This window comes from Chiloscyllium plagiosum, unplaced genomic scaffold, assembly GCF_037043375.1.
Source record: "Chiloscyllium plagiosum isolate Xiang-an unplaced genomic scaffold, Cpla_swu_hap1 HiC_scaffold_10, whole genome shotgun sequence".
NCBI lineage: Eukaryota > Metazoa > Chordata > Chondrichthyes > Orectolobiformes > Hemiscylliidae > Chiloscyllium > Chiloscyllium plagiosum.
The window spans coordinates 29,002,380-29,531,069 of record NW_028270148.1 but is presented as its reverse complement, the minus strand read 5'-3'; the positions used below and the strand labels follow the sequence as shown (position 1 = coordinate 29,531,069).

The 528,690-nt window shown below is 41.3% G+C and overlaps 1 protein-coding gene across 3 annotated transcripts; it reads left to right on the top strand.

Annotated features, from left to right (window-relative positions):
* Positions 1–62,670: 62,670 nt before the first annotated feature.
* LOC122552701 (regulator of G protein signaling 7) lies at positions 62,671–522,897 on the top strand. Of its 3 annotated transcripts, XM_043695584.2 has the most exons (18): positions 62,671–62,921; positions 63,693–63,819; positions 283,916–284,012; positions 333,907–333,981; positions 392,319–392,425; positions 406,024–406,075; positions 420,843–420,907; positions 426,461–426,537; positions 427,838–427,919; positions 459,436–459,510; positions 480,414–480,512; positions 480,609–480,670; positions 488,139–488,249; positions 493,284–493,409; positions 506,344–506,530; positions 507,487–507,576; positions 512,475–512,510; positions 522,012–522,897. In XM_043695584.2, the coding sequence occupies exons 2-17, from the start codon at positions 63,736–63,738 to the stop codon at positions 512,493–512,495; spliced, it is 1,410 nt and encodes a 469-aa protein (XP_043551519.1). In that variant the 5' UTR covers positions 62,671–62,921; positions 63,693–63,735; the 3' UTR covers positions 512,496–512,510; positions 522,012–522,897. The 3 variants fall into 3 exon arrangements, with proteins under 3 accessions (XP_043551519.1, XP_043551516.1, XP_043551518.1); XM_043695581.2 differs by lacking the exon at positions 512,475–512,510; XM_043695583.2 differs by lacking the exon at positions 512,475–512,510 and having other exon boundaries at positions 62,672–62,921; positions 333,907–333,957.
* Positions 522,898–528,690: the final 5,793 nt, after the last annotated feature.

Sequence of the window (528,690 nt, the reverse complement as noted above, 5' to 3'; positions counted from 1 at the left end):
TGTTAAAGTGGATCCCACTGACAAAACCTGAGCCAAATTCATTAAAGGTGTTATTGGCGACGGAAATAAATGTTTAAATGTATTTTATATGTACTGAAGTAATTTGCTGGTAGTGAGTCCTGAACAATATACAGACTTAGGCTGATAATTGGTAAGAAATATTTGTGTTATATTGGTGCCAGGCAAGATCAACTCCAACAAGAAAATATAGCCAACTTCCCTTGATATTTGATGCCATTACAATCACTGAATCCCTCATCATAGATGTCCTGAGGATTATCATTTACCAGAATGAAAACTGGATCAGCCATATTATTATTGTGTTTGCAAAAGCAGACCAGAAGCTGAGAATTACCTGACAAGGAACTCGACTCCTCAAAGCTTTTGCTGACCTGCAAAGCAAAAGTCCAGAGTGATGGAATATTCTTCAGTTCCCTCAATGAGGTTTAACTCCAAGAAACCATTTTGAAGCTAAGTACTGTCTGAGATATACCAGCCTGCTTGATTGGCATCCCATCCACCACCTCCTCCTCCTCTCATGTCACTAAATGTATACCATCTGCAGAATACAGTGCAGCGATATACCAAGGCTTCTTAGGTAGCACCTTCCAAACCTGTTACCTCTACCCCTTGAAATGAAAAGGCAAACACCACCTTTACAAATGTATGCACCATCCTGATTTGCAAATGTGTTGCTATTCGCCATTGCTGGGTCCCAAACAATCCCATGGAAAGCAACAATTTGAGAAGGCTGCTCACCATCAAAAGGAATTAGAGATAAGCAATAAATCTTAGCCTGGCCAGGGATGCATTCCATGATTAAAGAAAAAAATAATAAGCTTGATGGAAATGTACATCACAGAGTAGGGCCACTAAGTAGAGGATGGAAATTGGGACAGAGTTTGCAATGATGTGGAGAGCATTGCAAACAGTTGATGTTAAGGGACTTGACTCTTAATTTCTTTTGAGAGATAAAAGTTTTGAGAACTGAACTAGTTTGATTCTTTTTGTTATTTCATTTATCCCCCTTCTAATCTTAATATGTTGTATTATAACATGAAGGAATATTTGGGCCCAAAACTCCAAATGTTATTCTAGTCAATAACTAACAGTTAAAAAAGGCTTATATTCACATATAGTGCTTCACATAACCACTGGACTTTGAAGTGCATTACATTCAATTTGAAATGTCATCACTGTTGTAGGAATACTGCAGCCAATTTGCTCATTACAAGCTCTCAGAAGCAGCAATGCAATAAATTACCAGATTCATAGAGATGTACAGCATGGAAACCGACCCTTCGTTCCAACCTGTCCATGCCGACCAGATATCCCAATGTAATCTAGTCCCACCTGCCAGCACCCGGCCCATATCCCTCCAAACCCTTCCTATTCATATACCCATCCAAATGCCTCTTAAATGTTGCAATTGTACCAACCTCCACCACATCCTCTGGCAGCTCGTTCCATACACGTACCACCCTCTGCGTGAAAACTTTGCCCCTTCGGTCTCTTTTATATCTTTCCCCTCTCACCCTAAACCTATGTCCTCTAGTTCTGGACTCCCCGAGCCCAGGGAAAAGACTTTGTCTACTTATCCTATCATGTCCCTCATTATTTTATAAACCTCTATAAGGTCACCCCTCAGTCTCCGACATTCCAGGGAAAACAGCCCCAGCCTATTCAGCCTCTCCCTGTAGCTCAGATCCTCCAACCCTGGCAACATCCTTGTAAATCTTTTCTGAACCCTTTCAAGTTTCACAACATCTTTCCGATAGGAAGGAGACCAGAATTGCATGCAATATTCCAACAGTGGCCTAACCAATGTCCTGTACAGCCGCAACATGACTTCCCAACCCTGTACTCAATCCTCTGACCAATAAAGGAAAGCATATCAAACGCCTTCTTCACTGTCTTATCTATCTGCGACTCCACTTTCAAGGAGCTATGAACCTGCGCTCCAAGGTCTCTTTGTTCAGCAACACTCCCTCAAACCTTACCATTAAGTGTATAAGTCCTGCTAAAATTTGCTTTCCCAAAATACAGCACCTCGCATTTATCTGAATTAAACTCCCATCTGCCACTTCTCAGCCCAGTGGCTCATCTGGTCCAGATCCTGTTGTAATCTGACGTAACCCTCTTCGCTGTCCAAATCACCTCCAATTTTGGTGTCATCTGCAAACTTACTAACTGTACCTCTTATGCTTGTATCCAAATCATTTATATAAATGACAAAAAGTAGAGGGCCCAGCACCGATCCTTGTGGCACTCCACTGGTCACAAGCCTCCAGTGAAAAACAATCCTCCACCACCACCCCCTGTCTTCTACCTTTGAGCCAGTTCTGTATCCAAATGGCTAGTTCTCCCTGTATTCCATGAGATCTAACCTTGCTAATCAGTCTCCCATGGGGAACCTTGTCGAACGCCTTACTGAAGTCCACATAGATCACATCTACTGCTCTGCCCTCATCAATCTTCTTTATTACTTCTTCAAAAAACTCAATCAAGTTTGTGAGACATGATTTCCCACACACGAAGCCATGTTGACTATTCCAAATCAGTCCTTGCCTTTCTAAATACATGTACATCCTGTCCCTCAGGATTCCCTCCAACAACTTGCCCACCACTGAGGTCATGCTCACCCTTCTATAGTTCCCTGGCTTGTCTTTACCACCCTTCTTAAACAGTGGCACCATGTTTGCCAACCTCCAGTCTTCTGGCACCTCACCTGTGATTATTGATGATACAAATATCTCAGCAAGAGGCCCAGCAATCACTTCTATAGCTTCCCACAGAGTTCTTGGGTACATCTGATCAGGTCCTGGGGATGTATCCACCTTTAACCGTTTCAAGACATCCAGCACTTGCTCCTCTGAAATCTGGGCATTTTGCAAGATGTCACCATCTATTTCCCTACAGTCTATATCTTCCATATCCTTTACCACAGTAAATACTGATGCAAAATATTCATTTAGTATCTCCCCCATTTTCTGTGGCTCCACACAAAGGCCGCCTTGCTGATCTTTGAGGGGCCCTATTCTCTCCCTAGTTACCCTTTTGTCCTTAATATATTTGTAAAACCCTTTTGGATTCTCCTTAGTTCTATTTGCCAAAGCTATCTCATGTCCCTGTTTTGCTCTCCTGATTTCCCTCTTAAGTATACTCCTACTTTATACTCTTCTAAGGATTCACTCAATCTATCTTGTCTATACCTGACATATGCTTCCTTCTTTTTCTTAACCAAACCCTCAATTTTTTAGTCATCCAGCATTCCCTATACCTACCAGTCTTCCCTTTCACCTCCCACTCCCTTTCAACTTCCCCTCCCACTCCACCAAGGACATGCAGGTCCTTGGACTCCTCCATCGCCAGACCATAGCAACACGACAGCTAGAGGAAGAGCGCCTCATCTTCCGCCTAGGAACCCTCCAACCACAAGAGATGAACTCAGATTTCTCCAGTTTCCTCATTTCCCCTCCCCCCATCTTGTCTCAGTCCCAACCCTCGAACTCAGCACCACCTTCCTAACCTGCAATCTTCTTCCTGACCTCTCCGCCCCCACCCCCACTCCGGCCTATCACCCTCATCTTAACCTCCTTCCACCTATCGCATTTCCAACGCCCCTCCCCTAAGTCCCTCCTCCGTACCTTTTATCTTAGCCTGCTGGACACACTTTCCTCATTCCTGAAGAAGGGCTCATGCCCGAAACGTCGATTCTCCTGCTCCTTGGATGCTGCCTGACCTGCTGCGCTTTTCCAGCCATACATTTTCAATTCCCTTTCACCCTGACAGGAATATACTTTCGCTGGATTCTAGTTATCTCATTTCTGAAGGCGTCCCATTTTCCAACCGTCCCTTTACCTGCGAACATCTGCCTCCAATCAGCTTTCGAAAGTTCTTGCCTAATACCGTCAAAATTGGCCTTTCTCCAATTTAGAACTTAAACTTTTAGATCTGGTCTATCGTTTTCCATCACTATTTTAAACAAATAGAATTATGGTCACTGGCCCCAAAGTGCTTCCCCACTGACACTTCAGTCACCTGCCCTGCCTTAAATCCCAAGAGTAGGTCAAGTTTTGCACCTTCTCTAGTAGGTACATCCACATATTGAATCAGAAAATTGTCGTGTACACACTTAAGAAATTCCTCTCCATCTAAACCTTTAACACTATGGCAGTCCCAGTCGATGTTTGGAAAGTTAAAATCCCCTACCATAACCACCCTATTATTCTTACAGATAGCTGAGATCTCCTTACAAGTTTGTTTCTCAATTTCCCTCTGACTATTGGGGGTCTATACTTCAATCCCAATAAGGTGATCATCCCTTTCTTATTTCTCAGTTCCACCCAAATAACTTCCCTGGATGTATTTCTGGGAATATCCTCCCTCAGCACAGCTGTAATGCTATCCCTTATCAAAAATGCCAATCCCCCTCCTCTCTTGCTTCCCTTTCTATCCTTCCTGTAGCATTTTGTATCCTGGAACGTTAAGTTGCCAGGCCTGCCCATCCCTGAGCCATGTTTCCGTTATTGCTATGATATCCCAGTCTCATGTTCCTAACCATGCCCTGAGTTCATCTGCCTTCCCTGTTAGGCCCCTTGCATTGAAATAAATGCAGTTTAATTTATTAGTCCTACCTTGTCCCTGCCTGCCCTGACTGTTTGACTCACTTCTGTTCTCAGCTGTACCTGTCTCAGATTGACCTCTTTCCTCACTATCTCCCTGGGTCCCACCCCCTCTCTCCCCCCCCCCCCCCTTATTAGTTTAAATCCTCCCAAGCAGTTCTAGCAAATTTTCCTGCCAGTATATTAGTCCCCTTCCAATTTAGGTGCAATCTGTCCTTCTTGTACAGGTCACTTCTACCCCAAAAGAGATTCCAATGATCCAAAAATGTGAATCCTTCTCCCATATATCAGCTCCTCAGCCATGCATTCATCTTCTCTATCCTCTTATTCCTGCCCTCACTAGCTCATAGCACTGGGAGTAATCCAGATATTACTACCCTTGAGGCCCTCCTTTTTTAAATTTCTGCCTAACTCTTTGTAATCTCCCTTCAGAGTCTGAACCTTTTCCCTTCCTATATTGTTGGTTCCAATGTGGACAATGACCTCCTGCTGGCCCCTCTCCCCCGTGAGAACATTCTGCACCCTCTCTGAGACATCCTTGATCCTGGCACCAGGGAAACAACACATCATTCTGCTTTTTCTCTGCTGGCCACAGAAACGTCTGTCTGTACCTCGGACTACCAAATCCCCTAACACAATTGATCTCTTGGAAGCCGATGTACCCCTCGTCGCATTAGAGCCAGTCTCAATACCGGAAACTTGGCTGTTCTTGCTACGTTCCCCTGAGAATCCATCACCCCCTACATTTTCCAAAACAGCATACCTATTTGAAATAGGTACATCCACAAAAGACTCCTGCCCTAGGTGCCTACCTCTCTTACCTTTCCTGGAGTTAACCCATCTATGTGACTGTATCTGAGACATTCCCCCCTTCCTATAACTGCCATCCAACACATACTGTTGCTGTTGCAAATTCCTCATCACTTCTATCTGTCTCTCCAACCGATCCATTCGATCTGATAAGATTCGCATCCAACAGCATTTATGGCAGATATAATCTGCAGTAACCCTTAAACTCTCTTTAAACTCCCACATCTGACAAGAAGTACATATCTTATTTATAATTTTGGTTGAGGCAGGAATATTTCTGACCAGGACCCTGGGGATAATTTTCCTACCATTCTGCATGGTATCTTTTGCATCCAACTGAGAGGACAGATGTAGCCTCAGTTTTATGTCTTATCCAAAAGTATGCTCACCAGAGCAGCCCTCCCTTTGCATTGCATTGGATTGTCAGCCTTGATATTTATCCTCCCATCTCAGAGTGGTACTTGAACCTGGAGTCTTGTGATTCAGGGACAAGACTGTTCTCCACTTCCAAAGACTAGGGTTCTCTGTGCAGAAGGAATGTCACTACAAAGAAAATAGCAGAGCTGTTCTCAATGCCACCACAGTTGGGGCAGCAACTGTGCATGTACGTAAGGAGGTTTACAATGACTGCAAGAATCAATAAAATGTGGATCTGGGAAAAGCACAGCAAGTCAAGCAGCATCAAAGGAGCAGGGAAGTCAACATTTCAGGTCTGATGAAATGTTCTGACCTGAAACGTTGACTCTCCCGCTCCTCTGATGCTGTTTGACCTGCTGTGCTTTTTCCAGCTCCACACTTTATCAACTCTGACCTGCCAGCATCTGCAATCCACACTATCTCCAAGTTACAGTGACTGCAAAGCAGCTGCCAGGTATAAAGATGGTGCTGCCCTTATAATCACATTGCAACTTGCGGCTGTTTGGAATAAATACTTGAGCATTCACTCAGCATAACGTTAGCTCCGATTGTGCACAGAAATAGAGACAGGAATAACGCTGCAATGCAACCACAAGCCCGAGAGTGAAACAAGGCAACCTGTGACTCTGTTTTAGAAAGAAATATTTTTGCTTGTTTTGACTGCTTCAGAGCTGTCTTGTTCCTGACATTGGGTCAACAGTGCCTTGTATCGAAGTGGATATAATGCAGACAGTGAACCTCTGCCTCTCTGAAAAAGTGTTTAATACACCTTAAGTATCCAGATATATTGGCTCCAGTTAAAACAGAAATGCACACATTCCATGCAGTGCATTCGAAACACACCCATTAAACACTGTATATATGTATGTGTTTGACTCAGGCTTCCCTAGGTAGACAATCCATACTTGTTAGCGAATGATTGCTGACAATGATGTCGATGCCACGTGTGTAGATGTCTTTTGGATTAGGGATATCATCAGACCCATTTTGATGCATGGAGTCACTTTTTCTGGAAGAAAATAATGGGTATGAACCAGCATCCTCCCACATTCTAATAACTCATACTGAAGCTCCTATATTCTGTATTACACTGGTGAAATGTTATATATTCAGCTTTTCTCACTGCTCTTACAGAGTATGATAGCTTTAACTAATATGAATTTTCATTAACAATAGCAGGGTCTCAGAGTGAGTGAGTAAAATTAATTCACTTAGTATTGGCATCTAGTTTTCAAAGTAGGAATAACTACACATGGCTAAGTCATTATACATTCCCTCATAGGGGTGTTTTTCACAGTTGATTGCAAAGGAAAGACACCTGACAACGCAGTGCAGTAACAATGGTTAACAATATAGGAATGCTTTTATGAGGTTGTGTGTAATTGCGCAAAACATTCTGGAATAGTGATATTTCATTTTGAAATATGTATTAATATTTTTAAGGATGAACTTTATGGACATAATTATTTTTAACTGACTGACAACATCCCAAAGTGTTTGATAGCCAATGAAGTAATTTTGAAGTGAAACACTTTGAGGGGTAAATACTATCCAAAACACTGAGAGAATTCCCATGCCCTCCTATTAGTCTGAGTAATGCTCTGAGATCTTGTGTGGTTACCCATGAGGGTCATAGCCTAATGTGTCATCTGAAAAATGGTACAACTGCACATGAAATACCAATATATCTTTGCTGGATACTGGTTCTGTAATGGCATGCTATGATGAGACAGAGACAGAACTAATCAAATGAAATTGATTAGCTGTGATTATGCCATTAACATGATTATTTTGCTTAGATGTACGCCATTCACTACAGATTTAAGAGCCATTGAAGACAGTCATTAATATTTTTAAATTATTCAGCATTACTGTCACGTGATTTATGAAAGCTGTCATTAACCATATAGCTTAGTAAAAAAAAAGCTGAAATCGGCATGATGTTGCTGAAATGTCTAAGGCGATGGTGCTGTATGAATTTCATTATAATTTGCATAAATTATAATAAGTGAATAATTCAAAATATTTATGCAATCTTGAGCAGTTTCTGTGCTAAATCAGTGCTGTACAATTATGACAGCTTACTCTGAATAATATAATCAGATATTAATTTAAATCTTCAACAAGTGAACCCGTTTTCCACTATTAACATTGAAAATACAACTCTATTAATATAATCTGAATTGTCCAGCGTTGGTCCGAAACAAAAACAGAATTTGCTGGAAAAGCTCAGCAAGTCTGCCAGTTTCTGTGAAGAGAAATCAAATTTCAGGTCCAGGGACCCTTCCTCTGAGATGCTGCCAGACCTGCTGAGCTTTTCCAGCAACTTTTGTTTTTGTTTCTAGTTTACAGAATCCGTAGTTCTTTCGGTTTTTGCCAGCATAGGTCCCAACATACACCCTGATACTGATAAATAAAACTACTGTACACCGAAAAGTTCGCGAACTGAATCGATTTTTCCCATTGTTCGGATAGCGTAAGAATGCTTGGACGTAGCAACGAACGCTGTTCACACCGTACGCGCCAAAGACGAACTGAATGAGATCACGCGGGGCCCGAGAGCTTTTGCGTTCAACAAGCGCGTAGCAAAGCAGAACAATGAAACCACGTGGTCGCACGCGGGCTTTTTGCGTTCGTATTTTCGGTCGTACCTTGAATTTCGTACATACGTTGAAGCAAAATTTTACATACAATCCTGTTCGTAAACCGATTTGTTTGTGAACGGGGTCGTTCGTATGCCGAGGCGCTACTGTATATGCACATGAAGTAGAATACTCATTGCTCTGGACTGGGGAGGCATTGATGAGGTATCATTGAAGGAAGAGTCATAAAGTCACAATGTAATATGGCACAGAAACAGACCCTTCAGTCCAAACAGCCCTGCTGACCACCATCCCAAACTAAACTCATCCCACCTGCCAGTGCTTGGCCCATATTCCTCCATGTATTCATGTAACTTATCCAAATGTCTTTTAAACATTGCAACTGGACCTGCATCCACCACTTCCTCTGGAATTTCATTCCACACACCAAATACTCTGTAAAAATAATCACATTGCATGTCTTTTTAAAATCTTTCTCCTCTCACCTTAAAAAAATGTCACCTAGTCTTAACACATTCAGAGCACTTGTGAAGATGGAGACAGTGAGATCTGCAGATGCTGGAGATCAGAGTTGAGAGAGTGTTGCTAGAAAAGCACAGCAGGTCAGGCAGCATCCGAGGAGCAGGAAATCGACATTTCTGGCCGGAGCCCTTCATCAGGAATCTCCCGCCCAAAACGTCGATTTTCCTACTCCTCGGATGCTGCCTGACCTGCTGTGCTTTTCCAGCAACACACTCAACCTTGTGAAGATGGGTCATTGGTCCTGAAATGTTAACTCTAATTTCTCCCCACAGATCCTGCCAGACCTGCTGAGATTTTCCAGCAATGTCTGCTTTTGTTTCAGATTTCCAGCAACTGCAGTTCTTGCAGTTTTTTTCGTTGACTAATTATAGTGACTGATTCTGAAATCATTTTTATTAAGTTTGTTTATAAAATAAAGCTTGAATTAATGTTTTTGTTTGTTATCTTTGAGTTATTTATATCATATAAAATATATCACTCCAAAACTAATTTGTAGATGCATAAAATTTGGTTTGCATTTACAATTAGATTAGAGAGGTGATTCCGATTGGTTGATTCTCCTCATAGAAACTGACAGCAGAAATGGTTTCAGTAACCCTTTAGCTATCTGTTAGGTTCACAATACTCAGCATTCTATGATTTCACTATGATGTATAAAAATGTTAGGATTGATTTTAAAATCTTGCCTCACCCGATATCTGGATACATGAATCAAATACATAAGATACTGAAGAACACAATTTATTTTTTTGATTTGTCTCTCGCGAAAGAAACTGCAGCCTGTAATTCTATTTTACTGGGAGATGTTTCTGAGTGGCAAATAGAAGTAGGCTTCGTGAGCTTGCCTAGATTTAGATTAAGTAATATTTCCATTGGTAGCTCATGAGACCATACATAATTTCAAATTCACATTCACTTGATCTGTATTGTGTGATTCTTCTGGCTTTGAGATGTAGTTTCTACACAGACACACGTACACTTTGAGCATTCACATGGAAACAAATCTGTATGAGCAAATAGGGTTCCTATTTTCTTTAATATGACTCTAAAAAGTGTAGCTTATATAGAACAACCCTATTCCAAGTCTAAAGTCATCTATGTTCCATAAGTGAGAAATTTTCCGTCAAACATCAGATTGAAATGAGAGAACCGAAAGGAAGAAAAATTATAGGGATAATGCCCTTATTATATCATTCATCTTCCCATTTTGAGCTAGCAGATGCACGATCCTTATCTTCCTCCATAGTTTAAAAGCTTTTCTCCCAGATGTTTTCTCATGTCCTTTTGTGAACGGTAATTATAATTATTTTGGTTGTCTTCATAATCTGCAAATTCAACAAAGAAATGGGAGGATGAATGAGTGATATTTATGCTTCAGTCGTGTCATAAATACAAACATTCCGCCAACATATTTTAACATTATGAATGTGGTAAACAAGGTGATAATGACCAGATAATCTGCTATTGTGATGTTGATTGAGGGGTTGGTATTGGACAAATCAATTGCCCTACTCTTGTCTCAGATAATTCTTTTATAAAAATCTGAACAGGCAGTTAATTCCTTGGTTTAGCATTTCATCTGAAAGATAGCACTTTCAGCAGGACACTGCTTTTCCCTTGAATGGAACTTCTTTTTATTTAGTAGAAACAAGCCGTGAAGTGGGATTTGAACCTGCATCAATGCTCAGAAGCAAGACTGCTACAGGTTCCTCTGCAGCTTCTTGCATCTCTGAAAGCCTATAGAAAATTACACAATTTACTCACATGTGATCTGCAAACCTGGATACATTTAGATAGTGACCAGTGATAGTGCAAATTTTTACAACTGACCTCATGCATTAATACGCAATTGCAACTTATCAAATTCAACAAAATACAAAGTCCTCTCCTTAGCTGCAGAACTTTTATTTTCTCATTCTTTTACAGGACATAGGCATTGCTGGCTGGCCAGTATTATTGCCCATCTCTAATTGCCCTCGAGAAGGAAGTGGTAAAATGCCTTCTTGAATTACTCTAGCCCATGTGCTGTAGGTAGACCCACAATGCCTTTAGGGAGGTAATTTTGAGATTTTGATCTAGTGTATTGAAGAAATGTTGATATTTCTTAGGATGATGGGTGGCTTGGAGGGAGAATTTCAGGCAGACATTCCTGTGTATATACTGCCTTTGTCTTTCTGGAAGGAAGTGATCACTATATAGAAAATGCTCTGTCCAAGGATCTTTGGCAAATTTCTGCTATGTGTCTTGGAACTAGTTCACACTGCTGCTACTGAGCATTGGTATTAAGGGATTGGATGTTTGTGGATACAGTACCAATCAAATGGGCTGCTTTGGCCTGGATGGTGTTAAATTTCTTGAGTGTTGCTAGAGCTGCATTCATTCAAGCAAGTCGGGAGTATTCCATTACACTCCTCACTTGTGCCTTGTCGATGGTGGACAGGCTTTGGGGAGTCAGGATGTGTTACCCATTGCAGGACTTCTGGCCTCTGATCTGCTCTTGCAGCTATTGCATTAATATGTTGAGTTTCTGGTCAACTGTAACCCCCAGGGACATAGAACAGAGAACATTACAGTGCAATAGAGGCCCTTCGGCCCTCAATGTTGCACCAATGTGGAACCATCTGAAGCCAATCAATCCTACACGATTCCATTTTCATCCAAATGTTTATCCAATGTCCATTTAAATGCCCTTAAAGTTTGCGGGTCTACTACTGTTGTAGGCAGTGCGTTCCACGCCCCTACTACTCTCTGAGTAAAGAAGCTACCTCCTATATCTATCACCCCTCAGTTTAAAGCTATGTCCCCTCAAACTAGTCATCACCATCTGAGGAAAAAGGCTCTCACTGTCCACCTATCTAACCCTCTGACTATCTTATATGTCTCAAGTCACCTCTCAACATTCTCCCTAATGAAAATAGTCTCAAGTCTCTCAGCCTTTCCTCATAAGACCTTTCCTCCATACCAGGTAACATCCGAGTAAATCTCCTCTGCATCCTTTCCAAATCTTCCTGGACCAGAACTGTACACAACACTCTAGGTGTGGCCACACAGAGTTTTGTACAGCTGCAGCATAACCTCGTGGTTCCGAAACTCAATCCCTCTACCAATAAAAGCTAACACACTGTATGATTTCTTAACAACCCTATCAGCCTGGGTGGCAACTTTTGGGGATCTATGTACATGGACACAGAGATCTCTCTGCTTATCTACACTACCTAGAATCTTACCATTAGCCCAGTACTCTTTATTTCTGTTGCTCCTTCCAAAGTGAATCACCTCACACTTGTCCGCATTAAACTCCATTTGCCACCTCTCAGCCCAGCTCTGCAGCTTATAAATGTCCCGCTGTAACCTGCAACATCTTTCGGCACTATCTACATCTCCATCGACCTTAATGTCATCCGCAAATTTACTAACCCATCCTTTTGTGGCCTCATCTAGGTAATTTATAAAAATGACAAACAGCAGTGGCCCCAAAACAGATCCTTGCAGCACACTACTAGTATCTGAACTCCAGGATGAACATTTCCCATCAACCATCACCCTCTGTCTTCTTTCAGCTAGCCAATTTCTGATCCAAACTGCTAAATCCCATGCCTTTCTACTTTGTGCAATAGCCTACCATGACTAACCTTATCAAACACCTTACTGAAATCCACATACACCACATCAACTGCTTTACCCTCATCCATCTGTTTGGCACCTGCTCAAAGAACTCAGTAAGGTTTGTGAGGCACAACCTACCCTCACAAAACTGTGTTGACTATCCCTAATCAACTTATTCCTTTCTAGATTATTATAAATCCCATCTCTTATAACCTCTTCCAACACTTTACCCAAAACTGAAGAAAGGCTCAATGATCTATAATTACCAGGGTTGTCTCTACTCCCATTCTTGAACAAGGGGACAACGTTTGCTATCCTCCAGCCTTCAGGCTCTATTCTGTAGACAATGATGACACGGAGATCAAAGCCAATAGCTCGGCATTCTCCTCCCTGGCTTCCCAGAGAATCCTAGGATAAATCCTAGAATAGCAGTGGTTAGCACTGCTGCCTCTCAGGCCAGGGACTCATGTTCAATTCCAGCCTTGGGCAACAGTCTGTGTGGAGTTTGCACATTCTCCCTGTGTCTACATAGGTTTCCTCCGCGTGCTCTGGTTTACTCCCACAGTCTAAATATCTGCATATTAGGTGAATTGGCTATGTTGAATTGCTCAAAGTGTTAGGTGCATTAGTCAGAGGGAAATGGGTCTGGGGGGTTACTCTCCGGAGGATCGGTGTGGACTTATTAGGCTGACAGGCCTGTTTCCACACTATATGGAATCTAATCTAATCTAATCTAATCCCAACTGGCCTAGGGGACTTATCTATTTTCACATGTTCCAGAATTGCTAACATCTCCTCCTTGTGCACCGTCTAGTCTAGTAGTAGCCTGTATCTCAGTATTCTTCTCAACATTGTCTTTTCCCAGTGTGAATACTGACAAAGAAATATTAATTTAGTGCTTCCCCAAATTCCTCGGGCTCCGTGCACAACTTTCCATTACTATCTCTGATTGGCCCTAATCTTACTCCAGTCATTCTTTTATTCCTGATAAACCTATAGAAAGCTTTAGAGTTTTCCTTGATCCTATCTGCCAATGGCTTCTCATGTCTCCTCCTGGCTCTTCTTAGCTCTCTCTTTAGGTCTTTCCTGGCTAACTTGTAACTCTCAACTGCCCTAATTGAGCCTTCTTCTTCTTGACAAAGATTCAACTTCTTTAGTAAATCATGGCTCCCTCACTCGACTACGTCCTCCCTACCTGACCAGTACATACTTATCAAGGACACGCAGTAGTTGTTCCTTGAATAAGGTCCACATTTCAATTGTGCCCATTCCCTGCTGTTTCCTTCCCCATCCTATGTATCATAAATCTTGCCTAATCGCATCATAATCACCTTTCCCCCAGCAAAAACTCCTGCCCTGCAGTATATACTTATCCCTTTCCATCATTAAAATAAACATAACTGAATTGTTTACTGTCGGAAAATAAAGAATTAATAAAACTAATCACCTTACCAATCCGGCACACAGAACCTTTTTTTTTGGCTGGAGGTGAAGGATGGGTGGGAGAAACTACCTAGGTAGTGTTTCAGGTAACGCAACCTTGATAGTGGGGGATTCAATGATGGTAACACAATGGAATGTCAAGGCTGGTGGTTAGATTGTCTGTTTTTGGAGATGGTCATTGCCTGGCATTTGTGTGGCATACCATTTGTCAGCCTAAGCCTGTATGTTATTCAGATCTGGTCACATTTGAACAGTATCTGAGGAGTCACAAATAGTGTTGCATGGTGTGAACATCTAACTTTAACCTTATAATGGAGGGAAGGTCATTGATGAAGCTACTAAAGATGTTTGGGCCTAGGACACTACCCTGAGGAACTCCTGTGGAGATGTCTTGGAGCTGAGGTGACTGATCTCCAACAATCAAAACCGATATGCTATGTATGACTCCAACCAGTGGGGCATTTGCTAACCAACACCCATTGATTTCAGTTTTAGTGGTAGTTGATGTCACACTGAGTCAAAAGTTCCCTTCATGCTCAGGGCTGCTATTCTCACCTCTCCTCTGGAATTCAGCTCTTTTTTCCATGTTTGAATCAAGGTTGTAATGAAGTCAAGAGATGAGTGGCCCTGTTGCAAACCAAATTGGGCATCAGTCAGCAGCTTATTAAACAGCAGAGTGCTGATTGATAGCACTGTCAGTGATATCTTCCATCAATTCACTGATGATCGAGAGTAGATTGATGTGGCTGTCTTTGCCAATTGGTTTATTCGACATATTGGTTATGAAATATTCTACAGTCATGGAAGAAAGTTAGAACACAATCATTCTATTTTGCACATCTTTTGATTTTTAATTCTATTCCCTATAGTTATTATAATACTGTATTAACTTGCCTCTTCCACATTGTACTCATTTTCCTCACAAAGAATTTTTATAACTCTCGGGTCTACTTCAGCTGCATTGGCTGTTTGTGTAATTCTGATCTGACTTCATCTAGAAAATCATGACAGGCTACTGGAAATTACACTATTTGCAACAGCCCTGTAAGGTTTATTAAGTCACTTTGTCTCTGATGTCCAAGAACAGATCCAATTTTCCACATATGTTTTCAGATGAGGATGACAAGTTAAGGCTGTACAGGATGGCTTCCCAACTTGAACCTGCTGCTGTCAGTTGCTGCCTTTCTCATCTATTTCTCTATTCCAGTGTCAGTCTTCAGGGCACTAAGATTCCTATTCCTGGTTTCTCTTCCTTCTTCAGAACACTGTGGTCTTGTATTCCTGTTGACTGCAGTTCAGTTTCATCTTGTACCATTTGGACTTAACCAATCTTCTCTCTGTACTTTTCCATACTTTCTTGCTTCTGACTACTGTGCTATGTTTCTGCCGTAAATGTTGCTTTCTTTACTCAATTCTGTGTTATTGATAAAATTGTTTTCCAGAAGTACACAGTTTATGACCCCACTCAGAACCAGAGTTACAATAATACTAAACAAGAGTATTATTTCCAGCAATTTTAAAACTGTCATGGAAAAGTCAAAATGGTGAATATTTTCTCCAACAATTTATTTGTGGATTTTCCCAATAACCCACCACTGTAGAAGAATGGCTGAAAGAACAGACAAATGTATATTAAGATCTTGTGACAAATTTTGACAAGGTTAAGTGAGCAATTAGGAGGACACCCTATGCAGACACAAACTAGAGGCATTTGGGGTGATTATTTTTAGCTGAAAATGTGTTGCTGGAAAAGCGCAGCAGGTCAGGCAGCATCCAGGGAACAGGAGAATCGACATTTCGGGCATAAGCCCTCGGTGACTATTTTTAAGAAGGGCAGCATACAGATTGTGTGTACAATGGAAAGGATTACATTTCTGAGCTCCACACATGAAACATAAAGTTAAAGGATGGCATCCTAAGAAAAGATTATCAGTAGAATATATATAGGCAATAGAATATATATTGTCATCTGTTATGTTGTCTAATCTTGATGTTATGCTTATGATTAATTGGGAATGAATTTTGTTTGTCACCAGTGACGCTGTAAACAAAGTTAGAAAGATGTTCACTTGTCAGTGTTTCAGTGAAATTGTAAACAAAACCAAAATAAGCCTTTTTAAAACTTCTGCCAGTACTCCAAAAGCCACTCAATGAAATCAATAATTTGGCTATAAAAGTTACATTTATTTATTCCTTTATGCTTTGTTCAAGAAAGAATATGACTCATACAGCACTTTACTATGTCCTCAGGATTTTCTAGTTGATTACTCCTAAAGTGCAGTACTGCTGTGTGCCAAATCGTAAAATGTAACATGTGCACAGAAAGGTCCACCGAATCGTAACTGAATCAAACAATGAATGACGAGATAATGGGCTATTAATAAGTGTTCAGAGATAGGTGGGTAAATACAGTGCATGTTTGGAGGAGATGGCAGAGAACACTTGTATTGTTATCATCTACGTGGCAATTATGAGATGCCAGCACAACCCAGCAGGTATAAATTAGGTATTGCTGCAGGTTTGTAAAGTTTTGCAGTAACTAAAATGGGAAATGTCTTGTATGCGCAAAAGCAGGGAGTTTTAGAGCTGCAGGAAGCCACAAGTTAATGTTCGCAACTCCCTGAGGTTTTCAGATACAGCACTGGGGATGCTGTTGGAGAAGGTGGACATCCGAAAATAAGTACTTGTATAAGTTAGGTATTGCAGAAAATTTGTGAACAGCAAATGCTAAACTAACTTTCAAAGGAAATTCAACCAACCTTTGAAAAAGATTAATTTTCAGCATTATGAGGTAAGATCAAGAAAGCGAGACTGATCGAATACATTTTTCGGAGTTGGTTCAAATATCATAGGCCAAGTAGCTTCCTTCTATGCCATGATTTCTACATGATGAGCAGCAACATTGAACGTGAATGTTAACTGCATTTTAGTTGTGTTCCTGCTGTTTGCTGAAAAAAGTGGAATATTTTCCCCTAAGTACAAAGGCAACGTTCTATTTTTGACACAGGACATCAAGGATTCTCTCCAAGCCTCACTAATGACTGATCGTAGGTTAAAAGAAATTTTAAAAACTAAGAATGTCCCAAAATGTTTTACAGCCAACTAAGTACAATTGAAGTGCATTTACTGCTGTAATGTAGGAAACATGCAAGTCAATTTCCATGCAGCAAGGAACCAACAACAGCAATAAATAACCAGATAATCTATTTTCGTGATGTTGATTGAGATAGAAATCTATTGCTCTTCTTCATATAGTACCAAGGGATCTTTAATATTTATCTGAGAGTTCAGTCAGTTTAAAATTGCATTCAGAAGGCAGTGCCTCACTGCTAATGCAACTTGTGTCAGCATAGATCTTGTGCATAGAATTGAACCAACAAGTGTTTGACTCTGAGTTAAGACTGTTAGCACTGAGCCATGGTTCACACTAAGTCAGCAGGAAATAGCACAGCGTGACTCACTTCTTAACGAATTGACACCTTCAGAAACCATCTTTACTCTAATAAGTATGTCTTACCTTTGGTTGCTTCATAATCCTGTCCATATTATGGTAAGATGACTTCGAATTTGCCTTACTGAACACAGGTACAACACACAGCATTTCATGATGAAATATAAAGTCTTCAATCCATGATTGCGCCTCCATATAGCTAGTGTAAAACCCAAGAGTTCCTAATGTCTGGGCATCTCTACGAACAAACACCTGCCTGGGGCAGATTCTCAATGAGCCTAGAATGTTTTCTGTTGCTTCCTTAATAGGAGGGGATTGCTTTCAGAGTGTGCTCTCTGCTTCACCTTCATGAAAATGGTTGAGGTGAGGCATGTTTTTTTTGGTCCCATCTCTATTTAGTTCTGTGTCAGACCATTAAAATCTATCCTTAAGTGTCACAACCACATCCTAAACCCTTTTTTCTAGGTTAAGAGGCAACTCATTTGCTGCTGCTTGACAGAGTAATGAGAATAACTGTTGACCATCTGCTCAGCACAAAGCATGGACTGCAAACTAACTAATATTATGTATCACCAGAAGAGAGATTCTTAACTATAGTGTACTTCTCAAATCAATACGGTCCTTATAATCTGATTATAAGGTATCATAATTCTGTTACTTATATGGCACGTGCAATAATACTTAAGTATAAAATTGAATTGGCACTTACAACAAAGCTCTAGTGGTGATTAGTTAGAAATTCAATGTGTTCCATTTTTGAGTCCTGTCCTTTCAACCTTTGCAAATCCAATGTCTGTACTGCTAGTTTTTAGATATTTTCTCACAAGTTCCAAGTAACAATCCATACAATTCTGCATTACAATCTAATAATGCTTTTTAGTAATACTACAGTACTATAATAACAAATGACTCCTAATTGTATTAAAATACAACTCTATATACATGAATAAAAGTTAATAGTTCTTCTAACTTTACCAGATAATGGTGGCATTCAACTCCAAAACTTTATTAACTTCAAGATATTTTCATTCCTTTTGCATATAATTGCTCTTTCATCAACTTCAACTTTTAATCATAATTCTTACTTTGGTTTCACCTGAGTCAATCTCATGCTCTGACAAAACTCCCAATTAAAACATTATGCACATATCCAGATGTTTTCATTTGAAGAATTGTTTTCCTTGCCCTTGTTATTAACTGATTAAAATTATCTACAGCATATGAATCACTATACACTAGTATGTCTTTTAATTATGCTTATTGAAGCATCTAGAGTGCCCATAGTTTTAAGGTCAGTGTTAGTTAAACAGTTTAATGGTCATAACTTCTAAGTTGACTAATACAAATATGCTAATAAGCAAAGCTGAAATCCTGCAATATAGAGATCAAGACTGGTATGCCTTTATCATAGGATCATAACAGGCCATTTTGCCCATTGAGTTCACAATGACTCTGTAAAGAACATCCCATCCAAATCTGAAACCCTACATTTCCTGTGACTAATACACTTAGCCTGCATAATATGGGCAATTTAGCATGTCCAATCCACCGAACCTGCACATCTTTGGACTGTGGGAGGAAACCCATGCAGACACATGAGAATGTATAAAGTCCACACAGGCAATCACCCAAGGTTGAAATCAAACCCGGGTCCGTGGTGCTGAGGTAGTAGTGCTAACCATTGAGTTGAAACTTTATTGCTGGAACAGCACAGCAGGTCAGGCAGCATCCAGGGAACAGGAGATTCAACGAGGGCCTTCTTCCTGAAGAAGGGCCTGTGCCCGAAACGTCGAATCTCCTGTTCCCTGGATGCTGCCTGATCTGCTGTGCTGTTCCAGCAATAAAGTTTCAACTTTGATCTCCAGCATCTGCAGACCTCACTTTCTCCTCCTAACCACTGAGCCACTGTGCTGCCCTAGCAGACCTTACTTCAGGATATGCCAATTAACTATCTTTACACAAACATTTGGTGTGTAGTTTTGATGAAGCTAGAGGCAAGTGTTGAAAATGTAGTGCCCTTGACTGCACAGGTAATGCTGTGCTAACTGTAACATTTGGCTGCAGGTCTTTTTGCTTGATGTGACCCAAGAGAATCAAAGTTTTCTTGCAGAGTGATCCTCAGAGAATTGTAATATGTTGTTCTGGGATTTCTTTGGGCTGATAGAGATTCCTTTAAGCACGACTCCAGCTGCAAATGTTTACTTCTTCCTCTTGCTTTTCCTCCTGCTCTCTTAGTGAGATTTCTGAAATATCTGTACCAGAAAAGTTTGATCATTGTCACTGCACCAAATTTCAAAAATCTTTATATCGAAGAAGTTTCTAATTATTGCAAACAAAAGCATCTTCAGAAGCTCCACATCTGACCACTGTTGAGGACGTCATTGGCTAGCATGGGCACTTCAAATCCTCTGTAACGTTTGCTTGTTGGGAGAGATAGCAATTGAAATTAGTCAGATGGTGAATGACTGTTAGAAACTGGCTTTTGTACATTAATAATTATTTACATAGACTTCATAGTAATGACAAAGCTTTCAGCGCTCATTATTATTACAGGGCCACCCAACCATTAATTTCTGGCATCTGTACATGTGGACATGCAGAAATTGCTATCAGAGAAATTCTGCCTCTCCGCATGTTATGACCAATAGACTCAGCATTGAAATCACAATATGAACTGGTGGTGCTTACACAACGGTTCCCCACTGAAGATTAGATTCCCTGCAGTGTGGAAACAGGCCCTTCGGCCCAACAAGTCCACACCAACCTTCCGCAGAGTAACCCACCCAGACAAATTCCCTCTGACTAATGCACCTTACATTATGGGCAATTTAGCATGGCCAGTTCACCTGACCTGCGCATCTTTGGACTGTGGGAGGAAACCGGAGCACCCAGACACAGGGAGAATGTGCAAACTCCACACAGACAGAATTGAACCTGTGCCACCCCAGATCAATGAAGAATTTGGGGATAGTGCATTCAGACTAACCAAATCCTAATGGTATAATAACAATTGAATGGCATCTGTGATCCCAGAAAATTAACGTGACAGGTGTGAAGCCTCAGTCCTTTAAAAGGACATCAATGCACAAAACTATCCATTTCCTGCAGGATTCCCAATTTGGGATATGCTTGAGGTTCCAACACTGTACTTTGTCTGAAGCAGTAACATGGATTGACCAACTACTAGGAGTAGTGAATGAAGGACAGCAGGCTCTTTCTCAAGGCCAGAGGTTCAATTGGAGATGCTTCAAAACTAAAGAAGCTGCAATTCCATTTTAAAGCACTCTCTCAGTATTTTTAACATATCTGGAATAAAAATAGCCTCAGATATCAGTCCACTATTTTCAGGAAGAATGACTGCTCATGGAGTTGCTGAATTAACTATTTTTTGCTCTGTCATAGGGTGTTACCATCATTGTCAAGGTGAGAATTTCCCATTCCAACTAACCCTTGAGACGTTGCTGGTGGGCTGTCTTTTTGAACCATGGCAGTCCAATTTTATAGCTGCACCAAGCTACTGTTATGAGTTCCAGGTCTTTGACTAAGAAACAAAGAAAGTGCAGTGATGTAATTATAAATCAGGATAGTGTGACACTTTGAGGAGAAATTATGTCTGGTGGTGTTCCCATGCAACTGTTATGATTGAGATAATAGAGTTCATGAGTTTTCAAGGTGCTATTCATGAGGCTTAGAGAATTGTTTCCTATTTTTGGCAGAGCACAATTCATGCTGTTACAATCAACTGCAATATGTTAGAAGAGCAGGATAACCCATATTGATAGAATTATTTTTGGTACTTAACTTGAACCTTCTAGAGGATACTAGAAATAATTAAATCAACAGTATTTTCTGTGCACTGTTGCCGAATGATGGTTTTGTTATTAGTCAGAAGACGATGCCTCTGATTATTTGCAATAAGGCAATGGACTAAATATGGACTGTTGATGTTCGAGTCAGCCTTTGGCAACAAAATTGGTGGTGAGTCATCGTCCTTTGAAGCCTGTCCTTGGAATCACCCAAAGAATTTTACTGATGGTGGAACAGGCATTTTATCCCAGAGAGGCAATATATTGTACTTCTGCTGTATTTAGAAAATCATGTGATAATCTGTGCTCAAGTAATCAAATCTAAACTAACAAAATGTCTTTTAAATGTATCTTAAGATTTGATTTATGTAGTTAATAATAGCTTTACACAGTATGATAATTAAGTCAATTGCAAATATTACAATTAAAATTATTTTCCTTTCTCATTCTTGCAAATGTGCAACGCATAAATGCAACCACAAATTATAAATGTATTAATGGCTAATATTTAGTACGCATCACAATGAACAAAAGAAAGTGAATATAACATAAACTTGAGTGAGGTTAGTAAAATCAGATTTTATCTGAATCCCTTTTTAACATTTCACTTCTTTCTAGCTGCAGTATTTAAATGTGGAAATAGGTCTTTACTAAACTATTAGGTTTCAAGGTAAGAGTACTCCTCTTAAAATGAGGGAGGATAAGAATACTGAAATTGAATTAGATTTGTAAAGTTGCTTGTAATGAAGTCAGTGCTGTATTTGTCATTGCTGTAATAGTTCTTTTACAAAAATTTAACTGATGGGATTTAATAAAAACATTAATCAAAGTGGTTCAGTCAATGCAGTGTTAAGAATGCACAACAAATTCAAATTCTGAAAACTGTATTCTGTGTCCCATAAGATATAGGGATAAAATAGTTGCATGGTACAGAGAGATTCTTAAGGACACAAAGAACTTGAGGTTTATGTTCACCAAAACCATAAAATATCGGGGCTGCAGATGATCATTTAACTGCAAGATGGCAGTGACGATATGATAAGTTTGAACTCCATGCAAATATCAAAGCAAATATTGTTGCTAATTATACTGCAAAAACTGCAAGTTTGAAAAGTGATCAAATGGCTTACTTTTCAGAAAGTAATTTTTTCAGCCTCATTTTACTGGTTCTAGGGAAATTCATTGAGAAACGTCAACATAAATTCCCAAAACAAACAATCCCTGCATGGCCTAGAGTCTCTCTGTTGATGACATGTATAAAAGCAGACTGAGATCTATTTTTCACAAAGGCATAAAGCTACTGCATAGCTAAAGGCATTTTGTGCTTGACCTACTTGACGGAGAACTCAAGCATGATTATTGGCACAGTCAATAGACGTCACATGTTTGGCAACCATAATTTCAATGGTTGCTTGTCCTAAAAAGAACCTGTTTAAAACTGAATGGCCACCAAGGATATTAAATATCTGACTAATACTTTGATAGCTATTAACTGCTTTGACATATCCTGAGGATGTTTTTAAGTGTGGTCTAGTCTAATTTCATTTGCAGAAATCTAGAAAATGACAAACAAAAACTACAATGTGTCCCCAAGATAATAACTTGAAAGCTGTCAGATCAGCAGACATTTTGTGAGTCATACAGTTACTTAGCCAGTGCAGCTCCATGTTAAATATTTAAAAAGGGTGGAATCATACCAAGTACTTGGCTCACACTCACCAATTTAATCTACAGTGCATTGGCTATAAAAGACAAAAGGATGTTAAGAGGTTTTGCTGCATAAGCAGTGACCTATTTCTGCAGAGGAAGTTTCTTATCTGCCTCTGTCCTCACTCCATGCTCCTGGACACTTTGTCCTGTGAATACAAGATTAAGTAGATAGCGAACATGTGGTAGTATAGTATTATGGTTTGTCACTGAATTGTTAGTTCAGAATAAAACAAGAAAATGATGGAAGTACTCAATGGCTCTGGCAGCATCTGTGAAGAGAAAAGCAGAGTTTACAGATGGAATTTAATTATCTCTCTAGTGGTGGCAGGGGTCTATTTAATCGGACAGGATGATCTCAAATGGTGACACAGCATCTTGCCCATTTCTATCACAATTAAATCTGTTGTAGGCAGGCCTGGAAACAGCCTACCACCAATTGAGGCCCTTAATTGAGCAATTCTACCCATTTAAGGCCCTCAAAGCATTCCCCCAATATTAACCAAGCAGGAGGTGGGTGACCCGCAATGCTGGGAGCATAATAAACAAATCAGTGCAGAGTTACTTTAAGGTACCCTCAGGAAGGCAAATGAAGCATTGGTTTTTATTTAAAAGTGATGGAGTATAAAACCGGGCAGCTTTTGCTTTAACTACACAAGGCACCAGTCCAATATCACTGGAATAATGTGAGGAATTTTGGGCTCTCTACTGAAGGAAAGATATACTGGCATTGCAGGAGATCCAGAGAAGGTTTACCAGGTTGATACCAGGTTTGGAGGAATAGTCTTATGAAGAGAGGTTGAGTTGATTGGATCAGTACGTATCTGAATTTAGAAGAATGAAAGGCAACCTTAATGAAATGTACAAAACATAAAGGACTTGACAGTGCAGTTATGGAGAGGTTACTTCTCCTTGTGGGAGAGTTTAGGACCAGAGAACATAATCTCAGAATAATTGGTTACACATTTAAGAAACATGAGGAAGGATCTCTTCTCTGCCTGTAGTGAATTTGTAGAATTCTTGACCACAGAGGGCTGCTGAGGCTGAGGATAATTAACTATATCCAAGACTGAGAGAGATCTTTAATAGCAAGGGAATCAAGGACTATGGAGAAAAGGCAGGAAAATGGACATAAGGATTATCAGGTCAGCCATGAGCTCATCGAATGGGAGAGCATACTCAATGGGCTAATGGCCTACATTGCTCCTGGATCTTGTGGTGTTTTAGTCAGCATTCAAAAAAAGAGAGAATCTAATATTTCACATTGGACTCCATACAATTTAATTGATTAGTTTTACTTATATTGTCAACCTAGCTTTCTTTTCAAAATTTTGTCCATTTTGCTTTATCACTTCTGGCATTTGGGAAAAAAACAATTCTCCTGTTTCTTTTTGGGTGCAAGTTCCCCAATTCCCTGATTATTGCTGGGCCCAATCACAATGCAGCAACTGGAGATATGTGATAACTTACATCCCAGGTAGCAATCAGCAATGAGCTTTACTTTACTTCCTCAGAGGACATAAGATGTGCTGCAATGTTAAGAAATATGGGACAAACATCTGATAAACTGACCAAGGGAAAACTTGGTAGTCATCAGTTGTTAGATTAGATTCTCTACAGTGTGGAAACAGGCCCTTTGGCCCAACAAATCCACACCGGCCCTCCGAAGAGTAACCCACCCAGACCCATTTCCCTCTGACTAATGCACCTAACACTATGGGCAATTTAGCATGGCCAATTCACCTGACCGGCACAGCTTTGGATTGTGGGAGGAAACCAGAGCACCTGAAGGAAACCATGCAGACACGGGGAGAATGTGCAAACTCCACACAGATAGTCACCCAAGGCTGGAATCGAACCTGGGATCCTGGTGCTGTGAGGCTGCAGTGCTAACTACTGAGCCACCGTGCCGCCACTATGTGTTTTATTTGCAGACTATAATATTTAAAAGGCATCTGGATGGATACATGAATAGGAAACATTTAGAGGGATATGGGCCAAATAATGGCAAATGGGATTAGATTAGTTTAGGATATATCATTGGCATGAGTTGGACCGAAGAATCTGTTTACATGCTGTATAACTCTATGGCTCAATGATTATTGATTTGATGCAGTTTCTTTCATCTTCACCCAGAGATTTTTACTTTAGAAATGGTAATGTAAATGTAGCAGTTGACAGGATGAACAAATCTAAGCCATCCCAATGAGACTGGTCGAAATTGAGGACTGCAAATGCTGGAGATCAGAGTCAAGAGTGTGGTGCTGGAAAAGCACAACAGGGAAGCCCTTCAGAATAAGCCGTCCAGAATAAGCCCTTCATCGGGAAGTGTCTATGCCCGAAACATCGATTCTCCTGTTCCTCAAATGCTGCCTGACTTGCTGCACCACACTCCCAATGAAACTAGGAGTCATTTGTGGAGGAACATCCTTAACTACTTGTGCCAGTCACAATACAAAAGAATTAATGTAAACTTGGTTGGGATTGAACTTGCACCCAAATTTCTGTCTAAACTGATATGTTAAAATTGACGATGGAAATGATGGTATGACTCTAGCATCACAGGAACCCAGCATGGTTGAAGATAAACATTGTAATAGATAACTGTGTTCATTATAATGTACATCATAGTACAATGTATTAGGCTATGTGTAATGTGCCTTAGGCAATGTGTATTAGATCATTGTGGCCAGATTGAATATGGCTAGTTCATGTTGTACAGATGTACACATTAATTGAAGTCATTCTCAGAGTAATAAAATGAAAACAAGCCACGTGCTTCAGGTTGGGCAGCTTCAGTGAGAAATTGCTATGAACAATGTAGAACACATGTTCTGCATAAATCAATTTCATAACTATATCATTGTGAGCCCCACATTCCAGTGGAAACTCCATTAACTGAAACAAATCACTAAATGTCAAATGTGCACTGGGGTGCATGAATCCGCATCTCCAATTTCATGACTGGTGTCTGCATTAGACAACAGCTGAGATTAGGATTACTGTTAGTATGGGGGCCAAACACCAAGACCGACTGCTTCAGCTGCAATTTCTGTGTATACCTCTAGTGTTATTTGAACCTTCTTAATTCAGTGTTTGAGTCCTTCAATCTGTACTCAGGATCTAAGCTAAACCAGTTACTTATATCTGCATTACTCATTTTCTTATGAAATTGCTTCCATCATAATTCTTTCAGTTATCTTTATAATATATCACTTTCAGTCCCAGCCTCATCCATTTGACCTTTTCTGGTCACTTAATGCATCAACATCTCCTGGAAAGTAATACGGTACATATATTCCAGAAATTGCCTCAGTTGTTGAAATGTACACAACTTGCTTTAAAATTATAATGAAATAGTCTTGATGGCCATTTCATATCAACTAGATTTTTTTTGTAAACAACAAAAAATTCCAAATTACCTTTCCCATTTTTACTAATGGAATTTCAAAATATGGTCCTTTTGTTGAATATACATTACCAATCCCCATTGTCCATTACATTAAGCCTCCAATTTAATAACAACAAAGACTTGTTGACAAGTGATGATTGGAAATTTAAAAAAATGGCTAACTATTTCAGCACCAAATATATTTATTTCACAAAAATCAATTCCACAGAAAATAGGTCACCAGGTCAATTTTGCATTGAACAAACTGCACTTTGCAAAGGAGTAATAGATTTGGAAATTATTCTGACAAACATTAATAATTTAGAAAGCAATCCCAGCAGAATTTTACTTGAATGGTTTTGCACTATGAATGATGCAAATAGTATGGATATTTCTCCACTAATTAGTACAAATCATACTAATGACATGTTCTATTGATGGAAGTAGGTGTTATTAGTGATGGACTGGAAAGGTGGTTTGAAGCTTATTTTAGATTTTGAGATGACGCAAAGATTTTGCACTTGTAGGTTCAGTCTGCGTGAGTTTGCCAGCTATCAGTGTAGGCTAAACAGGGTAGTTTTGCAGTATTTTTGACATGGTCACACCACAGCATGAGAGTCTGGAGGAAGGAAGGGAAGGGGTGACCATGAGACAGTCCAAGAGACATGGGGTGCTAATGTAGGAATCTTCTGGCATTTTGCTCACAAATCAGTTTCCATTCTTGAAACTGACGCGGGTGCTGATGTCTCAAGGGAGAGCAGTCAGAGACTCAATTCTACAGCAGCAGATGAATAATAAGAAGAAAAGAGGAGCAATAATGATAGAGGGTTCATTAGCGGAAAAGACAGGCCTTTCTGTGGCCATCAACATAACTCCAGAATGGTAGTGTCAAGGATTCACAGAGCAGCTGCCAGACATTCCTCTGCGGAGAATGAACAGCCAGAGGTCATGGTTTATGCTAGTGCCAATAACCTGGGTAAGGAGGGAAATTTGGTTCTGCAATTATAATTTAAGAAGCTAGGTAGCAAGTTAGCATGCAGCATCTTAAATCTTGTAATCCCTGGATTGCTTCTAGTGTCACACCTATATGAGTACAGAAATAGGGGGATAAGGCAGAGGAATGCATGGCTGAAAAGATGATGCATGAGTGAGCACTTTAGATTTCTGGGATACTGGGACCGCTTCTGGGGAAGGTGGCACCTGTACAAGTTGGATGGGTTGTACCTGAACAGAGATGGGACTGAGTTCCTTCATTTTGCTACTGCTGGTGGGAAGGCTTTAAACTAACTTGACAGGGATGTGGGAATCATTAGAATCCACAGAATCCCTACATTGTGTAAGCAGGCCATTCAGCCCATCAAGTCCATACCGACCCTCTGAAGAGCATCCCACCCAGACCCACCCACTGCCCTTGTAACCCTGCATTCCACATGGCTAACTCACCTAGCCTGCACATCCCTGGACACAATGGTCAATTTAGCATTGCCGATCCACCTAACCTGCACATCTTTGGAATCAAGAGAGGATAGCAAAGGAAAATACCAGGGTTCTCAGAATACTAGCAAATGCAACTGGCATTAGCGTAGACAATAGAAAGTTAGGTGAAGTCAGAGTAAAGAAGGAAAAAAGAAGTCAAAATTAAGGTCACTGTGCATATATGTGAATGAATGATATATAGGAGATAAGATGAGGAGTTACAGGAGCAGATTTCCAGGTAGAATTTTGATACTGCAACAATAACAGCGACCAGGGCAAAGGTGGACATTCAGGTATTCAGAAAAGATAGAAGGAAGGGAAGGAGAAGTGGTAGCAATACAGGTAAATGAACATATTGCTGTGCTGAAGAAAGAGGATATTTTAGACATTCCAAGCACAGAATCCATTTGTCCAGAATTAAGGAACAAAAAGGGCACAATTGCATTGCTAAGTGTAGTCTATAGACCATGAACTAGTGGAAAGGATGTGGAAAAATAAACATCCATGGAAATTATAGAGATGCCAAAATTATTTGATACCTGCAGTTCTAATGAGAGTCTTCAAATACCGATAGACTAGGATACTTATATTGTACAGAACAGTGATTGCAAGCAAGGGAGCTCTCGACCACAGTATGTGTCCAGCCTAACATGAAAGAATGCACTTTTAGAACTGATTCCTGTAGTTGAGGTGGGTCAAGTGGATCAAGTATCAGTTGGGTAACAGTCAGGAGACAGTAATCATTGTATCATAAGGTTCAGGATAGTTGTGGAGAGTGGCATGCAACAACCCAGAGTAAAAAAACTCAACTAGTGGAGAGCAGACCTCAAGAGGGCAAAAATAGAATGGAGCAGAATTGACTGGAATGAGACGTTGATAGGAAAAACAGTAACCAAACAATGGGCTAGCTTAAAAGAGAAGATGGTATGGGTGTAGCCAAGGTATGTTTCTTCAAAGGGAAAGGAAGAACAGACAGATGCAGAGTTCCTTTAATGACAAAGGAGATTGAAATTAACGTCAAGAAGAAAAAGGTGTCTTTATGACAAGTATCAGGTAGAAAATAAAATTGAGAACCAAGAGCAATATTAAAGGTTCAGAGCAGAAATACCAGAAAGTGGTTTGAGAGGTGTCCCAAAGGACATATGAATAATAAAACAGCAATAAAAGAGGAATAGGGCCAATTGAGGACCAAAAAGAGAATTTACACCTGGAGGCAGGCAATGCTTTAAGTGTTAAATGAATTTGCATTTCTCTTTACCAAAGAAAGATGCTACTCAGACCGTGGTGACAGAAAAGGGAACTCAGTCACAAGAAGGCATCAAACTTGACAGAGCAGAAGTGTTCGATGGTTGGTACTTAAATTGACTAGACACCAAGAATGGATAAGATACTTCCAAGAAACATAGGAACATTGGGTCAGGAGCAGGCCATTCAGCCCTTCAAGTCTGCTTCACCTTTTCATAAGATCATGGCTGACTCTATATGGGCCAAGGCAGGTATATCCCTCAATACCCTTGTTTAATTTTAAAAAATGTCTATCTCAGATTTAACTTTAATAATTGGAATATCATTGACTACCATTTGAGGAATTGCAAGTAGTGTTTTTCTCCCGGATTTCTCCCAGATGACCTGCCACTAATTCTTAGACTATGCCCCCAATTGTAGAACTTTCAACCAGTCAAGATAATTAATCATTATCAATGCAGTCTTTCCTTATTAATATCCTGAATACCTCAATTAGATTCATCTCTTAACCTTCTAACTTCTAAAATCTCTCTTCCTGAAGTCCAAGTATCATCCTTTTGAACCTGCATTGAACACCCTCCAGGGCCAAAACATCTTTTCTGAGGAACGGTACCCATAGCTGTTCACAGTACTCTAAAGTAGTGTCTAATGAGGGGTTTATATAACTCCAACATAATGTCTGTAACCTTGTACTCCAGCCTTTAGATATGATGGCCAACATTCCATTAGCCTTCCTGACTATTTTCTGCACCTGTTTGTGGCATTTTAAAGAGCTATGCACCTGAACCTACAGATCTTGATGGACATCCTTGTCTCCTTCATTCTCTAAAATGTGTCACCTAAAGAAAAAACCTTGATCCATCCTTTTTTCGATCCAAAATGGATAACTTCACACTTGTTTATATTAAAATCCATTTGCCACAGCTTTGCCCATTCATCTAATCTATCGAATTCCTGTTAGAATTTTATACTGTCCTCAACACTGTCTAAAATGCTGCCTAATTTAGTGTCGTCAGCAAATTTGGATATTTTACTTTTGGTGCCATTATCCAAGTTGCTAACTAGTCTGTAATTCCCTCTGTCACTTTACTTAAAGAGTGGAGGGTCATGAGCAAATTTCCAATCCAGAGGTACAACTCCTGAAACCAGGGAACTATAAAAGATTATGGTTGGAGCATCAACAATATGCTGCTCTACCTGTTTTAATACCCGAGGATGGAAACCATCAGATCGTGGAGATCTTTCACCCTTCAGTTCCATTAATTTCCCCATTATTGATGATTTACTTAAGCTAACTTTATTTCAACCCTGTCCCTGATCCTCTGTGAATTTACTTGGACATCCAGCAAGCTATCCTGCTTTTCTGATGTAAATACTGAAGCAAAATTCTCTAAACAAGAGCAAAAAAAGCACCCAGCTCAGGAACAGGCCCTTCTGCTCACCAAGCCTGCACTGACACATGATGCCTTTCTAAACTAAATATTTTTTAACTCTACACAGTCCTTATACTCTACTGCCTGCTTATTCACATTTCTGTCAAAATGCCTCTTAGACTTTGCTATTGTATTTGCTTCTACAACCTCCTTTACCATCCTCATTGTGAAAAAAACTTGCCTCTTGCATCTCCTTTAAATTTTTCCACTTTTACTTTAAGTCGATGTCCCCTAGTAATTGACATTTCTATCCTGGAAGAAAGACTCTGACCATCTATTTTAACCTCTATCAAGTCACCTCTCAGTCTCCAAAATTCAAGTGAAAACAAAGTTTGTCCAATCTCTCCTCATAGGTGATCCCCTCCAGACCAGGCAAAATCCGGATAAACCATTTCTGCAGCATCTGCAAAGCATCCACATCTTTCTGGCAGTGTCACAATCAGGACTGTACATAATATTCCAAATGCAGAGTAGCTAAAGTTTAATACAGCTGTAACATTACTGGCTAATTTCTATACTCTGTTCTGACTAATGAAGGCGAATATGCCAAATGCCTGGAGACTTGTATTACCACTTTCAGCAAAGTGTGGACCTGTAAGCATCGATCCCTGTATATGTTGATGCTACTAAGGGTTCTGCCATTTACCATTTATTTACCCAGCTGTATCAGAGCTTCCAAAATGCATGACCTCGCATTTGTCCTGATTATATCCCATCTGCCATTTCTCCACCCAAGTACCCAGCCTATCAATATCCTGCTGTATCCTCTGGCAAATATCCTCACTATCTGCAGCTCCCCAATCTATGCATCATCTGCAAACCTACTAATCAGACCATCTCCATTCTCCATCAAATCATTTACATATATTACCAATAACAGGACTCATAGCATTCATACCTGTGGAACACCACTGGTCACAGATCTCCACTCAGAAAAAACACCCTTCATCGCTACTCTCTGCCTTCTATGACAAAGTCAGTTCTGCATCCATCTTACCAGCTCAGCTTGATCTTCACCTTCCATTCAACATGCCTGCCACTACTCCATGGTCATTAACAATATCCTCATCCTCAACTTTCAATGAACTAACAGTACTCTTTCCCTTCTATATAACTATGAAATCTCTTATTATCTTTTGTGCCCCTTGCCAGTTTCTTTTCATAATTTTTTTTAGCTGTTCTTGTTAGCTACCTTGTAGCCCTTCGATGGTCTTTGCATTTGTCCCATTCTGTGGGATCTGTGCTGTTTTTTGTGTTTTTATAAGGTCTTTCTTTCGAAGGAAATGAGAGTGGGAATTGCAAGGGCACTGGCTACATTTTTTCAGCCTTTCCTCAACTAAGGGCAGATGCCAAATGATGGGAAAATTGCAACCATCATATCCATGGATTGGAAGGTTAAGCTCAGTAGTTACAGACCAGTCAGTTTAACATCAGTGGCAGGAAAGCATCTACAGATATCTATTTGGGATAGATTTAGTAGCTATATGGAGAAAGGTGGCTGATTAAAAAGAGTCTGTAGGGATTTCTAAAGGGGAAATCACATTGAGCAAAGTTGCGGAAGTTTTTTGAACAGGCAACAGAAAGGCTTGATGAAGATAATGTCATTGATGTGGTGCACATAGACTTTCAGAAAGTGCTTGATTCAATGCCATGCAACAGACTTGTGAGGAAAGTTACAGATCATGGAATAAAAGGGTGAGTAGCAACACAGACACAAAATTGGCTGAATGATAGGAAACAGAGCAATAGTCAATGGATATTCTTTGGATTGGGGGGAAGGTTTGTAGTGGAGTTCCCCAGGGATTTGTATTTGGACCCTTGCTTTTCCTGATTAATTATTAGTGATCTATATCTTGGTGTGCAGGTGGAAATTTCAAAGTCTGAAGGTGACTCAAAACTTGGAAGAATTGTAAACTGTAAGGACAGTGTCAAACTCCAAAGGTGTTATCATCCCCTCAGCCCCGCACCCACCTTCCTATTAATCTCTCAGCCCCTTCCCCCTCCACATTCCTGGTAAAGGGCCTATGCCTGAAACATCGATTCTCCTGCTCTTCAGATTCTGCCTGACCTGCTGTGCTTTTCCAGCACCACACTTTTCGACTCTGACTCTCCAGCATCTGCAGTCTTCATTTTCTTTAGGTTGGTGGACAGGGCAGATAGGTGGTAGATGAGTTTTCATGTAGTGAAGTGTGAGGTGGTGCATTTTGATAGGAAGAACATTAAAAGATAACATAAAATATAGGATATAATTGCAAGGGGAATGCAGTAGCAGAGCACCAAGGTGTCCATATATATAGACCATTGAAAGTGATGGACATGTAGAAGCAGCAATCAATAAAGCAAAGTGTCTTCAGCTTTATTAGTAGGAACATGGAGTACAAGGGCAAGGACATAATGTTGAACTTGTATAAGATACTGATTAGGCCACAGCTTGAGTATTATACACAGGTCTGGAAACCAAAGTATTGGAAGGAGATGAATGCATTGGAGAGAGTGCAGAATTGATTGACAAGAATGGTTCCAGCAATGATGAACTTCAGTTATGAGGATAGATTAAGGAACTTGGGTCAGCTCTCCTTGTAGAGAAGATGGCTAAGAGGAGGTCTGATAGAGGTTTGCAAAATCATAAGTGAGAGTAGATAGGGAAAGTTGTTCCTGCTCACAAAAGTAGCAACAAGAAGACACAAATTTAAAATGATGTGCAAAAGTAGCAAGGGTGTAATGAGGAAAGACATTTTCACTCAGTGAGTAGATGGGTATGGAATGTGCTGCCAGGAAGTATGGTGGAGGCGCGATTTTTTGAGGCATTGAAGAGGGCATTGGATGATTATTGGACTGAAAGTAATTTGCAAGGGAATTGGAGAAAAAGCTGCAGATTGGTAATGATGATCATTTAATGAGCTGATGTGAGCACGATAAGCCAAATGGCCTCCATCTGCACCTTAACATTTCTGTGACTCTGTGACTTTGGACTGGACAAAGTTCTAGCTCCTCATTGATGTTAAATCATTCCCATAAGTACAGGAATAAACTCAATCTTAATTATCACCAACAGAGGTCAAAAACCAAGCCCACAACTTGTTCCACTTGTCAGTTTTTTTTTAAACAACTTACGATCGTTCCAATGATCAGATGTGGTATTCCTCCATGCACCCACATAAATCACTGGAATCATCATGAACAAATACAACTGATTCCCTGCAAAAGTCTACCAGAGTATCAAATTCTATGTGAGAATTTTAAGATGAAATAGATACTTCTACTTTTAAGCATTTGGAATTAGTTTCTCTACTTAGCTGATTTATTTTCAATTTGCATGTGAGAATATTTCTCTTACTCCAGCTACAAATTATGTTTTACTGCACAACTTCCCCAAAACCCCCAGCACAGATTTTAATTAAATAGAAAATGAATCAGCAGGAATATCCTCTTAGGACAGCTGTTGTGGACTGCAGGACAGAGACCAAAAGCTGCTTGTTTATGAGGTATCCAGTCTGTTTCTGAGCATGTGACCAATATATTAGGAAATAATGTGTGCCATCTAAAACAAAGAACTGAGGCTTAACAATCGGGAAAAGAACCTAAAGTGAAAAAATATAGTAGCATCCTAACCATATTTAAAGATTGAATGCAGGATCATTAAGTAGTTAAAATCCAAACTTGCGATGATGGAGAAAAATATTAGTTGTCTTTATTTCATGTGCTCAGCACAAGAGAATTGCTCATTGTGTTAATTATTGATTTTTGTGGAAAATAGTTGACATGTGTTACTAACTAGCAGAAATTACTACTTTAGTAGGCCATCTATTGTTCCTCTTACGTATGGTGATAAATGTCACATTTAAACTAACAAATTATTAAAAAAGTAACTCTAAGTAGCTGCTTTACTATACCAGGTCCTCTGCATTTGCTGATAGATATCATTCATGTGAAAAAAATAATTATCCTAATTCTCCAGATGATACAGGTAAAAGCTTCTTGTCAAACAGGCCGTTCTTTCACTAGGCAGCAACCATTGTCTCCCTTTGTGCTCTCTCTCCTGCCTCGTTTTACTGAAACTGTTGGTATCAGTTCTTCACTGAATGCTCCCATCATATCCTTTCTGTGTTTCCAAATCACATTTCTGATTCACCTTTCTCCTGTTTCCTCAAGATATATTGCAAAGTCACATCGTAACCGATGGTTATTGCAGATCTAAGCACACTAAAATGGCTGACCTCAACTTTTAGAAACATAGACAATAGGTGCAGGAGTGAGCCATTCAGCTGATCAATTTCAATATCCCAGTCATGCTTTCTCTCCATACTCATTGATCCCTTTAGCTATAGGGGCCATGTTCAGCCCCAGCTTGAGTACATCTATCAAACTGGCCCCAACAGTTTCCTGTGGTAGAGAATTCCACTGGTTCACAACTCTCTGTGCGAAGAAATTCTTCTTTATCTCAGACCTGAATAACTTACCCCTTATTCCCTATGTGACCCTCGTTCTGGACTTCCCAAAATTTGTAACATTCTTCCCACATCTAGCCTGTCCAGTTCCATTAGGATTTTATATGAATCTATGAGATCCCCTCTCATTCTTCTACGTTCCAGTGAGTATAAGGCCAGTTGATCTAATCTTTCTTCTCTGTCCTGCCATCCCAGGAATCAGTCTGGTGAACCTTCACTGGACTCCCTAATAGCAAGAATGTCCTTACTCAGACTAGGAGACCAAAAGTGCACACAATACTCAAGGTGCACCTCAACAAAGCCCACGATAACTGCAGTAAGACATCTGTACTCCCATACTCAAATCCTCTCACTTTGAAGGCCAGCATGCCATTAGCTTTCCTCACCATTTGCTGCACCTGTATGCCAGTCTTGAGCAATGTTCCACTATGACACCCACGTCTCGTTGCACCTCACCTTTTCTTAAAGTGCCACTGTTGAGATAATAATCTTTTTTCTTATACCCTTCACAGTAGTGGTGTTTCCTGCATCTCTGCCTTGGCCATTTGCCTTTTTTATTCTCTCAGTCAATTACCATGGGTAAAACTTGAAGAAGAAACAACTGTGGAAGTAAATATTCATACTTTATATCACGGACTAGAGAAAAAAAACATAAGCTACAATGGATAGGTACTTGACTGTTTGATACCCCAATGTGCAGCAGAGCACATGGAGGAATTTTAATTTGTTCATATCATTTTGGCATCAATGTCAAGGCAAGCATTTCATTGCTTATCCCTAATTAGTTTTGAGAAGATGCTGATTAGCTGCCCTGTTGAACTACTGTAATCCACGTGCTGTAGTTGCTTTCACAGCGCTGTCAGGGAGACAATTCAAGTTATCAGTTCAGCAACAGTGAAGGAATGGTGAAATAGTTCCAAATCAGCATGGTGTGTGGCTTCGAGGAGAATTTGAAGGCAGAGATTTTTCCATGTGGCTGCTGTTTACATTCTCCAGATGGTACAGGTCACAGGTTCGGATGTTTGAAGAAAGTTTAGTGAATTGCTGTAGTGTATCGAGTTGATGGTACTGCTCCCACCCTGGTGGAAAGAGTGAATGCTCAAGGTGGTGGATGACGTACCGATCAGGTGGGCTGATCTGCTAATTTGATATTAAACTTCATGAAAGTTGTTGCAGCCATATCCATCCAAGTAAGTGGAGAGCTTTCTATCACATTCCTGATTTGTGTCTTGCAGATGGTGGACAGATTTTGAGTAGTCAAGAAGTAAGTTATTTGGCTCAGAATATCTAGCCTTGGTCCTGTTATTGGAGTCACTGCATTCATGTGATTGGTCAGTTAAGGTTCTGGCCATTGGACAGTTTCCTCACATACCTGAAATGTAATACAGTTGCTGAAGAAGTTCACTACTCTTCAGTTTTCTTAAATCAATTTACAACATTATAAAGTCAATATCAATGTTAAATATTGTGTTTTACCAGACACTTAATCTACTATTTTATCCATCAAATGATAATGGACACAAGGTTTCACACCCATGCATTTATAAGATTTTACTAAATATTGCTGGCATTCACAATAGGGACAATCACAGATATTGTTGTACTGATATTTATTTGCAGATAACAGAAAATATTTATTTTGCAGTGAATTCTCATATTGAGGTTCTGTCATCCCCAATCTGGTGCTTGAATGCTTTGGTTATATAGACTTGATTGTGAGAGATTATTTCCTAGTTGCAATGCTCTCCCATTTCTCTGATGTTCTTGACACTTTGGCATATTTATTTCCTTTTTTGACACTATCTTTTGACAGCCTTTTGCGGTCGATAGTACTGCTTCTTTACAAGAAATGAGAACTTGAATACACAGTACATTTTCATTATATGAACTTCCATTGCATTATGCCCTGAATCTGTCAGCTTATCATTTTTCATTTTTTACTGTTAGGTAAGGGACTTCATTTCAGTCATCAGGATGGCAAAACTCAATCATTTCAAATTAACTCAGTTTACGTGGTTTATTTTGAAGTTGATAGCAGATAAAAATCCAATGCAGCTGAAAGTGGGTGTTACTGGTGTTCTTGTTGCCATACATCATCGCAGATCTATCAATGAATTATTATGCCTGACAGTTAAGAACAGCCTCCAATAATTACCTGTGCAGCTTCACCACTTGCTTTTTGACTTCATATCACTTAGGAAGTCTTTGTATGTGTATTTTCAATACTTGTAACAGATTATCCAAAGCACTGGATCAGCTAAAGTCATTGTTCGATTCATGTCATGTGTTGACTGTCCTTTTCAGATCGAATGACGTGATGAAGTCTGTTACCAAAATTCAAATCAGTTACATGCAAGAATTTTTCTGTGGTTTTGATATGAAATCTCTTGTTGGGAAAAAATTTACAGTTCTTTTTTCAGTTGACAATCTTGTAAAAAAAAGTCAGGTTTTCTACTTTTATAGGAGAACCAGATGTGCCGAGTATTTTTTAGATGGTTGGAAAGAGGCTGGAAAGTGTAGATTTACAAAACAAGCTGGGTGTTCTTGTGATAAGTCATTGAAGATTAATATGCAGGTACAGCAAACAAAAAGTGGTGGTGGTGGGGTAGGGCGGCGGGGGGGGGGGGGGGGGGGGGGGGGGGGCGTGGTTACTGGAATGTTTGCCTTTATTGAAAAAGCATTTGAGTACAGGAGTAGTGAAGGGTTGCTTCATATGTAAGGGTTGCTTCAGTTGTATACGAACCTAGTTAGATTGTACCCTAGTTAGATTGTGTCTGCAGTTTTGGTCTCCTTATCTCAGGCACAAGAAAAAGTGCTTCAAATATGTTCCTGAGACGGTGTAACTACTCTATGAAAAGAGATAAGCCAAACATGGCCTGTATTCTCTGCGTTTTGAAGAATGAGAGGTGACCTCATTGAAACTTACAAAATACTTGAAAGGATAGACAGGATAAATGCAGGCAAGATGCTGTCCCTGTCTGGGGAGTCTAGAATCAGACAGTGCAATTTACAAAGGAAGAGGATGCCACCTAGGACCAAGATAAAGAGTTTGTTTTTACTCAAAGGTTTGTAAACATTTGAAATACTCTACTACAGAGGGCTATGGAGTCTCAAGTATGTTTAAAGTAGAGATTTTCGATTTCTGATAGCCAGTGGGGTGGAGAGTTATGGGGATTGGATGGGTAAAAGGCATTGAAGTATTCAATCAGCCATGATAGTGGTGAATGGCGGAGCAGGTTTAATGGGCTGAATGACATACTCCTGCCATAGAATTATAGAGTTATACATCACAGAATTAGACACTTGGGTCCAATTTGTCTGCACCAACCAGATATCCTAAGCTGATCTAGTCCCATTTGCCAGCATTTGGTCCATATACCTGTAAACCTTTCCTATTCACGTACCCATCCAGATGCCTTTTAAATGTTGTAATTGTACCAGCCTCCACCATTTCCTTTGGCAGTTCATTTCCTCTGAATGAAAACATTGCCCCTCAGATCCTTCCAAATCTTTCCTCCCTCAGTTAAACTTACGCCCTCTAGTTTTGGAACCCCTCCCCTGGGGAAAAGACTTTGCCTATTCACCATATTGATGCCCCTCATAATTTTATAAATCTCTACATGGTCACCCCTGAGTCTCTGATGCTCCAGGGAAAAAAGCTCCAGCCTATTCAGCCTCTCCCTATAGTTCAAACACTCCAATCTCTGCAACATCCTTGTAAATCTTTTCTGAACCCTTTCAAGTTTAACAACATCTTTCCTATAGCAGGGAGATAAGAATTTAATGTTGTATTCTAAAACTGGCCTAACCAACATCTTGTACAGCCGCAACATGACCTCCCAGCTCCAATACTCAATACACTGAAATGAAATCTTTGAGGAGAAAGTGAGGTCTGCAGATGCTGGAGATCAGAGCTGGAAATGTGTTGCTGGAAAAGCGCAGCAGGTCAGGCAGCATCCAGGGAACAGGAGAATCGACGTTTCGGGCATAAGCCCTTCTTCAGGAATGAGGAAAGTTTGTCCAGCAGGCTAAGATAAAAGGTAGGGAGGACGGACTTGGGGGAGGGGCGTCGGAAATGTGATAGGTGGAAAGAGGTCAAGGTGAGGGTGATAGGTCAGACTGGGGTGGGGGCGGAGAGGTCGGGAAGAAGATCTCAGGTTAGGAAGGCGGTGCTGAATTTGATGGATTTGACTGAGACAGGGTGGGGGGAGGGGAAATGAGGAAACTGGTGAAATCCGAGTTCATCCCTTGTGGTTGGAGGGTTCCTAGCCGGAAGATGAGGCGTTCTTCCTCCAACCGTCGTTTTGTTGTGGTCTGACGATGGAGGAGTCCAAAGACCTGCATATCCTTGGTGGAGTGGGAGGGGGAATTGAAATGCTGAGCTACAGGGTGGTTGGGTTGGTTGGTCCGGGTGTCCCAGAGGAGTTCTCTGAAACGCTCCGCAAGTAGCTGGCCTGTCTCCCCAATATAGAGGAGGCCACATCGGGTGCAGAGGATGCAATAGATGATATGTGTGGAGGTGCAGGTGAATCTGTGGCGGATATGGAAGTTTCCTTTGGGGCCTTGGAGGGAGGTGAGGGGGGAGGTGTGGGCGCAAGTCTTGCACCTCCTGCGGTTGCAGGGGAAGGACCGCAATTTCCCCCCCGACGTGGTCGACGATGCCCTCCACCGCATCTCTTCCACTTCCCGCTCCTCCGCCCTTGAACCCCGCCCCTCCAACCGCCACCAGGACAGAACCCCACTGGTCCTCACCTACCACCCCACCAATCTCCATGTACAGCGCATCATCCGCCGTCATTTCCGCTACCTCCAAACGGACCCCACCACCAAGGATATATTTCCCTCCCCTCCCCTATCAGCATTCCGTAAAGACCACTCCCTCCGTGACTCTCTCGTCAGATCCACACCCCCCACCAACCCAACCTCCACTCCCGGCACCTTCCCCTGCAACCGCAGGACGTGCAAGACTTGCGCCCACACCTCCCCCCTCACCTCCCTCCAAGGCCCCAAAGGAAACTTCCATATCCGCCACAGATTCACCTGCACCTCCACACATATCATCTATTGCATCCTCTGCACCCGATGTGGCCTCCTCTATATTGGGGAGACAGGCCGGCTACTTGCGGAGCGTTTCAGAGAACTCCTCTGGGACACCCGGACCAACCAACCCAACCACCCTGTAGCTCAACATTTCAATTCCCCCTCCCACTCCACCAAGGATATGCAGGTCTTTGGACTCCTCCATCGTCAGACCACAACAAAACGACGGTTGGAGGAAGAACGCCTCATCTTCCGGCTAGGAACCCTCCAACCACAAGGGATGAACTCGGATTTCACCAGTTTCCTCATTTCCCCTCCCCCCACCCTGTCTCAGTCAAATCCATCAAATTCAGCACCCCCTTCCTAACCTGAGATCTTCTTCCCGACCTCTCCGCCCCCACCCCAGTCTGACCTATCACCCTCACCTTGACCTCTTTCCACCTATCACATTTCCGACGCCCCTCCCCCAAGTCCGTCCTCCCTACCTTTTATCTTAGCCTGCTGGACAAACTTTCCTCATTCCTGAAGAAGGGCTTATGCCCGAAATGTCGATTCTCCTGTTCCCTGGATGCTGCCTGACCTGCTGCGCTTTTCCAGCAACACATTTCCAACACTGAAATGAAAGCAAGTATGCCAAACACCTTCTTAGCTGCCCTATCTACCCACGACTCAACTCTCAAGAAACTATGCAGCTGCACCCTAAGGTCACTTTGTTCCTCTGTTGTCTATATGTTAGCATATTCTTTGTATTGCCGGGTGCATCATCTTTCCTCTTTCAATACAGCAGTTAGCTATTTTTCCCAAAGTTGAAATGAGTTACCATGCAGCTTTTATTTTTGGCTGTTATTGTGTTATCCCTCATCGCATGGAATTAATGTAATTTACTCCATCTGTCAACAGTACAAACACTCTTTCACTCTTGCCTCTTGTAAACAAGTACATGGTTAAGGACAATATACTTCACGTATAAATAAGAACTTTAAACCTCTCATCAGCATTTTAAAATAATATTAATAGTTACTGTATCAAACAAATGCACTCATAATATATCTTTGGCAGAGTATATCATTGATTTATCCACTCTCTGCACTTGTGTTTTTATGCCAGATGGGTTGAAGCAGCCTCAGTAAATTTGTGATAATTTACAGCATTCTAGCATTTTGAGCTGTGAATTTTAAAGTCAAGTTCAATTTTTTGTTTTTCGTTCAACTGAAAAAGATTGTCAATAATGGAGATTTTATTTTACATATAAACATTTCAATTTACTTCAAACTTCAACCCACAAAATGTTTGGGACCAAGGTAAGATTTGGGAACTGGGGAGAAACCGTGGCAGATTAAAGCTGATGCAAATAAGTACTGTCACATATTGAAAGATGGAATGGGGACACATATCCTGAATGATTGGTTTTGAACTAGTTCACAGAGAAGTTCGTAACTTGGGTTTTCTGTGTAAAGTGTGCCAATAGTGGGACTCGAATGCAATAAATTAATCAATCCTCTACATTTTGTCCTACACATTAAAATTTACATGTTTTATAAATTATTTAATAAATTATTATTAAATTATATTATATTTGAGTTTACTGTCATCAAATCTAACTGGGAACACTTTCATTGATGAGCGGGATTTTACAGGTGTCATGCAATGTTATATGCTATATTGTTACAGCTATTTGTAAGTGTTAGTCAGCATAGGCCAAGTAGAGAGAGGGAATAGACTGGTGGTGAGTTTAACTTGAGGGTCACCACACCCCAAGCCCCATTGAGAGGCAAGAGTTTTCCTGGTGACTTCAACTAGTGTGGGAATTGAACCGACACTCTTAGCATCTCTCTGCCTCGCAAACCAGCCACCCAGCCAATTGAACTAACTGGCCCCTAAGTAGCCACCTAAAAATATGATTGAACATGGAAGGCACACATTTGACCAATAAAAGTGGCTGACAACAACATTCACTGAGAAAAAGCGGAAACAAATAAATGTTGGCACAAAAAATATGAGGCAGAGAAGTTGCATTTTTGAGAAAATGCCATAAGACTCAAACTGTGTACATTGATATTCAAAATGCAGATGCTGCTTATTGCATTGGCTAAAGGGAAGTTTTGTGACTCCCATTTCAGTGCACCCTTACCACATGGCAGTGAAACATGAAAGTGACATCCAGAGACAACACAATGTATTCAGTGAGATCATGGCTGATTGATAATTGTTATGGACTGGGCCAGATCCCCTCAAAACGTTTTAAGAAGGTAGCCCAGAGCCTAACTTTATTTTTCTTTCAGACAGATGTAAAGTGGATATTCCAGGGATGATGGGGCTGGTCAAACCACTTAGCTTTAAACAAAGCAGAATTTATTTAAACATAATGGATGAAGCATGAACGAAAGGAAACAGTATTTGAAACAACAACTTATCTGACAACCCAAACAACATATCACAACTTAACAAAACTGTTCCAATCCCAACACAGCCCTTGGCAAAAGGTAAATTCAAACACAGGTTCTTATAGACAGGAGATTTCAGAGAGAAGGTTCAGACGAGATCTCTGTTGAAACATGGAACCTCTTTTCACTGTAGCTGCTTCTCTAGGTCCTCAATAGTTTTCAACTCCCTGATAAAAGCTAAACCAAGCTAGAAAAAAAAACTGAACTGGAAGACCTGGCCACTCCCCTGCCATTGTTCAAAGTAATCATTTCCAGACAAATTGGCACCTCTGCCTTTACAGCCCCTCTTGGGAAAAAAACCCAAGGACAACCAAGGATAACCTTGTTAAAGGGCAGCATTGTCACATTATCCTCTATTCTATCTTCTTGCCTTTTCCCCAAAACCCTTGAATTCCTTACTAATTAAAAATCTATTATCTCACCCTTGTAATACACTTAATGACCCATCTCTACCACCCTCCGTGGGACAAAATTACACAGGTTCATTACCAACTGAGAAAAGAAGTCATCTCTGATGTAATTGGATGAGCATTATATGCCAAGCAGAGAACTTGCCACAATGTCATTAGATAACCTTTTTGCTCATCATATTTAACCATATGTACACTAACAAGGTGCTCGCACATTCAAAAGGAGGTAGGGCAGTAATATATGAATACCACTATAAGCACTCTTGAAACTTCCAACATTGTCATACACTTTAAACGTTTACAGGATAAGTTTGCTCATGACCTAATGGAGTGCATCAGATTGATTGATTAATTTATTTTCACATGTACTGAAATACAGTGAAAAGCTTTGTTTATGAGCAGTACAGGGAGATCATAGTCAGCAAGGATGTACAAATCAAAAAGACTGAGACAAAAGCATACGGGTTACATTGCACAGAGTGTGCACGAGGCCAGATCAACATTAGCAAGATCAGCATTATTTGAGGCTACAGAAACCAATCATCATTCTAATAACAGCTGGGAAGAAGCTGTTCCTGAACTTGCTGGTGTGTTTGTTCAAGCTTCTGGATCTTCTGCCTGACAGAAGAGGCTGTAGGAGAGCATTACTGGGATGTGATAGGTGTTTGATGATGTTGTCAGCCTTTCCACAAGAACAAGCCATGTAAATGGAGTCCGTGGATAGAAGACAGGTGTCCATGATGCTCTGGGCTGGGCTCACAATCTTCTGTAGTTTCTTTTAATCCAGACAGAGCAGTTACTGCACCCGGCCATTATGCATCTGGACAGTATGCTTTCTATAGTGAATCTGTAGAAGTTGGTGAGGTTCCTTATGGACATGCCGAATTTCCTGAGTCACCTGAGGAAAAGGCATTGTCATGACTTCTTGACCATTGCATCTAGTTCATCCTCTTCCTGAACAGCATCTCTTTTAACTCCTCTCACTTTCTTCAGGTCAGAGGGGTGGCCATGGGCCCTAGTTCTGCCTGTCTCTTTGTGGGATACATGGAACATTCTTTATTCCGGCACTGTTCTGGTCCTATTCAGGGCCCACCCACAACTCTTTCTCCAGTTTATTGATGACATCATTGGTGCTGCTATGCCCTCTCATCCAGGACTGGAAAATTTAATCATTTTTGCTTCCAATTTACACCTCGCTCTCACCTTCACCTGGTCCATCTCTGACTCCTCACTTTCCTTCCTCAACATCTCAGTTTCCAATTCTGGCCACCAATTTTATTTTCTTTATTTAGAAAAGGGCGGCACAGTGGTCAGTGGTTAGCCCTGCTGCCTCACAGAGCCAGGGACGTGGGTTTGATTCCAGCCTTGGGCGACTGTCTGTGTGGAGTTTGCACATTCTCCCCCTGTCTGCATGGGCTTCTTCCGGGTGTTCCGGTTTCCACCCACAATCCAAAGATGTGCAGGTCAGGTGAATTGGCCATGCTAAATTGCCCATAGTGTGCATTAGTCAGGGGGAATGGGTCTGGGTGGGTTACTCTGGAGGGTTGGTGTGGACTTGTTGGGCTGAAGGGCCTGTTTCCACACTGTAGGGATTGTAGTTTAATATCCACTACAAATCAACAATTACCTTGACTCTACATCCTCACATCCTGGTTCCTGTAAAGACTCAGGTCCATTCTCCCAGTTCTTCCATCTTTGTTGCATCTGTTCTGATGATTCCAAGTTTGACAAAGAGGCATGGTGGCTCAGTGGTTAGCACTGCTGCCTCACAGCACCAGGGATGTGGGTTCAATTCCAGCCTCAGGCTGGAATTGTCTGTGTGGAATTTGCACGTTCTCCCCATGTCTGTTTGGGTTTCCTCAGAGTGCTCCAGTTTCCTCTCTCAGCCCAAGGATGTGCAGGTTAGGTAAATTAACCATATTAAATTGCTTGTAGTGATCAGGGATGTGCAAGTTAGGTGAACTAGCAATGAGAAATGTGAGGTTATAAGGATTGGTAGTGTGGTGAGTCTGGGTAGGATACTCTTTGGAGGGTCAGTCTGGACTTGTTGAACCAAATGGCCTATTTCCACACTGTAGGAATTCAAAGGAAACCTCTGAAATGTCCACCTTCTTCCTCAACTGAGGATCCCCCAACACCATAGATGACAGGGCCCTCAACTGGATCTGACACACCTCCCGCACTTCAGCCCTCACCTCTTCTCTTCACCCCCACAACAGCAATAGGATCTCTCTTGTCCCTACCTACCATTCCAACAGCATGCACATCCAGAGAATAATTAACCACCATTTCCATCAACTTCAGCAAGATGCCATCACCAGACACATATTCCCCTCCCTTGTCAGCCTTCCGCGAGGACTATCCCCTCTCGGACACCCAGGTCTACTCCTCTTGCACTCCCAACATCGCACACAGCCCCACGGCACCTTCCCCTACAACCATAGAAGATGTGACACTTATCTATTTACTTCCTCCTTCCTTGGTATCCAAGGGCCCAAACACACCTCCGAGGTGAAGCAGCACTTGACCCGCACTTCACTCAATCCAGTCTACTGCACTCACTGCTCACAATGTGGTCTCATCTACATTAGGGAAATGAACCATTGACTGGGTGGCCGCTTCACAGAACCTCTACATTCTGTCTGCAAAAAATGACCCTGAGCTTCCTTTTGCTTGCCAATTCAACACACCACCTTGATTCCTGGCCAACATCTCTGTCCCAGGCTTGCTGCCATGCTTCAGCGAAGCTCAGCATGAGCTGGAAGAACATGTTTCATCGCCTCTCCCACTGACAGACTTTCCAGGACAGATCTGACTGACCTTGGCGCAATCGCCCAAACTGAATTTGCAGGATATCCCCGGCTGACTGACTGGCAAAACCCAGTCTGATTTTGGTTGATTCATAAGACTGAGAGCGACCTCTATGCTCAGACTGAAATAGAGCTGATCCCTGGACTTGTGTTGAGCCAACTGGCTAGTTGCCCATGCCCAATCCCCACAAATTAAAAATAACCCATGACTGTGGTGGAATCCCCTCGCTAGCTGGAGTCCATCCTTGCCTCTCTGTTCTCTTTCATATATTTCTATGCTCTTCATATACATACAACGCATTTGCCACATAAGCTGTTGGAATATGCACCACCTCTGACATTTTGTGCAACACTATAACATACAGTAAATTGTCCCCTTCATTTTACATTGCTCCATTGTAGTGCCAGCTCAGCTGCCATTATGATGTATATACTCTGGCATTGATACCAGGAATGGCAGTAAAACTTTTCAATACAAGAAGTATTGAATTTTCAAGAACGTCTCATGGTCAACTTTGGTAACACAGCAAGATTGACACTTGTTTTGCCATTTCCTTGTTTCCCTATTTTCATGTCAACTTAATTTGCTCAACATTACATCTTTGGTTCTGAACGAAGTGGTACAAAGATCTAATAGAAAACAGCTAAAGATCTGTTAACAGGACACCTAGAAAATACCAACCAGATTATATAAAGTCAACATGTACTCATGAAAGTGAAATCATGCTTGACAAATTGATTGGAATTTTTTTTGTCAACGTAACTAGAAATAAGGATGAGTTAAGACCGGTGAATGTGGTGTATTTGGATTTAATAAAACCCATATAAGGGATCATTATGCAAAAATCAAAGCACCTGGGATTGGTAATAATATATTGACTGGATTGAGAATTAGTTAGCAGATAGGAAGCAGAGGAGGAATAAATGGGTCTTATTCAGAGTAGAAAGCAGTGACAAGTGGGATACTGCAATGCTGAGTGCTTTACCCCAGCTATTTACAGTTTATACCAGTGGGTTGGATAATGGAATAAAAAGTAACATTTCCTAGTTTGCTGATAACACAAAACTAAGTTGGAGTATGAGTGGTGAGGAAGATGTAAAAGAACCTTCAAGGCAATTTAAACAAGTTGAGTGAGTGGATAAATGCTTGGGAGATGCAGTATAATGTAGACAAGAATAAAATTGTTCACATCAGTCGGAAAAACAGAGTGGAAGACTATTATTTAAATTGGGTGATAAATTGGGAAATGTTAATTCACAAAGGGACCTGGGTGTCACAGTCACTGATGCAAACATGCAGGTGCAACAAGCAGTTAGAAGGGTAAACGGCCTTCATTGCAATACAGTTTGAGCTCAGAGCAAGAAATACTTACCCAGCTGTACAGTGCCTCGGAGAGATCACACCTAGAGTGTTGTGTGCAGTCTTGGTCTCCTCACTTGAAAAAATATGCAATTATCATGGACAGAGTGCTGCAGAAGCTCACCAGATTTATTCTTTAGATGGCAGGTGTGTCTCTTGAGAAAATATTGGATTTACAGGGCCTGTGTTTGCTGCAGTTTAGAAGAATGACTGCAGATATTATTTAAACATTTATTCTGAGGAAGATGCACAGTCTGGCAGCAAGGAAGATGTTTTCACTTGCTGAAGGGGTATGGAGAACAATGGATCACATTCTCAGGATATGATAGACCATATCAGACTGAGATGAGGAAAAATGTCCTCACTGAGATGATTAGATTAGATTACTTACAGTGTGGAAACAGGCCCTTTGGCCCAACAAGTCCACACCGACCCGCCGAAGAACAACTCACGCAGACCCATTCCCCTACATTTACCCCTTCACCTAGGACTATGGGCAATTTAAAATGGCCGATTCACCTAACTTGCACACTTTTGGACTGTGGGAGGAAACCGGAGCACCCGGAGGAAGCCCACACAGACACAGGGAGAATGTGCAAACTCCACACAGTCAGTCACCTGAATTGGGAATTGAACCCAGGTCTCTGGTGCTGTAAGGCAGCAGTGCTAACCACTGTGCCACTGTGCTGCCCGTAATGATGGTGGGCTTGTGAAATTCCCTACCTGTCAAGGTTGTCAGGGCCAAGTCTCTGAATATGTCTGAGAAAGAAATAGATATCTAGTACTGAATGTGTCAAGTGGTCAAATTACGATCAGCTATTATCATGTTGAATGGCGGAGTAGTTTCAATAGTCCTCGTGACCTCCTCCTCCTATTTTCTAAGTTTCTAATTGGAAACAATATATTGCATTCCCTTTATCCTATATTTTCTGTACCTGTTGAATTTCCCCCCGCCATCTGAGACTGGAAGACTGTCAATGTAGTAAGTGAAGGCACCGGGAGATTTGTCAGTGACCTCCTCTTATCACAATATATTGCCATTGATGCACATATTTGTGGCACAGCTGCCCATAATGTGATCAACTCAGCAATTTAACGGGCGAATTAAAGGTCTTTTGTCATCACCATGAACACTTTGCAAATGTTGAGAGGGCCCATCATAGAGGCCTTCTAGGGGGTTCCTATGGCGAAGCTCACTTTGATGGGAGCTCAAGATCCATGGTTGCCTTCACAAATCAGTAAACCACCTTATTCCTTAACTCAACCCTCTCCCGTCCAAAGTCAGGGCCTTCCTTCCTGGTCCCTGTTTTCCACAGGAAAAATAGGCATGCCATCAAGTGCACCACAGCATTGAGGAGCCATGTCCCTTAAGCTGCAGCCAGAGCTTCCATTTTCTGCCCTGGAATCAGGACCTCATTGGAGTGGACAAAATTCAATCTCCGTTGACTTATTGTGTATTCAAACCTGCCTACAAAAACAAAAATAAACTCCATGCTAATCCCTGTGTCATATCACTTGCAATCTGCCTTCAATCAAAGCAGCTATCCTGTTTCTTTCTTGTTCACCAATCAAGTTTCTAGCAAAGCTGCTTTGTTACCCAACATATGCCAGCTTTTTTCTCAAAATCATTTTGGCAAAGCTTCTGAAAATCCCTTTACAGTATATCCATTCTACATCCTTCAGCTGTTTACACGATCCCCACTTCATCAGAAATTCTGTGTGATTTACCATTCAGTGCAGCCTGATAAAGCTGGCCTCAAATAGACATTGAGCTCTCCATATGCACTCAGCTGAGTACCTGTCATGGATCCTGTAACTCTCACTAACTTGGCTGATTTAACTCTTCCAAGTTGTGCATGCACACTGCCCACTCTATTGGATACTTGGACCATGTCTCATATCCAGGAAATGATTTGTCAAGGTTGATGGGAGTAGAACAGATTAAGTCAACCTAAGCAACATGGTGATAGTTTGCACGAAAGCAGCCCAAAATGGGGGTAGTGGCTCCCAAGTGTCAGCTACAATTTGGGTGTTGTGGGATCTGCATACCAATTTATAATAATAACAGTTCTCACTGAGGGCTTGCAGTGGTTTTCATGTTTCTAAAAGAGGTACAAGTGGAAAAAGTTTGGGAAGAATCAAGTTTACACTGAGAGCATGTAATTTCAAGGAACTGAATGTTTAAAAAATGGGATAATAAGCAAAATGAATGGATAGGGTTGGATTGTGATAAAAAGAAATGATTGATTTGATGATTCAGAACGTCAAAGACCCTCTGAACAATGGAAAATTAGTTTGAGAATAGGCTACTAAATATATCACAGAGTGACCAATGAAGAAAAACAAAATTATTTTGTGCATGAATATAACATTAGTGGATAACCATTTGATGAAAACTGACCTAGAAGTGTACAAGTTGTAAAGAAGAATAAAATATAAGCAATTTCTAATAACTAATGTGATTTCAGACTGAAAACAAAAAAACCTATTTTAAGCTCAAATATATGTAAACCCAGGGAGAGCTGCAAACTGATTCTGAATTTTTAGCTGAATGTTACCCCAGGTATTTCTTAAGCAGTATGCTTTTTTTTCTTTTTGCTTTAAAACAATATTCTGGTTAAACACAGATTGTTTGAGAACAATCTAACATTCATCAGGTTTTGGATCAATTGATAAATTTTTGAATTCTTAATAAAAAGAGTTTTGGAGCTAAATGAGCTTTCCTTCATGATATCATATCATCAGCATTATAACACTTGAATAGAAAATAACAAGTACAATTTAGGAGTAATAACATTCCTGCGAGATATCAGCTCCTTTCCATGCCAGCAGTTCTAATAACCTAAATAAACCATCATGCGATTGGTCTATAAATGAAAAAATTGCTGCTATCACCAAAATTATTTGACAGAAGGAGGATTTCAGATGCTTAACATGTGAATAGTTATTTAACAATGCTAATATAATAGAAAATCTGTACCAAACAGTTTTTAATGCACAATGCAACTGAAAATAAAGGAATGGCAGTTTATAACATATACAATTTTCTGCAGCGATATACATGTTTCCTATATATGGTTTTATAAGTTCAGGACCATTTTATCACTTCCCATATGTTATTAAATATTATACATCTGGAACAGTCTATAATTTGTTTGTCCCTTTATTGGTACAGGATCTAATTTCCATAATGGATACAATGTGAGGTGAGTTAGTAAACAATGACTTCTCTGTAGACTGCTGTTTGTTCATCATTTGTTTCTTCCTGATGTTAAAAGGTTATCCTTGCACTCATGTACACTTGGAAAATTATTCAAGTGCTTTCTGTACATCATCCAGATATTGGAGTGATGTTCCTGCAAATGCCAATCTCAACAAGTTCTCCTTGCGCATGATTCACGAGGTATTTAAGGATGCTACTTCCATTTAATGTGAAAAGAAATTGCCTCTTCATCCTGACCATCACCTTCAAGTAAGCTTCAGCGAATTTAATGGTTTGGCTGTAATTTGTGACAAATCGTTTTCTTGTTCCATCATTTCAACTGCGACAATATTCAATAGGTGCAGGAGTAGGCCATTCAGCTCTTTGAGCCTGCACCGCCATTCAATATGATCATGGCTGATCATTCCTAATCAGTATCCTCTTGCTGCCTTATCTCCATAACCCTTGATTCCACTATCCTTGAGAGCTCTATCCAACTCTTTCTTAAATGAATCCAGAGACTGGGCCTCCACTGCCCTCTGGGGCAGAGCATTCCACACAGCCACCACTCTCTGGGTGAAGAAGTTTCTCCTCATCTCTGTCCTAAATGGTCTACTCCGTATTTTTAAGCTGTGTCCTCTGGTTCGGCACTCACCCATCATGTTTCCTGCTGCCAGAGTGTCCAATCCTTTCGTAATCTTATATGTCTCAATCAGATCCCCTCTCAGTCTTCTAAACTCAAGGGTATACAAGCCCAGTCGCTTCAGTCTTTCAGTGTAAGATAATCCTGCCATTCCAGGAATTGACCTCGTGAACCTACGCTGCACTCCCTCAATAGCCAGAATGTCTTTCCTCAAATTTGGAGACCAGAACTGCACACAGTACTCCAGATGTGGTCTCACCAGGGCCCTGTACAGCTGCAGAAGCACCTCTTTGCTTCTACACTCAATTCCTCTTGTTATGAAGGCCAGCATGCTATTAGCCTTCTTCACTACCTGCTGTACCTGCATGCTTGCCTTCATTGACTGGTGTACAAGAACACCCAGATCTCTCTATACTGCCCCTTTACCTAAATTGATTCCATTGAGGTAGTAATCTTCCTTCCTGTTCTTGCCACCAAAGTGGATAACCATACATTTATCCACATTAAACTGCATCTGCCATGCATCTGCCCACTCACCTAACTTGTCCAGGTCACCCTGTAATCTCCTAATATCCTCATCACATTTCACCCTGCCACCCAGCTTAGTATCATCAGCAAATTTGCTACTGTTATTGCTGATACCATCTTCTATATCATTAACATATATTGTAAAAAGCTGCGGTCCCAGCACGAATCCCTGCGGTACCCCACTGGTCACTGCCTGCCATTCCGAAATGAAGCCCTTTGTTTCCTATCAGCCAACCAATTTTCAATCCAATCTCGTACTTTGCCCCTAATACCATGCACCCTAATTTTATTCACTAACCTCCTGTGTGGGACTTTATCAAAAGCTTTCTGAAAGTCCAGGTACACCACATCTACTGGATCTCCCTCGTCCATCTTCAGAGTTACATCTAATTAAAATCTGGTTTCAAGATATGTATGATATTTAAAGATGTTCTACTGAGAAGAGACATTCCGTTTCAGGAGTTAAAAACTCTTGGATGATTGTTGGGGGCATCTGGTGAGTTTCTGCCACACTGCATACCTGCCACAATTCTGAAAAGGTAGTGGAAACAGTTACTGTTCAGCAGTTGTAGCAAGGTTAGCCAGGTTGACCCCCATAGAATAGAGTTCCCTCATTCAAGCAGTTAGCCTGGTTCAATCTGGGAGCCTTGGCTGACAGATATAAACAAGTATGTCAGACATTCTGCCCACTCTGAGAGCTGGCTCTGATGGGGCGGGATCAGTGTCAGGGACTCTCCAAGTGTAAATCAAGGGTGACTTGGTAATAGAATACCATCCCTGGTGGAGTTATTTCATGGTAGTAACTATTCATAGGAAATTGGATATGCACTTGGAAAGGAGAAATTTGCTGATTTATGACAGGACAGGAGAATGAGAGTATCGAGATAGCACTTTCAAAGTGATTGCAAAGGCAGAATTAATTGAGTAGCCTCCATCTGTGTTGTTATAATTGTATAATTCCTGTAGTACAAAAATGACTTCAGCTTGGATGGCATTTTTCTGACTCACCATCTCTTAGAGCCTCTTCAGCCCCTTCTCCACGCAGGTTGAAGTGGGAATCAAAACAAATTATAATGTTAAAAAAAGAAAATTCTCCTCCAATCTGTCACAACCATATGTGGCTGTTACTCGCATACTCACGTTATCATTCCAGATGTTTCATGCTTTGAGTTCATTGCCTTGTCTCATAGACATTTGAAATCCAAGAGATCAAATAATTCCACAAATTTGTTCATATTGGTCTTCACATTAGGAATCCACAAAAATTGACTGCAGAGATTCTATACTATCTAATATCATTGCCGTCTTCAGCCATTGCTGATTTAGCTTTTGTAAACACACCTCAGTGGGATTGATGTCCACAATGGGGCTCACAGATTAGTAGGTATGACATGACTTTCTACCTATTACTATTTCTTGCTACAAATGAATCTTTTAAAGATTACAATACAGATTTTTCTATTCTACTGCTAAAAGTTTGCAAAGAAGATTGACAGAAACAACAATATTTATTTTGATATTCCTACAGAACTTCAAGCAAATTTATGGCAAGAGGTCAGGAGAATCATTTTGTAAATTATAGGTGGTATTATTGCATCATATTGAACATAGTCAACTGGTGATTCACAGCCCTAGATATAAAATGCTTTGGATGTGTTTGCATTTGGATATTTTGTCTCCCTCTTACAGATTCAAAAACTAATTAAATAATTCATCAACTTGTTTTATGAAGAGATAACTAGTCCATTTCAGAAACTCATTTATTTAGAAAAATTCTTTGCTGCTTGTCAAATGAACAGATTTATGGAGGGAACCACTCAACAATGATTTTTGTGTTTCAGGCATATTTCTTACTTTATCTTGATAATAGTGGAGTAGTTCATGCATGATCAAGCTGACTACATAATTTCAGCATGCAAACATAGAAAAAAGGACACAAACTATCTAAGCAATCTTCTCAGCCTGTTCATCACATGGTTAGTCTCCTCCCTCTGAGTAATAGAATTTCTTTGCTGAAAGAAGAAACCAGCAGAGAAAAACCCCTAAGTCAATTAGAAAAAGATTCTGGGGAATGTATCTCCAACCCTCTAAGGTCATCAAGCAAGTTTCAAGTCACAGGTAGATAAGTTAGTAAAGAAGATGTTTGGTATGCTTGCCTTTATTGGTCAGTACATTCAGCATTGGAGTTGGGAGGTCATGTTGCGACTCTACAGGACATTGGTTGGGTCACTATTGGAATATGGCAAGCAATTCTGGTCCTCCTGCTATTGGAAGGATGTTGTGAAACTTGCAAGGGTTCAGAAAAGGGTGTTGCCAAGGTTGGAGGATTTGAGCTATAGGGAGAGGCTGAATAGACTGGGCTATTTTCCAAAGCACATCTGATGCTGAGGGGTGACCTGATAGAGGTTTATCAAATCAAGAGTGGCATGGATAGTGTAAATAGACAATATCTTTTCCCTGGCATGGGGGAGTCAAAACTGGACGACATAGGTTTAAGACAAAAGATTTAAAAGGGACTTAAGAGGGCAACGTTTTCACTGAGAGGGTGGTGTGTGTACGGAATGAGCTGCCAGAGGAAGTACTAGAGGTTGGTGCAATTATAACATTTAAAAGGCATCAGGATGGGTGCATGAATAGGAAGGATTTAGAGGGATGTGGGCGAAATGTTGGCAAATGGGACTAGATTTATTTAAGGTATCTGGTTGGCATGGACAAGTTGGACCAAAGAGTTTGTTTCCATGCTGTGTATCTCTATGACTCCTTGACACTGTAAGCGGAATACATAACTCGGCAAAGCCAACCCCATCTATGTTCTTTAACATAATGCTTTCCACGTGCAGAAAGTAATCGAGTTCCCGTTTGAATGATGGCAGGGTATTCCTGCACAAACATTCTATTCTAGATGTTAATCACTCTTGTTGGAGAAATTCTAAAATTCTGACATTTTTATGAGTATAGTTTCAAGTAGTCACATACTTGAATTTAATGATATAATGTCCTTTCATGTCATTATATCTTAACAGTTTCCCTTTTTTGTTCCTTTTTCTTCTCATTTTAAAAGTAATTTGCCTGTTCACATAAATAACAGAAATCAATTAAGTAGTATAGACTCATAGCGCATGGAAACAGATCCTTCAGTCCAACTTGTCCATTCTGACTCGGTATCCTAAATTAATCTAGTCCCATTTGCCAGCATTTGGCGTCAACCCTTCCTATTATATACCCATCTAAATGCCTTTTAAATGTTGTAATTGTACCAGCCTCCAACACTTCCTCTGGCAGTTCATTCCATGCACCATTCTCTGCATGAAAAAGTTGTCCTTTCAGTCTTTTTAAAATTTTTCCCCTCTCACCTTAAACCTATGCTCTCTTGCTTTGGACTCCACTAACCTGGGGAAAACACCTTCGCTATTCACTCTATCTATGCCCCTCATGATTTTATAAACTTTTTTAAGGTCACCTCTCAGCCTCAGATACTCTAGGAAAAATAGCCTCAGCCCATTCAGCTTCTCCCTATAGCTCAAACTCTCCAAATCTGGCAACATACTTATAACTCGTTTCTGAATCCTTTCAAGTTTCACAACATCCTTCCAACAGCAGGGAGACCAGAATTGCATGCAGTATTCCAAAAGCGGCCTAACCAATGCCCTGTACAACTGTAACGTGACATCCCAGCTCCTATGCTCCATGCACTGAACAGTAAAGGCAAGCATACCAAATGCCTTCTTCATTGTGCTGTCTACCAGTTATCTAATATAAATTGCAATAGCAAATTTTGAGAAGATTTGTAGCTCAGGTTGAGTTCTGTATGTAGGTTTGCTCGCTGAGCTGGAAGATTCATTTCCCGACGTTTCGTCACCCTACTAGATAACATCTTCAGTGGGCCTCCAGGCGAAGCACAGTTGAGAATTCCTGCTTTCTATTTATATGTTTGGGTTTCTTTGGGTAGGCGATGTCATTTCCTGTGATGACATCATTTCCTGTGGTGATGTTATTTCCTGTTCTTTTTCTCAGGGGATGGTAGACAGGGTTTAATTCGATGTGTTTGTTGATAGAGTTCCGGTTGGATCTCTTAATATAATCTGACAAAATTGAAAGCCATATTGCAGACTATGGGAGGCATCAGTAACAATATAAATTATGAGATATTAAAAGTTATCTAATGCAGTTAAACTTTGAGAAAGGACACAGAGTGATTTTAAATTAGTTAATAAAGGGATATCATTCATTTCTAATTTTGCTTTGCAATCCCATGAATTTTGATCTGAGATATATTGTAAGTGAAAAATGCTTTGCATGAGTTTTCTTTTGTATTTTGTTCATTGAAAGGACAAACTATTGCCTCTACAAAGTAAGTGAGAAACATTAAAAATTAATTTAAGGACAAAATACAAATGACATCCTTTGCAATGACTGGTAAACATTTAAAAAGCTTTCCAAAAGGGAATTTCTGGAAAAATGAAGGGAAATACATTTATGGCACATGTTCTCAATGAGGTGCTTTGCACAAAAGTAACACTGATCAAAGATAGAGCTGTAAATCCATATCATTGATCCTCCAGAATGCATACTATTCCAACATGGCTTCCCACTATAAGTTTTGATTGGTTAATTTGCTCTTTTTCCATGTACTTATAAAATATTTTGGTTTAACTTACTCTCCTCAAAAGTAATTTCCTCTTGCCGAGAAATGCTTATCTTAATATTTACAAGAAAAATTCACACTGTAAACATTTATGAAGGAAAACTATTGTATCAATATTTCATCATTATTATTTGTTAATGTATTGTTTAGTTCACTCAAAATGCTTTTAAAATCTCTTGATTTGGCAGGGATCCAGGATGGCAGCGATCTGAGAAAATCGCACTGCAGAGCTCCGCATCACAGCAGAAGCAGGATGAACATTTAACCCTCCCAACCCAGGCCATCGCGATATCTTGGGACTCCGGAAAGATCGTGGAGTCCCAAGAAACTTCTTGGCAATGAATAATGAATATCACTAGCCAAAATGGTGTCATCAGCTTTCAGCAACTTATTTTACGACTCTGCCGGGTTTTCTTTTCTTCAGTTTCTTGCATTTGCAAACCATATGTAATGGCTGACCTCAACATAAATTGTCAAATAGGCGAAAGTGAGGACTGTAGATGCAGGAGATCAAAGGCTCATTCCCGATGAAGGGCTTTTGCCCTAAACATTGATTTTCCTGCTCCTCGGATGCTGCCTGACCTGCTGTGTTTTTCCAGCACCACTCTGATCTTGACATAAATTATCAAATGGCAACCTCCTGGAATTCACACAAAGTAAAAATCAAGTCTCAGCACACAGAGTCATACAGCACAAACAGAGACCCTTTCACCTAACCAATCCATGCCAAACATAATCCCAAATTTAACTAGTCCTACCTGCCTGCTCCTGGCCCATATCCCTCCAAACCTTTTCTATTCATGTACTTAACCAAATGTCTTTTATACATTGTAATTGTACCCACATCCACCACTTCTTTTGGAAGTTCGTTCCACACACGAACCAACCTCTGTGTAAGAAATTTGCACTTCACGTCTTTTTTAAATCTCTCCCCTTAAAAATCTGCCCCTAATTTTGAAATCTCCATTATAGAGAAAATACAACAACCATTAACTCTACTTATACCTCTCATTATTTTGTGAACTTCCATAGGGTCGCCTCTTAATCTCCTACACTCCTGTGAGAAAAGTCCCAGCCTATCCAGCCTTTCTTTATAACTCAAACCTTCCATACCTGGCTTCGGTTTTACCATGTATCATGCCTTCAGAGTTCACTATATTTTACAACAAGTGTTTTTAATTCTATTATGAACTTTATTGGCTTGGCCTTTACATTCCTTCAGAAAGTCAGAAATCTTGCTGATTGACTGTACCAATTTATGCATTTTTAACATGTTCACTAAGTTGCTGATGAGTAGGCATTTCTAAAATTACAAAAGAAAAGTTCCATACAATCACATTCTACCAAATAATTATTTATGATGTAGGCCATTATCATTTTTCATCCATCTACCTGGACCAACAGTTTCCACAAAAAATGTGACCTTACTAGCATTCCTAGCATCACCTCACATTTAGCTGACAAATATTTGCCAATTTTGCAAATGTATTAATGGACTTGTAATTTGTTGCGCCTTGCCTCAGTGCTGATTAATTCCCCCTAAAATTTGTGTTATCTGCAAATATTGAAATTGTGTTTTGATTCAAATAGTTGATGACATTTTTGAACAACAGTTGTCCCAGCACTGATTCAGGTGGATTACACTATTCAACCTTGACTAATGTCAACAACTACCCTTTATTCCCACTATCTTCTTTGTCTTGAATCCAACTATTAATCATTTCTGCATCTTGTCCTCTAGCTGCATATTTTTAACCTTATTCATTAAGAAGGTACCATATAATAAACTAAATGCCTTTATAAATTCTAGGTAAATTACATCCTATTGATTAGTCTCTGTCAACTCTACAAAAAAAAATCAGTAATGTTAGCCAAGCAAGATTTTCATTTCTGAAACAAATGCTAGCTATTAATTATGACATGGTTTTCTGTTTTTGATGTTCTTCCATTCCTAACTTAAGTAGCAATTCCACATCTTTTCTATTGCTAATGTAATACTGACTGATTTAAACATTTCCTGGAGATGTTTTCCTTCTTAATTGTAAGTATTGTTTTAAACAGGATTGGAAGGAGTTAACACTTGTTGAGTGTGTAAACCATCACCCAAAATGACAATGGCATGAGGACTTGGTGAGAGAATAAAGTAGGATCTCAAGAGAGACAGATCTAAGGCTAGGTCTTCTGAATAGTCTTTGCAGTAATGTAGATAGTATACTTATAATCTGTAATAAGTTGCAGAGATTTAATAAACTACATCTTGCTTGCACTACAAGATTCTCATCATTAGATCATAAGATGGCTACCCTCACACACACTAGATCACGCAAGCTCTGAAGGAACTCATAAATTTGGAAGATACAATGGCAGCACAAACATGATAATTAGCATAGATCAGAAAATTATGCTCAGCATAAACTGTAACAATGAGGCAAACATACCACTAGTCCAGAAGACTTCAAGGAAAAGATATCCCCAATTGCTTAGGACAGCAAACCATGAGAATTTTAAAAATAAGCTGCAATCCAGATAATGCTTTGGGGACCCGGGTTCGAATCCCACCATGGCAGATAGCGGAATTTGAGTTCAATGAAAAATATCTGGAATTAAGAGTCGAATTGTCAATCGTTGGAAAACCCATTTGGTTCACTAATGTCCTTTCGGGAAGAAAACTGGTCTGACCTACATGTGATTGCAGACTTATAGCAATGTGGTAGGGCAATTAGGGATGGGCAATAAATTCAGGCCTAGCCAGGAACAGCCTCATTCTATGGATGAATAAAGAAAATCCTTGTGGAAGCATTCAGTGCAGGAGACCTCTTCAAAGAATGACAAAGTATTCAAGATCTGATAAGATCTCTGCTACAACAGAGGAAATGTTCAGCTCCAAGATAGAGGCACAAGCTGCATTGTGAGGCAATAGTTTGCAGGACAATTCAGCCAGTGAGTGAGTAGCAACTGTATGAGTCAAAGCTGAAAATTCCTGTTGCAAAGTGGAGTCTTTAAATAGCACAGCATTTGAGGCTGAAAGGGTAAGAATTTTAAAAACGAGTTGCTGATCAGATTGGGTGTTGCCTTCATAGCACACAGGTACTATCATGCATGGATTGAAAAAATGCAGAACTAACAGCACCAAGATGGAGCTGCATAACCAGGAGTGGAGAGACAGGAAAATCTTGAGCCAACCATTAAGAACAGATAAGTGTTAGGCAATTCAAAGAAATAGCAATTATGGACTAAAGTGGAGATTTTTGGGAGATCCTGTTATAGCCGGGAAAGGTGAGAAGTCCTTTTTTAAAGCTGCGAAAGACAAGAAAACCTCCACTGCAATGCAAAGGTATGGGATAATGTTCAAAAAGCAAGAAAGAAAATGGAAGACTACAAGATCCTATAGGAATCCATACATTATTTCATTAATTATTTCTACAGAACAGTGGAGAGATGCAACTACGGTGAATTACAATCAGAATTCATAAGACATTGAATTGTGGTAGGCATTACTGATGTTTATGACTGATGATGATTATAGATTTATGATATTCAAAGAAGACTTGACTCACCTAAAGGCAAGTCACATGTTGAGTGAAGCAGAGGTCTGTAAGTAAACGATCAATCCTAAGAAATCAAACTTGACACAGAGACTCTTTGGAAATCATTCAATTTTTAAGATACCAAATCATAAAATAGGTACATGATAAATCAATGCAACAGGTAGGACAGACACCAAACACTAAAAATATTTGCTAATTACATGTAGAAAAGAAACCACACAGGTATGAACTGCATCCAATTGTTGAAACTGAATGCTTTTATTGTAAAACATAGGAAGCTTTTGAAAAATGTGTCAAAGCAGGATATAGCCACAGAAAATGACAAGACCAATGAAATACCCACACAAAGTGGTAGGTGAGGTAGAACAGTCTCCGGCAGAAGTCAAAACTAAATGTTTTTCCAATTAAATCAGTCACCCAGACCAAATATTCTAGCAAGCAGACATTTATGACAATAGACAACTCATAAATTTCAAGTTAGGCATGAGAGAAAGTATTATCTGATTGTGAGCCTTGGTTGATGAACATTGTTTACAGAACTTCAACTATAGGGTCTAGGGAGAACTATATTCAATGTTAAAGGTATGCTATAAGCACCTCTCCAATGTAGAAAGCACCAAATTCTAGAAAACCTGTATGTACCTCATTACAAGGAATTCTAAATTGACCTCAATTTTATTTGAAAGCTAAAAGGGGTTAATCAACAAAAGAAAGGAAACCAAACAAAGAAGCAACAACTGAGCAGAATACCCCACTCAAGACAATTCAGGTAGCTGCATCTGAGTTGAGTCAGATTGCAATGTCAAAAAGTGAACAACCAATTATAATGAATCCAAGTCACACATTAGATGCTGAGTTGACTAAGAAAGCTCAGGTTCAAGTCGAATATCTTCCAAAGAAGAATCCTGAACAACCATAATGGATATTCCAGCAAGCCAAAAGTAACAGTCAAGCAACACAACTTAGGAAGTGAATAGATTGATTTTACTAATGGTTGAGTCATCCTGGGCAAATAAGAAAATCAAAACGAATGAACAGGATGAAGTGGAAAGTTTATCTACTTCAGTACGTCTGGATTGAGAACAAAGATCCACGGACATAAATTAAAGGTGTGGTGCATGCAACTCCATGGAAGGCACAACTAAGAAGAGACAAGAAATATCTAAAATTCAAGATAACCTGTATACCAAAGAACAAGTGAGCCTTCTCTACCAGGGCTGATGACCACAATGGAAGAAATACAACAGATTAAAAACTTTCTAGTTCAGGAAAGAACCTTGGATCACAGACCACTCTTGCAAATCTAAACAGAACACATTAAGGGAATAGTGTAACCTCCAAATTGCCTCAGTTTGCAAGTCAAAAACTTACTATTGCTGATGGGGTGCTGCTAAAAGTAATAATGTAAACAAATATATAACAATAATAGCTATAATAAAAAAAATTGTTGGAAATGTTGCTTATGGTCTGAAAGGGTTAATACTTGATTAATGCAATCAGCAGCACCAACAATGATGATATCACGAGGATTTGGTGGAAAATGAGAGTAGGATCTCATCAGAGACAGGTCTTTATACTGACATGCGGCCTATTCTTACAACCTGTAAATAGTTATAGAGATGTAATAAACTACACCTTGTTTACTCAACAGGAGTCTATTTGTTAGATGCGCTGGATTACCCTCAGACACACTGGACCACGTAAGCACCTAAAGAATCAATTTCGAATAATACATTTAAAATATAGAACATACAATAGCAATGCACACATGTATTAAGTTAGTTTATTTAATACACCCCCGTTTATTTAAAATGTACTATCTCATTACTGATTTCTCCATACAACGTCATGTCCACTTATTCTATTCCTCTGAAGCTAAATAACTATTTAGACCATAAGACCATAAGATATAGGAGTGGAAGTAAGGCCATGCGGCCCATCGAGTCCACTCCGCCATTCAATCATGGCTGATGGGCATTTCAACTCCACTTACCCGCATTCTCCCCGTAGCCCTTAATTCCTTGTGACATCAAGAATTTATTAATCTCTGCCTTGAAGACATTTAGCGTCCTAGCCTCCACTGCACTCCACGGCAATGAATTCGACAGGCCCACCACTCTCTGGCTGAAGAAATTTCTCCGCATTTCTGTTCTGAATTTACCCCCTCTAATTCTAAGGCTGTGTCCACAGGTCCTAGTCTCCTCGCCTAACGGAAACAATTTCCTCTCTGAGCCATGTATTATCTTGTAAGTTTCTATTAGATCTTCCCTTAATCTTCTAAACTCCAATGAATGCAATCCCAGGATCCTCAGCCGTTCCTCAAATGTTAGACCTACCATTCCAGGGATCATCCGTGTGAATCTCCGCTGGACACGCTCCAGTGCCAGTATGTCCCTCCTGAGGTGTGGGGCCCAAAACTGGACACAGTACTCCAAATGGGGCTAACCAGAGCTTTAACCTTGCTGCCATCTCGCTATTTTATGCGAATATGATATTATCCTGTCTATTTGTTTAATATAACGCCTCTACCATTCTAATTTCCATTACAGCTTAGGGGAGACTGAGAGCCTCTGGGGTGACTTTGAACAATTCGATCAGCCGGACTGCGAGTGAGTCTGTCCGCATACAGAACATAGAATTGTGAGGCAAGTTTCAGTTCCACAATCTCCAACACCAGCCCCGCCACACTTGGCGATCAAGGCCCCGTTGTCACACTTTGCAAGACCATTCTCCACGCCGCTGCACTCATAGTGATCAGAAATCTCCTCTCCCCTCCCAATTACCTGCTTCAACAGTACCGCCCGCCCCTCTCCCCCTACCCCAGCTGGAAGTGTGCCCATTTGTAGTTCACAAGAGTTGGCCAGCTCACTGTTGGCAGCTTCAAGGCGTGCTACACCGCTGGGAGGCCCGGGGTGAAAGAAACTCCAGCCCACCATCATCACTTCCGCAGCTCTGTTACAGGGGAGGCTGGACCATAGCTGCCGCCGAGCCCCAGTCCCTGGAGCGGGAGCGTGCGAGCGACCGAGTGCGCGCCACCCCTTCCATCTCCCAGGAACGCGCGAAGGGAGCGAGGAGCGCGCTCTCGTGTTGCAACACATTTCCCAGGAACAAGGTTGAAAGGCACAGACACAGAGAGAGAGGTATAGTTGGGGGGGGGGGGAAGCAAGAAGAAAAAAGCCGCGAGTCAGTGGTAAACCATCCGCAAGCCCTTTCAATGAATCATCTGAGGCCGGGATCTGGAGCGGACAGGAACATTACAGAATTAAGGAGGCTTTTGCTCTTGGCGTGTGCCGTACGCCGGGCTTGAGGTAAATCACGGTACAAGCTCGTCGTTAGTTTTTGTTGTATTTTATAGGGGAAAAAAAAAGAATCTTTCAATAGATAGCAAGAGGTGAGGGATGTTGGAGAGAAGGAGAAGCAAAGCCTTCAGCAATGAGGTGCGGTACTGTAGTTAGCATCATTTATCCCACCCGCCTCAGTGCTTCCACAGCCGCCACTGTGGCCGGCCCTGGTCGCTGTCCGTGGTGCTGAACCTGTTTCAAGGCTCGGGCTGGTCGCGCTTTCCCGTCCGCCACTCTTGTTCATCCTTTACCCGTTGCTGCATCTGAATGCACAGCAGAAGCTGCATGCAAACCATTTGATAACATGAGATTTCATTCGGAGGAGACTCCAGTGCATGCACTCGCATAACGGTACAGCGCGGGGAACGTGCACTGAATGAACACTTGCAGTGCATCCCCGGTCACATTTTGTTTTGCAATCTTGCTCGCATTTTTATACATTTTATTGAGAACTGCTTGCACGCCTCGGATGGTTTGTCATCTTGCGTTTCCCATTTCTGCTATGCCTTATCGTAGGCATAACTCAGGGCAAAGATCGCATGTGCTTTTGTGATGGGTTTACCTTCCAAATCCGCGGTCATAAAATCATAAAGGGGTTTAGAGTCGAAGTTTATATGAAGTGCTGCCTGCACCCCTCCTCCCTCTTGCGTTGGTATACGTACATTGCCCTCTGCTGCTACTTCATTTATTATACTAATGTGGCGCCTGACTTTAGTTTCATCTCATTTTCTTGTTTAGTTAAAAATCGGGAATCCGACAGCGGCTCAACACAGACCTTGCGATGGCTCAAGGAAATAGTTATGGGCAGAACGCCAGTAACAACGGTATGGCAGACGAATCGCCGAACATGCTAGTATATAGAAAGGTAGGCAAGTCAGTGGGGAAATGCATATAACTTGTGGCGGAAGATGCGGCAGCTTCTTAAAGCTACGACGTGCAGCACGTTGTTCGGAACCGATGATATTTTGTGGTGTGTCTTGCCTATCACTCTGGCTGTGGTTGGGAAGAATAAAATAGTCATTGAGCTGGATGTAATACATAGAATCCCTACAGCTTGGAAACAGGCCCTTCGGCCCAACAAGTCCACAATTAGGTTCCCCTGTTCCCGACGTGTCCCAACACGCTTGGAGCTCGGGGCGGTGGGGAGGTTTAAGCTAACCATTGATTGTTGAATGGACATGCTGGGCAGCCGGAGAGCGCTTTCTTTCAGAGAGTATTTTAGGTGTGTGTGTGTGTTGTGTCTGAACGCTGCTGGAGCTTGGGGTTTGTCAGCATTGGGTCTCAGTCCTGAAGCTGGCCTTACGGACATAATAGACCGATTTAAGGTGACGGCACGAGAGTGACAGGTGACTGCAAAGCAAATCTGAGCCAGAGTGGGTACATATCCTAACCTCGCCACATGCTCACAAACAGTGGGCTGCAGCTAGCACTGTGTGAACTCGCAAGAAAGATGAGTTTGTATTAATCCGGTTGTCCTCATGAATCACACGCATTTTTAGAGCATTTTTTGCCCAACTACTTATGCTGTAGATTGTGGGGATGAATTAAATATCCACTTTATCATTGGCATGGGTCGAAAATATCTATCCAGGTATTTACAGTAACAAAATCATACATATTCAGCAGCATACGTTTTTATTGATGTTTATTTTTTTAAAAAAATGAGTTTGAGTTTGTACCAGCTGAGGGAAATACTTTGCAGATGGGGCAACATGAACTGAGATATACAGTCTTGACAATAGACCATAAGACTTTCAACATATGAACAGAAATTAGGCTATTTGGCCCACCAAGTCTGCTCTGCCATTCAATCGTGGCTGATGGGTTTTTCAACCCAATTTTCCTGCTTTCTCTCCATAACCCTTGATCCCCTTGGCAATCAAGAACTTATCGATCTCTGTTTTAAATATACTCAATGAACTGGCCTCCACAGCCTTCTGTGGCAATGAATTGCATGGTTTTACCACTCTCTGGCTAAAAAGGTTTTTCCTCATCTCCATTCTAAAAGGTCTTCCCTTTACTCTAAGGCTGAGCCCTCGGGTCCTTGTCTTTCCTGCCTATGGAAACATCTTCCCAATGTCCACTCTATCCAAGCCATATTCAGTCTTCTGTAAGTTTCAGTCAGATCCCCCTCATCCCCCTAAACTCCATCAGGTATAGTCCCAGAGTCCTCAAATGGTCCTCATATGTTAAGCCTTTCATTCCTGGGATCATTCTTGTGAATCTCCTCTGGACCTGCTCCAGGGCCAATACACCCTTCCTGAGGAATGGCACCCTAAATTTATCACAATACTCTGAATGTGATAAAACCTCAGAGGCTTTATAAAACCTCAGAAGTGCATCCCTGCTTTTATGTTCTCATCCTCTCAAGATGAATGACAACATTGTATTTGTCTCCCTAACTACTGACTCAACCTGCAAGTTTACCTTAAGAGAAACCTGGACTAGGACTCCCAAGTCCCCTTGTACTTCAGATTTCTGAATGTTCTCCCCATTTAGAAAATAGTCTTCATCTCTATTCTTCCTTCCAAAGTGCATGATCTCATACTTTCCCACATTGTATTTCATCTACCACTTCTTTGCCAAGTCTCCTAACCTGTCTAAATCTTTCTTCAGCCTCTTCACTGCCTCAATACTACCTGTCCCTCCACTATCTTTGTATCATCTGCAAACTTAGCCAGAATCATTCAGTTCCTTCATCTGACTCTTGCTGTAACAGTGGAGGTAGTCTTCCCAGGGCCACAGACATCACCTGTCGAAAATTATACAAAATTGAGCTGGAAAATGCGTGTAGATGAGAGGAACCAGTTCAGTGCAGATGTGGAAAGACATTCAATAGTAAACACAACTGTTATGTACCTCTTTGCTTTGCCTTAAAAAGTGAATTTGTGGTTTATTCTCTTCCCTTTGCATTGAACGCTTCAGTGGGGAAATGTTGGATTTGTAACTGAGGGAATGTCACCTCTTGAACTGCAACATGAATCCCATTTCCATGTCAACATTTAAAGCTAGTGTTTTTGCCTTATATGCAGGGATGCTAACTACAGAGTCAAAGACTTGCTGAGATTTATTGCTACACATTTTGCATTGTTTTTACAGAGTAAATAAAAGTATAGCTATGGTTACTATTCTAAGAACTTAAAAGAGCATTGCTCTGTATAATTTGCATTCGTAGTGTTCCTGATTTAAGAAATGATTGTTTGTACTAATGATTCACTCGTGAAAAATACAGAATGGAATTTCCCAAGATTAGTCAGTAAAATAAAGCTCAATATCATTGCTCACAATATCAGGTGACTCACTTGCAGATGACTGTCTGTCAATGACTGGCATGAAATCCTTGTTGACAAAAATAGAGAACATTAAGATGAATGTTTTCTTCTTCTGTTAAGATATTATTCATAACAGAACTGCATGACTGTCAAACAAAAAAATGATGCACTCCTGCAATATTCCTCTTAATGATTTTGAGAAACATAATATCATTCGTGGGAATAGTAAATAAGTAAACTGTAGAACAAAATAATGCTTTTACACTTTGTGAAAAACTGCTTAACTTGTGTAAATGACTAACATTAACCTAGCTGTGATATGCACTAAACTGCATTGTTTACAATTGAATAAAATATTTGGAAAGCCCACCTCACAGTCAGGCCATGGAGGTCCCAGTAGATGGCAGCATGGAGATGAAATACAAATAAATGAATTTCCATGAGTGACAATTGACCAAATACTGTACTTCTTTCAAAGTAAAAATGGTCATATATGGGATGCATATGTGTTTGAACTTTCAATTTTTATACACCAGTAAACAATATGATGAGTAACATTGTTTGCAATTCCTAAATTGCAATTTCATACATATACACAGTGTAGGGTGAACTTAATATATCAGAATTGAAACTTCAAATTTACTTGCAGATTCTTGTAGATCTGGGTGCAGTGGAGATAGAAAGTAGTACTCAGGTTAACCATGAGATATTTTCAATATAACTTTATTTTGTTATGTAATCAAATGAAACCATAAATAACTGGGACTATGGGAGTCAATGAGAATTTCAAGCTGTACCTAGAAGACTATTTTTCAACATTGTGCAATACCTCACATAGTACAGGGGGTATGTAGTAACTTACACATTTTTTTCTGTTAGGACTTAGATCATAATAAAGCTCTTCCAATTTTCGTTCTTTCTTTGAAGATGTTGATACATACTAATTTCCAGGAGTATTCAAATGGAGAAATGTATCAACTAACCTTGAGATATAGAAGAAATGCTTTAAATATTTTTTGTTTTAATTTATTTGTGGGATGAGGGCATTGCTGGCTTAGCCAGTATTTATTGTCCATCCCCTATGTGTACAGAGAGCAGTTAAGAGTCAATCACATCGTTGTCTGGAGTCACATGTAAGCTTGATCAAGTAAGCTTGGTAGGTTCCTTCCCAAAAGGGCACTAGTGAACCTGATTTTTGTTTTCAATGGTTTCACAACTATTATTAGACTCTTAACACTAGATTTTTATTGAATTCAAATTCTACCATAACTGGATTTGAACCCAGCATTGCCTTAGTTTCTGGATTAATAGCCCAACAAAAATACCGCAAGGCCATCACATCTCCCCTAACTGTGTAATTGGAGTTTGTAGTTAAATTGAACTCTAGGAAGAGGAAAAGCCAAGGATAATTAAACTGTAAGTGCTTAAATAAACAAAGTATGCCTTACAAGAATAGAAATCAAGTTGCAAAAACCACAGTTATAAAGATGACCTGTTAACAGAGGTAGAAAAATTATCCTTCTTTCCATAGATTTTTGTGAAACTCCCTTGTTAGCAAAGAGCTGAGAAGGTAGGCTGTAAACAAGTGATTTGGTATGTCTAAGTGCTGCAGTTCATTCAGAGGAGATCAATTATCTCCTCTGTATAAGGCTGTATAAGATGATTGACATCAAAAAGGCTGAAATCTCCAACTTCATGTCGTATGCTGATTGTTCAGTAGAACTGATATGATTTCTTTGAAAGTCAAGGATATATAAGATACTATTTCTGACACTAAGTTCATCAGTCTTTAGTTTTCAGTTGTTGCTCCTTAGTTCTTAATTTAGTGACTGTCATTTTCATATTTCTGAAAGCAGAGTTTGTAGTAGAAACCATGGGAGCTTTAGTCTTGCATATGCAGTAGAGTTCTTATAAAATTAAAGTACATCTCCATTTGAGAGGAAATGGTTGCAAAACTTATACTAACTAGTTAGAGGCAGAAAGAAGTGTGCTCTTTAAGTGTACAAGTTCCTCTGAGAAGGCACCAATATGGATGACTGTTATAGCTTTCTGTAAGGTCCCACAAAACCACTCAGCTCAAATTGCTACAACAAAACAATTACAAGAGTAAAACTGGACACATCTTCAACCTTGGCTTTGGATTTGGAAAAGGCATGGTTTCCCCAAATTATCTTGAAAAGTCCTCCTTATTAACATGTGACAAAATCCTCAATCAGTGAAGCCATAGCTTGACATAGCCATAATCATAAAATAATTCCACTCACACAATTCCTCAGACCTCTCCACCACCAATGACAAGCAAATGCTATCCCACCAGCAAGTTAAACCCACCAGAGCTGACAACAGATTGGTCCAGTCATGAAGGAGTGACCTGGGAGTCTTCAACAGTACTTCTGGAGACCATGAAGTTGCATGGCATTTGGTCAAATGTAAACAAGGAAACATCCTGCTGATTATTACTTACTTCCTTTTCTCAAGTTAATGGATCAGTACTTCTCCATTTTGAACATCACTTGGAAGAAAACTGAGGTGGTACCGTGGGTGCAGAACATCAAAGTCTGTCATGAAGAATAGCTTGGCAGTGCCACTCTTATTTAGCTGTCCATGTCCTAAAGGGTATAGCTGTCAGATTGCGCCTGTAGCAAGTGGCAAGCAAACCAACCCACTAGACCTCACCCTCACAAATCTGTTTGTCATAAGTGTACCTGCCCAATCAATGTTGCAGTGCAAAGACCTTGAGAAGATGAAGTTCCATCTTCTTACTGAGGGCACTGGCCATCATGTTTTATGGCATGACCACTTTGGAAAATGGATACATTCAGAACAAATTTAGCAGTACAACATTGGACAACTATGAGAGACATAGTGGACCATCAGCAATAGTAGAAATGTCTTGCAAACAAGCCAGGGGATCAAACCTGGCTTGTTGAGGAATGCAGGAGAGTAGCCAGGAGCTTCATTAGGATAACTAGATATTAGATGCCAATTTGGTGAAGCTACAACACAAGTCCACATTCTAAGCAGCAGAAGCAGTATGTTTCAGATAGAGCTAAGCAATTCCACAATCAATGGATCAGAGCCTAAATTGCAATTCTGTCACTGCCAATTTCAAGTAGTTGTGAAAACTTAAATAACTGGTAGGTTGAGTAGGCTGTATTAAAATTCCCATCCTCAGTGGTAGTAGAGTCTAACTCATGAATGCAGAATGCATAGTTGAATGTTTGCAAAAAACAGTTTTTCTGGAAATGCTTACTAGATAAATCCATATTGGCTAACTCCTAAAGATGAAGTCTGTCTCCACAATTTATAAAGAAACAGGTGGGAGCACTGGATACACAAAGCTATGGGCCCCAACATTTTGGCTGCAGTATTGGAGGTTTGTGTTCCAGAATAAGCTGCATCACTAACCATTCTCTTCCTGTGTTTTTATGGTTCTGGTATGCATCCAGAAAAGTGGAAAATTATTCAGCTATGTCTTGCTGATGGAAAGCAGGACATATCCAGTCTAGTCAGTTCTTTCCATTAGTACACTTCTTATCAATAGCAAACTGATACCAGCTTTCGTTGATGTGCTATCAATCAACATTTATTCACTAATCATCTACTCACTGATGCTTAGTTGAATTCCATCAGGTCCATTCAGCTCCTGACCTCATTTCACCCTTTGGTCTAAGCATGAACAAAGAGCTAAATTGTAGAGGTGAAGTGGGAGTGACTAACCTTGACTTCATAACAGCATTTAACTGAGTGTGGTCTCCAGAAACCTTAGTGAAATGGGAAATACTTGGGAACGTCTCCACGAGCATGATGAAAAATGATTTAAGTTGTTGGAAACAAATTATCTCAGTCCCAGGATGTTGCTGAAGTGTCCTTGGGCCAGCCATTTTTAGCTGTTTCATTGGTGTCCTTGTTTCCATCAAAAGCTCAGAAGTGAGGAAACCTCCTGCACAATGTTACTTTTATTCACATCATCTTAGATAATGAAGAGGTCAAATAGGCTTGTAGCATGACCCTGATTCAGGTTTGTGCTGATAGGTGATGGAAACCTTTATGCTACACGAGTGCCAAACAAAGACTATCTCTAACAAGAGGAAGTCCAACTTCTTTTTGACACTCATGGGAAGTTTAAACATTAGGTGTCTTCAAAATTCATCGAATCATAGAATCCCTACAGTGTGGAAACGGGCCATTTGGCCCATCAAGTCCACAATGATAAACTTCTGGAGTCATCATTGAGCAAAAACTTAATTGTGGTTAAAGGACAGATACTGGGCATGCTGTTGCCAGTGGCTCACCTTCTGGCATTCTGAAGCTTCATTCCAGCTACAAGGCAAAAGTCTCACAAATGCGAAGTGAGAAACAAAAAACTTTTTTGCACAACAAGTAAAGTTTGGAATGCACTGGCTGAAAGCAAGTAGTGAAGGCAGGTTCAGCTGAAGCATTCAAGAGGGCATCATATGTTTGTTTGAGTAGAGACAATGTCCAGGGTTACAGGGTTGCAGGAGAATGGCACAAAGTCATAATGCTCATTCAGAGAGCTTGTGCAACCACAATAGGCTGAATAGCCTCTGTCTACATTGCAACAATTCTGTGGTTCTTTGAAGTCAGATTTGTAATGGATTAATTTCCAATTGACTGTATGAGTATAGATCCAAGAACTCTGCACCATTCAGAACAAAGCAGCTCAGTTGAATGCTACCCATCCATGACCTTAACCATTTGCTGTCTCAACCACCAATGGAAAATTAACCACCCGGAATACGCACTGCAGCAACCTACCTAGATTTCTTCAAAACAACCTCCCAAACCAGTAGCCTCTATCATCTAGGAGAACAAGGACAGCGGATACTTGCTGACACCACCACTTACAGAGTTCCCTCAAGGACACACGTCAACCTGACTTGGAACTATGGAGTCCCTTTGGCAAGGTGTCACAATTCTGGCATCCACTGGCTAGCAATGCTGTGGGTGGACCCAGATCACAAGACAGCACCAGTTTGAGCAGGCAGCTCATCACCATTTTCTCGAAGGCAGTTAAGAATGTACGTTGACTTTGCTAGCAACACCCACACCTGTGAATGAAAAAGCAAAAAAATCACCGAGTCCAGATACAGTAACAGGAAGGTGAATTTACCCAGGAGAAGCAGATATCATGTCTATAAGTTGAGATTACTGATGCTGCATTTTGGAAGGATAACACAATTCTTCGAGATATAGACAAGACAATCAGTTCACTCACACCAGTTCCTAAGGAGGATGTTTTCTCAGTGTAAGTATAAAAAAATTATATTTTGTGGACAGGCAGTATAATTCTGTTAACTTGTTTTTGATTTGAGGAATCTAGTCCAAAATTAATTTATCCACATTACATCAAATGCAGCTATCAACTTCAGTTGTATGTTATAGTTCGCAAGGATTAGTGCTGAAATACATATGAACTGTTGTTGTAGCATTTACTACTTATTTCATTTACTAAGTCTGTGCTAACACTTTGCTTACTCAATAGTTAAGTGCTACCATCTGGGATTCTAAAAATAATCATTGTTAACCTATCATTTTTTTGTCTGATTTACTTCTTGATAGTTTCAGGATCAGGTTATTTCATTCAGTAGCTTGTATTGATCCTGATTGGAGGTCAGCAGAGTAAATGCTAATGATATCTGACTTGACTGATATAAAATAGTTTGGTGCATTAAATATAGACATCCTGGTTAATTTCTAGGCATAAACTGATTGATAAAAGATCAGCAGTCCCGACAGAAGGAGTAACTATAATGAAGTTCAGGATTTATCTGATGCCCTTGCTGAATATTTTTGTTATGGTTTTAAGTGCGTTTTTCTTACAGAATTCAGTTGAGACTTCCAGCAAGTATACCTTCAGCATTGCTTGCAGGAGTCAGATGGGGTTGCCAATCTGAATTAGAAATGGCTGCAATGTCTGTAATTCCCCTCAATCTTCCACTTAGCATTCTAAATTATTGCCATAAGCTGTGTAGACTTTGGCTTTTATTTCAATGACCTATCTCCGTTCAGAATGAAAAGATATATTTCTCATGGAACCTTTTCATTTCCATTCTTCAGGCTTACAGCTTCACAGCTATATAATGTTTGGACTCTAAGAAGGTCTTCACAATCCTTGGTAATTTCTTACAAGTAGAGATTTTTCTCATTCACCATTATTTCCTTTTCACTCAGTTTAGGCTATGGAATAGACTAAAGTGTGACAGTACTAATAATTAAGAAGTCCATTGTCACTTTGCACTGGTCTTTTTTCATGTCAATGTTTTTTCAGGACAATAATAATATTAATAAGCACCCTAAGGAAATTATATCTTACCTTCTTATATGTTACACAGGAGTGCATATCCATGAAGGCATTCTGAGGAAATAATACCCCCAAGTGAGTTGACATGGTTCTGTTCTGTGGTTTTTAGCTTTGCTCTAACCCTCAATGTGTTGTTGCCTGGAAATGAGCTTAGGTTGTGCATTACCTTAAATATATAAAATGTTCACAAAAAAATTATGGTAATATCAGCCTGCTGAATAAGTGCTGGATTCTTATTTTTGGGAAGTGAGAGAAAACAATGTTTAAAATAACATTAAATACTTGCACCATGTAGCTAAAGATGGTCTAAATTAGGCTATGATTGTGCCCAAGAAAAACATTAATTCATTTATTTATAACATACTTCAATTGATATAGGAATTTATTAACATGTAGGAAAGTTTGGACATACATTTTTTAAAATTACTCTTGGGATGTGAGTGTTGCTAATTTGGCTGATACTTATTGCCCATCCCTAGTTGCCCTGGAGAAGGTGATGATGCGTTGACATCTTGAACCACTTTAGTCCATGTGGTATAAGCAGACTCTCAAGGTGGTTAGGAAGGGAAGTCCAGGATGTTGCCCCATTGACACTGGCGATATATTTCCAAGTCAGGATTGCAAGTCCCTTGAAGGGAAACTTATAGGTGGTTTTCCCATGTATCTGCTGCCCTTGTCCTGCTGGATGGAATTGGTAATGGGAATGGAAGGGTCTGTCAAAGGATTTTTGGTGAATTTCTTTTGCAGTGTATCTTGGAAACAGTACACTCTGCTGCTACTGAGAGTCAGTAGTGGAGGGATTGGATGTTTTTGGATGTGGTGCTAATCAAGCAGGCTGCATTGTTCTGGCTGATGTCAAGCTTCTTAAGCTTTGTTGGAGCTGCACTCATCCAGGCAAGTGGGGGCCATTCTATCACACTCATGGCTTCTGGTGAATTGGCTTTGGGAGTCAGAAGGTGAGTTTATATTGTGTCTCTGTGTCCTTCTTACAAAAGTGAATCACACCACATTTAGAAGCATTTCATCATACAGTGGCGAACAGGCCCTGCTGCCCAGTGAGCTGTAGTGTCAAAAATACATTACTACCTACACTAGTCCCACCTTCCAGCAATAGGCCCATAGCTTTGAAAGTAATGACATTTCAAATGCTGATCCAGGTTGCAAGGTTACCTGCCTCAACTACTCCCAACACCCCTCCCCTGGAAGTGTATTCCAGACCTCTACCACCTCCTGGGTGAAAAATAATCCTCAAATCCCCTCCAAACCTCCTGCCTTTAACTTTAAAAATGTGCTCATTTATTTTCAAAATTTCTTCTTAATGGAGAATTTCCTCCAAATTAGGTTTGATCTGCCATTTCTTTTCACATTCCATTAACCTTCCATGCCCTGTTCAAGTTCTGCACCATCTTCCACACAGTTCCCAATGCTTCCAAGTTTGTATCATTATTGAAAAGATGTGGCAAAAGATGGCGGCAACGGAGTGGGCAGCATCCCTACTCTTGAGCCTGGTCTTGTCCATTCCATCCTCCATAGAACATAAAACATTCCAGTGCAGTACAGGCCCCTCAGCCCTCGATATTGCACTGACCTGTGGAACCAATTTGAAGCCCATCTATCCTACACTATTCCATTTTCATCCATATATTTATCCAATGACCATTTAAATGCCCTGAAAATTGGCAAATCTACTACTGTTGCAGGCAGTGCAATCCATGCCCCTATTACTCTGTGAGTATAGAAACTACCTCTGTCATCAGTCCTGTATCTATCACCCCTCAATTCAAAGCTATGTCCCCTCGTGCTAACCATCACCATCTGAAGAAAAAGGCTCCCACTGTCCACCCTATCTAAACCTCTAATTATCTTGTATGTCTCAATTAAGTCACCTCTCAACCTTCTCTCTAATGAAAACAGCCTCAAGTCCCTCAGCCTTTCCTCATAAGATCTTTCTTCCCTACCAGGCACCCTCTTAGTAAATCTCCTCTAAACCCTTTTCAAAGCTTTGTTGAAATTAAGACTTGGTGACACAGAATTTCAGGTGTAAACTATTCAAACAAAAGCACAAACTTACTTTTCTAAGTTGATCAGATTTCCATTCTACATCAGTGCCATCTGAGAAGGAATCAGACTAATCACGTGCTTGGCAATAACAACATTGGTTTCGACAAATTCATCAATATTTGTGGAAAATATCCATCCAAAATAAAGGCAAATTTACTTACTGTGTATACGTGCTTAGCAAACATCCACTACTATTCTGTGCAGTGCATTTCAGTCTTTATATTTGACAAAAAACTGGAATTCTGCGTTGAACATATCAGATGTAATAATCCTTGGTACAGCTTGCACTAGTCCGACTTTGTTAGAGAAAATTGCTAATCGTGTTGACTCACCAGAGAGCCAGAACAGATACACCCCTGCTTTCTATACAGAACATGGAGGAATGTTGTTTCCCCTTTCATTGTTGGAAATGTGTTTCAATGCTTGTGCCTCCATTCTGGCTCGGTGTGGTTATTCTGGTTGGTCAGGTTGACTGTGATGACAGACCTCTTCTCCATAAGATGTTACACATGTAGTATGTTACTTGCATTTTAGCAGATCTGTATTTTTTATTCTACTTCCGTTTTTGTACACAAGTCTGATAATTGATATTTTTGAGTTCATAAGCTGAATGATCACCAATGCCAATTGAAACTTCAAAACGAGAAAATAAGTCACGATCTGGGACCCAATCTCAGAGAATCTCAGTGAGCACTTTGTACAAGATTGGATAGGCCTATTGTATATCATGTAAGGTAGATTAGTGTGCGTGCTTAAAAAAATCATGAATGGAATGAAATATGAATTGAGGCAAAAACTTAATTTTAGTTAATGTATATGTAAATACATCCAATAGAGAATGGTTTGCGGATATTGGAGCAAATATAATTGTTTCAAAGTGGCAAATACGTGTGGAATCAGACAAATAATCTGGAACCATTCCTATAGTACCACATACTTATTTAATTGGGCTAAATTGTTCTTTTCATTATTAATCAGTAAAATGGCAATGTAACTTGTTTAATTAAACATCAACAAACTTTACAGTCTTATAAAATATCCCGCGATAAAATTTTTCAGACTTTAAATCCCTCGTTACCACATCAAAACCAAAGTTAATATGCAAACATATTTAAATGGACATCAATCGTTCTGTGATTGTTTCTGAATGACTGTGATGAATATTTCTGATCCTTGATATTTTTAATCTTTTGAGGCATGTAACAATTCTTGTTCTCTATTTAATTTGCAGAAATACATCCACCTTTCTCCTTGTCTTTGCTTTTATATGTTAAATGGTTCCCGACAATTATTCTCTTTCCCTCCTAATTAGGATACAATATATCAAGTACATTATTTACTGTTGAGTAGTTTGGCCTCTAGTGACAGGCTATAGCAACCTGTTTCAGAAACATCCAGCTATAGAAACTGACATAAGCAAATGCTTTGTTTGCTTCATGTACCACTAAGTGAGGGAAAATGAATCATTTTAATAAAAGGTTTATATGATGTGTTGTGTGGCTGAAACAAATCCAATTTTACAGTAAAAAAAACTGCTCAGCTGTCATGAACATATTTAATGCTGTAACAAAATTTCCCACAATAAAATAGACACTTAAAATCTAGGCAACGGTATATGATTTTCAGTGCAATATTTATATTTTGCTTGTCATCTCTTTTCCCAGTTTGCTCCTTTTATGTTTTTATTATCTTATGCTTTCTCTCATTTTTTTTTAACATTAGAACCCAACTTTTAAAGTATGTCTCTTTTTTTAAAAAGTGATTAAATGATCCACTGTGGGAGGAGTCTCAGGGTGCATTCTGGAGGTAGGGAGCACATGGTTCTCAGCCATTGAAGTACTGCACCTTGGTCCAGTTCCTGGATGCTCAAGGTTCCCTACAAAACTCAACAGTGACTCCTTCTACCTGTAAAGCTGCTTTGTGATTGAGTAGCAGTGCTAGGGTCTACTTACTATCCGTAATAAGATGGCAGTACCAGTGGTGACTGTGGTAGATCTGCTGAGCAGCTAACTACTGACAGTGGCAGGCTCAGGATCTGAATTTTACTTGATATTGGGATTCTTTTGGCCCTCATAACATTCAATCCAATGGTCCCAACTCCATCAAATAAAAAAGCCTCTCTTCTAAGGATTAAAATATTTCTTCTCTATTCCTCCTGTGAGCCAGTGGCATTGGAGTTCATTTCTAACACTGTACTGACTGAAATTACACAAGCCTATTTCAAGTTAGTTGGCTCCAGATAGCATACACAGGGAGACTTCATCTACTTAATTGTCTGGGATTGAACCTGAGACACAGACTAAAGCCAAGTGACTCTTTCATTAAACTTTATACTTAATTGACTTATGAGAGATGAACCTCTCACTTGGACCTTGTTTGAGGTAGCAGTAAGAGTTGATGAAAATAATGCATTTGATGTCATATGCATAAACTTCCAAAAGAAGTTTGTTGAAGTGCCACAGAATAAGCTTTGTCAGCAAAGTTGAAACTCATTGAATATGTGGAAAATAAGCAGCATAAATATGAAGATTGGTTCAATGACAAGAAACAGAGAGTGAACGTCATCAGTTGTTTTTTCACATTAGAGGAACGTATCCAATTTGGTTCTCCAGAGATTATTATTGGTACTCTTAATTTCCACCTATATTAATAACCCAAGTTATGACCCCCATTGATCCAGTGACCAATTAAAAAAAAGATTTCAAGGTGTAAGTTCACTATAATAAGCAAACAAAAACAAAAATGATGTAAACATGCTGAATAAAAGTCATATTGGTCTTAACTCTGTTTCTCTGTCCACAGAATATTACCTGGCCTGCTGAGCTTCTCTGGAGTTTCCTCTTTTTATTTCATCCAAAGATTATTCAGTAGTCAACTTAAACTCTAAATTGCAGAAAGGTTCTCCTATTTAATTTTTACAATGTCTGAATATTTTTCTCCATGGTTACAGTTTGCTTTGTCCGATAAGCAGACATTTCAGTCTCCAGCAACCAGTCCAAAGCTATGCTCAGCTTTGCTGCTTTGCTCCAAATTTCAGCCGGATTACTTCAAATCCTGAACTGACTGTCACTGTGCGGGTGCCGAAAATTCCTTACTCTCAACCCAAGCTAAGTAAATCATCCAGCTGTGTTTAAATTCTTGTGAACACCATGTCTTCAACCCAGTCCATTTGGCGGCACAGTGGTTAGCACTACTGCCTCACAGCACCAGAGACCCGGATTCGATTCCAGCCTCAGGCGACTGTCTGTATGGAGTTTGCGCATTCTCCCCGTGTTTAGGCCACTGTTGGAATATTGTGTGTAATTCTGGTCTCCTTCCCATCGGAAAGATGTTGGGAAACTTGAAAAGGTTCAGAAAAGATTTACAAGGATGTTGTCAGGGTTGAAGGATTTGAGGCTGAACAGGCTGGGGCTGTTTTCCCTGGAACATCGGAGGTTGAGGGGTGACCTTATAGAGGTTGACAAAATCATGAGGGGCATGGATAGGATATAGGACAAAGATAAAGTCTTTTCCCTGGGGTTGGGGAGTCCAGAACTAGAGGGCATAGGTTTAGGGTGAGAGGGGAAAGATATAAAAGAGATCTAAGGCGCAACTTTTTCACACAGAGGGTGGCACCTGTATGGAATGAGCTGCCAGAGGAAGTGGTGGAGGCTGGTACAATTGCAACATTTAAAAGGCATTTGGATGGGTATATGATTAGGAAGAGTTTGGAGGGATATGAGCCGGGTGCTGGCAGGTGGGACTAGATTGGGTTGGGATATCTGGTCGGCATGGACGGGTTGGACTGAAGGGTCTGTTTCCGTGCTGTACATCTCTATGACTCTATGTGCAGGTCAGGTGGATTGGCCATGCTAAGTTGCCCATAGTACTAGGTGCATTAGTCGGTATTAAGTGTAGGATCGGGGAATGGGTCTCGGTGGCTTACTCTTTGAAGGGTCGGTGTGGATTTATTGGGGCGAAGGGCCTGTTTCCACACTGTAGGGAATTTAATTCATCTATATTCTGCATGGTGAACAGTGAACATCAGTTGGCTCCCACTGTCTCTCTTTTCTCTCTCTCTGCCCCTGTCTGTCTGTCTCTTTTTTTCGCTGCTAGTCTCTCAGATACTTACAGAATGGGCTGTCTGTGACATTTAGGAATCTCTTCAGAAAAAATCTTTTAACATGGTAGTAAAACAGTTTGTAAATGTCTCTTCTCATGTGGATCACATGGACATTGTATTAATGTAGAAAAAAGTCATTGATGATCTTCTAGATATCGCCTTCATTGCATCTTGGAATTAAATGTGTAATTTAAAGTAGAAAGGCTTACAAATTCTGACATTTCTAATACCTCCCTGTGATTTGGAGACTAACATCTGGATTAGTGGTGCTGGAAGAGCACAGCAGTTCAGGCAACATCCAAGGAGCAGCGAAATCGACGTTTTGGGCAAAAGCCCTTCATCAGGAATAAAAAAAAATAAACTTTTATTCCTGATGAAGGGCTTTTGCCCGAAACATCGATTTCGCTGCTCCTTGGATGCTGCCTGAACTGCTGTGCTCTTCCAGCACCACTAATCCAGAATCTGGTTTCCAGCATCTGCAGTCATTGTTTTTACCCCTTTGGAGACTGACAGTCTATCCACTGTCAGTATAGATGCTCTGCTCATTGTTTAAATGAATAGATATCTTGCACCTTGTACCCAGGAAGACAACCTGGCTCACCATTAAGCTTTAATAAACAAACCACCAAAGTTTGTTGTCCGGATGTTTACAGAACAAATAAAATGACCCACTTCATTCTTTTATTGAAGACAGCGTACCAAAACATTATAATCTTAAAAACTTCATATTTGTAGTACACAGACTTGGAATTTTGTGAATTGTGTGAAAAAGATAGTGAAGACATTGAGGAGGCAGACATGCTCAGGCATCTACCAGATCAAATTTAATGCAGGGATGCATGAAATGATACATTGAAGAAGGAAGAGCAAAGACAGACAATGGAAAGAAAAGAGTACAGTTCTAAAGAGGCATTGAAGCAAAGAGGTGAGGCTTGAAGCTACAACATCCTGATTCATTCTGACATTGGTTGGCTCCAATATAGCTGACGGTGAGGCAGTGGAGGATGATGATAAGCTGGCTCAAGATTGATGGACACTGTTTAAGCTATTTCTTCCTTACTTTGTCTTACTCCTAAAACTATTTAAAATCCACCAGATAATGGCAACAATGGAAAAGCTTTTCGCTATATTTTACTGTTTTTCTCACTGTAGGAATACAGGTGACAATAAAAATCATTCATTCAGATGCTCAGTAATGCATACTCTGTCATTTCCATCTCAGTCTGGCAATATGCCGTGTCAAACAGCATTAATTTTAAAAAAGAAAATGTTTGTCTGAACAACAGTGAGTGTCGTTCATTGGCTTGCTACTGAAACTTAAAGCTAACGTTTTAACAGGAGCAATTAGTACAAACATCAAATTTCAAAATCATCAGCAATTTTCAGAGAGACCATTAATGTGAGGTGACTGATTTTTAAAACATCAATAGGCTCGACAATTTTACTACCTGATCCCTGGAAAGTTTAAGCAAACAAATTTGTTGAGGGAAAGACATGATCCCTACCTCCGAATTAAAGTCGCTTCATATATGCAAGATGACAAGCTATCTATTAGAAGATAATAATGGGGTAATCTTGGACTGCTCATAAAGCAATTGCAGCAGCTTTATAATTGTATTTAATTTATATTTAAATATGTAATTAGTTTTAATTGAGAAGGCTGGGCAAAGGGGCAAAGCTCAAATTACAGGGCTGAATAGAGTAGGAGAAAAGTTGAGGTAAAATCAGACAATACTAATAGTTCGATAAGGTGAAAATTGTGTCTAGCAATTTGTAGATTGTGATATGATCAAAGTATAGAGGATGCGTGCTGCTATGTCTCTGAAATCCTCTGACTATTTAATTTTGAATGGAAATTGCAAAGGGAAGTTGCAATGAGCCTCAATTGAAGAGCAATAATTAAAGATAGAAAAAAAGAGAAACATAGTTTAATTGGACATGAATTGAATTGAAAGGAGCAATATCCAAAAAAAGGCATGCATTAAAAAGAGAACAATATGAAAGATTGTGATGTAAAAGGTAGAAGTAAGAGAAAGATAATGGACAAAATCTAATCTTGTCCAGAGTTGTGAGAAATGCAATAGTTGGTTCCACTTAGTCATGGGAGAGGCTGCATATCAGTCTCCCTGTGCCAGAAATATCTCCTGGGATTAAGTTGGAGGCAGAAACAGGCTGATAGAAGAAATTTGCTTGCTTGCGGCAAATTGTCAGTTAAGCTCATTCATTGACTACTGGTGGTAGCGCTAGCAACAGAGAGTTGTCATCTCTTGGCTTGGTGTGTGGAATTTCTGTCATCGGGTCCTACAGCCCAGGCTTTGCTTGAATCTGACAGTTCAAGTGGCAGCAAATTTAGTTGAGCCTCCACCACAGAAAATTCCTTTGGAACTGGTTAATGGGACGAGGTCAGGAAAGTTAGATGCAGTGAAGAGAATATCTCTCCATGTGAAAAAGAAATTCAAGTTTGTAGATCTAAGCTTTAGAAAATTAAGAAGAAAAGGTGTGCTTGACAAAAAGAGGAAAATTAACTTCAGTAATGCAGTAGAATATACAATGCTGGGAACACTCAGCAGGCCTGGCAGTATCTGTGATTGAAAAACAGGGTTATCTTTTTACCTTATCACCTTCCACCAGAACTAAGAAAAGTTAGAAATGTCATAGATTTTGAGAGTGAAATGCGGGAAGGGGAGAAGAACACTAAAAGAATGATCTGTGATAAAGTGTTTGGCTAATGGGAGGAGGAATTAATCATTGAATCACAGTGTGGAAAGAGGCTATTCAGTCCATCGAGTCTGGACTGACCTTCCGAAGAGCATCCCACTCCCCTACCGTATCCCTGTAACTCCACATTTACCATGGCTAACCAACCGAGCCTGCACATCCCTTAACATTACAGAGAATTTAGCACGGCCAATCCATCTAACCTATACCTCGATTATCCAGCATTTGATGATCCGAATATTGGATTATCCGGCAAGATCGCAAGGTCCCGATGCTCGGCTAAACTATGTTATCTGGCATTCGATTATCCGGAATTCGATTAACTGAATGAATGCTGCCTGCCTGTGTCCTTCAGATAAGCGAGCTTCCTCTGTATATCTTTGAACATGCATATATTGGAGCAGTAAAGTAAAGAAGCAAAAGATGTGTCTGGCTGAGGTGTAAATAGACGTAAGATGGATAGCAGCCATGTGAATACATAGTAAAGGATTTAACAAAGAAATAAGCCAAAAAGACAACAAAACACATCACATGAAATTATATGGTGGTTATGATCTAAAATCGCTGAATTTAATATCGAGTCCAGAATGTTGTTGGATACTGTGTTAAAAGAGTGTTGCTCCTTGAGTCTGCGATAATCTCCATTGGAATTCTATAACAGGTAAGGGACAGAAAGATCAGAGTGGGAACAAAATGCAAAATGGAAATGACAAGTGACAGAAAGTTCAAGGTTATGTTTGCAGAGAACATAGAGACATTCCACAAAGCAATCACCCAGTCTGTGTTTAGTATCTCCAGTATCGTGGAGGTCCATATTTTGAGCAGGGAACACATTATACTAAATTGAAAAAGTACAAATAACTCATTCACTTGATTGGAAGGTTTGGGGCCTTGAATGATGAAACAGAAGAAGATAAAATAGAGGATATTGCATCTCTTCTATGGAAAGGTGTTATGGGAAAGGGAAAGGATGTAGAAGAGTGACTTAGAAGTGGACTAGGATATTGCAGAAGGGGCAGTTGTTTTGAAACGCTAGAAGACGAGAAAAGGGGAAGATGTGTCTGGCTGTGACATTGTGCGGGAGGCTGAAATGGCAGAGAATGATTCATTGAATATTGATGGATTGGAAAGTGAGGGCAAGGGGAACTTGATTGTGGATTTCAGGTGGGTGGTCAGAAGACTGATCTTTCAGAAGGGGAAATGGGGACTCTGACATAGGAGAATGGAATAGAGTCCCTGCAAGAAGCAAGGTGTGAGGAAGTATATTTGAGGTATCTTGGGAAACCACGGTGCTTGTAAGGAATTTCTCCCTAGAGAAATTGTGAACACAGAAAGATGTGAGGGAGGAAAACTGTGTAGGACTAAAACAAAGATGTTCCACATATCCCTACAAAATGGCAGGCAAAACTAGGATCACGAGGATACTGCTAGCAACATCTTTTATTTGGTCAAAGATGAATGGAGTTGAAGGTGAAAATGTTCAATATGAGAATAATTTCTGTCAGGTGGAGGAGGTTGGTGGTAAATGGAGACTGGTTGAGCTTTCATTCAAGAAGGAATGGAATGCTCTTGAACCACCCTGGTCATGGGCTTGTGAGATCTTTAATTGCATTTAGTTAAAGGCATGAGTTTGTATTCAAAATCCTATTCAAGGAGCAAGGTCAAGAATGTCACTATGTGAAGATTGTGATAAAGGTTTGCTTGAGTTTATAAGAGACCCGTAATAAGCAGTTTTTCAAGTAATTTAAGAAAATAATTGATGCTTTAATGAAGTATAGCAGGGTAGCTTAAGATTTCAAAACTGCTGCAAATTATCTTTTGAAATAGGGGAATTTGTATATCCTTGAATTCTATAATCTGATAAACAGTTCAAATGTGGTCTTATCCACTGTTAGAAGATGGTGTCTGTTGTTGCTGTCATCGTATCTGATGCAGTAGCATAAGGGTTTTCTGAAATGTTTCATTTTACTTTGGCTAAGTTTTCCTTTTTTCAACTATCCACTTTTCTTTCAAAAATGTTATGGTAGATTGTGTTTGCAGATTGCTTTTGGTGGGACTTTCCATGTCATGATAATTTTCTGTAATTAGAATTTCTTAACCATACATTTGCTCTTTGGTAAGGAATTCTATTATGTAAGGTTTGTGAAGGTTTGTAACTCAGGTTAAGGTTTAGGGTGTAGGTTTGCTCACTGAGCTGTAGGTTTGATATCCAGACGTTTCATTACCTGGCTAGGTAACATCATCAGTGGCGACCTCCAAGTGAAGCAAAGCCATTGTCTCCTGCTTTCTATTTATATGTTTGTCCTGGATGGGGTTCCTGGAGTTTGTGGTGATGTCATTTCCTGTTCATTTTCTGAGGGGTTGATAGATGGTATCTAGATCTATGTGTTTGTTAGTGGCGTTGTGGTTGGAGTGCCAGGCCTCGAGGAATTCTCTGGCATGTCTTTGCTTAGCCTGTCCCAGGATAGATGTGTTCTTCCAGTCGAAATGGTGTTTTTTTTCATCTGTGTGTAGGGCTACGAGGAAGAGAGGGTCGTGTCTTTTTGTGGCTCGCTGGTGTTCGTGTATCCTGGTGGCTAACTCTCTTCCTGTTTGTCCTACATAGTGTTTGTGGCAGTCCTTGCATGGAATTTTGTAGATGACGTTGGTTTTGTCCATGGGATGTATTGGGTCTTTTAAATTTGTTAGTTTTTGTTTGAGAGTGTTGGTGGGTTTGTGTGCTACTAGGATTCCGAGGGGTCTTAATAGTCTGGCTGTCATTTCTGAAACTTCTTTGATGTATGGTAAGGTGGTTAGGGTTTCTGGCTGTGTTTGGTCTGCTTGTCGTGGCTTGTTCTTGAGGAATCTGCAGACTGTATTTTTTGAGTATCTGTTCTTCTTGAATACATTGTATAGGTGGTTCTCCTCTGTTTTCCGAAGTTCGTCTGTACTGCAGTGTGTGGTGGCTCATTGGAATAGTGTTCTGATACAGCTTTGTTTGTGTGTGTTGGGATGGTTGCTGGTGTAGTTAAGTATTTGGTCAGTGTTTGTCGGTTTTCTGTATACGCAGGTTTGTAATTCTCCGTTGTCCTTTCTTTCGACTGTGACATCCAGGAAATCATGACAACCAGACCAAACACAGCCAGAAACCTAACCACCTTACCATACATCAAAGAAGTTTCAGAAATGACAGCCAGACTACTAAGACCCCTCGGAATCCTAGTAGCACTCAAATCCACCAGCACTCTCAAACAAAAACTAACCCACTTAAAAGACCCAATACAACCCATGGACAAAACCAACGCCATCTACAAAATTCGACTGGGACAACACATCTATCCTGGGACAGGCTAAGCAAAGACGTGCCAGAGAATTCCTAGAGGCCTGGCACTCCAACCACAATGCCATAAACAAACACATAGATCTAGATACCATCTATCAACCCCTCAGAAAATGAACAGGAAATGACATCACCACAAACCAAGGAACCTTATCCAGGACAAACATATAAATAGAAAGCAGGAGACAATGGCTTTGCTTCACTTGGAGGTCGCCACTGATGATGTTACCTAGCCAGGTAATGAAATGGTCTGGATATCAAACCTACAGCTCAGCGAGCAAACCTACACCCTAAAATTCTATTATGCTCTGCACTAACTGAGTAACAGACAATAGATAATTTTCCAATTTATTTAACTCGTCATTATCCATCATTGTCTTGGATATTGTGATCTTGACCCTTTTAGTTTGAATGTTTAGAAAACAAGTTGCTTTTCTTTCTCATAAATGAAATATCTTACCCTTGATAATTTAGTGAATTTCATTTGAAACCTTGGCATTCCTCAAGTAAGGTATCAAACGTTCTAATTGGAGCTACACCAATGATTTATAAAGGTTTAAAGTTGTCCCTTTGCCTTTATATTATACTCAAAGTTACCTCTAATTTAGGATTGGAACTGTCAGGGATGAATGTGATTCATGGATCATGTTGGCAGTGTTATGGTTAGGTTAATTGTACAATCGAGTGTTTAAAATTAATCGGACACTTTTATCTTGACCTTTTGATTGGTTGTCTAAAATCAACCTCCAAAGAATCCTACAAGGTACTTCAACTGATGACAATGCTTTTTTAATTAGTATAAAAGCCATTAACTAGAACTGATTGTGTAAGCAAACTGATGCAATCTTGCTTAAACACTGAAAGAACTGCAGATGCTGTAAATCAGAAAGAAAAACAGAAGTTGCTGGAAAAGCTCATCATGCAGCATCTGAGTTCCAGTTCTGAGGAAGGGTATCCAGACCTGAAATGTTAACTCTGACTTCTCTTCACAGATGCTGCCAGATCTGCTGAGCTTTTCCAGCAATTTCTATTTTTGTTGCAATCTTGCTTAATTTGTTTTTAAGTGCATTGTGTTTGTTACTGATGTTCACCCTTTATGCAAGAGGAGAAAGTGAGGACTGCAGATGCTGGAGATCAGAGCTGAAAATGTGTTGCTGGAAAAGCGCAGCAGGTCAGGCAGCATCCAAGGAACAGGAGAATCGACGTTTCGGGCATAAGCCCTTTTCCTGAAGAGGGTGCTGCCTGACCTGCTGCGCTTTTCCAGCAACACATTTTCAGCTTTATGCAGGAGAAAAAGCTCTTTTCATTATGCTGTACTGCATGCAATATCCAATATCACTTACTCAAGATTTTTGGTTCTAACTCTTTATGCTGGCAAAGAATTGTCAAAAGTATCCTGAAATAGCATCAATTCGGATTCCCAATATCTTCTTCTCTGTGACTGTCACCATTGCATAGTTGTGTTCTGATAGTTGTTGGAGAAAAGGTGTTTTAAAGGCTACCATTTAACAACATCAGAAATTGTCGATGAAAGTCAGCAAGTCTGTCAGCGTCTGAGGGGAGAAAGCAGAATTAACCTTTCAGGTCATTCTTCAGAACGGATTGTAGTTAGGAAAAGGTGGCATATATGCGATATTTGTGGGTATGGGAGGGAAAGGAGTGAGCAGATAGAGCCCAGAGAGAGAGAGGGCAAGAGTTAGGGAGACAAAGAGAAGGATGATTGTATGCCATGGAAAAAGAAAAACTCGTGATGGGGACCATAAGTAGGTGAAAATGGGTTGGCTTTGCTGAAAATGGTCCATGTCATGACAGGCCTGGGATATGGGGGTGGGTAAATGGCATCGAACAAATAGTTCCGCTTCTAAAACTGAAAATGCTGTTCTTCCAGCTCATGCCTAGGCTCACTTAGCACTGCAGCAAGCCTGAGACAGAAATATTGCCAAGGGATGTGTGGAAATGGCAGGCAACCAGAAGCCCAGGGTCATTTTATGGACAGACCAAAGGTATTCTGCAAAGCAATTGTCAGGTCTTCACCTTCCCAGTGTAGAGGAGTCCAAATTGTGAGCAGCAAATACTGCAGAATAGATTGAGTAAATGTTGGATAAATCACCTATTTACTTGGAAGGTGTGTCTGGATCTTTGGTTAGTGAGAAGGGAGGAGGTAAATAGGCAAGTGTTGCCCTTTCTGCAATAGCAGGGGCAAGTGCCAATGGGGGTTGGGGGGGGGTGGTAGGGAGGTGGCTAGGAATGGAGGAGAAGTGTACTAGGGTGTCCCAGAAGGAATGGTCGCTGCTGACAATGGAGGGGAGGGGAATGTGTTTTTGGTGGTGCCGGCATCCCATTGAAGGTGGCTGAAATGCAGCTTATGATTCTTTGAATGCAGAGGCTGGTGGGGTGGAAAGTGAGGACCAGGGGGACCCTATCGGTGTTGCAGGAGGGAAGAGGAAAAGTGAGGACAGAAGTGCAGGAAATTGGTCAGACATGGTTAGAGGCCCTGTCAATCACGGTAGTGGGGAGTTCCTGGCTGATAAGAAAGATAGAAATTTCTGAGGCCCTCCTGTGGAAGGTAGCATCATTAGAACAAATGTGACGGAGATGGAGATAGTCCAGGAATGGAATAGAGTCTTTACAGGAAGCAAGGTTTGAGGATACTTATTAAAAACATTATTCTGACTGTGACTGGACACAAAAATGTTTGATATGGCTTCTCTAAGTTACCTGACTATAAACCACAAGCTCAAAGTAGATTACAGGGAGGCATTCCAGTCACATGAAGATTTTTATCTGGGACATAATGACATTCCAATGAAGACTTGCTTTGAGAATTTGCATTAGATGCAGATTAATGCTAAGATCCCCAGGTGGGAAAGAGCTTTTTTTCAGAACATCAACACCTTTTTCAGAAGATGACATGTGTTCTGTAATCGTTACCTGCCAATGAAGAATCACACAAAAATACAAGCTTCCTGGTTGAAGAGAGATTCTATTTTGAACCGTACGAGAAATACCCATCTTCAGAAAGCTTTGTAGAATAACCGGGCAACTGAAAGTGCCAACCTGCAGACTAGAGGGCATAGGTTAGGGTAAGAGGAGAAAGACTTAAAAGGAACCTAAAGGGCAACTTTTTCACACAGAAGATTGTGTGTGTATGTAGTGAGCTGCCAGAGGAAATAGTGGAGGCTGGTGCAATTACAACATTTAAAAGGCATATGAATAGGAAGGGTTTAGAGAGATATGGGCCAAGTGCTGGCAAATGCGACTAGATTAATTTGGGATATCTGATCGACATGGATGAGTTGGATTGAAGGGTCTGTTTCGATGCTGTAAATCTCTATGACTCCCAAAATCTGCTGTCCTACTGTGTCTACTGATTGAAGGAAACTCTAACTATAAAAGCCATTGCACTTTCTGGATCTGAGTTCAAGGTTTCTTTGCTTCAGCAACAAGGAACTCAAGCAACATGCCTCACTGATATAGCAGAGACCTCTGACAGGGGCATTCCTGTCAGCACTCTTTTGTCCTATCTGCACTTATTTTAATTTTGAAACCTTTTTTCAGTTGATTGCTTTACCTTATTTTCTTAATTAAACTTCATTAATAGCTTGTAATAAAATAACCAAAAAAAAAGTATGAATGCTGGAAATCAGAAATAAAAATCAAAAATTGCTGGAAAACTCAGCAGGTCTGGCAACATCTGTGGAGAGAAAGAAGAGTTAGCGTTCCAGGTCCAATGATCCTTCTCCAGAACTGATTATAGATAGGAAAATGTTGCTATTTTTGCTGAAGATGTAGTGGAGCGGAGGGATAGGAGTAAATGATAGGTGGAGATGAAGCCCAGATGGAGAAGATTACAAGTGGACAGATGGGTAAAGGTCAGCTTGAGAGAATCAGTAGCTGCTAATGGGTCCATTAGTGGTTGACAGTGAGAGGGAGATGGTAGCAGCTCATGTGACTACAGGGCCTGATGTGTGGGGGTTGGGGTAATGACATGGAAGAAACTGCTTGGGTCCTAAAATTACTGAACAAAATAACCATCCTGTTTAAAGAAAAGCTTTGCTCATCTACTTCAACTTAAACCATTTCAAATTTTAAAGAGAGGTTAAACAAGTTTTATTAATTCAGTTCAATGACCATGTTGTGGACAAGCCTGATGGTTGTAACAATGGGGAGATGGTCACCTTCAACGAAAAACTTCACAATTATCACAGAAATGTTACAATACAAAGAGGCCATTTTGCCCCTTGTGTCTATGCTGGCTCTTCATATGAACATCATTATATACTGCTTGATTCCTGCCTTTTCCCAATTCCTTTGCACATCATATCTACCCAAATAACCATTCCAATACCCTCTTGAATGCCTCAATTGAACCTGCCTCCACCTCACTTCCAGGCAGTACATTCCATACCCTAAAGCTTTTCCCACATTTCATTTGTTCCTTTCTCCAAATCACTTTAAATCTGTGCTGTCTGAGTCATGATCCAATAATGAGCATGAACAGTTTCTCCCTATCTGCTCGAACAAACTTGCTCATGGTTTTCAAAACCTCTCAGCCTACTTCTCTCCCAGGGGGACAGTCTCAACTCATTCAATCTACCCTTATAAGTGAAATTTCTCATCCCTGGAATCAGCCTTGCAAATCGCTTTTGCGCTCTCTGCATTGTGTTCACATCCTTTAACAAATTGATGGAGATTAGAAGTTCGGTCGATGGGAAATTTGAGATTTGAACTGATTTTCTTCCGTTCTGCTCATCAGTGTGCTGAGGTTTCTCAAAACTGCTACATTCAAGTAACTGTTAGGCAGTGTTTCTGACTTAGCTGAATGGCCTATTTTTATAATTATGTGTCCTATTTAGTTAAGTGACTGAGATAACTGAGCTTTATCTGACTATCATTGAAATACACTTATATTTATGCTGTTGTGCTATAAATATCAGAATGGTATTGTGTAAATAAGTGCAAATAAACTGAATACAATCAAATAGTTTTTTTTCAACAAACCTGTTATGAAACATAAAAGAATTACATTCATAATGTAAACGCTTCGATTGAATCACAAGTGATCATCAGGTAAAGGTCCATCTTTTACTGTTTCACGGTATCATTACAGTTTAATTCACTGATCTGAGACAGATGCTGAACTTGTTGAAAACAAGACAGGTTACTGAAACCAACTTAAAGATCACACAACACCGGGTTATAGTCCAACAGGTTTAATTGGAAGCGCCTGCTTTCGAGGCGCTGCCTCTTCATCAGGTGGTTGTAGAAATAGTGCCTTGAAAGCTAGTGCTTCCAAATAAACCTGTTGGACTATAACCTGGTGTTGTGTGATTCTTAACTTTGTCCACTCCAGTCTAACACCGACACTTCAAAATCACAAATACTGAAACCAAGGAACTGTTATGCATTGGGGTTCCTACTAAAACAATTATCACACACTTTGGGCTGAATTTCCACCGGAAATCGGCTAAGTGTCAATTTTAGCAAGTTTCATGAACCGCTTCTTTCTGTGAGATTTCTCATGCTATCTTAAAGAACTCGCACCACTGCCTCTGCACTGTGCCTGTATGGTATCAATTTGTTGCTGAGCATCAATGACAAGGCACAACAGGGTGCGAGTGATCTTGATTGGATTCCAGATGCTCTTGACTTACTGTGCTGGAACCTTCTCCCTTGGGCTGACTGAGTATTACCCCTCCGAGACTTTGAATCATGGTCATTTGTTTAATGTACATGCAGTGTGTTTGCTGCATTGGTTGCTGACACATGGTGTAATTTTAGGATTGACTTGGTACAGCACTGTACAGCAACATGTCCAGCCCCTTGCCTGCTGGAAGACATGAAAAGCTGCCTGATTATGCTTCTGTGCTAAAAGGCAAGTCAAGGAAGAAGTACTGATCTCAACGTCAAGAATCTTGTCACAGTCCACCTCACTCACTCTCCCAATTCTCTTGCCATTGCCCACATCATTCAGTGGCTGGGAAGATTTCATTCTTTGTCAACAGAATACCTTGTAAACAAAGGCTTCCATGGTGATATGTGAACATCTTTCATCCTGTCTCATTTGAAGATGCCGATGGAAAACCTTACAGGATGCAAATATTTAAAAACAGGACTTTAAAATCTTATCCACTGGTGGCAAGAAACCATGACAAAGCTAAGCTGCACAGAGTAAAGTAATCAAAGCTCCATTTGGAAAACAGATTTTCAACCTTCCAGTGGGAGAGGGATGTCGGGTGATCAACCAAGCTTCGACTGTGCAGATCAAGGATATACCATCAGTAGCTGTGAGAAGAGACTGCTGCATTCCACACTCCTCTCTCTCTCTATCTTCATGTAAGATGGCACTGAAATAACTCCACAGACCCTGTTATCCCGTCACCACAGACCCTGTTATCCCGTCATTACAAGATGACGGTGAATACCCCTTGCCAATTTTTATAGGTGCACCTTCGAAAGCATTTTGTCTGGATGTATCACTACCTGGTATGGCAACTGTACCACTCAAGATCGGATATGGTTACAGAGAGTGGTGAACTCAGCCCGGACAATCACAAAGGCCAACCTCCCACCTATAGAGTCCATCTACCAGGCCCGCCGTCAAGGAGAGGCTGCCAGTATTCTCAAAGATTCATCCCACCCTGGCAATGTTTATCTACAACCTCTACCACTGGGAAGAAGGTACAGAAGCCTGAACACACGCACCAGCCGGTTTCATAACAGACACCACCCTACTGTTGTTAGAATATTGAATGGACTCACAAACTCTTAACATTCGCCTGTACCTGTGTTTTTGTTTTTGCTGCTGTTATCTATTATTTACTTATCTATGCTGGTAAACTACGTGATCTGCATGTATTGCTCTCAAGACAAATCTTTTCACTGTGCCTTAGTACATGTGAAAATAAATTCAATTCAATTCAATTCAGCCAAGTCACTCTTTATATATACATGAAAAGTCCTTGACTCCAATCCTGCCTCTTCAGAGTCAGCCCTCAGAGTGCCAGAATCCCTGACACATTTTGTACCTGTCAGCCAGGTGAACAATGCAGGTCCATTCCTGTGTTTCCTAAAGCAAGCTTCATTCTCTGTAGTAAACTGTCTCTCTTGCTTGGCAGAGTCCTGGGTCCGGCAGTGAATTTTCTGATGCAGTTTCACCTCCCCCATCCTTCCCGGCACATCTAGGAAGGTGAGATTTAACCTGGTGCAGAGTCTTCCACCCATTAGCAACTCTGCCAGTGCTATCCCTGTAGTTACTTTTGGGGTGGTCCAGTAATCAAGTTAGGACCGGGACAGGCTGTCGGCTCTTTCTTTCAGCCTGCCTTCAAAGTTTTGACTGCTCTTTCTACCAGACCATTGGATGATGGATGGTATGTAGCTGTCCTTATATGCCAAATCCTATTCAACATTCGGAAATATACAGAATCTCTGCTGGTTAATAATGGCCCATTTTCTGTGACAAGCACTTCCAGAAGTCTGTGTACTGAACAAGATATGCACAGTTTTTCTATCATCGTCCCTGTGTTTGATTCTGTGCACGTTGAATCACTTGAGTGGGTGCCTACAACAACCAAGAACATTGACCCCATGAAAGGGCCAGCAGAGTCGAAGTGCAACTGAGTCCAAGGTTTAACTTGCCATTCCTGTGGATGGGGGAGTGGCTGGTGGTACTTTTTGTCCTTGTTGGCACTTTAGGCACTGCCCCACTAACGTGGCTAAGTTTGTATCCAAACCTGGTGACCAGACATACTTCTTGCTAACATCTTCATTTTGCAGACCCCTGGGTGGCTCTGGAGCAGCTCAGCCAGAAGTTGGCTGTGACCTTTGCTTGGAACACGCACTGTCACTCCCCATAACAATATGCCGTTCTCTACTGTGAGCTGGTGTCTCCACGTCCAAAAAGGGTTCAATTTTAGGTCTAACAGCTCTTCGGTTTCGCCTGTGGCCACCAATTGTTTCAGTTTTGACAAGAGTGGATCTTTCTGCTTCCAAAGTCTGATATTGTCAGCTGTGATTGGGAGTGTGTCCAGAAAATGTAATACCATTTCAGACTCTTTCACAGGATACCACCTGTGGTGTATCTACCAGTGAGAGGCAGCTCAATGCCTCCGTATTCACTACTCGGCCTTTCAGACAGTGTTCTAGCTTATAAAATATAAGCACTTAGAATTAGAGCCAACTGCTGAATGTGGTCCAAAGCTGTGGATGGCACTGCCTTATCTTATTTAAGCAGACCAAGTCGGGTATGTGGTCTGTTAAAATCACAAATTTTTGTCCATAAAGTTATTGATGGAACTTCTTGACTCCAAAAATCATTGCCAGTTCTTGTTTCTCTATCTGGGGGTATTTAAGCTCTGCATTAGTCAAAGTCTTAGATGCATATGCTGTTGAGCATTCCTTGCCATTGAGCCACCTGTGATCTAAAACCACCCTGATGCCATACAGAGAGCATTCCATATCAATACCAGATCTCGCTTGGTATCATAACGTGCCAACATCTTAAAGGGTGATAGCTGTTTCTTTACTTCACTGAAAGCTATGGCTTGTCTATGCAACCATTTCCAAGGCTGACCCTCTTTTAGGAGTTAATGCAAAGATACCAGGATGGAAGCCAGGTTATGTATGAACTTTCTGTAATAATTCATCAGCCTATGGAAAGACATAAGCTCTGGTACAGACGTGGGAGCCGGGGTACCTTTCTTTAATCACCCTCACTTTATCTTCTGGCAGGTGTAACATGGTCTTGTTGACTCTGTAGCCCAAATAGGTCACTTGAGCAGCCTGGAGCACACGTTTCCCTCCTTGGAAAAATGCCTTAGGACTATAAATTCTCTAAATGTTCCTTATTTGATTTCCTTGTTATTAGCACATCATTTAGATGAATGGTGATCTCTGGTACACCTTGCAAAATGTTTTCTATTATCTGCTGACGACAGCCCAAATGGCAGCCTTGTTTATTGGTGCAAACTCTTATGGGTATTAATTATCGAGAGTGTGGTGCTGGAAAAACACATCAAGTCAAGCAGCATCTGAGGAAAAGGAGAGTCGACGTTTCGGGCAAAAGCTCTTCATCAGGAACCATCAGGTTTATGGCCGAAACGTCAATTTTCCTGCTCCTCGGATATTGCCTGACCTGCTGTGCTTTTCCAGCACCACACTCTCGATTCTAATCTCCAGCATCTGCAGTCCTCTCTTTCTCCTAGTCGTTATAACCTTACTGCACTTCCAAGGATGCCTATCTTGAAGAAGTTATCCTCCTCTCTTTACAAGGATGTTAGGATTCCTGATGAAGAACTTATGCCTGAAACATTGATTCTGCTGCTCCTCAGATGCAGCCCGACCTGTTGTGCTTTTCCAGCACCACACTCTTGACTCTGGTCTCCAGCAACTGCAGTCCTCACTTTCTCCTGTAATTGTATTAACCTGGGAATTTGTGTCTAATGATTGTAAGTACACATTATTCCTGTCCAGCTTCATTGAAAGGCACCCCTCTTGCTCCCCCCCAAGCTTTGCGTATAAATCCTCTATGTGAGGGATTGTGTATTTATCCAATTGTGAAAACTGTTTACTGTTTGTTTAAAATCCCCACAAAAGCAAACGGACATATTGGGCTTCAAAATTGGTATGCCCGATACTACTCATTCTGCAACAGGTTTGATGATTCCTTCACTTCCCAGCCTTCTGATTTCTGCCTCTACTTTTGCCTGTTGGGCAAATAGCACTGGGCCTTACAAAATTATGGAATTGTTTTGGGTCAATATGCAAAGTGGCCTTGGCTCCTTTGATATTCCCGAGACCTTCTGAGAAGACCTCCAGGAATTTAATTAGGACTTCACTCAGGCAGCTAGTTTCTAATTGAAAAATGTTGAGCCAATCTTGGTGAAACTCTTGCAATAACTTCACTCTATCAAGCTGGGACTTGAGCCTTTTACTATAATCACCGGTATTTGAACCTGCTGCTATTCATAAGAGACCGGAACAGATGTATCCTTAATCTGTAAAGGTTCTCTGAAATAGGTTCTCAGTCTAGCTGAGGTTTTGCACAAAGCTGGATTCCAGATCGAATTGTATTGAAAACTGGTTCTGCAATCAGTGATATGGCCGTGCTAGTATCAACCTCCATTAGAACTGGATGACCCTTCAACTAGACGTTTACTTTGATTGGTTCTGATTTGGATGTTGCTAAACAATTTAACTGTTCCAAACCAGATGTGTTTGATCTTCCAGGATATGAACTCTCCTGGATACTGACCTATGAGTTACCTTGCTCAATTTAGATTGAGGAGGACTCTTTTGCTATCCTGTGTTTTTACACTGACAGTGACTACAATGGCTTGCTGGCCAGGATCCTGTAGATAATTTTAACTGTTTGACCAAAGCTTGGCTTCGTTTTGGGGTCTTTCTGTGGGCTGACCACGAGTCCCACCATTCAGAATATATCCTGAGTGAGGTTGTGCAATTGTCTGCACTCAAATGGTGTTCCTCACCCTCAGTCGGCCTGCCAAGGATGTTCACTTCCATCAGAATACCTTGCAACTCATATGCCCAACTTGCCACATTTTACAATGATAAAGCCAGTTGTAGTGCCTGTTGGACTTTGAGTAATAGGCGTTTTGCATAGTTAGTTATACTAAACAGTCTCTCAGCATCTCATTAAACAAAAGTCACATGCTTCTGCCTGTTGTCTTATAGATACAGATTCCCCTGATTTTTTAATTGCCAAGTAAAAATGATAGCATCTCAGAATTAGAGGAGGTTTGGTGTCATAATATTCCTTAACTATGCCTGTCATTTCTTGAAAGGTTTAGGGTCTGGTGCCTCAGGGAAAGTTAGGCTTCTAATAACAGAAAAAGCTGCCACCCCCTAGGCTGTCAGGAGAATTCTCACTGCTTTTCATCTGCCACAACGTTGTTTGCCAGGAAAAAATAACACATTTTTTCTGCATAGTTTGGCCCATTTTAACAGGGTCAAGCTACCTGAACAAAAGCATGATGTAAGAATTGCTTAGCCCAACTCAAACATGAGCACGTTTCTTCCTGGGCGAGTTTTACTTTCATTGCCATTGGAATAACTCCACTAGGGCCAGTATCCCGTCATCAAGTCACCCTTTATTTACAAATGACTCTTCCGAGTCAGTTCTCAGAGTGCGAGAATCTCTGACATTCCTCTTTTTAATCTGTCAGCCAGGGCTCCCTTATTAGAGGAGATGACCTGGGGGGTGCAGTGAGAGAGAGACTCACTGAAACCTTTGTAGAGAAAGAGAGCTTCTTCAAGGAAGGCATCCTTGTAAGAGGATTCGCAGTAGGTTGAAATCTTTGAGGAGAAAGTGAGGTCTGCAGATGCTGGAGATCAGAGATGGAAATGTGTTGCTGGAAAAGCGCAGCAGGTCAGGCAGCATCTAGGGAACAGGAGAATCGACGTTTCGGGCATTAGATTCCTGAAGAAGGGCTAATGCCCGAAACGTCGATTCTCCTGTTCCCTAGATGCTGCCTGTCCTGCTGCGCTTTTCCAGCAACACATTTCCATCTCTGATCTCCAGCATATGCAGACCTCACTTTCTCCCTTATTAGACCAGATTAACAGCCCATGTCAAAGAACTCATATTCTATAAAGTCCAGCTGGCTGACCTCATTTCAGTCACTACAGGCACACTGTCTACATTCCTATAGCAGATAAAGAATCTTGAAAGAAAGGTCGTAGTTTCCACAGTGTCCTTTTCCAAAGAAGACATCAGTGACATGTTGAAATTGCCACTAAAGACCAAAGCTTTATTCAACAGAAGTACTGTCACTTCCGACTGTACCCTCTCCCTCTCAAATTGCAGATTGAAGATTCCAGCGAGACTTCAGAGAACTAGGAAGAAGGCTGAAAAGCAGGACGTCCAAGGTGGTTATCTCCGGTTTGCTTCCAGTTCCTCGGGCTAGTGTGGCCAGAAACAGGGAGATAATGGACTTGAACGTGTGGTTGGGGAACTGGTGCAACTTGCACCTTAATAGGTTAGGGACCAGTATTCTGGCAGGCAGGTTTTCTACTGCAACACCGCTATATTTAAACTAAGTAGCAGGGGGGGGGACAAGCTGGATGTTTAAAAAGGAAATTGAAGGGAAAGTTAGAACAAGAGAAGTCAAGAAAGACAACTGTATTAATGAGGCAGAAAACTCGGAAAGGCATCATGCTGTAAGGTTGAGTGAAATAAGGGTTGATTTGAAGGGTGAGAGCAGTAACAAATTAAAAATACTATACATGAATGCACGAAGCATTAGACATACGATGGATGAGCTTGAGGCTCTTTTGGAAATTGGCAGATACGATATTGTGGGGATAACTGAGACGTGGCTTCAAGTGGACAGGGCCTGGGAAATGAATATTCAAGGATACACGTGTTATCGTAAGGACAGACTGACGGGCAGAAAGGGTGGGGTGGCCTTGTTGGTAAGGGACGATATTCAGTCCCTTGCATGGGGGGACCTAGAGTCAGGAGATGTAGAGTCAGTGTGAATAGAGCTTCGAAATACTAAGGGTAAAAAGACCCTCTTGGGAGTCATCTACAGGCCCCCAAACAGTAGTCTGGATGTCGGATGTAAGTTAAATCAGGAGCTGAAATTGGCCTGTCGCAAAGATGTCACTACAGTTGTTATGGGGGATTTTAACATGCAGGTAGACTGGGAGACAAGATGGTATTGGGCCACAAGAAAGAGACTTTGTGGAGTGCCTCAGAGATGGATTCTTAGAGCAGCTGGTGCTGGAGCCGACCAGGGAGAAGGCAATTCTGGATCTGGTATTGTGTAACGAACCAGAATTGGTCAGAGACCTCGAAGTGAAGGAGCCATTGGGAAGTAGTGACCAAAATACAATAAGCTTCAATCTGCAATTTGAGAGGGAGAGGGTACAGTCGGAAGTGACAGTACTTCTGTTGAATAAAGGGATTATGGAGCTATGAGGGAGGAGCTGGCCAAAGTTCAATGGTGCAATACCTTAGCAGGGATGACCGTGGAGGAACAATGGCGGATATTTCTGTGTATAATGCAGACATTACAGGATCAGTTCATTCCTAAAAGGAAGAAAGATCCCAGGAGGAGGCATGGGCAGCCGTGGCTGACGAGGGAAGTAAAGAAACATATAAAGTTAAAAGAGAAAAAATATAACATAGCAAAGATAAGTGGGAAAACTGAGGACTGGGAAGCTTTTAAAGAGCAACAGAGGATTACTAAGAAGGAACATTCGCAGAGGAAAAATGAGGTACGAAGGTAAACTGGCCAAGAATATTAAGGAGAATAGTAAAAGCTTTTTTAGATATGTGCAAGGCAAAAAAATGGTTAGGACAAAAATTGGGCCCTTGAAGACAGAAACAGGGGAATATATTACTAGGAACAAAGAAATGGCAGAGGAATTAAATGGGTACTTCAGATCTGTGTTCACTGGGGAAGACACAAGCAATCTCCCTGAGGTAACCGTGGCTGAAGGACCTGAACTTAAGGGAATTTATATTTGCCAGGATTTGGTGTTGGAGAGACTGTTAGGTCTGAAGGTTTATAAGTCACCGGGGCCTGATGGTCTGCATCCCAGGGTACTGAAGGAGGTGGCTCGGGAAATCGTGGATGCGTTGGTGATTATTTTCCAGAGTTCAATAGATTCGGGGTCGGCTAATAGGAAACAAAGGGTAGTGATAAACGGCTCCATTTCGGAATGGCAGGCAGTGACCAGTGGGGTACCGCAGGGATCCGTGCTGGGACCACAGCTTTTTACAATATATGTTAATGATATAGAAGATGGTATCAACAATAAAATTAGCAAATTTGCTGATGATACAAAGCTGGGTGGCAGGGTGAAAAGTGATGAGGATGTTAGGAGATTACAGGGTGACCTGGACAAGTTAGGTGAGTGGGCAGATGCATGGCAGATGCAGTTTAATGTGGATAAATGTATGGTTATCCACTTTGGTAGCAAGAACAGGAAGGCAGACTACTACCTCAATGGAATCAATTTATGTAAAGGGGCAGTACAGAGAGATCTGGGTGTTCTTGTACACCAGTCAATGAAGGCAAGCATGCAGGTACAGCAGGTAGTGAAGAAGGCTAATAGCATGCTGGCCTTCATAATAAGAGGAATTGAGTGTAGAAGCAAAGAGGTGCTTCTGCAGCTGTACAGGGCACTGATGAGACCACACCTGGAGTACTGTGTGCAGTTCTGGTCTCCAAATTTGAGGAAAGACATTCTGGCTATTGAGGGAGTGCAGCGTAGGTTCACGAGGTCAATTCCTGGAATGGCAGGATTACCTTACACTGAAAGACTGAAGCAACTGGGCTTGTAACCCTTGAGTTTCGAAGATTGAGAGGGGATCTGATTGAGACATATAAGATTATGAAAGGATTGGACACTCTGGCAGTAGGAAACATATTTCCGCTGATGGGTGAGTGCCGAACCAGAGGACACAGCTTAAAAATACGGGGTAGACCATTTAGGACAGAGCTCAGGAGAAACGTCTTTACCCAGAGAGTGGTGGCTGTGTGGAATGCTCTGCCCCAGAGGGCAGTGGAGGCCCAGTCTCTGGATTCATTTAAGAAGGAGTTGGATAGAGCTCTCAAAGATAGTGGAATCAAGAGTTATGGAGATAAGGCAGAAACAGGATACTGATTAGGAATGATCAGCCATGATTATGTTGAATGGCGGTGCAGGCTCGAAGGGCTGAATGGCCTACTCCTGCACCTATTGTCTATTGTCTATTGTCTATTGTCTATTAGCTACAGCTAGCTCTGACATACAATTACAAACAGTGAGCTTCCAGTTTCATTTTTGCATATTGAATTTTAACTTTGCCAAAGTTAACCTCCTCTAATCTGTAATTTGTATTTGTGCATATTTGGCTTGAGTGCATATGACTGCTGAGTTGAGGAAGTCAGAATATATGTTACATTTTTGATATTTAACAATTAACTAAACTCCTTACTTATTTACCTGAGAATAGGCTTGTCTTGTTATCATTCCCACATCAACACATAAGTCCACATTAAATTGATGAATACACCCTTTTTAAATTCAGAGCTGCCAAAAATGTTAGATTTATAAAAGGTGAAACCTTAACAGTTTGCCTAAAAATTGTGGGTCAGGTGGATTGGCCATGCTAAATTGCCTGTAGAGTTAGGTTAAAGGGGTAAATGTAGGGGTATGGGTGGGTTGCGCTTCAGCGGGTCGGTGTGGACTTGTTGGGCCGAAGGGCTTGTTTCCACACTGTAAGTAATCTAATCTAATCTAATCTAATCTACACAATCTAAATGAAATATTTGTTATCAAGTATGGTGACTGGAAATGATTGCAGAGTATACTAATGCTGAAGGCGACTGAACAAATCGGAGCTGTTGTTAAAAAATGTTGAGGAAATGCCCAATGAATCTGCTATTTTTACTGACTAATGTTATTAATACACATATATGTTTCTAAAAGGAGAAATTGCAGAAATGGAGAACATTAAATGAAAGGCTTGTATGAGAAAGAGCTCAAGGGGATGCCATAGTATAATTTTTTTTGACAATACAGTAATTATTTTTAAAAGAATCATAATGTGGTAGTTATCTCAAAACCATGGAATAAATTATATTTGGTCTTTCTGCCGTAGGCCACTGATTCTTCACTGTCCAAGTCAACCCTTAATTATGGTTCTTTAATCTTTTCTCTTGTTGCGTATGATTATTCTATTGTGGTTCTGATTATCATAATGGTGAGAGACAATATAACACTCATGAACTTTACCTCCTAGTGTACTATATTTCATAATATCAGCTTCTATCTTTTTATTACCTATAATATTTAACTGGAATGTGCGCTGTTCAATAAATAGATGGATCACTTTGGAAATCACTTATTGAAGTTTGATCTATGTTGATATCAAAATACTGTGCTCATTATGTTGACCTCTGTTGGACTCCCACTTACCAAAAAATACCCACAATGCTTGTTTGGCTTTAAATATTTTCCTGTATATTTGTTGGTGCAATTTCAAATGTTAAAGGTACAGTTTTTTAGTATGTTGTCAGATGCCAAATGCCTGAAAGCCGAGCTTAGCTAAAAATGGTAACATTTTACTAAAGGAAAAATAATTCTATTTTGCATTTTACAAGAACTGTTCTTCATGTCATTTTCATTTTACATAAATGTAAAACCAAAACTGTTACTCCTCCTTCACCAGGATATGTTGATTTCTTTCTTATTACTGCTAAAGTTGAAATGAACTTGTAGTGATTTAATGGTTATTTAGCAAATTTATTTTGCATGAAATATGGGTGAATTTAGAACAAATAAACTTGCTAAATCTGCATTGAAATGCCAGGAATTACAGGAAATATTTGACATAGGTTATTTATTTGGCTGATAATTTTCTGAACCTCATCTGAGTTGAGGTGACCCTTAAGTTGAACTCACCATCAGTCATCTCTAATTGTGGAATGAGGCTGTGGTGACTTTATCTTTTTATTTAAAAAAATAAATGTAACTGAATAATGCTTACTGAAGTCTAATTTCTTAGAAATTACTAACTTGCATTTCATCTAATTAAGAATGATTATCAATATTTGGGAAAATTGCCTTATAACCATTGGAGTCAGCTTGGCTCGAACAAGCTGTTTTACCTGATTCAGCAATGATTATGATATTTTCTGTAAAGTAAGAAAATGGGCATGGATACTGTGGTATTCGAAAATCCAATGGATATTTATTACTAATATCTATTATGCACAAACATTACATCCTCTAGGCATGTCTATGTGTCTGGTCTGGAATGAAGGAAGAGTTTGCAACAGAGAAGCATGTTTCTGCCAAACTGTCATACTTCAAGTGATCCAAGGAAAAATTAAGTATGAAATCCTTATACCCTCAGGTCACATTCCGTGATGCCTTTTAATGACATACTGGCCAATTGACTGTGGGACAAAACACAACAACTATTGTACTTGTATGTTAACATATGTTCCATATTACAAAGCACATTTAATAGTAACGTAATGGCATGTTCTGCTCAAATGGATGTTTTGATTTTATTTTGCAACCTCTAATTATTTCCTTCTGAATGGTAAAATGACTTGTCCATCAGCCATCACATTTTTATCACAAACAAATAGGTGATTAGATTCCCTACAGTGTGGAAACAGACCCCTTGGCCCAACAAGTTCACACTGACCTTCCAAAGAGTAACCCACCCAGACCCCATTTCCCTCCAACTAATGCACCTAACACTATGAGCAATTTAGCATGGCCAATTCACCTGACCTGCACATCTTTGGACTGTGGGAGGAAACCAGAGCACCCAAAGAAACCCATGAAGACAGGGGGAGAATGTGCAAACTCCACACAGACTGTCACTCAAGGCTGGAATTGAACCCGGGTCCCTGGCACTGTGAGGCAGCAGTGCTAAGCACTGAGCCATCATGTTGCCCCACATGGTTATTTATACTGGTCATTGTTGTGGCACCATTTGAAATAGAGTAGGGAGACTGTGTTCACCTGCTGTCCAAGCTAACATTCTTACCATTATCACTACTGTCAAATAGAAAATGCAGATTAGCATATTGTGGTGCCACGTAAGTGTAAGGAGGAGGGCATGCCGCATCTACGTCAATCGAGCTGAGGTGGAGATGGTCGAGAGCATCAAGTTCATAGGGGTGACGATTACCAACAGTCTGTCCTGGACCACCCACATTGATGTGACTGTCAAGAAGGCACAACAACACCTCTTCTTCCTCAGGAAGCTAAGGAAATTTGGCATGTCCATAAAGAATGCCTCCAACTTTAACAGATGCGCCATAGGAAGCATTTTATCTGGATGCATCATGGCTTGGTATGGCAACTGCACTGCCCCAGACCATAAGAGACTACACAGAGTTGTGAACATAGCCCAGCCCATCATACAAGCCAACCTTCCAGCCATTGACTCCATCTATACTTCTCACTGCCTTGGAAAGGCAACCAATATCTACAAAAAACCCTCCCATTTTGGTTATAATCTCTTCCAACCTCTTCCATCAGGGAGAAGATGCAAAATCTTAAACACATGTACTAACAGGTTCAAGAACAGCTTCTTCCCTGCTGTTATTAGACTTCTGAATGGACCTCTCAAGTTTTAAATTTAATGTTCATTTTGCTTTTTGTGCAGTTTTGTTGAAGCCATAACTTTATATTCCTCACTCTGTTCTATCACCTTACGGTCTTTGGTATGATCTGCCTGTACTGCATGCAAAACAAAACTTTTCATTGTCACTAGGTACATGTGTCAATAATAATCAAGCAATCAAATAAATCAATTTTCATACATTCCGAGACAGAGATAACAGTGCACCTCATAATTGTGTACCTTGCTTTTGTATGGTATTTTATACATGTTGGATATTGTAAACAAAGGGCATATGGTATGGTGGGTCTTCAGATGGATAACATAAAAAAGTATGATCTTTGATTTGTACGAGGTATGAAGGCAATTATAATATTAATTGGAACAACTGGAGTAGACTTTTAAGACCCTTGAGCTATTTTTCCCATTTCTTAATATTATGGCTCATCTGTATTTCAACTCCACATAGCCAACTTTGCTCTGTCTTTTAAAAATCTATCTAATCCTATTTCATGTTTTCTTCCTCTCTTGATCAAGCTTCAAGAGAATTTTGAGGGAGAAAATTTCAGATTTCCTTCAAAAGAACTGTTTCCTGACAACATCCTTGAGTGGCCTAACTCTAATCTTAAGATTATGCCTCCTTCTTCTGATCTCCCCAACTAGAAAACCTTTCCCCTCCTCTATTTATCTCATTACATCCTTTAATCATCTTAACTTTGACAGTATCATAGGAGGAGAATTGGGAGACAAGCTGTCCTGCACATTGTCATATCTGCTCGAATAACCATGTCAACAGTGACATTGATAGAAAGCTGAGAAATAGACTATTGTTCTTGCAGTCTGGTTGAGGAAAGTAATGATATTAGCTTTTTTTTATGCTAATGTGTAAGTATTTCATCTTTCAGTAGTTTTCAGTAAAGTACAAAATCACTTAAACTGTCCATTGTTACTGCGGCAGCTGCCTTTATTGGAAAAATGGTGCTAACAATTTGCCAATTCCACTGGTTAATTACACATTCGCTGGTTTACAAAAAGTATTAAGAGCACCAATACTTTCGGCTGGATCTTAGCTGTTGTTTCACATTGCATACTAAATAACATACCTTGACCATGAGGCTCAAAATAATTATCCCACAAAGGTTTTCAATGACCTCCCACTGTTTCTAACACTGCTTGAGTCCTTTGATGAATTACAACCTTGCAGTCCCCAAACACTTTGCCGCCACAGGGAGATGTCACCAGACCATTCGTAAGAGATGCTACAGATGTGCTGACTAACCTCTTGCAGAAATTCAATTTCATTTGTAGTCTCTGCTTCCAAGAACAAGATTATGAGCGTAGTTCTTCCCTCCTACAACCAGAATATTTTTATTGTAGTAACTAAGAGCAAAGACACAGTTTTACTGTCTTCATCTTATAGTAAAGAAACCATATCAGTACTAATGAACCCATTTTAGGTGATGAGGACAATATTTCATATTGTCTACAGGGCAGGCAGATGACACAGGCTTAATTTGCTCTGGTATTGATTTTAAACAGCTAAGAACAGCTTAGATTGGGAATTCTGCAGAGTAGGGAACATGACCACAATTATTGCACAAAGCTGTTATCATACCTCTTGGAGTGTTTCACAAAAGGATTTGCAAATATTTGACCTTGAAATTGGAAAGCTGAAGCCAAAATCAGCATTGCCCTTTCCAGCTCAAACATTTGCTAAGAACCATGATTAACTTTAATATCTAGTTGTTTCATTTTCCTGCAAATGGCTTCTGTTTATATGATGAGTCCAACTGACATTATTAGTGGAACTGGCTTGCAGAATTTGTTGAGCTGCGCAGTAATGGGCAAGTTAAATTTGGCAAGCAACTATTAAATATGCTTACGTCCAAATTGCGCATCATGATTTCCAAGCTATAGTTAAAGAAAATCTGAAATCTAAAGTGTAGTGTTTTACCCTGAAAGCAGTTCATACACATAAATTCAAAGGAGTGATTTAGTAACATGACTGACCTGATAAAGACTTATGGTAACACTGTTAAATACTGGATAACAGGCCAGTTTGATCTTATTTATTGACTGCTGAGTTTATGAGCATTACAAGATCATTGATGCTTAAATTGTCACTGTAACCAATGTTGGCCATGTATGTATGTCATATAATTTAAACCTAAAATGCTGCAACTACACCGACAACTGCTTTCTAATGAAGGGCTTATGACTGAAATGTCAACTCTGCTGCTCCTCGGATGCTGCCTGACCTGCTGTGCTTTTTCCAGTGCTATACTTTTCGACTCTTACTCTCCAGGATCTGCCTTCCTCACTTTCTCCAAACTGCTTTCTAAAGTGTTTTTGAAAGTATTTTGTTTGAGCAGGCATTGCTTCGTCTCTATTTTAGATCAGTGACACTACTTTGCCTGAGACAGAAGGAATTCAAGGTCCAGTCTGGAGTCTGAGCACATATTCTAAGCTGACACTTCAGTGCAGTTCTGAAAGACTGCTACAGTGTCAGAAATGCTGTCCTTTTGTTGAGATGCTAAACTGAGGTCTCCCTTCTGACATGTTGTGCAGAAATGAGTTAGAGCGTGTAGACAGGATTAATAGTAGGTATCTTTTCCTGAGGATGGGGGCTTTGAAGATTAGGGGGCATATTTTAAGGCGAGAGGAGAGAGATTTAACAAAGACATGGGGGCTTTTTTTTACACAAAGAGTGGTTCACATGTGATATAAGCTTTCTGAGGAAGTGGTGGATGCGGGCACAGTTACAATGTTTGAAAGACTCTTAGATAGGTATATGAATAGGAAAGGTTTGGAGGGATATGGGCTGGGAGTGGGGAGGTGGGATTAGTTTAGTTTGGGATTATGATCAGCATGGGCTGTTAGGACCAAAGGGTCTGTTTCCATGCTGTATAACTCTATGACTTTACAAGATTTAGGTACAGTTATAGGCAATTCAGTCCCTGGAGTCAACTGCACCATTGATATCGTTGTAGCTGATCTCATCTCAGCCTCAACTCGACTTTTCTCTCAGCTCTCTATAACCCATCAAAGCATTACTGATTAAAAATCTGTCTATCTTTTCCTTAAATTTACTCTATCTCCCAGCATCTACTACACTCTGGGGTGGTGAATTTCACAAATATATGACCTTTTGAGAGAAGTAATTTCTCCTCATCTCTGTTTTAATTCTAGTACCCCATATCTTAAAGTTGTGACGTCTTGTTCTAGGTTTCCCCCCCCCTTTCTATGTCCACTGTGTTAATCCTGTTTAGCATCTTCTATACCTCAATTAGAGCTCCTCTCATTTCTCCAAACTCCAGAGATTATTGACCTCGGTGCCACCGTTTCCTACATTTCAACAGTGACCGTTTTTCAAAAATATTTAATTGACCTCAACACACTTTAAGATGTCCTAAAACTGTGAAACGTCCCATTAAATGTAAATATTTTTAAATAAAAGCATGGAGTTCAAAAAACAAGGAGGTTACGCAAAACTTTTAAAAATTATTGGTTAGGTCTCAGCTGCACTACTATATCCAATAATGTGGATCACACTCGGGGAAGCCTTGGAGAAGGTTGAGACCAGGTTTACAGAAGGTTTATGAATTATGGGTACTGAAGATAACACTGCTTAGGGATGAAGATATTCGCTGACTGATGGAAAGAAGAGGCAATTTATGAATGATGAGTCTGGTTATGTGATGTCCATAACATCACATGAATCTGAATCTTTCTTGCTTGGAGCACTCCCTGACACAATTCTGGGACGGGAACCTAGAAGTGACTGTGGCAAAATGTGGGGTTTAATTTTTACAATGAATTACAATGAATAAGCTGTCTGCTAAAACCCTTTCCAATTCAAGATGATTTCAGGACTTCCAGTTCTGAAGCAGTCATGCTGTTCATGACTGTCAATTAACTGTCATGAGAAGTTAACTCTGACTTTCTTACAGATATTGCCAGACATACTGAGTTTCTCTAGCACTTTCTGTTGTTACCATCTGTAGTATGACTAAGGTGAAAAGAGTGTGCAATCCCATTCTGGAAATATTGTGGCAAAGAGAAGTAGCTAATGAGTTACTATCAAGTTTTAGCAGCTATGATGAGATAGCTGAAATATTTTGTACTTTGTTGTCCACTCTTCACAGAATTAACAACCCCATCTGTTAAATCTGCTTTTTGGTTATAGTGAAATGTTCAGCAGGTAAAATAAATCCTGAACAGAGTAAAACACAGGGAGAGAAATGAAGCTGTAGGGAGGAGTTTTCCCAGCTCTTTGGCCTCCATTGGAAGAAATGTGTTGGGACAGTTTGACAACTTATTCTGTGCCACCTCTGGCCAGTTTTCCCAGCGTTAAGGTGGGACCAGTCTTCGCATTCTGCAAATCCATGCTGCTGAGCCACTGAGGTTGACAAAGGTGCAATTACCAGCAGTTTACACACTTTTGGGATATTTTATTAGTATTGCACAGGCTCTCTGCTTATCAGCAACTCAGAGAAGGCGACTGCAAGGAGGCAGGTCAGCGCTGCTTGAGTGGCATAAAATGTCAAGTCTGATGTGCTCCTGTGTTAGAAACGTGCCAGTGAATGCAGCTTTCTGCTAAGAGAGTGATGTCCTTGAGACTGGAAGGACTGGCTGCCAGTGCTGTTATGTTTCCACCTGCCTTCAAATGAGGTTGCATTGAGATCCATACATCAGTGCCCTATTTGTGCTGCTTAGTTCCATTCACTGTGGACACAAAAATTATCATCGTGGAGTCACTGCACTAATTGTCTCCAGGAGGGGGGTCCTGTCCAGTTGGAGGTTTGTGTGCTCTAGATATGCAAGATATCTTCTTGAAACAAGGGTTATGTAGGTTCCTTAAACGTGCCTACTGTTTTTCATCTATATGTGCTCAATTCTACTGTTCTTCGCCTTCACTGGTCTAACAAGTTGGAGAGCAGTCCGACAAAGTAACTCACTTGTAGTTTGATTTCAGTGAAGTCATTACAGAAGTACTACGGATCACAGCTAACCCAAATAAGGCCCCTTCCATTTCTGCTTGACATCCACCAACCCGTTGAACCTTTTAACTGTATCTGACAAAGCTGTATCAGGATGTTTGCTTGAACTCTGCAGATTGTCAGTGTTATGCAATGTGTTAATATCATACCACTTACGTTTTGCTGGAAACCGGTATGAATCGAATTGCCCCCATCCCATTTGACTCCTTCTGGGCTGAATCTTGTGTTACCACGAACAATATATTTATGTTCATTGCCATATGCAACTCAAAATACCTCTTCAGGGCTGTGGCCTTTAGTAGTAAGAGCTAACTTGTTGGAATTGTAAAAACAATAATTAACATGCTTTTCTGCTTTATCTGTAACAATGACATATTACTTCTGTGGCTATTTCCAAATACTCACTTATAACTTTAATATTGTCATGATAGAATAATAGAATTTTGTTGTAATGCTTTTTCTCAATTCAAACTATAATGGTCCCAAATTTAAGCAAATTAATCGCCTAACATTAATCAATCTTTCAAAATAGGGATATGTGTTCAAAAAGGGGCACTTAATTTTGTGTCTCAAAAAAGCAAAATAACGTCAAAACTAACAAAATCAGAATTAAGTAACAATTGTAATGCCACCTAAGGCTGCAGCCAAATTATACAGCCAGTAGTATCGTTCAGGCCCATACATTATAAAATGCTAATAGGAGTTTTTTAACCTGTAATCCTTTATATTTTCAATTCACATTGTCTTTATGAATTATGTAAAGCTTGCTGTAAATAAAATTCATACCCATTGAGTTTGGTGACAGAATAAATTTAGATGAAATTTCTCTCTATTGCTTTCAGAAAAATTTGTTAATATTTTGGAGATTACATTCTATTATCCCTCTTGTTTGTGATTGGGACCAATAACAACACCAACAAGAATATTTAAATATAGAGGGACAGAATTAACTTACAATTGAAGAGGCAGGAACTAATCAAGAATAGTTGACATGGTATTGTTAAGGGGAGGTCATATCTGACCAACTTGACTGATTTTTTTTAACCAGATGTATTGATGAGGACAATGCATTTGACATAGTCCACTTGGACTTCAACACGTCTTTTGTTAAGGTTCCACATTGCAAACTGATAGAGAAGGTAAGACCCTATGGGAAGCAAAGGAAATATGAAAATTGAATATAGAATTAGCTGAGTATCAGAAAACAGTGGATGATGGTCGTGGGTGTTTTTATGACTGGAAGCATGTGTCCCATGAGGTTCTGCACAAATTTGTTTTGGGACCCTTGCTGCTTGTCATATATATAAATGATTTAAACTTGAATGTAGAAGGGTTTATCAGTACATTCATGGATGATATGAAAGTTGGCAGGTTGATAAATAATGAGGAAGATATGCTTACATTACAAGAGGATTTAGGGCTACTCAAATGGGATGATCAATAACAAATGAAATTCAAACTGTCTAAGAGGGAGGTAATACACTTGGGTAGAACAAACAAGGCAAGACAATGTATGACACTGGATCAGAGGGACTTTGATGTGCATGTCCACTGGTCCTTGAAAGTAATGGGGCATGTAGATAAATGGTTAAAGAGGCATGTGGGGTACTTGCCTTTATTAGCCGAGGCATGGAATTTAAGAACAGGGAGGTAATACTGGGCCTGTATAAAAAAAAGTGTTAGTTTGCCCACAGCTAGAGTATTATGTGCAGTTCTCGAATTCACATATAGGTGGGGTGTGATTGCACTGGAGGGGGTGCAGAGGAGATTTACCAGGATGTTGCCTCGGCAGGAGTGTTTCAGTTATGAAGAGAGTTTAGATAGACTGGGGTTATTTTCCTTGAAGCAGAGGTGACGTTGTTGTTAAAAAATTATGCACATAAAATTATGAGGAACATAGTGTAGATGGAAAGACTTTTTCCCCTTGATAAAGGGATCAATCTAGATGGGGCAGGAGGTTTAGAGGGGAATTAAGCAATTTCTTTTCAGCAGGAGGGTGGTAGGGTCTGGATAGGGATCCTCACTGCCTATAAAGGTGGTTGAGGGAGAAACCCAAAGGGTGCTGTAGACCCTGTGACTCTATGCAATCCCATATGTATATAATCACCAAACTTTGACACAGAGCTAAAGAAGTAGACATCATTACAAATGACCAAAAACAGGTAGTTTAAAGGAGCAATGTTTAGTGAGCTGAAATGAGACAGTTGTGGAGGGATGTGAGGACAATATGGATTTTAAACTCAAGGCCAAATAATTCAAAGTTGAGGAGTTGGGGAATAGAGAACCAATGCTGGTTTATGGCATCAAGTGTGATGGGTGATTGGGACTTGAAGTAAGATATGAGAAAAACAACAGAGTTTTGGCTAAAGTTTTTGCAAGTTTATTGTGTACAGTTCTGGTCACCGCATTACAAGAAAGATGTGGAAGCTTTGGAAAGGGTGCAGAGGAGATTTACTAGAATGTTGCCTGGTATGGAAGGAATGCCTTACGAGGAAAGGCTGAGGGCCTTGAGGCTGTTCTCATTAGAGAGAAGAAGGTTGAGAGGTGACTTAATAGACACATACAAGATAATCAGAAGGTTAGATAGGGTGGACAGGGAGAGCCTTTTTCCAAGTATGGGGATGGCAAACACAAGGGGACACAACGTTAAAGTGAGGGGAGATAGGTATAAGACAGATATAGTTTCTTTACTCAGAGAGTAGTAAAGGTATGGAATGCTTTGCCTGCAATGGTAGTAGATTCGCCAAGTTTAAGTGCATTTAAGTCATCATTGGACAGGCATATGGACGTACATGGAATAGCGTAGGTGGGATGGGCTTCAGATTAGTATGACAGGACGGCACAACATCGAGGACCAAAGGTCCTGTACTGCGCTGTAATGTTCTATGTTCTATGTTCTATGTTAAGTTGAAAGATGGCAGTCCAGGATAGCATTGGAATAGTTGAGTCTGGATGCGACAAAAGCAGATAAGTATTGGTCGTGTTGGACAGTGTTACAGAAAAGAAAGATTTGATTTGGTTTATTAGTTGTCACATGTATCTTGTTAGAAATACAGCATCTTGTTAGAAATAGCGATAAGTGTCGTATTGCGTCACCACTCTCCAGAGCTACCTTAAAACACAGGAAAATAAATGAAAATGTAGACTATAGAGGCAGAAAAATGAAGAAAGAAAGAAAAGGTGTTCAACTTTATAGTCCTTGTTATTAGGTGCTCCACCATGGGCCATGGGCCTGTGGCCAGGCATGAATCCTGTGCTGCTGCCACTCTTTAGTGCCATCTCAACTCTACCAACGCCCTCGCCACTATGAGTCCTCGCTGGACCTCACCAGTACAGACGTCACCAATGCTGCCTCGTACTGCACTGGGCCCAAGCTCAACTCCATTGCCTCCCTGAATTTGCCTTAGGCCCAGTTCTCTGATGCAGGCACTGTCAATGCCGCTGAGTATAGTATTGGACCCAAACTCGCCTCCTCCACTCCCTCCTTGAACCTGTAATGGACGCAGTCGCTGCTGGGAACCCAAAGTCGCATCTGCAGCATCAGCCAAGAGTCGGTGCTGGGACCGCCTTGTTGATGCAGAAGCTGCTAGGAAGCCAAACTCACCTCCAACGTCGCTGCCACAAGTCTGTGCTGGGCCCACCAAGCTGTCCATCAAAAGCTTAGTAAAATAAATTAAAGAGACAAAATAACTAGAGAAATGAAAAGAAGTGAAAAGGAAACCAGATGGAGCAGAGGAGCCCCAGGTCCAGAAGCCCTATTCCACCGCCATCTTACTTGAAGCCTGGCAGGTTGATAATAGATACGCTGTGGGACCAGGAACTTAGCTTAGAGTCAGATAAGAAGCCAAGGGTTTAACAAGACTGGTTTAATCTGAGACGGTGATAGCAGAAGATGAAGTTGGTGGCAAGATTATAAAGTCTTCACCCCTGCCATAAACTGCTTTAAAATGGCAGAAGCAATGGCTTATAGGTGGTTGGATGTCACAGAAAATGATCTGACAACAGAGGGTTAAGGGCTTGGGAGGTGGAGGCAATAAATAAAACTGAGTGTGCTTAGTCAACATGATGAAGCTGACTTTGGATGAAGTCACCAAGGGTTGACATTTTGTAAACTCTCCCCATCCCTCCTGAAAAATGGCTCCCGGCATGTGTCTTGTGACAACTACTATCTCTTGTAAAGTGCAACAATCTCAATGTTGCACCCTTAATTTTGTATTCATTTTCCAGAATACCATTTATTTATTTATTTTCTGTTCAGTGATATTATTATACACCTCTAAATATTTTTAATGCACCTCCACCAAATAATTTATGTTACTAATTAAAAGAGCAATTCACAAGCACTACCAATGAAGGGCAGCCCAACAATAACCAGTGTAGGGAAGGGAGGGATTAAATAAAAAAGGAGTTAAAGGGGACAAATTATTTATTGTTTAATATCTGGAAGTGCTTTCTCATACAATTGAATATGTAGGTAGCTTTTAACTATTTTTCCCAATCAACCTGCTCAGCAATGTTATTACACACCACTGGAACAGGTGGGACTTGAACCCACACCTCCTAGACCAGGGGTAGGGACCTCACTACTGCATCACAAGAGAGCCCAATGCAGGTAGCTTTTACAACATCTGGTCCAAGTATGTAGACCTGCCTCAACACAGCTAACAACTGTAATCAAATATTTGCAATTCTTGACCAATGGGAAGAATACTCTTGGCTTCCCCATAATAAACTAACCTTAATTTGTATCGAATATTTACAGTTCGTGACCAATGAGATGAGTGACTCTGGCATCCCCACAACAATCTAACCTTAAGTTGTGCCCAATATATGTAATTCTTGACTAATGGAAAGAGTGTTTATGCTTTACCCACAAGTATCTGATCTTAAATTGTGCTGTTTTGACTGGGGATCCATCTATAGGCCACTCTTCCACCCAATCAGCATTAGTCATTCCTTCTGTTTACTTATAATGTTAGGGTCACTTGAACTCAAATGTGCAAAGTGGGTCCAACCTATAACTTCACATGTTGTTTCGTAAGATTACTTTGCAGCATTTTGCACTTAAAGGCATCCTTAACAATATCCCAAAAATACATACAAATTGAGACTTTATTTCAATAATAATATATACTGTACAAGTTGATGTCTAAAGCCTTATTAATGATTTAAGTGTGTCCAGTGAAGTGAAATCTAACATGCTTGTGGATGTCTATATTTTGATGTTGCAAGAAAATTAACATCAAAGTACATCACTTTCATATAAACAAAACTGACAGAATTATTGACCTTACCTTTAGAAAGTCTCATGCTGTGTAGCTTCCATACTTTCAAGGTCTAAAATTCACTTCATACAACTTTGTTGTATGAGGTAGCCTATTCTTCAAACTACTCTTTTGAGCTGACAGTTGGTTTAAAATGTCGCATCCAGTTGGGGAAATGGCTATCAAATGTAAATAACTTTTCTAAATGAATTTGAGAAGGCAATATGGGCCAGTCTCAAAATTCTGCTAGCAACCAGTTAAAACAGCATCATCACTTGGAGTTTGGGTCAAGATCGAAAACACTAAGTACCACAAACCATATGCAACATGCCTCTTTGATTAAAGGTATTCTATTTGTTTGAAAGAACTAGTTGCTTTACTGTATTTTTTTTCCCATTACTTATCTGAAAATATCAACTAGAAATTGCAACTGTAGCACAACAAATTGTATTTATATAGTTATGTTGTGGAAGCATTATAAAACAAATGATGACAGTAAGGTGCATCTAATGCAGATGATCAAATGTTGGTTAAAGAGGTGGGTTTGAAGTAGTCTCTCAAAGGAGGTACAGAGGTGGTAAGTATAAGAAGGGAATTCCAGAGCTTGGGACTAGTTGGCTGAAGGTATGGCCAACATCAAAGAAGCAATTAAAATTTAAGATACACAAGAAGGCAGATATAGAGGAGTGCATGTGCCTCAGATGATTGTAGAGCTGGGGAGAATTACAGGGGCATAAAGGGGTTGGCCATGGTGTGATTTGTAAACAAGGATGCAACTTTTAATATTAAGGCATTACTTAAACAGGAGTCATTGCAGGTCAATACGTATAATGGGTGAACAGGATTTGATGTGAGCTAGAACATAGAACATAGAAAGGATACAGACAGCAGATTTCATGATCTTAAATTTACAGATATTAGAACATGTAATGTTGATGGCTTGTTGATTAATTGTTAAAACTGTACAGGGACAGGCATTGTTTGACTACGTATGTTTAAGTGGCTTGGGCACTGAGGTTGTAGCTCAGTGGCGGATATCTATATGGCTGCATCTTGTGAATAAACTCACAACCAAGGAAAAGATTTGCCTTGTTTTGTATTTCACCATCTGACTTGAACCTGTACATCTTTGGAGATCAGTAAATACCTGTGGATGAGGATTTCAACAGCAGATGAGCTAAGGCAGGTTGAGAGTGGGGTGAAGTTATGAGAGTAGAAGTAGTTAGTATCATCAAGAATATATGTGATTGAAAGCTCATCTTGGGGTTAGATATGACAACAGAGTTACAAACATTATGATTCAGACTCAGAGAGTTGGAACGTAGCAGGATGGAATCTGAGTTCCCAAGATAGCTTTAAAAAATGGCTTTAGCTTTCTCAATATTTAATGGTTGGAAAGTTCTGCTCATCTAGCACTGAATGGCAATCTAATGGTGGATTGAGGTAGTGAGGCATTGGGATTTTAAATGAAATCATTGGGGAGCAGATGAGAAATATGAGAAGGATAAGGTACCTGCAGACAGGAGCGTGAAGAGAAACCATTTATGGTGATTCTCTGACTATGATTAGGTAGCCAAGGTTAGAATTAGGCAGTGCAAGAGCTGCTCAAAAGGAAGTGGCAATAAACAAGATGCTGTGATCAACTGCTTCAAAAGCTGCAGGCAAATCGAGGCGATGAGTGGGACAATTTATCTTCATCACAGTCACTCTGTTTTTGATGTCATGAAATTGTGTAATGAAATTGTGTAATTTTGAAGTTGACAATGTGTTGAAATATTAGGCTTATTTCATCTGCAGGAATCATCCTTGTTTCCTGCATGTCCTAGTTCAGCCTGGACCATGTTCTCAGCTTATTTTCTGCTTCTGTCCTGAGTTGGGTATTTAATTAATTGCTGACAGATTTGAGCATGCATGTTGTACATATTTTGCAAAATTATGGGCAATGCTGGTTTTTTTTAATCACAGAGTTCATGGTTTAAGACTCAGGGCTGTATAACTGTTGAGTTGTAATTTGCTGTGATGAAATTTATCTACTGACAGCTGAATATTTGGCATAGCAGAGCAAGTTCAACTTGTAGGAAATTTGTTGCAAGACCTTGTGCTGAAACCTTTCCTCCTGATCATCAAGCAACTGCAAACCCATTAACTGCAGTTTGCAATAACAAAGGAATCCAAAATGGGAGAAAGGCTGGTGCACCTTGGTACAAAGGACTTGCTGAGAAGCTACAAAATGAACAGCTATATAAATATAGCAATATAATTATTTATTTAATTATGGTCTCTTTGATTACATTTCACTAGTTATCCTCAATGCATATTAATTATTTTAAAAGCTAAAGAAGGAACAGAACATAACATTTTTCAATTTGTTTCAAGTTTTCTGCTTGAATTTTGTACATGACAACTTTGAAAAAGTTATTTCAAAGAATAAAATTGTGTGTTTGAACCCGGGAAGCAAAATTAGCCATGGAGAGACTGCAAATAGTATAGATCGAAATGGAGGTTGTCATAGGTTAAGCACAGACTGAAAAAAACATGTGAATCTAATCAAATTGCATCTGAGAGTGTGACATTATCTGGCTTCAAATCTAATGGTAGTCCTGACAGCTAAGATCAGAACACTATAATTATTTTTAAGAAAAGGCACAATACCACCAGCAAGAGATTAATTAGCCGTGGCTGAAATCTTTATCCAATTTGATTGTATTTTCAGGAGGATAAAGCTTTAGGAATGAATCACACAGTCAGTTGTTGAATTCATTCTTCTGGAGACAAAAGCAGCAGTTGTGATGTTTTTGTAGTCTTCCTGGCACTTTTTAGGTTTTCACAGCAGCAAATTAGTGAGTGTGCATCAGAGCAGTCAGATTGGAGTGAGCAGTTTGTCAATTCAAATAATAGCGATAAGTGGTTACTTCATAAAATAGAAGGTTGGCTAAAAATTTCTTGGCACATTGCACTTCTGTTTTACCAGAAGGAAGTTACAGAGAAGGCAAAATTGTCAAGATGGGGGAAATGTGAAGCATGAGATCTTCAACCATGAGTTAACATTACACTTGAGGCACTGACACTGGCCAAAAAGCTAAACATGGTTAAAAGTGAAAAGCTGTACCAATCACATAGGCTGCACAGAGAACATGTGCATTTCTTCCACCGTGGTCTGGTTTCATTTCAGCCTTTGTTACCACTGGCCTATTTTGTGACTTGATTTCAATTCATTTATCATTATAACAACAATGGTTGCATTTCCTGCAAGCCCCTGAAACAGAAACTTAGGAACAATTGATGCTCCTTGTAGTTCCACCATCTGCTGAAAGATTTTGAAATGCATGTGCTCCCCCATGCAACCAAGACAATGAGTTTTCATTCAGTTCAGAATAACAATAACTTTGTGCTTATACAGCACCTCATAAAATAGTAAAGTATTGCTGAAAAAAATGTGTTTTGTTGCAACATTTTCATCTTGCACTCATCAAGACAATTTGTAAGAAATACCCATGTGAAGGGAAACCACTTATACTGTTTGAGAGAAGAGCACTGATTGGCTGGCAAGTGAACTCTTATGTAGAGACCTTGTCATGGAGATTGCATTAGGTAGCAACAACTGACAATTAACTCCCAAGCTTTGTTTACATTCTAAACTAGGTAGGGAATTCTGATTGGATAATACATTTCCCTGAGAAATGAGCCAGTGATGGTTGTTACCTATTTTGTTGAGTTGAAACAGGCTCAGCGTGTGTATCTATTCTTTCAGTCTGGAAAGAGTAGGGTCCTGTGTGTTACTGGGTGTAACTTGTAGTCCATGAAAGTGCATCATACTGTGAACCCAAGTGACAGTCATAAATTGCTTGCTAGTGAATTCTTCATCTGTAGGATTGCTGTGGTTCTGTTCGCCGAGCTGGAAGTTTTTGTTGCAAACGTTTCGTCCCCTGTCTAGGTGACATCCTCAGTGCTTGGGAGCCTCCTGTGAAGTGCTACACCATCTGTAGGATTATTTAGCAAATGTTGTCTAACTGCAGAATCTCATAAAATGTTGGACATGAGATTTGCAGTCACAGGCTAGTTGGGTACAGTCAGTGCCTTGTTTGTTGCAAGCAACTAAATAAAAATGCTGTTTGATTCAATCTGCCAGTCTTTGCGATGTTTAGCCGATATATCTAGTGTTATACTGCCACAGTGGTGAGCACTGCTTTTGTTGCTAGTGCATAGTGGCAGCGTGAAACAGCTGGCTTCACTCATGGATAAACGAGGTAGACGAGGCACGTTTCAAGATCAAAGGTGAAAGCCTCGGGCCAAAATTATGATTTTGCATAACATACATTGAAGAATGATCTGATCAGAATAGCCATTCTCTTGCAAGACATCTTCAATGTATTTTATTTTAATATTCAGTTTGCACAGTGAACAAGTGATTTGGAACCTTATTTTAAAGGAAGTCTGGAAAGCCAATCTTAATAATACATGGAACTGTAGGAATCCCATGCCTACATTGACCAGTGAAATTAGGTAATTGTTCTGATGAATGCAAGATGAGAGGCTACAATATAATGTCATTTTTTAAAAGCAATGTTCAAGTGTTGTGCTACCAAAAGACTGTAGTAACATAGCATAAGGTGCTTTAGATGACTATTACCAAACAAGTTTGTCATTAAATAAGGACATTTTAAGACAGATGACCTAAAGCTTGGCCAAAGAGTTATGTTTAAGGAGGAGCTAAGAAGAGAACCATTGTGGATAGAGTGAGCAGTTATCGGTAAAATTTCAGAAGCTATGCAGTTGAAGGTATGGATGCTAATGGCAAGTGATTAAATTCGGGAATGTGCAAGTGGCCAGAATTGCAGGAGCATGGTGATCATAAGACTTGGAGGGCTAGGAGATGTAATAGATAGAAGGAAGGATGAGATAATGGAGTGGTATGAAGTCTAGGGAAGACAGCATTAATTTCACATCACTTTTTACTTGGAGAGATTCAGAGTTATGAGATCATAAATGACAGACCAAAAGTATCAGATCATGATCTCACATGTGAGACTGTTGCCAAGTATAATACTGTTATTAAGATGAGACAGTACCAAATGTTCTATAAAACTTCAGAAAGAGTCAGAGCAGAAAGCATTAAAAAATAGTGAGATACTGAAAAATGTGCAATATTTCAATTGGTGTAGGTTTTACAATAGAAGCTGGTTAGCTTAGCTGGATGGACAGAGATCACATTGTTTAAAATAGTGCCAACAGCCTGCTTTTGATTTTTGTTCTATCTGGAGTCTTTTGGGGATCTCCCCATGCCTCTGAGATTGGAAGGTTTTTGAAAACCTTCACAATTAAAATCTGCTACGTATATGGCTCACGTTGAAACATCAGCAGCCAATGAGCCAAGTACCTGCCTTCAGGCAGAGTGCACATACCAACCCATACATTTCACAATGGGTAGTAAAAGGACCCATGTCACATTGGCTTTCACTTCCTTTTAATATTAATGTTTGGCTTGTTAATCCTCTGTTGCATTTCCACCCTTTCTGAGCTGCATGGCATCTTTCATAAATAATAAAACTTAAATTCACATCATTCTCAATTTCTAAGATACTGAAGCAGTCTTTGTCTACATGCAGCAAGACTTGGACAACATACAGGCTGATAAGTGACAAGTGATGTTATGCCACACAAGTGCGAGGCTATGACTGTCACTGATAAGGGAGAATCTAGCCATCATCTCTTGACATTATCACCCCTTGACATTCAATGATATTACTATAATGGCATTATCCATTATCAGCATCCTGGGGGGCATTTTCATTGGCAAGAAACTGAAGTGTGGGTCAAGAGTCTAGTGCTGGAAATGCACAGCAGGTCAGGCAGCATCCGAGGAGCAGAAAAATCGATGTTTTGAGCAAAAGCCTTTCATCAGGAAGAAACTGAATTGGACCAGCCATTTAAAAACAGTGGCAATAAGGGCATGTCATAATTTTAAGGCCTGGAACTCACCCCCTGTTTCTCCAAATCTGTCCACTATCTAAAAGGGAGAAGTCAGGAGTGTAATGGAATACGCTATAATTTTCTGGAAGAGAGCTCTAACAACGTAAGAACCTCAAGACGAGCCAGGATTAAACAGCCTGCTTCATTGGCACTCCATCTAAAATCTGAACATTCACTCCCCTGACACCAGTGCAGTGTATAGTGGCAGCAGTGTGTGCCATTCACAAGATGCATTGCAGAAACTCACCAGCGCTCCTTCAGCAGACATTCCAAACCCACGGCCTCGAGCACCTCAAAATATAATGGCAGCACCACCATGTTGCCCTCCAAGCCACATATAGTCATGACTTCTAACTATACTACCATTCCTTCGCCATCACTGCATCAAAATCCTGAAAATCTCTCTTCCTAACAACAGTCTGGGTGTGCCTATCCCACCATGAGTTGCAGTGCTTGAAGAAGGCAGCTCATCATCACCTTCTCAAATATAATTAGGGATGGGCAGTAAATGCTGGCTTAGCCAGTGATGCCCATAACCCATGAATAAATCAGAAAAGGACATTCTGTATAGGTGTGGCTTGTTCATGAGAAACCTTCTCTTCCTGGGGCAAGCTAAGGAAGGGAGAGAAAAATCAGATAAAGGAAGATTGGAGACACTGAAAACATGGTTTGTAGTTCCCTTTAGGGTGCCTTGAACATGTAAGATTGATGGCAAGACACTGCGATTGGAATGACAGAGGCTAAGACACAAAGAGCAGGGGCACAGCAGTTGAAAAATGTTTGAAGGAGCAGAGAGCAAAATGTATAACATGAACGGAGAGGTGACAGATGTAATTGAAAACTTAGGTCGATATATTTAGTGTAGAGTATATCTCCCATACCATATAAAACTTTTATATTATTGGTTCAAACTGTGACCAATCAGAACTAAACAGGAAAGAGACAAATACCCAAATCAAAAGTAACAATATAAAGTACCAAAAAAAGCTGTAAATACTGGAAATATGAAACAAAAACAGAAATTGCTGGAGAAACACTGCAGGTCTGGCAGCATCTGTGAAGAGAAAGCAGAGTTAACAATTCAGGTCCAGTGAAACTTCTTCAGAACTCTTCTGGAAAAGGGTCACTTGACCTGAAGCATTAACTATGCTTTCTGTCTGTAGGTGCTGCCAGACCTACTGAGTTTCAATAGAAACTATCAAACAGATTATATAAAAAAATACAAATTGACCAATTTTGGTATGAAGAAGTGAAGAAGCTAGTGTTATGAGTCCAAACAGAAAGTGATGGAGTGGGATTGAGGAAATTTGGAGTTTTAATCTGTTGAGGTGTGTGTGTGTGTGTGTGTGTAGCAAGTTAAAATGCCTGAAACTGCTGATGTGTTGTCAGGAAGCCTCCATTTTTTATCTTTCCAGCTGGCCTCACACAGGTCTCCTGGTGACATCTGTCAAATAGGAAGTGAAAACAAAAGCTTGCATTTATAGTGTTCTTTTCACAGCCACCAGCTATTTCAGTGTGCTTTTACAAGCCAGTGAAGTACTGTTGAAGTGTAGTCACAGATATGTTGTGTAAGTCATCAGCTAATTTGTGTACAACAAGCTTCTACAGCAATGTGATAATGACCAGACGATCTGTTTTTGTGATGTTGATTAGGGGATAAATATTGGTTGGGTCACTGGAAAGAATTAGGAGAAAGTGAGGACTGCAGATGCTGGAGATCAGAGCTTAAAAATGTGTTGCTGGAAAAGCGCAGCAGGTGATTCTCCTGTTCCTTTGATGCTGCCTGACCTCACTGGAAAGAATTGCCCCACTGTTGACAAAAGTACCATGGGATATTTTAAAACCATCTGAGAGGGAAGTCAGGACCTTGGCTTAACATCCCATCTGAAATATGGCAACTCCAAAAGTGTCAGGATTTAGTAATCCACTGCAGTATTAACCTTGAATTTAATGGTGATGTTGTGGAGTGTTCGATTCATCCACAGAGTATCTCTGATATGATAAATGCAACTTTCGCCAAAACTGGCACTTACATATACTTCAGTCAGAATGAGAGAGCTCTCAAATTTGCTGTTGGATTCCCACAGGTCCAGAAAATTATTGACTGTGTATGTGTGACAATAAAGCTACTCCCAGGTACCCAGCAGTATTCATTGCTTGTTAATCTCCTGGGATTCCATTGCATTTATACTCAGCAGGTCTGCAACTACCAACAGAGTATTATGCCTGTGTGAGGTAGCCATGGAGCTGCCATAGAGTTTTAATTCTGCACCAGTTAGAGTGAAGGGGATTTGAATGTGTTGTGTCATTCATCTTTCCTTTCCATTTTGTACAATCAAATTTCAAACTGCCTCAACTGTTTGTTTCCTAACTGTACTTCTGAAATGTCTTGCTCTAATCTCTAGGTCTAGGAAACAGTCCAGTGTGTTTAAAAAGTGCTCCAGAGCACTTCACAGGAGCCCAATTAGACCAAATTGAATGCCAAATTAAAGGTGACTTTCAGTGGGATGAGTAAAGGCAGAGAAATTAGTGCTGAAGAAGGGTCATTGGATCCAAAATATTGACTCTGCTTTCTCTCAGCAGATGCTGCCAGACCTTCTGAGTCACTCCAACCATTTCAGTTTTTGTTGCATAGAAGTGAGAAGTGACTTTCTAGAAGATGTTAAAAAATAAAGGAAAAGTACAGAGGGGAGATAATTTTAAGGAATAGAGGAAAAGTACAGAAGGGTTTAGCAGGCAAATTCCTGAACATGTAGGACCCAATCAGTTGAAGGCACAGTATACCAATGGTATGAGATAGGACCAGATCACAGGGACACAGAGTTGCATGGAGTTATATGGCTTGATGTGCTGATAGAGAGGGAGGGGTGAGTCCTTGAAAGGATTTGCACGTGAGGATGTACATTTTTAATTGGAGTCACTTGGGCTCTGAGAACCAATGTAGGTCAGGAAGCAGCCCCTCTCAAGTAGGTATAAATTTAAAATTTTGGGCAACTATTTTCTCTGTGTTTAATTTGCTTGGAAAACCCAACCACAGAAGGAGGTAATAAAGTTCTCTCAAACTAACCAATCAGTTGGTTATCTGGAGACTGCAGGTGCAAAGCCAGTTGTAAATATTTTGCAAACTCAAAGTACTTATAGCTGAATATTCTGAAAACAAATCAGATCAGACTTTTAAAAATGTATCTTCAAATCACAATAATGCATCTGTGGGAGTACAACAGGGTGTAATTGAGGATGGCAGATTGATTGAGAGAAATGACCTATAATTTCATCCTTCAATCAATCTGCTGTCTTCATTTGCAACCTAATGGCACTCCTACAGATCCATTACTGCTTAAGCTAAGTCAACATGCAACTGAAATATACATTGATTCAGTGACATTTATCAAAATTCAGAATGAAGAGAGGGAATTAGATAGAAACATCTGTTAGGCTGTGCGGAAAGCGCAGGGAAATAGAATTAGTTGTATAACTGTTGGAAAGAGCTGGCATAGGCACAGTGGTCCAAATCGCATCCTTCTGCGCTATATCCTTCTATAAGTTTGTAAATCAGTGTCATTCAATATTCTTTGTGTCAATTGCAATGAGTTTCAAAAGGTGTGGCAGCTACATCAAATCTTCATGCCAGTCAAATGTAAAGGGTAATCCTCTCAAAAAAGTAACCAGCTGAAACATTTTACCTGATTTCTCTTTAGTAATTTTAAATGTCGAGTTAAATCTAGCCAAGGAAATCAAATCTCAAAAAGGCCTGTTAGTAGGGCATGAAAGCAATGTGCAATTATTCTGTGCCTGATTGAGATGATGGGGATAGCACATAGAGTTTGTGCTACCTGCTCATCTGTTTGGTGGTAGCATGCAGCCCAGCATTAAACACACTGAAGACTGACTGCATACTGTACAGGGGGCCTAGATTCAAGCAAGGCTATTCCCAGCAATGGGTGCTGCATCTAAGAGTTAAAGTTCCATGGTTCTCAGCCAGAGCACTTGGTGCAGAACGTGGGAAGAAGGAGAGAGGTCATCTCTCTGCACAAGATTCTTCATTTGTATACTGTGAAGGCAATGGGAACAGATAGCCATGAAGGGTATTATCAGGAGTCTGGTGGTAAGGATCTATATTTAGTGTCAGTAAGGGTTCAGTGACCTCAGCAGTGATCAAAGTTGATGAATGATCTTCAAATGCCATTATTCTAATTTCCTATTAACTGTACCACTAACCTGAACACTGCTCAAAATAGCACACACTCACCACTCCGTCTATCAGCAATGTCTGTCATGATTCTCCCTCACATATCACTGGTGCAAGCCTTACATGCACATAGCTTTTGCTGTGAAAAGTGTATCACCCCAACAGGTTACAACACATACGTTGTTACCTTTCTTTCTTTCTCGTAGGATGTATATAATAGGATGCAGCAACAACAACCCAGTGAGGATCAGGCAAAGCTGCTTGTCCTCAGTCCCATGTAGAAGATGATGCTTAGCAATATTGGTGCAGCCATCACCAAGGGTGTTGTAGCCAGCATTGTTGAAACCATCCAGAATGATGGCATGCTCTTGCCTAATGCACCTATGTCACTCTAATACTGTAGTCATCATGTGATGTACAAGCTGCTGGTGGTGCTGCCATACGCCTCTTGCATCTTAGCTGAGTGGCCTTCTATACCCCAAACCTTCCTTCATGCGTTATACTTTCAGAACTACAAGGCGTGTTGCTTGACCGGCCAGTGAATAAATGAGAATTAAAATTCAGAGGAAGAGCAGATCATCGAGGAAGCAGCACCACATCTTGACCTGATACTTGCAGCCAACTGTGAGAATCTTAAACAGCAATATAAAAACAGGATCTGCGTACAAACAGAGAAATGAAGAGGCCATTTAGCATTTTGAGCCTGTCTCACCATTCGTTTTTTTTTTAGGTTAGATTACTTACAGTGTGGAAACAGGCCCTTCGGCCCAACAAGTCCACACCGACCCGCCACCCACTCAGGCCCATTCCCCTACATTTACCCCTTCACCTAACACTACGGGCAAATTAGCATGGCCAATTCACCTAACCTGCACATTTTTGGACTGTGGGAGGAAACTGGAGCAGCCGGAGGAAACCCATGCAGACATGGGGAAAATGTGCAAACTCCACACAGTAAGTCACCTGAGGCGGGAATTGAACCCAGGTCTCTGGCACTGTGAGGCAGCAGTGCTAACCACTGTGCCACCGTGTCACCATCACCAATGGCGTTGTTATGACCATGATTGATCACCCAACTCAGCCTGTTGCTACATTTCCCTCATATCCTTTGATTTCTTTAGCCTCAATCCTTGAAATCATGCAATATTTTTGCATTGACTCCTTTCTGTGGTTGTGAATTCCACACACTCATCTCTCTCTGCATAAATAAACCTCTCCTCATCTCAGTCCTAAATGGTTTACCCCATATCCTTTGACTGTGATTTCTGGTTCTGACTCCCCCACCATTGGGAAACATCCTTCCTGCATTTTCCCTATCTAATTCTATTAGAATTTTATTGATTTATATAAGATTCCCCCCAATTCTTCTGAACTCTAGTGAATATAATCCTAACTGATTCAACCTGTCTTTGTAGGGCAGCACAGTGGCTCAATGGTTAGCACTGCTGCCTCACAGTGCCAGGGACCCGGATTCGATTCATAGCCTCTGGTGTGGAGTTTTCACATTCTCCCCACATAATGCCCCAGCTTGCTTACCTTCAGTGAGTGGCATTGAGAACACCCAAGTCTTGTTGTGCATTCCTGCCCCTCAAATTATAGCCATTCAGATAACAATCTGCTATTTTGTTTTTGGGACCAAAGTGGATAACCTCACTTTTGTCTACACGAAACTGCATCTGCCATGCATTTGCTCACTCACTGGGTTTGTCCACATTTCACTGAAGCATCTCTGCATCCTCCCCACAGCCTAATCTCCCATCCAACTTTGTGTCATTCTTCAAAATTAGTGCGTTGTTATACTGAGATCGACAATACTTGTATAGAAGATGAAAAATGAAGGTACTGTGACACAGCCCTGAGCAGATCCAGTGGTCATTTTATAGACTCTGAGTAGATCGCAGAAACTACTGTGCCATTGGATTCTGCTATGAAGAAAATCACCACATCAAAGTAGGGGAAGACGATTAGCATCAATGTCTTCCAGTTTTTCAATAAGCTCAAGTAGTTGCAGCATGTTGAAAGCTGAAGAAAAATCAACAAAAGTAGTGCAAGCATTGCTGCTTAATGAACTCACATTGATGCAGCAATGTATGATGACAATGCCCATTGAAATACCTAGTGCATTGGCAGGCTTACAGATTGTTTCTTGTCATGGTCAAGGAGCATCGAGGAGTCAGACTCCAACATGTCAGTAGATTTCAGGCAAAGCTTGAAGGTCATCCTTTCCAGTGTGGCAGTGGTGGACAGCTCCAACACACTGCTTACAGACCCAACCATAGTGCAGGGTCTGCTGATTGCATCTCGGCTTCTGTTGCAGAACTAGCAGAAGCTCTTCAACATCTGAGTGCTATAGTGGAAGCTCAGATTTAGACTTTAGATTTATATTTTATTGTCACGTGTACTCAAGTACAGGAGTGCAGTGAAAGGTATATAATGTCACCACATATGGCGCCATCTTAGGTACAAAGGCACCTAGGTACAAAAAATGTAGGTACAAAGTAGTAAAAATTAATTACTTTCATAGAATAAGTAGAAAAATAAAGAATTAAGGTAATAGTTAACATTTAAGCCATTCTTAATTTAAATTAGAAAAATAAAGGAATGGAGTTAAAAGTTCAGCAGTCGTTGATGAGTCCTCCCCTATCTTGCTCTCCAGGAGACCTCAGCTGCCTGTTCTCAATGCCATCACTGATACTAGGGAACCGCCCTCACTCCTCACGTTTCCTGCTTTGGGCTGCAATGCCATTGCTGCTGAAACTGCTGCCTCTCTGATCTTCTCCTGGTGTTCATTGCCATGCAAGTCTGGCTTGGTAACATGCAGGTTCAATCTGCGACTACCATGGCTGTGGATGTCAGCACTCAGCTCAATCCAGCAAATCTGTTCTCTAGCGGATTATTAGGATTGCTAAGTTTCTATTCCATGGGAATGACAGTAACTCTCTGGTGCACGATCCTGATGTCCTTTCTCAGGATGGCACAGTTTCTGTTCTCATCACTGTCTTTTGTCAGTACCATAGTTGTTGCCTGTCAGTCAGCAAAGCTACATCACTCCATATACTGTACTGATACAGTCCAAGGTCAGCTGCTCAAAGGAGTCCCACAAGACCATCTAGAGTCTTCCCTGTTGAATGTCAGCAGTCTTTTAACAGCCATAATGTAGCCCATACTGGGACAGTACTGTGTGTTACTCGACTGGGCAAGCACTAACAGAAAGTGGAGCTTGATTAGTATTATATGTAATTTGGCATGTGTTGTTGGATAAATTTATTATGTAAAGTTTGACTGTTGATTTCTTTACTAAAGGACTTTGGGCAAGAGTATGCAATGCTCGGCTATAATAGAGATGTGGAAAGGTGGGGAAGTGGGGTCCGGTGGTGATTTGGTGTGTTTCAATGGGAACCAGAACTTTTGAAATACTCATGAACTAGCTCTGAGAAATTTACTGGTACCTACGTTTTTAGACAGGTTCACATTGAATAGTTAAGAATGAGCTAACTTGGCATCACTGTTTTTCTTAAATATATATGGTAATTCTGTTATTCTGTGGTACAGTGAAGAGATTGAATTATTGTAATACAAGGCTATTTTCCTAACGTGATTCAGGGAACGGTACCTCCATCCAGAATAAATTACCTGTGATGTCTAATGAATTGAAAGTGTCAATGTCTGGATAATATATTACACCTTGAATAAAAACTAACTTTAGTACTGTAGTGATTGGAATGAGGGCCAGGTGAATCCCATTGACAATGAATTCCTTGATTGGGACCCTCAGTCCAAACAGTACAAATACATATCTATCTATTTAGTGACCTTTGCTAAAAAAAAATTCAAAACCCAATAAAGATGGCTGCTATCAAATACACAATGGGTACGTTGGCTACTTCAGTAATGTCAAGAAATGTTCAGAACAAAAAGCAACCTTATCACCTCTTCTTCAGTCAGTCTGCTTGTAACACCAATAAAGTTAGCTTAAATAACACCTGCTTCTGATCTCAATCTCTCTCAGAAGTATGATTTCTCAAAAACGTCCTGTATTTTGTTTGCCAATCCCCAGTTTACAATGATGATATCTTCACCAGCAATCTGACTGCATCAGAGCTCCTCTGAAAGAGAACTCTGTGCATAACTATCTGAAAGACCTCCTGCTGGACATTGGCTGACTGGACCCTCTCTAATTCATGCGACCTAATTCCAATACATTGAATTCTAAATGACTTGTAATTTCTTTGCTTTCTTTTTCTTTCCTTCTTGGATGCATGTGTGTGAATGTGTCTGTGAACCATTGCCCTGGGTTTTGAATGCAACAATAAATCCTACTTCATTTTAACCCTAAAGAGTTTTGCTGTGGGTCATTTAGTTATGACTTTGCAAACATGGTTTGGGGAAATATGCTACTGAATTTATTTTAAAAGCAAAAAGAAAATAAGAAAAGAAAATTAAAAATAAAACCCCTAATTCTCTTAAGGAGAGGACAGGATGGCAGTAAACATAATTCAACTCACCTCTCTCTTTTTTGTGAGAAATGGCAATTACGTTTTGCAATCTTGGCCAAATCCCAGTGACAAATTGATAAGTCCACAGTATCTCAGAATGTGATGGAAGCCATTTACAATCAATTCTTTTTTACAGGTAAATGAAAAGGTCATTATTTCGACATAATGTGGTATCTCTTTTTTACAAGAGTGCTGTCATTTCATCGTAAAATATGTCTTGACAAAAGCTTGAGTTTTGTTTCTGAGATTTACAGTTACTGTTTGCATCAACAATTTCAATGCAACAACACAGCATCTACAACTAGTGCAAAGTATTTGCTGTGACAGGTAAATGTAGGCTGACAATGATATCCTAGTGTAATTTGACAATGCACAGTAACCTTTATTTTCCCAAACTCTGTCGGCATCGTTAAATGGCTATGGCTATTTAGCAATGAAATCATAAATATATTGTAGCTTCCATAATTTCAGTGACAATTTACTTGCATTTATTTCTTTAGGCCTCGATGATCACAGGAAAGGCCACTGAAAAAAGCTGTTATATGTTGCTGCAGATGTTTTGTATGTTAATGCTGGGAATACATCGCCTAACACTGTATTTCCCACCAAATCAACTTCATGTTGCTAGCTGATAAACGTTATGAATTTTGTCGGTGGATTTACAAATCATGGAGTGGTATAGGACCATTTCCCCAATGCCATTACTTGCAACGTCAGGAATCTTGAGATTGACTTTGGGACAGTGCTAGGGTAGGTGCAACATCCATGCATCACCGAAAATCTTTCCCAAATGCTGCAATATTAACTGAAAACAACCAATGCTGGAGATCCCAGCGGGTCAGACAGCATCCATGGAGAGAGAGGAAGCTAATGTTTCGAGTCTAGATGACTCTCCATCAGAAGTAATGAAGTGTGGAGGGGACAGCATTTATGCTATAGTTTGGGGTTGTTGGGGTGTGGGGTAGTGAGTGTATGGCGCTAGCGGAGAAAAGATGTTGATAGTTCAGGTTAAGTGATAGAATGTGATAATGGCAAAATAATGACGTGTTTAACTGCCAGACTGGAAAGGACAGGCAGTTCCCCTGGAAAGTGGGGAGGGGAGAGAGGACATGATGACAGAATGTAACAAGGTGAAAGAAAGGGAAGAAATGGTTCACAATTTGAAGTTGTTGAACTCAATATTAAGTCCAGAAGGCTGTAAAGTGCCCAGTCTTAAGATGTGATGTTGTTCCTCCAGTTTGCGCAGCGATTCACTGGAGCACTGCAGCATGCTGGGCACAGACATGTGGTTACGTGAGCAGGATGCTGTGTTAAAATGACTAGCTACGGGAAGGTTGGGGTCATGTTTGCACACAGACCAGAGGTGTTCCATAAAGCGGTCACCCAGTCTGTGTTTGATTTCCCCAATGTAGATTAGGCTACATTGGGTGCAGCGAATACAATACTAAATAGTTTCTTCCGGTTGCCCTGTGCACCAGTCATCTCACAAGAGAGAACTGGTGATTATCTTGATAGATTTAGATATCGAGTTGAATTATACATTATGAAATCTCTAACATGCATTCTTTACAATGGTTTAGTTTAGATGGTCTTTTTGATTATGCATTATTGTTTGTACACCTGCTCTTGCAGGAATTGGATTGGAGTATGTTGAAGGATGCGCGTTATTATTTTGCAATCCTTTCATGCCATATTTTCCAGTCAGTTAAATCTGCAGACAGAAATAGATCCTATGTTTCAACTACTGTTGGCATGTCAGCATTGTTATAGCAACAAAGAATTAGTTAGACACTTTGATTAAGGGCAAGAAAATGTGAATTTACAAAAAAAAAGCCTGACTGAATAGTTTCAAAGAAGAGTTACCTGAGAAGTGAAATATTTCGGGCACGTCAAATGGACTTGTGAATCAGTTTATCATTGCAGCAGGTTTTATTTTCTATTAGCTTGTAAATTTCAAATGTTAAATTTCAAACCAAGGAAAAGTGACTGCAGGATTAGAAATAAATCTCCAAGGGTTTGAACATGTTTCAATGCAAAGAAGGTTGGGTGAGATGAAAACTCAGCTGAAATTTGTTAAAAAGCCTGTAACGCTGTAGACCAAATTTACCTTCACAGATTCTAAAGTATGAGTGTGAGAGGGAAGACAGAGCTAGAGAAAAGGGCCAGGAAATCTAATGTTCACCTGCTTTAAAATTTATTCTGCAACATTGCCAGCTTATAAAGGTGATAACTAGGAGTCTCTTGCCTCTGGAAACAAAAACATTGGTGGAGAAATTAAATCATAATTCAAATGGCACGACAGAGAAACCTGTTAGATTTTCTTTCTTGCAAAAAAAATACTTTCTGAAGTCCAACTAGTTGCGACTAATTCTTACCCAGGATATATGTCACAGAGAGCCATGTATTATGAGAAGTATTTCAAATTCTGAGGTGATTGAATTTTTTGACCACTTTCACTTGTGCAGGTACTTAACAAGTGCATTACTGAGCAAAAAGCCAAGCAACAAAATATCATGAGCATTTCCATAACCTGATTATTTTTTATGACCTGAATGTAGCCATGCTTGAGTAGAAAAATTGTGTCTAAAACAATAAACAGGACTTGGTGGGTCAACACCAAATTAAACTGGCTCAACCTGGTACACAAAGAGAGTGCCATTATACTTCTCTTTCCTTGATGAATGTGTTACACATTATCCAAAAGTCCATACAATTTATTTATCTTTTTTTCCATATGTTTATAAATCAAACTTAATCACTGGTTTCCTATTCCTATGAATATATCTCCTTTCTTGACTCAAACTTTCAGAAGTTGGGGAAGCATTTTAACCCATCTTGGCCTGGAACGGAGAAAAGATTTTCTCGAACAAGGCTTGTTTTTGCCCTTGACCGTCAATTTAATTTTTCCCTTCGTCAGATATGTCTGTCTGATTGACTCAGATCTGAATTAGTTTCAGGCATAACTTGTGCCACAGTAACTGTTGGTATTCTGCTTATTTCAACTATCCAAATCATTAGACTTATTTGATTATTTCCAAATCCCTTCTTTTTAAGTCAATTTTTCTTCATGAACTGCTGAGTGTTTTACATGATCCACATGTATGCACATAACCAATCCATCACCAAGTATCTTGATTTAATACATATGAGTACTGTACATGTTTACAACTCTCCCTGGGAGCCATTTTGACCACCGATGATGCTTATCTTTCACCTTAATATGCTGGGTTCAACTTCCGACCTCTCACTGTGCTCTGTCATGATTTTCCTTCTGTCTGGATGATTTTCCTTTACTTACTGTGCCAAATATGTCTTCGGTGATGAAAATCTCATTCCAGGCTGTCTTCAAAGAAACAATTGCTGTCATTCTACTAACAGTGACATGAGGTGTGTTATGATAAACAAAGTTGCCAGTTTGTGATTCAATGACATCTGACATTTTATTCCAGTTTGTAGCCAACCTTTGTTTAACAAGAGCTCACTTGACAATCTGCTTTTTTATTTGAAGCAGGGTGATATGCTGGAACACTAGTGAGTTTTTGCCCTGTTTATTCTTGTGAAATTTGAAAACTCTTCTGAATAAATGATTTGGAGATGCCGATGTTGGACTGTGGTTTACAAAGTTAAAAATCATGCAACACCAGGTTATAATTCAAGAACTTTATTTGGAAGCACTAGCTTTTGGAGCGCTGCACCTTCATCAGGTGGTTGTGGAGAATAAGATTATGAGACAGAATTTATAGCAAAAGTTTACAGTGTGATGTAACTGAAATTATATATTGAAAAAGACCTGGATTGTTAGTTAAGTCTCTCATCTTTTAGAATGACCATGTTGGTTTCAGTTCTTTCATATGTAAATCACAAAACATTTTTTAAGAGTTCACTCGCTAAAGGTTTTGTTAAAGTTCACTTGAGAATGTAACTTCTAAAAAAAAAGTTTTGTGATTTACATACAAAAGAAGTGAAACCAACATGTTCAGTCTAAAAGATGAGAGACTTAACAAATAATCAAGGTATTTTTCAATGTATAGTTTCAGTTACATCACACTGTAAACTTTTGCTATAAATTCTGTGTCTTACAATCTTATTCTCCACAACCACCTGATGAAGGAACGGTGGTCCAAAAGCTAGTGCTTCCAAATAAACCTGTTGGACTATAACCTGGTGTTGTGTGATTTTTCACTTCTGAATAAAGCTGGTGTCCAATGATAGATACAATTTTCTCTGGTAACCCATAACTAACAAAAAAACTGTGCAAAGTCACTCAAGTTTTGCTAGTTTTTGTTAGATTCATTGGAAATACCTCAAACCACTTTGAATAGCTATCTATCAAAATAAATACCAATTTCCCTCAATTTCTGCAAAATGAGTATGTATCCTCAGCCTCACCTTGCCGTGATTCTAAAGATGCTGCCTTCTTTTTCTACAATTTGACATATTTTACACTGTTTTCTTGTACCTTCTATGTCCTTATGTAACATTGGCCACCAAAGTTAAATAACAAAGATAGATAACTTCTCGCCAGACCCTTTGTGTAACTCATCTGTCATGACAATCACACAGCAACCCATGATTTGTAGATTTTCAGAATTACCACTGAGGCTCCTCCATGTAAATTAAACTTTGTCAACTGACAACTCGTTCTTAAGAATTAGAAACCGGCTGGATAATGGTGCTGGCTACAGTTAACAAAATAGTTGTACATCCTTGACCATATTGTGTCACTATCAGTTCCACCAATATCTTCTGCTCTGTCTGGCAACTCATTTACATGTGAAAAGAAAAATAAATCCTCCTCGTTTTGAGTTTTATGTTGATGGGATGGTGATCTAGACATTGCATCAACATCACAGTGAGCTTCCACTTGTTTGTATTTAATGTCAAACTTATAAGCAGACAAAATCAAAGCTCATCTATGCATTCCAGCTTCAGATAATGTGGGTAGTGGAGCTTTTAGATTCAAAAATAACCATCAATGCCTTATGATCAGTTTCAATTGTGAAAACCACAACCATACAAGTAAATATAAAATCCCCTTGCTCCAAAAATCAAAGACAGTGCCATGTGCTCTTTCTGAGTACAATTTCACTCTTGAGACACTGAGACAAATGCAATCGGTCTCTTTACATCAGTACCCAACAGGCGAGAGATCACAGCACCTATTCTGTATGCAGACATATCACATGCTACCTTAATTTGTTTGGATCTATATTACAAAGGCATTTGACCATCCTTCATTTCGATTTTACACAACGTGGAGATTAGTCATATTCCTTGGTCCCAACAAACGGAACACCCTTCAGAAATTGTTTAATAAACTCAAAAAAGCTGGCAAACTTGGAAAGTTGAATTCCGCAATCATTTAATTGGTTCAAAAGAGATCTGAGCTCAGAAATATTCTGAGGGTGTGGCATCTTTCTTATAGGTTCAGCCTCACTCTGAATGTAATCCATCCTTCTCTACCCTGTGATCCAAATACTCAGATTTTGGAACATTGCACTTTTGATTACTTTCTCTCTGATCTCCATTGCTTTTCCAAATTCCAGTGCAACGTCTTCAGCCTGTCATCATGGATGTGCCTGTTGGAGTTGAAATAGTTATGGCATGTAAGTAAGGCAGTGCTCCCTAAATTTCTTGCAAAATTTAGTTCATTCGCCCTTGAAAAATTCCAGGGATGAAGAAACACCAGATAGCAGCCTATGAAACTAAAGTAGTTCATGTAAGTATTAGTAGTCAATTTAGACTTTGTCTCATGGTGTAATTGAAGTTACAAACAGGCACTTGTGAAAGCAAATTTTTGAAAATATCGGACTTCTGGATATAGCAAACAGATCTTCAATGATTATCAAATTTTGGAGCTATTAAATCTTGTACCTGATCTACTGATAATTTATAATCCCTACATAATTTGCATTTGGTACTACCATTATGGAAGTAGCCCAATTACAATGTTTAACCTTTGGAATAATGTGTTGTGTCACCAGTCTGTTGAGCTCATGTGCTATTTTCTCCCTCAAAGCATAGGACACTGAATGGGGTTGGCAGTAAATTGATTTGAATGAATGAATGTTTCTTTTAATTGCCATGTGTATTTTACAGTGAAAAATATAGCAAATTCAGTGAAAAACTTCCACTTTCGCCATAATTCTGGCACAATTTTGGATACTTTAAGAATAATAATTTAAAAATGGCTTAAGGAGAGACCATAACCCATTCACCACTGCTTCGCTGCTGCCAGTGCCAATGTCGAAATTTCTGTTCCTCAGGCATTGTCTTTCGCCGCTGGGCCTACCTCGCCCAGATTGCCTCTGCCAATGTAGCAGCCAATCCTGAGTCCCGTGCTTGCTCTTCCTCCAGATGTCTCCTTGAAGCCACTGCCAGAGTCCCCACTCTGGACACACCACCTGCCTCAGTCTCTCTGAGCCTTTATGTAAGCCATACATAATTGAATCGGATGGCCAGTTTTACTAAACACCCGAGGATAATGTCATCTTGCATTGTGAGTTTGTTTTCTGTGAGAAAGACCTTGTTCCAGTGCAGCCTCAGTGTGTATAGCCATTTCCTTCTTAGCAATGCCAATTTGTCACCCTTCACTTCAATTATGGGTAATTTTGTGCATTGCTCCTGCTGGTGACTAGAACCATTACACTCCTCTGTAACTTCTTAACTTTCTGCATTTTATCTCCAACTGATGTTGACTCAATCTTTGATGATATAAGGATCCAGGAATCATGCTGACTAGCATCCATGTGTCAACCTCCATGTTCATAGGATCTCCAATCAATATTACTTGGACAAAGTTGACCTGTGAATATTTATTGGACTTCCTTGTGCTATTAATTATAAGGATTTACAACAACCCTTCACCAACTAGCTGCTGTTCAACAACCATTTGCTATGACTGCCATATCTTTTTACCAGTATTTTCCCCGTGTATCTGCTTCTGACATGCCTTGGAGAGATGATTCTTCCTTCTTGCAGCTATAGCACTGTGCATTCACAAATAGCCAATTCTGTTCCCAATGTTGGCCTTAATGAATAATGGGACTTTGCAACTGCCTTTGTTGGGGCCTGCAGCTTAATGAGCTGCAGTTATTCATTCGAACGAGTCACTGTGGTTTGTAACTCTGACTTCTCTCAAGTCACGTTCTACTATATCCATGTACAATGCTATTTAGCAAGCTAGGTCGAAGGTTAACTTTGGCAATTTGGGAACTTACTGTGAGTATCCTCACTTTGTAGATTACATACAAATTACACACTGTTTCTCTCTTTGTGTTCTTCAAAATTTCAATGGATGGACAGCTTTTTCAAAAGTGTGGTAAGCTTTCCAATATCGTCACTGAGTAACTGATCACTGGTTCCAAACTGAGAGCTTCTTGTAATCACCAATGCATTTTGCTGCTGGTCAGCTTTATACAAAACATCTGACAGTGAAATGTCTTTTGATCCAACGGGAGTGAGCAAATGTAATTGACTAATTCATGGCCTGCTTTGGTCAGACATATCCACCCCTTTTCTCCACTGCCTGTTTGGATGTTATTAGCAATGAGGAACATCTCAAGCTGCTCCATATAGGCACTGACAGACTCTCAATCAGGACTGTACTCTCCCAGCTTTTCAATAATACCTGACGATGCAGTTACCTTCAAAGGTTAGTCCACCATATATACAAGTAGTCTTTCCACGAAGATTGGATTTGTACAGCCATCACTTGGAAAAGAAGATTCCTCTGCTGGGTGCTTATCTAACCCAAATATGTTTGGCAAAGGACCTCCACAATCACACTTTTTTGTCAAACATATTTCTTTACAGGACAGACTAAAACAATGTGCAAAGCATAACATCTCAGTGTAAAAGAAAAGGCTGATGTATTTGCAACAATCTTCCGCCAGAATTTGCCGAGTGATCCATCATGGCCTCCTCCCACTGGTCCCTAGCATCATAGTTTTCAGTCTTCAGCCAATTCAATTTGCTCCATGTGATACCAAGAAACTGTTGAAGCCACAGAATATTGCAAAGGATTTGGGCCGTAACAAGATTTCAGCAAAAGTACTGAAGACTTGTGCTCTAGAAATTGCTGTTGTCTGAGCCAAGCTCTTCCAGTACAGTTACAATACTGGCATTTATCTGACAATGTAAAAAAACTGCTTAGGTGTGTCTTGTACAGAAAAAGCAGGACAAATCCAACCTGGCCAATTATTGCCTCATCAGTCTACTCTCGATCATCAGTAAAGTGATGGAAGGTGTCATCAACAGTGCTATCAAGCAGCACCTGCTCAGCAATAACCTGCTCAGTGATGCTCACTTTAGGTTCCATCAGGACCACTCAGCTCCTGACCTCTTTACAGCCTTGGTTCAACCAAGGACAAAATAGCTGAATTCCAGAGGTGAGGTGAGAGTGACAGCACTTGGCATTATGCACGAGATCTCCAGTAGCATTGTGGGATAGTGCTAAGACATGCCACAGAGCTAAAACATTTATGAAACAAAAAGGGTCAAAGCCATTCATAATTCAACACTCTTCAGTTTCATTCACAACTCTTTCAAATTAACCAGCCATTGTCAGGCCACAGAGGAACTTTGATCAACATTTGAATTTGGACATTTAGCCCGAAAATAATAGATAATGATTGCCTCCAAATGGATTCCTTGTCTTCAGCAACATCATCATTATTCAGATCCCATCGTCAAGATTGGTATCCAATCGACCAGCCGCTAACTGATAGGTAGTCAAGAACTTTGTGACAAGAACATAGATGGACACTTAACTAACTGCTCACTCACCAAATTACACAAAAAATTTCCCGCCACCTATGAGGCTGAAGAGGAGAGGGTAGGTGATCATGCCAGTGGACTAGTTAATCTAATGGTCCAGATTCATGCTCTGGGACACCAGCCCCAGTTGCACTATGGCAGCTGGTGGGATTTAAATAAGCAGAGATTCAATTCAGTAAAATTCTGGACTTGAAAGCAACTCTCAGTAATGGTGACCATGAATCTACCATTGCTTGCCATTAAAAACCCATCTGGTTTACTGAGATCTACTGCTTTATCTGGTCTGGCTAATATGTGATTCCTGACCGTAGCAATTTGCTTGACTCTTATCTACCTGCTGAATTGGCCAAGCAAGCCACCCGGTCATGGCAATTTGGTATAGGCAATTAATGCTGGCCTTGCCCACATCCCATGATTGAGTTAAAAAAATGTAAAGAACGTGACGGAGTACTCATCACACATCCGGATGAGAGTCTCACAACTCAAGAAGCTTGATGCCATTCAGGATGAAGCAGGTAATGTTTGGAATTCTTGCCATTGAACTCAATGTTCAGTTATCCATGACTGGTGTACTGCGGCTGCAGTATGCAGAATATGCATTCACACAACTTTTCGTCAATGGGAACACTGCAGTGTACAAGGGAATGTCTGATTTATGGGTGCAATGTATTCTTAGGCACCTTAGTAAATGACCAATGCCTAGAGTAAGTAATATTGTTTTACCTGCAATGCACTTCAAACAATAAAAATAATCTGAGGGCAGTTTATAATGAGGATTCATAATAAAGACCCATGGGACATGATTCATACTGTAGGATTGATCCAACATGCTATCTTACATAATGTACTTGTATAGTTACGCTCTATGCTTTGAATTGTTTATAAATCTGATCCCACTGATTTTCATAATTTATTTCTCTTTTATCCTTTTGTTACAAATTAATTTGGTGAACATGTGGATGAAGAAATGAAACAATGGATTTAATGGCCCACTGATTTCTTTTCACGACTGGTTACAGTGAACTCAAGGGCAGGGTGAGTGCTAATTAGCCTGTTGGCATGGGATGGGAGTTTAGAAATGCAAAATTGAATTGTATTTAGAAGATATTTTCAGATCAAACTTCAATCCAATGATTAGATCATAGTATGTTATATTTCACAGTAAGTTATCTCATGTTTATGTAGTTAACCAGGTATCATGACTCTTAGGGATGAATGCTAATTCACCTTGACGTAACTTACAGAGGACTTATTCAGACCTTTATAACTCAGAGATGGGACTTGGGTGTGCAGTGCGCAAAGCAGCTGGAGAAACTGGAGAACCAGGTAGTTTGAAGTCCAAGGGATTACAGGTCATCAGCTTTGTTTAACTGAAAACAACGGGAAAAATATCACCAATCAAGTACTGGGCGAATGTGTCCTACTGTATTTCTCTTGGGTTACTGAATGGATAAATTAGAACTCATGATACAATATGTAATGAGTGGTCAGTGCTAGAAGTAAGTTAAATGGGCTGAATGGCTTCTTCCTGTTTCACTTTATAACCTGGACTCAGATTGATCTTAAGCTGCTCTTTTATGTTTCATGCTGCGTCTGATCATGAATTACACATTTTTATTATGGGCTCTGATTTATTCAGTTACCTTCTGAGAGAAAGACGTCAGTGCTTATTTTTCCAGCCCTAAAAGTTGAAGGCAGAATGCAGCAAATGGAAAATGATCAGTTCAAATCGTAATTTAATGAAAGGTCCTTTGTTATTTCAGTGTTGAATGACTACAATGAACGTAATCATGGATTGTAGCCAGTTGTTTCAGATATGATTGCTTATTGGGCTGGAATCATGGCACTCCATTGTTTCTGGTTGGTTTACAACATTGTAATTGCACTAAAATGTAACAGGAGGTGTTGTTTTGAGAAGTGACATCCCCAAGGTGTGATTTAGGAATGTTAGCATTTTCTGCAAAACAATATCTACGAAAGACCCATGTCTTTGTTTTGTACTTTTAATTGTGGTCTGAAACGAGTAGAGAACTGTTTTGAAATCAAGGATTAGTAAACATCTTAAAAGCAAGCAACCCAACATTGTTTACACAGCTGCTGGTTCCAGCTGTACCTGAAGTATAGTTTGCAGACGAGCTGGAGCTGTAGATTTGAGTACAAATAGAGATTCAAATGGCAACACGTAGCTGGTTGTCTGTGGATTACTGGCTAGTTATTGATGACACAGGCCTTTCTACCTGCCAATAACTATGATTGATTCTCAGATAGCTGAAGACCTGGGGCTGTGCACAAAATACACAGAAGCTTTCATATTTGCACCAGCTCAGGGGATCTCTTTGATCTCTGCAGTAAAAACTAACATAAGCCTGAAGAAAACACGTTTATTTTATCTCTAGCAGTTGCTGTAAGACATGACATTTAATTAACAACTCAGAACAATCCCAGGATATACTTGCTGTAACATCTCAGTTGTCTGATTTTCCACTGTCCTTTTAAGCACAGCAGGTATCAGTCTCACCTGTGATCCAGCCACATCATTCCTGAGCATAAACTGTATCTCCAGAACCACAAATTTATCTAATACTCCTCCCACCACTTCACCGCTTTTTACTCGACTCTCCAGCCTCACCTTATACAATGGATCATTACTCTTATCACAATGAATTCCACATATTACCGCCTTTTCTGCCAATGCTTCTTCTAAAGTACATACCTCCTCATCTCTGAGCATCAAAGATTGACTTGCTCCTGTATCTCTTAAAATTTTAATTTCTTTACCTACTCCTCTTGAGTTAACCTTGTTAACCTGAACACACCCTGTTAATTATTTAAAGAGATCTGGTACCTTCTTAGTAATCAATGCCTGACCAGGCCATGCATTGTTTTGCAGCTCTTTAGCTTCCACTAGGATCTCCTTTACCACTGTAATAAGCCCCACTGGCTTATCTTGTTTTACTACATCTGTTTTCCCAGTGCTTTTCTTAAACCAACACTGCGACTTCATGTGTCCTACTTTATTGCAATGACAACACCTGTCTTTATCATCTTCAATGAGATCTTCTCTTCCTTTGCTACCTGAGGATCTCTCTTTTCCACAATATCTATCCCTCACAGATTGAAATTGGTGTTGGAAGCTAAACTTTGGTTTATGAACTAACTCATAATCATCTGCCATTTCTGCTGCTAATCTTGCAGTTTCAACTCTGCTCTTCCACCTGACTTCTCAGTACTTAAGGAAGTGAATTTTTGAACTCCAAAATTAAAGTCTCTCTAACGGTGTCTTATATCTGATCAATTTTCAATGCACTTATCAATTAAAGTTACTTTGATTGATCCTTTCAAACTCTATGTACATTATACTAGGTTCTTTCTTTAGATTCCTAAAATGTTGTCTGTAGGCCTATGGCATTAGTTCATATGAACTTAAGATGTTTTTTTCACCTCCTCATACTCTCCAGGTACCTGCTCTGATAGTGAAGTAAACACCTCATTAGCTCTACCAATCAATTTTGTTTGACTCAACAGTACCCATATGGTCACTGGCCATTTCATTTGTTTTGCCACTTTCTCAAATGAAAATGAACAAACTTTAGTAATTCTTGGACATATTGAAATAGATTCCCACCAGGCCTTTGGCTACAGTGGGCCTTCTCTTCATCATTGCCCCATCACTACCTGAAACCTTCACCTCCACCATTTTTAATCAACTTTCCTCTTTCGTTACCGATTTCTGAAGTTCAAAAACTCTCTCCCTTTCTTCTACTTATAACTGTAATTCAAATGTTTCATTTCCTTTTCATATTCAAGCTGTTTTAATTATTTTACACTTTGTTCTGCTGCAATTACCTCTCTCTCTCTTTTGCTTTTGTTTCTCTTTCTTGTTCTGTTTCCTCTGCCATTGCCTCTAATTCAAGCTGCTTCATTTGCAATTACTTTTGGTGAATATAGCTGTCTTGGGTCACATATCCTCTATCTATATGAGATTTATTTACTCGACAAACCAGTATTGGGAGCTCTTGTGATGCAGTGGTCCTTTCCCTACCTCTGGGCAATGAGACAGGCACTGCTCCAAAAGTGTGTACTAGTGTATCTGAAGAGGGTGATTAGAATTATCTGTAAGCTGGCGTATGTATAAATGATTGCAATCTTGGAAGAATTGTGGATGTTATGGCCTACAGGGCTGTTTAATCTCCTCATACGACTCAGTTGCAAACATAGTACAAAAATACAGAAGCCGTAGATTGGACGGGGCGGTGTTTGTGCAGTGTGTCCAGGAAGCTTTTCTAACTCAGTATGTAGATTGTCTGACCAGAGGGGAGGCCATATTGGATTTGGTACTCGGTAACGAAGCAGGACAAGTGATGGGCTTGTTATTGGGTGAGCATGTTGGTGATGGTGACCACAATTCTGTGACTTTCACCTTGGTTATGGAGAGAGATAGGTGCGTGCAACAGGGTAGGTTTTAAAAGTGGGTGAAGGGTAAATATGAAGCTGCAAGACAGGATCTGAGGAGCATAAGTTGGGAGCATAGACTGTCAGGGAAGGATGTCATTGAAATGTGGAACGTTTTAAAGGAACAGATACGACGTGTCCTTGATATGTATATACCTGTCAGGCAGGAAAGAGATGGTCGTGTGAGGGAACCTTGGTTGACGAGGGAGGTTGAATGTCTAGTAAAGAGGAAGAAGGAGGCTTACATAAGGCTGAGGAAACAAGGTTCAGACAGAGCGTTGGAGGGATACAGGATAGCCAGGAGGAAGCTGAAGAAAGGGATTAGGAGAGCTAAGAGAGGGCATGAAAAATCTTTGGCGGGTAGGATCAAGGATAACCCCAAGGCCTTTTATGCGTATGTGAGAAACATGAGAATGACGAGAACGAGGGTAGGTCCGATCAAGGACATGAGTGGGAGACTGTGTATTGAGTCAGAAGAGATAGGAGATGTCTTGAATGAGTACTGCAGCATTTACTTTATGAGTACTTCATTATTTACAAATAAGAGGGACTGTATTGTTGAAGAGGAGAGTATGAAACGGACTGGTAAGCTAGAGGAGATACTTGTTAGGAAGGAAGATGTGTTGGGAATTTTGAACAACTTGAGGATAGACAAGTCCCCCGGGCCTGACACGATATATCCTAGGATTATGTGGGAAGCAAGAGAGGAAATTGCAGAGCTGTTGGCAATGATCTTTTCGTCTTTACTGTCAACGGGGGTGGTACCAGGGGACTGGAGAGTGGCGAATGTTGTGCCCCTGTTCAAAAAAGGGAATAGGGATAACCCCGGGAATTACAGGCCAGTTAGTCTTACTTCGATGGTAGGCAACGTAATGGAAAGGGTACTGAGGGATAGGATTTATGAGTATCTGGAAAGACACTGCTTGATTAGGGACAGCCAGCATGGATTTGTGAAGGGTAGGTCTTGCCTTTCAAGTCTTATTGAATTCTTTGAGGAGGTGACCAAGGATGTGGATGAGGGTAGAGCAATGGATGTAGTGTATATGGATTTTAGTAAGGCACTTGATAAGGTTCCCCATGGTAGGCTTATGCGGAAAGTCAGGAGGCATGGGATAGTGGGAAATTTGGCCAGTTGGATAGAGAACTGGCTAACCGGTTGAAGTCAGAGAGTGGTGGTAGATGGTAAATATTCAGCCTGGAGCCCAGTTATAAGGGATCAGTTCTGGGTCCTCTGCTGTTTGTAATTTTTATTAATGACTTGGAAGAGGGAGTCGAAGGGTGGGTCAGTAAATTTGCAGACGATACAAAGATTGGTGGAGTTGTGGATAGTGAGGAGGGCCATTGTCGGCTGCAAAGGGACTTAGATATGATGCAGAGCTGGGCTGAGGAGTGGCAGATGGAGTTCAACCCTGTCAAGTGTGAGGTTGTCCATTTTGGAAGGACAAATAAGAATGCGGAATTCAGGTTTAACGGTAGGGTTCTTAGTAAGGTGGAGGAGCAGAGGCATCTTGGGGTCTATGTTCATAGCTCTTTGAAAGTTGCCACTCAGGTGGATAGAGCTTGTAAGAAGGCCTATGGTGTATTAGCGTTCATTAGCAGAGGGATTGAATTCAAGAGTCGTGAGGTGATGTTGCAGCTGTCCAGGACCTTGGTAAGGCCACATTTGGAGTACTGTGTGCAGTTCCGGGTCGCCTCACTTTAAGAAAGATTTGGAGAGGGTGCAGAGCGGATTTACCAGGATGTTGCCTGGAATGGAGAATAGGTCGTACGAGGATTGGTTGAGAGTGCTAGGCCTTTTCTCATTGGAACGGCGAAGGATGAGGGGTGACTTGATAGATGTTTATAAGATGATCAGGGGAATAGATAGAGTAGACAGTCAGAGACTTTTTCCCCGGGTACAACAGAGTGTTACAAGGGGACATAAATTTAAGGTTAAGGGTGGAAGGTATAGGGGGGATGTCAGGGGTAGGTTCTTTAACCAGAGAGTGATGGGGGCATGGAATGCACTGCCTGTGGGAGTGGCAGAGTCAAAATCATTGGTGACCTTTAAGCGGCAATTGGATAGGTACATGGATAGGTGCTTAAGCTAGGACAAATGTTCAGCACAACATCGTGGGCTGAAGGGCCTGTTCTGTGCTGTATTGTTCTATGTTCTATGTTCTATGTGATATAATGTTGTAGTTCTATGATTGATGTAGAGGTGGCAAATTGAGATTCTTTGATTTTTGGTGAAATCCTAATTATAGAATTAATGCTATAGATACTTACTTTTATTATACACCAGAAAAGCATTGGATGACTTTAAATTTTTTAATTTGTAGAGGTGTACATCAAATTAAATATGCTGATTTTATGCTATTTACCCTTCACATTTACAAACCAGATTTAAAGGTTGTGGCTAAAGGCAAATATTATGTTTATTCTTTTGCTGTTCAGTGATTGAGGGGATCTTGGAAATCAGTAAGCTGTTGCTGTAACAAAAGGTTTCTTGTTGACTGTTTGCTAACACTACATTAGCACAAATAAAACCAAAACACAAAAAAGAAAAAGCAGAAAATGCTGGAACTCAGAACATCATGCCGCATATGTGGACAGAAAAACAGAGTAGAAGGAGCAGATGGAAGTCCGTTTCAATGGATCCAAGCCAACTGTTCAGCTTCCAACATCCCATTCCACACTGTAATGAGTGAGAGCTTGTTAAAAGCATCAACCATGTGGTGGAAGACTAAAGGTATCACATTTTATAGTTTTATGGTGTGAGGATAACAAACTAATTTCCTTTTGGATCTACATGTATTATGGAGTTGGGTTGTCATAATATTTCCACTTTTGAGTTAGAATGTGCACGGTTTGAATCCCACAATTGATAGCCTAAAGACTGAGACTGCAACTTCTGAATTTAGGATAGCATCATGTGGAATTCTTACTTTTGGTGAATATAGCTGTCTTGGGTCACATATCCTCTATCTATATGAGATTTATTTACTCTATAAACCAGTATTGGGAGCTCTTGTGATGCAGTGGTCCTTTCCCTACCTCTGGGCAATGAGACAGGCACTGCTCCAAAAGTGTGTACTAGTGTATCTGAAGAGGGTGATTAGAATTATCTGTAAGCTGGCGTATGTATAAATGATTGCAATCTTGGAAGAATTGTGGATGTTATGGCCTACAGGGCTGTTTAATCTCCTCATACGACTCAGTTGCAAACATAGTACAAAAATATTTCTGTGAGGTGACTTGAGGCATTTTTAAAAAAAAAGATGTTAAATGTTTCACAGAAATACAAGTTGTTGTTATAACCAGTCTTGTAGGTGTTCACTATTTCACAGAATTTATCAGGGAAAAATGTGAAGATATGAAGACAACAATTTATTTTCTCAACAGCTTAAAACATGATACATGATTGTTCTGCTGAATGAACCAGAAGAGTGAAATGGGTTGAAAGGGTTGATTCCGTGGGGCAAGGGGAATATCTGAGTTGACTGACAATTTTTCAGATGCTTATTCTTGGGTAGGGTTAACTCTTTTGAGACAGTCTTTATTTTTAAAATCTATTTGTTTCAAGAGCATTAAGAGGCAATCACAGACGGATTGGAGAAGGATGTTGTTCTGCATAGGATGATAAATTTATATGCCTTTCCCAATTTGTTTTTGATTGTGACCAAATGTATGTGTTCAAATGAGTTGATTCAGTATTCGAAGTTTATGGGACACTCTTTCCAACCCTTTCAATTAAAAACTTGGTCAGGGATCCATTAACCAAAAAGCTATTTTAGCTATTTTATGTTCAAAGGGATATTAATTGGCTCAAGTTAATAATTATGCCCCCCATTTGGCAAGGGAATATTGTCTCAGACAACTGCTCGCATATTTGATTCGCCAGACACTCTGTGGTCCCAGCAATGCCAGGTTCAAGCCATTGCCATTGATGCAATTATGTGTAGTCAACGAATAATAAGATGTTCTGGTGTCAGACTTCAAGGTGTAATGAGATATTTGCAGAACTTGGCTAGCAGACCTAAGGGCCTGAGAATGAGGGAGGTAGGGGGACCAGGTTTAAAAGGCCAGTGAGAAATGTGAAAGGAGGGCTATGACTTGGAGTGGTGGGGACTGGGGGTAGAAGGAAGAGGAAAGGTACCTCTGATGGGCACGGCGTGCCCAAAAGATGTTGCCCACCATCCAATTGCCTGGTGCTAGCCAGAATAGTAAAAGGTGCTTTTTGGAAGATGTGGGCCTTACCCTGCTTTTGGGAAGAAGTGGGATGAGACATCCAAATGGATCCAATAGTCCCAAGGGTGGGATGGCAATTCAGTGCCAATACTGCCCTGGCTAGAATGAGCCTGGGTGGCCAGGGCACATAGCACTCAGCATGTTGCCTCCCCTACCATTCAAAAAAAGTAAGGCTGATCAAATTCTTCAAACACCTGTCTGCCCCAATAACCTCCCAGTCCCTTGTTGATCCAGAATAAATCTAACTCTGCCTAAGAAATATTTAACCATTCTGCTTCCATTACCTTCTGAGGCAGAGTTCCAAAACTCGAGAAATTCTGTGAGAAAAAGCAATCTGCTGATCTGTATTAAATAGCCAACTCCTTATTTTTAAACAGTGACCACTAGTTCTAGATTCTTCCAGAAGAGAAAACAGCTCCACCTTGCCAAGACCCCTCAGGATCTTATTACTTTCAATTAGGTTATTTTTCATTCAACTAAACACCAGCAGATACAAGCCTAGCCTGTTCAAACTTGCCCCATAAGGCAACCCAACCATTCCAGGTTGTGGCAAAGCTACCACAGTCCCAAGATTCAACATTCTAAATTGATTCACAGCCAGAAAAATCAGGCCTGACAGAAAATTGGCCAAACTAAATTAAACAGCAGTCAGCAACAAAGAATAGTGGAAACCAAGATCAAAGAAGTTACAAGTTTTTTCAAGGAAAACCAGTTATAACCAGCCCAAGGGCTGTATATTAGAGAAGTGTCAATCAGACATTCTGGCATCCTGACCATTGGAGTATGTGCACTTTACACATCCTGGCATGGCAACAGTGAAGGGTGTTGGCAGGACCCCATTGGATGATTAGAAACCAGCTCATGACCCCATTGGCTAAAGGCTCAAGAACATTCTGGAAGGTCTGGTGCAAGGTTGGTGAGAGGTGGGGGGGAGGTAATAAAAACAAACATACCTGGAAGCTATCCCTCAGTAAAGGCCACATTGAAGACTCAGTGTAGATTTGATGATGACTCAAAGCAAGACTTGTTGAAGAAGACCATGCGGCAACCCAAAAAGACCCAGGAGAAGATCTGCCCTGACCTATAAGACGCACTTTCGTGAAAGAGAATCCACCCAATGTCAACGTGGAAGGAGATTTCAATGACCCAGCTCAAACACATGGATCATTGTTGGTAATATTTTTTCCTCAAGTGGATAGAGTTAGTCAGGGAGTAAATATTGTGGAAATTTGGGAAATGCTTACATGGTGTTTTAGTAAGGAATATTTTGTTAATAAAATTGAATAGAACTGCAAACTGAATTACTAGAACTAGGGGGAATAGCCTCAAAATGAAGGGGAGCATATTTAGGACTGAGTTGAAGAGGAACTTGTTCACCTAAAGGATTGTGCCTCTGTGGAATTTCCTGCCCAATGAAGCAGTGGAGACTACCTTGTTGAATGTTTTTTAAGGCAGATAGATTTTTAAATGGTAAAGGAATGAAGGATTATGGTAAGTGGGCAGGTAAGTGGAGCTGAGTCCACAAAAAGATCAAACATGATCATATTGAATGGCAGAGCAGGTTTGAAAGGGCCAGGTGGCCTACTCCTGACCCTATTTCTTATATTCTAATTCTGTGTCCCTTTGTCTGCCCAACTGACAAGACCTCTCGAATAAAGTGTTTTTAATACATAAACTGGTTGAAGTATCCAAAGTGTGGACTACAAGGTATTAGTCAAGAAAACCTTCGCTGAACTGCTTCTAATGCAATTATATTGTACCTTAAATAAGGAGACCAATATTGTGCATAGCACTTCAGGTGTGTTTTTTTTAAAGATTAGATTCCCTACAGTATGGAAACAGGCCATTTGGCCCAACAAGTCCATCCAAAGAGCAACCCATCCAAACCATTTCCCTACCCTACATTTACCCTGCATATTGCACCTATGGGCCATTTAGAACAAAGAACAAAGAAAATTTACAGCCCAGGAACAGGCCCTTTGGTCCTCCAAGCCTGAGCCGATCCAAATCTACTGTCTAAACCTGTCGCTCAATTCCTAAGCATTTGTATCCCTCTGCTCCCCACCTACTCATGCATCTGTTCAGATGCATCTTAAATGAATCTACTGTGCCTGCCTCTATCACCTCTGCTGGTAACACGTTCCAAACGCCCATCACCCTCTGTGTGAAGTACTTGCTGCGTATATCCCCCTTAAACTTTCCACCTCTCACAATGAAAGCGTGGCTTCTCGTTATTGAATCCTTCACCCTGGGAAAAAGTTTGTCTCTATCCACCCTGTCTATACCCTTCATGATTTTGTAAACCTCAATCAGGTCCCTCCTCAATTTTCTTTTTTCTAATGAAAATAAACCTAACCTACTCAACCTCTCTTCATTTAGTACAGACAATTCACCTAACCTGCACATCTTTGGGCTGTAGGAGGAAACCAGAGGAAACCCACGCAGATATGGGGAGAATGTGCAAACGCCACACAGACAGTCAGCCAAGGCAGGAATCAAACCTGGGTCCCTGACGCTATGAGGCAGCACTGCTAACCACTGAGCCACTGTGCTGTTCTCATCAATCTCATTAACTGAACCATATGTCCTTTCTTTTTCATGCAATTCACATCACAAAAAATAATAACATTCTATTGGTATTTTCGCTAATCAACCTGTTCAGTGATGTTATTACATGCCTCTGGAAAAGGTGGGACCTGAACCTGGCTCAGAGGTAAAGACACTACCACTGCACCACAAGAGCCCTCAACGCAGTACTATTAACTTCCCTGATTACCTGGTTCGCTTTCAAGCTAACCTTTTGTATTTCATGCACAAGGTCATCCAAATAACTGCATCTCAGCTCTGCAATCTCTTACCAATGTTCTTTTTTTAAAAAAAAATTCTTCCTGCACAGATGTACTGCATTATATATCTTTCCATATTATTCTTCATTTGTCAGATATTTGCCCACTTACTTCACCTAGCGATAGTTTTTCAAGTTTCCATATGCTCTACAGACAATTTACTTTACTACTTATCTTTGTTGTGAAAGCAAATATTGCAACTGTACCTATGATCCTTTCATCCACGTTATTTACATAAATTAAACTATAAAAGGTGAAGCTTCAGCAGTGACCCTTGTGATACACCACTTATCTCATCTTGACAATCTACTTATGACCTACTTATGTTAACTCACTGTTAACCAGCCAATCTCTATCCATGCCAATATATTACCCTGACACAGAGCTTTTATTTTCTACAATAACTCTTTATGTGGCACCTCAGCAAATGCCTTCTGGAAATCCAAACACAGCGCATCCACCAATTCCCTTTAACCACAGCAAATATTAATTCCCCAAGGAATTCCAGTATATCGGTTAAATGTGATCTACCTGTCTCAAGGGAGGCGATAATACAAGTTGTCTTATCACTAGACTATTAATCCAGAGACACAGGTAATGTTCTGAGGATCTGAGTTTAAATCCTGACATGGCAGAATGTGGAATTTGAATTCAATCTAAACAAGATATCTGGAACTAAGGGTCTAATGGTGACCATGAAATGATTATCAGGGAAAAAAACCCATCTGGCTCACTAATACCTTTAGGGAAGGAAACTGCCATCCTTACCTGAATGGCCTACATGTGACTTCAGACCCATGGCAATGTGGTCAGCTCTTAACAGCCTGCTGTGCAACTAGGGATAGCAATAAATGCTGACCTATCCAGTAACCCTCACATTCTGTAAATTAATTTTAAAAAAGCATATTGATGCCCGATTACTTTGAAGTTTTTGAAGTGCCTTGCTCTAATACCTTTAATAATAGCAGCTAATATCTTCCCTATGCTATATATTAAGCTAACTGGCCTGTGGTTTCCTTACTTCTCTCTCTGTGTACCTTTTTGAAGGAAAGAGTTATATTAATTATTTCCCATTCTATTGGAATCTTGCCTGAAATTAGGAAAACTAAAGCATAAATGTAAACTGTCTTACTCTTTTAATTCTTTTAAGAACCTTGGATAAAATTTAACAAGACTAGAGTCATGTGAGTTTGGAACTCCTGATATTTGTTCAATATCACTCCCTTAGTGATTTGATTTTCTGAAGTTCCTCCCTATTTTCCATTTCTTGATTTACAGCTAACTCCTGGGATGCGACGTGCATGTACTTTCGTGAAATCCAGTGCACAGTATGTATTCCGTACATTTTCAATGCCCCTATTTTCAATTATCAATTCCCCAGGCTCACTGTTGTAGGACCAAGATCGCTTTGTGAATGCTGTTCTTATTTTAAATATATATACTTATATAATTCTTAAAAATATAGCTTACACTCCCACTCTAATTATTCACTTTTCCCTCCTTTTTAATTTTTAGTCTTTTTTTTAATGTTTTCATTTCTCTCACTTCTGTAGTCACCCTGGGTGTAGTGCAGATCAAAAACCAATGTACTTTACCAAGTAGGATGTCAAATGCAAATGCCATCATTAATTAACAAAGCCACCCTGCACCACTTCCTAGCTTGCTATCCTTCCCAAAGTACCTTTCTAAACTCAGGTCCAAACAATGTCTTTCTGCAGCCATGTCTCTGTAATTGCTGTCAGATTGTACATATTAATTTCTGTTTGTACCATTAATTCATCTGTTTTGTTTTGAAAGCTATGTGCGTTCATGCAGAATATTTAGTTATCCCCTTTTTAATGAATAAGTACTTACTCAGAGTGGACTGTGCTGTGGAAATGTAATAGATGCATTTGTAATCTGAAGTACACTGTGTTTGTACAGCCAGAAGGTATTTTATATCATGGAGATACAACAAAGAGACTAGAAAAATGAGAGTACATTCTCATCTGAGTGAAAACACAGGACAGAAAAACAACATAGCAATCTGTAAAATTTACTTGTTTGCTCAGCTTTGCTAACTTTTAATGTGTTTATTGATAGAATCATCCTTTCTTCTTCATTCTGTTCCCTATTTGTAAACAGCGTTTACACGTGCAGGTTTTGTGTCTGTTAAGAACATGCCTTCCATCATTTCTATATTTTATGTTTAATGTATTCATCATTGCTTGAGGCTACATTTACTACCCCAAACATAGAGATTGTTTGGAAAAATGAATTGAAGGTAGAGCTCGACCACAATGGGCTCAATACTCACACTTCATGAGCCTATTGTCCATTTAAGTAACCCTTTGATTCCAAGAGTTGAGGTATCTCACCTTCTCCTCAACAGCCTTCAGTTCTCTTATAATTGGTCACCAGAGAATCCCTTTGTGTAACTGTTATTTTTTCTTTTCTTTCTCTCTATGTGGAGGTGATTGAGCCTTCAGTTGCCTTCTCCTTGCTTGGTGTATCTTAAATTACGACCTGAGTAGAACATAGCTTCACCAAGTAACCAGTTATGAAACTAGACTTTCATTATAAGGTACTTGCAGCTTAGTACATGGGTACATTGTGCTGGATTTTATGCTTCCCCATCAGGTGGAGGGCTACTGAAGCTGGTCATCAAGTCTATCAAGGCTGAAATGGACAGATTTTCAGGGAATCAAAGGTTATAGGGAAAAGGCAGGATTACGAGTTCAGCCATGATCTCATTGAATGACTCAGCAAGCTCGATTGGTTAAATAACCTACTTTTTGCTCCTATATCTTATGGACTTTTAGCCTTATGCTCATGGCCCTATTCAGGACTTTTGCCTGATGGGCAGACCACAAATTGATGCATGGGGAAATGAGATTAGAGCAGAATTACCTATGAATGTGTGGCAAGTTTCTCCAATTTCATACACTAATAATGCTTGTGAATACTGCCAATTCAGTTCATGCTGTTTATTTAGCAGAAACAAGTGGTGAGTAGGAGCATTTTCTCTCCCCGTAGGCTGTTTTTGTTAAGAGGCTTTCGCTGTGTTAATATTTTACATAAATAATAGTTCACAGTGCAATGCTTAAGGGAGTTTTTAGCCTGAAATTGCAAAGACTGAACAGCTACCAAAGCAAATTAAAACATTTTAAGCATGAGGATTTGGTAATTTTTCAAACTCTTCTATCTTAGTGGGAAAGAGTAGGATTTATATTCCTGCATGATCATCATGTGAAATCTCCATGTGGCACAAATCTAGCTGAGGGCGTCTTGTTTTGCAATGCAGAATATAAAAGGTGAATTATTACTTTCTTTATGGGAAGCGATGGAATGTTGCCCATCCCTAATTGTCCTTGAACTGAGTAGCTTACTTGATCATTTCAGAGAGCAGTTAAGAATCATCCACATTGCTAAAGGTTTGGAATTATCAGACCAGGTAAGGATGGCAGATTTATTTCCCTAAAGGGCATTTGTCAACCTGATAGGTTTTTACGACAATCAGTAACAGCTTCACAGTCAGTAAAGGGACGGATTTTCAATTTCAGATGTGTTCATTGAAGTTAAATTCCACCAGCCATAACAGTAGGATATGAATACATTCTCAGATGTAATCTCGCCTCCTTTGGATTACTAGCCATACAGTTATAGAGATATACAGCATGGAAACAGACTCTTCGATCCAACTCGTCCATGCCGACCAGATACCCTAAGTTATCTAGTCCCATTTGCTAGCATTTGGCCCATATTCCTCTAAACCCAATTCCTCTCTTCATATACCAATACAGATGCCTTTTAACTGTTGTAGTTGTACCAGCATCTACCACTTCCTCTGGCAGCTGATTCCATACACACACCACCTTCTGCATGATTAAGTTGCCCCTTGAGACTGTTTTAAATCTTTCCACTTTCACCTTAAACCTATGACCTTGAGTTTTTGACTCCCCTTCCTTGGGGAAAAACTTTGACTGCTCATCCTATCTGTGCCCCTCATGATTTTATAAACCTCTATAAGGTCACCCCTCAGCCTCTGATATTCCAGGGAAAACAGACCCAGCCTATTCAAGAATCAGATCCAGGGCTCTCTGTCATAGTTGGGCAGGGAGACTAAAACTCCCTGGTTCTACCACCAGGTGAATGCTTACTAAGATTGATTTGGAGATGCCGGTGTTGGACTGGGGTGTACAAAGTCAAAAATCACAACACCAGGTCATAGTTCAACAGGTTTAATTGGAAGCACTAGCTTTCGGAGTGCCACTCCTTTACCACCTGATGAAGGAGCGTCGCTCCGAAAGCTAGTGTGCTTCCAATTAAACCTGTTGGACTATAACCTGGTGTTGTGTGATTTTTAGCTTACTAAGATTGTATTGTAATTCAGCCAAGATCAAATTTCCAAACCTAGTCTTCAAACTGGAAAACTGTCCATTTATAGTACAGCTGCAGTTTCGTGTTTCATGTCTTCTTTCAGTGGACAGAGTTATATCTGATTTATAGATGGTGCAGTCCTGAGGTTGATGATTAAAACAATTAGCAATATGTTTAAGATATATCATTCCTTTTTATTATTTGATGAAATTTGGGTAAAGTTACAACAATTTTAAATTTGCTAACTTTCACCTTTCCAGCTCAATGAAGTGTCTCAAGATACTTTATCTAATAATTGTCTCATTCTTGATGTCTTCTGTCTAATTATAAAGTTAAAATTTCTGCCAGTTATCATACCTATATTAAGGTACTCTGTGTTGCAAGGTTTCCAACTGAAACAGACCACAAGGTCCAACATTAGACATTGGTCAGCATATGAATGGATTGTAAATCTTTAAATATTTACCTGCAATGTTTGGAACACCAGTAAATGGTGCTGTAATTGGCACTAATGATGTAAAAGTGTGTGCTATGTAATACTAGATTTAAACCTAGCGTCATATCTACTTAGTAATCCTGTTAAAGTGACCAACTCTGCAGCATTATGATAGCCTAGATGTTAAGTAAAACGTGTCTCATTATGGCAGCAATTTGACTCTAAGGCCCAATTTTATGACCTCGAGTTGGTTCCTACTTCATTGCATCTCCTGAAGATGAAGTTGGCAGTTAGAAAAATATTCTGTCATTGGACAGGACCCAACTTGGTGTCATTGTTATCCTCTGAGAAATCATGTATAGCTTGTCCATCTTACTCGTGCTGGCCCAGCTATTAGTCCCCAGTGCCGCCACAGTTATATACGATTATGCCTCAGGCCGAATATATCACAATGGAGCCTAGCTACTCCTCACAGGTACTTCCCTTAGAGAAGCCATGGAACACAAAAAAGATATATCTGCACTGCTTTTCTGTCCCTTCCTAAAATTGCTCGAAAGCCCTGGAATTCTGGTAGCAAATCTCTCATCTCAGGCAATAAGCAACCTCAAAGTAGGGGAAGAGATCTGAAAACTTAAATCTATAAAATAAGGTATTTTTCTCTTATATTCATTCCTGAATCATCCTTCACTGCTCATCACCTCTGGAAGGAAGGTGACCTACTTTAAGGTGGTCTCCATGGCTACCATAAACAAAAGTGACGTGAGTCACTCAATTATGACCAATTTCTCTTCCCTTTGCTCACTCCCTTTCTGTCTCTAGGGAACAAATTGCTCTCAGCAATGACAATCCTACCAAAAGATTTATTTTGCTTTCTTCATTGGTAATTTAAATGTGCAAACAAAATTATTTTTTCATTAGCTTATTTACAGAGTTATCATAGAAATCATCAAATCTCTAAAATGTGGAATTGGAGCATTCAGCCTGTCAAGTCCACACTGAGCCTCAAATCGCATCCCACCCAAATCCACTCCACCTATTCCATTTCCCATGGCTAATCCACCTAGCCTGCACAGCCCTGGACACAAGAGGCAATTTAGCATGGCCAATCCACAGTCTTTGGACTGTGGGAGGAAATCGGAGCACCTGGAGGAAATTCACGTAAACATGGGGGGAATGTGTAAACTCCTTACAGATATTCACCCAAAGGTGGAAATAAACCTGGATCCTTGGTGCTGTGAGGCAGAGTGCTAACCAGTAAGCCATCATGCCATCTAAATGTTCGTTCATTTTCTGACATTTGACTGGAGAATGCTTTGAGCTGATAGTGAGTAAGTTCTGTTTGTGAGTTGTAAATTGAATAAGCAGCAATATCATATCAGAAAGCAATGCTATCCTTTGTATTATTTCTTGATCTCATCTGTTTGAGTTAGACTGGAGCTATGCGTGTCGTAATTCTAATCTGTTTCGACAATGAGTGTGATTGTTTGGCTTCAGTGAAAGCATGGAGGTGTGACAAGTAGTTCCCCAGTGAACATTAACTACAGTGAGAGGGTGATAATAACTTCAAGTGGTCATGTAAATTTATAATACCAGGTGATGTGACTGAATAATGTCATTCTTTGTTTGTAGGAGGGTTATCAGCAGTCATGCGCTTCATCAGTGTTCTCTGCTTAATGTACTGTGTTGTTCTGTGATGGAAATACTTGTTAATTTGTTGTCAATCCTGTATCTAAATATCCAGCATTGCTGGACCATGTACAATCTTGACCCCCTCAACATCAGTCTTCTGGTCCACTGTCTACCATTTTTATGGCACCATATTTTTCAAATAATTCAGATAATTGTGCTCTCAAAAAGGAGTTAAATCATAAAACATAATTTAATGTCTTCCCTTATGATGAGTTTAGTGGGTGGAGGGACTCCACTGTTATTCTCTCTCAACCCTAATGAAGTGGATGGAAGGAAGGCCCATTGAAGTATTGAAAATAGGAACAGGAGTAGGCTAGATGGCCCCTTAAACTTGCTCTGCCATTCAATATGATGATGACTGAACTTCTTATTCAGTATCCTGTTCCTACTCTTCTTCTATACCTTTTGAACCCCTTAGCTTTAAGAACTGTATCTAACTCTTTCTTGAAAATATTCACTATCTTGACCTCAACCACTTTCTGTGGCAGTGAATTCAGCAGGTTCATCACTCCTTGAGTATAGAAATTTCTTCCTTTATCATTTCTAAATGGCCTACGCTGTATACTTAGACTGCGATTGCTGATTCTGGACCCCTGGGCCATCAGGAACACCCTGTGTTTACTCACTCTGTCAGAATTTTATTGGTTTCTATGAGATCCCCCCTCATTCTTTTAAACACCAGTGAATGTCATCCTAACCAATCCAATTTCTCTTCATGCCTCAGTCCTGCCATTCCAGGAATCAGTTTGGTAAACATTTATTGCATTCCCTCCTGAGATAGAGCATTGTTCATCAGATAAGGAGGCTGAAACTTTTCACAATACTCAAGGTGTGGTTTCATTAGGGCCCTGTACAATTGCAGGAAGACATCCCTGCTCCTGTGATTGAATTTTCTCACTATGAAGGCCAGTATTCCATTTGCCTTCTGCATGTGCATGTTTACTCTCAGCAACTGGTATATTAACTGGCTTTGTTGCATCTCCCATGTAGATGGCCTTTTTTGCCTCATGCCATTGAGACCCTTAAATGGCAATTTACAATCACGGAAGGGCTCCATCCCACCACTGCTGGTGGTCACACATCAACAGGGTTGGAACTCACCATGTAGGAAACTTGAAAAACAAAATCCTGTTGGAGTTGTTTTGCTGACTTCTGGGAGAGATCCCTTGTTCCAAGTTATTTGGTACTTGTCTAATCAGGGAACCGGTTTTGGAAAGCAGCACGTGTCTGCAGAGGGCAACCCTTTGCCATTGCTGCTAAGAACCTTTCTGTTAGGCCATCACCTTCTGCCATGTCCTAGCTGTGATCTGAGTTCCTCGGTGATTCTGAGTTACAGGGGTTCATGGCTGGTGTCGGTGGGGGCAGGGGTTGCATTACTGACAGCAGCGGCCACTTTGCCTATGGAGCTGTTGAGCAATGAAGAACTCCTGCCCTCTGTCTGGCTGACAGCACTTCCTGCAAACCTTGGTCCTGGATTGGTTAGGACTACATTCACTGAGTTTTGATGATTTGCAGCGGGAGGGGATTGGGGGGGGAGGAAAGGGTGTAGAATCTCATGGAGCCCAATGAAATTCTATTGGGACCAGAGAGGGTAAACACAGGAAGGATGTTCCCAATTAAGAGTCTGATTGGTATTAAGGCTGCAGGCTTTCTCAGTTAGAGGAGACTCTTTAAATATAACAAAGAACTGCAGATCCTGGAAATCTGAAATAAAAATAGAAATTGCCAATGAAACTCAGCAGGTGTGGCAGCATCTGTGCAAAGAAAGCAGAGTTCGCGTTTAAAATTCAGTGACCCTTCTTCAGTGACCTTTCTTCTGAAGAAGTATCACTGGACTCGAAACATTAACTCTGATTTCTCTCCACAGATGCTGGCAGACCTGCTGAGTTTCTCCAGCAATTTCCATTTTTGATTTGACACGGAGCTTTTGTTGACTCTTCAGCTATTGAGCAAGACCATACTGCATACATTAAATACTGTGAACTCAAGATTGATGATTTGAGAAGGTACATGGAAAATTAACCAAATATACTTGTTGAGGCTTGGTTATTAATTAATCTTTTGCTTGTGTTAAATAGTAACATAAATTATTACCTACAGCTTCTATTAAGATTAAAGCTTTGCTTCCTCTTGAAATGTTTTATGTTGTGTGGCTTAAACTTAATCAGATAATTTTGTTCAAAATGTTGGTGTTACTTGTACACACCAATTTTGTCTTTATACCTATTTTTGTCATCTGAAAGTATGGAGAAGCAAGAAGGTATCAGAGATCCTAATCTCCGCTCATTGCTGGCACATCCAATTCTCAGTCAGAATGTCTTTGTTTTGAGAGCCCTGACAAAATATTCGAGACTACTGAAAACATGGAAAGTACTGTATAAATGCAGGGAGTTTTTTTTTATGTCTTTAAGAGCATATTGTAAAAGCAATTTGGAAGGTTTTCTAAACAAATGAAAAAAAAATCAGGAAACTGTCTGAAAAGAAAGAAAATAGCAAATTCAAAGTCTGATTATTCTTTGCCTGCTCGAGATAGTCTTATAAAGGCAGCTGATAGCTGACTAGCCATATCGCAGTACTGATCTTGAGCAATAAAGAATGTATGTGGGAGAAAGCTTGACATAGTGCTGATGTATATTGCATGAAAAGGAAATGAGATTTCAATGGCAATTTTAGTTCTATCTGAGTAGATCCATTAATCCCACCTGAAAGTGCACAGATAATTAATACGTGAAGATTTAAATTAACCTATTGAATTATTTGCTGAAATATCCAAAAGTACATGCTGTGCTACTAAAAAAAAGGCAGAATGTTATATCTTTGCCAGTTGCAATTCAACAGAGCATCACATTCAGTTGAATGTGATAAGCCATGTGTTTGGAAAAGCATATTTTCTTTATGTGAAAAGACTTTTGCTGCCAGCATCCCCCCACCATTTTGAAAGTGGTTAGCAAAGGGGACAACTGTGGAATCTGTGACACAGGACTATATGATCCAGTAAGAGAAGACGCAGAGGTGTGCGACTTGGTGGTATTCTTGCCCAGGATCTTCGGATGGAATACAGCTGCTGGTGTACGTGATTTGTGGGCAAAATGATTGATTAGAATTAAGTGAAAGATCATACAAAAATGGAAACTGAGTTAAAAATACTAAGTTTTTAGGTAATTCTTTTGTCAAAAGAAATGGGGATTCTTGTAACTACTTGGGATATATTTTTGTTGTATCAATTATTAAAATGGACACTTAAATTTTTTGTTTAGAATACACTTTGCCTGCTATTAATGATGTTAATTTTAGTTAGTATGTAACAATAAATGTTTTAAAAAGTGAAATATTGTCCAATTGATTTTCTTTCATTGGTTTTATGGGAATTATGTTCTTTTAGAAGTTATCAGTCTCTAAAGAGATTATAACAGATTATCAAGAGTTTCAGGTGCAACAGAAATTTCTAGAAGTTCAATTGGTTCAGATAAATGAGCAATCTAAATACATTCTGTGTAATGGTGGCTTGGTAATTGTTTCCAATATTGTTGAAAATTCAACTTAATTGCAGAAATTGACATTTTTCTGCAGGGTTTTTTAAAATTTGAATAATCTTTGCAAAGCCAACAGTCCTCAAGTCTTGACTGTCAGGAGTGACAATAAGCTTCAGCAAAAACTAGCGAACATAATATTTTGCTTACTTTGTAGACAATGTTCAAAATGTTATTATCATTTCTCTTTCAGAGGTCAGGTTTATTTTCCCTCATTTAGATAAGCTGCTGTTTAGTTAACAGTCAGTGGGATGACCCTGAGATTATGGTATGTGGAGTTACCAATGTCTGAACTTCTGATTGCACATCCATGCCATCACTAAGAAGGCCTATTTCCATCTCTGTACAATGGTCTGACTCTGCTCCTCTCTCAGCTCTTTTGCTACTGCAGCACTCATTCACACCTTTGTTTCCTCAGACACTTGTCCAGTTCCTTGTAGGAGTTGTTGTTTCCTTCGTGCGAGATGCTAGGGTAAGGGCATAGTCTTTGAGTAAAGAGTTGCCAGTTAGGACAAAGATGAGGAGGAACTTCACTCAGAAGGTAGTTAATCTATGTCATTCTTTACTGCAAAGGATTTTAAAGACTACATTGTTAAGTATATTCCATGCTGGAATAGATAGATATTTAATCAGTATGGATATCAAGGATAATGGGAAAAAGGCATGAAATGAGATTTCAGGATCACCAGATCAGCCATATTATTGAGTGGTGGAGCAGACTCAGTGGGCTGAATGGGTTTCTTCTGTTCCTTTTTCTTATTGTGTTATGGACTTCCTACCTGGCCCTTGACAGTCTACCCTTATAAACCTGAAGTCAGCTGAAACTCAGAAGCTTGTGCCCTGCCTTGCATTTACTCATCCCTGTCCTTGCTGATCCATTGCTTAAGCAATGCCACGATTTTCATTTTTGTTTCCAATTTCTTCATAGCCTCACAACTGTACCCTGCCCCAATTCTGCAATTTCCTTCAGTCCCACAACCTTGTGTTCAGATACATTTGTTCCTTGAACTCTGCCCTCTTGATCATCTCTGATTTTAATCATTTTAATGATTGGTCATTATGCTTTCAGTTCCCAAGGACCTAAGCTCTTGAGCTCACTCCTTACACTTTCTTTTCCTCTTTTAAGGCACGCTGTTAAACCCAACTTTTTGATCAAACCTTTGATTATCTGCTCTCATTTGATGCAGTTCTGAACTTGCTTTAACACACTCTGAGAAATGCATAAGTTGTTTCCTTATGTGAAAGCCAGTAAATAAATGTACCCTGTGGTTGCTGCTTACAAAGTTGAGGGTAGTTATTAATTGTACTTACAGCTGGGCATGAATACAGAGTGGTCGTTTATGTCTCCAGTTGGTGTTAAGTCATTTCTCGTATGCAACAACAATAAGGCTACAGAGCAACTGTCAATTAAACACATCAGGTGGAACATTTAATGCCTACCAATAACATCCAACCATCCGCCCCCACTCCCACCCCACCCCCACCATCTCCTGTGTGTATGGGCTAGGAAATAGTGGGGGCTGTATGATGGGTTGACACGAAGTTGACCCCCATTTAAATCCAGTCTGGTAGGGATTGAGTTGGCTTTCTGTCTTTCAGCTTCCTGTCTCTGGGCTAGTTGACTTAATAGTGACTATTAGGTCAATTAATGGCTATCTATGGACAGTGAGGGGGTTGTGCCTCATGGACGGGCTGCCAATTATGTCCCGATGGGCTTTCTGCAGCCTGGGATTGTTCCCTCCTGCTTAGGCACTCCATACTTAATGGAAGGACCCACTGCGGCAGGGGCAACACCCACAGGAACACCTCCCCACCTGTTAAGTAAAACTCCTTCCCATTTCTAACTTGCGAGATTGACTCCTGCAAGGTCACTTATTTCCTGGCTTCAGAACTGTATTGTTGCTCTTCCTGTCTGGCCTCTTGCAATAATGAATTTGCACCTAAAGTTCAAATATCTGTTTACAATGCTCCTTGTGATCTACCAGCAGGCATATGTTTTTCATGAATGTGTTTACTTGGAACCACAACTAAATTAACTGGATGCGTTTACACTGTAGTACTCCATCAAGTAGAATAAACAATGTCCTAAATGAAATATTAGAAGCCTTGAGAACATGACACAGGAAAGCATATTTTTATTCAGGGGATGTGGATTTCTCTGGTTGGGCATTTATTGCTCCTCACTGATTGTCCTGAGAAGGTGTTGGTGAGCTGAGTTCTTGAACCATTGCATTCCAATTGGTATAGGTACATCCACAAGATGGCATTCTCGCTTGATGACTGCACATTATTTACTACTCCTCAGATGGTGAATCAGTCCATGTCCAAATTTAGCAAGACCTGGACAATATTTAGGCTTGGCTTGATAAGTGGCAAGTAACATTTGCATGTCTTTTGAAGGATTTGAACTTAGTGACACTGACGAACAGTGATATATTTCCATGTCGGGATTGTAGTGACTTGGGTAGCCTACTTGCAGATGGTGGTGCTACCATTTATCTGCTGTCCTTGACCTTCTTAATCATGGTTGGGTTTAGAAGATATTGACTAATGGGTTTTGTTGCATTCTGTGCATCTTGTTGATTGTGCGTACTGCAACTATTAAGCATCAGTGACGTAGGAAACAGTTGTTTGTAATGTGGTGTCAGTCAAGTAGGCTACTTTATCCTGAATGGTGTCAGTCTCTTGCGTGTGCCTCAAGGTGCACTCATGCAGGCAAGTGCAGTGTAGTTGTCATAGTCCCTACTTGTGCCTTCCACATGGTGGACAGGCTTTGAGGAGACAGGAGATGGGTTACCCGCCACGCAATGGGCGAAAGTGAGGACTGCAGATGCTGGAGATCAGAGTCAAGATTAGAATGGTGCTGGAAAAGCACAGCAGGTCAGGCAGCATCCGAAGAGCAGGAAAATCTGAAAATCCTGCTCTTCGGATGCTGCCTGACCTGCTGTGCTTTTCCAGCACCACTCTTATCTCTATCCACCACACAATTCCTAATTCCTCACCTGCTATCAGATCCACAGTATTTATAACGTTTGACAATTTTGCTTTCTGATCAATGTTAACCTCTAGGATGTTGTTGAAGGAATTTGGTAATTAAGTTGATGTCATAGGTCAATGGTTTGATTCTCTTCTTGGAGATGGTCACTCCTTGCACTTGTGTGATGCAAATGTTACCTGCCACTTATCAAGCCAAGCCTAGATATTGTCCAGGTCTTGCTACATTTGGACATGGACTGCTTCACCATCTGAGGAATAGTGAATAGTGTGCAGTCGTCAAGAGACATTGCCATTACAGAAGTGGCTGAAGATGATTGGGCTAAGAATGCTACCCGGAGGGACATATGCAGACATATCTTGGTGATAATGATGATAAGCAAATCAACAATATTGTTATGTTCTAAATGAATTAAGTAGGTGCCACCTGACAGAGCCATTCCTTCATAAGGAAAATGTCAATTCATACAGCTTGTATTTCACAAAGATTATAAATGGGACATGTAGAATCTTAGGATGGACTACTAGAATTGTAGAGAAAAACGTTCAGGTTGGCACAATGAACTTGTTGAAATCAGTGTAGTGTAGTGTACATTTCTAACTGATATACCACAGAGGGAATAGAGAAGGTAAATCAAAGGACTATCAATTCAATACCTTGGATTAGGTGCCTCAGCTACAAGGCAAAATATTTGAAATTCTAGATAATTCAAAACTAATGATATTTTGGATATAATTCCAAACTCTAAAAAAGTGGTCAAGATTTATAGCTGGATTTACTTCTGCTTTCTTGCTTAAATTTAGGTAGGAGAGTGGTAAATAGAGGACAAAATTAGGTAGAGTTTCCTTTTCCTAATTAGAAGAGAGATTTGAACTCACAAGGAGGTGGAAGGGTCAGTCACGAGTGTTGCTCATCCCTCCCCACCATAGCTCAAGATAAGTGGGTACAAGGGCTAGCCAAAACTCCCCTTAATTTCAGAAGGGAAGGTGATCATGTTGTTTGGCAGGGGAAATAATTGAAGTGAATAAAAGCGTTTATTTGAACTTTGGGGGCAGCCTGATGGACTGCATATCTTCTATGTTCTGATTTGATAAATGGAATGATTTAATGTGCAGCGCAGAATGGCAATTAATCGGCAGTAGTGAGATTCCCACAATTGTTGGATTGCACAGGAATTGCATAGAGTTTGCAGATACTGTCCATTATTGTTTTAAAGGCCTCACTGGCTACAGGATTTCAGAAAATCATAATAGGCATGACCATTGCTATAAGGCAGCAAGTTGAATTTTTCATATGCTTCAAAGTGTGACACTAACAAGATGCCCCACATTTTTTATATAAATAAGTATATGAAATTCTTGTTCATCCTTCACCTGGATGAAATTGTACATGAAATGGCATGGCAAGCACTCCATTTCTTTGTTCATGATTTCCCCTTGCCTCACCTACTCACCTTGTCTATTCAAGTTGCAGCCTGTCCAATGTCCCTGAACATACAGCAGCTGATGGTGCTCTGCGGACTGTTGGTGGGTCTGTGAAAATAGCTACTGTAGAAGAAAACAGCTACTGTTAAACTATGCTGTGCTGTTTCATGTAAATGCTGTGCCATTTATGTGCAAGTCCTTTTCTTTCCCTCTCAACATGACTAACTATTATCAGAGGTGGGAGCTGAATGAAAATTTTCTTATCTTTACCAAATTGTTCATTTGTCAGAAGTAAGGTAATGAGGTATATTAAACTAAGCCGCAACAGTGACAGATGTTATAGTGTGAAAGGTTCAGAAACAAAACCAGTTCCTTTAAAAATGTTTTCAATGTTCTATAAATCTTCCGTGAGCTGGTGCTGGATTTAGAACATAGAACATAGAACAATACAGCACAGAACAGGCCCTTCGGCCCACGATGTTGTGCCGAACATTTGTCCTAGCAAATTTGTGTTGTGCCATTGCATATTTATACTAATAACTTCACGTGCTTCAGTAAGACTTCTATTCTTAAGGAATCAATTTATCTTATGAAATAAAGCACTTCATGCCATAATAGTAATTGCTATGTGCTGTGAGAATAAAGATACATTTGACAGTTGGAGGGCTAATTCAACAAAAGCGCTTTCAGCTAATTTGGTTTTATGCATGTTTGCTCTGATCTTCATTTCTGTTCTGGTGGCGAATTTCTTTGGTCCTGACATATCATTTCCAATTGCTTGTAGCACTTTCGCAATTGCTGGGACCATGAAGGATTTCTCCTGAAAAGTCCTTTGTTGTCAGTTTCGATAATGCTTCATCTAAAACACAGTTATTAGAAAGTATAAATATTCCAGCAGCATTTGTGAATTATCAATGACAAAGTTATGAAGATGTAAGAAGGTGCTCTTCAAATGTAAGTACTTTCTTCTTTACTGAAATAATCGTCACAACCACTGCTAAACGAATCTGCGAGATAGCAATTACCAGACACTTATGGAGATACCACAAGTGCTATTTTGATATCCTGGTGTTTTTCCTTATGGTGGGGAGGGCAAGTGTGAGAATATTTGTAAAGACCATGGTCAGCAACCTCTCTATATGTTGTATCTCTTGCTGATCCTTCATTTTTGCTTGGTCAAAGTTTGGATTTCCTTATTGTGGGGCCTTTAATAATGCATGTGCTGTAATAGTTACAGGGAGGGATCCACCATCACCTTCTGCTGCAGGGTGAAGAGAATATGGGCTGGATTTTATCTGAAAGGTGGGCGGTCTGAACTAAGCGGGGATTCAAAGTCTGAAAAAAATCTTTTACCCAAACTCACCTCCAATTCATTCACTTTCCAGCTGGAAGCAATGTGGGTGACAAATCCATTAGTGATACTGATGTTGGAAGATTTATCATCCAGTTTTTCAACTTTAACTCTAATTCTAGCATTTGGCAAACTGACAGTTATATTAAGGTGAGAGCTTTGTTGGATTGCAGAGGTGAGTGCTTTTCCCTCTATCTCTTGGATCCAGATATTTGTTTCCTTGAGGCACTTCTGCAATTTGGTGCATCCTCTCTCTCCCTTGATCCTCAAAACTCCCCACAACTTTGCAATCTACTCCATCCTGAATCTTCTGTTCCATCATCAAACCTCTCTCTCCCACCCCAACACTTGGTACGTCAGGTCAGGAAGACTTTAGCCATAAATGTGACCTTACTAGGGCCTTGCACATTCTGAGAACAATACCTTAAAATACTTTGGCTTCAGGTGCCCTGGAAGGAATTTTACAGGGAGCTGACGTGCAACTGATGAGAAAACCGAAGCAGTCATAGCTTTGCTTTACCTAGTCCTTATGTGTTAAAATAGCACACATGCCAGTTTGCTTCTGTTTCTGAAACCTATCCATGTGCTTGTCAAGAAAGATTAACTGGCTTTTGATGCTGCCTTTGATATATGTTCAGCAAAACAGAATATTTCAAGAGCAGATGAAAACAATTAAATTCAAATACGGAATGCCCTCAAGCCTCAAGAGTCATCTGAATGTAGACAGGTCATTGTGGATACCTTGGCACAGCAGGAAGCAATCTTTATAATTCTTCATGTGTAAATGTCAAATGTTGAAAATGAAAAGCTAGCTATTGTTTATTCGAATGTGATGTAGTGCAGAGATCATACATTTCAGTTCTTATAAATTGTAGTCTGGAGAAATGAGACTTTAAATGACAAAAACAAAAAGAGCAATATATCATGGGTCAACCAATGTTTCCTTTTGCTTTCATTATCATCATTCTGTTCAAGGGTATCTCAGGCTGCATGGTTTATGCCTTGCCTTCAAGCTAAAAGAACTCAAGGATTAATTTCTTTTTTTCAGTTTTTCTGGTTTTCAGGCTGGCACATTTTTAAAAATTGGTATTTAGAATTCACTCATTTGTTTGCTAGAGAGTGAGATTATCTTCTAAAAATATTTTCTCTCCATCCTTGTCTTATTTCTTGTCAGCATTGTGTTAGTCAGAATATAAAGAAATGGCAGAGAACGACTAAAAGGTTAATCAGTATAAAGAAATTAGAGTATAGGAGGAAGCTGACTTGAAATGTAAAAACAGGTAACAAGAGTTTCTATATATAATGTAAGGAAAGTGAGTGTTGGTCCTCTAGGGAGTGTAAATCAGTAATTAATATCGATAATAAACACGTATATTATATTTTTGGATTTGGATTTCAAAATAAAGGCAGATAGATGTAGGTTATACTGTGAAAGATTTTTTAAAAGGTTGGGAGGTTATTCTTGGACATGACCTCATGTATCAGTGCTACGGAGAAACATTACTGCAGTCAACTGCTTGCTAGACCCTATAGTGTTAATGGATAAGTTGGTTATACTTTTACATTTACGACAAGCAGAGTATACAGAACAAGACATTAGTTTTCTGTTAAGAACAAAGCAAAGTTTGATTTCAATTGGGCTAAATGTTTTATCTCAGTCGGATTTCTTTCAATTCATTTGACAGGAAACTTTTGCCTTCAACAAGAATGGTTTCTGGTCTGTGGAGCTTCCAAGCCAAGAAAATTTGCAATTGAAATGTTCAAGATTGCAGTGATATGTGATATTTCTTTGAGATTACATTTCTGGACTTGATAGCATTGGGAGTCAAGTTGAAAAGTTGTTTTGATATTTGTTTCACAATCTTTCTATTTATGTAGATTTGTTTGTATTTTCTTTTGTTTGTGTAATGTACATTTGTTCTGTTGTTAAAGAACATCTGCAGCTTCATGTGACTACGTTTCAGTGATGAACAACCAAGCTAACCAATTGCAAAAATCCAGTATGATGTATCAAGCCTGGTTTCATTCTGACATCTGACTTGCTCCCAGCTAATGGCAATACTGGACATAAGATAAAAATGATAGATGAAACAAAGTTCTGCTTCTGCCTTCACTCTAGAGAACAGAGGAAACTTTCCGACAATTGCTGTAAATCCAGAGGTGGAAAGAAGAGAGGAACTTGATGAAATTATAATCACTAGGGAGGTGAAACTGAGCAAATTGATGAAACAGTAAGGTCTTAAGCTCCTGTGTCCCAGTGGACCTCATTCTTGGGTCTTTAAAGAGGTAGCTCATAATGTTGCTAATTTTTCAAAACCCCCTGGACCCTGGAAAGGTGCCATCAGACTGGAAATCACAAATATCTCCCCTTTATTCAAAAAGGGTAGGAGGCAAAAAAAAGGAATCTGTTGACAAGTTAGCTTGACACCTGTCAGGGCAAACGTGCCAGTATTGATCATTTAGAAAGCTGTAGCTGGGCCCTTACAGCATTTCAAAGTATTTGGAAGAAATCAGTGTGGTTTTGTGAAAGGGGAATCATGTTTAATCAATTTATTGTAGGAATATCATGTGCCAGGAATGAAGGGACCTCATTGGACAGACAAAGTTTGTTGCTACAGAATTTACAAGAATGAGGGGTGGCTTGAATAAAGTATGTAAGATCAATATCATGAATGGTGTTAACAAGGTGATCATAGAAATGGTGTTTCCATTAATGGATGAGTCTGGAATTATGGAGATCTGTTTGAAAATCAAGGGTTGCACTTCTCGCAGATGAGGGAAAAAATGAACTATCTCAAAGAGTTGTGTGACTTTGGAGCTCTCTACCTCAGAAGGTGGTGGAGACAGAGTCATCGAATATTTTTAAGGTGAAGACAGATAGACTAGATCAACATTGTTGTGTGTAGATGGGACAGTACAATTCAAAGGAAACAAATCAGGCATGACATTATTGATGGCAGAGTAGTTTTGAGGGGCCGAATAGCCTAATTCATACGTTCTTTGAAAGATAGTGAAGAACTGGTCTGATGCCAGATAAATACCGGGATGGTTAGTGCAGAACTGATGGGTGATAAGGGCATTTGTACCTCCAGGGCTATATGGAGGAGATGACTCTCTGCATTGTGGTTATAATACAACTTGTGGTATCTGGCATTTCTAAGAATATTGAGGATAACAGTATATGGATGTAGGTTTGCTCGCTGAGCTGGAAAGTTAGTTTTCATATGTTTTGTCATCAGACTAGGTAACATCTTCAGTGAGCCTCTGGATGAAGCACTGGTGGTGTAGCCTACTTTCTATTTATGTGTCTGGGCTTCCATGGGTTGGCGATGTCATTTCCTGTGGTGACATTATTTTCTATGCTGATGTCATTTCCGGTTCTTTTTCTCAGGGGGTAGTAAATGGGATCCACGTCAATGTGTTTGTTGATAGAGTTCCAGTTGGACTGCTATGATTCCAGGAATTCTCGTGCATGTCTCTGTTTGGCTTGTCCTAGAATGGATGTGTTGTCCCAGTCAAAGTGTCCTTCCTCATCCGTATGTCAGGATACTAGTGAGAATGGGTCATATCTTTTTGTGGCTAATGATATTCATGTATCCTGGTGGCTAGTTTTCTGCCTGTTTGTCCAATGTAGTAGCTTTGCTTGTTGTCTGTATAGGGTCTTTCAAGTTCATTAACTGCTGTTTTAGTGTGTTGGTGGGTTTGTGGGCTACCAGGATGCCAAGGGTCTGAGTAGTCTGGCAGTCATATCTGTAATGTCTTTGGTGTAGGGGCATCAAACAAGCAGACAAAACACATCCAGAATCTCTAGCTACTCTCCTTACATCAAAGACATCTCAGAAATGACTGCCAGACTACTCAGACCTCTTGGCATCATGGTAGCACACAAACCCACCAACACATTAAAACAGCAGCGAATAAACTTGAAAGACCCTATACAGACAACTAGCAAAGCTAATGTCATTTACAAAATACCTTGCAAGAACTGTAAATAACAGGCAGAAAACTAGCCACCGGGATACATAAACATCATCTAGGCACAAAAAGACATGATCCACTCTCAGTGATATCCTTAAAAACGGATGAGGAAGGACACCACTTTGCCTGGGACTGCACATCCATCCTAGGACAAGCCAAACAGAGACACGCATGAGAATTCCTAGAAATATGGCATTTCAACTGGAACTATATCAACAAACACATTGACTTGGATCCCATTTACCACTCCCTGAGAAAAAGAACAGGAAATGACATCACCATAGAAAATGATGTCACCTCAGGAAATTACATCACCAACCCAAGGAAACCCAAACACACAAATAGAAAATGGGCTACACCACCAGTGCTTCGTCTGGAGGCTCACTGAAGATGCTACCTTGTGTGGTGATGAAACATCTGAAAATGAACCTTCCAGCTCAGCAAGCAATCCTACATCCAGAACCTCAACCTGAGCTACAAATCTTTTCAAAACTCATTAACAGTATATTTTTGCCTTCCACCTTTTCAGCTCAAATCCATTTTGCTGATCATGGGCCTTTTGCTTTCTATTTACTTCACCTTAATCTTTGACTTTGTGGTTTCCTGCTTTTTTGGCACCCAATAACTATTACCTGCAGAGCCATAAGAAAAGATCACAGCAGAGGAAAGAGAAATAGCATGACACTGATTAAGAGGCCCCGATACTTGGTCTGACACATACAGCAATCAGCTCAGGAGCTGGCGCTGCACATGCCTTAGAACCAATTATAGAGTTGATATCTACATATTGTGAATCACAGACATCAGTGGACTGCAGCTATTTTGGGGGTGACGAATAGTGTCAGCTCATGTGAGGATGAGTTCACAGTTGATTTTTGCTACAATTCGGCTGAGCACCTTGATGGAATTGTTTACAGGAGAACATTTACATGAAGGTGCTGGGTATATTGTCTGTAGATAGGCAGGAAGCTTGTAGAACACAGCAACCATGCACCATCAGGAAGTGGAGAAGTTAACGTTTCAGGGTATTGTCTGGGCTTCCAGACTGTGTCCTGTTATTGCCAAGTAGCACAGAGGATGGCGGCTTCAAATTAGCAGTGGACATCATGCAGAGCTTGCCCTCTCAGCAGCTTCTGAGCCATCTCTCTGTCATCCAAATGACTCAGGTAGTAGAACTGCAGCTTGCAGACATTTTGCAGCCTGGTGGATAAATCATTAAATCCTCAGCCTTTCCAATAAGGATGTAATGCCATAATACTCCTCACCATATTCAGGAACTTGTTCTACTACCTCCGGAAACACTGTAGCATACCTGCAGAGAATTTTCAGAAGCAGCAGTTGTTGTAACTTACATTGTCTGCTAGTTAAGTGCATAATCCTTTAAGCTACACCATGAGTGGCAAGCCAATATGTACAGTGGACTTATGAATTGCAGGTGCGCAGGCAGAGCGACACATTAGCTGTTAGGGTGCATAATGTTAAAACATCACCAGTTTGGATGATTCTGATGGAAATCTGAGTGTGTTTCCTGGTATGGACACAGTCCATACTATGTTAGAAGTGACTCCGGGCACAATACACCCCATTAGGCATGGTCCTGACTTCCATCTCGGTATTTAAATAGTTAAAGTAAGTGTAAGGTAATACTCTCAGTATGTTAGCTATTTAATATGAATGAAAATACTCTTGTGATTTCTGTCCTGATTTCATCCAGCATATCTGGATTTAGAACTGAGGAGCAAAACCCTTCATGCTGCAATGTTTCACCTTGTCCTGAATACAGCGAGGTTCTTCTGAACTGCAAATAGCCTTTGGGAGCATGACTAAATGAAGAGAAATAATTTTCTGTGTCAACCTACCAGATTTTTTTGTCAGTAATTATAGCCAGCTCAGATGTCATCAGATAGGATTTCAAATGTGAAACCTTACATCCTGATGTCTTTGCATGTTTTTTTAATATACATTTGGGAAAACCTTTTGAAACAGAGGAAGTTGAGATTGCATATAATCTATGAAAGATAGATGGATCAAGAGGCTTATGTTGAAGGTACAATCTGCTTGCTGATGATGGACATGATTTGCAAAGTTAGGTTCCAAAACTCATGCATTTGATTGCAGCATAGCCATCATGAAGTGGCTTTTGGCAAGGTAGATAGTATGCCTGCCTCCTCAGTCAAGCCCCTGCCACCCCAGGGCCTGATAGCATTGATTATGTGGAAAAATAAGAACCAACTTGTCAGTTCATCTGACACACACAAATGGCGTCACTAAGAGTGGGGAAGATTCTGGTCACCATCTGATGGAAAGAAATTGGAGCGTTGATCATCACTATTCATAGCTCTGTGCTGTGATGCAAAACAATGCACGTAGCCACAGCAATTCCGGCTTCCTGGGGAGTCGGTTGATTCAGTTGGCTTGTCTAGTATGGACCAGCTTGGTGCCAACAGCGTAAGGTTTGGTGCTCCATTCTGGCTGCAGTGTTCTGGGGGCCTACCTCCTTACCATACCCATGGTGGAGGTCATAGCACTATGGCTTGGTTCTGCCTTCATGCAGAAAAATCAAGAAGTAGAAAATGTCAGCTGTGCAAGGAGTGAGTCAGGGAGTGGGTGGGGGTAGGAAATATGCGGCACTGAAGGCTAAATGAAATGAACATGAACAAATTTAGAAGAGGTACCACGCTGTGTTTTGTAATTGCAGCTGGTGGTTTTTCCTTTGCTACAGATTTAAGATGACCACATGATAACTTATTGGATGTAACTTGCTGTGGAGAAATTCTTGTATAATCCTGTGCAAGTTTAACATTTAAACTTGCTTTAATTTCACCTGTACATTGGATACCACAAATCCATTTGCCTTCTATACTCTCTCAACTTCTTTTGCTGTATTGGTGGCCTATGTATCTGTGTGCTGTGATCTTCCACTTGCTGTATTACATTTAAAATCTTTCAATTTAAGGTGTATTTCAAACGCCTATCACAATGCATGTTCCTTCCCAATTTGTCTACACTGCATTGAAACTGCTAACCTGATATTCACTGTCCTGATTAAATTCTCCTTTGAAATTTGTCACATGCTTCCAGTTTGGTATCATCAGTATACTTACTCAAGTTGTTATTTATATTGTATCATGTAAAGATTATATCTTTTTATTTTCCCACATTTTTGATGGGAACAGAAATGGAAAAGGTCTATTTTTAAAACCAGTGATTGTGAAAGGATTTGCTACTTTTTTAAAAAGAAAGTCATTGAAATTCTTGAATACTTGTGCTTAACTGATATTCATTGTAAGTCATGTTTGAACTGCTGCTTTGTTCAAGCACTGGGAGAACATATAATAGTAGACAAGTAGCACCAGAATTTGTGAAGTTGTGGCCAGTTGTGGATAACAAGGGCCATCAGTCTGACAAGAACTAGCTGATTGGTACCTGGGAAGCTGAACAGCATGTGTGTGTGAACTTGTAAATAAGAGATTCAAAAATAGAAATCACTAGAAAAACTCAGCGGGTCTGGTCACAACTGTGGAGAGAAACCAGAGTTAACGTTCTGAGGAAGGGTCATCAGACCTGAAACATTAACTCTGATTTCTCTCATCAGATGTTGCCAGATCTGCTGAGTTTTTGCAGCGATTTTTGTTTTTGTTTTTGATTTACAGCATCTGCAGTTCTTTCGGTTTATTCAGCAAATATGAGGTTTTGCAAGTAATGTATCATTTGCTTGTGCCTCTTGCAAGGAACTGAAAAGGACCCGGAGAACAGCAAGACCTGGCATGCAAAAGGACCATCTCTGTGAAATCCCTATTCATCACCTTTCTGCTATGACCATCTCTTTATCCATGTCCCTATATAGGAACATCCAATTTCTCAGGCAATCAAAGAACAGGCAACAACTGCAGCCATGTCAATATTACCCACATGCTGAGAACAGATAATATTTTTAAAGAATTATAAGCTCTGAACTGGCATGTATCTAAAATCTCATTGCATCTTATCTATTCTGAAATTGGGTACAAAAATGCATGTTTGATGCTTCTGCAATTTGCTTTAAAAAACCAGTGCATCATTTCAATGTTTCTTATTAACTTCATTTATAGATTGCATTGTTTTATTGTTTTATGCAAAGAAACAAACAGTTCTCCACAAGTAAATATCACAAATTTATCTCACTGACCCCAGACATATACAGCTCAAGCAAATGGCAGCAGTTCTATTATTGTAAATATGCTGTATAGAAATAGCAGTGACTGATTCCTAAAACTTAAAGATTGAAGGTACTTTGCAGTTTGATTGTACGGATATTCACAAGTTGTGAATTTATTAGCAAACAACAGTTTACTATGTAGGATAACAGCAAAGGGTATCTTTCAGGTTTTAGAATTTTAGAAACTCAGAAAATTGCTATTTTCAACTTTATTGCATGACCAAAAAAAAGTGAATGAATTATGCAACTTTGTACATGAACTTTGAATATTTAATTGAACACCTTAAACTAATTTGATGAGGTTTCTGGGTGAAAATTGCACCCAGCATAAAATATAGTACATCTCTATAGTACACAGGATTAGGTCTGGTGTGATATAAAAGTAAGAGTGTACATCATCACAGCAGGTGATTCAGTGTCCTACGCTCTTGCTGTCTCTCCCTCTCTCTCTTCCTCTCTCACTTTCAAGATACAGCCATCCTCAGAGTTTTTTAAAAATAAAGTTGATGTTTTCCCTAATTTAACGAGCTTCATAACTTTGTTTTTACTATAACAAGACCAATAATAGTATATTCTCATAAAGTCATAGAGATCTGCAGAACAGATGAAAGCCCTTTGCCCTTTGCACCAATCAAAAACAACCACCCAACTCTCTAATCCCACTTTACAACACATGGTCCCTTGTATGCCTTGGCATTGCATGTGTCAATCTAAATACTTCTTAAATGTTATGAGGGTTTCTGCCTGTGTCAACCTAGCAGGCATTGAGTTCCAGATTCCCACCACACTTTGGGTGAAAAAGCTTTTCCTCACATCCCTCCACAACCAATACTGATCTCCATTAGGAAAACCTGAAGTCAAGCTTGGGACATCTGCTAAATGGAACTCCACAGAGATTGAGATTTACAAGGATTGAGACAGGCGGATCACAGTGACTGAAAAGACCTTTATGAAATTGAATAAAGAGATTGCCTCATGTTATAGCCTTTTGGTGTCTTGGATAGTATTTGGATGATGTGGAGGAATATGGCACAGGGATTATATTTACCTGAGAACACTTTGACTTTTATTCCTCAATGTATCTTCTGCCTGTTTCTGCTGATGAGGTTGGGGAGTCTGTGAACACCTACATCAAAGCCCAATCAAAAATGACAGCAAGCTGACCTCAGGAAGCAATAGCACCCTAACTTCCCTCCTATTAACATGGTGGGACTGAGATGAAAATTACTCCTACCTCTTTCCTTTTCAAGCAAATGCAGTATTTGTGTTTCTGCAAATCATGCTTTGTATCATCTTCCTGGAAACTTCAGCTTATTTCAGCTCTTGGTGTGAGCAGCCCAGCTAGGGTTCCATCAGCACATATGACAATAATATTATTTTGAAACAATATCAGCCTTACAAATCGTCAGAGTGGTACAGACTGTGGCTAAACCTCATCTTGCTGACTATGCTACCAATTGCTTTCTGTTTTCTTCCCGTGCAATTTCATGTTAAATCAAAGTGCCACTTAAATAAAGCTTTTGTTTATGTTTGCTGCTCACCTATCAAGTCTGAGTGTGGCAGATGGCAGCAGAAACACTATAATTATTCGAGCTAAGTAATTCTCTTTGTCCTCCGCACAGGAATTATTTATGTAATACTGATCATTACCTAGCTCATTTTGCCAAGTTGTAAAAGTCTGATGTTAAAATCTGTCTGTTTAATTTTACTTTGGTTGAGTGGTAATAGATCAGAAGATTAAAATATGTAGAGGTGAACTTTGTATGAGTATTTGTGCCTGCTTATGCAGAGGAAACGATTTACATAGCTATATTAACATAATTTCCTGGATTTGCTCATTATAGCAGTGACTGGTGTAACCCTTTTAAAACAGATACAGTATGTTGGGATGTATAGGAATTATAGAGGGAGATTCTTGTTTAAAAAAACAGCAGAGCAGACTGGGAGAGGCTTGGAGAAAAGAAAGTAGTAGTGCTCAACTCCCTCATTTGACTCTCATCTGACTTCATTGCATTTCTCATCAGTCATTTTCTGATAATCTTTGAGGAGGCCTACTCCGAGAGCAGCTGGTGCTTGCTGACATACAGTCAGCAGTGATTAGTGCACAGATAGAGAAGAAAGATGGTGTGGTTTCACAGACTGAGGAACGTGACATGAGGAGAAAACAACAAATGTTGGAGATCACAGTAGGTCAGACAGCATCCATGAAGAGAGAGCAAGCTAACATTTCAAGTCTTTTCTCCATCAACACTCTACACCCCACGACCCCCAACCCCTGCCAAACTTTAGCCTAAACGTTGTCCCCTCCATACATCACTTTAGCACTGATGAAGAGTCATCGAGACTTGAAATGTTAGCTTGCTCTCTCTCCATGGATGCTGTCTGATTCACTGTGAGCTCCAGCATTTCTCATTTTCAGGACAGTTTCCAGCATCTGCAGTAATTTGTTCCTACGTTGTGACATGTGCTGACACAATTCACTAAGTATTCGAGGGCAATAAGTGAATCTGCAACTTGACTTTGACCTCGCTAGTTTACCTATTGCAGATGCATCAGATGCATGACAGTATTGGTGTGAATGATTACCATACAGTTATCGTGGTGGAGACAAAGTCCCATTGTTGTATTGAGAATGCAGGGATCAAGGTAGCCTGGGGTGGTGGTGGGAGCCGGCCAATCCAGCTGGGGTGAGTTCAGTCCCGAAGCAGAAGGGGTCAGGCTCTGTAAGGAGAGCGAGCCCAGCATGGCCGGACTGTGGTGAGGAACTGCTAACAGTGTTTCTTTGTTTTTCTACCTTTTTGTAAGAAGGACTGTAATGTTTAACATTTTAATCTTTGTTTTCCTTACTTTAAGTGGCGACTTAAAAACTTTTCAATGTGTTCATGTGAGTACATGTGAGAATAAATCTAATTCAAGTCAATAATTCATCATGTTTTGTGTCACTACCATCATGCTGATTTTGAAGAGATCCAACAGCTCAGAACTGGGCATCATATGGTGATCTAAGCCAATAGGAGCATCAGCAGCAGAATTGTATTTGACAAAGATCCATAACCTCATGGTCCAGTACATTACCCACTCTACCATTGTCATCCAGCTGGGGATCAACACTGTTTCAATCAACAGTGCAGGAGGATATGCCAGTAGCAGCACCAGGTATACATCACCCTGATGGAGCTGCAATACAGTATTACCTGCATGCCAAACAGCAGATGCAGTTTGATGGATGATCTCACAGCCACTGGATCAGATGTAATCCCTGCAGTGCTTCCACATCAAGCCATGAATACTGGTGACAATTTAAAAACAAAAGTGCAGAAAGAAGCTCCACATATTTCCCCATTATCAGTGATCAGAGAGCTCATTGAAATGCAAGGCCAACACTCTATCCTTAGCCAAAAATGCTGGGTGGATGATCCATCTCAGCCTCCTCCTGAGGAGTACCCAGCACCACAGATGTCAGTCTTCTGCCAATTTGCTTGACTCCACTTGATATCAAGAAATGACACTGGACACTGCAAAGACCCATCGTTCCTGGTAATACGACTGAAGACTTGGATGCTTACCCCCAAACCCCATCACTTTCTGAGACAAAGAAACTGCATAATTGTAAATGATCCCCTACCCCTTTTAATAGTGCTTTACCAGTGATGCACATCAGCAGCAGCAGTAGTGTGCCATCTGCAAGATACATGACAGCAACTCACCTAGGCCTGTACCATAAAAGTAACAGGGTCATCACATGTATTTGAAAGCCAATTTCTAACTTCCCATCCAAGCCATACTAACCAGCCTAACCTTGAGTTAGGCTGCTTCTTTACTGGCATTGGGTTGAATTGTCAGCTGTGATCTAGTTGAATTGCAGATCAGGCTTGAGGTGCTGACTGAATCTTCCTCTTATGCTCCTGGTTATTTATTCATAATTCCCTTCCTTTTGTACTAAACAGTATTGAAGCCATTAAGCCAAGTTATTTTTCAGTGGGTTCCTGATAATACAAATGAAGAGGCTGTAATGAAAGGAAGCTATAGACTAAAGCTGCAGATGGGTTCAAGGTAATCTAACTAATATCAAACACAGTACTATATTGAATTATTTTGCTATCAATGTTATTGACGGATCCTTTTCTTTTTGTTCATGGCTTATGGGCATCAGTGCCTAGGCCAGCATTTATTGCCCATCCCTAATTGTCTAGCAGAAGGTTGTGGTGAGCTGACCTGAATCTTTGGGATATGGGTAGACCCACTGTGCCTTTAGGGAGGAAATTTCAGGATTTTTACCCAGCGACAGTGAAGAAACGGTGATGATTTGTGGCATGGAAGGGAACTTGCAGGTGGTTGGGTTTGTACGGATGTGATGCATACTTCCTTCCAGTGGTTGAGGTTACATGTTTGGAAGGTGTTATCAAAGCAACCTTGTTGAATTACTGCAATGACTCTTGTAGATGTACACACTGCTGGCACTGTGCTAGTGAAGTGAATGAATGTTGAAGGTGGTGGATGGAGTGCCAGTAAAGTGGGCTGTTTATCCTGGAAGATGTAGAGTGTCTTGAGTGTTGCTGAAATTGCACCTACCCAGACAGGTGAAGAATATTCCATCACTCTCCTGACTTGTGCCTTATAAACAGTGGACAGGCTTTGGGGAAATGGGAGGTGAGTTATTTGATGCAAAACCTCTAACCTCTGGCCTCCTCTTTTAGTATTATGCATGGCTGGTCCACTTAAGTTTCTGGTCAATTGTAACTTCCAGATTGTTGACAGTAGATAATTGAATGATTGTGATGCCATTGAACAATGATCGAAGGAATTGGTCAGATTCTGCTATGTTGGAGATGTTCACTGCCTGGCACACATGTTACTTGCTATTTATCTGCCCAAGCCTAGGTATTTTCCAGGTCTTGCTGCTTGTGGACCTGGACTGCTTCAGTGTCTCAGGAGCCATCAAAGGTGCTGAACTTTGTGTAATCATCAGCAAACATCCACACGTCTGAGCTTTAGATGGAGAGAATATCATTGATTAAGCAGCTGAAAATCTTTGGGCTGGAGACTACCTTGAAGAGCTATTGGAGTGATGTAATTGGACTGAAACGATTGACCTTCAACAATGGTGGCCATCTTTCTTTGTGCTAGGTATGACTCCAACTAATAGAGCGCTTCCCCTCTGATTCCCATTGATTCCTGTTTTGCTCGAGCTCCTTGATGCTGTACTCATGTAAATGCCATCTTGATATCAAAGCCAGATTCTGTGGAGGCAGTGAATCAAAAAGTGAGAAGCATGAAGGTCTTCTGAAGTTAATTCCATCAAAAGTTTCTCTTTTCCTTTTCTCTGTAAAGTTGCTATCTCCAATCTTCTGTTGATAGAGCAGGAAAATGATGCATTCAGAGGCATTGAGAGAAATAATTCTAAAACTCAAAGATAACCAGAAAGGCCCAAGGTTTAACCAGGCAATGAGTGATCACTGTACAAATAACATTGAATCATCATTAAAGGAAGGAAAAGGATCGGGAATCAGTCCATGTAGTTTTGTGATTTTGGATTAGTGATACGGGCTGACTATATTCCTCTGACTATTTATTCTCCCATCACTCTTTTTTTTGTGTCTGCTTGCGTTTATGTGTGAATTTTAAAAGGGATAGAGCTTAAGATTAGATTACTTACAGTGTGGAAACAGGCCCTTCGACCCAACAAGTCCGAACCGACCCGCCGAAGCGCAACCCACCCTCCGGGCAATTTAGCATGGCCAATTCACCTAACCTGCACATTTTTGGATTGTGGGAGGAAACCAGAGCACCTGGAGGAAACCCGCGCAGACACAGGGAGAATGTGCAAACTCCACACAGAGAGTCGCCTGAGGCGGGAATTGAACCCGGGTCTCTGGTGCTGTGAGGCAGCAGTGCTAACCACTGTGCCACTGTTACCTAAGTTACACAATCTTGAATAGTTATATTCATTGTTACTGAAGAAACCTGGAATAATTTACTTGTAACCTGAATAGCAGTCGATCAGAGGCCAATGGGATTTTTGGTAGTCTTGTTAAATCCTCAAATTTGACATAACTGCAGGAATAATGGAGCTTGTCTTCCAGCACAGTACCTCAGTGAGTCACGACAATGTGTTTAGAAGGGGAAGGGCATAGTTTTAGTTTCAGTTTTGACTCTTGGGAGTACTGTGTTGTGAGGACATTTGTTTACATTCATCTAAACAAGGTTTTAAAACACTTAAGATTAATATTTCAGTTCACTGGTAACAAGGACAGAAGAGAAAAAAATCTGCTGTTGCCCCCAACCAACAGAATGATAGAACTAACACAAAGTCAGGCGGTGTGCCCAGATTCAACTAATGTCCAAAAGGCTCTGGCTAGTAAAAAATCCTGTTTGGCTTAGAAGAAAGTTGCAACAGCAGATAACTGCTAGAAACTGAGGGGATTGAAAATCTAGGAGTTTGCTTTGAAAGTGTTTAGAAGACAGTAAGAAGAAAGCTTCAGAAACCAATTATAATTGTATTAACTGAGTAAACAGCTTTAAAGTGGAGCTGGAAATGTGTTGCTGGAAAAGCGCAGCAGGTCAGGCAGCATCCAGGGAACAGGAGAATCGACGTTTCGGGCATAAGCCCTTCTTCAGGAATGGGGAAAGTTTGTCCAGCAGGCTAAGATAAAAGGTAGGGAGGAGGGCCTTGGGGGAGGGGCGTCGGAAATGTGATAGGTGGAAAGAGGTCAAGGTGAGGGTGATAGGTCAGACTGGGGTGGGGGCGGAGAGGTCGGGAAGAAGATCTCAGGTTAGGAAGGCGGTGCTGGATTTGATGGATTTGACTGAGACAGGGTGGGGGGAGGGGAAATGAGGAAACTGGTGAAATCCGAGTTCATCCCTTGTGGTTGGAGGGTTCCTAGCTGGAAGATGAGGCGTTCTTCCTCCAACCGTCGTTTTGTTGTGGTCTGACAATGGAGGAGTCCAAAGACCTGCATATCCTTGGTGGAGTGGGAGGGGGAATTGAAATGTTGAGCTACAGGGTGGTTGGGTTGGTTGGTCCGGGTGTCCCAGAGGTGTTCTCTGAAACGCTCCGCAAGTAGCCGGCCTGTCTCCCCAATATAGAGGAGGCCACATCGGGTGCAGAGGATGCAATAGATGATATGTGTGGAGGTGCAGGTGAATCTGTGGCGGATATGGAAGTTTCCTTTGGGGCCTTGGAGGGAGGTGAGGGGGGAGGTGTGGGCGCAAGTCTTGCACCTCCTGCGGTTGCAGGGAAAGGTGCCGGGAATGGAGGTTGGGTTGGTGGGGGGTGTGGATCTGACGAGGGAGTCACGGAGGGAGTGGTCTTTACGGAATGCTGATAGGGGAGGGGAGGGAAATATATCCTTGGTGGTGGGGTCCGTTTGGAGGTAGCGGAAATGACGGCGGATGATGCGCTGTACATGGAGATTGGTGGGGTGGTAGGTGAGGACCAGTGGGGTTCTGTCCTGGTGGCGGTTGGAGGGGCAGGGTTCAAGGGCGGAGGAGCGGGAAGTGGAAGAGATGCGGTGGAGGGCATCGTCGACCACATCGGGGGGGAAATTGCGGTCCTTGAAGAAAGAGGCCATCTGGGTTGTGCGTTTTTGGAACTGGTCCTCCTGGGAGCAGATGCGGCGGAGTCGAAGGAATTGGGAGAATGGGATGACGTTTTTACAGGGGGCAGGATGGGAGGAGGTGTAGTCCAGGTAGCTGTGGGAGTCGGTTGGTTTGTAGTAGATGTCCGTGTTGATTCGGTCGCCTGAGATAGAAATAGAAAGGTCGAGGAAGGGGAGGGAGGAATCTGAGACTGTCCAGGTGAATTTGAGGTCGGGGTGGAAGGTGTTGGTGAAGTGGATGAACTGTTCAACTTCCTCGTGGGAGCACGAGGCGGCGCCGATACAGTCATCGATGTAGCGAAGGAAAAGGTGGGGGGTGGGGCCAGTGTAGTTGCGGAAGATGGATTGTTCCACATATCCTACGAAGAGGCAGGCATAGCTGGGGCCCATACGGGTGCCCATGGCTACTCCTTTCGTTTGGAGGAAGTGGGAGGATTGGAAAGAGAAGTTGTTCAGGGTGAGGACCAGTTCAGTCAGTCGAAGGAGGGTGTCAGTGGAAGGGTACTGGTCGGTACGGCGGGAAAGAAAGAAGCGGAGGGCTTTGAGTCCTTCGTGATGGGGGATGGAGGTGTACAGGGACTGGATGTCCATGACACATTTCCAGCTCTGATCTCCAGCATCTGCAGACCTCACTTTCTCCTCAAAGCTTTAAAGTGGAATCAAGCAACCCTTTACTGAGGTTTAATTATCTGTAAGGTTGTTGCTGAAGGTCAAAGGGTTATATCATTATTTCAGATATTTGTTGTAGTGATTGTGATGAGGTCAGCCAGAGGGACCGCTTAGAATATGAGTTCCGTGATTGGGGCTGTTAACCTCGTCCAATTGGGAAGCCCTGGCTGACAGATAGAAGCAGGAGTGTCAGTTATCCTGTTCACTATGACAGCTGGCTCTGAGGAAGATGGATCAGTGTCAAGGACTCCCCATGTATAAATAAAGGGTGACTTGATGACAGGATACCAGCCTCTGTGGAGTCATTTCATTTGTAATACCATTTCAACTAACTTTTGTATTGTGTAATATAATTTGGTATTCTTTCTTCTTGTGCGGGATAAATTTCAGTTTTTTGTTAAAAGTACAATGTCAACCTTTTGAGAATATGTTCAGTGACTGACTTTCATGATAAACAAACAGCAAGAATAAAACATATGGTCTGTCAAGCTTGGTTTCACTTTGGGATATGACTTGCCCTGTACTATCACCAGGACAATGGACATTGAAATTCTCCACCCACAGTTCATTGTGCGCCTTTCCACCTTAATTCTCCTTCCAAATGGTGTGCAACTTGAAGGAGCACTGACTTATCAGAGATAGGGGTGGAGGATTGTAGGGGGTAATCAGCAGAAGGTTTCCTTGTCCATGATCGATCTAACATCATGAGACCTCATGGGGTTCAAAGTCAAACATTAATTACTCCCAGGGTAACTGCCTTCTATCTGTACACCACTGTACCACAACCTCTGCTACGTATGTCCTGCTTGTGAGACCTGACTTACCTAGGAATGAAGATGGTGGTGTCTGGAACATTGTCGCTCTAATGGAATCATACCTTGCATACCAAGTTAGGTTTTCCCTTGTCTAGTTGGTGTGACCACTATCCCACCTTTTGGCATGGTCCCCAGATGTTAGGACTTGCAGGGTTGACAGGGCTGGGAGTGGCATTGTTGATTTCAGTGCCCTACGTCGATGAGGCTGGATGGTCTGTCTGATTACAAAGTTTTCTTTGTACTTTAATATGGTTTGATACATCTGAGAGGCATGCTAGACTATTTCAGAAGAGTCAACCACGTTTTATGTTTGTGTCTGGAGTCACATGTTTGCAGATTTTCCTCCCTGGAGGACTTTAGCAAAGTAGATGTGTTTTTTTTACAAATGGACACACACTTACCATTAGATCAGCTTGTAATCCCAGATTCAAATTTCACCATCTACCACCACCAAGGTGTATTCAAACTCAGGTCCCCAGAGCATTAAGCAAGGAACTCTGGATTACTCATCCAGTAAAATTATGGCTGCACCACTATCTCCCCATTCCTTTTTGAAATGAAAATTTACTCACATTATCATTTCTATGAAGTGTCACCCTCGTGGCTTCAGCAGAGTTAATGGGAGGCTGCTGCTGCCAGTATGAGGACCCCTGAGATGCCTGTGGCTGACGAATATTCACAAAGCTTGAATCTCTCAAAAAGCAGCTGCAGACTGCAGTATTTTGGTTGCTGACATGCAGACAGGCCCATCTGGCACCTTGAAATTGATTCTTTTTGAAAAACAAATGCGGTTGCTGCAGTCTTCAACTTGAAAAGTCATCTTTCTACCTGACAACAGAAAAGACTCAATTTCTTCAAGGTTTGATTACTGAGAAATCAATAAAATATCAAATCTTTCAAAGACCTCCACAGGATTCAGCAGAACTCTCAGCCCATAGGAGCTTTGGAATAGAATGTGGGTAAAACCACGCACTAGCCCCATCTCCTACCCCTACCCCTCCAATTCGGTGCACAGAGTCAAACCTCTCTAAGATTGTTTCTTGGCCTGAACTGGAAAATAATGTGGCAATGATTGCAGGCAGCTAGGGAGCTGGGAAAGAGAAGATGCGGCAGGCAGTAGCTGTGTGTTTTGATCGACTGTTGCAGGAACTATTACTGGAATATTCAGAAACACAAGACAGAAAATATGGTTTTGATAACATAAACATTGAGAACTCTCAGCAATTTTTGGATCTTTTCCTGCTATCTAGATGTAAAATAATATCTTCTGTGAAATGAGAATTGGTATAAATGCATAAAGGGGAAAATAAGTTATCTCTAATAATTGTTCAAGTTTTTAAATCATGATATGCTTTACCACAAACTTTGTCAACACGTACTTATTTAACAATTGTCACTTTGCAGAGTGAGAGCTGGTGGGCTAATACTTTAGTTGCTGGCAATTTGAAATAAGATCAGAAAATTCTGCAAAGACTTAGCAGATCAGGCAACATCCATGGACAGAGAAAGAAAAGTTAACGTTTAAACTTGAAGTGCTATTAAGGACAAAAGTTGACCAACTTGAAAGGTCAACTCCTTTTCTCTCTCCATGACTGACCTGATGAGTAGTGAGGAATTTTCCCAAATGACCACCACTGCCAATGTATGGTATTTGCCACTTCTGCCAGTATGTGGTACTGGATAAGGATTAATTGAGGTAGTTAGCTGTTGAAGCGTGTGATGCTGGAAATGCACAACCAGTCAGGCAGCATCCGAGGAGCAGAAGAATTGACATTTCTGGCATAAGCTCTTCATCAGGAATGAAGCTTGTGGGCTCCCTTGGCATTCAAGCCTCATTCCTGATGAAGGCTTATGCCCGCAACGTGATACCCCTGCTCCTCAGATGCTGCCTGATCTGCTGTGCTTTTCCAGCACCACACTCTTCGACTCCGACCTCCAGCACCTGCAGTCCTCACTTTCTCATAGTTGGCTGTCACACCTATCCTGCTTTGTCTTTGCTCTGTCTTTGGGCCTCCCTAAGTGGTTAGTGGTAGAGGACAGACCACTTGGACAACATGAAGATTTATTTCATATTAGCAATACCACAATTAAATTTTGTCAGGCATATTTACTAGGACCTTAAAAAGCTGGTAGAATTAGGTATGTCCACTTACAGTCTATATGTGACTTCAATACAATGGATGCGGCCAATGTAACACCTTCAGAACTGTTTCCTCTCACAACAAGCACTTTAAGCATCTTCTGTTTCAAATCTGAGAGCTGGAAGAGCTGCTTTATTTGTTTGATATGAGAAACAAATGCAAATAAAAACCATAAATAATAATTAGCCATTTGAAAGAATGCATTCCATTTGTACAGGGCTCTGATGAATAAGTACCATTCATCTCTAACAGTTGCCACTTAGATTTAAAGGCAACCCTGGGACTTACATCTGATCAAATTATGGTATTGCACACATTTTAAGGGACAGACAAAGGGAAGCTTTGTTAGATGACCTTCATGAAGGTAGCAGAGTGCTCAGGCAGTGACTGAGAATTTAATCAATTTAGGTTATTTCAAAATTGTGAAGTAGAGTTTTGTTTTTCAGGCATTTGTCAAATCCCAACTCCCCAGTCTAATTCAGGAACTGGGTGGTGGAATCTGTTCAGAAAAACTGAATGGATTGAAGCTCTCTTCCTTAGATATACAGAAGGTGAAGAGTGGTAACATGATAGAAGTCTTTCAGATTTTTCAGGGGATCAACAGGTTGAGAAAAAATTTCCATTTTTGGTGTGAGACTTTGGATGCAGGTAGTCATCGCTGAAATCCAGTTTGGAAGTTAGGAGCAACATTTTGTTTAATTTGAGAAAGTAAGAATGTTAAATTTCCTCGTGGAAACAGTACTTGAGGTATAGCTTAGATTCATTTTAAGTGAAAGCCAGGCATAGACTTGAGATAGGAAGGAATAGAAGGTTACGTAACAGAGTGAGGTGGAAATTGTTCATGTGTAGCATACACACTGACATAGCATTATGAGGCTGAGTGACATGTTTCGATGTTCTAAATTCTGCGTAATATCCTGAGGTCAGCTCACTATGTGATTAATTTGCTGGTTATTGTTTCTCTTAAGATCTCATCAGGGGGAAACAACTGGCCTTCTTCCACTACTTAGATGTAGTTTTGAAAGATATGACAAATGCATCCATTAGCATCATGTGACAGATGGTTGTTTCTGTCATATGAGGATGCCTATGATTTATTACAATGTATCAGGTAACAACTGGACCAGAACTATTTTCTTGTCAGCCACAAGCAGCTATGACAGAAAAGAAAAGCTGTCAGCAACAGTGAAAGCCAGCTGTAACCATAACAACTCCAGTCTTTTTGGTCCTCTCTCAACTCGATAAACAGCTAAATAAATGGGATCCCTTCTGGCTATGATACAAAAGTTACTGATCTGATAAACAAATAATTTGCTCACTATTCTTGTCTTTCTCAACAGATTATTAGGATGCTTTCTGCCTTTCATGCCAAGCTTTCTGATTTGATGAGCAATTTAGTTTTCATACCTCACATCCACTCCCTATAAATCCTACAGTTCTTTGCACCAAACTAATTCATTAGTTCACAAGTTCATAAGCTATCGGAGGAGAATTAGGCCATTTGGTCCATCGAGTGCTCTGCCATTTGATTATGGCTGATATGCTCCTCACTCCCATTTTCCTGCCTTCTCCCCATAGCCCTTCATCCCATTACCAATTAAAAATCTGTCAAACTCTTCCTTACATGTCCCAGCATCCACCGCACTTTGGGATAGTGAATTCCATAGATTCACAACCCTTGGGAAGAAGGAGTTTCTCCTTAACTCTGTTTTAAATTTGCTACCCCTTATCCTAAGACTATGACCTCTCATCCTAGGATGCCCCACAAGAGAAAGCATCTGCTCCACATCTATTTTATCCATACCTGAATTTATCCAGTACCTCAATTGCTCTCCCCTCATTATTTTAAATTCCGGAGAATATAGGCCTAACTGTTCAATCTCTCTTCACACGACAAACCCCTCATCTCTGGCATCAATCTAGTGAACCTCCTCTGAAGTATTTCTAAGGCCATTACATCTTTCCTCAAATAAGGGGCCCAAAACTGCATACAATACTTCAGTACAGTCTCAATGATGCTTTAGTTGCAACAATACTTCCTTACTTTTTATATTTTATTCCTTTAGCTATGAAACTTAACATTCCATTCACTTTCAAATTATCTGCTGTACCTGCATGCTAGTTTTCTGTGACTCATGAGTGAGGACACCCAGATCCCTCTGCACCGGAGCACCCCGACATCTCTTCCCTTTTAGATGATAGATCCCCTTCCCATTTTTCCGACCAAAATGCATGATCTCACACTAATCCATGTTAAGATCCACTCTCCTAACCTATCTAGTTCAATTTTTAAGGTTCATATTTCCTCATTGCAATTTACCATCACCCCTATTTTTGTGTCATCCACAAATTTGGCTCCGTAGCCATCTATCCCTGTATCCAAGTCATTAATTTAGGTTGTAAATATCTGGGGTCAGAGGAACGAACCCTGTGGTACCTCACTGGTTACATCTTGCCATCCAGAAAAGAAAAAATATCCTGACTCTCAGTTTTCTGTCCATCAGCTAGTCATCTATCCAAGCTAATAAATTACCCCAGTCCCATATGATCCAACCTTGTGAGTTAATCTTTTGTGCAGCATCTTATCATATGCCTTCTGAAAGTCCAGATATATTACATCCGCAGGATCCCCATTATCTACTTTGCTTGTTACATCTTCGAAGAACTCTAGCAAATTAGTCAAATATGATTTGCCCTTCACTGTACCATGTTAAATAAGGGAGACAATCAAAATTAAAAAGAAGGCATACAAGAGTGGCCAAGATCAGTAGGAAATGAGAAGATTGAAAATCCTTTAAAGGTCAACAGAAAGCCACAAAAAGAGCTATAAAGAAAAATGACATAGAAATGAGAAAAAACTAGCACAGAATATAAAGACAGACAGCAAAAGTTTCTATAAATATATAAAACAAAAAAGAGTGGCTAAAGTGAATGTTGGTCCTTTAGAAGATGAGAAGAGACATTTAGCCATGGGAAATGGTGAGATGGCCGAGGCATTGAAGAGGTAGTTTGTGTTGGTCTTCACAGTAGAGGACACGAATGACATGCGAGTAATTGACAAAGAGATGAACATAGTGGAGGACCTGGAAATAATCATTATCATGAAAGAAATAGTGTTGGGAAAGATACTGGGACCAGAGATAGAGAAGTCTCCTGGCCCTGATGGGATGCATTCTAGCTTACTCAAAAGGATGACAGGAGAAATAGTAAGTGCATTTGTGGCAATTTTCCAAAATTTGCTGAACTCTGGAGCAATTCCAGCAGATTGGAAAATAACAAATGCGATGTCATTGTTTAAAAAGTGTGGTAGACAAAAGATGGGAAATTATACACCAGTTAGCTTAACTTTTGTAGTGGGGAAGATGCTTGAGTCTATTTTCAAAGAAGAAAAAGCAAGTCATCTAGACAGAAATTGTCCTGCTGGCAGATGCAACATAGGTCATGAAGGGCAGGTCATGATTAACAAATCTTTTGGAATTCTATGAAGACATTATGAACACAGTGGATAATGGGGACCCAGTGGACATGGTGTACGTAGATTTTCAAAAGGTCTTTGACAAGGTGCCGCCCAAGAGGCTGCTGCATAAGATAATCTGTGTGACATTATGGGTAAAGGATTAGCATGGATAGCGGGTTGGTTGACTAACAGGAAGCAAAGAGTGGGGATAAATGAGTGCTATTCTGGCTGGCAATCAGTGACGAGTGGTGTGCCTCAGGGATCGGTGTTGGGACCACAATTATTTACAATTTATATAGATGATTTGGAGTTGGCGACCACGTGTAGTGTGTCAAAGTTTGCAGATAACACTAAGATGAGCGGTAGAGCAAAGTGTACAGAGGACTGTGAAACTTTGCAAAAGGACGTAGATACTTTAAGTGAGTGGGCAAAGGTCTAGCAGATGGAATATAATATAAATAAATATGAAGTCATCCATTTTAGTAGGAGTAACATAAAAAGGATTATTATGTGAATGGTTAAAAAGTTGCAGCATGCTGCTGTGCAGTAGGACCTAGGTGTCCTTGTGCATGAATCACAGAGGGTCGGTCTGCAGGTACAGTAGGTAATTAGGAAGGCAAATGGAATGTTGTCCTTCATTGCTAAAGGGATTGAGTTTAAAAGCAGGGGGGGTTACGTTGCAGCTGTACATGGTGCTGGTGAGGCCACACCTGGAGTACTGTGTGCAGTTTTGGTCTCCTTACTTGAGAAACAATGTACTGGCACAAGAGGGGGTGCAGAGGAGGTTCACTAAATTAATTTCAGAGTTGAGGGGATTGCCTTATGAGGAGAGATTGAGTAGACTGGGATTATATTCATTCGCATTCAGAGGGGTGATCTTATAGAAACGTATAAAATTATGCAGAAAATTGATAAGATAGATGTAGAGAGGATGTTTCCACTGGCAGGTGAGACTAGAACAAGAGGGCATAGCCTCAAGATTAGGGGGAGCAGATTTAGGGCTGAATTGAAAAGGAGCTTCTTCATCCAGTGGGTTGTTAATCTGTGGAATTCCCTGCCCTGTGAAGTAGTTGACAGTACTTAAGAAATGTTTTTAAAGCTCATATAGATTTTTTTTTGAAGAATAAAGAAATTAAGGGTTATGGTGAGAGCAGGGGTAACTGCAGCTGAGGCCATCAAAAGATCCGCCATGATCTTATTGAAAGGCAGAGAAGGCTCAAAGGGCCATATGGCCTCCTCCTGCTGCAGGTTTTTATGTTCTATTGCTGACTCTGATGGATAGTGTCTTCACTTTCCAAATGCCCTGACATTGCTTCCTTGATAATTGATTCATGCACTTTCTGAACAGATGTTAAATTAATTTCACCTTCCTCCCTTTTTGAATAAAAGTGTTACATTAGCATTTTTTCAATCCACTGGAACTTTTCCCGTGTCTAGGGAATTTTGGGATATTGTACTAATGGATCCACTATCTCCTCTGCTATTTCCTTTAATACCCTAGGATGTAGGCTATCAGTCCAGTTTCTGTTGTTAATCATTGTTGCATTATGATATAAAATATACTTGTACTCTATGTATTGTGCATGCCTAGAATAATTTCCTTAAGATTTGTTCTGCTATAGAAAGGATATTATTAAATTGGAGCGGGTTCAGAAAAGATTTACCAGGATGTTACTTGGAATGGAAGGTTTGAATTATAAAGAGAGGCTGGATAGGCTGGGACATTTTTTCACTGGAGTGCAGGAGGTTGAGGGGTGATCTAATAAAGGTTTATAAAATCATGAGGGGCATAGATAAAGTGAATAGTAAAGGTCCTTTTCTTAGGGTGAGAAAACTATAGGACATAATTTTAAGGTGAGAGGAGAAAGATTTAAAAGGGACCTGAGCAGCACGTTTTTCAAACAAGAACTGCCAGAGGAAGTGTTAGATGCAGATACAGTCACAACATTTAAAAGCCATTTGGACAGGTATATAAAGAGGAAAGGTTGAGAGGGATATGAGTCAGACACATGCAAATGGGATTAGTTTAGCTCGGAAAACTTGGTCGGCATGGACGAGTTTGACCGAAGGGTTTGCTTCCATGCTGTCTGACTCTATGACTCTTTATGAGCTATGTAGGCAATTAACCCTAATAAGATTGTGATGGGCCTTCTCCTTAAATTGCTGAAGTCCTTGTGACAACAGTGTTAAATTAGAAAATTCCAGGATATTGACCCAACAATGGTGAAGAAATGACTATCTGCCCAAATCACATTGGGGTGCATGATTTGACAAGTAACCTTGAGGAGATGGTATTCCAACAATGTTGCTGCACCTATCCTTTTCGGCAATGCAAAATCAAAGAGGAAATGACTGTTAAGTATCATAAATTATTTACAGTGCAACAGTCATTCGACCTGACAGGTCCATGCTAGTGTTTATGTCCCACAGAAGCCTGCTTACATCTGTGTCTAGAAAACATATCTTTCTAGACCTGTCTCCCTTGTGAACACATCTAGACATTATTACTGAAGTAACCTTAATGAATTGTTGCAAGTGCACACTGTAGGTTTTCTGCACCGCAGCCTCAATATAATAGTGTTGCAGGGGTGGGTTCAGCTGTCAGAATAGTAATTACTTGAAAAGCTTTGACAGACATCTGAATCCCCAACAGTAAGGAAATGCTGAAATAAAACAAAGAAGCACAAATGCTGGTAATCTGGAACAATCCAAAACAGAAAATGCTAGAGAAACTCAGCAGGTCTGGCTGCATCTGTGGAGAGAAAGCAGAGTTAGTGTTTGGAGTTCAATGACCATTCTTCAGAATGGAAACATTCCTGCATTTCAATTCTGAAGAATATATTATTTGGGAAGGGATAAAAAGTGCCAAATGTGTACCAAAGTAGTTTCAGTCCCTTTGTCAATATTTTCTCTGGGACCTGTCATGAGTGTTTGCTTCTCCATAAATTTATTTTGCTAAGCCTGTCCCAAAATTCAACTGAATAATTGTTTTCTGGACTGCAGTGAAAATATTGACATTCTCTGCACTGGAGAATACAGGATGTAACCATATCAGAAACTACAGGGGATTGTGTAATACGGCGTGAAACCTCTCATCAAATATCATTTGTGTCCTAAAAAAATTATAATGTAAAATGTCCATCATATTTCTGTGACTGAACACATGGTAGTTTATCTGTGCTCTTGCCAGGATTAGAAAATGGTTGCAGTCACTCTTGTGTGAGTCTTGGTTGTGAGTGTGTTTCAGCAAATTATTTAACTGAATAATATTAAATGTGGGGCCTCGGTTAACTTCATCAGAGGACCGCATACGTGCAGTTTATGACAAAGTTGATTGGATACGCACTGTCCTTGTCTAATTTCCCCTTGCAGATTAAAGATGCCAGCTGTACTTCTTCTGCGCAGAAGTAAGTGGTTTTAATCCATGCTCCATAGTTCAAACCACATAATCTAGACTGACAATGTAGTGTGGCAATAGTGTGATAGCTTTTGATGAGAAATATGCAAAGACCACAGGCTGACTGACCCCTGCCATATTATGGCAAAGTGTCCGTTTTATTGAGTTTCTCTAAATGAGGCCTTTTCTTGTGTTATCTCACCAAACTCATCTCTTCAACTATCTACCACACCCCTATGCTGCACATCCTGTCTGATTCTAGCCCGATTTTACAATTTATAGCTGGAACATCTCTCTGCTATCAGGTACCCCAGAGTCCAAAAAGGTGGACTGGACATACTAAATAGTCTAGGCAAAAGTGAGGACAGCAGATCCTGGAGATCAGAGTCAAGATTAGAGTGGTGCTGGAAAGCATAGCCCTTCACCAGGATTCCTGATGAAAGGCTTTTGCCCGAAACATCGATTTTCCTGCACCTCATATGAAATAGTCTGTTATATCTAGGGATGTGCAGGCTAGGTAGATTAACCAAGGGAAATGCGGGGTTCAAGGGCTAGGGTAGGGGGCTGGGTTTTGGGTGGGATGCTCTTTGAACGGTCATTGCAGATGAGATGAGCTAAATGATCTCTTTCCACGCTTACAGATTCTATGATTCAAGTCGACCTAAACCCCTCTCATCGATGCAATCTTTAAATGACATTGCGTACTGAGTCACGTGTCATAAGACCCGAACTGCCTTGCATAGCTCCTGACATAGGCAGATTAGGGGAAATTGGCAGCCCACTTTGTAGGCAAAGACCTGGACAAATTGATGCAGAGCATGGGCATCCTCTTACCCCAGGACTGCCGATGGAGGCCACACGCCATACCTGGTCTCAGATTGCTACCTGGGTTAAAGCAGTCTGAGCCATCCGGAGGTTTGGCCAGCACCACAGGAGGGAGGTCATTGACCTTTCTCTCTCCGTTTGTGTAAATGCTGCTGTCTTCTCTCTGATATCTCACGCTCACTCCAGTTCTGTTATTGTACCCACCTGCCATCTTGGCTCATGCTATACCCTTCTCACCTTTGCATGTGGTATCCTCATTCACTCACTTTTCCCTTCCCCAACCCTCAACAACATGATGAACCTAGCATGCATTCTGCACTGCCTACTCATTGCCTCTGAGCACCCCATCAATGTTCCCCTAACTGCATCAACAGTAACTGCTGTGTCAGCTGCTTTCATCTCCATTAATATAGCCCTTTCTGTTATACCAGGACAATAGAGTAAAGCAAGCCAAACTGGATGGAGGGCTACCCAAAATTTTTCTCTCATCCCTTTGGAGTATGACCCTGCCTTCTTTGAGTGGCTGACTGACTGTGTCAAAGCCACAGAACTGATATTGCGCTTCGGCGGGTCGGCGTGGACTTGTTGGGCCGAAGGGCCTGTTTCCACACTGTAAGTAATCTAATCTAATCTAAAGGCCACCCTTGACCCATTGTGCTAGGACTCCTGTCACACTTGACTTGATCATGACTTCTGGCAACCATGACAAGCTTCCTGGCTTTGTGACTGCTCTAAATGATCAGGCAAAACAGTACTACTGTGAACCGGGTAACTTGGGCTGAGGAAGCACACTACAAAAATACCAAGTAAGGCATGGATGCTGTGAGCCCCGAGGTAGGTTTAAAGTGAGTGAGCAGTATGAGAGCAAATGAACATCCATGAAATGCTCTGTGAGCTGGGTTCCTGTCCCTGAAGTGCCAAAGTAATGATGATATCCCAGTGTGCCCTGGGTCCAGCCTGGCAGTGCAGAAGTGTGCTATAAGGTGATGTACATGATGATGCAGTAGGGCTGGCACATATCAGATGGTAGTTTCCATGGATGGAAGGGGTGCTGTTTAGTGTGGGAGGGGTGCGTGTGGTCACTTCCCATCAAAGGTACCCTGAGATGTTGGTGCTGGCTCTCCAAGGTGAATATCCAGAGGAGCAAGCGATGATACCTGGAGTCACCAGGTACCCGCTCTGACTTTCATATTGACATCTAGCTTCCTTGCTGTGGGTTGTTGGATAGGAGACTTCAGAGTAATGAGCCAGATGCTGCAGATGATGATGCAGATATCATGCAATAATCGCCCTAAATAGGTACCACAATCTTAAAAAGTCCGCAGAGTGGGAATGCTATTGGGAATGCTGGAATAGGATCTCAACTAGATTAGATTAGATTACATTACACTGTGGAAACAGGCCCTTCGGCCCAACAAGTCCACACCGACCCGCCGAAGCGCAACCCACCCATACACCTGCATTTGCCCCTTACCTAACACTACGGGCAATTTAGCATGGCCAATTCACCTGACCTGCACATCTTTGGATTGTGGGAGGAAACCGGAGCACCCGGAGGAAACCCACGCAGACAGGGGGAGAATGTGCAAACTCCACACAGTCAGTTGCCTGAGGCGGGAATTGAACCCGGGTCTCTGGCGCTGCGAGGCAGCAGTGCTAACCACTGTGCCACCGTGCCGCCCACTAACATTTTTAAATCTCAACCGCCTCGGTTCTGACATGGTCCAAGGCATGAAAATCTGGCCTCTGTGCACCAAAATCTCAGGAAGGTACTGAGCCTGATGGGTGGTAAACTATTATACCTCACTGCCAGTGAGAGTCAGGATTGGAAATCAAACCGAATCGCAACATTTTGAAAGTTCTCCTTTGCTGCAGTCGATGTACTGACACTTTGGAAAAGAAGTTGATGAAGAATATTTTTCATTGATTGTTTTATTCTCCCTCTATGCAGTAAAAAGAAAGATAAAGAAATATTTGCATTTCCATACAGCTTTTCATGACCACTGGATATTTCAAAATGCTTCACAGCTAAAGATGTACATTTGAACTGCAGTCACTGCTGTGTTACAAATCTGACATGAATAGGTTTTTACTTTGGAGCTGTCGTTAACTTAGGATAAAATGAAGGGATCATGTGACCTGTTCTGAAATTTGCCTGACGTCCAGCCTGGGTGGCTTTTGGAGATTACAGGGAGGTCTAGATTGTTTGGAGCAAAGAAGATATAACGGTGTTCACACTGGGAGACAATAGCAGTATTCACGTTTACAGTGGTTAAACTGCTAGCCCCTCAGCTTCCAAGCAGATATTGGGAATGTTGGGTTGTAAATGAATATATTTAAAACAGGGATAGGATAGATTTGTTTTCTTAAGGAGATAATCAACGTTGTTAGCAAGGACTATGAGATGCAAATCGCTGTGGAGATGGGCTTTGGGAGGTGGGGTTCTGAAGATACCCCTGAAACTTCCATATATAGGTGTCCTGCCTGGATTCAGGAAAGAGGAAATAGCCAGAAGCTGAAAGCCTCATTGGTCCCGGGTGCAGGAATGTGGGTGCGAGCTTGCACTCAGATTAAAATGATCAAATGCATGAAGATTTGAAACGAGATTGGAAGCTTCACTTCACTTGCTCTTCAGGGGATTTGCATGAAGATTAACGGAATAGGAGAAAAGAAAAGCAACCACGCTGAAAATGAGTGTCGGTACCACTCTCCAAGCCTCCAACCATTCTCATCATCCCACACATTTGAAGAAAGTCTGCCATTAGGTGGAAGAAGAGCTGTCTCCAAAAAGAGTGAGAAAAATATCAAGATACTTGGGAGAATATGTTGCACTGTAATTAATTGATCATCCCATTGTTATTTGCATAATTTACTGCTATTAGAATTCTAGTTCAGACATTTTCCCAATGAATTTGTTTGCTGAAGTGGGCTTTCTATTATATGCTGCACCGGTTTCTTAGAGAGCACCCACTTCTGAAAGGACACCCCACTTTTTAATAGGGTGGTTAAAAATACATTTCTCCTACTCCAGCATGGGCTACCCATGCCATCCGTTTTATGCTAATGGCAGTGTACTGCATGGGTGAATTAACTTGTAATGTCTCTCACATTTATAAAGTATGCCAGTATCCACTAACTAGGCATAAATAAGATGCCAGAGAGTAGCCTAAGACTGTGAAATGTCGCCAGTATAAGTTAATGCCTTTTGGGAAAGTGAAAAATAAATAGGGGAGGGGAGAAGTACTTTCCATTCAGTCACAGGTTAACCACATTATCTAGTACAATACAGAGAAATCTGGAAGCAGGACGAACCATTCAATTTAGCATACATTCCATAATCCTAGATCCTAATTGATTGCAAAATCAGTCATTCAAGTACTAATGATTATTGTATTGACCCAGTACTTTACCATATTGAAGTATCTCCAAGTGCTTCAAACAATAACTTACTTTTGAAGCACTGTGACTTGTCGTGTAAACACAGCAGCCATTTTATATACGCAATACCTCATGAACAGAATGAGCAGATAATTAATTTTAGTTTATTTATTGGCAGAGGGATGAGGGTATTAAAGTGAATGATCTGGTTGAATTATAGACCAGTTAGTTTAACCTCTGTAGTGGGGAAAATGCTTAAATCTGTTGTCAAGGAAGAAATAGCAAGGCATCTTGATAAAAATTGTCCTGTTGGGCAGACACACCATAGATTCATGAAAGGCAGGTTATGCTTTACAAATCTTTTAGAATTCTATGAAGACATTACGAGCAAGGTGGACAACGGGGACCCAGTGGATGTGGTGTACCTAGATTTTCAAAAGGCCTTCAGCAAGGTGCCGCACAAGAGGCTGCTGCATAAGATAAAGATGCATGGCATTACGGGTGAAGTATTAGCATGGAAAGAGGATTGGTTGACTAACAGGAAGCAAACAGTGGGCATAAATGAGTGCTATTCTGGCTGGCAATCAATGACTAGTGGTGTGCCTCAGGGATCGGTGTTGGCGCAGCAATTATTCACAATTTACATAGATGATTTGGAGTTGGGGACCACGTGTAGTGTGTCAATGTTTGCAGTTGACACTAAGATGAGTGGCAGAGCAAAGTGGGCAGAGGACTGTGAAACTTTGCAGAGGAGCATTAATACTTTGAGTGAGTGGGCAAAGGTCTGGCAGATGGAATACAATGTTAATAAACATGAGGTCATCCATTTTGGTAGGAGTAACAATAAAAAGGATTATTACTAGAATGGTAAAAAATTGCAGCATGCTGCTGTGCAGAGGGACCTGGCTGTCATTGTGCATGAATTACAGAGGGTTAGTCTGCAGGTACAACAAGTAATTAGGAAGGCAAATGGAATTTTGTCCTTCATTGCTAAAGGAATTGAGTTTAAAAGCAGGGGGATTCGTTGAAGCTGTACATGGTGCTGGTGAGACCACACCTGGAGTACTGTGTGCAGTTTTGGTCTCCTTACTTGAGAAACAATGTACTGGCACTAGAGGGGGTGCAGAGGAGGTTCACTAGGTTGATTGTGAAGTTGAGTGGTTGGCCTATGAGGAGAGACTGAGTAGACTAGGATATATTCATTGGAATTCAGAAGAATGTGGGGGGATCTTATAGAAACATATAAAATTACGAAGGGAATAGATAAAATAGATGTAGAGAGGATGTATCCACTGGCAGGTGAAACTAGGACAAGAGAACAAAGCCTCAAGATTAGAGGGAACAGATTTAGGACTGAATTGAGACGGAACTTCTTCACCCAAAGGGTTGTGAATCTATGGAATCCCCTGCCCAGGGAAGTAATTGACACTATTTCAATAAATGTTATTAAAGCTTTTTTGAACAATAAAGGAATTAAGAGTTACAGTGAGAGAGTGGGAAAGTGGATCTTATTGAATGGTGGAGCCATGATCTTATAGAATGGCAGAGCAAGCTTGAAAGGCCAGACGGCCTACTCCTGCTCCGAGTTCTTATGTAACTTCAGAACCTAGTTGCTAAATAATTAAGAACTTATTGTTCGCATTTCTTTCACCTGTTAACATCTTATGTTGATAACTGAGTGATTATATCAATTTAAGAGTTGATGGGGAGTGTTACTGAAGCGAACCAATGCAGGAACTGAATGAATGCACATTGGTCATTTCTTCAATATGCATTATTAAAATGCAGGTACATCGTTCAGAAAAAAACAGGATTAAACTAAAAGGTAAATGAAAGGGAGATTTTTTGACGTGCTTTGAGAAGTTGAAATTTTTGTTTAAAATATTTTATAGTATAATTTGATAGTTACTAAAATTAATATGTTAAATATTTACCAATTCAATTTTCAAGTATATTTTAAACAAGGCTGGGATATGTGGACACATTGGATAGATTTAATATATACCCCCAGAATAGCAGTAATTTCAAAAGTTTTTAGGTCATTGGACTCAAGACAATTAATGACTCAACTAATTATTCTACTCTGCAATACAATTATGCTCCGCAAAGATCTAAATAGATCCCTGCCCTGCAGGTATACAGCACTGACCACCTGGAAACTCTTTATAATAATGTAGATAATTAAAGAGTGGCGCTTTCCCTGCAACATTAACAAATGTAATGGGCGGAACAAAAATGACAGGAGAAAGTGGAAAAATAAAGTGTCCCTATGACTTTGCACACTTTTTCTGGCTTTCTGGTAGCATTTTACTTGGTTCATTTCATATGGTTACAGTAGCGCATTAATAATAAGAAAATACTGAAAAGCTAGGTCTTAACAAAGTGACCTCAGCATTGGATAAAACAACTGTAAAGCATATTGAGCTGATAAAATATCTGTACAAATTGCCAAATAATTTCACAGTTTTAATTCCCAGTAGGAAGGTAGTAGGATCAGATTATGGTTCTGCTGGTGTCAGAAGTCTTCTTTCTGATATCAGCCAACTCTTAGGCATTAGTCAAGTGTATGAAGTGTCCACATTCTGCCCTCAAACCTCAGCTCCTGGCTACCCATTGTTCTGATTCAACACACATGCCAGTGAATTGTGTTTGGCCCCACTGTGTAGTTTTATACAGTTAACAATTGGTATGCATGTATGTAACCAATGTAACTCTTAATTGCCAACCAAGCCATCAGTCATGTCAGGCTGCTTCACAATTTTAGGAAGACACCTCCTTACATCTATGCGGGCTGGGCCGTAAATTCCAATGAGACTTACATCCTAAATTACAAAAGAAGGAACTGTCTGTTTGACAAATTTAAAATCCAATTTATACATTGGCAGCTTCTTTGGTAAACCAGTGTGTTAAAGTGGAGAATAATGCAGAGAATTCATATTCCACCTTTCATTGCAGGTGAGTTGACTTAGCTGATTACAGCTATGGATATGGCAGGGACGCTGATATAAATGTCTCCCCAGGTTAGGAAAAGGAAATGCTTGCTATTACTAAACTGGAAGACGATGAGGCTTGACTGTGAGAATTGGGCAAGTATCAGAGAGTAATTAACCATTTGTGCAGTTAGAAACTGGTAAGGAGTCAGTGCTTTGAGAAGAGGAATAGGGAAGATTGGTGAAATATAGGTGAAAATCACTTAGAACTATTGGGAAATAGTATTTTACAGGCTGTGCAGTACTAATAGTTGAGCAAGCCACTTTCAATTTAGGTGTAGGAATATCGAGTGTTTCTTTTATGTTGATCTCTTGTGTTTTACCAATTATTTCAATAGCTCAAGATTAGCCTCTGCATGTAAGTATGAACCACAATGATTTGAAAATAAGATGATGTCGAGGTAAGTTTATAAATTCAGCACATAAATCAGCATATTTTAAAATGAAAAGGAGAATAATGGATGCATCGCTGCTTGTTTAATACAGGTTTTATGGATGCTCATCAGTGTGTAGAGCATGGTTTGCGGTAAAAGAATAGGTAATTACCTTTTGATCTTTATGCTTACATAGAAATTGAATAGGATGGTATCTGCACAGATGAGTGCAGATTTGAAATTCAAAAGAAGTATTCAACAGCCTTCCAATAAACTGAGACTGGAGTTAATTTGTAGTCCAGGACAGGCTCACATAAAGAACCAGTTTTCACAGTAAATGTAACACACAAATATGTAAAAGAAGAGCAGGAATAGGCCATTCAGTGCCTTGAGCCTGCTTTGCCATTTAATAAGATCATGGCTGTTCTGCTTGTGTTCTGAATTCTACATTTTCATTCTCATATATATCAATAGCCTTTCATTCCCTTGCCTGACAAGAATCGTTTTACAGCTTACATTTTACATTTGGGGCGGCATGGTGGTTAGCACTGCTGCCTCACAGCGCCAGGGTCCCAGGTTCGATTCCAGCCTTAGGCGACCGTTTGTGTGGAGTTTGCACATTCTCTCCAGTTTCCTCCAACATTCCAAGATGTGCGGGTCAGATGAATTGGCTATGCTAAATTGTCCATACTTGTTAGGCACATTAGTTGGGGGGGTTACTTTTCGGAGGGTCGGTGTGGACTTGTTGGGCCGAAGGGCCTGTTTCCACACTGAAGGGAATCTATCTAATCTGTCTTGGTACTCGATGATCACACTTCAATCTCCTTCTGAGGCCGAGATTTCCAAAGTTGCACAACCCTGTTGAAGAGAAACACTTCTCCTCATCTCTGTCTGAAAGAATGATCCCCTAATTTGAAACAGTACATCCTAGTTCTGTTCTCACGAAGAAAGGAAACATCTATTCCATGTCCACCTTGTCAATACTGTTCAGGATCTTGTTCACTTCAATTAAGTCTCCCCTCACTCTTTTAAATTCCAGTGGAAATAAATTCAGTCTGCGCAACCTATCCACATAACACAACCCACTAATTCCAAATGTCAGTCTGGTAAGGCTCTCCTGAACCACCACCGACACATTAATATCCTTCCTCAGACAAAGAGACCAAAGCTGCACACGGTATTCAAGATTAGGTCTGCCAATTCCCTGGAATACTGAATTGTAATATCTTTACTTCAATGTTCAATTCTCTTATCATAAGGGATTGCTTTGATTATATGCTGTACCTTGCATTCTAAAATTTTGTGACTCATGCACCAAGCATCTAGATTCTTTTGCATCTCAAAATTTCACAGTTTGATTTGGAGGTGCTGGTGTTGGACAGGAGTGTACAAAATTAAAACTCACGCAACACCAAGTTATAGTCCAACAGGTTCATTTAGAAGCACTAACTTTTGGAGTGCTGCTCCTTCATCAGGTGGTTGTGGAGTATAAGATTCCATGTCCACCAAAATATCACAGTCATTCTTTTTCGAATTCTTCCTGCCAAAGTGAACAACTTTGCCAAATTTTCCCACATTATCCTCCTTCTTTCAGGTTTTTGCCCACTCATTCAAATTGTTCATATTGAAATAACTCCACCAAGTCACCCTGTGTTTACATGTCACTGACCCAGCTAGCTCAGAGCCAACTCCTAGAGTGAACAGAGCCCTTGACACTCCTGTTAAAATCTGTCAGCCAGGAATCCCTGATTGGACTAGGCTATCAGCCCTAATCAGGGAACTCATATTCTATGAGGTGCACCTGGCTGACCTCGTACCAATCACTACATTTAAAACCTTCCATAAAATGCTAAATTTGTCTTTTCAACATACTTTTCCAGCTGTCTTTGTATCGTCTGCAAATTTAGCCAATACATTTGTACCCACATCTAAGTCATTGATGTGAATTCTGAAAATTTGAGGATGCCTGCAGAACTTCAGCTATCACATCCTGTCAATCAAAGACCCATTTTTGTATAGTCTCTGTTTTCTACCAGCCACCTCACTACCCTTGCTAATATATTATCACCCAAGCTTTTATTTTCTGTAATCAACATTGATGAATCTCCTTATCAAATGCCTTCTGGAAATCCAAGTATAGTACATCTATAGGCTCCCTTTATCAACAGAACATATTACTCTTTCAAAGAATTATGATAAATTGATAGATTTTCCTGCATGTGTTTATTGTAAAGGGGTGTCTACGCTACTCCCACTAATGGCTTCTTTCTCCTACTGTTCCTCATTTCAATTCAAACTGATCCTACATTTTGATCTCCTGAACCATCTCTGATTATTGCAACAATATCATCCCTGGTTAATCCCCTTCCACCTTCACCTAGCTTCATATTCTTCTTGATTATCATATACCTTTAAGATTCAGAGCCCCGTCCTTGTCATCCAGCAGCCATGTCTGTGCAGTGGTTATCAGTTGATATTTATTGACTTCAATGTGCACTGCCTTAGTTAGAAAAGCAACTTACACTCAGGCATCGGGTCTTTGGTTTTTTCTTTTTGTTATCTTTTAGTTTCCAGTCTGAATTGTTCGTGCATTCCTCACGTTTTGTTTTATCTCTCTGTTCTTCCTTGTCATTCTCTGATTTTAATTTCTTGACATTATTATTTTCCTCTCTTACCTTGTCTGTACTCTTTGATGGACGGCATCTTTTGACGTTTGCTCCTGCTATTTGGTTTAAAACCCTTTGAGTTTCCCTAATTATAGCAACTTATGTTACTTTTTTTTGTGGACTTATGTGGAATGTACTGCACAGAAACTGATTTTTCTTTTGTCCAATCTAGAACGTGCTGGTGTTCACACTTCATATGAACCTCCTTGCACCCCTCATCATCAGTGTGATCTTCTAATTCATTCTCCCTTGTCTGCTTTTCTAGATTTCCCTTAAACACAAAATTGCCATTAGGTCCATTGTTCTCTTTTGTAATGAGTGCCATATTTCCATCACTCTCTTTGTAAAGAATATTACAACACTATCACAGGTTGTACAACATAGATGTTCAACAGAAAAACAACACCACCTCTGAAGATGATCTTGTTCCTTGCTACTGTCATATGTTCCTTTGGTAGGAAACAATTGCCAGACATTAGAATTTTATTTGAAGTCCCTAGCCCCCACAGGAAATAGCAACAATTTTCATTAATCTAGCACTATTTAATGGCGAAAATACCTGAAAATACCTTACAGAAAAAAATGAAATAAACAATTGTGACCATTTAAGGAATGGATAATGAAGCAAAGTTACTAAATGCTTGGTCAAAAAATGGGTCATGTGGAGTACTTCAACAATGGTGAGAGAAGAAGAGAGACTTGGGGGAATGGGTTCAGACAGTAGGACTGATGGAGCTGACAGTTCTGCCACAAATGGGCCTAATCAAAGGAATAGAAGATAGATTTCATGGAGAAGAGGAGACTGGAGAAAGTGGGAAGAAGATAGTTGAAGAATTACAACCTGATATGTATTGAACTTGAGAAGGTGGGAAATATTTGAGGATGGCTGTATGAGGCATGAATCAAGAAAACAGGAGAGAACAATGAAGAATGTAAATATGACTTTTCATGGCCATCTAGGAAATCCTTGATTTGAATATCTTCATAATAAAGGAAGCTCTAATTATATTTTTACACATTTAAAAGTCAAAATGTAATTTTTTTAAATTGAAGATTTTATAATTGAAGTCGTTTGGTATGCTTTCCTTTATTGGTCAGAGCATTGAGTATAGGAGCTGGGATGTCATGTTGGGGCTGTACAGAGCATTGATTCGTCTACTTTTGGAATATTGCATGCAGTTCTGTTGGAGGACAGATGTTGTGAAACTTGAAAAGGTTCTGAGAAGATTTACAAGGATGTTGCCAGTTGGGCTTGATCCAAAGAGAAAGGCTGAATAGGCTGGGGCTGGAGTATCAGAAGCTGAAAGGTGAGTTTATAAAGTCATCAGGGGCATAATTCCTGGGGTGGGGGGTGTCTGAAATTAGAGGTCATTTCCCCAGGGTGGGGAAGTCTAAAATTAGAGGTCATAGGTTTAAGGTGAGAGGGGAAAGATTTAAAAGAGACCTAAGTGGCAACATTTTCATGCAGAAGATGGTGCGTGTATGGAATGAGCTGCCAGAGGAAGTGGTGGAGGCTCGTCCAATTACAACCTTTAAAGGTATCTGGACGGGTATATGATAGGAAAGGTTTAGAGGGATATGGGCCAAATGCTGGGAAATGGGACTAGATTAGGTTAGGGTATCTGGTCGTCATGGATGAGTTGGACTGAAGGGTCTGTTTCCATGCTGCACGTTTCTATGACCCTATAACTAAAATATCATGTTTTGACACTTAGGCTTTTAGTATTTTTCTCAATAAAAGCATCCAGTTACTGTACCACATTCTATTATAAAATGCAACTCCCTTAATTTCCTAATATGTATATTAAAGGAGACGGTGACAATTTACTAAACATTTCATTATGCAGAGTCACATTCTAAGCACCTTTAAGTCATGTTCATTTACTGTAACTTATTGAAAAAAATGTTACATTAATAATGAATGTGCCAGGTATTGTATATGGTGGTTCTTTTGTTACTCATTGTAGATTCATATATTTCCATTTTAAAAAATAATCATTAAACAAATATTTGTGAAGAACTAGCAGTTAACAGATTTTAACACCTCCATAAAAGCAAAACTGTAACAGTCTGGCTTATTCATGTGAGATCAACTTACAAATCATTGCCAACTTGTAGTCATCTATTAAAATCATGATTAATATTATGCAAACAAATCATGGCAAAACCATCAGTGTCAGCATACAGCAATTGATGATAATTGAGCAGTTGTATTATCTCACACAGATGGTCCAGTCTGTGGAACCATGTGGTTTCCAGTGTCATCATTCCAGGTACGGTTGCATAACAACATCACAACAATGTGTTTCTCACTGGCCTTTTGCATTTTTACAAGTTGCATTTTGCAAGACCTTTTACATAGTAGCATGTTCCAAGGCATTCCACAGAAGTGTTATTAAACAGAACTTAGCAGTGGGAGAAAGTGAGGACTGCAGATGCTGGAGATCAGGGTCGAGAGTGTGGTGCTGGAAAAGCACAGCAGGTCAAGCAGCATCCGAGGAGCAGGAGAATTGACGTTTCGGACATAAGCCCTTCATCAGAACTTAGCAGTGTCACATCAGGAAACATCCAGATGAGGACCAAAACAACTTAATTAAATAAATAGATGCTAAGGAGCACCTGAAAGGGACAGAGAGGTTTTGCAGAGGTTGAAGGACAAAGCACAGGATTTCAGGACTGAGGTTGGAAAAGGCACAGCTGCCAATGTTAGGTGCACAAGAGGCCAAATGAAGGTACACAAGATCTTGGAGAGTTATAAATCTGGATGAGTGACAGAGCTAGGGAGTCAAGAGCACATAGCGTCACATGTAAACAAGGGTGGGAATTGCAGGTTTAAAGCATTGCTATTGTGGAATCTTCAACTGAGCAGAATATTTAGTCTCTGCAAATGCCTCATGGATCATTTGTTAGGATTGGTACTGTGAAGGGAACGACTGAACTTGATTTTTGAATGACTTGAATTAAAATCTTCAATATGGGACTTCAAAAGAGTCAGCAGTATTCCAACATATCTCTTCTAAAATAATACAGCATTCTTTCAAAAGCCTTTTCTGTTTTAGCAATATGTTCTTGCAATTCTTTGTTCCAATTCTTGCAATTCTTTGCAACGAACATTTCATGCAATTTACATTATTGGACAATTTCAGCGATCCATCATTAACCAAAGTTTTATCTAACCAGACTTGCTTTACATAAATTGCTAATAATTTCTTGAAAACCCTGCTAGGAATTATTGCCATCAGAATTGAATGACCTAGAATGTAACTAGGATTTCAGCTTCTTGTAGCTGCTGGAGGTAAACTGATTAATTCAAAGGTAATAACATTTCATCTTCCATCATTTCACTTTAGTGAGGCAAAGAACTTACAATGATCTTCACTATTGTGATGTAGGTTTGTAACATACTGTTATTATTTGTGAACTTTGAAAATGGTAGAAAACTGTGAAGATGAATTTTTTTAAGAGGCTAGAAAGTATTTTTGAACAGTGAGTTCAAACGTCATTTCTGTGAAAGTGTATGGCTTAAATTAAGTGAGCTATCTGGTGAGGTAATTGATGAAATATTTACAAACTGGAATATTTATGAATTTAGAAAGAATGATGGTCAGAGGCTCAAATCAGTTCAGAAGAATAGTTTCACATCAGCAGAAGGACAGTTGGAGTTGTGGGGGGTTTTTAGAGCTGGAAAGGAGTCTTTAGCAGCTTAAGTAGATCTTTCTTAAACTTCAGTTTTATAAATCAGTGAAGTAGTTCTATGTATTTTAGGGCAAAGCAGTAATAAAAAGAAGCACATCTGGTGTTATGCAGAAAATTTAAAAATAAATGCTTGCAATCTTGTCCATTGAATACAAAATTAAAGGGTCGAGTCAGAATAATACTTCACTAGGATTGATTGACTGTAAAGAATAATGCTGGAAAAAGAGTGGAACCTTCCTTTTTGCTGTTTAGGTTAAGTTCTTTCTAAATTATGTTTTATTTTCATATATGGTTAGTTTTCCTTTGATGTAATAAACTTGTATTCTTTTATTAAGAGAGCATTAGCAGCCTCATATGAATATGCTCAGTGGTCAATCATTGCAACCAAACTGCAAACTAAAATTATGATCTGTCAATCCAAGTTCCACTCTAGGATTTGACTTGTCTGGTGTTATCAACTGGGATTATAACTCTATCTTATAACTACAATATACTTTTTTGTATCCGTGGCTAAATGCTTTTCGGACCCAAAAATGGAAGCCACATATTTTATATTAAAACAAATATATTGATACAGTCACTCCAGGAACACTGTGAGTTGGATTTTTCACTCAGTGGAAGCGAAGATGGCTAGAAGGAGTGTTATTCACCTGTTTAAACACCAGCTCCCACACTTAGAGAAAGAAAAATCTTCACACAATATTTTTTTATGCTTTAAAGGTGATCTGTAGAATCAAACAAAATATACAAGTGACTCAAAATGAAATTAAACTTAGGAACATGCCATTAAGGAGTAGATGTATGTTATTCTACCCCTGATCAACCTCCACCATTCAATGCGATCACATGGAGTCATAGAGTCATAGAGATGTACAGAATGGAAACAGACCCTTCGGTCCAACTCGTCCATGTCGACCAGATATCCCAACCCAATCTAGTCCCACCTGCCAGCACCCGGCCCATATCCCTCCAAACCCTTCCTATTCATATACCTATCCAAATGCCTCTTAAATGTTACAATTGTACCAGCCTCCACCACTTCCTCTAGCAGCTCATTCCATACACGTACTATCCTTTTTATGAATAAGTTGCCCCGTAGGTCTCTTTTATATCTTTCCCCTCTCACCATAAACCTATATCTTTTAGTTCTGGACTCTCCAACCCCAGGGAAAAGACTTTGCTTATTTACCCTATCCATGCCCCTCATAATTTTGTAAACCTCGTTAAGGTCACCTCCCAGCCTCCGACGCTGCTGGGAAAACAACCCCAGCCTGTTCAGCCTCTCCCTATAGCTCAAGTCCTCCAACTCTGGCATCATCTTGTAAATCTTTTTGAACCCTTTCAAGTTTCACAACATCTTTCCCATAGGAAGGAGACCAGAATTGCACACAATATTCCAACAGTGGCCTAATCAACGTCCTGTGCATCTGATTCATCTGATCTGATTGTAACTTCAAATCCCTCTGTTTCTGATAATCTTTCACCCTTTTATTTACCAAAAAAATCTATCCTCCCCTGCCCTAGTAATATTTAAATACTCTGCTTTACCTACATTTTTGAGGAAGAAAGACCTAAATGCTCATGGTTCTCAGAAAAAAAATGTCTCATTTGTTTTATGGGTGACTCCTTATGTTAAACAGTGACCCCTATTCTTCATTTTTCCATAAGAAGAAACATTTTCTTCACATTCAACTTTTCAAGACCCCTCAGAAACTTATATATTTTGACCAAGCCACCTTTTACTCTTCCAAACTTCAGCAGGTACAAGCCTGCTCTGTCTAACCATGTCCTCATAAAATAGTGTGCCCATTCTAGTTATTGTTATGCTAAACCCTCTCTGAACTGCTTCCAACACATTGATACTCTTCCTTAAATAAGGTGATCAACACTGTACACAGTACTCCAGATGTGGTCTCACTCATGCCCTGTATAACTGAAACACAGCCTCTCTGTTTCTGTGTAGATGGCATTCTGATTACCTGCTGTACCTGCAAACACCTTTTGTGAAACATGCACAAGAATTCCGAAGAATTTTATATTGCACCGTCCTTGTGTCCTCCTCACAACTTACTTTCCTACCTATCTTTGTGTCATCAGTAAATTGGCAGCTACACATTCCATTCTTTCATCCGAGACATTTCTGTAAATTGTAAACAATTAGTCTTAGCACCAGTCCCTGTGGCACACTATGTAAAGCTACAATCTGCATTTTGTTAGCCAGTCAAAATTCTATCCAAGCTAACAAACTGTTTTCTTCACCAAGAGCTTTTATTCTCCACAATAAACTTTGATGCAACACTTTATCAAATACCTTCTGGAAATCTAAGTACAGTACTTCCACAAGCTCCCCCTTATCAATAATAGAGTCTGGGCTGAAGGTACATCCCAGAACTGGGACTCAGGTTGCTAGGCAAACCCCTGCAGCCATGGGTCTTGACTAGGATTAGCAGTTGGGCTCCTGATTCCCCTGATCCACTACCTAAATGAACTTCAATAGATTGATTAAATATGATTTCCCCTTCACAAATACATGTTGATTCTGCCTGATTACCTTGAACCTATCTAAGTGCCCTGCTGGGGCATAATAGTGGGGAGGCAATGGTCGAGTGATATTATTGCTCGACTATTAATCCAGAAACTCAGCAAATGTTCTGGGGACTGAGGTTCAAATCACACAATGGCAGGTGGGGGAATTTGAGTTCAATAAAAAAAAAACTGGAATTAGGATTCTACTGATGACCATAAAACCATTGTGGATCATCAAAAAAAAAATCTGGTTTACTAATGTCCTTCAGGTAAAGGAAACCTGCTATCCTCACCTTGCCTAGTTGACATATGGTTGACTCTGAACTGCCCTTTGAAATGGAATAGCAAGCTACTCAGTTGTTTCAATCGCTATGAAGTCTCAACAAAGATATGAAACCAGATGGAGCATCTGGCATCGAAATAGGTACCAGAAAAGACAATGACAAAAACAGGCCTGTCAACCCTTTACATTCTCCTTACTAACATCTGGGAGCTAGTGCTCAAAGTTTGGGAGAGCTGTCTCACAGACGAGTCAAGCAATAGCTTGATATAGTCGTAGTCACGGAATCATACCTTATAGACAATGTCCCAGGCACCACCATCACCATCCCTTGATATGTCCTATCTCACTAGTAGGACAGACCCAGCAAAGATGGCGATATAGTTGGGAGGGAACTGTCCTGACATTCCTCAGCATTGATGCTGGACCCCGTAAAGTCTCATTACTTCAGATTAAATATGTGCAAGGAAACCTCCTGTTCATTACCGTGTACCGTCCTCCCTCAGCTGAGGAATCAATATTCCATGCTGAGCAACACTTGGAGGAAGCACTAAGGGTGATAATGTTGCAAAATGTAGTCTTGGTGAGGGATTTCAATCTCCATGACCAACAGTCAGTAGCAGCACTATTGATCGAGCTGTATGGCTTCTAAAGAACTAACTGCTGGACTGGCTCTCAGCAAATGGTGAGGGAACCAACAAGAGGGAAAGACATGCTTGACATAATCCTTACCAATATGCCGGCTCTGCCATCCATAGATGCATCTGTCCATGATCATATCGGTAAGATTGACCATCATACAGGCCTTGTGGAGACGAAGGCTAGATTAGAGTGGTGCTGGAAAAGCACAGCAGGTCGGGCAGCATCCGAGAAGCAGGAAAAAGCCCTTCACCAGGAATGAAGGCAGGGAGCCTCCAGGGTGCAGAGATAAATGGGAGGGGGATGGGGCTGGGGAGAAGGTAGCAAAGAGTACAATAGATGGATGGGGTGGGGATGAAGGTGATAGGTCAGAGAGGAGGATAGAGCGGTTAGGTGGGAAGGAAGATTGGCAGGTAGGACAGGTCATGAGGGCTGGAAGGTTGGAACTGGGGTAAGGTGGGGGGGAGGGAAAATGAGGAAACTGGTGAAGTCCACATTGATGCCCTGGGGTTGAAGTGTTCCAAGGCAGAAGATGAGGCGTTCTTCCTCCAGGTGTTGGGTGGTGAGGGAGTGGCCATGGAGGAGGCCCTGCATGTCTTTGGTAGAGTGGGAGGGGGAGTTAAAATGTTGGGCCACGGGATGGTGGGGTTGATTGGTATGGTGTCCCGGAGATGATCCTTAAAATGCTGTGCAAGAAGCGCTCCTTCTCGCAGGGACTCTGAGGGAGCTGGATCAATGACTCTCCGTGTATAAATAAATGGTGACATGATGATGGGATATTGGCCTCTGGAGTTATTCCAGCCATCTCTTTACTTTCCATTGACGATTCTCGAGTCTCATTTTCTAAAGGATCAAAATTAATTTTGAAAACATTTATTTTAAATATTTATAGGAACTCTTACTACCTTTTCTCTATTTCTGGATAGCTCTCTCATATTTATTCTTCTTATTGTAATTCTTAGCATTTTTTTTAATCAGTCTTTGCTGATTTTTGTATTAATTATATATTTTTCCTTTAAGATTGATATTATCTACAATCTCGGTAGTTAACCATGGATGATGGGTTCATCCTTGAGCATTTTTTTTATTCTTTGAAATGTACCCATTCTGTACAACTTGATAAATCCCCTTAAATGTCTGCCAATAAATCTCTGTTGAGCTATTCTTCAAATTAATTTGGCAGTTTACTTCAGGCAGCTCTGGTTTTCATGCCTTTATAATCACTGTAATTTAAATTTTAAAGCATAGTCTTAGGCGCTCTCCCCTTTTCTTCAGAATGAATGTAAAATTTATACATGTCATTGTCATTGCTGCCTTGGGGTACCTCCTGATTGGAGATCATGAATTAATCCTATCATGTTGTACAATACCAGATCTAGTATATGTTATCTTAAGAAGCTACCTGGAAACATTCTACGAACTTATCCAGGCTACATTTGCCCATGTGACGTTTTCAGTCAAGGTGTTGATTGAAATCTCCCATGATCATTGCTTACTTTTCCAACAAGCTCCCATTATTTCTTCCCTTACGCTTCACTCTACCGTGGGTGTACTGCTAGGGGGCTTGTACACCACTCCTACAAGTGGCTTGTTTCCTTTATCATTTCTCATCTCCACCCAAACTATTTCCATGTCTTGTTTTCTTAAGTTTAGGTTATCCCTCTCTATATTGCATATATCATCATTAACTAGTTCTTTAGGTGATGCAGTTACTCAGTAAATTCACCTTATTTATATGTGGAGAATCCATTTCTTCCACACCAACTCTTGATCCAGAGTTACCGCTCCACCCTTTTTAAGTTTCCTGCCTTTTCTAAATGGCAGTGCTCTTCAAAATTTAGACTCAAATCCATCTTGGCCTGCAGCCGTGTATCTACCAGATCGTACTTAATCACTTGTGTTTGCACTCTTAGTTCATCTGTTTTGTTTTTAAATGCTATAGCCAATCAGATAAAATGTCTTTGGTACTATGCCTTTATTATTTTTATAAACTCTGGTTTTATCCATCGCTTTACTTGAAGATTTGTACTTCTTATCCCTTCCAGTCACAGTCTGTTCATTATTTCCTGCATTATCACCTTTCTCTTTGGCCTTTTCTCTTCTCTTGGATTTACCACATCTTCCAATATTTGGTCCCGTCCTCCCACTATTTCTTTTAAAATCCTCTCTACATTCCTAGTTATGTGGCTTCCAAGAACATGAGCCTCGTCACAGTTCAGATACTGACTGTGCCATAGGTTCAGATTCTAATTTCTGCCACAGTGCCCCAAGAGCCCCAAGAAACCACTTCTCCCACATCAGCCCTTGACCCATGCAGTTATCTCTCCCTTCTGATTCTCCCTGTGCCAAACTGCACATTGCACAGGTAATAATGTTGAACTTATGACTTTAGAGGCTCTGCTTCTGAATTTGGTGCCTCGTTCCTCCTCCTGCATATATAGAATTTCTTCTTTTGTTCTGCCTATGTTTCTGGTCCTGCGTGGGGTACTTTTTGGTTTTCTTGAATCCCTTTTTCATCCCGTTAACTAGGTGATGCAGTCACTCAATAAATTTGCCTTGTGCATTTATATTGGCTTGGGAAGTATATGGACTCACAACAGCAGAGTTAGATTGATTCATCAATATCCTCAATTATTATCAGCCCTCAAGTGAACGTAAAGCCACAAGGAAAGCCTTCATTTCCTTGTCGCAACAGAACTTATGCCTGTTGTCTTGAGACATCTTAAGTTAGCAGCAAAAGTATATTTTAAAAAATCGCACAAAAATCCAACATCCTAAACATAGCTTCTACAGATTGGTGAGGTCAAAGCGAATGCCCTTACATGGCATAAGCACATAGATAGAACATTTTAACTAAGGCAGTTGCTACATTCTTTTCTATATCTCAGATCTCTATTTCAGATTTGCAGTTAACAATTGATGCATCACAATATCATCCACGATATGTTGCTTATTTTGTAGTCTTGAATTTATGTAACCTTAAGCTAGGGATTCCATAGTTATTTGCAGGAATTGACTTTCTCATTGATTTCAAGCTTTTTTGTCTCCTCGTTGACTGAGCATTCCTTTATTAATGTGCAATAACTCTATCTCCTTGCAGGTTCCTCTGTATGCTTTACAGACTCCTGCTCCTCCCATTCAGCATCCCTCTATGCTGCTACAGTCTCTTTCTCCCCTCTTGAAACCTCTTCCTCAATGTCCCTTGTTGTCTCTTTGCCTCCTTTCTTCCCCCTGCAGCCTCATCCTTCCACTTCCCTTTCAGCTCCTTCTCCCCTTCCCTTGCTACCTCCTGCTACTTCCTTGCAGCCTCCTTCTAACAACAACCCCACCCCACATTGCAGTTTCCTTCTCCAACCTTCTGTAGCCTCCTTCTCCTTTTTTTCAGTCTCCCCTCCCCCATCCCACTAACCTTCTTCTTGCAGTGTATAGCGATGATACTCAAACATGTAAATAGTCAGCCTACATCAATAGCAATGTCAGAGATTGAATGACAGAATCTGAAGAGAGATGATTCTATATATGAGTTTGTGCTAAGTTCGCAAAAGGTTAAACAGAAAGGCCATCTTACTATTATCTTAGAGTCAGCAATCTCTCTAGATGCTTCCTGAAGGCAGAACCAAATACAAGATACACCATAATGAAAACAGATGGTAACAGCAATGACTGACCCAACAGCAGCAAGACAGAGCAGTGACAAGAAGAGGATAAGGCCCAGCTACTTGGAAATCAGTCATGAGCAGAGCAGCTATGAACATGGAGCAGCACATGGTGAAACTCCAGTGAAAAAACCCCTAGAGTGATCACTACCAATACCAACATTTTTTGAACACAGGGAAGGCCAGAAAAAGCTGAGAAATTAGCTTGTTGATTCACCAAGATAAAGGAGCACTTCAAGATGAGGGTCTAAACTGAACAAGGACAAAGTCAGAGCAGAATTACCAAAAATATTTAGCATCTTTGGAAGGTTAGTAACAGCTTAGTACTTTTCATTGAAAGCAGATGCCAAACCTGTATGCACATGCACCAAGAAATTTTCAATATCCACTTTTGAAAAAGTAAAGCAAAATTAAGGCAAGGCTGCATCAGGGAATGACTTTACCAATGACAAAGCTAACAGATTAATGTTCTCTGGCATGGTCCAGAGCCAAACTTTAACCATTTACTGACCATTCACACAGTCAAACCAAGCGTTATAGAGTGAAATCCACCTTATATCATTGTGGATAAGAATCTAACAAACCTGTTACAAGGTAGAATTTTCACCAGTCCTGATGATAATTAGATTATATTAGATTCCCCACAGTGTGGAAACAGGCCCTTCAGCCCAACAAGTCCACACCAAATCTCCGAAGAGTAACCTACCCAGACCCATTCCCCCACCCTACATTTATCCCTGACACTATGGGCAGTTGAGCATGGCCAATTCACCTGACCTGCACATCTTTGGACTGTGGGAGGAAACCAGAGCACCCAGAGGAAACCCATGCAGACACGGGGAGAATGTACAAACTCCACACAGACAGTCATCTGAGGCAGCAACTATCTCTGGAACAAAGATCACACCATTTATAAGATATTGCTTTAATCATCTCCCTTTCAGCATTACATCAGATCTGAAAATTTTCAAAGAATAATGATTATTTTGGAAGGACTAGAAGACTTACCTGTCATACAGATGAAAGTTTACAATCATGACTTAACCATGTCTGAACATGATGAAAGAGCCAGAGCCTTATTGAAAACCTTGCAAGAAATAGGTCTTGCTCTGAATGAAAATGTGAGTTCTTTCAACTTAGCCTTAAAACTTTGGGACATATTGTTCACATAATGAGCATCATGACTGGTCTGCAAAACAGTAAAACTATTCATGATTTCCCATTACATTGTAATGTTACTGAAGTGCAGGGAAACATGGGAATGATTAACTAAGTCAGGAAGCATTTATTAAATCTGGCACTGGTAAATGAATTTGGGCAATAATTGTTTTGACATTGTCTTGGAGTTGGCAGAGAACTCACACATATTCTGAGAGAGAATCATGGCTTATCTCATGAGACATATTGGCACATCATGACTCAGAAATGCCAACAATAGGGACAGCAGACACATCATTAACTGGACCAGGCACAATGCTTTTTTCAAGTTCAGAAAGAGGGAAGATGTACACAAGTCTACCATTTTATCCAGATCTAGTTGGAAGAATCAACAGCAACGCAGGCATGAGAAAATTATAGATTACATCTTAGATCTGAAGTTTACTACAGAGACAGACCATAAACCATTGATAAAATTATTAAATGTCATAAAAATAGCAAAGAAATGACAAAGATTTCAATTAACAGGAATAAGATTTGTCACAGTAACAGAGTATGTCCAAGATAAATATCAAACTATAGACACCCTGGTTATGCATTCCTGTTCAGCTATCGATGTAAAATGTTGAGAATTGTTTTGAAGAATTGGATTCTCATAATTCTTTGACTTCAAGATAGTTACCTGTGATGACATAGTGTTTAGCTAAGAACCACAAGCAAAGTCGTAGAGTTCATGGTTTACCAGCTGGGGAGTCGGAATGGATAGAGGATCAGAATCATGAAGGCACACTCCTGGAGAACACTTTGCAATGAAGATCCTATCTCAATGAGACAGAAAACAGCATTGTAAGGAGAATAAGAGGCGTTAGTTTTGATGATAAATCGACCCTCATTGGAATGGATCAAAACCTATCCAGAGATCAAGTAAGACAACCTGAATAAAGAGCTGACATTCTGTGGTGACTCAAACACTAATTCATTAACTCCCAGCAAAAAGACCTCAACTTCCTCTTGGGAGAGCTGAGAACAAGTTCAGAGAAAGTATTGAAATCACCACAGTGACTATCTTTGTGGGCCAGAGATAGAGACTGATGTTGGGGGGAGATGTGAGATGACGTACTTTAGTATATAGTTTGGAGCCTCGAGGGTGATGCTGAGCAAAGGTTTAGTACTAAAATATGTAAATAGTTAGCCTAGGGCAGGAGTGACAGGAGAGTTCACATGCCAGTAGACAATGGACAAAGATGATTCAATGTAAAGCCTTTAACTAAGCTTTATAGTGTAAACAGTTAGCAAAACATTAAATCAAGAGGTAATCTTACAAACATCTTAGACTCCATAGTCTCTAGATCTTTGCTCAGGATGCAATGTTTTCCAACACCCACCATGATAATAAACTTGTTCTCCTTCTCTGTTCCTCCTCTACGAACAGCCTTCTTTCGCCATGCAGCTGTGTCTGCCCCCATCTGATGTCACACACCCCGGCTTGGCAATTGGAATCCCTGACTGACCTTCCCAGCCTCACCAGAAAGCTTCCTATTGTGATTACCCATCCCCGGCAGATGCCTCCTACAACCCCACTCCAATCTGGCAGAAAGACCCCCAATAGATATTACCCCTGACCCTAGAAGACATTTCCCCCTTGATCCTGGCAGAGAGCTCCCTGCTGGCCCCAGCAATCTACCTGCTGTTGCTATTTACCTTCTCAGCTCCTCATTGCTTCTCCAATCCCTGGCTAATTCTCTTCCACATATGCTGCTGTCACTCAGGTATATGGAGGCGACTTTTCTCTGACTGGTTGATCGCGTGATTCATTATTCAGGGGGGCTTTGGGGGAAAATTCATCCTCTGTTTTCATGTTTTTTGAGCTCTGCAATATGGGACCAGCGATCCCTTGCCTCAGTATTCTGACTTACTGGAAGAACCTTCACTGGGTCTTCAGCAAGCAGATGTGTTTCAACATATTGCCCGACACATCTTTAACTAAGCACTTTAACCAAACCACATATATTGAGCTAGTAGAGTTGATTTGGATACAATGCTTTTTTTAAAAAATCTAACTGTGCGACAATCAAGGATTGGAGATTTAATTTGTCATGTTAATTGATGTAGCTATGTATGGTGCGTGTCACACCTGTCAGAAAGGTTACCAGCCATCACTGCTGACATGATTACTGTATAAATGGATGGGCTGTTCAAGTGAAAACTATTGACCTGCCAGAGGGTCAGATTTTATCTGTGTGTGCCATTGGTATTTCAATATCACAAATTACTAGCAATTTAACGTGATTACGGAGGTTAACTTTTTTTCTATAGTGTTTCCTTTCTCCGTATACATCTTGGCTAATTTTATTTCAGTTAGTCAGACTAAACAGTCAGAAGAATTGAGCTATGTCCCTAATTGTACAGTAGTGTTTTATCATATATGAAGTGAGCAACTGTGGTTCAAAGATTTGTTTTCTGTAAAGAGGTAGCTCAAGACAATTGATACTATTGTGGCCTTCGAAGGAGGATAGCCAAATTACTAAATTCTATTTGCACTGAACACTGTTAAACTTGTTTGTGGATTTCTAGATTAGATTCCCTACAGTGTGGAAACAGGCCCTTCGGCCCAACCAACCTTCCAAAGAGTAGCCACCCAAACCCATTTTCCTCCGACTAATACACCTAACACTCTGGACAATTGAGCATGGCAAATTCACCCAACCTACACATCCTTGGACTGTGGGAGGAAACCCACACAGACACAAGGAGAATGTGCAAACGCTACACAGACAGTCACCTGAGGCTGGAATCAAACCTGGAACCCTGGTGCTATGAGGCAGCAGTGCTAACCACTGAGCCACCATGCCGCCCTAGCCTGCAGTCTGAAGTTTGAGATTCAGCATTCTAGATTAGGCTGTATTTCACCCAAAGAGTTTCTACTGCATATCAGTACTGTTAGAAGAATTGCAAACCAAGTACAATGGAACGATGCAGGTGAGTGATGTGCTAAACCATGCAAGCGATTATCCTGAGGACTGAAAATTAGCTGGAATGTTACCATATTGTAGACCATAAAATATTGGAGCAAACTTAGATAATTTTGTCCATCATATCTGCTCAGTCATTCAATGATGATTGGCGACTCTTGGACAATGAAGATGCTACATGGCCAGAAAGACTGTGTTTGTGAAATTTATCTGTGATAGTTAATGAGCATGCTTACATGTGCAACAATCCTTCTGGTGTTTCATAACGGAGGCTTTAAGAACTTTTCCTTCCTAAGAAAATCAGGTTTGATTGCATTCTAAGCAAATATGTTTTGAGAAATATTTTGAGATTTTTTAAATTTAATAGCCTGGATTGACCACAGTCCACTTCTTTCATATTTATAAAAGCGCTGTGCACCATCACTGTCACAGAAATGTTATCATTAGAATACTATCAGAAATGCATTAAGTTATTATTTATCTTGTTTTTGTAGGATCTTACTATGTGAAAAATTGCTGATCACATCACTGCATGCATAACAATTACACTGCAAAATAATTCACTGTTTGCGAAATGTTTTGCGATATTTGCAAGAAATGTAACAAACTGGTGGCATTTCTTCCTCTATGCCAGTACACTGATAAAAATAATGATTTGTCGATCTTTGGACTGACTAGCAATGTCTTGAAGTAAAAAATACATGTACCAGAAATTTTCTTGCTGCTTCTACTACTTCACTGCTGTGATAACCTCGATAAAGGTTCAGCAGACACGCAACTTCCACATATTAAATGTGTTTCAATAACTCCCACCAAAGGGACTGGTGATTTGGAGTAACATTGAGGAAATTTACCATCACGGACAATGTTAAAAAACCACACAACACCAGGTTATAGTCCAACAGGTTTAATTGGAAACACACTAGCTTTCGGAGCGCCGCTCCTTCATCAGGCACTCCGAAAGCTAGTGTGCTTCCAATTAAATCTGTTGGACTATAACCTGGTGTTGTGTGATTTTTAACTTTGTACACCCCAGTCCAACACCGGCATCTCCAAATCATGATCACAGACAATAATGATGATAAACAACTTGAGACTTTCATATTTGTTTCTACCAGTCTTACAAGGTTTGCTCTACTGAAATGGATTAGTTGATAAAATTCAGATATAAAAAAATGTCTATTGTTTCATCCTCCTGAGGGAGTTTGTTTTGTATAAGTTTGCCCCAAAATAAGATCCAACAATAGTGAAAAAATAGAGTTTGGGGCAACTGTTAAACGTATGCCATCTGTTTTGTGGTTATGTTTTTGCAGCTTTTTTTTCTCAACACGTTCATACTTGTCACACCCTTGAAGCTATGAGCATCTTGAATTAGTGTGAATAACCAATTAAATATTCATAATGTTGAATATAGCTTGTGTCATGCTGTTGCCTTGGGAAATACTCGAATTGGTGTTCTTTCTTGTTTGAAGTCTGGCACTTGAATTATTGCAATGTTTCTCATCTGCATTTTTAATTGGATTTGAGGAGTTAAACTTTAAGAGAACTAATAAAGTTTTTGGTGCTGAATGTATGCCTTAGAGTAAATTTACACCAAGTGTGGCCTTATACTAACATGGCTTTGGATTTACATTATTAATGCAGAGTGTAAATTGTTTGTCAAAACCCAAGACAACTCCAAAGTCTAGCTCAGCTTTTATGTCACTGACACAGAATTCCACATAACTTGAGATGGGCTCAATGAAATTTCTAGAAGGAAGACAGGGATTTTGTTCCACTGCATTTACATTAATGGAAGACACCCACAGGAATTGTATTGTCTAAGACTAACCTGCCTGCCAGGAGGGTCTCAGGATCTGGTGGCACATTTAAATAATATTGGGCATGGAGTAAAATTGACCTTTCATTCGATCCTATTAGATTCCTGTCCAGTGAGCTGCATTGAGTTTACTCCACCAAACAGATTGGCATATATATCAGTCAGAAATGAGACAAGCAGAGCTCCCAGAGCATTTTTTTCACATTGGTTGTGTGAACCATGTAAATCAGTGAAAAGAAACATTCTGCTGGACAAAATCACTTGGAAAAAAGAATATAATAGACTCAAAACAGTACACAGAATTTGATTGAACTTCTGACATAGTGGCCATTTGGTGCATGTAGTCATAATCACCAAAAGCGATGTCTCCTCCTTTCAATCAGCTATTCAAATCACCTTTAATCCTGATTTAGAATCTGCTTCAACCACAAAATGTGGAAATGAATTCAACAGCTATGCAGAGCTGCAGAGAAACAAAATTGTCATGTATTCAATTACTTTAATTTAATAATTTCTCAGTGGCATTTATGTTTAGATCTTCCAACTTATTAGAAACTGTCCACTTTTAGCTACTGTGTTCCATCCTTCCATTATCTTATGTGCTTTCTACCATATTATCCTATAATCTGTATTGTAATGAAAACTGCTCAACTTCATCTTATTTTCCTCAAACCAGGTAATATGCCAGGAAATCTAGCTTGTACCCTCACTGTAGCTTCAATATTCTTCCAATATTGTTACCAGTTTTGTATACATTATCACCAAAAACTTATTAAGATTTCATCTATTCATCTCAGCATATCCTTGCTTCTTGGTTTTATAGCTGAAAATGTGTTGCTGGAAAAGCGTAGCAGGTCAGGCAGCATCCAAGGAACAGGAGAATCGAGGTTTCGGGCATAAGCCCTTCTTCAGGAAACATCGATTGTCCTGTTCCTTGGATGCTGCCTGACCTGCTGCGCTTTTCCAGCAACACATTTTCAGCTCTGATCAGCAGCATCTGCAGTCCTCACTTTCTCCTTCTTGGTTTTATAGTCAATACAGTTTCTGTAAAAAACTTGAATCACATTAGTCTTCTTTACAACCGGACTAAGCTGAGATACTACCTTTGGTTCCCTGGAAATGTATACGTCGTATTCTATGATCTTTTCCAGGACAGTGTCTACTTCAATTCAGAGCATTATTGCAGCTGCTATTTTGTTTGTCAAATTGTATCATCTTGCCCTTCGTGACTTTGAATTACATCTGGCATTTTTTAATCTATTCCCCAACTTATTAATATTTCTTTTGCAACTTCCTTCAGTCTCCAAACAAAATAGCCACATATCTTATTTTGGTGTCATCTGCAAACTTTGGCAACAAACTCTCTCAGCCTTTATCTAAATTATTGGCTTATTGATGTACATGGATATACACAGTTTAAGTGACGGAGCAAGAAGTTGAGGATGGAATGCAATTTGAGAAAATGCAGGATAGTGCACTTTGGCAGGAGGAATAGAGGAATTGCTTATTATCTAAGTTAAGAAAGACTGCAGAAAGCTATGGAACAGAGCAATTTGGACATCCACATCAATGAAACATAAAAAAAAACAAGCATCCAAGAACAGCAGGTAATGAGGAAGGCAAATGGAATGTTGGATTTTATTTCAAAGTGAATGGGAATGGAGTACAAAAGTAGAGAGGTTTCACTAAAGTTATGCAAGGCACTAGTGAGACCATAGCTGGAATAATGTAAAAGGTTTTGGACCTCATATCTAAGAAAAGATATACTGTCATTGGAGGCTGACCTGAGAAGGCTCACTACCCTAATACCAGGTAAGGAGGGACTGCCTTATCAGGAGAGGTTGAGTAGATTGGCCTGTATTCATTGAAGTTTAGACGAATGAAAGCTGACCTTATTGAAACATATAAGATCCTTTGGGAACTTGACAGGGTGGATGCAGAATGTTAAGTTGCCCTTTTGGGATAGTCTGGGACTAGAGGGCAAAATCTCAGAAAAAAAGAGTCACACATTAAAGAGAGAGATGAGAAGGAATTTTTTTCTCTCAGAGGATAGTGAAACTGCGGAATTCTTTACCATACAGATCTGTCGAGGCTGGGTCATTAAGATTAGATTCCTTACAGTGTGGAAACAGGCCCTTCAGTCCAGCCAGTCCACACCGACCCTCCAAAGAGTAACCCACCCAGACCCATTTCTCTCTGACTAATGCACCTAACATTATGGGTAGTTTAGCATGGCCAATTCACTTGAACTGCACATCTTTGGACTGCGGGAGGAAACTGGAGCACCCGGAGGAAACCCACGCAGACACAGGGAGCACGTGCAAACTCCACACAGACAGTCGCCCGAGGCTGGGATCAAACCTGGGACCCTGGTGCTGTGAGGCAGCAGTGCTAGCCACTGTGTCACCCTTAAGTGGATTTGAAGCTGAGAGAGACAGATTTTTAATCAGTAATGGAATCCAGGATTGTGGGGTAAAGGCAGAAATGTGGAGTTGGGAATGATCAGATCAGCCATGATTGCATTGAAGGGCAGTACAGAATTAGAAGGCTGAATGGCCTATTCTGCTCCACAATTCACATTATATGGAACACTGATTCAGACCCAGATCAGATCCCTGTGAGAAATTACTACCTACTGAAACACTACCTAACAAGTCTCTTTTCTTCCTTCTAACCAATTTTAGTTTAATTTACTGTTCTCAATCAAATTCCACACTCTTAATCATCTATAACAATATCTCATGTGATGCCTTGTCAATTCATTTCCAGTGAATGTTCTCATTTCACTTTCCCAGTTATCTCCTCAAAATATGAAATTTCATGATGTTTGTAAAAAAACGATTGTCCATCATGAAATCCATCCTTACTATTTGAAAGCGTTTTAGTTTTCGCATGAACATATCCTCCTTGATTACAGTCTACCACAGATGTAAAATTACCTGTAATTAACTGGATAAGCTCTTTCTCCCTGCAATAGTTCATTACAACATTACCCATTGTCCAGTTCTCTGCTACACTAGAGCCTTGAAATATAATTTTTCAGATCTCAGTAATTTTTTTCCCATTTTTGCCTCAGCGTGGAAAATGTTTCTGTTTCCGTTCAGATCAACTAATCATTTCCATTGTCTTAATGGAGCAAAGATTGTTGTGCAATTAATTAATATATTTATATTGCATATTACATATCATTCATAGATTGTGAACTTGTATTTCCCTACACCCTTTACAAACTCCCCAAATTTCACTATTAAATGCTGGGACTGGTCTAACTGGAAACATCAATCCAAAAGAAAAAAATCATAACATGTATCCAGATAGATGCGTCATTTTAATATCACTTTAACAATACTGCGGGAAGGTTAACAATCTTGTAACCTTGTGCTCAGTCAGATCAATCAACAGGCAAGATTCATGGTAGAAGTAAAGTGAGGTCCTTTATGAAACATAGTTTTAATAACAATTTACTCTGTTGTTGAGGTTTCATTGTGAAACCATCATGAGCATATTTTGTTTCTGCACACCCTTAATCTGCAGTGATGGGAACTAAATGTACCCAGTCACAATAGTAGTGCAATGGTGGATGAGGTGACCTTCCCATGCGCAAAGTCAGTGGCAAATATCTGATGCCTAAGCTCAGGTGTGCATCATGTTTCAATATAATTGCTTTCATTACTTTACAAAAATTGTGATAAATTACTATAATCTCTTGAACACCCAAAATTAATTGGTAGTAGTATAGTAGGAGCAGAGTTGTTCTCTGCAGTCTTCAGTGGTCCCATTGCATGGTAAATTATTTATTATTATTATCGTTAATATTTGCAAATGCCTCTATTTCCTTTGGTAGTGGTAGAGAACTACCATTGAGACTTGTGAAAAGGTTGGGTTGGTCTCATCTGAAGCAATCTGAAGTTACTGGAAGTTACTGGAAATCAGAAACACAAATGAAGTGCTGGAGAAACTCAGTAGGTCCGACAGCATCTGAGGAGAGAGAAATTCAGTTAATGTTTCAAGTCTAATGATTGTCCTTGGAGCGAAGAAGAGGTATCATTGGAGTTGAATCTTAATTCTCTCCACAGATTGCTATGTCTGTTCAGCAGGAGCCCTGAGAAAGTGTTTGAGGTTGAATTTCAATATATGTTTAGATATTATATACATTATCTACTGGTGAGGCCTAAGACTTCCTGATATTATGTCTCGTGGCTTTAATAGAGCCAACATGGTTGGATATCTAGATGTAAGAAGTCAGTAGTTGCTGCTGACATTGTAGTGTCCATCAGCTAAGTGAGATCTGGGAGTCAGCACAAGAGGCCAGGGATGGGGACCGAAGAATGGGATGTTTAATGATGTGACGGGGATAGGGATCTGAAGAGCACGAAAGCTGTATTGTTGGGGATGAGAAGCGAGAACTACATTTTTTAAAAGTTGGATTAGATGGAAAACTCCTACTTGGTTAGCTCTGTTGGCTAAATGGCCTCTAATACAGAGTAACACCAACATCATGGGTTCAATTCCAATGCTGGCTGATGTCACCTTGAAGGTCCCACCTTCTTGACCTCACTCCATACCTGAGGTGAGGTGACCCTCAGGGTAAACTCACTGCCTGTTGTCTCATGGGACTGTGGTGACGTTTTTTACCTTTAAATGTCAAGCTCCCCCTAACCAGTCAAATGCTCTTCTGCAAAATTCATGTGAAGGGGAACTAAGAAAGATTCTCACTGAATAGAGTTATTATCTGTTTAGCAGTCTCAGAATACACCTTGGTGGTGAATCAGGTCTCTGAGAGTAGAGCAGACATTCTGTTACGACATTTATTTGAACGGATGAGAGAGATGAAGACAGTAAAGACAACAACTTATGGTTTGGCAAGACTCAATGATGCTGGAGCTGAAGAGATTGTTTAAAATGGTCAAAGAGGAGAGATTCTGTGCCATCTGTATTGTCATGAGAGATCAAGTGAGAGAGGCATGCGTGCTTTATTGATGGTAACCTTGCTTGGGAACTTAAGATAGAATACTGCTGCTGTGTAAAGTAACTCAAGGACTGAAACAATTACAGAGGAAATTAGAAATTCCCAAAGTATAAACCAATGTTGGAAAAATTGTAGCATCTCATTCGTGTGGGAAATAATGAATGCTTATAGCCAAGTGAAGCATGTCATCTTTTTGTGTCAAACGTTTTTTCCCTGTTAACTAATGTTTGGATTTCAGTTCAAATTTTGGAATCTTGGTTTATAAAACAGTCGCAATGTGAAATCTTGTCCATTGTTTGTCCTAGGTTTCAGTGTTGGATTCCTTAATTCTTTTTAAAGTTACTGTTCACTATGAGGATTCTGGTACATGACATGAAGTTGGAGGGGGATAATCCTTGTGAGCTCAGCATTACTAGTCCACAAAGAGCTTTCTGAGGTGTTCTAAGCCAGTCAGGTACAGAGGAACCTTCGCTATTCAGGCAGGGAGTACTAAGTCGGATAATCAAATGTTTGGATAATCGAATGCCGGATGACACTGTTCAGCCAAGCATCAGGACTTTGCAATCTTTCCAGCGTAAATCAAAATTTGGATATTCGAATGCTGGATAATCGAGGTTCCTCTGCAATCTGGATTCCTGAAAGCAGAAAATTGGAAAATTCTTGAAACAAAAAAGCAACTGTCTTATTCAGGAACCAATTGGACTCATACTGGAATAAAGAAGGTTGTTGAGGTATTTGTGGACAATCTCTCCTAAATGCAAAAAATGAACTCTATTTAAAGGGTGTTTGTACCTGTCTGTGTCATGATATTGAGATATTCTCACTCTCTGACTGGCTAAATCTGTAAGAAACTGACAGTCACAAGCGAGTGTAACCTCAGCAAATTTGGAATCACACCAAGATGTGAACCTTTCTTCTTTCAGAAATTATTGGACTTTTTGATCAACTTTCAGTATTTTCTGTTTTTTTAATGTAGAATAGTACTAGACATAGCTCTCTACTTGAAATTATTTTAGCAAATCAATAATTGGTTCTGATTTTTCAGTGCTTTCTTCCATTTTGTTATTCTTGTCTTAACACATTTCCTAAGAGATATTAAAATCCTTTGTGATTATCACCTTTTGATTGCCTGCAACCTCATAACTTGCCGAAACAGTTTTGTGCCTACGTGTTCATCTTGAGCATTGACTGCATCTGCCAGTTATCTATCACCTCATTGTCCTTTCATGTTAATTTCTACCAATGCAACTTCTGACTTTGAATTTTACTCCTACTCACTCAGTAGGTGTTGGTTTTTAAAATCCAAGGACCAGATATCCCAACAGTTAACAAGTCAAAAACGACTGAAGAGAGATCATGGTCACAGTATACTGACTGATTATGCATAGTGGTGCCAATAAAATGTCTATTTTTATTCATAAGACAAGCTAAGCTTTCCTTCCAAAAGGTCTACAAATCTCTTAAACCCAGCCTACATGATGCTTTAGTAAAGTCCAACATCCACTGTCTCTCTGAATAAGAAAGCTCCATGAAATGTAGGGGAATGGATCTGGTTGGGTTGCACTTTGGCAGGTCAGTGTGGACTTATTGGGCTGAAGGGCCTGTTTCCACACTGTAAGTAATCTAATCTAATCTAATCCAATCTGGAACATGGACCTCCCATTTGTCAAGGGGCCTTCAGATTTGGTTTGATTTGATTTGATATATCGTTGTCACGTGCAGTGAAATGGTTTGTTTTGTGAGCAGTACAGGCAGATCAGAGCAAATGAGGACATACAGATCATAGGGTGCTCAGACAGAGCAAGGCATACAAGGTTTTTTGCTGCACAGGAGATGCACAAAGCAAGGTCAACATTAGCTTTGAAATTAGAGAACTTCACTCCGCAGTGTATTACCAGCAGGGAAGAAGCTGTCCTTGAACTTGTTGGTGCATGTGTTCAAGCTTCTGTATCTTCTGCCTGATGGAAGAGATATGACGAGAGCATTACCAAGATAGGATGGGGTTTTGATGATGATGGCAGCCTTTCTGTGGCAATGTGAAGTGTAAATGGAGTCCATGGATGGGAGGTTGGCTTCACTGATGGTGTGGGCTGTGCACACAACTTTATCTAGTTTCTTATGGTCCTGGGCAGAGCAATTGCCATACCAGGCCCCCATAATGCATCCGGATAGAATGCTTTCTGTGGTGAATCTGTAGAAATTTTTGACAATCCTTGTGGACATGTCAAATTTCCTGAGCTGCCTGAGGAAGAAGAGGTGTTGGTGGTCCAAGACAGATTGTTGCTTATTATCACTTCTGGGAACTTAACGCTTTTGATACTTTCCATCTCAGCTTCTCAGCTCAGTGCTTCTTGCATTCTATATTGCAGCAACAATATGTGTAAATATTTAACTGCTGTAAAGACTAATTAAAACACGGCGACTAGAGTTTCCATCAATAACAACTGTAAAGGAGTTGGGGAGAAGAAGGTAATAGGGAGGGATTGGTATCACATCTTCCATTCTGACTCTAACTCTCCCAGAAGACTGGAGAATAGCCAATGTTGTTCCTTTGTTTCAGAAAAGCATAATCCAGGAGATTATAGGCTGGTAAACCTTACATCAGTGATAGGAAAATTATTGATCAGGATTCTTAGGGACATGATTTACTTGCATTTAGACAATAATTGACTTATTGGGGATAGCCAGTATAGCTTTGGGCAGGGGTGGTCTTGTCTCACAAATTTGACTGAGGTTTTGACAAAAAGATGAAGATGATCGATGTGGCAGTGGATGTTGTCTACATGGACTTTACTAAAGCAGAAGATTAGGTTTTGTAGGATCCTTGGTGAGTTGGTAAGTTGAATACAAAATTGGCTTGGTCACAGGGTGCTTTTCTAACTAGAGCTAGATAACTGGTATTCTGCAAGAATCAGTGCTGCGACCTCTGTTGTTTGTAATGTCTATAAATGGTTTTGATGAATATGTAGGTGGTCTGATTAGTAAGTGTGCAGAATTGATGGAAATGTGGATAGTGACAAAGGTTAACGAAGGATACAGCAAGATATAGATCTGTTGGAAAGTTGAGCAGAGTAATGACAGATGAAGGTTAATCCCGACAAATGTGAGGTGATGCGTTTTGGGAGGTCAAATGCAAGAGGAAAGTACAGAGGAACCTCAACTATCCGGCATTCGATTATCCAAATTTCATATCATCTGGCAAGAACACAAGGCCCCGATGCTTGGCTAACCTATGTGATCTGGCATTCGAATATGTGGCATTTGATTAACCGAACGAAATGCTCCCCGCCCATGTCCTTCGGATATTCGAGGTTCCTCTGTATATAGCAAATGTCAGGATGCTTCGGAACATTGATATACAGAGGGATCTTGGAGTCCAAATTCATAGCTCACTGAAAGTGGCAACATAAGCGAATAAGGTGGTAAAGAAATCAAATGGCATGCTTGCCTTTATCAGTCAAGGCACTGAGTGTAAACGTTGGCAAGTTATGCTGCAGTTGTATAAAGCTTTAGTTATGCCATATTTGAAGTATTGTGTGCCATTCTAATTGCCAAACTATAGGAAGGATGTGGAGATTTTGGAGAGTGTGCAAAAGAGGCTTACCAGATGTTGCCTAGATTGGAGTGTAAAAGCTATAAGGAGATGTTGAATAAACTTGGATTGTTTTCACTGGAGTGTTGGATGCTGAGGGCAACTTGACAGAAATGTAGAAAATTATGAGAGGCATGGATAGGGTGAATAACCAGAGTCTGCTTCACTGGGTGGAAATGTTAAATACTCAGGGACATAGGTTTAAGGTGAGAGGGAGAAAATGTAAAGGTGATGTGTGAGGCAAGGTTTTATGCAGAGGCTGATAGGTGCCTATGCAGAGGCTGGTAGTACCTGGAATGTACTATCATGGGAGGTGCTAGAAGCAGATATGTTAGCAACATTTAAGAGACACTTAGACAGACACAATAACAGGCAGAGAATAGAAGGGTACAGAACATGTGCAGGCACATGGGATTAGTTTAGGCTGGCATCATGGTTGGTGCAGACATAATGGGTCAAAGGGCCTATTCCCATTCTGTACTGTTCAGTGTTTTGTGACACACGACCTCCTGTGGTCTAGAAAATTCTCTGGTTGGGCAATGGCGAAGTCCTGAGGCTGCAGATTAGAAAGATATCACCGATAATCGCTTCCCAGTGCCCGGGAGAGAGCTTTACCACCAGACATGCTCCTGACTGTAACCTGTGAAATCAAGTCAGACTTAAAATAAAAATATTGGAAACTGATTAGTCTGATTATCAGAAAAATTCAAAGTTGGCAGAACCGCCATCATGTAAAAACAATGATATCGTGCACCTATAGTGCCTGAAAAATGCTTCAATGTTGATATGCCGATCAGTCACTCTAAGTTGTAGTTCTCGAGTATAGATATTGGCACAATCCTGCACTATTTATTCAGTATTGTAGTTTGATACTGTATCTCTTCTGTGATATTAGCATTCAACTTCATTATGTGTGTCATCAGGATTTCCAAAGCCCAGGGTATTTAGCTCCGTATTGTGTTTCATGTATAACCTGAGCAGCGAGATTGACAAGTTCAGTTGTGCTTGACCAGTAAACCGACAAGGATCATTTCTGTGCTTTTGGAGGTACAGTTCTCAGGGTCAGTTTAATTTGCTTCTCAGTTGTTATGTCCAATGTTAATACACCATGCTAAATATTTGGAAATCATATGAATTTGACTTGAACATATTCCTTGTCTGTAAACAGTTTAGTCATAGGTCCAGATAGTCATTGTCGTGAGACTCCACTGACCTTCAGACTTGACAGCTGGGATCTGGATTGGGAAGTACCACAGCCATTTCTAACAGCTCCCATTTTTTCAAATTAAAGGAAAGGGAGCAGGGCATGAATGACTCATGCAGGAATCCTGATCTCAACAGGGCCATTTGAACACACTGCTAAGTTCAAACATATCCCAAGTTCACTGTAACAAGGACTTTAGTTATCATTAGAAATTACAGATTTTCAGTGTAGTCATAAATGCTCTTGATAAATGAATGATTTTATAGAGCTGTCAAACTGTTGTATTATTTAAATTGTCAGCCCTTTAAAATTAAAAAGAAATCTTTTTTGTGTCAATGAGAGATGAGGAAAATTGTTCCAGTAGTTATAATAACTGTTTGTTGACATGACCCCAAGAGCTATCATTATTACTGGTTGACTACTGACCACAACTTAAAAGAATAGGGGAATGAGGTATGGGGTAAGGGCTAGTAAAGCTAGTGAATATTTAACAAAATTAAACAAAGTCCAGAGGAAGGACGTACTCATTGGTTCCTGTAGCCATCTCCAAAGTGCGCGTCGGTGTGATAAACCCCATTTTTTCACCAGTCCCATCTCCACAACACCACTCCCTCCATCAGATGCGCTGAGTCAGGAAATTTCCCATCTTCATGCTATATGACTGAGGAGTGAAGCTCCAGGCAAAGGGTCTATTTTGACACAGAAGGAAACCCATCAAATCCATGCTGGCTTGTCGCAGAGGAATTCTGTCAGTCCCACATGCCCAGTCAATCCATGTGGCCCTGCAGTTTTATTCCTTCCAAGTGCCCATCCAGGTTCCTTCTGAAATCATTAATAATGCCTGCGACCACCACCATCATGGGCAATGAGATTCAGGTCATTAGGACTCACTATGTAAAAAAGTTTCTTCCAAATGTTTCTCCTACATCTCTTGACCAAAACCATTTGTATGTTTACTCCTGCCCTTCCATTGTCAGCTCATAAAAAGAGCTTATCATCCCACCAGACCCACCCTTTCCCACAGCGTATCCACCTCGACTGCACATGCATGAACACTATGGGCAATTCAGCAAGGCCAATTTATCTAACCTACACATCTTTGGATTGTGAGAGGAAAAGCAGACCAAACCCACACAGACACAGGGAGTATGTGCAAACTTCACACAGACAGTCACCTGAGGTTGGAATTGAACCCAGATGCCTGGCACTATGAGGCAGTAGCACTAACCACTGAGCCATCATGCCATCACAAATTCATATGACTCATTCATAGAAGAGAATTCCTACAGTGTGAAAACAGGCCATTAGGCCCAACAAGTTCACACCAACCTTCCAAAGAGCAACCCACCCAAACCCATTGCCCTACCCTATTATTCTACATTTACCCCTGACTAATGCACCTAACCTATACATTCCTGAACACTATGGGCAATTTAGCATGGCCAATTCACCTAACATCTTTGGATTGTGGGAGGAAACCAGAGCAAATCCACACAGACACAGCAAGAATGTGCAAACTCCACAAAGATAGTCACCCAAGGCTGGAATCAAACTTGGAGCCCTGGTGTTGTGAGACAGCTGTACTAGCCACTGTGCTACCCTGGGTTCATATTGCCCAGGTTTTTGCAAATCCTCCAAGTTTAATATCACAAGAAAGTTTTGAAGTGATACAATTGAGAAAAAGGTTTTGTATTTATAAAGTAAGACCGCATTCATGAGCTTGGCATATTCAAGTTTGGTTAACAGCCAATGAAGTAAGTTTGAAGTATTGTAATATAGGAAATATTTGGATTCACCTGCATATCCATTTTGTTATGTGTACACTGCAACAGTAGCATGTTGGTTTTCAATTATGATGCTCTAATTTTGAATATTAGTCTTAATTCATCTTTGCAATTGGCAAATCCTCAAAACTAAGACGTTCAATTTCAGGGCTGTCATTTTGTTGCTGGATAAAAATATCTTCAGGAATATATGTTTGTGAACAGAAATCAGCTGATTGGGTAACTGTTGAGGGGACATCCATGTTTATACTAACTGTTGTTCTGCTTGGATAAGGATGCTATTGCAGTGGGAGATGGATCAGTTTATTTTTCTGTGAAAACAGATTACAATTCCAGGATAATTCTGGAATGCAAAGGGAATCCCTGGCTTTTCCTTTCCATGCAACCCTGTTCTTAAACTCCCCTCACCTCGCTCCTCCATTCTTGTCTCCAATGAGAAATTTGAGGAACTTGTGAATTTTGTTTTCACCAAGAGTCAAAAAACTTGATCAGCGACCTGTGCCCATTCCTTCTCTTCTTTTCTCTGGTCCACTGGACTGACTTTCCACGAGTTCTTTCTTTATAAATGAATTTTTTTTCTTAACTAGAACATTACAGAATTTACCACTCAGCTTTAACCCTGAACTGGGTAAAAACAATGTCTGCAGATGCTGGAAACCAGATTCTGGATCAGTGGTGCTGGAAGAGCACAGCAGTTCAGGCAGCATCCAACGAGCAGCGAAATCGACGTTTCGAGCAAAAGCTCTTCATCAGGAATAAAGGCAGTGAGCCTGAAGCGTGGAGAGATAAGCTAGAGGAGGGTGGGGGTGAGGAGAAAGTAGCATAGAGTACAATGGGTGAGTGGGGGAGGGGATGAAGGTGATAGGTCAGGGAGGAGAGGGTGGAGCGGATAGGTGGAAAAGGAGTTAGGTAGGTAGGACAAGTACGGACAAGTCATGGGGACAGTGCTGAGCAGGAAGTTTGGAACTAGGGTGAGGTGGGGGAAGGGGAAATGAGGAAACTGTTGAAGTCCACATTTATGCCCTGGGGTTGAAGTGTTCCGAGGCGGATGAGGCGTTCTTCCTCCAGGCGTCTGGTGGTGAGGGAGCAGCGGTGAAGGAGGCCCAGGACCTCCATGTCCTCAGCAGAGTGGGAGGGGGAGTTGAAATGTTGGGCCGCAGTGTGGTTGATTGGTGTGGGTGTCCCGCAGATGTTCCCTAAAGCGCTCTGCTAGGAGGCGCCCAGTCTCCCCAATGTAAAGGAGACCGCATCGGGAGCAACGGATACAATAAATAATATTGGTGGATGTGCAGGTATATCTTTGATGGATGTGGAAGGCTCCTTTAGGGCCTTGGATAGAGGTGAGGGAGGAGGTGTGGGCGCAGGTTTTACAGTTCCTGCGGTGGCAGGGGAAAGTGCCAGGATGGGAGGGTGGGTCATAGGGGGGCGTGGACCTGACCAGATAGTCACGGAGGGAACGGTCTTTACGGAAGGCGGAAAGGGGTGGGGAGGGAAATATATCCCTGGTGGTGGGGTCTGTTTGGAGGTGGCGGAAATGTCGGCGGATGATTTGGTTTATGCAAAGGTTGGTAGGGTGGAAGGTGAGCACCAGGGGCGTTCTGTCCTTGTTACAGTTGGAGGGGTGGGGTATGAGGGCAGAGGTGCGGGATGTGGACGAGATGCGTTGGAGGGCATCTTTAACCCCGTGGGAAGGGAAATTGCGGTCTCTAAAGAAGGAGGCCATCTGGTGTGTTTTCTGTGGTGGAACTGGTCCTCCTGGGAGCAGATACGGCGGAGGCGGAGGAATTGGGAATAGGGGATGGCATTTTTGCAAGAGGTAGGGTGGGAAGAGGTGTAATTCAGGTAGCTGTGGGAGTTGGTGGGTTTGTAAAAAATGTCAGTGTCAAGTCGGTTGTCATTAATAGAGATGGAGAGGTCCAGGAAGAGGAGGGAGGTGTCAGAGATGGTCCAGGTAAATTTAAGGTCAGGGTGGAATGTGTTGGTGAAGTTGATGAATTGCTCAACCTCCTTGCGGGAGCACGAGATGGCGCCAATGCAGTCATCAATGTAGCGGAGGAAGAGGTGGGAGTGGTGCCGGTGTAATTACGGAAGATCAACTGTTCTACGTAGCCAACAAAGAGACAGGCATAGCTGGGGCCCATACGTGTGCCCAAGGCTACCCCTTTGGTCTGGAGGAAGTGGGAGGATTCAAAGGAGAAATTGTTAAGGGTGAGGACCAGTTTGACCAAACGAATGAGTGTGTCGGTGGAAGGGTAATGTTGGGGACGTTTGGAGAGGAAAAAACGGAGGGCTTTGAGGCCCTGGTCATGGCGGATGGAGGTGAAGAGGCATTAGATATCCATGGAGAAGATGAGGCATTGGGGGCCGGGGAAACGGAAGTCTTGGAGGAGGTGGGTGGGATCTCGAACGTATGTGGGGAGTCCCTGCACTAGGGGGGATAGGACAGTGTCAGGTAGGTAGAGATGAGTTCAATGGGGCAGGAGCATGCTGAGACAATGGGTCGGCCAGGGTGGTCAGGCTTGTGGATCTTGGGAAGGAGGTAGAACCGGGCACTGTGGGGTTCCCGGACTATGAGGTTGGAAGCTGTGGGTGGGAGATCTCCTGAGGTGATGAGATTCTGTATGGTCTGGGAGATGATGGTTTGGTGATGGGGGGTGGGGTCATGGTCGAGGGGGCAGTAGGAAGAGGTGTCCTCGAGTTGACGTTTGGCTTCAGCGGTGTAGAGGTCAGTGCGCCAGACTACCACTGCGCCCCCTTTATCCGCTGGCTTGATGGTGAGTTTGGGATTGGAGCAGAGGGATTGGAGGGCTGCGCATTGTGAGGATGAGAGGTTGGAGTGGGGGAGGGGGTAGACAGGTTGAGGCGGTTAATGTCCCGGCGGCAGTTGGAAATGAAGAGGTTGAGGGCAGGTAATAGGCCAGCGCGGGGTGTCCAGATGGATGCAGTGTGTTGGAGGTGGGCAAAGGGGGCCTCGGAAGGTAGGCGGGAATCCTGATTGTGAAAGTAAGTTCGGAGGCGGAGGCGACGGAAGAATTGTTCGACATCACGGCATGTATTAAATTCATTGATGCGTGGATGGAGGGGATGAAGGTGAGTCCTTTGCTGAGGACTGATCATTTGTCCTCAGTGAGGGGGAGGTCTGGGGGGATGGTGAAAACTCGGAAGGGCTGGGAGCTTGGATCTGGTGTGGGTGTAGAGCTGGGAGTGGGGGCGGAACCTGTAACTGGAGTGGGTGTGATGGTGGGGGAAATGGGGGTGGAGTCATGAGCATGGGTAGTGTTCCCTTCGGGGTTCTAGGGGGTGGTGATAGTGACAGTGGGGTCTGTGGGGGACATGTCAGCAGAATGCAGGTGAGTGGCGCTGGTGGGGGCGGAAGTGGTGGTGACCACGGCAGTAGGAGTGGCGGAAGTCACTGAGCATGTGGCATCAGCGATGATATGAGGGGCGGAAGTGATGTCACGTGTGATGCATGAGGAATTGTGAGGGGTGGAAGTGGTTGTGGGAGGGGCCATGATGGGGGCGGAAGTGACGTCGTCAATCAGCGTGGGGGTGGCAGCTGCATCAGCCGCATGGCTAATGATGTCTGAGTAGATTCTGAGGCCAGGGGAATCTTCTGGAATGTTTGAGGAGCACTGGTTATGGAGGTGGGTAGATAAAAGTTTGTTTTACTTACAGTTTTTGATGTTTGAGATGGAATTGAAATACTGTTTGTTGAGAGTATGAATTCTCCTGAGGATGTAGTACAGAGTGGGTCCTTTGCAATTCTGAGAGAGTGTGGCCCTCAGCTGAGGCAGGGATGACTGTGGAGAGGTTGGTGCCGGCGCATTGCTGCAAGTGTGGAGCGGAGCCCTGAACTTGCATCATTCTCTAGTTTCTCTCCTATCTTTATTCATGACTGCCTCAAGCTTATTTTGTCTCTGAGCTCTCTAGGCCATATTTCCAATAAACTGCTAACCACTTAACCTCCTTTCCATGTTAGCTGACATTGCTGACAGTTCTCTGTTCTCCAGCTGTGCAGCTCTTTTCCAAATCTTATTGTATTTACTGAGGAACCTCGATTATCCAAAGGACACATGCAAAGAGTTTTCGTTCGGTTAATCGAATTCTGGATAATCCAGCGCCGGATAACATAGTTTAGCCAAGCATCGGGACCTTGTGATCTTGCTGGATAATCTGATATTCAGATAATCGAATGCCAGATAATCGAGGTTCCTCTGTATATAGCATCAGGTATAGCCTACATGTGACTCCAGATCCTCAGAAATGTGATGGACTCTTAACTTCTTTCAGCACAATTAGGGATGGGAAAGAAAGAAAACAGAAACACTGCATGTATTGTTGCTGTTAAGTTATGACCACAGATATTTCTTTTTGAAACTTTACCCTCAATTTCACAGTAGCAGACTTGTCCAGTATAGTTTAAACCTCAATGAAACTGCAAATTTATTTGTCATTTCACCACAGTTCGCGACCATTGACCATACTTTCATCTATGACCACGACCCGCATGACAGCATGTGAAAACAATTCATTTAAGTGAAGTGCTTCAGGATATTGCTGAGACACATAATAAGATGCTATATAAGTACAAGTTTGTTCTTTTCTCAAGTTGCTTGTAATCTTGCATTATCATAATAAGGCCACTATGATCGAGAATTATGAAATGGCTCCAGAACAAGAGGAGGTCATTCAGCCTGTCGTGTTACCACCGCTCTCTGCGACAGTAAATCAGTTTGTTGCACTTCTCCCCTCCCTCCTCCATAGCCCTGTCAATGCCCACACCACATGAATGAATAAAAAACGCCATGATGTGGAGGTGTCGGTGTCGGACTGAGGTGGACAAGTTAAAAATCACACAATCTACTATAAACTGACCGACTCCCACAGCTACCTAGACTACACCTCCTCCCACCCTGCCTCCTGTAAAAACGCCATCCCATATTCTCAATTCCTTCGTCTCCGCCGCATCTGCTCCCAGGAGGACCAGTTCCAAAACCGTACAACCCAGATGGCCTCCTTCTTCAAGGACCGCAATTTCCTGCCAGACGTAGTCGACGATGCCCTCCACTGCATCTCTTCCACTTCCCGCTCCTCCGCCCTTGAGCCCCGCCCCTCCAACCGCCACCAGGACAGAACCCCACTGGTCCTCACCTACCACCTCACCAACCTCCATGTACAACGTATCATCCGCCGTCATTTCCGCCACCTCCAAACGGACCCCACCACCAGTGATATATATTTTCCTCCCCTCCCCTATCAGCGTTCCGAAAAGACCACTCCCTCCGTGACTCCCTCGTCAGGTCCACACCCCCCACCAACCTAACCTCCACTCCCGGCACCTTCCCCTGCAACCGCAAGAAATGCAAAACTTGCGCCCACACCTCCCCCCTTACTTCCCTCCAAGGCCCCAAGGGACACTTCCATATCCACCACAAATTCACCTGCACCTCCACACATCATCTATTGCATCCGCTGCACCCGATGTGGCCTCCTCTATATTTGTGAGACAGGCCGCCTACTTGCGGAACGTTTCAGAGAACACCTCTGGGACACCTGGACCAACCAACCCAACCACCCCGTAGCCCAACACTTTAACTCCCCCTCCCACTCCACCAAGGACATGCAGGTCCTTGGACTCCTCCATTTCCAGACCGTGGCAACACGACGGTTGGAGGAAGAGCGCCTCATCTTCTGCCGGGGAACCCTCCAACCACAAGGGATGAACTCAGATTTCTCCAGTTTCCTCATTTCCCCTCCCCCCACCTTGTCTCAGTCAAATCCCTCAAACTCAGCACCACCTTCCTAACCTGCAATCATCTTCCTGACCTCCCCGCCCCCACCCCACTCCGGCCTATCACCCTCACCTTGACCTCCCTCCACCTATCGCATTTCCAAAGCCCCTCCCCCAAGCCCCTCCTTCCTACCTTTTATCTTAGCCTGCTGGACACACTTTCCTCATTCCTGAAGAAGGGCTCATGCCCGAAACGTCGATTTTCCTGTTCCTTGGATGCTGCCTGACCTGCTGCACTTTTCCAGCAACACATTTTCAGCTCTGATCTCCAGCATCTGCAGCCCTCACTTTCTCTTAAAAATCACACAATGCCAGGTTATAGTCCAACAGGTTTATTTGAAAGTATTAGCTGCTCCGTCATCAGTTGGTTGTGGAGCAGGATCATAAGACACAGAATTTATAGCAAAAGATCACAGTCTCATGCAACTGAAATGATATATTGAACAAACCTAGATTGCAAAAAGGTTTTGAGCACATGATGTTCAACTCTAAGTATCTAAATAGACTATGAATTCCACACACTAAGTGGGGATTGGGATGGGGATGGGGATGGGGATGGACTTCTTCAGGAGTGACTGCATTCTCACCCTCGCTAGTGAGAAAGCTTACTAGATCAAGGTCAGACCAGTCATGTAAGAGTTGATCAGTGAGGTTCTCAGCAAATCACCAGCCTCAATACTCCACATACTATCATAATCCACTGGGTAGAGGTTAGCAGCAATGTGGTCCTAAAGGAAGTTGCTTGATGCCCAGCCTTTAGGGACATAACTAGCCTTTCTTTCAGGTCAGGTGGGGTGGGAGTCAGAGGAAAAAGGTCAGGGGAGTCAGGCACAAAGGAAGGTTGATGGTATCACCCTCCTCAAACACAGTTTTGAAAACTAGCCATTTTTTCCACCAGCCAGGAAGAGAGGTAATCAACCCTGTAGTGAGTTGAGGTTGTTTATTGATCACTTAAGGGTCTTAAATGGTGGCAAATCAAAAATGTATAATTGCAATTACATCTCTTAATTGCCCTTGTCAAACCAATACCTCTGAGAAACCTGGTCTCCAAGATCTGACATTAGTCATTTTTTTTCCAGTTTGCTGAGTGGTCATGGGAATTGAATTTTGGGGAAGGACCTTGATGTGGCCATGTTTGGCACTCTACTAACTAGAGTTTAGAGAAGGAGAGATGATCTCAATGAAACACATAGGATTCTTAAGGTGCTTGACAGGGTCAGTGCTGAGAGGATGTTTCCCCTCTTGGGATAGTCTAGTCTAAGGGCATAGCCTCAGAATAAAGGGATGCCAATTTCAACTGAGATAAGGAGAATATCTTTTCTGAGGGTTGCGAGTTTTTGGGATACATTACCACAAAGAGCTGGAGGGGTCAGAGTCCTTGTGCAATTTTTAAGGCTGAGATAGACAGATTCTTGATCAGTAGGGAAATCAAAGGTTGTGGGGAAATGCAGGAAAGTGGACATAAAGAATATTGGATCAGCCATGATCTTACTGAAGGGCAGAGCAGGCTCAAGGAGTCAAACAGCCTACTCTTGTTCCTATTTCTTATGGTCTTATGATGTTACAATGTACTGTCATAGAACCACAAAGCGCAAGAGGAGATAGTTAAGTATTTTGTGCCAACTCTTTGAATGAGTTGTCCAAACAATCTCACATCCCTGCTCTTTCTTCATAACCTGGCAATTTTTTTTCTTTTTGAACTGTATATTCAATTCCAGTTTTGAAAGGTATTATTTGTTCTTCTTCCACAGATCAGACAGGCAGTGCTTTCCAGATCATAGCAACTTGTTACATATGACAGATTTTTTTCACCTTCCCTTTTTTTCAGTATATTCAATCCTCCCCTGTTGTTTTTGATGAATCATCATTTATTTTCTAATTTATCCCCATGCTAATCATAATGACCTTAAAACTGACCTTAACCGGATATATGATGCCTTTAAAAGGAATAATTACTGATAACATTTTTCTATATACCTGCTGCTGTATTGGAATTTAAACTCTGGTCCCACCTGAGGGTTAGCAATCTATAATCATACTTCCTGTTCTGTGATTACAATTGAAGTGAAACAGTTTGCTTTCATAATTCAGAAACCATGTTAAAAGTTCAAGACCATGGTGTGACACCATCAAGGTCAAAAAAAAACAGAAGAGAAGATAGGATCTGAAGAAAAAACCCAAAACATTAACTCTGTTTCTGTCTCTGCAGATATTGACAGACCTGTTGAGTTTCTCCACTATTCTCTGTATTGTTTCAGATTTCCAGTTTCTATTGTATTTATACTTTATGAGAAAATAAAGTCATTCAGAAAAAAGCATTTAGCTGGCTCCAAACTTGAGCTTTAAGGGAAAAATATTGCAAATGTTAGAAATCCGAATTTTTTTTAAATTTTTCCTGTTTTATTTAGAGGCACCATTATGCTGGTTGATCACTTGGTGCCAACAATGTGTTGGACTTGGTTTTACAATTAGACAGGCGAAAGTGAGGACTGCAGATGCTGGAGATTAAGAGTTGAGAGTGTGGTGCTGGAAAAGCACAGCAGGTGAGGCAGCATCCGAGGAGCAGGAAAATCAATGTTTCAGCAAAAGCCCTTCATCAGGAATGAGGCTGTCAAGTGCCCTTCCTATCAATAACCCTCTCTGTTTTATGAGACCATAAAATATAGAAACAGAAGTAGGCATGGCTGATCTGATAATCCTCAACTGCACTTTCCTGCCTCTTCTCTTGTTAGCTTTACAGATTAAAAATCTGTATGTCTCAGTCTTGGATATGCTCAAAAAACCGACCTCTTGTCATATGGTTCAGCCTTTCTCTGGGCTGAGATCTAGAGAATGGCTGACCAGGAGACTCACACTGCCTGCCATTGGCATGTTGGAACAATGCACAGGATGGTAATCAACCTGTTTGGCCAAACCAAGAACACACCTTCATTGAACATTAAGTCCTGGAGTGGCATTTGAACACAAATCCTCAGGCTCAGAGCTATGTGCCCACTTCACCACATGACCATAAGACCACAAGACATAAGAGTGGAAGTAAGGCCATTCAGCCCATCAAGTCCACTTTGCCATTCAATTATGGCTGATGGGCATTTCAACTCCACTTCCCCACAGTCTCCCCATAGCCCATAATTCCTTGCGAGATCAAGAATATATTAGTCTCTGCCTTGAAAGCATTTAACGTCCCGGCCTCCACTGCACTCTGTGGCAATGAATTCCACAGGCCCACAACTCTCTGGCTGAAGAAATGTCTCCTCATTTCCATTCTAAATTGACCCCCTCTAATTCTAAGGCTGTGCCCACGAGTGCCAGTCTCCTCACCTAATGGAAACAAATTCCCAGTGTCAACCCTTTCTAAGCCATGCATTATCTTATAAGTTTCTTTTTCAGAATGGCAGCTTACCTTATTAGATCTCTCCTCAAAATTCTAAACTCTAATGAATACAATCCCAGGATCCTTAGCTGTTTATCCTATGTTAGACCGACCATTCCAGGGATCATCCGTGTGAATCTCCGCTGGACACGCTCCAGTGCCACTATGTTCTTCCTGAGGTGTGGGGCCCAAAACTGGACACAGTATTCTAAATGGGACCCAACTAGACCTTATAAAGTCTCAGTAGCACATTGTTGCTTTTACATTCTAACCCTCTTGAGATAAATAACAACATTACATTTGCTTTCTTAACCACAGACTCAGTCTGCAAGTCCACCTTTAGAGAATCCTGGACTAGCACTCCCAGATCCTTTTGTACTTTGGCTTTATGAATTTTCTCACCGTTTAGAAAATAGTCCATGCCTGTATTCCTTTTTCCAAAGTGCAAGACCTCGCATTTGCTCATGTTGAATTTCATTAGCCATTTCCTGGACCATACTCCTAAACTGTCTAAATCTTTCTGCAACCTCCCCACCTCCTCAGTACTACCTGCCTGTCCACCTAACTTTGTATCTTCGGTGAACTTCACCAGAATGCCCTCAGTCTCTTCATCCAGATCATTAATACATAAAGTGAACAGCTGTGGCCCCAACACTGAACCCTGTAGGACACCACTTATCACTAGCTGCCATTCTGAAAAAGAACCTTTAATCCCAACTCTTTGCCTTCTGTCAGGCAGCCAATCCTCAATCCATTCTAGGAGCTCACCTCAAATACCATTGGCCCTCACCTTACTCAGCAGTCTCCCATGAGGCACCTTATCAAAGGCCTTTTGGAAGTCTAGGTAGATAACATCCACTGGGTTTCCCCGGTCTAACCTACTTGTCACCTCTTCAAAGAATTCTAATAGGTTTGTCAGGCACGACCTCCCCTTACTAATTCCATGCTGACTTGTTCTAATCCAACCCTACACTTACAAGAATTTTGAAATCTCATCCTTAACAATGGAATCTACAATTCATCTTGTTGTCAACCTGAAATAAAAACAGAAAATGTTGAAAATATTTGTGACATTCTGGTCCATCTCTCCGTTATCTCCAACAGTCTTTTCATTGCTATAACAGCTTTCCATGTAAATCCAAGATGCAATACCAACTATTTTACCTCCAGTTGCCTCCTCCCTTTCCAATATCCTTCACGAATTGAAGCAGCATTACTTGTATTTCTTTCTAATTTGATAGAGGTGTACAAGATGATGAGAGGCATAGATAGAGTGAATAGTCAGAGACTTTTCCCCAGGGCAGAAATGGCTGTCACGAGGGGGCATAATTTTAAGGTGATTGGAGGAAGGTATAGGGGAGATGTCAGGAGGTAGGTTCTTTACACAGACAGTGGTGGGTGCATGGAATGCATTGCCAGCAGTGGTCGTAGAGTCAAATACATTAGGGACATTGGGTAGACACATGGGTATGTAGGTTAGTTTGATCTTAGAGTAGGATAAAAGGTTGGCTGAAGGGCCTGTACTGTGCTGTACTGTTGAGTGTTCTATGTTCTAATAATTTTACTGTGCTCACAATGTGGTCTCCTTCACCTTACTACATATGACCCTGAGTTTCCAGTCATCTGCCATCTTCAACCGTCCGCTCTGCGCTCTCTCTGTCTGCAATTTCAGCCTGCTACAATATTCCAAAGAAGATAAGCACCAGCTCATGTAAAAACACCTTCTCTTTCTGTTATGTACTTCACAGCACTCCAAATACAACATTAATTTCAACAATTTTAGATTGCTACCTCTGCCTCATTTTCTTTTGTTTTTCTTTGTTAATTTGTTTGTTTCCCCTCTTGTTGAATGCTTTCAAGGCAGAGACTAATATATTCTTGATCTCGCAAGGAATTATGGGCTATGGGCTATGGAATTATGAGTGTGGGGAAGTGGAGTTGAAATGCCCATCAGCCATAATTGAATGGCAGAGTGGACTTGATGGGCTCATTTGCCTTACTTCCACTCCCTCTTGTTCTCTTATTTCCCTTTTTTTGTGCTTTTGGATGGAAGCTATACAGGTTCATGCCTCCTCCAGTCTAATGAGTTGCTTTCTAATTTGCTTCATTGCCACTCCTTTTAGTTTTGCAACAGGAGACCTTTTGGCATTGACCTTTGGCATTGACCTTCCCTTCCCCTCACCCCACCCCATCAGATCTTGCTTTTTATTCTTTATCCAACGCTACCCATTCCCCTTCTTTCAGCATCTAAAGCCTATTACATTTCTAATTTGTTCCAGTTCTGATGAACAGCCATTAGCCTGAAATATCAATTCTATTTCTCTCTCTTCTAAATTGATGAGAAGAGTTGTTCAAGTTGTTTTCAAGTGCTTCCAGACTTAATGAGAATTTTCAGCATATTCCGCTCTTATTTGAGATAACAAGCTCAGAAAGTCTGAAATAAATCAATTGATGTCCACATCCAGTTGGCTTTCTTGGTCTGATTGGTGATATATAACTTTGATCTATCTGGTGCTGACTCTGAAATTCCATGGGGATTCCTTCAATCCCCTGCTGTAACTTCCCACTGCAAGATTTCACTAAAAGAAACATTTCATTAACGGAGGAGTGTAATTCTGCCCCCAGCTTGACCTGGCTGTGGCTCAATTTGGCAGTGTTGCTGACTCTGAATCACACAGCGCTGATTACGAGTTCTACTCCATGAGTTGATTGACAGGAAGAAAGTGAGGACTGCAGATGCTGCAGAGTCAAAGTTAGAAGTGTGACACTGGAAAAGCACAGCAGGTCAGGCAGCATCCGAGGAGCAGGAGAGTCGCTATTTCGGGCATAAGCCCTTCATCATTCCCGCTGTGCTTTTCCAGGACTACACTTTTTGAAATTGACAAGGCCAACAGTTTGTGTAATAAAGAGTGTCCTTCTTTCAGATGGAACTCTTCAGGTGAATGTAAAAGCTTTGATGAAATCATTTTGAAGAACAGGTGTCCTGACCAATATTTGTCTCTCAATCATGATCACAAAGATCTCATATATTGCCATTTGTGGGAATCATGGTGTGCAAGTTAGCTGCCACATTTCCCCCATGACAAGCAGTGACTGAATTTCAAATATTAATTTATTGGCTATAAAGTGCTTTGAAATGCCCAGTGGTACTGAAAAATACTAAATAAACAACAAATTTTCTTTTCTGATGGTCTCATCATTCTTTAATAGTGCCAGATGAAATACATTGTTCATGGTTTTCATCATTTTAAAAATAAGGTTCATATCTTTTCCCACTCTCCTATTCTTGAGGAATAGGTGCAATTCTCTGAGCTCTGTTGCTAATTAAGAGCATCAATTTATGAATGGTGTTTAATTAATTTCCCTTGATCCCTTTTCTGTATGTCTATTTCTATTTAAATGACACTTTGAAATACTGTGAGATCTGCTCCTGCTCTCAGTGTTTCTTAATGCTTTAGTAATAAAGAACCCAAGTCAAGCACTTTTAGTCTTTCTCACACTCCTCCTCGTCTTTCACTTGCTCAAAACCTATTCCATTTCTAATTTTTACCAATTCTAATGAACAGCCACTGACCTGAAATATTAACCCTGTTTCTCAGTCGACAGATGCTTCCAGACTTAATAAGAGTTTTCAGCATTTTCTGCTCTTATTTGAGATTTATTAACAAGCTCAGAAAGTCTGAGCGAGTCTGACAGTTTGAGTTACCATGAGGTCTGCTGCTGCTCACAATGTTCTAGACTGCTTTAACAATAAAGAATCCACGGCAAGCACCACTTGCATTGAATTCCTTTAAAGTGCCAGCCTTTACTTAGTAGCAGTACTATTACCTCTGAATCAGAAGATGCTGGGTTCTAAGCCCCACTCCGGAGACTTGTGCTATATATTCTCTGTTGACACTCAACTGCTGTAAAGAGGAAGCTGTCATACAAATGGAAGTTCCGTCTTCCAGATGAATGGTTAAACTAAGGTCCTACCTACCCTCTTAAGTAGATCTAAAAGATACTGTGGTAGTATTCCAAAAGAAGCAAGTGAAATCTTCCAGTGTCTCAGCCAGGATTTATTCCTCAGTCTACACCACTAAAGCAGTCTAATTTGACACTTATTCCATTGCTATTTGAGTAGACAAATTTTGCTTTCTGCAAATTGGCAGCTCTGTTTCTTTACATTTCATTTCGACACTTCAAAACTACTTCATTGCCTGTGAAGTGTTCTTGGTGAAGTTGTGAAAAGTGGCATACAGTTATAGTGTGTCTTAACTGGGCTCTTCCAAGTTACTTGGAAAAGTATTCACTCGTGCATATGTATTTTCATTAAATTGCACTTAATAAATGAATGGAAACAAATTTGACTTTTATATTCAGCAAAATTATTTTGATTCACCAAATAATTGAAAGGTAAAGAAACAGAATGCTGTTGTTACAACAAAGGGTGTTTTCCAAATCAATTCTTCATATAAACATGGTTCTACAAAATCTGATTGACCATTGTTAATCAGTATGACTTGTTAAAGGCATAAGTGTTTAAATTTTCTGACATGGACACAAACCTAATCAGGTTACGTCCTGTTGAAAGATTGTCAGATTGGACGTGATAAATTTATAGAGAAATCAATCCTTTTTGACTTGGATGTGCTGACACCCAGTGGCATAAGTTGGCTTTAACATTTGAATCTGTGCAATGTAGTTGACCCAATTACATTGCTGGCTGTTAGTGAGACAGTGGCCCGGCAGGAACCGCTGCCTTTGTTACATATTTATTTTCAGGCCTGCCATGCATGCATTTTGGAAGAAGAAAGGTATCATATGGGAAACCTGCTTTCATTGGTTGTAGCAGAACATATAAGCACAAGGAGGTATTGTTGGAGTTGTACATAGCACTGGCTAGGCCACAGCTGGCGTATATTGTGCACTTCGGGGGTGGGGGGGGGTTATGATTGCAGTAAAGGCGGGACAGAGGACGTTCACCAGAATGATGCTGGGATGGAGAAATTTAGCTATAAAGAGAGACTAGATTGGCTTGGATGGTTTTCTCTAGAGTCGAAAGTGTGTTGCTGGAAAAACACAGTAGGCCAGGCAGCATCTGAGAAGCAGGACAATTGACGTTTCGGGCCAAAGCCCTTCATCCTGAAAGGCTCTAGCCTGAAACATCGATTTTCATGCTCCTCGGATGCTGCCTGACCTGCTGCGCTTTTCCAGCAACACACTCCCGACTCTGATCTCCAGCAGCTGCAGACCTCACTTTCTCTTGGCTTTCTCTAGAGCAGAAAAGACTGAAGGGAACATGAATGAGATGTATAGGATTATGAAGAGTATAGACAGGGTGAATAGAGAGCAGTTGTTTCCCTTGGCCAATTACAAGAGGTGACATGGTGGCTCAGTGGTTAGCACTGCTACCTCACAGCTCCAGGGATATGAGTTCAATTCCAGCCTCAGATGACTGCCTGTGTGGAGTCTGCACATTCTCTTGGTGTTTGTGTGGGTTTCCTCCCACAGTCCAAAGATGTGCAGATTAGATCATGCTAATTTGCCTGTAGTGTGCAGGGGCTTGTTGGTTAGGTGGATTGGCCATGAGAAATGCAGGGTTATAAGGTTATTTGGGCTGATTAGCCTGCTTCCATGCTGTAGGCATTCTATGAAATGAAGAGGCCAGAGTTTTAGGGTAAAATGCAGGAGATTTGGGGAAAAAAACATATATAGGGATATAGGACAAGTGCAGGAAATTGGGATGAGTGCACCTTTAGTGGGGGGGCATATCGGTGCAGACTCGAAGGGTTGACATTTTCTGTATGAATCTGTGAAACTACATATTTCTAAGGGGCAACCATTTCCGTTAGTGAGGCCAATAGTAATCCTGATAAATTTCATTGCATGCAGGGCTGGATGTTGTACAGAGAGCTGGAGAATTGAGTCAGACAGAATGTGAGAATGCAGGAATCTAATTTGTTAGGTGTACACTGCTTGGGTTTAAAATATTGTATGAATCAAGGACTATATTTGAAAATCACCCTGAAGAAGCCACAATTTTAGCAGTACTGCTTTACGTAGACAGATGAGCAATGATGCATTTCTATTTGAGATAGGGTTCTTAACTTGGATAGCTCATGAAAATATGCAAAGGAATCATGATGCGTGATTAACTCACTCCTGTTTAATCTAATGCAGGCAGCACTCCAACTTGGAGCTGCCAGCTCATTTGGAAGATTGATGCTTGCAGCTACAGCTCAACACACTGTTCATTGGCTACATGGATCAGTGGGGGCCCAAAGGTCCTCCCATCCCTTAAAGCCAGCCTGCATCTTTTAAAGAGGAGCTTTCTTGTGGCTACAGCCAGTTGTGAATCTGACCTGGGAAGCCTTGAATAAAGTAACGACATGACAGAAAGCAGTTCCAAAGCTTTTTGCATGATGTACTGGAAGCCTTGATGGGTGAACGATGGTTCAGTATCCACAGGGACCAGGAGACCTTCCAAAAATTCATTCAGAAAACAGTGGGAACAGGTAAGTGGAGATGAGTGAAAGGCAATCTGGGTATGGTGCCACAAGCAATGCAATGACCACATATGAGTTGTAAAGGTCAGTGAATGCAACTTCAAAAGTCATGAGCTGCAGCACTCATCTTAGACGCTGCTCAGTTCATCAGACTCCCAGCACTCACTTATCAACAACTCATTCAAGATCTCATGCACAGCATTCATATGGTGCACACTCTGACAATTTTAGAGACAAAAACCTGCAGACACTGAAATCCAAAGTAGACAAACAGGAGGCTGGGAAGCCTACAGCCTGGAGGACTCAATAATGAGTACTCTTAATTTCAAATAACCTCCCATCCCATCCCCTGACTCTCTTCCCAGCCCTTCCCGCTCCCTTCCACCCCTACCTTACACCAACCGGATTCATTCCTCCCACTGACCAATCAGATTGTACCTTCAACCTGCCTTCACCTATCCCCACTTCAAGCCAGGCAGCATCAGGAGGTGGAGAAGTCTATGTTTCAGGTGTAACCCTTCTTCAGGACTGGGGGTGAGTGTAGAGGGAGCTGCAGATAAAGGGGGTGGCATGGGGGCAGGGTGGTGAAGTGGGGATAGGTGAAGGTTGGTTGAGGGTACAATCTGATTGGTCAGTGGGAGGAATGAATCTGGTTGGTGGAAGGGAGCGGGAGGGGCTAGGAAGGGAGCCAGGGGATGGGAAGGGAGGTTATTTGCAAATAGAGAACTGATTGTTGAGTCCTCCAGGCTGTAGGTTTTCCAGGCAGAAGATGAGGTATTGTTCCTCCAATTTGCAGTTTGGTTCGTGGTGGCAATGGAGGAGGCCAAGAATGGTCATGTCAGAAAGAGAGTGGGAAGGGGAATTAAATAGGCGGTGACTGTGAGGTCTGGTCGGCACCTGCAACCTGTGATGCTCAGCGATCCGTTCCCTAAGTTTATGTTTGGTCTGCCTGATGTAGAGAAGACCATGTTGGGAGAGCAGCAGACAAGCTATGGCTAATATTTAAAGACATACTGCACTATCCATAGCAGACATACATTACTGTACATCCACCCAAAAGTAAAGGTGTATTAACCGTGATTCAAGAAAGAAGTTAAAGATTGCATTGTATCAGAAGGAAGTGAGCTATATGTACGCAAAAATGGTAAGCCTAAGATTGGGAGCAATTTGGAATCCAGCAAAGGAGGATAAAGCCTGATTAAGAAACCGAGAAAAGAAATATGAATGTAAACTAGCAAGGAACATGAGGATGGACAAAAACATTTCTGTAGGTATATGAAAGGAAAAGATTGGATAGGACAAAAATGAGCCCATTAGAGATGGGACAAGATAATTTATGGTGGAGTATGGGGAAATGGCAGTGAAATAAGCTGCTATTTTGTCTCTGTCTTCACAGAAGCAGATACACAAAATCTCCCAGAAATACTGGTGACCAAAGATCTTGTGAAACTGGGGAGCTAAAAGTAATTAGTATTAGTAAATATTCAGTATTTGAAAAGTTGACTGGATTGAAAGTGGATAAAGCCCCTGGACCAGATGAGCTTCATCCCAAATTGTTGTTGTGAGGGAGATAAGTGTTATTGTTCAAAACTCTATAGATTCTGCAAAGGTTCATACAGACTGTAGCAAATGTAACCCCGCTGTTTAAGGGGGAAAAGCACAGAATAAGGAACTACAGACCTGTCAGTTTGATGTCAGTAGTTAGAAAAGTGTTAAAATCTATTACAAAGGATGTGATAGCTGGACATTTAGAAAAGAATGCTGAAAGAATTTGACAGACTCGGCTTGGATTTATGAAAGGGAAATCGTGTTTGACAAACTTGTTAGAGTTGTTTTTAAAGAATATTATTTGTAGCATTGGCTTTGGAGAACCAATGGATGTGTATTTGAGTAAAGGGAAGTCCTTTTCGGGCAGAGATATGGAGAAACCTCTTCAGCCAGAGAGCAGTGAGCAGTGGAATTCATTGCCACAGAAGGCTGTGGAGGCCAGGTCATTGAGTATGCTTAAGACAGAGATAGATAGATTCGTGATTGTAAAGGGGATCAATGGTTATGGGGAGAAAACGGGAGAATGGGGTTGAGAGACTTATCAGAGCTGAAAATGTGTTGCTGGAAAAGCACAGCAGGTCAGGCAGCATCCAAGGAGCAGGAGAATCGACGTTTCGGGCATGAGCCCTTCTTCAGGAATCCTTTCCTGAAGAAGGGCTCATGCCCGAAACGTCGATTCTCCTGCTCCTTGGATGCTGCCTGACCTGATGCGCTTTTCCAGCAACACATTTTCAGCTCTGATCTCCAGCATCTGCAGTCCTCACTTTCTCCTTGAGAGACTTATCAGTCATGATTGAATGGTGGAGCAGATTTGACAGGCTGAATGGCCTAATTTCTGCTCCTATGTCATATGATCTTATGATTTAAACTTCCTTGTGATTTCAGACTTTTTCTCGACTCACCTTGCCATTAATTCCTCCGATTTTGCGACCTTGTCTTTCCCCCCCATATTCATCAACATGTTCCAACCTTACTATATCAATCATCTTTCATCCCACTTTCTCAATCTGAGACAAGAACAGTTTCTTGCATCCATCCTGCAGCTGTCAATCTGTTTAATTATTTATGCATCTCAGGGATAGATGGCCTTCCCCCAGTAAAACACCTACTCTCTTCCACCTTACCCTGTTATGGCTCCCACATTTTCTTCTTAAAGTCCAACAGATTTGAGCATATTTGGAACATAACTGGTTTAACGATCTGTCACCAGATCAGGCCAGACCATATCATATATCATTTAGCTTTTCTGTCCACTGTCAAAATTATTCACTATCCTGAGGATCATACTAGAATGCAAAGGTGATATACAACTTAATTTCACAACTGCAACCATCTCAACCTCCCCTTTCCCCTCCCTATTCTCCAGCTCACACGTATGAAGCTCATGAAGGCCTTTGTCAATAATATTTAGTGTAACTACTATGTTGCTTTTACTATGCTGCATCTTTATCCACCAAGTGAAACTTGCCTCAAGGACTATCCTTGCAATAGCCTTGAACTCACATCAATTTCCTGCTCTTCTCATGTCTCTCATGTTTCATACAGCATGGAAACAGACCTTTTTGTCCAACCAGTTCATACGGAACATAATCCCAAACTAAACTAGTCCCCCCTGCCTTTTCCTGGCCAATATCCCCCCAAACCTTTCCTATTTATGTACTTTTCTAAGTGTCCTATAAACGCTGTAATTGTGCACGTCCACCACTTCCTCAGGAAGTTCATTCCACATGCGAACCATCCTCTGTAAAAAAATTGTCCCTCATATTGTTTTTAAATCTCTCTCCTCTCACCTTAAAAATGTGTCCCCTAGTCTTGAAATCCCCCAGCCTCGGGAAAAGGCCACCAACCATTAACCCTGTCTACAGCCCTCATGATTTAAAAAGCCCCTGTAAGGTCAGCCCTCAATCTCCTATGATCCAGTGAAAAGTGTCCAGCCTTTCTTTATAACTCAAATCCTCCCTACCTGGCAATGTCTTGGTCAGTCTCTCCTGAACTCTCTCCAGCTTAATAGTATCTTTCCTATAACTGGGCGACCAGAACTGGACAAGTAATCCAGAAGAGGCCTCGCCAACTTCATGTACAACCTCCCATTGGGTCCACCTCTTGTACTCTTGATGCTATTTCCTGGCCCTGATATTGTAACTGGTTTGCACTATTTGGTTACTGCTTCCTCCGCTTTCAAAGTTATTACCAAGCCCCGTTCCAATCAAGTTGTCATTCTTTCAAAACTGTGCCAGTATTTCCTAATATTCATTTATTTGGCTCTGAGCTAATCATTACCTGCTTATGCTTTTGTGAAACTACTTGGGCCATGTTTTTCTGAAGGGGTAAAGGACTGTTTTTGAAATAGATTGTTAAGTGATGAGTGATCACTTGTCAAGATTCAGCACCATTAGATGCTGCATTTAGGAAAATGGAGTAGTTCTCTGCTATCACCAGTTGAATTTGCTGAGATGAACAGGTAGTTCAAGGTGAGACTGCAGTTCAGTTTCATTTGCTTGACATTCACTTTTGCAGTTAACTGAAGCTGGTCCCAGTGGAAGCAATCAGATCCATCTTATTATCTCCACTGGGTGCAACTAGTACACCAATTTCCTCTTCTGACATTAAAAAAGGAAATTAGGAGGATGTGTCTTGCTGCTGGGACCTTGAAGCACAGTAGTGGGTAAAACAAGATTTTAGCAAATAGCTCTCTTTCTCTAATTAAAATGCAAGATCAAACAGCATCTATATTTAAACTAATTGTTTATTTCGCCTTTTGTCAGTTCCAATCAAGTTCAGTAATGGAATTAAAAATATATATGTACTGATTGGTTGAGGAATTACATTGCTAAGGAAACCGACACTTTGAATCTCAAGTCACTCCTAGGCTAATTAATGCATAGGTTAACTGCAAACTTTGATTTTCCACACCAGTAATTTTGATCAGATTACTCAACAGAAACAATTCTGGTCCTGTATGAAACATAACTGTAAATTGTTTTATAATATTTTGCGTGTTGGAGCTCATTAGATCACGCTGATTATAACAGACAGATTTTATTGAAACCGTTTTGCCCTTTCGTAAAAATCATGTAAAAATATCCAGTGGTGGGCGAGTGGAAATGCTTATTGCTTCCATTTAAGGTAAAAATGGATTCTCGAAATCTGACTTGAGCTTACTGCAGTTTATAATTCATAAAAATTTAAATATCATTAATGATCGAGGAAAAACAAATATGCTACATTAGGCAGTATTTTTGGCCAGGACCTTTTGGATGGTGAGGATTTTCAACCGACTATCTGAAGAATTGGAGGAGAACACATCCCTGCTAGGATTATTAATTGGCTTCAGGCAGGATTTACACCACTCCCTCATGCTCCAAACTCGATTGGCCAGTGGTTCTCCGAGCCAGCAGTGTCAGAAGCTGTAGTGGACAAGACTGGGACTATAAACAGCTCCCAGGGTTGGTGTTCCAGAGTCGAAGCCTAGGAATGGAATAGCCTTTATTATCACAGCACTGCAATGAGTGCAGGGAAAAATTTATAATGTCGCTTTTCAGCGCCATCTTAGCTACAGAGCACGAGGTACAGACACCTTTAAATGTAGTTACAGAGTAAAAAACACATAGACTAACATGGGAACAGTTGAACAAGTCCAGAATGATAACAAGTGACCATAAGTACTTATGTTCCGGTCTATGCCCTCTGAGCCCAGAGCATAAGGTCATGCTGCTGCCTCGTGCTAGTCTCCTTCCATGGCTCACTCGCCACTGTGGGAATGGGCCCACTCGCTCTGACACGGGAATCAGTCCGTGCTCACTCCTTCTCAGGAATCAGTCCGTGCTCACTCCATCACGGGGATCATTCCGTGTTCACTCCGCCACGGGAATCAGTCCAAGTTCACTCCATCACGGGAATCGGTCCGTGTTCATTCCGCCACGGGAATTGGTCCGTGTTCACTCCGCCACAGGAATCGGTCCATGCACACCCCATCACTGGGATCGTTCCGTGTTCACTCCGCCACGGGAATCAGTCCGTGTTCACTCCGCCACGGGAATCGGTCCATGCACACCCCATCACGGGAATCGGTCCGTGCTCATTCTGTCGCAGGAATCGGTCCGTGCTCACTCCGTCCCGGGAATCCATCCGTCACGGGAATCTCTCCGTGCTCACTCCTTCACGGGAATTGGTCTGTGTTCACTCCGTCACAGGAATTGGTCTGTGTTCACTCCATCGCGGGAATCGGTCCGTGCTCACTCCGTCACGGGAAGCGGTCCGTGTTCACTCCGTCACGGGAATCAGTCCGTGCTCACTCCGTCACGGGAAGCGGTCCGTGTTCACTCCATCATGGGAATCAGTCTGTGCACACTCCATTGCGGGAATCAGTCCGTGCACACTCCGTCACAGGAAGCGGTCCATGTTCACTCCGTCACGGGAATCGGTCCGTGCTCGCTCTGTCACGGTAATATGTCCGTGCACAATCTGTCACGGGAATCGGTCCGTGCATAATCTGTCACGGGAATATGTCCGTGCATAATCTGTCACGGGAATCGCTCCGTGCTCGCTGTCATGGGAATTGGCTCATGCTCGCTCTGTCACAGGAGTCGATCCATGCTCACTCTGTTATTGGAATCGGCCTGTGCTTACCCTGTCACGGGAATGGATCCATGCTCACTCCTTCACGGGGAGTCAGCTCGTGCTCACTCCGTCATGGGAATTGGTCTGTGCTCACTCTGTCACGGAAATTGCTCCGTGCTCACTCCATCGTGGGGATCACTCCCTGCTCACTCTGTCATGGAAATCGCTCCGTGATCACTCCATCATGGAAATCGCTCCGTGCTCACTCTGTCACGGAAATCGCTCCGTGCTCACTCTGTCATGGGAATTGGTCCGTGCTCACTCTGTCACGGGAATTGTTCCGTGCTCACTCCATCACGGAAATCGCTCCGTGCTCACTCCATCACGATAATCACTCCATGCTCACTCCGTGATGGGAATCACTCCCTGCTCTCACTGTCACGGAAATCGCTCCGTGCTCACTCCGTCATGGGAATCTGTCTGTGCTCATTCTGCTGCTGACCAAGTGGGATGTGAGGGGAGTACACAAGGCAATAGGTGAGGTGATATTTGGGTGGGGACAGGAAAGGAGAACGTTGAGCACAGGTGGGGATGGGAGTGTTGATGGAAAAGCTAGGTAGGGGCAGTACCTGTGTGGGCAGAGTTTGTAGGTTGGTGAAGATAGGTGGGAGAGTGCGGGAGGAGGCAATGCTGAAAGAACGCCATTGATAAAGGTGCCCACACACCCTGTCAGAAAGCTGAGCAAGATCGCTGTTGGGGCTTCCATTCCACTGCTGAATGCTTCCTGTCAGCCTGAAAATGAGAATCATGCAAGAAACCAGCCTTATGTGACCAATGATTGGCTGTTTCAAGATCTTACTTGGAGCCAGGGTGCCCAAATTAAAACTCCTCAGTCCCATTGTAAAATTGTAAAGAGACCCCCAGATAGGTAGGAGGCTATTGGAAAGGATAACTGGGGAATATCATACTCTCCTTTTCACCAGCAGATCATGCTGGCGGGAGAATGTAAACTTTAATCCTTCTTTATTAGAGAACTACTTGAACATAAGACCTCACTCACGAAATGATAATTTGGTGGTGGACATCAAGGATCCCATTATAGCATTTTAGACTTTGTACTGTTGTGTCTACCGAAACGGAATGGTGCTCATGATCAAATGATAAGGTCTTTCGTTAATACATTTAAATCAGGATCCTATGCTCGCTATAGAACACTTTTCTGATAGTCAACTGCTCATGCAACAAACATCTTCAAAATTTAGTGACGTTAGGAGAATTATATGAAGGGGGAATCCATGAAGTTCGCTTAGATACTCGTTAATTTGAGTCTGGGTTTTGTGGCCTGTTTGCTGAGACACGTCTGTTTGGCTGCCTTCCGAACACGTGTGCTGCAATCATGGATGGTCAGGTGGGGCTGTTGTTGGCACTGGAGGACAAGGGAGAATAGCAAGAAAGAGAGGAGGAAACAGAAATCACTGGAAAACAATGAAAAGAGGAGCAGGGGACTAAGCAGGAGGCCTACATTTCATGGAGTGATCTCCTGCCTTGGAGGAACAATGTCTGAGCCTTCTTGCTAAGAGGAAGAAATGAACCAGATTTGACAAACTTATTTCACCGGTAGTTTTATTGTTAATTTTAAAACTGGGATTGATAGATTTTGGTTAACTAGAGGTAATATGAGGTAGGAGGCAAAGATGGGTATATAGAATTCTGACACAGGTTACTGTAATCACTGAATGCCAGAGCAAGCTGAAGGGGTGAAATAGCTAACTCCTATGCTGACATTTCACAGCAGAGGCTGCTGTTAATGCACATCACTGCCCATGGCTGTCAAGGTCAGTGTGGCTTTTGGATACTTACATGACAAACTGAAACATTGCAGATCCAGCCAGAATAATTCAGCTAGATTTTCAAAATGAAAGGGCCAGATTAAGCTTTTTTTTTTGGCTAAGTCTGAGTTTTATCAAGTATTTGGAGGTTTGTTTCCTGCAAAGCCTCATGGATTGTCCTACCACATCCTACTGAACCCATCTCATTAATTACCTCCTCTGCCCTGATGGTGCCCCTATGTCCAAATTACACCTCACCTTTCCAGGTACCATTCCCAGAACAAGTCTCCGTTCAGGATATCCCAGAATTCACCGGTATCATTTATGCCCTTGACGTTTTTAAAAGCCCCTTGTGCACCCAGACCAGCACTGGCAGTTTGGAGCTACCCTGCACAGTCCCTGACATTTGCCCTGGACAGGATGTAGAGGGAGGGGGGGAATTGTATCCCACATTGAGGGCTGGAATTTGGAGGTACCTCTGGATGAGAGGGTGCCGCTGTGGAACCTACCCCTTCTGCAGGACGCAGTGCATCAAATCTGGTCTGAGGTTTCCGCTCATGTCACTCGTGTCAGCTCAACCGGCTGCAGGACTACCGAGTGCTGGAGGAGGAAAGGACAATATCCTTCTCCAGTCCGCCAAGGTAAATACCACCACCTTCTCTCTAATACCCCACACTCATTCTACCTCTGCTGCTGTACTTATTTACCACCATTGCTCATGCTCCGCCAGTCTCGCTGTTGTCAGCAATATCTTCTCTCATTCGTTGTCACTCACCCCAACTCCTGACACTGCCAATGTCTGGGCTACCTACTGTCTCACGTTGGACATTTCCATCTCTGCACCAACAGTAACAGCTGTATCTCTCAGTTTCTTCTTCTATATTACTTGCTTGTCTCTCACTCTGTGAGGAAAACAGCCCACATAAGTGCGGAAAGAGTAAGATTGCTGGTGTGCTGTCAGTCTTTTGGCCCCTCGCCCCTCAGGCACAGAGGATCCTGTCTCTGACCACCTCAAGCAGGGCCTGAGCTGCTAACTGAAACTTCCCTTGACTCAGTTTGCTCGGACCCCCGAGTCAAGGCTATTCCCCTCAACTTGGTTAAAGACCATTTTAATATGAATCGGGTATCTCTGGTTTAGGGGGCAAAGCTGAAAAAGGCAAGGGAAGGCAATGAAAGAATGGGATGCTGTGAGTATCAAGGTAGGCTCAGAGTGAGTGAACACAATTGCAGCAAGTGAACAGCCCAGAGATGCAGTCTGGTCTAGTCAGTGAGATGAGTGTGTGTCCTTGAGCCCAATATACTTGCTGCAGCTTTACAATGACAATTGCTGATGTGGCTTCAGGTGCAGAATTGAAGTGCAGGAGTACTACTGCTGCAGGTGGATTGGAGATGGGCCGTGAATGTTCTTAAAGACTGGGACATGTCAGATGCCAATGTTTTTGAACACGGAGTCCAAAGTGTTCTGTGCACATGGGGCGTGCCCGGATTCCGAAATGGAGTTTGCTTGGAGCAGGCAGTGAGCTGAATCTACCAGGTGCTCACCCTGGTTTCCTTGTCAAGATTTCACAACGGTCGAGCTTGTTTGGCAAGTTTGATAAGTTGGGAGACTGAATATTAATGAAGTGAAACAGAAGTTGCTGGAGCTACTCAGCAGGTCTGGCAGCATGAGTCCAGTGACCCTTTTTGAGTCCCTTCTTCATTAATGAGGCGAGTTGGGCTGTTAACAATGTTCTTTACAAGCAATAATCACTGTCAATTGACAAATCAACACTGCCTGGTGAGAATCTCACCGCGTCACATAAAAGATGATCTCAACATCAAGTTGCGCCTTGCTGCAATTATCTTCCAATTCTGCCACACAGCTCAACATCACCCATGTCACTCAAACCTCAAGATTCCACCTTAAGTCTTTATCTTTGGACCTATGGCCAGGAATTCCTGATGGATCAGTGCTCTGTATACCTTGCAAGTTAGGTCTGATTGAGGTCAATATTGAGACTTTGAATATGCTAATTTTACAATCAATTTATGGTTGGACTAAATACAACCTGTAACAGAGATGTGGATGAGATGCACTCACAAAATGCTGAGTTTAGACAAGAATATCTTTATAAGTTCACAAGTTCATCATTAATACCCCACAAGTGACTTAGCTAATGTCAGAATTAAACGGTAATGTGGAACACCAGCTGTGATCTAAAAAAGGCAATTGCATTGTGTTGCTGAAGCAATTTGTTTTTACTCTGGATTTATCATTTAATGAAGAAACAAAATCTTTGTTTTTAAGATTACTGACTTCATTTGAAACCACCTTTGAATGGGCAAAACCTGCGGAAATTGGATAGGTCACCAAATAGAATTCTTCTGTGGGAATTTTCTGTTGAAGATGACGATGTATTCGTTGGACAACAACAGGTCTTGAAATGGTCATTACTTGGTGATTTAAGGGCATCAATTGACAGCAGAACTTAATTCCAATAAAAGTGGCAGGATTCTGGGAAGCTGAAAATGTGTTGCTGGAAAAGCGCAGCAGGTCAGGCAGCATCCAAGGAGCAGGAGAGTCGACGTTTCGGGCATGAGCCCTTCTTCAGGAATGAGGAGGGTGTGCCAAGCAGGCTAAGATAAAAGGTAGGGAGGAGGGACTTGGGGGAGGGGCGTTAGAAATGCGATAGGTGGAAGGAGGTTAAGGTGAGGGTGATAGGCCGGAGTGGGGGTGGGGGTGGGGGCGGAGAGGTCAGGAAGAAGATTGCAAGTTAGGTTAGGAGTCCTTGGACTCCTCCATTGCCTGAAGTGGCTCAACACTTCGACTCCCCCTTCCACTCCACCAAGGACATGCAGGTCCTTGGACTCCTCATCGCCAGAAACCGCAAGAAATGCAAAACTTGTGCCCACACCTCCCCCCCCTTACTTCCCTCCAAGGCTCCAAGGGATCCTTCCATATTCGCCACAAATTCACCTGCACCTCCACACACATCATTTATTGCATCCGCTGCATCCGATGTGGCCTCCTCTATATTGGGGAGACAGGCCGCCTACTTGTGGAACGTTTCAGAGAACACCTCTGGGACACCCAGACCAACCAACCCAACCACCCCGTGGCTCAACACTTCAACTCCCCTCCCACTCCACCAAGGACATGCAGGTCCTTGGACTCCTCCACCGCCAGACCATAGCAACACGACGGCTGGAGGAAGAGCGCCTCATCTTCCGCCTAGGAACCCTCCAACCACAAAGGATGAACTCAGATTTCTCCAGTTTCCTCATTTCCCCTCCCCCCACCTTGTCTCAGTCCCAACCCTCGAACTCAGCACCACCTTCCTAACCCACGCAGACACGGGGAGAACATGCAAACTCCACACAGACAGTCACCTGAGGCGGGAATCTAACTGGCCACATTGTTATAAAGTATTTCTTTATGGGCTATGTGTGAAGCCTCTAAGGCCAGCATTCTTTCCACCTTCCTGTTGCCCCTTGAGTGACATACTAGGATATTTCAGATAGCAGTTAAGCCTCGCCATATTGTGTGTCTTTCTATGCGATGCTTCCCTTTGATCCATCTAGCATCCAGAAGGCAAAAAACAGAGTCTATCTTTTGTTTTTTCCAGGTCATAAATAAGGGAAGAAAGGATCTCTAAGAAGGGACATGTAAGCAACTGCTGTACATGCACAAGGATAACAGTGAGTTGAGGGGTGCATAGGTTAAGTTACTCTATTTTACATTAGGATTAAACCTCGGCAGAACATCATGGGCCAAAGGGCCTGTTCTGTGCTGTACTTTTCTATAGAACATAGAACATAGAACATAGAACAATACAGCACAGAACAGGCCCTTCGGCCCATGATGTTGTGCCGAACATTTGTCCTAGCTTAAGCACCCATCCATGTACCTATCCAATTGCCACTTAAAGTTCGCCAATGATTCTGACTCTGCCACTCCCACAGGCAACGCATTCCATGCCCCCACCACTCTCTGGGTAAAGAACCTACCCCTGACATCTCCCCTATACCTTCCACCCTTCACCTTAAAATTATGTCCCCTTGTAACACTCTCTTGTACCCGGGGAAAAAGTTTCTGATTGTCTACTCTATCTATTCCCCTGATCATCTTATACACCTCTATCAAGTCACTCCTCATCCTTCTCTGTTCCAATGAGAAAAGGCCTAGCACGCTCAACCTATTCTCGTACGACCTATTCTCCATTCCAGGCAACATCCTGGTAAATCTTCTCTGCACCCTCTCCAAAGCTTCCACATCTTTCCTAAAGTGAGGCGACCAGAACTGCACACAGTACTCCAAATGTGGCCTAACCAAAGTCCTGTACAGCTGTAACATCACTTCACGACTCTTGAATTCAATCCCTCTGCTAATGAACGCTAATACACCATAGGCCTTCTTACAAGCTCTATCCACCTGAGTGGCAACTTTCAAAGATCTATGAACATAGACCCCAAGACACTCTGCTCCTCCACCTTACTAAGAACCCTACCATTAACCCTGTATTCCGCATTCTTATTTGTCTTTCCAAAATGGACAACCTCACACTTGGCAGGGTTGAACTCCATCTGCCACTCCTCAGCCCAGCTCTGCATCATATCTAAGTCCCTTTGCAGCCGACAACAACCCTCCTCACTATCCACAATTCCACCAATCTTCGTATCATCTGCAAATTTACTGACCCACCCTTCGACTCCCTCTTCCAAGTCATTAATAAAAATTGCAAACAGCAGAGGACCCAGAACTGATCCCTGCGGAACTCCACTTGTAACTGGGCTCCAGGCTGAATATTTACCATCTACCACCACTCTCTGACTTCGACCGGTTAGCCAGTTCTCTATCCAACTGGCCAAATTTCCCTCTATCCCATGCCTCCTGACTTTTCGCATAAGCCTACCATGGGGAACCTTATCAAATGCCTTACTAAAATCCATATACACTATATCCACTGCTCTACCCTCATCCACATGCTTGGTCACCTCCTCAAAAAATTCAATAAAACTTGTAAGGCAAGACCTACCCTTCACAAACCCGTGCTGGCTGTCCCTAATCAAGCAGTGTCTTTCCAGATACTCATAAATGCTATCCCTCAGTACCCTTTCTATTACTTTGCCTACCACCGAAGTAAGACTAACTGGCCTGTAATTCCCGGGGTTATCCCTATTCCCTTTTTTGAACAGGGGCACAACATTCGCCACTCTCCAGTCCCCTGGTACCACCCCTGTTGACAGTGAAGACGAAAAGATCATTGCCAATGGTTCTGCAATTTCCTCTCTTGCTTCCCACATAATCCTAGGATATATCCCGTCAGGCCCGGGGGACTTGTCTATCCTCAAGTTATTCAAAATGTCCAACACATCTTCCTTCCTAACAAGTATCTCCTCTAGCTTACCAGTCCACTTCACAGTCTCCTCTTCAACAATACGGTCCCTCTCGTTTGTAAATACTGAAGAAAAGTACTCATTCAAGACCTCACTTATCTCTTCCGACTCAATACACAGTCTCCCACTACTGTCCTTGATCGGACCTACCCTCGTTCTCGTCATTCTCATGTTTCTCACATACGCATAAAATGCCTTGGGGTTATCCTTGATCCTATCCGCCAAAGATTTTTCATGCCCTCTCTTGGCTCTCCTAATCCCTTTCTTCATCTCCCTTCTGGCAATCCTGTATCCCTCCAATGCTCTGTCTGAACCTTGTTTCCTCAACCTTATGTAAGCCTCCTTCTTCCTCTTTACAAGACATTCAACCTCCCTCGTCAACCAAGGTTCCCTCACACGACCATCTCTTTCCTGCCTGACAGGTACATACATATCAAGGACACGTCGTATCTGTTCCTTTAAAAAGTTCCACATTTCCATGACATCCTTCCCTGACAGCCTATGCTCCCAATTTATGCTCCTCAGATCCAATCTTACAGCATCGTATTTACCCTTCCCCCAATTGTAAAACCTACCCTGTTGCACGCACCTATCTCTCTCCATAACCAAGGTGAAAGTCACAGAATTGTGGTCACCATCACCAAAATGTTCACCCACTAATAAGCCCATCACTTGTCCCGGTTCGTTACCAAGTACCAAATCCAATATGGCCTCCCCTCTGGTCGGCCAATCTACATACTGAGTTCGGAAAGCTTCCTGTGCACACTGCACAAACACCGACCCATCCAATCTACTTGATCTAAAGAGCTTCCAATCAATGTTTGGGAAGTTGAAATCGCCCATGACTACTACCCTGTGGCTTCTGCACTTTTCCAAAATCTGTTTCCCAATCTGTTTCTCCACATCTCTGCTGCTATTGGGGGGCCTATAGTAAACACCCAACAAGGTGACTGCACCTTTCCTATTTCTGACTTCAGCCCATACTACCTCTAAAGGCAGATCCCCCTCGAACTGCCTTTCTGCAGCCGTTATACCATTTCTAATTAGCAACGCCACCCCCCCCCCTCCTTTTTTACCACCCTCCCTAATCTTACTGAAACATCTGTAACCAGGAACCTCCAACAACCATTCCTGTCCCTCTTCTATCCACGTTTCAGTGATGGCCACAACATCGTAGTCCCAGGTACCGATCCACGCCTTAAGTTCACCCACCTTATTTCTGATACTCCTTGCATTGAAGTGTACACATTTGAGCCCATCTCTGTGTCCGCAAGTACTCCCTGTCAGTGCTACCTTCTCCACAGCCTCCCTACATTCTTGGACATCCTGACATACAGCTAGCCTACTTGCTGGATCCCATCCCCCTGCCAAATTAGTTTAACCCCCCCCCGAAGAGTGCTAGCAAACCTACCTCCCAGGATATTGGTGCCCTTCTGCTTCAGGTGCAACCCGTCCTGCTTGTACAGGTCCCACCTTCCCCAGAATGCAGTCCAATTGTCCAAATACCTGAAGCCCTCCCTCCTACACCATCCTTGCAGCCATGTGTTTAACTGCACTCTCTCCCTATTCCTTGCCTCACTGTCACGTGGCACCGGCAACAACCCAGAGATGGCGACTCTGTCCGTCCTAGCTTTTAGCTTCCAGCCTAACTCCCTGAGCTCCTGAATGACCTCCCCACACCTCTTCCTACCTATGTCGTTGGTGCCAACGTGCACCACGACTTCTGGCTGCACACCCTCCCCCTTAAGGATTCTGAAGACACGGTCCGAGACGTCTCGGACCCTGGCACCCGGGAGGCAACAAACCATCCGAGAGTCTCACCCATGTCCACAGAACCACCTGTCTGTCCCTCTAACTATAGAGTCTCCTATAACTAGCGCTCTCCTCCTCTCCCCCTTTCCCTTCAGAGTCTCAGAGCCAGACCTCGTGCCAGAGACCTGGTCACTGCAGCTTACCCCTGCTAGGCCGTCCCCCCCAACAGTATCCAAAGTGGTAAACTTATTGTTGAGGGGAACGACCACAGGGGATCCCTGCACTGCCTGCTTCCTCCCCTTCTCACCTCTAACTGTTAACCAGCTACCTCTGTTCTCTGGCATAACTATGTCCCTGTAGCTTCTATCTATCACCCTCTCAGCCTCTCAAATAATCCTCAGTTCATCCAACTCCAGTTCCAGTTCCCTAACTCATTCTGTGAGGAGCAGGATCTGACTGCATTTCCTGCAGATGAAGTCGGCAGGAGTATCGGTGGTCACCCCTACCTCAAACATCCTGCAGGAGGAACATTCCACTGCCTGCGCTGCCATTACTCTACACTTCATCTCCAAAACAAGAACACTGAGTAGCTTACCTGTGGACTTTAAAGTTAGGTTAGAGGAGGAGGATGGGAGGGAGGCCTGGGGTCTAGAACACACCCACTCAAATATCAATCACTTACATTCCCGACTAGCTCTGCGCGCCAATATGTTCTATGTTCTCAGGATAACACCTGTTATGAAGTTCAGGAAGGCCTCCCACTTCAGCTGTCATTTCCCGTCTCTGCAGCCATGATGTTCAATGTGACTTATTCAAACTGACTCCATTTTGAATTTGTCTCCTCTTCTATTGCTCCAATTTCTCCTGCATGCAGAGTCATTGTTTTGAAGTTTTGGGAGACTATGGATTGCAGAAAGAATTAGAATCAAAACATGAAGAATCTCCTTCTTAACTTTTGCATGAGTATATGATTATTTATCATGAAGATAAGTTATGTTATAAAGTTTGTTGTTGGGGTTTGCTTTTCAAATTTCAGTGAATAAGGCGTTCCGGGTAAATATTAGTAATAAACAGTGGGTATTCATGTGAAGTAAGGAAATACCCGATTTAACATGAAATCAAACTGCAGTTTGATGGAGTGGAAGGGAATTATTTCAGGCATGCCTTATTTGCCTATTTTATCAGGTACAGGGAAATATTAGCTAACCTTAACTTTGCTTTTCATTCTGGTCTCACGTTTTTCCTGAATTCCATATCGTATCTGTGCTACGTCATCCCAAGGATTTTGGTTCATGCCCCAGGCTGGGAACATTAGCAAAGCAAGATTTTTTTTTTATTTCAAAAATATACTTTATTCATAAAATAATTTGATGGTCTGTACAGTTGGTCATGCCATACATACGTAAACATTTACATACAGAGATCAGAATTTATTATTTTTATATACAGGTCTGTACATTTATCAATCATATGTCCATCTATTTAGCTGAGGTGTCAGCAGAGCCCATGGGTCCCCTGTTCTCCTTAGGCAGGCAGATGTTACACGATGGTCTTTTCCCACCGTGCCTTGGCGGCAGCTGCCCCAAGCTTCAGCGCGTCCCTCAACACGTAGTCCTGGACCTTGGAATGTGCCAGTCTGCAACACTCAGTCGGGGTCAACTCCTTCAGCTGGAAGATCAGCAGGTTTCGGAACACCCAGAGAGCGTCCTTCACCGAGTTGATGATCCTCTAGGCACAGTTGATGTTCGTCTCGGTGTGCGTCCTGGGGAACAGACCGTAGAGCACGGAGTCCCGCGTCACGGCGCTGCTCGGGACGAACCTCAACAAACACCACTGCATTCCTCTCCAGACTTCTTCTGCGTAGGCACATTCCAGAAGGAGGTGTGTGACAGTCTCGTTCCCCCCCGCAGCTGCTTCGAGGGTAGCGTGCGGTGCGGCTGAGAGTCCGGGCGTGTATAAAGGATCTCACAGGCAGAGCCCTTCTCACCACCAGCCAAGCCATGTCTTGGTGCTTGTTGGAAAGTTCTGGCGATGAGGCATTCTGCCAAATGGCTTTTGACAGTCTGCTCAGGGAACCGCTCGATAGGATCCGCCCTCTCCTTTTCCCGAAGGGTCTCAAGGACACTACGTGCTGACCACTTCCTACTGGACTTGTGGTCAAAGGTGTTTTTCTTCATAAACTTCTCCACGAAGGGCAGGTGATACAGAACGGTCCAACTACTCGGAGCGTTTCGCGGCAGCGAGGCCAGGCCCATCCTTCGCAACACTGGGGACAGGTAGAACCTCAGTACGTAGTGACACTTGGTGTTTGCGTACCGGGGATCCACGCACAGCTTGATGCAGCCACACACAAAGGTGGCCATCAGGGTCAGGGTGGCATTGGGGGAATTTTTTTCCCCCGTTGCCCAGATCTTTGTACAGCGAGTCCCTTCGGACCCGGTCCATCTTTGACCTCCATATAAACTGGAAGATGGCTCGGGTGACTGCAGCGGCACAGGTTCTGGGAATAGGCCAGACCTGTGCCACGTATAACAGCAATGACAGTGCCTCACACCTGATGACCAGGTTTTTTCCCGCGATGGAGAGCGACCGTAGTTTCCATCTGCCCAGTTTCTGCCTCACTTTGCTGATACGCTCCTCCCAAGACTTGGCACACGCCCCAGCCCCCCTGAACCAAATACCCAGCAAAGCAAGATGCTCTGCAGTCCTGATGAAGGGTTATGCCTGAAACATCAACTCTCTCGCTCTGCATGACCTGCTGTGCTTTTTCCAGCACCACACTTTATTGACTCTGACTTCTCCAGCATCTGCAGTCCTCACTATCTCTTAGTTGCTCTATCCTTATCAAGCCAGTACAAGCTCTGTGTCCAGGAAGAATTAAATTGTCCATTTAAATAGCAATTGTAACCTTTAAGAGTTGCCAGGAAGCTCATGCTGACTGAACCAATACAGGCTGAGAGCTCGTGATGCATAATTAATTAGGCTGCACTCATCAAATCTGGCAAGGTCAGCTGAATGTGACTTCAGCGAGTATGAAGACAACTGTTTTATAATCGCAAAGCCATAACACTCTTTCAGGGAAATCTACACAAAAGCTGTAGTATGGTCTTACGTGTCAGGTAGTTTGGTTATCGTTTTCTGTTCCAGTCACTACCGGTTCACCATTACTCTACTATTTCTGCTTGTTAATGTGCTCAATAAAAACAATTTAAATTTTGAATCTGAATGGTTGGCTTCAGTTACCCCTGGCGACAAGACAAAATCAGTTGGAGCTGAAAATAGTGAAGTACAAGTTTTGCAGTGACTGCTTCAGGGAGACTACCTGAAATGCCTTAACACCTGACATGTCAAAAATATTACTTCCTTTTTAATCAGCTTTCTCATAGAAACTTATGCTTTCTTCCATTTAACTGGCACATGTCTGATCAATCAATGCACAAATACAACACCATTGTGTTTTTCCTCCCTTTGGGAGCTCATTATTTTACGGCATGCTCCTGAAATTAAAGAGAGAGAGAGTCATGCAGCTTTAATGGTTTTAACAGCTGCATGGCGCCATTCTGCTCATTAATGCCGCAGTATGGGCGATGCAATTAACATTAGCTGAATCTTTGCATTTATCAGCAAAACAGGAGACAGGAATAGTTTTAAAGCTACAGTGCCTATGGTGACACTTCAATTCACAGTCCACAGCTTGCACAAATGTTACACAACATAGGAAATTTTTAACAATGCACTTCACAAATAGATGCATGAAAATAGAAAAAGTGAGGACTGCAGATGCTAGAGATCAGAGTCGAGGGAGTGTGGTGCTGGAAAAGCACAGCAGGTCAGGCAGCATCCGAGGAGCAGGAAATTCGATGTTTCGGGTTTTAAGCCCTTCATCAGATGCATGAAAATGCTTGGTTGACCCAAAAGGAAGTGAGACAAGTGGTCTTAAGGCTGTTTTTTAAAGGTAGAAAAAAATAGGGAAGTAACAGGATAGGTAAAGACAGATAATAAGTGAAGTCAGTTGGAAAGAGTTGTTTAGGACGTATTATTTTGTTTTCACTGAGGCCAACTTAGTAATTTTGCATTACTGCTGAAATACGATTTTATATGATTTAAAAATCAACAACTAGGAAGAAAAATGGCTATAAAAGAATATATTTAAAGTGGAGAAATCTTCAACTTGGCGGTGACCTTGTGGTAGAATTTCTTCAAGCCTTTCTGTGAATCAGCAACATTTCGGTTTTGAAACATGCCTTTTGAGACTTGCCTTTTCCCCAGCTTTAGCAAATTGTTTGATACAACATTGCTAAAAGACTTTCCAGTAATTAATGTATAAACATAAATATTACCGCTCTGTGCCACTTAAGCTGTTAGAAAATAAAATTTTAAAAATTACTTCTTGGTGATTTCCTCTGATGACAGAGTGGGTTTTGTTTTGAGTGATGAACCGGTAAGAAGAGATTTCCAATCTGAGACACTGACACAATTTTTTTCCCCTCTGCCCTTCAAAACATCCAGCTGCAATTTTCCAATTTATCTTTTTTTTACCAACTATCAGGGTTAACTTGAACTCCCTTGGCTAATGTGGGTGGCATGGATAGGGAGTTAAAATGTGGTGGAACCTTGTGCCATGTTCCCGATGCATCTCCTCACCTGCCCAAAGTATCTTAACTTGCCTGAAGTTAGTCACAGGAAGATTGCTTGATTCAGAGGAGCTACAGAGTGGCTACAAATTTCACAGTCAAAATTACTTCTTTATGCCACCATTGGGATACAGAAGTTATTGTAACCAACAGGGCGTGTGCAGTCTCTATTGCTTCAATAAAAGCTGACAGCAGTAAAGATCATTGAGACAAGAGTTTCACCTGGCCCATAGGTTATCTTGGGCGGTTGTACTGTCCTGGAATCATAGAATCTCTATAGTGTGGAGGTAGGCCATTCAGACCCCCTGAAAAGCATCCCACCTCAGACTTACCCCACATTACCCGTAGCTAACCCACATATCCCTGAACACTATGGGCAATTTAGCATGGCCAATCCACCTAACCTACACATCTTTGGACTGTGGGAGGAAACCCACACAGACATGGGAAGAATATGCAAACTCCACACAGACAGTTACCCGAGGGTGAAACCGAACCTGGATCCCTGGCACAGTGAGGCAGCAGTGCTAACTAAGCCACTGTGCCATACCAATAGTGACCTTGCTAGCCTAATACTTGTAAAAAAAAAAGACTTGCTATTAAACATCACTTTATACAACTCAATGAAATAATTTTTGAAATGTAGCTACTGTTGCAGTGTATCAAAGACAGCGACTGAGAAGTCCCATGAATAGCAATGTGGTCCTCTCAGACAATCTGTTTTTGTGATATAGATTGAGCGATAAGTATTGGCCAGAAATATCTCTCCTGATCTTCTTTAAACTGATGCCATGAAAACTTTCACATTTCACCTGGGAGAATGATGGGGCCTCATTCTACCTTCTTATCTGAAAGAAGGCATCTCTGACAGTGTAGCCCCCTCCTCCACTCCCTGCAGTGGAATGTCAATGTTCCTCTTTGTGCTCAAGCCAGGGCTAGGATTGAAACCTGAATGTTGTGACTCAGGTGAGAGTTCGACCGCAGAATTACAGGGTACGTACAGCACAAAAGCAGGTTATTTTTCCTGTTGTGTCTATGCACAGATCTGTAAAGGTAGTCGTATAGCTTGATAAGGTGGTAAGAAGGCACCTTACCAAGGTCTCCTTCATTGACAGAGGTACAGAATACAAAAGTAGGCATAACTTGTATAAGACACTGGTGAGGCCACAACTGATGTAGATTAGATTACTTACAGTGTGGAAACAGGCCCTTCAGTCCAACAAGTCCACACCGACCCGCCAAAGTGCAACCCACTCAGATCCATTCCCCTACATTTACCCCTTCACCTAACACTATGGGCAATTTAGCATGGCCAATTCACCTAACCTGCACGTTTTTGGACCGTGGGAGGAAACCAGAGCATCCAGCAGAAACCCACTCAGACACAGGGAGAACTCCACACAGACACTTGCCTGAGGTTGGAATTGAACCCAAGTCCCCAGCACTGTGAGGCAGCAGTGCTAACCACTGAGCCATTGTGCTGCCCCTGGTCACCATATTACAGCAAGGATGTAATTGCTTAGGAGAAGATTCACTAAAATGTTGCCAGGGCTAGAGAATTGTAGCTCCAAGGAGTGATTGGAGAGGTTGGTGTTGATTTCCTTGGAATAGAGAAGACTGAGGGGTGACATGATTAGGTGTACAAAATTATTAGTGGTGGAAGTACAGTAGACAGGAGAAGCCTGTTTCAATTAGTAGAGATTTCAAAAACCAGGTGTCATAGATTCAAGCTAAGTAGCAGAAGGATTAGATGTAAAAACTTTTTAACAGAGGGTGGTGGGTGTCTGGAATTCACTGTCTGAGTTGGTGGTGGAGGTAGAGACCCAAAACTTTCTTTAAAAAGTACGCTGATGCCATGTCCCATCCTTAAGTACTTTAAGCTGCAAGACTATGGGGTGTATGCAAGAAGATGGGATTAGAAAGGAACTCTGGGTGTCTTTGAGTTGGCATGGACAAGATGACCCTTCTGTGCTGGCTCTTTAAAGGATCAATTTACTTAGATTAGATTAGATTAGATTAGATTCCCTACAGTATGGAAACAGGCCATACGTTTTCACTGCAGTCCTACAAATGATACTTTTCCTGACAAACTGAGCCACATCTGGCAGACTCACACTTAATTTAATGGTGACCATTTCCTTTGTCACCTGCCTCTAGCCTCATTTCTCCCTCTTCAGTTTTGTCTCCTGTGCAGTGACATGATTCCCTGGGGGTAGGCTAGGAGTCAATTTCAGGGCACGAGTAACAAGTTGAAAATCTCCCAAGCCATTTTAAGCCATCTTGCGCTATGTCTATTACTATGGTTAATAAGTTATTAACGTGATAAAATTGAGTTTAAATTAATTTTTAATTCTAAATTATTTTAGTGTTTCTTGCTTGGAGTAAAATAAAACTTGAACATTTGAATCAAGCTGAGACAGCTGCATTGAAACTCATCATTTTCGAGCCCTCTATCTTGAAAATGAGGACATCAGAAATATCCAAAGACATTCAAGGGACTGTTTGTATGCCTGACTTTACAAGGAATGCAGCAAAAAGGGAGACTTGGGAATTAATTGAGGCCAGCTTACTGTAGCACTTATCTTCAAGGCTTTTACATGAATTGATTCAACCCTTTAAGCTTGAACTTCAGGAAGATGGTTACATGATATGTTATCACAACGGCACACATTTCAACACTAAATCCATAACTTGAAATGATTATCTTGCAGGAGCAGTTTAATACAACCATTTACACATTTGTCTGCATGTATTAGTACTATCCCATTGCAACATCTTTACTTCAACAATGAATATACATCACCCTCAGCTCTTTCATGGATGAAGGAAAATTTGAGCAATTTCCTTTAAAAGAGATCTGTGCCATCCTGGTCAGTTCTTTTTAGCAACTGAATGAATGATTTGTTTATTGTCACTTGCGTTTTACAGCAAATTATACAGTAGAATACAGCAAAAAGCTTCAACAGTCATCCCACTCTGACACCATTTTGAATGGTTTCAGAATAAAAAGGATAAAAAGGTGTAAGCGAAAGAGAGCCCTGAGCTGGCTCACCAGTGACACAGGCACTGCCACCCTCCTCCACTGCTTGCACTGGATCCACCAACATAGGAGTCGCCACTCCATAGGCACTGTATCTCCGCCTGACTCACCTCACCAACGATGACGCTGATGCCATGTCCCATCCTGAATCTACATTAACCCCACAACCAGGAGTCCCCAGCTCCGCTACCACCTCAGTGACGGCAGGAGTCCTGGCTCCAGGCAAACCACGATGCCGCCGCTGCAGCCACTGCTAGGAGTTCCTGAATTGGGCCCACTGCTACTGAAAGTCCCTGCATTGGGCCCACCATAACCAGACGTCCCTGCATTGGGCCTACTGCAACAGGAGCCCCTGCTTTGAGCCTACTGCAACCAGGAGCCCCTGCTTTGGGCCCACTGCAACCAGGAGTCCCTGCTTTGGGCCCACTGCAACCAGGAGTCCCTGCTTTGGGCCCACTGCAACCAGGAGTCCCTGCTTTGGGCCCACTGCAACCAGGAGTCCCTGCTTTGGGCCCACTGCAACCAGGAGTCCCTGCTTTGGGCCCACTGCAACCAGGAGTCCCTGCTTTGGGCCCACTGCAACCAGGAGTCCCTGCTTTGGGTCCACTGCAACCAGGAGTCCCTGCTTTGGGCCTACTGCAGCCAGGAGTCCATGCTTTGGGCCTATTGCAACCAGGTGTCCCAGCATTGGGCCTACTGAAACCAGGGGTCCCTGCTTTGTGCTTACTGCAACCAAGAAGTGCTTGTTTATAAAGCATTTTGTAATGTTAGACTTTTTTTAGATTATTGGTGAGGTCTCAATTCCCAGTTCTTAAGTGGTGTAACTGCAATATTGATGCATTTCTGGTGTTGATGTTTTCAATATCAAACAGTAGATTTTCACTAGCTGAATTAGCTTTGGAAATGGTTGATTCTATAATCCACCTTTAAAGCCTCAAAGTGTCATGGTTCATTTCCAACCTCTAAAACTCAGCTTACCAAAAATTACATGATTCAAGGCTTGTTTGATCAAGCAAAGACCTACTCAAATCGGACGCTAGCACAGATACAATGAATTCAGGAAAGTTATAAAAGGAACAGTGAGATATTACTAAAAATAAATGTGGAACAATTAAGAGATGAAGAGCTTAATGATAGTCCTGGGGAATTGCCAAACAAAGAGACCTTGTGGTGCAGGTTCATAGTTCCTTGAATGTTGCAGATAGACAAGGTAGTGAAGAAATTATTTGGTCTGCCTGCCTTTATTGGTCAGTGCTTTGAGTATTGGAGTTAGAAGGTCATGTTGCGACTGTACAGGACATTGGTTAGGTTATATTTTGAATAGTAATTCAGTTCTGCTTTCCCTGCTACAAGAAAGATGTTGAAAAGGTACAGAAAAGATCTATAAGGATGTTGCCAGGTTTGGAGGGTTTGAGCTATAGGGAGAGGCTGAATAGGCTGGGGCTATTTTCCCTGGAGCATCCGAGGCTAAAGGGTGACCTTATAGAGGTTTGTAAAATCACAAGGGACGTGGATAGGGTGAAAAGCTGAGGTCTTTTCTGAGGTTAGAGGAGTCCAAAGCTAGAGGCCGTAAGTTTAAAGTGAAAGGGGAGAGATATAAAAAGGATCTAAGGGACAACTTTTTCATGCAGAGGGTGGTGCAAGTATGGAATGAGCTGCCAGAGGGATTGGTGGAGGCTGGTACAATAACAATATTTAAGAAGCATCTGGATGGGTGTATGAATAGGAAGGCTTTAGTGGGATTTGGGCCAAATGCTGACAAATGGGAACAACATTAGTTTAGGATATGTGGTCAGCATGGACAAGTTGGACCGAAGGGTCTGTTTCCATGCTGTACATCTCTTCATTTCTAAGTTTGTCTTGGAGAGTGAGGAAATACTGAGATGCTAAACAATTACTTTGTTTCAGTTTTCATGGAATAAGGCACCATAACCTCACCAGGTCATTAGCAAGAGAGAGAGAGAGATGGTTTAATCTGAGGGTCACTATGCCTCAGGTTGAGGGGAAAGGTCAAAAAGGAGAGTCCTTCATGGTAACCTCAGCCCATGCAAGAATTGATCCCACACTATTACTATCACCCTGCATCAGCTATCCAGCCAACTGAATGGGCGGCACGGTGGCACAGTGGTTAGCACTGCTGCCTCACAGCGCCAGAGACCCGGGTTCAATTTCCGCCTCAGGCGACTGACTGTGTGGAGTTTGCACGTTCTCCCCGTGTCTGCGTGGGTTTCCTCCGGGTGCTCCGGTTTCCTCCCACACTCCAAAGATGTGCAAGTCAGGTGAATTGGCCATGCTAAATTGCCCGTAGTGTTAGGTAAAGGGGTAAATGTATGGGTGGGTTACGCTTCGGCGGGTCGGTGTGGACTTGTTGGGCCGAAGGGCCTGTTTCCACACTGTAAGTAATCTAATCTAATCTGAACTAAAGCAACCCCCGAGTTTTCTGGAATAAGTGAGCATTAGAACTGTAGAATTTGTGGAGGTCCTGTGGAGCAAACATTGGAGACTACTATCCAAGGAGAGGTAATGTTGAAGTTGTTCAAACTGTGGGACTTAATGTCTTATGTTTGAAGAATTGGGTGAATTGAGGAAAGAAATAGCAAAGATCCTGACCATATATTTGGTATTACGGGAAATTATTCCAGAGCACTAGAGAGTGGCAAGTGTATTAAGTTTCCAAAGAAATGTGGGCAGGAGGGCAAACATTGTAAGATGTTAACACTGGAAGTGTTACATTCATAACAATAGGAGGATCTAAAATTGGGTACATACTGAATCATAAAGGGCAGTTAAAATGTTGAACTTGCTTTAATTAACCAGGATTGAAGCAGAATAGAAACTTGTTGTTTAAAATCTGAATTTGATAGTTACTTAGAAAGAAACCTTATCAGTCTAGATGCTCTTTATGTTCCATTCAACTGATTGTCCATCCTATTGCATTTCATCCCATCTGCGTGATCTTCTATCCTTTTCTTCTTTATATGTTCGCATAGCTTTCCTTGAAATAAAGCCTCATTATTCACTTCACTTTCTCCATGCAAGTTCCACATTCTAACATTTCTGAGTGAAGAAGTTTCTCCTAAGTTCTTTATAGAATTTATTAGTGATTATTTTATATTTATCATGCGTAGGCTTCAACCTCCCCACAAGGAGGAATTTTGAGAGATTTAACTGGGATTAGAATGTGTGCCTCTGCATATTTCAAACTACATTATTTATGAAATTCTGTACACATCAGTCCTATTTATTTCAGAAATTATTTTAAAAGAAAATGTGTGCCTACAAGTTTTTTTTTAGGCACAATTACTGATAGTGATATTTCACGCTCAATCTGGAATACAGTGATAAAGACAAGCAAATGATTCAGCATAATATGACAAGGAAGAAGCTTAAATTTCCTTTACATAAACAGAAAAGATTAAATTATTTGCATTTTCTCTGGCTTTATTGCAACAAATGTAGCACTATTTATATCAAATGAAATAATCTCTCTCAGTTAAATGTACTTGGTAGACAGCTGAAATACAGGCAATATTTGCACAGTACAGACTTAAGGATTCCAGTTAAGGATTCCAGACCTGGTCTTATAAACAAAAATTTTAATTTGTGCTGTATTTTCCCCTATTTGCCCTGTTTGGATTTATGTATTTTTCCTGTCTTCTCCTTATCAATCTGTCAATCCACTGTGGGTTATCAGCCTGCCCCCTGCAGTACAGCAGTGATGCAAATTGAAATTGATCTTGCTAGGTTATTAACAGACCAATTCAAGGTTTTGTGCAGGGGATGCAAGTGTAAATAATTGTGAGATATTAATCCTGTCGCGCAAAGCACACAGCATGAATGGCAAAGGAATAAATGTGAGAAGGTGATAGTTAACTCATTTGCAGGGACACAGCTGCTATCAAAGCTTTTGTGATTGTAAGGATCTTACATTGTCATTCAATATAGAGCTAACAGTTTAACTCAGTAAAGGTTCATCCAGAGGTGTAAAAAATCTCCCACTTTACCACATGTTCTGTGTTTGAATGAAAGGCCTGGAATGCAGGCATTTTTTGTCCAATTACAATAGATTCTCAATCAACAGGGAGGCAATGACTCAGATTGACTCTGGACCCCCTGAAGTCTCATGGCTTCAGGTTAAACATAGGCAAGGAAGTCTTCTGCTGGTTACCATGTACCACCCTCCCTCTGGTAATGAACCAGTACTCCTCAACGTTGAACAATGCTAGGAGGAAACACTGAGGGTGGCAAGGGCACATAATGGTGGGTGATTTCAATGTACACCAAGAAGAGTGGCTTGGTGACAGCACTACTGATTGAGCTGGTCGGGTCTTAAAGGACACAGCTGCTAAACTGGGTCTGCAGCATGTGGCAAGGGAACCAACAAGAGGGAAAAACATACATGACCTCATCCTTACCAATCTGCCAACTGCAAATGCATCTGTCCATGCTAGTATCGGTAAGAGTAACCACCGCAAAGTACTTATGGAGATGACAGTCCTGTCTATACATTGAGAATACCCTCCATCGTGTTGTGTGGCACTATGCCCATGCTAAATGGCAGATGTCAAATAGATCTAGCAACTCAAGACTGGGTATGCATGATATACTGTGGGGCAGCAGCAGAATTGTACTCCAGCACAATCTGTAACTTCATGGCTCAGCATATTCCCCCACTCAACCATTACCATCAAGCCAGGAGATCAACCCTGGTTCAATGGAGAGTGCAGAGGGGATGCTAGGAACTGCACTCGGTACCCCTAAAAAATGAGGGGTCAAACTGGTGAAGCTACCAAACAGGCCACTTGCATACCAAACAGCATAAGCAGCAAGTGACAGACAGAGCTAAGTGAACCCACAACCAATAGATTAGGTCTAAGCTCTGCAGTCATGCTATATCCAGTCATTAATAGTGGTGGACAATTAAACAACTCATTGGACAAGGAGGCTAAAAAAAATCCCCAATTCTCAATGTTGGAAGAATGCTGCACATCAGTGCAAAAGGTAAGGCTGAAACATTCACAGTAATGAAATTCTGAACAGATGATCTATCTTGACCTCCTCCAGTGGTCCCCAGCATTAAAGATGCTGGTCATCAGCCAATTCAAGTCACTCACCATGATATCAAGAAATGGTTACAGGTACTGCACACTGCATAAACTATAAGCCAGACGACATTACGGCAATAGTGCTGAAGATTTGTGCTCTAGAACTTGCTGCTCCCTTGGCCAAGCTGATCTAGTACAATTGCAACACTGGCATCTACCTGACAATGTGAAAAGTTGCCTAAGCATGTACTGAAAAAACAAATTAGCCAAATATTACCACATCAGTCCACTATCGATTACCAGTAAAATGATGGAAGCAATCATCAGCACATTACAATGGGATCTTGATCAGCTGGACCAGTGGGCTGAGAAATGGCAGATGGAGTTTAGTTCAGATAAATGCGAGGTGCTGCATTTTGGGAAAACAAATCTTAACCGGACCTATACGCTTAATGGTAAGGTCCTAGGGAGTGTTGCTGAACAAAGAGACCTTGGAGTGCAGGTTCATAGCTCTTTGAAAGTGGAGTCGCAGGTAGATAGGATAGTGAAGAAGGCATTTTGTATGCTTTCCTTTACTGGTCAGAGTATTGAGTACAGCAGTTGGAGGTCATGTTGCGGCTTTTCAGGACATTGGTTTGGCCACTGTTGGAATATTGCATGCAATTCTGGTCTCCCTACTATCGGAAAGATATTGTGAAATTTGAAAGGATTCGGAAAAGATTTACAAGGATGTTGCCAGGGTTGGAGGATTTGAGCTATAGGGAGAGGTTGAACAAGCTGGGACTGTTTTCTCTGGAGTGTCGGAGGCTGAGGGGTGACCTTATCGAGGTTTATAAAAAAATCATGAGGGGCATACATAGGATATATAGACAAAGCCTTATCCCTGGGGTCAGAGAGTCCAGAGCTAGAGGGCATAGGCTTATGGTGAGAGGGGAAAGACGTAAAAGAGACATAAGGGACAACGTTTTCACGCAGAGGGTTTTACATGTATGGAATGAGCTGCTAGAGGAATTGGTGGAAGATGGTACAATTGCAACATTTAAAAGGCATCTGGATGGGTATATGAATAGGAAGTGTTTGGAAGGGTATGGGCCAGGTGCTGGCAGGTGGACTAGATTGGGTTGGGACATCTGGTCGGCACAGATGGGTTGGACTGAAGGGTCTGTTTCCATGCTGTACATCTCTATGACTCTATCAACAGAGCTATAAAGCAGCACTTGCTCAGAAATAACCTGCTTAATGAATCTCAGTTTGGCTTCCGCCATAGCCACTCAGCTCCTGACCTCATTACAACCTGGGTTCAAACATGACAAAAGAGCTGAATTCCATGGAGGAGGTGAGAATGACAGAGTGCAACATCAAGGAGCCCTACAAAAATGAAATTAGTGGTTGAAGTCATTACCGAAAAATGGTTGTGATTCTTGGAGGTCAGTCAGTTCAGCTCCAGGACATCTCTGCAGGAGTTCCTCAGGGTAGTATCCTAGGCCCAAGCATCTTCATCAATGACCTTTCCTTCATCATAAGGTCAGAAGTAGGGATGTTTGTCAGTGATTTCCCAATGTTCAGCAGCATTCACAAGTGAAGCAGTCCATCTTCAAATGCAACAAGATCTGGACAATATTCAGGCCTGGTCTGACAAGTGGCAAGTAACATTCGTGCCACACAAATGCCAGGCTTTGACTATTACCAATAGGAGACAATTTAACCACCTGTCTTTGACATTCAATGGTGTAACCATCACTGAATCCCCCACTATCAATGTCCTTGGTATTGCCATTGACTAAAAACACAACTGGACTCACCACATAAACATAGTGCCTACAAGAGCGGGTCAGAGGCTTGGAATACGTGGTGAGTAACTCACTTTCTGAATCCTCAAAGGCTGTCCATAATCCACAACGCACAAGTCAGGAGTGTGGTGGAATACTTCCCACTTGCCTGAATGGGTGCGGCTCTAAGCATACTCAAGAAGCTTGACATCATCCAGGACAACACAGCCCACTCGATTGGCACCACATCCACAAGCATCCACTCCCTCCACCATCAATTCTCAGTAGCAGCAGTTATTATCTACATGATGCACTGTGAAATACATCAAAAATCCTTAGACAGCACTTTCCAAACTCTTGACCACTTCCAAGGAAAGACCAGAGCAGCTGATACATGAGAACACCATCACCTGCAAGTTCCCCTCCAAACCATCACCGTCCTGACTTGGAAATATATCGCAGTTCCTTCAGCATTGCTGGGTCAAAATCGTGGAATTTGCTCCCTAATGGCATTGTTGGTCAACAGCAATTCAAGAAGGCAGCTCTCTATGATATTCTGAACTGCAACTAGGGACAGCAATAAAATGCTGGCCAGCCAGCAACGCCCTACATCCCATGAGTGAATAAAAGAATTCCCTGCATTTTTCAATTTTGCTCCTTTAGTAATCCACTGTTATCACAACATCCCAACAGCACCACCACCCCCTCCTTATTTCTTAACCATATTACCTCAACGTCACTTCCCTCTCACTAATTACCTTATCTTGGTGGCTTCTTTCCTTCTTGATCATTTGCCTTCTTACTTTGGTCAATGTTACCTTTCATAATTGCCCTCCAACTCTCACTCAAGGGCTGCTACCTCACAAGGGAATTGCTTACTTAACTAAGTCAGTCTTGTGGCTAAACATTGAGTAGACCTGAAGCTGAGCTAGCCCTACCAGTTTCTACGCCAGGCTCCCTTCTTCCACCTAGAACCAGGAGTCATCATTTAAAAATAAGGAGTCACTCATTTAAAAAGAGATGCGGAAACATATTTTTATGTCAGAGAATTGTGAGTCTTTGAAATTTTTTTCCTGTTAAGGCAGTGCATGCAGAATGTTTAAATATTTTTAAGGCAGTAGCGGACAGATTCTTTATTAACAAGGGAATAAAACATTATCAGGTGTATATAAAAATGTAGAGATGAGGCTAAAATCAGATCTGAATGGCAAAGTCAGCTCAATGGGCTAAGTGACCACCTCCTGTTGTATGTTCTCCTAAGCTGAATGTTCCATTTTTACATTACATTTGCCACTTTGGATTTCCCCTACAAATACTGCATTGATTCTGAAGATAATGCAACAATTCAAAAAACATTTCAGCAGAGAATTCTGATGTCAGAAAATCAGGCAGCCTCAGGTAGACTATTTCAGACACCTTGGATTCAATTTTAATTCTCTGCCCTTGGCAGAAATTAGTGCTGAAAATGTGTTGCTGGAAAAGCGCAGCAGGTCAGGCAGCATCCAAGGAGCAGGAGAGTCAACGTTTCGAGCATGGGCCCTTCTTCAGGAATGAGGAAAGTGTGCCAAACAGGTTAAGATAAAAGGTAGGGAGGAGGGACTATGGGGAGGGGCATTGGAAATGCGATAGGTGGAAGGAGGTTAAGGTGAGGGTGATAAGGTGAGGGTGATAGGCCAGAGTGGGGGTGAAGGCGGAGAGGTCAGGAAGAAGATTGCAGGTTAGGAAGGGTTGGGACTGAGACAAGGTGGGGGGAGGGGAAATGAGGAAACTGGAGAAATCTGAGTTCATCCTTTGTGGTTGGAGGGTTCCTAGGCGGAAGATGAGGCGCTCTTCCTCCAGCCGTCGTGTTGCTATGGTCTGGCGGTGGAGGAGTCCAAGGACCTGCATGTCCTTGGTGGAGTGGGAGGGGGAGTTGAAGTGTTGAGCCACGGGGTGGTTGGGTTGGTTGGTCCGGGTGTCCCAAAGGTGTTCTCTGAAACGTTCCGCAAGTAGGCAGCCTGTCTCCCCAATATGGAGGAGGCCACATCGGGTGCAGCGGATGCAGTAAATGATGTGTGTGGAGGTGCAGGTGAATTTGTGGCAGATATGGAAGGATCCCTTGAGGCCTTGGAGGGAAGTAAGGGGGGAGGTGTGGGCGCAAGTTTTGCATTTCTTGCAGTTGAAGGGGAAGGTGCCGCGAGTGGAGGTTGGGTTGGTGGGGGTTGTGGGTCTGAAAGTAGTCCGGAGTCCGTGCGGGATCAGTCGGTTCCGTAGGCAGGTGCTGAGGAAGGAGATGTGGCTGTGGTAGCGAGTCTGTTTGAGAACTTGGCTGAAGAGCTTCTGGGCAGAGGAGATGACCTGGGGTGTGCAGTGAGAGAGGGACTCACTGAAATCTTTGTAGAGGGAGGAAGAGAGCTTCTTCAAGGAAGGCATCCTTGTAAGAGGATTCGCAGTAGGTTAAAATCAACTAGGAGAAAGTGAGGACTGCAGATGCTGGAGATCAGAGCTGAAAATGTGTTGCTGGAAAAGCGCAGCAGGTCAGAAATTAGCACTGATCGGGCCGACTGTCAGACACCAGCTGCATGCCAGCAGGGTGCACATTAAGTATGCAAATCAGGCTCCAATGATGTCATCAGGACTGAAACTGATGGTTTATCCTGGAGTTTGAGGTGTGTGCAGAAATGGTCACTCCACAGGTCTAATTGAGGAGCTGAGTGTGTATGAAATCACCAAACTAAGACTGAAAGAGAGCAGTTCCTGGATAATGGTTGGCGTGGCTATGTCGGAGCTTATCATAACTGAGATTGCATTCTGAAAACCTGACCTTCCTGAAGCTACTTAAAAAGGTGTTTATCTGAAATACTTCGGTCAAAAGTCATACAACACCGGGTTAGAGTCCTACAGGTTTATTTGAAATCACAAATATTCAGAGTGCTGTTCCTTTGTCAGAAGACTTCATCTTCAGCACTCTAACCTGATGTTGTGTGACTTCTGACCCTGTCCACCCCAGTCCAATACTGGCACCTCCATATCAGCTGCAATACTTAGTTTCAGCTTTCCCTTCATTTCTGGCAATTGCCTCTTTGCCTGTGGGATAGTTGTGACAGTGGTGCATTGGTGCATTGAGAAGTTGCAGGATGCATACCTGCTTGGTGTAATTGGTGTATAAGAAGTTTCAGTTCTCAAATCAGCAGGATGCATCTGCTGCTGGACTCGCACGTTGAGCAGAGCCATCAGCTGAAAATCAGGAGGAGCCACTTTTATATTTCAACCTGAAGTTTATATTGTTTGTTCTGACAACTAGTTGGGAGAATGTCAAGGAATTTCTAGATGTTAGACAAAGCTGCATGCAGGTTAACATAGAAGAGTGTACAATTCCTTTACATTTGACGTCTGTCACCATCCCAGGGAGATTAATTTGATGTTTGCAAAGCAGAATTACAGTTGGTTACAAAATGCCAGAAGATATGCGAAGTTTGGATATCAAAATCATCAACATTGTCAGAGGAGTTGAAGAAGAGATCATGCTAGAATATGAATGTCATGCTCATGGGAACTAAATTAACTTCAGAAAATAGATTAATTATTAATTATGTCCGCAGTGTTGGTAGCATACCAATTCTATTGAACCCACCATCACCACCATCACCACCACCACCACCACCACCACCATCCAATCATTTGAATGATTGCTGCATTAAGAATCTGGTAACCAGGGTACCCATGGGCTGGACATCAATGCCAAATCTTACCTGGCTAGGACCAATTAAAAGCCAGCCTGTACTTTTTTTTAATGGTAAGGAAAGTTGTGACTGGAGTCAGTGTTGGCAGTCCTGCAGGAAGTGACTCTGACCTGGGAAGTAGTGGAGAATGACACAATGTGTGAGTGAGTCGATTTTGAGTGCTGCAGTGGATGAGGAGGTGAAATATTGGAAAGATGCTCTGTATTCAGCAGGGGGACGTGCTAGGGGGTAGAGTGGCAGGAGACCCTCTGGATTTATGTTCAAAAAGTAGTGCGAGCTGATTGCTTGAGCAGTAAATGCCAGCAGTCAAGCCCCAGGAATGTGGATACAGTGCTGCAAAAAGCCCAATGACTCAGTGACTACTCAAAGTTAGTGATTCTATTTTCAAATGTCATATCCACAAGTATCAGTCACTGCACCACAACTCCTTTACTCACCGACCAACAATCTCTGTCAATTAAGTCACTCTTCACATTCACCACTCATGGACACACGTCACCCTCCTTTTGCAGAACGTGGTGCACAATTGAAGGGAAACAGACACACGTGCAAGTCATAACCCTCTGGAGGACGTGGTGTGGCCATTATCCATAATGGTTGGCACGGTGACACAGTGGTTAGCATTACTGCCTCACAGCACCAGAGACCCGGGTTCAATTCCCGCCTCAGGCGCCTGTGTGGAGTTTGCACATTCTCCCCGTGTCTGCGTGGGTTTCCTCCGGGTGCTCCGGTTTCCTCCCACAGTCCAAAATGTGCAGGTTAGGTGAATTGACCATGCTAAATTGCTCGTAGTGTTAGGTGAAGGGGTAAATGTAGGGGAATGGGTCTGGGTGGGTTGTGCTTCGGCGGGCCGGTGTGGACTTGTTGGGCTGAACGACCTGTTTCCAGACTGTAAGTAATCTAATCTAATCTAACAAGTGAGGATGTGGCCAGGAGTGGGGCTGATAGCTAAAATGACCATTTCCTTAACTTCCAATTCACATTGCATTTCCCTTTCATTCTACTGTGTCTGCTGTGTTAAAAGCATAGTGGTGTGAACATACATTTCTTACTTACCCTTCTCTACACACTAACTTTACCTTTGTACTTGTTCCTTTAAGGAATCCAAAAGGTGCATCCTGCTAAGGCAATGGAAGAACTGCAAGAGTGATGAAAATACAACACTTTCATTCAGCTTCACATTTACATCCATGAACTCAGTTACTGACACAGCTTAACAGAGGATTGCTTAAAACAATGTGGATGATGGAGATCTGAAACAAAAACAGAAATTGCTGGAGAAACTCGACATCTCTGGAGAGAAAACAGTTTATATTTCAAATCCGGTGACTGTTCTGATGAAGAGTCATGGATTTGAAATGACAACTCTGCTTTCTCTCCATAGATGCTGTCAGACCTGCTACGTTTCTCCAGCAATTTCTATTTTTATATCAGAGGACAGACTTTTTAAAATCCTTCATGGGATATCAGCTTTGCAAATTCAGAAATGCTTCTTTGAACTGATTGGCTTTCTGGGCCATTTGGGAGGGCAGTTAAAAGTCAGTCACACAGCTGGAGGTTTGGAGTCATATGTAGACAAAGAAAGGCAGATTTCCTTCCATAAAGGACATTAATAAACCAGATAACTAACAGTGATAATTTCATGGACACCACTACCACGGCTTTTACTCCAGACTTCATTAATTCAATGTCAATTCTCCACCAGCTACCATGGTGGGTCTTGAATTTGTTTCCAGTGCATTAGTTTGGGTTCTCTGGATGACTAATCCAATGACATTACTATTATCTCTCCTGGAATGTGTGTGTCCTGAGACAGTGAGTGGGGGGACAAGGATAACATCGGTGCCAGTTGAATGAAGTGTAAAGCCATTTGCAGAATTTGCTGAAGAGGACTCCGTAGAGAACTTTGATGGGATAGTCTATAAAAGAATGCAGCCTGGTATGACCAGAGAAATCCTCAGTGAAGAAAAGCTGCAACAAAGGCACGGTGGCACAGTGGTTAGCACTGCTGCCTCACAGCGCCAGAGACCTGGGTTCAATTCCCGCCTCAGGCGACTGACTGTGTGGAGTTTGCACGTTCTCCCCGTGTCTGTGTGGGTTTCCTCCGGGTGCTCCGGTTTCCTCCCACAGTCCAAAGATGTGCAGGTTAGGTGAATTAACCATGCTAAATTGCCCGTAGTGTTAGGTAAGGGGTAAATGTAGGGGCATGGGTGGGTTGCGCTTCGGCGGGGCGGTGTGGACTTGTTGGGCCGAAGGGCCTGTTTCCACACTGTAAGTTATCTAATCTAATCTAATCTAAAATACCATAGAGCGTGAAGGAGTTCAGCACCAACTTAGAACAGAGCTGTGGAATCCTAACCCATCCCTTCCAACATGGATGGGATGTCCAACTTGTTCACACCCAAATCTGATAAATCTGATGCTGTTATCACAATTTCTATTGGAGCACAAATTGCAGACAGTTATCATACATGTTTAGTCTGTTGCCATAGGTACTAAGAAGTAGACCATTCAGCCCCTTGTGCATACACCATCATTCTATGCCAAGGAGGATTATGTACCTCAACACTACTTTAACACATTATCTCCAAATCTGTTTTCCATTAATATCTACAAATATCTGTCTAGAGCCTCTTTAGGGATAAAGAATTCCAAAGATTAATTTTCCTTTAATTGAAGACGTTCCTCTTCATCTCAGACCTAAATGACTCATTCCTCATTCTGATAGTCTGCTTTCCAGGTTTAGATACCCCATTCAGACTCCCAATGGCTATGGATTACAGGTTCCAAAGGAGGTGACGTGTTATCTCAAAAGTCTGCCAAATATAATCTAACAGATTACCAGGCTCCCTTGTACACAGACCTGGAGCAGAAACATTTTGAGACTCTCAGAAAACAATCTCAGGAAACAATCTCAGAATGATGGCATTCATCCTCTAGTCATTGGCACTGCACCAGTGCCTTGCTGTTTCCCATCAGTCGCCCTACCAAGACAGCTTCTGTGCAAAGCAAAATGGTCCATTTCAAATTCATGCCTCCTCAGTCCAGAACTTATTGAAGTCATCAGCCTTCCACTAGCCATGACACAGGAATAATGGTAGCACAACACCAGAGCACAATGATAGGCAAAGGAATGTGGAACAGAAGCCTTACGGAATGCATAAAGCTTTTTTAAAAATTATGGTTTGAATTCTTCATTTGTTGATAGTTATCGTTGGTGCATTATAGCCATGCAGATGCTACATCAGAGGGACAACTGTTTGTAAATGGGGAATTGGGTTTAGGATGACTAATACTGAGCTTGGATGAGTTTCACTTCGTGGAACTAGCCAGAAAACAACTGTCAGGGTTGCCTCCTCTCTTCTTCCTCCTCCACATATTCCTTACCTCCTCCTTCTTCTTACTGTCTTAATCTTTAGCTTCTGTCTGTGTCGTCACTGGTATGTATAGCTGCTATAACTACTGGTAACAGCTGAACTTCTTGATGGTGAAGTTGTGGAGCATGCAACAGACCTCCATGTTTTCACACACTTTCCACCTGGTGCTGTTCCAAAGAAATCCAGGCATCACTTGACCCACACATGAATGATTTGCTCTGTCTCATTTTGGGTGGCATTGTGGCTTTTATTACATACTTACCATAGGCATGGGTTGCTTACCAGAGTCATCAATCACATAGTCAGCAGGTAGCCTTGACATTCATGTGGTAGCTAAAATTCAAGTGGTGTAGTGGACTGTGGCAGAATGAAGGCAATATGACCGCTGCCAGAAAATCAGGTATGGACTCTGTGTATAGTCAGATGCTAGCTGGACACAGAGGGAGTGAACTGCTTTTCAATTCAGATCCAGGGAAATGTTGGCATGTAGCACCCAAGAAGTAAAGTGTTTGCATCTGTCCTTCACATTCAACAGCATTATCAGTGCAGAAACTCCACCATCAACATTCTACAGCTTACCATTTATCAGAAAGTTAACTGAACTGTCCATACAAATACTGTAGCTACGAGAGCTGGTCAGAGGCAAGGAATTCTTGACAAGAATTTCCCCAAAGCCTGTACATTATCTAGATATCAAAGGTCAGGAATGTGATGGAAAATTCATCACTCTGTGGCATTGGGAGGACTATAACCCTCGTGAAACCTTGTGTAAACTCTGCTTGCTTCTCTCTAGCAGGAGAAAAGGGATTATCGAACAAGATTTTCCAACCATTGTCAATTTACGCTGCACTTTTATATTCTCCTAACCCAATGCTGCAATATATTTATTCCAGGACATTCTGATCCCAGTTTTTGAATGGATGACTGAATGGTTGAGTAGAATAATGAGCGAATTTCGGGCAGGGTGGGTAAGTAGGTAGGTGAGTTGGGATGGTTGGAATATGTTGAAAGGGATAGTTAGGCCAGGGGTTAGTCAGGTCAGGTTGGGGGGATATTCAGGTCTGGTCAGCATTGTAGTTTAGTCGTGAGAGATCATCGCGTCTGGATAGAGTATGGTCATGTCAGATATGGTGGTTGGTAATCAAAGGACAAGTTGGTTTGCCATCTGTCTCATTGTATTGGCTTTTCACATGTCTTATGAAGAGAGATTGAGCAATTTATGCCTAATTAATTTTTAATTAGCAATGGGTTGAATGGTTATGGAGAATAGATAGGAACATGGAGTTGAGGCTGAGATTATATCAAATAGTGGAGCAGGCTCAATGGGCAAGCCCACTCTTGCTCTTAGTGCTATGTTCTTATGCGCCATTTGTGGTTTTGTACCTTAAGAACTTTTGCTGATCTCTTGTGATACCAGTTGATCTTCTCTTAGTATTGATCAGTGCTCCTACTCTTCAGCTTCCCTTACTATCTGTACAACTGGCTGTAAATTTTATTTTGAATGTAACAAATTTGATAAAGGTTCTGCAGCAATTTCAACAATTATTCTGCCCTTCATGACTTCTGACTTTAAACCACCATAACTGTAGAGATCATCGGTGAAATTATCCATAGATTCCCCTAGATTCTGAAGTTGCTGCTAAATCGTGCTCTTTTAAGAATCTTATTTGTTCAGAGGTTAAAAACATTTTCAATGGCTTCTTTTACAACTTAATGAGTGAGAATATCATTAGTTACACTTCTAATTATTTATAGAAATATATTAACTTTTCCTATTTATGTTTTAATGTCTAATTTAGAAATAATTTTATGTTCTAAGAATTGTTTTCTCCAAGATGTCCAAAGTGTTGTTTGGTCCATCTCTGAAAACCTCCATGTCCAATCACTGCTTGGCTGAATCCTGCCTCAGATAATTGGTATCTATATCAATCTGTAACTGTCATAGAAAGACTGATACTTCAGATTCAGGGAGATCCTAGCTGTCCTGCTGCAATGCATCTCTTACCAGGTCTAAAATTCTTTTGCCATCAACTGTAGATTCTGCATTGTTGAATCATGCCACGAGGGTTTATCTTGTAAGGTTCTTGAATCTTCAGCTCTTCCTGCAGCTCACTATTAATATAAGCAGTGTCCTTAAAGCTAAAGAAGGATCCTTAGACATCCAAAGCTGCCCATATAAGGTATCAGGCAGCGAAACAAAATCTACATTGCTGATTGCCATTTGTTGCACTATTGCTCATTATTGGATCAAAACCTAGAAGTATAGAAAATGTTAAGTTTTGTGGGTACTGCACCCATCCAGGTAAGTGATGAATATTCCATCACATTTCTGACCTTTGTCATGTAAATGAGGGACAGGTTTTGGGGATTCCTTGCCTCTGACCAGCTCTTGTAGCTACTGGATGGGTGGTCCATTTATGTTTCTGGTTGCTAGTTACCTGTAGGATGTAGATGGTGGGGGATTCTGCACTGATAAAGCTGTTGAATGGAAAGGACAGATGGTTAAATTGCAATCCATGTTCATAATGACAACAAAGACCATCAATCTGCCTGGGTAAAAGAATGAGTGTTTATATAAAAATATATAGTCTGAGATGGAACTTTGTACTTCAAAATGATGTGCATTTGTGGAGTGAAAAGATTTTTAAAATTATTATTAAAGCAATTCAAAATAATCTCTGTACAGAAGGTGTTATCTAATTCTAATTGTGATTTTAATGCCCAGTGTACAGGTTTCTTTATAAAACCATGACTTGTGTTGATGCTTCCTTAGAAAACAGAATCCCTTAATGTGAATAGAAAATAAAATTAAGCTGAAGAGATGAAATGGCTTTACCCTTAATTAAAGAAAAGCAAAACATTTCGTTACACTGCAAAGGAAAAAAATGCTGAGTACATTCTCTTTTTTAAAAAAATGTTTAAAGGCATGGAATGCAAAAATAACATTAAACATTTTCTCCCATCTCATTTCAGATGGAGGATGTTATAGCACGAATGCAAGAGGAGAAAAATGGGATTCCTATCCGCACAGTCAAAAGCTTTTTGTCAAAAATTCCCAGTGTGTTTTCTGGTAAGATACTGTACTAATTTTAAGTGGCATGGAAGGATATGGCCAGTTTTATGTCAGTGTGGAAAACTTAATGAAATCTGATGAGAAGATGTGGGGCATCAGTCTTATGGAAATTCCAGTTAGCCACATTTTGCACAACAAATGCAATAGTAAAGCTGGCAATTTGTATTTTTTAAAATATGTTTTGCATTGACAAAAGGAACATATAGCTTCTAAAAAAAAAATCCTCTTTCTAATATTTATCTGGACAAGTAGAAGCTGATCAAAGAGTTTCACTGTGGAGTTGGGTGGTAGAAGGTCAGGTCTAAACTAACTGAGTTAAGTTCATTGTGGAGGTTACAACCCTGGTATGTAATACGGTGCCTTGTGCTTCCTTCTATTTGCCTCAGCCCAAGCTGTTTGAGGGCACTCACCATGCTTCCTCAAGTGCCCTCTGTCCTTGCAACTTTCTTGTTATAACTACTATGAAACTACTTTGAATCATACAAGGATAGGCAGAAGAAGTCGGAAAACACATAGAACATAAACCAGAAGTTTGCAGAAACATCATTTTAATTTTTCTGTATTCTAGATAGGACTGGTAAAAATCTGCTGTCTATGTATTACACAGGTATCCTACTCTTTCTTAAGCCCTGTGCATGCTGACCTACATTGGTACCCAGTCAAACCAAACCTTCACTTTAATTTTTTAATTTTTCTTTTCAATCCCTCTGTAGCTTTACTGCTCCCTATCTCTGAAATCTCTTCCAATTGATAGTGGTTTCTTTTTCATTCCTAATATAACTGATCTCTTCCAATTGATATTGGTTTCTTTTTCATTCCTAATATAACAGATCTGCGATGGGTGGCTGTGGACTCCAACGGCTTAGGCTCCACATCCTGGAATTCTTTCCATCGTATTCTCCACCTCACTTTTCTTCCAATAAAACATTCCTTAAAATCCACCTCTCTGAGCTAGCTTCTGGTCATCTGACTTAATATCTCTTTATGTGTCCCATTTTACTTTATAATGTTTGTACAAAGTATCTTGTGTTATTTCATTCCATTTAAAGCATTATACAAATGTAGATTGTGATTGCACAAAGGAAAACAAAAAGAAAAATTAAAGGACAAGGAGATTATTTTTTAAGAAAATGGTTTTAAAAAGACAATTTATTTAATGGATATATTTGCCATGTAAAACATAGCTAACTTGAATCTGCAGAAGGTTTTCCTGAACTCCTGCTATCATTTTTATTTATTTGTTTATTGTCACATGTATCTTCATACAAAATACAGTGAAAAGTGTTGGATATTGTTGCACTCTCTGGTACCATCGTAAAGCACGGGAAAATAAATGAAAACATAGAATATAAAGGCAGGGAAATGAAGAAATAAAAGAAGTGTCCCACATTACAGTCCTTCTTGATAAGTGGGCCATGGACCTGGTAGCTAGACACAAATCTCCTTCACTGAATCGCCGTCACTGGAATAAAAATTACCCACTCTTCGGCTCCATCTAACTCCGCCACTCTGAGTCCTTGCTGGATCTCACCATTTCACATGCTACTGATGCTGCCTGGTACCGAATTGGCCAAACTTTTACTCCGACACTACTACGAGTCCACTTTGGGCCCGCCTTGCCAATGCAACCATTTTTGATGCCACCAGCTCAAACTTGCCTCTGCTGCTGCAGCAGCAGCAGCAGGCATGAATCAGCACTAGGACTGCCTCGTCAATGCAGAAGCCGCTGTGATCCTAAACTTGTCTCTGATATTGCTGTCGCCTGTCCGCAGTGCTGGGCCTACTCCATTGGTTGGGGATGTCAGAGACCTGGGGAAAAGTGGCATAAATGACTATTACTTGATGTTTGTGCAGATATTTGGCATCATATTAAACTTTTATTGACTGTGGAAATTGGACCATTATCAGTGTGATGACCCATTGCATACCCCTCTCCATCCTCCTTTCTATTGAAGTTGGAAACATAAATTGGAAAAGGTGCAAACCAGCCACCTGATATCATTTCTGGACCCAAGATTGAAGTCATTCCCAATCAACTGAAGTTAGGTCAGGATATTGGGAAGGTACCACTGCAATTTAAATCTAAATTGTATGCAACAAACATTTTATTAATTGGACCTATGGGACCAGGAGTGAGTGGGTTGATCAAGTATTATCAGGAGGTTTACATAATCAATGTAAAAACACAGAAATAAATGATAGAAGTGTAAGGCTGGGGTTTTACACATCACTGTTATACTTTATTTACAGCATAAGTCACTGAACTAATAATGCAACTTTGCTTTGAATAAAACTTGCTGGCAGAGAACTTTCTTACATGTACCCTCAATAGACTATTCAGGTTTCACGGTAGATAGTGTACTCGAGGTGAGGATTTAAACTAGCAAGATGAGGAGTGAGACCCAGGGGGATAGTGAGGAAAGAGATCAATCTGAGACGGGTACAGCTGAGAACAGAAATGAGTCAAACAGTCAGGGCAGGCAGGGACAAGGCAGGACTAATAAATGAAACTGCATTTATTTCAATGCAAGGGGCCTAACAGGGAAGCCAGATTAACTCAGGGCATGGTGACGAACATGGGACTGGGATATCATAGCAATTACAGAAACATGGCTCAGGGATGGGTAGGACTGGCAGCTTAATGTTCCAGGATGCAAATGCTATGGGAAAGATAGAAAGGGAGACAAGAGAGGAGGGGAAGTGACATTTTTGATAAGGGTTAGCATTACAGGTGTAGTGAGGGAGGAAATTCCCGGAAATACATCCAGGGAGGTTATTTGGGTGGAATTGAGAAATAAGAAAGGGTTGATCACCTTATTGGGATTGTATTATAGACCCCCTGATAGTCAGAGGGAAATTGAGAAACAAATTTGTAAGGAGATTTCAGCCATCTGTAAGAATAATATGGTGGTTATGGTAGGGGATTTTAACTTTCCAGAGACTTGGACTGCCATAGTGTTAACGATTTAAATGGAGAGGAATTTGTTAAGTGTGTACAAGAACATTTTCTGATTCAGTATGTGGATGTACCTAATAGAGAAGGTGCAAAATTTGACCGACTCTTGGGAAATAATGCAGGACAGGTGACTGAGGTGTCAGTGGGGGAGCATTTTGGGGCCAGCGACCATAATTCTATTAGATTTAAATTAGTGATGGAAAAGGATAGACCAGATCTACAAGTTAAAGTTCTAAATTAGAGAAAGGCCAATATTGACGGTATGAGGCAAGAACTTTCAAAAGCAGGTAAAGGGACAGCTGGAAAATGGGAAGGTTTCAGAAATGAGATAATGAGAGTCCAGAGACAGTATATTCCTGTTAGGGTGAAAGGAAAGGCTGGTAGGTATAGGAAATGCTGGATGACTGAAGAAAATTGAGAGTTTGGTTAAGAAAAAGAAGGAAGCATATGTCAGGTATAGATAGGATGGATCGAGTGAATCCTTAGAAGAGTATAAAGGCAGTAGGAGTATACTTAAGAGGCTATCAGGAGGGCAAAAAGTGGACATGAGATAGCTTTGGCAAATAGAATTAAGAATAATCCAAAGGGTTTTTACAAATATATTAAGGACAAAAGGGTAACTAGGGAGAGAATAGGGCCCCTCAAAGATCAGCAAGGCTGCCTTTGTGTGGAGCCACAGAAAATGGGGGAGATACTAAACGAGTATTTTGCATCAGTATTTACTGTGGAAAAGTACATGGAAGATATAGAATGTAGGGAAATAGACGGTAACATCTTTAAAAATATCCATATTACAGAGGAGGAAGTGCTGGATGTCTTGAAATGGGTAAAAGTGGATAAATCCCCAGGATCTGATCAGGTGTATCCTAGAACTCTGTGGGAAGCTAGGGAAGTGATTGCTGGGTCTCTTGCTGAGATATTTGGATCATCGATAGTCACAGGTGAGGTGCTGGAAGACTGGAGGTTGGCTAACGTGGTGCCACTGTTTAAGAAGGGTGGTAAGGACAAGCCAGGGAACTATAGACCAGTGAGCCTGATGTTGGTGGTGGGCAAGTTGTTGGCAGGAATCCTGAGGGACAGGATGTACATGTATTTGGAAAGGCAAGGACTAATTAGGGATAGTCAACATGGCTTTGTGCATGGGAAATCATGTCTCACAAACTTGATTGAGTTTTTTGAAGAAGTAACAAAGAGGATTGATGAGGGCAGAGCAGTAGATGTGATGTATATGGACTTCAGTAAGGCATTCGACAAGGTTCCCCATCGGAGACTGGTGAGCAAGGTTAGATCTCATAGAATACAGGGAGAACTAGCCATCTGGCTCAAAGGTAGAAGACAGAGGGTGGTGGTGGAGGGTTGTTTTTCAGACTGGAGGCCTGTGACCAGTGGAGTGCCACAAGGATCGGTGTTGGTTTCTCTACTTTTCGTCATTTATATAAATGATTTGGATGTGAGCATAAGAGGTATATAGTTAGTAAGTTTGCAGTTGATATCAAAATTGGAGGTGTAGTGGACAGCGAAGAAGGGGTTACCTCAGAGTACAATGGGATCGTGATCAGATGGGCCAATGGGCTGAGAAGTGGCAGATGGAGTTTAATTCAGATAAATGCAAGGTGCTGCATTTTGGGAAAGCAAATCTTAGCAGGACTTATACACTTAATGGTAATGTTTGAGGGAGTGTTGCTGAACAAAGAGACCTTGGAATGCAGGTTCATAACTTCTTGAAAGTGGAGACACAGATAGATAGGATAGTGAAGAAGGTGTTTGATATGCTTTCCTTTATTGGTCAGAGTATTGAGTACAGGAGTTGGGAGGTCATTTTGCAGCTGTACAGGACATTAGTTGGGCCACTGTTGGAATATTGTGTGCAGTTCTGGTCTCCTTCCTATCGGAAAGATGTTTTGAAACTTGAAAGGGTTCAGAAAAGATTTACAAGGATGTTGCTGGGTTTGGAGGATTTGAGCTATAGGGAGAGGCTGTTTTCCCTGGAGCATCAGTGGCTGAGGGGTGACCTTATAGAGGTTTATAAAATTATGAGGGGAATGGATAGGGTAAATAGACAAAGTCTTTTCCCTGGGGTGGACGAGTCCAGAACTAGAGGGCATAGGTTTAGGGTGAGAGGGGAAAGATATAAAAGAGACCTATGGGGCAACTTTTTCATGCAGTGGGTGGTAGGTGTATGGAATGAGCTGCCAGAGGAAGTGGTGGAGGCTGGTTCAATTGCAATATTTAAAAGGCATTTGGATGGGTATATGAATAGGAATAGTTTGTAGAGATATGGTCCGGGTGCTGGGAGGTGGGACTGGATTGGGTTGGGATATCTGGTCGGCATGGACGGGTTGGACTGAAGGGTCTGTTTCCATGCTGTACATCTCTATGACTCTGTGCCTCTATGACTCAAAATTGAATCAACTGCTGATATTTAATGTGGCCATTTGATTAAACTACAGGTATATTTACATTGAGATAAATACATTTAAAAAAAAACAAATAATTAGATAGAATAATTCAGCAAACTTTGCGGTATTTGAGATATGTAATTTTTGCTGGTTATTAAGAGCATTGATTCATAATGAGCTTGATAAAACAAAGTTTACTATATATTTATATATATATTTCACACAAAATCTCTAATTGTTCAAAGTTCTTAGCATGAATAAATAAGCGTCATATTAATATTATTTATACAGGCAATCACTTACAATAAGATTAGTAACACAATGCTTCATTCAATTGGATAGGATCTATTGTATAATATGTATAGCTCAACATTAGGTATTGTTCACTACCCTTTTGTACATAAGTATTTACTTTCAGCTCAGAGATTTGAGAAAGACAGAAGAAAATTATTTTTTAGATGGTGCTCTTTCATGATGTGGAGATCCTAAATGGTTTTACAACCAACAAATTTATTTTTGAAATATAGCTTTTGTTGTGTCATCTGTTGTTATGTTTGTTGTTGAACAACTTAAAATCAATTGACTTTATATCTCCAATTCCCACAATGTATTTTTGAGAAATGTAAATTTACTGAAAAAAGGCTGATAGTACTTTGCTCCTTCTCACAGTACTACCCTTCTGGCAATGTTAATGAAAGTCCCATTATATTGTACCACTAACTTAGTCAAGTTACTGCTGGTAAACTACTGCAAGTTCTTAGAGTGTATGCAGCTTATAGCAATACCAGGAAAGAAGCAAAACCAACTGGTCAGATGTGGGGCCTTTTGCTATTGATTCTACACTGTTCAGCTCCTAACCCAATTTCTCAGCTATTGAAACAGCGAATACTCATGTGTAGCAAGACCTGTACAAAATCCAGATTTGAGCTGTGAGTGGTAACTAGCATACAAACATTCAGGTGAGACAGGTGTCAGGCAATGACCATTCCTAACAAAAGGGAGCCTATCCACGTTAGCATGACTATCAGTGGCAACACCAGTGTCAAATCTCCTACCATAAATGTCCAATTATTATCACTACTTATTTGTCAGTTTTCTCCTCAAACTATCCTAGTGACATTCTCATTTGACCTGTCTGCAGCAGAGGCCACGTGCAACCCTGTCTTTCTACAAGATAGCAACTGGACTACCCACATCTTCTGCCCTAGCTGCAGACTATTTTACTGAGTGAACCTCAACATTCAGATTCAGCTTGTAAGAGAAAAAGTGGATTATCCATCTTAGCCTCCAAATCCATTTGTCTCAATCCTGGGATGAAGGGTTTGTTTTATGAGGGATGGATGAACAGGTTGGTCCTATACCCATTGGAGTTGAGAAAACTGAGGGGTGATAATGAAAATTCCAAGATACCAAGGTGACTTGATAGATTGGATACTAGAGGATGTTTCCACTTGACTCTAAGGTAAAATCACTATAGTCTTCCCAGACCATAGGACTGCTTTCTCATGTTTGTACCTGAGGGTCACTTCATCTCAGGTGGGAGAGAGGTTGAGAAGGAGAGACCTTCATAGTTATCCTAGCCAATGCAGGAATTGAACCCACACTGTTGGTATCATTCTGTGTTACATACTGGCCAACAGCCAACTGCCCACCCGATTCTACTGTTTAAAAATAAGAGGGCTCCCTGTTAAGATGGAGATGAGGAGCATGTTTTTTTCTGTGAGACTGTTGGTCTATAGAATGGTGTTCCCCAGAAAGCCAGGCCATTGAACTTAAACAAGGCTGAGTTGGACTGAAATCAGATCTGTAATCATCTTATTGCATGACAAAGCAGGCTCGAGGGCCAAATGGCCACTTTGGTTCCTTCAATCTCTTGTTCCTGGGTTCATGTTTTGATGTTTCTGAGGAGTCCACCTCACAGAACGCAGTTTTCAGCCACTTTACTTCACTCCATGTGATCGCAACCAACAGCAAAGTGCATTGTGTGCAGCAAAGGCTACGAGCCTCAACATCATGCCTGCTGTAGTGTTGAGATCTTGTATTACTAGAACTAGCCAAACCTAGCTAAGCTATTCCAGTTCAACAATGACATTGATATCTACCCAGAAATGTGGAAAATTGGCCAAGTATTTCAACCCAATTGTCACCCCATCAGTCTACTTCCTCTCATCAGCAAACTGGTGGAATCTGTGGCTGACTGTGCTATCATGTGGTTCTTATTCACTATTGCTAGAGATTATTATAGGCATCATCCGCCGCCATTTCCGCCACCTCCAAACGGACCCCACCACCAAGAATATATTTCCCTCCCCTCCCCTATCAGCATTCCGTAAAGACCACTCCCTCCGTGAGGCGACCGAATCAACACGGACATCTACTACAAACCAACCGACTCCCACAGCTACCTGGACTACACCTCCTCCCATCCTGCCCCCTGTAAAAACGCCATCCCATTCTCCCAATTCCTTCGACTCCGCCGCATCTGCTCCCAGGAGGACCAGTTCCAAAAACGCACATCCCAGATGGCCTCCTTCTTCAAGGACCGCAATTTCCCCCCCGACGTGGTCGACGATGCCTTCCACCGCATCTTTTCCACTTCCCGATCCTCCGCCCTTGAACCCCGCCCCTCCAACCGCCACCAGGACAGAACCCCACTGGTCCTCACCTACCACCCCACTAACCTCCATGTACAGCGCATCATCCGCCGCCATTTCCGCCACCTCCAAACGGACCACACCACCAAGGATATATTTCCCTCCCCTCCCCTATCAGCATTCCGTACAGACCACTCCCTCCGTGACTCCCTCGTCAGATCCACACCCCCCACCAACCCAACCTCCACTCCCGGCACCTTCCCCTGCAACCGCAGGAGGTGCAAGACTTGCGCCCACACCTCCCCCCTCACCTCCCTCCAAGGCCCCAAAGGAAACTTCCATATCCGCCACAGATTCACCTGTACCTCCACACATATCATCTATTGCATCCTTTGCACCCGATGTGGCCTCCTCTATATTGGGGAGACAGGCCGCCTACTTGCGGAGCGTTTCAGAGAACACCTCTGGGACACCCGGACCAACCAACCCAACCACCCTGTAGCTCAACATTTCAATTCCCCCTCCCACTCCACCAAGGATATGCAGGTCTTTGGACTCCTCCATCGTCAGACCACAGCGAAACGACGATTGGAGGAAGAACGCCTCATCTTCCGGCTAGGAACCCTCCAACCACAAGGGATGAACTCGGATTTCACCAGTTTCCTCATTTCCCCTCCCCCCAGCCTGTCTCAGTCAAATCCATCAAATTCAGCACCGTCTTCCTAACCTGCAATCTTCTTCCCGACCTCTCCGCCCCCACCCCAGTCTGACCTATCACCCTCACCTTGACCTCTTTCCACCTATCACATTTCTGACGCCCCTCCCCCAAGTCTCTCCTCCCTATCTTTTATCTTAGCCTACTGGACCAACTTTCCTCATTCCTGAAGAAGGGCTAATGCCCGAAACGTCGATTCTCCTGTTCCCTAGATGCTGCCTGACCTGCTGCGCTTTTCCAGCAACACATTTCCATCTCTGATCTCCAGCATCTGCAGACCTCACTTTCTCCCCATTATTATAGGCAAGTCCATTTGGAAAGTATGGTGAGATTGGAGAGATGAGGTACTCACTGACAGGAAAAGCTCATCTTTCCACCCAAAATTTAGACAGTTGAAATAGTGATACTGCTCACGAATGGTAAGAGGTCAATTTACATACTTTAAAACCTCATTATTACCTATGTTCACCTCATTTATATGTAGTTTGCTGTTCTCTCAAACTGCACAGAAAAACTAGCTGGCGTCAATTCCAGACATGAAAGTCAGACTGAATACTGGGCCCCTGCCTTGCTTTGCTTTGTCTTTATGCATGTTGCAGCCTCGTTCAGAGCAAACAGGCTCACTAAACGTATAGAGTCATAGAGCAATACTGGATGGAAACAGACCGTTAAGTCCAATTTGTCCATGCCATCTAGGTTTTCCCAACTAAACGATTCCCATTTGCCTGTGTTTGGCGTATATCCCTCTAAAGTTTTTCTATTCATATACCTATCCAAATGTCCTTTAAATGTTGTAACTGTACCTGCATCCACCACTTCCTCAGGCAGTTCATTCCACATACAAATCACCCTCTGTGTGAAAACATTTCCCCTCAGGTCCCTTTTAAATTTTCCTTCTCTCACCTTAAAAATATGCCCTCTTGTTTTGAACTCCCCTACCCTAGGGAAGGTAATCTTGCTGCTCACTTTATCTATGCCCCTCATGATTTTGTAAACCTGTATAAGGTCACCCCTCCAGCTCCTACATGTCTTGCTTTTTAGTACAGACAGATAATGCCAGGCAGCTTGTAATGTTTTCCTGCACTGGTCAGTCAAATGGATGGGCATGTTGCTTTATAGTGATGTGCTATATCATTGCTACGTAAACATATGACAGCAGCTGAAACAGCAACAGCACTGAATGTCCTTCAACCAAATTGCGACACCTGAAAGTCTAAGGGGATTAGTCCTCAGTCAAGTCAAGAGGGATTGTTATGTGTTAGGGGGTATCAGCACAGTAATTCAAGAATATCATCCGAAATCAGTTCAGGGGCGAGGACACAGTCAGCCAGTTATTTGGATAGTTCAGAGGGTTCATATCATTACAGTCCACAGAATGGGGTGCAGAGTCTAGATTAGAGTGGTGTTGGAAAAGCACAGCAGGTCAGGCAGCTCTGAGGAGCAGGAAAATCGAAGTTTCAGGCAAAAGCCCTTCATCAGGAATAGAGGCAGAGTGCCTGCAGACTCTGCAGGCACCCTGCCTCTATTCCTGATGAAGGGCTTTTGCCCAAAACGTCAATTTTCCTGCTCCTCGGATGCTGCCTGACCTGCTGTGCTTTTCCAACACCACTCTAATCTAGACTCTGGTTTCCAGCATCTGCAGTCCTTGTTTTTACCACAGAATGGGGTGCAGTCAGTCCTAAACGATGACAATGTTAAGTTACGCAGGGCATGAAGAAAAGAGTAACATTTTCTTAGACAGCGGTTGAAACATGGTACAGTGCTGAGGACAGTCAGTCCATGTAGCTTGGTTCTTGTAGTTGCAGTGACTATGATGATCAATCAGACAGGTGAAGATGTCAGGTGGCAATACATTTACCAACATGAGCTTCTATTTCCAGCCAAGTGTGATCTATGCCTCTGATGTCTCCACAGAGGCCTTTCTTTTTAATTTCCCCCTATTATGTATCTTGTGAAAAGCTATTTGGGATTGACAGTAATTGACCTGGTACATGATGCCAGTGGCAGAAATCCCAGAAGTTCCCAGCATTGGCGAGTACTTCTGCAATGGCGAGTACAAGGTAGCACAGGAGGGGCAAGATGGCAACCTGGTGGATACATGATGAAGTGAGTAGTGGAGAGCTAGGTGAGACCCCTTCTCATGTTCACCTCCATTAAACTCCCAAAACTGACACATCACCAATTTTTGGTAAAACTCAGCCCTTTGTTCTTTTCCTGAGTATCACACTTTCAGTATTGCATCCTTTTACAGACACTGTTTCTGCATCGGATGACCTGAAAGTTCGTCCATAAAACAGCGGGCAGTAAGAATTGAACATACAGAGAGTAAAAATAATCTAGCTCAAGGAAACTGGCTAGAGTGCTATTCATAAATCTTGTGTGCAGGAGGACAACAAATCTCTGAGGACAAAACTGACTGAATAAAATATTGAAGCAATGAAGTAGTGAAAATTCTCCAAATATATTTGGAAGGTCTTTTTGGTCACTATTCTGCGCTCAAAGTACCTATAATAATAATGCTTGTCTTCCTATGAATTGCCTCAGCCTTAAGCTTACATGAAATCCCAGATGTATAACTGTCAGCTTTAGAGATTTATGAAGGTGTTGCGACATAGCTCCCAGCATGCACCTAGCCTGCAGCTTCTGGGTGTGCTTATGATTGATAGGAAGACAGTTCTCTCAAATAACAACAAGCTTTGGACTTCAACTTCAGTCTGACTGTTTGTTTCCAGGTAACATATCGGATACCGAATATCAAGGCACCTAGAAATAATGGAGCGTTTTATGACCTCAATATGAGCCAAGTGCTACAATATTAGGAACTATTTTACATAAAAATAGTAATCTGGTATCCCTTTATTTCTTCGATAGTCATCTGTCTATTTTGGACTTGACTATCATTTTAACTTTGACTTCATTTTGTTGTACTGTTTGATGTTACAGCTCAAGAAGTGATTTATTTGCCTTTCTGTTGATTCACATCATCAGGTGTGGAGGTGGCAGATCTGGCTGAGAGTCACTAAAATTAATTTCAGATGTGACTAGCAGCGTCTCAGTATCAGAACTAATGGGTTTCAAAGGCTGCAGCCGCAGTGGTGAAATTAATATATGAACTGTTATTTATAATTCACTGTTTCACTGTAAAATCGCTTTCCTACCTTAATTCCCTGCTATGATTTGTTTGATGGAGGCACTCTTTTATAAAGTGCATCTCTCTTTTCAGTTTTCCTCTATTTTACTAACACTAAGCAATTCAGTCGACCCGTTTCATTTCTAAATGGTTTCTTTAACAGTACCATCAATGTGGGAAACCTAATAGGAAATTAAAATGGGAGATAACAACAATAATGTAAGGTTCTGAGGGAGGCAAGTTGAATATATCATCAGGTAACTGGTGACATGAGTTCGAAGACTGGTGTCCTCAAGCTAAAACTGTTTATATAAATTAGACACTATAGTGCAGAGTTGAGAGAGTGTTGCATTACTGGTTATGCAATAAATAATGAATTGAGACCATACCCATTCAGATGGTTGAAATAGACTTTAAGGATCCTACAGCAATAGTTCCCAAACTGTTCTGGTAAATATTTTCCAACAAATAACTCATGAAAATATTTTCTAATCAACCTGTTTAGAGATATTGTGAGACACCACTGGAGCAGGTGGAACTTGAACCCAGGTCCCCTGGGCCAAGGGTGGGGATACCACCACTGCACCATGAAAAGCACATTAATTAATCATTTGTTGCTGGAGCCCAGTTCCACAACCATTTGTCCCAGCCGAAGTAATAGTAACTTAAAGGTTAAAAGGAGAGGAGAAAAAGCAATAGTTAGAACACAGAAAGTGATATGTACTACACGAATAGGAATGGTTATGGTAAATAATAAGAAAATACTTTCAAAAAGCAAAATTGAAGTAATGAAATACAAAGGCATACCAAATTGCATGATCATAACGTCAAGATCATTTTTTTAAAAATTGTCAGTTAGTGTCAGAACTATATCATTATGGTTTAAAAGCAGAGTGGCAATGGCATTCTGATTAGAGCTTAATACAAATGCACATACCAAAAGAGCTAGAAGCACAAGTTCAATTTAAAGGCATTATGGAGGCCCGGCTACAAACAGGGCTGACTGGGAGCTCAATATTCTAGGCTGTATACTCCTTAGAAAAAATAGGGAATTGGCAAAGGATTAGAAGTTGAAAGACATGATTTCAGAATGAACAAGTAGTAGAAAAGCAGGTTAAAACTGACGAAGAGCACAGAATGCAAGGTTAGGATGTAGTGAGGAAATACTCTTTCACTCGTACTCACTTGGAGTATGGAGTACACTGCCTGGATGTGTGATAGAGGCAGGTTCAACTGAGGCTTTCAAGAGGGTATTGGATGATTATTTGAATAAAAATACTATGCAAAGGTAGAGGGAAAAAAGCTGGAGACTGGCACTAGGTTCATTTAACAAACCAGTATGATGCCTTTAAATTGAACTTGTGCTTCTAGCTCTTTTGGTATGTGCATTTGTACTAAGCTCTAATCAGAATGCCATTGCCACTCTGCTTTTAAACCATAATGATATAGTTCTGACACTAACTGACAATTTTTAAAAAAATGATCTTGACGTTATGATCATGCAATTTGGTATGCCCTTGTATTTCATTACTTCAATTTTGCTTTTTGAAAGTATTTTCTTATTATTTACCAGGTATGATGGACCGAATGGCCTATTTCTGCACTGTAACACTTCTGTGATTCTGGTATTTCTATACTTTCGTGATTAAGCTATATGCAGAAAAATTTCAGAGAAGCATGTCTGATAGAACAACATAGTTACAAAGGCACTTTTTAATTTTCACATAGATGAGCAGAGTCAAGTTAGTGGATTAATATTACTTGTACAAGGCCAAAACAAAAAATCAGATTGGCAGTCCAGGATAGGAAGGATGAGCATGAAAGGCCAGAGGGGAGGAGGTATGACAGTTGCAAAATATTAATAAGAGATCAACTTTTTGAAGGTAATTAAACCCTTTTGGGATCAATTATCTCCATCCTGTGAATTCTAGAACATATAGGGAAGACCTCAGTAAAACATTTGCTAGCATTTGACTCAATATTTGAGCATTTTGAGTGAGGAAAAAGTTGATTCTAGACCCTTTGTCTTGCAGATTCATTTCAGATTAACACCTTTTCTGCTATTAGCATTGTGCTCTTTTTATTGATTTAGTTTTTATAGATAGATAGATAGATAAAAGCATTACGACTGATATAAAACAAACATAGGGCTGTAATTGCATCAGGTAATGTTGTTAAGCCACTTGTGTTTTTGGTAATGCATCATTCAAACTCCTCCATTGAATTGCAGTCTCATTGGTCACCCGCAAACAGCCATTTTCATCAGAATAATACATACCTTTATCATAACAAAACATACTGTACCAGGCTTGCTGAAGTGGGCCTTTATGGGGAGTAATTGAAAACATTATCAGAAAGGGTATGTTTTAAGAAGCTGTGGTTTGTAGGAAAGATCTAATTGACAGAAAATGTGAAAAGAAGATGCCACGTTGCATTGGAGTGATGACTGGAGGCCATTTTAAAAAAAAGGTTCTGCTTAGATTCAGTGGATGAAATCAAATTAAGACTAAACAAGCATGGAAAAAGATTTTCAAAAGTGAGGCTTCCATTCATAAATGAAAATAGAATTCATAAAGCAAAGATGAAAAGTGAATAACAAGTATAGAAAGCCTGAAACAAAACCAGAACATACTGGAAATGGGCAACACATCAATTGTCATTGAAAGAGAAAGTTAGGTAAACGCCTTGAATAAATCTGCTTGATTGCTTTCAAGTCCTAGCAAATGGCTACACCTGAATCATTAACTTTCTTTCTCCTTGAGATTCCCTGAAGGATTGTTGATAAGCTTAATTATGTTTGATGTGAGGTCAGATCATCACAGAATTCGATAACTAACTGACATAGAGAATGCAACAAGTGAGATGATGAAATAATTTCACACATGACGCACAGTACCAATGGCTATCACTTGCAGACTGGTACGAATAAGCTCCCATGACAAAAAAAAGTAAATGATTTGTTGGCACCATGTAGAAAGGGAAACTGAAGATCTGTGTAATCATATTGCACATGCAAACCAAATGCTCTTCAAAGGATTATCTGAGCCAAATAAGAGCCAGGATCTCACTTTGAATTTGCAACAAGATTTTCCAGAATTGTCCTGTCTGAGCACAGCCTCCATTGTTTTTTACCAAAATTACTGTGTGAACTTTCATAGTCAGCAGAGCACCATCAAAGATAATGAATAATCTAAACTCCCTCTCCCACCCCCGCCCTCAAGAATAATGAATTTGGTTCAAGTGAGAAGTTAAACAAATAAAAAAAAGTGAGAAGGACTGAATCCATAAAGTACTCCTTTATAGCAATGCTTGTGTGTTGGGCGGCACAGAAGTAATTCCCCTTGGTCCATCAAATTTACCTGGTTCTGGATCCATGTTATTGACCACCCACTCCATGATCTCACCTCCCTGTTGTCCATGTGATTTTTCCCCTGACCACCTGACTGTCATTGATCACCGATCATGTTCTTACCAGCACATCTTCTTCTCCCTCCTGCCATCTGGCAGAAGATACCGAAGCATTCGGTTTCGCCTGGCCAGACTGTGCAATTGTTTCTTCTCCCAAGCCATCAGGCTCTTTAACACTGTGTGATCACACACTATTCCATCTGCAATTTATGCATGACTTTTTGAATTGTTGCTAAAACAATGGTTTATTAATGATCATTCATTATTACACTGTAAGTTGTCCACCAATTTGCCTATTGTCTAGTAAGGAATTACTGTGCTGACTTGCATGTTTTACACTTCTTATGCACTTTATGCCACCCTGTGTATGATTGTGTAGTTTGTGCTGTTCATATAGCACCTTGGTCCTGGAGGAACACTGTCTTGTTTTTACTGTATCAGTTATATATGGTAGAAATTACAAATAAAGCTATGCCTGATTCCTGACATTCTATACCCAGATGATTTATCCCTTGAACACCATAACAATCACACAAATTTGAAAGTATTTTCCCTGGGGTCGGGGAATCCAGAACTAGAGGGTATAGGTTTAGGGTGAGAGGGGAAAGATATAAAAGAGACCTAAGGGGCATCTTTTTCACGCAGAGGGTGGTACGTGTATGGAATGAGCTGCCAAAGGATGTGGTGGAGCCTGGTACAATTGCAACATTTAAGAGGCATTTGGATGGGTATATGAATAGGAAGGGTTTGGAGGGATATGGTCCGGGTGCTGGGAGGTGGGAATAGATTGGGTTGGGATATCTGGTCGGCATGGATGGGTTGGACCGAAGGGTCTGTTTCCATGCTGTGCATCTCTATAACTCTATGACTCTATATAGCTGTGCCATTAATATCGAGTGAGATTCCATGCCTGCCCTCTCTCTGATAATAGCATCTGCTTGGGACTCATATAAACTATTCTCACCCTATGCTTTCATCCTTTTAAAACTGGAGCCAGAATCTCTGTTAATTGGCAAAATTGCCAAATAGTACAACACTCATTGACTTGTTTCATCGAGGTGCACATTTCAGTTCAGCAGTTGATGCTTCCCAGATGAGTTGGAGTGGACACCAACTGGTGATACTTGGATAGGTCATGGAGTTGGAGAAGGTGTGAGAGTGGAACAGGTTTTCCTGGAGATGGGGGGATGCTGCAGGACGAGAAGTGTGGTTGTAAACGTGCAGGATGCTGGAACAGGTGAAGCCCAGATTTTTTTGTAGAGCAGATATGGTCCTCCTGATCTTATAAAGAGCAGTTTTTAATTATCTGTCAGGACACCCACTGAATAACCAACAAGACAAGCTTGACTGTTCTGAGTAACTGTGATGTTCAACAATCAGGAAAATAGGATGTTAAAATTGCCTCAGGATCCTATTTGTAAAAAACAGACCTTAATTTGCATGAGTATTAAGGTGCTCTTGTGACAGGTGGATGCTTCATTAAAATGATTATTAAAATGGTTGCCGTATTGGAACCAAAAAAAAATTTCATTCTGCCATGTTTCTGCTATTCCCTCAGAGCCATTTAGTTAACAGCTGAAGTGATAAATGACAAGTTAACATTGACTGACCTGCTTTAATGATCAATCTTCACTGAAATGTTAATCTTTTCAAATGTTGAATGATTTATTGTGTATTTGCAGCATTCCCTCTGCTGCAAATGAGCATGTCTGCCATCAATACCAAACTTACTGCTCCAAAGCTTTCAACTCAAATCAAATCTTTTATACTATTTTTCAGTCTTCTAAATTTATGTCAGTGCAGAATAGAAAATAGCTGGAAGAGCAACTCTTTTTTGTTCTGTAAAAGTACATTCCAGTGTATTGATTGAGACAGCTTCTGCATAGTCTATTTATACAATATGTTGAAGATTTTCAGACAGTTCACTCAGGATCTTCTATGGTTAATAATGATGAAACATTAAGGCAATTCATGCATATTTCCTTTCACCTCCAATATTTGCTTTTGTTGTCATATGGTTGAAATAATTCTTTAAAATCTTATTTTCTGTGAAGCCAGCAGAAAGGTTCATCTTTCATGAGCCCCACAGTTTAATGTTCACTTTCTTTCTAAGCTTAATAAGATCCCATTTTATGTTTGTATATATTCATGTCTCATTCCATCCTGCCAGTCTTAGGTTATTAGCATTGTGAATGTATGATGAAGATTGCCAATTTTATCATGGTACCAATTTATGTGACTGATCATGGAGCTCAAGGGTGTCCTCTGTTGGGAGAAGTTTTGACATTGAATGATGATCTAAAGCAGATGAGAACTGATCATCTATTCTCGATTTTCTAGGAGCTCAATGAGTTACCTTATGTGCTGGTTGCTTTGCAACCAGATCTTGCAGCTTCATGTTCACTCAAAATAGCTTTGGCATGTTTGAGGCCACAGCAGTTTGTCAGTAGCCATTTTTTCCCAAGTTTGGTGCTAACTTATAATTTGTTTAACATCTCTTTGCAATGCTTCATCTGCCCATAATGTGAATTCCCACAGAGGATAGTTCTGGGAATCTGTAATCAAATGACTTATCCACAACTGGACCTTTACGATCATGGTTTTAGTTTCATTTCAATTGTAGCTGGTGAGGGCATCACTGTTCAGCATTCTCTCCTGCTACTTGACACCTCTGAAGCATCATCAAGTTGCTCAGTGTGATGGCATAACAGGTCTGTGACTCTGCTCTATATTGCTGGTTGGCAATGGCAGCGGCTTGCGAAAGATGACACTTCCCCATTAGGCTGTCATCAGTCACTTGCCACGATATGTTCTCGAGTTATCTTGACAGCTACAAGTAAAGGAGCCACCTTTTCATGCCATTCAGGAAGTGAGGGATAGCACACCCACCATCAGTTCAAAATATTCATCATCTTAGCACTTGGAAAAACATGGAGTGAGATCCCCAGTTCTCAGCCTACTTCACATTTCACATTTCACATTTCACATTTGTGTGAAATGATGACTAACAAGAATCCAACTAGTTTCAGGTAGAACTTTGACTCGGTGCTACAATGTGCAGCAGTTATGACTGATGGTGATGTATTTTAAACACCAGCCACAAGGTTCAAGTAAAAGCATTTGCAAAAAGAAAGTGCATGTGCGAAAGGTACATTCACTGTCACGGATTTTCAAGTTGCTTGATGTGTGAAATTGAACTGCACTGATGTTGATATTGGTCTACCTCTGTTTTATGTGGGACGGCATTGGGTGGAAGTGGAGATGGTGGATTTGCCGCACATTGTATTTTACATATCCTCCATACCATCAAAGCTACTGCTTTCAGAAAGACAGATCCAATTCCAGCATTCAGGACCTAGCCATCAGACACCATCAGTATGGAAAAAGGTGTGGGAAGTTGCATAGGAGGCTTAGTAGAGAAGCTCAGGGTTCATAATTGTTTGTAGGACCACTGAACTAAGTAGATAGAGAGGAGACCATGGAGACATTTTAATTTGATGATGAGAATTTCAAAGAGGGCTGACGACTAATTCAAAAAGTAAACCCAAGGTGAGATGTGAGAAAGACATTGCACAGGATAGGATATAGAATTATGATTTGAAATGTGCAGAGAATGGAGTCTAGGGTAGGAAAGGCAGGAGAGGATTGGAATGGTTGCGTCATGAGGAAGCCATAGCATTAATAAGGGATTCAGCAGCCTTTTGAGTTGAGGCAGGGTGCAGAGAGGCAATATTATGGTGCTGCAAGTAAGTGGCCTTCATCATAGAGAGGGTATAGGGTTAGAAGTTCAGCTAGAGGTCAAATGAAAGTGGTAAATGTGTTGAGAGCCTGACTCAGTGCAGTGTTTTTAGGGAGTAGGATTCAATCTGTGATAAGAGTATGTTGTTTGTGGCATAGCCGACAATGGGTTTGGTCTTACTAATGTTTAACTGTAAGATACTATTGCTGAGAAGTGATGGAGATTGGGAAGTAGTCTGACAGTGCAGAGGCAGAGGTGATAAGTTGTAACTGGGCATCTTCCACATACAAATTGAGACTGATCCTCTTGTCCTGGTGCGATGAATTCAGAAATTGAGCTACACAGAGGCCTAGCTGTGGCATGAAATGTGATGAGGATAAGAATATAAAGCTGGGAGAGAGAAATAAGATTAAACTGGAGACCCAGTTGAAGTGCTGTGCCAGTAATTTAATATTTAATGCCCTGAATGGTCACCTCCAATGCTGTGATGCAACAGTGTGATTTTTAGCATTCTTTGAACTTTGCTTCAGGTTTGGGAAACAAAGTGAGCGCTCAGTTTCTGTTCATTAAAATGATGAAAGCTCAATCATTGAGTAGGTGCAGACCAAAATCAATATTTTTCTAGAGACTGATGATGTTAAGGGACATGGAGTTCATGAAGGGAAGATGGCAATGAGGAGATGATCAGCCAGATGTAAATGGATTGATGGGCTGAATGGCCTCGTCCTGCTCTTACGTTCTCTTTAAGCCAATGTTTTAGTTCAGTTCTGACTCCATTTGGGCTCTGATTTATCACATTTGCCTATAGAAGTTCCCAGTTATTTTTTGTGATGTCTTTGGTGTAAATTTCAAATGAAACCAATTGACCAACTCCCACAACTACCTAAACTACACCTCCTCCCACCCTGCCCCCTGTAAAAGCACCATCCCATATTCCCAATTCCTTCGTCTCCGCCGCATCTGCTCCCAGGAGGACCAGTTCCAATACCGTACAACCCAGGTGGCCTCCTTCTTCAAAGACCGCAATTGCCCCCCAGACATGATCGACGCTGCTCTCCACCGCATCTTCTCCACTTCCCGCTCCTCCACCCTTGAGCCCCGCCCCTCCAATCGCCACCAGGACAGAACCCCACTGGTCCTCACCTATCACCCCACCAACCTCCATATACATCGTATCATCCGTCATCATTTCCGCCACCTCCAAACGGACCCCAACACCAGGGATATATTCCCCTCCCTCCCCTATCAGCGTTCCGAAGAGACCACTCCCTCTGTGACTCCCTCGTCAGGTCCACACCCTCCACCAACCCAACCTCCACTCCTGGCACCTTCCCCTGCAACCGCAAGAAATACAAAACTTGCGCCCACACCTCCCCCCGTATTTCCCTCCAAAGCCCCAAGGGATCCTTCCATATCCACCACGAATTCACCTGCACCTCCACACACATCATTTACTGCATCCGCTGCACCCGATGTGGCCTCCTCTATATTGGAGAGACAGGCCGCCTACTTGCGGAACGTTTCAGAGAACACCTCTGGGACACCCGGACCAACCAACCCAACCACCCAGTGGCTCAACACTTCAACTCCCCCTCCCACTCCACCAAGGACATGCAGGTCCTTGGACTCCTCCATTGCCAGGCCATAGCAACACGACGGCTGGAGGAAGAGCGCCTCATCTTCCGCCTAGGAACCCTCCAACCATAAGGGATGAACTCAGATTTCTCCAGTTTCCTCATTTCCCCTCCCCCCACCTTGTCTCAGTCCCAACCCTCGAACTCAACACCACCTTCCTAACCTGCAATCTTCTTCCTGACCTCTCCGCCCCCACCCCACTCCGGCCTATCACCCTCACCTTGACCTCCTTCCACCTATCGCATTTCCAATGCCCCTCCTCCCTACCTTTTATCTTAGCCTGCTGGGCACACTTTCCTCATTCCTGAAGAAGGGCTCATGCCCGAAACGTCGATTCTCCTGCTCCTTGGATGCTGCCTGACCTGCTGCGCTTTTCCAGCAACACACTTTCAGCTCTGATCTCCAGCATCTGCAGTCCTCACTTTCTCCTCAATTGATAATGTGTCTTGTGAGAAGATTTTTTGACAGTCAGGAAATTTTTGAACACCAGCTGCATATGTCATCCACACAACATTCAATCCGCTTCTCTGAAACCTGGGAGAGAACTCAAGTCTATTGTCAAAAGCCATCAGGGCTTTCATTGGACTGATTATGCCAGTTTTCTTTCTCCTTTCCATGAATTATTTTCATTCCACCTATTTTCATAGTGTATTCATTTTGTGCAGTCCTCTAGAACTAGATTCTATAACAAGAGGAAATCAGAGCACAGTGACAGGACTGGGAGGCTTTCAGTGTCGGGTCTCTAGATCAAGGCTTTTGATCTCTGTTTGGGAGAAAAGCAGTTAAAGGGTGTCAAGAGCCTGCAGTTGTTCTGGCGAGAAGCTTTTTGTATCATTTTTGACGTGTTTTCGCTCATCTTCAGCCTGTTTGAATCTGAGGGAAGATACTGCAACAATCCTCCCAAACAATTCCCGCCAGCTTCGCATTCAGGTAAGTATTTAAACTTAGATTGTTGCTTACTGCTGAAAGAAATCCTTGCAATTATACAGCATCATTTGTGATCTCTAGATATTTATTTCCCATCTAATTGACAAGCAACTTGCCAGTTGAGCAAGATTTTCAACAGATTGAGGCTGTAGTCAAAGGAGCAAGTGTCGTGGGGGACTGTGGGTCTGCTGGTAGAGATAGGTGGCAGTCCAAGTGAGTATGTCCAACTTCCAGGAGGGGGTTTCTTATTTTAGGAATGAGTGAGGGAGCTGACAAATTTTGGAGGTTAGGATTGGGGAAGGGGTAAGGTTTGGAGATATTTGCACGTAAGCTTGTTGGTCCTTGAGAAAACATTTTCATTCCTGTTGACACAGAAGCAGTGATGTAAGATAAATAACCACGTGGATGGAGCTGTTTCTGTCTCTCGTCTCCTGATGGGTGGCCTAAGGCAACGGAAATCTGGCTGCCTCTGGTCAAGAAGGACGGCACGTTGGCTAAGTGGTTAGCACTGCTGCCTCACAGCACCAGGCCCCCGCGTTCAATTCCAGCCTCGGGTGACTGTCTGTGTGGAGTTTGCCCGTGTCTGCATAGTTTTACTTTGGGCGCTCCGGTTTCCTTCCACAGTCCAAATATGTGCAGGTTAGGTGAATTGCCCATAGTGTTAGGTGCATTAGATGTAAATGGGTGGGCCTTGTTTCAGCTCTTTGGGTTTTATCAAAGTGAAATCAAACCTGTATGTTTTCACTCAGTTAAATTCCCTGTGACATCATCCCTAGTGCAATGGTGACAAAACTAATGAAACACAGGCAATCTGCCTTAATTGTATGCCATTAAAATCGCAGTAGAATAATAGGATTAAGAATATTACAAGTTCTGCTTATAGTCCTCTTTAATAAAAGTAATTTATTTAACACTTAAATTAAAAGAATGCTAAAATAGTATATTGCAACCTGTCATTGCACTGCTGGAGATGACTATGAAGGCAAATACTGTAAGATCTAATCTTTCCAAACTATGATTAAACAGGCTAATGAATTTACAAGAAGCTGACTCACACAGCACAGAATTCTGACAACTTTCACATATTTCTCTTTTTACTATCTCTGTGTTTTAAAAGTAAAAGGACAGGAGGGTTTGAACTATAGGGAGAGGCCAAATAGGCTGGGGCTTATGTTCCCTGCACCATTGGAGGCTGAGGGGTGATTTTATGTCATGTGGCGCATGGATAGGGTGAATAGCCAAGGTCTTTTTACTAGAGTGGGAGAGTCCAAAACTAGAGGGCATAGGTTTAAGGTGAGAGGGGAAAGATTTAAAAAGGGCCTGAGGGCTAACCCTTTCATGCCGAGAATGGTGTGTGTATGGGATGAACTGCCGAAGGAAGTGGTGAAGGCTGGTACAATTATAGTATTTAAAAGGCATCTGGATGGTTATGTCAATTGGAAGGGTTCAGAGGGATATGGGCAAATGCTGGCAAATGAGACGAGGTCAGTTTGGGATGGCTAGTAGGCATGGGACAAGTCAGACTGAAGGGTCTGTTTCCGTGCTGTATGCCTCTACTGTCAAGGTTCAAGGAGGGTAGCCATTTTATTCAGAGAAACAATAACAGTGACTTACACTCGAATATCACCTTAACTGCAGTTTAAAAAAAAACTCTACTTAGCATTTCAAAGGAATATTATGAGACATCAAAGACAGATTAGGTTACATGACCAGAATCTTGGACTTTTTAAAATCCATTCATGAATGTGGTTGTCGCTGGTTCATCCCAGAGAGACAATCTCATTTCTGTCAGTCTACAGTCACATGTTGCCAGACTGGGTGTGGATGGCAGTTATGTTCACTAAAGGATATCAGTAATGCAGATAGGGTTTTCCCCCATGATCAACAATGGTTATTATGAGACTTTTAATTCCACATTTTTACTGAGTTAAAATTCCACTGTGGCAGAATTAGATTGTGGGTCCCCAGAACATTATCCACGTCTCTGGATTATTGGTCCAGTGACAATACCAGGAGGGTAAAAGCTAGGTTTTATGGAGTCGCTAAAAAAATGAGAGATAGGGAGGGATTCAGTGCTCAAGAGCAACTGAACACTAACCTGCTTCTAATCTGTTAAGCCATTTGTTTTTAAACCATATTTTTGCCCTAACAGCATTTGCATAAAAAGCAAACCTTTTTGTAACCAGCATGTATGGAACCAGAAATGTGCCAGTCAGTGAAATATGCTGATTGATCCAGGGATCCACATAATCAATGTAAAAACACACATTGAGTAATAGAAACGTAATGCAGGGGGTATACACATCACAATTATACTTTATGTACAGCATGAATCACTTAAATAATAATGCAACTTTTCTTTAAATAAAACTTGCTGGCATAGAGCTTTCTCACTCACATCCTCTGCTGACCACATCGCCGAAAGCCTGATAAAACAGTAAACTTCTGAATTATAATTTTTGTCCATCTATGAAGAGTGCTAGTTCATTTAAGGTGCTAGGTAGAACAAAGTTTGCTTAGTAGGAAGGGTTCAGGCCATATAACAGATGCACCAATGAGCAAGAGATCAGAGAAGGTTGGGTCTGGCTGCTGGGGCTGTGATTGTGAGAGTGAAAAGTGTGTTTAGAGCTGAAATCAAGATCTGGAATTACAAAAATATCATAAGATCATAAGCTATCAGGAAAAATGGCATTTCTTTTACTGGAAAGCAGAAGAGAACAGATTAATTTAACAATCCTAAAGTAGCACAGGGCAACAAAGAAATAATGTATAATTAAAGAAAGGGGGCTGATTTATGGATGAGGGGGAGAATTTCTAATTTCTGTTAATCTCTAATTTATAGCGAGCAGTTCAGAGTAACATGAAAATAAAAATAATGTTGTCATAGTCCTACCAGACCAGAGGGCTGCTGTCTCATTTAGAGACTGTTGGTGGTGTGGGTCACCACACCTCACGCAAGGAGAGAGGTTGAGAAGGAGAGTCCTTTTGGTGGCATCAGCTCATGGGAATTGAACCCATGCTATTGGCATCACTCTGCATTGGAAACCAGCCTTCCAAGCTAACCTACCCAATAAGTTAAAGACAGTAGAGAGGTAAGTAAAGTTGAACTAAATTTAAAGCAAGGCTAAGGTATGGCAGGGCAACTTAGCCAGGGTATGGTGGCATGTGGGAGGTCATTGGACCTGGATGAAATCATATACAAGATATCATCTTTTGCACAAACTTAAGCAGTGTCTGGATCCACTGCAGTGCATCTGTGAGCACCTGTTCAGAAAGGTGGTCACACCACAGGTTAGGGGCAAACAGGCAGATAGGGAATAGGTGACCACCAGGCAATCCAAGACAAACATGCAAGTGGTGCAGGAGTCCCAGTCAGTAGCTGGCTTCCCATTCTGGATGCTGGAGAGGGTGATGGTTCCTTGGAGGAATACAGCAAAGGCAAAGCATGTAGAGGGAGGAAAAGGAGTGCAAGGGCAGTATTGGTATGGATTCCTTAGTTGGGGGAACACACAAGGGTTTCTGAAGCTGTGACTGTGGTTCCAAGGTGATACGTTGCCTCCCTGGTGCTGGAGTCAATTATGTCACAAAATAACTGCAGGACATTCTTCTGGTACAGAGGAAATAGCCAAAGGTTGTGATCCTCATGGTCACTAATAACATGGGTGGGTAGGAGCATGTAGCGCGACATTCAGAATTTGAGTTACGAGGAAGAAAATGAACGAACACAATCTCAAAGGTGATCTCTAGATTCCTCCCAGCATCTGTGCAAGTGGACACAGAGGTTAAAACAGATGAATACAGGCCTGGTGCATGAGGGGGGATTTAAGATTCTTGGGACAGGGGGACCGACTATTGGGAAGATGGCACCTTTACAGGTGAGATGGATGACAGAGTTCCGTATAAACAGAGCTGGAACTGATCTCTAAGGGACATTTTAGGAGGATATAAAACTAATTCAGCAGAGGTCTGGATCATCGGAAAAAAAATGATGAAATCTAAGTCTGCTTTACTGTGCATTTGCATGAATGTATGGAGTATAGTAAATAAAATTTGGGAGTTACAAGCACAGATTGTCATGTGTGATTATTAGTTTATGGGAATAAGAGATCTGGCTCAAGGACAGGCAAATGAAATATTCCAGCTTCCAAGACATGGGCATTGGTGAGTCAGTTAGAAAAGTGAGATTGCTGAGCCCATGTGGTTATCTCCATCTCCTGCTTGAGACTGAGCTGTTGCTTGATCTCCAGAAGTATTTCAAGTACCAGTGACGGCTGGGACAAAATATTGATTAGATTATTTACAGTGTGGAAACAGGCCCTTCGGCCCAACAAGTCCACACCGACCCTCCGAAGACCAACCCACCCAGACCCATTCTACTACATTTACCCCTTCACCTAACACTACGGGCAATTTAGCATGGCCAATTCACCTAACCTGCACATCTTTGGACTGTGGGAGGAAACCAGAGCACCCGGAGGAAACCCACGCAGACACGGGGAGAACGTGCAAACTCCACACAGACAGTTGTCCAAGGCAGGAATTGAATCCGGGTCTCTGGCGCTGTGAGGCAGCAGTACCAACCACTATGGCACCGTGCCATCAGCTGTAACTGAGCAATGGGCTTCCATCAAAAAGGAGGTATTTTGGGTACAGTTAAAGTATATACCCTCAAAAGTGAAAGATAAACAAGATAGACAAACAAACCTAGTGATTCCTGAACGGCAAAGGCTAAAAGGAGATTTGATAGAAGTTTTCAAAATTGATGACAGGCCAGCACAGAATAGGTGGTCAGATACTGTTCTTGCTCATGGAGAGATAGGGAACCAAGATTACAAGCTCAAAGTGTTTTGCAAAGGAAGTAAATCAGGGGTGAGAAAAAATAAGCTGTTTCAATAGCAGGTAGTGACGGTATGGAATGCAGTGCCTGGAAATGTGCTTCAATTCAAGATGGCATTGGATGATTACTGAACTGGAAATAATGTCCAGAGTTACAGGGAAAAAGCAAGATATTGGCACAGAGAGCTGATGCAGACATAACGGGCCGAATGTTTTCCTTCTGCACTATAACAATTCTGTGTTTTGGCCTTCTCTGCCAAAATACAGATATTTCTCCCACTGGTCTGGCTGGCCCTGTACAGGGTCTAGTGTAAACTATATTCAGGTCAGCTAGTGTAGCGAGAAAGAGATCTGATGAAATCTTTAAAACCTTTTCTCTCCCCATCTTCTACTTGTATGGAATTTCCTCTAACCATACTCAGCCAACAGCAAAGCTAAATAGTTAATAGAATGTTAAAGCCAACTGGCCAAAACTTAAATACTAATTTGTAGGAGTCATTGGTTGATTAAAAAAAAAAGGAAAATGGACTCAGTTATTTGGAAACTTATTTTTGACTGCCAAAAACAAAATCTCGCTCTATCAGGTATAGCCAGAATACTTTTGAAAGCTATACCTGCCAAATAAAAGTGTTTTCAAATGACCGAAGACAATTACTCACTGGAAATATTTTGGATTTTAGAGGACAAATTTCACTTAATTCCCAAGAAGGAAACAAAATACACAACTTAATGTGTTAGAAATCACACAACACCAGGTTATACTCCAACAGGTTTATTTGGAAGCACTAGCTTTTGGAGCAGTGTTCCTTCATCAGGTAGTTGTGGAGCATTAGATCATGAGACACAGAATTTATAGCAAAAGATTAGAGTGTCATACAGTGATATATTGACCAAACCTGGAATGTGTGACTTCTAACTTTGTCCATCCCAGTCCAACACCAGCTCCTCCACATCATGGCTACTATTTAACATGGACAGGGACATTGGACAAGTGAGAAGTGGAGGAGGAACAATGGGCTACAGAGGAGAAAAGTCACTATGGGCTACGTTCACTGATCTTATACTCTGAAAGGGAACCTTGTCAATGCATCGGAAACAGGGCTATGATATACTAGTGCCAATGCTCCACAGCATTTTTACTTCAATCACTCACATGACAAGAGATTGGTGGATTTTCCAAAAGGAAAGAAGCTCTGAGGGGTTGAAGATACAAGTTGAAACACAACATGCCAATTTGTGTTTTACATTTTACAACAGTTAAACCTGAAGAATTTGCAAGTGTAGTTTTCTTGCCTTGAGCAAGAGTTAGTCACATTGTGACATTTAACAGGTTTTGTTTCATCGGGAATGGATTGGTACATTGGTGTCAAATTTATTTTTAAACTATTTCAATGATGTTTTAAAAGTCTTATTTAGAGTAAATGTTGCAGCGTTTTATTAAAATGGCGTGTAAAAGAACATTAATTTGGCTGCAATGAGTGCATTTTCAGTGGAAATCGACACCCACATGTAATCACTGCAATGTAACATACAATTTGTACACCGATGCATATTTCCATTGCAAATGTACTGTTGAATTCCCGCAATTGGTCTAGTATATTTTAACAGATTTTGAATATAACAGCTTAATACCTATCAATATATCACTTCAATTTGGCTTTGAGACATGTGTGAATTTGGTACCTTCCGAGATAGCAATTGAATTGCTAAGTATCAACCTGAGCATCACATTCTTAAATCTCGAGCATTAAATAAAATTGGATCACCCTAAATGTTTTGGTCCTGGGAAAATAACTTATAGCTTCTCATTTTATAGTACTGAAAATGAAGTCATGTAAAATTAATGGAAGTTGCTTCCGAGCATACTTTAATTTAATCAATTAAACTAAAAAACTGAATCCGCAATCAAGTAATAATCCTTAATAAGATTACAAAGATTAGAATAACTCGCGATATCCCGGGAATACTAGATGTACAATACAAAGCATCATAATTAATGATCAAGTAGCATGGGTTGCTGAATAAGTTTACAGCTGCTGTTGACAGTTTTTGAACAGCTGATATAGGAATGTAGGTTGTATTAAACAGTGCCTTCTCATACCACATGCATTTGGCATTGTTTTATTCAAAGTATCTTCAGTTTTCCACCCTTAGGTGCAAGATAATTCCTCATTTTTATTGGAAGTGGGACTTCTGCATGGATTTATGCTGGCAAGATGGATGCTTGCTGAATCTGATATGAGACTGGAGAACCAAAGATGATAAGCAAGAGTCAAGAGATCTTCAGCTGGAGGAAGAACTCAGGTGACAGAGGAGTGATCACAGGGAAGTCTTGAACTGACATTTGTTTACAGGACAACAATGTCGGGATAGCTTAGGTCCTGCTGTTCAGGCACCTACTGGTGGACCCAGAAGTCATCGAGGATCTGCCGCAGGTCTGTGGTAGTTGGTTGACCCCAGTGACATGGCAATCGGCTTATGAATGCAGGTCACGTGGTCTTCTCACTGGATTGTGTCACGGGAAGAAGGTAGCTGCATCACCTAATGGCTGTGCAGGAGTCAATATCATGTCTAAAGAGCAGCCCTCCTTTTGTTCATACTGGAAATCATCATCATAAAAGTTTTATTAAGAAAACTCTGCACTTTCAACCTCCAGGCTCTGCATTTCGGAGTTCTGGGAGAGAATTTCCCTGCCGTCACACAGTAGCATCAAGAGGTTTAACTGAGGTCTAAGATGTCACAGAGGGGGCAGTGCATCCAGCCTCCAATACCCAGGATAAATAAGGACAGGGTGGATAATTCCCATCTGTCACCTTGTTGGCAGCCTCTTCAGTATTCTCCCTTATTGAGCCAAATCTTTGATGATGTTTTAAGATGTGCTGCTCTACACCTGAATTGTGTGATGTCTCTTTACGTTTTGGACCCCGTATTTCTAGATTCTAAATTTCCTGCCTGAGGCTCTGCCCCTCTGCATGTCATTTTTGATTCATTCACAGGATGTGGTCATTGCTCGGCCAGCATTTATTCTCCGTCGCTGGCCTTTGAGAAGATAATGATGAGCTGCCTTGTTGGACTGCTGCTATTCATAAAGTATAGGTATAGCTGCAGTGTTGTTAGGGAGGGAGTTCCAGGATTATGACCCAGTAACAATGAAGGCTCAGTGATATAGTTCCAAATCAGGATGATACCTGGAATTAAACTTGAAGTTGATGGTGTTCCCACGGACATGTTGCCCTTGTCCTTTTAGATAGATCCTGTTGATGGTGCCTTGGTGAATTAACTCACCAAGTTTTTGAAGACAGAATTTGGCTCAGAGATCAATGCGGAGAACTGAGAGTTCATACATTTTGTCGGAAAGAACATAGAGAGGGAGTATAAAAGAAAGAGTACTAATCTAAATGGTGTCAAGAAGCAGAGAGACTTGGATCTGTATATGTGTAGATCATTAATAATGGCAGGACAGGTGAAGAGAGAGGTTTATATAACATACAGAATCCCAGGCTTTATTATTAGGGGCATAGAGTACAGAGCTGAGCCTGTATGAGAAACCAGTTAGACCTCAACTGGAGCATTGTGTACAGTTCTCGGCATTGCACTTTAGAAAGGATGTGAATGTATTTGAAAGATTGGAGGAAGAACGCCTCATCTTCCACCTTGGGACCCTCTAACCACACGGCATCAATGTCAATTTCACCAGTTTCCTCATCTCCCCCACCCTAATGTCATCCCAGATCCAACCCTCCAACTCTGCACCACCCTCTTGAACTGTCCTACCTGTCCAACTTCCTTCCACCTATCTGCTCTACCTTCCGCTCTGATCTATCACCATCACTCCCCCACCTGCATCTACCTATCACCTTCCAAGCTATCTTCCCCCCAGCACTCTCCCAATCTATTTATCTTTCAGCCTCCTTCCCCCCACCCCCACATTCCTGATGAAGGGCTTAGGCCTGAAACATCAACTCTCCTGCTCCTCGGATGCTGTGCTTTTCCAGTGCTACACTTTTCGACTCTGATCTCCAGCATCTGCAGTCCTCACTTTCTCCTGCATCTCTTTAAAGAAGTGGCACTTTGCACGTACTACATGCATGAGAATTGAAAGTTGAGATTCAGTATCAATTTCAATTCTGCAAATGCCAGCAACATCAAAATTTTTGTACAAGTTCAGCAGGCAAAAGAAGATCTGGTTCTGGCTGAAGTCTGGCAATTGCCAAATCAAACAGTCCAAATTACAGTAGACAAAAATTAAAACCAATTGAATGAATACTGACAAGGATCTGCTAACAATGACTAAATTAAGACCTCAATTCAAATTTGTTACTTCCTACTCAGTTGTGCACCACCTGTAGCCTCAGCACTCTTCTCCTTATCACTCTCGTTCAACTTTTTTCAGCTGTTCATTGTGTGTGGCTTGGCCAGTATTTATTGCCCAACCTTAAATGCCCAAAGAGTTGAGAAACAACCACGATGCTGTGGGTCTGGAGTCACATGTAGGCCAGGCCAGACAGCGATGGCAGATTTCCTTCCCTAAAGGACATTAGTGAACCGGACGTGTTTTTACAACAATCAACATCTACCTTTTAATTCAAGATGTTATTCTCCACCTTCACCTCCCCAGAACACACATTACTGATGTAGCTATTTCATCTTACATGCTAACACCAGTTACTGGTCTCAAAATATTGCCCCTGACATCATTCATACTTCACTAAATGATGCTACCTCCATTCATATATCATAGAATCCCTACAGTGTGGAAACATGTCATTTGGCCCAACAAGCCCACATGGACCGTCTGAAGATTAACCCACCCAGACCCATTCCCCTACATTTAGCCCTGACTAATGCACCTAACCCACAAATCCCTGAACACTATGGGTAACTTAGCATGGCCAATTCACTGACCTGCACATCTTTGGATTATGGGAAGAAACAGGAACACTCGGAGGAAACTCACGCAGACACAGGGAGAATGTGCAAACTCCACACAGCCAGTCTCCGGAGGCTGGCATCAAACTTGAGTCCCTGGCACTGTAAGGCAGCAGTGTTAACCACTGAGCCACCATGCCACCCATCTTCGCAAGCCTTTCACCAGGTCACAGCCTCTTCACCTTACTGCAGGAAAAGATGGACATTTGGTGAAACTGGAAGATATGGTCCACAAAATGCTTGGACATTTCACTCGGTGTTTTTCTTCTCATTGGGCTCTCTGCCTCATTAAATTCTCCATCAAACCCTGGGACTGAACTGAGCCGCTTTTCAGTTGATTCTGCCAAGCCTTCCACTCGTGGTTAATCCTTGTCCCTCAATCTTCTTTCCAGGTCCATTGCAATGCAAGAGCCCAGTTGGATCACCTACTTATCTCTCAGCCCCCTTCCCCACTATATTCCTGATGAAGGGCTTATGCCCGAAACATCGACTCTCCTGCTCCTCGGATGCTGCCTGAGCTGCTGTGCTTTCCCTGTGTCACACTTTTCAACTTTAAAGAGATGCAGGCTGCCTTAAACTGGTGAATACCCAACCTCTCCTATAATGAGAGAGCTGGATATTCTCAGCATGAGTATTGTGGATAACTTACCCATCATATGAAAAGCCAATGGAAATAATGCTATTAAATGATACTTTATCATAACCATTCATAATGTTGAAGATTTCCATCTGGTCCTTTCTTAAACTTCTCAATTCTAACCTCTCAAATCTGCCTTCTTTAGATTCTACAATTTTTGAGATATCTTCATCAACCTGTGTTGCAGTTTTTACATTGTTTTTATAGCCTTCTGTTCAAAAACGTGAACATTTATTTTCTTCCAAACTATTAAACAGAGTCATCATCCCCTGTAAAAAACACAATTTAGTAGCTATATTAAAATAATAAAGGAAATTTTTGATTTGATCACTTCAAAGTCTGTATGATAATATGGCTTACATTAGTTTTTAAGCTTTAATATCTTTCATACAGAGTCAAATATCCCTTTAAAAATGTGCTTTATAAGTTGCCAAACATGAAGTAAATACTTGTGAACGCAAAGTCATAATGCATCACACTTACATATCTTTGCCAGGTGATTACAGTGTATTTAGTGCTTGCACATCAATCTCCATTATGAACATCAGTGTGAATTGCCACCAAGAAAAGTAGTGTGAAGCACTAAAAAGCACGTCACAACAACTGATTTACTTTCCGCATTATCAAATAGGAAAGTGAAAATTAAATATCAGCCAATTTTAAAAAGGATTTGTAATTAACTGTTATCAAGTTTTAATAAGCTTCCAGCTGAGGTGGGCATCTGCTGTTATGAGTAAATCTGTAATGTTAGAAATTCTAACTGGTCTTGTGCCAAGCTCTGTAGTCAAGATACTGCAAATATCTTCTCATGTCTGTATGTGGCAAGGATTAAAAACTAAAGGTTGAAGTCATTTAACTTTTGCAGCACCACATAATGTAAGTATAAAGAAGATCAAATATGCTGTCGCCTGACAGGAACTTAGGAAGGTAAGGACTGAAAAATGATCACCATATACTATGAGGTTGGTCCAAATGTTTTTAAAAAATGCAGTAAAATAATCAATAGCATAAAATTACTATAGTTTCCTTCCAACAAACTGGAAAATATTTCTGTACAAATTTTGGGGAATTGTATTGGTCACTAATCTTCCAGCTTTCAAGCACACAACAGGCTTCAGAGTATCTGCTGCCCTGGCCCCTGCTCCAGTGTCCTCAAATATTTCTTAAAGTGCATACATTAAAGTACATACACTAAAAGATAAAATTGTCAAACTCGTGCATATCTACACTGTCTGTTCTACCTTCAGCCCTTGCTCTGGTCTCAGCCTTCCATGAGTCCCATTGTTCAGATTGCTTCTCAGCTTCTTCAGGCAACACCATTTTCCCTCGATTTTGGAGGTGTTTAGAATAATGTGCTCCCTTCCTGTCCTCTCATTGACCTCAACTAGTATTACGAGATCATGACACCAAATCAGGAGTTTGCCTTCGAATAGTTGAACTCAGGAGACCTCAACCCACATCATCTGAGATCATCCCTGAATTGAACTTGCAAATGAAATAACCAGCATTTAATTCAACCAGTGATGCCACACATTTCTTTCCTTGTGGATGCTGTGCAGAATTTAACTGTATCAATTAAATCTGCACGTGTTTCATGTGAATAAACACTCATATTTTGCATTTGTAAATAAGTTATACATTTGTTTTACAGAAGAATATGTGTTACGTCACTGATTTGTTCTACATGTTGTTTCAGTCAGGATATCACAGTTATTCATATGCTTCAATGTGTAAGCAAATAACCTTCACAAGGTATTATACCATGTGTTTTCCTGCATGCTGTTGATCATGAATTAGAATTTAACTTTCCCAATTTACAGTTTAGCAATTGTAGTAACTAGTTCATTCTAAACAATGTTCTGTTGTTGGGATGGCTAGCCAGGCTTTCTTGCATCATTGAGGAATTAAAATATATTTTGATCAACTTTAATTTGGAAAAGCTTCCATCATCACTGGTCTCAGAAACAGTGAAGATGAAGAGGATGTGAAGAGTTAATAAATGTGTTGGGCACATGCAAAGTTCATTGCAAAGTTCAATACCTCTTCTATACTTTGGAACTGACTTTGCAATTCACTGTAAAAATGTGAAGCATCAATATTTTTTGAGTATCCATGTTTTAGTTTCTAGTTTCAAGCAATGTTCCATAATTAGCTTTGATGTACAGTTCTGAACATTGTAAACATTGTAGAGGAAGTCAATGGGTCTGTGTGAATCTTTCCTTATGAGATGTTGCACAGTTAAGACAAATGAAGAGGAATTTCTTTCGTCAGATGGTAGTGATTCTGTGGAATTCTGTATAAGCTAGGTTGTTGAGTATATTCAAGGCTGAGATAGACAGATTTTTAAACATTAAGGAAATCAAGAGTTACAAGGGAAAGGCAGGAAAGTGAAGTTAGGGTTTTTCAGATCAGCCATTATTTGTTTAAATGATGGATAAGACTCAATTGGCTGAATGGTCTACTTCTGCTTCTATGATCTATGACTTTAACCAATCATACTACTTTATCAAGGACTGCAAAGTAACAACTCATTTTGAATTTTTTCTTGAATACGCTCATTCTCTGCTTAATATCTGAACTGCTTCCTCTTTCTCCTAATACAGATTAGATTTGGTTTGAAATGGGCCTGCATCTCCAAATTGTCAGCAAGCTTACATGCGTCCAAAAATGTTTGCTCAAACCATATGTCACTCCTGCAGTCTACAAGAAATGTCTTGGTTTCTCTCAGTTACTTAACAGCATCATGAATGCTGAACATTTTCTACTGAAGTTATTTGCTAGTCATGTTGATCTCAAAGTGGATTCCATACCACACACAAAAGAAAGCACAAAAATAAATGCTTTTATGAGAGATTATGCATCCACCCATGAGGCACTGCCAGATACTCCTGTCAGGGTAATGTCAGAGCTTACAATCAGTACATCACAGGTATCATCAAGCTTGTGACGATATTTCTGGTATTAATTCAACTTTGCCATCTTGTTTCACTCAATAGTCTTTCTGTAAGATTAGCCACATGCCAAATTACAAGCCCCTAATGTTGTGCTGAAGCTAAGAAATACATATAAACACATTGCACAAAGTTATAGCAAGCCATTGCCTCCAAGTGACATTCCGCAGTATCATGGACAACCAAATTCAAAGACTATTCATTGCAAGGACCAAACAAGGCTTCTGGATTAGTATACAGAATTCATCATTGTACACTTTATTCCCTCCTTGTACTGCTTCCATTATACCTGTAATAGTCTTGCCTACATAAGTTTTCAGTAGACAATGACATCTCTTCTTATGAGTGAAGGATAGTTAACAATGAGTTTCCAGTACAGCAGAGGAGTTACATCCACTGCAATTGCGTAAAGTGAAGGTTGAAGATGGCTGATTGGGACTGAAGAGTGGGACAGCTATGAGCAACTTAGAGCCCCAATCAAACCAACAGTATTGCAGCTATTTCTGCCTGACAGCATAGGGCCAAGAATGATTCACAGGAGGAGTGCTACAGTCTGAGTGAAGAAAGTAGCTGAAAGTAAGCTGAAGGGTGATCACAGACTGCTGAGTCAAGAAGATAGCCAAATAAATGGTGCATCAAAGCATAAGCGGTCACTAAGCTGAGAGAATGGGTCACTGGAACTTTTCAGGATTGTGCAAATGGGTAGATAACTGAAGGATCAATAAGCATATACCAGCCAGACTGGACAATGTCAGGAAAGGAATTGGCCGGCCAGCGAGCCCTTGTATGTGCCCCATGGAGATGCTGTTCATGAAGCTGTGAACATGCAAGGGGTGGGACACGGTTTAGGGTATGCCATGCTGTGAAAGAGCTACACCTGCTTACTGTTGTTGCCTGCTGGAAAATTCTTGGCCAAAGAGAGTGTCAGTGCAGGGAGACAGGAGGACATGAAACTAGAATGCTCCCTACTCTGGGGCAATTGGTTCTGTTGCTCATGCTTTGATGCAGTTTCCTAGTTATACTTACTCTTGAAGGCAATGGAATTAACTGGGCTGTTGAAGAGTTCAATATAGAAACCTGTAGCACAGTTAACTGTGGCCTGAGGTACACCAGAAAAGTAACCTTTTTCACTAAATATAGGTCTCCAAGTCAAAATTCAGCTATTACATATTCCTCTGAACTGTACTTTTACTTCATACATATAAGTACTGTTCGAAATCAGGAGACACAGGCAGTGCTGAGGATGGAACAATAAGGATGAGGCCACATTCTTGGGAATAATAATTTATGTGTGCAAACATTCAGAAAAAGCAAAGGAAAATGACCTAAAATAGTCAATTCTTTTCTTCCATGAATCTACACTAAGTTATCAATACGGAGTTAGTTTTCAGTGTATGTATTGCTGTGTTTATGCAACATTAATGCATAAACAGGTGAACACTTTCCTATAGAAGTGCTCACCAATTGCTTTACTAAAGACAGCCTGACCTCATTGGGAATTGGGTCATGACCTAGGTAGCTACAGCATGGAATCAACAATATTTCAGTTATGTTTGGTATGGAGATAGCGCAGGAACTATTAACCTACATCTGCAATATGTGGACATATTATTTTTTGTCTACATTGGAGATTGTTTGCTGTTTATGGCTTTGTTTTGCACTGAAGATATAATTTACTGGCAGAGCTTGATGTCTTTGTTTGGCTGATTAAATTGTCGAAAAAATCAGTCAAGTTGTTTTCCTTGTAGGTAAACAAAAGCCACTACTGTGATATTTGAAAAAAAGATCGCCTTGTATGAATGACTTCCTCTCATCCCCATTTAGTTAACACAAGCAAAGGAGATTTCCATAGGCTGGTATTCTGACTGAGTCTATATACATCAAACTCCCCTCTCCTTCTCACTAACTTCACCCCTCACTGGTGATAGATTCTTCACCCACATTGTGTTTGCTATTTACAGCATCCTCTAAACATGTGTGCCTTTTCACCTGTCCTCGGTAAGAATCCTGAATAAAATCCACCTCTTTAAAAAAGAATTTGGCAATCTTTTTTCAATCTTTCCTTGCTTGCTATCATGTCTGTGTCTCATACCTGCTACAGTATTCTTTAGATTGTTTCCAATATTGTCGATCCTGCATTAATACAAATTATTCATAGAATAGTTTGTTGTTTTGCTATCAACCACAGAAGATTATCCTCTATATACTGCTTGTTGTGACAGCAAACGTACATTTGCACCGATAGGCAAACATGGAGGAAATTAATTCCAGTCAGAATCATGTTCTAACTTTTTTTTGTCTAATGCCCTTTTTTAAAATGGTATATAACCCAGCTTAACATATTTCATTATCAGTGTCTGTCCTCTGGAAGGAATTCAGTTTTAGATGTGAGATTGTTGACAGCTGAATTCCAAAACTTGCATTTCTGCCATCAATGATGTGACAAACAAATGTATTTTTCCAATTAGTTGCAAGTGGATCTGCATTCCTACAACCCAGTAAGATCAGTACTTTGAAAACAGGCAATACAAATACATTATAGCTACTATTCCTGCTCTTGAGCACAACGCTCTAATAAAAAGTCATATTAACAATGTGCAGATGTTCACATTTCAGGTTGTTGCCATGGCAAATCAACATAGTGATTGATGGGTGCCAATGTAATTGCTGTTGCTGTCACAAAAACTTCTGGAAGCCCCCAGCTAGCAATGACCATGTACTCTGTCACCAATCAGTCTCCAGGCCATCCTTCTCCTAGGCAGGGGTCTGGGTAGCTACCAATGGGACATCACCCTTCATTCTCTCAGCTATCATTGGGACATCACTCTTAGTTCTCTCAGCTACCAATTGGACATCACCCTTAGTTTTTTGATTAAATTAGATTCCATACAGTGTGGAAACAGGCCCTTCAGCCCAACAAGTCCACATCGACCCTCCAAAGAGTAACCTACCCAGACCCATTCCCCTCTGACTAATGCTATGGGCAACTTAACATGCCAATTCACCTGACCCACACATCTTTGGACTGTGGGAGGAAACCAGAGCACCTGGAGGAAACCCACACAGACATGGGGAGAATGTGCAAACTCCACACAGACAGTCACCCAAGGCTAGAATCGAACCTGGGACCCTGGTGCTGTGAGGCTAACCACTGAGTCACCATGCTACCCTTAGTTCTCTCAGCTATCAATGGGACATCACCCTTAGTTCTCTCAGCTACCAATGGGACATCACCTTAGTTCTCTCAGCTATCAATGGGTCATTACCCTTAGTTCTCTCACTCTGCATGCAATTCTGTTGTCTCTTCTAAAACGAGAGAAAGCAGATGGTTATTTGTGGGAAAAACGGCCTATGTAGAGAGCTGGTGGAGGGCCAATATTTGTGGAAGGTGACTGCGAGACATGGATATGAGGTAGCACTCACAATAAGGCTGTGCATCAATATCAGTTGTTCATGGGGGAAATGTGAAAAGGTGACTTGAGAGAGAGAATTTATTGGTGCAGGGTATGGTATGCAGGAAAAATCCAGGAAGGTCAGAGAGTTGCAGAGTGTGACTAGCACCTGAAAGTTGGATGCCAGTCACACTTCCTGCAATCACATAACTATTGAAGAATAGCTGGTTGCTTTATTAGATAGGCCCCTTCCTTCCTCCTTCCCGTTCATTTTGACACCAATTTCCTGGGAGCTCCCACTTCTCACAGCAGGAACACCAAGGAAGAGTCTGAGACTGTGGTGAAGGGCCTGAGAGAGAGAGGCAGTGTAGAACAAGGGTGCAGATGAGTAAGGAGTGGCTCTACAATGTTGCCCTGCATTTTTGGCAGACTCCTGAGAAATCAATCTGGATTGCAGCCATTCTAACCCCTATCATCATTCAGTTAACTCAGAATCTTTCTATTGAGAGGTGTGAGTGATCATTGTCACCTCACATTGGGAAGCATGAGGCTAATGTCTTGGTAAAATCTGCTTCTCCGAATAGCTGATCCCAGATCCACTGCCACCTCTCCTCATGTGAACAAATTGGTTTGGTGACATTTCTATTTTGCTTGGCTTCACATCTGACTCATGTATGACCAGTTTAACCTCCTCACCTTTTCCCATTGTAAAAATCTCATCTACAGACCATCATCTATGCACTGCTCCTAGTCCCAGCCCTCACTAAAGATCATCCAGATCAGATGAGGAACAATAGGCCTGACTTTCCATTCTAGCATGATCCTAGTGGTCACATTCAGTCATTTGCGATGTCTCCCTGTGGGTTCCAATGGTCTGTTTGCATTGCAGCAAGTGACTGGGACAATTTCTTCAGGATTGCAGGACCAACATTGGTTCAAACAACATCAGTACAACAGTAATTTTAATCCAAACTTACATAATGGGGGTGTGTGCCTGGTGCTTCTTTACAGATTTGCTTACCTTTGATTTTTAGTCAGAATGCTTTTGGTTTATTAATCACAGTAAAAATCTAAAAATGTGAAATCGTGTTTGGTCATTCTTTTAGCTAAACATTGAATGTTCAAAGTTTTTGAAAATTATTGATCTCTACAGGAATTGGCACAACAAATAATTAAAAAAATCAAATATGGATGCTGGTATCAGATTCCAGCATGTTTTTGACATTAAAAGTCTGTAAGACCATAAGATATAGGAGCAGTATTATGTATTTGGTCCATCATGTTTGCTCCATCACTCAAGTATTATTGATATATTTCTCAATCCCATTCTCCTGCTTTCTCCACCTTAACCCTTGATCCCTTTCTATTCAAAACCTTATCTTCCTCAGACGTAAAGACACTCTTCACCAATGAAAGCTCTGGAACTCTTTCTATCACTAGAGTGTCCATGTGCAAGAAACTGCAAACTTACAAGGTAGCAGTCAGGCTCATTGATAGCATCAGCTTGATTGCAGAAGAGAAGAAAATTGAAGCAAGCATTTTAATGACAGAAGGAAATGCAAGTCTAGCTTGGTTTAAAATGAATAAATAGTTGAGATAATTGGAACTGATTCACAGGTATACGTTATTATGCGTAGGTTCAGTTGCAACCGCCCACTGCCATGTTTATCGGTGTCATTACACTTTTCATTGATATCGCATTGCTGCATTCAATGCATTGTTGTGTGATTAAAATATACTGCAGAATTATTGCTATTATCACTTTCAGGTTGCATTATCATTGCTATCACCTGTCACTCCATTGAAACTATGATAGCCGAGCAAAACATTGACGTGAGACAACACCATATATGGTTGCTTTGACTAAAATTCCACAACCAGGACTGCGCAATGCTGGCAAGCGAATGCTATATTGGTCAGCAAATTACAAGCTGTATTTCAGGGCGATTGAGTAGTGTAACTCCAAGATGGGAAAGAAATAACATTTATGGTAAATGATAACTAATAGTTACGCAATGTTAGACTTTTAAAAGTCTGTAGGTTCAGCTTGTAACTGCACATGCCTTTGAGAGCTCTGTCATACTATCAAATCCCATTTTTGTGATTAAACGGATTGTAGACACAGTCCTGCATGATGCAGCTGCTGGCCCAGCTGAGGGAAGAGAACTGGGACAGTCTCCTGAATGAGGTGTGGAAGTCCTGTCCCCATGTAGTTAACAATCCTCAAATTGCTGCCAGTATCACTGGTGATGCATTCGCCACCAAGACTTCAGCTGGAATGGAAACACCACCATCCTAAAGTTCAGGGTCCTCGAGATTTTCTACTTTTTGTTTTTCAGGCCCTCCATTTTCCTTCTCACTAACTCCTTTATTAAGTAACGCAATACGTAAGTATCATAACCTTCTGAATGAGTTAATGCATTTTTAGGGTTTCCTTTTTTAGATGAATAAGGTAGTGTTGATATATTATTGATTATATTTATAGAATTAGATTTTTTAACTTGGAACCTGCTGAAATTCCCACTCATGATGGTGCTACCATCACTGAATCCCCCACTATCAACATTGACTAGAAACTCAACCGGACAAATCACGTAAACACAGTGGCTACAAAAGCAGGTCAGAAACATGGAATACTGTGGTGAGTAACTTACCGCCTGACTCCCCAAAACCTGTCTACCATCTACAAGGCACAAGTCAGGAGTGTGATCGAATACTCCCCATTTGCCTGGATGAGTACAGCCCCAACAACACTCAAGAAGCTTGACACCATCCAGGACAAAGCAGCCTGCTTAATTCACACTACATCTACATGCATCCACTCCCTCCACGACTGAAGCTGAGTAGCAGCAGTGTGTACTATCTACAAGATGCAGTGCAGAAATTCACCAAAGATCCTGACACAAAACGTTTCAACCCCACGACCGCTTCCATCTAGAATGACAAGGGCATCAGATATATAGGAATACCACCACATTAAAGTTTCCTTCTAAGCTACTCACCATCCTGAGTTGGAAATATGTTGCACTTTCTTCACTGTCACTCGGTCAAAATGCTGGAATTCCCTCCCCAGTGGTATTGTTAGTCAACCAAAGAAGGTGGACTGCAGCAGTTCAAGAAGGTAGCTCACCACCATCTTCTCAAGGGCAACTAGGGATGGGCAATAAATGCTGGCCAGCCAGCAATGCCCAGATCCCACAAATGAATAAATGGAAAGAAATGCTTTCAATACCTCTTGACTTTATTATTCCAAAATACTCCTGGCTGATCTCGTATATTCTACCCTCCTTACTCTTGAGATCATTCAAAACAGTGTGCCCAGTCAAGCAATATCTTGATTTCAAAATTCTCAAAATACCTCCACCTCTCCTTATTGCTGCAATCTATGCTAGTTCTCCAACCCTCCAAGATGTCTAATTCTGGATTCCTGTGCATCATTACTCCATCATTCTTGGCTATTCTTTCAGCTGCCTAGACCGTAAGGTCCCCAAATCTCTCCATGTCCTCACCTCACTTTCCTCCATTAAGACTCTTGTGAAAACCTGCCTCCTTCACCAAAGCTTTTGGAAATAACTTATTTGGTTCACACTCATTCTTTGTTTTATAATGGCCTTGTATATTGTCTTTGGATTGTTTTGTCATGTTAATAATGGAATATAAATGTACATTACTCTGTTGGACTTCACCTATTTAACTCTAAATGGGGCTTTGTTACCAGCTAAGCCGAAAGTTGAAGCCTTTATCACTCTTTCGCTTCTTCCTTGTCAAACTTAGTTTTTGAGTACTAAATGCCAGTCCAGGTTGTTTGAGTAGATCAGGAGGCTCTGGCATAAATTTCTGGAGCACATCAATAAAATGGCCCCGTCCCTGTGTATTTTTTTCAATTCAGTCACAGGCTATAGGCATCATTGACGAGGCAAGTGTTTTTTGCCATTAAGAGTCCAGAGCACTGCCATGTGTTTGGAATCACATGTCAGGACAGCAGATTGTTTTTCCTAAGGGCATTAGAGAATGAGATGACCTTTTACAACAGTTGACAATGATTTCATGGCTGCCATTCGGCCAGCTGTAATTTCAAATTTTATTAAATTCAGGTTTCACCACCTGCCATGGTGGAGATTAGACCCAAGATTAGAGTGGTGCTGGAAAAGCACAGCAGGTCAGACAACATCCGAGGAGCAGGAAAATCAACGTTTCTGGCAAAAGACTTTATTCCTGATGAAGGGCTTTTGCCCGAAACGTCGATTTTTCCTGCTTCTCGGATGTGGCCTGACCTGCTGTGCTTTTCCAGCACCACTCTAATCTAGACTCTGATTTCCAGCATCTGCAGTCCTTACTTTTGCCATGGTGGGATTTGAACCCATCTTCCCAGATCATTGGCCTAGAGTTCAGGGGTACTAACCCAATGATTTTACCCTGTGCCTCTACCACCTCCGCTTGTGAGAAAACTCCTCTTTCCTTCTCTCTCTTCGCCTTTTAGTTAGGATTGCAAGGTCAGCCATGACAAAGCTTGATTTAAGGTATCAAAAGAGCTCAACAACCTGACATATAATTTGAATATAATAAATAAAATTAAAATAACCAGCTTCTTGTGCGTTATAATGTTTCACTCTTGCGCATTATTTTCCCTGTTGGAAATGCACCAGTAAAACAATAAGGATTTCTTATTTAGGAGGTTGTGTTTTATTCTATTGTTAAAACTGAAGACACTAGCTACACTAAATGAAAGTGTGAGTTCTGCTGGTATATGAAGTACATGAAGGAATACAGTGCTACTATGCTTGTGCTGCTGAATTGGGCCCCTTTGCTAAGCTGTTCCAACTACTCCCATACTCTCACGACCTGGTATGGCAACTGTACAATTCAAGATCAGAGATGGTTACAGAGAGTGGTGAACTTGGCCCGAACAATCACAAAGGCCAACTTCCATCTAAAGAATCCATCTACCAGGCTCGCTGTTAAGAAAAGGTCACCAGCATTCTCAAAGATCCATCCAACCCTAGCAATGTTTTTCTACAACCTCTACCATCAGGGAGAAGGTACAGAAGCCTGAACACACGCACCAGCTGGTTTCAAAACAGTTTCTATCCTACTGTTGTTAGAATACTGAATGGACTTACAAACTCTTAACATTTGCCGATACCAGTGTTTTTGTTTTGGCCGCTGTTTACCTATTATTTCCTATCTATGCTACTTAACTTTTGTGATGTGCCTGTATTGCTGTCAAGACAAAGCTTTTTACTGTGCCTTGGTACACGTGACAATAAATTCAATTCAATTCAATCACTGTCAATTCTCTCAATTGGAAAATAGTTTAGATGCAATTTATGATTAAGGTAGGGTCTGGTGTGGACTTGGGAAATTCCGTCCTGTATCACTCACTACAAAAGAGGAAGGGTATAGATTGGGAGTTGGAGTGAAAACAATGTTTCTAGTCCAGGTCCAAAAGGTTTGTTCTTTCATCGGTCCCCCTTGTGGTTGAAGTTTCACTGACTGAGACCATTCAAGCATGTATTAACTGGCTCCCCCATGCATTTTGACCCCTGCTGCATAACTGTCCAGGTGGTTGTTGGATAACATTTTGGATGAATTTCCTGAGAAATTTAAACATTTTTCACAAATTTGTATTCAAAAGGCAATTAACATTTGTCATTTCGTTTGAAGCATTTTGCACATTCAGTATCTGAAAATGACATGAAAGCACAATCGATTTGTATCAGATTATTTTAAAAGCCAGTAACTTCAGGTTAATGATAAAATTGATAAGATTTCCTCTTCACAAAGAGTACAAATAGAGTGCTATCTGGAAAGCAGTATTGGCTACTGACTGGGAATTTAAATGAAAGCAATCAATCTATGCAGCATGAAGCACCGACAATCAATAATTGATATGTGTAAAATTAGGAATTAAATGTAGCAGAGTTTGCAGGTAACAAAATCTAAATAAATTCTTGAGTGTAATTTTATTTGGATCATTTATCAGCTCTCACAAGATGGAATTGGTCTTCATTTTTGTTTTAGAGTTACATTTAATGACTCAAGGTGGAAAAGAAAAGTTTGTGCAGCATCTTTCACAACACCTGAAAGTACATTACAGCTAATGAATTACAGCATTACACTGTTGTGACGTGGAAAACCCAGTCACCCATTGTTCACAGCAAATTACCACAAATATGAATATGAAAAATACTTTGAATGAAGGATACTTATTGCCCAGTACCAAGCAATGGTTTACATTCATCTAAGCAGGCTTTGGTTTAATGGCTCAGTCAAATGTCAGCACTCTACTTTCATGTAGCAATGCTATTACTGTCCAGTTCTTAACCTCAATTTTTTTTTCCTGACAGCTTTAAAGTTCTTTCTATAATGGGGTGTCACAAACATATGTTCTTTGCTCAAATTGTGGGTAAACCATTGCCTTATAAAAGTGCACCACTATCTCACCCTATTTATAAACTCTACGATTCTATTAAATTCACAAATACATTCTGCTGCAAGTGTTGAGTTTCTACATTTTATAATATTTATATATGCAATTTGTGTATATTTGTAGCCAAGTTCCCAGATTATATAAAGCTAGTAAGTGCACATTTTGAATCCAAAAATGCTGTTCAGGAGACAGACAGACCCCAGTTGTCAGCTTTAATATCCAATATACTGGTTGAAGTTTGTGCAAACTCTTGTTTATGAACAAAATTTGGCAGACTAGTAAACTACTTCATCCAAAACCTATTATCACAATAGGAACATTGGAGTCAATTTCCAGCTTTGCAATTGTAAATGATGGACACCTAACTAAACTCCTTAGACTCCTTATGGAATGGAATTATTTTCATTCACTGGCGTCCACCTTGTCTACTTAACACATTTTTGTTTCTGGACCTTGCTCTCCCAGTTAATAGACTAATTGATATCGCTGTTATTTTTAAATGCTTTGTTTCTTTAATTTGTAGCATTTGCCTTCTGTTGTATTATGCAATAGTCCAAATGACACCTCTTTTATTTGATATGGAAAACCTGATAAAGATCAGGCTGTCCAAATGTATTTATGTTTGTAGAAGTCGAGCATCTATTCCATGATTCAGGAGAGGTTATAAATGGTCATGAACTCCAGTGTCATACTTACATAAATTTAGTTATATAAATGTTTTAAAGATGACAGTTGCAGCAATTAGTGAGTCATCTGTGACAGCCCTTTGATGAATGTGAAAAATGCACATTAAGGTTTAACAACTTTGTAGAAGCATTGTAGTAATGCCATTTTACTAGTTGTAGATTATTTCACCATAATTTACACTTTGTTTCTTGTCCTGGAATACCCAGCTTTGTTGGGCAGGATATGTCTGATTGCACTTTGCTAAAACAACTCTCCTTGGGTATCAATTTAGGCAGAGGAGTCTGAGGAGGACAGTGGAGACACTTTTAGGAATGTCCTCTAAGCATCTCTGAAGAAATTAAACACCCAAGCTGACTATTAGACTATTAGTGTCAGTGGGAGAAAGTGAGGACTGCAGATGCTGGAGATCAGAGTCGTTCAGTGGTGAGGGAACTTCTAGAAATATTATTTGCCATAGAATTAATGGTTTCATGGGAAAATGTGGATTGATTCAGAAGAGTCAGCATGGAATTTGCTAGACTTTTTTGGAAGACATAATAGAAAGGATAGATGTGGTGTGCATTGACTTGTAAAAGGCATTTGATTACAATGCTCTCAACAGATATGCAAAGAATGTTAGCGGTCATACAATAAAAGGGACAGTAGTAACATACATAGTAAATTGGTTGAGCACTAGGAACTAGAGAGTAATGGTTACTGGATATTTTGGGGCTGGAAATAGGTTGGTGGTGGAATTCCCCAAAGGTCGATATTTGAACCCTTACATTTTCTCAATCTTGGTGTGCAGGGCACAATTTCAAAATCTGTAGATGGAACAAACTTGGGAGGATTGTAAAATGTGAGGGAGATAGGTTGGGACTTCAAAAGAACATTGACCAATTGGTAGAGTGGGTGGATTGATGCAGATGAAGCTCAATGCAGAAAAGTGTAAGGTTGATGATGCACTTTGGCACAAAAAACTTGGAGAGACAGTATAAAATAAAGGACTCAAAGGGCTTACAGGAGCAGAAATAGCTGGGTGTATATGTGCATGAATCATTAAAAGTAGCAGGACAGGGAAACAGAACTATTGATAAAGGATACAGCATTCTAGACTTCAAAATGGGGGCTTAGAGTACAAGATCAGGATGGTTGTAATGAATTTACATAAGACACTGGTTGGACTGCACCTGGAGTGTTGTATACAGTTCTGAGCACTGCGTTATAGTGAATAAACTGGAGACAATAAAGAAGAGGTTTATGAGAATGGATTAAAGGATGAGATGCTTCAGTAATGAAGGTAGATTGGAAACACGGGGATTATTTTCTTGCAGCAATGGTTAAGAGAAGATATAGAGTCATAGAGATGTATAGCATGGAAACAGACCCTTCCGTCCAACCCGTCCATGCTGACCAGATATCCCAACCTAATCTAGTTAATCTTCAATATCATGAGGGAGCTGGTCAAGATAAATAAGAATCTGATGCTGTCCCTGTTCCTAAGCAGATCAAGAATCAGAGTGCACAGTTTTAAAATATTTTCCAGAAGAAGCAAATGTGAAATGAGAAGAATGTTTTTACACAGCAAATAGTACTATCTGGAGATGTGGTGGAGGCACGTTCAATTGAAGCATTCAAACAGGTAATGGATGGTTATTTAAGTAGAAAGAATGTGCAGGGTGACAGGGAAGAGGCAGGAGACTGGCACTAAGCCAAAATGCTAGAGTCAACACAAATACAATGGGCTGAATGGCCTCCTTCTGAACCAAAGCTTTTCTGTGATTCTGTAAAATGGAGAAGATCTATTCAGGAAAGTGCTAAATATGTAAAGATATTGTGTTGAGAGTATTCAGAGGCAAAGTTGAAGATTTGGAGAAAATGCACAAACCTCAAACACCTCAACTGCCCAACCCTTGCAGCTCCACCTGTATCTGCACACCTGCAGACCACATGTGAGATTTATCAGCCATCTCCAAATCCATTGAACTAGGGTGGAAATAGGTCATCCTTGATTCCTCATAACTGCCTAGGAGAGATCAGCCTGGAGTTTAGAAGGATGAGGGGAGATCTGATTGAAACTTACAGAATATTGAGCAGCCTGGATAGAGTTGGCATGGAGAAGATGTTTCCTATAGTAGGAGAAACTAGGTCCTGAGGGCACAACCTCAGAGTGAAGGGATGACAGTTTCCAACTGAGAAGAGGAGGAATTTCTTCAGTCAGAGCGTGGTGAATCTGGAACTCATTGCCATAGAAGGCTGTGGAGGCCATGTCATTGAGTGTATTTACGAGGAGATAGTAAGGGAATTAAGGGTTAGGGGAGAAGGCAGGAGAATAGGGTTGAAAAACATATTAACCATGATCGAATGGTGATGTGGACTCAGTGGACTTAATTCTGCTCCAATATCTTATGGACATCTGATGTATTTGTGAAGCTGGAAAGCATGAAAATCACTTCAATATTGAATGAATAAATTTTATTTACAGTTGACACTGATAATTTACAGCCTTCTTGAGATGAGTTTTTATCTGACACTCCATAGTGATGAAATCTATATTTGAAATCTATGCAGATTTTAGAAGTGGACCAACGGCCTGAGAAGTGGCAAATGGAGTTTAATTTAGATAAATGCAAGGGGCTCCATTTTGGGAAAGCAAATCTTAGCAGGACTTATACACTTAATAGTAAGGTCCTAGAGAATGTTGCTGAACAAAGAGACCTTGAAGTGCAGGTTCATAGCTCCTTGAAAGTGGAGTCGCAGGTCGATAGGATAGTGAAGAAGATGTTTGATATGCTTTCCTTTATTGGTCAGAGTATTGAGTACATGAGTTGGAAGGTCATATTGTGGTTGTACAGAACATTGGTTATGCTTTTGCAATATTGTATGCAAACCTGGTCTCCTTCCTTTCAGAAGGACATTCTGAAACTTGAAAGGGTTCAGAAAAGATTTACAAGGATGTTGCCAGGGTTGGAGGATTTGAGCTGTAGGGAGAGGTTGAATAGGCTAGGGCTGTTTTCCCTGGAGTGTCGGAGACTGAGGGGCAACCTTATAGAGGTCTATAAAATCTTGAGGAGCATGGATAGGATAAAGAGACAAAGTCTCTTCCTTGGTGTGGGCGGGGGGGGATGTTGGGAGGGTTGTCCAGAACTAGAGGGCATAGGTTTAGGGTGAGAGTGGAAAGATATAAGAGAGACCTAATGGGCAACTTTTTCACACAGAGGATGATACGCGTATGGAATGAGTTGCCAGAGGATGTGGTGGAGGCTCGTACGATTGCAGCATTTAAAATGTATCTGGATTGGTATATGAATAGGTAGGGCTAGGAGGGATATGGGCCAGGTGCTGGGACATGGGACTACATTAGGTTGGGATATCTGGTCGGCATGGACGAGTTGGACCGAAGGGTCTGTTTCCGTGCTGTACATCTCTATGACTCTAAGTTGCTCTAATACAGTGTAAAAATGATTTTAATCTGATAAATAATTAAAGTAAAATTAGAACATGAATCCCTTTGGTATCCATTATGGGGTGTGACCATTGGTACCATCTGAGATACCTTTGGGTACATTCAGTGCCATCAATCCGATCTTTTACTGTTAGTCTAAGTTACTGGGGCAAGTGGTGATGGATGCTTCTTTCCTTTCTCTCCAAGGATCCCAAGGGGAAATTGAAATCTGTCCACAGAAATCTGTCCAACGTCTGTCACAGGCGTGTTGCATTGTTCCAGTGAGCCTCAGCACAAGCTCAAAGAACAACATCTCATGGATGGTGCAATGAAGTTAGAGACCGTTGTCAACACGGTAGCGTGGTATTCCATGATGGGGTCATGGTCCAGGGGCAGATAGGAGGAGGATTAAATTTAAAACAGCTTACGTTGCTGTCACTACACATAATCCCTTCTTTCCTGTAAAAGGTTACACACAGCATGAAGCAGTAAGTAGCAAGGGAAAGTCAGAGATCAGTGCACCCATGTTTCTTCTTAAGAGAGTTTGTGCTGGACATCAAAGATAGGAATCTGTGGCAGGGAAGTTAAGGATCATAATAAGCTCCACAGCCAAAGCACTGTCCACACTGTTTCTAATAGTAGCTGCTGTTCAGCAAAATTTAGTAACATGAAATCAGATTAACATGAATTATCTAAGCTGTTTACGTCAATTATTAGTTGACCAAAAATTAAATGCTTTGTGCGTACGTATGCCTCAAATTTCAGGCATCTTACTTAAAATACCAAAAGCAGAAAAAAAATAAAAAAGGCTTTGTTTAATTCTAGTTTCTTCTGACTAAGACTGAGTACTTACAATCTAGAAATTTCACTTACCAACACGCAACTGGTCTTGGGTGAGCTAAAGCATTTAGACTTGGTGATTTTACACGCATAGGCAAAGCCTAAACACTATTGCAGCCTTATATTATTACATAGTATAAGATGTGGGACAGTAGAAAGCTGCATGTCTTTTGATTTAAATATGAGTAAAACCATCCAAGGTCCACCAATATTGTTATTTTGCTTGATACTAATGCAGACATTTTCTGTGTTCTTTTTGCAGGTGCAGATATTGTCCAGTGGCTACTGAAGAATCTGAACATTGAAGATCAAGGTACAATTACTGAGATTCAAACTGGTAAATCCATGCACAATCTGATAACTTCAAAATAAGATTTCACAGAATGATGAAGTGGTTAAAGTAATTTCATGTTGCATTTTTTAAGTACTACAAAACAACATAATAAAATTAAATAGAATTTCACTAACAGCAGCTAAACCTGGAAACAGTGGGGACAGTGTTATGGCTGCGAAGCTTATAATTTCTGTATCATAGGTTCCCAACGTTTATAGTCCGACAGGTTTTTTTTGGAAGCACTAGCTTTCAGAGCACTGCTGGGCACACTGGTCTTTGACTTTCCCTTGCTACTTGTTTCAGGTTGTGTGCAATCTTTTTCAGGAAAGAAGGGATTATGTTAGGACAGCGCTGTGAGCTTTTTTGAACGTGTGTCTCGTCATGATTCAAAATTGCAGATTTTGTTTTTAGAATGAGAGCTGTAGGCAACTGGGAGTTGGCAAAGTGTTGAGAATAATGCAGAGTATGTGACTGGAAGATAAATTCAGCTTAGTCTTAGCAGGCCATCGGTGTGCTCTTTCCTTGGAGAGTGACATCTGGAGGTAGTTTAACTTGTGGGTCACCATGACTCACAAAAGGGGAGAGGTTGAAGAAGGAGAGAACTTCTTTCCTTTCTCTTCAAGGATCCCAAGGGGAAATTGAAATCTGTCCACAGAAATCTGTCCAACGTCTGTCACAGGCGTGTTGCATTGTTCCAGTGAGCTTCAGCACAAGCTCAAAGAATAGCATCTCATTTTCCTCTTGGGGACCCTGCAGTCTCCAGGGATCAATGCCTCTTGAGCCGGATTTCATCCTTCTACGTTTTTTACCCACCCCCTTACCCGGTACTGTCATGACATGGGTTGCTTTTAGTACAGCTAACCAATTCCCTCTCACTCTTAGTCCTATTATTCCATGATATGGGTTGCTTTCAGCACAGCCTTCCCATTCTCTTGTACTTTCAGCTCTCATTATTACTTATTTAGCTTCTCTTCTACTCTGGCTTATTATCAGTAACTCCCTCATCTGCTACCCCTTTTATCTGTCTCTGTCTCTGTCTCTGTCTTTGTCTCTGTCTCTCTCTCTCGCTCTCTCTCTCTCGACTCTGTGTCTGCCAATCTGCTCACTTCAACTCCCGCTCCCCCACCTCCAAATTTTTCTTTGCTGTTAACAATTCTGATGAAGGATCTCTTGACTTAAATCATTAACTCTGCTTTCTCCTCACAGATGCTGCCAGACCTGCTGAGTTCCTCCAGCAATGTCTATTTTCATTCTGAGAACTGGCTATGACTGTCTCCTCAGAGAACCAGCTGATTTTCCACTTTCTCTGCAGGGCCTCATTATGATCACTGCCCGGGAACTTTGTTTAAAATCAGCTTAAAATCCAACAGGTTTATTTCAAACTGCAAGTTTTCAGAGTGCTGTCCCTTCATCAGGTAACATTCTGCCTGATGAAGTAGCAGCGATCTGAAAGCTTGTACTTCCAAATAAACCTATTGGACTATAACCTGGTGTTGTGTGATTTTTAACCTTGTCCACCTCAGTCCAACACCAGCACCTCCATATCATGGTAAATTTGTGATTAGTGTTGTTCTTCTGTATGAATGTCTCCACGTGGGACAGGTAGTACTGCACAGTTCCACTACTTGGAGTGTTCGGCAGCAATGTGTCTTGATCCATTCTTTGTGACATGAGAGACAGGTCAAAGCTTGGAGTACAGTGACACTTGGTGTCTGCGTACTGAGGGCCTGCATATAGCTGGATACAGCTGAGACCAACAGTGGCCATTGAGATGCTGTGATAGTTGGTATGCTTCTTCCTCCTCTTTCAAGAGGTTTTTGCATAATGTCCCTGTGATCATGATCCATTTGCAATCTACAGATAAAGTGGAAGAAAGCTCAGGTTATCTCTATGGTGCAGGAGTGAGGAATGCTCAAGACCTGCACCATATGCAGCAACACTGCGAGCACCTTGCACCTGTTAACCAAGTTCTTACTCACAGTGAAGAGAGGGTTATCGCTCCCAAATGTAGTCTCTGTTTCACCAGAGCTACTCGCTTTTTCTACTTTTCAACACATGCACTACTTTTTCTGAACTACGTAGCCAGCACCTTCAGGTATTGCGACCTGACATGAAGGTGACAAATCGGTCAGCTCAGTTCACAAAGAACGTGGCTTCACTCTTGCCATAATTTACTTTGGCTATTGAGGCCTGATCAAAGTAATTGATGAGGCTCATCAGCCTGTGCACTGGACAGCAGATCTGAGCAGAAGTTGCTGATGTCTCTGTACAGGAAAGCTGTCACCTGAATGCCTCCACTGCCTGAGATTGTCACCCCTCATAAACTTTAAGGCGCGCACCCTTCCTGATGGACTCCACTGAGAGTACTGTGCAATCACTAAAAGGACAGGGGAGAGAAGACAGCAGTAATTGACTGCAGGTTCGATTGGAAACCTCTCCACTTTCCAGCCACTGTTGTTCTAATGTTTGTGCAGAACAGTCAGATCCAATTGTACATTCTCTCCAGAATTCATTTTGGATGCCGCATCCATCATGTTGATGCGTGATATTCTGTTAAAGGCCTTCTCCTGATCCAGGCTGATCAGGCAGTTGTCCATGCCAATGTCGTGCTCAGAGGGAATTGTATCACTGAGGAGTGTGAAGTTCTCAGATCCTGCAGCCAGGTACAGTGCCAGTTTGGTTCAGGCATACCAGAGTCTCTAAGGTTGCAGTAGAGTACCTGGTTCCCCTTTGTAACGTTAGCATTCTATTTGCTTTAGCCACCTTAAGCCTACCTGCCATAGTACATCTCCCCTTTGAGAGGTATTGACTGGCTATAACTGAAAGCAGAGGAGCCTGAACCTCCCCCAGTGCCTACACAGCCCCACACTCTCCTCAAAACAGGTAATAGCCAATAAAAAGCATGGATGTTGTTGTCTGATTGATGCCCAAGCCCCAGCACAACTTGCACATGCCCTTGCATCCAGCAGAGCAGGTAGTAACAGTGCACATTTGGCCCTCCATACCCATCATCAGGCAAAATCGAATTTCTAGACCTTTACATATTGACTTCACTCATTTTCCTTTCTGGACAGAAAGTGAGCTGAATTATGCTAACAATCTGGGTTGACATTTCAGTCCAGGCAGAGGACAACAATTCATTAAAGGCTGCGTCTTCCTGTACATGAGCAGCCACACCAAGATTCCCTTGCAGACCTCAGGCAGACATTAATAATACATGTGACGGAGTAATTTGTGTGCCCTTGCCAATACTCCTCCCTGAGCAAGTATAAAATAAGATTGATTGGGCTGCCATCTCATGGTTGTTTATGGGATGACACAGATGCAGAGGTGCTGCTGTGTTTACCCATCCACATAATACCAACTGCTGCACTTCAGAAAATAATTCAAAGTCTAAAGTGCTCTTCAAACTGATAAGGCATTTTATAAATGCATGTATCTCAGTATTATTATTAGAAACCTCTTACCTCAGCTGCCACATAGATCTAACGAAATGAATTATGGTAAGAGTTCTGTTCTTAACATGCGTTTCCCTAGTAACAGGTTGTTTAAATAATGTACTTAATGTGGCTTTGCTGATAAGCATTGTTTTGTTGCAATATCAGAAAAACACCAACACTGAAAAAAATCAGCAAGAAGATAGTGTCTGCTGGGTCCAATGGGTTTAACTGCTTGAGATTGTTCTGAATCCCTCCAAAACAAAACAAAGATAGTGGCTCACAGTGGCTCAGTGTGAGGGACGGCACAGTGGCTCAGTGGTGGGGCAGCACGGTGGCTCAGTGGTGGGACGGCACAATGGCTCATTGGTGGGACGGCACAATGGCTCATTGGTGGGACGGCACAATGGCTCATTGGTGGGACGGCACAGTGGCTCAGTGGTGGGACGGCACAATGGCTCATTGGTGGGACGGCACAATGGCTCATTGGTGGGACGGCACAATGGCTCATTGGTGGGACGGCACAGTGGCTCAGTGGTGTGAAGGCACAGTGGCTCATTGATGGGACGGCACGGTGGCTCATTGGTGGGGCAGCACGGTGGCTCAGTGGTGGGGCAGCACGGTGGCTCAGTGGTGGGGCAGCACGGTGGCTTAGTGGTGGGGCAGCACGGTGGCTCAGTGGTGGGGCAGCACGGTGGCTCAGTGGTGGGGCAGCACGGTGGCTCAGTGGTGGGGCAGCACGGTGGCTCAGTGGTGGGGCAGCACGGTGGCTCAGTGGTGGGGCAGCACGGTGGCTCAGTGGTGGGGCAGCACGGTGGCTCAGTGGTGGGGCAGCACGGTGGCTCAGTGGTGGGGCAGCACGGTGGCTCAGTGGTGGGGCAGCACGGTGGCTCAGTGGTGGGGCAACACGGTGGCTCAGTGGTGGGGCAGCACGGTGGCTCAGTGGTGGGGCAGCACAGTGGCTCAGTGGTGGGGCAGCACGGTGGGCTCAGTGGTGGGGCAGCATGGTAGCTCAGTGGTGGGGCAGCACGGTGGCTCAGTGGTGGGGCAGCACGGTGGCTCAGTGGTGGGGCAGCACGGTGGCTCAGTGGTGGGGCAGCACGGTGGCTCAGTGGTGGGGCAGCACGGTGGCTCAGTGATGGGGCAGCACGGTAGCTCAGTGATGGGGCAGCACGGTGCTCAGTGGTGGGCTCAGTGGTGGGGCAGCACGGTGGCTCAGTGGTGGGGCAGCACGGTGGCTCAGTGGTGGGGCAGCACGGTGGCTCAGTGGTGGGGCAGCACAGTGGCTCAGTGGTGGGGCAGCACGGTGGGCTCAGTGGTGGGGCAGCATGGTAGCTCAGTGATGGGGCAGCACGGTGCTCAGTGGTGGGCTCAGTGGTGGGGCAGCACGGTGGCTCAGTGGTGGGGCAACACGGTGGCTCAGTGGTGGGGCAGCACGGTGGCTCAGTGGTGGGGCAGCACAGTGGCTCAGTGGTGGGGCAGCACGGTGGGCTCAGTGGTGGGGCAGCATGGTAGCTCAGTGGTGGGGCAACACGGTGGCTCAGTGGTGGGGCAGCACGGTGGCTCAGTGGTGGGGCAGCACGGTGGCTCAGTGATGGGGCAGCACGGTAGCTCAGTGATGGGGCAGCACGGTGCTCAGTGGTGGGCTCAGTGGTGGGGCAGCACGGTGGCTCAGTGGTGGGGCAGCACGGTGGCTCAGTGGTGGGGCAGCACGGTGGCTCAGTGGTGGGGCAGCACAGTGGCTCAGTGGTGGGGCAGCACGGTGGGCTCAGTGATGGGGCAGCACGGTAGCTCAGTGATGGGGCAGCACGGTGCTCAGTGGTGGACTCAGTGGTGGGGCAGCACGGTGGCTCAGTGGTGGGGCAACACGGTGGCTCAGTGGTGGGGCAGCACGGTGGCTCAGTGGTGGGGCAGCACAGTGGCTCAGTGGTGGGGCAGCACGGTGGGCTCAGTGGTGGGGCAGCATGGTAGCTCAGTGGTGGGGCAGCACGGTGGCTCAGTGGTGGGGCAGCACGGTGGCTCAGTGGTGGGGCAGCACGGTGGCTCAGTGGTGGGGCAGCACGGTGGCTCAGTGGTGGGGCAGCACGGTGGCTCAGTGATGGGGCAGCACGGTAGCTCAGTGATGGGGCAGCACGGTGCTCAGTGGTGGGCTCAGTGGTGGGGCAGCACGGTGGCTCAGTGGTGGGGCAGCACGGTGGCTCAGTGGTGGGGCAGCACGGTGGCTCAGTGGTGGGGCAGCACGGTGGCTCAGTGGTGGGGCAGCACGGTGGCTCAGTGATGGGGCAGCACGGTAGCTCAGTGATGGGGCAGCACGGTGCTCAGTGGTGGGCTCAGTGGTGGGGCAGCACGGTGGTTCAGTGGTGGGGCAGCACGGTGGCTCAGTGATGGGGCAGCACGGTGGCTCAGTGGTGGGGCAGCACGGTGGCTCAGTGGTGGGCTCAGTGGTGGGGCAGCATGGTGCTCGGTGGTGGGCTCAGTGGTGGGGCAGCACGGTGGCTCAGTGGTGGGGCAGCACGGTGGCACAGTGGTGGGGCAGCACAGTGGCTCAGTGGTGGGGCAGCACGGTGGCTCAGTGTTGGGGCAGCACGGTGGCTCAGTGGTGGGGCAGCATGGTCACTCAGTGGTGGGGTGGCGTGGTGGCTTAGTGATGGGGTGGCATGGTGGCTCAGTGGTGGGGGAGGCACGGTCACTCAGCGGTGGGATGGCACAGCGGTTATTGTTTGCTTCAGATCGCCAGTATCTGCAGTTCTTTGTTCTAATTTATACATATGTTGCATTTAAAACATCATGGAATTATATTATCCCTACTATGTATGGTACTCCATTTAATCTTATCAAAGGCTCATTTATAGAACCTTCAAACATTTCAGAAATGTTGCACATAGAGTCATAGAGATGTACAGCATAGAAACAGACCCTTCGGTCCAACCCATCCATACTGACTAGCTATCCTACGTTAATCTAGTCCCATTTGCTAGCACCTGGCCCATATCCCTCAAAACCCTTCCTATTCATATACCTATCCAGATGCCTTTTAAATGTTGCAATTGTAACAGCCTCCACCACTTCCTCTGGCAGCTCATTCCATATACGCACCACTTTCTGCGTAAAAACGTTGTCCCCAGGTCCCTTTTAAATCTTTTACCCTCTCACCGTAAACCTCTGCCTTCTAGTTCACCCACCCCAGAGAAAGGACCTTGTCTATTTACGCTATATATGCTCCTTTATGATTTTATAAACCTCTATAAGGTCACCCCTGAGTCTCCAAAGAAAACAGCCCCAGCCTATTCGGCCTCTCCCTACAGATCAAACCCTCAAACCCTGACAACATCCTTGTAAATCTTTTCTAAACCCTTTCAAGTTTCACAACATGCTTCCAATAGGAAGGAGATCAGAATCGCACACAATATTCCAAAAGTGGCCTAATCAACGTCCTGTACAATTGCAACATGACCTACCAACTTCTGTACTCAATGCACTAACCAATAAAGGAATGCATTCCAAATGCCTTCTTCACTATCCTATCTACCTGCGACTCCACCTTCAAGGAACTATGAACCTGCACTCCAAGGTCTCCAAGGTCATATACACCAAACTACTTTGAAGTATGTTAGCCGTTACTCGGTAGAAAAAAATGGAGCATCCAAACAGTAAAGAAATGATGAACCAATCAATGTTATGTTTGGTGTTGTTGCTTTCAGAAGGATAGTTTGTCAGAATCACAGAACTTCCTGAAGTTCTTTAAATAGTCACAAGGAGGTTACTGTCTCTTCAATCACTAGATAGAAAAGAGAAACTGTGCTTGAAATTTCATCAAAGGACAGGGTTTCCATCCCAAGATTAAGACAGGAATAAAGGTGGATGGCACATAATTTTGCTGCATTGGCTGGTGAGCTAAATTTCTTGCATTATGCCTCCCCTGAACTATGTTTGTAGAAATACAAAATCCTATCCCAAAGCTCAAATTTCTGTTGAAACCCTCTAATTGTTTCGGCATAAAAATAGTGAAGCCATTGGGACATTGAAATGATGCTGTATGATGTCAGCAGTCGAAATCTTTTGAACAGAAGGGATAATATAACTATTTTAAATATATCATTACTTCTGTTAAAATAGTGACCACACCAGTTATACAAAATTCACAGCACAGAAATAATCCATTTGATTTGACTGGCCTTTGCTGGCATTACTGCTGTATATTAACATAATTTTCAATTGCTTTCAAATCTTCGATTGCTTTCCCTGTGTGTACTTCGTCAGCTTCCACTTGAATGCATCTCTGCTCTTTGCTGCAATATTTCATGAGGTAGCAAGTGCCATTTTCAAACCACACTCTGGATGAAGAGGTTTCCCCTCCACTACTCTCTGGATTTGTTAGTGGCCATTCAACATTTAGCACCCCTAGATTTAGGTTCCTTCAGAAGTGAAGACTATCACAGGAAGCAGAGGTTACCTGACATACGCAGGGCAGCCAAAAGTGTGCCGAACCTGCGGGAGGTCAGGCCACATGGTGGCGGATTGCAAGGTGACCGTAAACACCTTTGACCACAAGTCCAGTAGGAAGTGGTCAGCACGTAGTGTCCTTGAGACCCTTCGGGAAAAGGAGAGGGCGGATTCTATCGAGCGGTTCCCTGAGCAGACTGTCAAAGCCATTTGGCAGAATGCCTCATCGCCAGAACTTTCCAACAAGCACCAAGACATGGCTTGGCTGGTGGTGAGAAGGGCTCTGCCTGTGAGATCCTTTATGCACGTCCGGACTCTCAGCCGTACCGCACGCTGCCCTCGAAGCGGCTACGGGGGGGACGAGACTGTCACATACCTCCTTCTGGAATGTGCCTATGCAGAGGAAGTCTGGAGAGGAATGCAGTGGTGTTTGTCGAGGTTCGTCCCGAGCAGCGCCGTGACGCGGGACTCCGTGCTCTACGGACTGTTCCCCGGGACGCACACCGAGACGAACATCAACTGCGCCTGGAGGATCATCAACTCGGTGAAGGACGCTCTCTGGGTGGTCCGAAACCTGCTGATCTTCCAGCTGAAGGAGTTGACCCCGACTGAGTGCTGCAGACTGGCACATTCCAAGGTCCAGGACTACGTGTTGAGGGATGCGCTGAAGCTTGGGGCAGCTGCGCCAAGGCGCGGTGGGGAAAGACCACTGTGTAAAGTCTGCCTGCCTAACGAAGAACAGGGGGCCCATGCAGTCATTTGGGCTCTGCTGACGCCTCAGCTAATTATATGGGCATATGATTGAAAAATGTACAGACCTGTATAAAAATGATAAATTCTGATCTCTGTGTGTACATGTTTACATATGTATGGCATGACCAACTGTACAGACCATCAAATTATTTTATGAATAAAGTATATTTTTGAAATAAAAAAAAGAAGACTATTTTTGAATGTCTATCCCATCAAAAACCTTTAATATTTTTTGAGATCCCTTTCAGGCTAAAACCTCAGCGTTTCCATTTTTAGAGCAGAGTGTCAGTTTCAGTCTTGCCAGACAGATGTAAATATTTTTGCGTAGTTTCTGTAAATGTTTTAATGTGCCACCTCCAATGCCCTTTAGATGCAGAAGTTAATGTGAATGTATGTATGGTATTGGCTTTGTACTCGTTGTTTAAATTCTGTTGCCTGGAAAGAAATGTTAGATAATTGTCATTTCAGACAGAAAAAAATCAGCAAACCGTAGAAACCAGTTTAAGTTATGGAATATTTCAATTGTCTAGGATAGCCAGCATCATCAAACCATTGGGAGTTGGGAGAATAAATTGCCAACATCAGTCTTTCCTGATGGGATAAACATCTGGTAATGAAAGTATTCAAATATCATTGTGGGAGGTACACCCTTTGCACCCATATATATATGGGTACTATCATCAAGCTTGCCTGTGTATGTATATGAAATATCCAAAATATTTTGCCACTAGACAGCACTAACATATTTAATGCCTTGGTCTTTGGGGCCTGGCTCAATATAGCGTAATGGTTAGATTTCAGAATGACAGTCGAACTCATGCTGTGTTTTTATCAGGCACTTTCTTGAGGTCAGGGAGCCTAAAACAAATCTGGAAATAGTGGAAAGTTGCTGAAGACAAAAACAAATGTATGTTATAATGAGAGAAACTAAGAAAGTACCCTTCATAACCAAGTTAAATGAAAGACCATAATGACAGTCGAAGCTTTGAATTCCAGTGAGGTCACAGCAGTGATAAAGACTCCACTCTTTTGATACATACTCAATCACAAAGAGAAACTCCAGCAATCGTTTGTATTATACCTGGTCTGTAGTCTATCGAACAGATTGGATCATTCTGTTGAATGAATTACTCCCAGCCCCAAAGCTACCGTTTGAAAAAAACATACAAAAAAAACACCATGGAAAGAAGTCTGTGTCTGTTGCAGGGACAAATTGAACACTGTGGAAAATAATAGGATGTTGAAATAACATCTTTTATGTTACATTGTCACTCAAAATCAAAATCACTTTCTTTGTGAGACTAAATTGTCTAAATCTGTAAAAGAAATTTTGTTTTGATGCCATATTTGCACCACATTGTTACACAGGCTGTCTTTCCAGCAAAGTGCTTAAAACTAAGTGGCTTATTAGCAGTCCCTGCACAAATGTAAGACCAACTATATTATCTCTGGCACACGAGGTCAATGAAACCAGGTGCCAGCCTTGCTCTGAGAATCAAGGTGAAACAAATAATTCTCTATATCATACAGAATAACATTTTTAAATTAAATCAATTCCTGTGACCACATGCAGACAATTAAACTGGGTTCTCAGAAATATGGAAACAGTTTATTTAATGCAAATCAGGAAATACCAGAAAATTGCAAGGCAAAAAATGTGGTGTGAAGGAAAATTCTAATCATATTATAGCAATGCAATTTCAAAAGTGGAAGAAATACACGAAATTCTTGAATCTCTCAGTCGCAGAGAGTAGAAAAGTTAATACTTTATCACGTTCCTAATCTTGATTAATTCAAATGCAGCATTCTTGAACTTTGAATGTTCCTGATTTGAACTGGAAACATTTTTGGAAAACAGTGTGGGGCAATGAGATGCATGGACACAGAAGATTGGCTGGCACAGTGCATGCAGAAAAATCAGTCATGAAGTACTACACAGCCTGTCCAATTTTTAAGACACATTAAAGTGTCTGGACAATCTTTTGAACTATTGTCTGTGTTTCTGTCAAAATAAGTGATCTTGGCAACATTGCCATATTGGCTGTACATTTTTAGTATGTACAGTATCATCTATTCTTTTTATCAGATCAACTTGTTATAATTATCTTACGAGTACTTTCAGTCCTCAATGATTCATTGCGGGGTACTCATAATTGCTGCTCAAAGCAGTTTTTGGCTAATTTACATGCTACCATCAGCTGAGCATGTCACTAGAGCTATTTCAGATAGTAGTGAACTCGTTAGAGGTAATGTAGAGTAGATCTGGGGGTAGTTTGTGATGCACAATGATCTCCCACATGTAACATTGTTAGGAAACTATGATAGGAGGCCTTGTGGGAAAACAGGAATTATGAGTAACTCACTATTTAAACTGTATAATAAAAGGAATTCCTTAATATAAGATTAAATCTTAAGTCTGATGAAAATTCATGATTTTTACAGAATTCTCATTGATAATTTTACTAAATTGCCCAGCAAATAATTTAAAACTAAATTGGAGCAAGAGATAAAAATCCAGATAAAATCCTAGTACATTTGTTTGTGGTATTTTTGAGTTTTTAAAAACAATGTTACTTTTAGGTTTGGTTTTTGACGATGTTACAAGGGACATTGGCAGCCACTCACCTATTTGCTAGAGATTACTTGAGCAGGCATGATTCAGCTCAGCCAAGGATGCTTAGCCATGTCTCACAGCAATACTGAAGCCACTGAGCCACTACCCCAAAGTATATCCACAGTTGATAGTCCTTGCATCTTCTTTTCTTGCCATACCATTTCCCTCAAGGTAGACAGCCATGCTGTAAGCAAGAGGTAACGATGGATGTGGATGGCAAGTGGGGATTTGATGCTGAATAAAACATTGTTAATAAAATGACATCTTAACAGACTTTTACACTACAAAATCATCTTTGTTGTGAATCCAAACCACCTTGCAACTAAAATTTCCACAAATGTGCTTGAATGTATGGGAAACAGCACTAATCCTCTTCACATTATTTTGGTTTGTCTCTCCTACACATTAGGAACACAGGAGTTGCCAGAATGAAGTCAAATCAATGGATTATTGCCCGCACCCCTTACAGAGGCCATGATTGTATGAGTAGAAATTGCCTACCATCATTATAAGATAAAGACAGTGTCAGTAGCACTGTAATGCCTCACCCAAACGTACATTATTATAGTCTTCCAGCTTTATCTTGTTCATGCATGAATCATCAATGCCCTAAAGTGTTGAGTTAGAGCAAAAAAACTCAAGGTCTTACAATGAACAAATGCCCCTCCCCCCCACTCTGCCAAGAACATGCAAGTCTTGGGCCTCCACCACCAAATTCTAGCCACCTGACGCCTGGAGGAAGAATGCCTCATCTTCCACCGTGACCCTCAAACCACATGGCATCAATGTTGACTTCACCTGTTTCCTCATCTCCCCTCCTCCCACCTCATCCCAGATCCAACTCTCCAACTCGGCACCATCCTCTTAAACTGTCCTATCTGTCCATCTTCCTTCTGACTTAACCACTTTACCCTCCCCTCCGACCTTCCACCATCACCTCCCACCTGCATCTACGTATCACCTTCCCAGTTATCTCACCCCCACCCCCACCTTCCTAAATATCTCTCAGCCCCCTCTCCATATTTTGTGATGAAGGGCTTATGCCCAAAATGTTGATTCTCCTGTTCCTCAGATGCTGCATGACCTGCTGTGCTTTTCTAGCGCCATGCTTTTGACAATGAACAAATGTATGTAATTAAATCACTCAGCCAGTATTTCACCAGGCTCCCAGTAATAAATGGATGCAATTTCTGACTGAATTATAGTATGGATTTAGTTAGCTCCCAAATAACAGATGAATAATTAGTGGTACAAACTGAAAGATACTTACTGAACATTTTAATTTCCCTGAATCAGCGAAGCTTTTAAAATGGCAAATGGAATATTGTAGAATGTGTAAAATGTAGTTTAATTAAGGCCATCACACTTTATTAAAGTGTATAAAGCTGTTGAATTGTCCAAATAGCTGGTGTGCTTAATATGTTGCATATGATACCTATGTATTTCAATTCTATGGTGATGGAAAGTGATAGTAGAAAATATATTTTTAAACTGTTGCCCAGCATAAAAATGGGTGGTATGGGTGGTGGAGATTACTAATTAGTTTGCTGGAATGTGTGACATTCATCTTTCCTTTTCATCTACAATGTAATTATTCAGAAGAATGAACTGATGAATTAATCATTGTGTTTGGGTTTTTGGAACAATTCATTTTGTACCTGTCAAAATGTCTCCAGACTGTCCGGACTTCTCTTAATTGATTGAGGCCTTTGAATTGTCTTCTTCTAAAAAAACAAGTCACCATGACAATATTACAAATGGAGACTTTCCGTTATTCTTTACATTATTTACACTAAAGACATCCAATTTCCTTCTCAGGACCATATTACCATTCTGATAGGTCCCAGAATAAGTAGGAGTTTTTTTTTAAATCATACCGTCGAGGAACAGCTAGCTGTTCCTTGTTCTAGATTGTGGCATTCTGCACAAATGGGTGGATGTTGGTAATATATTCTATTTAGTGTTCCCAGGGTTAAGATGGTTGTGAGTGAGTATGTATCTTCAATTTATTACCTTGCCGTAAATGTCCTGTCTATTGTGATGAAGATGCTTCATATTTAATATTTATGTTATGATGCGTAGTGAGAATGTTTAGTTTTATTTCAAGTTTTATGGAATGTTTTGTTGTTGAAAGATCAGTACGGAATTTGGAGATTTTTATTAAGGCTTACTAGAAATCACATGATTGGTGATAACTGCCTGCTTTGCTGAAGATGCCCACTAGGGCTTTTTGAACATCAACCTGATAGAAGGTACTTTGCTGTCTGGGGATTACTTGAACAACAAGAAGCCAGGGATGAAGGATTGTCCAACAGCTCTCTTCTACCTCTGTAAAGAGCCATTAGGTTGTATTCAGGGTGAAACCTATTTGCTCTTCCATAAGAATGACTGCACTTCTCAATATTGCATTTCCTGAGCAAGTTGTGTCTGCCAAGAATCCTGAGACAACTGGATTCTGGGCAGAAATTGCCTACCATCATTGCAAGATAAACACAGTGTCAGCAGCACTGTAATGCCTGGCCCAAAATCAGGGAGGCAATGGCTGAGTGGTATTATCACTAGTGGTTAGCACTGCTGCCTCACAGCGCCAGAGTCCCGGGTTCAATTCCAGCCTTGGGTGACTGTCTGTGTGGAGTTTGCACATTCTCCCCGTGTCTGCATGGGTTTCCTCCCACAGTCCAAAAATGTGCAGGTCAGGTGAATTGGCCATGCTAAATTGCCTAGAGTGTTAGGTGCATTAGTCAGAGGGAAATGGGGTCTGGGTGGGTTACTCTTCAGAGGGTCGGTGTGGGCTTGTTGGGCTGAAGGGCCTGTTTCCACACTGTAGGGAATCTAATCTAATCTATTAATCCGGAATCTTGGCTAATGTCCTGGGGATCCGGATCCGAATCCTGCCATGGCAGATGGTGGAATTCGAATTCAATTTTAAAACAAAATCTAGAATTAAGAATCTACTTATGACCATGAAATCATTGCCAGAAAAATCCATTTGGTTCACTACTGTCCTTCAGGGAAGAAAATCTGCTGTCTTCACCTGGCCTGGCCTGCATGTGACTCCAGACCCACAGCAATGTAGTTGACACTCAACTGCCCTTTGGAAATGGTCTAACAAGTCATTCAGTTGTACCAATTGCTACTAAATCTCAAAGAAATGGAATCAGATGGATCACTTGGCATTGACCTCGCCAATGGAAAAGACAATGGTAGAAATAGGCCTGTCAACCCTGTAAAATCCTCCATACTAACGTCTGGAGGCTAGTAACAAACTTGGGAGAGCTGCCTCACAGACTAGTCAAGCAACAGCCTGTCATAGTCATGCTCAAAGAATCATACCTTACAGAACAATGTCCAGACATCATCATCCACCATCCCTGGAAATGTCCTGTCCCACCCATAGGACAGACCCAGTAGAGGTGTCCTAAACATTGACTCTGGACTGTATGAAGTCTCATGGCTTCAGGTTAAACCTGGACAAGGAAACCTTCTGCTGATTGCCACGTACAGTCCTCCCTCAGCTGATGAATTGGTACTCCTCCATGTTGAACAACACTCAGCGGAAGCATTGAGGATGGCAAGGGCACAAGATGTACTTTGGTTGGAGAATTTCAATGTCCACCACCATGAGTGACTCAACTGCTGTACTACTGATTGAGCTGGTCAGGTCCTAAAAGACATAGCTGCCAGAGAATGGCAGCAGATAGTGAGGGAACCAACAAGAGGGAAAAACTTAATCTCATCCTTACCAATCCGCCAGCTGCAGATGCATCTCTCTAAGACAGGATCAGTAAGAATGACCACTGCACAGTCCTTGAGGAGATGAAGTTCCACCTTCACATTGAGAATAACTTCTGTTGTGTTGTGTGGCATTATCACCATGCTAAATGGGACAGACTTCAAACAGATCTAGCAACTCCTGACTGGGCATCCTTGAGGCCATCAGCAGCAGCAGAATTGTACTCTAGGAATATCTGTAACAGCATTGGCCAGCATGTCCCCCACTCAGCCATTACCATCAAGCCAGGGGTTCAACCCTGGTTCAATGGAGAGTGCAGGAGGGGATGCCAGGAGCAGCACCAGGCATGCCTGAAGATGAGGTGTCAACCTGGTCAAGCTACCAAACAGGACTACTTGCATGACAAATAGCATAAGCAGCATGTGATTGTCAGACCTATGCAATCCCATAACCAATGTATCAGATCTAAGCTTTGCAATCCTACCACATCCAGTCGTGAATGGTGATGGATGGTTGAACGACTCACTGGAGGAGGATTCTCCACAAATATCTCCATCCTCAATGATGGAAGAGCCCAGCACATCAGTGCAAAAGATAATGCTGAAGCTTTCGCAGCAATCTTCAGCCAGAAGTGCCGAGTGGATGATCCATCACGGCCTCCTCCAGTTGTCCCCAGCATCACAGAGAATAGTCTTCAGTCAATTCGATTCACTCCCCATGATATCAAGAAATGATTGGAGGCACTGGATACTGCCAAGGTTACGGGCCCTGACAACATTCTGGAATCATACTGAAGAGTTGTGTTCTAGAACTTGCTGGCCCCCTACCCAAACTGTTCTAGTACAGTTACAACACTGGCATCTACCCAACAATGTGGAAAATCACCCAGGTATGTCCTGTATATAAACGGCAGGACAAATCCAATGCTGCTAGTTACCGCCACCTCAATCTACTCTCAATCATCAGTAAAGTGATGGAAGGTGTCATCAACAGTGCTATCAAACAGCACCTGCTCAGCAATAACCTGCGCAGTGATGCACAGTTTGGGTTCTAACAGGGCCACTCAGCTCTTGACCTCAATACAGCCTTGGTTCAAACATGGACAATAGAGATGAATTCCAGAGGTGAGGTGAGAGTGGCTACCTTGGCATCATGAACTACATTTGATGGAGTGTGGCAGCGAAGAGCCCTGGCAAAACTGGAATCAATGGGTATTGGGGGCAAATCAGTTGGTTGGAGTCATTACCTGAAACATAGGAAGATGGTTCTGATTGTTGGAGGTCAGCTCTCTGAGTTCCTGGACATCTCTGTGGGAGTTTTTCAGGGTAGTGTCCTAGGCCCAACCATCTTCAGTTATTTCATCAGAGACCATCCCTCCATCATAAGGCCAGAAGTGGGCCAATGATTGCACAATTTTCAGCACAATTCATGACTCCTCAGATACTGAAGCAGTCCATGTTCAAATACAACAAGATCTGGACAATATCCAGGCTTCGGCTCACAAGTGGTAAGTAATATTCACACCTGGGTTTGACCATCACCAATAAGGAATAATCTAACCACCTTGACATTCAATGGTGCTACCATCACTAAACTCCCCCATTATCAACATCCTGGGGATTGTTACTGACCACAAACTCAACAGTACTCACTACATAAACACACTGGCTATAAGAGCAGGTCAGACATGTAGCTCCAACAACACCCAAGAAGCTTGACACCATCCAGGATAAAGCAGCCCGCTTGATTGGCACTGCATCCACAAGCATCCACTCCCTCCATCACCAACACTCAGTAGCCGCAGTGTGTCCTATCTACAAGATTCATTGCAGAAATTCACCAAAGATCCTCAGACAGCATCTTCCAAACACATGACCACTTCTATCTAGAAAGACAAGGGCAGCAGATTAAAGGGAACACCACCACCTTCAAGTTCCACTGCAAGCCACTGACCATCTTGACTTGGAAATATATCAACATTCCTTCACTGTTGTTGGGTCAAAATCCTGGAATTCCCTTCCTAATGGCATTATAGGTCAAACAACAGCAGGTGGATTTCAGCTGTTCAAGAAGACAGCTCACTACCACCTTCTCAAGAGCAACTAGGGATGGGCAACAAATACTGGCCAGCCAGCAACACCCACATCCCAAAATGAACAAAACTGGGTATAATTGGTGACTTTCCCAGGCATGCTAGAATATCAGATCAACAGTTTTCTGAACCTTCCACATTTTATCCTTATTGTCTTCAAGAATAACCATATGACTAGAAAGTTTTTTTTTAAATTCAATCTTTTACAGAGAGATTTGTTTGTCTCTTTTCCTGAAGTGAATGTGCATATTTGGGTGTTTGGTTTAATTTAATTAGTGATAAACATATATATGTGCATCAGACCAACTGCATGTATCAATAGGTTATTTTGTCTCCATTGCAGATGTTTTATTTTGATAATAAACCAAATCTTGCATTTAGTGCTCTTCCAGCACCACTAATCCAGAATCTGGTTTCCAGCATCTGCAGAATCTGGTTTCCAGATTCTAATTACAGATGATTTTTAAAAATTTAGAGTATTTGATGACTTCAATTCTAAAAAGATATGAAAAAAGAATTGGAGAGGAATTTTTCACGCAGAGGGTGGTATGTATATGGAATGAGCTGCCAGAGGATGTGGTGGAGGCTGGTACAATTGCAACATTTAAGAGGCATTTGAATGGGTATATGAATAGGAAGGGTTTGGAGGGATATGGGCCAGGTGCTGGCAGGTGGGACTAGATTGGGTTAGGATATCTGGTCGGCATGGATAGATTGGACCGAAGGGTCTGTTTCCATGCTGTACATCTCTATGACTCTATGACTCTATTAAAGAGATCTGATTAATATATCTTTTTAATTAAAGCCTCATATAGATAAACTATTTAATTGGTCAACTCAGCAGCTGGAAAATATCCATTTATTATTATTTTGTGACCGATGGAGTAGTGGGACTCGAACAACAGTGAACTCTTCCAGCTCTGATCAAAACACAATAAATTTTGTTTTTAAGTGAATGTTATGGATAACATTACTCTTGTGCACTTCATAAAGTATATACAAAGCAAGGTGGTTCATGCAGCCAAAATGCAAGATAGTCCCATCTGTGCTAATGATATCTGCCAAGGTCACTGCAGTTATAAACTTTTATTCCTCAAACTTGTTCTTCCACAGGGGAGCAAGTTAAAAACAGAAGTCAATTTCTGATGCCCAGGTGTAGGAAATAAGTGATTAATGTTTTTTCTTTGGCAGAGATAGAAACTTAATTATTTTCCTGTGAACAGTTGACAACAGTGTGAGGAGGCACTTGAACCTTTCTGATGCAGGGTTTCTCAAGAATCAAAGTAATTTTGCAAACAAAAATAGAAAATGCTACAAATAGTCAGCATTTCCAGAAAGATTCTGCAACTGAAATAGTTTCAGACAATGTTTCAAGCTGTTAAATTATTATCTGGATTAATTTGATCTGCTGACTTATTTTAGCTTTTTCTTTCATTTTTATTTTCAGATTTCTAGTATTTGTAGAATTTTGCATTTGGTCATTGATTGTTCTTTGGCAACTCAGAGCTCCTATGCACAAGAACTATGGATTTATGAAGCAAAAAATCTTTTATATAGAAAAAAGGGGGAATAAATACCCCACCCATCCTTTAGTATGTCCTAACTTAGAAATTTAAAATGTACATCTTAACCACCGCCAGACATAGTTTGAACCAAATTATTATCAATAGAGGTAAAAAAAAAGGGAAAAAACAAAGCTCCAACCGGATTTCCTCCATTTCTTTTACAGAATGATAAACGCATACCCAAGCAACGATATTTATACATACTACAATTGTTTAACTTAGGTTAGTTTGTCCACAAAGTCTCTTGTCTTCTCCGATGTGTCAAAGAAATTCATGGATCCATCTAAGGTGATCCAAAGCACTGCCGGATATCTCAGGGCGTACTGAATCCCAAGCTTCTTCAATCTTCTCTTGACACCATCATACTATTTTCGTTTCTGGATCACCGCCGCTGAAAAGTCCTGAAAAAAACATGATCTTAGACCCCTTGTAAATTAGGGCCTTTGGATCCTTCCCCTGGAGTCTGGAAGCCACCATGACTCTCTCCTTACCCCGGTAATGATGGAACCGCACCAGGAAAGGATGAGGACGTTGACCCAGACCCAACCTCCATGTCGCGACCCGGTGAGCCCTCTCTATCTTCAATCCTCTCATGCCAGTCTCCAAGTCAAGGAATTTCGGAAGCCAATCTTCAACAAATTCCACAGGCCGCTCACCCTCCTTACCCTCGGGCAGACCGATGATCCGAATGATTTTTCTCCTGCCCCTGTTTTCAAGATCATCCACTTGGTCACGCAAATTACGAACCTGCGTCTTCAGGGCTTGGATCTCTTCCTTGAATGAACTGGCATCAGCTTCCCCCACTGTGACCCTGTGCTCCACCTCATCCGTCCTCTGCTCCAGGTCTCCCAACTGCTGCTCATGCTTCTGCAGCATGAGAGAGACTAGAGCCAGCTTCTCTTCAATCTGTTTCCCCAACATCCCGCAAGATTTCGAGAGCTGGTTCACCAGGTCCTGGAGAGTAATCTGCTCTGAGGCTGCTGCAGGCTAAGCTGCAGGCCCGGCCTCAGATGCTCCTCCTCCCTTTTTAGGCATTTCTGGACAGCCTGAAAATACAGGTAAGTCAATTTTTAAATGTTTCTTGGGGCTCCACAATCTTTCCAACACCCCAAGAAATCCTGATGACCTGGGTTGGGTGGGTTAAAGGACTGTCCTGCTCCTGCTGCGATGCGAAGCTCTGCAGTGTGATCTTCTCAAATCACCGCCATCTTAGATCCCCAAAACAAAAAATCTATTAGTCCCTCAGGATTCAGCTGACTCATGACCATCATGCATGATGACACTTGGCAATGTTTCCACACACTGTAGATGTTATCCCTTGTTGCCTAGACATCTATCCTCATGAGCTGAGAATAGCAGATCCTGTTACTACTTCCTGTCATAGCATTCTATTCCTGCTTTACCATTGATGGTCACGCCTTCCATTACCATTACCTTAAATTCCCTCCCTATATCTCTTTGCCTCTCTACCTTACTTCCCTTCTTTGAGACACTCCCTTTAAACCTCCCTCTTACACTAGGCTTTTGCTCTTCTGATTGATTATATCCTTATGTAACTCTGTATCATATTTTATCTTATAATGCTTCTGTGAACTGAGTTTAATTAAAGTACAGGTACTATGGAAACACAAGTTGGTGTTCTCCCTTGGGATGTAAATGCCCAAAATGAATGTCACATTCCAAGACTTTTTTTTAATGAGATTTTGCGCAGAGACGATTGCAAAGTCGAAGTTATTTTTCATGCTTCTTTTAACAACTTGTATATTTACCTAAGTTTAAACTTAGGTAAATGCCCAAGTGAGAGATGATTAATATGTTGTATGGAAGTTATTTTCTCAGAGCCTAAAAGAGAATCCTTCTGATTAGTTTCTCTATATGGCCAAGGAAGACATCATTACATAGAACATAGGACATAGAAAAGTAAAACACAGAACAGGCCCTTTGGCCCACAATGTTGTGCCGATGTTTAATCCTAATGTAAAATATAATAACAACCTATACATCCCTCAACTCACTGCTCTCCATGTGCATGTCCAGCAGTCGCTTAAATGTCCCCAGTGACTCTGCTACCACCACCACCGCTGGCATTGCATTCCATGCATTCACAATTCTCTGCGCAACGAACCTACCTCTGACATCTCCTTTATACCTTCCTCCTAATATCTTCAAACTATGACTCCTCGTACCAGTCAATCCTGCCATGGGGAAAAGTCTCTGGCTATTGACTCTGTCTATTCCACTCATTATTTTGTACACCTCGATCAGGTCTCCTCGCTTCCTCCTTCTCTCCAGAGAGAAAAGTCTGAGCTTATTCAACCTTTCTTCATAAGGCAAGCCCTCCAGTCCAGGCAGCATCCTGGTAAACCTTCTTTGCACCCTCTCCAAAGCCTCTGTATCTTTCCTATAGTAGGGCGACCAGAACTGGACACAATATTCCAAGTGTGGTCTCACCAGGGACTTGTAGAGCTGCAGCAAAACCTCGCAGCTCTTAAACTCAATCCCCCTGTTAATGAAAGCCAAAACACCACATGCTTTCTTAACAACCCTATCCACTTGGGTGGCAACTTTGAGGGATCTATGTACTTGCACACCCAGATCCCTCTGTTCCTCCACACTGCCAAGAATCCTGTCTTTAATCCTATTTTAGCATTCGAGTTCGGCCTTCCAAACGCATCAGTTCGCATTTATCCAGGTTGAACTCCATCTGCCATTTCTCAGCCCAGCTCTGCATCCTGTCTATGTCGTGCTGCAGTCTGCAGTAGCCCTCTATACTATCGACGACACCTCCAACCTTTGTGACATCTGCAAATTTACTGACCCATCCCTTAAACTCCTCATCCAAGTCATTTATAAAAACTACAAAGAGCAGAGGCCCAAGAACAGAGCCCTGTGGGACCCCACTCAACACTGACCTCCAGGCAGAATACTTTCCATCTACAACCACTTCTGCCTTCTGTCAGCCAGCCAATTCTGAATCCACATAGCCAAATCTCTCTGTTTCCCATACTTCCTGACTTTATGAATGAGCCTACCATGGAGAACCTTATCAAATGCCTTGCTGAAGTCCATATACACCACATCCACTGTCATTGACCTGTCTTGACACCTACTCAAAAAACTCAATATGATTTGTGAGGCATGACCTGCCCCTTACAAAGCCATGCTGACTGCCTTAAATCACACTATGCTTTGTCAAATCATCATAAATCCTATCCCTCAGAATTCTTTCCAAACTTTGCATACCACAGATGTAAGACTGACTGGTCTGTAATTGCCAGGGATTTCCCTATTACCCTTCTTGAAAAGAGGAACAACATTCGCCTCCTTCCAATCCTCTGGTACAACTCCTGTGGAGAGGCAGGAGGCAAATATCCTCGCCAGCAGCTTAGCAACTTCCTTTCTCGCTTCCTGGAGCAGCCTAGGATAAATCTGGTCTGGCCCTGAAGACTTATCAATCTTAATTTTTTCCAAAATTTCTAGCACATCAGCTTCATCAATCTTGATCTGGTCAAGACTGTATCCCAGCTCCTCAAAGTTTTCATTTACAACAAGTTCCCTTTCCTTGGTGAAAACCAAAGCAAAAAACTCATTTAGGGCTTCCCCTGTCTGCTCAGACTTCACGCACAAGTTCCCTCCGCTATCCCTGATCGGCCCTATCTTCTCCCTGATCATTCTCTTATTCCTCACATATCAGTAAGATGCCTTTGGGTTCTCCCTAATCCTTCTTGCCAGATCTCACTCACTTAAAACTTTCCCAGACGTCCTTCGCTCCTCCCTCGCACCTCAGCAGATGGAGGCCCCTACACCTGAAGTAAATGATTGGATTACTTACAGTGTGGAAACAGGTCCTTCGGCCCAACAAGTCCACACCGACCCTCCTAAGAGCAATCCACCCAGACCCATTCCCCCTCACCCAACACTATGGGCAATTCAGCATGGCCAATTCACCTAACCTGCACATTTTTGGACTGTAGGAGGAAACCGGAGCACCCAGAGGAAACCCACGCAGACACGGGGAGAATGTGCAAACTCCACACAGACAGTCGCCTGAGGCAGGAATTGAACCCAGGTCTCTGGTGCTGTGAGGCAGCAGTGCTAACCACCGTGCCACTATGCCACCCTTTTAAGCAAATGGTTTTTGTTGGAAAGCTCTATGGTGTTTGTCTGTCAATACAAACAGAGATAAAGGGACACAAGGGATTGAACCTCACCATATTTTGGCTCCATCAATTACAATGAGTTTCTTGAAGAGCTTCTCTCCACAAGACCTCGTGAGAGTTCTTGCTATACTGTCCCAAACTCACCTCATTATCTGCCTGTATACCCTCACACTGTCCCTCATGCAACTGATTCTCCAAGTTGCTGTAGCCACTATCCTACTATCCCGGGATACCTCAGCATCCCTGGCAATGGTGTCATCTTTATAACACTGTTGTGCACACAGAGAAGCACTGTAAGTCTGGCACTGCCCTGCAGTCCCCATAACGTGTCATCTTTGTTTAAATAAGTGTAAATTTACATTGTGCATTGTGGACAGGTGCCTAAAGGTCCTGGTAGATGGGATGGTGCAAAGCAAGGACTGGTAGAGGATGCCATGCCATCAGACATTGCCAACCTTGCTTGAAGTTACCACCCAGGTCATTGTGGTCTCAGCCATCTTGATGAATGCCCAACAGGGAAGAATAAATCAATGACTTTCTCTGCTCAGTCAGAGTAAATACCACCATTTCTTCCCTGCTACCTCACAATTACTCAAGTCTCGGTTTCTGCACCCACACCAATCTCGCTACCACATCACCATCTTCCTGCACTCGTTCAGCACATCACACCACCTTTCCTCAACCAGTACCAGTGCTATTAGCTATGCCACCCAATTTCACTTCACTCAACCCTAGCCTTTCTCTCATTCTAGAGAAAACATCCCACAATAGGGCAGAAAGAGCCAACCTGGTTGGACTGATATCAGAGGCTGCTCTTGACTTACTGTGACTTGCAACCATGACAAGCATCCTGGCTTGTGTCTGCTCTAAATAGCAAAGTAAGACAGAAATAATGTGAGTCTGATATCTCTGCCTGGGAATGAAAAGCACAAAAAGGTAAGGTAAAGCAGAGCTGCTATGAACATCCAGGTAGGCACAAAGTGGTCAGCACTAAGAGATCACTTCATCTGCATTTTCAGTTAAATCTTGTCTACAAGCAACACATACGGTCTGAGAAATTATAATTGTCAGGAGGGCATGCAGGGATATCCATGTTTCAACATATCGTGATAAGTGTAATTACACAAACATAACTAATGCAGTTACAGCACGTAGAAGGATTTCTTGGTGGAGAATGTAGTTAAAATACAAACATAAGAAATGGGATCAGGATAAGGCAGTTCGGTCCCTCAAGCATAGCCTACTATCCAACAAGGTCACAGCTGATCTGCCCCGGTCTCTTACATGCCAGCTCAGCATAGCTGTCAACTCCCCAATATTTCAAAAACCTTGGGATGGCACGGTGGCTCAGTGATTAGCACTGCTGCCTCACAGTACCTGCGACCAGGTTTGGTTCCTGCCTTGGGTGACTATCTGTGTGGAGCTTGCATATTCTCCCTGTGTCTGCTTGGGTTTCCTTCCACTGTCCAAAGATGCGCAGGTAACATGAATTGGTCGTGCTAAATTGCCCATAGTGTTAGGTACATTAGTCAGGGATAAAGATAAAGTAGGGGAATGGCTTACTCTTTGGAGAGTCAGTGTGGACTTGTTGGGCCAAATGGCCAGTTTTCACACTGCAGGTAATCTAATGTATCTATCTCCTTTTTAAAAGCTTTTTATGATCTAACTTCCACAATTCTCTGAGTTAGATAATTCCAGACATTCACTACCCTCTTGGAGAGGAAATTCCTTCACATCTCAGTTTTAAATGAATTTCCCCCTTTCTGGTTACATTCATCCTTTGTTTGAGGTTCCTCACAAATAGAAACAGCTTCTCAACATCTATTCTGTTAATACCCCTCAGAATGTGTGATCAGGAAGACTTACAAGAGATGATTGTTTTCACGTATGGATTTGCACAGAAGTTCATCAAAATTCCAAAAATTGTATAAGATGGAGGTAATACCATAAGCTAGGTACGGGTAATATATAGTACTATATAGGGGTGTCCTGGAATCTTATGCCTTAGTGGACCAGGTGAAAACATCAAACATTTCATGATTGTGTAGACAGCTCTGTTGAACGTGACATTTATATTTATCACTAGATATTGTAAGGCATTGGTCTCAAGGTCAATGGTAATTTGGCAAAAGCAGGAGTTCCTCCCCCGGCACACCAGTTCTTAATTGCCTCACTGGAAAACTAGGGCAGCACAGTGGCTCAATGGTTAACATTGCTACCTCTCAGCACCAGGGACCCAGGTTCTATTCCACCCACAAGTGACTGTCAGTGTGGAACTTACACGTTCTCCCCATGACTGTGTGGGTTTCCTCCCACAGTCTGAATACGTGCAAGTTAGGTATATTGGCCATGCAAAATTGCCCAGGGATGTGTGAGTTAGTCAAGGGAAATACAGGGATAGGACAGGGTTTTGCGTCTGGGTGGGATGCTCTTCAGAGATTCAGTGTGGACCTGATGGGCCAAATGGTCTGCTTCCACACTAGAGGGATTCTATAAAAAAAAGTATTTTGTGCCTGAAACAATTTACTGTTTTCTATAAGTCAAACTATCTTGCTGATAAATATTTTCCAACAAGCAACTATCCCTCTTTATACTGCTTTCAAAGGAATGAATGGATGACTTTCCAATTAGTTTGTTCAAAAAAGTGAGGTGGCATGAGTAGCATTAATGGTTAATCATGTGATTATACATCCAGTCAGATTAAGCTTGCTGTGTAAAATCCTTACCTCACCCCTAGCTGACTGGTGTATGTATTAAATTCACCTGATACTTTAGCTTTGAACGGACACATTTCAATGAAAACATCAAGATGTAATCTCAGATAATCACACCATTCAGAGCTGGGGGGAGCGTCATAATCTTGCTGACAGAGGTGAGTCCCCACACCACTAGGGAGACATCTAGGTTTCACATTTGCCAAATAAATCCAAAAAGCCTAACCATTGAATGCTGTGTTGGAAGTCTTAGCCCTTTTTGGAAGCAATAATTTGGTACATTTTGACCTCTCTTATACGAGCAGGTGAGTCACTGTCGTTCTTTTATAGCGTCAGTGCTTTGGAGATCCAAAGTACGATTACAATCTGAAAGCCTGATATGGTTTTCTCATCTCTGATGTCTGAGAATTATGCTTGGTATCTCTGCCAACACATACTTTGGGCCCTACTGAAGGCCTGATGCATCAGAAACTCTGAATGTCAGGATTGTCACTTTATGCCAGTCATGCTCTTGGAGAACTGCTGATGTTTTGTCACAAAGACATTAAAACATCTGTGGATTTCCAGAGCCTCCATTTCTAATTTAGTATGAGCAATTATATTACTGTATAAATTTTATTAGCCAAAGCATGTATTACTTCAAATACAGGCATGATTTACGTCATCAAATCTAATAAAATCCAGCAATGCAACTTTAAGAGTTCCTTTTCAGGTTTTGACGGTGATCTTTGCAAAGGACATTCAATCCTTTTAAAATAAGACTATTTTTGGAAGAAACATGTCCTTTAATCCAAACATGAACAAAAATCTTGATGTACATAATTAAGGCAGAACTAAAATGCTAAAGCTGTAAACAATTTAGTTTTAATGTTACTGAAAGCTTTTTTATGTCAGTGTGTTTAGATCAGCAAGGATCCTTACTATATAAGAATGTGGCATGATTACATTGTAGACTTCGCTTTTTGTGCCGTTGGTCTTGAATTGTGTTATGAAGACTAATAGAAACCTTCATAAATCCTTATGTCCCAAGGGCTCAGAAAGCAGGAGTGAGATCAAGTTATTGGTAGCACTCAGCAAATGACCTTGGTTTACATCATATAAAAATCTGAAATCATCATTAATATAAATCATGAGTAGTAGTGTCATCCATTTGGCAGCTAGCATAGATTTAAATTTAGCAATCCCTTCTTAGAACCAAACTGGCAGACTGTTTTATTCAGAGAGCATTCACTTGACTGCTTGAACCAAGACAGAGTGTGATGTGCCAGGATAAACACAATCAAAAATCAATCTTGCAGTTTTTGGTACTTTGACCTTGCTGTGATTCAAGCTGTAGTTGTTCATGGCAGGTAAGGACTGCTTTACAGTAAGCTTCAGTCATGGTGCAGTAGGAACAAAAGCATCCACAAGAACATCCAACATGTATTTTCACCACGTGACATCTACAAGCATTATAGAATCTTATAACCAAACAATAGAATTTTAAATTGCCGGGCACACTAAAGTCTCAATGTCTAAAAAAGTCATACAGTCATACTGTATGGAAACAGACACTTCTGTCCAATCAGTCCATGCCAGCTATGTTCTCAAACTAAACTAGTCCCACCTGCTTGCACGTGGCCCATATCTTTTTGAACATTTCCTATTCATATACTTATCCAAATGTCTTTTAAATGTTGTAACTGTACCTGCATCCACCACTTTCTCTGGAGTTCATTCCACACACAAACCATTCCCTGCGTAAAAGGCTGCCCCTCATGTCCTTTTTAAATCTTAGTCTCCCTACCATGAAAATATGTCCCTAAGTTTTGAGATACCCCATCCTCGGGAAAAGACCCTTGTCATTCACTTTATCTGGGCCCCTCATGATTTCTTAAACCCCAATAAGGTCACCACTCAACCTCCTATGCTCCAGTGAAAAAGTCCCAGCCTTTCTAGTCGATTTTTATACCTTAAACCCCCATCCTGGCAAAATTCTGGTAAGGCTTTTCTGAACCCTCTCCAGTTTAGTAATTATCCTTCCCATAATAGGGTGACCAGAACTACACACAGTATTCCAGAAGAGACCTCATCAATGTCCTGTACAACCTCAACATGACATCTCAACTCCTATAGTCAAAGGTCTGAGCAATGAAGGCAAGTGTGCTAACTGCATCTTCTTAACCATCCGTGTGATGCAAATTTCAATGAATTATGTACCTGAACACTCAGGTCTCTCTGAAGGAGCCTTCCACATCCATCAAAGTTTTACCTGCACATCCACTAATATCATTTATTGTATCCTTTGCTCCCGATGCGGTCTCCTCTACATTGGGGAGACTGGGCGCCTCCTAGCAGAGCGCTTTAGGGAACATCTCCGAGACACCCGCACCAATCAACCAAACCGCCCCGTGGGCCAACATTTCAACTCCTCCTCCCACTCTGCCGAGGACATGGAGGTCCTGGGCCTCCTTCACCGCCGCTCCATCACCACCAGATGCCTGGAGGAAGAACGCCTCATCTTCCGCCTCAGAACATTTCAACCCCAGGGCATCAATGTGGACTTCAACAGCTTCCTCATTTCCCCTTCCCCCACCTCATCCTAGTTTCAAATTTCTAGCTCCGCACTGTCCCCTTGACTTGTCCGGACTTGTCCGACCTGCCTATCTCCTTTTCCACCTATCCACTCCACCCTCTCCTCCCTGACCTATCACCTTCATCTCCTCCCCCACTCACCTATTGTACTCTATGCTACTTTCTCCCCACCCCCACCCTCCTCTAGCTTCTCTCTCCACGCTTCAGGCTCTCTGCCTTTATTCCTGATGAAGGGTTATTGCCCGAAGTGTCGATTTTGCTGCTCGTCAGATGCTGCCTGAATTGCTGTGCTCTTCCAGCACCACTGATCCTGAATCCAATAAGGTCTAACTTTTATTGCTGTATTTGTAAAAACTGCACCAGAGAGAAGGTTGCTGTAATTTGATTTCAAACGAAATAAATATTATTAATGATCATAAGTTAATTAATATGTTGTAGTTTCATGTTATGTGTGTTCTTCCTGTCACAAAGCTGGTCACATTTTTTCTAAAAGCTGTTCTTTTTCTCGAAGATACTGTGTCCTTGGTTTTTTTTCAGAGGGGCCGTAAACAGCTCCCAGTTTAGATTAGACTGGTACAGAGATTAAAGGGTATTGAGAGGCCTTTTTGTTCATATGTAACCAGGTGAGACTTCAGGCCAAAGTGGTCATGTTTTAGAAGTGACCTGTATAATGAAAGGGGAGTGGTCAGCTCTCCAGCTGAGCAGTTCAGTCCAGAACTAGTTAGAAGTTCAACGGTGGACTATGTGAACAGGCTGCAAAAACTCTCTCTCCTCCTTCCTTTCTAACTTCAACCTGTAAGCATTTGTTCCATTTTTATGATTTGGAGATGCCGGTGGTGGACTGGGGTATACAAAGTTAAAAATCACACAACACCAGGTTAATCTGGTGTTCTGTGATTTTCAACTTCCATATTTACAGTTTTTTTAAGGTGGTTTGTTTCTTGGGACTGTTGTGTATATTCAGAACAGTATAATTAAGTCTATTTTGGATAGACTGCATTCTGTAGGGGTTCTTTATTCTGTTCTTTGTGTTTCATTGTGTAACTTGTGAATAATTTTTCTGTCTGTTTTAAAACCTGGGAGTCAACTTAGCTAACTTACTCCGAGTAATTTTCACTGTACACGTACTGAAACAAATTGCACAATTATGGTCTGGGCTACCTGCTTAAGAATGTTTTGAGTGGTCTGGCCGAGTCCATAACTTTCCCAAAGATGGTTTCTTGGCACTCTCATTTGCTAATATGTCATCCGGAGCCATTTCCTTGTTATTTTGTTGGTGGTAACTTACCCACTCTCTCAAGGACAGGGTGAGGAGGCAGGTTCCTGTGTTCTACCTCAGTCTGAATGGGAATCAAAGCCACACTATTGTGTGTTTTTATGAACCACATGTTAGCCATTCAAACAAACTAGCTAACTACCTCCTGACAAATTACAATGCACTAATTAATCAAAGTTAAAAATCACACAACACCAGTCTATAGTCCAACAGGTTTAATTGGAAGCTCTAGCTGTCGGAGCACTGCTCCTTCATCAGATGGTTGTGGGAGCAGCCCCCGGAAGCTAGTGCTTCCAATTAAACCTGTTGGACTATAACCTGGTGTTGTGTGATTTTTAACTTTGTACACCCCAGTCCAACACCGGCATCTCCAAATCTTAATTAATCAATAATTTTATTACTGACTTTGCTAATTGCAGCACAGATTTCTTTTACACCGCTACTGGATTGGCTGAACTAAATAGTCCACCTGCTTTCAAATTACATTTCACTGGAAACTAAACATGATCAAGATCATTATATCCATTGAAAACAAAAACTACGTATGTTGAAAACAAATTTCAAAAGCACCTTTATTCTTGAAATCACTGAAAACATTTTGGTTCTGAATGCAGCCTGTGCAGGGTCAGTAGAAAGACATTGATTTTGCATTTGAATACTGAATGTGTATCTAGTGCATGGCAATGAGAACGATCTAGGAACATTCCTCTACTGACCAATGGGATGTTTGCATACCCAAGCTTTCTCCCCAAGACTCTAGAATGTTCTCCATCTGTTCAATACTGTGGAACCAATTCTGTTTTAGAATTAAGTAATATTTCCTTCAAGGGCTGAGGCACTGTTCTCATTACTCTTTATCTGAGACAAATCATGTAAAAAGAAAGTTTATATGTTATTGTCAATATCTAGGTTGTGGGTTTTATCTTTTGGAATATGGCTTTTGATTTTGGAAAAGTCATAAATGGAAAAATGGATGAATGCAACTAAAGCAAGTTCAGAGTTCATTAAACTTAAAACGTTCAGGTTTTTTCGATATGTTTAAGGAGATGAACGTTTAGAAAGATAAGATCCTAAAATAGTAGCTGAGCTCATTTAGCTGAAGAACTGGGAATATGATGTTTGAATTTCTTGAAAATATACACATTCCAGAGGTATGGTTTTGTTTGGTAATGATGCAACAATTAGTCAAATAGCATTTAGTGAATTCAGAATGCTTGTAAAATCCATTTATTTTATCTAAAGGTTGGCTTTAGGACAGTCTAGAGCAGGCTATATCATCATGGAGATGGGTGGAATGTAGGAAGATTTGCTTGTTTCAAATCAGTTGGATGTTTCCTGGGAAGTTAATTACAGTTTGGACTTAATGTGGTTGATAGCTCAGTAAAAGAGGACAGCCAAATTAAGTAACAGCCTGATAGACTTGCGTTGTAAGCAGAGTAAAGATTAGCTTCTCCACAAATTTTGTGGAATGCAGGAAATACTTAATTTCACTTTGAGCGTCGTGAAGGAATCGATGTTGCTGAGACTGAAACAAGTAGGAGAATCGACAATGGTCCCCACTAAATCTTATGGGAAAAATAAGCATAGGACTGAATGAGCTACACATTACTGAGAGAATAACCCAGATAAAGGAAATGAAACATCCACAATCAAGAGATGGTAAACAGAAGTTTTACCTCTGAGAGTGGCTGAAGGTGATTGGAATTCTCCAGAGGATTGTAGCATACTTAAGGATGGTGCCCTATAAAATTAAATAACTTTAAGATTGATGTATCTCAAGACAGAATTCTTTGAAGAAGTAGGAAGAATATCTGTGTGCGCAATATACATAGTTGTAAACCATATTATCACATTTGTCGTGATTATTTTAAGTTTTTTACATACAGTAAAGGTTATTTTCTTTAAGAGAAGTGAAATCTTGTGGTGTAGTGCTGTAATTGGATTTTGCTTTAATTGTTAATGGTTGCTAACCAGATCATAACAATGATTCAGTTACGTTAAGTACAGTATTTTCAGGTATAAAAATAATAGAGGTTTTTTTATCCTTAAAAAAGAGGCAGCTGTTGAGATTTAATTGATGTATTTAAAATCGGGAAGGTTTGTGATAGAGCAAATAAGGAAAACTGTTTCCATTTACTGAAGGATTTGTAATCAGAGCTAAAACAGAAAATGCTGGAGAAGCTCAGCAGGTTTGGTAGGATGAATAGAAAGAGAGAAAAACAGAGTTATCTTTTTCAGCCTAATATGATTCTTCTTTCAAAACTAAAGGGGCTGGAAAATAATGGTTTTTATGCTGTTTACAAAGTCAAAGAAGGAGAAAGTAAAACAGATGGTGAATTTGCCCAGAGCAAAAGACAAAGAGACTGCTAAATATAACAGGGAAAAGTTTCAGATGCAAAGTATGTGTTAATAATAGATGTGAATAGTAGAAAATAGACCAGCTTTGTAGACAGCAAAACCCTGCAAAGAAGACTTGACCGAAGTTGGGGTGTGAAGGGGGTTAATCAAATTAGAGGACAGTGAGCATGCTCTGACTTTGTTGAATACAATGTTGAGTTTTGAAGGCTACGAGTGCCAGAAGCTGAACATCTGTTTCTCCAGCTTGAACCGGCTTTCACTAGAGTACTGCAGCAGGCCTAGGACGGAAATGGGAGTAGGATGATTTATTGAAATCGCAAGCAACTGGATTGTCAGGATCATTCTTGCAGACAGAGTGGAGGTGTTCCACAAAGTGGTCAACCAGACAGTGCTTGGTCTCACCAAAGTACAGGAGACTGTAATAGATGCTGCGAGTCAGTAAATTAGATTGAAGGATGTACAAGTAAACCACTGCTTCACTTGGAAGGTGTGTTTGATGGACAGTGAGGAGGGAGAAGGTAAAATGGCAAGAGTTACACCATCTGCAATTACAGTACTTGGGAAGGTGTCATGGTAGGGAGTAGGTAATTACTTCCAGCAGGAAGTTACCAGCAAACACATCCCTCCCCTCCCTCATCAGCATTCTGCAAGAATTGTTCCCTCTATGAACCTCTGGCCCAGTTCTCCATCTCTCCTAACACATCCTCAGCCCAGATTCCCAACCATGCTGCGAGACTCGCTGAGTTTCTTCAGCACTTTCTGGTTTTATTTCAGATCTCCGGAATCTGTTTTTACTTGGTAATCAGGGTTAATTGACAAAAGAGAGTGTGAGAGAGTGTGTGTGAGAGGTGAGAGAGGGGTCAGTGTGTGAGAGGTTTCAGTGTGAGAGAGGGGTCAGTGTGAGGGAGGGGTCAGTGTGAGAGAGGGGTCAGTGTGAGAGAGGGGTCAATGTGTGGGAGGTTTCAGTGTGAGAGGTGAGAGGAGAAGGAGAATTATTTTAGTGCAGTGCGTTGGGATGATCTGGACTGTTCCAGCTGAAAGACTGCTGGGTGCAGATCCTAAAGGAACTTTCAAAATTGAATTGAATAAATACTAGAGGAGGAGTCATTTATAAAACTGCATGGAATGATGAAGTGAGTTGGATAAATTGGTTATGCTTTTCATGCTGCTAGTTTAGGTGCAAGAGGATGTGCTGCATAATCCTATGATGATTTTATAAAGTCTCACAAGCCAATTTTATGTCTAAACATACCAGGAGAAGAAGAAACCTCTCATGTGAGGAGGCAATACAGTCTACTGTTTCACTGCCTCCCCTTGAAGGAGGAGTGAGAGCAATCTCCAGCCCTTACAAGGTCAACCAGAAAATCCCAGAAAACAACAGGGAGCCATTGCAACAGGGTCCCTGATATCTTTTGATTCAATGGTTTTGGTCAGAACCCCCAGGGATATTTCTGGGTTCTTCTGTGATACACAGCCCAAAAATAGTCTTTTTCTTAGAAAACAATATCTATTATGGACAACAGTAGCCAATGCAGTTTGCTAGCTTTTGAATATTATTATAATACTGATACTACAGTAAAAAGTATCAGTCTTGATAATGTGCCAAGATTTAACTGCAATATCATTAAGGAGCAGAAGTCTTAGAGTTCTGTTTAATTGTTGGGTACTAAAACAAATACCAAGCTGTCATAATTAATTCAATGTTAACTCATCTTAGTGATGTGATACACTATCTTCTACAGTAACAAGGAATGCTAGTTTATAGTTTTCTCCTGTATTGGGTCACACATCAACTCTAACTGAGGAGCTCGACATATCAAATTGCTTTCAATCTTCTGTGAAAGTGCTTGACAATGAACCTATTAGGTTAAATCTGACACTTTTTTGGTTAAGGACAAGTTGTGTTGAGTTTTTTGGAGGCTGGTGAGGACTCGTGTGATATCTTGCTGGAGTTTACCAAATTCACCTCATTAACTATCAACCCTGCCCCTTGGCATCATAGAACATGAACACAGAACATTACAGCAAAGTACAGGCCATTCGGACCCCAATGTTGCACCTACCTGTGAAACCAATCTGAAGTCCATCTAACCCAAACTATTCCATTTTCATCCATATAATTATCCAATGACCATTTAAATGCCCTTAAAGTTGGCAAGTCAACTGTTGTTGCAGGCTGCATTCCACACCCCTACTACTGTCTGAGTAAAGAAACTACCTCTGACATCTGTCCTATATCTATCACACCTCAATCTAAAGCCATGCCCCCTCATGCTAGCCATCACCATCTGAGGGAAAAGTCTCCCACTGTCCAACCTATCTAACCTTATGATGATCTTAAACGTTTCAATTAAGTCACCTCTCAAACCTCTTCGCTCCAACAAAAACAACCTCAAGTCCCTCATCCTTTCTTCATAAGACCTTCCCTCTATATTAGGCAACATCCTAGTAAATCTCCTCTGAACCCTCTCCAAAGCTTTCACATCCTTCCTATAATGCAGTGACCAGAACTGTATGCAATACTCCAAGTGCAGCCGCACCAGAGTTTTATACAGCTGCAGCATGATCTCATGGTTCTGAAACTTAGCCCCTCTGCCAATAAAAGCTAGCACACTGTATGCATTCTTCAAAACCCCATCAGCCTGGGTTGCAACTTTCAAGGATAAATCATCCCTCTTCGCTGATTCTAGCCACCTTATCAAGGGTCATTTGCAGAACAATTTGCCGCCACTGAGATATCCCAGAATTGACAGACATCTCTGGCACTGTCACCATCTTTGAAAGGCCATTGTGTATGCAGATAAGCACTGCCAACCTAGAGCTGCCTTGCACTGCTCCTGACATGACAGACAAGGGTCTGGAGGTCCTGCTGGAGAAGATGGTAGACAGGTGGAATCTATATGTTTGCCTTAAATGACCTGGCAATGCAACAGGACTGTGAGCCTGATATGTCTGGATGAACAGGCTTGTTCAAAAAGGCTAGGCCAAAAGCACAAGGCAGGTATGAACATCTAGCTAGGCTCAAAGTGAATTCACTCTAAGAGAGGAACCAAACAGACTAGAGATACATTCTAGGCAAAAGTGAGGACTGCAGATGCTGGAAATCAGAGTCTAGATTAGAGTGGTGCTGGAAAAGCACAGCAGGTCAGACAGCATCCGAGGATCAGGAAAATTGATGTTTCGGGCAAAAGCCCTTCATCATCTCCGGGGCACCCACACCAATCAACCCCACAGCCCCGTGGCCCAATATTTCAACTCCCCCTCCCACTCTGCTGAGGACATGCAGGTCCTGGGCCTCCTCCACCGCAATTCCCTCACCATCCGATGCCTGGAGGGAGAACGCCTCATCTTCCGCCTCAGAACACTTCAACCCCAGGGCATCAATGTGGACTTCACCAGTTTCCTCATTTCCCCTCCCCCCACCTTACTCCAGCTCAGCACTATCCTCATGACCTGTCCTACCTGCCTATCCTCCTTCCCACCTATCCGCTCCACCCTCCTCTCTGACCTATCATCTTCATCCCCACCCCCATCCACCTATTGTACTCTTTGCTACCTTCTCCCCAGCCCCACTCCCCTCCCATTTATCTCTCCATCCTGGAGGCTCCCTGCCTTCATTTGTGATGAAGGACTTTTGCCCAAAATGTCAGTTTTCCTGCTCCTCAGATGCTGCCTGACCTACTGTGTTTTTAAATACCACTCCAATCTAGAGATACATTCTTCTCAGGTCCATCAGCTGGGTGTGAGCCCCTGAACAAAAGTATCCATGCTGCAGCATTCCAATGATAGTAGCTGCTGCAACCTGAAGTACTGTACTGAAGCACAGAAGCACACTGCAAGTGAATTGGAGATGTACCAAATGGGTTTTCAGAGGAAGGTGCATGTTAGATGTTAATGGCCTTGGAGGTACAGCTTGTGTGATTGGTGCTGACGGAGTTTGCCCTGAGATGTTGGCATGCAGTGTGTAACATGCAGATCCTTTGGAGCAAACAGTGAGCTGAAGCCATCAGGTTCTCATTCTGACCACAATGTCGAGAATCCTCAAAATCTCATACATTTGTTTAGGTAGCATACTGAATATGAACGAAGCGAGCTGCTGCATCAATAAGGTGTTCAAGAAGCTATAACTTCCCTTAATTGGCAACTAACTGCTGCCTAGTGAGAAAGTTGTCACACCACCTGGCAAATGTATAAAAGATTTGCTCCATCCAAGATTTGAGTTGCTCCCAATTTCGATATAAGCCTTGCTCAATTTTTCAAAGTGCTGGTGCAATTCTCACTGTAATTCACCTTCGATGTCCAGAGAAAGGCTTGGTTTCTGTTTGGCTTGGCATTCCTCATCCACTGTACCTTGATTTAATGCAGCAGGAGTTGTGTAGAATTGCAATTGGACAAGAACCACTTCACTCTTTCTGCGTAACTTAGAATCACTGATTCACAAAACAAAATGGTCTGAATCTGTTATAGATCAGATGATTTTCATGGATTCTCAGGGCACTAGATTTTGATCCAGAAATTGGTCCTTGTTTAGTTTTGCAAGTATTACATCGATATAATGAGCTCAAATTTCTTACTGGAATAGTATTCTGTTTAAAATACTGATTTCAGATTTCAATGATATAATTACAATGAGATTCTGTTATTAATTACAATTGGAGATTACCAAAGAAAACTGTTGAGAATACAGGCTTTGTTTTATAGTTGTCTGGATCTCTGATAATTATGAACCACAACTGGATGTGTGAATACAAGACAAATATAGCACTTTTCACAACCTCAAATGTCTGAAAGCACAATACAGCTGATTAAATGTATTTGAGGCATAGTCCCTATTGTAATATCAAAAATATAGTTTCAGGAATTTGCAAGAAAATTGTAGCTGTATATTTTGGAACTAAGGCAAATCTATTTAGCAGTGAGAGGGCAGTCTCCCAAACTTCTGGTGGTGTTGGTTCTGTTGTAAATTTGCAGGGCCTTTCTTAGACATTCCAACTCTGGCAAATCTAAATTTGGGTCCTAACACCTGTTGAGGGTCAACTTCAGCAACAATACATGAGACAAACTTTGGGCTGGATTATTCACCAGCCCCTGTGCCCAACAATGAGAGGTAATTATTGAAATATGCATGTATGTGTTTACCCATGCCCCTGGATATATATGAGAGTATCTTCTGCATTGTCGGGGCACACCTTTACAAATTGAGAGGCACAACCTCCCGCCCGTCTTAGCATTGGTACAAAACTGCATTTGGTATTATGTGTCAACTTGCAGATTTGGACCGCATTAACTCTACTCATCTTATTAATGCCTTTAAAATCCTTTTTCAACACATTTGAAAACATGTGGGTGTTGTTTTCTTTGATCTCCTAATCCTTAAGTTGCTCTGCTTCATAATGATGCAGTCAATTCCTTCTCTTAGCCTTGTTTCCCTAATCCTTTCCTTCAGGCTTTCACTTGCACCGCTCCTCCTTATGTTAAAATCACACAACACCAGGTTATAGTCCAACAGGTTAATTTGGAAGCACTAGCTTTCAGAGCAGTGTGCCAATAGCTAGTGCTCCCAAATAAACCTGTTGGACTATAGCCTGGTGTTGTGTGATTTTTAACTTTATCCATCCTAGTCCAATACCAGCACCTCCACATCATGGCCTCCTCATGTTGGCATCTGCTGCCTCTTTTCCACAAATCTGGACTTGCAGCTATTTTAGGCTGTCCTGTTGCCTGTCTTGCTACTCTGCTTTGTCTCTGGACTAACTTCCTTCATTTCACAACAGCTAACTCTCCTCTACTTTGTTTTACGACATCATGCACGTAAATACTCGCTCTTTGTTTCCTATGGATTATACCGTATATTCTCCTTGGGTCGGTTTTATGTATTCTGCTGCAGATGCCACCATTTGTTAGGGTTTGGGCTTTTATCTTTCACAGTTTGAGCTTAGCAACAATTTCAAAAAGCATGATCAGACTGAGTCCTTTACAAAATGCAAGTTATAAGTTGATTCACTCATGTAATGGAATTGTATTTCCAGATTTAACAGACCAAACTGCTGTAAATATCTCTGAATGAGACAATCCATACTATGCACAGACCTGTGGTTTGCAAGAAATTATAATAGGTACTGTTTTAAGTGTTTTTGAAGATTGAGTTTGGTTGTGTAACGAATACATGGCCACAATACCTGACTTTAATTACATTAGGAATAGTAAATAGAAAATGGAATGACTGGCAATAAAGGTCACAATACTTAAAAACAAAACACACAATTAGAATAAGACAACATCAAGTTAACATATCTTTATTCTTATACCAGCCAACAGTCTACTGAAGAATGCCACAGTTGTAATAAGGTAGTGCTGTCAATCACTCATGATCCATGTCACTATAAAGAGGGAGGTAGTTTTCATCTTTCGTGCTCCTTGCACAATGAAGACTCACCTGCCCTGAGGTGTGCCGTAGGTGTGTCAAAGACATTATTACCTCCATAATGTTTTGATCAGAGCCCTTTAATCTTTTCTGGATCAATTAGTTTCTCCTGCTTTTCATAGGCAGCTGACCTTGTATCTGTCATTTCAAAATTTAGTGATAACAGAGCTGGCTCCACTTTGAACTTGATTTTTTTTTAAAAGCCTATCAAAGAAACAAGATTCCCATGTTTTTCGCATATGTCTTTGCTGGAACAATCATTAACAAAGTATATTAGAGGCCTCGTCACATTAGCTTCCATTTTCCTCAGTATTTTGCGCCATCTTGTTCCACCCAGATATATAGATGCCTTCCTCTTTATTTTGGGAATAATAATCTTTATAAAGTGTTTTCAAAGATTGATTTCAAGCTCTCAACGCATGCTGGTGATGCAGTACATTAATGGCCTACTCATTTCACACATCAGTGGATGTAAGTATCATGACCACAGGCTAACCTTAACTTTCAGTCATGGATGTGATCGGCTTGACAGTGATGTCAGTCAGGTGCTTGTGGTGCTAATGCCTTAGTTTGTCACTCTATTGAAGATGATGCTTGCTTGATAAGGTGCATACAAATTACATTGATTGAATCTGTCTGTTAAGGTTATGTAGCAAAGTGCCTGCAATTTATTCTTCTACAAGCACTCCAAGAAGCACAGGTTTGCACATAGGTGCTTAAAAATAAATGGGAATTGTATTTAATGAAATTGAGGTTCTGCCTTTACTTCAAACGCCAGATTTAAAACATTATGTCAGCTAAATAGAGCTTTGTAGTGCTCTCTCTTTTGAGACAGTATATGCATCTAATGTTGGACTATTGGATCCCAAATGCACATGCATATTTCCAATGGAGTGTGCCAGGCATTATGTCGGTAATGTGGTTTGGACATACACATCATTCCGTGAATCAGCATGCAATATGGATTTATCACCAACACTAACCATTTTCCAATTCTGTTGCAGTTTGTTCCTAGTTATAACCTTATACTTGTGAATGTGGCACCTAATGATATGGAAAACCCCCATAATGTACAAGCTAAAGGGAAAATGAATTACCTATAAATTAATTGCTGATTCATTCTTTCTTGACTGGTGATCTTATTGTATTCACATCTTGAGCTTTTCCATATGAGGCTAAAATTTGAATAGTCTACAGAGAGTTGCTTGGCTGGTACTGAAGCAATTTTGTTTTGTTTGATCAAAAACATTCATTCAAGGAAATTGCTTCCAGACATTGGTATCATCTAGGAATTAAGCATGACTGGGAAAAGGAAGAAAGGACACACAGAGCAGGACAATCTGTTGGAAGAGGAGGAGGAAGGGAAAAGATCTCAGCAACAGACCATATCTGCCAAAACCTTTAAGGAATAATTGTAATGCTTCAACATCAGTGATGATGAATGCTTGAGATATCTGCTTTCCAAAATGGGATTTGAATGAACCTGTAACCTCAAAGCAGTGGCAAAGATTGTGTTGGGTGTGTCTGTCATGGTGGAATAGTTGTCAGTGCTGTGAATTGCAGGCACAATGCATTGCCAAAAAATCTTGGTGTTTATTCTCTCAAATGTTCAAATGCTTCTCTAAAGCATCAAAGCACAGATTTACATTTCAAAAAACTCTCTCAATTTCTTGCAGCCACAGTTCAGCTTCTCATTAAGAGGTATAGCACACCTTTAAATAGAACTTGTCACTTGCGAAATGAGGATACACCCGATGTATGCAATCTATGAAAGCGTGGCTGCCAGTACTATGATTAGATGATTAGTATTAACCACTGTAGCCTCATATGTCTATTTCAACTAATCTTCAAAAATCCTGTAAATCTCATTATACTTCGTGCTTGGCAGATTTCAAGTGTTAGTCAACAGTGGAGTTTGAGTTGGCAATACTAATGCAGTCACCTCTTGGGTGTTTGGCTTGCAATTTCTTTCAATAATAAAAGCAGGCTTGAATTTGGGAGGGTAGGTGGTGGGGTGCGGGCTGCTGTATTTTTGTCCAAAGTGATGGCACTGCTATAGAATGAAAGCTGTTTGGGCTTCTGTGGCAGAGTGGTGATGTCCCTACCTCTTAGAAGGGTGGTCTGGGTTTAAGTCCTACCTGCTCCGGAGATAGGCAATAGCATCTCTGAACAGGTTAATTGTAAGTGAAAAATGTTACCACCTTTTTTACTAAGGGGTTGTTTATGGGGATTTTGCAGTTATTTGGAACAATATCATTAAGTTGCAATAGAGTCAATTGGGTTTTCAAATAAGTTATGTTATTCTATATTCTGTTCTCCTCTCTTCGTATGTAAATAAATTCTGTTTTATTTAAAATTAAGTGATTTAAAATCAAGCCTAGCAGCTGTGTCCTTTGGGATTCAACCATCTTGATCAGTGATGTTGCTGCTGAGCCACTCTTGGTGGCATACATACAAGTCCCCACTATATATTTGGCTCCCTTGTCACCCTGAGTGCTTCCTCTAAATGGTATTCAACATAGAGGAGAACTGATTCATCGCCAGGTGTGAGGGTTCAGTTACAAAGTGATCAGTAAGAGATTTAGTTGTTCCATGTTTAACCTGATAACTTGAGATGTTGTGAAGTTCTGGGTCAATGTTGAGGGCTCCCAGAACAGCTCCTTCCCAACTGTATATCACTACATCTGCAGGATCCCTCCAGCTGGTGAGATGGAACATAACCAGAAATGGTTATGGTGGTGTCTGGGACATTGTTTGTGAAGCATGACTCCCTCAGTCTCTCCCAATTTCGGCACTAACCCTCAGATATGAGGAAGGAGGACTTTTCAAAGTTGACTGATTTTCTAAAGTTTTTCCATTGCCTCAATTGATGCCAGGTAGTCCATTCATTTCATTCCTTTTTTGAGACCTTTAGTTATCTAGATCATTAGTACAGTATTGTGACAAAGATTGTTCTGCCCTTGATTTAAAGTTACAACATCATATTTCCACAAAGCTATCTGCACCAGCATTTCATCAAACTTACTTATCAAATTTTATACATTCACCTACTGTACGGTAACGCTAAATTACACTTTATTACCCTCGATATCAATCCCACTGATTGGCTGCCTGTTCCCTGCTTTGGTGCTGACTGTCTCTCCTAGTATTGTCAGTTCCTTGATATTCTCTCTGTCTCCAATATTACCTCTTAGGTTGCCACACTACTTCAATGTTACTTTTAACCTTCCCTAACAGTAACAGAAGTCTGGTCTGCATCCTTCTCCTTTTCTGTCTATCTGTCTCTCTCTCTCTCTCTTTGTCGTCCGTTTCCTGGCCACCTCTCAGCTATTTTGGTTAGAAAAGTATCAAGTGATACGTTAAGGTGACCCTGCCTTTAAAATCTGCTGAGCTTCCTGCTGTAATTCTCTGACAGTTGTTATTTGTACATGCCTGTTGTATTCCCACCCGGGAATTAAAGTCAAGCCAAGAGAGAAAAATTGAAAGATAACAAATGCATAAGGTCAAATAAAGGGTCTGTTTCTTTTGCTAGAGTTAAATCATGAATATCATTTGAAAACTTGTGTGCACCATTTCGATAGATTGCCTTTTGAATATTGTTTATGCAAAAGTAATAAGTTGGCATGTATCCTACCAAGAGTTTAATCAATGCAGAAAAATGCAAGGAGGCATATGATTAGCAAGGTGAGCCAGTAAATAAAATATATAGTTCATTTCATTCAGACAGATGTGAAGTAGTTGATGAATGCCAACAATGTAGGCACAGTGTGAATAGTTCTTGAATGTACAGAGAAACAAAGAGATTTAGGGATGGTGCAGTGAACAGTGAATTTCAACTTCAGTGGGTGCCAAATGGCCTATAACAGACATGCCATCCACTGTATACTCCAACCACTCTGTACAATATTGACTGTGCACCCCAACAACTGTCCATCCCACTAACTTCACAGCAACCGACTGTATTTCTGGTATAACACGATGGTTACATTTCTCTGCAACCGCGTGCTAGATGAAATTGCGCTGTAGAAAATCATGCTGCAGAAGATTGCTATAAAAAATCACTATACCTCTGCAGTAAAAAGCTCACGCTATCCAAACAGCATCCACTATTCATCAATCATGTTGTAGCCAATTCGTGTTGACAAAACATGTATTACACCAGATATACCTGATAGTAGGATTCTATTTTGGAGAAGATGTTTGGTTCATATATGGCATGAATTATAACATGTTACTTTATAGCCCAAGTCTGAATGATGTCCATGTCTTGCAGCATTTGAATACAAACTGCTTCAGTATCTGAGGAGTCATGATGGTGCTGAATATTGTGCAATCATTGGTGAACATCCCACTTCTGACCTTAAAGTGCAGGAAGGTTATTGAAACAGCTGAAGGTGGTTGGTTCTAGGACACTAAGGAATTCCTGCTAGATATCCTGCGGTTGAAATGATTTACATACAAAAATGCATTTGGTGTATTTTGTGCTATGATTAACTCTAACCATCTGAACGTTTTCCGCTTCATTCTTACTGATGCTCCTCTTGGTCACCCTCACTCCTGTTGAGTTTAGCTCTCTTGTCCATTTTTGGATCAAAGCTAAAATGAGTAAATGCCACTTGATAGGAATATCTTCAATCATGTTCACCCTGACTGAGAGTAGACTGATGTGTTGGTAATTGCCAGGTTGGATTTGTCCTACATTTTGTGTACTGGCCACACTCGTGATATTTTCCACATTGTCAGGTAGATGCCAATGTTGTATCTGTACTGGAACAGCTTGGCTTTTTCTGGCCTCAAGTCTCTAAGACTATTATCAGCATATAGCCACAGCCCATAGCTTTTGCTGTATCCAGTACCTTCAGCCAACGTTTGATATCATGTGGAGTGAATCAGATTGGCTACAAGCTGGGAATACCTTTACAGACAAATGTATTCTTAACTGGTTATCGTGTGTGTCTTTTAAAAATGGATTCATCACCATGGTTTTAGTTGCTTTCTAACAAAATTCAATTCCTAATGTTGACGACTATGTATTGGAAGTAATTTCCAATTGTATCACTTTCCATTGTTCCCAATGTGATTTCTGAAACATTGCTGTTCCACTCTTTCACATTTCACTCATCACTAACTTCAGCTGATGCACAACTCTTCAGTGCTATGACAATGCTGTGACTTTAAGAGGTAGATTTTGACCTGGTTTCTTTTAAGAGACAGATTGAATGAGAGGTGCAGAGCAGTCTGTGGTAACGTGAACAGCTCGTGATGCCTTGGTTTTTGTTTGAATTTGGAACAACTGGAGCAGCCTGGACAGGTGTGGCCAGCTCTCACAGACCAGGATTTCTAGTTTTTTTTCTTAGCTTTTAGATTCAGCAGAAGCTGCTGGAGTCTTGGAGAGATGGAAGATATATTTTCCCCTCGTTTTGGCTACAGCTAGAAGCTGGGGTTTCTCTTCCTATTGCAGGTGTTGCAAGTGAGAAAGTCTGTTTTCTGAATTTTTCTTTTTGCCAATGGGGGTATTTATGGAATTTTACTATATTGGAGCCACAATATCATGCTGCAACTACACAAAACACTAGTGTGGCTGCACTTGGAATATTGTGTACAGTTCTGGTCACCATATTTCGTGAAGGATGTTGAAGCATTGGAAAAGGTGCAGAGGAGATTTATGAGAATGTTGCTTGGTCTGGAGGGAAGGTCTTATGAGGAAAGGCTGAGAGACTTGGGTCTGTTCTCATTGGAAAGAAGGCTAAGAGGAAATTTGATAGAGACATACAAGATGATCAGTAGATTACATAGGGTAGACAGTGAAAGCCTTTTTCCTAGGATGATGACGTCAGTGTGTACGAGGGGGCATAACTACAAACTGAGGGGTGATAGATTTAAGACAGATGTCAGAGGCAGGTTCTTTACTCAGAGAGTGGTAAGGGCGTGGAATGCCCTACCTGCCAATGTAGTCAACTCAGTCACATTAGGGAGATTTAAACAATCCTTAGATAAGCACATGGATGATTTTGGGATAGTGTAGGGGGAGAAGCTGAGAATAGTTCACTGGTTGGCACAACATCGAGGGCCGAAGGACCTGTTCTGCGCTGTATTGTTCTATGTTCTATGGAAGTTAGTTAATAATAATTACTGTATCTATTATTGTGTTAAGTTTTCCAATAGAGTTAAGCTATTCTCAGTTCTTCTTTCTTTTGTTGTATTTTCACAATAGTGTTTTAATAAATTTTGTTCTGCTTAATGTTGAGCAGTTTGACTAGTTGAAATGAATCTGGAACACAGCACTTTAAATTTGCCTTTAAAATAAGAAAAAGTTAGGATCAAGGCTACCTTTGTAAAAAATGTTGAGGGGGCCAGGTCTGGGTCCACAACAATGCAATTCTTTTCAACACCAAGTCATTATTGTCCTTGTCCTATCTAAAATCCACAAATACCCTGTGTCCCAATACACGGATTTCATAATTGTTGCTTTCACCCAAATCCCTCCATTCCCTCAATCCATCATAGTCCTCTCCGGGAATGCCACCTAGCATCATCTGCAAGTTTATATGATCTGTTCCTCAGAATCTGGTTTACTGCATGCTGCCCAGCACCGATGGTAATCTGACATAGCAGAGTTTTTAATAATTGATTGAGGGCATTTTTTGACAGAAAAGTTATGCACTTACATCAGCTTTTAATGTGAAATTACAGAGTTAATCTCAAGGAGTAATGAATCCAAATTAAAATTTGAAGCTGAGCTTCACATTAACCATAACTTTATGAATAAGTGATTGTTGCAGCATAAAATGATAATAAGGGCTAAAGGAGAAGAGATGCTTTAGAGGACAAATAGATTTTAAAAGGTTTCTTCCTAGAACCAGTTGAAAATGTTTTTTCTCTCTGTACCAACATGAGAGGTGACAGGCCTCCAGCCAGAAAGGGGCATGTGCCCAGCAAAATGAGAACTTAGCAGGCCAGTTCATGCCTGATTAGATACTGAATTTATAGCCCTTCATACCAAAGTAAAAGCAGCTCTGCCAAGCTTATTTGTGACTGAATTTAGACTGGCAAAGCTGATTTCATGTAAGATCTTTACAAGCGTCAAAGAAAATTTGCATTTGACTCATAAAACTCAGCATAATTCAGATTCAGGTTCTCGGGCAGGAAGCAAACCCACTGAGGTCTCTAATTTAACGATTTTTTTACTGGAATTGAAATTTATTTTTGACGTACATTGAAACCATAGATCCAGTTTACTGAAGTCGTTGCATAAAAAAGATGCTTATTCACAGTTATTTATTCATCAGTGTAAGATATATCTACCGTGGGCATGACAAGTGAAAGGGAGGAAAAAAAACGGCGTCTCTTTCAAGTTACTTTAGCTCCAAACTTTCAAGCCTGGTGGTGAAAGATTGGAACTAAGATTACCACCAAAGTGACAGAGTGCAGTCAATTCACGGAGGGATAGGTTGGAATGGTGAGATGGGGATCCAGCAAAAATGCTATCCCATGCTTCCAATATCTCTGCCTCCGCTGCATCTGCTCCCAAGATGTGGCGTTCCACTTCAGGGCATCCCAGATGTCCTCCTACTTTAGGGACCGTAGTTTCTCCTTCTCAGTAATTAAGGATGCCCTCAACTACATCTCCTCCATCTCATGCACTTCTGCCCTCAAACCCACTCCCCACAACAACAATAAGAATGGAATTCCTTTATTCCTTACATGCCACCCCATCAACCTCTGAATCCAATGCATCATTCTCTGACATTTCCACCACCGATAATCAGACCCCAGCATCAAAAAGATATTTCCTTTCCCACCTCTGTCTGCTTTCCTCAGGGACTTCTCCACTACACCCAGTACCTTTCTTTGCAACCACAAGAGGTGCAAGAGCTGCCCCCACACCCCCCCTCTACCCTCCGTCCAAAGCCTTAAACAATCCTTGCAGATTCGACAGAGATTCACCTGCACATCATCTAACCTTCTCTACTGCATCCCTTGCTCCTGATGTGATCAGGGACCAGTTCGTGGAGCATCTGCACTCTGCACGCATCAACCAACCCGACCTTCTAGTTGCCATCCATTTTAATTCCTCCACGAATCCCCTGGTGACATGTCCATCCTTGGCCTTCTCCACTGTCAGAGTGAGGCCAAATATAAACTGGAGGAACAACATCTCATACTTAGCTTGGGAACCTTACAGTCCAATGGCCTCAATATTGACTTCACCAGCTTCAAAGTCCCTCCTCCCCAGCTTTATCCCATGTCTAGCTCCTTCTCCCTGCCTCCCTGACCTGTTCTAACCTGTCCATCTTCCTACTCACCTATTTGCTACACCCCTCCCACTGACCAATCGCAATAAACCCCTACCTGCATCCACCTATCACCATCTTACCTACCCTCCTGCCCCACAGCCCTCCCCACATGCTACTGGGCTCCCTGCCAACCACCTCACATACCCCCACCCCAACCGCCATCCTGATGGAGGGTTTCAATCCGAAACGTTGACTTTCCTGCTCCTCAGATGCTATTTGGTATGCTCTTCCAGCTTTACAATGCCCTCCCCCGCCATTGTTTCTGCCTGCTCATGCCCCACAGAACTCATCGTTTCCTGCCTCAACTCCATTTTTTTCTCCCAATCCTCAAACGCATTATGTCAGTTTCAGAATCTCCCATTTGCGGGCACCAGTTTACCATGGGCATGCAATGCCTTTACATATCCACTCAACATCAGAGTGGTCTCAGGGCTTTCAGCTGGGAATAAAAAGACCTGAACTGTTCCCATCCACCACCACCCTCCTCTGCCTGGCCAAACCAGTCCTCACTCTGAATAACTTCTCTTTTAACTCCTCTCACTTTCTTCAAGTGATATCATTGATGCTAATTCCCTTTCTCATCCGGAATTGGAAACGTTTATCAATTTTGCTTCCAATTTCCACCCCGCTCTCACCTTCATCTGGTCCATCTCTGACTCTTCCCTTCCTCTCTGCAACATCTCTGTTTCCACTTTTGGGGTAAACCAGCCACCAATATCCACTACAAACCAACCGATTCCCATAGTTACCTTTTCTCTACATCCTCACACCCTGCTTCCTGTAAAGACTCTATTTCATTGTCCCAGTTCCTCCATCTCCGTTGCATCCGTTCTGATGATGCCAACTTCGACAAGGGAGCCTCCGAAATGTCCACCTTCTTCCTCAACCGAGGATTCCCTCACACTGTAGTTGACAGAGCCCTCAACTGGCTCCGACCCATCTCTCGCACTTCATCCCCTCTTTTCCCTCCCACAACAGCATTAGGGTCCCCCTTGTCCTTACGTATCATCCCACCAGCACCTACATCCAGAAGATTATTAGCAGCCATTTCTGCCACCTCCAGTGGGATACCACCACTAGACAGACATTCCCCTCCCAACCCTTGTTAACCTTCCACTGTTTCCTCTGGGCTACTCTGGTCCACTCGTCCTTCACTCCCAATACCCTCCACAACTCCAGGGAACCTTCCCCTGCAACCGCAGAAGGTGTAACACCTGCCTATACTTCCTCCCTCTTCAGTATCCAAGGTCCCAAACGCACTTTCACTGGACAACATCTCTGTGTCAGGCTTGCTACAGTGCTCCAGTGAAGCTCAGTACAAGCTGGAAGAATAGTACCTCATTTTTCACTTGGGAACCACAGCCTTCAGGACTCAATATCAAATTCAACAATATTATGGCATGAGGCACGTTCTTCCATGTCTTTACCACATTGTTAGCCACTGATAGTCCCTATTAGTAGCTATTCATTCTCCTAAGTTGATTCTTTTCCACTCTTGTGTCTGTCCAACTGTTCTGCTCTCTCTTTGGGCTATATCTCCACCTAAAGATAGAGTCCAACCATTTACTCCCTATCCCTCGCTCCAACCTAACTTCTGCATAAAAACCAACTATTTCCAAGCTATCGTCAGTTCTGAGTAAGGATTGCTGGACCCAGAACATTAACTCTGATTCCTCTCCACAGATGTTGCCAGATCTGCTGAGCTTTTCCAGTAATTTCTATTTTTGTTTCTGATTTCCAGAATCCGCAGCTCTTTCAGCTAATAAAGTCTATGATTATAAAACAGGCCTTAATATGAATGCGGACCCTGAAACTAAAACAGAATGTGGAACCTAAAACTGATACAGGCGCTGAACCTAAAATAGACCATGATATTAATGCAAAGAACATAGAACAATACAGTGCAGAATAGGCGCTTCAGCCCTCAATGTTGCGCCGACCTGTGAACACTACACTATTTCATCATCATCCAAGTGCTTATCCAAGGATTGTTTAAATCTCCCTAATGTGGCTGAGTTAACTTCATTGGTAGGAAGGGCATTCCATGCCCTTACCACTCTCTGAGTAAAGAACCTGCCTCTAACATCTGTCTTAAATCTATCACCCCTCAATTTGTAGTTATGCCCCCTCGTACATCCGAGGAAAATGACTTTCACTGTCTACCCTATCTAATCCTCTGATCATCTTGTATGTCTCTATCAAATCCCCTCTTAGCCTTCTTCTTTCCATTGAGAACAGACCCAAATCTCTCAGCCTTTCCTCATAAGAGCTTCCCTCCAGACCAGGCAATGTTCTGGTAAATCTCATCTGTACCTTTTCCATTTTCCTCCACATCCTTCCTGTAATGGGGCGACCAGAACTGTACATAATATTCCAAGTGCGGTCACACTAGCGTTTTGTGTAGTTGCAGCATGGCATTGCAGTTCTGGAACTCATTCCCTCTACCAATGAAACCTAACACAACGTATGCCTTCTTAACAGCACTAGCAACCTGGGTGGTAACTTTCAGGTATCCATGTACATGGACTCTAAGATCCCTCTGCACATCCACACTACCAAGAATCTTTCTGTTGACCCCAGTACTCTGCATTCCTGTTATTCTTTCCAAAGTGAATCACCTCACATTTAGCTGCATTGAACTCCATTTGCCACCTCTCAGCCCAATTCTGCAGTTTATCCAAGTCCCCCTGCAACCTGTAACATTCTTCCACACTGTCCATTACTCCACTGACATTAGTTTCATCTGAAAATTTACTAATCCATCCACCTGTGCCTGCATCTAAGTCATTTATAAAAATGACAAACAGCAGTGGTCCCAAAACTTGTGGCACACCACCAGTAACCGGATTCCAAGTTGAATATTTTCCATCAACCACCACTCGCTGGCTTCTTTCAGAAAGCCAGTTTCTAATCCAAACTGCTAAATCACCCTCAATCCCATGCCTCTGCATTTTCTCCAACAGCCTACTGTGTGGAACCTTATCAATGGCTTTACTGAAGTCCATGTATACCACATCAACTGCCCTACCCTCATCTACATGCTTGGGTCACCTTCTCAAAAAACTCAATGAGGTTTGTGAGACACGACCTGCCCTTAACAAAACCATGTTGACTATCTGAAATCAAATTGTTGCTTGCTAGATGATTATAAATCTTATCTCTTACAATCCTTTCCAAAACCTTTCCTACAACAGAAGTAAGGCTCACTGGTCTATAATTACCTGGGTCATCTCTACTGCCCTTCTTAAACAAGGGCACAATATTTGCAATCCTCCAGTCCTCTGGTACTAAACCTGTAGACAATGACAACTCAAATATCAAAGCCAAAGACTCCGCTATCTCCTCCCTAACTTCTAAAGAATCCTCTCCCGGCCCAGGGGATTTGTCCACTTTCACTCTTTCTAGAATTGATAACACCTCTTCCTTACTAACCTCCATCCTTTCTAGTTTAATGTCTCGTATCTCATTCTTCTCCTCTACAATATTCTCCTTTTCCTGAGTGAAAACCAATGAGAAATATTCGTTTAGCACCTCTCCGATCTCCACAGTGTCCACACTCAACTTCCCACTTGTGTCTTTGACTGGCCCTATTCCTACCCTAGTCATCCTTTTATTCCTCACATACCTATAGAAAGCTTTAGGATTCTCCTTTATTCTATTTGCTAAAGACTGCTCATGTCCTCTCTTTGCTCTTCTTAACTCTCTCTTTAAATCCTTCCTAGCTGATCTGTAACTCTCCATCACCTTATCTGAACCATCTTGCCTCATCAACACATAAGCCTCCTTCTTCTGCTTAACAAGAGATGCAATTTCTTTAATAAACCATGGTTCCCTTACCTTATCACTTCCTCCCTGGCTAACAGGGACATACCTATCAAGGACACACAATATCTGTTTCAGACTCATAAACAGATACAGACACTGAACCTTTAACCTAAAACAGACCCTTGAACCTGAAGCAAACCCTGAAACTGATACAGACCCGGAACCTAAAACAGACCCTGAAACTAGGCCATCAGCTATTTCAAAAGTGCCTGCTATTCAGATGATTCCAGTATATGGACAGGTGAAATCAGGATGTCTAACCTGTAGATGGTGGCCAAGTTGGAGTTATTCCATTGTTGACACATTTGTCATAAAAGTGTTTTAAAATGTTCACATGAACACGAACTAGAAAGGATCACATGGCAGTGCCACCTATTTGGGACAAAAAGGCAAAAACCTTTGACACATCTCCTTTTCCAACAAAATGCTATTTATTATGCAAGTAGTTTCTCCAGTAGCTTTCAGAGAACCTGCTTTAGTTCTCATTAGGTTGATATAAAGGTAACGTGGTGTTTGGTAATCTTGAAATGGAAACAGCTGAACTCTTATTCAAGATTGCAATGCAGCAAAGCATTTAAAGTTTCTATTTTCAGCCGATTTCTGCCCGTCGTTTTTCATTCTGTTTGTTGCAGCGAGTAATCTTTCCACTTCCATGTTACCCTGGAGCGAAACCAGTTGTGAAGCAAGGTTTGCCCAGTGGTTCGATTCTCAGCAGGCTTGTGTTCACGGAACATTTCATCGCCCTGACACAGTGCCACCAGCTGTCAACGAGCAATTCATTATTTATTCTTTTCCTCCAGAATTGTCATCAGTTATGTTTGATAGTTTCCACCTCTGGCTGCTGCCGCAAACACTGTCAGATCGTTCTGCTATATTTGGAAACCTGCCAGCCAGTTAGAACATATCCCGTCTCCATTCAGGGAGACTAAAGGTGCTGGTAACTTAAACCTTATTCTCTGTAAGTGATAGTCTTTCCTTGGTCTGCAGACCAGTTTCCACCCAGAACTATTGAATGTGGTCAAATCAGCACCACCAACCCCCCCCCCCTCCCCCTCCCCACCACCATTTATGTAGATTACAGCAGGAGAGATTATCTATGGCATCAAACTGGACCTATCAGTGATCCAGATATTTTCAAGTTATATTTGAACTGTGCTTCCCAGGCCGAAAATGAGCTAAATTTTCTCAGTACCTCGGAGATGGAGCCAAGTTCCATTTGAAGGCTAAGCAATTTAGGCCCACCAATGTCCCATTTGGTAAAGTTGATGGCACTGTCAGCAAATTCCTGATTGCAAGTGGGCCCCTCATTGAAGGTGGGGGCCAGCATGCAACAGGAGGCAGCCGCCTGGTGGCAGTTACTGATGCAGTGAGTGGACTGCAATGGCCAAAGCCTCGGCCTCAAACCGCACTGTGGAGGAGATCCTCTACTTTCAGGTGCTGTCGTGGTCTCCTTGCTGCCTGAGCAGCACGCATCTCTCATTGTGGCACTGCCAGCCCAGAATTGCTGCAGACCTTCCGATTGGATCATCTATTTCTCTGGTCTGCCGCTATTCTTAATTGAGTGGGGCTCCAGGGGGTGACTTATTAACTGAGGAGCCGACAGCAGGATGGTGACCCACCTGGGAAAATTAGTCCCTATATTTGTAGTGGTCTCTCATTTGTGTTGTTTTCAGATGTTGAGCTGCACTGGGTTGGCTGGTTTACGATGCACACAACAACAACATGAGTTCAAATCCCTCACTGGCTGAGATAGAACATAGGACATAGAACATTAAAGTGCACATTGACCCTCGATGTTGCACCGACCTGTGGAAACAATCTGAAGCCCATCTAACCTACACTATTCCATTCTCTTCCATATGCCTATCCAATGACCCTTGAAACACCCTTAAAGTTGACGAGTCTACTACTGTTGCAGGCAGTACATTCCATAATCCGACTACTCTTGAGTAAAGAAACTACCTCTGACATTTGTCCTATATCTATCACCACTCAATTTAAAGCTATGTCTCCTTGTGCTCACCCTCACCATCTGAGGGAAAAGGCTCCCACTGTCCACCCTATCTAACCCTCTGATTATCTTATATGTCTCAATTAAATCGCCACTCAACCTTCTTCTCGCTAATGAAAACAGCCTCAATTCCCTCAACCTTTCCTTGTAAGACCTTCCCTCCATACCAGGCAACATCCTAGTAAATCTCCTCTGAACCCTTTCCAAAGCTTCCACATCCTTCCTATAATGCAGTGACCAGAACTGTACACAATACTCCAAAAGTGGCCGCACCAGAGTTTTGTACGTCTGCAGCATGGTCTCATGAATGATCATGAAAGTCCCACCTTCTGAATCTTGGCCCTTACTGAGACATGGTGACCCTCAGGTTAAATGAGTTTGCTCTCTCTGAGACCATGGTGACTTTACCTTGACAATAAAAACAACAGAAATACTCTAGAGGGCTGTCAGCCTCAGTGGAGAGAGAAATAGAGTTAATGTTTCAGGTCAGAAAGTTTTCATCAGGATTTCATCATTTATATTCTCCATGTCTCTGGGAGTCACCTAGTAGTGAGTGAGGCAGTCATCATGCAAGGTACAAATGCTAACCTGTATAATTGTGGGCTGGGAGGAGGATGCTGGTGTCCATTTACAGAATCCAGTGTCATGACAGCAGGGACACAGAGAGGCAACATCCCTACCCCACTCCTCAATTCCTGTGCCAAACCACCACCACCACCACCACCAGGCCCCCGAACTACTTGTGACCAGGCTCCCTTGGTGATCCTATGCTTCTCCTTGTTTGCATTGCTGGCATCTGCAGCCATTGTTGTGGTTTTGTTTGCCAAGCTGGGAATTTGTGTCGCAGATATTTCGTCCCTTGTCTAGGTGACATCCTCAGTGCTTGGGAGCCTCCTGTGAAGCGCTTCTGTGATGTTTCCTCCAGCATTTATAGTGGTTTGTCTCTGCCGCTTCCGGTTGTCAGTTCCAGCTGTCCGTTGCAGTGGTTGGTATATTGGGTCCAGGTCAATGTGCTTATTGAGACAAGCCAGGAAATGGGAATCCTGTGCCAACCGCCTAAGCGCCACATACGAACAACTCCGGTTCCTGCACGAATGCCGAAAGAATCGAATCCTTCCACCATGTGTCAGATACAGACCACCAGTAAACACCCCACAAGCCAGGACACAGCCAGAGAGAACGATTCAGGATGATCCAGGTAATGATTACAGATGCTCACAACAGACTTCACAAATACAGACAAGAAATTGTGCGCCAAAAATCGTTAATTTCAAAAACCACCAATCAGGAATGGACCCGGACCATGGAACAGGCTGTCACCATAGGACAGAACAGGACCACACACCGCAAAAAAACGGCACTAAAAGGAAAAATGGCCAAACTAACACACAACAGCGAGGACACCACAACACACACCTGGGTTAGAAACCTCTCCCACAGACAGCTCAGAGACATGGAAAGAACAATACAGGCCAAGGGACTCAACTACAACCACAGGGACACCAAGACATCAGACTTCCTAGCAGCACTAGAATGCACACTCAGGAACAATGGACTGACAGAAGAGACACAACAAACAGTGAGATAAAGTATCGTACCCCTGATAACAAGGAAAAGACAAACACATAACCTCAACACCAAGGAGAAGGAAGCACTAAAATCACTAAGAAACGATAAGAACATAAGCATACTACCAGCAGACAAAGGCAGAATGACGGTCATCCTGGACAAAGCAGAGTACATCCAAAAAGCACAACAACTACTTGCAGATACCAACACCTACCAAAAGAGGGAGTTTGACCCCACCCCACAGCTCACCAATAGGATAAACAACACACTGAGGAACCTACAAAAAAACGGACAGATAACCAGGTTTGACCTACAAAGAATGAAACCTGAAAACAACAACACCCCGAGATTCTATGGACTACCTAAAGTGCACAAACCAAACATCCCACTCAGACCCATAGTATCACTACCAGGGATACCATCACACAAACTGGCTAAAGAACTACAGCACAAACTGAAACACCTGATCAGCGGATCCAGACACTCTATACAATCAACACAGGAATTCTTGGACATCATCAGAAATATACACATAGACAAGGAAGAAACTATAGTCTCATTCGATATAACTGCACTGTTCACCTCTATCGACAAAACTCTAGCCAGAGAAACAATAGCCAACCTGCTGGACATACAGAATAGGCAACAGGATGGTGAACCTATCAACAAAGACGGCATAATCAAACTACTGGACCTGGGCCTCACAATACACTTCACATTCAACAACCAAATATATGAACAAATCAACGGCACACCCATGGGCTCACCCATCTCTGGACTCATAGCAGAAGCAGTAATGCAAAGATTAGAACAAACAGTCTTACCGCAAATTCAACCCAAACTCTGGGTCAGATACGTGGATGACACCTTTGTAATCATTAAAAACACAGAAATAGAGAACACACACCGGATCATCAACGCCACACTCACAGGAATCCGATTCACTAGAGAGGAAGAAAAGGACAACCAACTCCCATTCCTAGACGTGATGGTACAGAGAACACCGAACGGAGAATTCACCACTAACGTACACAGGAAAGCCACACACACAGACCAAGTCCAGAACTACAAAAGCAACCACCCCAACACACACAAAGAAGTTGCATCAAGACATTGTTCTAAAGCGCCACATCACACTGCAGTACACCAGAACTGCAAAAAGAGGAAGATGAACACCTATACAATGTATTCGCCAAAAACGGATACCCGCGCAATTTCATCAACAGATGCCTAAGGGAAAGACAACGGAATGAGGACATGCCGCAACCCAAAGGACTAGCCACACTACCATTTATCAAGAGCATTTCGGGACTGACAGCCAGACTACTGCGACAGCTAGGACTCATAACAGCACACAAACCAACAGCCACCCTCAGACAACAACTCACCAGAACGAAGGACCCGATACCCAGCATGAGCAAAACCAAGGTAGTGTACAAAATCCCATGCAAGGACTGCACAAAACACTACATAGGACAAACAGGAAGACAACTAACGATCCGCATCCATTAACACTAACTAGCCACGAAACGACACGACCAGCTATCCTTAGTAACCACACACTCAGATGACAAGCAACATGAGTTCGACTGGGACAACACTACTATTATAGGACAAGCCAAACAGAGAACAACCAGGGAATTCCTAGAGACATGGCACTCATCCACAAATTCAATCAATAAGCACATCGACCTGGACCCAATATACCAACCACTGCAACGGACAGCTGGAACTGACAACCGGAAGCGGCAGAGACAAACTGCTATAAATGCTGGAGGAAACATCACAGAAGCGCTTCACCGGAGGCTCCCAAGCACTGAGGATGTCATCTAGACAGGGGACGAAACGAACAGAACCATAACAACGAACACCCGAGCTACAAATCTTCTCACAAACTTTGATCTGCAGCCATTCCAATTGGCACTGCCAATGAAGAGCTGCTAACCTCGGCGTGCCCAGCAGTTCTTGGGAGAGGAATTTCCAGACCAGCCTACTTAGCAGTGATCCTTCCTCAGAGGAGCATTCAGGGGACTTGTGCAGTCTCTAGTTCGTGGGCGAGATCTCCACAGCCTGCATTAAATACCACATTTTGTTTCACGGTGTCATGTAAAATCACAAATTGCTAGACATTTCACTCAGAAGAACAAAATGTGTGCTGTTTGTAATGATTGGACTGAAGTCAGCCAGGTGGACTTCATAGAATATGAGTTCCCTGATTGGGGCTGTTGACTTGCTCCAGTCAGAGAGCCCTGGCTGACAAATATAAACAGGAGTGTCAGAGATTCTGTTCATTCTGCGAGCTGGCTCTGAGGAGGCTGGATCAGTGTCAGGGATACTCCATGTGTAAATCAAGGATGACTTGGTCTTGGGATAAAGGCCTGTGCAGAGTTATTTCACTGTTTTTACCTGAAATATTCTGCTGGCCCTGAAAACAATTGAGGACTATGCCAGCTTAGTTTGAAGAACACCCTTAGATATGATTGATCGCAGAATTGTTATGACACAGAAGGATCCATTTGGCCCAACTTACCTGCACTGGCTCTTCAAATGAACATCGTCACTTAGTGCCAGTCTCCTGCTTTATCCCCGTACCCTTGCACATTATTTCCACCCAAATCACCATCCAAAGCCCATTGAATGTCTCAATTGAACCTGCCTCCACCACATTTCCAGGCAGTGCATTCCATACCAGAGCTGAGTGAGAAAAATGTTTTCTCATACCACACTTGCTTTTTTGCACAGCATTTAAAAATATCACCAGATTCACTTTAATATATAATTTCGCTTATTTTACTTCCCATGTAGATAATAACTGCACATGCGTACTGATACTACAGATTTTAAACAACATTGGAGTTACTAATCTGAGACTGACTAATCAAAGAGAAGTGCCAGTGATCCCTGTTACTGGTATCAAAAGCAGGAGATGTTCTCTCTGTCCTGTTAAGACCAAAAGCTTTTTTGTCGGAATCCTTCTTCCTATTATTGACGGGAACAGTTTGAATTTCACCTGCTTACTTTTATCAACTAACGCAATATGTTGCATTTCAGCATCATTATGATTATACAATATATAGTACACACCCTAATATGATATGGTAGTGGAAATTTTTCCAAACAGCACCAGTGTTGTTTGGATTGCCATTGAGCTCAAAAATTTTCCTGACCTGATATTGTTATTCTGGAATCTTCCAATCCTGGCTGTCAGAGACATGTAAAGTACAGTGTCAATTACAGAACTCTGTCTCAGTAAAATGTATCTTGGGGAAGACAGGACACATCCCAATTCCTAGGCATAGCTGCCATTATGGTAGGTTTCCAGGTCCAGTCTGACTGTTAATGAATGGATGAGTCGGTAAGTAAAAGGGTAGGTGGGTGAATGGGTAACTGGCCAGTGGGGCAGTTGGGTCAGGTCATGTCGGTAGATGTAGTCAGGCTTGAGGGGAGTTGTTGCGGTTCATAGGCAGTAAGATCTGGATGTAGGCAAGTATTGGGTAGAGTAGTCAGCTTGGCAGGGGTGGGCTGGGTGGTAGTCAGGTCCAGTTGTGAGTGTAGTCCAGAAGGTAGTGAGGTGATTGGGAGGTGTATTTTCATTGTCTGTTGGGAGTTGTGTAGTTGGGTGATGGGAAGCGGTAGTCAAGGAGTGAGTGTAGTCGGGTGTGGTCAGGGAAGCTGATCAAGTGATCCATGGGGCAGGGGGGAGCAATGGTCACATTGGAGGTGCAGGCAGGACAGGGTATTGTAGTATAGCTGGGAGGGCTAATCATTTGTCAGAAAGTGTAATCTGGTCAGGGATTAGTTGAGTCATTTGGAGAGCTGGTCAGCAGGACTAGTCAGGTTCTGGGAATAATGGCAGCATGAGGTGGTCAGAGGTGTAGTGAGAATGGAGAATCATCAGTTTGAGAAGGTAGTCATGTAGCTGTCAGGGGGTCAAAGGATAGTCAGGTTAGATTAGACTGGGGAGTAATTGAGTGGTCAGAGGCGTCATTGCGTGGTCTCGGTGGTGTTGGAGATAGTTGGATCAGTTGGGGGAAGGTAGTCAAGAGGTCAGAGTTGCTATTTATTTGGGGTGAGTCAGTATGAGTGATTGGAATTATCAGCTATGCAGTTACCCAGGTGATCAACTAGGTTTTAATCTGTTGAACATTTCTGAATAATGAGCCAGGTTGGTACTGCAGAACTCTACAACTCTAATTTAAAAGTTGGAGACAACTGCAGAGGGTCATGGGGCACAGAGATGTTGCCAATCAAACACTAATATTTTCCAGGAAATTCATATATATGTCTACGCAGAGGGCGTCCGCAGGCTCTTAATGTGCGTCTTCAGTCATATACCTACTTTTCGACGATGGAGACTGGATGATTCTGCACAAAATGTATTCAGTTATTTCCATAAATGCTTATTATGTCGGGCAGTTCAATTGCAATGTAATACTGCTATTGAGTCAGCTGAAATAAAACACTTCTGACCTTGTTTTTTATTTCCTTTGAACAGTAGAAGCATTGCATCTTGGAACACTGATGGCAGCTCATGGCTACTTCTTTCCAATCTCAGACCATGTGCTAACATTGAAGGATGATGGGACTTTCTACAGATTTCAGGTACACTAAACACAAACCAATTATTATGACATAAAATTGAATCACTTTTATTTATTTTTCCATTTGGGCGTCAACCCATGACTGTTAAATTTGCTCTTTTATCATTTACAACAACAACAGAAATTGTGCAAAGTTGGTAAGGAGTAATTATTCCCCTTAGTTGAAGGATCAATAATCTGGGGCATAATTTTCAGGTAATAGGGAAGAGGTTAACAGGAGAGGTGAGGAAACAACTTTTTTATCCAGGGGGTAGTAGGAGTTTGGAAGACATTGCCTGGCAGTGAGGTGGAGGTGAACCTCTCAGTCATTAAAAGGCACATGGTTGAACATCTCAAATGTAATAATACTTAACAAAATGGGCACGGCGATGGAAAATGAGATTGGTGTAGATAGGCCCATTGAATCTGCACTAACCGAAGTGCCTCTTTGTTGCTGTATAGCTCGATGACATGCTTGCATGCCAACCTGTGGGACTTAATATATTCTACGTTCTTATGCATAAGGTCTCTCAAATTGTTCTGTGCTGTAGCTTTCTGCAGTCTGTTCCTGATCTCATTGATATACATAAAGAGTAAACGTGGAGGCACAAATGGGCACTCCATTATTAATCCTTTTCCATCCAAGCAACACTAATTAACCAAGTAAGTCATAGAGTCATAGAGATGTACAGTATGGAAACAGAGCCTTCGGTCCAACCCATCCATGCCGACCAGATATCCCAACCCAATCTAGTCCCAACTGCCAGCACACGGCCCATATCCCTCTAAACCCTGCCTATTCATATACCCATCCAAATGCCTCTTAAATGTTGCAATTGTACCAGCCTCACAACTTCCTCTGGCAGCTCATTCCATACACATACCACCCTCTGTTTGAAAAGGTTGCCCCGTAGGTCTCTCTTATATCTTTTCCCTCTCAACCTAAACCTATGCACTCTAGTTCTGAACTCCCTGACCCCAGGGAAAAGTCTTTGCCTATTTACCCTATCCATGCCATTCATAAGTTTGTAAACCTCTATAAGGTCACCCCTCAGCCTCTGATGCTCCAGGGAAAACAGTCCTAGCCTGTTCAGCCTCTCCCTATAGCTCAAATCCTCCAACCCTGGCAACATCCTTGTAAATCTTTTCTGAACCCTTTCAAGTTTCACAACATCTTTCCAATAGGAAGGAGACCAGAATTGCATGCAATATTCCAACAGTGGCCTAACCAAAGTCCCGTACAACCGCAACATGACCTCCCAACTCCTGTACTCAATATTCTGACCAAAAAAGGAAAGCATACCAAACACCTCCTTCACTAGCCCATCTACTTGTGACTCCACTTTCAAGGAGCTATGAACCTGCACTCCAAGGTCTCTTTGTTCAGCAACACTCCCTGGGACCTCACCATTAAGTGTATAAGTCCTGGGAAAATTTGCTTTCCCAAAACGCAGTACCTTGCATTTATCTGAATTAAACTCCATCTGTCACTTCTCAGCCCATTGCCCATCTGATCAAGATCCTGTTGTAATCTGAGGTAACCCTCTTCGCTGTCCACTACACCTCCAATTTTGGTGTCATCTGCAAACTTACTAACTGTACCTCTTATGCTCGCATCCAAATCATTTATGTAAATGACAAAAAGTAGAGGACCCAGCACCGATCCTTGTGGCACTCCACTGGTCACAGGCCTCCAGTCTGAAAAACAACCCTCCACCACCACCCTCTGTCTTCTACCTTTGAGCCAGTTCTGTATCCAAATGGCTAGTTCTCCCTGTGTTCCATGAGATCTAACCTTGCTAATCAGTCTTCCATGGGGAACCTTGTTGAACGCCTGACTGAAGTCCATATAGATCACATCTACTGCTCAGCCCTCATTAATCCTCTTCGTAACTTCTTCAAAAAACTCAATCAAGTTTGTGAGACATGATTTCCCACGCACAAAGCCATGTTGACAATCCCTAATCAGTCCTTGCCTTTCCAAATACATGCATATCCTGTCCCTCAGGATTCCCTCCAACAACTTGCCCACCACTGACGTCAGGCTCATTGGTCTATAGTTCCCTGGCTTGTGTTTACCACCCTTCTTAAACAGTGGCACCATGTTAGCCAACCTCCAGACTTTCGGCACCTCACCTGTGACTATCGATGATACAAATATCTCAGCAAGAGGCCCAGCAATCACTTCTCTAGCTTCCCACAGAGTTCTCGGGTACACCTGATCAGGTCCTGGGGATTTATCCACCTTTATCCATTTCAAGACATCCAGTACTTCCTCCTCTGTAATATGGACATTTTGCAAGATGTCATCTTCTACTTCCCGACAGTCTATATCTTCCATATCTTTTTCCACAGTAAATGCTGATGCAAAATACTCATTTAGTATCTCCCCCATTTTCTGTGGCTCCACACAAAGGCCGCCTTGCTGATCTTTGAGGGGCCCTATTCTCTCCCTAGTTACCCTTTTGTCCTTAATGTATTTGTAAAAACTCTTTGGATTCTCCTTAATTCTATTTGCCAAAGCTATCTCATTTCCCCGTTTTGCCCTCCTGATAGCCTCTTAAGTATATTCCTACTTCCTTGATACACTTCTAAGGATTCACTTGATCTATCCTATCTGTACCTGACCTATGCTTCCTTCTTTTTTTTAACCAAACCCACAATTTCTTTAGTCATCCAGCATTCCCTATTCCTACCAGTCTTTCCTTTCACCCTGACAGGAATGTACTTTCTCTGGATTCTCGTTATCTCATTTCTGAAGGCTTCCCATTTTCTAGCCATCCCTTTTCCTGCGAACATCTGCCCCCAATCAGCTTTTGAAAGTTCTTGCCTAATACCATCAAAATTGGCCTTTCTCCAATTTAGAATTTCAACTTTTAGATCTGGTCTATCCTTTTCCATCATTATTTTAAATCTAATAGAATTATGGTCACTGGTCCCAAAGTGCTCCCCCACTGACACCTCAGTCACCTGCCCTGCCTTATTTCCCAAGAGTAGGTCAAGTTTTGCACCTTCTCTAGTAGGTACCTCCACATACTGAATCAGAAAATTGTCTTGTACACACTTAAAAAATTCCTCTCCATCTAAACCCTTAACACTATGGTAGTACCAGCCAATGTTTGGAAAGTTAAAATTCCCTACCATAACCACCTTATTATTCTTACAGATAGCTGAGATCTCCTTACAAGTTTGTTTCTCAATTTCCCTTTGACGATGAGGGAGTCTATAATACAATCCCAATCAGGTTATCATCCCTTTCTTATTTCTCAGTTCCACCCAAATAACTTCCCTGGATGTATTTCTGGAAATATCCTCCCTCAGCACAGCTGTAATGCTATCCCTTATCAAAAATGCCACTCCCCCTCCTCTCTTGTCTCCCTTTCTATCCTACCTGTAGCATTTGTATCCTGGAACATTAAGCTGCCAGTCCTGCCCATCCCTCAGCCATGTTTCTGTAATTGCTATATATCCCAGTCCCATGTTCCTAACCATGCCCTGATTTCATCTGCCTTCCCTGTTAGGTCTCCTGCTTTGAAATATATGCAGTTTAATTTATCAGTCCTACCTTGTCCCTGCCTGCCCTGACTGTTTGACTCGCTTCTGTTCTCAACTGTACCAGTCTCAGATTGACTTCTTTCCTCACTATCTCCTCAGTATACCCACAGAAGACTCCTGCACTAGCTGCCTACCTCGCTTACCTTTCCTGGAGTTAATCCATCTATGTGACTGTATCTGACTCTTCCTATAATGCCATCCATCACATACTATTGCTGTTGCAAATTCCTCATTGCTTCTAACTGTCTATCCAACCGATCCATTCAATCTGATAAGATTCGCAGCCAACAGCATTTATGGCAGATATAATCCACAGTAACCCTTAAACTCTCTTTAAACTCCCACATCCGACAAGAAGTACATATCACTCTTTTCAAGGCCATTTTTGTTCCTTCACAATCTACAGACCCAGAAAATAACACCTTTTTATTCCTCTACAAAACACTGCCCCAGATTAAATTAATAGTTATGGCTTATATTTTAAGTTTAATCAAGAGACATATCTCCAAAAACATATAATCAAGAAAGAACCCACTCTACTCACTACTGCAGATTCTCTGTAGGCCACACTTAAAACAACGATTAACTTATCTGATTCTGTGCTGTGAACTTTGCCCAACAGTTCCTCCAAGATCAGTTGTGAATTTCACTGTTTGTTAATTTTCCCAGATGCTCTCCGATGTCCAGCGATACATGAATTCAAATAGCAATTCAAACAGCAACATGTACACTGAATGAAGATTTGGTAGCAACTAGGCAGAAATCCTGATACTGACTTACGAACAGTAGCCCTGGGGTAAACTGTGCCAGATGCCCCAACATTCTGGAAATTTGAACAGGAAACCCTGCTGGAATGTTAATCAGATCATCCACATCTCCATCGTGCTCGGGCACTGATGATGCTTCTGTAGGGCTCTCCTTTGCTGCCAGGCACTGCAGATGAGAAAAGGTATCTTGAACTAGAAAGGGTCAGCAAGCAGATCATGAGCAGCTATAGGGAAACAAAGCTGACATAACTGGAGTATTTGTTTCATTTGCACTTAGGTCTTGTATCTGACCAATGGGTTGGCAGCATGTTGCTCTGCAGCTTTAGATTACTGACTCGATGATACACAAAGTAAACCTACCTGACCTGTGGATTCCAAATTGCTGGGCACATGGACAAATGAAATGTAAAATAACCCCTATGTTGGAAATCCATGTCACAGAGAGCTGTGGGGCAGAATCCTTTTAAGGCTGAAATAGATAGACTCTTGATTAGTAGGGAAACCACGGTCCTCGGGAAAGGGCAGAAAAAAGATGTGAGGAATGTCGGATTAGTCGTGATTCTCCTGAATAGTGGAGCAAGTTCAAGGGACTGAACAGTCTGTATCTATTTCTTATGGCCTTATGATCTAATATTCTGCCCTACGTCTGCCTTTTATTTCAAGTCTTGTTTGATTGCTAAACCTTGCCTCAGTAGTTACAACAGGAAGATTGACTTCTCAATTCCAAATCCCAACCAGTTGTCTCAAAATGAAGTACTTTTGAAGTGTAGTCACTGTTATAATGTCAGAACCACAGCAGCAAATTTGCAAATGGTAATTGCCCAGAAACAGCATATTGATGATGACCAGATAGTCTCCATTGGAAAGACACAGTGCTGTGCTCCCTCGGTACTGCACTGGAGTGTCAACCTTTGTTTTTATGCACCTATTCCATAGAATGGGACTTGAATCCAGAACATGTTAGGACCGAAAGGTAATAGAAAGCATTATTTCTGTTCCTTAAAGAGAATGACTGCTGACACCTGTATGCAAGGAAAAAATGCATATGCGCTGTGCTCATGTCCTTAGGAGGCACAGCATTATTAAAATCAGGTTACAACACATAAAAATATCTCACTGAACCTCAAATTTTGATTTACATTATTAAATCAGTTACTTTCTGTGTAAGCAAATTGAACCACTATCTCTGAGGAAGTGGAACCAAGGGGTAGATTTTGTTTTCCAGCCTCTTGGTGCATTGCTTTGTGCAAATGGTGAATTCATGCACATGATTTTATATTCATCTGATAATTTTGTTTCCCACAAGAATTCACTTGATATATATCCGATACATGTCATCAGTATTATTCAATTGATCACTGAAACTGTTCCACCTCACTGGAGTGTCATGCTGGAAATCAAACTCTACTATTCCCAGAGCTTTCTCACAGGTTAAGGATTTTACAAAAGTATGCAATATTCCTTAATTTACCTGCCTTTTAGACTGGGGTGACAGAAAGCTCGACTAGAAATCTGTACTTGACAGGAATTATTATATATTACAAGCAAATAGATACTAGTTACAAGGAAACAATCATGAACCATCGACATTAACTCTACTTGTTAAAATTCCAACCCCCTTATAAAACACCCCCTATAAAGAAATACAGACACACACAGTAGATCCAAAAATGAAGCAGTGTTGTGGGTGGAGGGAAAATTGGAAAGGCCACTCAATGATCCCTGGGACTGAACCAGCTATTCGGTGATTGCTGTAATCTCCAGGTACGTCCACTTGCTTGCAGGAGCCACAGAGTGACTTCTTCATAACTTATAAAGCCTCTGACTTACTGATTAAAAATAACAGTTTACAGCACTGGTGAGGGTTAATAAATTGGCATTCTTCAAGAGTTAGGTGTTTATTTTTTTAACCACAGAAAGAGAAGACACACCATCACATGGTCCAGAGATCCAATGCCTTTGTGACTGTCTTCTTCCAGAATTGGTTAATTCATTATGTGGTATTGTCACTAAACCAGAAGCCCAATTAATAATCTGGATACATAATGGAAATCTGTCTACAGCCAACCTATAAAACTTAAGCTCAATTCATACATTTGGAGTACAAAGTTAATGTCAATAATGGTGTCCATTAATTTAAATTCCTAAACTACTATAGTAATTCTGTATCATTCATCCAAGCCTCTGGATTACAGGTGCAGTTAAATAAATACTCCCAAAGTAAGATATAAAATATTTTCCTTCGTATCCTTCAGTTTGAAATGTACCTGAATCTCATGGTGTCCAAACACATACAAACTTTTGAGTTTTTTTAGATTTCTCCTTTTACTTTTCACATCAGGAATAAATCATTGGGCCATGTGAAATAATTTCAACCCTAGTGGAAATCTATGTGCTAGTGTGAAAGTGCGTGAACAATTCATGTCAATTAAGTCACTTGTTTCTTTTTTGGAAGCAAAGCAGAATCACCAAGACAACCATCAACGCTTATGTTAAATATTGACTTAAGTCCTAAATATCCAACGCACAGAGATGGCGAACAATACTTTTAACTGATATAAAATGTTTCATTGTCAGAATCTGTGATCATATTACAGATAATAAATAGTTAATATTTGCCTCTTTCCAACTAGTTAGTTTTTCCAGCCAGTCTATAATGCTCACTGACTTATTATTTTAATCATGTCATGGCCAGGGGGATGGAAGAATGAAACTGTGCGTAAATCTTCTGGTTTTTTTTGTTAAGTCCAAGTTGCTTAAATTTTTTGGGGGGCAATTCCACGCGGGTTTTCGCTCTTTATCGTACTTACCTCATTTTGCTTCATTAGCAACCTACCCCATACAATGGCATTTGTCATGTCTGATTCTGGGCCTACCTCTCCTCACACTGTTCCCAGAACTCCTCACTACTGAACGAATATCCTGGCATTCACCAGCCTCCACAATGCATCTGGACAAGCACTGTGAATCCAGAGCTACCTTGTACATTTCCTGACACTTGCCCTCAACATGACAGACAGTGATAAATCAGTGTCCCATTGTGTGGGCTGGGTCATGGCGGTCACGCTGTATAGTGAGCCAGCTGAGACATTAGGTACAAGGACTCTGCTGTGGCCATTATGGTATTTGATGAGTGGTATTTTAGGAACTGTACCAACAATGTATTTTGGATACTTTACAAAAGCTATTTCATTTATTTTCAACTTACAAAGGAGTGTTTTTGAGATTAATTGTATTACACTTTTAATATGTGTTTGGAAATCTTTGTATTATAAGTAGATAGTCTGGATTATTCTATTTTATCTTAATTTATTTCATTCTATTGTATTGTTGAAGCAAAATTTGCAGTGTTGTGTGCTTATGTTTCAGTGAGTGATGGCTTTGTTAAAAGCAAAACAAATAAAAATATGATCTAACTATCCAGGTTGCTGATGTGGAATCTGACTTATCCTGTAAAAACAAGGGATCATAACAACTGTAGGAAAAAAAATCTTCTCCATTCTGCCAGCATTAGAATTGCCATCTTCTCTCTGCAACTTCACACTCACTCTGTCATATTATTGCCTTGTTATTTAGCAGAGATATAAAAGGTGGGAGGTAGTCATGGTTACATAGAAATATAGAAAATAGGAGCCTTAATAAGCCATTTGACCCCTTGAGCTTGCTCTGCTTTTGAATATGATCATGGCTGATTGTCAAGCTCAATACCTTAACCCCTCTCTCGCCGCATACAGCTTGATCACTTTAGTCACAAGAACCAACCGCATTGCTGTGGGTTTGGAGTCAAATGTTAGCAGATTTCTTTCCCTAAAGAGCATTAGAGAACCAGCTGGGTTTTTAATTACAATTGCATGTTTGTAAGATCATCATTATATTAGTTCTTAATTCAAGACCTCATTGAATTCAAATTTTGGACATCTATCATATTGGCAATTTAGAACATAGAATATAGAAGAATACAGCGCAGTACAGGCCCTTTGGCCCTCGATGTTGCGCCGATCCAAGCCCACCTAACCTACACTAGCCCACTATCCTCCATATGCCGATCCAATGCCCGCTTAAATGCCCATAAAGAGGGAGAGTCCACCACTGCTACTGGCAGGGCATTCCATGAACTCACGACTCGCTGAGTAAAGAACCTACCCCTAACATCTGTCCTATACCTACCACCCCTTAATTTAAAGCTATGCCCCCTCGTAATAGCTGACTCCATACGTGGAAAAAGGTTCTCACGGTCAACCCTATCTAAACCCCTAATCATCTTGTACACCTCTATCAAGTCACCCCTAAACCTTCTTTTCTCCAATGAAAACAACCCCAAGTGCCTCAGCCTTTCCTCATACGATCTTCCTACCATACTAGGCAACATCCTGGGAAACTTCCTCTGCACCCGTTCCAGTGCCTCCACATCCTTCCTATAGTATGGCGACCAAAACTGCACACAATACTCCAGATGCGGCCGCACCAGAGTCTTATACAACTGCAACATGATCTCAGGACTCCGGAACTCAATTCCTCTACCAATAAAAGCCAGTACACCATATGCCTTCTTCACTGCAATATTTACCTGGGTGGCAACTTTCAAAGATCTGTGTACATGGACACCAAGATCCCTCTGCTCATTCACACTACCAAGTATCCGACCATTAGCCCAGTACACCATCTTTTTGTTACTCTTACCAAAGTGAATCACCTCACACTTAGCTACATTGAACTCCATTTGCCACCTTTCTGCCCAGTTCTGCAGCTTATCTATATCCTGCTGTAACCTGCCACATCCTTCCTCACTGTCAACAACTCCTCCGACTTTCGTATCATCCGCAAACTTGCTCACCCAACCTTCTAGCCCCTCCTCCAGGTCATTTATAAAAATGACAAACAGCAATGGTCCCAAAACAGATCCTTGTGGAACACCGCTAGTAACGGCACTCCAAGATGAACCTTTACCATCAACTACTACCCTCTGTCTTCTTCCAGCCAGCCAATTCCTAATCCAAACCTCCAACTCACCCTCAATGCCATACCTCCGTATCTTTTGAAGTAGCGTACCATGGGGAACCTTATCAAACGCCTTACTAAAATCCATATACACCACATCTACCGCTTTTCCCTCATCCACCTCCTTAGTCACCTTCTCAAAGAATTCAATAAGGTTTGTGAGGCACGACCTGCCCTTCACAAAACCATGCTGACTATCCTTGATCACATTATTCCTATCCAGATGTTCATAAATCCTATCCCTTACAATTCTCTCTAAGACTTTGCCCACAACAGAAGTGAGACTCACCGGCCTATAGTTACTAGGGTTATCCCTACTCCCCTTCTTGAACAAGGGAACCACATTTGCTAGCCTCCAGTCTTCTGGCACTACTCCTGTAGACAACGAGGACATAAAAATCAAGGCCAATGGCTCTGCAATCTCCTCCCTTGCTTCCCAGAGAATCCTAGGATAAATGCCATCAGGCCCAGGGGACTTATCTATTTTCACCCTTTCCAGAATTTCCAACACCTCTTCCCTACATACCTCAAAGCCATTCATTCTACTTAATTGTGACTCAGTATTCACATCGGCAACAATGTCCTGTTCCTGAGTGAATACTGACGAAAAGTATTCATTCAGTGTCTCCCCAATCTCTTCAGCCTCCACACGCAACTTCCCACTACTATCCTTGACTGAACTTATTCCTAACCTAGTCATTCTTTTATTCCTGACATACCTATAGAAAGCCTTAGGGTTTTCCCTAATCCTACCAACTAAGGACTTTTCATGTCCCCTCCTTGCTGCTCTTAGCTCTCTCTTCAGGTCCTTCCTGGCTACCTTATAACTGTCAATCGCCCCAATTGAACCTTCACGTCTCATCTTTACATAGGCCACCCTCTTCCATTTAACAAGGGATTCCAATTCCTTATTAAACCACGGCTCCCTCACACGACCCTTTCCTCCCTGCCTGACAGGTACATACTTATCAAGGACACTCAATAGTTGCTCCTTGAACAAGCTCCACATATCAATTGCGCCCTTCCCTTGAAGCCTACTTTTCCAAGCCACGCATCCTAAGTCGTGCCTCACCGCATCATAATTTCCCTGCCCCCAGCTATAACTCTTGCCCTGCAGTGCACACTTATCCCTCTCCATCGCTAGAGTAAAAGTCCCCAAATTGTGGTCACTGTCCCCAAAGTGCTCACCTACCTCTAATTCTAACACCTGGCCTGGTTCATTACCCAGAACCAAATCCAGTATGGCCTCACCTCTTGTTGGCCTATCTACATATTGTGTCAGGAAACCCTCCTGCACACATTGGACAAACACCGACCCATCTAACGAACTAGAGCTATAGCTTACCCAATCAATATCAGGAAAGTTAAAGTCCCCCATAACAACCACCCTATTACTTTCACTCTTCTCCTGAATCATCCTCGCAATCCTTTCTTCTACATTTCTAGGACTATTAGGAGGCCTGTAGAAAACTCCTAACAGGGTGACCTCACCTTTCCTATTCCTAACCTCAGCCCAAACTACCTCAGATGGCGAGTCTTCATCCATCGTCCTTTCCACCGCTGTAATACGATCTTTGACAGCAATGCCACACCTCCCCCTCTTTTACCCCCACCTCTGACCCTACTAAAACATTTAAACCCTGGAACCTGCAACAGCCAATCCTGTCCCTGTTCTACCCATGTCTCCGTAATAGCCACAACATCGAAGTCCCAGGTACCAACCCACGCTGCAAGTTCACCTACCTTATTTCGTATACTTCTTGCATTGAAGTATACACACTTCAAGCCACTTTCCTGTTTACAGGCACCCTCCTTTGAGATTGATGCCATGTTCCTAACCTCCCAACACTCCAGGTCCTGCACCCTAAAGCTACAGTCTAGGTTCCCATGCCCCTGCAAAGTTAGTTTAAACCCCCCTCCCCCAAGAGCACTAGCAAACCTCCCGCCAAGGATACTGGTGCCCCTCAGGTTCAGGTGTAGACCATCCTGTTTATAGAGGTCCCACCTTCCCCAGAAAGAACCCCAGTTATCCAAATACCGGAATCCCTCCCTCCTGCACCATCCTTGTAGCCACGCATTTAATTGCACCTGGGAGGCAACATACCAAACGTGAGTCTCTCTCGCCCCCACAAAACCGCCTATCTGTGCCCCGAACTATCGAGTCCCCAATTACTATCGCTCTGCTCTTCTCCACCCTTCCCTTCTGAGCAACGGGGACAGGCTCCGTGCCAGAGGCCTGAGACCCATTACTTACCCCTGGTAAGTCGTCCCCCCCACAAGTATCCAAAACGGTATACTTGTTCTTGAGGGGAACGGCCGCAGGGGGTCCCTGCACTGGCTGCTTCCTCCCAGTCCCCCTCATTGTCACCCATCTGTCTGCAAATTTGAACCCACATTCCGAGGACACTAGCCTGGGGTTCTGGATTAGAAATCTAGTGACAAACCACCACAACACCAACGTCTTCTAATTCATCATGATATTGAAAGTTACTGCAAAGATAAAGCTGTCAAACTAATTTATCATTCTGTTTGCAAGTATTATATAATTGCATCTTACATTCTTCTGTGTATACTAATGTGACAGAAAATATACGTGTTTATTTTAGCAGTGTGCTAATAGGTGTATGTTCAATGCTGTGCTGAATTGCACCCATTCAAAATTATGGTTGAAAAATATAAAGGCAAGAAGTACTTTTTTTGTCAATCTATTGACAATCTATAAATCTATTCTCAAGAGCTGAATTATTCTGGTGGAGATATAAATGATAAGTGAGTACCAAATTACAGTCAAATCTGTACTTAATCAACTGAATAACAAGTGCAATTAAGAAATAAAATAGTGAATTTTACAAAATGTTTCTGGCTTGCTGTATTAGCATTGTAGTCATTGCTGGTTGTCTTAGAGCAGCATAACATGAAGAGAGTGTGATCTATGAGTTCGAAAGGAATAGGAAGGACAGTACTCATATCAAATTACTCAAGACAGTAGAGCTACCATCAAAGAGTCAGTGACCTGGACAGGATAAAGAGAGAATACATAATGAGACCCAGGCTCATCTGGGATGGTAAATGAGATGTCATCACTTGATCCAGAGAAGCCTCGAGAGATGGTAAACCATCTGCCCAACTTTAAGTATATTGCACATTTCTGCAACCATATCACTAACAATAATTTCCAAGCTGTTTTATCTCATTGCCCAGGTCATTATAGCTTGTCCAGAGATGTTGTGGCTGAAGTCGGGTTGTAGACAGTTTTTTTTTGCCGATGATGACAGACAGTGGAGATGGAAACATAAAATTACATGAATAAGTATATTTGAATTTCAATATAGGAAATTGTGAGATTTGGAACCAAAAAGAATAGAATGGATCACTTTCTAAATGATAAAAAGGTAAAGGCACTGGAGGACCCAGGTATGTAGACCATTGCACTTCGATGAGCAGTTACAGAAAAGGTTCATGGCTTTTATATCCAGAAGACTGGAAGACAAGGGGATGTTGGAATAGTGTGACACTTCCAGACTGAAATTAGGAAATACTTCTATTGTGAAAAGATAATACAAGTTTTGCGCTGCAATGTATTCCACAAATGGTAGTATTTTGAAAATAACCAAATGATTTATCATCTGAGATAGATAGCTTTTCTGTTAAGCAAAAACACTAAAGGTAATGGCGCAAATACAGAATTAAGTCATAGCACAGACATGATCTCATTGAATAAGAGAACAGGTTCAAAGTGAGAAGTGCCTCTTCCTGTTCATATTTAACTACCTTCTGAGTAGCAACACATGAAAGGCCTCAATACCTAAGTCTATTTGAAACATGGTTATGCATACTTAGTTTGAATGCACCTGAAGTCAAGAAGACCAAAAGTGATCCATCCAGTTCCACATCACTGCAGCCAGTTGTGACCATTCTCTGCTCTCATGAACACAGCTCCTCACCCACTGCCACATACTTCAGAGCTACAGCCTGAGTGGCATGTAACCCGAATTTCAGTTTCAAAATGGGCAGGCTGCTTTATCACGTATAGTTCACCTAAAGAATTGAGCTCAGTGTAACTTTAGGTCAGCATCTGGATTTCCTTGTGCATGCTGCCCAAACCAGGTCCCAGATGTATCACTTGTCAGTCTGAACAAGGATTTAATGCAGCAGCAATGAAAGATCAAGTTGCATTAGCTGTTTACTTTAGTAGAGGAGTGTTTCTTACTATAATACCTGAAAACAAAAGTGAACAATTACTCATTGCTTTCAAAAGAAACTAATGGACTACCAATATGTTGTTCTTTGATTGCTACAGACACCGTACTTTTGGCCATCAAATTGTTGGGAGCCAGAAAACACCGACTATGGTTAGTATTTATGTAAGATACTTCCTCATTATATGCACCGGGGTCATAATAATGCAAAGTATACAAATGCATGGTTTCATGTCAGTCAATTATAGCATTTAACCAATATGTTATGAATAATTATTAACAATTTTATAGTCACTTAACATGGCACATTTAAAATCCATAAATTGTCTAGATATTTTAGTTCTTGAAGATATCAATAGGCTAAAATTAGGTATCTGAATGCCGAATAAGAAATACACTGTTGCTTGATTAAAATTGTTACAGAACTCCATTTTTACTGGCAAAGTGCCAAAAATAAATTGTTTCTCATTTATCTCAAGTTGTAGAAATAAAGTCAGAAAAGTCTTTTTAAAAAAAACCTCAGTCATGAAAAGGTAAGAATGACAAAATCCTAATCTGTTACTGAGTTCTGCCTGCTGACGGGAAGTAGCATTCAGGATTTTTTAAATGTCAGTGGTATTTCAATTTGTCAAGGATTTTGAACACACCAACAGCGTTCGGATTCCATCCCTGTGTAAGTTTAAAACAATTCCCTTAAACCCAAAAGCAGCTGAATTATATTGGTGGTGCACAGATGCTGAATATTCCCGAGTCAGTTTAGAAGGTGTTAACTGATTCTGATTGTTCACACTTCAAATCAACACTTGCACATGACATCTGGGTATTAGTGTATTAGGTAAGTGGTTTTGTTTACAACTCATGGTGTTGATTTTTTTTCTCCCCAGAAGGATGAATGAAAATTGTGATCATTATCAATAACTTAGCTCACAGCGTGAACTGAGTGATTGGGAAGCAGAATGCTGTACTTTCTGACCGAGCATAAAATTGAGTCTGCTTGGAGGGTGAGGGGCCCAAAAGCTTGCCTGCCTTCTGTTTTAAGAAGGAATTAAAGTATTATGGAATAATTAAAATACTTATCGAAGCAATTGTCCCCAATTTAATGCAGCTCATGCTACTTGATGGTAATCGCAAAGACTGCACATGTTGGCAGGGCGTGTCAGAGGGCTGCAAGCCAAGTAGAAGAGAAAAGTACACTGGGGAATAGGAGGCTGCAGCTAAGTCTGTAGAACAGGTTTGTGAAGTTATTCAGTGTCTAAGTATGATCTAAGTTCTGCTGAGGAACTGAGGGGTCATATTTGAGCAACTCACTTGGAAGGGAGGTATAAATGAAAAAGGAACCAATTTAGGGCTGTCTGCTGCCTATGAAATAGTTAACACTGGTGGAGGTTCCTCCAGTAGGGAAGAGGGAAGGGGAGAGAGAGAGAGAGAGTGAGAGCGACCATCAGCAACATTTGTCGTAATAACAGTGTAGGCTCACAAGAGGAGTGAAGGGAGTAGAGAAGTGGACACTATCCTGAGGGATGGACTTACAAGCAGCACACTACACTACCTGCCTTCAGATGAATAACTGCTTTTTGTCTTTTATATAAACGATTTGGATGTAAACATTAGATGGTATAGTTAATAAGTTTGTAGATGACACGGAATTGGTGGTGTAGTGGACAGCGGAGAGGGTTACCGCAGAGGACAATGGGATCTTGATCAGATGGGCCAATGGGCCAAGGAATGGGAAATGGAGCTTAATTTAAATAAATGTGAGGTGCTGCATTTTGAAAGGCAAGTCAGGGCAGGACTTACGCCCTTAATAGTAAGATCCTGGAGAGTGTTGCTGAACAAGGAAACCTTGGAGTGCAGATTCATTGTTCTTGAAAATGGAGTCTCAGGTATGTAGGATAGTGAAGAAGGTATTAAGTATGCCTTCCTTTATTCGTCAGAGCATTGAGTATGGGATTTGGGAGATCATATTGCAACTGTACAGGACATTGGTTAGGCCACTTTTGGAATATTGTGTGCAATTCTAGTCTCCGTCTTATATAAAGAATGTTGTGAAACTTGAAAGGGTTCAGAAAAGATTTACAAGAATGTTGCCAGGTTGGAAGGTTTGTATTATAGAGTGAGGCTGAATAGACTGGGGCTGTTTTTCCTGGAGCGTTGAAGGCTGAGGGAAGATCTTATAGAGCTTTATGAAATCATAAGGAGCATGGATAGGGTAAGTAGACAAGGTTGTTTATTCCCTGGGTTGGGGGAGTCCAGAACTAGAGGGCATAGGTTTAGGGTAAGAGGGGAAAGATTCAAAAGGGACCTAAGGGACAACGTTTTCACACAGAGGGTGCCAGAGGAAGTAGTGGAGGCTGATACAATTACAACATTTAAAAGGCATCTGGATGAGTACATGAATGAGAAGGGATTAGAGAGATATGGGCCAAGTGCACACATAGGACTAGATTAATTTAGGATGTCTAATTGGCATGGAAGAGTTGGACCGAAGGGTTTGTTTCCATGCTGTACTTCTCTATGACTCTATGACTCCAAATGTTAGTATCTCAGTAACCTCTATCCATTTAGGCAGGTACTAGCATTCATATGTCTTTTGATTGGTAGGGGATCTGTTCAAACCACCGGAGTGGCCATTTGATTTTAGGTAAACTTAGCTTTAGTTGTAAGACACACATTGAGTCTAATTGTAGACTCAGTTTTACGGAGCCAATTTGAAAGATTACTAGTCCTATTTAGTTAGAAGAACCATTCCAGGTAAAAGTATACTGCATCAAGTTTTACAAAATTTATTAAATTTTCCATAGAAAGTGCTAATGAACTAGGAATACTTAATAAAAATGATCTTGAGTCCATACACTTCGGGATGTCAAACTCAAAACTGGTTGGCTGTGCACAGGTCTCCTGTTGTGTTCTGCTGACTGTAGTTCTCTGAATGTCTTCAATACTTCTTGTTGTGAATCAAATCACTAAACCGCAGGCTTATGGACCCTTACTAGCCACTGCCCTGTCCATGATCAAAGGCATCCTGAACTCAAATTGGTTTGAATAGTACATGGACTTTGTGCACAATTCATTGGCTAAACAGCACCATTTCCTGATTGGCTATCTTAGTGATATCACTACATATTATCTCCATATTCATTCTTTAACATGGCAAGCATTTTATAAGATCATCCTTTCTATGACAGCTTGTTCCTCTTAGCTTACCAACTCCATAGACCTCTAACAAGTTATGGTGGCATCAATGAGCAATATATGTGTCTGCTTGGAGTATTTAGTGTCATTTCCCGTGAATAACTATCATTCCAAATATCCCAAAGGATAGATCTAAGAAGGTCAAAACAACATCAAGACTGAAAAACTCACGAAACCTATTTTCAAACCGATATTGTACACATGCAACAATGAGACCATTACATAATTTTTTACAAAACTAAACCATTTTAAAACATAACTGGGTCTTTGAGTAAAGGCCTTTCTTTTTACCTCAAACCACTTTAACATGTGGTAGTCTAAGTTTACATTAGCCTGATCTATAAACAGCATCAAAATCATAAACCTTAGTTTTGAACTGGGCCATATGGCCTACATGCTGACAAAAACTTTTAACAGCTAACCCCACTTAAGTAAAGTACAATTTAATTCCTCTCTTGCTTAATCAAATCAAAATTAATAATTATTGAAGAAGAACTCAATACCATAAACCTATCTAGTGCTGGTAATAGTGCATCTGAGCTTCTGTGCATCCAGATCCTTCAAGGCAGTTACAGGTGAATTGTGTAGCAATGGGCTGTGTATTAAAGCTACAATGGGTGTGCAAGAGACTGAAAACCCACATCTATTCCATCGCTGATCACAAGACCTAGGCTGAGAGAGTGACCAGTTTTGTGGTGATGGAAGGTTTCTCCAAGGTACAAAATGGCTGTCAATTGTATACACGTGGCATTAGGACATCCACAAAACATATAGAGATTTTCAGCAATAAGGCAGCTTTCTATTCTCTCAGCTTGAATACTGTAATGACTATCAACACATCCTACAAATGATTGCACAGCACCCTGTAAATAGTCATGATGTATACATCCTTATGCATTCTCAGGGGAAATAGCTCCATAGTCACCCTTTGTTTACATGTGGAGAGTCCTTGACGCTGATCCTGCTCTCAGAGTGAACAGGACATCTGACTTTCCTGTGCTTGTCTGTCTGCCAGGACTCCTTGATTGGACGAGATCAACAGCCCCAATCAGGGAACTCATATTCAAAGAGGTCCATCTGGCTGCCCTTGTTACACCAAGTATCAAGGTTCTTTGAACTCCCTGCATAATTGAAAGGCTGGTTGATATTTGACATGGGATACCTGTTGAAGAGACTGCCCATGACAATCATTAGACATCAAGGGTCTCAGGGATTATTGAGTGACAATGCAGTATTTGCTTCTGTTACAGTGATGATTGTGAGAACGGTTGGTCTACACATAATGTGACTCTGCTGCCTCAGCCACTCTGTTGGCACTATCCAGTATACCCCAGAGTGTGTTCCTTAATTATGGTCAAGTGTTGTCAGCCACATAAATCTGACATGGTAAAGGTGAGAAACCCTTACAAATGAGGACATAGAATGTTATGTTGCTTCCTCTGATGATGAGTTCAGCAGTGACTCTGAGGATGAATAAGAGAAATAAGATAAGATCCCAAGGTGTTGGAGATAATAAATTCACACGTACAGAGATTGATTAACCAATAGAAGACAGAGTTGGGATAAGGCAGTCATTTTCAGGATGGCAATGTGTAGCTAGTGGAGTGCCAGAGGGATCGGTGCTGGGATCACAATTATTTAACATAAATATATTAATGACTTAGACAATGACAGCAAATGTACCAAAGCTAAGTTTGTGCTCAGCGTAAAAATAGATGGGAGGGTAATTGGCGAGGGTTACACAAAGAGCCTACAGTGAGATGTACACAGGTTAAGTGAATGGGGAAAAAGCTTGGCAGATGGAATATAATGTGAGGAAATGCGAGATTATGCACTTTGACGGGAAGAATACATGAGCTGAATGTTAATTAAATGGAGAAAGACTGTAGAAAGCAGCAGAACAGAGTGATTTAAGACACCTCGTTCATGAATCACGAAAAGCTCAGATCCAGTATAGCAGATAATACAGAAAGCAAATGGAATGTTGACTTTTATTTCAAAGGAAAATTAATACAAAAATAGGAAAGTTTTGATAAAAGTATGCAAGACACTAGTCAGACCACAGCTCAAGTACTGTGAATAATTTTGGGCCCCTTAACTAAGGAAAAACATTTTGGCATTGGAGGCAGTTTCTAGAAAGTTCACTAGACTGGTATCAAATACGGAGTGACTGTCTTATGAGGAGAGGTTATGTAGATTTGAATACAGAAGAATGAAAGGCAACTGTGCTGAAACATACAAGATGTTTAGAAGACTTGACAGGGTCGATGCAGAGAGCTTGTTCTCCTTATTGGTCACTCTAGGGCCAGAGGGAATATCTCAGAATGATGGGTTACACTTTTAAGACAGAGATGAGCAGGAATTTCTTCTCTCGGAGAGTTATGAATCTGTGAAATTCTTTAGAACAGGGTGTCGCTGAGGTTGGGTTATTAAGTATATTCAAAGCTGAGACAAACAGACTTGTAATCAGTAAGGAAATCAACCGTTATGGGAAAAAGGCAGGAAAGTGGAGTTGAGGATTATTGGATGGGCTATGACCTCATTGAATGGTGGAGCAGGCTTGATGGGCTGAATGACCTACTTCTGGTCCTGTGTCTTATGGTTTTATGACAACTGACTTCTATCTTGGCGTACAAACAAACACTGAATAGGATGCCAAAGACCCATCTCTGATAACATTTCATCATAGTAGTTCTCAAGAATTCATACCGCACTCAGAATTTTATCAGACCTGCCAGAGTTTCTCCAGCAATCTGTGTTTATTTCAGATGTCCAACATCCACAGTATTTTGCTTTTCAATCACTGCTAAGCAGTCAATGGAATCTGATGACCTCCGTCATGGAAAATTCCTTACTCATACATCTGCTGTTGACAAGTTTTATTGTGTGTTGATGGATAATGAGCCTTATTGACAAAAAAAACTGAGCAGCAGTACACTGATGATAAGTGAGATGCAGTTTGCAAATTAAGCAATTCGTCAAATTTCATTTCATTTACACAATAATGTAGACAATGGTATTGAACTAAATCAACAGAAAATATAATCTTTGCATTACCATAAGGAAAATTAGTAGAAATAAAAGCATGGTTCAGCAGAGAAATATTTCAAACATTAGCAAAGAACATGATTAAGAGTTCTGAGGAAGACTCTCTCGACTCAAAGCATTAACTCTGATTTCTTTTCACAGATGCTGCCAGACTTGCTGAGCTTTTTTTTTTGCAGTTTCTCTTTATGTTTCTGATTTACAGCATCCACAGTTCTTTCAGTTTTTACACAATTAGAGTAGTTAATTTTGGGCACAGAAGCACCAGAGACCATATTCCCTCCATTGAGCCTCACCCTGACACAGTGGACAGGCTTGAACACTCCAATAATCCCTTGAACAATGCTATTAGCAATGCTCCTGGTAGGGCTAGGCCAGGCAGGTTTGCGTCAAGATCCCACACAAAATAGTTAAAAAGATCCTCAGTGGCAGATAAAGGGAAGTAACACTGTATGTGTCACTTGCTGCATAGACAGAGAAGCCTGCAGCAGCAAAGTGATCCTATTCATCATAGTTTGACTTTGGTAATCTGATCACTGTCTGTCAATATCAACAATGACAGAGGCCTAAGGTCTCCATGTTAAACAAAGTCTCTGAAGGTTCATTCCAAATGATGTAGTGATGGAGACTTGGTGACAGGCCAAGGGTGTGAACTTAATTTTTAATTCATTTGTTGGAAGTGGGTGTTGCTGGCTGCCCAGCATTTATTGCCTGTCCCTAGCTGCCCTTGAGAAGGTGATGGTGAGCTGCTACCGTCCAGTTATTGTGGGTTGACCCACAATGCCATTACGAAAGGAATTCCATGACTTTGATCCAGCAACAGTGAAGGAACAGTGATATATTTCCAAGTCAGGATGGTGAGTGGCTTGGAAGAGAACTAGAAAGTGGTGGTATTCCCATATAGCTGCTGCCCTTGTCCTTCTAGATGGAAGTAGCTGTGGGTTTGGAAGGTGCTGGCTGAGGACTTTTGGTGAATTTCTGCACTGCATCTTGTAGATAGTACATATTGCTGCTACTGAGCATCAGTAATGGAGGGAGTGGATGCTTGTGGATGTGGTGGCAATCAAGCAGGCTGCTTTATCCTGGATGATGCGTCAAGCTTCTTGGGTGTTGTTGGAGCTGCCCTCATCCAAGCAAGTGGAGAGTATTCTATCACACACCTGACTTGTACCTTGTATATGGTGGACAGATTTTGGGGAGTCAGGACATGAGTTATTCATCACAATATTCCTAGCCTCTGATCTGCTTTTGTAGCCACTGTGTTTGTGTGGTGAGTCAAGTTGAGTTTCTGGTCAATGCTAATCCCCAGGATTTGGTAGTGGGGGATTCAGTGATGGCAACACCATTGAATGCCAAGGTCACTGGTTAGACTGTCTTTTATTGGTGATGGTCATAATCTGGTATTTGTGTGGTGTGAATGTTACTTCCACTTGTCAGCCCAAGCCTGGATATTGTCCAAATCTTGTTGCATTTGAACATGGACTGCTTCAATATCTGAGGAGTCATGAATGGTGCTGAATATTTTGCAATCATCGGCAAACACTTTTGACCTTATGATGGAGGGAAGGTCATTGATGAAGCAGCTGGGTGATTGGGTCCAGGACGCTATCCTGAGGAACTCCTGTAGAGATGTCCTGGAGCTGAGATGATTGATTTCCAAGAACTATGACCATCTTCCTGTGTGTCAGGTATGACTCTAGCCACCGGTGAGCCCCAGACTCTAACCCCCTGATACCCATTGATTCCAGTTTTGTTAGGGCTCCTTGATGTCGTACTTGGTCGAATGCAGCCTTGATGTCAAGGGCTGTCACTCTCACTTCACCTCTGGAATTCAGCTCTTTTGTCCATGTTTGAACCAAGGCTGTAATGAGATCATGAGCTGAGTGACCCTGGTGGAACCCAAACTGGGCATCACTGAGCAGGTTCTTGCTGAGCAGGTGCTGCTTGGTAGCATTGTTAATGACACCTTCCATCAATTTACTGATGATCGAGAGTAGATTGATAGGGCAGTAATTGGTCAGGTTTGCTTTGTCCTGCTTTTTATGTACAGGACATACTTGGGCAATTTTCCACATTGTTAGGTGCACACCAGTGTTGTAACTATATTGGAACCTCTTGGCTAGGGGAGTGGCAAGTTCTGGAGCACAAATCTTTAGTATGATTGCATGAATGTTGTCAGGACCCATAGCCTTGGCAGTATCCAGTATCTCCTCCAACCATTCCTTGATATCACATGCAGTGAGTCAAATTGGCTGAAGACTGGTAATTGAGATGCTGGGCACCACTGGAGGAGGCCTAGATGGATTATCCATTCGGCACTTCTGGCTGAAGGTTGCTGCAAAAGCTTCAGCCTTATCTTTTTCACTGATGTGCTGGGCTCTTGTATCATTGAAGATGGGGATATTATTGGAGCCTTGGAAATCCCTTGTCCAGAGCCTGCACATGGATAATTATTAACTGTGGCAGATAACTATTAATCTTCAAAGACTGAGAGAGCAAAGAATTTCCACAAGTTCTATGTAGAGACTGACTGAAGAAAGAGATGGTGGAAAGAAAGTCTCTCTTTCAATGGAATATTCAGAGCTGGAAGATCACTGCAAATTATTAGTTGAGGATGGCATTCTGCTATAACCAATGAATGGTCTTACAGTCGTAATTGAAAGAGAGAACAGAGATTTCCATTCAGATTTGGAAATATCAATCTTGGGGATACAAGCATCTGTCAATGAGAGAGATGAACTCCTGAATGCTTATGACCCTTCGGTGAATAGATTAGAAATCAATGTGAACAAACAAAACAGACCTTAAACTATCCATGTCTGGCAGTTCTACACTTTGGCTGGCATTCGAACAAGCAGGCAACTACTTTACAGTGTTCTGAAAGTCCCCCTTGTTGTCCAATCTTGTGTCCAGTCTGCAGGCCAGGATATAATCCAGGAACCCTCTACAGATTCTGATCCAGAAGTTTATTTCAAAGTAGTTGATGGTGCACTCCTACTTGCTGAATGAATTTCTGAGATGTTCTTTTCTGCAGATAAGCAGCCCTATGCTGATACAAGCACGGACCTGATACAACTGTCTTCAAAGAAGGAAATTCCAACCTGAGGAGAAACAGGGAAGCTATTGTTCTGTCATCCCCAGAATCGTACTTTGAATGCTCTTCTTTCTTCTTTTCATCAACCTTTAAATTGCAGCACAACACAGATGGACATGATGGGGAGAATTTTCACTTCCAGGAGCTGTGCTAATTCAAGTATTGGAGATTTGCCACTATATTCAGTTTTGTTTCTTGATCGGCCCTCACTGCTGTTCTTCAGAAGGGTACCAGGTTTTAATGTGTGAGGTAAAAGACTTAGAGTAGTATTAATGGTGGGCCGGAGGTGGGGTTTCTTTCTTTCGTAGTGAGTTAAATCTTAATGTTTAAATGTTAATGGTTAAAATGGTACAGGGAAAGAACCTGGGGAGATGTAGAGTAAATAGTTACATTTTTTTACTCTAAGAATAGCAACACAGCATATCTGTAAGGAGTTATGTCATGGTGACAACAAAACACATAGAACTGGGATCCAAATCTATATGGTATGAGAAATGGTCTTTGTTGTTGTGGTTCTGTTCGCCGAGCTGGAAATGTTTGTTGCAAACGTTTCGTCCCCTATCTAGGTGACATCCTCAGTGCTTGGGAGCCTCCTGTGAAGCGCTTCTGTGGTGTTTCCTCCGGCATTTATAGTGGTCTGTCCCTGCCGCTTCCGGTTGTTAGTTTCAGCTGTTCGCTGTAGTGGCCGGTATATTGGGTCCAGGTCTATGTGTTTGTTGATGGAGTTTGTGGATGAGTGCCATGCTTCTAGGAATTCCCTGGCTGTTCTTTGTTTGGCTTGCCCTATAATGGTAGTGTTGTCCCAGTCAAATTCATGTTGCTTGTCGTCTGCGTGTGTGGCTACTAAGGATAGCTGGTCGTTGCGTTTCATGGCTAGTTGATGTTCATGGATGCGGATCATTAGCTGTCTTCCTGTTTGTCCTATATAGGGTTTTGTGCAGTCCTTGCATGGGATTTTGTACACTACATTAGTTTTGCTCATGCTGGGTATCGGGTCCTTCATTCTGGTGAGTTGTTGTCTGAGGGTGGCTGTTGGTTTGTGTGCTGTTATAAGTCCTAGTGGTCGCAGTAGTCTGGCTGTCAGTTCTGAAATGCTCCTGATGTATGGTAGTGTGGCTAGTCCTTTGGGTCTCTCTTGTGTAGAATTTGTTCAAGTTAATATTTACTCAACAGAGTATAGATCTGAGCTTACTACAGAAAAGAGATTTGCAACAAGTAAGCAAATGAGTAACAACCAAATAAGATGTAACACTGATGGTATTCCAGCTGAATTCTTCAAATCTGGTGGGTTTGCACTCGCATGAAGACTTGATGTAATCATCCAATACATTTGTGAGGGAAAAGAACACCCCAAGCATTCTTTATTGCATTCATTGACTTGACCTAAACAAATTTTGAGCACTATACTCCATAGCATTTGATATAATTTCTTCATGGTAATATGAGTGCAACTATGGAAGATCTCAAACACACCTTCAAAATCTGGTCTGGGGTCAAGCAGGCCAGTAATACCTCTGTAAGCTCAGTTGGCTGGAAAGCTGATTTGCGATGCAGAATGACACAAACAGCACAGTTTTAATTACTTGTTGAGGCCATCATTGGAGTTCTTTCCTTCTTAACCTCATCGGAGGTATGGTGACTCTCACCATTAGTTGTCTCTCCTCAGTGACTATGGAGACTTGCACTTATTTAGAATGCAACTGACATGGTTATTCACCTCAGAGATCAGTGTTAACCATCTAGATAACTTCAGTCACCTCTACGTTAAAGTTAAATTGACTGCTATGGACATACATTTTCTGCAACTTGTGGATGATTGCAGCGTCATTGTTCACACTGCAGTCGATTTGCAGACCACTCTTGTTCTCTTCAGTTTTGCATGGAAGGAACTTCCATGCTGTTAAAATTCAAATCAACCCACACCTGGTCAATAAGATGTTCCTCGTCCCATCTGTGTTGAAAAGAGACTCTTAAATATGTTGAGCATTTCCCTTACCTTGGAAACCACCTATCTCAAAAGGTCACCATTAACAAGGAGATCTAACACTGGTCCCACTGTCCAAACTCTGCCTTTGATAGATTATGGCAGCAAATGTTTGACCACAAAGACCTCTGAAGACAACAGAGTCCGAGAGTACAGAGCACTTTCATCACCATACTCCAGTACTGCACTGAAATTGGACTGTGTGCCAGCAATACATACGAGTACTAAGGAAATTGCACCAGCACTATTTCCTCTGTATCCTCTGTATTCAGTTGAAAGACAATCAAACAAACACTAATCGCACCCCAGAGGCCAGCTCCACATGCATCCAGGTAAAAGTCCTGAAAATACAACTTTGATGGATCAGACACTGCATCTGCATGGCCAGAAAGTGTCTCTCCTTCCAGACCCTGTTTTATCAACTCTCAAATGGCTCAGATTTCAGGTGAGAGCAAAGAAAATGTTCCAACAACACTCTGAAGTTTTCCTTGAAGCTAGAAACATTGATATTAATGAGTGGAAGGGGTTTGTTACCAATCATTCAAAATAGCAACAATGTGTCCACCAAGCAGCGTTTTGATTCAAAATGGCTTAATGATGAGCGAAAACAGTGGCAGAGAAGGAAGTATAGGAAACAAGGGTTCCACTACCTCCTGGGAAGTTGGACCTCATGAGCTAAGGGTCTGTAGGTCAAGATTTGGCCAGTTGATTCCCATGAAGATTCATGACAGAAACTTGTGACCTCTAAGTAGACATCATCCTCAAATTGAGGGTCAGTCACCATTAGCTCTTTCATATCATCAACACAGTGCTCCTGAGAACAATTGGATATCGTGAGGCCTTAGTTCTGCTATTCTGCAGCTGAGATATCTCTATTTGGGATATGGGTGTGTTCCAATGGGAAGAGAGTGGGCATCCCATGTGACAAACACTGTTTGTTTAAGTTTCCCCTAAATACAAATTTACCATAGTCTGGAAATTAGTTAATGTGGCAATGTGTTTCTGCAAGTATCAATCAATCTGAATGATCAGAATATTTTTTCCCGAGGTGGAATATAGCATATTATGACAGCATACAAATGTAGGAAATAGATTCCACAATGTGCTGACCACCACTTAGATCCCAGCAATATTAGGTGGAAGGATCACCTGTACATCCCTCATTTATAGTCTTGAGAATGGTCACTTGACAGTGTGGAATTTAAAATTCAGAAGGACTACAGAGTGACTGATTGCAGTAAATCAAATAGCCAACTGAGAAGGAAGTGTTTTTATTCATTGAAGTATCAGAGTTGGACAACACACCACCTCAATGTCTCTTATGAATAAAGTCCTAATCTGGAAAGCAGGGAATAAGACACATTTACAGTGTTGATGTGTGTTTGCTCTGCCCTTCCTGTGGTTTTTCTGACTCAAGACTCCACTTTCAGTCATAGGGATGTACAGTATGAAAACAGACCCTTCAGTCCAACTCATCCATGATGACCAGATATCTTAAAGTAATCTAATTCCATTTGCCAGCATTTGGCCCATATCTCTCTGAACCCATGCTATTCATATACCTATCCAGGTGCTTTTAAATGCTAATTCTACCAGCCTCTGCCATTTCCTCTGGCAGTTCAATCCATACACACATCACCCTCTGCTTGAAAAGGTTGCCTCTTCAGTTCCTTTTAAATCTTTCCCCTCTTACCTTTAACCTATGCCCTCTAGTTTTGGATTCCCCTACCCTGGGGAAATGACCTTGACTATTCACCCTAACCATGTGCCTCATAATTTTATAAACTTCTAAAAGACCACCCCTCAGCCTGATGTTTCAGGGAAAATAGCCCCAGCCTATTCAGCCTCTCCCTTTAATTCAAATCCACCAATCCTGGCAACATCATTGTAAATCTTTTCTGAACCCTTTCAAGTTTTACAACATCCTTCCAATAGGAAAGAGACCAGAATTGCACACAATATTCCAAAAGTGGCCTAACCCATGTCATGTTGGGTACAGTCCCAACATGACGTCCCAACTCCTATACTCAATACTCTGACCAATAAAGGAAAGCATGCTACATGCCTTCTTCACTGCCCTATCTACCTTCAACTCCATTTTCAAGGAACAATTAACCTATAATCCAAGGTCTCTTTGTTCGGCAACACGCCCCAGGATCTTACCATTAAGTATATAAACCCTGCCGTGATTTGCCCTAGCAAAATGTTGCACCTCGCATTTATCTCGATTAAACTTCATCTACTACTTATCTGGTTTGATTTATTTTTCCTTTTGTGGTATGTGGTATAGTGACAGGTTTAAAAGGTGAATTTAGTATCAGTAGAAATAATGAAATTTTAGAACATCTATCTAGTCACCAATCTTTTATCTTTTGACCATAGACCTGAATCTAATGAACTACCTAACATAATACATCATGCCAGAGTTTGATGGGTAAATTATGTTAATCACACACTCATTGACACCAACCTCTTTTGCGATTAGGAGAAAGTGAGGAGTGCAGATGCTGGAGGGTCAGATTTGAAAGTGTGGCACTGGAAGAGCACAGCAGGTCAGGCAGCATCCGAAGATCAGGAGAGTCGATGTTTCCAGGATAAGCCCTTTAACAGGAATGTGGAGGGGGAAGAGGGATGAGAGATAAATAAAGGGGTGAGGGTGGGAGGAAGGTAGCTAGGAAGGCCTTCCCAGCTGGTAGATGCAGGTAGGGGGTAATTGTGATAGGTCAGTGGGGAGGGTGGAGCGGATAAGTGGGAAGGAAGATGCACAGGTAGGACAGTTCAAGAGGGCGGTGCCAAGTTGGAGGGTTAGACCTGGAATAAGGTGGAGGGGAAGGGGAGATTTGGAAAATGGTGAAGTTGATGCCATGTAGTTGAAAGATCCCAAGGCGGAAAATGAGACGTTCTTCCTCCATTCATCAGGCAGAGGAAGAATGTCACATCTTCCACTTTGGGACCTTTCACCCCATGGAGATTTGCCAGCAGTGGGTGGGTGGAGGGGGTGATGCTCGTGAAGCCCTCCTTCCCCAACTGGTTCTGTTACATCAGCAGAAGGTTGTCAGAAATTCCATTCAGCCATGTGTTTGGATTTTCTGAGTATCTTTCACCAAAGTTAAAGCAGCTGATGGGGTGAAAGAGTGAGAAGATGTGTGGTGCAGACTTCTCTAATAAAGCCTCTTTGTAAATAAAAGTTTTCTAAATACGCCTGATCAATTGAATGCCGTGAGACAGGGTGGCTAATTATTATGCAGCGCAGTTAAAATTGCACACTTTTTTGCGACCATTACTGTGTTCCATCAGTTTCATTTTTGTCCCTTTGAATTGCATTGCATTGTACCAGTCAGAAGCCATTCTGTCTATAGTGTCCATGCTGATTCTTTGAAAGACCCATCCAATTAGTTCCCCTCCTTTCCTCTTTCCCCATAGACTTTTATATTTTTCCTTTATAAATATATATTCAATTCCCTTGTCAAAGTTATTACTGGAACAGCAGTGACAATTTGTTGTATAGGTTATGATAATTTGCTGTATAAAAGTAACTCTCCTTGCCTTTCCCTGGTTCTTTTGATCCTTCAAGGCTGCAATAATTATTTTTCTTTGATTCACAGCGGTTTACCTCTGCAAGCGGACGATGCAAAATAAAGCAAGGCTCGAGTTAGCAGACTATGAAGCTGTGAGTATCCTTTTGATTCTTTTGACTTGAATGACAGCATTTACTGGCTGTTTGAATAAGCATTGAATGACTCATCAAATATAAGAGTATCATCATCGTTCGTTACTTAAAAATATCTCACACACTTCGGCTTTTAAAAAATGCCTCTCAAGCTTTTAAAATAGTTTTGAGTTTGAATTTTAAATTGCAGTGAACTGACTAATGCTCAAATTATAAAGCACATGTTAAATGAGTCATAGACAAATCATTTTAATCCGAGATCCTATAATGTGATTGAATAAGACCACTACAAACAAAACCTTCAATTATTTTTATAAAAGGTGTTCAGACAGAGCACATGTCAAAACAATGGAAAACTTCTTTCATCTGGAAAAAGAACCCTATTTAAAACATTAACACTCAAAGGTACAGCTTTTTGATTTTAAAAACAATTCCTCTTTGAATTCAAACAGCACAATCTTAGGAAAAATATTTCCCAGACTTTCAGTAGGAAGTAGGGAAGTGGGATGAATTTAACTGCTTGTCCAAAAAACAGCGTAGACAAAATGAGCCAAATGGCCGCCTTCTGAGAACCATAATAAATAGAAGCAGGCAGAGGTCATTATGAGCATCTTGAGCCAGCTCTGCCATTCTGTGAAATCATGGCTGATTTTCTATCTTAATGCCATTCTCCCCACGATCCCCATATCCCTTAATAACTGAAATCTTGAAATCTCTCAATCTCTGTCTTAAATTATTCAGCGACTGAGGCTCTACAATCTCTGCAATCGTGAATTGCAAAAAAATCACTTACCTCTGAGTGAATAAAACTTTCCTCATCTTAGTCCAACATAGCTTATTTCTTATTCTAACTACCCAGAGTTAGAGAGGAGTCTGACTGTACATTGTGGAATGCTGTAGGGTGGACACTGGAATAATGTTTCTTATCGTGGAGATAGGGGTGGGTGACCATAACTTGGAATTTTTTTTTTAAGAACTGGGATTTCTCTTTTTTGAGAGAGAGGAGGAGGAGAATCTCTTTGTTTCAGACAGATGTTAAGATCGCAAAATTCTCTTCCCCAGCAGATAACAGAGGCTGGGTCCTTAAATGTATTTGAAGTTGAGTTGCGTACACTTTTGATAGACAAGGACATCATGGGTTATTAAGTACAGATAGTATAATGAAGCTGAGACAAAATCATATCTTATTGGATAATGGAGCAGGCTCAAAGAGCTAAATGGAATACTATTGCTTCTAAGTGTATGTTTATAGGATTATTCTAATTGCGAGAGAATGAAGACCTGGTCTCTTCCACCACTCCCCTGAAGACCATCATCCCACCATCCCAGGGATCAATCTGGTGAACACTTGTTGCCCTTCCAATTGGACAATTATATTCTTCCCCAGTTAAGGAGACCAAAGTTGTACATAAAACTCCAGGCACATTCTCACTGATACCTTATAAAGTTACAACAAGATTTATTGACTGTTGTACTCAAGTCATTTTGCAATAAAGGCCAACATTCTATTTGCCTTCCTAATATCTTGCTGCGTCTGGATGTTAATGTTCAATTAAATGACCAAGGACACCCAGGTCTCTTTGGACATTACCATTTCTCAGTCACTCATCATTTAAGAAATTCTCTGCATTTTAGCTGTTACTTCATTGACCCTATATTCTATCTGCCACATTCTTGTCCACCAATTTATCTGAATTCCAATAAAGAAATCTTTGCATCCTCTTTGCTTTCTTGTCTTTACTTCTCTCCTTAAGCATTTACATCTTCTGTCACTTGATCCCTGTTCCACATTATTTAGTTGAAAGCCTTCCCTATCTTGCTGTTTATGTGCCTTGTCATAACACTAGCTCCTGCATAGTTGATATGAACATCATCACAACTGTAAGCTCTCAATTTCTTCAGTATTGATGTCAATGTCCAATGAATCAAAACTTTCCAAAGGAATCTATGAGCCAATCAGTTAACACTTTCATTTAACGTTCTCCACTTGCTTGTTGCTCAGGTGATAATCCAGAAATTGTTACCTCTGATTTTTAATTCAGCCACTAGCTGCTCATCTCCCTAAGCAAATCCTTTTTCTTAGTCCTTCCGATGTCTTTGGAACCTGTGTGGGCGATGTCAACTGGATCTTCGAGATCTCACTGCAAGTTCCTCCCTCGTCCAGAGCAAATGTCCTGAGCAGACAAAACAGCCAAGTGCATTCATGGTCCCAGCTGCAGAGATTATATATATTCCTCTGACTATACTGGCCTCTACTACCGTCAGTTTGCTCCTGTTATCATTTATACTGTAAGCTTTGAGGCTACTCCACTTCTGTCTCTTTGATCTGCATACGTGCCTCAATCATGGTCATAGCCTCCTGACAATAACCATGGACCACATCAGAAGACTCTATCCTAAGGGGTTTGACTACCTCCTGCAGTAAAGATGTCCAGGTAAAGTCCACCTTCTTGATGTGTAACAGAGTCATCATCTTATTTTTTTTTTGCTTTTTAAAAAGAATTTAACTTATTTTTCTAATCAACCTGATCAGAAATGTTATTACACATCTCTGAAACCTGGGCCTCTCAGTCCAAGGGTAGGGACACTACTGCTGCACTACAAGAGGGCCTGGCCTCCACCTTAATGACTCTGAGCCAAATCTGCTCCAGTTGCAGACGTTTATTGTAGATGTATTTACCCTGGATCATGGGGGTGTCCATGAGCTCCAACATTCTGCAGCTGTCACACAATACCTGTCTTTGCATTTCTTATGTTACTTAATTAATTGCTGATTAAATATTACTTAAACTCTACATGTACTGACGTTATTTTAATAAGTATTCTAATTACCCCATTGGAAAGTCCTGGTTAAGCACTAGTGACATTGTGCAGTTTGTGCTCAAAGTCTTGCATGCTCCTCAGCTTCAAATATTTGACCAATGTTCCCCTATAAAAATACAGTGTTATCTTTTCAGCCACACATTCTTGCAGAGAATTTCAGCTCCAGGACATATCTGCAGGAGTTCCTCAGGATAGTGTCCTAGGTCCAACCATCTTCAGTCACTTCATTAATGACATTCCTCCAACACAGCGTTAGAAGTGGGGATGTTCGCTGATGATTACACAATGTTTAGCACCATCCACAACTCCTCAGAGACTGAGGCAGTCCATGTTCAAATTCAATACAATCTGGACAATCTGAACTCACCACATAAACACTGGCTACAAGAGCAGGCTAGAAGCTAGAAATGCTGCAGTAAGTAACTCACTTCCTGTTTCCCCAAAACCTTACCACAATTTAAAAGGCTCAAGTCCGGAGAATGATGGAATATTCCCCACTTACCTGGATGGGTGCAACTCAAACAACACTCAAGCATCCACTCCCTTCAGCACCATTGCTCTATAACAGCTATGTGTACTATCTACAAGGTGCACTACAGAAATTAAAAGACCAAAGATCCTTAGAAGCCACCTTCCAATCCCACAATGACTTCTCTCTAGGTGGACAAAGGCAGGAGATACATGGGAACACCACCACCTGTAAGTTGTCCTCCAAGCCACTTACCATCCTGACTTGGAAATGTATTGCCTTTCCTTCACTGTTTCTGCTTCAAAATCCTTAAATTCCTTCCCTAAGGTCATTGTGAGTTACTCTACAGTAAGTGGACTGAAGCTGCTTCTCGAGAGCTGTATGGATGGGTAATAAATGCTAGCCAGCCAGCGATGTCCACATCCCACAAGTGAATAAAATTAATTCCATGCCCCACCAACACTCTGTATAGTGCATCAAACCTCTCAGCTTATTGAGTTTCAATGTTACATTACTGATTGTTTATCATTATCATCTCAGCCTCATCTCCTCACCTTATCACAGTCTTCATCCAAACATGGATTAAAGAGTTAAGAGGAAAGTGACTGCCTTTGGCAAAGGAATTCAATTATCTCAGACCAAGGATATCAGAATACTGTCATAGGTTCACCCATCTTCAGTTGCTTTATCATTTAAGTGCCTCCATTGCAAGGTCATAAGTGGGAATGCTCGCTAAAGCTATATAATGTTCAGCACTCTTTGTGACTCCTTAGATAATGAAGCAGTCCTTTCATAGAGCCAGACATGGACAACATCCAGGCTTGAGCTGATAAGTGCTAAGTAACATGCACAATGCACAAATATCAGACAATTTCAATCATCAACAAAAGAGAATCAAATGATCTTCTTAACAGCCAGTAGCATTATTGTCACTGAACACCCCACCATTAGCAATTTAGGACTTAACATTGACCCAAAACACGCTTTTGGAGAACTGATCCTTCATCAGGTAGCCACCTGATGAAGTAGCAGCACTGAAAAAGCTCGTATTTCCAAATAAACTTGTTGGACTATAACTTTGTCCACCCCAGTCCAACACCAGCACTGGCACATTTAGATACTGGTCAGAGGCCAAGATGCCTGCCCCATTAGCAATCTAGGAGTTAACTTTGACCCAAAACCTAACAGAGTCAAAAAGTATGGTGCTGGAAAAGCACAGCAGGTCAGACAGCATCTGAGAAGGAGGAATTAACCATATAAATACTGGTCAGAGGTCAAGACTCCTACAGTCAGTAACTCAGCGTCAAAGCATGCCCACCATTTGGCAAGGTTTAAGTCAGCGACATGGTAGAATACTGTTCACTTGCTTGGGTGAGTGCAGCTCCAACAACAGTCAAGAGCAAAACTTGTATGGCACCTCATCCACCTCCTTAAACATTCATTCCCTCCACCATTGAGCCACCAACATACAGCAGAAGTAGTGAGTACCATGTACCAGATGCTCTGCAGCAATTTATCAAGCCTTGCAGCATGTTCCAAATGTTATTTCTACAGAAATGAAATCACTGTGCAAATATATATTTAACATCATATAATTGATATTGCCTTCTCATTGTTGAGATCTCAATGTGTCAGCAAGAATAATTGGCATAACACACAGATAGAGACAATACAGTGACAGGTAGTTAAGAGTTTTGCTAACAGCAGTAACTTGCCATGAATATTGTGACTCTATGACTCAGTAAGTCCCAGCCAATGAAGATAATTTGGTAATTCTCTCATTAATTACTATCCGAAAACGCACTGCAGCAAGTGACTGCAATTTATTTTCCACATTACTTCTATGTAACTGTCTTCCATTCACAGCATTTTACTGGAGAAACCAGTAATTGTATGTTTTTATCATACAATTATTGTTGTTTGGATCATCGATTGTTGTAGTTCATGGAGACTCAATTTAAATAGATTCTGTTTGTTGTGAAGTAAACTCTTTTTGTTATGAGTCATTAACTGAGAATAGCGCTGAAAATGTGTTGCTGGAAAAGCGCAGCAGGTCAGGCAGCATCCAGGGAACAGGAGAATCGACGTTTCGGGCATAAGCCCTTCTCCAGCATCTGCAGACCTCACTTTCTCCATTAACTGAGAATAGCTCATCTCCAGTGCAACAGCCAATACACGAGCTTCAATATTAACTGATGTTTCTATTAATTGGATGCCAGCTCTGGTAATCATACCTTAAATATGGATTGTTCAATTTCTAGGAGAGCTTGGCCCGTCTACAGAGAGCATTTGCAAGAAAATGGGAATTTATCTTTATGCAAGCAGAAGCACAAGCAAAGTGAGTATGGGAGAGTTTATTTTCTTTTTGATATTTTATTCTTCCGGTCAGTTCTCACCAGCACCACTATATAGTGGAGGCTCCACCTCTATTCAACTGTTTATCTGAAAATGCAATTGCGTCCAATCTTAACCTAACATTTCATGCTAATCTGAAATGGAATCCAGCCCCAAAACAGGCCCATCACCAATATTACCTTCTTCAGTCAATGGAACATTACCCACCATGGCTAAATGTCTGAACTGCAAATTTGGTCATCTCAAAAATTGACTTTTCTCTACTTTGCTGGCCTCCCTGTCACCAGTCCTAATGCCCACCAGCTCACCAGAACTCTGTGTCACAGCCCTATGCCCAGGCAAATCTTTGCACAATCATTACAATTAAAAGCTGTATGATATGTCAAAGCACATTAATTTTAAGATCCTTTAGGCATCCATATTAGTGCTAATACTCTGAATCAGGATTAGCCACCAGTGTCAGAGATTCATTGTTAAAACATAGAAAATAAGAGGAGTGTGCAGTTTGGCCGTTTGACCATTCCATATGGTCATGGCTTATCATTCCACTTATTACCCTGGTCCTCTCCATATGTTTTGTCTCTAAGACTTATATCTAACTCCTTCTTGAAAACATTTAATGTTCTGGCTGCAACAGCTTTCTGTCGCAAAGAATTCCACTGTCCAGGTGAAAAAGTTTCTCCTCATCTCAGTCCTAAATAACTTACACCATATCCTTAGATTGTAACCCCTGGTTCTGGATTCCCAGGTCATTGGAAACATCTTTGCTGTATTTACCTTGTCTAGTCCTATTAGAATTTTATAGACTTCTGTGAGATCATCCCTCATTCTTCAAAACTCCAGTGAATCTAGTCTTAACTGATTCAGTCTCCCTTCACACCACAGTCCTGCCATCCAATGGATCCATCTGGCAAACCTTTGTTGCCTCCCCTCTATGGCCAGAACATCCCTCCTCAGTAAAGGACAGAATACTCCAGGTGTGGTACAAGTCCTGTCCTGTACAAGTACAGTAAGACATCACTGCTCCTGTACTCAGATCAGAGTCAAAAAACAGTGCAGTTCTCTTCCCTAAATCATTCTCCCTGTCCCAAAGTGCTTCATAAACATGAATCTACCGACCAATGTATTTAATCTATTTTTATCCCCACCCACCCACAAATTTTCTTGTTCCTACTTAATGGTCAGATTCTGGGGTGTTTTTAACTTAAGAAGTACAATTTAATGAAGGTAAATTGTTGCTTATCTGACAAATAAATCTGATTATCACATTATTCATCTGACAGAGTTGATAAAAAAAGAGACAAAATTGAAAGAAAAATTCTTGACAGTCAGGAAAGAGCATTCTGGGATGTACACAGACCGGTGGTAAGTAACTTTTGGATATAAAGAAATGAAGCATTTGAAAACACTTAAAGCTTTTCAGTTTTGGGCCAGTGCAGCTGAGGCATACAGGTTTGCATATTAGAAAATAATCAATTTGTAAGGAGAACTATCTCTAAAACCTTTAATTCCCAGCTGAAACATTTGTCCAGTTGTAGCAGTTCTTTATCTGTCAGATTCTTGCATTGCAGACTGGATATAGATAGCTTTTACAGTACTTTTTAAATATACACAAATATTTGTACAAAGGAACCTCGATTTATCCGGCATTCGATTATCCGAACATTTGATTATCCAAACAAAATACTCCCTGCTTGTGTCATTTGGATAATCGAGGTTCCTCTGCATTGGTAAGTGCAATGATTATTGGGTATTTTTGTGACTATTTTTTGTGTTGACAAGCCTCAGAAATTCCTCACAGACCTCGACAAAGACAAGGATATCCTTTTAGATTAGATTCCCTACAGTGTGGAAACGGGCCCTTCAGCCCAACCAGTCCACACCGACCCTCTGAAGAGTAACCCACTCAGACCCATTTCCCTCTGAATAATGCGCCTAGCACTATGGGCAATTTAGCATGGCCAATTCACTTAACCTGCACATCTTTGGACTGTGGGAGGAAACCGGAGCACCTGGAGGAAACCCACACAGACACGGGGAGGATGTGCAAACTCCACACAAACAGTCGCCCGAGGCTGGAATCGAACCTTTTGAGTTAAAGCAAGATCATGTTAAATTGAGTTAGATCGTGTTAAATTGAAATATGATTCTTAGTTTATCTTAAAGAAGCTGCTGAAAATATAACAATGGTTAAAGCAATTAGTGGCCTAAGTATAGATTGGGCTTAAATGTAAAAAACTGTAATGCTACCTCTCAAACATGACCAACCACAGCACAAATTATGAAGGTGACCATGAGGCAACATGTTCTGTTCAGCATTATACATAGTATTTTAGCAAGAAGAGGCACCAATTTAATAAGGAGGAATTTCTTTTCTCAGAATGTTGTGAGTCTTTGGAACTCCTTGGAGGAGAAAGTGAGGTCTGCAGATGCTGGAGATCAAAGTTGAAACTTTATTGCTGGAACAGCACAGCAGGTCAGGCAGCATCCAGGGAACAGGAGATTCGACGTTTCGGGCACAGGCCCTTCTTCCTGAAGAAGGGCCTGTGCCCGAAACGTCGAATCTCCTGTTCCCTGGATGCTGCCTGACCTGCTGTGCTGTTCCAGCAATAAAGTTTCAACTTTGAAACTCCTTGCCACAGCGAGTTGTGGGGCCAGAGTCCTTCAGTATGCCGAAGGCTGAGATAGATAAATTCTTGATCAGTAGAAAATTTAAGGGTGAGATATCCAAGGTGGCGGCGGTCTGAGTGGTCTGCTGTGCAGAGCTCTGTGCCATACCCCCTGCAAGGAGGACCTTTGCACCCCCTCGTTCACCACCCTGAGGAGAAAAACGGATAATAAAACTTTACTGAACCTCCGGAGCTGCTAGAATTGTGGTTTGACAGCTCGAAGATCAGGATGAAGACGAATAAAGGAAAAGGGGCGAAAGGAGTACAGCAGGCAGGGGTCTCCTTAACTGCATCGGGGGTGCCTGCAGCCAGTGCTCAAACTCCCAGGGCGGCCTCTTTGGATTTAATGGGGCAGCAGCATTTACTCTTGGAGTTTGCCAAACTCCAATAAATGATTGAAGCAGCGATTGTGCCAATATCTCTCATGCTGAAAAAGCACGAGCAGGAGAATCAAACACAAGACCGAAAAGTAGAAGCAGTGGAGCAGAGAACCACAGCATCGGAGAATGTGGGGAGGTCTCGGGAGGAAGGGTCTGAACACTGGAAGATTAGGTTCGGGTCTTTCAGGAACAAGTGGATGACCTGGAAAACAAAAGTAGAAGGAAACATTTATGGCTCATGGCTCTCCCAGAGCGCGAGAAAGGTGAGGACCTCATCGGTTTCCTGGAGAAGTGGCTCCAGAAGTTCCTGGGGCTGGAGTCGGAATTGGGCCTAGTGAGTGTGGAACGGGCCCATTGGATGGCAATGCGCAGGTCAGGGGCAGATCCATGCCCCCACCCGGTCCTAGTGTGACTCCAGCACTATAAAGAGAAACAGTTAGTGATTGAAACAGCAAGAATACTGAGAAGAGATCCATAGGCTTTAATACACAAAGGCTCAAGAATAATGTTTTTTCAAGACTTCTCAGGAGCCATAATTAAGAAGAGAAGGCATTTGATGAAGTTAAGAGAAAATTAAGAGATCTGAACATTCAATATTCCTTGAGGTACCCAGCAGCGTTGCATTTCGCTCATGGATGGATGGTATATAATTTTGATTCTGCAGAAAAGGCAAAGGACTTTGTGAACTCTTTGAAACAAAGGACTTGGTTCGGGAGTGGAGGGGGTGAAGGGGCACCATTACGGTCAATAGTTCAGTTTTTCCTTACTTTTTCTGCCCCCTTTTTTTTTACTCCTCTCTCTCCTTTTTGTGGTTATCAGTTTTATAGATTTTGTACTGCCTTGGTGTAAAATCTGATTTATTTATCATTTCAGTCGGTTGGTATTGTCTGGGTTTTTTTTTTTGCTGCTGTCCTTTTGTTTTTGGATTGGGGGTGGCTATACCTGTGGTTAAGATGTATGGAGAAGTGGTGTGGAAGGCAGAGGTTGGGTGTCCATTGTTAACACTCAGAATGTAAATAACATATTTTCTTTATCTGTGTATTGCGTGGGACTAGGGTGCGGCCTCAGCTGGAAGGAGCCAGGATGGTAGCAACAATTGGGAAGATTGGGCAAGGGGGGAGATCTCTAGTGAATTGAGGTTTACTTAGGTGTTTATTTAAGTTAAATGTTGTGGATAGGTTTTTAGTTGCAGTAGTTTTTATAGGAGTAGTTTTTAGACTTTACAAAGTTAATGTCTTTTTCGCCCACCACACCTCAGATAAGCTTCCTCCTCTTGGGAAACCATAGGCTGCCCTGGACGACCATGGCTAGTGATTTGTGGTGCTCCTGGAATGTAAAAGGGAGCCATTCCCCCATTACAGGAAAGAAGGTACTGTCAAGCCTTAGGAAGGAAAAGGTTGACATCACCCTGTTGCAAGAGACGCATTTAACTGATAAGGAACATCTGAAGCTGCAGCAGGGGTGTTATGACAGGGTATTCTTCTCCTCCTTTCGCTCCAAGAGTGGAGGAGTGGCGATACTGGTAAGAAGGAACCTCCCATTCCAGGTAACTGAGCAAATTAAGGACGAACATGGACGGTTCATCATTCTTAAAGTTCTAATACGTGGAGAAGAGTATGGCATCCTTAATGTTTATTGTCTCCCGGCGTACCCTCTTAAATTGATAATTGATGCAGTTGCTAAATTAATGAATCTTGTGGTGCACCACACGATCACAGGAGGGGATTTTAATCGCCTGATGGATCTCGGAGTAGGCAAGATGCCAAGGGGTCTGGCAGGTACCCCTGCGCAATGACGACAGTTGGTAGACTTGTTTCAGGAGTTGGGATTAGAGGATGTGTGGAGGCATCTCCACCCTAATGGAAGAGACTTTACTCTTTATTCCAACCCACACAAGTGCCACACACAAATTTACATGTTCCTTATGCCATCGACTTGTTTGGACAGAACATTAGCTTGTAAAATTGGGAATATAACTATCTCAGACCATGCGCCAGTGTACTTTTAACAGTGATGTTAAAATCAAGGGTGGCAGACTAGATGCACGGCACTGGCGCATGGACCTATTCCTGTTAAGGGAAAGCAAATTTATTGAGTACGTTACAAGAGAGTTCAGGGCCTTCTGGGATATCAATTTGGGTATGGCCAGTAATCCAGCAATACTTTGGGAGGCCACTAAGGCATATATACCAGACCTGATCACTTTGTATTCAGCGACTAGAAGAAGGCAGAGGGAGGACCAACAATGGATGCTGGAGACCTGGCTGAAGGTAGCTGAGGAAGATTATAATAGGCCTTCATTGGTCAAGCTGCAGCGGGTCACAGCTCTCCGGGCTGCTCTCAACTCATTGCACACACAGGTGGCAAAAAAAGAGATCTCCTTTGCTAAACAAAGATTGGTTGAATTTGGAGATAAGCCAGGTAGATATCTGGCATATCTGGCTAGAAAGAAAAATACTTCCCAATCCATTATGTCATTTAGAGAGAAGATTGGCACAGTTACCCGTGAGCTGAAAAAGATCAATGTTAGATTTAGAGAATACTTTGCAGCATTATACCAGTCAGAGGACAGCGAAGACAGTGCAGTGAGAATGCAGACTTTTTTGAGAATCTGGACCTCCCCAGTTTCAACACAGAACAGGTTTCCCTGTTAAATGTGCCTGTGACAATACAAGAGGTGCAGGGTTGCAAAGCATCTCCAGTGTTGCAAAGCACCAGGACCAGATGGATTCCCAAGTGAGTTTATAAAGAATTCATAAACGTGTTGGTGGAACCACTTCTGGAGATGTATAGCTATTCTCATACACAGGATTGTCTTCTGCCCACTTGTAGGGAGGTTAATATCTCCTCATTTTAAAGAAGAGGAAAGACCCCAAAGAATGTGTTTCATACAGACCAATTTCATTGTCGAATATAGACTTTAAAATTCTATCAAAGGTGCTGGCCCTGAAATTGGAAAAGGTATTGCTCCATATTATGAAAGAAGGTCAGATGGGTTTTATCAGGGGCCGTAGCTTCTTGAACAAAGTGCAGGTATGCCAGCAAAAATTGATGCGGAAAAGGCATTTGACTTGATAGAATGGCCGTACCTGTTTGGTCTGGGGGAAGCCTTTGCCAGATGGGTGGTGGTATTGTATCATGATCCTAAAGCTGCAGTCATCCCAAACGGTAATAAGTCAGATAATTTTAGTATTGGGAGAGGAAGTCGACAGGGGTGTCCTCTCTCACTGCTGCTATTTACCTTGGCAATTGAGCCATTAGCTGAGGCTATCAGGAGGGACCCTGAAATAGTGGCGCCAAAGGTTGGAATGGGGGAGCATAAAATCACCCTATACACTGATGATGTCCTTTAGTTCTTGACAAATCCAGAGGAGTCGGTTCCTTGATTGATACAAAAAATTTATTTATTTGGCAGTTTTGCGAGATAAAGGATCAACTTCACAAAATTGGAAGCCATGCTGGTGGGGGGATTAGTGGAGGTGCTTGACCTGGACGATGGAATGCAGTTCCCATTTAGATGGTCGTCAAAAGGTTTTTGTATTTGGGAATTTTTATTACCCCTGCCTCCCACCAGCTGTACAAAGCTAACGAACTATGTACAACTACTGGAAAGGATAAAACAGGATTTGCAGTAGTGGGAGGGATTACAGTTATCATGGTTAGGCCGAATAGCCCTGATTAAAATGAATATTCTTCCTCGCCTGTTGTACCCCATGAGAATGCTCTTGTTGTTGCTACCCAGATGAGTGTTATGGAGGCTCAATGGTTGGCTTGGATCCTTTATCTGGTGTCACAGGTGCCCTTTAATTAAATTTACTAAATTGCAGCTCTCACCAGGTGAGGTGGGGGTGGACCTTCCAAACTTGAAGACATATCAAGTAAGCGCCCTGTTAGCATATGTGGGTGACAGGGGGATTCAGGGTTGATTTAGCTTGACATTGAAGCTTCGCAGTTGCAATGTCACCTAGTTAATCTTTTATTTATGGATAAGATGAAATCCATGATCAAGCAGTATAAGAGCCCAATCATTTTAAATACAGTGAAATCCTGGATGATAATGAGGAAAGACGAGGGCAATTGGTCTAGGACCTCACCGTTTACCCTGTTGCTGGGAGCCCAAGGATTTAAACTTGAGGCAATAGACTCTGACTTTAAGCTATAGGAGAATAAAGAAATCTCCTGTCTGGGAGATTTGTTTGAGGGGGTGGTCTTGATATCATTGAGCCAACTAAGTCAGAAATATGGATTGTCTAATAGAGACCTTTTCTGGTCCTTTCAGTTAAGGGATTATATACAAAGCAAGGCCATGCTCCTGGCTCACCCTTATAAGTCAGACATGGAGAAAAGAGTGCACCAGTGCATAGGCCCTCTTTCAGTTAGTACTTTGCATCATTTACAGAAAGGAGATGGGAGAGACTCTGTAGGATTGGAATCGGGAACTAAGAGAGGATATTTCACTGGCAACATGGGAAGATATGTGGGAAAATGTAAAGAAAATTTCAATATGTAACAAAGTACAGGCCATGCAATTGAAGATTTTAGACAGAGCTCACATGGAACCAGAGAGGCTAGCTAAGTTAAAGAGAGGAGCATCTCCAGGGTGTCCCAAAGGTAAGATTACTATACACACTCTTACACACTGCTTTTGGTCATGTTGTAAGATCCAGAGAAACTGGAGTGTCATAGTAAGGGAGCTGAAGGAAATCCTGAGAATTGAAGTCAAAATGGACCCAGTATTTCTCCCTTTGGGGTTCCCAAATTTGCCCTCTCTGGGGGAACACAGGAAGACACTGTGCAACATTCTTACCCACCGTGCAAGGAAGAACATTTTAATGAATTGGATGTTGGAAAAAACCCCAGGTTTTATGGGGTGGCGCAGGGTGGTGATGGAGCATCTCCCCCAAGACTACCTCACAAAAAGGACGTACACCACAAAACCGAGCAGCTTTATAAGACATAGCAGCCCTTTCTAAATTCTATTAATGCGGATTTATCGGCAATATTAATTAAGGCCGTGATATAGCCATGGGAATCAGTTTAGGCGCCTATGGGGCCCTGGGAGGGGAAGCTGGGGGACAAAAATAGGGGTACAATGACTGGTACTCCCAGGGGTGGGAGCTTCAGTGGAGAAGTGGTGAGCGAAATAGAATAAAGTAATATGATATAATTTAATTTAAATTACTCTGAATTCAGCTTAGTTTAATTTTTATTTAATTTGATTGTAGTTTAGTTTAAGTAGGTACGTTGTTCTGGTAGAATGGTAGGTAATTTATTATGAATAGTATTGTGATATGACATTGTTGTATTACCTCTATCTTCTTGTATTTTGTTTTTTTTATATGTAGTTGCTTTGTTAAAAAAAAGAAAAAAATTTTAATAAAAAATTTATATAAAAAAAGAGCAGTCAAGGTTTATGAGGAAAGAGCAGAAAAGTGGATGTGAGGAAATGTCAGATTAGCCACCATCCTATTGAAAGATGGAGCAGGCTCAAGGGGCTGAACTGCCTACTCCTGTTCCTATTTCTTTTAGTCTCAAGTTGTGCAGAATGAGAAAGATTGATTAGAGACCACATCACCGCATCTTTTTGCATTCTGCTACAGATCAACCCCTTGTGATACCTTAAGGTGAGCACAGACCTTTTACACAAAATGCATAGAAGTTTCATTTTAATATTGTAGCATTGGAATATTAGGTTTATCACACAATATCACCAAATACAACAAGTGTTACTGGGATTTTAATCCATCAGTGGAAGAACCAGTGGGAATCTGCAAAGTCTGATGTAATTATCATGTAATCAGACTCTTAACCTGGACATTTTCAGGCCTAATAGGGTAGAACCCCTGCTCCCGAAACCTATAGGAGACTGACATCTGTACTGTGCTGGCAGTGCCACCTAGCATGCAGCTAATGCTGGTCTTAGACTCTTGGAGAGATCAGACATGGATCGCTAGTAGAGTTAAGCGTGGGCAGAATCATGGGCATAAAGAGAGGCTGAGGGCAGGAGGAATCAACATTGAGAGCAGTGGAGTGGCTGCTTGCTGACCTTGCATCATGCTGACACATGGCGCCTTTCTAAACTAAAAACCTTTCGCCTTCATGCAGTGTATAACCCTCTATTTCCTGCCTAATTATATATCTTTCAAAATGCCTCTCAAATGTTGCTATCACATCCACCTCCACCACCACCTCTGGCAGTGTATTCCATGAACTTATCACCCTCTATATTAAAAGCTGGCCTCTCACATCTCCTTTAAACTTACCTCCGTTTATGGGAAACCCATATCGCCTTGTAATTGACATTTTTACACTGGGAGAATGACACGGACTATCCATGCCTCTCATAATTTTGTAAACTTCTATCAGGTCACCCCTCATCCTTTGATGTTCAAGTGAAAACAAACCAATTTTTTCTAATCTCCCCTTACAGCTAATATCGTCCAAACCAGGCAACATCCTAGTAAACCTTTTCTGTAACCAGGCAACATCCTGATAAACCTTTTCTTTAACCATTTTCTGTCCAAAGCCCTCACGTTCTGCATGTAGTTGGTCACACAATATTGCAAATGTGCCTTAACTAAAGTTCTATACAGCTGCAACATGACTTGCCAGTTTTTATACTCCAGGTCTTGATCAATGAAAGCAAACATGCCATATATTATCTTGATCACCTTATCCACTTGTGTTGCCACTTTCAGGGAACTGTGAACTTGAAACCCTTAAATTTTCTGTATGTTGATGCTAATAAAGGCTCTGCAAATTACTGTATGCTTCCTTCCTTCTTTAGCTCTTCCAAAATACATCACCTCGCATTTGTCCAGTTTAAACTCGATCTGCCACCTTTCCAACCAACTCTCCAGCCTATCTATATCTTGCTATATCATTTGACAATCTTCCTCACTATCCGCAGCTCCTCAAACCTTTGTGTGACCTGTAAATGTACTAATCAGGCCTCCAAATCTTTTAATTTGATTTGATTTATTATTGTCACATGTACCAAGATACAGTCAAAAGTATTGTTTGCATGCTAACCAGACAAGTCATGCTAACCAGAGTAGACAACCACATAAGTACATCAGGGTAATAGAACAGAATGCAGAATATAGTGTTACAGCTACAGATAAGGTGCAGAGACAGATCAATTCTAATACATGAGAGGTTCGTTCATAAGTCTGATAACAGTGGGGAAGAAGTGATTCTTGAGTCCATTGACATGTGTTTTCAAACGTTTGTGTCTTCTACCCAATGGGAGATGGTGAAGCAGAGTATAACCGGCCTTTGATTATGTTGACTGCTTTCCTGAGGCAGTGGGAAGTGTAGACGGAGTCAATGGAAGGAAAGCTGGTTTTCATAATGAGCTGGGCTGTGTTCACAACTCTCTCTAATTTCTTGTAGTCTTGGGCAAAGCAGTTGCCATACCTAGCTCTGATGCAACTGGATAGAATGCTCTTTATGGTGCATCTATAAAAATTGGTATGATTCATTGTGTAAATGCTGAATTTCCTTAGTCTTCTGAGGAAGGTGAAAATTTGGTGTGCTTTCTCAACTGTAGCATCAACATGGATGAACTACAGTAGATTGTCGGTGATAGTTACTCGTAGGAACTTGAAGCTGTCGACCACCTCCACCTCACTTTATAAACATCATATGCAACAGGGGTCCCAGCGCCGATCCCTACGGAGCATCACTGGTCACAGATCTCCAGTCAGAAAAAGACTCTTCCACCACTACTCTCTCTTCTTTGACTAAGCCAGTTCTGTATCTATCTTACCAGATTACCATGGTTTCTATGTAACTTTATCTTTTATATCAGCCTGCCATGAGGGACCTTGTCAAAGGCCTGGCTAAAGTCCATACAGGCAACATCTATCACCCTGTCCTTATCAATCATCTTTGTCACTTGCTCAAAAAATTCAATCAAGTTTGTGAAACATGACCTTCACCACACAAAGCCATGCTGCCTGTTCCTAATGCATCCATATTTTTCTAAATGTGAGTCAATCCTATGCCTAAGAATTTTCTCCATAAATTCCCTACCATTGACATAAGACTCACTGGCCCTGTTGCCCTTCTTAAACCAAGGAACAATATTTGGCAATTCTTCAGAACGCTGGGACTCTTCTGTGATGAAAGACGATATAAAGATTTCATACAGGGCCCCAGCAATTTCCACACCTGCCTCCATCAGCATTCTTGATCGATCCCATCAGGTTCTGGGTACTTCATTACCTTAATGCTTTTTAACACACCCAACACCTTTTGTATGTTGACATGCCCCAGAACATCAACATCCCCCTCCCAAGACTCACCATCCACAATGTCCTTCTCCTTTGTGAATACAAATGTGAAGTATTTGTTAAAGACCTCAGCCACTTCCTGTGGCTCCAAGCATAAATTCCCTCCTTTGTCCTTGAGTAGACCTACCATTACCCGAGCTATTCTCTTGCTCCTAATATATGTATAAAACACCTTAGAATTTTCATTAACACTGTTTGTGAAAGACATTTCATGACTTCTTTTAACCCTTCTAATTCCTTCTGTAAGTTATTTCCTGCTTTCTTTACATTCTTCAAGGGCTCTGTCTGTCTTCAGTTTTCTAAACCTTATGTATGCCTCCTTTATTTTTTGACTAAGCTCTCAATTTCTTTTGTCATCCAAACTTCCTGAATCTTGCCATCCTTGTCCTTCATTTTCATAGGGACATGCTGTCCTGAGTTCTAATCAACTGGCCTTTGAAAGAATACCACATGCCAGATATGGCTTTACCCTCAAACAGCAGCCCCCGTCTTCATTTCCCAGTTCCTGCCTAATATTTCAATAGTTTGTCTTCCCCCAATTTAATAGTTTCACCCAAGGACTACTCTTATTCTTATCCATAATTAACTTAAAACTTGACAGATTTATGGTCACTGTTTCCGAAATGCTCCCCCACTGAACCTTCACTCACCTGCTCATTCTCTGATACCAGGGCTAGTCTGGACTATTTACATGTTGTTTCAAAAAACCATCCTGGACACACCTAATGCCCAAGCCTCGGCATCAAGTAAATTCCAGGCAATGTAAGTGAAGTTAAAATCACCCACCACAACAATTCTATAGTTTTCACATTTCTCGGTAATTTGTCCATATGTCTGGTTCCTCCAGCACCCACTGGCTATTGGGAGGCATGTAATACAATTTAAAGTGATTGCACCCTTATTATTCCCATATGGCCTCACCTGATGAGCCCTCCAGGTGTCCTCCCTCAATACAGCTGTGATTTTCTCCCTAATCAGTAACGTAATTCCTCCACTCCATTACACTATTCTCTATCACATTTGAAACATCTAAATCCTGGATCATTCAGCTGCCAGTCTTGTCCCTTTCTCAGCCAAGTCTCTGTAATAGTTACAACATCATAGTTATATGTATAAATCTAAGTTCTAAGTTCATCTGTCTTACCTGTCATACTCTCCGCACTACAAATGCACTGCCAGTCCTACCATGTACTGTAATCTCCCCTGTCTGTTCTTTCTTTCAGCCTTGCAGTCATTTTACTTGCTGAATTACTGCAATTGTACCCCACCCCCCACCACCTCCCTTCACCAAACAAGTATAAACCCTCCCGAGTGGCACTAGCAGATCTCCCTGCCAGGATATTAGTGTCCCTCCTTCTTGTACGGATCATGCCTATCCCAAATGTCCCCACTTTCCCCCGGATTCATCTTCAGAGGAGGAGGGGAAAAAATGTTAAATTCTGGCTAACATTTTTCTTTGAAATACGTTTGTCCTCTGTTAAGACCCAAGGAGGCAAGCTGGCTGTGCTTTGATGAGAAGTCAGTATTTAAGGTTTTAAATAACATCTGAAGGTGTAATTTTTCTTTAACTTCAAGAGCAAGTATTATCTTCATCCTGGTCCAAGAAGTTTGACAGCGAGACAGTCGATGCTGGAGCTGGTGTTTTGAAACTTGCGATTTCAGTGCACGTTTTGGATTTTTTGGTGAATTAAGAAAAATGTTTTAAAACATTGCATTACAGGTTATTTCCAGTTCCAAAACTGGAACTGTAGTGCTAAGATCTAGGAAGTTTCCTGATCATCTGCAGTGCTACCAAATGTGAGAAACGTCGATTCTCCTGTTCCCTGGATGCTGCCAGACCTGCTGCGCTTTCCCAGCAACACATTTCCATCTCTGATCTCCAGCATCTGCAGACCTCACTTTCTCCTACCAAATGTATACCCTACTTTGGAATGTGTGCAAATGAGCAAGTCACCATTATGTATGTAGATTGAGTTGGAAAAGAGCTGACTCAGCTTTAGTATCATTAACCACAGCCTGAGAATAAAGAGGTTGATTTGCTGTGATATCCTTCTAAAATAAAATTAATGTGCAGGACCTTGAGAGATCAGCATTAAATAGCCAACACTCATCAATACTTTGTTTCTAACTGGTCTATGTACTATTGAGCAGCCTTAACTTGGCAACTTTGTTAAAGTCTGCAAGTCTTTCTGTTACTGTCAGTCTTGAAAATATGCAAAGCATTGACAGAAAGTGTTGGGAAACTCAATGGGTCTAGCAGCATTTGTGACAGAAGACAGAGCTAATGTTTCAAATCCAGTCATACTTCTTCAAAATGGAACTTGCTAATCTGCAGGAGTTACTTCGAGTGACCATATCAGAGGGACTCCTATTCTCAACATTTATGCTATAAAAATAAAGTTATGATGATAAAAGATCATACTAATGTTTGTTACTTCAACTATGGTGCAATTTCTTTTTAAATCAAAAAGATTTAATGACAACAAATTGGAAAGGCAAATCTGGGCAGGACTTGTACACTTAATGGCAAGGTACTGGGGTGTGTTGCAGAACCATGGAGTACAGGTTTAGAGTTCCTTGAAGGTGGAGTTACAGGTAGACAAGATAGTGAAGAAGGCATTTGGTATGTTTGCCCTTATTGATCAGTGCATTGAGTAAAGGAGTTGAGAGGTCATGTAGCAGCTGTGCAGGGCACTGGTTAAGTCACTTTTGGAATACTGCATTCAATTCTGGTCTCCCTGCTGTAGGAAGGAACTAAATTAATTCAGGACTTCTGGTTGGCATGGATGTCAGACCAAAGGGTCTGTTTCTATGTTGTATATCTGTATAACTTTAAATTACATTAGAAACATATTCAATTATTACAGACTTTACAATATTAGACTAACTATGTGCTATTCCAAGGCCTAGAATAGTGAAAAATAAAAGCCAACAATAAATAATTTGCCCCATTGGTACCTCTCTATCATCTACTGTAAGTTTATTTTTAAAAAACTTAAACAATGAAAGCATTCTGCTTATGAATAAAAAAAAATTCTTTCCCATAGAATACACAGTCCTCTACTGGTAGCAGGAAGTTTAAGATCAAACTTGTTGGATAATTTTGATAACAATCAATAATTTTGTATTTTTTTAAACAATATTATCATGGTTCTGGGAAATGCATGCACTAAGTTGAAATTTTTGGCCTCAAAATCAGTAAGAAAAGCTTGATTATAATGTTCCAACAAGCAATTTAACTACCCTTTAGAGGAATGAACAATGCAAACTTGGAAATATGGATAATAACCTAGGCTAAAAGCTTAGAAGGATGGCCAACAGTTATTAATTCTCTTTCACAGTGCAGTCTCAAGTCTCTGTTGTTATACTGCAAGGTAAGGTACTATCAGCTCCATCATAAATGCAGTAATAAAAAGACCCTTTATAATGTTCTGCAATATATTTTAAATAATTTGCAATCTTTTGTATCCATCTTTTGTATGACATACTTCTATGCAGCAATAGCTTTGCCATGTTATAATAAGCATTCCAATATATTTAAATAGTTTCAACACACCATTGTTTTTGTAATGCATTTTCATGCATCTCGTTGTTGCATCTATTGGGAAGTAGCAGCGTAATGTTTGTGGTGTAAAATAAAAGTTGTATATCACCAAACAATTCATTCACTAGCAACATATGTTTTGAGAAGGACAAGAGGGAGTTACTTTTTTAAAGTGCAGATTGGTGCTAGTTACATGCTGGTTTAAGAAATCCATAAAATTTCATTAAAAGATCTTCATTGTACCTCTTGCATGACTGAGGCTGGTCAGAAAATCAGAATAAAGTGAAGATGTTACTGTGTAGATTTAACTGCCTAAGGACAAAATTATTAACATAGCATGAGAAATTCAGCAACCTACAACAACTAATAACCAACTTACAACAAGGGCTTTTAGAGCCCCAGAAACATGATGCACGTATGTGTACACATACACACACACACAAACGCACACACATATACACACACATATACACACACACACAAACATACACACAGAAACACACACACATATATGCACACACACAAACACACACACATACACAAACACACAGATGCACACACACATATACACAGACGTGCACACAGACACGCGCACACACACATATATACATACACAAACACACACACACACACATACAAACACACAGACACATACTCAAACACACACAGACACATACACAGACACGCACACACACATGCACACACAAATACACACACATACACGCATATACATACATAAACACGCACATATACACACTCACACATACACACACACATATATACACACATATACACACATACACACATACACATATACACACATATATATACACACACACATACATATATACACACACACATACATATATACACACACACATATACACACACAAACACACACATATACACAAACAAACACACATACATAAACACACACATATACACTCATACATAAACACACACATATATACACACACATACACACACATACACATATACACACCACATACATATATACACACACACACACATACACATATACACACACACATATACGCACACACACATATACGCACACAAATACACATACACATATACACACACACACATAGAACATTACAGCGCAGTACAGGCCCTTCGGCCCTCGATGTTGCACCGCCCTTTCATACTAATCTAAAGCCCATCCCACCTACACTACTCCATGTACGTCCATATGCCTGTCCAATGATGACTTAAATGCACTTAAACTTGGCGAATCTACTACCGTTGCAGGCAAAACATTCCATGCCCTTACTACTCTGAGTAAAGAAACTACCTCTGACATCGTCTTATACCTATCTTCCCTCACTTTAAAGTTGTGTCCCCTCGTGTTTGCCGTTCCCATACTTGGAAAAAGGCTCTCCCTGTCCACCCTATCTAACCCTCTGATTATCTTGTATGTCTCTATTAAGTCACCTCACAACCTTCTTCTCTCTCATGAGAACAGCCTCAAGGCCCTCAGCCTTTCCTCGTAAGACATTTCTTCCATACCAGGCAACATCCTAGTAAATCTCCTCTGCACCCTTTCCCAAGCTTCCACATCCTTCTTTGACCAGAACTGTACACAATAATCCAAGTATGGCCGTACCAGATATTTGTACAGCTGCAGCATAACCTCCTGGTTCCGGAACTCAATCCGTCTATTAATAAAGGCCAAAACACTGTATGCCTTCTTAACAACCCCGTCAATCTGGGTGGCAACTTTCAGGGATCTGTGTACATGGACACCGAGATCTCTCTGCTCATCTGCACTCCCAAGAATCTTACCATTAGCCCAGTACTTTGCATTCCGATTACTCCGTCCAAAGTGTATCACCTCACACTTGTCCACCTCTCAGCCCAGCTGTATCGTATCAATGTCTCTCAGATCCACACCCCCCACCAACCCAACCTCCACTCCCGGCACCTTCCCCGCAACCGCAGGAGGTGCAAGACTTGCGCCCACACCTCCCCCCTCACCTCCCTCCAAGGCCCCAAAGGAAACTTCCATATCCGTCACAGATTCACCTGCACCTCCACACATATCATCTATTGCATCCTCTGCACCCGATGTGGCCTCCTCTATATTGGGGAGACAGGCCGGCTACTTGCGGAGCATTTCAGAGAACACCTCTGGGACACCCGGACCAACCAACCCAACCACCCTGTAGCTCAACATTTCAATTCCCCCTCCCACTCCACCAAGGATATGCAGGTCTTTGGACTCCTCCATCGTCAGACCACAACAAAACGACGGTTGGAGGAAGAACGCCTCATCTTCCAGCTAGGAACCCTCCAACCACAAGGGATGAACTCGGATTTCACCAGTTTCCTCATTTCCCCTCCCCCCACCCTGTCTCAGTCAAATCCATCAAATTCAGCACCGCCTTCCTAACCTGAGATCTTCTTCCCGACCTCTCCGCCCCCACCCCAGTCTGACCTATCACCCTCACCTTGACCTCTTTCCACCTATCACATTTCCGACGCCCCTCCCCCAAGTCCCTCCTCCCTACCTTTTATCTTAGCCCGCTGGACAAACTTTCCCCATTCCTGAAGAAGGGCTTATGCCCGAAACGTCGATTCTCCTGTTCCCTGGATGCTGCCTGACCTGCTGCGCTTTTCCAGCAACACATTTCCAGCACTGAACTGGACCAGCCATATAAATATAATGATTAAAAAAGCAGATCAGACTGGGACTCTGCAGTGAGCAACTTACGTCATGATTCCCAAGCCTGTCCATTCAGTTAGGAATGTAACAGAATACTTTCTACTTCCTTAGATGCGTGCAGTTTCAATAGCATTTAAGAAGTTTCATGGCATTTTGGACAAAACAGCTTGCTTTATCAGCATCACATCTACCATCTTAAACACTTATTCCCTGTAACATTGGTCCAAAGTTTCAGCATTGTGCACTGATTACAAGATGCACTACTGTAACTCATTAATCCTCCTTTGAAAACATCTTCCAAAATCATAATATGCACCATCTGGAAGAAATGGGACAAATAAGAGGTGTATTATCACACCAGCTGCAACTTGTAAATCGAACAGATTGGATGAAAGGGAAGTGGGATAATAGGAAGAAGATTAGGTATGAAAATAATGTCAACTTCAATGCTATCAACCTCATCCCTGGCTACAGTTCACATCTCAAAACTGGTTAGCATTGACTTAACCATATGGGTTTGAATATGTAGCAGAGCCTGTTCTCTTTCAGTTAGCTTCTGCTGCTTCCGTATTTCATTTTATTCGTTCATAGCATATGAGCATCAGTGGCTGCAACTGCAATTAATGCCTGACTTTAGTTGCCTTTGAGAAGGTTGCAGTGGTGGCCACTTTGCTCTTTAGAAGGCAAGTGAGTTAGTGAGTGCAGTGCAATGCGTTTGGGCAACAGTCTACCATTTGATTAGTTGCCACTGTGAGGCCTGAGATGGTATAAACATATCGGGTGAGGTGAACATTAGGTGTGCATCCTGATTGGTGATTTTTAGTCATTGAGCAACACTGGTATGATGAATTGAGCAGTGTGTGAGGCTTGTGTTATAGATGGTAGCGTGGTTAAGATGAAATGGATTCACTAACCTTGCCCACTCATGTGAGGCCATTGAACTTCAATCTGCACTGCATCCAGATCTTCAAATCATGACTTCTGGCATTGGTTGCCACAGATATCGCTTCTCCATTTCCAGTGTGTTTGAAGGGCTTCTTGCTTGTGGCATATCTCTTACTTTCAACCTCCGACTTCCAGATGGACAAGGCATGATCAGAAAACTTCAATCTCCCATGTCATGCTGTTTTTTCCTGTTTCCCAGAGTAATTTCTTGCACAATTGCTAGCTGCTGCTGCTGTAGATTAAATGTATCCCCCTCCCCCCACCCCTAGCTTCACTTGGTACTTAAGTATAAGTTATGATTTTAAACTTCTGATGCTTGCAGCTGATGAACTTTATGGTTAGTGCTGGCTGCATACTGTAATTATTTGAAATAGTAAGCCTCATGAAGTTGGTGCACCAGCTGCATGACATTGAGCTGTACAGTTTAATAATGTATTGTGATCCCTGTATACTTTTTTAGGGGTTTTCCAATTTTGTTCCGATGATCTTTATGAATTCTCAAGTAGTGTGCTTATTTTGTAGGTATTTTCAATTAAATCTTCATTAAGGTGTATGCAAAGTCAAACTGATGTATCAAAGTTGCATTATGATATTCCATGACAGATTCAATTATAGCTTACATGGTTAGAAGTAACATTGTTGAATTTTAGAAATGGATTAAAAATAGCTATAAGACTGTGAAAGCCAATCACTAAAACACTCAACAAAACTTCAACAAACCTTATTCCGACAAAGCAACTGGTCTTTATTTACAAGGAAACTGCATGCAGAGTGGCTGAACTTGGAAAAGAGAGAGTTGATCACAGCTCTGAGTCTCTCACAAGTTTGCACTTACAGACAGAAAAGCAGGAATTCTTATAATTAAAACTTATCAATAGCTATCAATATCTATCACTAGAGGTTAGTCATCTATTAGACTGGTACATTAAATTATGATCTGTGTTATTACTTCAGAGGCTTATCACCTTGACCTCCCAAAACCTGGTGCCACATATGTCATCTCATAACCTCATCCTTGTTGGGGGCTCAAAGAATTTTGTCGAATGTCTTTATTTGGGCTCAGTCAGTGTCCCAGAATTTATTCCTGATGAAGGGCTTTTGCCCGAAACGTCGATTTCGCTGCTCTTCGGATGCTGCCTGAACTGCTGTGCTCTTCCAGCACCACTAATCCAGAGTCCCAGAATTTATGTGGATCCAGCCTAATCAAGCTCTGCCGAGGTCTACCAAGTTTAAAGAATTTATGTGGACTCACCCTATGTCAAGTCCTGCTGTGGTCAGTAGTGCTTTGACCTTTGTTAAAGTCTTAACTTGTGTTGTGTCAGGCAGCTCTGGGTCATACAAAGTATAGTCAAGGTGTATGTTACAACCAGGGGTTAGCCAGTTTTCCCACAATTCCACAGAATCGGATGAATTGCTGTCCTGCCTTATTGACAATGCAAAGTATTTGTCTTATATAATATCCCACTGTTGTATAAATTTTATTTAAATACATAATTAAATGATATTAACATTTAAATTTCCATAGTTTAGGAAATCAACATTGATATCCATAAATGGCACAACTTGTTGTAACTGAGTAGTAAAATCGTTCACATCCACAGGAGTACTTGTGGGCCTTAAACATTTAATTCTGTGCTTTCGTCACTCTCAATTTTGTTCATTCTTCCTTCTTTTATGAATATAACAACAGAAAACTACAGGAATTAATTAAAAGTCTGACAACTTGCCCTTTGATGACGCAGTGTCTGTATTAATAACTTGCTGCTAACACATAGTGCAAAGCAATGATTGGATTCTATTTCTAGAAATGCTAGACAAATTGCTTCCATTACATTTCAATAAAGCTATAAAACCAAATGATAAAGCAACCTATAAAAGCTTGTCACTGGAAAATGCAAAATTTATAAAGCTGTTAAAGTTAATTGTACTTTATTATTGCTATATTTAGCATTCAATTAGCTAAAGAAAATAATGTACTTAGAAGGTTATTTTTGTCTAGTTTTAAATGTTAATTATGTTCTTTGAAGCTATTTTAGTGACTAATACTTTCTACTTACTTACTTTCTACCTGTTGCACAATCCTAAATCCATAATACTCCCAATCCAGACTGTTTGAATTCAGTCTGCTCAACTCCTTTGTGGGACTTAATCAAAAATCTTCTGGAGATCCAAATTCAGCATATTATTGCGTTTATCTTATCGACCTTGCTTCTAACATTCTCAAAAAGTTCTACCAAGCTTGTCAAACATGAGTCCTCTTTCATAAATCCATTTTAAGACTTTCCAATTGTACCATTATTTTCTAAATATTCTATAAGCACATACTTTATAATAAATTCTGATGTTTCACATTGCTGATAACTTCCCATTGCTAATAGATCTGTAGTTCCCTGTTTTATCTCTCCTTGTCTTAAATGGTGGAGTTACACTTGCAATCGTCTAATCTCCAGGCATTGTTGAAGAACAGACTAAATGGAGTTTTTAAAAATGATCACCAATGTATCCATTATTTTTATTGCTATCTCTATCAGCACTCTAAGGTCAAGGTCACTGGGTCCCAGGAATTCATCAACTTTCAGTCTTGTTAATTTCTCAAATGCTGTTTTTTTATGAATGTGAATTTATTTCAATTCTACACTTCTATCAACACTTGGATATTTGTTACTTCAGGGAGACCTCTTTTGTTTTCCTCTATGAAGACAGATACAAAGTTCTTATGTAGCTTCTCTGACATTTCTCAATTGCCAATTAGGCATTTTCCTTTGGTCTACCTATAATGGGCCCACATTTGCTTTGCCAATCTTTTCCTTTTTATATATCTAAAGAAATTTCCAGTCATTTTTATGCACCTTGTTATTTTTCATTTATGTTCCCTTCTCTCTTCCCTTATCAATGTTTTACTGAGTTGTAAATTCTCCTAATTTTTAGGCTTATAATGTTTTTGGCAACTTTATACAACTCCTTCTATGATCTGATACTATTAGTGAAACTTCCTATGTTAGCCATAGTTGTCTCACTTTTCCTGTTGGATATTTTTGCCTTTAATGGATTATAATTTTTTTGAAGACTGAGCATTAATTCTTTAAATACTCGCCATTGCCTATCTACAGTCAAACCTTTTAATGTGTTTTTCTAACAGTTAGCTTCCTTCTTGTCTTTTCATAATTGATTTAATTTGATTTAAGACCTCAGTTTCAGATTGAACTACACAATTTGCATACTTCATGGAAAGTTTCATTGCATTATGATCTAATATCATGTGACATAATTTAATATATATCTTCTTAAAGGTTTTTTTATAAGGATAGCAATTAGACTTTTCCAATTGATAATACAAAATCTAAAGTAGACTATGTTGTAATTAATTCCCCAACATATTGCTCCAGAAAACCACCTTGAATATTCTCCTAGACATTGGTGCTCATGATATTTACCAGTCTATACATAGGTTTTAAGTCAAAGTAAGTTGCTGTATACACCTCTAATTTTGGATGTAGGTTTGCTCACAGAGCTGGAAGGTTCGTTTTTAGATGTTTCGTCACCATACTAGGTAACATCTTCAGTGAGCCTCCAGATGAAGCACTGGTTGTGTAGCCTGCTTTCTGTTTATGTGTTTCAGTTTCCTTAGGTTGGTGATGTCATTTTCTGTTGTGACATCATTTTCTATGGTGATGTCATTTCCTGTTCTTTTTCTCAAGAGTGGTAAATGGGATCCAAGTCAAGTGTTTATTGATAGAGTTCCGGTTGGAATGCCATACTTCTAGGAATTCTCGTGTGTGCCTCTGTTTGGCTTGTCCTAGGATGGATGCGTTATCCTAGTCAAAGTGGTGTCCTTCCTCATCTATATGTATCCCAAACACATACATAGAAAGTTAAAAATCACACAACACCAGGTTATATTCCAACAGGTTTAATTGGAAGCAGTAGCTTTCGGACCACCACTCCTTCATCAGGTGATTGTGGAGTACACAATTGTAAGACCTGTTGGACTATAACCTGGTGTTGTGTGATTTTTAAATTTGTACACCCCAGTCTAACACCGGCATCTCCAAATCATGACATAAATAGAAAGTGGGCTACACCACCAGTGCTGCATCCGGAGGCTGACTGAAGATGTTACCTAGTATGTTGATGAAACATCTGAAAATGAACCTTCCAGAATGGACATCTAGAACCTCAACCTGAGCTACAAATCTTCTCAAAAATTGCTAACCACTAATTTTCTGATTTATATTATACCCCACAATATCACTATTATTTGTTAGCCTATAAACCACTCCTATGAAGATTTGTAGCCCCTTGCTGTTCCTTAGGTCCACCCAAACAGATTCTGTATCCTGTTTTCTGATCCAAGATCATCTTTCATTCATACACTGATTCTGTCCCTTATTATCAACTCTACTCCACCACCTTTTCCTTTTTGCCCATCCCTCCTAAATTTGAATACCCTTTAATATTTAGTTCCCAATCTTGATTATCCTGAATCCGCATCTCCACGCTAGCAATTAAATCATATTTTTTGCTTCTACTTGTGCTATTCATTCTTGTTGAATGCTGTGTGCATTCAGAGTGCTTTTTCATTCTGCATTTTTAACAGTATTCTGTAATTTGACCTTGGTTGATTCTATAAGTTCTTTTCACAGCTTTCTACTTCCATTTACAGCTTTTCCTGCTTCCTATAACCAGCTTTGTCTTTATTGAATTTTAATTCCATCTTAGGTTAACATCCCTGTAACAAGCAGGTTAGACAACACTAGTAAGTCATGCTCTAAGTATGTTATGCCCTGTCCTGCTGAAGTATAACCCATTTTCCTTATACATGTTCCATCTGCTCCATTCCTTCCTGCACGATCTATTCAGCCATGTCATTCTATACACGATGTGGAGTGCTGGTGTTGGACAGGGGTGGACAAAGTTAAAAGTCACACAACACCAGGTTATAGTCCAGCAGGTTTATTTGGAAGAACTAGCTTTCAGAGCACTGTTCCTTCATCAGGTAACCTGAAGGAGCAGCGCTCTGAAAGCTGGTACTTCCAAATAAACCTGTTGGACTATAACCTGGCATTCTGTACATGCACCACACTCTGTGAAAAAGTTGCCCCTTAACTCCCTTTGAAACCTTTCCCATCTCATCCTAAACTTATGCCCTCTAGTTCAGGACTCCCCCAACCCAGGGAAAGACCTTGTCTATTTACGCTATCCATGCCCCTCATGATTTTATAAACCTCTATAATTCATCCTTTAGCATCTGCGCTCCAGGGAAAATAGCCTCAGCATATTCAGTCTATCCCTATGGCTCAAATCCTGCAACCTTGGAAACATTCATGTAACTTTTTTCTGAACCATTTCAAGTTTCACAATATCCTTCCGATAGGAGAGAGACCAGAATTGCACACAATATTCCAAAAGTGGTCTAACCAATGGCCTGTACAGGAAGTGGTGGAAGCTAGTACTATTGCAACATTTAAAAGGCATCTGGTTGGGTATATGAATAGGAAGGGTTTGGAGGGATATGGACCAGGTGCTGGCAGGTGGGACTAGATTGAGTTGGGATATCTGCTCGGCATGGACGGGTTGGACCGAAGAATCTACTTTCGTGCTGTACATCTCTATGACTCTATGTGTTTATTTGCTACCCATTTTCATACTCACCAGCATGTGTTACTGGGAACAATCCTGAAAATACAGCATTGGAGCTCCTGCCTTTCAGTTTCCTTTGTAAATCCTTGAATCCTACTTCCAGAACCTTATCCCTCTTTCTACCTCTGTTGCTGGGGCCAGTGTGGACAATGACCACTGCCTATGCAACCTTTCCCAAGAGAATGTTCGTCAGCCAATATTAAAGTAGATTCCTTTACAGTGTGGAAACAGGCCCTTCAGCCCAACAAGTCCACACCGACCCTCTGAAGAGTAACCCACCTAGACCCATTTCCCTCTGTCGAATGCACCTTACACTATGGGCAATTTAGCATGACCAATACACCTGACCTGCATATCTTTGAACTGGGGGAGGAAACCGGGACACCCAGAGGAAACCCCATGCAGACACAGGGAGAATGTGCAAACTCCACACAGGCAGTCCCTCGAGGCTGGAATCAAACTTGGGTCCCTGGCGCTGAGAGGCAGCAGTGTTAGCCACTGAGCCGCTGTGCTGCATCCTTGACGCTGACACGAGGGAGGGAACAAACCATCCTGGAGTCAAGTCCATGGCTGCTGAAATGCTGTCTGTTCACCTAACTATTAAGTGTTATGACAAACTTTCCTTCTGCTTGTGACAGTGGTTTATGTTTCATAATTGTCTTTTCGGAACTTTCCACCTGGAGAAGTGAGGCCGTCCAGTGTGTTTTCATCTCACATATTTTGATGAGAGGGGCTTCAGAGAAAGGTACAGCAGTCAAAGATTATTGCAGCTGGGGCACTTCACCACAGACTCTCAGACACAGACTCTCAGACACAGATGTTTAGCATACCAGAGAGCATCATTATCATGGAGGAAATGGCAGAAGTGGCTTAAAATCACAAATCCTGCCACCAAACACAGTACTCCCTGTTTCTGCAGGATCAAGAATGGAGCCATTTCGGGTTTCGCAGAGGTGCAGTTCCTGGAAGCAGCTGGCCCATTGAATGGTTGGCTGTCTCCATTTAAATCGCATTTTGTTTTGGTAACGTAATTGCATGAAACTTGGAGCACATGGAAAAGACCAGCTCAAACCAGGTCTTTTCTCAGTGGGATGGTCAAGATACCTTTGGAAAACTGAGATTTCCCTGTCGATTTAGTGCTAAGAAACCTTGGGGGCAGGCAACAGGTATTCTTTCTGGGGGAGGTGATTGCTCCCCTTTGCAGGGGGTAAGTGTAGATACCATTTGGTTGATATCAAGCACACAGGTAATGGTGGTCAAATTTGGGATGGGGTTAACTGCAGAGAGGGTTGCCCTTAAAGTTGCATAAATCCCTTGGAACAGGAGGGTCCTCTTTCCTTTACTCCGCACCCAGGCGAGTTCGCCGATTACTGTAGTGGTCTCTCTCCAGCAGGCTCTGAAGCTTCAAAGACCTGGAATGCTGCACTTGGACAACTCCGCTGGAGAGAGAGCACTGAATCTAACTCACTGTTTATAGCCTGACCAGCGAGTCGGAATTTATCTCCACAAAGTAATCGCAACCACCACCAATGCTTGGGCAATTCCCTCTCTTATTGGTGGGACAACGGCCATCTGTTACCTACCCACTCTGGCTGTACCCCCACAAGAGAGAAAAGAGAGATCAAACTGCTTATCCAGGCCAACTATCCCCCTTGAGAGGGCAGTTCACCCTTCAGTCCTTGTCACTGAAATTATAATCTAGGATCTGCTGTGAACTCAACCAGAATTGCTGTACCCAGAAGGAGCACACACGGACTCAAATATGAGTTAAAATTACCAGTGAACTTTATTACTGAAAAGAATTCAACTTGCCCAATCCGTACAATACTTTGATGAAACGTATAATCTATACTATGATATAACATTTAAGAAAATTGGAGTGGACACAATGTAAATCTTTTGCCTTACACAATTTAAAGGGTACTTATACTTTAAGAATTACAAAACCACCCTCCGCGCCCCCCCTCCCCCCAATGCTAACCAACTGCTCCAGAGTACGAGTGTTCCAGGCCTGAAAAGAGTTCTTACAGTCTCAGAGGAACTTGTTGGATCTGGTGGGGCTTCCTCTCTGCCTTCAGAAGTTGTAGACTTCCGAAGTCGGAGGTCGCAGACAGGCTCGATATCTTCAGCCCCAAAGAATTGGTGTCCAGAGACACAGCGAGCTCAGAGCGATGAGAGTGAAAAGGAGAAAGAGCCCTGCTGCCCCCTTTACCCTTGCGATTCCAAAGGGCTGCCGGTTCCACCCCTCAGGTAATTCCATTTCACAAAGCATCTCCGGTGATTGCTGGGTCCGGTTTAATCTCATCATTCGTGGAAACAAAAGGGTCAATACCGTCCCAAATTTACTTAACTGAAGTTTTGATGACTTGATGGAGCCTCCCAAACTGTTTTCAGATTAGAGTAAATCGTTATCCCATTAACGAGATAGGCTCCATTATTCACAGTTTTTGGGGTTCATCACCATTTCTATGCCTGTCCCTTGATACAATGTCTGGTGGGTGCCGTTTTATTGGTCAAGTTGCCTCATACCTCTGAGGTCTCTGACCCCTGACGAAGGTGTGACCTTATTGTAGCAGGCCTGCTGGGAAATCCTGCCTCCACAGATGCCAAGTTAGCCAGTTTTTCACAAAAGGCAATTGTCTTTTAGTCTTTCCTTTTAAAACTGGGATTGCTACAGAACTGACTGAAAAGCCTGTCAAACCTATCAAAAGCTCTAAAGAAGTAACAGCACTACAAAGAAGTGATTAAAATTGGGTGATGAAAGTCATCATTTTTAAGGGTTGGGGTTAGCGTAGCAGGGTCATCTTCTGTCTCTGTGCACCTGAACTAAGAACAAAGATTGTGTGTCAAAATCCAAAGTATTTTTTAACTTCTTCCTGAAATTGTGATAGACTTGGTGTTTCCATTCAAACAAATTGTTCCTTGCAAACAACACTGTATTATGCATTCTGTTCTATTATCCTAATGTACAATGTGAGGTGTGATTTGTCTGGTTAGCGTGCAAAACAATACTTTTCACTGTATCTTTGTACATGTGGCAATGATAAATCAAGTCAAATCAAATGCAGTATTGTTGTAGCTGTGGCCAATGCCTTTTTTATTGCAAAGTGTTCTTCCCAAAATATTCACGATATATATGATCAATCAATGAAATTATAAATTAATATTTTGGATAACTCATCTTTGTGACACTTGGAATTTTCTTCCAAAAAGGACGAACTAATGTGTCTCACATATGTTGTAACTACTGTCCCTTCAAAGATTATCCCGGGGAGGGATTAGACAGCCAGAGCTGACAAACGAAGTCAGGAAATGTATTAAAGAAAAAGAGAGATCCTATAAAGTGGCCAAGAGCACTGGGAAATCAGAAGATTGGGAAGGCTACAAAAACAAACAGAGGATAACAAAGAGAGAAATAAGGAAGGAGAGGATCAAATATGAAGGTAGGCTAGCCAGTAATATTAGAAATGATAGTAAAAGTTTCTTTCAATACATAAGAAACAAACGACAGGCAAAAGTAGACATTGGGCCACTTCAAACTGATGCTGGAAGCCTAGTGATGGGAGATAAGGAAATAGCAGGAGAACTTAATAAGTACTTTGTATCAGTCTTCACAGTGGAAGACATGAGTAATATCCCAACAATTAAAGGGAGTCAGGGGGCTGAGTTGAGTATGGTTGCCATTACAAAAGAGAAAGTGCTAGAAAAGCTAAAAGGTCTTAAAATTGATAAATCTCCTGGCTCTGATGGGCTACATCCTAGAGTTCTGAGGGAGGTGGCTGAGGAAATAGCGGAGGCGTTGGTTGAGATCTTTCAAAAGTCACTGGAGTCAGGGAAAGTCCCGGATGATTGGAAGATCGCTGTTGTAACCCCCTTGTTCAAGAAAGGATCAAGACAAACGTTGGAAAATTATAGGCCAATTATCCTAACCTCAGTTGTTGGTAAAATTCTAGAATCCATCATTAAGGATGAGGTTTCTAAATTCTTGGAAGAGCAGGGTCGGATTAGAACAAGTCAACATGGATTTAGTAAGAGGAGGTCATGCCTGACAAACCTGTTGGAATTCTTTGAAGAGGTGACAAGTAGGTTAGACCAGGGAAACCCAGTGGATGTGGTCTATCTAGACTTCCAAAAGGCCTTTGATAAGGTGCCACACGGGAGGCTGCTGAGCAAGGTGAGGGCCCATGGTGTTCGAGGTGAGCTACTGGTATGGATTGAGGATTGGCTGTCTGACAGAAGGCAGAGAGTTGGGATAAAAGGTTCTTTTTCGGAATGGCAGCCGGTGACAAGCAGTGTCCCGCAGGGTTCAGTGTTGGGGCCATAGCTGTTCACGTTATATATTAATGATCTGGATGATGGGACTGGGGGCATTCTAGTGAAGTTTGCCAATGATACAAAGTTAGGTGGACAGGCAGGTAGTACTGAGGAAGTGGGGAGGCTGCAGAAGGATCTAGACAGTTTGGGAGAGTGGTCCAGGAAATGGCTGATGGAATTCAATGTGAGCAAATACGAGGTCTTGCACTTTGGAAAAAAGAATACAAGCATGGATTACTTTCTAAACGGTGAGAAAATTCATAAAGCCAAAGAACAAAGGGATCTGGGAGTGCCAGTCGAGGTTGAGTCCGTGATTAAGAAAGCGAATGCAATGTTGTCATTTATCTCAAGAGGGTTGGAATATAAAAGCACTGTTGTGCTACTGAGACTTTATAAAGCTCTGGTTAGGCCCCATTTGGAGTACTGTGTCCAGTTTTGGGCCCCACACCTCAGGAAGGACATACTGGCACTGGAGCGTGTCCAGCGGAGATTCACACGGATGATCCCTGGAATGGTAGGTCTAACATAGGAGGAACGGCTGAGGATCCTGGGATTGTATTCATTGGAGTTGAGAAGATTAAGGGGAGATCTAATAGAAACTTACAAGATAATACATGGTTTGGAAAGGGTGGACGCTAGGAAATTGTTTCCATTAGGTGAGGAGACTAGGACCCGTGGACACAGCCTTAGAATTAGAGGGGGTAAATTCAGAACAGAAATGCGGAGACATTTCTTCAGCCAGAGAGTGGTGGGCCTGTGGAATTCATTGCCGCGGAGTGCAGTGGAGGCCAGGACGCTAAATGTCTTCAAGGCAGAGATTGATAAATTCTTGATGTCACAAGGAATTAAGGGCTACGGGGAGAATGCGGGTAAGTGGAGTTGAAGTGCATCAGCCATGATTGAATAGCAGAGTGGACTCAATAGGCCAAATGGCCTTACTTCCACTCCTATGTCTTATGTTCTTATGGTCTAACACCTAACACACTATTGCTTTATATCTGCAATGCATGGTGCCTATTCAAATGTCAGTACCCCACTAATGGAAATTAAACAATTAAGTCATATGCAAGTACATTGTGCTTTTCAACTTTCTCTGCCAATGTAACATTGGGCTGGAATCCTTTGCTCACCCTCTGACACCTACATTTTCTGGGTTAAAGGGTCATTGGTTCTATGGGGTGTGATTGTGACCGGATTCTCACTCACAAGAGAAACTCAATGATGGAGATATCATTCCAGTACCAACTTAAAAGGACAACCAAAGATAAAAGGAACATTTAAATTATGAATAGAATGCTAGGCAGCGAGAAAGTGATTGCACTGGTCTCAGCAGGTTGTGGGTTGGTTGGGGGGTGGATTATGGTGGATAGGTGACGGGAACTTGAGATTGAGATAGGAATGTCGTGATGGGCTTCATTGATCCATTTTCCTGCTGTTACCTCCACTTTCCTGCTTAACCTCAAGCTGAAGAGAGGAGCGAGACTCAGCCCTCAATATTATATACTAGCTCATTATTGTTGTCTCTAATTCAGTGATCCTTTCATGTATCATCCAATACCAAAGTGAGATAAGCATCTATTGCTATTAAAGAGTGCCTCTGAACACTGGAATGGTTTTTGCCTCCTTGCGCTGAATTGGGAGGTGGTTTTGCAACAGTTGGCACAGCATCCAATGCTGCTCTTATTGTAAATTAATTGTCTTTGAATTTTAACCTGGTTGGCCCTGTTCATTTACAAAATCTAAATTCCCTGAAGTGATCATATTATTGCTGGCACACGTAACAAGTGGAGTAACTGTCAGTGAGAACTTATAGCATTCCCAAAGATTGTTAGTTGAAGCAGCTTGAGGACACTTATTGCTACACAAGAGTAAACTGTGTTTCACAGGTATTATTGGCACATTCCCTCTAATAAAATTGACTCTCTCATATAAAGAGTATTATGAAACATGCCAAGTTTGAGAATGATAAAATGCTTGTGTATGTCAATGATTTTGAAGAGCAAGAATGATAACTGGCAGTCTACAATTGATGTCAGACTCCTGCTTGACCCTCAACTATTGGTTTGGTCATTTTCTGATACCAGCTGCTCCCTCGTTTCCTCAGTGGTTGGGCACTGGAAAGATCAGTACCCACTCTTAGCCTCCCATTTTCATTATTACATGCTGTCTTTAATCAAAGTGATGCTGCAGGCATGTTGCTCCAAGTGAAAGTCACATTAGTTGGTCAAATAGTTGTGAAAAATGAACAGTTGGGAGGTGTGCGATAATTTCCTTTGATGTGGGATCAAAAGCCTCTTGGTTTCACATGCAGGCAGGTTATCTATCTATATCTGTTTCAGGCAATCCTTAGACCTGGTTTCCCTGAGTGCAGCCTGAAATGACACCTTCGGCCAAGCCAGTCTTGTAAGGGGACACATTAAACCTCTGATAGGCCCTTTCTTTGCATAGGTGAAGAGGCTGACAACTCCTTCAGGAATGGATAAAGAATGCATCTTCAAAGTGAGAAACCCACAGAAGTCCAACAGAACATAAGGTCCTCAATGTATTTACAAAATGGAAATTATTGGAAGCTGGGCCAAATCCTGGCAAATGGGATAGGACAGATTGAGATGTCTGGTCAGCATGGATAGGTTGGACCAAACAGTCAGTTTCCATGTTGTTTGACTCTGTAACTCTGTTACAAATCTGAATGTCAGAATGAAAAATATCAGGAAGTGCTGTTAGTGGCGATTGGGTGAGAAATATGCATTATTTTCATTCAGTAGGCAGTAAAATACCATATGATGAATTTCACAGCCCATTGATCCATTCAAACGTTTTACTTAAAAAGAGCGCGGCTCAGAGTAGAACTGTGAGTCTGAATCCCTGCTTCTCTAGTTTGCACTCCCTTCAAGTGCAGATCTGTACCCATGGTGCATTTGAGAAATTTATAATTATTTAATGCTCATCACACAACAGGCAGATTTGTATAGAATTTTGGCTTATACAAAACTGAACCAGCTCAAATTCTGGTGCAGCAAGTCTAACACTCCCCAAATCATTACCAACTGAACAGAGAATGAAACTCAGCAAACAATTCAGTCATAGTAACCCCAAGATTCTTGTGTTGGCACCTGAAAGACCATTGCCATCTGAGGGAGCTGTCTTTGTTAGGTAGATATTTATTTTAACTGTGCTTAGACATAAAGAATCATCTGAGCACAGATCATGAAGGACACCTACCATATAGGACTGAGCACATGTCTGGAGCGTCCCAACATAAATTACTGATGTAAAATTGAATGGATTCCTTATGGGCATGTGACACTCACCTGCCTGATTATTTTGCAAGAATCTGCATCTGATGGTTTTGTACACTTAAGTACAGTCAAAAAAATCTGCTGTTTTTTTTTACAACATTCTGAGATCATCTTAGTCTGCTGTGAGTACATTTAGCTTTCATTTCTGCATTAACCTTTTTCATCTATCAGAAATTCCTTGGATATGATTTTTGAAAGCCATTATATCATTTAGTCAAACCATTGAGTGGACGCTCCACATCCTAGGGTCCAAAGAGTGCTCTGTGTCTCTCTTGAGTGCAGTTTAGTGTATGGATCTGCACTGTGACCTGAACAGCATTTTATGTGTCTTGGCATCTTTCAGGTGATTTTCAATGCCTTTCACTTTTACTCTGCAATTTAACAAATCTCTTAAGAATCTTTAAATTCTTAGGTGATTCATATAAAGTTTAAAGAGGTTTTACTACTTGATTATTTTTGATAGATTTCAGGCCAACACTTTCCAAAACGAAAGCAAAAATATATGGATGTTCGATAACTTAAATACAAGCAGTAAATTCCGAAGTGCAATGGATCTAGCAGCATCTGTGGAGTGAGAAACATGCTTAATGTTTTAGATTCATGACCTTTCATCAGAACTGGGAGGTTAAAGTTATATTTAGACAATTGAGTATGTGAAAGGGAGGGCATGAGAGAGAAAAGGAAGGTCTTTCATTTTCGTATATCTCAATTTTGTTGTCTTTGTTGGTTTGTTCTTTTTTCTACATTTATTCTCTCTATTTTCCTTTGCTTTCAGTAGGATATTGCCATTACACCACCATCTTTTCTGTCTTTACTTGTCAGATTACCACTCCCTTTGGTTTTACACATGAAATCTTTTGCCATTTAATCTCCCTGCTTTCCATCCTGTCACAAATCTTTCCTTTTGGTGGTCTGGCCCTACCTTCTGCCTTCCATTTTGTCAAAACCTAATGCATCTTTAACTTGTCCAGTTCTGCTGTAATCTGATATCTCGGAAACATTAACCCACTTTCCAGCCAGGTTTCACATGGCATGCTGTATTAGATCACATTTATGTAAAAAGAACGAAGAATGTATAGATTTTAAATTGTTATGATTTTTTTTTAGCCAGGCTGTGTAAATACTACAGAAGTGGATATCAAGAAATCATCCCGAATGAGAAATCCTCACAAAACAAGAAAGGTAAACCATATTTTCAGTAAGTCAGTCACCACTGACAGAATACAGTGGAACCTAATATTTTGCTATTTAATTCTTGTGAATGCACTCACAACTGGCACTGTGTCAAACTGCACAAGCATTTATGTCAATGCCAGCATTATAATCCTGCAATGTTCCAATCATTGGAAATTAGCTGATGCTGTAAACCTAAACAGTGTAAATAGCTATGACATTATTTTGCCTATTCTATCACCACTTACTGTAAAAATCAATTCTTTTTGTACTTGAGCTGTTAGCATAATGTGTACTTATGTTCTTTTGACTCCATTGTTAATTGTGCTGAACAGATTAAGCTACAACTAATTAACCATTTAGCCAATAATCATAACTTAATTGTTTTCACTGAAGCAGCAAATATCAGCAGATATTACTTCCCCACGTTATTGGAACTGGCAGCATGATGCAAATGAACAGAGATCAAAAAAATTAAGTCATGATGATGTCTAACCAGCTTCAATTTTCATACAGTAGTTTGCTATCTGGTCAATGTGACCATTCTGTCATTTCTTGGATTTGGAGCAAGAGCCTGACTATGGACAGTATGAACGTGTATGATGTTTGGGCAGATGCCCTGCCTGCTGTAATGTTTTCCATTACAAATAACCCCTGACAGGAAGCAAGTTAAAATGTTAATTTGAACAGACAAAAGAAGACAAGTTCAAGTACTTGTAACCATAACCATAGTTACTTTGTTTTTCAGCTGTCTTGATTAACATTCAGATGTGCTTTGAATATTTTCAGTAAATTTCTAATATATCAGAAAGACCGTAAGGCATAGAAATACAGTATGTAGCCCAGGCTAAAGTTCTGACAACATGGGTTTGAATCCCATCTCATCAGATGTGAAAATTGAATTCAATAACATCTGGAATGAAAAGTTAGCCTCATGATGATCATATAACCACTGTCAATCATTGGTAAAAACCCATCTGGTTCACTAATACACTTCAGTGAATTAAATTGGGCATGTTTATTCAGTCTTGTTAATATGTGAATCCAGATCTACAGCAATGTAGATGACTCTTAAATGTCCTCTGTGCAATAAACACAAGCCTAGCCAGTGCTGAGCACATCCCATGAAAAAATATATATTTAAAAATTGCCTTCCCTATTTTCTGAAGAAATTGGATGCTACATTTTTGTAATCATGCATGAAGACTATCAAGTCCCATTGTGCTGCAGCTTTCTGTAGACTTTTTCAATTGAAATGGTATCCAACTCCTTTGTTCTTCCAGCCAAAGAACATAACCTCACTTCCCATGAGTGAATAAAAACATTCAGACAGTCTATTCCTTCTGCCATGTTTTTTTTGCCCACTCACTTAACATGTCTATACTCCTCAGTAGACTCTTTGTGTCACCTTCGCCACTTGTTTACCCAAATATCTTCCATCATCCACCAATTTTGCAACGATAGAGTCATAACATATCAAGTCGTAACATGTATTGTAAATAATTATGGCCCCAGCACTAATCTCTGTGGCACTGTATTAGTTAAAAGTTACCATCCTCAAAGTGACCCTTATCCCAAGTCTGCATCTTTTATTGGCTAGCCAATCTTCTACCCATGTCAATATGCTATCACCGACACATAGGCTTTGTCTTATGAAGTAACATTTTGTGCAGTACTTTATTGAATACCTTTTGGAAGTCCAAAGATAATGTGTCTACCAGTTCTCCTTTATCTATCCTGCTTGTTATTTCCTCAAAGAATTTTAATAAATTTGTCAAACATGATTTCCCCTTCATGAAGCAATGCCGATTTTGTTTGATTATACGATAAAAATCGAAATGCTCTGCTATTGCATCATTGTAGTAGACTAACATTTTCCCAATGACAGATGTTAGGTTAACTGGCCCACAATTGCCTGCCTTTCATCTCCCTACTTTTTGAATAAGCTTGTTACATCTGCATTTTTACAATCATCTTGGACTTTTCCTGAACCTAAAGATTTATGGAAGACTGCTACAAATAAAATACACTGTCTGTGGCCACTTCATTTGAAATCATAAGATATAACCAGGTCCAGAGAATTTAACAGCCTTTAACTGCATTATTTTCCATTTTTTGTTCTCTAGTAATAGCTGTTGTATTTATTTTCACCCCACCTTTTGCCTCTTATTTTTTTTAGAATGCATTTAATATGTTCTACCATGAAGACTGATGAAAAACATTTATAGAATTCCTCTGCAATTTCCTAGTTTACCATTATTATTTATTCAATGTGGTTCTTGAGGTTTAGGGATCAAATGGTATGGGGAGAAAATGGAAACAGGATACTGTGTTGGATGATCAGCCATGATCATCTTGAATAATAGAGTAAGGTCGAAGAGCTGAATGGTCTATACCTGCTCCTATTTTCTATGTTTCTATGTCCCCAGCCTTTTTCTCCAAAGGACAAATACTCATTTTCCCTTCTGTCTTTTCAGATATTTAAAGAAGCTCTTACTTACTTTTTAAAATATTATTTGCAAGTTTACTCTCAATGTTTGTTTTCTCTCTTTTAGATTCTTTTGTCCCTTTTGTTGGTTTTTAAAGCTTTCCTAATTGCCTGGTTTACTATTAATCTGTACTGAAAATGTTTTGCTGGAAAAGCGCAGCAGGTCAGGCAGCATCCAGGGAACAGGAGAATCGACGTTTCGGGCATAAGCCCTTCTTCAGGAAGCCCTTCCTCAAAGATATTAATCTTTACTGCTGTATATAGTTTTTTATTTCAATTTATTATTATCCTTAAGTTCCTTGGTTAACCACAGTTGTTTTGTTATAATGTATTTATTGTGGGTTTGATATATACATAGAAAAGTGATAACTTTGCATTTATGTTTAGAGTAACTTAATTTTGTCGAAGCTAATGTTGCCTGTAATCTTCTGTGCTTGCAAGTTGGAACGGACATGGGCAAAGAGAGTTTGAAGGAATGTTTGTGAAAAGAGGTAGCAGTAGTCAACTGTTACTGTTGACGCATGCAATCCAGTACCGTTCTCTTTCAGCTTGCCATGCAACTGGTGTTCCTTGCTTAACTTGTGCAAGGCAGAATGAAAATAACAGATATTTGTTCTTTGGTTTACCTTCCACAATCAACTTACACAAATCCAACTTCAGCTGGTCAGTCATTAAATAGCAGCTTGGGCACAAAGCTTTCACTTGCTTGTAGTTTCATGCCAGCAAATTGGGTGTCCCTCTCTTTAATATTTACCAGTTTTTAGACTCCTATTTCTTCAGCCTTGATAAATCCTATTAACATGTTCAGATGCCCTTTGAGTCTTTGCAAATGCAATTGCTATTTTAGGTACCCTATTCTGCTTTTCTCTTCAACCGCCTCAATATCATTAAATGTTACTGACATGCAATTTTCCATTGCCACCACTAATGTTCTCCATGAGTAGTCCAACTCCACACCTGGATCTGTTATAATAAACTGATCTTGAAAAAGACATCAATGCAAATGACATAATTCCATTGAGTTTGTCTGACATCGACAGTGAATCATTCAAGTGAATCCTTCATCAAATATACCCATAGCAACAGGAGTTCATCCATGCGGGCTTTGCCTGAAGTTGGGTCCTTGGTTCTGTGAGAAGCAAAACTCACATATTAATAAATTTCAGTCCGAGTTAAATTCTGAAGCAGCGAATTTTATTGATACGTACTTGCAAGAACAGGTGCCTAACGAGTAAGCACCCCGATCTAAGGGTTACATTCTGATTTATGCTGCTCAGCTGCGTCTCTCGGTCCTCCCCTTTCACCCCATTGATTACTTTTACTGTAGCGTGTAGCCTATCACAAGCTCTAGCTTCTCTCCGCCTCTGTTTACTTCTCCCATTACTCTAAGCCTGTCGCTCCTTACTCTTATTTATCTTGTTCCTTATATGTGACTATCCTGGCATAGTTTGCTACCTTTGTGTGATCATCCTGCCAAACTAAATTCCATCAGTTGGCCACATCCCTCCTGAGATCGGTACACTATTTTCCTGTTACTGGTACATCCCACTACACGGTCGCTCTGCCCTATTAGTCATAGATAATTCTACCTGTTTTCGCTTCTTCTGTTTTCCTATGCCTGGTATATCCCGCTCCACGATTGCTGAGCCTTCCACATCCATCAAAGTTTTACCTGCACATCCACTAATATCATTTATTGTATCCTTGCTCCCAATGCGGTCTCCTTTACATTGGGGAGACTGGACACCTCCTAGCAAAGCGTTTTAGGGAACATCTCCGGGACACCCGCACCAATCAACCACACCGCCCCGTGGCCCAACATTTCAACTCCCCCTCCCACTCTGCCGAGGACATGGAGGTCCTGGGCCTCCTTCACCGCCGCTCCCTCACCACCAGACGCCTGGAGGAAGAACGCCTCATCTTCCGCCTCAGAACACTTCAACCCCAGGGCATCACTGTGGACTTCAACAGTTTCCTCATTTCCCCTTCCCCCACCTCACCCTAGTTCCAAACTTCCAGCTCAGCACTGTCCCCATGACTTGTCCGGACTTGTCCTACCTGCCTATCTCCTTTTCCACCTATCCACTCCACCCTCTCCTCCCTGACCTATCACCTTCATCCCCTCCCCCACTCACCTATTGTACTCTATGCTACTTTCTCCCCACCCCCACCCTCCTCTAGCTTATCTCTCCACGCTTCAGTCTCTCTGCCTTTATTCCTGATGGAGGTCTTCTGCCCAAAACATTGATTTTGCTGCTCCTTGGATGCTGCCTGAACTGCTGTGCTCTTCCAGCACCACTAATCCAGAATCTGGTTTCCAGCATCTGAAGTCATTGTTTTTACCTTTTTAGTCATAGATAATTCTATCTGTTTTTGCTTCTCACTGTTTAGTATTTGCATGTGCAGCCTAATTTTATAATGTAAGCTTTTGCAGAAGCAACAACTGTTCCCTTATTCTGCACAATTTTAACCCTGAACCTTACAATCCCCCCTTTTTCTTCTTGGCTACTAAATATTGTCTTCTGCATTTGTCTCATATGTTGCTTTCCAGTTTGCTAGCATCATCCCTGAGACTTCATTTATAATGGCTAATTCCTTAAGGTCACTCATCCCCTCATTGTTCAAGAGGTTGAGTTCCTCTGCCAGATTACCTTTTAGAGGCATTTGTTTTGCCAAGGCCGTCTCAATTAGCCGCTGGGTTAACCCTCATACACAAGGTATGATACAACAGCCAATTGCTGTCAGTACCCCTGCTACCACTATCAGGGAAGTGAGGATAGAGACTACCACGCCTTTCCACTTCCCAAACCATGATTCCAGCCATCCCATGAGTGATGTGTCCACTCCTGAGTTCTCAGCCAATTCTTCCGCCAAGGTGGTCAATCCTTGCAAAGCATGAGAAATTGACCCATCAGGTGCTGTATTATTTGGAATAAAGGTACAACAGCTACCCGCTAACATCACACATACACCCCCTTTTTCGGCTAGGATCATATCTACGGCCAGTCTGTTTTCCCAGGCCATTCTGCTGGTTGCATCAAGTTGCTCGGAAATACCCTTGACTGCATCTCTAGTGTAATTGATGAATCTTTGCTAGTTGTAAAAAATATAGTTTATCCAGTCCACGTTCTTGTTGACCATTACCCACCAAAATAGGGCCGATTCAAAACCTGCTGCAATCTGGTTGCGGTCCTTGAACTCATCGGGGACCCCTCTAGGAACTCCTATAGAGTCGACATAAATCCTATCATCAAAGGAAGTATCTAATAACGACCTTTTACTCCTCTCATTCTTTGTTACTTCTCCTTCTCAAATGCCAAGGTGAATGGGATTGCCAATTGCACATATCCCTCTCCAGTCAGGAGGTAGGGTCGGTTGCAATATTCTGCCTCCACAGTAACACCAGAGATCCACCCGGGGAACCCTGAGTGCTGAGTAGTTCCCTCCTTTGTCCATTTCGATGTCATTCTGAGTTTCTATACATAACCTCAGCTCCTCCAAGTCTCTGACTGATTTGATCCCGTCGGCTTATACACGATGTGTGATTCCCAACCGTGGTCAAAAATGGGGGTGGGGGGGGGAAGCTTTCAAATCTGTCTTCTCCAAGGGAGGGAACATTAGATAGGGATATACAATTCCTATCATTCCATGCAGTCTTATCCTGATACAGGGCTATCATACATTCCATGCCCTTGCTGTTTTGGTTCCACCCGAACAGAAAGAAGACTATGTGGGCAACTGGTCTACTGGAGGCACATGCGTAGCAACTGCTTTTATTAAGAGTGTTAACAGTGTACTTTACCCATTCAACCCAGGTATTTGCGTCCCCGTATCCAGTTTCTATTTCAATAGTCTGCTTCAAGTCCTTCACCTCTATAATTTTTAACCACCTTTGGGTCATTGGGTAAAAGGATGTATCTTATTATCAAGTTGTTTGGCTCGTTTCTGTTTCCTACGGCTATTTGGAAACAGCAGGCCGAAAAACACTTCCCAGTGGCAGCCATTACTATCTTTAAATCGTTACTAAGGAGTCGAGAACCGTTTTTACGGGGAAGTCTTCAGAGGAGATATTTTTGATGGTGAGATTTATCGGGTGGCATTTTTTGTCAGGACAGTTTAAGGCTGGGCGAAAGGGGGCTCTATGGATAGTGATGCCAGGTGGCGGTTTTTGCGAACCATACCTTGTGTCCGGTCGGGTCTTAAGAAGGGTTTCGGAGGAAATATACTCCCTCTGATACTTTACATCTGCGCATTCTACTAGACTGCAAGCATCGACTTCTATTACTTGTGGATATTCAGACTCAGGGACCGTTAATAACAAATATGGAGATGACAGCATGGTTTGACAAAATCCCAATACTAAGTAGGCTAATATGGTAACCCTAAGCGTCCCCAGCTATCCTATAATAGTATAATAGTATTGAAGGACCGAGAGATTTAACATGCAATACAATATATAGATATCAAAAAGAAACTATCCCGCATCCGCATAAAAATCAGTTACTTAAAGTCTTTTGAGTCTGAGTTTCAGTGGTTCTTCCATCGATTTGGCTGTCTAGACATCTTCCTTAACCAGGGATTCCACCGGTCCTTTAGTCCTGGTGTAGTGAGTCCAGCCTCTCTCCGCCGTGTGTATCGCCGTTTCAGTCGTCAAAAGAGCCTGGTACGGTCCCTCCCAATCCGGGTGCAACTTAGTTTCTGTCCATGACCCAGTCTCCCAGCTGGATGGGAGGAACGGCGAATTCAAGGGGCGGAGTCTGTGCCAGTAATCCTTGTCTTCTAAGAAAAGACAAAGACGAGGACAAGCCCAGTATATACTTTTTAAAGAACAGATCTTTAGTCTCCAGGGTTGGCAGTTCCCCTTTCGTTCCCAGATAGGGCAGGCCAAACAATATCTCATAAGGGGACAGCCCCATATCTTTACTTGGAGCTGTCTGCACTCGCAAAAGGGCTATAGGTAAACACTTAGTCCAAGGGAGTCTGGTGAGTGTCTGGTTCATTATCTCAACCTTTCCTGATGAAGGTGGGTGCCAAGGGGTGTGGAACTCCCAGGAGACGCCTGACCCTTCATTACTCCCTGGAGTACCCTGGAAGTAAAATGAGTTCCCTGATCTGAATCTATGCAATCCACTATCACATATCTGGGATTTATGTATTCAAGTATTACCTTGGACACCCCACTTGCGGTGGCAGTGGCTAAAGGGTACGCCTCCACTCATCCAGATAGGTGATCAACCATTACCAGTATATACCTCAGTCTTCCCACTTGGGGTAATTCGGTATAATCTACTTGAATGCTCTGAAATGGTCGGAGCCCAGGTTCTCTCCCTCCTGGGACTTGTTTCCTCAATACCTTCTTGTTGACTTTCTTGCATGTTATACATCCCTCACATATCTCTTTGGCTATCATATAGATCCCTTTGCATTCATATTTCCTTAAGACCAAATCACACATTGCTTGCACACCCCAGAGACTCCCCTGGTGTAAGACAGCCATAATTTCTCGCATCATCATCTTATTTAGCATCTCCCGGCCATCGGGTAGCATCCAGCGCCCTTCTATTGTCTGTTCTTCTAGTTCTTCTAACTCTCTCTTTTCCTTAGCGCTAAATATCGGTCTCCCCCCAGGTTCCTGTACCATCGGTACCAAAATCTATATTGTAGCGGGTTGAGGGTTCAGAGCTGCCTCCTTAGCGACTTCATCCGCCAATCTATTTCCCTTTGCTTCGGGATAATTTCCCTGCTGATGTCCATTTATGTGGACTATTGCTATTTCCATTGGCAATGAAAGGGATTCCAATACTTGTTTTACCAATTTCTCATGAGCCAGTTCTTTACCCCTACTGTTTATCAGTCCCCTCTCCTGCCACATCTTCCCAAATGTGTGTGCAACCCCGAAGGTATACTTAAAATCTGTGTATACAGTTCCTTCTTTGCCTTCCAAGGACTTAGTGCATAAAATTTGCAAGTCTGCGCCAACCAATCATTGGGTAGTCAACTAGCCTCAATAACACTCCCCTCTATTCCATCCACTACTGCATATCCATTGTGTCTTTTACCTTCAATCACTCTGGAGGACCCCATCAATGAACATCCTGGCCCCTGCATGTAGAGGGATATCTCTAAGGTCCATTCTTACTTTAGTCTGATATTCTATACTGTCGAGGCAGTCATGTTCTGGGTCTGAGGGAGCTTCATCCTCCCCTTTCCAGAGAAAGGTAGCTGGATTCAGACAAATGTCTGTGATCAATGTAAGGTCATCCCTCTCTATTAGAATTGCTTCATAGTTTAGAAATCTAGGGTCCGTAAGCCATCGTCCTGCTTTATGGTTTAATATGGTCCATACCTGATGTGGGGTGCTGACTATTAAGGCTCCCCCAAAAGTAAGTTTCCAACTCTCCTCTACCAATAAGACTGTTGCTGCCACTGCCTGCACACACTCTGGTCAGTAATGTAGCTTTCCATTCTTTAATTAACTATGAATTAATGCTGCCATGTTTTAAATTAGCAATATGACAGGTCACTGAGACAGTGTCAAGGAATCCTGTCAATTAATATTGATTCAGGCTAATACAATTGATATATTAGAAATATTAATTATTAATTATATATATTATATAAATAAAATAATCATTATCTGTAATTCAGGGTGGAAACGCATCAAGTGGCTAAAACATTTTAGAAACTGTAATTGCGTAGTTCTGTTTGTTTACCAGTCACTTGTGGCTTCTCATTCTGTTTCTGTAATTGTTTTGCTCGAGCACATTCATTTTTTAAAAACCTCAACAGATTCCATCGCACCATTTGCAGTTAATTCAATCCCCAATTTGGTGGCAGTATCTTGTCATGAGCGCAAAACTGATTCTTCGTGCCTCTCATCACAAAACTGTCGCCATAGTCCAATTAACTCTTTCGTTCCCGCTCCCATGTTACGTTGCCAGATCAATTGCTGAGCTGATTTAACCAATTGAACAGCTTTAGGGCCACCTAATGACCATTCTTCATCACCCAATGTTTTGTTTAAACCTTTATTTTTGATTTAAGAAATATTGCAATATCTCTTGCTCCCTATAGCTTCAAATACCAATTTATCAATTTATGCTTGTCTAACTTTAAAGCCTGTTCCTAACTATACATTTTGAAATCTTACTTGTAAATATATATTTATATATTATAAATTCATTTATTCAGTATTTAATATTTAAAATGTAAAATGCATACAGTTCCGAACTTTGAAATCTACTATTATTACCCGGTTTTAGTCACTTAATTTAAATCCAAAATTAGTTTTCTTAAGTTGTCCTGACCAGTCATTGCTCAATTACAGTGCTATAGGTCATGAAATAACCAAAGCTGTCTTAAAAGGATTTGTCTATTCAAGTTAAAAGAAAACTTATAATGCATGAATAATGGCCAAATCCAAGGTCACAGATATTAACCATAGGATTGATTTATTACAATCTAATGTTGAACTGAAACTTCAACTGTCATTGAGGGAGGGAACTTTCTGAATAAAGCTACGGCTTAAAATTAAGTGATAACAAATGAGTCTGAAACACAAAAAAAAAGGTGTTCATGTTGTTTTCCTCCGTATTAAGCTGATTTGAAATCGTTTTTATGTAAGGATAAAAGAGATTAGTTAGAAACTGATAGTAAGGCAGTCATGACCTGTAAAAAGAACAGGAGTTAACATTTTATTTCGTAATCACTGTAAAATCCTTAACCTTAAAAGAAATCATGTTAAATTTCCATAATAGAAATCAGATTCAAAACAGTCCCGGATCTCAAGCTCCAGGGAACAAAGCACAAACATTCAATCACCAACAAACAAATGTACATTCAAACCGAATCACAAAGGGTTAAACTTTCTATTAGCTGTACAGCTCTTTACTCTCTCTTTCTCTTACACACACACACACACACACACACACCGTATCTCACAGACACTTTTTGAGCTTCCAGCAACAACAACTCTAGAGGCTTCTCGCTCCACCCCTCTATAATCACAAATTTTTTTTTGATGTCTGGCCATGATTTAGTTACAAAGTATACCCTCAGTAGCCCTTCAGCTACTAGCCCTTCCAACACTAAGCATAATCTGATCCCTCCTGACTGAAAGGCTGTTTTCTGTTGACATATAAATTCAAATATTTACAAACTCAGTCTTCATCCAACCCGTACTTTGGCCAGAAGACGGCAGGATGAAGAATGGATTCCTTAGTCCATACAAAGCAACAATCATCTTTTTGCTATCTCTTCCCCTTGTGCAAGTATTATTTTTCCAATTCCAAAACATCCTGCCCAACGGACTTTCTGGAGGTATGTTATCAGGGACCCCGCCTCCATTTCCATTTTTTTTTCGGAGGCTTATACTTTACCCTCGGCACAGCCCATATTGAGTTCTTTCGTTAGACACTTATTAACTACTAGAACTCAATCCCAGCCACCAAGGCAGTACTTAAAAGTCAATTTCACTACCTTGGTCCATGCATGGAGTTGCCTGGCTCCCTGTGCCTACTTACTTTCACCTGGTTCAGATAGACTCTCATCGGATCTCAATCAGTCAACCAGAAGGGGGAACCCACCGCCGAGGAACACGGGACCGTTCTAAAAAGAACGGGACGCGTCTTCCCAGCCGTCGACGGTGCCCACCCTGCTGGTGATGATGGATATCCCGGACACGAGCCCCCAAATTGTGAGAAACAAAACTCACATATTAATAAATTTCAGTCCAAGTTAAATTCTGAAGCAGCGAATTTTATTGATACGTACTAGCAAGAACGGGTGCCTAACGAGTAAGCACCCCGATCTAAGGGTTACATTCTGATTTATGCTGTTCAACTGCGTCTCTCAATCCTCCCCTTTCACCCCATTGATTACTTTTACTGTAGCGCGTAGCCTATCACAAGTTCTAGCTTCTCTCCGCCTCTGTTTACTTCTCCCATTACTCTTAGCCTGTCGCCCCTTACTCTTATTTATCTCATTCCTTATATGTGATTATCCTGGCATAGTTTGCTGCCTTTGTGCGATCATCCTGCCAAACTAAATTCCATCAGTTGGCCACATCCCTCCTGAGACTGGCACACTATTCTCCTGTTACTGGTACATCCCGCTACATGGTTGCTCTGCCCTATTAGTCATAGATAATTCTACCTGTTTTCACTTCTTCTGTTTTCCTATGCCTGGTATATCCCGCTCCATGATTGCTCTGCCTTATTAGTCATAGATAATTCTATCTGTTTTTGCTTCTCACTGCATGCACAGCCTAATTTTATAATGTAACCTTTTGCAGAAGCAACACCTGATCCCTTATTCTGCACAATTTTAACCCTATACCTTACAGTTCATTGTTTGCTGATGTTTCACCCTGAGCCATTTTCTTGGCACCTTTTATTAGTGGTGGTTTGTCATTGTCTTCCATTCAGAGGCAATGTGAAAAGGCCAAGTCTATCTCCACTGAAACAGAAATCAAGTATGTGCTGTAGGTGTAATTCTGAACCACTATAGGCATTGTTCTGGCTATTTAGCCAACTGAGTTAACTGACCATCGTAACAGATCTAAGCTAATATAAATGCTGATTAGTTACTATTGAAGAAACTCAATCTCTAGAAGTTATTCAGCTATTAATACCTACTTGTTATCTTTTGAAAAAATTACAAATGACTTATTAAAAAAACTGGTTAATTTCACAGTGTATATTACATGAATAATAAACTGATTTGAAGATTCAAACCCTTTTCAGGTTTCTTTCTCAGTTTATCATGTTCTGCTGATCCTTTAATTATTCTGTAATTGCTCCCAGATATCTGTCACCGTCAAAATACCATATACACCAAATGATTTCCCAACAAGCCTGGAATAAGTGGAGCTAAGCGTTAATAAAGTCCTATCAAATGGACATTATGCATTGGGAAAAGTATAATGCAATTTCAGTTGGAATTTCCCTTGGACAGATGGTGGCAGTCAATTTATTAGTTTGCAGTTCTAAATGAGATTCAAAATTTGTGATGGAATGTCAAAATTTAAACTCCCAATGGTTTATCAGGCTAGTTTCTGTATTATGATCAGCACATTTTATCTATGATTCGGTCCTGATTTTATCTTTACATTTTCTTTTGTGCCAATAAGTGTGAATATACCAGCTTAAAAAAAACGTTTTCAAAGTTGTCATTCTATGGTCCCTTGTTCATCAGTTCCCTATTTGGAAGTTATTAGATTAGATTAGATTAGATTACTTACAGTGTGGAAACAGGCCCTTCGGCCCAACAAGTCCACACCGCCCCGCCGAAGCGCAACCCACCCATACCCCTACATTTACCCCTTACCTAACACTACGGGCAATTTAGCATGGCCAATTCACCTGACCTGCACATCTTTGGACTGTGGGAGGAAACCGGAGCACCCGGAGGAAACCCACGCAGACACAGGGAGAACGTGCAAACTCCACACAGTCAGTCGCCAGTCAGTCAGGCGGGAATTGAACCTGGGTCTCTGGCGCTGTGAGGCAGCAGTGCTAACTACTGTGCCACCGTGCCGCCCTTATGTTCCACAGAGTAGTTGTTCTCATGTTACAAATTTTTATTGATAAGGCCAAGCTCATTGTCCATATGAAAAGGATAGAAGAACATGGACAATTCAATAAACCAAAATAATAGCAATCGATTTTCATATCAAAAAATGTATCATTGTGCATGGAAAAGACCTCTCAAATATTTGTACACAATGAGACAAGTGTCTTTATGTATGGATATGGGTAAACATTTGTTTGCTAACACTCCTGTGGAGCACCAGGCACGACATTAAAGTTGCTATAAGAACTAAATCAAAATCAGCCCGCTTAGATATGTTACAGCAGAGGTAGCTCTTCGTATTCACAGAGGACTTCACCGATGAACTATCCTTGAAAAAAAAGGAACAGAATGAATCTCAACATATAAAGTCAGGGAGATCAAACAAAACAATTTCTGCAGTGTCCATGTAAAGAAATTTAAAGCTAGCATACCCTGCATTACAATCATCAAACCATATGCTGAAGGTTGTCAAGGCTGCAACAACTGACAGCAACATTTGACCTTGTGCAGGGAAGATGTCACTCAGTTTTAGCTTTTCACTTTACAGCTGGCTCACAATAATTCAGCGCCTCGGAAATGGATTTCCAATAACACGATTTCAAAGTGAGGTTTGGCCATATATTCGATAATGCTAAGTAATAACAAGATATTATTAATTCATTCTGTATACAAACAACAAACAAGGAGCAGAGTATGCCATTTAGCCCCTTGAGTTTAATCACCATTCAATAAAACCATGCTTGATCTGATTGCAGTCTCAAATGCACACACTACCTACCCTTGATAATCTTTCAGCATCTTGCTTAACAAGAATTTCAACGAGTCAAGAGGGTGTTGCTGGAAAAGCACAGCAGATCAGGCAGCATCCTAGAAGAAGGAAAATCGACGTGGGAGGGGAAATTGTGGTCTTTAAATAAAGAGGCCATCTGGTGTGTTCAGTGGTGGAACTGGTCCTCCTGGGAGCAGGTCCGGTGGAGGTGAAGGAATTAGGAATAAGTGATAGCATTTTTGCAGGAGGCAGAGTGGGAGGAGGTGTAATCCTGCCCACCTTCTGAGGAGCCCCACCTTATCCCAGTTCCAACCTTCCAGCTCAGCACTGTCCTCATGACCCATCCCATCTGTCCATCTTCCTTCCCACTTATCTGCTCCACCCTCCCCTCTGATCTATTACCTTTACCCCCACCTCCATCCACCTATTGAACTCTCAGCTACCTACCCCCAGACCCACACCCCCTCCCATTTATCTCTCAGCCACCGGCCCATAAGCCTCATTCCTGATGAAGGGTTCCTGCCTGAAACGTCAATTTTCCTGCTCCTTGGATGCTGCCTGACCTGTTGTACCTTTCCAGCACCATATGCTTGACTCTAATCTCCAGCATCTGCAGTCCTCGCTTTAGCCAAGAATTTCAAGGATTCTGCTGCCAGCACTTTTTTTAAGTAGCACAGACTTATGAACCTCTGAGAAAAATGGAATCATCTGTTCTCTGTTTTAAATTAATGACCCCTGAATTTTAAACACTAACTCCTCATTCTAGATTCTCCCATAACGGGAAACATCCTCTCCGTATCTACGCTACCAAACATTCTCAGGATCTTATATGAGTTAATCACGTCATCTCATCCCCTGAAGTAAACTGTGCCTCTCGCCTGGTGGAGTTCTAGCTTCTGGCATTGGCTTTCTTGATGTAATTTTCCATTCCCTCACTAGATCCAGGAAGATGAGAGTTCATGGTGTAGAATCTTCTTTCCATTAGGAACCCTGTTGGAGTTATCCTTAGAATTCCATGAGATGTGGTCCTATAGGGTCCAGGACAGTTTGATATCAAACAAATGTGTAGGCAGTTTCTTTAAGCCTGCCTTCAAGATTTGGATTGCCCTTTCTGCCAGACCATTGGATGACGCATGGTATGGAGCTGTCCTTACATGTAGAATTACATTTGACTTGAGGAAATTACTCTAATTCCCTGTTGGTAAATGATAGCCCATTATCTATGACCAACACATCTGGGAGTCTGTGTATTGCAAAAGACACATGCAATTTTTCTCTTCTTCCCATGCTTGACGAATTAATTCTATGCACATTCAACCACTTTGAGTGGGCATCTACAATGACTAAGAAAACTGAGCCTACGAAAGGACGTGTGAAGTCAAGGTGTAACTGAGCCCAGGGTTTACCTGGCCATTCCCAAGAATGCGGAGAAGCTACTGGTGGCAAGTTTTGTCCTTGTTGGCACACCGGGCACTGCCCCCCCAAAGCAGCTATGTCTGCATGCAACCCTGGCCACCAGATATAACTTCTCACCAACATATTCAAATTGGAAACCCTTGGATAACCGGAAGGGGGTTAGCTGGTTTCTGGCAGCAGCCATTGCTTACAACAATCACTCTTGCTCCCCATAGTTATATGGCATTTCTCCACGGTGATCTGGTGTCTCCAGGTCCAATAAGGTTTCCGTTCTGGTTGTAATGGCCCTTTTGTTCCCCCATCACCACCAGCTGTTTCAGTTTCATTTCCTGACTTCAAATATGACTGCCAAATCTTCCTTCTCTATTTGGGTGCAGTCATGTTCTGCATTAGCCAAAGTCCTGGATGCATGCGCCATTGGGAGTTCTTCATTGGGCCAACTATGAGCTAATGCAACTTGATATCTAATGGGAGGCAGCGTGTGTCAATACCAGCTCTCCCTTGGCATCACAGTGTGTCAGCATCTTAGAGGATGATAGCTGTTTCTTCACTTCCCTGAAAGGTAACCTTTTTTTAAAGAGTTGATGCAAAGGTGCCAGGATGGAGGCCAGCTTATGTATGAACTTTCCGTAATAATTCACCAGCCCAAGGAAAGACATGGGAGCTGGGGCATCTTTGATCACTGTCACTTTATCTTCCAACGGATGTAACCCAGTCTTGTCAACCCTGTGGCCCAAATAGGTCACTTGAGGTGCTTGGAACACGCATTTTTCCATTCTAAGGCATACACCTGCCTGGGAGAAATATCTAAGGATGATGTCCTCAGCCAAACTCCTGGACTCATACACCATTAGACATTTCTGTTTATTGGGCCAAGTAGTCTAAGTGCTCCTTTTTGGTCTTCCCTGTTATTAGCACATCATCTCGATAAATGCTGACCCGTGGTAGAAGAAAGTGAGTCGAGAGTATGTTGCTGGGTAAGCACAGCAGATCAGGGAGCATCCAAGGAGCAGGCCAATCGACGTTTGATGAAGGACTTATGCCCAAAATACTGATTCTCCTGTTCCTCAGGTGCTACCTGACCTGCTGACCTGGGGTAGACCTTGTAAAATGTTCTCCTTCGTCCACTGAAAAATTGCATGGGCTGATGATACACCAAATGGCAGCCTTGCATAATGGTACAAACACCTATGGATATTAATTGGAGCATACGTCTGGTAATCCTCATCTAACCATAATTGCAGGTTCGCATGGCTCATGTCCAGCTTCGTGAAGGACAGACCCCCACCAGCTTTGTGTGTGAATCCTCTATCTGAGAAATTGGGTATTTATCCAGCCGTGAAAAGTAGTTTGTTTAAAATCCCCTCAAAGCTGAACTGACCCATTTGGCTTCAAAATTGGTATGACTGGTGCTGCCCATTCCACAAATCGTACTGGTTTGATGATTCCTTCGGTTTCCAGCCTTTTGCATTCTGCCTCTACTTTTGCGTGTGGGGCAGGCCTTACAGAATTGTGGAAATGCTTCCTGATCAATGTGCAAGTTGACCTTGCCTCCTTTGATAATCCTTATACCTTCCTGAATGACTTCCAGGTATTTAATTTGGACTTCACTCAGACAGCCATTTTCTTATTGAAAAATGTTAAGCCAGTATAAGTTAATTTTATTCAACCAATTTTGTCCCATTAGGCTTGGGCCTGAGCCTTTTACTACAATCAATGGTTACTAAGCCAGCTGCTTCTCATAAGAGTCCAGAACTAAAATTGTGCCCTTAATCTGTAAAGGTTCCCCAATGTAGGTTCTCAGTCTAGCTGAGATCTTTCGCAAATTTAAGAGTTGGAGTCCCAAGCGAATTTTGTTAAAGACTGGTTCTGTGATCACTGAATTGGCTGCACTGATATTCGCCTCCATTTGAACCCGATGACCATTTAACCAGATGTTTATTTTGATTGGTTCTGATTTGGATGTTGGGTGGACTTTCCAGGGTGTGCAATCTTCTCAATACTGGCTTATGAGTTCTCTTACTCTATTTAGGTCTGGTAGGACTCCTTTTCTGTCTCGAGTCCACATACCAGCAGCAACTACAATGTCTTGCTGGCCTGGATACTGAAGAAAGTTCTAACCGTTTGGCTGAGGCTTGAAGTTTTGCTGTGGGCTGAAGTAAAGTGGCTCTATTCAGAATATATCCCAAGTGAGGCTATGTAATTGCCTGCACTCAAGCATGTTCCCCAAGCTCAGTTGGACTGGCCAATTGTCCACTTCCATCAGAATACTCTGCAACTCAGATGCTCCACATTTGCAATAATGAAGTTAGTTGTAGTGCTTGTTCAAAGTCCAGTTGGGCTTCAGCCAGTAAATGCTTGTGCATTGTGACATCATTAATCCTACATACCAACAGTCTCTCAGCCTCTTATGAAGGGTTAAAACAAAATAATGTGCCTCTGCCCTAGCCTAATCAAAAATCTCAACACAAATTCCCCTGGCTCTCAAATTGCCAAGTAAAACCAATATTATCTGAGAATTAGAGGAGGCTTTGGGTTGTAATATTCCTTAACTAAATCTGGCAAATCTTGAAATGTTTCAGCCTTCAGTTTCCCTGGTGCCTCAGGGCAAGTTAAATTCCTAATAACCAAAAAAGTTATGGGTCCACAAGCTGTCAGGAGAGTTACCCATTGCTTTTCATCTGCCTCAATGTCATTTATCCAAAATAGATCACACATGTTTTTCACCCTGCCCAGTCTTTGATGGCAGTGTTGAAAATGTCAAGCTTCCCAAATAAAATGATGTCAGAAGTGCTCACCACAACTCAAAGATGTCTGTTGCAAGTGAATTTCTTCAGGAACATATCCATTGAAATAAGTCCTGCGAGGCTAGTATCACATCATCAAATCACCCTCTATTTCCACATGCCTAATACTTGGCTTTGGTTTAGCCCCCTCAGAGCCAGCTCTCAGAGTGTCAGAATGTCTGTCTGTCAGGCAGGGCTCCCTAATTGGACCAGATTAATGGCCCCAATCAGGGAACTCATATTAAGAGGTCCACCTGGCTGACGTAGTTACAATCCCCACTCCCTGTATGGATGTTGCACATCATTACCATGATTCAGACATCTGTTGCTTTATCCTTTTGGTGTGAATTCTCAAATGGTCAATTCACCAACAAATCACCTGTAGAATTTTGGATTGACCAAACTGCTCAATCTATCTGCAGCAGCATGTTGTTTACAAAGTCCTTTTGTCAATGCCCTTTCTCTTCCTATGACTGTGTAATACAAGGTAATACCTGAGTTTGATCCATTTAATTGGTTTTGAAGTCATCACAGTGGTGGCACAGTGGCTCAGTGGCTAGCACTCACAGCACTAGGCTTCCAGGTTCAATTCCAGCCTTGGGTGACTGTCTGTGTGGAGTTTGCATGTTCTTCCTGTGTCTGTGTGGGTTTCCTCCCACATTCCAAAGATGTGTAGGCCAGGTGAATTGGCCATGCTAAATTGTCCATAGCATTAGTCAGAAGGGGATGGCTTACTCTTCAAAGGGTCAGTGTTGACTTGCTGGGTAAAACGGCCTGTTTCCACACTGTAGGTAATCAAATCACTTTTCTTTTCAGAGCCATCACCAAATGTATTTTCTCAGGTCGCTCTTCAGGGTTACTCTTGAAGGAATATTTGCAGCTGTCCTGGACGTTATCTCCAACTCCTTTATCTTTATAGTCACAGAAACAAAGTGCACAGTTCTCTCATGGCTCCAGCATCATTTTTCCAATTATTTTGCAGACTTTTGGTAACAATCTATGCATCTTCTAATCCTGCCTTCCTGTTCTGATATTCAATGTGTCGATGTTTAGTCAGATTATCCATTTCTTTTTCAGTGCCTAGGTGAGTTTGGATTGGGAACATATCAAGTAGCTAACTTATTGTGGTTTACAATGAACTTTAAGTTAAAAATCACACAACACCAGGTTATAGTCCAACAGGTCTAATTGGAAGCACACTAGCTTTCGGAGCGACGCTCCTTCATCAGGTGATTGAGAACTTTAAAGTTCTCAAGCAGATTTGTAGCTCAAGTTGTGGATTAGGTGTTGACTTGCTCACCGAGCTAGTGAGTTTGTTTTCAGATGCTTCATCACCATTCAAGGTAACATCATCTAAGAAACACAACCGGAAATGATATCACCTACTCCAACAAACCAGGGCACATAAATAGCAAGCGGGACAGAACACCAGCGCTTCAATGGAGGCTCACTGATGATGTTACCTAGAACAGTGACGAAACATCTGCAAGCAAACTCACAAGCTCGGCGAGTGAGTCAACAGCCTTACAATGAAGTGCATGAATTGAGCATCTCAATGAATGAAGGGGAGAAAGGACAGATGTATTTGGTTGATTTTGCTGAAACAAAGCAGCTGACTGGGAATATTTCTAGTCGTTAATGTGAAAGTAAGGTCTTCAGTTTGTATTCAGGTCTCCAGTTTTTTTTTCTTCATTTCCTCTTTTTAAATAGATTGATAGATATAGGTATAAGATTGATTCTAGAGTATTAAAAACAAGTGTTTTAATAAAATGAAGTGTACACTGTAGGGATACTTCAAGTATACAGAGCAGGGTTACTAGAGTGATTTTAATTGATAACCTAATTAAAATATGACAGGTCAGATGATGTGTTGCATCTGCAGCATGTGGATACCATGGCAGTTGACAGTGAACACATTTGTAACAAGTGTTTGCAGATTAAACAACTTTGGATCCAAGTTATCTGCACACTCCAAGAGAAAGTCACATCCCTTAGAATAGAAAATTTAAAATTGGTCTGTGATCAAGGACAGGAGCATGTGATATAAGTGAGAAAGATATGGGGATCTAAGGAGAAGCTCTTGAGAAGCCTCTGTCCCTCCAATTGTCCAACAGTAATGATGTCCTTGCAATCTGTGTGGATGCAAGGTAGGGACTGTGGGGAGAATGCTAGACCTGAACACAACATTGCCAGTTAATGCGGAGATAGAAATAGAAATGTAGTAGTGATAGGAGACTGTATAGTTAGTAGGATAGATACTGTCCCCAGTATTCTCAGAGCCCCTCTCCACTTCTGTAGTTGCTACAACCTGAAGAAAAATCCAAATCCTGGAGGATTCTTGTAGCCCATGCCACGCTCCTTTTAATTGGAATGCTCAGAGAGTGGATGCACCAGCCAATCATCTGTCCCTCAAGGGTCTGAGAACCCAAAGGTGGGAAACAATTAGTTTGCTCTGCCAAGGAACAACTGCCAGGTGTCCAATTCAGAGAGTGAGATTCCAGATGTGAAAACAGTCCCTCCAGTCTAGTACAGTCCCAAGTGAGAAGTTCTTTCCCTCAGTTTCTACCTTTTCGATAGCTTGTAATTTCCCTCTGTAAAATCAACAGGCTAAAAATTATGGGACAATGCGTATTGAAGTGAGAAAAGGATGTTCCATAGTAACCAATGGTTGAGGTAAATGAAATCACCTTCTGGATGAAGTAAACAGCTGAACAAAAACTGGTTTTGTACTATGGAATCTTGGATTACAGTGAATGTTATGTGGGAGTAAGTTTTAACTGTGACTGCAAAATCCAGATTTCGGTAAATGTAAGATAACTTTACAACAAGTCAGTCCCTTTTAAGAGCTCTTAAATGTCCTCATTTGCATCCTGTTCTTAAGTCTGTCTATGGTCTACAAAACGATGTCCGAGGTCACAGTCCGACCCACACGCCTGCACCAGAAGCAAAGCAACCAACCGTAGAAGAGTTACATCAACAGGTTTGTAATATTAATCATATGTAACTTGCACAGTAGTATTAACCCTTTCCAGCTTGTTGAATTTGGTTGTCAAGTCTTTTCTTTTCCATTTTACAGATAAAGCACTGGCAAATGCAGCTAGATAGACACCGGTTAAAAATGTCCAAGGTTGCAGAGAGGTAACGTTCTGTTTCCCTGTTTCATGGTTTTGTTGCAATTTTTCTGTTTGCCCCCCCACTCTTCCTCTTTAGTCCACTCTGTACCAGGCACCATCTCTTAACCCAGATTCACAGATGATTTGAGTGCATCTAGTGTTTGAGAGCTTATTCCATTTGTTTGAGAGCTTTCATTTGGAGACCATTTGGTGTTGGAGTGCATGTAATGTTTGAGAGCTTTAAGTGTGCTTTAGTGGGTTGGATCTGATACTTCCCCCATCAGTCTGCTTGGAGGTCGAAGGTGAGAGGCTTCATTAAATCCACTCAGTAGCCAGTCAATGCCTATCTGCCCACTCCTGATTCCAACGCAATATTACCTCTCTGATCTAATGCTGATTGCTTAATGTGCAAATGAATAGAACTGCTGCTGATCAAATTCACTTGACTGTACCTATTCTTCCCTGTGCATGCCACTGCAGGGGACTATAATTTTTGCGAGATTCAGTTATTTCTTTATGCTTCAGTGGTGGTCTTCTTCAAAGTATTTGAAACAATTCGTGGAGCTTGTCTTTTAGATTTGTGCTAGTGAGTGGAAGCCAACTTTTACCAATCCCCAAATATGGGGCCACAAAACAAGGAAAGGAATTGATAGGGATGCACCTATTATTCTATTTTGAAAGTCAGACATTAGTAGAAATAGCTAGTTAGCTATTCCTTGCAGATCCATTGATATAAAGCCTAATGTTAAATCTCTGTGGTGTTGATGTTTAAATATAGCTATTGGAAAGGACGTCCATTAAAAATTATATTCCAAACCAACCCACAAGGCAAACTAAATATTCTAATATCCTTACTCCTTCTATTCATTGACCCTTCAGTTGCTCTCACTAATGTTAAATCCACACCAACAGTAATCTATGCTTTCTTCTTTGGTATCTCAATTTGAAAATTAAATATTAGAGACAAGTAATTGATTTTCCTTTGAAATCAATCACTTATGCATTTGGCAATTCAAGGTACATTAAGGAACTGAAAGAACTGCTACATTTCAAATCCCCTGCTTCTTTCTTTCAAAGCTTTGCTTTCCTGTAGATTGTACCGTCTTTATGACACTCTCAATTCATCACACTAAATTGCTTCTATCAGCCTTGCATCCACCCATACGTCATATTATTAACTGTCATGACTCAGTTGGTAATAATTTCTTGTGGATTCAAGCCTCAGTCCGTACTTGAGCATATCATTTCAGCTGACATTGCAAAGCAGTATTCAGGTAATGCTGCATTATCGGACATTCTGTCTTCTGGATGAAACATTAAAAGTACTAGGTAGAACATTATCAAGTCATTATTTGAAGGAGGCAAGTATGCCAGCCAACATTCATCCATCCACAACAGCATTATTTCACCGGTCATTCATCCCGTTGGTATTTGTAGGACTTTCCGATGGAAAAGTCAGTCATTGTATTTGGCTATAAGCCAAAACTAACTGCATTTCAGAAGACTTCATTGGCTGTCTAGTCTTTTTGGCTATTCTGAGGATATAAATGGCAATGATATAAATGATATAAATCCTAGATCAAATAATTAAACATATGTTCCAGAATGCTGACAAACATGACCTTCATGTCCCAGGTCTGGCAACAGATATTCTGACTTCTTTCTTTTTACACTCTTACTAGTCTTTGCATAGTACATGGTTTTTATCTATTCATTTGTGAAATATCAGCACTGCTCGCTGAGGCAGCATTCATTCCCTGAATAAGATGGTGGAGAGTTGCCTTTATAAACCATTGCAGTATAAGTTGAGTTATTATACCCACAGTCCCATGAAAAGTGAAGTTTCAGGATTTTACCTGAGAGACAGTGAATGAACGATAACATCATTCCACATCACGCTGAATGTGACTTGGAGGGGAACTGGTGATGGATCAATGCATTTGCTCCCTATGCCATTCTAAGTGATTAGAGGATGCAGGATTGAAAGGATTTGCTGCTTTTCTTTCAGTTTCTATGTCAATGCCATGTAATGCTTCCAATTTCATTCCTATAAAGTTTCATAGTGGTTTGACACAACTGTGTGTATCAGTGCCATTTCATTAGGCAGTTAAGAGTCAACCACATCGGCTTGGGCCTCGTAGGGGAGGCAATGGCCCAGTGGCATTATCACTGGACTCTAAATCCAGAAACTCAGCTAATGTTCTGGAAATCCACGTTCAAATCTTGCTGTGTCCATTTGAATTTAACAAATTAAAAGGAAAATCTGAACTTAAGAAGCTATTGATGACTATGGGACCATTGCTGATTGTCTGTGGGAAAAACAAACCATCTGGTTCACTATTGTGCTTCAGGGAAGGAAAGCTGCCCTTCTCACCTGGTCCGGCCTACATTTGATTCCAGACCCACAGCAATGTGGTTGACTCAACTGCACTCTAGAGGCCCAGCAAGCCATTCATAGAACATAGAACATAGAACAATACAGCACAGAACAGGCCCTTCGGCCCACGATGTTGTGCCGAACATTTGTCCTAGCTTAAGCACCCATCCATGTACCTATCCAATTGCCGCTTAAAGGTCACCAAAGATTCTGACTCTACCACTCCCACAGGCAGCGCATTCCATGCCCCCACCACTCTCTGGGTAAAGAACCCACCCCTGACATCTCCCCTATACCTTCCACCCTTCACCTTAAATTTATGTCCCCTTGTAACACTCTGTTGTACCCGGGGAAAAAGTTTCTGACTGTCTACTCTATCTATTCCTCTGATCATCTTATAAACCTCTATCAAGTCACCCCTCATCCTTCGCAGTTCCAATGAGAAAAGGCCTAGCACTCTCAAGCTATCCTCGTACGACCTATTCTCCATTCCAGGCAACATCCTGGTAAATCTTCTCTGCACCCTCTCCAAAGCTTCCACATCTTTCCTAAAGTGAGGCGACCAGAACTGCACACAGTACTCCAAATGTGGCCTAACCAAAGTCCTGTACAGTTGCAACATCACTTCACGACTCTTGAATTCAATCCCTCTGCTAATGAAAGCTAATACACCATAGGCCTTCTTACAAGCTCTATCCACCTGAGTGGCAACTTTCAAAGACCTATGAACATAGACCCCAAGATCCCTCTGTTCCTCCACCTCACTAAGAACCCTACCGTTAACCCTGTATTCCGCATTCTTATTTGTCTTTCCAAAATGGACAACCTCACACTTGGCAGGGTTGAACTCCATCTGCCACTCCTCAGCCCAGCTCTGCATCATATCCAAGTCCCTTTGCAGCCGACAAGAGCCCTCGTCACTATCCACAACTCCACCAATCTTCGTATCATCTGCAAATTTACTGACCCACCCTTCGACTCCCTCATCCAAGTCATTAATAAAAATTACGAACAGCAGAGGACCCAGAACTGATCCCTGCGGAACTCCACTTGTAACTGGGCTCCAGGCTGAATATTTACCATCTACCACCACTCTCTGACTTCGACCGGTTAGCCAGTTTTCTATCCAATTGGCCAAATTTCCCTCTATCCCATGCCTCCTGACTTTCCGCATAAGCCTACCATGGGGAACCTTATCAAATGCCTTACTAAAATCCATGTATACTACATCCACTGCTCTACCCTCATCCACATGCTTGGTCACCTCCTCAAAGAATTCAATCAGACTTGTAAGGCAAGACCTACCCTTCACAAATCCATGCTGGCTGTCCCTAATCAAGCAGTGCCTTTCCAGATACTCATAAATCCTATCCCTCAGTACCCTTTCCATTACTTTACCTACTACCGAAGTAAGACTAACTGGCCTGTAATTCCCGGGGTTATCCCTATTCCCTTTTTTGAACAGGGGCACAACATTCGCCACTCTCCAGTCCCCTGATACCACCCCCATTGACAGTGAAGATGAAAAGATCATTGCCAATGGTTCTGCAATTTCCTCTCTTGCTTCCCACATAATCCTAGGATATATCCCATCAGGCCCGGGGGACTTGTCTATCCTCAAGTTGTTCAAAATATCCAACACATCTTCCTTCCTAACATGTATCTCCTCTAGCTTACCAGTCCGTTTCACACTCTCCTCTTCAACAATATGGTTCCTCTCATTCGTAAGTACTGAAGAAAAGTACTCATTCAAGACCTCACTTATCTCTTCCGACTCAATACACAGTCTCCCACTACTGTCCTTGATTGGACCTACCCTCGTTCTCGTCATTCTCATGTTTCTCACATACGCATAAAATGCCTTGGGGTTATCCCTGATCCTATCCGCCAGAGATTTTTCATGCCCTCTCTTGGCTCTCCTAATCCTTTCTTCAGGTCCCTTCTGGCTATCCTGTATCCCTCCACTGCTCTGTCTGAACCCTGTTTCCTCAACCTTATGTAAGCCTCCTTCTTCCTCTTTACAAGACATTCAACCTCCCTCGTCAACCAAGGTTCCCTCACATGACCATTTCTTTCCTGCCTGACCGGTACATACATATCAAGGACACGTCGTATCTGTTCCTTGAAAAAGTTCCACATTTCGACGACATCCTTCCCCGAGAGCCTACGCTCCCAACTTATGCTCCTCAGATCCTGTCTTACAGCATTGTAATTACCTTTCCCCCAATTGTAAAACCTACCCTGTTGCACGCACCTATCTCTCTCCATAACCAAGGTGAAAGTCACAGAATTGTGGTCACCATCACCAAAATGTTCACCCACTAACAAGCCCATCACTTGTCCCGGTTCATTACCGAGTACCAAATCCAAAATGGCCTCCCCTCTGGTCGGACAATCTACATACTGTGTTAGAAAAGCTTCCTGGACACACTGCACAAACACCGCCCCATCCAATCTACTAGATCTAAAGAGCTTCCAATCAATATTTGGGAAGTTGAAATCGCCCATGACTACTACCCTGTGGCTTCTGCACCTTTCCAAAATATGTTTCCCAATCTGTTTCTCCACATCTCTGCTGCTATTGGGGGGCCTATAGTAAACACCCAACAAGGTGACTGCACCTTTCCTATTTCTGACTTCAGCCCATACTACCTCTAAAGGCAGATCCCCCTCAAACTGCCTTTCTGCAGCTGTTATACCATTTCTAATTAGCAACGCCACCCCCCCCCTCCTTTTTTACCACCCTCCCTAATCCTACTGAAACATCTGTAACCAGGAACCTCCAACAACCATTCCTGTCCCTCTTCTATCCACGTTTCAGTGATGGCCACAACATCGTAGTCCCAGGTACCTATCCACGCCTTAAGTTCACCGACCTTATTTCTGATACTCCTTGCATTGAAGTATACGCACTTGAACCCATCTCTGTGTCCGCAAGTATTCCCTGTCAGTGCTACCTTCTTCACAGCCTCCCCACACACTTGGACATCCTGACAAACAGCTAGCCTACTTGCTGGACTCCAAGTCCGGATCCCATCCCCCTGCCAAATTAGTTTAAACCCCTCCGAAGATAGCTAGCAAACCTACCCCCCAGGATATTGGTGCCCTTCTGGTTCAGGTGCAACCCGTCCTGCTTGTACAGGTCCCACCTTCCCCAGAATGCAGTCCAATTGTCCAAATACCTGAAGCCCTACCTCCTACACCATCCTTGCAGCCACGTGTTCAACTGCACTCTCTCCCTATTCCTTGCCTCACTGTCACGTGGCACCGGCAACAACCTAGAGATGACGACTCTGTCTGTCCTAACTTTCAGCTTCCAGCCTAACTCCCTGAGCTCTTGAATGACCTCCCCACCTCTCTTCCTACCTATGTCATTGGTGCCAACGTGCACCACGACTTCTGGCTGCACACCCTCCCCCTTAAGGATTCTGAAGACACGGTCCGAGACATCTCGGACCCTGGCACCCGGGAGGCAACAAACCATCTGAGAGTCTCGCCCATGCCCACAGAATCGCCTGTCCGTCCCTCTAACTAGAAAGTCTCCTATAACTAGCGCTCTCCTCCTCTCCCCCTTTCCCTTCTGAGTCTCAGAGCCAGACCTCACGCCACAGACCCGGTCACTGCAGCTTACCCCTGCTAGGCTGTCCCCCCCACCAGTATCCAAAGCGGTATACCTATTGTTTAGGGGAATGGCTACAGTGGATCCCTGCACTGCCTGCTTCCTCCCCTCCCCACCTCTAACTGTTACCCAGCTACCTCTGTTCTCTGGCGTAACTATGTCCCTGTAGCTTCTATCTATCACCTTCTCAGCCTCTCAAATAATCCTCAGTTCATCCAGCTCCAGTTCCAGTTCCCTAACTCGTTCTGTGAGGAGCAGAATCTGACTGCGTTTCCTGCAGATGAAGTCGGCAGGAGTATCGGTGGTCACCCCTACCTCAAACATCCGGCAGGAGGAACATTCCACTGCCATTACTCTACACTTCGTCTCCAAAGCAAGAACACTGAGTAGCTTACCTGTGGACTTTAAAATTAGGTTAGAGGAGGAGGATGGGAGGGAGGCCCTACTATGTAGGGCCTGGGATATAGAGCACACCCACTCAAATATCAATCACTTACCTTCCCGACCAGCTCTGCGCTCCAACCTCACTTCCGCCCAGCTCGCGCCGCTCTCTGCTGAGAAAAGACCGTTGGCGTCGAGGTAAGTTCTTTATATATCACTTACCTTCCCGACCAGCTCTGCGCTCCAACCTCACTTCCGCCCAGCTCGCGCCGCTTTCTGCTGAGAAAAGACCGTTGGCGTCGAGGTAAGTTCTTTATCTATCACTTACCTTCCCGATCAGCTCTGCGCTCCAACCTCACTTCCGCCTAGCTCGCGCCGCTCTCTGCTGAGAAAAGACCGTTGGCGTCGAGGTAAGTTCTTTATATATCACTTACCTTCCCGACCAGCTCTGCGCTCCAACCTCACTTCCGCCCAGCTCGCGCCGCTCTCTGCTGAGAAAAGACCGTTGGCGTCGAGGTAAGTTCTTTATATATCACTTACCTTCCCGACCAGCTCTGCGCTCCAACCTCACTTCTGCCCAGCTCGCGCCGCTCTCTGCTGAGAAAAGGCAGCTAGAGATGGGCAATAAATGCTGGCCAGCCAGTGATGCCTATGTCCCATGATTGAAATAAGTTAAAGAATCACACCCTGTCCATTGTCAATTAAGGACTGCAATAATCATACCATGATGACTCGACTAATTCAAATTTCTCAGTTGCTCTGAGGGGATTAAACCCATATTTTCAGAGCATTACTCTGGGCTGCTGGTTACTCATCCAGTAATATTATTAGTACTCCATTGTCTGCCCCTGCGGGGGGGCATATGAAATCTGCTGCATTCTGAACAAAGAAGAGGCAATTCAGGTGTTTTTGTTCCTGCTGTAGGTGCATTATGATTAGGATATTTATTTCTTCTAGATTGTTAGATTTCGCAGTGACAATTGATGTACAGCTGCCATCTTGGTTTGAATCTACTATTTGTCAGAAATGTAGGCCTTTATTCAGAAAATACTGCCCTTACTGTTAAAGCATACCAAGGCATGTTTTTGTCACAGAAACTTTCTACTTTGTCTTTAGTCTGATAGGGTACGCGGAGCAGTATATGGAATTTGATCCATTTCTTATAACTCCTGAACCTTCAAACCCATGGATGTCAGATGATATTTCCTTCTGGGAGCTAGAAGCAAGGTCAGTTGTTAAAATATTTTTCTTCTATTTCTTTTCATCAGAAATGTGTCATGCAGCCCATAAAGTAGGGAGTCTATTCCATTCTTAAATACTTCAGCATCTTCTTATATTATTAAATATGTATGATACATCAATGGTCACTCCAGTTTTTCTATTAAAATTTGAAAAATTTTTAAAATGTCTGTACAGTACACCTTTGATTAAAAATCACATTCTGCCTCTGTGCATTCTTCATGCTGCAGTATTGAGGTTGTCTCGTCTGTCCTGTATTGCACACTATCTGGATAAACTGGGTAAGGCTGCTGATAAGTGGCAAGGTTCAGCTATTGTTTCTTCAGTCCGCCAACACAGAATGTAGGCAAAAACGGTTTTTCATTGTCCTTCATGGCAATAAGTACTGGTCTTGCTGGCAAAGCCCACATCCCTCAACAATGAATAAAAGTAGGAACATAACTTAAAAGATTCTTGTGGGGCAAATCACAATGACCCACCTGTCCCTCAAACAAATCCTGCCAAAGTTACACTGCTTATTAACATGTACTGGTTTTAGGGCAGGAATTTGATATATGTTCGTGATATAAAGATAGAAATAAGTAAACTGAGAGCTCTTTATTATTAAATATTGATGTTTTTGTTGTTTTTTGAAGTACTGGGTTATTCAATATGCTGATTGGTTATTCTACAGAGGAACCTCGATTATCCGAATGACTTGGGCAGGGAGTATTTTGTTTGGATAGTCGAATGCTCAGATAATGGAATGCTGGATAACACAGTTTAGCCAAGCATTGACATCTTGCGATCTTGTTTCGATAATCCGAAATTTGGATAATCAACAATCAGATAATTGAGGTTCCTCTGTACTCTACTTTCAAATTACTGCACAGTAATGGTTTGTACCAATTTAAGTTTGTGTGCATCTGGGGAAGTCAAGAACAAGTGGTGAATTGTCACAGATCGAAACTGAATCCAGTTCCAGCAGTGTTTAAATGCTTTTCCATAGGGCATTCCATTGGAACTAAGCAGCTAATGTCTGCAATTATGTCTGAGTGCTTTGCGTACGCTTTTAGGTTTGCTGATGTTAATGTGTCAGGAAAACTAGACCAGTTTAACTGCAAAGTATACAAATCAATCCTTTACATAATATTGAGCTGATTATATCATTATAATTATCATTATCTTGAAAAAAATCATTATCTTCTTACCACTTTAACACAACAGAAAACATAATAGTCTTACCTCTTTAATGCAACTAATAGATTTCTAAGCTTCTAATTTACTTGTTAGAAATTGAATTTTATTTGATGCATATTACACACTGTTAAAAAGTGGTATCAAAAATATATCAGTGATTTTTCAATAACCAAAACTGTTGGAAAACTAAGAAAGTACTAGTGGTAATAAAAACAGATGGTTCTAGAGAAACTCACAGGTCTGGTAGAAGTGGAGAGAAAAGCAGAGTTTACATTTCGAGTCCAACATTACTGTCTCTGGAATCCAAAATTCTGGTGAACAGACATATTGTACTTGAAATGTTAACTCTGTTTCCCTCTCCCTAAATGCTGCCAGACCTGCTAAGTTTCTCCAACTTTGTGTTTTTATTTCAGATCTCTGGTATCTGCAGTAGTTTGTTTTATTAAACTATTTAGTGATGTCTATGTAATACAGAAATAATTCATCCTGTGAAGAAAACTCCAAAGACTGCAATTGTCTCACTGGGTATCTGGATAAAATTTTAATTCTGATAACATGAGAGACTGAGATTCCCAAATATTAATTCTACTTTTTATTTTCAGACTGATTGTGAGATGACAGAGAAGGTTTGGGGTGTAGTTACAAAATATGTGGTAAAGAATCTGTGGTCTATATATCAATCTGGTTAGACTATAAGACTTAGAAGCAGAAACAGGCCATTTGGCCCATCTGCCATTCAATACGATCTGATAACCTTCAACTCCATTTTCTTGCCTTTCCCTAAAATCCTTTATTCTATTACTAATTATAAACTGTCTCTCTCATCCTTGAATATCCTTAACAACCCAGCCCTGACAGCTCTCTGCTGTAACGCATTCCACACATTCACTCCCACCTGAGAGAAGAAATTCCACCAAATTTCAATCTTGTCTTAAATGTGTGGTTAGAATTGTATAATCACAGAAGGAGATCCTCCTCATGTCTGCATGAGTTCTTTGGAAGGGCTGATACAATCCTTCAATTACAGATTGGAAAAATGAGACTATCAGAACCATTTCTGAAAATCTGCTTGATGCCAGGGGTACCCCAATAATTCTCCAAAGGGGAAAATAAATGTTTGCCTCTATACTTCTTTCTGTCCATGTTCTGTTATCTGGTGGCCTAAGCCTAGGATAGAATTTCTTAAATGTTGCTGGATCTTCAACTAAGAATTCAAATAATGGAAGTAGTTAACATGGACATGCTTGATCGTCAATAACAGCTGATTTTGAACCTACTTAAATTCTGCTTTTAACCGATGTTTGAAGAAAGAAATGCAATTATAATTAAAGTAATTGAAATGCCCAATGACGAGAAGCAGATGTTAAATGCCATAGATGCTGAGTGGTTCCATGGGTAGCTCTTCCTCCTATGAGCCAGGAGGTTCTGGTTTCAAATCCCACTTTAGGACTTGCTGGTGACAAAAGACTCCAGCCAATGTTGCAGGTAAACCAATGAATATCAGTGCTGACCCCTAGATTAGATAAAGCAAGAGGGTTAACAGCAGGAATGACATCCAGCCATCAAAGCAATAGTGCAACATTGGAACACCTGAATGAGTCAAAGATCATGTTTAAACTGTGCCATCAGTTTGCTCAGCATTCATTTACAATCATGCAGATAGCACTGAGATTTTGATTCTTCAAATGCGTGCACCTGATTTCATGAATGGTCTACATCTGTAGTTCTAAGAAAATTATAGAAGTGCTTGTGGAATAATACTTGTTGCTTAAAAATGCTGTCAGGTTCTTTACACCAATTGATTAGAAATGCATAAGTCTTTTGGTGTGAGCTACAAATTGGAGCTCAGGATAAATGGTCAAACTTCACACCTCTTGCATTGTATCACATCTCATTGTCTTAATCAACGCAGCTTCTCCAGCCTCTTGTAATTGACCTTTTTCCTTTCATGGGTTCCAAAGTGCCATGGATGGGGTGATATAATTATGATGACAAATTTTTTAAAAAGAGCTCTTTTCATTACAACAACAAAGAAGAAAAATAGTAGAGTTGTTCAGAACTAAGGATGTTTTGATGAATAAGGAGAAGAAGAAAGATAATCTTCACTCTTCTTTGATTAGTAAAGAGAGGGCATCAATTGAAGATCACCAAAACACAAAGGAGAACAATTTACTACTAATTCTTTATGCATAGAAGTGTTGCAACATCAATTGCTGCACCAGAAACAAATCAATAATGGGCTTTAAGACAGATGTGGATAAATAATGAAAGAATAAATATTTAATAATATATAGTTATGGGGAGAGGCAAGACGAAAGATATTAAGTGGATATCTCTTTCAGAAAATTGCCTCCCTTTAGGCTATAACATTCTTAGAACCTAGAATCCCAACAGTGTGGAAACAGACCCTTCAGCCCAGCAAGTCCACACCCACCCTCCAAAGAGTAACCCACCCAGACCTGTACTTCTCTATACTTCCCCTGACTAATGCATCTAACACTACAGGCAATTAAGTGGCCAATCCACTTAACCTGCCCATCTTTGCATTGTCTGAGGAAACTGGAGCATCCAGAGGACACCCATGCAGCCACGGGGAGAATGTGCAAACCCTACACAGATGGCTGCCTGAGGCTGCAATTGAAACCAGGTTCACTGGCACTGTAAAGCTGCAGTGCTAACCACTGAGCCACCGTGCCGCCCCTTCTGTAAGTCTATAAATCCAAATTGGGAAACATACTGCTCTTGAATACACCGAAAGTGGTGCATGGCCAACTTGAATCAAATCACTGAAAAAAATACAAAATGATAATAAAGTTACTTTTTAATGCGATTTTCTGCTCAAAGGCATTTCTGATACACAGCTACATTAGCACCTCCACAGGTAGGGCAAGGAGGCAGATCCCAAATCCACCTTGGTTTGAACAAGCAATAAACACTCTGCTGTTGACTTCAATCTGGTGTGCACCAGCCATCCAAAGCATCTGAGTTGCTGTGGCATTCATTCGCATGTTATATCCTGAAACTATGAGTAGTGATGGTGAAGACTGCAATTTCTTTCTATTACCTGGCTGACAAGGAATCTCCCCTGCTCTTGTTACCTGTCATTTGTGTGCATTGGAAGGATTTACAAGTTGATACTCAACTAATTTGGCCATACTTGCAAACACACTTGTCTTGATTCTCAATTCTTAGAGTGTCCCTGGAAACACTAGCTCAGAGGTAAGGAATACTACTGACTGCACCACAAGGTCTCCCTACTTCATGTTTATGACCACTAATTACACATAGTTTTAGTAGTGATTAGGTTTCACCATTTGATAAAAACAGCAAGTAAATGGAATGGCGTGTTGCAACTATCTCGTAGTGACTACTACCTTGAGAAATAAACCTTGACCACAGGTCAGTCTGCTATAACATGCAAATTTTCATCAGCGCAAATTGGCTATAACACGATTGACAAATTGTGGATGCTGTTTGGATAATGCAAACTTTCTATTGAACAGAGTATAGTGATTTTCAATTAGCGATCTTCTGCAGCACGATTTTCTATGGCGGTTTTCCATAGCGCAATTTTATATAACGCGAGGTTGCAGAGGAACACAGCTATCACATTATACCAGAATGACCTGTACTTAGTTCTTAGTTATCTGCAGTAAATTCCTGGTGCAGAATCCTTTTAACATTTGAAAACATAAAATGTCATCACATTTCAGAAGAATTTATTGACTAAAATTCATTTATTGACTAAAGTTACAATCTGATATTATTATTTGATCTGAAACACCAGTAAAACTTGCTGTATCTGTTACCAGCTGTTAAAATTTTCATCCCTTGTGATTGCAGTAAAGAACCATATGCACAGAGAGTAAAGCGATGGGGTTTCTGCATCGATGAAGTTTTAAAAGATCCTGTAGGGAGGGAACAGTTTCTTAAGTTCGTGGAGTCTGAATTCAGCTCTGAAAACTTACGGTATGTATTGGAAATTTTCTAGTGAAAGAATTCTTCCTATGCACAAATTAGCAAACCCTAAATATTGAAATCACACATAACTGATAAAATCTTCCTCTTCACATTCAGATCACTTGTTAGTATTGACCAGTGGTGAAATACTGATATTAAAACACTTACTTTTTCTAAAGGTTGTGTTTGCTGATACCCAGGAGCATGTGCACTAGCAGTGATGTCACTAAGAAATGTAATTTTTAAAAAAGAGTGACAAATATCTAAAGATGAAAACAAAAGGTAAATGTTATAATAAAAATAAGGTGCTAACCAAAGTAGGATTTCTTTTAATTTTTAAAAATTAGCATAATATTATGCACATGTAACAGAAATAATGGCAATGAACATGTGCATTTGGAGAGCATCAATGGTGTCAACAAACGTGTTACTTTCTAAATGTTCAATTTAGAATTTACCTGGGTTGAATCATTTTTCCTGTTACTTTTCTAGTTTTTTTTACCTTTTTCTGAACTTTCATCTGCTTTAATATGGATTACCAAAACCCTTGTTTTCTTCCCCTTTGCTGTTATATTGTTTCATTAAATCTAATAGCTTCAATAAAACAATATTTGCTGTCAAATGTCAAAGATATCGTTACAGCTTCAGATCAGCCCATATAACATTTACACCAAAGCCATCTGTCACCTTCATTGCATTGGGAAATTAAAGCATTTCTGAAAAATCACAAGTGACTCTCTTTAAGTCCCATTTAGCATATCTTCTGGGGGCAGGATCTTTCCCAGGTCTCAATAAATCATAATGGGTTGTTGAAACTGGCATACCAGTCATCCTTGCCCCTTTTTTTACAAATTCCTTCAGAGCATGTGGGCATCACTGGTTATATCACCATTTATTGCCTATCCTAATTATAGAGTCAGAGAGTCATGGAGATATACAGCACGGAAACAGACCCTTCGGTCCAACTCGTCCATGCTGACCAGATATCCCAACCCAATCTACTCCCACCTGCCAGCGCCTGGCCCTTATCCCTCCAAACCCTTCCTATTCATATACCCATCCAGATGCCTTTTAAATGTTGCAATTGTACCAGCTTCCACCACTTCCTCTGGCAGCTCATTCCATACACGCACCAGCCTCTGCATGAAGAAGTAGCCCCTTAGGTCCCTTGTATATCTTTCCACTAAACCTATGCCCTCTAGTTCTGGACTCCCCCACCCCAGAGATAAAACTTTGTCTATTTACCCTATCCATGCCCGTCATAATTTTATAAACCTCTATAAGGTCACCCCTCAGCCTCCAACACTCCAGGGAAAACAACGCCAACCTATTCAACCTCTCTCTTTAGCTCAAATCCTCCAACCCTGGCAACATCCTTGTAATTTTTTTCTGAACTCTTTCAAGTTTCACAACGTCCGTCCAATAGGAGGGAGACCAGAATTGCACACAATATTCCAAAAGTGGCCTAACCAATGTCCTGTACAGCCGCAATATGACGTCCCAACTCCTATACTCAGTACTCTGACCAATAAAGGAAAGCATACCAAACACCTTCTTCACTATCCTATCTACCTGCAACTCTATTTTCAAGGAGCTATGAACCTGCATTCCAAGGTCTCTTTGTTCAGCAACACTCCCTAGGACTTTACCATTAAGTGTATAAGTCCTGCTAAGATTTGTTTTCCCAAAATGCAGCACCTCGCATTTATCTGAATTAAACTCCATCTGCCATTCCACATCCCAATTGCCCTCAAGAAGCCACTAGCGAGCTGCCTTCTTGAACCACTGCAGTCCTTGTGGTTGGGGTGTACCCACAATGCTGTTTGAGAGGTAGTTCAGTGATTTTAATCCAGTAACACTGATCAAGTGGCCACATATTTCCCAATCAGGACAGTGGGTGGCTTGGGGGTCAATTTGCAGATGTTGGTGCTCCCATGTGTTTGCGTTTTTTGATGGTAGATGTTGCTGGTTTCAAAGATTCTGTCAGAGGAGCAATGGTGAGCTGTTGCCATTAATCTTGTAGACGGTTCCAGTGAAATCAAACCCAGTCTATCCAATCTTTCTTCATAGCTAAAATCCCCCATACCAGGCAAAATCCTGCTTAACCTTTTTTGTACCCTCTCCAAAACATCCACATCCTTCAGATAGTGTTGTGACCAGAATTATATGCAATATTCCAAGTGTGGCCTAACTAAAGTTCTATAAAGGTGCAGCACAACTTGTCTATCCTTATACTCAATGCTCCTTTCAATGAAGGCAAGCCTGACATAAGCCTTTTTTACGACCTTATCTACCTGCATTGCCGCCTTCAGTGATCTGTAGACCTACACACCCAGATCAATATTCCTAAGGGCTCTGCCTTTCACTGAATGCAGCTGAAGATGTTTTGGGTAGAGACACAACTCAGAGAAACTCCTGCAGAGATGTCCTGGTGCAGAGATGACTGACCTCCCATGATTGCAACCATCTTTCTATGTGTCAGGTATGATTCCAACTAGCAACTTTCCCATGATTCCAATTGATTCCAATTTTCCTAGGAGCTTGTTGAAGCCGTGCAAGTGAATGTAGCCTTGCTATTAAGAAAAGTCACTTACACCTTATCTCTGGGTTTCAGCTCTTTTAGTCCACGATTGGACCAAGATTTTAATGAGGTCAGTACATGAATGGCTTTAGTCGAACCCACATTGGGCGTAAGTGAGGAGTTTGTTGCTGAGCAGTACTACTTGATAGCACTGTTGACAATCCCTTACAGCATATTGCTGATAATGGACAGTATACTGACAGGGTGGTCATTGGCTGGATTGGATTTGTCCTGCTTTCTGTGCACAGGACCTAGCTAGGCAAGATTTCACCTTGTTGGATAGTTGGAGATGTAATTAAACTGGAGCAGTTTAGCCTGTGGGGTAGCTGGTTCTAGAATCTTCAGTACTGTTGCCAGAGTGTTGTCAGGGCCCATAGCCTTTTGGGGTCTAATGTCTTGATGTCACGCGGAGGGAATTGACTTGAATTGATTTGATTGGATTTATTTACTGTCATGTGTGTTCTGCTACAAAATAAAATGAAAAGTGTTGTATAGTGTCACCACGCTCCGGCGCCATCTTAAAACGGGGGGGGGGGGGGGGGGAGAGAAAAAGCAAATCATAGAAAGAAAGGCAGAATAATAAAGAAATAAACAAAAAGTGGTCAACTTTCCAGTCCTTCTTGGTAAGTGTTTCACCATGAGCCTACTAGCCAGGCACAAGTCCTCTTCACCATGCTGCTGCTGCTGGAACAAAAGTCGCCACTCATTGGTGCCATCTCACCTCTACAAATGCCCTCAACACCATGATTCCTGCTGGTCCTCGCCAATGTAGACAATGCCAACACTAGTTCTCCCTGTATTCCGTGAAATCTAACCTTGCTAACCAGTCTCCAATGGAAAACCTTGTTGAACGCCTTACTGAAGCCCATATAGATCACATCTGCTGTTCTGCCCTCATCAATCCTCTTTGTTACTTCTTCAAAACACTCAATCAAGTTTGTGAGACATGATTTCCCACGCACAAAGCCATGTTGACTATCCCTAATCAGTCCTAGCCTTTCCAAATACATGTACATCCTGTCCCTCAGGATTTCCTCCAACAACTTGCCCACCACCGCATCAGGCTCACTGGTCTCTAGTTCCCTGGCTTGTCCTTACCACCCTTCTTAAACAGTGGCACCGTGTTAGCCAACTTCCAGCAAATACTGGAAATCTAAAATAAAAACAGAAATTGTTGAAGAAACTCAGCAAGTCTGGTTGTATCTGTGGAGAGAAGGTGCAGTTAACGTTTCAAATCTAGTGACCCTTCTTCAGAAATAATTTATCATAGAACCATGACCACATTAAAATTTGGAGCAGAGTTGATGGGCTGAATGGTCTACTTTTGCTCCTGTGTGTTTTGGTTTTACGGTCTTAATTCAGGATCAAAGAATTTTAGACTTCTGTTCAATTCACACTTGTGTAATAAGCTTGCATATTGGGAAATGAAAGGTTGCCTGTCGGGTAATCAGATTTGGAAAGACAAAGGAGTTAGACATGGGAATATGGAGAAAAACATATTTCAGTAGCTTGCTTTGCAGAGCAGAGAGAGAAGGGAAAGAGGATTCTCTCACTTGGTCTATTTCTCCCTTGCTCCCTCTGTACCTCACCATTGTTCAAAAGAAGTACCCAGTGGAAAAGCAATTTGGGAAAACAAGCATTCACCCAGAATTCCAGAATTTTACAAAATTCACGACTGCTATGTAAAGCAACAACTAAACAACCATGGACTCAAGTTTCATTGTCCCAACTCCAGAACTTTAACCTACACCTTCTCTTAAGTTCCTGTTTCTATTAGAAACCCACTTTTTTTTCAAAGTTATTACCTGTATTTGATATCACATTTTATTATTTCCTCAGGGTTGGTAGGCAATAATATTCCTCTTCTTCACTCAAGGAAACCTTGGAGTTAGCTCTTTTTTTAATCCAGTTAACTGGGTTTTAACTGGAGTGTGATAGCTGTGTACATTATGTATTTTCATTTAGCATTCCCATTTTTAGTTTTAGCATCCTTCACATACTTTGTCAGCTTCCGTCACCATTGCAAATCAATGTCCCGTACTGCTTTGTATTTCCACACTTTCTCCATTTTGTACTGGCTTTGGAAAGGGGTCTTCTTGGCCTTGCATACCAGCTCCATCACCCCCACCTCCCCACACCCCCCCCCCCCCCCCCCCCCCGCCACTCCCATCCTATTCTTGCCCTGGCTGTATCTCCCAACTTGCTACACCACAACCTCACTCCTGGGCTTCATCCTCTTCACTGAGCCTCCTTATCTTTCCTTGTGCCTCATTTCTCCTGTAAACCCCACCCCATCCCCAGCTGCCTTGGTTCTCCCTCCAGACTTTGGTCTCGTCTTTGGGCTTCATGTCTGGTCTTCACTTTGTTGCTGAGTCCATGTTTCCCTTTCCAGTTCAGATTGACATCCTGGGCCCCATCTAGTGACAGAAATTTCTCAGTGCAGGTGAATCCTTGGATTCCACTTGCACCTGACAAACCTCTGCCACTAGATGGAGCCTGGTCAAGCTACGAGTATTGTAGAGGATTGCATTTTTCTCTTATACATACAAGTTTATTTTATTTTGACAATTACTTCATTTAGAAATGTAGGAACTTAGTAAATTAGAGTGCAGGCCTAGCAACATCTGTGGAAGAGATAAATATAGTTAACATTTCAAGTCTAATTTAGCTCTTCCTTGGAATTGAAGGGGTTGGAAAATGGTGGGTTTTTAGCTGTTGAGAAAGGTGGAGGAGGAGTGAGTGGAATAGATGGTGAAGGTGCCCATAGTAGAAGACAGAGGGATGTGTTCAATAGTAACAGAATAGATGAGCACAGTAGCTTTTATTTAGAGAGGTTTATTTAAATTCATAAAATGTTAAAAACAGCATTTCGAGATGATTGGAAATGAAATTATGGACCTTTGACAATAAGTCTGAAATATAAAAGTTGATGTGTAATGGTTAACCTGTATAAATCCTTAGTGGGTCCATGGCAGGAGTATTTTCTTTATCAATTTTTTTAATCAATATGTAAATGTACCTTCTAGAGAAGGAGCAAAACTTGGCCTTCTCTTGGGAAATAAGGCAGAACAAATGGCTGAAGTGTTAGTAGGGGATCACTTTGAGACTAGTGATCACAATTCTATTAGGTTTAGAATAGTTATGGAAAAGGATATGCCTTCCATAAAAGTTAAAGTTCTTAATTGGAGTAAGACAAATTATAATGGTATGAGACAAGAACTTTCAAAAGTTCATTGGAGTAGCCTGTTCAGAGGTAAAGGGATAACTAACAATTGGGACGCTTTAAAAAGTATTGATAACAAAAGTTCAGAGGCATTGTGTTCCTGTTAGAGTGAAGGGTAAGGCTGGTAAGAGTAGGGAACAGTGGATGAATAAAGATATTGAAGTTTTGATCAAAAATAAAAATGAATCATATGTTAGATATAGACAATTTGGATCAAATAAATATCTCAACAACTATAAAGAGTCTAGTGGCATTCTTAAGAGGGAAATCAGGAGGACACAAAGGGAAAAAGGAATGACCTTGGCAGAAAAGGATAATCCAAAGAGATTCTACAATTGATAAAGAGCAAAAGAGCAACTAGAGAGGTAATAGGGCCCCTTAAACATCAATGAGGTCATCTATGTGTGGAACCTCAGGTGATGGGAGAGATACTAAATGAATATTTCACATCAGTTTTTACTGTGGAGAAAGAAATGGAGGATAGATAACTTGAGGAAATAAATATTGATGTTTTGAAAGCAGTCACACTGCAGAAGAGGACGTGCTGGAGGTTTTAGAAAACATAAAGGTGGATAAATCTCCAGGACCTGGTCAAACATATTCCAGCATATTGTGGGAAGTTAGGGAAGAAATTATGGGGGCCCCGAGCAGAAATATTTGTATCATCTAAAACCAGATGGAGGACTAGAGGGTGGCTAATGTGCCTTTATTTAAGATGAGCTGTAAGGAGAAGCCTGGCAGCTATAGATCTGTGAGCCTGACATTGGTGGTAGGTAAGTTGTTGGAGCTGATTCTGAAAAATAGGATTTACTGGCATTTGGAGAGGCAAGGACTGATTGACAATAGTCAGCATGGTTTTGTGAGAAGGAAATCATGTCTCACAAACTTGATTGAGTTTTTTGAGGAAGTAATCAAGAAGATTGATGAGGGCAGAGCGGTAGACATGGTTTACATAGACTTTAGTAAAATCTTTAACAAGGTTCTGCATGGTACGACTAATTAGTAACATTGGATCACATAGGATTCAGGGAGAGCTTGCCAATTGGATAGTCGAGACATAAGATGGAGATAGAGGGTAGTTTTTCAGACTGGAGTCCTGTGACCAGCGGTGTTCCACAGGGATCGATGCTGAGTCCACTTTTGTTTGTCATTTATATAAACGTTTGGATGAGAATATAGGAGGCATGCTTAGGAAGTTTGCAGATGACATCAAAATTTATAGTAAAGTGGACAGTGAAGAAGGTTATCTAAGATTACAAAGAGATCTTGATCAAATGAAAGGCTTATAGAGTCATAGAGATGTACAGCATGGAAACAGACCCTTCGGTACAACCCGTCCATGCCCACCAGATATCCCAACCCAATCTAGTCCTACCTGCCAGCACCTGGCTCATATCCCTCCAAACCCTTCCTATTCATATACCCATTCAAATGCCTCTTAAATGTTGCAATTGTACCAGCCTCCACCACTTCCTCTGGCAGCTCATTCCATACACGTACCACCCTCTGTGTGAAACAGTTACCCTGTAGATCTCTTTGAGATCTTTCCCCTCTCATCCTAAACCTATGCCCTCTTGTTATGGACTCCCCGACCCAAAGACTTTGCCAATTTACCCGATCCATGCCCCTCATAATTTTGTAAACCTCTATAAGGTCACCCCTTAGCCTCCGACGCTTCAGGGAAAACAGCCTTAGCCTGGTCAGCCTCTCCCTATAGCTCAAATCCGCCAACCCTGGCAACATCCTTGTAAATCTTTTCAGAACCCTTTCAAGTTTCACAACCTCTTTCCAATAGGAAGGAGACCAGAATTGCATGCAATATTCCAACAGTGGCCAAACCAGTGTCCTGTACAGCCGCAACATGACCTCCCAACTCTGTTCCTGTCCTGTATTGTTCTTTCTTCTCTTTGTTCTTAAGTGGGTCAATAGGGTACGGAGTAGCAGATGGAGTTTAATTTAGATAAAAAAAAGGCATTTTGATAAAACAAACAAGGGCAGAACCTATACAATTAATGGTAGGGGGCTGGGTAGTGTATGAACAGAGAGACCCAGGAGTTCAGGTACACAATTTTTGAAATTTGCATCATATCCAGATGGTGTGGTTAAGAAGGTGTTTAGCACGCTTGCCTACAGTGCTCAGGCCTTTGAGCTTGGAGTTGAGGCGTCATGTTGAAGTTGTGCAGGATGTTGATGAGGCTTCATCTGGAGTACTCTGTGCCATTCAGGCTGCTCCGCTGTAGGAAGGATATTAATATTATTAAATTGGAGAGGGTTCAGAAAATATTTATGAGCATGTTGCCAGGAATGGAAGGTTTGAGTTATAATAATAGGCTGGGACATTTTTCAGTGGACCCTGGGAGGCTGAGGGGTGACCTTATCAAAGTTTATAAAATCATAAGAGGCATAGATAAGGTGAATAGCAAGGGTCATTTCCCTAAGGTGAGGGAGTTCAAAACTCGGGGGTATGTTTTTAAGGTGAGAAGAGAAAGTTTTAGAAAGGATAGGAGGAGCAACTATTTTACACAATGAGTGGTTTGTGTGTGGAATGAAATGCCAGAGGAGGTGGTGGATGCAGTTACAGCATTTAAAAGACATTTGGATAAGTACATGAATAGGAAAAGTTTGGAGGAATATAGGCCAAATGCAGGCAACTCGGCCTAGTTTAGTTTGGAAGCATGAACATTTGCAGGGACTAGTTGGACCAAAGCGTCTGTTTCCATGCTGTATGACTCCATGACTATGTGTATTGTGTGAAGTTCTGATCTCCATGCTAGAGAAATAATATTGAAACAATTAGGAAGATGCAGTGTGGAAGAATTAGGATGTTGTTTGGTCTGAGAACTTGGTTCTTTTTGTGAAATATTTTTAAAGGGAAATAGTAAATTAAGAAAGCATGAAACCCTAGTTAGTGCAGTTAGTAGATCAAATCCAGTTAAACTCCTGTGAAGCATTTTGGGCAATTGATTCCATTAGAGATATCAACAGTTGCAAGCTGTTATGACATAGAGACTGGCATGTTAGATATGCATGGAAGGATCCTTGTGGTGCAGTGGTAGTGTCCCTACCTGGGAGCAAGCAGTTCAAATCCCACCTACTCCCAAATTGTGTAATAACATGTCTTATAGGTTGAATAAAAATACCTTGTGTAAGGAACTTTGTCCGATTTAGTCCTTCATGGTTTAGGATGACATGCTTTGTCCCTGGTTTGATAAATTCTGTAAGTTGAGTTCACGATCTACAATACATAGGGCAGGTATTTCATGGATGTTTTCCTTTTAAGTCAATCTTTAAAAACTTCCCTGATGCCATGAAATCTAGGGGCATGCTTGTCTCTGTTATGAAGACAGCCAGGTTGTGAGGGCCAGACGTCAGCTCATGACTTGAACCGGCCTGCACCTTGAAACTGCACTGAGACCTTAGTCATGGGATTGGGAATTCTGCATCAGGACCCGGCTGCCATTTCCCCACCTCCACAAACTCTGGAAACATCCAGTTCCCGTCCATGTTTAAGATCAACTCAACGGTAACAGGGAAGGGGGCAAAAGATGATGAGAGTGTAGTTCGTACGTGGAGGGCAAACAGCCTGTTTCCATCTTTCAATGTCTGCATTATTCTGTACAACAATTGAGTTTGGGCACATCTAATTGTCTAGCCATATATTCATCATTTCAAAAACATTTCCAGTATGTAAACAAGGCATTCCACTGGGAGAAAAAAGTCAGAAAATGATCTTTTATACTGTTCAATTTGCAACATCTGATAGTTTTCAAATTTAAATTATTGATTATTTCTTTTTTTAACCCTTGTATATCTATCCCATCAGCTAACTGCATATAATCTTTGCATTCTATTCAACACTATTTCAGTCTATGTTTCAAAGTTTCTCTCACACTGCTCATTCGTATCTGGGACTCACCATGACAAACTTTGATCGTTTCCTCATGAAGGCTCATTTTTATTCTCGTGGTCAAACAATGTGCATCACTTTCTGCAGACCTTCCCACCATGGGTTTAAGCAGGGCTACAGAAGAAATGCGGCATGGTGTCCACCCATTACCCTCCCACCTGATCAAATGTTCAACACAAATAATCCCACCATGAGGGACCATAAAAGATTCTGCCCAGAGTTTTTTTTAATAGGACAAAGCAGTTTTTAGATTAGATTACCTACAGTGTGGAAACAAGCCCTTTGGCCCAACAAGTCCACACCGACCCTCCAAAGAGTAACCCACTTCCCTCTGACTAATGTACCTAACACTATAGGCAGTTCACCTGACCTGCACATCTTTGGACAGTGGGAGGAAACCAGAGCACCCAGGGGAAACCCACGCAGACACAGGGAGAATGTGCAAACTCCACACAGACAGTCACTCAAGGTGGGAATTGAATCCAAGTCCCTGGTACTATGAGGCAGCAGTGCTAACCACTGAGCCACAGTGCCACCCAGTTTTGACTCATAGAATGCTTGCAGCATAGAAAGAGACCATTCAGCCATGATGCCCCTTGCTGGCTCTCCAGTAGAGCAACTGAATTAGTTCCATTCTCCCATTTTTTTCCCTGTAGCCACAATTGAATCTGACTCCACCATTCTCTCAGGCAATGCAAACCTTATTCTAACCATTTGCTATGTTAAAAAAAAAAGGTTTTCCTTATCTCGCTATGGGATTCATTGGACTCATTCCAAGAATGAGAGTCATATCAGGAAATGTTGACCAGGTTAGGCCTATGTCTGTTTGAGATTAGAAAACTGAGAGGTGATCTTATCATAACTTGCACACTCTTGAGAGGATTGGAAAGGGTGGATATTCAATGCATTTTCCCTTTGATAAGGGAAACTAAATGGAGGGAACACAGTTTAAAAAAACAGATCACCCTTTTAAAACAGAAATGGTGAGAAATGGTTCTCTCAATGGCCTGTTAGAAATGTGGAATTCTCTTCCCAGAAAGTGAGTGGGCTGGGACTTTAAATTTAAAAATGGCTGAGTTAGATGGGTTTGTGATAGACAATGGAGTTAAGAATTATTGCCTGCGGGCAGTGAAGTGAAGCTGAGACCACAATCAATCATGATTTTATTGAATGTTGGAGCAGGTTTGAAGGGCTGAATAGCCTGCTCCTGCCCTGGAATCCTCTGTTCCTTTGGGTCTCTTGCCAATCAATCTAAGTTGCATTTATGTGCATAGGACAAGAGTCAGGGATCAGATCAGATGCTCTCAACTGCCCTGCTGGGTTCAACATGGGGACCTACTTCTCCTGCCTAACAGGAAGCCCAGCTTGGCAGTCAGACTTGGCAATTACCCTGGCAGTGATTTCAGGAACCCACTGTCAGTTAAAGCAGGAAAAGTCACCCCTTGACCCTGAATGTAGCCTGCTACTAAATGAGCCACCAAAGGTCAGACTGGAGGCCTGTGACCAGTGGAGTGCAACAAGGATCGGTGCTGGGCCCTCTACTTTTTGTCATTTACATAAATGATTTGGATGTGGGCATAAGAGGTTTAGTTAGTAAGTTTGCAGATGACACCAAAATTGGAGGTGTAGTGGACAGCGAAGAAGGTTACCTCAGATTACAATGAGATCGTGATCAGGTGGGACAATGTACTGAGAAGTGACAGATGGAGTTGAATTTAGATAAATGTGAGGTGCTGCATTTTAGGAAAGCAAATCTTAGCAGGACTTATACACTTAATGATAAGGTCCTGGGGAGTGTTGCTGAACAAAGAGACCTTGGAGTGCAGATTCATAGTTCCTTGAAAATGGAGTCGCAGGTAGATAGGGTAGTGAAGAAGGTGTTTGGTATGCTTTCCTTTATTGGTATTGAGTACAGGAGTTGGGAGGTCATTTTGCGGCTGTATAGGACATTGGTTAGGCCACTGTTGGAATATTGCATGCAATTCTGGTCTCCTTCCTATCACAATGATGTTGTGAAACTTGAGAGGGTTCAGAAAAGATTTACAAGGATCTTGCCCGGGTTGGAGGATTTGAGCGATAGGGAGAGGCTGAATAAGCTAGGGCTGTTTTTCCTGGAGCTTCGGAGGCTGAGGAGTGATGTTATAGAGGTTTATGAAATCATGAGAGGCATGGATAGTGTAAATAGACAAAGTCTCTTCCCCCGGTGGGGGAGTCCAGAACTAGATGGCATAGTTTTAAGGTGAGAGGGGAAAGATATAAAAGAAACCTAAGGAGCAACTTTTTCATGCAGAGTATTGAACATGTATGGAATGAGCTGTCAGAGGAAGTGGTGGAGGCTGGTATGAATGAAATATTTAAATGGAATTTGGATGGGTATATGAATAGGAAGGGTTTGGAGAGATATGGGTTGGGTGCTGGCAGGTGGGACTAGATTGGGTTGAGATATCTGGTCAGCATGGATAGGTTGGGCCAAAAGGTCTGTTTCCATGCTGTACATCTCTATGACTCTATGACTATATGACATATCTTAATGGACAGGTATTCAAACTGAAATATCATTAAAGGACTATCTGTTAAAAAAAATAGCTGTTGACAGCCACAAGAGCAAAAAGTAAAGAATGAGGATGATGATTTACAACATTAAGTTCACTGTTTCAGAGACTGTGTACTTTTAGACTACAATGCATTCTGTATATTTTATCATGGAGCTTCTAACAGGGCAGAACTTTCAAAATGCCAAGTTGAAGTGTCTCCCTAACCTTCCCAGAGGATGGTGATCAAACACCGACTTTAGTCAGTTCTGATTTGGTGAATGTCCCAAATCTTTCCACATTTCATCAGCATAAAATTCAGTGTCATATTGTGAACACACTATACAGAATACAAAAAGCACCCATGTCATGCTTTAATCCCCAGCATTGCAGAATAAGTTATACTAAATTGTTTGTTTCATCATAAATTCTGCTTTTGTTCTTGATTTGAAGTATGTTCAACTATTTTTTTGATAAATTGGCATCTTTGGAACTTGTAATTGGTAAGGTTTCTTTAAACAACATAACTGTAGACACTGAGGAGAAAGTGAGGACTGCAGATGCTGGAAATCAGAGCTGAAAATGTGTTGCTGGAAAAGCGCAGCAGGTCAGGCAGCATCCAGGGAACAGGAGAATCGACGTTTCGGGCATAAGCCCTTCTTCAGGAATAACTGTAGACACTGTCCTGTGAATCCAAACAGATTCTGGTTAGCAGTGCTGGATCTGAAGAAAAGACCCATTCGTGAGGTACCATCACGTGTTCAAGAAATCTGGCAAGAGTTTTTGGCACCAGGAGCCCCCAGTGCCATTAACGTGGACTCCAAAAGCTATGATAAGACCACACAAAATGTAAAAGACCCAGGAAGATATGCATTTGAAGACGCTCAGGTAAGCAAATTAACTCTGAAGTGATGAAACTTAGATTGACACTAATGGGGGAAATATGCAATTATATAAGCATTATGTGTCTGGTGAAAATAATGTAAGATGTCACACTGCGAACTGATGGTTATTTTTACATTACTGGAAGCCAGTAACAACTTGCCTCTAGATGTGCCATAAAACAGAATATAAACTATTGGGCGAGCATAGTTCTGTAATCGTGACTCATTCCATTGAGTGGCAGAGTTGATGTTCACCATCTTGATTTTTTTCACATGGGGCAATCAAATGGTGAATTATGTCAAGTTGCACCTGAGATTAGGTTCCAGGCAACCCAGTCAAGAGGTATGAGAATACGTTGCCAAGCAGTCTATTTTGGCTGAAGATTGACATTTATAACTCCTCATTAAAAATTGAGAAAACAAAAAAATGATTTCTGTACAATCTGTATACCATTGAATCTTGCAGACTTACATTTACTCTTGCAAATGTACTTTACTAAGTGCAATAATTAATCACAGTAACTAAAAATCAATTATGATAAAACTGTTCATTGATATTTCACCAAATTTGTTCATCTGATCTTCTGCCCCTCAATTACATCAGCCACCTCCTTTATTTTTAGCTTGCCTTTATTTAAGCTCTCAGAGTACTAATGACACATAACCACTATTTTTTTATTTTAGCAGAAGCACAATTATCTGCATTGATGTTATTGCAAATTAGTCTGGCTTATTCATAAATTTCGAGTAGAATCTGCACCAAAGGATCTTTTCAGTTCATATAGCCAATGGTATTCCATGTCAGGCATTCAGTGCCAAGACGTCTCCGGTCAGATATAGTACAGCTAGAGGCAGGAGAGAGCTCAATAGTTAGATTGTACTATAACATGAAAACATACTTTAGGCGCACTTCCACAATGTAGCCTGCTGATGTTTACAGTTGACGACTTTTTCTTTTAGGAGCACATTTACAAACTGATGAAAAGTGATTCTTACCCTCGTTTCATACGTTCCAGTGCCTACCAGGAGCTACTCCAGGCAAAGAAAAAGGTACTTATGGAGAGTTGTCTTTTCTTTGTACCTTAGTCAGCAAGCCTTAAATGATCTGCTAGAGATATGGGACGAATGGTAGGTATTAGAGCAAAAAAAAGGCAACAAAAATCACTTTTTCATCTTTTGAACTGAATTTATCACACATATCTTCAGCTTGTAATTAATTTACATTGATGGATTATTTTATTTTATTGATTTAAATGGCATTGCATTTGATTGCAATGTGTTTATAGGTTTTTGCTGCTAATTATGTAATAGCTAATTTCATAGTTTTAAAATTATGCTGATTTTATTTTCATTATCCAATAAAGCATATATCAAAGAACAAGAACAAAGCACAAAGAAACAAGCCCTTCGGCACCCCCAAGCCCGCATCAATCCAGATCTCTATCTAAACCTGTCACCTATTTTCTAAGGATCTGTATCTTTCTGCTCCCTACCCATTCATGCATCTGTCTAGATACATCATAAATGGCACTTTCATGCCAGCCTCTACTACCGCCACTGATAATGTGTTCCAGGCACTCACCACCCTCTGCGTAAAGAACTTTCCATGCATATCTCCCTTAAATTCCTCCCCTCTCACCTTGCACTCGTGACCCCTAGTAACTGAGTCCCCCAACCTGTCTATACTACTCATGATTTTGTAGACCTCAGTCAGGTCCCCCCCTCAACCTCTGTCTTTCTAATGAAAATAATCCTAATCTACTCAACTTTTTTTCATAGCTAGTGCCCTCCATACCAGGCAACATCCTGGTGAACCTCCTCTGCAGCCTTTCCAAAGCATCCACATCCTTTTGATAATGTGATGATCAGAACTGTGCACAGTATTCCAAATGCGGCTGAACCAAAATCCTATACAACTGTAACATGACTTGCCAACTCTTGTACTCAATACCCTGTATGCCTTCATGACCACTCTATCGATCTGCATTGCCACCTTCAAGATACAATGGACCTGAACACCCAGTTCATCAACAACAGATATCTTTAGCAATGTATAAGTTTTCTGTCTTAAGCATTTGACCTTATTCACTGAGAACCTACATTGTAGCCCAACTTGCCAAGTAGTTTCATCACTGGATGCATCTACAAATCTCCCACTCTATCCCTGTTAGTGGACAAGGCTGATTAATGGGAGAGTGAGTTTTGTAAAACATGCCTTGCAAAATTGACTTTTAAAGAATCTAAATCAGATCTCAGAAGCATGAGTTTAACAAATTTTGACTTGACACATTTTTCATGTACATAGTCATTGGTCAGATCCAAAGGTTTTACATCTTAGATATGTTACTCTTTTGATTTCAAGGGGCACAGAGTTTTAGATTAGATTAGATTACATTACAGTGTGGAAACAGGCCCTTCGGCCCAACAAGTCCACACCGACCCGCCGAAGCGCAACCCACCCATACCCCTACATTTACCCCTTACCTAACACTACGGGCAATTTAGCATGGCCAATTCACCTGACCTGCACATCTTTGGACTGTGGGAGGAAACCGGAGCACCCGGAGGAAACCCACGCAGACACGGGGAGAACGTGCAAACTCCACAGAGTCAGTCGCCTGAGGCGGGAATTGAACCCGGGTCTCTGGCACTGTGAGGCAGCAGTGCTAACCACTGTGCCACCGTGCCGCCCATGTGCCACCGTGCCACTAATTCTGGATGCTATACATATGTAGAAGTTATAACACAAAAAACAACTTATTTGAGGCAACCAGTCTGTGTCAGTGTCTGCCCTCCATGCATGTACATAGTTGTAGTACACACTGTTCCCATGCTACTTTTCCTTCATCCCCCTCTCCAAATCAATCTTGAAATGTTGACATAATTTCAAGTGTTATTAGTTGATGGAGAAGCTAGGTCCTCACAATTCTCTGTGAAAGTAGGTTTCTTCCATCCTCTGTTCTAATTGTCTTTTGTTTAGTCATGTATCTGTGACTACCACTAATTCTTGGCCCTCAAGTTCTGGAAGCTGTTTGCTTCAATTCTGTCCCATTCTTCCAACATTATGGATACATGTATCACATCCCATAAACTGTGCTCTTATGGCTAAATATTCAATTTTATTTTACTGTTTCTTCTTTTTCATATTTCTGCATTATAGGCAACATCTTACTAGTCTGCATTGTGCTCTGTCTAAGTCCTCCAAAGAGAAGCACCTAATACTAGTACAGTACTGTGACAGAAATGTTATAAAACTTTAATACTAACTTATGATTAGCACTTGCCTTTTATATTCTATACTTCCTGAAATCAAACCTAGACTTCTAATAGTTGTTTTTTTTAAAATGGTACTTTCATCCTAATATGGTACTATTAATATTCTATAATGGTTAGCAGTGGAAAGTAGAATATCAGAGAGTGTATCTCAGGAAATTGGAAGTATTCAAACTGTTATTTTGTCTGTATCAATTTTAATGGACAGAAAGTCATGAGTGTGATTTCCCAAGATGAATTCCCAATAAGACCAATCTACTCTGAGCGCACCCAGTTCATCGAATTAACCATTAGGTGTCGTGATGTGGTAAAAGTGTTCATAAAAAATTCTTCTGATGTTTTTGCAGAAAATGTAAACATGTTCATTTAGAATATGTCCATGATTGATTGCATTAAAAATAGCAAACAGAGGAACTTCTTGCAAAATCATCTGCAAAATCACAAGCGTTACCAACTAGAAGGTTTTTGTAGTGCAAAAATCTATTAATGAATGCAGCGGGTCCCAATCTTGCCTCGGCTGGATAGTTCAGTTGGAATGGGGATATATTTGAAAATCAAAAAAATTCAAAGAAATGGCAATCCTGTGGGAATTCCAGAGTGCTGAAAGAAGGCGTTTGCAATGCTGAGTGAAGGGGGTGGATTCTGTGTTCCTGGGGCAGGTGCACAATTCTAAGGTCTTAACTAGTTGGGAATACTCTTTTCTTTTCTCTCTATATATTATGTAAGGTAGTCTAGTTCTCTCTCTCTCTATCTTTCTCCTCTCTCACTCTCTCTCTCCCCCTCTCTCTCTCCCCCTCTCTCTCTCTCTCTTTGCTTTCCCCTGCTGTTGCTTTCCCACTTAGTAAAACACTTTTATCCTATGGTTTTTGGTCATTTCACGTTTCTGCTTTGTGATGTACTCATATAGCTTGAAAGGCTAGCAAAAGATTCATAGCTCCCACCCTAATCACTGGCACCAATGATATTTTGATCTGCAATGACAGAAGAGATTGTTGGTGCCAACAAAAATGCAGATCAATTCATTCTTGAGTTGAGATGCCGCACTTCTGAATTTCTTGGACATTATTTCAGATATATCAATTCTTTGCCTCATTTATGGATAATGGAAGCAAGCATCTGTCAACTCTGAGACCTTATGTCTGGAGCATAAACTGTAGCAATGAGCAAGACTCTATCTGAACTAAACAGAATGGTACCATGAGACAGCTTCTTTTCAAGTCCATAAATGTGATATAAAATTTTGTGTAGGATGTTTGAATCTGGCCAAACTAGGCTAAATTAAGCAAGTTTAGTGGCAGATGTCAAAATGGATGACAGCAGAGAAAATTTGTTCATAAGTTTTCAGTTTTCTACAATGGGGAAAATAGCTCTCACTTACCAATATCCAAAACATAATATGGCAACAACTGAACACAGACCCGATCATTTACGAAGCCAGGAGAATTCCTGAAACTTCAGTTTCGAACCTTGCTGGTGCCCTGTTGTGTTTGATATCAATGCCGGTGTGACTTGAATCAGAAGTGTATTTGTGACTGTAACATCATGGTCATGTTTTGTTAGCATCTCTGTTTGAGTTCATCTGAGATTTAATATTTACCCTTGTAAATCTGTAAACAATTGGAGGTAGTACAATTAATGGTAGTGGTTTGCAATGCAGAGTAATGCCAACAGCATGGGTTCAATTTCTAGTTCAGCTGAGGTTATCATGAAGGTCCCATCTTCTCAATCTCACCACTCGCCTGAGGCATGGTGACCCTCAGGTTTAACCACCACCAGTACCTCTCTATAATAAGAAAGCAGCCTTGTGGTCAGCCAGGACTATGGCAACGTTACCTTGCCTTTTGTAGCAGATTTGTGCTAATGTAGCATGTAGCATATTCTTACATGTTTACTGCTTCATAGTTCAACTTCATTTCATTATCCTCACCAATATGTCCTATGTTGTTAATCATAGCTGGCAGTCCTGCCCTGATTCTTGGTTTCTTCCCAGCTGTTGCTGCAGCCTATCATTTCCTATTCATTCAGCATTTATGTTTCCTTTGTTAGTATTGTCTTTATGTTCCTGTATGTTCATGAGAATAGAGAATGATTGAGGATCATTTTGAGAAAAATACTCACAATATCTCAAATTGATATTTGACTCTGAGTGAAAACTTCACATAGCATACCCAATCAGGAAAGTTTTTGTCATACTTTATACAGATTCACAAACCACAGCAGAAATGAGAAAGTGCTCAATTTCAATTTCATATTTATTCCTTTAATCATATTGTGTTGCTTACTTTATGTAGAGAGCATTTTGAAGGTCTTTGTACATTCCTTCTCATCTTGGATTCGCTACGAAGAGAGCATGATTTTTGCGTGGGTGAAATGAGAGTCGAGATTGTCAACCCTAATGGACTTAAATATGAATCATTAATTACCCCCAAGTATTCAGTACCTTTGACACATGCTGGCTAATTTCTTTTATTCTCTCTCATCCCAAGTTACTTGAGGTCTTAATGCTTTCGCTGATCATATACAGTCCTCAGAGTTGTTTCAGTGGGCTGAGATTTCATCAAGCAATGTATGCAAAGCTTTCTTGTTCTGCGTGGTTGTCATTTTGGTGATATCATTTCAGAAACCAAAATTTTACCAATAACGCATCCTCAACTTTGCTTTCTCCTTGTTCACAGAAAAGTATGAACTTCTTTTGAAGGATGTTCATAAAGGTAATATAAAAGAACAACGGCTTTTTTATTGTCCTTGTTTAATGTCAGCTGTAACATTTTTGTGGTGTCCTTAATGTTTGAAATTATTGACGAGACTGTTGCAAGTAATTCATATTTACACACTCCCGTATTCAGTGCATTTACTATCATCACTTGAACACTAGTTGTTTACCTCCCAGCAACATTTTTCACATGGCACAGGGGACAATTAACTGATTCCAGAAGCTTCAAATAAGTCCAACCATGTCAGGGATGTTTCATATTGTCTTTGAAACTGATACAAGAGGGCAAATCTTGTTACAATTGGGGTGGCATAAAATATTTCCAGTTTGAATGATCATGGACTATCACCATATCAAGATTCGTTACTTAGAGTGTTGGCACAGCAGCAAGTCCCCTGCAAATTGTTTCACTACTTCTTTCAGACTAAATTCTTGCTCGCTTTACATTTAATTTTTCAAAGTCCATTAATCCTTGTATTGCTATTTTCCATCTATTTTCCTCTTCTTTCAGACAGAATGTTTAAAAGTTCTTCTCCCTGTGAGCATTTTATGCTGCCCAGTTGATAGACAGGGGCAAATATAGCTCAGCTGAACTCAATCTCCATCATCATCACTCAATTTTCAGTGAACATGTTCCCTCTGCACATAAAGGATTATGATTTCCAATCATCCAATTCTTACCTAGCTTCTCAATCAATGAAAAAAAGCAAATAAACAGCAAATGTTAACCATGCTTGAGATTCACATAGCAGTTCCAAAACTAAAGCAAACAAGTCCTTTTCATTGTACTTTGTAAAATTATGCTTTTTCTCTACCATTGGTTTTTTTAGATTAGATTAGATTCCCTACAGTATGGAAACGGGCCCTTTGGCCCAACAAGTTCACACCGACCCTCCGAAGAGTAATCCACCTAAACCCATTCCCCTAACCTATATTAACTCCTGCCAGACCTCACGCAATGGGCAATTTAGCATGGCCATTCACCTAACCTGCACCTCTTTGTATTGTGGGAGGAAACCAGAGCACCCGGAGGAAACCCATACAGACACAGGGAGAACGTGCAAACGCCACACAGACAGTCACAGAGGTAGGAATCGAACCCGGGTCCCTGGCACTGTGAGGCAGCAGTGCTAACCCATGTTCATTTTATTTAATTGATCTACCTTGCACCTTTTTCCTCCTTTTATTTATTGTCCATTTGGATAAATTTTATTTTCTATTCTTTCAGCTTAATTGGTTTCCCTGTCTGTCCTGTTATGCCTGTGTCATACCTGATATATTTTGCCATCTCCCTTTATTCCAGTTACCACACCAATTTACCTGGAAGTGATTGTGCATTCCAGCAGTCATCAGAACCCTGGAGAGAAGCTATTCTGTGTCTCCTAGACAATCACAAAATGCAGTTTGCTTTGTGTTGAGAATCATATAATTCCTCTTTTGCAGCCCTTAGTAGAGTAACAAATTAACAAGCAACTTATAATTGTGATGGAATATCCGTACAGTCTTAATCAAAGGCAGTAAAGAAAATGTAGGCAATTCAATGAAGTATGAGGAATCTAAAAGGAATCCTCTGCAGCTGGTGCTTGTATTTTCTTCCAATCTACTTACAGAGTCAATATGCTGCAGATTCTATAGCTTATAGTTTTGCTTAGACAAAATACATCATTCTGCTTGTTTTTGCCTTAATCACTTACATCTGTAATTCCTTTGTCGCTTTATGCCAGTTTCAGAATTTCTAGTTTGCGGGCTCCAGCCGGCTTCTCTTTACCACGGACATCCCTTTACATGTCCATCCCCCATCAGGGTGGTCTCAAGACTCTCTGCTTCTTCCTGGAGAAAAAGTCTGAACTGTCCCAATCCACCACCACCCTCCTCCGTCTGGCCGAGCTCGTCCTTACTCTGAATAACTTTTCACATGTGGACTTGTTATCACATGGGTCCCAGTTATACCTGTCTCTTTGTGGGGTACTTGACACATTCTTTGTTCTAATCCTATTCCGGCCCTCACTCACAGCTCTTTCTCTGGTATATGGATGACATCATTGGTGCTGATTCCCTCTCTCATCCGGAATTGGAAAAGTTTATCAATTTCACTTCCAATTTCCACCCCGCTCTCATTTTCACCTGGTCCATCTCTGGCTCCTTCCTTCCCTTCCATTTCTGGGTGTAGACCATCCACCAATATCCACTACTAATTGACTCCCACAGTTACCCTCTTCCTGGAAAGACTCTGTTCCGTTCTCCAAGTTCCTCCATCTCTGATGCACCTGTTCTGATGATGCCAACTTCGACAAGGGAGCCTCCGAAATGTCCACCTTCTTCCTCAACCGAGGATTCTCTCGCACCAGTAATTCCCGGTAGTTGACAGGGCCCTCAACCAGGACTGAGCATCTCCTGTACTTCAGCCCTCACCCCTTCTATTCACTCCCACTCCTTTTTCACTTCCAGTGCCCCCAAACAGACCCATGCACATTTCCCTGCAAATGCAAAGGGTGTAACCACTGCCTGTTTACTTCTACTCTGCTTAGTATCCAAAGGCCCAAACACATCTTCCAGGTGAAGCAGCATTTTATCTGAACTTCACTCAATCTAGTCACTGCATTCACTGCTCTCAATGTGGTCTCCTCTACATGGGGAAACAAAGTGTGGACTGAGTGACCACTTCAAAGAACACCTACATTCTGCCCACAAGAAAGACCCTGAGCTTCCAGTTGCCCACCATGTCAACACACCACCTTGTTCCCTGTTCCCTTGTTCTCTGTCTCAGGCTTGCTGCAGTGTTCCAGGGAAGTTCAGCGTAAACTGGGAGAACACACTTCATTTTCCGCTTAGGAACTCTACAGGCTTTTGGACTCAATATTGAGTTCACCAATTTTAGGGTTTGAGGTACCTTCTCCCATATCCTTACTGCAACCCTCACACACCAGGCCTTGTTATCACATGATCTGCTATGACTCACCACTCCTTGTTAGCCACTAACAATCCCCATTAGCAGGTATTCATTCTTCTAGGCTGACCATTATTCACTTCTTTGTCTGTCCAACTGTTCTCTTTCTTGGAGCTGTATCTCCATCTATAATTTACTCTTTGCCCCCCACCCTACCGTATCTTCTACATAAAAAACAAACCTTTCCTAGCTACCATCAGTTCTGAAGAAGGGTCACTGGACCTGAAACATTAACTCTGATTTCTCTCCACAGATGCTGCCAGATCTGCTGAGCTTTTCCATCAATTTCTGTTTTTGTTTCTGATTTCCAGCATCCACAGTTCTTTTAGTTTTGCGACAGGATGTGTTGTTTAATACAGTCTGGAGGTTATTGAGATGGACAGCTCACATACTTGCTAACACACTAGCACTGGAACCCATGCTCTTTGTGTTAAGTTTCTGTAAAGGTTACAACACTATGTGAGCTTTTACTTCAAGACAAAGGTAGGAAATGGATAAACCAGAGGAGCATTACAAACATAAATAATAGGCCATTGGAGATGGAATCCTCATAAAGCAAAAATTAACAAGTTATAGTGTCAGTATTTTTACATCAATATTTTTCCTTCATTTAATTTTATCCTTTCAAATTCCCTAATTTTCTTTGCCACCTTATGATGCATTGTTTTCTTATTTCTAAAGCCCATGTTTTCCCTGTGCATTGACATTATTGCTACTTGCATAGAAACCATAGAAATATAGATCATAGAAATATAGCTTTCAATCATTTTGAAAATTACACTTTGTGGATTTACACAAAATCATTGACAGAGATATGTTATATTTGAGACAGATGCAGTTCCTTTTCTGTTTGTACTGTGTAGATCTAACTTTGAAAATGGTTTTGGTTCTAAGCGTACAGCTTTAGTATCAAAATGATATCCACTCTGTTTCTGCTCATTTTCTGGTGATGTAGATTGGCATCATGTTGACAGTATTGTTGTGGACGCTAGAAGCTATTCACTCCAGTAAGCAAACTGTGATGTCAATCAGCATTAGGGCTAATTTTAAGCTTGCACTGCCACTTTAAACCTTGCTGCTCCAGTATGTACATAGTTGAACTTGAAGTGAAATGCATCCTGTGCCCACCACTGCTAGCGGTAATGAGTGTACAGGCAGTATGCAAGCAGGTTCAGCACAGCATCCTCATGAAGCTATCCTGAAAGCACTCTGCTGTCCACTACACCAAACCAGAGAATATCTGCTTCATGCTCAGGACCACTTGCTCCACACCTGGCTCATGAGACCCCTCTGTAACCCAACAATATATGGTCAACATACCCAAGCCATGCTGCCATGGGAAATATGATTGAGCAGACAATTGAGTTGCTGAATCAAAGGTTCCACCTATCTCCACTAATCCGGAGGTGCTTTTCCAATACTTACCAGCAGAATTGTCCCAATTTGTGTTGGTTTGCTGCGTCATCCATAACCAGGCCATCATGACAGTACAACCTTTGCATTTATAGATTTGGTGACCACCTCAGATACACAGGTAGTGGTTGAGATGCAGGAGGAGGGGAGAAATCAGTTGGCATATCCATGTTCTAGAGTGCTGCCTATAGTACACATAATTCCACTCAGTTCCAATGAATGCAATCTCAGAACTTGATCATCAAAGATCCCACTGTGTAACATTCCATGAGTCACTGTCATCACACTGTGTGTGCAGATACTTTCCAGAAATAGAAGCCACCACAAAACAACCCCTTGTTTCAATCAACTTCCTTTTATAAATTATCTGTAGTGTTTCAATATTTCAAATGTGACTGCACTTCAAAAGATAAAGAAGCTTGAACACACGCACCAACAGTTTCAAGAACAGCTTCTTCCCTGCCGTTATTAGACTCCTGAATGGACCTCTCTAATTTCAAATAATGGTGGAAGTCACACGACACCAGGTTATAGTTCAAGAGGTTTATTTGAAATTACAAGCTTTCAGAATGCAGCCCCTTCATCAGGTGGCGTCACCTGTTAGATTATAACCTTATCCATCCCAGTCCAACACCAACCCCTCCACATCAAATAACATTGACCTTGCTAATGTTGATCTTGCTTTGTGTACCTCCTGTGCAGCTGTATCCTTGTATTTCTCAATCTGTCTAAGCAACCTATGATCTATATGTCCCTGTTTGCTATAATATGCCTGCACTGCATGCAAAACAAAACTTTTCATTGTTCTTAGGTACAAGTGACAACAATAAATCAAATCAATTCAATTCAAAAAAGTAGCTACTTGCTGATAATGTGCTTTGAGACATCTGGTGGATGTGAAATATTCCTTCTTTTCATTTGGCTTTCATTTCCCCAACTTTGATATCAGAATGAATTACTTTCATGATATCCAGTTATAGTTTTGGAAGTACATATAAACTCGACATTTGATTGTATCAATGTTTCATAAAATGTATGCATTTAATTAAATATTACAAGTGTAATTGCAAAATGGCATATATGATGACAATTTTCACTTTCTGAGCTGCTTCACTCTTCTTTTAGTCATCAATATTTTTTCTCTCCTTGAGTGGAAGTTAACATAGCACAGAATATCATTACAAATCTGTCATTTGCAGCAAAACTGATTTGAAAGTCATAAATTGGGTAATTATAATCTAAATTAAATAGTTTATTGTAATAACAGTTGCACTGTAGCTTTTCGCATATCTATCTGACAGGTTTCCTATTTTCCAACTCTGGTGCACACAGATATACTCCGTAGGGAATGCTTATGGAAATAATAGGACCACAAATGTCATAGAGTCATAGAGATGTACAGCACAGAAACAGACCCTTCGGTCCAACTTGTCCATGCAAATCAGGTATCCCAACCCAGTCTAGTCCCACCTGCCAGCACCCGGCCCATATCCCTCCAAACCCTTCCTATTCGTAAACCCATCCAAATGCCTTTTAAATGTTGCAATTGTACTTATACTCCACCACTTCCTCTGGCAACTCATTCCATACATGTACCATCCTCTGCATGAAAAAGTTGCCCCTTAGGTCTCTTTTATATCTTTCCCCTCTCACCCTAAAACTATGCCTTCTAGTTCGGGACACCCCCACCCCAGGGAAAAGACTTTGTCTATTTATCCTATCCATGCCCCTCATAATTTTGTAAACCTCTATACGGTCACCCCTCAGCTCCCGGCGCTGCAAGGAAAACAGCCCCAGCCTGTTCAGCTTCTCCCTGTAGCTCAAATTCTCCAACCCTGGCAATATCCTTGTAAATCTTTTCAGAACCCTTTCATGTTTCACAACATCTTTCCTATAGGAAGGAGACCAGAATTGCACGCAATATTCCAACAGTGGCCTAACCAATGTCCTGTCCAGCTGCAACATGACCTCCCAACACCTGTACTCAATACTCTGACCAATAAAGGAAAGCATACCAACGCCTTCTTCACTATCCTATCTATCTGCGACTCCACTTTCAAGGAGCTATGAACCTGCACTCCAAGGTCTCTTTGTTGAGCAACACTCCCTAGGACCTTACCATTAAGTGTATAAGTCCTGCTAAGATTTGCTTTCCCAAATGCAGCACCTCACATTTATCTAAATTAAACTTCTCAGTCCATTGGTCCATCTGATCAAGATCCCGTTGTAATCTGAAGTAACCTTCTTTGCTGTCCACTACATCTCCAATTTTGGTGTCAACTGCAAACTTACTAACTATATGCTCACATCCAAATCACTTATACAAATGATGAAAAGTAGTGGACCCAGCACTTTGATCCTTGTGGCACTCCGCTGGTCACAGGCCTCCATTCTGAAAAACAATCATCCACCACCACCCTCTGTCTTCTACCTTTGAGCCAGTTCTGTATGCAAATAGCTAGTTCTCCCTGTATTCCATGAGATCTAACCTTGCTAACCAGTCTCCCATGGGGAACCATGTCGAATGCCTTACTGAAGTCCATATACATCACATCTACCGCTCTGCCCTCATCAATCTTCTTTGTTACTTCTTCAAAAAACTCAATCAAGTTTGTGAGACATGATTTCCCATGCACAAAGCCATATTGACTATCCCTAATCAGTCCTTGCCTTTCCAAATACATGTGCATCCTGTCCCTCAGGTTTCCCTCCACCAACTGCCTCACAGCGCCAGAGACCCGGGTTCAATTCCCACCTCAGGCAACTGTCTGTGTGGAGTTTGCACATTCTCCCCGTGTTTACATGGGTTTCCTCCGGGTGCTCCGGTTTCCTCCCACAGTCCAAAAAATGTGCAGGTTAGGTGAATTGGCCATGCTAAATTGCCCGTAGTGTTAGGTGAAGGGGTAAATGTAGGGGAATGGGTCTGGGTGGGTTGCTCTTTGGAGGGTCGGGGTGGACTTGTTGGGCCGAAGGGCCTGATTCCACACTGTAAGTAATCTAATCTAATCTAATCTAAAACGTGCCCACCACCGACGTCAGGTTTACTGATCTATAGTTCCCTGCCTTGTCCTTACCACCTTTCTTAAGCCATCTTTATGCTGTCATAATGCTTTGGAAAATTGGATGTTGCATTTGCTCCTCGCTAAGCACAAGAAACATTTAATCCTGTTTTATAAATGACTTTCATATCTAAGATGGATTTGGCCCATACAGTGCAAATGTTGGCCCAGATTTTGTATTTGTCGTAACCAGAAAACTATCAGCATTAACCATTGCTAATTTGTGAAACTAACAGTGATTTACAGATTCTGCAAATGCATACTTCAACATGAAAATCCAGGGATTGATGGCTGGGATTCCCTGCTGCTTACCGGGGTGCACTGCTTAAGACCTCAGTGTTGGAAATCACTTTAAAATTGTAGAATCGACATGAGCTTCCACTTCCGAAGTTCTTTCTCACAGTTAAAACCCTTGAAAAGATGGCACTGTTTTTAGTGGAATATTCTTAATATTAAACTAAGTCACAATTCTCCACCTTCCATTCACATCCATAATTAAAAATTCCATAGAGCTGTAAAATAGCTTCTCTTTTAAAGTTGCTTGCATTTCAAATGCTACCTTAGTGACATTAGCTCAATCTTCAATTCATTTTATATAAAATTATAAAGAAAGAATTGTAACTATAATGGCGAATCCTGTTTGCTATCCATGGGGACTCTTCAGTTTGGTTGGCTGTTTAAACTGCTGGTTAGACATCACTGTGGCTGGATCCTTTAATCACTGTTTTTGGATTCTTTGATAGATGCCATTAGCATTAAATTAACAGCACTAAGTATGTAGTCAATGCCAAAAAGCTTGTTAGATCTTTAGGGCAGCTTTCTTTAAGGTCAACAAAGTGTGTAGTTACTTCACTGTGCACAAAATCTGGACCATTGTACTGTGGCGGCAATTAATTTTATTAAGGATGTTTTTGATAAATAGGTCATTTTTTTACTGAATTTCTTTTGTCCCTGGCCATATTTCAAAAATCATTCTCAGGAAAGCTATAGAGTCCACAAATAACAAATGATATAAATCATACTAAACACCAGTTCCTGCTGCAATGTTGGAGATGCCACGATAAATTACATATTCCTACCTATAAGAAACACAGTCAGTAAACTCTCCTAAGTTGTTGGTGATTTTTATGAATGTGTACTGCTGAATAGTAGGGAGAGTGACAGGACATTTTCGTAATCAGTCATCATGCTTGAAAAGTGCAGGAACACAAGACATCATAGACCAAGAACTAGAGTTGGTATTAATGTTATTCTTACTCACTTGTATATGTAGAGCCTTGTAGTGTGGTGGGAAGTATTTAAGGCAAGTATAGATTCTCTTATTGGTTCAGAGTCCCATTGTACTTCTGATTTCCTGTTCCGTAGCATGGAGATGTTCCAGACAGAAAGCACACAAAGAGTATACCACCATGCATTTTCTGATAAAATGCACAGTGGCTCAGGGGTGGCATGGTGGCTCAGTGGTTAGCACTGCTGCCTCACAGCACCAGGGTCCCAGGTTCGATTCCAGTCTTGGGTGAAAGTCTGTGTGGAGTTTGCACATTCTCTCTGTGTGGGTGTGCTCCAGTTTCCTCCCACAGTCCAAAGTGTGCAGGTCAGGTGAATTGGTCATGCTAAATTGCCCATAGCATTCATTCAGAGGGAAATGGGTCTGGGTTGGTTACTCTTCGGAGGATTGGTTGGGCCAAAGGGCCTGTTTCCACACTGTAGGGAATCTAATCATAATGTAAATATTTGCTTACTATGCAGAAATATTACATTCTTAAGTTTTATCAAGAAAATTATGCACATTTCAAGAGGATTTGGAATTATTCATTATTAAGATGGAGAGGAGTATTTGTGAAAAGCAGAAATAGGAGAGTGAAATACCCTTTATGCAACTGTAAATGTTAGCATTTATTATTCTGTTGTCATATGTGTCTTTCATGTATGTCATGGGTAGTAGTTATGGTAATGTATTCAGTGGTAAATTGGTCTATATGTTTTTATTTTGGAATTATTTTTCTGGAAGCAAATGGGTGTCAAAGACTGTGTCCTGTTTCTATAACTGTCTTTTGCCTTTCTTGTCTTTCTTGTGCAGGGGAAGTCACTTACATCGAAGAGGCTGACGAGTTTGGTGCAGTCGTATTGATATATTCACTTCAGCTGATGAGCGGGCCAGTTCAATCGTTCAAAGCTATAAATCGCTATTTATCCTAAACCCAGAGGACATTGTACCATTCTTTGCATGAATGAGGATCTGAGTGAGTGAGTGAGTGAGCGTGTATGTGTGTGTGTATAAAAAGACAGTGCAAACATGGGTGGAGACAGTGGGGAGAGAGGATCGTTCCATATGTTTTCATGTTTACTTCATCAGTCAAGCTTTCATGTGCTGAATCTCCCACTGATAAGTAAAAAAACCATCATAAAAATTGAAGCTGTAGCTCAGAAGATCATTGAGTGGTTGTGACCGAAATTTTAGAAAAGTTTAAAATGTAAAAAGAATGAAATGACCCTCAATCCATTATTAAGTTGGACCACAGGAAACCACAAACACAGAAAGGTTCCATGACAAGGGTTTATTAGTGCATCCTTGTCAGACCTATTCTGTGCTCTCACTTTAGTGTTCTTACTGTGTTATTTTTATGCAATGTTGAAGTCAGTATTTATTCCAAATTTATTAAAACCTTTCCATTTCTCTTTATTTTTTAAGTTGATTTATTTTGACATTTTTTGTACTAAAGGTTATTCACTACATGTCATGATCTGCTATTATTTCACCAGAAGAGAACCATTGTTTTAACGAAATTAATGAAGTTTCGATTCTTAAAATGGAAAGCTGATACATGACATCTCAATCACATGGCTAGTCAGTTTTGCTCTAATGATATATAAGAATAGCTTAGCATCCTAGATATTTTGTAAATGACAGTTTTATTTCTCTATATCTAAGCAAGGCAAAATAAAAATTGATGTAATGAGTTTAATGCAGCTCAGAGATTTTTATTTATTTTTCTTTTATAGGGAAATTTATGTGCGTTGCAGATGATATTGATAAGAAATTATACTTTTTAAAATAGAGTTGTGACAATCATTTGGAATGGTTCTCAAATGAATGTTAGCTTTTTGAAAGGATAGTTCTTTCACATGTACTTCCAAATTCCACATTCTAAGTGGGAAGAATAGTCAATGGTCAACTCAAGACAATCTAGGATAGAAGCCTAGACGGTTCCTACTGTTCAAGGGAAATGGTATCAGTGACCTCCAGAAATTCTTTGTGGGTAATGGTTACATTGTTTCTTAAAATACCCAAATTTTTAAGCTTGAAAGGAAATTTTTCCCACTATTAATTATCCCTCCGTTGCTGTCCCATCCTAGATATAATCTGACTTCCAAACAGAAAGAGCAAAAAGTGAAGAATACCCAACCATTTCTGTGCAGCTGACAGCAAAAATCACTCTGTAACCCAAATGACTGAACTTTGAATGAACACCTCCAACTCTGCAATAAATTGAAGATGCATCCATGAGTTACTAGTAAAGGATTAGAAACCCCCACATTGACATGAAACAAGAGATGGTAAATGTACCTGATGTTTTCAAGAGAAAAGTTGTTTCTTTTTCCCAGGTGAAAAAAAAATTCTGAGTCATTTAAGTAACACAACTGAACTTTTTAATAGTAACTAGCAACTGGCATAAAGAGATAAGTGAGCCTGATACAGTTTGGTTGGTGGGAGGCAACAGGGTAATAAGTGGAGGAAAGAGTAACCAAAATATATCTTTGTTTAAGATACAAATCATATAAAGCCAATAATGACACTCTAAAACTGATATACCCCTATGTTAGACCTCGAACGTAGGAAGATCATAATCAATCAGGGCAAGAGCAGGATCGCAATGGGAAGTATAGAGGGAGATAGATTTATGCATAAGGAAAAGAATACTAAGTGGAATTAAAGTGAGCAGGAAAGGTGATATGTCAACATAGTTCACTATATAAGTTGGGGGTTAAACTATCTTCATAGATTAGGGGAGTCTCAACTTGATTTTACATGAATTAGGAAATCAACTGCCTTAAATTGGGGTTTCCAAACCCTTTAACGAGAAATGGGGAGGGGATGTGGAGAGGTCTTTCCACAGGGTGGCCATTGCAGCCTTGGGGTTAACTCAGGGTCAAAGGATGTCTGACAAGGAAAGCCTAACCTCGAGATTACAAGAAGGTCCTCAGTCTCTCTCTACTGTTCCTCCTACATGCCAACATCATGTAGGTGGTCCAACATGAACGTAAAGTACTGACGGTGGCAGGTAAGGCCCTTAAGTGTTCCTTAAATGACATCAGAGCAGGAAGACCAAGGGCCACAATCCCCTCTGCCAGTGACATGCCAGCAGCAATGGAAAGGTGGCAGGTACAACTCTGTCCCTTGTCCCATAAAGCTCTTATCCAATGTTTTGCCCAGCCAACAACTTCCCAGCATGCTCCCCGAGGACCTACACAGTCCCAGGCCAAACCTAAACTTTGCATTTTCAAAATGTTATATGTTTCAGTGAAATAATCTCTCATCTTCTAAGCTGTACAGCTGGTATAGGACAACTTATTCAGTTTCTCATCACGCAACAACTCCGTCATCCCAGGAACTAGTCTAGCAAAGCTGTGTTGTAATGCCTCCACTGTAACTGTTTCCTTCCTTGGGCATGAAGAAAGAAAACTGAACATAATACTCCAGGTGTGGTCACACATAGCCCAACACAACTGCAGAAAGCCTTCTTTTTCTTGTACTCCAATTCCCTTGGAGTGAAGGCTAGCTTGCCAGTTGCCTTCCTAAATGCTTGGTGTACCTGCATGCTAACTTTCTTTGGTCCTTGTCTGAATTCACTCCAAATCTCGCTGAATATTAGCATATAAAAGTTCCATCCCATTTGAAAAGAATATTCTGCTTTCCTATTCTTCCTACCTCGCACGTAGTTACATTACTGTCCAACTGCCACCTTACTGCCACTCACTCAACTTGTGGATATCTCTTGGCCTGCTCTTTGTGTCCTAATCTCAGTCTATATACCCACCTATATTTCTATTACCAACAAACTTTAGTCCATTACTCTTCATCCCCTTTAATATAGATTGTATATGGCTGAGGTCCCAGCACAGATACTTGTAGGACTGCACTAGCCCATATATCATTTTACATTAGCCAATTTGCTATCCATTGCCAAAAAAAATTGCCTCCAACTGCATGAATCCTTAACTTGCATTTTAATCATGTGATATGCTATTGAATGCATTGTGGTAATCGCAGACTTACCACACCTGTTGCGCCTTTATCCTAAGAAGTACCATCCTCAAAAAACTGTAATAAATTTGTCAAACAAAGCCCCTTTTACACTATATGTTGACTCTGTCTGATCATACAATAATTTTCAAAGTGCTTTGCTAAGACTGACTTAATAATGGATTCTAGCGTTTTCCCAACAACTAATGGCAGACTGACAGAACTGTAATTCCCTGTTTTTATGTTTCCATCCTTTTTTCAGTAACAGTGTTACATTTGCCTTCTTCTAAATACTGTATTAATTCTAGAATCTGAAGAATTTTGGAAAATCATAATCAGTGCATACTTTATCTCTTCAGCTCCTATTTTTGCTATGCTTGGATGTAGGCCCTGGATGCTGGGAAATTCTTAACTTTTAGTTCCTTAAACTTCTTTAATAGTTTTTATCTCTGCTGATATTTATGACTGTAGGTTCCTCATTTTTATTACCTCCTTGATTCCCTTCTATTTCTGGTTTGAAATTTACATCTACTGTGAAGGCAGGCAAGAAATATTTGTTAACCCTATGATGTTAACTTTTTTTCCCCTCCAGTGGAATTTTTAAATGAGATTACTAATTAACCTGCTTCACTGCACAATACCACTAAATTAGTTTTATCTCTGGTTGTTTCTCCCATCTAGGAGAAAGTGAGGACTGCAGATGCTGGAGATCAGAGCTGAAAAATGTGTTGCTGGAAAAGCGCAGCAGGTCAGGCAGCATCCAAGGAGCAGGAGAATCGACGTTTCGGGCATAAATTCCTGAAGAAGGGCTTATGCCCGAAACGTCGATTCTCCTGCTCCTTGGATGCTGCCTGACCTGCTGTGCTTTTCCAGCAACATATTTTTCAGCTTGTTTCTCCCATCTATTGTTTCTGGAAATTTCTTGAAAGCATCTAAAAAACTGATATTTTATGGAATGTTGCCAATCTGATTTGTTTCACTGGTCAGCACCCCACTTCCAGAGTTACCCACATAATGGCACAGCAATTTCACAGTAATTCACACCTACTGCACCAGCCTATTTTCATATTCCACTGCACATAATGATGCTCTAGATTCCCTTAACACCACAATGTATTGCCACAAAACAATGCTAGTGGTTTTATTGTTACATCAATAACCTTTACCTTATATCTTTCCCTATACCTTTAAATCGAACTGAAAATTTATAAGAACGTTAAATTCATGCTGTATGTTTGTTTCATCCTTTGTCTTTTACTTATATATTTATTCAATATTTTGCAGTTATTTTTTCTTGATTTGCTAAACAATTTTTTTAAATTTCATTAACTTATTGTCTTTTTGCAGCAATGGTTCCATATCATTAAAATCATTTGATTGGCTGGCGTCAATTTTAAAAACCTGTTTTTTTGTTTCAACCAGGTAAGAAGTAAATTATTAGAAGTCAAAATTAGTAAGATACGAGTTTGCAACCAACCCAATCATTTCAATAAAGTCAAATGCATTGATTACTCCTCGGTAATCGAGAAAACAGGTTAAGACAAACTCAATAACTTTGCTAGCAGTGCTGGTGTGATTTTAGACAGGTATTTTATTTTTTCATGACATAAGAGTGTTGCTGAGAAGGCCAGTAGCTCACCTCTAACTTTGCATTGGTGATGGTAGGCTTCTTTCTTGAATTGCTACATTCCATCTGCTATAGATATAACTACAATGCCATTAGGAAGGGATTTTAAGTCAGTGATAGTGAATGAAGGTGACATAATTCCAAGTAAAAATGGACTGTGATTTGGAGAGGGATTTGCAGGAGCTGTAATCATCCAGTGAAGTGGAGAATATGCCACCATACTGATTTCTGGCTTCCAGGTGGTGGACATGTGTTGGGGAGACAAGAAGTGAGTTACTGCTGAGCCTTTCACTTACTCTTGTTGCCACAATATTGATTTAGCTTGGCTCTGGTGAATGGTAACCCACCCCCCACAGAGTTTTGATGAAAAGAAATTCAGAGATAATAATACAGTTGAAAGTCAAGGAAAATGGTTAGATTTGGTCTTGTGATGGTGATGGTCTCTGCTGGCACTTGTGTGATATAGATTTTACTTCCAGTTAATCAAGGCAAGTTGTCTAGGTCTGGCTGGAATTGGCATAAACTGCTTCAGTATCCAGGGATGTTGAAGTTTGTGCACTCAGCAGTGAACATCCCTCTATTAGAGCTTTATCAATGGGCCAAGGGCACTAGCCTGAGGAACTCCTGCAGAGATTGCCTGAGACTGACATTATTGATCTCCAGGACCATCAACCACTACAGCATTTTCTGCAGTTCACATTGACTCTAGTTTTACTAGGGCTCCTTATTGCGATATTAGGTCAATTTTTGCCTTGATGGCATGGGCAATCACTCTTATAACACTTCTTGAGTTCAGACGTTGGTCCAGGGTGGTAATGAGATCAAGAGCCAAGTGACCCTTATAGAGCATAAACCGAGCTTTAGTAATTAGGTTGCAGTTATGCAAGTGCTGCTAGATAGTGCTGTCTCTGACGCCTTCATCACTTTGTGTATGACCAAGAACAGTCTGATTACATGATAATTGGCAACCTGCATTTGACCTCTTTAATAGGCTGAACAAAACTGGGAAACTTTTTACACTGTCAGGTTGGTCCCAGTGTTGCAGCTTTATTGGAAAAGTTTGGTCAAGGCCAGAGCAAATTATGGAGCATGTATCTTTCGTTCTATTGCTCAGAGTTTGTCAAGTCCAATAGCCTTTGCTGTGTCCAGTACCTTCAACCAATGTTTGATTTTACCTAAACTAAACTAAGTTTTCTGAATGCTGGATTCTGTATGACTGTGGATCTCAGGAGGAAACTGAGATGGATCAACCACTTTGATACTTCTGGCCGGAGATGACTACAAATGGTTTAGACTTTTGCTTTGCACTGATGTGCTACAATATGTGATCATTAAATTTAGGGATATTTGTGACTATTTCCTCCTCCTACCATTGTTTAACTGTTTAGCACCATTCACTGGGTGTGGCAGGACTGCAAAGCTTTGAACATTTCCCTAGAACATTCGATCACCCAACTCTGTCTGTTTCATGTTGCATCTGCAGTTTAACATGCACGTAGACCACTGTTGTAGATTCACCAGGTTGACAGATCATTTAGCTATTCCTGATGCTAAAGCCATGTCCCCAGCACTCTTCACTGAACCAGTGTTGAATCCCAAGCTTCACATTAATGGCGATGTGGAGGATTGTGTGAACATCAAGCTGTGAGTTATGGTTAAAGACAATTCACCTGCTATTGAGGCCCACGGCGCCTCATGAATAGTCAGTTTTGGACATAGCAACATAGCAATTAAAAATGATAATGGCAATTCACCCCTTCGAGGCCCCTCCGCCATTAATACCATCATGGCTGATCCACTCTTCTGTCTGCTCCCCACAGCCCTTTATCCCACTTTTCATCAGAAACATATCTATTTTTTCCTTGTATTTGTCGATTGATTCTGCCT

What these genes read in the sequence shown, in the direction of transcription:
- LOC122552701 (XM_043695581.2), top strand. Translation starts at nt 63,736, where the DNA reads ATGGCTCAAGGAAATAGTTATGGGCAGAACGCCAGTAACAACGGTATG. An exon ending in ATGTCCAAGGTTGCAGAGAG is followed by an intron (nt 480,671 to 488,138) that starts GTAACGTTCTGT and finishes CTTTGTCTTTAG; the next exon opens with TCTGATAGGGTACGCGGAGC. An exon ending in TACTCCAGGCAAAGAAAAAG is followed by an intron (nt 507,577 to 522,011) that starts GTACTTATGGAG and finishes TTTCTTGTGCAG; the next exon opens with GGGAAGTCACTTACATCGAA.